This window comes from Parus major, chromosome 2, assembly GCF_001522545.3.
Source record: "Parus major isolate Abel chromosome 2, Parus_major1.1, whole genome shotgun sequence".
Lineage (NCBI taxonomy): Eukaryota > Metazoa > Chordata > Aves > Passeriformes > Paridae > Parus > Parus major.
In genome coordinates this window covers 146575232-146998979 of record NC_031769.1, presented here as the reverse complement: position 1 = coordinate 146998979, position 423748 = coordinate 146575232, and the positions used below count along the sequence as shown (strand labels likewise).

General features: G+C 39.9%; 5 protein-coding genes and 1 long non-coding RNA gene across 28 annotated transcripts in view; 3 read left to right on the top strand and 3 right to left on the bottom strand.

Moving 5' to 3' along the window:
• Positions 1-47909: 47909 nt before the first annotated feature.
• PTK2 (protein tyrosine kinase 2) lies at positions 47910-238894 on the top strand. Of its 16 annotated transcripts, none has more exons than XM_033512470.1 (37): positions 47910-48041; positions 62901-62959; positions 88176-88202; positions 130351-130577; positions 142932-143098; positions 149036-149123; positions 162321-162400; positions 163860-163922; positions 168436-168490; positions 172087-172227; positions 172947-173024; positions 174010-174117; positions 175077-175194; positions 181550-181580; positions 184031-184083; positions 192486-192569; positions 193729-193746; positions 197405-197461; positions 198825-198845; positions 199906-200003; positions 202728-202812; positions 205576-205676; positions 206955-207070; positions 207905-208005; positions 208896-208985; positions 210232-210436; positions 216566-216677; positions 219008-219094; positions 220276-220413; positions 221815-221946; positions 228826-228888; positions 231774-231813; positions 232486-232592; positions 234835-234843; positions 236106-236261; positions 236700-236780; positions 237633-238894. In XM_033512470.1, the coding sequence occupies exons 4-37, from the start codon at positions 130383-130385 to the stop codon at positions 237840-237842; spliced, it is 3288 nt and encodes a 1095-aa protein (XP_033368361.1). In that variant the 5' UTR covers positions 47910-48041; positions 62901-62959; positions 88176-88202; positions 130351-130382; the 3' UTR covers positions 237843-238894. The 16 variants fall into 16 exon arrangements, with proteins under 16 accessions (XP_033368361.1, XP_033368362.1, XP_033368363.1 ...); XM_033512471.1 differs by lacking the exon at positions 47910-48041 and adding an exon at positions 48888-49038; XM_033512472.1 differs by lacking the exons at positions 47910-48041; positions 62901-62959 and adding an exon at positions 87127-87189.
• An 836-nt stretch (positions 238895-239730) lies between these two features.
• RPLP1 (ribosomal protein lateral stalk subunit P1) lies at positions 239731-241029 on the bottom strand. The gene is made up of 4 exons (XM_015617813.3): positions 240843-241029; positions 240664-240738; positions 240440-240557; positions 239731-239851 (listed from the first exon to the last, which is right to left on the bottom strand). Exons 1-4 carry the CDS (start codon positions 240912-240914, stop codon positions 239772-239774), a joined length of 345 nt encoding a protein of 114 aa, XP_015473299.1. The 5' UTR covers positions 240915-241029; the 3' UTR covers positions 239731-239771.
• A 7701-nt stretch (positions 241030-248730) lies between these two features.
• On the top strand, positions 248731-305472 carry AGO2 (argonaute RISC catalytic component 2). Of its 3 annotated transcripts, none has more exons than XM_015618337.2 (19): positions 248731-248870; positions 265837-266032; positions 269788-269908; positions 275762-275943; positions 277204-277340; positions 277474-277608; positions 278721-278808; positions 279491-279638; positions 279836-279955; positions 280090-280212; positions 281886-282019; positions 284333-284517; positions 286338-286497; positions 289064-289154; positions 290226-290420; positions 291574-291708; positions 292529-292630; positions 292991-293190; positions 293515-305472. In XM_015618337.2, exons 1-19 carry the CDS (start codon positions 248840-248842, stop codon positions 293621-293623), a joined length of 2592 nt encoding a protein of 863 aa, XP_015473823.1. In that variant the 5' UTR covers positions 248731-248839; the 3' UTR covers positions 293624-305472. The 3 variants fall into 3 exon arrangements, with proteins under 3 accessions (XP_015473823.1, XP_015473822.1, XP_033368355.1); XM_015618336.3 differs by having other exon boundaries at positions 275759-275943; XM_033512464.1 differs by lacking the exon at positions 248731-248870 and adding an exon at positions 248902-249286 and having other exon boundaries at positions 275759-275943.
• LOC117243991 lies at positions 249558-250681 on the bottom strand. Of its 2 annotated transcripts, none has more exons than XR_004496265.1 (2): positions 250261-250681; positions 249558-250153 (listed from the first exon to the last, which is right to left on the bottom strand). It is a non-coding gene; the product is annotated as an uncharacterized LOC117243991 (long non-coding RNA). The 2 variants fall into 2 exon arrangements; XR_004496266.1 differs by having other exon boundaries at positions 250376-250681.
• A 2120-nt stretch (positions 305473-307592) lies between the features above and the next one.
• CHRAC1 (chromatin accessibility complex subunit 1) lies at positions 307593-310092 on the bottom strand. Its single transcript, XM_015618339.3, has 3 exons — positions 309917-310092; positions 309161-309287; positions 307593-308421 (listed from the first exon to the last, which is right to left on the bottom strand). Exons 1-3 carry the CDS (start codon positions 310052-310054, stop codon positions 308279-308281), a joined length of 408 nt encoding a protein of 135 aa, XP_015473825.1. The 5' UTR covers positions 310055-310092; the 3' UTR covers positions 307593-308278.
• Positions 310093-314558: 4466 nt separating this feature from the next.
• Positions 314559-423748, top strand: part of TRAPPC9 (trafficking protein particle complex 9) — a 444786-nt gene continuing 335596 nt past the window's right edge. The window contains exons 1-17 of one of the 5 annotated variants that reach the window (XM_015618287.2): positions 314559-314593; positions 316070-316670; positions 326359-326504; positions 328667-328795; positions 332657-332683; positions 333871-333992; positions 335721-335846; positions 340777-340993; positions 343088-343231; positions 357809-357935; positions 361425-361570; positions 366686-366771; positions 373927-374053; positions 375626-375758; positions 377030-377193; positions 384022-384174; positions 393457-393581. In XM_015618287.2, the coding sequence (XP_015473773.1) occupies positions 316087-316670; positions 326359-326504; positions 328667-328795; positions 332657-332683; positions 333871-333992; positions 335721-335846; positions 340777-340993; positions 343088-343231; positions 357809-357935; positions 361425-361570; positions 366686-366771; positions 373927-374053; positions 375626-375758; positions 377030-377193; positions 384022-384174; positions 393457-393581 (2556 nt within the window). In that variant the 5' untranslated portion in view covers positions 314559-314593; positions 316070-316086. Of the gene's footprint in view, positions 314718-316066; positions 316671-326358; positions 326505-328666; positions 328796-332656; positions 332684-333870; positions 333993-335720; positions 335847-340776; positions 340994-343087; positions 343232-357808; positions 357936-361424; positions 361571-366685; positions 366772-373926; positions 374054-375625; positions 375759-377029; positions 377194-384021; positions 384175-393456; positions 393582-423748 lie in introns of all 5 variants that reach the window. The other 4 variants (XM_015618284.2, XM_015618282.1, XM_015618285.3 and 1 more) reach the window with 4 other exon arrangements.

Here is a 423748-nt window from a genome sequence, read left to right as displayed (position 1 = left end):
TAAAATAAAATAAAATAAAATAAAATAAAATAAAATAAAATAAAATAAAATAAAATAAAATAAAATAAAATAAAATAAAATAAAATAAAATAAAATAATGATGGAGGAAAGCTGGGCAGCTACAGATAAGCAGTAGCAGTAGAGATGAGGGAAGTAGATGTTCAAAAGAAGAGGGTTCAAGGCAGCAGGTGGGGCATAAGTCCAACATTTTTCTTTTTGATACAATATGGGAGTGCCAGCAGGAAGTACCCTGTAAGAGAAAAGTTTGTGAGATGAATAGGATGAGACCTCTGAGAAGGTGGAGGGACAAAAGTGCCAGAAATAGAGCCAAATGTGACTGATGCCTAGATTTTATGTCCTATATAACACAACCCTTAAATTTCACCTGCTGCCCTCTACCTTTTTGACAAATGGCAGATTTCCCTGAGGTGATGCAGTCTTAAAGACCCAAAGAGCTGGAAAAATACCTTGGATACCTGTGATCTTGTTTGTGATAGAGGAAGGATTCCAGGGACAGCATGACCAAAAGAGGAGGACAGGACGAAGATGGTTGAAAGGAGTGAGAGTATTCAGAGGTAATGGAAGGGGAGGGTCAGAAAAAAGAAATGTCATGGATGAGTCAAAAAAACAGAGTGTAAATAAAGGTTTGTGCTGATGAGAGGAGAAATGAGGCTGAGAAGGACAGAAGGAATAAATGACTGCTCTAATGTGAATTAAGATGACGTCAGAAAGATCGTCTGTGTATTGATGCTTACACAGCAAACAGTTTATCCAGGCTTGAAGCAGATAATTGATACCATCCTTTGGGAGCTGCCGTTCATCAAAGCCCTTTAGTGTAACCCCAGAAACCACCAATCTCTCCTTGCCCTTAATTTGTTTTAATGGAACACTTTCCCTGCTTCTTCCTGTGTTTTTTAGTAACTCCTTGCAACCTTTCCTTATCCTCAGCACTTGAAGTAAGTGATAAGCTGCTGGTAGCCTTGCTTGTAATTTGCAGTTCATTAGAAGTTCAGCCTGCAAGGGCAGCATTTGTGTTCGGGGTGAATTGTTGAGCAGATTGTTTGGTTTGAGCTTTGTTTCTGCCAGCCACTTTAAGGTGCCACCTAATCCTGATCAGTGAGCACTCACTGGGGTTTCCTGCTCTGAAGCTCTGGTGTTGGTGGTGATAGCCATTAAAACAGGGTGAAACCCCAGGTATTACCTGCAGAAAAAGAACAAAGTTCAACACAACATCACTGAGGAAAACAAGGGGCAGCATGAGTAATAAAATTAAGAGATTTATATATGAAAACACAGAGAAGCCCATCTCCACTGGGTAAAGTGCCCTAATCATATATACAGTGCCCTAATTATATATATATTGTATCAAATATACAGTGTCTTGATTGTATATATATTGTATCATATATACAGTGCCCTGATCATATATATACAGTGGCTTAATTTTATCCAGGCAGAAACCTAATACCCTTCTCAGCCATTCTGGTTTCCACTGTTGCTCCCCAAACAACATCTTTAAGCACTGAAAAAAGGTGCCAGAAGGAGCAGAGGCAGCTCCCTCATACCCTGAAAGAGACACAAGATTTGAGCCTGTCACATGGGAAATGTGTCCTCCAACACAGAATTTCTAGAAAAGCTGTGGCTCAGTAGAACAAATCCTTATCCATAATCTGTGCAACAGATGCACCAAGCAAAGCATCTCCTATATTGTCAGCTGTTGCTTCAGAGTCTTCTATCTCCCCAGTTTGCTCTTTTTTCTTTAATCTGCTAGATGGAGGTAATGAATATTTAAGTACTTGGTGTAAACCCGTCTGTCCTGGTGGAGTGGCTGGAGCTGCGCAGAGAGGCAGAGCTGAGGATCATTGTATTCTGCTCGATGGGTGGTTCTGCCTGTGGCCAAATGGATTCCATATGTGAGATCATCTGTCATGCAGAAGGCACCATCATTAGCTCCCTTCCTAGGAAGTCCTTCTGCTCTCCTAGGTGAAATACAATGCCACTGACCCCAACCTGTTGATTTGCTATGATGGTGCCATTATGGAATGAGCTCTTTGGTGACTTAAAATTCAAGTACTCCTAGTCATTTTTCTGGACTTCAGGTATAGAATGTTGCTATTTCATTAATTTTATGTTTGATGCAATTTTAAGGCTTTGTATGGAGATCATTGCAGTGTCTGGATATCTTTGAAAAACCTCATCTTGGGTGAGGAGAGTTGACTAGATTAAATATATGCCATACCTGTGCTTTTAATTTTAGGCTTACATCATTACCAAAGAGCAAGAAGCTGATATTCTGCAGATCTGTGTAATACGCTGGACAGTCTATAGAAGCCAGCATTTTCATCCTCATTTCTCTTTTTGTAAGGAAGGCAAGTTCTTCTGCCCAGAGCTGCTCAGACAATTGTATATGAGAGTGGGCAAGGTGTCTATGGAAAAGGAGATTGTAAACTGCTTTTCATGGTCCCTGGGAGTGGGTCAGGTGTAATGATTTTAAACTGAAAGTGAAGGCTTAATTTAGAGATGTCAGAACCTTGTTTGCTAGAGAGGTCAGTGGATATGTGTCTGGGAAGACTGAAAACTCTGGCACTGGTACTTTGTCCAATCTGTCTCTCATCTCCCTGGGATTAATTGGGGACTACTTTGCCTGGATCTTTTAACAGTCAGGTTTTCAACTCTGCTTTCCACTGTTATTTAGCAGCAGATGTTCAGATTCAGATTTTCCAAAGCAACCCAGTTGTTATTAGGTATAATTAACACCAACATCCTTAATCCATAAGCCTCTTTTAGGTTGGACTCAGTCCCATTCTGTTTACAAAATAAAACCTTCATGTGAAGATCATGTCTTAAAAATGCAATTAGCAATCCCAGCTCTTATGTTCTCCCTTTGAGGAAGAGAAATACTTGTAGAATATGGAAAGCAAGGAATATTACTAGGACATGTAGCTGTTTCTCTAACAGCAGCACAACCTAGCTCTTACGAAATTTATAGTGCTGAATTAATTCATTATTTATCTGTGTATCTAAACTCAAGTGTTCATTAAAGTGATTAATATTACTCAGAACTAGCAGTTTATGGATCATTGTCTGTAATCAGGTTGTGGTACTTGAACGAGATCCCTATTTCCTGTGGCTGACAATGGATTATTCATGTAGGACGTGCAGCATAACTGAGTTAAGGTTATGAGAGCAAACATACCTTCTGGAATTTTCCCAAGTTGAGTCACATAGTTTGGTAAAGATAAAATTTCATAATTTAGGAATATTTTTAAACCTTTGCGCTAAACAAACACCACGGTCATGCATTCTGAAGAACAACGATAGGAGTAGCTGATTCACACTAGGATCTGGTTAAATAAATTGGAAGTGCATTGGAGTGTTTGGGAGGTTTCAGTTCTAAAGCTATTTCAAGAAACCCATGAGGATTTCACTAAAAATCTGCAGCTGCAGTATGTGCAGGCAAACAGGATGCTGTTCTATCACCAAAGGAATAACAAACAATTCCAAAAGACGGGATAATTTAGTTAAATATAGCACTTGAAAAAATATACCAAGAATTCGTATCTTTTGTGATCATTTTACCTTTTTTATGCAGTGGATAGGAGGAAAATCCTCCGTCTTCTAATGACTGCAAATGGTGTTCCCATAAGAGAAGTGAAAATTTGGAAGTAATAGGCCAAAGGATGGATGGAATGGTGAGCACAGGCTGATGGAAATGACCTGAAAGGAAAATAGCACCTGAATATCTGAGATCATTGCTTTGTCTGCTTCCCAGACCATGTCCTTGAGGTCTGTGCTGTTTTCACCTGCGGCAATTTTCTTTATAATAGCAATTATGGGGCTGTGTTTTAGATTTGTGATGAAAACAGTCTTGACAATTCAGGGATGTTTTCATTATTGATGACCAGAGTCAAGACCTTTTCTGCTTCTTGTCCCAACAGTGAGTGAGCTGGGGTGTACAGAGCTGGGAGGGGGACACAGGTGGGACAGCTGACCCAGAGTGACCCAAGGGACATCCCATAGCATAGGATATCATTCTCAGCAAGCTGGGAGAAGAAGGAACAGGGGAGCATTCAGAGTAGTAGTGTTTAACTTCCCAAGTCACTGTTACATGTGCTGGAGCCCAGCTTTCCTGGGCATAGCCAAACACCTGCCCGTGGGAAGTGGGGAATTAATTACTTTTTTTTTTTTTTTTTTTTTTTGCTTTGCTTTGCATGTACAGCTTATGTTTCCCCTATTAAACTCTCTCTGTCTTAACATACAAGTTTTCTAAGTTTTCTCACTTTCCCAATTCTCTCCCCCATCCCAGCAGGGAGGAGCGCATGAGAGGCTGTGTAGGGTTGAGTTACTGGCTGGGATTAAATCATGACAAGGTTTTAAATGCACAGCAACACAGAAAAAATGTGCAATACTCTGACCACTGTGAAGGTGCTGATGGTCAGTGCATTCCCTGATTTCATGCAGCCCAAGAACCAGTTGTTGTCTCTAAGATTCCTTCTCTGATATCAGCCAAAGCAGATGCTTCAGAAAGAGAGTAAAAAGCAGACTCCCATTTTGCAATTGTGCAGTTCAGGGACTTCCTGAAAAGGTGGACTTGGTATATTAATAACCCTCAATCTCTCTCTTCCTCGAAGAGCCTGCTTGAAAGGGTGCTTTTGAAGCCACATCAGCTTTTAGTTCCCACAACACACTGTGGCAGGAAGTTCCAAAGTTTAACTACAGGCCTGAAGAGTAATTTCCTTCCGTTTTCTTTGAACTTGTCCTCTCTCGCTTAAAACCACTGCTTCCTTCTTCTTTTATTGGAAAGTGCAATGCAAAATCAATCTCTTCACCTTCTCCATGATGTTCATGATGTTATAGATTGTCCTGGTCATCTCTTAAATTGAAGAAATAACTTATTTAGCTCTGCCTTACATTGAGTAGTTATGTATTTATCAACATTTTAATCCTCTGAATCCTTTTTCATCTATGGTTTCCTTTTCAAGCAAGAGAACCAGAGCTGCAAACAGGATTCAAGCTAGAAGAGCCATAGATTTATGTATAATAATAATAGTAATAATAATAATAATAATAATTATTTGCTTGTTTATTTATTTAGTAACATTCTCTGTTTTGAGCTCTCTCCCATTTTTTTCTTTATTGACTGCTTAGCTGATATTTTCATGGAACTATATGTTACAGCCCCAACTTTTCCCTCTTGGCCATCTCAGAGCCACATGTCAGCTGAGGGCTGCTTTTCCCCTTGGGCATCATTTCTCTCTCCAGTCACTGAGATTCTGCAATTCTTCCCAATTTTTAATCATCTTTAATACCCAGAGGACTTTTGTATGACTAAACCTTGTCACTTCACTGTTTACTCCCTTCCAGTTCATGAATGAGTTTGTAAGCAAACAGCACGTACCTCCAGGGAACACCACTGCTGATCAACCCCTACCACAAGACCTGACCATGAGCTCCCACCCTCTGTTTCCTGTTTTTTTAATTCACTCCTTTTTTATTCATCCAGGGACCTTTCCATTTACGCCTTGACTTTCCTTAAAAGCCTTTGGTGAGAGATGCTGTCTGCAGCTCGCAGGAAATACAGGCTGGTTATATCAACAGGATATCCTTTATCCAAAGGCTTGTTGACACCTTCAGAGAACTCCAGGGACTATGGCAGGACTTCCCTTTATAAAATCCACTCTGACTTCCACAGGACATCACAATTACCTCTGCATCCAATAATTCCTTTTTTTGGTTGTTTTTTTTTTGCTGCTTCCTACAAAGCAGCAGCACAACACCAACCTGCTCTTCAGCTTCTTAAGCTGCTGAGGAGCTGGCAGCTCATGTTAAACTGAAGGGCTGGGACTAAGGCACTCCCACTGGATCTGTATTTTCCAGGCTGTGACTTTCAGGTGCTGGAAGCGCAGGAGTTGGAATATTTTTTCCTTAGTTTCCTCTTAGTGTTTATTGTTGGTTTTAGTCAGATATAGAAGTGAGTGTACAACACTCAGAGAGCATCATGGTTTCCCCATGTCAGGATTCCTCTACCTACCCCAACATCTTATATGCAAAATACCCTGCTGTAGTCAGTCCTTTCCACATTGTCAGAACTGAAAGACGAGCCCTGGCTTCCCTTTGTACCTCCAAGGGGCAAGAAATGCCTCTTTCCCACCATGTCCCCTAAAAACCTAGGGGTGGGGAGTCCTGGCAAGGAGGGGAGGAAACACCAGACAAGTTGGTTACTGGCAGCAGCTGGTTGCAGTCAGCCCCCAGGGAATGAGGTTATTTAGAGTGTGCTGGAATGAGTCTGTGCAGTGAATCAGGAGCACGGTCACAGCTCCCAGACAGACAAACCTCTCCCTCTCTTTTCAGAGGTAATTTCATGCAGGTGACAGTCTGGTTTCATCAAATAAGCCAACATAAATTATTTACTGATCATACCCATGATGATTTTTGGTTTTGAGGGTGCATATTCATCAATCAATTTATCTGCACTGATTGCTTGGCTAAACCATCTTAGCAGTCTCATAGTGTCCTTTTTCTTAGGGTAGTGTGGTTGATGACTTCTTTAAATATTGGAAAATATTGAAAGCAAAATAAATGATGGAGAAAGAGCAGCTGCTAAACAGCTCAGAAAGGTCATTTCCTCAAAAATAAACCAGAGGAAGGCAAACAAGCATGCTCCCTTCCCATGAGGAGTACATCTCATCCCTCTTTAAGTCTGAGCAATTTTTGAATGAAGGGAAAGCAGCACTTTTGAGATTTGCATTGACTGCAGAGATCTTTCTGGACCCCTGAGCTGCCCAAGGAATGTATTGCTGTGAGTCTTTTCCCAAAATCCATTCCCACATATTGCACTGAGCTCCCAACACAATGCTGACCTGTCTGGGAAGCTTGAAGAGGTGTAAAGATTTTAGCAGGAACCAGCTGCCACACTGCAGAGTGACTCATGCTAGGGAGGTCTACTGGCAGGAACACAGATGTGCAGGAAGCAAACCTTGGTCAGGCTGAGTAATCCAGGTGAGCACAAACACAGCACCTGAAGGCACATATGTGCTGGGTGTGATGCACTGGGCTGTGCAACCTCTCTGTCCTTGGAGAGATGATCTCGGGGTCTATGTTATGGCTGCCCAGCCCTGTGACTGTGAACTACTGTCTGCTGTCATGGAGAAGAGCTCCCACCTGCCTGCACTAAGGGAATCACATCCTCCTTATCTGCCATTCCTTCTATTATTCTCCCAGCCCAGGGATGCTCTGATTACCAATTCAAGAATCCTCTGGTTTGTCCCAAAGGTTGCTGAGATCAGGGCAGACATGGGAGGTTGAGCAGGAGATGGGATATGAAGGCTGGCAAACCTCAGGATACACTTTATTGCTTATTTCATTCCCTTAAGAAGGGCAAAAGTAGCCTGAATACCATCTGATTTACCATCCCCTGAAGAAGAAAAGAGACTGCATTTTTGAAACAAATTATTTTTGAAACAAATTATTTTTGAAACAAATTGTTTTTGAAACAAATTTCAATACCTCACTTCTCACACTGGAACTGAAGGGCAGCTGCTACAGGATACGCAGCTCCATAGGGGTTATGTACTGCCAAGAAGGATGTCCGGCTCCCTGATGCTGTCCCTAACCCCAGCATGCATCCCACAACTTCCCTTTCTCCTCACTGCTATGTCCCTGACCCACACTGTGCCAGTCCAGGGAGCTAAACCAGCACAGACCCCTCCAGGTTTTGTGCCACAGTTTTTTTGCTGGTGTAGCCCAGCACCATCATGCAGCAGGATCAACACATAGAACTTAGTGGAAAGATGCAGCCTGGTGAGCCTGACTATCCTTTACAGCAACACCTACTAGCTAATTAGGATCACAAATATGATTAAGTCTCATTCTCAGCCTCCTAATACCACTGCCATGCAGAAAACAGCAGTGGATGCCAGGGAAGAAGCAGGGCTGTAAAGGGAAAGGACAGGCACTCATGAATGACTGTGAGAATTAATTTTCACCATAAAATATGGCTCATAATATGAAATGTCTGTGAACCATCTTGCAACCTTGTCCTCTAGCATTTAATTTTAAAAGTATTAGTTATGGCTTGACATCACCTGAAAGCAGGCAAATGCCTGGCTGCACAGCCTGACAGGCAGAGCTGCAACCAAGGGAACCTGCAATCCTATTAAGGCATGAGGGCACGAGGACCACCATGGAGAAAACAGAAAATGAAGGGCACCAGGTGAAACTCTTGATGGCAACAGGTACCAGCGTGTGCCTTAGCCATGGGCACAGTGTAGTAGTTTGCTAGACAGGAAGGAGGGAGAACTTCCCTTGTCTGGAAGTGGAGGGACAAGGGGAATATCTGCTTGAAAGTTTTCTGGAAGCTTTTCCTATTGCTTCAGCCCATAGAGACAAGCGAAGAAAAGGCAGTTGTTAGAGTGGAATCTGAAGGAGAAGGGTCTGCAGTGCTCTCCTGGCTCCCAGCAACGCCTTGTGCTGCTGCAGGCATTGATGCAGAAAGCAAAGCGTGCCGAATCAGTGTGCAAACCAGGAGGTGACAGGGACACATCTGCTGCCTGAAAAACTGACCTGGAGGGACAGGGAGGGAGGGATGTGAGCAGCTGGATGTGTGAGCACGTATCATATTGATTAGTGACTGGGCTCCTGGAACCGTCACAGCTGCAGCACCAATTACTGAGAGACACTTCAATGAAGAGAAAACCCAGTAACGACACCTCTGGAAATACTGTCAGAAAATGGTTATTTGTGAATTGTTGCTGAAACAAAGTCATATTGTTTGCATAAATTACCTTGGCCCAAAGCCAAAAGTTCATGAGCTGCCAAGGGCAAAGCCACAGGTGAGTTCACAAGAACTTGCCAGTCCCACAGATCCCATCCTGGACAGGAAAGGTGTAAAGAAAAGCCAAGGTGTGAGAAGAAGGTGCACTAGGTAACCTGCTCCCTTTGGGCATTGTGCAGAGCCAGGGTCTTTGTGTGATCACAAGAAACACCTCCAGGGGAGCAACATGGCCTAATCCTGTGTGTAATAGACATTGTGCATCCTTTACATGCAGCCCATTCCATCAGTGGTGTTATTATGCTCCAAGCAGTACAGCAGGAGACCACTCACTGCAGAAACACTTTGACATTCAAATCTTCCCACAAAATAGGAGGCTTGCTGTCATTTTCAGACACTAAAATTCCACTCAACCCCCTAGCCCATGTTTAAAGATAAATTATTCAGGTATCTCCTGTCTACCATTAGATTTAGGAATAATATCTGCTGCACACTTGCATCATCCCCAAGGTGTATGTGCTTTTCATAGTCACCCAGTTCTGGCTCTTAAGCTGTTAGGTACTGACATCCTATAAACTGAACCCAGAAGTGTTTACTGGACTGAAAAAGACATCACCAGATGGCTCCAATATCAGCCTAGAAGGATTTCTGTTCTTCAACAGGCACTAAATGTGTCTGAAAAACCAGCAGGCTGCAGAGCGTCTGCATAGTCAAATCACCTCTAAGAGGCTTTGTAATTGCATTCAGTTCTGCTGTGCTGGAAAATGAGGATAATAAGCTCAATGTATTACAGTTACACTGGGGCTAAACTCCATACAGAGTGAAAATAAGAAACACTGGCTGAGGTTTTAACTGCAGTTAGTGGGGCTCAGCACTTTGCTTAGTGCAAAAGGAGCTGCCAAGTTAACTTAGCTCCCTTGAGAGTTACAACCATGAGCTCTTAAGTTCCCAGAAGTCCCCAGAGATGGAGGATCACCTGTTTCAGACAGAATCATAGGTTCATAGAATGGTTTGGGTGGATGCTCAGTTTTTCAAATCACTAATGGTTTTGTCTTGATTTGCCTCATTTTCATTTCTAGCTTTCATTTTACAGCTCTCTGCTGATGAACTGCACTGAGGAGTTTACTAAGTTTTCCACACTATTCACCCAGAGGTCTTGAACACTTTTTCATGAACATCTCTGTGCATCAAGTTCTTTTCAACAAAACTTAAAAAAGACCTGGTCTTCTACTATTTTTAGTCTGTTTTTACTGCACTGGAGATGGAGATCTGGGTGGATAAGTCACTAGGAGATAAGTGAGTGAGTGAGTAGGTCAGTGAGTGAATAGATATGTCACTCCAGTGAGTTTCACTTTAAAGGAGTCTTTTCCCTTTATGCCATAGGCTGGCAAACACTTTCTCTTGCTGCTGTGTCAATTTGAGCAATCCCAACATCTCCTCCTGCTGCCCACTCAGTTGTGTCAGTACAACATTCCATGGGCTGCCCAATAAATCCTGCAGGGATCGATCTGGGATAATAATAACCTGACCAAACATGACTCTCTTTTTTTCTTAAGCCCTTTTAACCCTCATTGACTCTACTTAGCTCAGTGCTGCCACTGAAAAATTGCACACCAGGCTGCACCAAGAGCAGAGGGGAATAAATCTGAAAGTTATCAAATTACCTTAGTGAGTCAAACAGCCACATCATGGTATGGAAATTCAGTCTTCTGTTTTCATTTACTGCCAATCTAGGGTCAGAGAATCTGCAGCCCCACAAACTTTCACTCTGGTTGTAACTCTGTTCCAGGCACAGCCTATTTTTATGTGCCACAGAGCCATCAGCAAAACTGGTCCCACCATGGAAGCAAAAGCCCAGGGAGAGATGTTGAAACCCTTCTGCAGCCCCTGGGGAGAGCAAGGCATTTGCACAGACAACATGACACACCAAACACCAGCCCAGGGCTTGTGTGGAATGAACCAACAGGAAACACAAAACCCATGGCTGCATCAGAACATCATTTATGTCCCTTCCATTTATGATGCTAAGACCTCTGGGCAGCACATGTGCTACAAAATGGGCCCCTCCTGTCAGCCTGGCTTTCAAAGCTGCTTTCTGGGCCCCAGCACTGTGAGGAGGAGTGCAGTGTTCACCAAAGCCATCCTTAGCTGGTTTGTCACCCTAAGTGCCCTCTCTGCTTTCAGTTAGGTACATTCAGAGGAATTTTGCAGAAGACTTTTCAGATTAGGCAATGACACTTGGGATATGATTCATCTCACCTCACTTTAGCAGCTCACAAAATGCAGGGCTGGGATGCAGCTGGCCATCTGGCTACCAGACACCCAGTGCCATATGGGCTACTCTGTGTCACCCCAGACATCTATCAGGGCTGGCAGGTGTGACACTGAACACACAGGAGACCCACATATTCTGCAGTGACAAGCAGCAGAGTTTTTGTCACCTTTGCTGAGGCACATTATGCCGTTCAAGACATCCACATCTAAACTAAACTAATGGTCTGGGTGCTCATGAAATATAGATGTGGTCCAGTCATCGGCATTAAGTATAGAGTGTTGTTCACCCAAACCATGCTGGTGTCTTCTTCAGGACACTAATTACACCCTGTGTTCAACTGACAGGTGCCTCTCACTGTACTGATTGGAAAAGGGACCAGGGTGAGTTCTCAGGACCCACCCTGTAGATCCACATTTAGTCAGATGGACCCTGGCACTGGAATTGGCCCTTCAGGGCAGTGGCCACAGTACCAAGTCTGCCAGAGCTCAGACAGGTTTTGGACAATGCTTTTAGGTACAAGGTGTGATTTTTAGGGTTGTTCTGTGCAGACACAGGACTTGGAGTTCAATGATGCTTGTGGATCCCTTCCTGTCCAGGATATTGCACAATTCCATGATTTTATGGTCTCATGTCCAGGAGTTTTCAAGATGTGGTAGCTGCTTAGGCAGGGTTGGCTGGACTGCAACTCTATCAGGATCATTGCCTTAGCCAAGAAGAATTTTCTGACTTGATCTTTGAACCTCTCAGGACACAGACTGTCACCTGCTGTGATGGCAATAAAAATTGATGTGTCTTGTAGGGGTCTTCAAATCAGTTGGCAAAGTTCACTACAAAGACAGTGCCTTGTTCTAAATAGTTGATTGAACTGGTTTGCAAGTTACTGGTTCCAGTGCAGGGCCCTCTGTGGCCTTTGCTCCTTGGATGTCAGAGGAGAAGGTCATCTTGTCTATTTAAATCTGTTGGTGGTGGCTGTTACCTGACCACTGCCAGTCCAGTGCTCCCAGAATTGTTATGACATGGGCCACAAGACATCAGGGTTCCTTCACACAGCCTTGGCTAGAAGCTCCAGCAAAGCCTGCAGAGAAAGCCTATGGTGCAGGAGCCACTTCTGACTCAAAACTCAGAGCTCTGTCCAAGTTTGGCAGTTGTGCTCTCTGGGGTTTTCACCTCTTCACATCTCCTTCTATGCTCATTTTCTCATCTGCACAGTGTAAAACACCATGGGATCTCCCAGTGCTCAGAACTGGGAAGATCTTTCCATCACAGTTACCTGGAGCTGCATTCCAGCTACCAGTTTGTCACTGGAAAGTTTTAGGCCATGCTGTTCTCTGATCCCCATATTCCCCTCAAGCTTGTGGGATGTTTCTGTACAGCACAGGCTGTAAGTCCCTGCCCTGCATGGATTATCATTACACTGCCTGCATCATTCGTTTGTGTGGCTCATTCGAGACAAATCAAATAACCGGGTACTGCCTCATGCTGCAGCTTAAATTAGAAAGAATAGACCACAAAAACAACTGCAGCAGTAGCAGAAGTGGCTAAAAATAAAGCAAAATGTTTCTCTTAGAAACCTTTGTGCCACAGAGGGAAATTGTAAAAGTGGTCCAGGATATTTTTGTTGCTGCTTTTTAATTTGAAATTTCATCATTGGAAGAGCTTGCAGACGTAGAGGGTTGTGAAATGTTTTCGTTGCAGTACAGCAATTGCTAAGATTAGCACAGTAACAGATCTTTTCAGAGTAAATTGCATATAATTAATAGGAAGCAGGAGGAAAAAAGGAATAATTGTATTTAATCCAAATGCAAGTTCAGTTCTCCCAGAAGGTAGAATAAGCACTAAGGCCATGCTGAAGACAGGCCTATTCCTTTCCATTCTGTTCAGCTGGGTAGTGAGCAACAATTATGTGCCCCTATTACAAATTCTCATTTCCAATTTGTTTCAGCAAAGTACAGGGATGTTCAAGATGGAATTTCTTTTAGGCCTTTCCTAGCAACGGTGGAGTTTATTGGTTTGTGCTTCTGGCTTGTCTCCCATCCAATGTCAAAACAAGTTAATGCATTAAAACAATATTTCCCTGTGAAAAAGCTATAAAAAAAAATCTGCGCATCACAACTTACCTTTTGGCCAGACCCTTTTGAAGTTCATGGCTAATAAGGGACGTAGGTGTCCAGCAGGTTGAGGGAGGTGATTCTTCCCCTCTCTTCTGCCCTTGTGAGACCCCACCTGGGGCACTGCATCCAGCTCTGGGGTCATCAACAAAGGAGATACTGACCTGTTGGAGCAAGTCCAGAGGGGTGCACAAAAATGATCAGAGGGCTGGAGCCTCTCTGTTCTGGAGACAGGATAAGAGAGAGGGGGTTGTTCAGCCTGGAGAGAGATGGTTCTGGGGAGACCTTAGAGCCCTTCCGGTACCTAAAGGGAACTTATAAAAGAGAGGGAGAGAGTTTTTTTACACAGGCAGGTAGTGATAGGACAATGGGGAAGGTCTTTAAATGAAAAGTGGAGACATTTAGATTAGATACTGGGAAGAAATTCTTTACTGACATTGGCACAGGTTGCCCAGAGAAAGTGTGGATGCCCCTTCCCCAGAAGTGTTCAAGGCCAGGTTGGATGGGGCTTGAAACAACCTGGGATAGTTGAAGGTGTCCCTGCCCATGGCAGTGGGGCTGGAACAAGACGGTCTGTAAGTTCCCTTCCAACTCAAAGCATTTGATGATCCTATGACCTGTGCTAAAGCTTCATGGCACGTTGCACGATGAGCTTCCATCTTTCCTCCCACTGAAGCACCCAAATTTCCCAGTGGATCATTGTGTGCAGCCATATGGAGGGACAGGTCCACACAGCTGCCTCGCTCAGTGCATCTCTCAGCTCTTCACATCCCCACACTGACATTTCTCCCTGAAGCTGCTGCAGCATCCCAATATTGCCAGATGCACAGCTCAATAAAAGGACCAAAATAAATCATTGCAGCCAAGGTTTCACTTAGCTGCTGTTATTAATCATTAGCAATAGCTATTGCTAATTAATGTCATTACACATCAAGACTATTAATCACAATCTGCTGATGCAAGACATATTGTCTTTGGCAGATAAGGAAGAGGAAGAAAGCAAGTGAGCAATAACTAAACTTGAAAATTATGATGGGCGGTGTTGGCAAATTCACATTGCGTGCTTCATGCTAAAAGAATGAAACAATGTCCTTGCCCTGGTTGCTGCCTCTCAGCTCTGCTTGGGCATTGCCATGAACCCAGGAAAACTGGGCATACAGATTTAATATATTATTTAGTATATGACATTTTTTAATGAGGCAAGCTCTTAAACCATGAGAGAACTAGATTTCAATTAAACTGTCTCATCCATAGCACTACACTGCTCCCCACTCCCTCTCTAAGAACACCCCAATGTTGTCTTTACATCAAGATTTTTCAAAAATGGTTAAACTCTTCAGTTCCAATACATGCTGTTGGGCTGTATGCAAAAATCACTGAGGAAGTGCCCATGACCTTTGCCAGGTAGAAGGTGCAGTTAGCTGACCCTACAGATCATTTAATCCATGAAGTCTACAAAATGCTATGGTGCAGCAAATCATAAAGTGCTGGGTCATTAGGATATGTTTGTCATTAGGATTTAAACACTCATTAATCACTTTCTTTTTTTCATTATAAGGAAGGAAAAGGAGATTTCCTTCATTTTATAGTTTAATCTCAAGTGAAAATTTAAATGCAAGAGTGGAATCAATTCCGTAGCTCATGCGATTGATTTGTCCCAGACCTGAATTTGCAATATTCCCCCTTAAGCAGGCAGTCAGAGCTGCAAGCATTCCAGCACTCCTGGTTTCCCTGCAGCACAGGAGAAAGCTCACACAGAGCCTGCAGCTACCTGCCTTCACTCTGACAGACATGGACATTGCCTGCTCTGCAATGAAGTCTCTAGGCAGGAAGCTCTTGTCTGTTTATACAGCAATTCCCTGCAGTAGGAACCTCACAAAGGCACAGGGCAAAGGGCAGGACATATCTGCTGGCTTTGGGTGCGTTGACTTTGGGGTAATGGGGTGCCAAGGACAGTGGTGGGGAGAAGGAGTCAGCTCTCTGAAACGAGGGATTTCTGCTGCGTGTTCAGATGGCCACGTCTCCATCTGCTATGGGAGAAAGGGCTATTGGTCACAGTGGTGAGCTCATTAAAATGAGATCAATAGAGATTTAATCTAATGCTGAGGATTACTCGAAGTAGAATGCTCAATTAAGTGTGGAGAAAAAAAAACGTAACACATCAAATGAATTGCCAGCTGATTTTCCTGCTTTATTTGGAATTTAGCCCAATATTGAGGAGGGCTGATAAGCTAAAGCAGAGCTGTGAAAAAAAAACTGATGCTGGGGTAGAGGTCATCAAACACCAGTTAAATGTGCCACATCATTACTCACACATTTTGCAGTGAACTCCACAGGTACATAGAGTTTTGCTGGGATTATATACTTCCAATTTCCACTTCTGTTCACACCAGTGGCTCTAAAAATATTTGAAAGCTGCTAAGGTGAGGATTTGCATAAACAGGATTTGCCACGGCTTTTGGAAAATTGGAAGAGTTAAGTGCGGTGAGTGCTACAAAACTTGTCTTTTCTTTGCAGTTCTCCTGTAATCCAGCCCATTTCTCCCTCTCTGCTTCTCCACCCCCAAAACTGAAACCACTGCCACCTCCCCAGCTCCTTCACCTCTCTGAGCAGCAGCCACACAGGGACAAAGAGGATTCTTATTTTGAATGAAACATTTTATTCTCAAGGCATGAAAATGCAGGACCAGGCAGAAAGCCAAGAAGCAAGAAAAGAGAAACATATTCATTAATTAAAACAAGCATTGCTTGCTTTGAACTACGAAAATCATGTTACAAAAAAATGGAGCAATGAGTTCCTGGCTTCTGGAAGAGAAGAACACGCTCCAGCCCCACCAAGCTGCGTTGCTTCAGGAGCAGGGAGGAGTGCAGGATGCATTCCCCAAACTCTTTAATTGGCAGGCATGGGGTCCCCGTGCTGCTCACAGAGAGAATTCATCCTGACACTAACAGCTCTGTAGCCCACTGGCACAATATCACAGCAGTTTTTTCTTCCAGCAAGTCGCATTTAATCTTTGCCCAGACATTTCAAGGCAGAGCTGTCTTATTTCTCCCATTAGGGCAGGACACCTTCCCACGCCATTCCCTGAAGTCAGAGTTTTTGGGAGCACAGCAGGATGAGGTCCAGCCACTCACAACCTCCCTCATGAGTCTTCTTCTCTCACTCTAAGAGCCTCACCATCCTTAAGGCTTACGTTTGCCTCTAAAAAGCTCAGTAATTTGCCATCCTGACTATTCTGCCCAAGCTCCCACACTCTGCCCCCCTCTTCCTGACCAGGGAGGTTGAAAACACCCTGAGGCTGCCCACTGTGGGCAGCAGATGAAGCAATGCTGCCTTTGAGATTCTCCATGTTCCTTTGTGTCCTGGGTAGGAAAGGCCAAGCACAGAGTTGTCTTCTGCTGCTGGTTGCCACATACCCATGACCCTGTTTCTTTTCTCTTTATCACTGTTGCTATCACTAGTTATCACTATTACTGTCATCTCTATTCATCTGTGGTTTGCGGTGTGCATCAGGAGTTTTCCTCCTGCTCTCCCCCTGCTGTTCCATGTACTAAAGGGGGAGTTTGTTTCCTAGAGCAGATCATGCTGGGCTCAAGGGTAGGAAAGCCCAAGCAGCACCTGTGGCTATAGATTCCTCAGAACAGCTGACTTTGGCATGTTTTGTTGCAATTCCCCAACTGGGAACAATAGTTTTGCAGACCCCCGGCATCAATCCCTCCACTGTCTGTTCTTCTGCTTTTGCAAAGTTTTTCTAGAGCTTTTGACAAAGCTTTTTTGAACTCAGAGGGACAAGAGCCAAACTGGCACTGGGGGGTTGCATTATCCCATCTGGCCCCAAACTGGTCAAAATGCCTGTGGTATTTGTAGGCTCTCCTGACATTGCCCACAGGAGCCTCTCAGCTGATCCTGCAGAGAAGAAACTGTATTCATCCAAGACTATAACGCAGAAGATGCTCAGATTGTCACTCCACATCAATGTCTCTATAGCAAACTGACAGGAGAAAAATACCCAAACCAGCTGTTCTAGGGTGAAACAGAGAAATTTGATCGAAATTTAATCCAAAGACTTCTCATGTGTTTATACGGAGGAAGAACATCCTGTACCTGTGGGGTACAGCATCCTGCCTTGTCCTGGCACTGCTGATGTCACAGGACCTGCTGGGCCTTGAGAGCAGGGACAGTGAACCTACCACAGGAGTTTCAGTGGCAAAAATGCTCCCCACCAATGCTTCTGGGGTCATCACATTGTCAACAGTTTGTAAAGTTTGGGCTTAAAGCTCAAAAAAGTGACATTTGAAGCACAAAAAAAATCCTGCATTTCTTGACTCTAAAGCTCCTCAACCCCATGATGAACATACTCCACATGCCAGCAGGTGTGATACTTTCTGTGGCATGGATAGACATGCAAATGGAATTTAGCAGGACCTACTACAGGGTGCAAGGCAGTAAAGCTTGAGGGACTCACTAGTTAAGTGATGGTGACTACAAAACCCAGAAGGCTTTAACTTTGTATAAATAAAACAGATAAATTCAAAGCAAACAGTACTCCCTGGAAAAATGGGTAAATTATGAGGGGAAAAAAACACAGTATGATTTATATGTAGCATAGATCTCTATGCTTGGGTTTTTTACAGTCATAAATTCAAGAACTTCTGTAATATTCTGGCAATGTTGTGTCTCAGGGTTATTCTGAGGCTGTTAAGGACAGGCAGTGCCCAGCTTTGGTGAAATTTGAAGCGGAAGTGGAGGGTTGCTGGTGCAATTCCACCCTGACCACGCTGTCACCTTGCAGTGGCCAAAGAAAATCGGCACAAACCTTCAATGCCTGTGTGATGTCTGTCAAGTGCCAGGATCAATATCTTCATACACAAATACCACTGTGGCTCAACACTCCTTTGGGCAGCTGAGCAGTAGCTGATGCTTCCATTCACCTTGTTCTTGCTAGAGCCAGTAGAAGGAGAAGCTTTGGGAGATGAAGAAGAATGCCCAGGCAAGGGTGTTTTCAAGGAGAAGAATAATCTGGAACTGGTGCAGAATCTGGCAGGTCTGTACAGCCCCAAGCACCCTGTGTTGTCCCTGGTCATGCAACTCTTTAAAAACAAGCAAATTTTTGCAATTACTTGCTGGCACTCCATGAAAAGCAATGCCTCCTCCAAGTCTTTCTTTTTGGGTTTTTTTATTGAAACCAGGCATTCAAAAAAAATCCATTTCTATTGGAAACAGGACATGAGGACAGTTTTTGCCTGTGTGGCAATTTTCTCCTTGCAATTCACTCCCTGGGACAGCCTATTCTTCTCCAGGACCTGAACAATGAAGGTCTCAAACAAAGGCAGCTCACACAGCTGGGGAAAGGATGCTCCAGGTCAGGGCTCCTCCCTTAACCCCTGGTGAGGTCAGTGGAATAGTCTGTGCTGGTCCTGCTTTCCTGGGTAAGACTTCACAGGGACCTGCCTCACCAAGCCCCAGGGTGGGAATTCCAAGGCAGGAATTCCAACTGCAAAATGAAGTTCTTTGTGCTCTCAGACCTGTGGGATTCAGCCCCTTGTGCTGCAGAGAGGTCACTCCCACCAAGATCAGCTCTGGGCTGAGGGGCTCCCTCCATCACTCTCATTTGACTCTTCTGTAAAAGTAATTTTTAAGCCACAGTTTAGACTTCCTGGTTCTGTTGGGATTTTTAAACATTTTCTAAGCCAAATCCACCCATTTAGGAAAACACACACATAGAGAAATGCACAAATATATATTTTGTGTGCAGCTCTGGAACACTTAATAACACTTCTTTCCCCCCTTTGGACTCCATGCCCCTCTTTAACATGGAAAACCCATTTGTCTACTTCACTAGATGCTGAGGGGATAAATACATTAACTACTTTGAAGCATATTGGCCTCTTTTTTTCCCAGTCAGAGCATCAGCATATCTGCACCTCAGCCAGACTCCGGAAAATCAGTGAACCACGTAAACCACAACACCGTGGGGAGACTGAAGCGAGCTAATGCTCAGTTCATACAAACCACGTGGTTACTGAAACTCAGGATGAAAAAGAAATCTATGACAGAGCCAGGTAAAAGTGGCACATTTCAGTGTATTTGTGTAGTTGGACTCCTATTTTCCCTGGCAAGGCAAGACACAAATGGCAGAGACCGCCATTGCTCTCTCTATTTTTATTTCCTTCCTGTCACTCAGTCAGGGCCAAAATGCCTTTTTTTTGTTGGAAACTTTGTCTCTTCCATCCAAACGGCTGCGCCTGGAGCCGCCTCTTGCTGCTCTGGAGCCTTCCTGCCTCAATTTCACAGGTGCAGACATTTACATAAAATAGTAGTGAGCAAAATCCCCAAAACAGCCACCACAAGCAGACACATTTCCTTCTGCAATGTAACTTGGGAGGGACCTTACGCTTTGAAGGACAATCATTTCAGTTCCTGGGATCTTCCATAGCGGAAATTCAGCAGGAGCTAAAGACAGTTTTGTCATTTTCTAAGATGAAAGGTGATTCAGGTGTGCAACAGAACAGATTCTTTTGGCTTCAGTGGGCATCAGCTTACTCTGGAATCTGGATGTTGATGCCCTGCAGGGGAGTTTTTGACAAAAGGAACGGCCCAACATTAGGCATCACTTAGCTGGGGGTGGCTGTGCCATTACTTGCAGATAAAACCCTGGATGCTTTCAGCTTGCACTCAAAGGGCCTCATGTCAGATAACAGAAGTCCAAAATGGTAGAAAAATCAAGGATTTTAAACCTTTAATGTGATAAGAATTTTCACCCCAATCTCCAGGTGTACAAGCCTGCAGGTATGCATTTATGCTATTGAAGTTGAGGGGAAAATTCCTTTGATGGTAGAAACAGAGATTCCTTCAAGCTCATACACCAAGAAATCTCAGTGCTCCTGACTTAAAAGGAGTGTGTCTGGAGCATGATCCTGCAATTCAGGATGGAGGGATATGGAGATATGCTGTCTTTGCCCCTGGAAAAGAGGTTGAGTTTTTCACCTGCAGCACTGTTTGATATAAATATCCATTTTGTGGCAGCAGAAGTAACCTACAAGCCCTTGAGAGGGCCAAGCCCTGGGTTCCATCCCAGCTTGGGACTCTCTCCTCACCTTCTACATTTGTGTGCAGCTGAGGGCCAAACTACAAGTATCCCATTCCCAGTGAGCTGATATCACAAAACCATGTTTATTTTTCATCTACTGTGTTTGCACGTGGAGCGTTTTGATTCTTTTCTTCAGTATATTTAACATATTTTTGCTGCTGTGACAGAAAGGAGTTCACTATCACTGATGCATCAAAAATCAAGTCAGCACTGGTGGGTTTGTTACCTTCTGGTAATGTCCATGTGAAGAATGCAAGAGAAATCCTGTCTCCCAGAGCAAAAAAACCCCACCCCTGTTTGCAAGGACAGCTCCCCCAGTGCCTCTTTTTGATGGTGACAGCCCCAAAGCAGGAGACAGCTGAGCAGAGAAGCACAGGGCTTCATTTCTCTCTTCAGAACAGAATGTGAAATGCAGTCATTTCTGGTTGGGGGCTGCCTGTAACTCCTAAACTTTTTAATAACCTTCTCAACTGGAGCCAGCTTCCCCTTTGATGTGGTGATAGTTTCTTTAGTACTTGTTCAAGGTGAATACCTGATTAGCCATGGGGAGCTGGAAGGGTTTATTCTTCCCCTTTTTCTTTCAACTTTCATAACACTTACTACAGACCAAGAATCCCCGTGCTCGTCCCATGTTAGAAATAAAACAAGTAGTGTAAGGCCAGAGTAAGTGAGTTTGTCCATGTCTGGCAGTTAAAATTAATGAAATCTCACAGTCACAGCTGAACTTTTGGTGCACATTTTTTCCATGCTGGACTTTGTGATATTTTCAGTCTTTTTAGGCTCTTCTCTCCCTCAAATCCAGGGCAAAATGGCTGGGAACAAGCATTTCAGTGCCCCTCAGTGCAGTGACTCCTCTGCATGAGCACCACAAGGGATTTGTGAGCACACAAGGTCTTACTGCAGGTCTGAATTCTACACCTGTAGGAACTGAGCTCTTGTAGATGGATGAGTTTCAGCAAGGTCAAGGCTTTTTCTTCCAGTTTTCTGAAACAGACCTATTGACCCACTGGAAAATAGCCTTTCTGAAATGCCAGAGAGATCCTAAATGTCTTTTTATCCCTCCTTTCCCTGGGAAAGCGATGTAATTAATAAGAGAGAGATTATCCAGCATTTATATGTGAGTTCAATAAAAGGTCTGTAATTTGGGGGAAAAAAGATAAGAGAACTTTGTTTACTAGAGAACTCCTAAGAAATAAAGTCATTTGACCCTTTGCAAAAACTTCACAGATTTATCTCTTTGATTTTCTTCATGATTTTAAGACAGAAGTCACAGTAACAAGTACTCAGAGGCTCATGGAGATGCTACAAACTGTTGACTGAATTTCAAGCCAGTTTAGACATAATTTCTTCTGCCATTCCAGAGACTGTCAATGTCTCATTCAAGATAAACTTAATTATTGATGCAAAGGAAAAGAAACTTTCTCCTGCTTTGGAATCATAATGTAACCACAACAGTAAGAACTTTCCATTGTGTACAGGAAATTCCAATTTGCTCTTTAAAATACCGTGTTACAGCCAGGCAATGGACACGTGGGAAGGTAGTGATTTGCCTGTTGCCACTCAGCAGAGCTGAGATGAGGATGCAGGTCCCCTGAGGTGGATGTAGTGGCATAGCTAAAGGCAGTTTTACATAAAACCACCAGCCTTTTTCACAATATTTTGCCATTTCACAATATTTCTGATTTTGAACTTATTTTTCCACTCTCTTAGTAACATGCCAGGACTCCAGGACCCCAAATCCCCATCTACTGACTCTAACATGGGGTTTGACAGCTCATGAGGCTCGAAACAAAAGCAGAGAGCCTCTTCCTCAAGTGTATCTTGCTGGAACCAGCCTCACCCAGCAGCCTGCTGAGTCTGCTCCCTGGGGGAGACTATGCTGCATCATTCCAGGAAACGGCATGGAACACTGAATAAACTTTGTATAATCAAATATCACCAGTGTTCCTACCAACATCTCACAGATTCAGAGATTTTTTTAAAGGCAGGAAGATTTTCCAAGCTCAATTCCAAGAGTGCACAACACAATCTCCCCCTCTAGCCCTGTTCCCAACCCAGTTACCTGGTGCTTCCCCAAAAAACGCATAGGCGCAGATGGGACATCACCCCTTGGCTTCCTTTCGATAAACTAGCATTTGGCTAGTTTATCTGGCACTACATCTGGCTACAAAGCATTTCTGGTGGTCCTTGGGGTTGTCTCCAGCTTCTCCCTTCTACCAACACCAGCTCATCCCAGTCTTCAACCTTTTCTAAACCTGAACATATAAATGGATGCAGCATTTCATCCATCAAATGCCAAAATTCCCCCTGAGCTGCCCCCCAACTTTCCCTGGCAGTGTGGGGATAGCGTAGCTTTGCACCAGTCCACTTTAATGTAGATTTTATTTGTCCCAATCAGTTTATTAAGTCATTTATCTCACACTGAGCGACATCCTGCCTTTTTTAGCAGGATGGGATTTTAATCAAAATTGCCCTTTCGCATCACTGTGAAATCAAGGTGTCTGGTCAGCTGGTAAAATCCTCTTATATAAAGCCCAACTTTCATTCTTTTTATGCTGCTTCAATCCTAGGAAATTATGCCTCTGGAGCTACCCAATATATTCATTACTGTGCTGGTCCATCCTCTGCCTCTATTGAAACGGAGTCCCAGCCATATGTTCCTCAGATACCGTCAGCTTCCAACCAATCTGTCAGAATGGAATCTGAAATACTGTTATCTAGTGTTGGGTGCAATATCTCCTGGGCTAGAAAATGATCACACATCATTTGAAGAACTTCAAAGAGATTTATTTCTGGTTATATGAGACTTACAGCATACATCTTTATGATTGAAATCTCCCATTACCCGGTATTTCTTTCCATTTATTACGGATAAAAGCTCTGGGAGCAGCTCACCTCTTAATGTGAACCCATGGTCTGTAATCCCCTTTACAGGCACCACACACTCACCTCTCACTATATCCCCCCCAGCTTTGATAGTCACAGCTTTAATACCTCTGCCTTTAACACTAAACGGTTCACAGTCTCTTTTCCTTTCTCTTTCCACCTTTTCTCTTGGGCACACATTGCTGTTCACACACAGGTTATAGTCAGCAGTTTTAATGCTCCAGTCATACAAATCAGCCTCCTCTCACTCCATTTTGGCAATTATATCCAATTTCTTTTAATTAACAAACATTTACAATTCTGTCATTGTCAGAAACTTGAAAAATGAAGGAGCAAAGTATTCATACAGCCACTGGAAATTAAACAATTTGCTTGGGCATGTGGCCTCGATGGATAAAACAAACCTGCCAGTGGCATTTTGGAAGTTACTTTTAGGCAAACCACTGCCTCTGCCCTGCTGCACCAGGCAGCATGATTGAGGAGTGCTATTAAACATTGTCAGTCAGACATCTGGTGAGTAATAAATAAAATTCATAGAAGAAATAGGATAAAATTAGAGAGCTGCAGGGGACTCTACAGCTTCTGCAGAAGACATTCAGAGCCAACATTCTGAGCATCCTGCTCAGAGGAAAACCCTTTGCCTTTGTTTGGGCCTCAGCAGGAAAGGATGTTTATAGGCTGTATCTTTTAAAGTACACCACGACTGAGTCAGAGTGCGTGTTTAAATTTAGTTGTTGGGTGTTTTAAGTAACAGCACAAAGTCCAAAGAATAAATTACTACAATGGGAAAATAAGGCAATGTAACTTGGTACTGATGTGACAAATTTTAATGCTGCAAAGCTGATGGGCAGCAGGACAAGTCTGTGCTTGGTGATACATCTGGTGCAGTGCATCTGCAGTGATTTTGCTCACAAAGCTGAGCCCTGGTAGGTCCCTGGGATTTAGAGGCAGAAAAAGGTGGTATCAAACACCACGTTATAAATGGACTTGGTCCAGGGAGATGTAAACAGGCCAGTGAGGAGGTGTAGCAGTAATTGCTCCAGGCATAGGAGGCGGCTGTTCTGGAAATAACAAAAATTCCTCAAAGTCTCTAAAAACACTCTTCATAACTACAGCCAGAAGGGAATGGGACCAGTTCAAACGAGCACTACACCAGTGTGTACTACACCAGATACTGGTTTCCCTCTCCCTGGTGGGGATTAGTTCTTTCTTAGCAGAGCAAAGTATCTTTGAAATCCTCAACCAGACCAAGAGGAGTTAAACATCAGGAAAAAGTTCTTCACTGAAAGAATGATTGGGTCTGGAATAATCTGCCCAGGGAGGTGGTGGAGTCACCATCTCTGGACGTATTTAAGAAAAGACTGGGTGTGGCACTCAGTTTAGTTGAGGAGGTGTCCAGTCATAGGCTGGACTTGATGATCTCAAAGGTCTTTTCCAACCTAGTTCATTCTGTGATTCTGTGATTCTGTAAAATCTTACTGCAATTCATGGGATCATACAACAGTTTGGGTTGGGACTTCCAAGTTCATCCAGTCCCACCTACCTTCAATGAGCAGGGACATCAAGTAGATCAGGTTCCTCAGAGCCCTGTCTAACCTGGCCGTGAATGTTTCTTTGGATGAGAGATCCACCACCTCTCTGGGAAACATTTTACTGTGTTTCATCTCCCTCTGAGTAAAGAATTTCTTCCTCATAACTAATATCTCCATTTCTTCTAACCACCTTCCAAGAACTTGGGTCCATCACAAAAGAAATTGGTCTCAACTTAGTGCAGAGGCTTGGACATTGTGAAACCCAAATGAATGGGCAGCAGAAACAGGTAAGAGGGTTGGAGGTGAAATCTTTACATAAGCTGGGCCAGTGTTTTCATCAGGGGGGACTTGTGTGCTGTTCACAATTACTTCCTTCTGTTATGTTTGTTTTATTCTGTATTTTTATACATTGCTGATATGGTGGAGCCCTGCCAAAAATGGATGTTAAAATGCCAAAAGGAGGAGAGGCTCTGCTGGAACCTTTCTAAATCAGTAGGAGCCAGGAAGCAGGGAAGCCACAGACACTTCTGTTCGTGCAGAAATTCCAGCCCCAAAGTGCTGGCTCCGGAAGCTGCATTTTAGCTAATCATAGAATTAAACCCATAATGGTTCATCACAGCTTTAAGCAGGTGCACTTTTAGCAAGGCTAGTAATTGCCCTGAGAGAGCTGCAGCCCAAAAAACCTAAAAGAGTCCAAATCCTTCTGTGAGGCACTAACACTCAGTACTAATTCACACAGAAGACCTTTTTTTATTTCTTTTTGACATGAATACTGTCCTTGGCATCCTATAAGACATACTACATTCCCATGGGGATAAATGGAGATTTGTTGCAGCTTTGACTGGTCTCTTGTCAGACACACAACATCTAATTCACTGCAGTATCTCTACTTGTCTTGCTCTGGTTGGATGTACATACTCCCACCATTACACTGCTCCTTCTAGCTGGGAGAGTTCAGATCTTCTTTGATTGCTTTATCTCCTGTAAAGCAAATGAAAGAGGGATGGAGCTGGGGACTGGTGTGTGGCTCAGCCCCAAGACTGAGTCAACATATCTTAAGGAACCTTTCTGTTTATGCAGAATGGTATTGTGGGGTTTCCCCTGAGGGAGCACCCAGTCTCTCTCCCTGGGTGCTCTCTCTCTCTCTCTCTCTCTCTCCTTCTCTCATCCCAGCCTGCAATTCTCCAGTAAGTGTCTACATGTGGATTTGGTTTATGATTTAATCACAGAAGAGAAGTAGGTTCAGGAAGGATGTGGTTCATCTCACCTTAAATTTGGTGCTGAACCTGCTTGGATGAACTGCCCCTGGGGTGAATCTTTGCCATCATCAATGAAAAAGGGAGTCCAGCTGCTCAGATGGGGCTCTTCTCATTGTAGGCCTCACTTTTAGGTTAGGTCTGAGGAAAAATGTAGAGACCTGGCCTCTGATTGTCCTTGCTGAGCTGGGAAAGAAAGACTCTCAGACACAGCACATAAAACACTTCCCTTCCCACAGCCTTTTCCTCTCTTGTCAGTGAGAAGATGACATTTATATTCACACAGCATTCAGTACAAGACACCCCCACCCCATTTCATCCTTGGGCACTTCTCTAGTAAAAATAATAAACAGCTGAATGTGGTGGTAGGGTTTGGGAACAATTCCAGCTCACAGTTAAAGGAGATACATGGTTATTCCCTGATGAATAACAGCATTTACAGAAGGCCTTTCAGCATGAGGTGCTTCACAAATTATAAACATACATTGCCACATCACAGAACGAGTGAAACAGCAAACTTCAAAGTCTCAGCTGGGAAAATCCCACAGCCAGCCCAGTGCAGGGAGACAGCCACCTGCCCGATAGCAAAAGGCAAGGCAGTCCTACACACAGGAGATATAGGAGCTATAGGCTAGACTAGAGGTATGTCCAAGCTGCAAAGTAGACAACAGCATCATCTTTCTCCCCTCTGGAAATTATCTGTAGTCTTTAAATACCTGTGTTTGAACAACGTCACTCACTCAGTGCCAAAGTTGAAACAGTCTGTGTTTTATTGTGTTTCAACATGTCTATAAGGTCCACATGATTGTTCACCTTTATTTCCTCTCCAAACAAATGTTCCTCTCCATTTCCCTCACACGTGCTTGTGCCAGCCACAAATGACTGCTGGTTGCTGCAACTCTACACCAGTGCAAAGACCCAAAGGAGAAACTAAAAACACGCATAAAAGATGTATAAAAGTGACAGCTAAAGGAATCTTAAAAAAGATGACTCAGGAGTTTTAGTTGAGAGTGTGTCAGGAAAATTCAGCTGCCGCAACTTGTTGTTACACCTTTGAAAACCTGAGAGTGTAAAAGAGCCTGAACCTGAATGTGGAAGTGAAGTGTGCACCCCAAGGGTGGGTAAGGAAGGTCCTCAAGCTGCCTGTGTCCTGAGGATCCAGCACCTTCCCTCTGACAGCAAATATGGGATGGAATTGTGCACATTTCTCAGCATCACTGACCATCACTGACCACCTATGTGTTTATCCATCTGTCTTCAGGAGCCTGGAGAGGGATCAGCAAATGGAACCTCATGCTCCTATTAAGTGACATTTATACAGAGAAATCACAGGATAGAAAGTTTGTAAAAAGCCAAAAATCTAGAAAGGAACTTCAGCATCCAACTGGTATCCTTTAGTTTGCATCCACCAATTTATATTTATATTTCTGCTTTCTAGACAGCTCCCTGCCTGTCCCAGTGAAGATCAGGAGGCTTCAGAGCTGATGGGGAGCACAGAAACTTTGGAAGTGGGATTTCCCCCCTATTTTAGGTAGCACAACACAGGTTCATTCATTCTCAACTGGAGCAGACTAAATCAGCAGATGGATGAGAGAGTAGCAGGACACCATTATTATTTCTTTATTATTCCCCACTCAGAAGTAAATGGGGAATAATAAATTTAAATATTTGGATGTAACTGTCCAAAGAAAAATGTAGGTCATGCAAAATAAATGCTTCTCAAGAGTGTAGTTTATGAGACTGCAAATAATCACAGAAATGAAATATGGGAACCCCCAAATTTGAGACATCTAGAAACCATCTGACTACTTTCTTCCCCCTCCTAGTTCCCCCGGTGCTCTGACTGCACAGTTAGTTCTGCAAGGTCAGGTTTGGTTTCAGGGTGATTAATGATTACCAGCAGCAACAATTTTTTTCAATCCCTTCTGGAGATCAGGGAAGGAGGAAAAAGAAGCAGCTCTGCCTCATGATTCCTGCTTGCAGCAGGACTGGACTCTTGGAACTCCACTGGGAGGTACAGGTATAGCAAGACCACCCGGAGAGAATTTGCTCCATCACCCAAGTGACCCACCTGCTCGTCCCTTCTGAGCTGACCTTCCTTTTCTTTTCTGTTATTTATATGAATGGACTCCTCCCCAAAGAGTTTGCTGAGTGATAAGACCTCAGATCATCCATTACCCACCTTCTGTAGAGTGGCTGCTGTGGTTGGAATGAGATTTGCATGTGGTCAGACTTTGCATGGTCCTGCAATCACAGCCTCCCCTAATTGCATATTAGCATGAGTCAAAGCCTAGCTGCAGAGGTGTTGCCTTCCTATTTTGTCCCTGTAATGGTTTTTGTTCTGGTTCCTGCTGCTGAAAAATCCTTGCTTTGGAATCAAACTGAACCTAAAAGTGTTACTGGATTCACCACAAATGAGTCAGTTTTAGGCAGCAGATCCAGTTCCCAGTGCAACAGCCTTGCCCTTGCTGAATTAAGCTCCCTGTGCCAGTGTGTCCTGTTTTCTCATGGTCTTTGAAACTTTACATTGAAGTCATATACAAGCATGAAATCAGAATTTAGGTACACTAAGAAACATTGAAATTATAATTATATAATCCTAATAAATATATAGAATTAAATAGGTATGGAATACTGAAAAGGTATCTCTAGAGTCTGTCCTCAGTGTACTACAGACAGTGTAGAAGACATGATTATGCTTTCTTGTGCCAAGAAGTGAGACCATGTGATGCCTAGACATTATCTCATTAGCATCCTGTTCATTCTCAAATCTAAATCCAGATAACAATTGTTTAATTTTAATTTTATGTGTATATATAATTTGTTCATTGTCTACCTTTATGTGAAGTCAAGACATACAAGGCTGCTGCAAACACATGGATTTCATTCCTACAGCAGACAAGGAAATTCTACAGGTCCTTTCTCTGGCTTCAAAAGGTGTCTTTCAAAAGTAAAATTGTCTAAATTACTCTCTTTGCACTCAAGGAAATGATTGAATTTGTGCTGACCATACCACTTACAGGTAACTAAAATATATACCATGACCTAAACCCTATTCCTTCCTTCTCTATCAGGGCAAATTCATTAGGAGCATATCATGTGAGATGCTGCTATAGTTGGAAAGGAAAGATAATCTAATTAATCTAATTCCTTGATAGAAATCACACCAAACACTGGGGGAAGAGGACAAACATCCTGTCTCAAAATTTCATTCCACCCATGCTGCCCCCCAAGTGCTGGAGAAGTCGCTGCTGTGCTGCATTTCGTTGATATCTGAATGGAAGGCTGAGGTTACCTCCAACACGCCAGAATTTTTTTTTTATACACGTTCAGCTTACAAATCCTTTTTGGAACTACAAACAAGAGGCTCTCTGGTTACAAAGGGGTGGCATTAGTCCCAGAAAGTCAGACTCTCTCCCAGGACATTGCTCAGTGGATCATATAACCGGCTTCCGAAGGGAGAGCCTGAAACACCAGTACCGTCTGCAGCAGCTTTTCACCTCGCCAAGAGCAAGGCTGTGGGGGCAAAGATAACTTTTATAACACTGTGCTGGTGTTCCCACCCTGCTGCTGATACCCAAATGTGGCAATTTAACACTGTATCTCCCATTATCCCAGCTTTAATGCAGTTCAGATTATCTAATGCAGTTAGATTTTAAGTCTGACTGATAAGGGAATTGATGTTGGGCTTCTGTAAGAAATTTGTCTTGTAACAGTACAAAATGTTGATGAAGTAACTAAAACAATACAAAACCACTGTGAAACACATTAAATGGATTAAGAATTGGCTACCTTCAGGTCTTAAATGTTATTATAACCAGAGAAATTTTCTTAGAGTGGGTGTGTGTTTGGACATATCCCATAGGGACTACTTCTTGGCTCTACACTATTGTATTTTATCAACAACTTAGGAAAAAAACCCTTTAAATCATTATCAACAAATTTTTCTGATGAAAAAGGTCGGGATAATGGTCAAAAGAAGGAACCTAGGTCACTGATACCAGCAGGTAATTGGCAATCTGAAGGTAACCAAGTGTAACCAAGTCACAATGTTGGAGAAAGAAGGTATTTGACTGGTTGGGACTGCAGTAGTTTTACACTGGAAAGTCATGACTAAAAAAGGGTTGCAAGTCATGGTGAGTAATCAGCTGTCCATGAACTGACCTAATCTTTGTATGTATAAGCAGAGGAAATCCAGGGAGAAGAGGGTGATAATGTTGTCTGGGTATTCCCCATCTCCTGAAACTGCTGCCAACCCATTGTGCCCCGCTCTTGCATCCACAAAGCAAATGGGAGGTTGAAAAGCTGGAGACAAATCAAGAAAGAGGCACAAAAGGGTACACAAGTTTGTGAAAGATGATTTGCAGGGAGAGATGTAAGGAGCTTGGTCCATTTAGCCCATCAAAAGAAAGCTAAAGGGTGGCTGGATACTGATCCAAGAACCTCCAGGGAGAAATTCAGTATCAGCTGTCCTTAGTCTTGCTAACAGGAACGTCCCGTGCCACCAGCCTTGCTCTGATTTCCCACACCAGGTGCACACCTTGGCTGTGTCCTGCTACCTTAGCAGGGCGACACACTGACCTTTCTCTCAAAGAGGAGTCCAGGTGCCTGCTCCAACCAGAGCTACGGCACATTCTGACAGGTCCTCCCAGATGGTTCAGCCAGGGACCAGGAGCCTGTTGCAGACCAGATTTTCAGCGTGAATGTGGCCAAAGAATTTGGGGCTGGGATCCTCCAGCTCTGTTTTCGTTCTGTGGTTTTTGTCTCTGTTCTGATCCTGGTGCCAAAGAAATGTTGCATTGTTTGAGAGATGTGAATCTGGTGGCATAGGCTGTCTCAGGACAAGCACTCCCAAATCTCTCATCTGATCTCTCAAGAGAAGCTAAACCAGAAGACAGAGATTGTGAGCTCAGGCAAACAACTGCTGTGCCTTTTCCTCCAAAATCCAGGAAGGATTATGCACTGACCATCTTGAGCAAGGGAAAAAGGAAAAGGCTGGAGAGCAGCAACACTTAGGAACACTGTACATGAGAAAGATATTAAAAATAAGTTATTTACTGAGTCCATATCTCAGCAGCATTTATTTCCCTCATCCTACCTGCCCCTTTTGGAGACCTCTTATCCCATCACTTCAAAGGCCAGTAGCCAAACACGACAGTTACACAAAGGTCAGACGGGTGGTTCACATCAGGATGACTCCATCTGGCTGCAGATCCTGCCTGCAGTGCAGTCCCTCCCTTTGTGTGGGGGTTTTCTTCTCAGCTCTACTGGGAGATGGCTGGAAGCACAATGAGAAGAAAAAACCAGAAATTGTGAATACGTAACAGGAACGATTTGTTCTTGGATTTAGGGCTGTCCTCAGACAATATGTAAGGCAGTGTTTAAGTGAAATATTTGACTAATGAACCCTACCAGGATTGGTGTAATTAATTAATGCCTGGAAGTGATATACAGGGTTCTGGAAAAGTTGGAAGTGGGTGGAACAGAGTGGGATTACAACAGTAGCTGAGAAAAGCCCACACCGTTGGAGGTAGCTTTTCATAGGAGAACAAACTGTGAAGAAAGTACATGCTGAAGAACAAGCTGGATGCTTTAGCACACTTTAAAAGTGTCTTTAACACATTATAAGAATGTGCTAAAAACAGTGTTCCTGTATTTTGCAAGCTGCATATTTTTAATTGCAGCAAATTACTGACTTGCACAAGCTTTAGGCAGCTCTGCTGAAACTCAGGCTGTTATAACTTAAGAATAATTGCACGAACTACTTAAATATTCAAACACTGGTGAATAAACAAGTATTGCTCTGTAATAACTTATCAAGAAATTGTTGCTTCTTCTAGTTGAGCCTTGTGCTGACTGTAGAGATAACTTTCTTACGGCACTGCTAAAAACTTATGTGCAAGTGCAAGATATAATTTGAGAACTTTTTCCTTGATTGCCGGCTCAGCTGAATCCTACACAACTGCTACATTCCAAAAGGGCAAAATTGGAGCTGTTTGTTTATTTTCTCTTCAGTGGGAAAACGAAGCTTTCCAGGGAGGAGCGAATGCAGCTGAAATGAATTCAGCATCACAATGGCAAAACAAGAAGTGCATTCATGTAGCAGCACGTTCGAGTGTGTGCGCTTGAGCCCCTCCGCAGTGTGGTTGCTATGGCGTCTGTGGGTGGTGGTGGAGATGACAGGAGATTCTCAGCAGAAATGCCAAACCACACTCTAATATATCTCATACTGACCTGCTATTAATGCAGTGGCTGCTCTTTTATCATAAAAGGAAAAAAAAAATCAAATCAGCTCAACTTTCACTTCCAGAATGGATGTGAAATTCAAACCAGCGATGGCCGTGGGGGTGTAAATCACATGACAGAAACTTTAAAGGTTGGGTTTTCTGTTGCTGGGGCTTTCTGAAACCAAAGAAGGATTGTAAGGAAATGGGAATAAGCAAATAGTCACATTAAAAAGTGCGACTCTGAACTTGCCCATGGATTTTGCCATAAAACGTAATGATTGTCAGAAATGTACATTAACTGAAATATGAGTTTTTAATTCCCTGTGAGTTTTTCCTAGGCAGATGTCAAACTGGTAGCAGAGCTGGGTATTTCTTTGGTCTCATTCTCTTTATTTACAAAAACTTAGGAGGTTTATTTTCCTTGATCTGGAGAAGAATCAATAAAAAAATTTAATTCTTGGTCCTTTTCCTTGGGACTGTGTTTACCATCTTTGTGCTAGAGGCTGGAACTTCTTTTTCAGCTCTGTGGAAGCTGTTTTCCATCCATGTGTCCTGCACATGCCTTTGTTTGGGCAGGGACAGACAAGTTTTGTGTAATTTCAATTATCTGTGTCTTTATCAAAGATGACTGGCTACTTAACAGTTACATTAACTCTTACACAGCTCCACACCAGTCTTGTGTATTGAAACACAAGTATATAGGAAGCAGAAGGAACAGATTTGTTTTTCTACTCCAGGTTAGCCCCCCATGAGTGTCCTGTCTGGATGCCATTCTAGTGGCTGATGGCTTCGTGCTCACAGTGAGGTGACACCCTTCCTGCAAGCACACACTTCTAGAACTGCTCTGGAGGCTGATATCAACAGGAATTCAGGTTCTGCTCCACTGGGATCTTTCCAGGAGAGCAGCCTGTCTCAAACCTGAGCTTCTCCAATGGCTGTGAGAGGCTGTTCTGTGGTGAAAGGTGGGAGTAGGACATTGGTGCTGCTTGCTCTGGGAAGTAAAAGCGCACCACAAACCAGCTCAGCAGAGGATGTGAAACCAGCTCAGAGGTGCCAAGGCTTGTCCTGTCTTTCCCTGCATTGTTTCCTGCCCAGCAGATCCTGACCATGGTCACAGCCAGGGATTTGCCAATTTCTATCAGCCCCCAACACCAGAGCCAGCCTGAGCAGGGAGTACTGGGGCCACATGGGCTCACTGCACAGAGGCAGACAGGGATTCTCATTCTTCAAGTTCAGTTCATCTGCCTTTTTCATTCAGGAGCATTAACCCACAGTCTAATACAATTATGTACTATATACTCTTAAATTTTTAATTAGTTGCATGCACTTGAGAGCAAATGGTCCCTTCTTCCCCTGATACACACATAGAACTCCTCTCATACTTAATGGGATTGACATGGGTTTGTCAAATGATAATAAAAGCCTAAGCACTGGCTTCTGCTGACATTTACTGGGTAATTCCTGCTCTCAGTACACAGAGAGTGTACCTGGGCACTATTAAGGGCAACATAATGAGAAGAAAAAACATTTAAGGTTAATGCCTGGTTTACCCATGTTACATACATGTTTCTTTTAGAAGTGTTATGACAAATCCCACAGAAGGAAGCAAATCAAAGGAAAAACTGATTTAAAAGTAATGGCTGGGTGTTTTCTCCCCTGCAAAGGGCACATCTGTACTTTGAAACATCTGGGTATCTGTAGGAGGCTGCAGGAGCAGAGCGGGTGGCTGCGTGCAGCGCCTCACTCTTGCTCTGGGGGATACTTGAAGGAGATAACAGCAGCTGGGCTGCTTTGAGCTATTTTCATGTGCCTCCAGTCTCTTGTCAGGCAGACGTGAAGCAACAAGTCCTTCAGTGCTACCTCAGCATTCCTTGGGGCTGGAAATGGGGTTTATTCCCAAAGGGTGGGACTTAACCTCTCTCAGCTTCAGCTCTTTGCACCACAGGTGCCTCCCATGTCCCTAAAGCCTTCTTGTCCCTGAAGCATCTAAAGTCCTTCCCCCAATACTAAGAAATAAAACTATTGCACCTGAAGTTCAGTGACAGCAATTCCACCTGAACTGTGCACGAGTGTCCCTAGCTTCTCTGTGATTTCTAGCTACAAAGCCATGGCCTGTTTTTCCCCTGGAAGTGCCTTGGTCTTAAATGGTGAGAAGAAAGAGCTACAAATGGTTGTGCTCAAGGTGTGTCTCACCCCTATTCTGTCCAGACAGCTTTGGGACAAGAAAGGCCACATCATAAACTGGATTAACTGAGACACAGCCATTGCCACAGTTTCTCAAAACTTTTTAAAAACTTTTCATAAGACCAATATTTTTTAATTCTTTGAGGGCTGAATTTTGCATTAAGAAATTATTTTCTGTCAAAGTTTCTCATGCAACACACAGAAACACAAAGCTGGGATGTATTTTCTATGTAGGTTCAGTGCAGAGTCTCAGTGTTGTTCTCCCAGCCATTTCTGATGTGCCATAGCAGAGGTGACTTATAGAATCATCAAAGGGTTTGGAAGGGACCTTCAAGATCATCCAGCTTCAACCTCCCACCATGGGCAGGGACACCTTCCACTAGACCAGGATTTTCCAAGAGGCAGCAGGAAGGGAAGGGAGCATGGAAACACAAGCAAATTTATTCACTGTTCATACAAATTCTAGCCACATGCTTAACCACCTCCCAGAGAAAATCAGATTGGTGTTAGTAACACCATGCTTTTATTGGAAAAATCGAACAGGAAAATGTCTGCAGTGTGTGACTGCTCCAGGCTGAATTGCTGTTGGACTGGTGCTGAAAACTGATCTCCCCGAGCACCACATGGTCAAGAGGGACACACATTTATTGTGCCACCATAACACAGCTCCATGGAAGAGCCATGTGATCTGCTGCCTCTTATCCAGTGGCTGAAATAAAAATAGGAGAGGACTGGGGGGTTTTTAAACTTTCATTTTGGAAAACTTGCCTGTTCCAAGGGGAATGTAGTGCAGGCTCAGCTGCAGGCAAATACAGCCAGAGGCATCCCACACACATACCAGCACATACACAGGGAGCCATACACAATATGAAAACACCCTTAAATCCCAAACAAATATCTCAAAAATCACTTGTGCTCCAGAGAGAACAAGGAGGCCTTCCCACACACAGAATTAACAAGTTAATTAGTGTTTAAATATTTCCTTGCAAGCTCTGGCACTATTACTGCTTCAGTGAGTGCAAAACTAGCAAGAACAAGTGACTGGTGGAAGAAGAATGACTCCAGGTTTCAATATGCTCTGATAAATTGTAAAAATCATGCAGGTAAACCATGCATGGTTTTTATTACAGCTTTACTGTGGCAAGATTGGGAACTGAGGGAAATGCTTCTTTTTAAAAGCATATTCATCTTGATCTGGCAGTGACCTTTTAATATGTTCAGGTCCCTCCAGGGGACACAAAGGTACTTGTGGTCTTCTGTAAGAAAGGATGAGGAAAAAAAAGGCACTTCAAGATGACATAAAAGCAAGGATCAGCTAAGGGGAAATAAATTTTCACCCTCTGAAGTATTCACCAGGCTTGATAATTTATTCATTTTGATACATTCCCCTACGTGACCTCATGGTGGGATGGGGTTTGTTGGCTCTGCCAAAAGACTCACCTGGAGCTAGAGGAGATTTGGGTATCTCTGTTTTAGCTGAGGGCAGTGAATTACTGCTCACCCCTTCCTGCAGTTGTTTGAATATTTACTCACCTGGGAAGGAAACTTTGATTTGTGTTTTTATTTCATTTGAATGCCACCAGCTAAGGTAGTGCTGGGAGAATCAGAGATGTTCACGGCACCTTGCTGAGGTTTTTATTCTCCCTTTACTGCTACTGCACAATGGATTTCTACCATAATCACCACACCTTGGGGTTTTGGTTTTTTTTCAGAATAGAATAGGATAGAATAGAATAGAATAGAATAGAATAGAATAGAATAGAATAGAATAGAATAGAATAGAATAGAATAGAATAGAATAGAATAGAATAGAATAGAATAGATACTTCAGTTGGAGGGGACCTACAATGAACATCTAGTCCAGACACCTGACCAATACAGGGTTGTTCAAATGTTAAAGCATATGTTAAGAAAATTTTCTGAAGATTTTTAGCTCAGTGGTTTTTAATTTACCCTTAGTTTGCCAAGTTTGTACGTTGCCTCTGAAGCAACCTTTTGCACCATTTGTGCTGCGTGTATTGAAGCTGTACATTTCTTTTCAGTCCTTTGGGGACTGAGTTACAATTTAGGTGCTTCTGCTTCCAGAAACATGACTAGCAAGTCAAAGTGCAAAGTCCTTGAATACTGCATTTTAAAAAAGTATGAGCAGTGAAGGGTTTGTAGGCTGAAGCACTCTGTGACCAGAATATGTGCTTACCAAGCTAAGAGTCTGGCAAATAGTTTTTCCACAGGACCAAGGCTTTATGGAAACATGCATCAAGGAGGGAGAGGGAAAACATGACCACATTAGTGCCTACCAATTGCTGCCTGCATTACAGTGGTGACAGCCCAACACTTCACAGTTGGCCTCTCTCGAGGGCTGATAAATGGTTTGATTTTATGTGAGATCCTTTGTCTAGAGAAGTTCCCTCGTATCCACAAGAATCAGATCAATGTTCCGAGCACAGCTGCAGCAAGGCAGCTGGCTGCCATCAGGACATATTAATTCACCTCTCAGTATTCTCCAGCTTTGCCACCAACTCTTTAACTGACCTTGAGCGAGGCATTTTATCCATTCAGGTACCTCCTGATGTGCCTGCAGATGGGAATCCTTCCTTCTTTCAGTGACTGCTATCCATTAACTAAACATGGACCTATAATGTGCTTTGAGCTCTTCAGATGACACATCACAGTAGTGCAGGTGTTATTTGAAACATGCAGGTAGAAGCACAGAAAGTCTTTCTGGAAATGACTCTCACAGCCTCGATTGCCTGTGTGAAATTGTCCTTGGTGCATTCTGGACACAAAGGTCTGAGTGTGGTTTTTTTCTTTCAGGCATGAAGAAGGGGATCAGCAATGTGAATATGGCCCATAAAGCAAATCACATCCTGGGCTGTATCAGAAGCAGCATGGCCTGAGTGAGGGAGGGGATTCTGCCCCACTGCTCTGCTCTGGTGACACCCCACCAGCAGAGCTTCATCCAGCCCTGGGACCTGGCACAGAAAGGACATGGATCAGTTGGAGCCAGACTAGAGGAGGACACAAAGATGATCAGAGGGATGGAGAAGCTCTACTGTGAGGAAAGGCTGAGAGAATTGGGATTGTTCAGCCTGGAGAAGACTTTGGGATGACCCAAAATTTGGTACTTCCAGTACATGAAGGAGCTTGCAGGAAAGATGGTGATTATTTACAAGTGCATTGAGTGGCAGGACAAGGAGGAATGACTTCAGACTGAAAGAAGGCAGGTTTAGATTGGATATTAGGAAAAAATTCTTCACTGTGAGAGTATTGAGACATAGAACAGATTGCTCAGAGAAGCTGTGGCTGCCCCAGCCCTGGAAGTGTTCAAGACCAGGTTGGATGGGACTTTGAGCAATGTGGTTTAATGCAGGCTGCCCCTGGCAGGGGCATTTGGATCACTTGATCTTGAAGGTCCCTTCTAAACCAAACCATTCTGTGAATCTATGATTCTGTGCATATTCCTTAATTTTATTAGAAAACAGTTCATCCTTTTAACTGTAAGATAAAAACTAAATAAGTGGAAATAATCCTCAAGGGTTTTCTCCTCCCTTCTGGATTACACAACCATACATCACAACAATATTCACACTTGTGGGTACTTATCTTCCAACTTTTAATTTTATTTAACAACTGTATAAGGTCAAGAAACAAATATGTTTTTTTTGCCAGACAGGCTCCATAGCCCAGTTCCCAACCCAGTCCCTCAAGCATCTTTACTGACACTGTTACAGTGCACAGGGCTGGAGTGAAAAGCCAGAAATGTGATCACTTCAACTGATTATTGCTTTTGAGGATTTAACATTTTCGAACTCTGTCCCAAAAGGCTGTGCCATTAGCAAACTGCAGGCCTGAGAACCCCAAGGGTGCAAAATGTATCTGCCACAGCAAATGACCCCAGCCTGATCCAAGGAGGGCAGGAACAGGACAAAAGAAAGGAAAGGAAAGAAAAGAACTGTTTAACCTGCAACCTGAGGTAAAAGGCAAACACACCAGCACACACATTTTATGGCTGAATACAGCCCAGGATCAGGCTCATGCCATGAGGTGATTTGTGGCAGCAGGACACTGCACTGATGATTTATGAGCTTCCTTTTAGTCCAAACATTCAGGATGGCCCCAATAAATGTGCTGCCAAACTTTTATCAGGATACATCCCCAATCCCGACTATTTCCTTGCATAAAAATAATGATGGGTGCTAAACAGTAGTATTTATTGTAAAATAAATAATAAATACAAATAAAAGTAGAAGATTAAAGGCTTATTCCTCATTTGGGATGAACAGGGGCAGCTCTGCTCACTTCTGTGGCCACACTATGGCAACAAAAGATTTGGTTCAGATTAAATTAAGCACCAAAAAAAGGACTTGATCTTATTTTCCTCTAGGAGTATCATTAGCTCCTTCCTTAGTCCTTTCTTCCAAAATTCTGCTGAAGAAGAGAGAAAAATGGATGAGTCATTGCAAAGCTGCAAATATTTGGCCAGTCCAACAGAGTAAAAGCCATTCTCCTATAGAATCTCTTCCTCTGTGGGCTCACTGCAGTTTATTTTAGCTCATGAATGAATGTATCAAGTTGTCTCTTGAAATTCAAGACAAATACTTTAATTCAGAGTGAAAAGGCAAAATAATGAAGGATTGTTGCTCCATGTGCTTAAAAATAAACATCATCAAGCCTGTATTTAAGGATGTCAGATATTCCACAGGTGACTTTCCGGTAATTCTAATACTTCACACTACAGCTGCAGCAGAAGAAAGACAACAGAAGCCCAGATTCCTCATTTATTGTGGCCAATAGTCATGCATTTGTGTTATTTTTCTGAGGGGACATTGTTCAGCACAGTAGCTTAAAAATAACACTCCTATTGCTATTGAATTTGTTCTTTTCCATTTTTGTTTCCTGTGAAGTATTTCTCAGGCAGAGACTGACTGAAGTGGGGCATGGACTGGATCTATCCACAGAAGAACAAGTGCTGAGGACTTTCCCCTAATTTCTACTAGATGTAAACAAAACTGCCGTAACTCTTCTCCTGCCCTAGAGAAAGGGTGTAGTCTGCACTGCAGGGAAATTACAGATAAACTTGAAATTCCAGAAGCTCCCACGCCAAACTTCATGTATGTAAAATTCACTTTCCTGCCTTTCCACAACCTCACTGCTTTCAAATAGCTTGGTGGTTAAATATCTCAGGTACCCTATTAAAGGAACTTGTGTAAGAGAGAAACCCTGTGTACAAAATTAGTTAGACTTCTTTTGGGATACAATTACCTAAGAAAAACATAAATAATTGCTTTGAAACTTTTCAACTCACAAAGAGAAATCCAATGGTAAGAGTGAATACACATATTTGTGATCAAAATAACAACTAGAAAATTAAAAACTATTTGTATTAATAAATTTTTGTAAAAGAGGAGTACTAATTTATACAAAGAGTAGTTTTAAATTGAAAGAGATCAGGTTTAGATTGGACATTAAGAATAAATTCTTTACTCAGAGGGTAGTGAGATCCTGGCAGAGGTTTCTTGTGGCTGCCTCATCCCTGTAAGTGTCCAAAGCCAAGTTGGACAGGGCTTGGAACAACCTGGGATAGTGGAAGGTGTCCCTGCCCATGGCAGAGGAGTTGGAACTCGATGATCTTGAAGGCCCCTTCCAACCCAAACCATTCCATGGTTTTATGAATGTGTACCTCTACGGACAAGAATTTGCATTTTAAGCATGAAATTTGCCTAATGTCTTAACAGGATTTTTTATGACATATTTATACATATTTTGTAACATATTTACTGCTTCTCTTTATTACATTTTAGTCACATTAATCTGATTTAAATCATAGTGTAAGACAACACTTAACAGGAACATGAAACAATCTCTACACTTGCTGCACCTGCTTGGTAAATAAACAAAGCAGCTCAGCCCGTAACTAACTCAACATAAACAGATTTTTAAAAAAGTCTGACGCAGGAGCTGATCTAGCAACATCAAAACAAAACAGTAAGGAAATCTTTGCTTCTCTGTTACACACAGCTCCAGTCCCTCACTGAAACTGTAGGAGGGTTTTTATTAAGATACAGATAAGAGGGTTGGGAAAACAACAACTGTAGGAAGAAAGAGAAAAAATCTGGCTTGTACACTTTGTTTTCGTTGTTCAGAAGCTTCAGCCTCTTTTCTGAACCTCTCTTAATTGTAACCCCTGGTATCTTCTCATAGGATCACATTGCTATGACAATTTTATGGGCTAGAACCTGAGGCATCAAAACTGAATGACATTTAAAACTACATGAAGTTCCGAGAAGATAAAAAGACCTAACACTGCACTGCTGGTTCTGACTTGTAAACAATGTGACAGTTAAAATCCTGTATATCTGTTATGCTGAGAAGTAATACTCTTACAGAGTTAATATTGTGATGTGTAAAAAACATGTTTACAAATAGAGTAACATTTCAAGAACAGAGGGAGAGAAACATTTCAAGAACAAATTCTGATTAAAAGCTGTATTACAGAAGATACACCTACTATCAATTCACTTTTCTATGCCTAATGGTGATGTTGATGCAAGAATGTTATATTGCCCCAAAGAGCAAAATTTCAGTGCAAACTGAAATGCACCTGGCAGGATGAGATGATCTTTCAAGTCCTTTCCAACCCTAAATAATCTATGAGTCTGTGATTTTAAGTCAGACTACAGGTTTTCTCTCTCACTTCTCTTTGGTGTGCAATATTTCTCCTGCAAAGTAAATAAACTCAGGTGAGGTATTGAGGCAGTCAGACACAAAGGCATTTCACAGAACACACTGGAAAACTGTTGTGCCTGTACTGAGAGAACCAGGGCAGAACTGTGTGTAACATGGAAGAGAAAACTATGTCTTCTAAACACACCTGCTATGGTTATTAGCTCCATACTTTATCTGGTCCAGAGACTGTCTTGAAAAATTTTGTTTTACTGCAAGAGCAATATCCTTTTTCCACAGAATCTTAAATAAAAATAAATGATCAATTTTTAATTAGGCAACTGGAGAGCTCAAGAAAATTACAATGCTCTTTTATTCCATTTTTATTCCAGCTGTCAAAGCAGCACAGGATGAACAAATTAGAGGAATGAGAAAAATCTTTCTACATCCTGGCTGATTTAAATTTATGAGGTCACTGTTTCAGTGGTTCCCAAGTAATGATTTCATGTGGACAACAGGGACTCTATGCAGCTATTGTAAAATGAACTCACTCAGGTCAGCAGCATCTCGCCCATAACTTAGGGTAATTCTTTTTACCAAGAGGGAGGTGTAGTGCAGGAAGATTTTCTCTGAAACAAGACAGAGGACAGGAAAACTCACCCCTGAGAGCTGGAGAGGGGCTTTTTCCAAGGGCATGTACTAAGACAAACAAGAGGAATTGGCTTTAAACTGACAAAGAAATTTGTGGGTAGCACAGATGAACAGACAGAGACTGGAAAATAAAGAAAACATTGTAAGGATCAGTATTCATATACATTCCAAGTCATTCACTAAGTGTGAGGTTGATCAGCAATGACCACTAATTCCTACAGAAAACAGCCTCTCTACTTAATGTACCTGGGACACATTTTCAAAATGTGTTTGAAAACACATTTTCAGAAAATTACTCTCTGCTATCTAAAATGCCATTTGAGGTGTCCAAGAGAATTGCAGAAAGGAGATCTTTCATTATGCTCTTTGCTCAGATGTCAGAAAAAATGTGACAGAAAAAAAGACAAGTTTGCTCAGATGTGGTCATTGTAACCTCTTAGCTGATAGGCATTCAGAATATTAGCTAAAATTATCATATATGGAAAAAGCTTAACATAGGCTTAAAAATAAAGAAGCAGAAGTGTTCTGCAGCAGTCATCCCTGCCCTCCTTGCTTGCTGGATTGATGTCCTGGGGGCCTGGTGGAGATGGGAGGATTGGATCCACACACTCGCATTGACTGCTGTATGTGTGCTGAAATTTGCATTAAGTACAAGAATCCCTTTGATCAAAACATCGTACACATTTTATACATCAAGGGGCTCTAGGAAAAGTGTAAGCTTCCAGAGCAGCTGGAGGGATTTGGGGAGGGATTTGACAGAGAACAGACTATGATGCAACTGTCACAGTTCCTGCAAAAAAATGACTTGATGTTTTAATGACAAAGAACCAGGACTGCATAAGGACAAAATACATGAAAAAAAAAAGATATTTTTTGATAGCAGTTTGAATGAGTAAAAATAAAAGGATCTGGGGTTGGCTCAGAACTGAAGGAACTGAAAGTCTGTGTCTTTAGTGGCAAAGCCACCAAGTGCAATCCTGGAATGCAAGCCCTGGTTCTCCAATCCTGGCTGTCCCAGGAGTTGACTGAGCACAGTCCTGAACACCCTCCCTCCCCCCTGAGCCTTCCTGGGAACAGTGGGCACCACAACATAAGGCAGCAAAATTATAGAAAACAGCAGAATCTGAGTCTAAGAATTAATATGTTTCTAAATATCCTTAAGACCTCCATTCATTCGTGCTTCTGGGTCTCAAGAGAATGCAATTTTAAAATACATGGCTTGATTTGGCTCAGCACCAAGTTTGCCTGAGGTTTGGTTGGGAGAGAAAAAAATCCCAAGAAGTTGATTTCAGTCTTGGAAGCCAAAATAAAATGAAAAGACAAGACTCTGTGATGGGAAGTTTAGCCCTTAAGGATAGATCATGAATTTTACTTTCTTTGCCATTGCACCAGGGCTCCACCTGAGAGGGTCCTGACTTTATTTCTTCCTTGGAACCAGTCTCACTAACCAAATGCAGGACATTTCCTTTCTTTCTAGAAACCAAAGCTACCAGTCAGGAGAGGGATTTTGTTTGAATTTCTAGAAAGATAAATGAACTCCTGGGTCCCATGACTGCACCTGATCATGCTGCAGGTGTACGGTACCAGTGGGGCAGTGATGCTGCAAACCCACAGCAGAAAATGCAGACTCAGTACTGGGAGGGCTCCCTTCATGCCATGTTTGGTTTCAGCCAGTTAAATCCAGAACAGAAATTGTCTTGTTTTTGTTTTGTTTTGTTTCCCACTGGGAAATCTAGGAGGTTATTACCCTGCCTCTAATTAACACATTAACATTTGCTTTGGAGGTCTTAGTTAATAACAGCAACTCATCAAGTGGGTCCCCCAGCTGCTGATTTGTTTTTTTCACACTAGATTTTTTTACCTGAAATTTCCTTCCTGATCCTGTGTGGGTTTACCAGTTTCCCTTGGAGCTTTTATTAAGAATTTCTTTGTGTTTTGTTTTGTTTAATAAATTAGAAAAACCTCCACTGGCAACCTTCCATCCAGATCCTACTCTAGGCACTGCCCAGAAATGGTGATAAAATGCTTTACCTTTTTTTTTTTTTTTTTTTGTAATTCAGAAAGAAGCAGAGATGTGTAACATTCCCATTTTAGTACCTTTATTGGTATTTACTATGTACTTTTCCTTCACCAATACCAGAGATATGTAGACTCCTTACATATGCAGCAGACTTTTTCATCTGAGGTTGATTTAGGTGATTTAAAAAAAAATAAAAATCGTCTGACAGTGAAGGATCTTACTGTGTATTATGTGAAATATTTAGCATCTTGCCATTTTCTCTCTTTTTTTTTCTTTTTTTTCCCCAAATCCCTCTTTCATCAGCACAGCTTGAAATAGCCCTGCAGTTCAGAGGTACCTGCTCATTCTGGTTGCTTTAAGGAATATTTGCCATCCTGCAGAAAAGTGGAGGATGCCTGGCTGCAGCTGTGCTCCCAAACACAGGAAAGAACTCCTTCTCTTAAGAGCTATTATCCCCAGCTCCATCACTTAATAGAAGGAAAGACAATACATGCTACACTATAATGAAATTTCCTACCTTTTTGTTTATACCAGGTTTAATAAGCCCTGTAAATTAAATGAGGTAATGGCATGGACTGCTTAGATAATACCAGTCGTATTAAACTAAATGTCTTCCTTCCATATTAATCATTCCATAATAAATTATAGGGGCACTTGTCTTTTCCACCCACCAACAACCTCTGTGTAGACAGAGTGGGCAAGAAAATAATTTTACATTTCTACACAAGTTCTCAAGAATCAGAAGAAGACAAGGATCTTAGAAGGCAAAGGAGCAAGCCACAATTTGTAAAAGTTTAGCTGAGTAAAGATTTGGGCTAATTACCAGGGCTTTCCCTCACTAAATTGAGAAAAATAGGGGTAATCAGACAGAGATTCATTGGATTCTCAGTAGGATGGATGGATGGATGGATGGATGGATGGATGGATGGATGGATGGATGGATGGATGGGTGGATGGATGGGCTACTGGAAGTGCCTTTCTCATAGGCAATTTGTTTGGATGAAGCCCTAAAGCTGGCAGGGAAAAAATGGCAGAGATTTGTATGTGGGTGCCTTGTAGTGCTGTCACAAACACTGACCCTCACCCTGCTCGTGCCTCATGAGTTTCTGCTGAGATTATCAGTTTGGATAATGAAGAAACTTTTCACTGGACATCACCACTGTGCCACCATCTCCCCTTTCCCAGCTGAGAGCTCATCAAAATCATTGGCTTTTACGGAACTTTCTCTACATTTGACTAAAACTTGGATACTGTAACACAAGGAAGATTCCCTCACATTTTTATCAGTCAGTACTTTGCTGAAGGCTCCTGCTTTTACAAACAATCTTCTGATGAAGAAAAGCAACAAGAAACCAACAAAAAAACAGCCACCAGGACCTGAAACAGAATGTTCAGGATCTCCCAGGGACTTCAGACAACATCCTTTTTTTCCATATGAAAAAGTGAAACTATTAGAAGGAAGAACAGAATGTAAGATTCAGATTCACAGCTCTACCACTGCTCTGGATTTATTCTCTCTCCTCCATAAATCACCTAAATAACTCTTTAATAGTTTTTCCACCAGCAAATTGGAGAGAATTGGTACACCAATGTTGTTCAGAGAATCTGCAGAACATAAAGTTCTAAAAATACAGGAATAATAATTATTTATTAAAGCAAGGACATTTGAAAAAATGCCTAAATGCAGAATGTTTATTAAACCTTTATATGAAATCAACTGGACATACAATGCATGACAGAAAGCAGGTATTCTCTCCTGAATGCACAGGATACAGCCCTGGAGAGGAGCTATTTGCTTTTAGGCCTGTTCATCCAGTGAACTATTCGTGTTTTTGGCAACTCAAATACAGTTTCAGCTTTCCAGTGTGAAAAATGGGGATACCTATCTTCTTCACAAGTTTGCTCAGAGACTACAGCACTCTGACATCTTTGGGTGAAAGCAGAGACAGAGGAGAAATGATCAGTAATTGGGATCAAATGCATGGAAGGGTCATTTAGTGCAATTCCCTTCTGTTGGTAACAACTGTATCATAAAAATTGATCAAGCTCTGTTTTCCCTTTCATTTTCTGTTTCCAGTATTTATACCACTCCTTCTCTGTATATTAATCAGAACACATGCTCCTATTTCGCTCAGTCATTTCCTTTAATTTTTACCATTCCAGTCCTCAGGAGTATTTTATTTTTCCTGTGTGTTACCATGAATATCATTTTTATTGATGTCTCCCAACTTTCTGGCATCAGTAATTTTAATTAGCACATTTCTACCTCTTCTGTCAAGAGCATCAATAGTGATCCCAAGACCAATAATTATAAAATAACTGAAATCATTCTTCCCTCCCTCCTTCCTTCCTTTCTGTATAGTGATCCAGCTTCAATAGAAAGGGTACAGTGTATTTGGTATCCTGTCTCCAGGATATCCAACAGCCTGCTGGTTATGTCCCAGCATTTCTGCAACAGATGGATGGGAGTACTGGACTGCTGTTTAAAAGAGAGTTTTTAGGAATCATTTTTATACATTGATCAGTGCATTTGTATCATGCTCAGAGCTTACCTAATGGATTGGCTCTTGGAGGGGCTTGGGACATTTCAGGTGGGATTCACCTGAAAAACTGTGTTTCCAATCTAGGCCCCTACTTGTTCCATATCCCCCTTGACTTTCCTTATGGTGCCTGGTAAACTAATAAATGTAGGTAAGTTTAAGAGTGGGACTTGTCTTACCCTGAAGTAAACTGCCCAGATTTTATCAGTGAAATTCACATTCCAAATACCACTGATTATATTGAGTAGTTTTCTATCAGCCCTTGTTAGATGCAGGTCCAGGAGGTAGACTCGATGGTCTTTGTGAGTCCCATCCAATGCAGGATATTCTATGATTCTGTGCCCCTGCCTCCTGTTTCCAGACACACGGTAACTTCCAGAGGTGGAAATCTGGGATCTGCTCAAGCTTCAGTTGCCTGACACAGGCAGGAGAGCAAAAACCAAGTTCAGCTGCCATGAGAGATAAGGGAAAGGTTAATAGAGAGATTTAAAATTACTCTTTCCCAGAATCATGGAATCAGTAGGGCTGGAAAAAACCTCCAAAATCATCACACCCAACCTTTGACCAAACACAACCATGTCAACTAAACCACAGCACAGCGTGCCATGTCCAGTCATTTCTTGAACACCTCCAGGGATGGTGACTCCACCACCTCCCTGGGCAGCCTCCTCCAATGCTTGACAACCGTTCCCACAAAAAAATTCTCCCTGATGTCCAACACGAGCCTCTCTCGGTGCAACTTGAGGCCATTTCCTCTTGTTCTGTCACTGGTTGCCTGGTGGAAAAGGCCAATTCCCACATTTCATCTGGAATGTCCAGCTCTGGGCTCCTCAGTACAAGACATGGAGCTCCTGGAGTGGGTTCAGCAGAGATGATGAAGGGACTGGAACATCTCTCTTTTAGGAGAATAAGATGAGGGAGCTGGGGCTGTTCAGCCTCTAGAAGATACAACGGACATGGGACCTCATCCCTGTCTGTCAGTGTCTACAAGTAGGGCTCAGAGCAGGGACCAGGCTCTGCTTGGTGTGCCCAGCAATGGGACAAGAGGAACGAACAGGAACTGATGCCCAGGAAGTTCCACCATCGCCCAGAAAAGTCTGGAGTCTCTTTCACTGGAGATACTCCAGAACTGTCTGGACACAATCCTGTGCCTCTGCTCTGGGATGATCTCTCCCAGATATCCTACAACTTAATAATTTTTATTATTAAATAAAAATATTTAATATTTTAAGTCTGAAATCACAGGATCATGGAATGAGAAAGGTTGGAGGGCACCACAGTGGCATCATCTGGTCCAACCTCCCTGCTCAAGCAGGGTTATCCCAGAGCACAGACACTGGGTCTGTGATACCTCCAGGGAAAGAGACTCCACAACTCATGTGGACACTGGAATATCCCAGTGCTAGAACAAGAGAACAACTGTGCCAGCCGGTGCCACTGAGCGAGAACAAAGGGTTAAACTTCGCCTCTTCCCAAGCAAATTCGCCAGATCCCGTCAGGATCTGCGCTGCCTCGGGGAAAGAGAGAAGCAGGGAGGGAGGGAGGGAGAGGAGAGCCCTTGAGGCGGGCGCGGGGACGGGACGCGCCTCCCCCGCCTCGCTCCCTGAGGGGCGGCACCGCCACCCCCCCACAGCCATGTTGGGGGGGAGCAGCGGCGCATCCCATGGTGCAGCGCGCCGGGAGGGCGGGGAGAGAGGGACGGAGGGAGGGAGGGGAGGAGAAGGGAGGCGGCACTGCCCGCGCAGACCCTCCGGAGCCTTCTCCTCCTCTTCGTCCTCCTCCTCCTCCACCGCGGCTTCTCTTCGCCGCGGCGCCGGAGGCGGCCGTGCCCGCAGCGGGGTGAGTGCCGGCGGCGAGCGCTGCCCGGGGAGGGGGCGGGCGAAGCGGCCCCGATTTACATCACGGGGAGGGGGTGTAGGGGGGCAGCGGCGTCTCCTTCCGTGTCCCCCGCCCCAGCCCACGGCTCGGGGAGCGGCGGCGGCTCCGCAGGGAAGGGAAGATCGTCCCTGGTGCCGCCCGTTCCTGTGTCCCCGGGGAGGGGCTGCCGCGGACACCGGGGCGCAGGAGGCACCGCGCTGTGGGTTGGGGGTCTCTGGGCAGAGCCGCTTCCCTCCCCGGGAAGGCAGAATGGGAAGGGGATGGAAGAGAGGAGGAGGCTGCGGGGAGAGGTCATCTGGTGCCCCGCCTGCCCCGTCCCCCACCCTGGGGGATCCGGCCGCCCCCTGCGCCCTGCCCACCCCGCAGCCCCGGCCGGTCCCACCGGATGTGTCGGGAGGCGGCGAGGTGGAGCGGGACGGTCCGTAAAGTAAACAAAGGGAAAGGGAAGGGAGGAGGAGGAGGTGTCCCCTCGCTGCCGGAGCCGGACCGCCTGGCTTTGCCCCTTCCCCTCCTCAGGCGAGCGCGTATATCCTTGGCTGCCTCTTGGAGCCCGAGCGGCAGCGCAAGGGAAGTGGTTGAGGTTTCTTCTCTTTAGGGTTTGGGGTTTTTTTTTAAGGTGTGTGGGCTTTGGAGGTTTATTTTTGGTTTGTTCTGGTACTGCCCTCGCTGGGACCGTGTGATCCAAAGGGGATCGGGGCAGCGCTCCGGTCCCTTAACCCGGGGACAGCCCCTGGTGTCTGCAGCGGCGAAGGGAGCGGCGTCCCCTCAGCGCGGCTCGTGTCGGCCCGGTGGTGCCACAGAAGTTGGATCACACAGAGGAGCCTTTGCACTTCTTGGAGAAATCAGATACTTTTTCATTTTCCGGTTGTAAACCTGATTTTGGAGTACAGTGAGAATTGCAGCTGTAACAGAGAATCGTTCTCCTCAAATCCCCGCGACTAATTGGGAAGCATATGCTGTAGGTTGCCAGTTCTCACATCTATTCTCTTCCCGGACCTCCTGTGCTCTGATGATGCTTTTTTGGGATAAGGGGTAGACTTTACTCTTTGATTTCCCGTTCTTTTTTTGTTTTCTGGCTGAAACAGTGTTGGCCGTGTTGTTTCTGTGTTAGTCCTGTTCCAGTGCTCCGGGAGCAGGGTATCCTGCAGGCCCTGGCACTGGAGCCGCGTCAGCCTGGAGCCCAGTTCTTGGCAGTTTCACTGGGATAAGAGCAGTGCTGTAGTAAAGGCATTAAACAAAAAGTTTGCCTGAAAAGAGAAACATTTGGGAATTCATATTGAAGTATTTAATGCAAGTGTTAGTGTAAGAGTGAAGTGGTATTGCAGTGTCCCTTTAAAATTCACTCTCCTTTGGCATTAAGTTGTTTGATACATTTTTTCCCCCTCCTGGATTAATTGGAGAAGTCCCACATTCCTCGAAGCTAATCTGCTTTAATCATCTCTGGTTCTGTTAAACTTGGGTAAGGTCAGGAGCGCAACTGGATTTGGGCCAGAAAATATTAAATATTACACGGTTATATGGAACAGTTTGTTATCTCACTGGTGTTGTCCACGTCCAAAATTCCACCACTTCCTTTCTCCATCTGACCCTTTTTTTTTTACCCCTGAAATCAGACTGTTACCTTGCCCTCTTTTGGGAATGCCTTTGCCTGTGTGGTGGATGGGGAACACAGCCCCTGGATTTCTTAAAGCAGGGTTTGTGGCTGAGATTCTGTACAGAATATGTGTGTGTGTCTTTGAGATCAATCCATGCAGGAAATTTAATGGACCTAAAATCTGACAAAAAGGCAAGAGACACTGGTTGCTGGACAAATTGTCTCTCACAGGACTGTAAAACTCTACAGGTAACTCAACAAGAGAAAAACAGTTCTGAAATGAATTTGTCTTTTGTGCTGTTATGTCTTAAATGCAGTTTTCATGGAACATGGCTGGGATTGATGTTTGTGTTGGTTGACCTTTTATTTTGCAGGAAGGTTAAAATGTATACATGAAAGGAAAATGACATAGTGCTTATTTGTCAAAAGCTCTATGCTGTTTTTGGCCTCAGCCTTGGGTATTAAAGGTACTAAGCACGTGTAGCGACACAGCAATCAACTAGTATTGGAATACTCTTGGAATTCCAATCAACTCTTGGAATACTTCATCCAGAAAGGAATATTCTTAGAATAGCACTCATGTCTTCAATGTGTAATTTGCTGAAATAACTTTAAAAATTCTTTCAAGATACCTAGTGATGTGCCTTTGCTTCAGAGTGTGTTACCTGTTGTGGAAAGGGCTTTTCTTTTTTTTTTTTTTTTTTAATCTTATGGTTTACTATATGAGTAATAATTGAATGGGGGAATCTCAGTATTATGAACTCCACCAAAGTAATAGATATTTTGGGAAGGATGATAGGAGGAGATAAAAGCAGGAGTGTTTTCTAGAGATAAAGTAATACAAGAGGTGGCTTTGGTGGTTTAGGAGATCATGTTCTGTTTTTTTAACGCATCTGTGAATGTGGTGGGTTGATTTTTCTTCATTAGGAGGGTAACTAAAGAATCTATAATTTATTTCTTGCCATTTGTATAACAAAATGATATTTTCTTTTCCCCCTGTTAGGCACTGCTGTATGTAATAGGATGGTCTTCATTTTGATATAGGATTCATAATAACAATACAGGCTTTTCCCATTCATTTTACATCTTTTAGGATTTATGGAAAAGTCCTTTTCCCTATGAAAAATAACTTCCTGTGTTCTCAAAGTGTAGTTTTGAAGAATATTGGTAACTATAAATAGGTTGTTATTTTGCTGTTAAATCTCTATAAAAACATAAAAGATTTGAATAGTCTCATGTGGTTTTGTTTGTCTTAAATTGGACCTTTGTAACCTTACATTTTATGTAGATTACTACCTTAAGTGTATTTTCACATTCTGGAAAAATGTCAGTAACTGGTCAGAAGGTGCATAAAAAGGAATTTGTACTGGAATTCTTATTCCAGACCTATTTCCTGATGTGACTGATTTAGCTCCATCAGATGTGGTTTCCCGACTAAATGTGTGTTTCCTCTCATCTTATGTTAGTGTAATTCTAAAGTTTCAAATACCACTGAAAACATGGACATATTGACTTAATTTCTTGAAAATGTTTTAATTACAGGTCAGAATTTTAAAAACTGCAACAAAGAAATCCTTACCGCATCACTTTGAGTTCCTTTATAGAATAAGAGCAGAAATGATGGAGAAACAGTCTGAAAGTCACTTTAGAATGCATTTATTTAGCACCTGAACTAAGTGATCTTTGTCTCCCTGAATGGGAACTTTTGCAGGATAGCCAAGTGCTAAAAGCTGTCCTTTTTATTCTGAATGTTTGGAGAAAAAAAACAAAAAACAAACCTAGAACCTTGATGCAGATTAATGCAAGAGCAGAGTTTATAAATTGTTAGCAATTTCAAGTGAGTCTCTTGGTTTGTATATAATGCCACTTAAAAGTTGTGTGTTCTACCAGTGTTCAATGAATGTGGTTTATTGTGTCTGTCACAAAGACAGGAAGCTGAAAGAATGGGAAATTAAGTGGAAAATGTGGTATCCAGATAGATATCTGTTTTTAAATAAGGGATTTTTGGGTGTAGGAGATGAAGGACGTCTATGGAGATGGTCAGGTAGATCTTTGTGAAAGCTTTTGTTCCTCACGTCCTGCTCTCCATATTTAGTTAGTGGTTGATGGCTAATAAGAGGAACTATCAATGAAAGTGGTTATTTAGGGGCTGAACAGTTTAAAAAACCTGTGAGTTTGGGGTTCCAGGCTTAAATTTTTATGTTCCAGTCCCATTCCTGTATAACTTTTGTGTTTTTTCCACCATGTAAGTTTCCTAAGATAGGAGTTTATTGCTTGTCCAGCATTGTTCTCCGGATGCTGGGATACGAATCTTGTATTTGGGCAGACTTCTGAGTATTAGGGCTTTTATTTTAAAAAAAAACTCACAAAAATATAATCAAACAACCAAAAGCACAAAAAAACTGTGGGAGGCTTGATGTGGTTTTCTGGATTTGTATTAAAGCAGATGCAAGGGAGACAGCTGTGATTACCCAGGTGTGTGGTAGTTTTCCAAGCTACCAATTTCCATGAAAATTTTAGCAGTTCATACACCTTTCAGCACATCAGAGGGATGTGTTGTTGAAGGCAGTTGACTTGGGGAATCATGTGTGGAGGAAAAAGTTTCAGAGGTGGGAGGAGAAACACAGAAACCGATTCTCTCTGGCTCTGACAGTGCTTGAAATGTGGAGATGCAGCTTAGTGGTAGTGTCAGTGTTTCATGGATGAGGAAGAAAATGGAAGATAGTTTCTGAAATCTGGTTTACAGGGTTTGAATACAACTTCTGTCAAGTAAAAATCAGAATGGAAGAGGTAATTAACAAATGCTGAAGGCAGTAGGCTTTGTTAGAGAACGTCTGATTCTTTTGCATTATTCTGATTTCTGGGTTCATTTAAACGTTCTTCAGCTTTGCAGCAGCCCATGGCTGAACTGGCAAAACTCTTCTGGACTTGTTTACCTTTTTTTCTGCCCTCTGATTATCTGGATTACTCCTCTTCCCCTTTTGTTTAGTGCAGAATGGGCATATGAAGGAAGTTTGAAGTACTTTTTGTTAGCTTCCTGTTGCATGGAAGCATTACTTTTTGTTTTTCTTCTGCGAAGGCAACCTAACAAAGCACTCAATTATGTTTCATTTTGCTGCTGAGTTCCAACTTGGTAACAGTGTAGTATAGGTCAGTTTAGAGTTAATTCCTCTAATGTTGACTCTTTCCCTGCCCGTGGAACTGTAATTTAACTCATTTCAAGACCCCAGACTAATTTCCTTCCTTTTGCCCAGAGGCATATAAGCAAAACCTCTGCATCAGTGTCCTGCAGCCACTGCTGTCGATCCAGCTACGTTGAGCAATAAATTTGGAAGATTTAGCCTGTGTATGTGTCAAGAGTCCTTAAATCAGGCACTTGTTGCCTTTGCAGAGGGAGAAGTGACTGAGCTGAAGCTGTTACAGTGCTTGGGACAGCAAGAAAGGGGTCAGAGGGCTTTGCTGACTCTGAACTGCTCCCGCTTCCTGCTGCCATGCTTGGTCCTTGCATTGTTTACCCACACATAGAAATGTGCAATTCCTGCTTTTGTTTGTTTTTTTTTTTTTTTTTTTTTTGGTTTGGAGGAGGAGAGAGGGAACAGCCTATCTGAGCCTCTTAAGTATCTTTGGAAGGCAGAGATAATTTTTCCTACAGTCCCATTGAAGTTTGTAGGAAGGAATTGAAGCAGCAGATGATTTTTTTTTTTTTTCTTTTTTTATCTTTTTTTCCTGTTTTCTTGCTGCAAATAACTAGGTAATACCAGAAGTTAAGTTTAGCAGAGGCTCAGAATGAGTTAAATTATGTGTTTTGTAGCTGTGAATGCACCTCTTTAACCAGGTATCCACTTCTTTTCCCAGGCCTTAAGCACTGCCTGGAGTCTTGAGAGATATAATCCATGAGATGTACAGCAGCCAGTAAAGTCTCTGCTCCATCAGCATTTAATAGATAATTTTCTAGCAGTGCATCCTAGATTGCTCTATTGAAGGTACTAGTGAGAGACTTAGAAATCCCAGGGTCTGAGTTACACCCAGTAGTTGAGATTTACATCAATCAATACCTGTTTCATCCTGTCTGTTGTAGGTTTTATGTTCAGCATGAATGCAGAGGCAAGTTTGTTCTCAGTAATACTCCACAGCTTTGAGATTCAGAAATTCTGTGATCTTCAAAAGAGAATTTCCTCTTACTGATTTCAGGCAATCTTTTAAATTCTTTTTCTATGAGAGATAATATAAAAACATAAAATCTGCCACCATTTTCTTACTTGCACATTGGTATCTGCTCTTGATTTCTGTTTTTTTTCTGAACTGAGCAGTTCCAATCTTTGTCTTCAGAGGGGCAAATAGTTTGTGTTCTGAGTTAGTATGCTGGAGTTTCTATTGCCTGCTTTTTTCAAGTAAAGGTTAATACAGAAAGAAGAAAAATAAAGTTAGTGTTTAAAAGAGTACAGTTCCTTTTTATTTTTGGTTAACCAACCAAGTTGTTTACCAGTTTTCCCCCCTGCTGTTTCTAATATACTTTTCCAGCAGGAATTCCTTTTGCTGGTGGCTGAATGCTCTTGTTCTTTTATGCTTGGGTGTACCTCAGGTTTTAGCAGTCTCCTCCTCCGTCCCCTTTGCTGCTTTACTGATGCTCTTGTAGCAGAAGCTCCTTACAGGCAGAGTTAATTCATAATGGATTTCCCAGTGTAGGTCCAAAAGGGATGTATAACAGGTATTACTCAGTTGTTGGAACTAACATTTTGGAAAGAGATGAACTTCATACTTTAGTTTTTATAAGTCCTTACCCTTCTTCACCCTTTTGCCCACCTAGTTCTGGAACTCAATGGAGATGTTCTTGTATTTTTGCCACTGTCTAGGAACCTTCGTGCCTAATAGCGTTGATTTTGTCAACCAGTGGTGCAGACAGATGGGAACCACTAACACAACCACAGTATCAGAAGTTGGGACTAATTTTATTTCTCCTCTTGTGGCTTCTTCTTTTCCTTTCAATGGCAGAATTAATTCGGCTGCTGTGTTGTTTAATGTTAGGTTTAATATAAGAACAGTGAACCCTGGCACAAAACCACCTCAGTTCTGAGGTGCTTCCTGTGGAGGGTTTGAAGTGTCTGTCACCAGGAAGAGGAGAAGCCATGATATTGGATCCAAGTGTTAATTTAAGGTACTGTCGTACAGCTTGGAAGGAACCTTGGCATGGGCATTGCAGTTAATTTATATTTGTCAGTGTGCTTGTTACCCTTCATCCTGCCTGACTTAGAACTGCATTTGCTAAATAAAATACATTTCATTTTACAAGTATGGCAGAAAAAGATAATAGATAGATAATATGTATATAGAATTGTACCTTCCAGTTAATAAGCCACAAGTTGGAAAGTTTTAATGTCTTGAGTTCCATTTTTAATTGTATCAAAACCTATTTAATATTACTACATTTTTAACTTGTTTTCCATTGCCAGGTTTCACCCAGGAAACCTTCGCAGACTGCTGACATGTGTTGGTCTCTGGCTCTCAGTGAAGCTCTTTACAAATGTTACAAATTATAGTTTCAGTTCTTACTCTGGTGTTAACAGCTCCATTATAAGAACACTGTTAATTAATGGCTAAAGAAGTAATTCTGAATTTTTATCAGCTCTCATTTTCTATTTCAGGCTTAAGCACTATATCCTAAAGGCTTCTAGATTTCAGTTAGTTTATTAATTATCTTGTCATTTCCACTTCAGTTTGTATAAATCACTAAGCCGGCTGTTTTCTGCACTTGTTCAGCTCTACAGCCTCTGTTACTGCTCCATGTTTAGTGCAATTTGAATTTTGTTGTTCAAATGTTCTGCTCAAAATACACTTTTAAAATCCTGCAAGAGCTGAGTGAACTGGGGTGTGGAGGTTATTGATTGATGGGTGTTTAGTGTGTGATTTACTTTGGTCTGCAGGTAAAGAAATGCTCTGCTGTGGTGTATTGGGGAGGTAAATAATAATTTTTCTGCTAGATTCAGCACTGGTAGGATTTAATTAGAGTTCAGTTTTGGGTGCTGGACATCAAGAAAGGGGTTTCTTTTTTTGGATGCATTTAGTAGGAGATGCCTGAGAATATGACATCCAAGAACTGAACAAATTAAGATATTAAGACTTAACAAGAGATAAGAAGTTAAATTATTCCCATGCATTAGGCTACTACAAGGATAAAGATGATAAAGGATTACAGGGACTAAAATGAGAATTAGCTGATTTAAATAATAGGACCAAAGACTTGGGTTGCTACTTGGGGAGGAAGACTTCTAATTCCAAGAATAACAAACCATTGGAATCAATTAGGGAAGGGACTCATCCCTGACAATCTTCAAGAGCAAATTAGGCATCTGTCAAAAAGGGGATGCTGTTCATTCCTGCCTCAGGAGTGGCAGCATGACAAGGTGACCTCCTGAATCCTGTTCAGCATGGGTTTTAGTGATGAGAACAGGTAAAGAAGGTGGGGTTGTTATTTGCAGGATTGTGGTGATAATCAAAAGGTAGCTGACAGTAACCCCAGCAGGTGAGAGCTCTCTCTGAGCTCGTGTGCTCTCTGGTATCTCTGCAATTGCCCGAGACGGTGCAGCTTTGATGTGAGTCTGTCCTGGGCAAAGCAGGTTGTGCTTCCTTTGTGGAAGGCTGGAAAGGTCATGGGGAGAGCTTTTCTGTACATGAAATGATCAAGTTCTTCTGTAGATGTTACCTACGTAGGGCTTGGAAAACAGCATTATAAACTGGTTAATGATATTACAAGTTAGTTTAGCTGCTGTTTTATTCAGTTTCAAGGAGGAAAACATGCAAGACTTTTAAACTGTACAAACAAGTTGATAAAGTGGCCTTAGGATGACTTTTCTTATTTCTTTTAGTATTGCCCTTTCATCAATTACAATATATTATTATATACTAATAAGATGAGCTTTGTTTTCAGAATAATAGGAACTTTTGTTGACTCTTTTCTTTGTCTTTCTGTCAGTCTTTCACTCTTCAGTATGATAATTTGATGTTTTGACCACTAGGCTTTGTCTTAATCATAACTCACATGAATCTGTTTTAAAGCAAGTCAGAATGTTTCTCAGCATTTTGCCATGGAAGGAAAAAGTTGCTACTGAGATTGGGAAGCAAAATTAAGTAATCTTTAGTGAAAATGTGTGTGGAGACAAAATGTAATCCTGGCTGGCTGTACATGGTACGGTTGCTGCTGCACTGTGATTTGTGGAGCAACCTGCATTTGAGATGATCCTTAGGAAAGAATAAATGCATGGATCTGGCAGCTTTTTAATCACTAGGTTAAAAATTAGAGGTAGAAGATATTGAAATTAACATTTCAGTGCTGCCTCTGAGTTTTCGTGGTGCCTTTAGGGTAAAAGGTGAAGCTAAGACTGTGCATCTGTGCAATGTTTGGGAATTTGTGTAAACTGCTGTGGTCTGGGGAAATAAATGTCATTTAAAAACCCCACAACTGGTGTGGAAGTAAAGGGAAGCCTTTTTCTTGTCATCTGCATTAAAACCTGTTTAATCAGTTCTAAAAACTGGTTTTCTTGTTTAGGATTGTCTTTGTAAATTGCGGGATTTCTATTGGTGGCTGGGGGGAATCTCTACCAAGGAGAAGGATTGCAGTTACTCTACTCCTCAGTGAATATGTACAGAAATTGCTTTATACATATTAATCAATGGCTTTCAGAAAAAATCAATCTATTTCCATAGGTGAAAAACACTATTTTTATTTTGCCCACATATTTTGATTGTACAATTTGAAGATTGAAATTTGTAAGAGAAATAGTGGAAAAAAGTATATGGGATGTGTTTGTTTTGGGGAATATCCTGACTTGGTCTCTTCTTAAAGACTTTGTGAATATTAGTTTGAATTTAATCCCTCTAGTTTTTTGGGATGTGGATGGAAAAAAAAAATCAGAACTTCTGTAAAACTTCGTCAAAGAGTGGAGTCAAAAAGGAGGAGTGGGATGTAACACTGAATTCACTTCTGTTCCATTTCCTGCCTGGAGTTCCTGACGGTATTTCATTTGTATAAGAAATTGAGCTTTGGTACTCCGGAAATTTGCTACCTACATGAATTTATTAAAAAACCCAGTGAATTTTTTTAGAAGATTAGGCCCCTTTAGAGGAAGCTGGTGTGCAGCACATGATTAATCCGCGGATGGGGATTTAAATGAAGTGAAAGTTTAGTTGTGTCATAGGCTCCCAGCCCCTGCTCATTCAGCTCAGCAGAGGGGGAGGTTTCTTTGTGTCACGGCAGTGCTGCTCCTCTCACGCTGTTCCAGGGCTTCAAGCAGCCAGTGTTGGACCTTGCTCCTTTCATCAGAAGAGGAGAGGGAATTCTTCAAGACAGGAGTGAAGACATTGGCTTCATTTTACAACTGAATCAGCTTTTTCTTCTCTTAAAGGCAAACACAACCTTTAAACTGTTTTACAATCTGAAGAGAGTATTGAACAGAGCTTCCCTTTGTAGGAAACAGATTTTGGAGTTAGAATGTATTTATCTGTATGGCTTTTTGGTGTTAAATGGGGATTGCTTTGAAGTTCTCTCTTTCAAAAGCGCTTGGTACCAGGGTTCTGTGGAAATAGATATTGAGTACTCAAGTGGGAGCAGGAACATTGGTCATATTATACTGTGGAGGAGATCATACAGTGAAAGTACAAAAGCGGTGAGGGCTGCACAAGTTGTGAAAATAAATGTACATAAAACACATTTTTGTGAATACCTTACTCTTGAAGTTGATAGAAATAGAAAAACAAGACAAGACCTTATGGGTAGCTGGGTCAAGATAGTTTTGGAAAGGCAAGATGAAAGTGGTGAGTTTGAAAAAGGATTTGGAGCACAGTCAAAATGAAGTGGGGAGGGGGAGAGTGGTGCCCATGTGCATATAATGTGAGTACTTAATGCACAGCTGTCATTTGAAATATGATAGTTTTTTGGACTGAGTCTGTATTACAGCAGTTTGAAGTATTATGTTGAACTTGTGTTCTATGTTGTTAAAGCTTTGTCTTTTTAGCTGATTTTATCTGATGGTTCACATGAATAGGAGGCGATAGTAATTATGGATTCTTTTTTTTTTTTTTTTGCATGTGTTTTTAGTATGTTATGGAATTGAGATCTTATTGAAGTTTGTACTTCTTTCCCCAATTAAGTTATAGCAACCTGGTTAAAAATTTCTGCAGAAATTTTTGGTGGTGCTGTTGACAGTAGTCGTAGGGGCTGTCTTTTGGGGTGATGTGCTTAGGCTCTATGTTTGGGTCCAGTGACATGTCCAAATTCTGCTTTATGAACTATATTCTTCTGGTGGCCAAGCCACTATGCAATGGTAAGGTGAAATTAGTACTTGTATGCCATTTGTCCTGAAACAAGACTATTACATCCGTACAGGACTGTCTGTGCAAACAATGCTTTTGAGTCCATCTAGAATTCAGTAACTACCCTGACTATTCTGGGGCTTCTCCTGAAGGCCAGGGTCATTTGTTCATAGATTGTACTCAGGGCTGTGTTGTAATTATTCTTTTACATGGGTGTGTTTTTGGTGTTGCTGCTGAAACTGCTCCAGGCAGGTCTGCTGCCCTTGCTGCTTGAGGTGGGGGAGTGGTGAGATAATCTAGGGTTTGCATGTATGTACAGGTTGGACCCAAAAGGACCATTGAGTCCAGCTAAGGCTTGGTGCCATGACTGCTTCCTTGGGGAGCCTGTTCCAGTGACTGACCACCTTTCCTGTGAAGAACTTTATCCTCATGTCCTATCTGAATTCCCCCTGATGTAGCTTCATTCTCCTTTTTTTGTGTCCTAAATATATATTTTCATACAGACTACATTTTTTCAGAAGACCTATGGAATGCTTCACTTCCTATCTTCATAAAACATTAAAACTTAGATCCTTTCTTCATCCTTGAAACAAGTGGCTGGAGAAAATTCCCTATGAGCAGTGTACAGTTCACTGATGGAAATTGGTTTGTGGTTGCTCAGTGATTGCCAAAGTTCACTTGATTCAGTTGTTTGTGCAAGATACAGGAGAGTACAGTTACAGGAATAATAACATTGCAGATAACTTGGCTATAATTGTCTCATTTCTGCTAAATAAGATATTACTTGTGCCCAGCAGTTGCTGTTCCTGTTCTTTCCCTGCACTGACAGAGCACTTCAGGTCTTTCCTGTCTGCTGTGATCTTTGTGGAGTTTTCCTTTGACTCACTGTAGAGGCAAAAGAGCATCATCAGAGACCAGATTAAGTGTTTTGTAAGGATAAAAATGTTACAGTGCATAAAATTGTTTATTTGCTTTGTTGCTGTGGATCAGAGGAGAGGGAAGTGAAACAAATAATGTTGGTCTTTAGTGGTCCATCTTTGGCTTTGTGGAGGTTGAGGTCACTGGTATGTGGAAATGGAGTGGAGAATCTGGGAAGGGATTGGAGGGAGAGTAATTTATGAGTAGAAGGAGTGAAGAGGACAGATTTTCTTGAAGCGTACAATCAAAGAGCTTTACAGGTAGCTGGAAACAAGGAAGCTGAGGAAGGAGCTCTAAGCCTAGAAATTAAATTAGGATTTTTACTCCTGGATACTGGTAATTGTCTAATGGCTCAGTGGTGTCCCTAGGGAAGGAATCAAATTAGAGAGAGAATAGAATGATACTGGAGGACAAAACTTAAACTTTCAGACCTTGTATGTGGACATTTAGACCTACAAGTAAGTTATCTTTTAATTACAAATAGGTAGAATTCTGTGTTGATTTTTAGTGGAGAGTAAGGTATTACAGGAGTAGATGAAACAGAATAAGAAAAAACAAGGAAGCAAAAGTGGACCAAGTGGGTGACTTGCAGCTGGTTAGGAAAAATCTAAAAGGGAATAGTTTTCCACCACAAAAAGTGTTAAATTTAACATTTAAGTATTGTCACTTTACTGAAAACCTTTCCCATATGAAAAATGGTAGAGAAATTTCAAAAGCTATGAAAAATCTCCCTCTCCTCTATTTTTTTTTTTCCCTGAGCAGATGTACCTGTTAGGTTTTTTCTGTTTGGTTTTTTTGTTTTTTTAACTTTAAAGAAACCATTTTGTAAGATGCATAGATTAAATTTTTTTTTTTAACAAAAAGTCAAAATAAAAGCACAAATCTTCAACCCAAACAATTTTTTACATTTAATCTCCTTTTGACCACTTTAGAAGCTTTCAGCATTTTATCCCTATTAGAAGGAGACTAATCGGTGTTATAAGAAGTGTTAAAACTGGTTGGACTTGAGTTTAGCATAGGAGAATTCTTGTCACCACTTGCTTCCTAAGTAATTGATGAATGAAGTAAATCAGTAAGTAATCTGTGAAAACAAATACTGGGAAGGTGTGCCTGGAAAAGGCTGTTGGTGTAAGGGAGAAGAAATGATCCCATGTTTGGAATGTCCTGCCTGCATTACTTGTAGTAGCTAATGAGCAAACGAGAGGCCCTTTATCTGTCCTCTGGGATTGCCTTCCAACATCAAATCAAATCACAGTGCTATGCATTTGTACACTGAATTTTATACACATGGGTGGCTCTATTGAAAATCAGTGGGAGAACTTGTGTGGAAAATTTAACATGCCTGTAAATGTTTACATTATTGATGCCTCAGCAATTAAAATAATATTTTTCTAGTATTTGGTGCTTTTTTGATGCTGCATGTAAGATCCATGGTATTATTTTAGCAAGTATTTTAAGGATGCTACTGATGTAACTTCCCAGAGTAGGGAGTGGTCATTACTACTGGCCTTGGAAATTAAAAGTAGCTTTTGCCTTATCAGAAAACACCTTTAGTTAAATCAATAAGTGCACGCGTTTCTCAGTCTGAGAAACAGTCTAATGAGCAATTTGCTTTTCCATAAAGGACTTGCCATGATATCATTCCCATTGTGTTAATTATCAGTGCTTTTGCAAATTGTCCCAAATCATGACTAATGCCATAAAACTGTTCAGAGCAGGCGTGATTCTGGGGAAAGCTGTTGTTTGCCACTCAGTCTGGCAGAGATGGTGGGACAGCCTGACTTAGCAGATTCTGTGTTAACCATAAAACCAGGATTTGGAGGCAGTGCCATTCATCTTATATAGTGCCATAAAAGCATCTCAAGATCTTGCTGATTTTTTTTTTTTCCCTCCATGGTATGGATGTGTGTGTCAGGTAAATGTCTGTGTCTCTTTTTTCTGGTTTTCATGTTGAAATTAAAAGTATTTTACTTTTCTCCTGTCACAGCCAGTTTATTACAGTTTAGATGAAAACTAAAATGATAACTAAGATGAAACTGTGCAGAGATTATTTTAACTTTTTGTGTTACTTTATCCCATGAGATTTTTTGTGGAAATCTTGTGGTGGCCTTTATGTGTGTGGAAAATTAAGTATCTAAGGTGAAGGAAGTTTGGGAAACAGTTCATAGAAATCCAGTTTTAAGTGCATAATATATAAGCTTGGGCTTTCTATTGGTACTGTCTTTATCGCTATAGTATACACTTGTTTGAAAGGGAAAGAAGAAAAACAACTACCAAAGTAATAAACTCAACTCTCTATATTACTTGGTGCTGGAATTCTTTTAGATCAGTTATTTTCTTTAAGAAACAAACCCACAACTCTCTGTGTATTACGTGCATATTAAGCAATATCTGTATAAATTCGTTACTTCAGCAGAGAAACTGGCTCGGCTGCCCTGTGATGCACATACCCTGAGGAAATAAATGCTTTTCACTAGTTCCTCCCACTCACTTTTTATTTTCCAGGGAAGCACTTTCTAATTCTAGATCTGGATGCTGCTAATGTTTTGAATCACTCATCATGGTTTTCAGCACTCACTTGTTTTTGCTATTAAATGTATATTATCAGTAATAAAGGTTCATTTTGTGATGCTTTAACACTCCTCCTCTTTCAAAATAACAAATCCACATAACGGGAAATTTTTAGTTTGCTTTCATGGGACCAACAGTATTTCAGGCAGCTTGTCTGCTTTGAGTTCAAATACAAGTCTCTGGCTTTTACTTCTACAACCTTCTTCTGTGTTTTGCTTTAGGGTGGGATTTATTTGTTCTTTTCCCAGGAACTTCCAGCTAAATAATCTACACTTGTTAAATAGGATAGGTACTGCAGCTGGTTCCTTAGGGAGATTATCTTGTCTTCATAACATGAATATCAGTTAATATTCTCCAAAGACTTTTGGATGTTTGACTACTTTGACATTAGTTAAGAAAATACCCTAATGAATTCTAAATATTTGTTTCAGATTTCATGTTTCATCCTGTATTGAGCATCTGCTGCTGAGAGCTGGAAAGTCTACTTAGGGTATGTACAACAACTAATGATTTCAATTTCACACTGAGTTTTAGTCTGGGTAAATCAGGTCAAGATGAGATTTTGCTGTTGTTGTTCTTTCCTTGTAATTAATGTTGAAAATTCTGGTTGTTAAACAGTGGGTGTTAGAACAGAATTTCTTGGTTTTTTTTCCTTGAGCCTCCTTGAGTTGGCTTTTCTCTGACAACCTGTTCATGGTCCTTCCATTCAGTCCAAGGGTACAGAGGTGGGCAGAACTGTGCAGCAATTAATTTATTGTACATGGGAGGAGTTTTCAAGGTGTTTTCTCACCTACCAAAGCCACTTGGCTGAAAATTGTCTGACCAGTCCCATGTGCTGCCTTTTGGAGCAAAATACTAATAATTATATTAATTATAATTAATTAATTATTAATTAATTATACTAATAATATTCTTGTGTTCTGCTTTTCTGTAGTACAGAAGAAATGGGTCTTAAGAAAGCAAAATCTTTGCTGTAGGGGTGCTCAGCCTAATCTGAAGAATTTCAGCTGAAAGCAGGAGTAGAGAAATTACAGCCACAGTATTCTTTCTATTATAGGAATTAATTTCTGATGTGCATATTTTTGATTCCTTGTGACCCCCTTGTCTCCAGGGTGAATGGTTATATTTGAAAATTTCAGTTTCACTTCTCAGTGTAGTTGGTATTTCTGACTTCTGCCTTTACTGCTGCTCATACATATGGATGTTTGGAATATTCTTACATTTGAGTGTGGCTAGAATAACTTGTTGGATCCTTACTTTTTTTTTGTGGTTTGGTTTCCCCCCCTTTCTACAACCTTCCCTGTGGCTGGTGGTTTGGGAGCCTGTATTAAAGTGTTTGGGTTTTTTTTTTTTTTTTTTCCTATTACTTAGGCTTTGGCAGGTAACAAAATTCATCTTCTGCTACTTCAGGAGTACTTGTGAATCTAGGTTGTGAATGTTGTTGCCCTTATTTGAAACTTTGATATCGCTTGGTTTAGAGTCATTAATGCTCTTGCCTGGACTGTAATACACTTGAGAACAAAGGAGATGTGACTGCTTGCATTTCATGGAGAAGGCCTTTAATGGGACTTCAGGCTGTGACCTTGTATCCATAAGATAATGTATTTTCATCTTCAGGAATCAGCACAGGGTCATTTAATGTCTCCTGACCATCTAAGTTTTCAGGGATAGTTACCTTTATTCTTCAGTAGCTTACTTCTGGATGTCATCAGCCTTTCTTAAACTTAAGTTTTCAAGTTTATGGTGCATATTTGCTTCCCCTCTCCAATTTCTCCCTTCCCTTTTCTGGTATGGGATTATATTTGTTTATATCATGCAGTTATTTTTTTTCCAAGGAATTCCATCTACTCTCACCACTCCAAAGAAGTTTGAATGGCTTGAAAAATAGTAGTCTTCCGTTTTGTTACTTAAGTTGGAAAAAACCCAAAATATTTCAGTTGGAGCCAGTACTGATGTTTTTATCAGCTAAAATCAAAACTTGTAGCCTTATGCCTCTTGTTAATTCTGACTTAGGATTCGGATGGAAACCCAGACCCTTGGAAATATTTCCTGGACATGGAAAACTAATAGTGTGGGAAATCCAGAAAACAGGGGCAGGGGTATGGGAACAAAACATTTTATCATATATAAAGGTCTGCAAATCAGATTTGTGATTTCAGAGCGTTTTTAATGCTTCCTTTAATTTTGTTTGACCTTTTGAAAGGAACAGCTCTGACTGTTGTGATGTCACAAGCAAAAAAGTGCGCTTGTATGATTTGTGAACTGAAGCCATTTGCTCCCTGGAATACATGGTTCCAATGAGTCATATCCTGGTAAAACCGTGACAACAGAGTATTTATTAGGTTGTTAGGTAAATATCTTGCAGTACCTGCCTAGATAAGACTTGATAGAAAACCAGCCCAGTGAATAACAAGGCTGTGAAATACAACATGGAGTAAGAGGAAGCAGTGAAAAATCTTAAATGTAGTTTGCAAGTACTTCTGACTTGTCAGGTTTATATTGAAGTCTGTGATATTTTTTTTTTATTTCTGGCTGGGGATTTGGTAGGAGGAAGGGATTAGTGCTACTTGCTCTTTGAAAGTAGTATTGTATATGCAAATACTGCAATGTCAGTTCCAGTGGAAGTACTGCATCTGTTACTTATCCAGCTGCTTTATAAACTGTTACTTACTGTACTCATAGTGCAAAAAGTCAAGCTGTTACTTGTACCATGGTAGTCTTTTCATCATGTGATCACATATTTTGTTCCACAGAATCATGACCTCTTTGCTCCCAGTACCTGTGTCTGTTGATGACAGTATTCAAGCCCTCCTCTTACAGGATGGAGTTTTCAAGTGTGCTGTGGTAGTGCTGCCTTCAACCATTCATTTTATGGTTTTATTAGTATTTGTACTGGATGGAGTCACTGAACTTAAGATGAAAGGTTTCAATTTTAGCTCTGACATGCCTGTTTTTGTTGTAGCATTTAAAATTTGCACTCAGAGCAGATATCTCACTGATTTGAACAGTGCTGAAATCACTTGGCAGTTCTGTATTTAACTCACTGGATATCAAGGCCATAAAAGAAAAGCAGGAAACTTGACAAAATGTCTCTGTTAACATCATCCAGAATCCCTGAATGCCTGGAGGAAAGGAGGCTTGGGGGAACCTCATTGTTCCTCTGCACTTCCCTGACAGAAGGCTGTAGGCAGGTGGTGATCAGGCTCTTCTTCCAGGAAACAAAGGACAGGACAAGAGGAAATAGCTTCCAGTTGCTCCAGAGGAGATTTAGATTGGATATTAGGAAAAATGCCTTCACCAAAAGGATGGTTAGGTATTGGAACAGGCTGACCAGGGAGCTGTGTGAGTCCCCATCCCTGGAAATATTCAAAAGATACATAGATATGACACTTGGTGATATGTTTATGTGGCCTTGGTAGTGCTGGGTTGATGCTTGGACTCAGTTGTCTTAGAGGTCTTTTCCAACCAAAACACTATTATGATTCTCAGATTGATGAGTGAAGAATACACAAATCATACAACAGGAAGGGATTATGGGCAGCAGTTCTGTTTAGCTTTGTTTCTGACTTATTCCTTGGCCAGTGTTTGAGCATGGTATTGGTGCAGGCATTGTGTAGATAAAAATGGGTAATTTTACGTGTACTTACTTTGTGATTTCAAACATGCTGGTCAGCCATTGAATTAGGTGGAATTAGACTAGTATTGGATGAGAAGCATTGTTGTGTCCAGCACAACACTTGTTTAGATACAGTATTGCAGATGGAGAAATTAATGTTCCTTTTTATCTCTTACAGTTAGAATTAGTTCCCTAGTGAAATGTCAGAGATCTGGGTTCTTGTGTATTTTGGATGCTATGCATGTAATTTTGTTTTAATGCATTCGGGTCTTTTTTCTTGATAAAGAATTTGTTTCAAAAGATTTCAGTTGGCACTTTAAGGTGTAAAGAACAACTTGTGAAGAACAAGTAATGTTCTCAAGTGTAAAGCTAATTAATGGATGTTGCCCTTTGCCAGTAAGACCTATATGCTTATAGCTCCTCCTGGCTTCTGGAAGTGGAATTTTGCTGGGCTTCCTGACTGGTTTGTTATTCTGGACTTCTGGGTCATTGCAGAAAGATTTACTTTGCCACCAAGGTTATGATAAACTTCAGCTTCTTCCAGGCAGGCTGGGCTGGGCTCACATGTGTGCAAGTTTGGTACAGAACATCCTCTTCTCTCAAGCTGGGCCCTCCCAAGGGCTCTGTGCTCTGTCTGTGCTGACAGGCACCAGCAGGGTTTTCAAAGCAATGAGCTTGGATGTAAGGAACACAAACCACTCTGTGTGGTGCCTGATGCCTTTCTGAGTTCTGTCCTGGCCTTTGTTTGGCATAGCAGATACTCGTCAGCCTGTCCCCAGAGCAACTGCTGTCTCTTACAGGGGACTAAGTGGGCTTGGGGAAATAAATTTCAGTGTTTGGGGTATTGTCCTGCATTGTCTTATTCCTTCCCTGGAGTTCAATAAAACTTCAGCATGTCTGGATTATCTTGCAATATGTTATCGAGATAGAATGAAGTAGAGTTTCAGTTTTCCCTCTGGAGGTGCTAAAGGTCTTCTATATCCCAAACCAAGTTTTTGTTTTGGTTGTTAGCCCTGTGGTAAATGTGAACAGAGAAACATTAAGCAGAAAACAGTGTGACTCTGTAAATAGTACTGCTTTGTAATGCAGCTTGGATAGGATTTGTAGCAGCACATTCTGATGATGCCAGGGATAGCCATGAAGTGCTGCTTCTGCTCCCTTCCAGGCTGTTTAAATGGCAAATTTAAGTAATGATGTTCTAGTTATTATTTGAGTTAAAGTTTGTAGCTCTGCTTCTTTGAGAACTTAGCTTGCTCAGTGTTAATGTATAATTGGCCTTTGATACTGTGTCTTGGTTAATGGGTTAAGGTGTGCACTGGCTGTTGTTTACTGTTGAAATGCACAAAAATTTTTAACACTGGCCTTGGAAAGTTTCTAAAAGCAGCAGGGTATTCTGACTCTTTAAACAAGACAATTCTTATACAAAATGATCAATGATAATGTGCTCCTTACTGCTAGTTGGTAGATTCTTAACTTTGCAGTATGTCCAGGTTTCAGATACTTATCTGAAAGTATTTTTTTATTTTATTCATATTATAAAGTATTAGAATCGGCTCCTGTCAACCTTGCATGTCCAAATATACCTTGGTGTTGTAAGAAGAAAACCTGAAGAGAATTTTCTGCAAACATAGGAAGACCAAAATTTAAACCAGATGGATTCAGATCTTTTCAAGGCTTGAAAATTTCCATTTTTACATTAAAACCGAGTGAAGCTTTGCAAACTTCCAGTTCTCTTTTATGGCAATGTTTGTTACTGGTGTAGCATCTCGAGTTGTAGTGTGGGGCAGGCTGTACATTAGTGTCCTTACAAGAGAAGGAACATTAGGGGATACAAATATGGTGACCTGACATAAAATACTAGAGATAAAAAAGAGGCCAGCTTGATATGCAGCAGGACCAGCAATTGCCAGGCCAGGGGTTTCCAAGGTTAGTTTGTGTGTGCTGTGGTAAAGGAAGGATCTGGGTTAGTTCCTGGCAGACATTCATGGAGAACTTGCTCTGGAGGGAAATGGGCTCAAGTGCACTTTGTGAAACGTGTTTTAATTAGCAGTGCCTGGGAGGCAGGGAATTTCACACCTGGTGTTTTAGCCTAGCCCTTATCAGCACTGTGCAAAGTGAAACCATTACTTGTCTCCCTCGTGTTTGGTACACCCTGTTCACAAGTACCAACATAATACTGGTTTTTAATTTATATTCTCCCTTATCTCAGTAGTCCAGATAGAATCACAAAATACTCTGAGTCTGAAGAACCCAGCAAGGATCATTGAGTCCAACGCTGAAGTGGATGGCCGATGTGGGGATCAAACCCACAACCTTGCTATTATCAGCATCAAACCATGACCAACTGAGCCAATAGTCCTTGTTCACTTTTGATTTACTAAACCCTCCCTGTTTTCTCTGGTATTATGGTCTTGCTTGTAATCTCATTTTGTTTATGCAGGGGTAGTTATTCTTTCCTAGTTTCAAAGCTGGTGGAAAATCATGAGATGATGTTGGAAGCCTCTGACGTGACTCCTTTCCTTCTCATGTGTTTCTAAGACACATCAGTTATATGTGAACACCCCCATGCAAAACCTTTTAAATCAGCTGGATTCCCCTTCATGCCTAGATGCCTGTAGGTAATTTGATGTGGTTATCCTCTGTTCCTTTGAGATGTTGCCTAAGTCTTCCTGATGCATTACAATTCCTTAGATACCAGTTTCTTTTGTAGCTATTGAGTTTTTGACAGAATGCAGTGTTTTCATGTGCTTGAGTTGCCTGAAATCCATTTTCAAAAACAAGAACTAGCAGAAATAGTGGTTTATTTTTTATGCCTTTGTGTACTGCCCGTGCATACTGCTGTCTTGAGCATGCACTAGGTGACTATGAGTAGCGATGCGATTTCTTTTATTTCTTTCTGAGCAGTAGCTGTGTATCAGTGCTCTCTTTTCCAAGCAAGAGGTAAAGCAGACAGCTTGAATTCCTTGTCAAGAGTCCCAGACAAATGCAGCTTGGGCAGCATTTTTTATTGAGGAGGATGAAGAGTACACAAAGAGGCAATAAGAGTCTGTAACTGCACCTGAAAGTGAATGCATTAAATGAGATGAAATCTGTACCAAGAGGGAGCCTTGATCACCTGGCAGGAGTTAATAGCTGTTCCAGGTGCCACTGAAATGTTGCCCTTTAACAACAAGTGGAAGGTTTATTGTTAGCAGTCCACTCCCAGCTGTGTTGTGGAAGGTGCAGTGCAGTCTTTAAATTGCTAACCAAGTTTCCTATTAAAAAAAAAGGTCATTTCTTATTTTAGGATTTAGATTGTGCAGAGCAAAAGGGCACATAAAAAGTCACGGTTGTCAACAGGACTCCAAGTTTGGCATTCCGGGTTATTTTTGTATGTATTGTAAGCAGGTGGCTGTGTTGTCATTTCCCTGTTTCAGGATCAGTCTGCTCAGCTGAACTTTCAGAAGAGGATGGTTGAAGCTTGGCAAAATTGTAGAGAGTTTTAGGTTCCAAAGGAATTGGGACAGCTGTAATCATGGAGCTCTTCCTGCAGCCTATTCCTTTATTCTAAATGATCTCTGTTAAGAGCAACATCCAAAAGGAGTGGTAGGCTTTTTCTAATATTTAAAATACATGATTATTATACTACCTTCTGTTTCTGAAAGTGTTTTTGTGTTTTTTTGCTAATAGTAATATTCCTGGTAATCTAAGCTGTATTGTATCCTAGTTATTTTAAACAGAACAGTTCAGCTGTATTCCTATGCCTTTAATGTGACTGATGCTGACTCTTATAAATCCCTCTACATATAAATTTGCATTGGACTCATAATATGGTGAATAATTTACCTTAGAAGCCTCTGCATAATTATTTTTGGTTTGGAAAAAATCCCAAGCAAGCGGGATGTTAATTTGCACCTCCTTTTTGTGTGGTGTTAGGGGCTCTATAAGAACCCTTCTTTTATAACTTAAAAATACATCCTATGCCTAGGAAATTTTTTTTTCCAATTTAAGCTTTGTACTTCTACTCTATGCTAAATCCTAAACAGGGGTGGCCCTAAATTAAAGTGGTCAATGAACAGTGATTTCTGCATCTTTCTGGAACAGTTTTTTTGGTGACTTAATTTCTAATTCAAGGCCCACTTTCTCCAGGAGATCTTGTAGTCATGTAAGTATTAAATGAAGAATAGAACATTTGGTGGTGAAACCTGGTCTTAAGTTTAGAGTGTTCCTCTTGATAAGGCCTGAAGAGAAGCCAAGCCAAAGCTACCTGGAGGATTTTCTTTTGGGGGTGTGTGTGTATAAACATATGTGGTGTGAAACTTACCAGCCACTTTTCAGCTTCTTGAAGGGAAGGGTTAAGTAAGAACTCAACAATAAATCCAAAGTTAGAGTGACATAAAAATCACTGGATCTTGATACTACTACAAGAAAGTAGGGTTTCTGGTGTTAATTTTGATAATAAACACATAGCTTTGAAGACATAACCTAATGCAACTCTCTCCCACGTAAAGGAGAAAGAATGGCATAAGGGAAACAGTAATTCTCATTGATGAATATCCTGATGGTCTCTGTATTCATATATCCACATGTCCAGAGGATGCTGGTGCCATCCCTCCATTATCTGTATACCAAGAGTGTGAGAAATAGGGGTCAGAAGATGCCAGATTAAAACTCCTGCTAAAGAATCAAAGACAATTTGTGATTGTTACATTCAGGGGAGCATTACAGATTGAAAAAGTAGCTGAAATGTTAATACACAGTTAATTTTTCTGTTGGCATCTAATGCTTTTCTGATATAAGTTCTGTGTTTCTTAGTTTTCAGTGGGCAAGGTGTGGAAGCACTGAGTTGGGCAAGGAGTGTTGCACTCAACTGAATGGCTCTGCAAAGTCACTTGGTTCAAATTCCTCACCTGGTTTATATTTTTAAAGAAAACATTTAATTCCTCAATTTGCATCCAAACTGTGAAATATTTTTGTCAGAAAAAAAACTAGTTTCTGTTATTTTGGTGAGTTAGATGGAGTTGAAATTTGTTGCTTTAGTATGTACCTCTTTCTTTCTGTTTTTTCAAAATAATTTTTAAAGATAAATCAGTGTGTGAACCTGTGGACATTTGAAAATCATTTTGTAGAAAGGACACAAAGTTTAGCCTCAGGGCTAAAATTTTTCTAGTTAATTCTAGAGGATTACAGAAACTGAACAAAAGGCTGTTGCTTTTGGGGTGGTAGTGCTATTATTTTTCTCAGGCTTGTTAAGTGGCAGCAATGTAGAATTTCTGCAAATTGGCCCAATTCAGATAATCCTGGTTTTCATGTTTTCAAGCATCCATATTTTCTGTGTAGCTGATCTGATGGCTAATTGAGGTCACACACAGTCTGTTCAGGAAATCCTGGTAACATTGCATTTTCTTATTTTACAGTTCTCTCATATCATTTAAATTGCCTAAAGTGTGTTTTGAAGCAAAGACATGTCTTGATCTGCCCGCTGTATCTCAGATTTCTGAAAAATGCAGAAATTTGAAGGAGGGATGGAGTCAGGGATGTGAAAGCCCAAGGACAAGAAAACCTCTCCAGTACTATGATATTCCTTGTGGTTGAAAGAGAAATATGCAAGAAAAATAGGTCTTGGATGATGCAAATAATGATACACATGAACCATTTGTAACTTAAATGGGTTGGTTGTTCACAAATTTTTGTTTAAATCAGGAGGCTTTAAAATAAATTACATTGAAATATTCATCTCTAATTGCTAAGGCTGTTGGTGGTGCATGTTGGTATTTAATTTTGTGGTTTCTAATATATACTTTGTATATGGCTTCTGATACATTTTTAACTCCTACACTGACTGCAAATTAAATATTGATTTGTGCATTGCTAGGTTTTGAGCTTCAAAGCATTTCTGAGTTGTGGTTAATTGATCTACAACTCCAAACTAACACATGGAGGTTCAGAACCAAGGCATGAGAATTACAAATTACTGTATGTTCTACATACATGGTTCATGTATTTAACCAGTTTCACAAACTTAATATTAACTAGGTTTGTTGGGAGATTTGTTCTTTGAAATGCCTGTAAATATGAAGGGAAAATAAGGATAGAACAAAATAAGAAACAGGCTACTGCTGGTAAGTTTTCTAATGCAAGAGTAATTTTAATTGCATGTAAAATATTTAAAAATTCTGTGCTCTAACCATTGACTTGGTCCCTGTCATGTCATTCAGTTTCCCAAAGGCCCTAAAAGACCTTGATTTTTCTGGAGTGTTCAGTCACAAATATCAGTATTTAGGCATTAATCAGAGCTGCAAATCCAGCCCAGCAGTGTTCCCCAAATAGGTTTCAGCTCACTTAGTCTCACAACTTAATACACAGGAATGAAATAAATTTCATCATCTGTCATGTTTTTCTTGAATGAGAGGATTTTGTCCCTAGAAATAAATTTCTGTGGTTGTTGTCTGAGGCCATATGAGTTTTTAATATTTTATGCTACTTAAAAGTATTTGGATTTGTGTTCATTTGGTTTGTAATAATGCTACAGTTGGCCAGAGGACGATAGATGTAGCTCCATCCACCAGCAGTTTATAAGGAGACAGAGGTATCCATTCATGATCTATATGAAAGGGAGCATCATTGAAAGTTTGTATTTGCTTATCCCCACTGCAGAACCTAACATATTTGCATTTTGAATGACTGTAGTTTAAGGTTTGGAATAGAGGCCAAGGAGACAATGGGGGGTCAAATTCTCTGGAACTTTAAGTCTTGGAAGAATAAAATCAGTCCTTTGTTTCTCAGTATACTTGGTATTTTTGTTCTTTGAGGAAGACACGGAGGAGTTGGAATTTATAATATTAGTATTAACTTCTTCAAAAGCCAAACTTTTCAGAAATAGTCACTCTGGATGTGGGACACTTCAGGAAGGTGAAACTCAGTGGTCTTTGCATTCAAGTGCTTTGGCAAGAGCTTTTGGCTTGAGTCTGATAAAGTCTCTGCCCAGTCTCAAAGCTGTACTTTGTGATTTTTGGAACAGTGTCTAATTAATTTGTAGACTTTAAATTTTAGAATTTGTAGGTAATTCCCAAACCTGTTGACATTGTCTAGTGTCTACAGACAGATGTGACAATGTCTTCATTAGAAAAGTCTGTGTGTAAACAGAAATCCTAAAATCCTTTTTGGTTTTGCTTTTTCTGAGGTGAACTAAATTAGTGTTACCTGGTACGTTGTAGTCATGCATCAGTGGGTTAAACCTTACAGTGTCTGTTCTCTGCCAGAGGTAGTTTGGGCCAGATGATGCCCTTGTTCCTAGAAACTCCCTTGGACAGGATGAAACACTGCAAGTCACCATCCCTGACATCTCTCTATGGTTGGGTTGTTAATGACAATTGTCTGTTGTTTCCTCAGTTTCTGAAATAAAAAGGCTTCTTCTGCTTGCCATCTCTCTGTTATCCTCTTCCCCATATATTTTTTGGTCATGAACTGGTTCCTACCAAACTCTGCAAGAGGCAGAAGCTTCAAACCACAGCTGAACGGAGCTGCTGATTTCAGCCTGCCAACAGCAGCATTTACACCCAGGATCATGGAATCATTTAGGTTGGAAAAGACCTCTGAGATTATGAGTTGCAGAGGTCTTTTCCAACTTTGATGATTCTGTGATTTCCCCTTGGATGTCCCCCAAATCTGGGACACTTGGAACTTTGAATCACCCAGAGCACTGTGAAGGAGAGGGTTGGGGGGGGTTCAGGTGAGTTTCAGAACTGTGCTGTTTTTGGGATAAAGGGTCCATAGTGATACTGCTGGTGCCTTCTCTTTGCTCAGGGGTGTTCTGAACACCACCATTGTGTTGAATATAAGGCTGTGTGGTAAATAATGCTTTCTTAATCTACTCAGGTTTCTCAAATTAGAGTTTGGCATTTCTTAACAATGTATTGAATTTTTTTAATATTTTAAGAAGGTAAAATTGTGTTGGTGGTAAGGCCCTGGCAGAGGTTGCTCAGAGAAGTTGTGGCTGCCCCATTCCTGCAGGTGTTCAAGGCCAGGTTGGATGGAGCTTGGAGCAATGTGGTCTAGGGAAAGGTGTCCCTGCCTCTGCTGAATTTAGGTGACCTTTAAAGGTCTCTTCCAACCCAAACCGTTCTGTGATTCCAGCCTTGCTGGGTTACTGGGGAATGCTTTTGGCATCTGACACACGTAATCCAGCCAGATCTGCTCCAGGGACCTGAGGGGTTCAGAGGTCAGAGTTTGCCAGTTTACCCCAAATTCTTCTAGAGGATTTCTGTGGTTTTTCTCTTGGCTGTGAAGACACACTTCATAGGTTTCCTCTGGGCCTCCTGACTTTCGTTATTCTGTGGTTCAGAGTCCCCAGAATTGGTGAATGGGGAGATAAACGGATTTAGTTAAGTTGTGGTGATGTGGCAGTAGAGTTAACATCCCTGTGGCTTCAGTGAAAATAATTCTTTTTGGTTCTTTGAGCTTCCTGTGGTTTGCTCTGAGCTCTCAGTGTCCTGTTAAGAACTTATGCATTTCTTCTGTGGGGCTGCAGCAGACAAATACAAGTAGAAATTATTCCAGCTCTAATTCTGTGTCAAGTTGTTTGCATATGCAGCCTGAAATTCCTTTGTACTGTCACAAATGCTTAGTTTGCAGGATGACAAAATAAATATTAACTGTACCAGAGCTGACACTGGCATAAGTACACACTGAGTTCTCTGACTTGATCTGTTTCTTCATATCAGTGAAAAAAGATGCGTTCAGAAGTTCCTGAAATATTGACATCCTTGGGCAGTACCTGCCTGATTTTGTGCTAGAATTACTTTAATGTATTCAAGCAAATTTAAGTTTGTGTCCATTCTGAACCTGATTAGATCTTGAAGGGCTTGAAAATGAGTCTCTTTAATAATTATTGGAAATTCGGATAAGGTTTTTAAGTTGGACATTTTTTTTTCTCATTTATGCCTCAAGCTTGAACTCACAGGGTGAGTCTTATGATATGTCCAGGAGCAATTTGGAGAGAGAGGACTGGGGAACTGGAGACCTTGATGAACTGAATGTTTTTTCAATATTTTAATTTAAAAATTTTAATAAGCTGTGCATATGTATTCTGCCCATTATGAGAGGCAGAAGACACAGTTACAATGTATGCTTAATAATTTAGTGTGCTCAGGGTACCTGGCACTTCATACATGATAAATTGAAAAGTAGATTACAGAGTAATTAAAAAATGTTCACTTTCTTCATGTTACTGAGGTTAGAAGTGCATGAAACAACTGTCAGTTCCGCTCTGGATCATCACTGTGACCAAGTTCAGTTCTTTGTTCTCACTCTGGTGGGATTCAGTGGCATCTGACTCTGTCCAAGTTGGATCAGAAGCAGGGAAAGCTGGATAGGTTTCTTTTTGCTCATCTTCTCTGTTTTCATGCCTAATGAATGATGAGAATTGGAAAAGCTTTTTAGAGAATAATCCTCAAATAATATATACTTGTTTGAAATAACAAAAGAGGTGAGCTGATGTTTTTTCATTCTTGTGAAATGGTGGGACAAGGAATAAACTGCAGTATTAGTGAAGAATTTTAAAAGCTTAACAATGTTTTTCTTGGTTTAGGTTTATTACTCTTGCTGTCCTTCTTATGGATTATAATGTGGTACAAAAGATTTATGTTTTTCTGCCTCCCAGCACTCATTGCTGAGGCTAAAGCCACATTTATACTGTACACTTCTTTGTGGTATTGAATTCTTATCTTTAAGCAGAAAATATTTGTTCACTGAGTCCAGCCTACACAGGATCAAATACCCTTATATAATTAGGACATTTGTGGCTCTTTTCTGTTTATTCTTAAAGGACTGCATCATGATTTCCTTTATGCTCCAGCTAGTTTGGTTTGCTGATAAGGAATTGTTACACATCAGCAGGGTAGATATTCACCATTAGTATTGCATTTTATATATCAACAAAGCAAGTTGAAGTAAGATGTAATTATACAAGCATATACACTATGTAATCCCTTGACATAAATGGAAAAAGCTGTTACTGAAATATTTGTACTTTTCAAGTGAAGCAGTGCTGCTTCTTAACATCAGCAGGAATAGTAAATTTCAGACTGTTTTAACAGTAGATGCATTTTGTATTTGATTTTTCTTTTCTAAGAAGTCATGTCTAGGTACAAAATCATGATAGTTTTAAAATCCATTTCAAATAAACTTGTAATGCTCTACTTAAATACTTACAAGGCAAGTCAGAGTTTCTAAGGGACTTAGTGATTCTTAGCTAAGAAAGTAATGAGTGTACTTTGTGAGCAGCACACTGTCAGAATTCCTCTCCCTGCCACTGCCCGTAAAATTGGCTTGTTAGTTATTTATGAGGAAAATTGGTTTGACAGCCCTGAAGGCAGAAGTGTTCTGTTCACAGTACAAGTAGTACCACTGTGCTGTAGCCCTGGCCATGGGATGACAGGAGCTGCTTCTTGGGGAAACAGCTCCAACCCTGGGACCATTTGGGTGCCTCCAGCTCTGGGACTGAACTGTGGATGTGTCTCCTGTAACTTGAGTGTCATCTTGGAACTTCAGACTGCCTGTAGACGCCTCCAGACATACTTATGTGGCAGCTTTCTGTGACTGTCTCTTCACCTTCTGTGGATAACCTAACTAGTTTAAATCGAATTTTGGGTAGGAGTGTAAGCTGTTTGTTATTTCATCCTGGACCTAGAACGTGTTCTATTCTGATCTGTGCCTTTATCCAGCCTGGGTTTGGCCAAAAGCCTACATAGGAGGTGTCAAGTGTACACAAATCAGAAGTTGTCTTTGTTGTCCTGGTTCCTTCTCCCTGTTGTCTGTGGAGTTTGTCAGCATTGTACAAAATAGTATTTTAGGAGATCTGACTTCAAAAGTCACAGTGATGACTTGTGTAGGAAGCGTGACTTGGGTTAGCTGCTGGGGGGTAATTGCAGCATTAACTAAAACCCACAGCTTTTAGACTTAGAGTTTATAGCATATCTAATATTTATCTGCCACCCAATATGTAATGAATCTTAAATCTTTCTGCAAGTATTTCTGGTGGTCTTAATCTGTTTCATGCCAGAGGCAGGGAGAAATAATGCTTTCAATTTTGTCAAATTAAGTTTTTACTGTGCATTAAATTGATTAAATAGAGCAGCAGATTAAGGCGAAAAATACTATCTTAAATTGCAATTCAGGGCTGATAGAATCTTAATGATGCCAAGCTGAACTTTTTCAGGGGATCTGTGGAAATGAGAATTCATTAATCATATGCGCTTGACTTCGCACTGTGCTGAATTGGAAACAAACTCTTCGCCTTGTTCCCTTTGCCCAGATGAGTAATGGCCGAGCTGGGAAGGCACAGCCAACGAGATATGGGAGCTTCACGTTGTGTTCTGTCAAACCAACTGGGTTTCCTGTTTGATCAGATTCTTGCAAAGAACCCCCTGTGTTGGGGGGTTTCCCGTTACTCCAGCGCCGCTGTCTTTGAGCCGCTCTCCGACGGCTGCATGACAGAACCAATTAGGAGAAGAAAGCCTGTCTCATGTTGTGTGCTGCAGTTCTTCTGTCTGCACTCTTGTTCCCCCACTACCCCCTCTTCACCTTCATAATCTAGTTTTGTCAGTGATCTCTTTGGGTTTCTTTGTCCTGACGTATGTGTGTATTTTTCTTTTCCTGTTTTTTTTTTTTAATTTTTTTTATTCTGCCCATGGTTCCTCCCTGCCTCACTTGTCATCTTTTTTTGCTGTCTTAATTCATTCTTTATTTAACATCTGGAAAACTTTATAAAAAGGGTAGAGAGAGCAGAGAAGGTAGAGAAAAGTTTTCTCTCTATTTCTGCTGGTGTATCAGTGTTGTGGTGTGAGGAGGGAACCAGCCTAACACAACTACTGCTAACAAGCAACATATTAAGAAAAAATAATGTTTTCAGTTTAGATGAATACATAATGTATTGCTCTGTAATGTCTCTTCTGCTCTTTCCTGATTTGTTGTCTTTACTTCTATTGCCCCTAAACTCCTATTTACGTTCTGAGGTAGGCTTTTTTGGCTTATGAAGAAATGTGTATTCTTGTGAAATGATAAAATTCTTGTGAAATCTCCTTGCTAATTCTCATTGCCTTGTGTCTGCTGTGGTGTTAGACAAATAATTTACTTGACCTAGAAGCTTCTTGAATCAATGTTCCTTTGTAATCTCTGTTTTGGAAATCTTTTTTGACTTTGTGTTGACTCCCCCCCACCCCAGCAGAATGACACTTGGCAGCATGTTGTCTCCAGACCCTACAAGAGTTGGAAATGGTGCAATCTGGTGTCCCTGGGAGGATGTGTAAGACTTTTGGAAACACCCAGATGACATTAAAGGAGTTGTTCCCATGCGTATGGTGGTGAATTTATTGGACTTTTTCTACCACACTGAGTGTCCTTAATTCTCTTATTTCTTACATGGTTAAGATCCAAAAGCGTCATGTCTTCACTGCAGAACTGATTTCAGCCTCTGTAGCTCTGGCTGTAAATGCCCATTTGTTGTGAAGGGATGTTGTGCTTCACATTGAGAACAAGCTCCAGCTGAAGCAAATTCTTTCTCAATCAAGTGTCACAGTTGGACTAAGAAAACCCCGGTATTCTCATTACAAATAGATTTCATTTTATTTACTGGGGCAGGTTTCTGGAAAGAGCAAAACTTGTGCAGCTGCTGTCAAACTTGCTGTGAACACTTCGGAGTAATCCCATTGTGAGCAATAAAACGTGTTATTTCTTAGGCACTAAGGCTTTTCATGGATGGAAGTGCTAAGCCCCTCCCCCCCCCCCCTTTTTAAAAAATTTTTTTTGTTTTGTTTTAGATAAGAACAATGTGTGTGCAAAGGTGATAATCTTCTGTTAAACTTCTGACAAACTACATGTGTGTTCTTTACTGGAAAACGCTTTAATTTTTTCTCCCTCACTCAGTGATGGCTGCATCGATTATCTTCAACCTTCTTTCACCCATCTGTAACTTCAAAGAAGAAAAATTTAAAACTTTAATTCCAGCTCCTGAAAAACTGCTGTAACAATGGAATCCATGTGTGGGCCAGAACCATGGAAACAGCATAATTTTACAGTGGTGAAGCATGAAAGGAAGTGGCTCTCCCAACTTTCTAAGAATTTGTGTTTTAACAAAAAAAACACCCAAGATTTGCAGAATACTGTTCTACTATGCCGAACAAGAAACTTTGGGTAGTTTCTTTTGTTACATCATTAATCTGTTACTCTAAATCCTACCAATTAGTTATCATTTCAAAACCAAAACAAAACTCCCACTTGACCCCCTCTAAAAGAACACTCAAGAAAGCACTTTTCTCTTATATTGTGGTCTGGGATGTGCAGCTCTGTTTAGAGCTTTTTAATATTTTGCCTGAAGTAATTTCTCATTCTCTCCCCTTCTGGTTGTGCCCTTGGCACTGTACCTGAAAACACTTTTATTTTACATGCTGGAACACCTCCATACTCTGTGCTAAGTTCCTGTCATACCTAAAGTACAAACCAGCCTTTGCTGACATGTAGAGCTAATTTGTATTTCAGTGCAGGAACTACACAATCCTGTCACCTTTTGAAGATGTGGGTGACTTGTGGTGGCACACTGTGTGTCACAAGTCCTTCACAGAAAATGACAAGGGAGCTTCAATCATAGCAAGCAATGTCAAGACAATGTTTCTTGAAAGAAAAACATCCACTAAAGCTATCACTCGGAAGAACAAGCGCTCTGTAGTACAAATAGGGGGTAGCTCCACATGTATAGAGTACATGTCTACAGTGTTCCCTAAGCCTGCCTAAGGCCCTGAATTGTTATGTTCATAAAACGTCACAGTATTTCCATCAGGATTATGTGATCACAGATCATAGTGCTGGAGATATTCCCGATAGATCTGAACTTCTGCCAGCACACATATGTCCCTCCTTAAACATCTTAAATGATTTTAAAGTTTTCTGGGCTTGTTTAAACACATCTCCTTTAATGATAAACCATTAAATGATAAGAATATTCCTGTAATGTGGCTGACATTCTTAGAACAGTACTTTTGATTGAGTAGCTGTTCTTAGAGGTGATGTTTAAGCTCGTGATTTCACAGAGCCACAATAGGGAGTTTAAGACCATGAGAATCATTTTAGTTTGAAAAGACCTTTAAAATTGGTAATTCTAGCTGTTAACCCAGCAGTGCCAAGGCCACCACTCAACCATGTCCCCAGCAGCGTCTTCCAGTATTTGACTGCCATTTCGGTGAAAGAGTTTTTCCTAACTGAGCATAACCTTCCCCGGCACAATTTGGTGCCATTTCCTCTTGTCCTGTTTGTTACTTGGGAAAGAGACTCACCCCCACCTGGCTCCAGCCTTCTGTCAGGGAGTTGGAGAGAGAGAAGATCCCCTGTGAGCCTCCTTTTCTCCAGGCTGAGCCCCCCAGCTCCCTCAGCTGCTCCTCATCAGTCTTGTGCTGCAGCTCTGTTCCCTCCTCTGATCATGCTCCAGCCCCTCAATGTCTGTCTTGTCATGAGAGGCCCAAATCTGAACACAGGATTCAAGGAGTGGTCTCCCAGTGCCCAGCACAGGGTTACAGTCACTGGCCACAGTGCTGCTGAGACAAGAGATGCTGCTAAATGAGACCAGTGACTGCCCAACCCAGCACTGGCCCTCAATGGCAGCAAAAAATGTTTCTTACAATAGAGATTACATGCCTGGCCCAGTAGCTGGTGGCGCCTCTCTCCATGCTTTTCTCTTGCAGAAATTGCAAGGAGCTCAGTGCCAGCTGTGGATTAGGCACTCTTACTAGTTTGAACTCGATCTCCAGTAGTTTCCTCAAATGCTCAGACTGGCAGGATTTGTTGAATGGTAGTACTGCATCGGTTTGCTTTTCCTTCCTCTTATTTTTCCCCTCTCTTCTTCCCCCACTCCTCCACTTGTGCTGTGATCATGTTCACCCTGAGCCTCATGTCCTCCCTGCTAAGGGGGCCCCAGATTTGGTAATCTGGCCTTCCTTGGCAGCTGTTCCATCCCTCAATCACTTCAGCTGCCCAGCTCTGGACATCTCTGCCTCCTTCTGGTGCAGAGACCAGAACTAGACACAACATGTTGATGCTTTTTTGTTTTGCACCGTAATACGTTTAAGTACCATGTTTTCAGTACCCTTCCTAATGAGACACAATGTTTTATTGCTTTTGGCTAGCTACTCCGGTTTGAGCTGATGATTTCAGAGAAAACAGTGACTCAGCCTTCCTCCCGCAGTTGGAACTGGATAAAGTGCAAGTGTTACTTGGTTAAGGAGGTATTGCTCAGAATTTTTTCCCCAGATGCATTACATCACAGCTCTGTGTTGAAGTGCAGCTGCTGTCTTAGCAACTTGCTTAATTTTGTAGATCCTTGTTAGGTTTTTTTCCTCCTTTGATAAGACTTTTGCTGACCCATAGGAGCTTAATATGATCTGCGGACATGCAGAGTTCACTTACCCATTTTGTGATGCTGAATAAAACCAATTATTGGGGAACTACTCCATCCTCTTCTCTATCCAAACCTCTCTTCCCCATAGGCAAAAGGTGCATATAGTACTTGTGTAGATATTGAGAGTAAATTCTTTATCTGAGTTGCTTAGATACTGCATGTTCTGTAACTCTGTATGTAATGAGATTGATCCCACCTGCCCTGAGTAATGACTGAGTGATTTCTCTTGCTCTTCTTAATCTCCTTAAATGTAACTTCCACCACAGCCTTTTCATTTAATATCCTACTGTTCAGTGTGCCTGGTTCAAAATTTGTCTCCTCATGGCTGCATAGATAACTCAGTGGTCATGCTCAATGATGTGGTGTAGATGAATTTGAAGTGTCAAGGTGCATACAGAGTTCAGGACAGAGTTCAGCTGAGATGGAGGGAAACATAGGTGGATTATTCTGATGGTCTTAATCACAGTTCGTATTTTTTCAGTTTCAAAAACTGTTATTTAAGAAGCATAAGCAGAGTTATTTTGGAGGAGTATTGGGAGGGGAAACTGAGATTTGAAACTGTTGAATGATTCTTTTTGGTATAGATGCTATAAGCTAAGGATACTCAGTACTGATTTTGTTTTCAAATGGGAAGAGGAAAGCAGGTACAAACAGAAGAGTTACGGTGGTGAGAGGAATGTGGCAGTAAACAGACAACAAATTGAGAAATTATGGAAGCAGATATGAACTGAAAGATGTTCCCGAGGTATGGGATGAGTCAGATGATACTTTTACTGGTGTAACACCACAAAGCCTTTGCATATTTAGAGCCACTTGGGGTATGTCAGATGTGGTGATCATCACACCATAGATGTGCCTTGTACCTGTTTTATCAACCAAACACTTAATTTGAAAAAAACCCCTTTGTGTTCTCTGCAGTGTTTTGGTTGGTCCTCTCATTTTTCCATGCTAAATTTTGTGTGGCTTTTGTGTTTCAGAGGCAGCAGCTTGGCTTAGAACTAGTGAGTGGTTAAAGAGAACTTCTCAAAAGCACAGCACAGGCTGTGCACGTTGCAGGGTGTCACAGCAGTTCATTGTCGGCTGCTTGCTCGTTAACCTTTTCAGCAGACAGAAATGAGAGCATTAAATCATTACTGCTGATACTCACAGCTGAAGCAAAGATTTAAACCAAGATAATAAGGGACTCCTGTGCAACGTGGATCTCCTGTGAAATAGGGCTGTAAACACAAGATGAGTGGTTTTGTATGCTGAATTTCTTCTGATCTGGCTAAAGCACAAAAGAACTGATGCCAGGTTTAGTGGGTGGAGGTGTCTGTCCTATAACTGTCCCCCCTCCATCTCTCCCCAGGGTAACAGATGAAGATTTGCAGCTAAGCTGGATATTCAGCTGCTGCTGTGCCTAAGGCAAATGCAATAAATATGTCAATAGGAGAAAAAGACTCTAATCTCAGTAAGCAAATGGTGGTTTTAGTGCTATTATGATTGAAGCTTGAATACTGTGTCAGGTATTGGTGTTTGCAGATCGGGGCTGCTCCTGAAAGCCAAAACAGTTGGACCATTTAAAGACTTGTAAGGATAATAAAATGTTTAGAAAAAATGGGCCTTTCCAGTGAGGCACTTCTGTCTCTCATTCTACATAGAGCTAGTAAATGAAAAGATTTTATTGAGTTGCACTGAAAATTGCCCTAAAAAACTGCCTTAATATGAAATGATATAATAAGAGGTTGTTAACATTCAGCCCTGCAGATTGCTAAATTAGAAGTAGGTTAGATGTAAGTTACAAATGAGATGCACTTGTAATGATGAAGGAGAAAAAAAATACATATATGGAACAATGCAACTGGTGGTTTATACCATCTTTTAATCATACAGTAAAACGTTTTAATAGCTTTTCTTTAATAGGTGTGCTGTCAGGATGAATTCATTGCATCTCCAAGGTCTTTGTTCGGTAGATCAGATGGTCATGGATAAATCCTTGAGTTTCTCAACAAGTGTAATTTTACAAAGCTTTTTTTTAAAAAAGATAACTTGTGTTTTGTGCTTACTTATTTTCTCTTTAAAAAACAAAAATATTTTTACATAATTGATGAGATATCAATTTCTTTAAAGACCAGAGGAGCATCCTTTTTAGCCTGCCAGAGAATATAGGAAAGGAGACTTCCAGGTGGTTGGATCCAGCCTCTAAGACAACATCCTTCAGGACCAGCCACATAAAAGCTAAAAGCTGAATATGCATCTGTATTCATAAAATATTTCGGTACAGTGGCTAAATAGGAACATGGCATTTTATTTTGAGTCTGTGATAATCCTCATTTAGTTGCAAAGGTTGTTTTTCAATGACATGTGCTGCTTGGCTTCTTGGAGACTGTGGTCTGTGGTTCCTCGTGTGCTGCAAGCCTTCACTCTTCCCTGGAAGGAGAGATTGGTTTGTGAATTGAATATCTGAATTAATTTCAAGGGAATGCTGTTAGGCTGGAGTCAGCCAGCTCCTGCTACAGGAGAACAGGATTAAATTTCTTGTGGTCTGCTGCTTACCACAGCTCTGGAACAAGATCAGTGGCTGCAGATGGGGCAGAGTCTGAGCCTTTGGAGTTGTCCATGGAGCAATATTCTCATTTTACCTTGAGGCAGGAATAGGAAACTCACAAAACATTCCTGTTTTCTATGATTAGATGTTACCCTTGGAAGGAAGATTTAAAGTTGCGGCTCCATTTTTAAGAAAACATTCGTTAAAACAATGTAAAATGCATAGTTTTATAAAAGCAAATACAGTGGTAGAGAGATCTGATCCTCAGGGCATCCATAAATCAGAAAAAAACTATTACTGCTGAGATCCACAAAGCCTATTTGAGGACTGTAGTGCCCAGAACAATTTCAGTGCAGAAAGAAGCAATAATAGTGTTCTTTCTTTAAAATAAAGGTTTCCTGCTCCTTGATGAATTCATGTACATAACTGGTTTATTTGGCAAGTTTTCTTTGGCTGAGGAACTTTATTATTTTATAGCACCTCTAATGTAATTTCAGCTTGTTCCTGGTATGTTACAATCATCTGTGTCCAGTATTACAGAAACCTTGCTTGAAAAGGAGCTCTCAAGGCCATCTGCTCCATCCTCCCAATATCTACATGGGATAAAACCAGTTTTCTCTGAGAACTGATTAGCCTTTACAAAGTATGTAAGTTTGGCTATGATAAAGAATATGATGTGAAAGTAATTTTTCTTTCTGCCTGTTCAAACTGGCAGTTTGCTCCCTGCCAAGTAACACAGGGAGATACTTAAGAATATAAATGCAGAACACGAGTGATCCCTTGAAAGGATCAGTAGGAGCAGCAGCACTTGAAATATGATTCATTTTAGATTTCACTTTGAAGAACTACTTTGGAGCAGATAAAAAAGTAAGATTGGCTCATGTTGTATAGCTGCTGTAAATGTGGTTTGTGTGGCGGCACTCGAAGCATTCAGAAACTGAGTCGTAGGAGAAAAGTCAGTCCAGGCCTCCCTGATGTGAGGGCATCCTTCCCAACAGGACAGCTCTCCAGAATGCTCTCAAGCCTCTCATTTTAGTCCCAAACCAGATTAAAACCCTAACTTCGGGTTTTTTCTTCTTCAAATCTTAGTACTGGTTGAATTTCTCCTCTCTAGAGATTGAAATGCTATAGTGTGCTTCAAAAAGCACTACAGCATTTACACAGCAGAGAAAGCAAGTTTGTAAATGCAACCTGAAATGAGTAGCTACCTGAGTGTGTAATCTCAGTTTATGTCTCCGTGAAAGAAGTGTTTAAAGTGTGGCCTGAATCCACTCATTTTTCAGTGTTAGATGTTAAATGAAAAACCATAATTGAGAATAAAGCTAGGAGGTATCAAGCCAGAAAAGATTAGAGTAAGCTGGAAAGATGGGGCAAACTCAATGATAAGAAAGTTCCTAAAGTGACTCCACACTGATAGGAACACTTATTCTTGTGGTGTCTGGAAACACAAGGGAGTGGAATTGTTACTGTTATCTTTGGAATTGTAAAATATTTATTTCATTCATGCTGTTATGAATTGACATTTCTGTAGTGGTGGTGTTTGCTAAGATTAAGATACAAAATCAGCCTATAGAGGACTTTGTGTTTAATGGAAATAATTGAGAAATACCATACAAGTAACCTGCTAAGTGCACATATGCAATTTTGAGTATACCAATATGACCTTCAGGCTTCAGTTTCTTCTGTCCAACTTGTTTTTAGATCTAATGCATGTCAATTAATGGTAGAAAACACTCTATTGCACTAAATTGAAATAGAAGAAGGTGCCGTTTCAGGAAGCTGTTCAGTAAACTTGTCCCAGGGGTGCAGCATCTCTTCAGTTAATGCACTTGTGGGACTAATTTACAGTGGAACATGGAAGTAAGAAATCTTCACAGTGGTTGACTTAAATATAGCAGCAGTGCTGATGGTGTCAGTGCCCCATTTGGGAAGGTCCTGGTGCAGTAACAGGATCTGTGTGAGCACTGGCAGGGAGAGATCACAGCGGAAACAGCAGCTCAGGTGTTAAGGACAAATGCTGGGATATGATCAGGTCTTTCTTGAAGTTAAAAATACATATGCATGTTTTAGCTTCAGAGCTTTTCTCTGTTTAAATTCTGAGATGTAAGTGATTGTTTTCTGCCTGTGTGTATATATAATAACAGTAATAACATATTTTCTGGGGGTTATGTTTGCTGTTATTTTCCTGACATCTGTTGTGTGGGCATTTAATCAAATAGTCTGCTTCAAAACTAATAAATGCGGCAATAAAGCATTCCCAATAGACAAAAACTTAAAGATTTTAATGCACTTCTAAGTGTTTGTAGTAACTTAAATCTTTTGATAGTTATTAACTATAAATGGAATTTAGACATTAGTTTCTATCATGGTATAAAAATTAAAATCATAAATGGTATTTTCTAACCCACAGTTTTAGATGCTTTACTCATGTGGTTGCAGTTGTGGGCATTGTGTAGCCTAGTGGCAAGCAAGAATTTTTTGTGACTTAGTAAAAAAAAGCATGGAAACAATTAAACACATACAAACAAAAAATGATACATTTATCTTCATGTAACTCTCCAAATTAATTGTCACTGCAAATCTCTCTTTGATGGAAGAAAGCTCCGTTCACTCACTATGTGCTGGTTTGGATTCTGTGCAGGAGCTGCTGGGTTTTTTGCTGCCTGCAGTTCCTGTGTCTCCTTGGCTGCATCTCCTGTCTTGAGGCATTTCTTACATGTAAGATGGTTTTGCTCCTAAGCAGACAGCATGATGAGCACCTTTTAAATGTACCTTGCTATCTTTTTAAATACTGTGTTCTACTGGACTAAGGCATTCAGTATTTTCTCTGGTTTTTTTTGTGGTGTCTTATTGCCACTTTGATTTCACTCTTTAAGTGCATTTCAACTTTCTGTGTTGCTGTTTCATCATCTCCTCAGAGTAGTGCACTTCATTTTTGAAATTTTTCATGGGCTGCCTTTAAATTTTAGGTGTAATTCTCTTTGGTATTCAAGTTTCATCATGTTTTCCAGCCACATACATGAATTGTAACAATCTGTTGGTGAGAGCAGGGCTAATAAATTTATTAAGCCTCATTATTTCTTCTAATAGGTAGCAAAGCAGTGACCATCTGCCCCGATAATCTCTGCATCTGTTTCAGCTGCTACACCTGTGGTAAAGTTCAGTTTCTATGTGGATTTTGTACCCAGTGTGATAATTTATCACTCAACTTTGCCGTTTCCTTTAACCAAATAATGATGCAGACCTTTTTCTTAGGTTCAATTCAGTTTTTCTCTCATTTGTTTTACTGGTTCCCCTTCTCAATTTCCTCCCCTCAATTTGTGTTTGTTTCAGTTTTCATTAACCCCTTGATTTGTGTCCCCAGTCCATGTCCTTACAGACTTAATTCTTTCTTTCTAGTTCTTTGTGGTGGGTTATAGTTTCTGTTCTGAACTCGGATGGGCACCTCAGGTCCCAGTCACGATTATGTGCACTGAGATGACAATAGAAAAGCAGGCAGGAGCAATATAATCACTTTCAGTTTAATATAATGTATATTTTTTTAGTGTATAGTTTTTATATGTTCTATTAAGACCTTGAGACGGTAGTCATTGCTTGCAGCTCAAGACAGCCTTAGCATCTACTCTAAAAATGTTCAGCAACTGTGTCTAATGTGCCTTGGTGACAAAAATCAAGTGTCCTTTTTAATATTACATCTGGTGGTCTTTGCTTATCCACTTGAAAGCTTGGCTACTTCTTCTCTAAAGATTTAATAAAGAAAACATTCTGTAGAGTCTTCTTCATTTGCAGAGACAGTCACTGACACTGAGCTCTGAAATTCTGTAGGTGATGATGGTGAATTTTGCATGTAACACTTCATTTGTGCGTAGTGACCTGTATTCTGCTGCAGTAATTACACTCATTGCCTTCAGAATAATCTTTATCCTTCAGTTAGGTGAGCAAAGCATAATCCTGTTAATGAACAGGATGAGACAAGGAAAATGCTTTTGATTTGCATGTGGCATTCTTGGCAGCCAGCAAATGGCTTCAGATAATGTGCTTTATTAAGCAAGTATAGCCTTGCAGAAAAATTACGAGGCCAATGCAATTGTAGAGCTATTTTTTCTTCTGTTTCTAAATGTATTTCTTTATTGTTACAGATATTTCAAGACTTCCCTTGCCAGCAGGTAAGTTCTCTTTTTTTCAGTTATGTCTTGATGTGACAGCAGTTAGCTTTTAAGGGCTTGCTTACAATATAGTCATGCTTTTATATAATCAGAATATCAGTTCTTACTGGCACTGTCATGGTACTTAGTCATGTGGGGATCTGAGGTCAAAACAAAACCTGTTGATGTACAGATTTTTTTCCATTTCAATGGTGTATTTTGACAAGGGGAGGAGGTAACTGAGGTGTATTTATAGGACGTTGTTAAATATGTGTGTGAGATAGTTAATGCTTCAAGCAACTCAGCACAACGTGGGATATAGCTGGCAGGGGAGCAGATTAGGAGCAGCCACAAAGGGTATTAGTGATGGTTCAGAAGGACAGAGTGCAAGGAAATGGGGTTGTGGGGTTTATGGGTGGAAGGAATCCCCCCAGGTTATAATAGGGATGGTGACACAGTGTTCACTTGGCTGGAGTTACAGGTGGCTTGTGTCCAATCTGCTCTATTGGACTCTTCTATTAGTGGTGTTTAAAAATTAAAGCAAACCCCCTAAACCTAAAAATAGACAACAAAGCCCTGCAAAAACACGGACCTCACCAAAAAAACTCAACCCTGCTAACCTGATTTTTAAAAATAACATTTTTTGCTAATTGCTTGTTACATTTGGCCTTTAACAAAGTTTTAAAATTCATGCATTCGTTTGTGCTGTGGGCTGGAGTTGTGATGCAGAGCTCAGAGTGAGGATGTCTCCTGTTCCATGGCAGGTAGAATTCGTCCATTTATTCCCTGTTTGTAATGTGGACTCTGGAATCCTGTCTGAAGTGCACTTTTACTCCTGATTGATCAAGGGATTGGATATTTGCTGTTAGGCCTGCTGCCTTTTATCCTTGGCCTCTGCCTTGATGATGATTTTGCTTATGTATCCATTCTTTCATTTCTTCTTGCGATATTAACACCCGCTCTGAAGGTAGCTGCTCTTTCCTGTTGAAATCAAATAGCAATTTCAGTTAAAAGCTTGATAGCTGATATGTTGTAGTCTTTCCCACAAGAACTTCAGAGCAGCTCTTCTGCAAAAGAAATGTCATGTTTTCTTGAAGCAGTGAAGAGACGTTTAAATGTGGAAGTTCTCTTTATAGGACGATATCTTTAAAATTATTTTGAATGCTGAGAGTAGTTGTCAAGCTGGCACTTACGGGAAGTACTGGAAAAATAAATACCTGGTGTTTTGGTCAGGCTGACAGAAAGATAAGAATTGTTGTTAGGTTTTTTCCTGCAGCTTCTAGGACGAGGATGTGTGATTAAACCTTTTCTGAGATGATATTTGGGACTTTAAGAGTTTGGCTGGCATGAATCTGAGTCACAATGAGATTATTCTTTTCCATTTGAGTCTGTGTGTGGGAGTGTCCTCATTGTACTCCTTAACTGTGTCTTGCAAGTACTGATAGAGGGTAAAAGTTTTCCCAGGATTTTCAAAGGATGAGCTTTTCCCATGGCATGGTAAAAGGCCTTTTAAGAGGATATAAAAACTACACACCATGGCTTACCTGTAGCAGAAATTTCGCAGTACCTTCTAGTAAGGGAACTAAGGAAACTTACTTTAAAAGAAATGCTTAAAATATTGCCAGAAGGGAGGGCTGGAATCTCACAGAGGCCTGAATTGTCCTGTGGTATTACAGTATTTTTATTAATAACCATGAAAATGGACTTGATTTGTCTTTTTCTGCCAGTAACACATCAACACAAAAAGAGTTACAAGCATACTGGATGATATGATTAAAATTCAAAAGAAATTTGATAAATTGGAAAAGCAGCTTTGATAAAAGATATAATTGAATAAAGATGAGGTTCTGTATTTAGATGGGAAGTTTTAATCAGCAGAATTCATATTTGCAATAAATAATGGTGTTTTCTTATTTTGAGTTTTAAAGAACTTTTTTTCTCCCAAGTGCCACTTTCACCTGTGGACAATAGATGTCACTACAAATGTTCTCACTTTTGCCACCTGATTTTAGTGCTCTAAATTTTCATCATTGTATGGTGATGGGGGGCTTTTGCAGTGTTTGAAGACTTTGCAGTTAGGAGACTACTTCAGGTGTCTGCTTTATCATAGTGTCTTGTTTAAGGTTGGATTATACATAAATTTGGTAGTCAGTGGTATATCAAGGTCATCCAGAACACTTATTTCATAGCAAAACCTTGTAAAGAAGGATTGTTACTGTGCTGGAGAATGCATTAGTTGATGAGGTCGTTAGTTAAATCATTACTCAGGAGAGTTATCCTGAATTAATCTGTATCACTGCTTTGAAGTTCATGGGTAACTTGGGTTTTTACCGCCTTGTAATTTAGGCCATGGAGATGAGCACAGAGAATTTTTGGAATGTGAACCAGGAGGGGCTTGGAGAACAATTTTCTAAAATATGACACTTTTGAATGTGGATAGAGAACACAGTTCTCCTCTCTGTTAGTGAAGTTCTCTTGCAACACAAGTGTGTTCACAGCATGCCTGAGGGCATGAAAACTTGTTTCCTCTGGTAAATGCAGTTAAACTTTTTTCTGTTGACACTGTGGGGATTAAAAACAATCCCTCCTGGATTTTGTCTTGTTCTGAATTTAAAACAGTTCTAGCATGTGTGTGATATAGGTGACTTCTCCTAAGACCTGCTCCTGTGTTTCCTGATCCTATAGTGCAAATATATCTTCATTACCAGAATCTAGAAATAGTAAGGAAGCAAGAAACTGTATCAAAGAACTAGAGGAAAATAAGGACAAATATAAAAAACAGGCATATACTGGATTTTTGGTTAAAAATTAAGTAAAACATTATGCCAAGATTGAATCACAGGTACAGTTGTTTGTTTTTAATGACTCCTCCAGATAACATCTGGTGAGTCAAATAAAATCTTGCTAACTCCTAACATAAAGTATCAAAAAATTTATAGGAAATACACATTTTTGCCCAATTCTAATTCCAGATATGTAGCATATTTTAAGTCTGGTGGTTTTGTGTTCACTTTTTTGCAGTATAACGTACGATTTAGGTAAGCACTATTTGCACACTGTCAGTGTTACCTTGAAATATTAAATGGTTCTGTAACTATTTTTACTTCCAAGTCCTCATTTAGGACAAAAAAAAAAGTTACACAATTTCAGCTCAACCTAAAGATGTTTCTGAATTAAAGGCATGTCCTCATTCAGTCTGTTGGTGTGTTTGGCCTTGCTGCTTACACAGGGCCTGCTCATGATCCACTTAATGAAATCAGATTTATCTCCTGGCACTTTCCACTTTGGAACAACCTCCTGCTTCCCCTTCCTCTTACCCACTGGGCAGGAGATGGAGTGTTTAATGCTGTGCTGTGTAATAGATATTCCTTCCCCTAAACCTACACCTGCCTGTGTGATGGACTTAAATACAGCAAGCAGAATTTCCAAAACCCCAAAGGGCTGGGTACTTCCTACGATGTTAGAAGATGGAAAATTAAAAATCGGTTGAGGTATTGCCAGAGTTGCAGTAGGCAAGAATTGACAGAATTGAGGTTATGCAGAATTCTTAAAATAAATGTTCACATGTATTACAGAGGGTAATAAATTATGCAACGATTATTCATGCAGCTGAGAATAAACTCAGTAGCATGAGCAGAGAACTGTTGTTAATATCCCTGTTTAAAGGGGGGAGAAAAGGTAACCAACTGTGTGGGCAGAAGTAAAATAGTACAAAATAGTGGCTTTTTGATTTGTCACTTCAGTTTTAAGTTAGAATTAAATACAAGCTGCACTAAGACTGAATAGTTCCTCTCATTTTAGAATGCCTGACATGGTGCTGAAGGGATTGCACAAAGAAACCTGTACCTTTTCTCTAAAATTTCACAGTAAATTTTCAGTAATTCCTTCTAAAATCAGATTTTTTTTTTTGCTAAGATTCTTTGAAAATGTTCCTAAGAATTCTGATTTTTAAGAAATAATAAACTTAGCTTTCATATATTTGTAGTGGCTTGGATTATAATGATTTTATTTGTGTGATCAGTATGGAACTGAAAACAGTTTATGACAGATTAGTGCTGTCAAGTTAGAATAGCTGCCTGAATGTCCTGTACAGCTCTGTAAAAGTAAGAGGACTTTTCTTTTGATGCAGATATGACCTGTAGCTTGAATTCCTTTCAGTACAAGCAAGTCGGGTGTTATTTCTAGATTTCCAAATCCCATATCACAAAACTGCTTTTACCATTGGATGAAGTTATTGCTGACAAAGCATAAGTGTCACTTGGAAGAAGTTTCTCGTTATTTGTGCATTAAATCTTCCTATTTTAGAATTCTGTTTAGTTTTAATAGGTTAATTATGTATACTTCATAAAATGCTTTTTCTTGTTGTTCTATACCTCTGATATTAGGAAAACCAATGTATTTATCCTTTGTAAACTGTCACTGTTGAATATCTCATTTTTTATGTTGAAGGCTTGGCAAGGTGACAGCTTAGACCTTGACATGAAATCTGTGTATTTGCCAACCTTTACAGTGAAACTTTCTTGGCTTATTTTAACTGGGCTTTTGACACTGCCCTCTTCCCTGCATTTCTGTATTTTATAGCTAGTTGCCCACACAGGGCAAGAGCAACAGCATGATTTGGTAAGAAAAATGTGTTTATTAGTGAGGTTGACCTGTGTAGTAATATTGACATGATGAAATATATTAAACCCCTCAGGAAACTGTAAGTTAGCTAAATTGTAGTGTTTTTCCCTTAGAAATTTGAGCCTGACAGTCCAGACAGTTTCCAGGCTATTTCTCTGTGGATTTATTTAGTCCATAACGTCATCAATTTTTCTATTATGGTGCTGTCATGGGGGACAGTGTTGAAAGTCTTGCTGAAGTCAAGAGAAATGACAATTCTACAACTACCAAGCTTGCATTTTAATCAAAGTTTATTAGGTTGTTCAGGCATGTTTTCCCTTTCATAAATTCTTGCTGACTATTTCTAATCACCTTTTTGTTCTCATTTGATTAGAAGTGGCTTCCATTGTTGTTACTTCCATGACTTTGTCAGTAATGGAGGTAACGGTGACCAGCCTTAGTCATTCAGACCCCCCTCTCTTCAAGTTCCATTTGCTTTCTTCCAGCAGTCAGGAACATCCCCCATTTCCCAGGGCAGCCTGTGAAATTATTTATACCTAAAAAACTTGCCCTGGCTGCAGTATGTTGTTTTTTTGGGAGAGTGTATAGGGATAGAGAAAAAAGGAGGAGAGGCAGTAGAAGAAAAGAAGTTTCAATATAGAAAATTGAGAGTAGTATTAAAAAAAATAAAATCAGGATATAAACCAGGTGTATTGGGAATGATGTGGCATCCATGGTATCTGCTCTTGACTGATTTTATGCTCAAAGAAAGTGAAATTTGCTATATTGGTCACTTAAGCATGAGGAGGCAGTAAGATTTGATGACATGACAGGTCCTTTGAGGTCTCTGTCCTGTGTCCATATAAATCTTAACAAGTTGCATCAATAAAGTCTGACACTTACAAATAAACAAAAAAATAAGCAGTTCAGCACATTCCTGATAATTTCCTGTAGCTCTGGCTCCCAGGGTTTTGGAGACATCCACACTGCTGTGAGGATTGTTCTTGATTATTCCTGGGCAGTCATCTCCAAGTGGAATCATTCCAGTAATCAAGGGATGCATCATATGCAAATGTACCACTTGAATGTATAGTATCTATGATATTTTTCTTTGTTTTAATTAATTTCTCATTTAGAACAAATAGGACCTTTTTTTCTGCTTCCTTAGAAATTGTTATTATAAATGATGTCTTCTGGAATTATGCTGTTTGGAGGAATAAGGATAATTTTCCTAGGGAAAATTGTTCTACTTCTTTTTGCAAGTGGCAGAAAGAGGTGTGGCTGTTCCACCCTGGATAACCTGAAATATCCTGAATTATAGTTATGCAGTTCAGCTTAGAATGAACTCAGCTGCACACACCCTTCATTCTTTTAGATACTGTATGTGATTTTATTCCTAGTTTGGAAAGTTTGTTTTAGAAATAATAAGATTATATTTATTTTCTCGCTGAGGATGATGGACAAGAAAATCGAGCCTCTATGTCATGTGGGCACCTGGTAACAGTCCTCAGCCAGGTTTGCCAGGGAGAGATTTGTCAGTCTTCCATCTGAGAGGTGGCTAATTTGTCTTGTGTGGTTAAGGGTGCAAGGACTGGGGATCATTCAGTGCTTTATTTTAAACACACTAACAGTTGGCATTCTTTAAAATCTTCTGGCATCTTCTTTAAAAAAATAAAATAAAAAGGCAAGTTACAGAGCTTTTGGACAAAATATAAAAGAAGAAACCCTTGAAAATTCTTAGGGGTTTATTTTTTTGTGGGGAGGAAGGGACACCTTGGACAGAAACTATTGAATCTGAACTAGAGATTTTTGTTGGTACAATATCAGAGGAATTGCAGCGGAACTTAGAGCTCTGTAGTACATGCTGTCAAAAAATAAATAACTTGTAGTAATGTTTTACTTGGAATAGGATGCTTATGTACTCTAAGAAGATGTTTACCTGTTTTGGTGTCAGAGGAATACAGAGCAAAAATGGTTCCTTGTGGGTTCTGTGCTGTTAAATATGGGTGGATATCCAAGACCTGGCAGTTCACGCTCAGCTGAGGCATTCTGTAAATGAGGAAAGTTCATTGCACTCTGAGCAGCCACACAGACGTTCCTGCTGGCAGACTGGCTGGTGGTGGTTGTGCAGAAACAGCTGGAGGGATGTTGGCAAGGGTTATTCAAATGATGTACTTAGAGATCTGAGTTAAAATTTTGTCTGGACTCTGTTTCAAAGTTACAAAAATGGGACATGGTGTGGTTGCACATTTTAAAAGGATTTTTTAAGGGTTTTTGCTAAGTGGTTAGGAGTTTCAGGATTGTTCTTTACTTTTGCTGTAGCAGGTTGTTTTTTTTATTTGTAAAAGCTTTTGTATAGGCAAGGTGGGTAGATGTGTATCTGCTACGAGTGATTGGAGAATTCATCTATCTTCTTCTACAGGAGAAAAAACAAATCCAAGAACAGAGCCAGCCTCGCACATGGAGGGCAGTGCGCTATAATCAGGAGATCAGGATATTGGGAATGAGATTCTGCTGCTCCTTTACAGCACAAAACCTTCAGTGGCAGTCACTGAAAGTGTCTTGTTCTGGTGCAGAATTACTTAAGAAGAAGATGAAATTTGGCAAACTGAGGAGTCCAATAATTATGGTTCCTAAATAAATGTTCTTTAGTCTGTTCTGCTGATGCCCATGCATTCACTGTTTTTTACAACTGTTCCACAGAAAGTGCAGTTTCTGTGAATTTCTATAACCCCTTGCTATAGTGTTGGAGTGTGTTACTACCCAAAGTCTTCATAGCAACAGCTGTGGAGTAAAGGAAGGGTGAGGATAACAAGTGTGACCGAAAGAAAAAATCTGAAAATCAAGCTGGATCTTGTGTAGTTGGCTTATACAAAATGTTAGTTCTTAGTGTGTGTTTTGTTCTGCAAGACCGGGGAGTGGCTTGGGATCTTCTCCCAAAATACACATGAGCTTGTTTGAAGAGGAACATCAGTGACTACAGTGAACCAAGAGGAAAAACATTGCATGGTGAACTTTAATCAACTACTTTGTTGTGATTTAGGCCTAAAATGACCATGAATAAAGGATTATATGATCTATCCTTTAGTTTATTTTTACATCCTTGACAGCTCTTAATGTATAGTTTGAATGCACTCTTAGCTCATAACTTACTTGTGCTGGCTTTGTTTGCACAGCAGAAGACTGGGAAAAGGAAGTAATAACAAAAATTGATACCTATGGCTCCCTCCCCCTTCCCTTTTTTATTTTCAGAAGAAAATATTAGATTTAATATTTAAAATAAGAACGTATTTAAGAAAATACCCCATCACCTTCTGATAACTGTGGTTTGTCTTGCAAGCCTTTTCCCTGGGGATCACTAATTTGAACATGAAAAATTGGAAAAATTCTTTTGTCAGGTGTAAAGCTGATGTTTTTAAGGTTTCATGTTTTCATATGGAAGGGTCAAACTTAACAACAACAAAGTCTGTTCTTGTAGCAAGTACATTTTTCCTCAGGCGTTTACTCTGACGAAGGGTCGAGATAACAGAAGAGGGCTATTGAATGCCTGTGCTTCCATTAATGGGCTGGAATTACACTTCAGATGGATGTGAAACTTCTTAAGAAATTCTTACGTTGTTTAACTCTGGCACAAAGATGTTTTCCAGATTATATCTTTGTGCACTAATTATTCCTTTAAGAAGACCTTTAGAAGATCTTTAAAGTTTCTGGTTAATGTCCATTCAGATGACTTACTAGAATGGTTTCACTTGGTTTGATTTTTTTTTTTTCCATGGCAATCTGGGAGTTATCTGTGATAACTCTTTTTATGAAAGGCTTAATACAGAGAAATACTGAAACTGTATTTCCAGGATTAATAGACTTCATGTTGTGATTCACATTGTCTTCAGATGTCCTAGTGGAGCAAATTTTTATGGTTTTGAAGAGCAGCTGGACTGATATCTCTGATCTCCACTACAGATCTCTTCTCTGTGGTGACCAGTGACAGGATCCAAGGGAATGGCTGGAGCTGTGTGAAGGGAATTTAGGTTGGATATTAGGAAAAGATTCTTCACCTAGCTCTCAGGCACATGGTGGGATTGTTTGGATAGTCCTGTGCTGGGCCAGGAGTTGGACTTGATGATCCTTGTGGGTCCCATCCAACTCAGGGTATTTTATGGTACTAAGGAAAGGTTAGAATGTTATGAAGACTTTTAATCCCAGTAAAAAATTATTGATGAACATTGAAATTCCTGCTCATTGTTCCCTAGTCATCTACGTGCCCTCCAAGAACTGGAGTAAAAGGTATTATTGAAACTTGAGGCTTTGCAATAGAGAAGGGTGAGGGAGCCAAATGATACACTGAGGTGTTACAGGTAGTGACTACCACTGAGGTTCTGGAAGCATCCCTAACATAATTACTGAGATTTTTGTATAGAATTTTTAAAAATAGAGTATTAAATAGAAATTCTAAGCATAGTGATCAGGCTTTGTCTAATGACCTGTGTCCTTCAAAACTTGAGGAATAAAAAAATTGTGTCCTATCCCAAGTGCAATGTGACTTAAGTAATTCCTTGAAGATATTTAGCCCATTAAGATGGCAGTTTCACATCTTCTTCTGCAATTTAAAAGTCTTACTATGCATTTATTTCGGGGTCCTTGAAGTTTCCTACTCGCAGTTTATGATGCTTCTTCATGTCTGTGTGGCAGGACAAGGTTAATATTCTTCCTCTGTTTATGCAGTCACTGATATTCTTTTGTCCTGGTCTCATGTTCACTTAAAAGCTTTAGTACTGAGTCTTGAATGCATCAAATGGGATTGTGGAGAGCAGTACCAGAGATTTTTGGAAGCTGTGCTCTGCAGCTCAGAACTGCACAAGAGATGAGCTCTTGGCCCTGTCAGATGATGTTACATGCTGACATTGTTGGCCCTGTGATGTTTGGTAAAGTAGGTCATTTCAGGCTGCTATCAGAAAGGGTTTTTTTTATAGTTTTTTGATGTTTTGTTTACCATCTGAAGACATAGGATACTTATTTAACACCCCTGCCTCAGATCTGAAGGAGGGCTGTGCCCAAACATCTCTTTCCTAGCTGTTTCAGTTGATTTTCTACATCTTGGTCTTACCTACTTTCATTTTTATATCAGCATTCTTGCACATCTGTTTTCAGCTTCACCAAAGCCTCTTGTGCTGAAGATACCAAGTTTCTGGGTAAAGCTTACTATGCTGAAAGCTCAGCTGAGTTTGGAGTTACAGAGCAGAGGTTGCATTGGTCTGCTCATAAATTTACTGCTATGAAAGGATGCAGAGAGGGGATATGTGCTGCCTTTGACACACTGAATGCTGTTCCATCCTGTAACAGCTGGTTACCTCCACTAACTTGAGCTGCATTTGGTGGTGAGCTCCTGGAAACCTTTTTTAAAATGAAGCAACAAGTTCTTGTGTTTCTGAGCTCTTTGATACCACTCTGCAGGCGTTTTCCTAGGTAAACAGAACTTGTTCAGCAGAACTGTGCAGTCTTGTGTAATTGGAGGAGCAAGTGCGGCTATTTAAGGTGGTGGATTTGCTTTGAATAAAAGATTTTGTATTAGCTGGGGATGACCTTTGATTCCCTGAAAAAGCATAAAATGACTGCCTGAGGAACTGCTCCTTGAAAGTTTATTGCTGGTCTCATGAAGCAGCGATGTAGCTGAAAGCACCTGAAAAGTGAATGTCCCTTCTTGGTACAGAACAGGAAGAGTGTTGATTAAAGTGAATAGGAATTGAATTTTCTGTGGCTTAGAGGCTCAGCTGCACCTGGCCTCTACTAGAGGTTCTCCTAAACAAAGCATCAAACTATTTTTAGGAATTTTTCAACCCTGGTTTTGCTAATTACAGAGGGAAAGAGGAATTTGTGCCTATTTAACAATATTTTCTTTTTTTTTTAAATCTGCTTTTCTGTGCTTGATAGCTCAGGAACTGAATTTGCTTGTAATAGAGCAGCCTTAATGTTTGTGTTATAAAACTTTAAAAAGATGTTCTGTAAAAATTAATAATTAATTTTTAATTTTCTGCCTTCTTAGACTTGAAGGGTATCAGCACTGGCTTGTTGATTTATTCTGTGACTCTGGAATATTAAACTTAAATAGCTCTTTGTTTCAGCCTATAAGAGTTTGTTTATACATAAGGGATTTATGCTATGCTCATCCTTCACTAAGAAATACAATATGAACTGTTCCACCAGTGTGTTTTCATATATAAATGGAATAATACTGCATTATTGTGAGGTCCTGGACTACTGTTTTATTCAGTTTGTAATTGCATTTAATGGCTTGGGAGTCTGAGGAGTTGCTGATGTTGTATCTGTGTTTTATGTAACACTGGGAGTCAGGTTCAACTTTTGCCAAAAACGTTGTTTGCAACTAAAAGTGTTTCGATGAGGTGTTATCTTAACTTTGTGTTTGGCATCTGGAGGAGAAGCAGGACAAGGAAGACGTACGGGTAACACCATGTCTGGTAAATAACTGGCCCTGCATGGCTGCATTGCTTTCTTCAACTGCACACTGAAGAGATTTGCTGACCCATAAGCAACTTAATTTTCCTATATCCTTCTTAGAAGATTTGGCTAATTATTTCTAGGTTACTGGTTATTATTTCTAGGTTACCCTTGAATTGATAAAGGTGGATTTTAAGAAATGTCTGTAAAGTCAATGGACCCACTCATGGATCCCTTCCACTGAACAAAAGAAATCCTCACAGAATGCAATTCCTTTAAACGGCATCAAAGGGCTGGGATCCTTCCTCTTCAGATACCTTCTACTCTGTTCACCTCTTAAATGGAAGGTTTTTGCCATAAAAAAGGAAGTTTTATAAGGTTAAGAAAGGTTCTGGTGACTATTTGGATTGCTTTGTCTCACTCCTTCTCCAGTCACCCCACATCAGAGGCTGAAGATATGCAACACAAACTGATAAGCACAGTGAATCTGTCACAGACCAAAATGATCAGATTTTACTTTGCAGTAAAATAAAGAATAGCATATGTAGGATTCACTTTTTCTCTTTTTTTCACCTCTTCTCTCCAAGTCTCCATAAAGCAGATTTCAGCTTTAAGCAATGGAATATGGAATGAACTTTTCAAAGATGTCTTGAGGACAGAAATGGTTTTGTTGGGTGGATTTTTTTTTTTGTAAATAGCCTTGAACAAGAAGAAACAGAGATTTTGAATCAGTGTCCTAAGGAAAGAGTAAGTTTAAACATTTTTCAGCTTTCATGGCATTGACTTTATCCTTCTCGACAGTAAAGCCTTCAAAAAGTAAATGGAAGGAAGTGGGAGAAGATGAGCAGCTTAGTCCACCCACAAAGAAATCTGCTACAACTTTGATGCCTGAAAACTAATACAGCCCATATGGGTTTAAAAAATGGCTGATCTTTATTTATGGAATAATAAAGTTAACTTAGTGGCCCTTTTAACATCTGTTGTCTTAACAGCATAGGCTGGGAGGCTGCATTGCTGCCTGCTCTGCTGCACAGCATCAGAGGATCCCTTGGCAAGGGGAGCTATGGGAAACCTCATTAACACTGCATTCCTCCTGCTCTCTCCCAACACCCTGATCTGTTTTGCTCCCCACCTCACTACTACCAATAGGTTAAGGTTTGTAAGTAAACCCAGTGAATTCTGTCAACTACTATTTTAAAATGTAACTCAATCATAAGGCTAAACAGGTGACCATGATTCAGAAGGTCACAAAGTGTTGTTTTAAAACTTGGGTATTTTTGGGAATACCCAAGATTATCCTACTATTAAGCTTACCAAATGAGAATGCAACAGTAAATTCAGTATTGGACTGACTTTTTGCCAGAATAATGTCTTAAGCAGAGATCCTCAGCAGTTTATATTCTAGAATGAGTTTATGTAAGTGCTCTCTATCTTTCTTCTTCAGGAGAAAAATGGCCTAATGTAGTCTGGAGAATGGAATTAGAGTTTGTTCATATTGCAAAGTTTAAAATGAATTCATAGAGGTGATGCTGCTTCTTAGTTGTGCTGAATCATTTCTGTTGAAAAACTGGGCTTAGATTTTGACACTTAAAATAAAATATTATTTTTCTTTCCATTGTGCCTGTCAGAGTGCCTAGAGTTAAATAAGAAAGACCATCTCTGGTGGCAGGATAATGATGCTGGAGCTTCTCAGTCTCCAGAGACCCTTGGAGGTCATGGAGCCCATTACCCTGTTCTGCTCTGTGCCCTTTTGCAAAGGATGTTCAGCAGGAAACTGAGCTGGAGAAGGTGTGGGTACAGAGGAAAGGAGCTGCTTGGGGGCAGGGGTGGTAGATTTAGAGACCAGGTAATCCAAGGAAGATTTCCAAAACAGCCGTAGCAAACCTGAGTTTAGAGTAAAGCAGATGTCAGGAGTTATCATTTTGGATTTGTTATAATTACAATGCACCATTTTTCAGTAATTCCGATGAACAAAGGTGATGTTTGTTTGACTTTGGCTAAGAGGAAACTTAGAGTAGATAATAATAATATTCTCCACTCTTAAATAATGCATACACCCAAAGAATAATTAGAATATTTAGAAAAAACTCACACAAAGCTAATTTGGGGGAATGAAGATGAATGCAGATTACAGTGCAGTTACAGTGTCTGGACAGCATGTTTGGGGAATTCTGGATACAAACATGGAAAAGCAAATTAATTTGGATGCAGAAAATTGTCACTTGATTAATAATCATGTTTTAATTTTTAGATCATTCATCAGGCACTCTCAGTTTACAGACTGCAGTTGTCATCGTAGAAAGCATTTGTGGCTTTACCAAAAAAATCCTGCACTTGGTCTGAGGGTAAACTTTGTTTGAAGACTTTATCAGCAAGATGAATACAATGAGCTCTTCTTCCATCTCTTACATGAAGATCTCCTTCAAAACAATGCCTTTGGTCTTCAGCTTCTAGTAATTGCTAGAGTGATAAACCAGTAGTCCATGAAGTGGCCAAGACTATGAATTATTGAGTCCAAAATAATAATAAACATCACTGTCATTATCACAGATCATCTACTTCCCACCCCCCTGTTATGGACACAGTCACCTTATACCAGACCAGGTTGCTGAAAGCTCTATCCAATCTGGCCATGAACACTTACAGGAACGGGCATCCACGATTTCTCTGGATGTGTTTCATCACCCTCATAGTGAAGAATTGCTTTCTGTTACTTAATTTACCAGTTCAAAGCCATTCCTCCGTGTCCTATCACCATGTGCCCTTGTCAAAAGTCCCTCTCAAGGGGCTGGAAGCCTTGGGCCCCAGAGCCTTCTCCAGGCTGAACATTTCCCACTCTTCTCGTCCTATCTCCAGAGCAGAGGTGCCTCCAGCCCTAATGCTGATGTCATTGCTGTGCTCTGGGCTGTAGCTCTTCATTTTTGTTACAAGTAATGGGCTGCTCTTTTCTCCCTTGGAGTTCTCTGCTGCTGTTCTATTCATCAAGTGGCTGAGGTGTTGCAGAACAACAAATTTCTGTTCTGCTCTCCAGCCCTGCTGTGGTAGATCTGTCTGTTTCCTTCACAGTTTCCAGATCCTGAGTTCAGTTTGGTTTCTCAGGGCAGTGGAACTTGGAAGTATTCCCTGTTTGGTTCTGTCCTGGTCCCTTTCTAACAATGCTCCAACTTGCCAGCCAGTTTGACCAAAATTTGATGAATAGAGATATTAACCGGTGTGAAAAAATTAGTTGAACAGGAGAGAGTTCTGAATGATGCCATTTACTGAGGGAGAAACTATGGTCAGTTCTGTGCTGATGAGATCTCTGGGACAGCCCCAGGAGCTCTGGCTCTGGACATAACTGTGGAGAAAGCCAAGGTTTGCCAGTTTGTCTGATGGGCCTTTTAGGTCTTTATTTTTGTTTGGATAAGCTTGAGTGGAAAAAATTAGACAACCTTTTACATATCTCATAATTCTAAAAGACAAAACCCTGTTTCTTAACCCTTTGTTCCCCAAAGCGTTCTGATTTTTGAAGGCAGCATCAATAGGAGACAGGATCTACAAGGAAAATTAAAAAATACTAAACACCTTGATACAATTAGAAAAACACTTCTGATTTTTTTCTTCCCCTCTTGCTTCCCAAAAGCTGATGCTGATAATCAGTAATCTTTAAAAGCAGGCTGAAATTGAGCAACCAAAATCATCATCTCAGCAGAAGAGCCTTAACTTGAATTTCCTTGGTGCAAAATTCCATTTAGCCGACCTTGGCCTGTCCATTGTTAATGGGGTAGTTTGAGCTTTTTTTCTGTCTAGAATGTGTGCTGCAGGAAAATGGCCAGTGCTTCTACATATTCTTAGTAAAAATTTATGAATTTTTTTTTGTAATAAATATTTTTTAGGTTTTTCTTTGATAGCTGTTATCGTCAGTTACACAGAGACTACTATGCAGATACTATCAGTGTGTGTCAGCAAATGCATCTTGCACAACAAGAACCAATGCTCCTGTTCCACAGCCCTAATTTCTGACAGCTGTTTCTTACCTCAGTAAATGGTATAATCTGATTGGCATTACTTAAAACAGATTACTTTACATAAATGCTACTCAGATACCTACTTGATGAGCAATATTTATAAAATGTTGTAAATACTCAATATTAAGTATACTGGAGATGTATTTAACTTCTTAAGTTGTTTTTTTTTCCCTTTGTGCCTTGTCTGCTGCTCCATCCCTGCCTGCCTTCCTCACTGCAACTTGGAATTTTGGGGTTTCTGAATATCTCCAGAACATAAATTTTATGCTTTTGGCCTTTTTTTTTCTTTTGTGCAGATAAAGATGGTCATGTTATTTGAAAGAAGAAAATGAACATATGTACTTAATAATAATACAATAATAAGCAGATATTAAGTATTTTTTTAGAAAGCATCAAGGAAGCACTTGGTTTAAGTGAAAAAAATACATATTCAGAGTGTAGAATGCTGGATAGCTTCTAAAATTGAACTAAAAAAACCCCTCATGGTATGAAGTACTTTGTTTTCACCTTCATTTTGTAGTCATAATACAAAATCAAGAAGGTATGTCCTTGAGAGGAAAGAATATAATACTGGTATTATATGAGCAGGCAGTATCTCTTGACACTTGGATTGATAATCTGTATTAGCCTCATCTGTTTAAAGAATACAGAGTCCACACATTCTGTTTATTAAAAGTCTCCTTGGCAATGCACTTACCAGTTGATATTTAAAGGGTTTTGTTTTCATGGATAAAATTTCATTTAGACCTTCCCTTTTTTACTTCTTGATTATTTTTTTTTTATCTGCTTTTTTGGAAAACATTTTATGGAAGAAGCACGTTTTTAAAAATACGTTTTACACCCTAGAGCACAGATCAAACCAACTTAAGGAAAACCGAAGAAGTACCTGCAGTTTCCTTTTTCTAAGGAAACAAGTCTGGCTGGCTCAAGGTCACCAAGGAAGCCCATGGCAAATCTGGGTGTGTAAAAGCAGCTTTCCTGCCCTGCCAGCTGCAGTGTGAACCAGAGAGGCACTGAATGTGTCTGTGCCCCTTCTGTACCCACACAACTACAATAATTGGGGGTTTAAATATTACTGTAGCATGTTTTGCTTTATTATTGAAGGTAAATATAATCGACCTTATTGCTAGAAGTATTTGTCTGTCTGTGTAGCACTGAGGGGCTTGGAAAACTTTGTGCTGGGGGGAGGAAGGCACCCAGGCATGTCTTCAGTTCCCTTTGGCTTTCTTCAGCCCCAGAAAGAGCTTTGTGCCTGAGCAGTGATGCAGAACATCTGATGGGCCTGGTTGTGGCCTAATCTCTCTCTCTTTCTCTCTCTTTTTCTTTTTTTTTTTCTTTTTTTTTCTTCTCTCGTTTAAATAGAGAAGCAGACAATATTTAAATGCAGTTGCTGCTTCCTTTCTTCTTTTTTTCTTTTTATCAAGAATTTTGACATACACCACTAATTCTGCAAGGGCAGTCAGTATATTGAGAAATGAGATGGCAGTAAAGAATGGTAATTAAACATATGCTGTAGACGAGTGCATGCTGCTACAAGTAGGCAGATAGGTTAAGTTGAAGGCTGCTGGCTTTAGATTAATTCCCTTTTGGTTCTAGTCTTGGATAAGCCTTACGCCTTACTGCTGAGGACTGGGAGTGAGAAGAGATTACCGTGGAATATATAAAGAGCTTTAATGTTAAGTGTGAGTCTTGTTCCTGTTGATTTTAATAAGTATTATAGCTGAATCAGTTATTTATATTTTTTGTAAAATACTTTGCTGTGAGTAAAACGGATATTTGCTTTATTTCCATATACACATTCTGCCTGGGTGTGTGTGATTGTTATAAACATAGGCTTTTGCAGTGTTTATACTCACCATTTTAAAAGAAAAGTGTTTGTAGGCAGTTTTGATGTTAGGTGCTGCAAAGTTAAGAAGAAACAAAGGCCGTTCACCATCTGGGGTGAATGTTTGAGGTGACCTTTGCCTTCTGATGAGAAGTCAATAAAGAAGCCCCGGGTTTAGGGGGGGCTGGATGTGGCACCGAGTAAGGACTGCCTGGGCTGCGGTGTTCATTCTTTAGGGCCAGGCAGCTCTGCCAGGGTACTTCCATCCATAATCTGGTGGAGTGAGGCAACTGCTGAAGGAGGGTGTGACCCCAATTCCTGCTGAAGTTTGGGGAAGTTCTCCAGCGTTTATAGGGAAGTTCCCGTGGGTTTAGAGGGAAGTTTTGCGCTTTTAGGATGCCAGGCACTTGTGTCGGTAAGCGGACACAGCAAATGTGTAAAAGCGATGGCAAAATGCGGGTGCGGCAGGGGAAGGGGCGGTGCGGGGCAGCCGGGAACGGCAACATCAGCGGCGGCGAAGCGAGGCCGGTCCGCAGCCTGCCCGGGCGGCATTTCCAGGGCTCTGTCTTTGCGCAGAGGGTGAACCGGAGACTGCGGGGCGCGGGCAGCAGACGGGGATTAGCATATTAATGGGAGCCGGGTAATCGCCTCCCGCCCCTGCCCGCCCTCCTCCGCAGGGCTCACTCCGCCTCGGCACCGCTCCCGGGGAGGAGGACGAGGACGAGGACGAGGAGGTGGATGATGCTTCGGGGCGGGGGGAGATGAGGCAGCGGCGCGGCTTCCCCGCTGCGGAGCGCGCTGGAGCTCCGGGCGGGCCGGGGGACCGCGCTCCCCCCGCAGCCAGGTGAAGCCGCACCGCCCCGGGGAGGGCCGGGGCTCCCTCCTCTCTCCGAGATCCGGCACGTCCAGGCGGCTCCAGCCTCCCCCCGCAAGAGCCCGGAGCGCTGAATCGGGACATTGTGTGCCGGAGCTGGCCGGCATCGAACACGCTCTGTGTATGTGGCTGCTGGAGGTGGCCGGGCAGCAGCCCCCGAGGCGGGCAGGTGCGGGCTGCATGGAGAAAAGCGGCTGCAGCCCATTCCCCATGTGCTGGGCTAAAGGTACTCCGACCTTTTATTTATATATGTGTGTGTATGTGAGTGTGTGTGTGTGTATATATATCTCCCTCTTAATTTAACGTTTTCCCACCTGTGGTTCTATGGGTTTTTTCCTATCAAAGCCAAGCTAAAGAATAAAATATTCTGGTCATGCGCTTGCAGTGCGGAGCTGCCCCTCCGCAGGAGCTGCTTCACCTGACAGCTGGGATTTTTTTTTCCCCCTCCCTCTGCCTTTAAGTATGATTTGAAATGAAAAGAGCGCTTGAGCTGTTTGGTTTGTACTTGCACTGATCTGAGGATCTGACGGCTTTGTTTATGATCTTTGTATTTTGAAGCCGCTGCGAGGGTGATTCTGCTTTCACTTACCTTTTAGAAGAAATAGTTTTTAAGTGTCTGATCCTGATCGTAGGGAGCGTTTACAGTGGAAGACTCGCATCTTTTTCTTGATGTCTCCGAATTTGCCACCCGTATTATCCACCCCAGACTGAGACAATAAGTAACCACAGAGCATGAATTTATTACAGTGAGAGGGTTGGACTTGAAATTGAGGCTTAACAATAGTTAGATGGACATGGGAAAATCATTCACATGGTAATCTTAATTTGCACCCGAAGACATTAATATTTACCGTATTATCATCTGGACGTTATTTGTATATTGTAGTTGTGGATGTCAGTGTACTCAAAATTCTGTTAATAGTCAAAGAATCAAATCTTCCTTAGATGGAAAACAACTGTAAAAAGTTGAGTGTTGCTGGTTGTAAGCATAACTTTCGTCGTGTTTGCTTTCATTTCAATGTACTTTCTTTTTTGGAAGAGAAGCTGGCACTGAAGGATTGCGTCACTGTAATCTTGGATCACGGACAGCCAGTTACTTCAGGAGTTCAGGGCAAACGTATCTGAAGTAAGGATTTGATAGGCATAGCTGCTGATTAGTTGTCTTAAAAAAATAGCATTAAATTTATTTACGATTTCTATTGTCTAGTGATTAGGGGGAAACATGAAGAAGTATTTAGCTTTACAGAACCTTACAGAAGTATTTAGCTTAAACTAGTCTTTGCCACACATTGACATATCATAGTAGCACATAAGTAGAAAAGACTTAGAAATGGGAGAAGTTGGAACACCACACCCTGGTTTCATGAAATGCAGAACCTGTCAGCTCACTGGGGAATAATGGTTAGTAAACAATGAGTAACGGTAGTGGGAAACAAAGGTAAAACAGAGTGTCCTTTGCTTTTAGTAAAACTTGTTTACCGTGAAGGGGTAACAACAATGCCACATCTGCATGTCATAAATTGAATAATAGAAGTATTCGATGAAATTTGGATTCATCTCCTTGGACTATTGCGAGGGTCAGGATGAAGGTACTTTCTAGAAAGTAACTTTTAAAAGTAGGGAAGAAGAATCTTCTGAGAGCAAAAGCAAGTTTTTTGCCATCTGCTGTTCAGGCTGGTTAGTGTTGAGGTATCTCTGCCCCCTACTCCAGTCCCAGAGGATGCCTGCAGCAGGGCTGGGAATGGTTGCATTGGGCTACGAGAAAAGGTATTGATCCCTCTCTCCCCCCACCATTCCAATAACTAAAATGAATGAAAAATGATCCCACCTCTTCCTCAGTCGCCTGTGTTCTAAGATAACTTAAGGGAACATTGCTTGTCCATCCCTCCTGCCCCAAAATGTGGAGAGCAGCCCTGTAATTTCTTGTTATTCCTGTTGGGGGGAGAAGGGGGACACCTGGAGTTGCATAAGAGGACAAAGGCACCAGGAACTTCACAGCTGCCAGTTGTGATGATTTCTAGAAAAAGCTTCATCACAGCCTCCCAAAAAAATAGGACAGATGAGAAATAGCTTGAGTTATATTTGTCATTGAATGGTGGCCATGCCTTAGTCGATGATTACTCTGTGTACTGTTCACCGGCTTAACCTTAGGGAAATGAGACGGATCTGGCCTACTTTGATAAGGGCTGTGAGATATCTGCAGTCCAAGAAAGGTAATATATTAATGAGAGAACCATTTAGTTCTGATCTCTTTATTCTGGCTCTTTGGTTTTTCTGTTAAAGCTTCAGGTTACTTGTAGAAAAAACTGATAAAAGTTTTAAGTATTTTATAATGTATTAAATGTGATCTTGATGTGTATATTTTATTATCCATAACTTTTTTCTAAGTGCTCTGTTCTCTTTTGAATGGGACAGATTAAGCTTTCATTGTACGAGGTGTGATCTCAGCAAATGTTTGTTCTTTGAAAAGGCTTTGAAATATTTCAGTGAGTCTGTGTTCATACAGAGCTTCCACTTTTTTTTAGCATTCTTAAATCTGAAATCGTCAAATCTTCTTAGCGATAGCGTGGGATGACCTAATTGCAGCCAATTCTGTGGCTCTGTCTGTAGGACTGCCACAAAGATATTTACTTGCTTTAGAAAGTATTTATGTAAATCTGTGTTGTTGCTTTTTTGCCTTCTCTTCACATCTAAATCTAATCTAAGTAGTGTTGCTGGATTGAATAATTTAGTCTGGATCTGCAGATTCCAGATTTGAGGGTATTCTGGTGGGTGAATGAAGAGAAAGTGTGTATGTTGTTGCTGGCATATTTCTTCTCAGTAAGTCTGTATTACTTTAGTCAGGATAGGAGTAAGACATTTTTGGCTGCTTCCTCCCTCTCATTAAATAATTTGAAACTTAAAATGTCAGGTCTTGTGGACTAAACATCGTAAGGCTTAATTACAACTTTGAGGGATGCTGAAGTGGGTGTCTTGATCCCTGAGCAGTCCCCACTCCTTTCCCAGCTAAGTGCTGAAACTTTGTGCTGATATCATACAGCACTATTTCCTCTCTGCCTGTAACAGCAGACTAGAAAGTAGTCATGGATCATGAAAGACTTTGCACTAACATCTCTGAACTTTGTTAAGATCATTAATAGTATAATGTATTGCACTTTGACTTAGATACTTTTGTTGGTGAACTTTTTTTTTGTGTTTCCTGTGAATACCTGCCATTTTAACCTTATACAATAACTGTGTGAAAGCAGTTGTAAATATGACAGCCAAGGGTAGTTGGGCACCTCTGCTATAGGTCTGTGAATTATCCACCCCCAAGGAGGAGGAAGTTTCTAGAATATTTTCCAGAAGAGCTCTGTTTAGTCATTTCTTAACAATTAATTGATGTAGTTCAGTGTGTGCTTTGTGAGTTGTTAGTGGAGGGTGATCACAGTCCTTGAACTCAGCCCGTCAAGCTAATGCGTGAAGTCTACACTGACTTAAAATAATTAAGCCAAATTCAGTCAAAAACCTTGTATTGATTAAAATAAATATTTAAAAATTTAACCTATCTGTGTTGTGAAATGTATTTAATCTGCTGGGAAAGAGTTTTGCCCTATATAAATGTTGCAATCTTTTTTTAAGGAGAGAAGCAGTTCCAAGTTAAATGTTGTGGGTTTGTTTTTAGGTGAGCCCTGCTGATTCAGGGGTGTGTGTTCAGATGGGACCTGTTGGTCATGTGTTGAATATAAGCAAGATGGTTGGATGCATAAGAGAAGAGTTCAGAGCTGTTTCTCCTTCATCTCCATGTCCTAAATCTCTGCTGTTTTGCTAACAGTGGTAACTCAATACAACAGACCCTTACATTTTTAGGTGATAGGTGATCACTGAGAGGGACAGTCACAGAGAATGGACTAAGGGAAATTGCTGTTACTCTATGAAGGTTGTAGGCAGGTAAATCTCTAAAGCAAGATACCCTGCTTCTTTGACACAGACATTGTATATGCAACATGGAAATATAATTGTTCTTGTGTATCAGAAAGGAAAAAAGCCATTCTGCTTGTATGAGTGTTCTGCTGCATTTTCTCAGTGAGCTTCAGTTGAAGTGACTGGAGGGAAGCACCTGCTCTTGAATTTTTTCATTCATCTGTAGATAGTTTAGGAATGACATTAGGTGCTTTTTCCTTGGTATCTGAGGGCAGTACAACTAGGAAGAGTCTGGTCTGTCATTTGACAGTCTGTTGTTGAGTAACTACGTGGGCTATATTGGCCATTTCCTTCTGGATTGTAACCTGGCCTAAACTTTTGTTAAGCTTAATAATAACTTCCTAGCTTCTTGAGCTGTGAGACTTGCAAACCATAAAGAAAGTCTCTTCAGTTCCTGGGGTTTTTAGGAGGCTTTTGTAGAAAGAAGAAAAATAATGTTAATCTCATCAAACCCCAGATTTTCAAAGGCAGTTGAAAAAAGTTCGTGGAATCACAGAATGTTTTGGGCTAGGAGGGACCTTAAAGATCATCTGTCTAGTTCCAGCTCCCCTGCCATGGGCAAGGGCACCTTCCACTAGACTGGATTTCTTAGAGTGTCGTATTCCTGATATGCCTGTATATATTTAAAGGTGGAAAAAACTCTGGAAAAGCAAGGAGGGGTTCTCCCCTTCAGTGTTACAGCACAGCGTGTGGTAGCTCAATAGTCTTAAAATTACAGGAACTATGCAGCTCCGGGAGTCTGCTGCATTCCCACTAGGGTGATTGTTCCATATTCAAAGACGACTGGAATGGAAGATGGAGCTTGAGATATTTTTACAAGAAAGGAAAGTGATTGTTTTAAGGGCTGGGGGGAGCATTTGGCGTTCCCTGGGTAATGGAGATGTGTGATCTTATCAATTGTAGCACCTGGTAATGAGCCAGTGAACCAGCTTGGAATTAAATTCTGAGCTGCCTGGAAAAAAACTAAAATTTCAGTAAGGAAAACAAAATGTTTCAAATATCCTTTAAAAGAAGCATTAGCAAACAGGCCTAAGAGCAAAGTGTGGAAGTTGGCACCCAAGTGGATGTTTCATTGTTGGAAATTGTGCATTAAGCAGAAAAGTTAACCAGGAGCTTATAGCCCTAATTGCTTTCTTATTCAGTTTATATTTGAAATTTCTTAATCAGAAGTCTCATTCTGTGTTTGAATATATTTATAGACACATGTATAAATAAGTGCATAATTTGCCTTGCCCAGCTAGCCTGGCAACAGCTGCAGTATTTAAACGTTAGATACCAAAGATGATCTGTTACCTGTTTCTGTGTTTTTAGCAAATGCAATTCATTGGGAATTGTCTCTTTTGGAATCTTTTTTATTAGCAGGACTGTGGTACTGAAATTAGCTTTTGTGACTGGTGTTAGACTTGTAAGAAATGTATTAGCTTGTCTCAGTCCTTCACTTGCTGAAGGACTGTTGTAGTGTTGCTGAAATAGAATACTTGCAAATTCATGTCATGTAAAAATTTTGATATGCCATCAAAGAGTATGTACGTCTCATTAATTGTGTGGAAAAAAAATCTCACTAGTATTCCTAAATTCATGACCTGATGTGGATTTGTTAATGGAATTATTAAAAACTGGAGACATTACAGATTAATATACTATATGTACACTATAAGGATGGTAGGGAAGCCTGTAAAAGTTGCTGAATTCTGTAACCTGGCACAACAAACAAAAGCCAGATATAAAGAAATATCTTTGTAAATATTAGATTAAAAGATGCTGAAGTACAGGACATCATAAATGTATTTGATTAGAGGAGTTACAAAAATATTGTATCATTCATGAAGATTTCATCATCATGCAAAAGCAGTGAGATCACTGCATATCTCTGTTGAATCCCTGTTGAGAACTGCCAGTGCCAGTTTTCCCTGAGGGGTTGTGAAGGACAGTGGTTGCTGAGGTATGGAGGTAACTGGTGGTTGCCCAGCACTGAGTGATTCTGTATTTATTGGCATACGGAAAGAGGGTAGGATTGTCGTCCTCTGATATTTAATATACCTTAGCATAGACATTAAGGAAAGCATTTCTGTGTGTATTCAATCCTGCTGAGTCATTTAATTGAAAATAACCTGTAAACAAACTCCCTTTTTTCATTTATTTGTTTGATAACTGAGGTTTGTTACTTTGCCAGAAGAAAGATTGCTTAATCCTTTCCCCAAGCACTGTCACTGCTTTCTGAAGTAGTTTGTCCTGCCAATGGTTCCAGATCCATTACAGCAAGCACTAGGGGTTTGTGCTTTCTATTTAAATTGGAATCTGCAAATGAAGTATTGTCCCTTGCTTTACCAAGGAGAAGTCTAAGAAGAAACAGCTTTTTCCATGGCCTAAGTCTCCTCATCTTGAGTAAATAGAGGAGTAAAATCATTGTGTGCTTTAGTTCTGCAGGGATTTGGGACAGCAGCTCACAGCAACTGAGCACTTCAGTGATGTCCTGTGCAGGGTCACATCAACAGGGCATGAGTGTAATGAACTGAAGGGTTGCATTTTGAGACTGAAAGCTGAACTTTTTGCTTCATTTGGGTGTGTTATAGAGCTAAAACCAGACTTTCCTCACTTGAACAGTATCTCATGATGAAGCAAAATTAATCACTAGTTGCCAGTATTTGGTCATGGATTCCCATACCGTTTGAATTTTCTCCTGTAACATTCATATAAAGGTCATTGAAGCGAGGAACATTTTCATCATAAGTGATCGCAGGGTGAGTAATGGTCTGCGGTCCTGTTACATCTTTATTTCTCGGAAGGAGAGTGGGAAGGACCTGGGTGTGTTCTGTAGCTTCTTAGCTGATTTTGGAGGATAAGGGGGCAATAGGATGTAAGCTCTTCTCACAACCTTTCTGCTAATGTTTGCAACTCAGCAATGATCTGTTCTTGCTGGTATGAGGAGATAGTAGGAATCATGTTCCTGAAATCTCAGTGTGTTCTGCTCAAAGGGGGCTTTGTCTTGGCTGTGTCACAATGGCTGGTCAAGATAATCTGAAGAACTGCAACAAAGATACTTTGGAGTAGAGCAGCCTTTTCAATTTGATCCTAACAAATGATTCCCATGCAACAAATTGCATTGCCAGGTACTTGAACAGCAGCTTTTTGTCCATTCAGGTGTTTGATTGCAGCAGTCTTAACTAATCCTGGCAGAATTAAGAGGTCTCTGATTTATGGTTGTATACAGCTGTATCTGTCAAATAGGAGCATGTGTGTGCTGCAGATATCCATCCTAGCCCCTTCCCAGAGGGAAAAGGCACTGCTCAGGTGACAGGGAGCTGTGTATCTGTTCCAGTTCAGGGCTGATTCCCGTGTCATATTTGTCACAAGAGCAGCAGAGAAATTAAGATTTGCATCCTCAGCTGTTCCAGTCAGTGTCCTCTGGCACAGAAGTGAGATGGGCACATAGGGGTAGTCTCTGTCAGGTCATTAAGTTAATGTTTTATCAGCTTACCAGGTTTAGCAGAAGATGGGCTTTTCTGCATGTGTTTCTGAACCTAAAATTAAGGGGATCTTGTTCTAGTTATAATTGTGAGGACTTAATGCCTGAGGTTTTCTTACACAGAGTTGGGAGGATGCCGTAGAATCCCAGAATTTGTTAGGTTGGAAGGAGTCTCCAAGATCATTTCAGTCCAACCCCCTCAACCATGGACAGGGATGCCTTCCACTATCCCTGGTTTCTCCAAGCCCTGTCCCACCTGGCCTTGGACACTTCCAGGGATGGGGCAGTCACAACTTCTCTGGGCAATCTCTGCCAGGGCCTCACCACCCTCACACTAGAGAACTTCTTCCATGTCCCTGTTCTGTCCTTGAAATGAAAGATTTACCCCTTCAGTCTTTTGCTCTTTTATATTTTTTTAAATACATACACTTAGTATTTCATAGAGGACATAATATAAAACATAAGGTATATTATATACTATATATAGTGCTTTATAGATATAGGATTAGGGTAGGAAAACATCCATTAATTTCCTTTTTTTGTATAGGTTCTGGTTTTATGTGATACTGAACAAACTTTTTGCTGGTTTTGGTTGCATTAATTTAGTTTTCTTAGAACAAGCTGTTTGACCTGTATAGACCAGTAGTGTTGGACTTGATGTTTGAAGTACCAAATTTGCACATCTAAATATAATTTAAATATCTTTTGTTTTAAGCTATCTCATTTCTCTTCCCAGCTCTGGCTGTGATGCATTTGTGCAGTTTAAGTACAGTGTCCCACACAGATGAAAACCAAGGTGTTTCAGTAGAAGCAGGAGCACTTGTGGCTGTGGCTGCCAAATAATTTCTGTGATAAATCCTCCTTCAGGTAGTCTTCTTCTCAGAATTACTCAAGTCCTTAATTGCTTATGCTGTGTCTGGAATCTCTAAAATTGTTCATGCCTAAAATTTGAAGGGAAAATAGTTGTGCTTTTTCTGTGTCCAGTTCTGGGAGGGAGCAATGGCTGTTGGAGATGGGAGTGGGAACAAGCTGGAAATGAGAATTTTCTGAACACGGGAGCATGCACACCCTGGGTACTCCTGGATACACAACAAGGTCATGATCACAACTCCTGTTTCATCCTGTAGGAAAAGCCAGGCAAGTTAAAACACGGTGTTTATTTAGTAGAGAAAAGCAATGGCAATCAGTCACTTCTGTTTAATCCAGATTTATTTCTACTTTGTTTTTTTTTTTACCGTTAAAATCACTGTCAAGCCAAAGTAAAATAAACCACAGTGGGAGATTTTGGGTGTAAAAATCTCAGGAACAAGAAAAAAAACAATCAAAATGGGGGGAAAACTGATACTTGAAACTGGCTGTAAGATGGAATCATACTTGGGTCTGTACTTAAAAGTACACAGAGGTCAAGAATACTGTCTGAAGGATTTTTATATTCAGGTGTCTCAATTTATTTGTGTGGTTGCAATAGCTTGTGCATCTTCTGGAGAATGAGAAATGAAGGCAGGTTTGAAACTTGCAGTCATAAATCTTCTTTCTTCAGCCTGGTATTGGGAAATTCAGGAAAGTTTATTATGAGACATAAAATCAAAAGGGAGAACACCAAACCTCAACTTGAAATAGTTGTTTATGTCTGCCAAGAATAATATTTTATTTTATGAATTAGTCACTCATGCCTCAATCCAGTGAATATTTTCCTGTTCAGTGGTAGGAACATAAACAAGAGGTTGTAATTTTTTGGAATAATGCTACATTTTGGAAGTGGGACTCATTCCATTTCCCTAGTGTGGGAATTACCATGAATTTGAGTTTTGTGTCTGCCTGTGGTACATGTGATGCTTCAACCCTAGAGTAATGATACAAAGCAGTAGTTAATCTATAACTTCTTGTAGGTTATTACCATAAAATTCTTGAATATTTTTCCTTCTCTTGTTAGGACTTTCCTTGCTCTGTATATCCAGTCTGCACTCAAATTATTAAAGGTGCTCCAGTTTTGCTGTAAATGTGAACAAAAATGTGCTGGTTTATTTTTTTCTCTGCTAGGAAAAGTATCTCTCAGATCAGGCAATAGGTAGGACGTGAGCTGTGCCCTTCTGTTCTCACAAGGACAACCTCCTGCACTGCAATGAAGTTGGTCATAAAATGTGTCCTTTGTGACTGACTGGGCAGATTTTATAGGGCTGGGTCCTTTCAGGTGCTTAATGCTTCCTCCTTCCTCATCCATGTGCCCCCAGGTACTCCAGCACTCATCACCATCAACACATTTGTGTATTCCAATCTGCTGGAAATCTATAGGGATGGGCGTTGCTTTGCAGAATTAAGGCCCTAGTGAAGAAGAAAGGGCACTTTAGTTTGAGGATTTGTTAATTATGGCCTGCATGTTCTTTGACATTGGTGGTACAGTGTAACTTGGCACTGAATTTTTAGATGGACTGTTATTTTTTGCTTTAATTATTACTTCTTCATGGCTTTTTTCCTCTTTCCTTTCAGTCCACAGAGGTGCTGTTTATTTTATGACTGTGAATTGTTTTGTTTAGCATGTAAGAGAAGATTATATAAATGTTATAATAACTTGATTTATAAGTTCAGAGCTTTCTGTCAAAACAAAATGTTCATAGGCATACTCCCAGCATAATTTGTTATCTCCCTTTAATCTTAATTTTGTTGCATTGAAACAAACAAACAGGGAATTTAAGCCTCCTCCTGCAAGATGTCCCATAAGAATTGACAAATTCTACTCAAAATAATTTCTTTGTAAATACCTTATATTAGTATACATCTTCACTAAGTGCCTTTTAAAACATCAAGATCAATCCATATGTTTAATGTATGCTGTACAGCAATATATTGTCTTTTTAAAATTAGACTCTGAAAGAACATCCAATTTTGAATTTATGTCTTACATCTGGAAAATGAGGAAAAAGTATTTAGCTTTTTTATCACATGTTGCACGTGATAGAACTTAACAATGAAGGCAGACACATCAGAGAAATAGTTTAACTTTTTTCAGGTCCTGTCCTTTTAAATGCTAATGACTGAATTGTGTTACACAAGGGAAGATGGGTCAGAGATCCTTTTTTATAAATTACATTGTATATCATAAAAGTGAAGCAAATAGAAACTGAACCAGGGTTAAGTTAGTTTTGGTATTGATTGTCTGCGTCTCCAAAATATTTATGCTGTGAGTTTATTTTAATTAATTAAAACAATGAAGAATATATTGAGTTTTCTAGTTTACAAAAAAACCCCCAAAAAACAACAACAAACAAAAAAATCCCAGCATACATTTGTAATAAATTAACATTGGTGTTGGGAAAAGTCTTCCACAGCTCGAGTTGGCCCCACAAGCCTCAAGTCTATGGAAGAGGTCCTGAAAGAAATGGAGCTTTCTCACCTTGAGCATGGTAGGGGTTGGTTAAAATGAGTGGGGAAAGGGGATGGGCTGTGCTTCTGCAGTGGAAAAACCGCCAGGATCTGCTCCTGGAGGGTTTTTTTCTTACAGAGTCATCCTCTCTGTGCCTATCTCACTCTGCTCTGAGTAGTGTGTCCAGCTCAAGTTCTTGCTGTGAAAAATACATTCTCCACAAAGAAGGGTGGAACAGGGATGTTTTCGGTCCCTGTTAACATCTTAAATAAGGAATTAGTGTTGCCCGTTCATGGATCAGAATTTGCTCGCTTGTAAAACTTTTTAAATGCATAGCATTGCAGTAAGTGGAATATAGTGGCTTGAGGCTGTTTGTTTAGGGGCTTGATTTTTTATTTTTTTTAAATTTATTTTGCCTAAAGGGGTAGAGTAAACCATGAAGTCTCATCAAGTATGCTGCTCTGTACTCTTCTTTGTATTAGCAAAATATTCTTCTGTTCACCTCTTAAAGTGGGAAAACTAATTTCCTTCTGGAGTGTGAAAATAATTTGCAGCTCATTTCTTCGGAGTAAATCGTATTAACTCTTAATATCTCAGATTTTCCTCTGAGTAATGTTGTCTTTGACAGAAGAACATAACTTCGTTTTAAGTGAGCTTTTCTTGTTGAATTCCTGTCAGCCATGAAACTCACTTGCTCAGTGAAATATTCTGTAGCTGATTAAAATGTAATGAAATCATGTTTCTGACAAATGCTGAGCATCTTTAAAGACCATACTTTGACATTTGCAATATAATGGGAAATAATTAGAGGTTAGTTGTGCTTATGCTGCCGTTGACTGCACCAGGCATATCTCAAATTAACCTTTTCCTTTACATTTCATTGTAGTTACTTGTTCTGTGTTCAAATAGTCTCTGGCTGAAAAGAAGCACCTCATTACCTCTTAAAAGTTCCTATCACCTCTTTAAATTCCAGTGCCTGGCTGGAGACCTGTGGATGGTGCCATGATAGTCAATGCTCAGCTATTTTGTTGATTTTGGTGCAAATTACACGTGCTCATCAGCTTCCTCTATCACATGCAAACAAGTCTTACCTGTCTATCCTGTTTCCAGAAATTCCATCATCTTCTGCCCCGTTAAAGATTCTTGGTCTTTTTTTTCCTATCTGTCCATTTAGTTGGTCAAACTTGTCTGGGTACCGGCTAGGAGTTGATAAATGGCTTTAAAGAAAGAGATAAAAGAGAAGGTTGAAGTTGGAAATTATACTTGAATTTGTAATACTATGTTTTCACCAAATTATTTTTGCCTTCTTTAATCATTGCAATAGAAGACTTGTTCATCTCCTACCTGTTCTTTGTCCCCACTGTGTCTTTCCTCTTCACCTCTGTTTTAACCAAGTATTGAAAGTCAGTAAATGTTATTTAATAGTTTAGCAGCAGAGGCTTAGAACTGTCAATTTTAGACTGTAAACCTCAAGAAAAAATAAACCCCCACCAAAACCAGAAATAAATAAGCGCAGAATGATTTATTCTGTCTTAATATGTAAAAGCAACTCAAAAAATCATTTAAACAGCAGTAGCAGGAGGACTCAGAGATAAGCAAGGGCTCCATGGTTGGGAAGAGCAGATGAGGAAATGCTTGCCAGGCAGAAAAGGGGTAGCAAGTCTTTGGCAGCAGCAAGGAAAAATTATTAAATTGGTGAAGCAGCCTCTGGTGACAACTTACTTGCCTTTGAAAAATTAACTTAAACCTCTGTACAAATATACTCTTCAGAAATGATCATATATCAATTTTGTAGCTTCTAACACAGGCATGACTGTGAAACCAGACAAATTCCTGTAATGAAATTTGGATGTTAAACTATTCATGAGAACTTAAACTGTGTGCAAGAAAATATTAAAAAAAAAAAAACTTTAAAAAAATTGCCTGAGTGATGAGATACCTTTAATTTTCTTAGGTTGTTTTTTTTAACATACTTACATGAACCCTTTTAAAGATCAGAATATAGAGTGTGGTAGTAGAATATACTAGTAGTAGAACATAGAAATGTAGATGGTGGTGTAGAATATAAGAGTGCAGAATACAGTGTAGACTTTTTGGATATGTTCATAGATGTGCTCTTTTATAGGCTTGTTTATTTTCTGATTTGTTCTATAATAAAAATGTTGTTTGACTTCTTTTAGTTTTCTGACTTGATGTCAGGCTTTTCCAAGCCTGGAAATTATCATCTTGTGCTGGCATCTATTGGCTTGATAAATGTAGTCTATGAGAAAGCTGCCAAATATCTGTGTTTTCATCAGAATTTTTTGGAAGCCCCAAGGGTTATACTTGACCTTTGGAACAAGTCCAGGGGAGGCCACTAAGTTGATGTTGGGGCTCTGGAGCACCTCAGCTATTGAGACAGACTGGGAGAGCTGGGACTGTTTAGCCTGGAGAAGAAAAGGCTCCAGGGAGAACTCAGAGCCCTTTCCAGTGCCTAAAGGGGCTCCAAGAGAGTTGGAGAGGGACTTGGGACAAGGGCCTGGATTGACAGGATGAGGGGGAATCAGCTTAAGATGAAGGACAAAAGGTTTAGATAAGATGTTGGGAAGAAATTCCTTGTGAGGGTGGTGAGGCCCTGGCACAGGTTGCCCAGAGAGGTTGTGGATATCCCATCCCTGGAAATGTCTAAGGCCAGGTTGTGTGGGGCTTGGGGCAACCTGGGATAGTGGAAGGTGTCCTTGCCCATGGCAGGGGGTTGGAATGAGATGATCTTGAAAGGTCCCTTCCAACCCAAACCATTCCATGATTCCGTATTTCAGCTTCAATAACAGAAGCAAAAAGTGAAAATTTTATGGATGTTCTTAATGTAAGAGAAATTATCCCATCAGTGATTCAGTCTCTTTGGACAGCATCTCCTACTTGTGACTCTCTCAGGAGACTGTGTGAGCATGACTGTTGTCTACAGCCTGCCCTTATTTTTCTTCAGTACCCACTGCATTAGAGACTTGTAGAGAATCTTTTGATACCAGTTTATATACCCTCATGGATCTTGTAAATACTGATCAAGCTTTTCTCTGGAGTCCTGGCTTTTTTAGGTTCCCTTCACAAGGCTCCTGCTCTGCCCCTTCATTATTTTAGTTGCACTTCTCTGGACTTATGGACAATGCAGAAGATGTTCTGGAAATTCCATTGACTTTTCTATTGAACCTTGGGGCTAAAATAGAAAAAACTTCATCCATAATTCTCTCCTGGCAAGGGGCTGTGTGATGCTGAAGACACCCATCCCTTGCCTTTAGTAAGCATTGACACAACCTCTTCCAAGTCACAAAGATCCCAAAGACCCAGTTTCAGGCTCAAATTAGGAATCTGATGAAATACTGTATTCTTTGGAATATTTAATAATTTCATACATTTGTACAGTCTTTCCTAATGCTAGCTCCTGTTCAGTCTGTTGGGGATCTAAGTGTTTCTATGTACTTCTGACCTAGGTACCTCTGACTTGCTGCATGTTTGTGGTTTAGAAAGGTGTATTGTCACAACATTCAGGTTTTATACAGAAATACTTTTATGCATATTGAAGCACACACACTCCTTGCTGAAGGAGATTGTTCTTCTATTTTCTCTCTAGCTACTATGAAGTATTTATTTTAAAATAAATTCAAGCATATTAAGAACACAGATTGCAAGTATTTAACTGAAGCTCAAGTGCAAAGGTGTTTTAATTGCCAGATCCTTTTGGATTGTGTTCTCAGGCCAAGTCAATTCAGCATTTAAAAACTGCACATGTTTAAGTGCACCTCCTCCCCCCCCCCCCCCAATTAATATTCGTCTGTGTTCTAATAGAGACTTGAAGGAGGATGGATTGATAGCTCTGTGTGTGTGGTGTTGGCTTCTGGAGGTGTCTTGTTTGTGTAACACCAACTTAATTTATTACCACCTGCTGTTTCTGCAAATGGTGAGATTGTCGCACACAAATTGCATATTTCATCACTGTGATGGTGGGAATTGATTTATTGTTTCCAGGGAAATAAGTGAATAGAAGAAAAATGCACAATAAAGTACGTTGCATCTTTATGAGCTTCTTAATGTCTGTCCATGATCAAATATATTCTAATAAGGTGCAGTAAATTCTTTGGGGCTAGCAAAACTTGCTGACTTGATGCCTTCAGATTTGCCTGAATTTCTCAACCATGAAGATGTTAAACCTGTCACCCCATCCCCTTTGCTACCCTGCCATGATGAGGATACGCTCACACTGGTGGTTTGTGACCACAGACCTCAGTGCTGGTGGGTCTGTGCTTGTGTGTGTGCTAATTCACCAAGGATGGGCTGTCACAGAACCTGCAAAGACTCGATATTACTTTGTTTTTGAAACGTGTAGCAGTTGAATTAGATATTTCTGATATTTCTGGCCCCATTCCCTGTTGTTTGAAATTAGATAACTGCCAGTAACAAATAAATATCTGCATTATGTCAGGTGGTCTGAGGTGGACTAGATGGAACAACCCAAACAGTTGCTTTAGTGGAGGAGGCTGATGTGGGTTTTGGTGCAGGCTGTGTTGCATTTATGGCTCATGTTGTTGCAAAGCATGATGAGGTTTTGACCCAGGATGTCTTCTGTCAGGGGAGGTTGGAGAGGAGATGAAAACAGTGCCACATACACCGTGATCAATTATTCTTGTGGTGTTCCTGCATGATTCCTTCCACAATTGGAAGTGACAAACTGATGAAGCTTAATTGTATCCCTGAAGCTTATCTTGCTTTAGGGGATTGAACCCACCTCTTCCAGGTTCCAATTAATTTTTCTACTACAGACCCAATATTTTATCCTTTTAAGTACTAAATTCCATTTTCAGAGAACTCTCTTAAAGGAAGCCCTAAATTAAATATATTTCAACTGGTTGGAATGGCTTTCTTTCCCTGGTTTAAAAACTTCAGGAAGTAAAATGGTCTAATTGCACCTGTTACCTTCTTCACCTCAGAAGCTTTAACCCTTTTGGTCATTTGTGTCTCATGCAAAGCCAGATTTGTAGCTGATTTGACACAGATATTGGAGATGGTTCTAGGAAAAAATGCATTTGTTTTTCTAACATCAGTTCTTGGGTAAGCTGTTGTCTGACTCCTCTCTGTTTACTGCATGTTGAGGAAACCCCCAAAACACACATTCTGAACCCACTTTATATTGTAATCAAGTTATTTAAGTGAGAGCTTTCCCTTAAAATTGTGAATTCCTTATTTCTTAGTGCATTATAAATGGCGAACTTGAGGACCTGTATATATTAGACATGCTTTATTTAATCTAAACTCAAGGAAGGTTCAGTAACCCTGTGTTAGTAGATTGAAGGTAAAAGACTGAAAAATGCTTTGGGTGGAAGCCAAGGGTGTTTTCTTGGATGATGCCAATTTTCAAAGCTTTTCAGTGTAGATGGTTGTATTCAGAGATTTAATGATGCGTTCACTGGAAAACCCCACAAGAAACCTCACAACTTCATCGAGATTAAAAGGAGCAAAGGCACTGAATGTGCTTCCCGTTAGCTGTGCAGCAGCACAGTACAGAAGTCCCTGTTTTTGGAGAGTGTGGCAACAAAGGGACCATGTCCAAAAGAGAATTCCAGCTGCAGTGATGTGGTGAGTCCTGGGTTTAGATTCAGCTCCTACACAGGAGCATCCACCTGGGATGAAAGCACTGGTAGGGGACCCATAAATTGTGTTCTGATACAAAGCAATAGGGAATTATTGGTGCTGACTACAGAAGTCTGAAGAGGGCCCTGATAATCTGTTTGGAGTGGATGAAGTGTTTTAAATTGTCTTTTTAAGGCTTTATTCTGTTTTGTTGGGTTTTGTTATTTTTAATAAAAATCTTGAAATCATCTATACAGAAACATCTATATGTTTTCTGCTTCTAGCTTGACTTGGCCAGAGTACAGAGTAAAGAATCGCTTTTTTCTTCATTTCCACTTGTATACCAGAGGCTGTTGTTACTGGCTTTGAAAAACACCTGAGTCAGAATAGGCCTAAGGAAAACTTTTTACAGGTCGTTAAATTTTGTAATGGGCCATTATCATGCAAAGCAACAGGGAGGCTGTTGTCATGATGTTCCTCCTGAGCACCTAAATGCCTTTTAGGTCATGGTTAAAATTATTAAAAGGGGTTAAAAATTAAAAGATAGTTGGAACATTTTGAATTATAGATTGGGATGGTGTCATTCAGTAATATAAAACCAGAAAATCCCAGGTAAAATTGAATGGTGGCCAAATCCAAATTGATTGATGGTGCATAGCTGGGATACCTCACTGCTCTCCTCAGCTGCTTCTAGTTTCAGGCACTTTTGGTTTTTAATTGCAGAGAAGCACACTTGCATCATCACCAGCTCTCATTAGTTTTTACTGTTCTAGAAGGACAGTAAACTCTTCCTGCTTGTATTTGCTTCAAAAGCAGTCTGGAAGAAGAGCTGGGCTATGTGGGTCCTTCTTGGAGCAGTATTTCAGACAGGAGTGTTAGAAAATGTTATTTGAATTCTTACAGCTTCCTTCAGTCTCTTATTTTGGTGTTTGTAGGAAGGGCTGCTGCCAACAAATAATGCAGCTTCAAAATACATAGAAATTTATTTAAATCTTTATTTTAAAATTGCATGGTTGTTACTTGCTCATTTCTTCGGTGCCTTTTGAAAGAAAACTGCACCCCTCTAATTCTCTAAAGCTTGCTAGAAGCAAGCAACAGAAAATGCAAGGGGACATTAGTGTTTATTTGAATTTCAGTGGTGCCAAGGGACCACAGCGAAAGTTCAGAGTGCTGTTGAGAAATTAGGCGAGTATCTAACTGGATACTGTGTTCTAATTAAAGCTTGTACAGACATTGATTTTCTTGTATTCCCAGCACAACTGATGTTTCCTCACTATTTAATTTTTTAATATTAAAAATAGAAAACGGTGCCATCTCCAAAGGGAATTGCTGGTAGTGCAGATTATGTAATGTTGCAATAAAATTGGGTTAAACTGAGTGCTTAAAGGTACATTAGGGCTTAATCCTGTGGGATTTTTGGTGTGAAGGATGAGGGGTGTTTTGAGTGCAGGGTGGACAAATACAAGACATCTTGGGACATTTGAAAAATTGGTTACTTGACAGGACAATTGTTTTTAGCTATTGGTCGGTCCCCTGAAACTTTGTCAGTCCCATCATTTCAAGGTGCAGCTACCCCAATAACAGCTGCTGTTTCTCTGTCTCTCAGCAAAATCCACTCCGAGTTCTTCAGCAGCTTTTGTCCATAGCAGCTGTACAGGGAATTACCACGGTTTCATTTAATTTAGGTGATATAGTTATTTATTCATGTATTTAATCATATTTATTATTGATTTTTAGTGAGTTACACTTGTCTTACCTTTACAGGCCGAGGGTTGTCATATTGCTTCACTTCATGTGGGTCTTGTAGTTCATGCTGTCTCTGAATTCCTCCTTCATGCTCCCTTGAACACTGAATCTCCTAAAACAGTTATAATTGAAATAAATGTTTCCATATTGGCAATTTGTATTGCTAAACTTGTGTTTGACTTTGGTCTGTATTATCTTTGAACTGTATTGAGACATAGATTTAGTAACTGCAGTATTCAAGCAATATTCCCTGAGGGGAAAAAATTGAATTGCCAGTACTGTTTTTCCATTTCATACTGATACAGTGCAGTACTTCGTGAGACAATTTAGTCTAAAGTAGATAATAAGAACTTGATTTTAAAATTGTTTTAATGTTTCTGGCTTTATACTTTGACCTGAGAGCCTTGATAAATGCGTTTGGCTGCATATACTACACTTAAAAATGCATATATTTAGAGGAGTATGGAAAAAACAGTGACCAAGAGGGGATTAAAAAGAGGCAGCAGGATAAATATACAAATAAATAAATAAATAAATGTGTTATTGGATGTAGTCATAGCAAATATTACTAAAACCAGTGAACTTAGCTGAAAGGCAGAGTAAAGTGGAACAAAAGATTGCTCCTTTTTTCTTCTGCTTTTGAACATCAGCATTAGCTGAAAGAAAAAGTACAAGAAAAATAAACTCAGCAGGGAGCAAACAGGGACATTCCAATATGACTTATGGAAATAGCTGAAATAACTGAATGCCATTGAAGGCTAAAGTAATGATAGAAGGAAGAAATAGCCCTTCTCCTTTCTTTCTACATTCGTTCCTAATTTGAAATCACAAACCTGATGGTTTTCTCCAGGTTTCATCCTTAAATGTGTAACGAGATGTTGACATCAAAGAAATGCAAAAAGAACTTGTTACACACCTGGCATGTTGGCTGTTTCTCTCCTGTGGCATGGATGTGTTTGTATCTGGTGATGGAATACCACAAGTCAGCAAAGTGCTGACTCTCAACATAGGCCCCAAAAATACAGTCTTTGTCATGGGGATCGTAGTTAAAATTGTACTTTACACCTTTCCTGTCTGTGAGGTTGAGATAGTCAAGTTAATACTTGCAAGGTGAGTTACAGCAGGATTTAATACAAGCTGTGAAAATTGATTGAGCTTGAAATGCATGAGATGTTTACTCTCTGATGTGAGATGTATTATGGATAATTTATGATTTTAGAGTGTGAAATAAATTCCTAATTTAGTTTTTATCGCCAAATAACTAAATTTCAGAGGTTGCAGGGCACCTGTGGAGATTTGTCCAATGCCTCTGCTTAGAGCAGGATCACGCTACAGCAGGTTGCTCAGGTCTGTGTCCAGCTGTGATTTGAATATCCACAGACTGAGATTCCCTAACCTCTGGGCAACCTGTTGCAGTGTTCAGCTGCCTGTGTAGTGCAAAATCTTTCTCTTAATCCTTAAAATGGGAGTTCCTGTTTTGTTCCTCCATGCCCATTGCTTCATGTCCTCACTGGGCACCACTGGGAAGTCTGGCTCCATCTTTACTCATATTTATGTACATTTGGAAAATCCCCCTTAGCTTTTCTTCCCCAGGCCAAACCATTCCATTTCTCTGAACCCTTCCTTGTATGACAGACACTCAAATTCATGAACTGTTTCTGTGGTCCTTCATTGGACTGTCTCCATTATGTCCATGTCTCTCTTGTCAGGATGGTGCTGGCTCATGGTTGGTTGTCCACCAAGACGTCCAGCTCCTCTGCAAAGCTACTTTCCAGTCGTTCTGTCTGGTTAAGCAGCATTGTTTATCAAAGGTGCAAGCAATCTAAAGGCTTTTATTTTAACAATTGTAATATTTGAAAGTATTTGAAATCTTGCAGGAGGATTATTATACCAGGACCAGAGAACAAAATGAACTCTGAATTCTTAGTGTATTTTTATGGATTCTTATTTTTTTCTGATAGATTTTATAGCTTCTTTCAGATTTCTATAGGTTTGAATTTAGATGGACCAAGTTATTTTGTAGAAATGCCACCTGGAAGGAGCTTTAGCTCATAGATGTTGATGCCTTCAAGCCCAAGATGGGGATCAGAATGTGGAGGTTAAAGAAAAATAAGATTTCATGGTATCTACAAAGGACGACGTGGAGTCACAGTGTGAATAATTACAGTTTGGTTCCTTGTAACATGAACTTGTTAGTGCTGCGTTGTTGGCCATCAGCCAACACTAATAAGAGAAAGTGTTGTTTATTTTTTAAATTATTTTCTATTATCAAAGTGCTGATGTTGAAGACATTATTTGCATTGAAACCATTTCCCTTATGAGATGACTCTACTATCGCTTTATTAACCAATTTGCAGTTAATTGATTTAAATATTTTTTAATGACTTTTGACTGTCTCGTTAGTGGAAATGATTTAATTTCTGAGTTCTCAAAGCTGGTAGTGAAACGTGACTTAAAACTTTGATTGTGCTACTGGAAGTCAGAACACTGACTTTGTTTCTGATACAGTCAGCAAATGTGGGAATGTGTCAGGAGGAGTCACATTGAGAGGAAATGACTTCTAGAAAGATGCAATTTGCCTAAATCTCAGGTACTCCCACCACAGTAAAGAAAATCCATCTGAGCAATGATGCATATTGTGATGTAGTCTGGTAACAGCCACAACATCTCAGCAGACCTACTCGGTATCACCAGGCCAGGGCTCCTTTGCTCCTTCCTTGATCTTGGAATAGTCCTTGACATTACTGAGAAATCCATGTGATTTCTCTGAAGTGCAAGCACTGGGAGAACAATAGTCTTTCCTCTTGGAAGTTCTAAGGGATGCTGGCACAGAGCCTTTCATACAAAGAAGTTTGACCATGCTTGACTTTAGACCATTAGCCTTTTATATGACAAGATCAAATAAAATACAGTAGAATTAAGTCATGGAATCATGGAATGGTTTGGGTTGGGAAGGCACTTTGAAGGTCACCTAGTTCTAACTTCCCTGCCATGGGCAAGAGCTCCTTCTCCTAGACCAGGTTGTTGTGTCCAAAATTTCTGATTTACATATAATCTAAATCTGCCTTCTTTTAGTTGACTGTGGGTTGTTTCTGGCCCATGGTAGAACACACTACCTGTCTGTTTAATACCAAGAGGATTAAAGCTGCTCATTTAAACTGAGATGTGTAATTGCAACATTACACACCAGTCTGGTTTGAATTTAGAACAGCACATATAAGCATCGTGGTGGTGTTATCTGAGTTTTCTTTGTATCGTAAAACAACCCAGCAATCTTGTAAAATAGTTGTTTAACAGCAGCTGTGTTTCACAGAGTTTTGGCCTAGAGCAGAGTTTTACAGTCACATTACAAGCTCAAACCCAGGGGCTGGTTTTAATGGGAATGTTAATAGGTCCATAACCAGAGATATGGCATGCTATACATATATATATATATATATAGGATGTTTTTATACCTGGAGCTACCAGATTTATGGCTGTTTTGGTGCTTCATAAAGTAGACGTTGGGCTTTTTAAAAGAATTTGTAAGGAATCAGCTATGATCGAATTCTGAAGGGAAACTGCTATTCTGATTTTGTGGAGGGGGGTCGTTTTACTTTGAAAAACCTCTGTGAAATATAACTTTGTGAAAACAGACCCCAGTACCCAGTACTGTCAGTCTGATGTCTAATTCCACATTTTGGTGAATATGGAAACATCATAATAGTGTTTTGCCTGTCCATTGAAATGACACCTTGTAAGAGCACATCAGTATGTAGGCACTAGAGTCTTGCATTGCTTTCCTTTTTGCTGCTCCCAAGGGGTGCAGATTGTCCATATTTAAGCCTATGGCTAGACATCTAAATGCTTGGTTTGGTGTTCCCTGGTAGCTTTTCTCCGTTCTTCCACAAGGCCACATAAAACCTGATGAATGTGTGTATTAAGTGGATGGAGTGTGGTGAATCAATACTAAAGTGGGCATTCTTTTGGTTCTCCTGAAAAAATGACTCACTTTGTGTTGTAGCAATTCTCCCTGCTGTCTGCTTATGTAACTTTAAATAAAACTCAGCAGTTTTTACTAGTGACCTTGAGGGAGGGTGGGTTGTTCTGAAGGTTGCAGACCATCCTGCACAAGGTCAGTGGTCTTGTCTGAGCCTGAAAACTGCAATTTCATTCCAAGCAATTGGACTGTTAATTCATCTGCCTGAATTTGGCCTGGTGAAACTCCCCTCCCTGCGGACCTTTGGGGTTTAGCAATGGCTATTTTAGCCTTACAGGAAAGGAGTCCTGCAGTTTGGAACTTGCCCCATCCTGTTGTCTTGGTGTTACTGTGCCAGAGGGGAGATGATTGTGTTGGTTTCAGCTTTAAAGTCGATGTTTGTATGGAAACAGCTGCTGGCTCCTTTGGTGAGGAGAAGTCCAAGAGTTGCTGAGGGGCTCTTGGCATTTTCAGATCTGAGAGGTGAAGAGGAGGACAGGCTTTAATGTGGGCCTACGGTTGGCTTAATTCATTTGTATTGATGGCCAGAAAAGAGGAACAATAAAGCTGTAGTGGTTTCCTGAGTTTTCAGAGAGATAGGAAACTCTGGTAAGTGGGGAAGGATCCTGGAGCATCAGACACTATGGGAGTTTTGGGAGAATCATCTCCTTGGCTTCTCTTACCATCTTCCCTGAGGGCAGGACATTAGAGGCCTTTTGTCTGTCCAGTGTAAGTTCTTACCATTCCCTTGGATGAATGTAATTCAACCATTTATTCAAGAAGTAAAGACATCCTGTCCAGATGGGCTATTGTTTCTTCTTTATCTGGAGGGTCTGAATTAGATAGATGCTTAAGACTTTCAGTAGGCTTTTAGCCTCCCAAATGCTGTTATCTACAGTCTGAAGATTTCAAGCCTTGATATTGCTGGTGCTAATTCCTGTTAACTGAGCTCATGGTGTGTTTTGACCGTGGCTGGTGTTGCCGCCAGCTGCTGCTGGAGGGGGGATGCTCTCCCTCACCCTGATAGTGGCTGCTTCTGCTTCTCTTCCTGTTTGGCAGCTTCAGGCAGCTGTGGCATGAAGCTAAGCCAGTCCTGAAAATTAAATCACCTGGCTTTTTGTTTTGATTTTTTTTTTCCCTGATAGTTTTCTGAGCCAGTTTTTGGGAACGTTAGCAGAGTACAGTGGCAGGGCGATAGCTGAAGCTCTGAGGGCCAACCAGGCATTACAGGAGCTCAGCTGGAAGCAGGAGTCTCTTGTGCCTCTCAGTGAAGTGAATCAGGGATCAGGCGTTCCGTTTACTGCCAGGAAGAAGTTCAGAGTACTATGCCAAAAAGATCAAGTTTAGTTTATTTTTAACTTCACATTTTTAAAACTGCCTCCCTACTGGCTTCTGGCTGCGAGGAGGAGGAGATTGGGAAAGCTCTGTGCACTTGTCCAAGCCCTGGAGCAAAGCCCTGCAGTCCTTTGCTCTCTGCAGCCAGCAGACTGGAGTGATGCTGTGGACTGCCAGGCAGGGAGGAGGTACTCCTTGCTCTTTTTCTCTTGGACTGCACTGGCTTTGCAGACACCATCTGCTTGTGGTTGACTAATTAGGAGCAGTAGCCAAGAGTCAATTTTCTTCTTTCTCCTTTGACATGCAGACTCATACCATGGTCTGTGCCTTTTACCATCAGACTTTGACATCAGGCTGGTGGAAGATAAAACTTAGCCACTTGTTCAGGAATTGCTGAGGGGAGGGATAACTGTGTTCCTTATGGTTCCTCACTGAACAATGAACTTTGATCTGGATGGTTTTGTGTCCCACTGGTTCTCAAAGTAGTACAAAAGGAGTGAAGTTTTTAGTGTTTTAGCCTTGAAACATGAGAGCCCGGTGTTGGTGTGTGGCTTCTTCGTGGAGAGCCTCCAGTTCAGTGTTGGGGTTTCCTTATGCCTCTTTAGAGGCTTGTTGTAAGACTTGGCAGATTTTTGGAATGAAAACTCCTGTTTGAACTGGAAGCTGGTATTTGGTGTTGAAGGCTTTGTCAGTGACCCTGGGTTAAGTCACTGAGAAACAAATGAAAGAGGTTTTGCTGAAGATACCACTTTTGTAAATAATTGTGGTGCTCAAGATCAGATCACTTGCTCCAAGGGGCTTGAAGTTTCTCTGGTATACAGCTGAGTAGGTTTTTATGTTTGTGAATACATAAATATTTTAATTGCTTTCCAAAAATGAAGTGAATCTTCGTGATTTTTTGGTAAATGCCTTGTAAGAAGAAGTATTAAGATTCATGCATAACTAAAATTAATTTCTTTCTTGTTTTCCTTTCCCTAGAATATGACAGATACCTAGCATCTAGCAAAACCATGGCAGCAGCTTACCTTGACCCAAACTTGAATCACACCCCAAGTTCAGGTGCAAAAACTCACCTCAGTACTGGGATGGAGCGTTCCCCAGGGGCCATGGAACGAGTCCTGAAGGTTTTCCACTACTTTGAAAACAGCAGTGAACCGACCACGTGGGCCAGCATTATCCGGCATGGAGATGCTACTGATGTCAGAGTAAGTTGGTTTTTAACATTCTTATGCCATCTTTAGGGTTAAGTGTTATCTTAGCATATGGGAGGTAAAAATCTGGAAGCAAACAAAAAAGTTTCATGGTTTATTTTAAAAGAATCTTGACTTGTTGTATATTTTGAGTTAAATTCAGGAACTTTTCAGTGGTACCAACCCATGTGACACCTCAGGGCAGGAATGAGAAGCTGGGATGAAAGTGACATTAAATGACATTTTGCATTTTTTCAAGAAATAATAAGAAATTAATGTATTTAATGTAAAATGTGTGTATTTACATGCTGAAAATGTTTAAATATAATGTGTACATCACTTAGGGAAAAAAATGCTGTTTGGAAGTGTGGGTAAACGGAGCTCTGAAGAGTCCCTTTTTTCCCCCCAGAAAGTCTTTTTGTCCATCCTCTCTCCCTGGTAGTCACCTGCTGCTTGTATTTTTACAATATTGTGCTTCAGTTCATCAATGGAAAAAACCCAAAGGTTGTTACTTTTTAAAGAATAAGTATCTCTAATCTTAGAGTTCTGTGGAAATGTTACATATGCATGAAAACACTTATTGTGAACTTACATCCTCTCTAATTCTGAGATCTTAGTTTTCTGCATTTATCCTTTAAATTTTTGAGATATTGTGGTATCTAAACTGTAACGAAGCCCAGTGTAATGTGTCAAATGCTTTTGTGGTTTGCTTGTTTTTTAATTATCCTCCAAGCGCAGAATCTTGCAGGGTGGTAGGTGGTGTGCGGGGTTGTTTTCTGCTGTGAGGTACTTGCTGTAGAAGCAGGTCCCCATCTGCTCCTTCCAACAGTTCTTCCAATTCCACTGCAAAGACATGATTCTGCTGGAGGGAGGGAGTTGTCATGGAGTGAAGGAAACTTGTTTCCCCCTTTTGCCCTCTATTAAGTTGTCTTTGTGCAAGAGAAAATGAAATAAAAAGAAAAAGCTAAGTAGTTTGGAATGTTTATCTCCCTGCTGCACTGTTTATTTCCTATCATGGCTGCAAGTGCAGAGCCCCAGGAGTATTCCTCAGTGGAGGAGGTCTTTGTGATCTTGATCACAGACCTGTGAAATCCAGGGATTTTCATTGGTGATGATTAGAAAATCTGTCTCTTGTCAATTCAGTAAGCTCCTGTATGTGTTTGGGGGTAATTTGGTGAGTGGACAGATGAGAGGTTCAACAACAGGAATCATAAGCTGCATACATTTTTTATGTGGAGTAAAGATTTTTTGGGTGCCACTTGAAATGTTTTTGCTACCTGACTTAATTATTAATGGTTTGCTATCTCTAATCTGATTGATTTGTTTCATAAAGTGCATTACTTAGTACAAGAGGAGGAAAACTATGTGTTAGTACGTTTTTAACCTTGCAAACCTCTTCTGTGGATAAATGTCCAAGGCTCTTGATGTGGTACTTGAAATGGAGGCTGTTTTTCCAAAGAAGTATGTAAAACCCTGGAAAACAAAAGCAGAGATTAAATCTGTATTTTTCCAGCTCAGGAATACCTGTGGTTATGGACTTTAAGGGTACAAAATCTTGGAGTTGCTGTAAGAAATTCAGTGCTGGGTTCTTTTGGCAGTTACGTATCATTTTTTAAAGCAAGAATATGCCATTTTTTTTTTTTTATAAAAGCAAGATCAAAAGAACAGGCACATAGCAGTTACTTGAGGCTTATCTTAATTTTTAATTTTTTCATGTACTTTTAATTGGATGTATGTTTCCAAAAAGAATGGGATTTTTGTATTGTTCTGATGGGTAGCTGTTAAACTTCCTTCTTTAATGAATGTCCTTCTTTTGTTATTTTGTTAAACTGGGACAGTGACTGTTGAATGTGAATGTGCAGGTAGTAAAGGTCTAGCACTGATGTATTACCATGACATTTATTTTAGAAACAGTAAACCCTTGTTGGAGTACAAGCCTACATTCCATTGGAATGACTGCTGTTCGACCAAGCTGAATAATTTAAGATTAAAATAGCCTGTAAGGTTTTTATGCCTCCTTTTGTGGAGGAGACATCTGCCATTTCTTCTGAATTACAACCTGAGGGAGGAGACTGGAGCTGGGTTTGTTTCCAAGGAGCTCTGAAGGAATATTCAAAGGTGAATGTGTTTGAGACAGCTCTGCAATTAAAAGAAAAAGAATAAAGGTCGTCCAAGACTACTCCCTGGTCAGCACAGCTTCTGGGGTGATAGCCGGGGAACATTTCCAGTGTTTGGGGTGCATTCCCAGTGTTAGAAGTCAGACTTGGTCTGAAATCTCCAGATGAGCCAATTAAAGGTGTTTCTGCAGCTAAAGCCAGAGGACTTTAGGGAATGTACCCAGGGAAAGTAAAGCTGGAATTTTCTTTCCTGATTTGTGGCTCCTAACATAATTATTTCTAAGAAAGTGTGGTTTGCCTTTGTGAATGAAGGATGTGTTTGACAGTCAAAGCAGTGAGGAAAGCCTTTTCCTCTCAAAAAATAAATAATAAAAAAAAAACCCAAAACCCAAAAGATATTATATCCTAAGCATAGAGTAGAAACAGTGATTTATCTGTATACCGTCTGTACAATTCAGTGGTCATGAAGGGAAACACTTTTCATTAAAACTCAGGTAGTTAAACTCATATGAACAGAACTCAGCTTTCTGTAGGAGTCCCTTAAAAGGCTGGACTGTGATTTCCTTTCTGCTTGTCTTAAAATATCTTTCACCAAGACAACAGTGTGGCTACACGTAGGCTTTGCTTTGAGGAGAACTTTAGGCTGTGGACCTCTGCTTATTCTGGATGGATTTAGTCCCTCAAAGACAGCTGTTTCCTCAGAGTGATGAAGGCTGTGCTCTGCAGTGGATTCAAGAGCAGCTTCTCAATTCTGGGAAGTACATTCTTGGATTTCAAAGAGCTGGCATGTTCTCTTTACCCTCTTTTTCTTTGGTGTTATACTAAACACATGCTTAATTTCTAAAAGCAAGAAAAGGCTTTTATGAATGTGCAAACAGTGGTCTCCTCCTGTGAATTTGTATGTAGACACAACCAAGCATTTGCCAGGGGAAGAAAGGTTGTTTGTCTTCACTGTTTATCTTGGTATGGCTTGTTTGGATGTGGTGTCTAGGTGCTTATGCACAAAGGGATTTCTAGGCTTTGGGCTTGGAGAGAATGCAGGGCATGCTCTGCCCTGCTCACTGCCTCAGGTGTGGCATGTGAGGAGGTGGGTGTTGCTGAGATGGAATTTTTTGGTTTCAAGTGCACCCTGAAAGTAAACACTGCCACCATGTCTTGATCAGCACTTAGAAAATCACCTCTGTTTTCAGATTGGTTGAAGCAGAATTGTAACCATAATTAAAATAATTAAAAATGCATGTAGCCAACTGAGTAGGTAGAGAATATCTGGGATTTTTAGAAAACAGACATTGGGAAGCCTTCTGTGAGTCTTTACAGGGGACTTCTGGTGAAGTGCAGATGATCTGTGCAGTCTCATTTTCCATCCCAGAGGTGCTCAGCTTGCATCAGTGATACCTTTTTAAAAACTTCTAGCCTTTAAAGCTTGTCCTTGATTCTTATCTAGTAGTTGTGGAAATAACAACCACAAATCTCAAATCATGTTATTGCCAGATATGTATCATACGTTGATTCTCAGAAAGTTTTTTTTTCTTCCAATTTTGTTATACTGTCTGGAACTTAAGCTGGATAGAGATAGCATTAAAACTTTTAACCTGTCAGATTTGTCCTTATTTTTGTAGTTGGAGAGAAGCATGGTTAGAGCTCTTGAACAAATAAAGATAGTGTTTAGGGTTCTCTTAACCTGTTCACAATTCAAATGTCTTTTTCTTCTTTTTCTATGCAGTACCTCCTTGAAATGTCAGCTTCCTTAATGTTGACAGAGTAAGAACTCAAAAAGCTGAATTTAAAAAGTACATCCTTAGCAAAGAGGAAGGACATTACCTAACATTAAAAAACCCTAAATGCAAGGAGCATACCTTGGCTACATCCCATCCCATTTGTGAAAAGACAAGAGCAAATTAATGGGCTTCCCTACCCATATGCAAATTCTTACTTCTCACAGGTGGAAGGCATGTGTGCAGGTTGGAAATTTGTGTATTCAAGTCTGTTCCCTAAGCTGAAACCTTCAGGGGAAGGGCTGAAGCGCATTCTTAACGTGCTTATTCATGCACAAATTACCTGCTTTAGTGAAGACCCTGAAGCAGGGTCTTCACTAAAGCAGTTAATTCAGCAGTGTTTCTGTGTTCCTGTGTGCTGCATCTTCTTTCCTGTTTGCCTCTGCTGTTCAGCCCATGCTGTACTTTCACCTATTGCTGCAAGAGAACAGAGTATTTGGTTGGAGATCCAGTTTGTGGTGGAGGAATGGAAAGACCCTGTAGTGCAAAGGTCTGCAATTCAAATGCTGTCCTGGTTAAGACACGTGTTTCATCTGGCAGCTGTGCCAGCTTCCTTCTTGCTGTTTGTTTTCTCTGTGCTGGCATAGGTGGTGAGACTGTTTTGGCAAACTCAATCCAAGTTAAAATGAATGATTGTCTTGCTGCTGTTTCAAATCCAGATCAGTTCTGTAATCTTGTTAGCTGCATTGTCTTGCAAACTGACACAGCTGAGAAGACTGGGGGGAGAAAGGAAATGCCTGTTTATGCTGGCACCATGCTGCTGCTGCACCATGAGGGGAATAGAGTATTAAAGCCTTATTGATGAACATCCCTTATCATCCACAGCAGCATTCCTGGTTTCCAAGCATTTCCTAAGAAGGATATTGTCTGTTCTGAAAAAGGACAAGAAGTGTGTCAGTCCAACCTCGGTTCCAGATGTGATTCCACCTGCTCACCTCCAAGTCTCTCCAGTTTTTCAAACCCATGTTATTTAGAGCCAATACCTGGACAAAAGGTGCCACACATCTACAGTGGCTACTCTGGAGCAGATCTGGGCTGCATGATACTGATTCTGACTGACTGATAGGTAGGCAGTAGTTGAACTCTCTGCTACCCAATCGTGGAAGGGCCAGATTTGCTTTATTGCTGCTCAGTTCCTCCCAAGCCAGAAGCTTGAGGAGTTGTAGGAGAATGGGCATGGGTGGAGCAGCTCTGGTGTATCTACTGTCATCTGTAAAGGATATGCAAATATATTAATCAGATAAGTTTTTTATCTACTGGGTTTCTTTTTTAAAATAGATTCCTACTAGATTTGAAGTAGATTCTTACTAGATTTAGTAACAGGAAGAGCAGCTTGGTCACACAGAGTTCTGTGGAAAGAGGCTGTGAGCACTGGCAGGAGTCAAAGCTGGGTATTTTTGGTGAAGTCAGCTCTTTACAGCAATAGCTGCATATTCAAATCTCATTTCTGCGTGTGTACAGTGATATATGTGCTTTGAGGCAGTGGAGCTATTTGATGTATAGAAGCAGACTGGAGTGCAGTGATTCAAAAATCAAATAGATGTGTGTAAAAATGTATAAAATCATTCCTGGTCTAGTATAAGAGCTAGAAAACTGGTGCAATTTACCTTTTTTCCTTCCTTTTCGCTGCTGTGTGCCTGCATGAATTGTACCAGATAACAATGCATGATTGTATGGTTATTTTGTAGCTGCCTCCCTTCTGAGAACCTGAAAAAGGTAGCAAGAGTTCAGAATTATGGATCTTGACTTGTAAACAAAAAGGTGTATGGTATGGTGATAATCAGTATACTAAGACAAAAGTACCCCTGGGCTTTAGAATGCCTGTTCACTTGTGCAGAGTACTTGTGATGCCCTTAGATGAGGCACACATGCAAAAAAACATTTTAAACCTAATGTAAATAGCCCTTTGACATTCTTCTGAAAATATCTGGATCTGTAGATGGCTTCAAGTCAACGTCTTGCATCAGTGTTTAACTGTACCAAAACTGGACCCAGGGGGGCTCTTAGACTTTGCAAGTGCATCTGAGGATAGGGAGTAGTAAAATATAGAATCACAGAAAAATCTGGGTTAGAAAGGACATTTAAAGGTTATCTATTCCAGCCCTGCTGCAACAATCAGGGACATTCTCAACTGGATCAGGTTGCTCAGAGCCAAGTCTAACCTGGCCTTGAGTGTTTCCAGGGATGAGGAATCCACACCTCTGGCAGCCTGCTCCAGTGTTTTACCCCCTCATTGTGAAAAAGCTTCTTCATAGCACCTAACCTAAATGTACTCTCTTTCTTTTTAAAGCCATGTGCTTGTATCCTATCACTTCATACCCTTGCAAAAAAATCCCCCTCCAGCTCTCTTGGAGCCCCTTTAGGCCCTGGAAGGGGCTCTAAGTTTTCCCTGGAGCTTCTCTTCTGCAGGCTTAGCAGCCCCAACTCTCAGCCTGGCTCCATGGGGGAGCTGCTCCATCTCTCTGATGGTCTTGGTGCTTCCTCTGGACTTGCTCCAACAGCTCTGTGTCCTTTCAGTGCTTGCCCCCAGAGCTGGATGCAGCTCTGCAGGTGGGGTCTCACCAGAGGGAACAGAGGGGCAGGATTCCCTCCCTTGCCTTGCTGCCCACACTGCTTTGAATGTTAAGCTTCTAGAAAACTAAATTTATTGTCAGCTTTTAAAACAGCATTGCTTTTATTTGGGAAGTGTGCAGTAGGATCAGAAAAATGCTGATTAATCCAAGAAGACTGGAAAGCAGGGCTGTACCAGCTCTGCTCTGTCAGTGCTGTCAGTGTGTGCTTGCAAGGTTCCTTGTGGAATTCTGTGTGGGTGTGCAGAGGTATTTGGGATGACAGATCTGAGTATGGCTTGAATATAAAAGCTTGGAGGCATTTGAGTGGATGTCTTACTTGAGCTGAGGTGTCTGTGTGCTGGAATGGTGACAGAATCCTGGCCACCAGGACAGCCTGTGTTGAGGCTGTGGTTTCAGTATGAACTTGTTGGGCTTTAGGGGCAGAGTTCTTGTGCAGGCTCATCACTTTCCCAGTCTTGCTTATCATATGATACACAAATGTGTTTGCTGGATAAGCGCAGTAATGAGGAAAAGAGGAATGTGGGCTTTTTGCTTTGGCTGTCAGACATAGTGTTGTCAGAGAACAGCCCAGATTTTGGTGTAGTGAGCACATCCTAGGGTTCTCCTTTATGGAAATTATAAATTAATTTTCATCAGACCTTTGCCATTTACTTTTGTTGAGCTTTTCATTTAAGTCCCCCATATAAATCTGTCGTCAGGAGTTACAATAGTTGAGATATAAATAGTGTTTGACATATTTGAAGTGCTGCATAAACATTAGCACGCTATGCCTGTGTCAGAGTTGCTACTTAAAGACTTTTTCTGGTGCAAGAAACTTTGCCCTTCCTACTAAATAAGGAAATTAGGTTTGTAGTCACACTGGGAGTATATTATTCTGTCTTCAATTTATTCATAGTAGCACATCAGTCTTCTTAATTTACAAGCAAGCAATTCATTTTCACTCATTTACAGAAGTGAAGTATTATTGATATATACTGGGAGAGCCAAGGGTACTGTGTGCCTTGCGGCCTTTCTCTGGTTGATTTTTCAGCATTCCTCTAAATACACTGTACTATAAATTTTATTTTTGGGCACATTCTCCTAATTTAGGGCAAATATTAATCTGTTTTTTAAATTAGCTGTGATGCATATCTGTGGGTTCATTAGACAAATGCGTGAAAATCAAAGCTATCCAGTTTTCTACCTATAGGAAAAGCTTTTTCCTCTTCTTGCTGGGGTAAACGGAGGGAAAGGTCACTTATCCCTTGCCTGTTATTGATAGGAAATTCCTCTGAAGGCTTCCCACTGTCTCTTGCTCAGCTGTACTAGTCTATTTTATGTTAAGGATGTAAATGTCAGCTTCAGAAACTTAATTAAAATCGATGTGATTATGGTAAACCGCACTGAAGTGGCAGATGATTGTGTGACTGCCTTGCAGTTGTAGGGAGCTGCCAACAGACACATGAAAACTCCTCAAGGAAATTTATATTCATGCAGGGATCCCCTGTACCCAAAGTGAAATCTTGTTCTGGACTAGGTTTCTGCAGGAATCAAGCTCTCCAACAGGGATTTCTAGCTGTGATTAATTTGAGGTCAGAAGTTTGTTGTGCAGGTTGAAACTGATGGTCTTTATTTGTTTTTTTCCACTCAGCAATCCATCTGAGGAGCTTCCTGAGCTGAAACAGTGGTTGCAGTAGAGTCTGGAGAGATTTCAGATTTCTTTGGCTGTGCTTCCAGCTAAAAGATTGTGGTGACATGTCTCAGCAGGATGCTGTAGTTACTATTGTGAGGTGGTTAAGCAGTTAAGTTGTTTGTCTGGAAACTTCTGATTAAGCATTCTCATCACTGCCACAGAGACCATGGGGCTGCTTTGGCAGGGCTCCTCACAGAGCCACTGTGGAAAGCACAGAGGCTGTCACCCACCCTGGAGTGATGGCAGTGGCTTTGTTGGACACTCCAGGCGTCTCCACTGGGTCTGTGGAGGTTGCCCAGGACCTGAGGAGACTCAACATGTTATTTACTGCTGATGGGAGTTAAATGCACTGACCTGACCTACAGTGCCAGTGCAAGCCTTGGGGATGCATCTTGGACTCTTTGGAAAGAACAGCCAGGGCTGGGGCAAGTCCCCGTGGCTGGATGAGCCTCCCTGTTCTGTGCTGGCTTCTCCTGATGGGACATGTGGCTCTAAATGTTTTAAAATTCAAATTCTCTGATTTATTAATAATAAAGTATATAAGCAAATAGATGTTTTACTAGAGACTGCAAACCAGTCATTTTGAGTGTCTTAATCACCATGTCTCCTTATTTCTCCATTTTTTGGTTCTAACTGTGGGTTGATAGCACCTGGAATGAGCTCTGCAGCTTTCCTAAACAACAGCGAAGAGAAGCACTTCATGTGTTTATTTCATATAAAGCACCACTTCTTCCTTCCTGACAGTACATGGCTTTTTAGAATATATTTTCCAACACTTGCACTTGACCTCCTATGCACCCATTCTGCTGTCTCTTTAGTGTTTGTGCTTTTCCTTGAGTTGCAGCATGTATTAATAGTTGATAATTATTTTCTTGGGCTGTGACAACAACTACCTCGCTGTGTACCTCTTCCTTCTTGCATAAATCCGAAAATATATGTATTTTGATTTTTGATTCTGTGATAAGTTTAGGCTTGATTGATGATACAGAAAAGACAGAGGCTTAAAATCTCGCTTGATTTTGGTGGGAATTAGGACATCTGACTTCTTCAGTCCTTTTGAAATCCCAGACTGAAGACTAGAGAGGGCTGTGATGTCCATCTTGATTCTTTCCTGAGTAAGCACTAATAGTTTCAGCTGAGCCTTATGCATCAGTAGTCTCAGTAGTTCATGGCTGTAGATAATTTTACCATAATTTTTTCCATTCCAAAGCCATTTCTTATCACAGCAGGCATAACTATCATCTAAAAACATGTACTTCCATTTTCATTATCAACTGACAGTGTCAGAGATGAGGGGAGGGATGGATTTCCAAAACGTAATGCTGTATGTTACATGCTTTGTGCAGGGTGCAGGAAGAGATGAAAATGATTTAATCTCTTCTGTTTGCATATAGAAAAGCTGGCACCATTCCCTTTGGATGAGAGCTCGCCTGCCAAAACGTTAGGCTTTACTAACTAAGCAGAGCTTGTCCTTTGGGTGAAGAAGAGGTTAAATATGCCTGCCTCTTTTGAGAATACTTGGTGGTGGTGAGTGTTTCCAGGGATACAGGCAACTGTTCTCTTTTGTAGTTTGTGATACAAAGACAAAAGAGACCTTCTCAAATGCAGACAAGAAACAAACTTAAACAATTTGCATTTAATGCAGATTTAAAACGTTCACTGACCTGATAATAGACCTTTGGAATTGCTGGGGAAGGATGCAAAAAGTGAACTGCTTTAAGACGAGACAAGATGAGTAATTGGAAGAGTTTCACAGAGGGCTGATGAATGACAGAAACAATGCTTGGCTTGGGAAATCCACTGGGATAAAAATAGTCTGAGGTTAGGAGAGCACTTGGGGGAAGTGTTCCTGTGAGCACTTGGAGGAAGTGTTCCTGTGTGCTTTCCTGGTGTTGCCTCATCCCTTGGCACCCATCTGTGGCCCCTCCAGTTCCTCCTTGAGTTGTTTCAGTGAGGTGCCTGCGGGGAGCTGCTCGTTTGCATCAGACCTTTGTCCTGGCAGCTCGGGCACCTTCTGACTGTCAGGACAGGCTGTGGCTGGTGAATCTGTGGTGCTGCCAGCTGCTTGAAAGCTTGGATTTGCCCAGAGTGTTGTGAAATTTCCCTCCCACGCAGTATCATCCTCTGCAAGCCTCCTGCTTGCTTTGCTGCTGCTGTCCATCTTCCTTGAGGTCTGGGCTCACCATCCACTTAGCACTGGTTGTCCAACCTGAAGGCATGGGAGACAAGGGAAATTTGGGCCACTGCAGGTTCTGAAACAAAAAGATGCTTCTGAGGATGCTCACATTGCTGCTCTCAGACACAGGGTCCTGTTGGGCTTGATGGAACCTCTTCTAACTCAGTCTCCATAAACTTACTAAACATGGCTCATGTTTCCTTCCTGTAGGCTTGAAAGAATTTTGTTTTACATTCCTCTGTACTGTGTTGCTTCTGAAAGATTATTTAAAGGTTGCAGTTTGAGGAGATGTGTGAGCTGATTTAACAGCTTGATATCACCTCACCAACAGCATGATTCCACTCCTACATGTGTCATCTTCCCCCTCTATTCAGATTTAGTGCTTTCTTAATTCTCTTCTTGCTGTTAGTTTTCTGCTTGCTTAATTTGCAGAATCAGGCTTTTAAACAATTTCTTCAGGCTATAAAACAATAAATTTTGGGAAGCAATCACAGAGTAATTTAGGTTGGGAAAGACTGCTTAGGTCATCATATCCAGCTATGAACCCAGCACCATGACCAAGTTCACCACTAAACAGTGTCCTCAAGTGCCACATCCACATGGTTTTTGAACACTTCAAGGCATGATGACTCCACCACTTCCACGAGCCAGCCAGCCAGTTCCAAGGCTTTTACCCTTGCAGTGAAGAATTTGTTCTTAATACCCAATCTAAACTTCCCTTGGTGTAGCTTGAGGCCATTTCATCTCATCCTGTCCCTGTTCCCTGGGAGAAGAATCTGACCCCTGCCTGGCTTCACCCTCCTGTCAGGGAGCTGAGGAGACTATTAAATGTCCCCCCTGAGCCTTCTTTTCTCCAGGCTGGGCCCCCCTCAGCTGCTTCCCACCAGACTTAGGCCCCAGACCCACAGTGTCATCCTACAGAAAACCCCCTCACCTAACTCACTCCAGAAGGCCACTTCTGGCTCCTGTAGAGCTTCCACTGGTTATGTATTGTTTTGCTGGAATTCAGAGCAAGAATCGGCAATTTGTGCATCTCTGTGTGCATCTCTGTGTGTGTGTGTGTGTACCTGTATGAGTGTTTTCAGTAGGAAATTTTCAGACCAATTTTCAGTAGGAAATTACAGGCACAGAAGCAAAGGCCTGTGAATGCCTGAGAGAGGTGTCTGGGAGCAGCGATAGCCCCTGCTCCTGCTGAGCTCCTGCAGCAGGGATCTGCTGCCTTGCAGAGACACACAGCTTTCCTTTGAGGGCTTGTGAGGCAGCAGTGGAGCTCCTGCTGGCTCCCTAGTGGGGATAAGAGCAGGACAGCCTGGCATGCTGTACTGAAAGGTTGCTCATCCCTGCTCCTGTACCACATTGGATTTTTAGTTACTGCACGTCAGACCTTTCTGATGTCTGACACGGCAATCTGTTACGGGTTTATGTAAAAGGTTCCTTTCTTGGGCAAGAGATCCTCAAACTCTGAAACTTACCTCAGGGCAAACAACATTTGTTGTGTTTGAGAATGTTCCCAAAAAATCGTTGCTTGCCTGGTTTTATAAGGGATCTCTGCTGAATCTCAAATGAGTCAGGGAAGGAGGGGGAAGGAAACCAAGGGGCTGTGGTGTGACCTATGAAATCCTGGCTATTGGGGCACTAATGAGGATGAAAGTCCAAGATGATTTTCTGGTTCTTGATGGAGAGCAACTTTTAAAGGCTGCTGGTGTTGTTTTTTTTTTTTTTAAACTAACATATCTTGCTTTCATCCACAAACCTGCTTTTGAAATTTTGGCTTTTATGTTACTCTGATTTTACATAGAGGAAGTACTGGCCTAAATCTGATAAGATGCATGGAACATATTTACTGATGTTTACTGAAGTCATACTGGTAAAACTTGTAACTGGTTGTGTGAAAGAGTAGCTTACAATATAATATATTTAGTATTTTTAATAAAGTTGCTACCTATGTGCTGCTTAGTATTTTGTGTAGGGTATTACATGATAATATTTAAGATTTTAAAAATACGTATTTATTGTATTTTACAGCTTGTAAGGAGTTTGTGTTTCTCTGTTTTAGGGCATAATTCAGAAGATCGTGGACTGTCACAAGGTGAAAAATGTGGCCTGCTATGGGTTACGGCTCAGTCACCTGCAGTCTGAGGAAGTTCACTGGCTGCACCTGGACATGGGGGTGTCCAATGTGAGAGAGAAATTTGAACTAGCCCACCCTCCAGAAGAATGGAAGTAAGAGTATAAGTCTGTTCAATATCAGTCATATGAGTCTTCCTGCCTTGTCATTAAGAATACTCTGTAATTTGATTTGCTAAGAACTTCTTGTAGTGGAATAGAGCTGGTAGAATAGGGGGAAATAAATCCACCAAACTTCCTGCTGTGAGCAGTGTTTTGTTTGCTTTGAAGGGGTTTTTGTTGTTTTAAGGAATTTCCCACAAACTGAAGAGAAACCTGGGATTTAGAGGAAGCATGAAATAGGAACAGAAATCTCCTAATCATTTGTGCTGAAATCTGCAAGTTTTGTCATACTTGAAAATTTTAGGATGAGAGTGCTATTCCTAGTTGAGGTATAAGCCCATAGTTCCAATTTTAGAAGGATAAATCTTGTTCTTTAAATAAAGCCAAAAGGCTACTGTTAAGTACTGGTTGAACTTATCTACAGACTGATTAGGAGAAATGTGATTTGAAAGGAGTAAAATACAGTCAAAAATCATTTTATCCCTTTCCTGTTACGAAACTTCTCAGTTGTTAAACTTACTTATATTGAGGCCCACAGCCAATAAGTGATATCTGCCTTCCTTCTGACTGTGATATTCTCAAATTATACCAGTAGCAATGAACAGTAGAAAGATAACTGCAGAATTTTTGGGGTTTTTCATAGCCTGGGCACATTTGCTAAGGTTTTTTGTGATGCTGGTTAGTTGATAAAAGGAAGTGGCATGACCTAAGTATCTTCAGCTTTTTAGGAGGGTAAACTGGTGGTGCCTGCTCAGGAGAGGACATAAGGAAACTGTCCACTTTCTTGGTAGAAAGACAAGAGGAAATGAAAATTTATTTGCAGAAAGACACGGTAGTTTACTAGGGAAAATGGGGAGCTCAGAGTTGGAAAATACCAATAAACCAAACAGAGATTAAACCAAAGAATAGATTACTGTGGTTGCTCATTCATTGCAGCAGCATTGTGCATCTCTTTCTGTGGTTTATCTTCATAACCACAATCTGTGCAGAAGTTGCTTGTTATTTTAGAGGCTGCACATACCTTCTGCAAAATTATTGTAAATAGTCTATACTTAATGTCTTGCAAATGGATTTATTATAGTCTAGCAGATGTCACAGATGGAAATCTTCAGTCTGTAAATTCTCTTTAGGGTCCTGATTTTAACAAATTCCACAAATTCAAAGAAATTAGGAATGTTTAGAACCTGTGTTTCGGGAATGTTGCATATTCTCTTCTGTGTATGTTACATATTTTTGTTTCTGTGATCTAAATGGGTATTTTCCCTCACAAGAAAATTTTCATTGATAATATTGTGAAATCACAGCTTAGAAAGGAGAAGATTCCTGAGTCCTTTCCCTGGTAGTGGTGCTATCATGTGGTGGATGAGATGTGAATAATTTATGCTGCGGAAATTTGTTGCCTAGTGTACCAATGTCAGTTCCATTTTTATAAGGAGATACAACTTGTGTGGTACACATTGCAGAACACATTTAATTGGTTTTAAAAACAAAGTTAGATATTGTTTTGAAGCTTGTGGAAAGGAATTGTATAAAATGCTCATGAAAGAGCTATGATAAGGTGTAAATTATTCAATACCTTTCCAAGTGTCATTTAATGTGTTATCAAATACATGCAGCCTGACATACCTTTTAAACCCAGAGAGATTTGCTGTGCATAATCAAAATGCTGCTGTCATATTTGTAATGCCATAACACAAAGTGTCTAAGATCATATGACAGTACTTGTAGAAATATTTAGATTACCAAAGGGGAAGTAGTCTTTGAATGGTTCTTAAATTAAAAGCTTCCTATAGTGTTAGTAAACCACTAAATACCTCATGTGGTTATTTTATTTTTATCATCCAAATTAAAGGGTTGTGTATTCACAGTGTTCAGAAATTACATCTTGGAATTCTTATGGACTAATCCAGGTACTAGAAGTTACGGATTGTCAGTAGGTTGCGCACAGAAGTTACCAGAATAAAATCCATCACCCAGCAGGATGAGCCAGGGATAGCAGGATGTGGGGCTCTTAAATCATAGATAACACCAACCCTCATCATTTTGTGTAATACTAAGCCTTGAACAGCAGGCACAGCTGCTGTCCTTCAGTTCTCCAAAAAACTGCTGTGTGCCAGAGCTCTGTTCCTTTTGCTGGTATTTTGTGTCACACAAAAGAAATATCAAAGAGGTTCATGGAGCAAGTTATGTGTGTTGGAACACCCTGTTCCCCACAGGGCAGACACCTCCTAGCTGTGTAGTTTGGGTTTGTAAAGCAGGTCCCTGTAACCAGGTGACATCCATGCTGTGGCTCTGACAGGTGGGAGACACCGCAGTGCTCAGCAGTCCTGGACTGTGAGTTTTGGTAGCTGTGATACAAAAGCCCTGGCAAAGATACAAGGCTAGATCACCTGTGGGATGGTTTCATGAGTTGACCAAGTTGATCTAAAAGATCTGTCCCTCTCCTCACTGCACTCTGGCTTCCAGTTTCCAGTGCTTTTCCTTTCCTTCTTTGAGCCCTAATTAATACCTCTATAAGCCTTCTACAAGTTGATGCAGTTCATTAAACTCGCACTAGACTTCTCCTTTGTGTGCCCTCTTGGTTCTCATCTTCTCTGTTCTGGTTACTTTTCTGTTGATGTGAACTGAATCAGAACCTGCTGGAGGCAAGGTTGGGACTGGCAAGATTATTTCTTTCAGTGTCACAAATTATTAGGAGTTGGATCACACTTTATTTTTTGGCTTCACCAGCTGCCCTGGTAGTGCTTGTTACTGACAGGGAAGCTCCTAGACTGGTTCAGTGGCGTTCACTCTGCTGTAGATGGGTCACTAAACTGTACAGCTTGTGAACTCTGTTGATGCCCACCTTTGTGAGGTGTGTCACAGTGCTGCTGTGCCCCAGTAGAGGGGCAGAGCAGCAAGGAGACTGCTGATCTTCCAGGAATAATTCATCAAACATAAGGGGAGTGATCATCAGCTGGGACACTTGCTCCGAAAGCAGACCTGGTTTCTGAGAAAGGAACATGTCATCCTTGTCAGCTGGCTGCATTTCAAAGACAGTAAGTTTAGAGGATATTGAAAATTGAGCCCATCCTTGAGTTGGCCTTTGGAAGTCGGCTTCCTCATTCCCACAGGCCCAGGCAGAGATTAGGTTATAAATAGATAATGAAGGTCACACATGGTGACTGTCCCAGCTGAGCAGCTTTGCCTTACCTGATTTCCTCATGAGATCCTGTTGCAAAAAGCAGCACTTTCATGGCTGATCAGTTAAGACAACACATACCTGTAAAGGGGAGAAATTGATTTTCCTCAGTTTGGTTTTTGGTTTGGTTTTTTTTTAATCCTTGAGAGTAATGGTGTTCTGCATCCTAGAATCACAGAATTGTGATTCTAAGGTCATCAAGCCCTACAGTTAATCCAACTCTGCTAAGGCCACTACTAAACCATGTCCCCAAGTGCCACATCTGTTTGTCCTTTAAATCCCTCCAGGCATGTGATGCCACCACTTTCCTGAGCAACTACTTCCAATCTTTGACAGCCCATGGAGAAATTTGTTCTGATAGCGAATATCCAATTTTCTGATCTATAATTCAGTGTAAACCTTACCTGGTGCAACTTGTGATGGTTTCCTCTTGTCCTATCTCTTGTTACTTAGGAGAGGCTCTCCCCTACCAAGCTACACTCTTCTGTCAGGGAGTTGTAGAGAGTGATAAGGTCTCCCCTGAGCCTCCTTTACTTCCTCTGCTGCTCCTCACCATATTTGTGCTCCAGGGGAGATTTAGGTTGGCTATTAGGAAAAAATTTTTAATGGAAAGCATTGTCAACCATTAGAACAGGCTGCCCAGGGAGGCAATAGAGTATCCATTCTTGAAAGTGTTCCAGAAAAAGTGTGATTTTGGCACTTGAGGACACTGTTTAATGGTGAACATTGTGGTGGTGCTGGGTTGATGGTTGGACTTGAAGATCTTAAAGGTCTTTTTCAACCATAATGATTCTGTCATTCTAAAAAGGACTGGATTAAAGAGCCCCCAAAAAGTAAGGAAGGAAGTCTTTTTTTTACACAGACTTGTTTTATTCTATGTCAGTCTCTGCAGTTGTGTTCAGCACTAGATTTTAGTGGCTGTGGCAGAATAAAAAACAGGAGAGTCTCTGCTTTTCTGTGCTGGATAGTGTGTGCTCATGGTGCCTTCTCTCCCTGATACATAAATAACTGGAGGTACAACTTGGCTGATACTTAAATTTTAGTGAATTAAGTGAAATTAGTTATCTGCTTGGGATCATGAAATGTAAAGGTTGATCAGCAATAGAAGGTGATTCTGTGTTCATTTATATATGAGAGTAATCTGTGAGAGTTTGTCTTAACTGTGACTTTGAGTCTCTTTGTTTATCTGTGTCCTTGTGTCACAAAATGGTTTGGATTGAGAAGGACATTTAAGGATCACTGACTCCAGCCCCTGCCATGGGCAGGGACACCTTCTGCTGTCCCAGGTTGCTCCAAGCCCCATTCAGCCTGGCCTTGAACACTTCCAGGGATGGGCCAGCCACAGCTTCTCTCTGTGCCACCACATTCATTAAAACATTTCTTTCTTATATCCAGTGTAACTCTACTCTCTGTCAGGTGTTCTCAGCCTCTTCCACATTTCACTCTTTAATTTAACATGTTTTCTGTGCACAGGAATTATAAAATACATTGCCATACTAGAACAAGACATCATTCTAGTATTCTCAAAACTTTTTCCTTATTTTAATGGTTTATTACAGGACAGTGTGTTTTCAATGAATTCAAAGTAAATAAGAATATTGCAACTTCTGCTTGCAGTGGAAGCCTGGGCAGCATCTACCCCTAGTAAATTTTTACCAAATCCCTATGTAAATCTTGATTACAGGCAGCCAAATCACTTGCTGAAAAGACGTTCTTGTCCTGCTGAAACCAACAGATTGAAATGTTGTAATATTTGCTCTTATCATGAGCAGATTGTTAAATATACTTACTTTGGGAAGTACTGTTAAGAGCGTTAGTTAGGATATGTGGTGTTGGCACAGCCCAAGGGATGGAGACATTCATTATCAGGCTTTCATTGAAGGAATGTGTCAGAGAAGGAAGCAAACAGTCTGTGTCAAACACTGTGGGCTGTTAGCACAGGACAAGCAATAATACTAAATTTAGGGATTGGAAGCAGAAGTTTACAACTGGAAATACTACTAAATTTAGGGGCTGAATGCAGAAGTTAAGGTTTGAGAAGGGATACAGATTAGGTGTAGGTCGTGGGTCAAGGCTCACTCTGAATTTCCCTCACTTCTGGTGTACACTTACCTTAAAAAATATGACTGTCAGGTTCAAAACTGTTTGGCTTTTGCATATGTCTTGATGATGAATAGAGGAGCAGGAAACCTTTTTACAGAGAAAACCTGTCAAAACCTATGGAAAATCCAGAGGTGAATATTGATCAGAGGGGAGTGTTGATCAGAGAAGGAGCAGAGTCCTGTTCCTTGTTCTCATGTAGGATGTGGCTCCCTGGTGAGTGACACTGTTTGTCACTCCTGGAGCAGCAGGATCAGCGTTTTAAGTCCCTGCTTGTGAGAAGCAGAGATAAAAGCTGTTACCAGGGGTCATGTCAGTGCTTCTGGCAGCTCATCTGTTGTCACCTAGCTGGGGCCTCCCTTCCCATGGATCTGGAGCTTATCTGCTGCAAGTCTTGATGCTTCGGTCCTTTCTGTAGCTCTGAGTAGGCAGCAGGGCTCTAAGTTAGCTTCTGTTAAAAAGGTCCTTTGTGAACATCTCCATGAAATGTCAGTTACAGATAAATTCCAGCTTAGTTCTCTTGAGTAATCAAAAAGGAAATTTTCACTTAGTTTTCTAAGTTTCTTTTGAGTTTATTCATATTTTTAAGAATGTTGAGAGGAAATCTTAATTTTAATTTTGCTCAACAGCCTCTTTTTCTTGTTTTTCAGATATGAATTGAGAATTCGGTATTTGCCAAAAGGATTTCTAAACCAGTTCACTGAGGACAAGCCAACTCTAAATTTTTTCTATCAGCAGGTATGTTCGGTTCTTTTACTTTGTCTTTTGCTGATTTTGCTGAATTTAGAAAACTCTGGGTTTGTTTCTGTTGGTAGCATGTTACTGCAGAAACAGAAAAAGGGAAATAAATTAAGGTTATATATATAAAGCAGAAAGGTCACAAAGTGCATAGCAACTTTCTCCTTGAGAAGTGGGGAGGAATATGTTCCAAAACCAGGGTGATTCTGCAGGTAATAATTGTCTTAACTCAGATAAAATTGACTGTTGCTCCAGTGGCTTTTTACAGTTATTTCACACTTGATTAAACTGATGAATTTCTTTCTTTTTGCAAGTGTAAGTAAGTGACAATTTCACGACAAACCATCAAATACTTTTTCCACTCACATCCTTAAGTTATTTTCTTGGGCTTAAAATCCCTTCTGGATTACTAAAACTGCATAATAGTCAAAGTTTCTATAAATGAAGCACTAGAATCTAATTTTGTTCAGCTGAATTATTTTAATCTGCCTTTAGACTGACAAACTCACACTAAAACCTTCTGGGGATATTTTTAGGGGAGTCAGGACTAGAATGGTTACCCTGTATCCTAACTTCAGCAAGCACAGTTGTACAGACACATTCTTGTCTTAGGTAAATTGCTTTTAATTTTTTTTACTGTGTGATGTAATTTTTGTATTGAGCTATGATGAGGTTGACTTCTGAAAAGACACCTGCAGTGCTTCTTTGGACTTCACATTCTAGTTTAAGTGATTTGGGTGATATGCTTAATAAAGCCTGAAATATCTGAATTTTGGTGTGTTTTTAGTGTAATACTTCCAGGGGTTCTTGTACAACAAAATCATGTTCCTTTTTTCCTTTAGCAGCAAGGAACTTACTTCACACTGGCTTTAAACACAGGAGAGTTGTGTTTCCCATGATACAAAAGTGGGTGATGAGCTCCAAAATAATCTCCTGAACTCCATCACTTTCCTATTTGACACCTGGCAAGCCTGCAGTGGTCTCTGGTTTCTGCCTCAGGAAACTGTTTCTTTAAAGCAAGAAGTTGGAAATGCCAGAGGAATATTTGCTAACTTCTAACGAAATTTGGATATCATTACAAACAGATACAAATGGCTTTTGAAGGTCATTGGGATGGATGGGCTAAGCTTGACAGCTGCCTGTATCTGACAATGCCCTGAATCCCAGTACTGCTCTAAAATGAAAATCAGAGGTTCTTGTCTCCTTGCTCTGCACACACCATCCAGTTTATTTTCTCTTCCCCTTTCTTTTTTCACCTTATATTGAGGTATTTCTGAAACCAGTGTTGTAAAAGTCACTGCTCTTTGTTTTTGGGTGCTGTAAGGTATTTGGGTCTCTGTTGTCATGGAAATCAGGTGCAGAACTTTCCAGAGCTGTCATTCTCTATCCATGATTCTGCTTTGCTCCATAAATTTCACTTGTCCTCTTGGATAAACTAGGACAATAACTTGTATGTGGTAAAGTGTTAAGGCAGCAGCAGTGACGTATGAAAGGAAGGCTAGAGAAGAATCTAAGCAGTAACACTGCATCATAAACCAGACCTGCAGCAGAGGGGGGGATGAAAAAACAGGAAAAGATGATTTTTTCACATTCTGTTTCTATCTCAGTGTCATTCCTGCAACATTTTAACATCTTCATTTGCTAATCTCTGCTCTCAGTCGGACGCATCATGTTGTGTGTAGGCAAGAACAACAGAAAGGACAGAACTCATACATGCATACATAGATATCCTGAGCTTTCTGCACAGAAGTAACTGCTACAGAGAAGGAGCATAGAACCCAGTTACAGAATTCTGAAAATCTGACAGAGGCAACATCGCTGTTGTCAGATTGGCTTTTCTCAGTGTAAAACTCAAAGACATTGCTCTCTTGTGTGTTACAAATGAGTAAAAAATACTTTTGTGAGGACTAGATACCTGTGATTTTCTTCTCAGGATGAGACTGGGAACCTTATTGCTGACTTAGTAACATCCTAACACATAGTTTGTGTATTAAAAATGTATAGCAACAAATTTAAAAGTTCATGGAGAAGGACAAGAAACATGGTTACCTCTGTAACCCATGGATGTTAGAATTGTAATGATTTTATTGAATCTGAGTTGCAAGCCACAGTGCTGTTGAAAGTTTAAATCCTCAAATGATCTTCATCTTCTGGAAAAGTACAGAACATTTTGTAAAGATAACAAAATGTTACCTTAATCACCGTCAACAGACAGGGTTTATTCATCCAGCTCACCCAAACCACAATTATCAGGCTGTTAAACCCAAAGCTGGCACACGTTTGTGCCTTCACATGCATGACTACTCCCATTCACTTCAGCGAGTGCGCTGCCCTGTGCAAATCCGTGCATTTCAGGCTTCTCAGCTTGGGCTTGATATGTGAAATAGCTATTTTCTCCTTGATTTTTGACTGTTTTAAGGATGCTGTGACCTTTCTGTGTTTTTGAATATTCTTCATCTTCAAGAGTCTTGAACAAATCAAGAACCTGTGCCCAGAGCTGTTTGTGGCTTGACGTGCTGTGATCGTGGCGCTCGTTCTGCCATCTGCGGTGGGCGTGAGCTGCTCTTAATTGGAAGTGTAAAGCAGGGCACTTAATGAGACCTTTCATTCTGCAATCTGTACAGCAAGGGATTAAAATTAGTGTGTGGGAGCAGGGGGGAAACCACACAACTCGTTAATAACATCAGAATCAGTCCCACTAAAGATGCAGTGTGGTGCCTCTTGTGCTCAGGCTGTGCTTCAGCTTTGAGGCCAGAGATGGGGAGAGGCTGATCTTTAGGTCATTCCCCTTCACTGGAGGAGCTGTGTGTTCCAGTCATGTCATTTCACATCTCATTTGAGAGCTCTGATCAACAAACTAATGCTGGAACTGTGTCTTTTTGTTTTGTTACTGCTCTCTTTGGCAGGTGTCAGAGGTAGTGGGTGGCAGGACTTCAGGGTTGTCTCTTGTCAATCTGTGGAGCATTTAGGTGGTGATTCTGCATCGACTGCATTACTCCCTTGGGCCCAACTGCTTACACTGCCAGCCAAATTAGGCAAATTGGATCCCACCCAGTGCTGTTGGAATTGTGAGGCTGAAGTATTCAAAAATCAGGAAAAGCCAGATTTATGGTTATCTGCACAGTTGGCAGATGCTCACTGCACAGGTTTCATCTGCCAGCCTTCAGTTGTGTCCTGTGGTATTGAATACCCAAATCTGAACCAAAGTGAGCTCTAATCCCACCCACAAAACCTTAAATGTGAAGTACAGTGAAGAAAAATAAGTTTTATCAAGAAATAGCATCCTTTGTGTGTTTGTGTATGTGTGTGTTCTGTTGACTGTTTTGTAAATATCTAATGAAGATATCTTGATTTTTGTATGATATTTTAAAGCATTTTTCAGAGGAAACAAACGTAAAGGTACAAAAGGAGAATTAAAAATCACAGGTTTTGAGTAATGAAACAAGATTTCACCATTTTCCTGTCCTTGGGAGTATTTTCAGTTACTTTAAATAAGTGTTGGTGAAATTCCTAGTGAGTGTCTTCCTTCCCTGTGCTCCAGTGGCATGGTTGTTGGGAAGTGGAGATAAAATAAAGGTGACAGGCTTCTCTATTTTGCCTTAGTAGCCGAGTGAGGAGTGAAAGCCATATCTCAAATCAAGACAGAATATGGCTTTTAAAAACATTCATGTAATGAGAATCAGACGTAAGCTACTTGAATTGCCTTCCTTTTATTGTGGGAAGAGAGCCTGCACACATTTATCCTTGAATAACATGTTAGCCTGCAGTAATTGGAGATGGTTTATCCCTTGATGAAAAGGGAATAAGCATCTGTATGGGGGGTGGGGGCAGCTCTTGGGCATCAGCTGTTCCATTGTTGCTGTCCTTGTGCTTCAAACAGAAGACTTTTAAAGTAACTTTTGGGGTTGTTTTTTTTTAGATCCCAGTGAACAAGAAAAGGTTGTTTTTATCAGTGTTGAATTTTTCTTTTGCCTTGTTTAGCCTGCGGTGTGGAGCTACCCTGGAGTAGTTAATATATATATAATAAAGGAGACCACAGGACTGAACTGTGTTTTGAATTTGCTTTTTAAAAATAACCAAAGTTTGTGTAAGAAGGAATTGCAAGCAGGGGATGATCTTGAAGTTAGGGCAGGTCAATGATAGCCTGAAAAAATTGAGCTGAATTCTGTGCAACAAGGGCTCTGTGTCTCACCAGACAAGTACACTGCAGGTTCATTTTCATTAGAAAACTGTTTTAAAAAAGAAAAGAGAGAAAAAAAAATGATACTGTCTTATTTAAAAAAAAACAGTAAGGGAAAAGCATCCTATGAAAAAGTGGAGAAAAAGTGTTCTGTGGACAGTTGGCACTTCTCTGTCTCTGTAGTGTATGTGAAGATTATGTTCACACTCAAAAAGTATTTCATTAAATGAAAGATCTCTATACTGTGGCAGATAAATACATCATGCAAATTAAATTATTTTTATAACTCTGTCCCTGACATGTAGGAAATTTTAAGTCCAGGCAATTACTGTAATAACTTAATGATTAAAGTTTTATAAGGCTTAGGTGCATGCGATGTAATTTGAATTGCAGGCTGGGAATTAGACTCTTTAACCTAATTAAATAACAACATCTCTTACACCCTAATAAAAATAGGAGACCTAAAGCAAATGACTTTGACAGGAAAGGCTTTGAAGGAAATGAAGGACATTGGGAGAAAAGCTGTTGCTGTTCCTGATGTTGGCAGCCTGTTTTTAAACAAAAAGCCCTCAACAAAACAAAAAAAAAAAACCTACCTAAAACCCAGCAGATCTTTCATGAAGAGTTAAAGGCTGAGAAATGCCCTACAGGGAGGTGGCAATATAAGAATTGCAGCTGACTGAAAATATACTAAAAATACCTTTTTTGATAAAAATATGAGTGAATCTGAACCTTTCCTGTCTGATCTTTACAGCTTGAAAAGACAATTAAAAGGTTGATTTCCTTGATAAGGCTAGGTTTCTGAAGTCGCTGAAATTCACAATATTCCATAAAGTACTTATTTTTTCCTGTAAAAGTTCATTTACACCCTCAAAACTATTCTGGCATTCTTGTTTTAGGCTCTGCTGTTTGTATAGTTGTGGAGCTACTTTGGCTACAAATGTTCTGTGTCCAATGTCTGCTTTCCCTTACTGCTGTATGGTAGGAATGTGAAATTTCCTCATATTCCTTAATACCTCCTCAATGGTCAGCCAAGCTCAGGCCAAAGGGAAAGGCTTACTTTGATTTAAAATTTCCACCTGTCAGTCAGAGCAGTGAAAATCATCCTTGTGGGCTTTTCTTGAATTGCTCATAATTCAGCCTGATGAATTTAAAATGCCAGGGACAGGTTTCCATGTATTGATGTATGGATATGTCTCTTTAGTAATCTGAAACAAAATGTTACTGAAAATTAACATATTAAGTTGTGTATAACAACAAAAAGAAACCCACAGAAAAGTTGATTTACACTGATGCTTGGATTCACTTGATCTGGAAACTCAAATCACTTGATCTGGAAACTCAAAATGGTGTGTTGGAGAGCAGAAGTATAAAATCAGCTGGGAGCAAGGATTGTTTAGTAGGTTGAGTTCTCTATGGCTCCCAAGAGTCCAGTCCTACTTTGTGGAAGGGCTGCCAGAGGCAGCAGCGTCTCTTGCAGTGACATCTGGAGCTCAGCCCACTCGGACAGACGGCATCATTTTTAGCTGCTCTGCCCCTAACAATGCCTTGTCAGAAGTTGGTTCCCCCCCAGCCCATCTCTAATGCCCTCATTATTAACAGAGGAGCTTCCAAAATTAGTTAGAGATGTCAAAGATCACCTCTAGATAATATAGAGACTGTGACCTTGGGACATGAAGAGGAGGAGCAGCTGAGGGCAGATGGCAGATGAATGTTATCCTGATACTGGATCTGGGCTTTTAACTCCCCTAGATGAGGCCAAAGCCCTAATTTTCCCTAATATTGACTTAGCTCGTGTAGCAAATTTAATACTATCAGATGGGTAAATAGGGGTGGGAACACATATGTGTTTCCCTCCTGTGTGTATTTTAAAAACTGCCATTATGATCATTAAGGTGACTTCTAAAAATACTGATGACATTAGAAGCAGGCATTGGGCTTTTGTGCATATGGGGCTTCATTCAGAGCAGATGAGGCACAAATCTTTCAGGGTTAGTGCTGCATCAGATTTCTGAAGCTGCAGTAGTGAGGGTTGGGATTCTGTTCTTCCAAGCTGATTTTGTAGTGATGAGAATTTGGTGTCCTACATGAACCTGCTGTTGGAATCAAGGGTGAAGGAACAGTTTGGTCCTTACAGATAGCAGGATTTGTACTGGGTGACTGTTCCACATCAATCCAGTTGTGTGTCTGTCCTACAGTGATTCTGTGGTGTGTTTAACACTACAAGGAGCAACACAGCTGAAACCAGAGAATATCTGATACAATTCTTTTTGGTAGGATGCAGAGAAGAGTTGTGTTATATGGATTGGGGTGGCATTGTGTGTCAGACCTGCTGCAGGTGCAGAGCAGAGCAATGTCCTTCATTTTGAATGGGAAATTGTGGGGAAAACAAGTGAGCTGTGTACTTGGGTTTTTGCCTTGGTCACAAAAGTGGTTGCTGAAAATCAGCTTTTCCCATGGATATGTTGAGATATTCTGGTCTTACATTACAGAAGCTGGAGCTGGTAAATTACAGGACTAATTCTGGTGGATTTTGATGGGATGGATGGGATGGATGTTGTGTTGTGTGTTGATGTAAAACAAAGATCCTGGTTGAACTCTAGTGGCTGAGGGTCAACTATAGCATAGAAAACCTAGCACCAAATTACATTCCAGAGTTAGAAATCTGAATGTTTAAAGACAGATGCTAGAACACACCTGAGCTGTTAAAAATAAATCCAGAGAAATTACCAAGAATAAATAAATAATTGCATATACAGGACAATTAAGAGACAGGTTATATTTTTTTTAATATAAATTTCACCAACTAAGTAGAAGTACATAATTTCCCAATATATAAAAGCATCAGCTAAAAATAAATGTGTAGAACAAATGGATAAGGAGAAAATGATGCAATATAAATTTTTGTTTTCATGCTTCATTAAATGATGGTAATTACTATTTGTGTGCCATGTACTGAATGGAGTACAGAAGACATTTTCTTAGTTTGGTTGCTTATCTAAATATCTCATGTGTTGGGATGATTATTTTTGGGTATGATCTTAACTCTTCAGTGGGAACTTAATCACTGAAGGGTTGTTTAAATGCAGTGTTCAAAGCAGTGCACATTTGGAAAAAAAGTAGAAATAAAAAAGAACTAAGTTGTGTAAGTAGGTCATAGAGATTGAAAGAAAAGCAAGAGAAATAGATTGCTTATTTTTAAACTGTCCTCCTGAAAAACTGGAGTTTATCCTGTGGGAAATTCCTTGGTAGCATTAAGCTGGGAAAGCCAGTAGTGGCTAATTACTGGTATTTGCCCTTTTTGAGACACCATTTGATGGTAGAGTTTCTAAAGAATTTCCACAGTATTTATGCTTGAAAATTCAATGTCAAGTTTGATAATTGTATGTAGTAATTTATAAGACTATAAACATGTTTAAACCTAAAATATCTTTTTAAGGCACAGTATCAAATAGCTTTTTTAAAAAAATCCCTAAGCTGGAAAGCATTTGCCAAGTTCAGAATTATTCTACTGTTGTTCTTAATAAAGAAATCTAAATCCAGCATGGTGTTTTTATGAACTGCTTGTCAGCCTGGGTGAACCTTCTGAAATACTGCAGCTGCATAAAAAACTCGCGTGCAGGAAAATGAAGCAGATGGCTTTTGAAAGTAGCAGCTGGTATATAAAATACAAGGCCAGTGATAGATTTCTCCTTAAATCATAGCATAGGGCTGTTCTCTAATTTCTCCATCTTCACAAACATGGGCTTTCCTATGTTTTCAATTTTTATTTTAAATTGTTCCATCTGGAATTTGCCGTCCATTTCTGTAGCTGGGAAAGTGCCCGTTATTTTCTAGTAAATTTTGAAAAGTTGGAAGTGACACCATCAGTAATTTCTCCATTCAAGTAAAAGAGCAAATATTTTATAAGTCCTGACATCAGAAATAAAACTGGGCTTGTATTTAGGTGCCCATCTTGCATGTGGGAAAAGCCTTTTAGTTCATTTTGTGTTCGTCTCCTTTCTTTTGTTGTGATTTAGGAGTATCTTTGAACTTTTAATGCCCAAAATACTGGAAACAGAAGAGAGATTTCTGCTCTGGGGAAAAGAAGAGTGATTTAAAAAAAACCCCTAAAATATTGTTAAGAATAAAATGTATTTTAAATAAAGTGAATTGTTGCTGAATATCAGGGCAGTAATAAATCGGGAAATACGGTGTAAGATTGTGTTGGATTTCAAAACCCTTTTTTGCTTAGGATATTACTGCTCTTTCTAAGCATTTATTCACCAATGGTGGGTGATGTGTATTCTCTGTGCGGGGGAAATGACAATTTTATTTCATTTTTTGTTTTATCAGAACATGTGAAAGACTTATTTTTCCTACCTCTGAGAGGAGCCTTTATCCTTGGCATTATTTTTTTCCCCACACTGCAGCCCTTTTTTGTGTCAGAATGTTCATAGCTGTTGTGGCCAAGAAGTCAACTCCAAATGTGAAGTTTATGTCACACTTTAATTCTGATTTGCCACCCTATGAATGGGCAAATTTCGTAGAGTTGCTTCCTCTGACACTGTCACTGCAGTAGTACTTGCCTGGAAGCCTGAAGCAGTTTTTATTTCCATTATTCCATATTTAATGGAACTTAAGTAGACTAATCCTTTCCCCCCAAAGCATGCACCTGCTTGGCTATAAATCTGACTTAAACTTGTTAGAGCATACTAAAAAAAAAATCCAAGGGAAAAGGTTCTTGAAATCAGCACAGCAGTTTGCAGCAATAAATTACTTTTGTCTCTTATCCTCCTTTAAACTGTTTTCCAATATATTTTTTCTCAGGGAGTTGAGATAAACACATTACGTGGGAATACAAAATGAGTGTCAGTGGAAGCAAATATGTTACAAGCAAAATACAACAAAGTGACTCACTTCAGAGATCATGTTTTGGGTTTTGATTGTTACCAAATAAAAAGCATATAGGATTTTAGCAGTGTTGACACTTGAATTCTGAATCCTGGTGTCAGTCCAAGTGTTTGCCTTGTTGATGTTTATGCATTTTTATTGCTGTAACATTGTGACCATAAAGTATTTGAGATAAATAGACTTCACCTAATTTTATCATTGCCAGAGCATCTGGTCTCTAGTGTTGGGGTATTAATGTTGTAATGGCACACATTAAGGAGCACCTTAAAAGCTTTGTTGGGCTTGAGAAAGAGATCAAGGGCTGCTTTTTTGGTTTCTTGTTTGGTCACTTGGATTTTTGGGGTGGCTTTTTCGAAACCAGATTTGTGTGACAGGTTTATATGAATCTGTTTTATCTTACAAACTAGGTAAAATTAAGGTGTGTTAAATAGCATCGTACAGGTTTTTTTTTCTGGTTTAGCCTTTGGAGAGATCCCACTCTGAACAATTAAATTGCTGAAAAGATTATGGCAGTGGTGCTTGGTCTGTGTGTTTATATATCTATGTACATACAGATACATACATTCTTCACCTTCTCCAGGTATTGTACACTGTTACCTGAATTTCCAAGCTGTAGGAAGTTCAGCCAAAGGTATGCACACACTGCCAGGGAGTACAGCAAGCTCACAGATACCAGGATCTTCAGACCCCACAGAGAAGATCCATCCTCTCTCTTCACAGACTTCTGAATTTGTAGTCAGCAGAAAAAACCTGATAGGTTTTGTTAGATTTGTAAGAGTTCAGTTTTTGTGCCTTTGTGTATATATAGGCTTTGTGCTCTTGAAGATGGGTCCTTTGTTTGTCTAACCCAGAAAATATTCTCATTTCTCTCATTTAATTATATTAACAATAATAATAATAATAATAAAAGTTATAATTGAGCAAACACAAAAGACTTCTTAGAAAACTCTTCAATTGCCTTGTGACAGTGCATTTAATTACCATTAAATTATCTCTTATGTCTCTTCCACTTAATATTTGCTCAGGCTTTTTCCTTGGGAGGTTATGCTGAACCTCCTGTGAAATTCTTATCTAATCTCTGCACAGGCATTAGTTCATGCATTGATCTGATGCCATCTCAAAGAGAATAGTCAAGCAAAATTAAAGGTGATAAGAGGAGTTCTCATTGGTATTCTGGCAGTAGAAATTGAATCTGCTTTCTTTTTTCCCTTGCTGAAATTGAAAGAAGAATGTGTGCAGGCAGGTTTATGAAAAAAGGGAAAAATGAAGCACCTTTGGCTATCCGTAGTAGGACACTGTTAAATCCAGACCACTGGATTCTCACCACAGGTTTTCTGAAGCTTGTAATCTCTTTTTATAACTCACGAAATTTAAACACTAAAATAAGTAGGCATATATAATGTAAAATACTTCTTTTTCCCCCTTCCATTTTGTTGGAATGGGGGATGATATTTTATTTTTTTTTGGTCAGTATCTGATGTCTGTAGTTGCAGAGTCAAACTGGGAACGTGACTGGAAAGCTCACAAGCCGCAGGGCAAGAGGAGATAAACCCCAAACTTTAAATATTTGGGTAATGTTGCTTATTTATTTATGGAATAGGAGGCTAGCAGCATTTTGAAATCATGTTTGCATGAAACTGGAGATGCTCTTAAGCTCTTTAGTTTAACAAATTGAGCACTGGAGCACTGGGATCCACAAGGCAAAGAGCTGTGAAGATAAATGAATCCACATTTAATCATAATACACTGGTCCATAAATTAGCATAGTTCCTGTAAGTGGATGTTTTGTGTGTCAGGACTGAAAAGCTACTTTGCTACAGCCAGTAGTGTCTGAATACCTCAAGTAATAGATGGATAACGGCTTTGAAATTTCCTGGTGATGCAAAATTGCTGAAATGGTTCAAAAATTGAATCTATAGTTTAACCAAAACAAACAAAATAAAAACAAACAAACAAAAAAAGTTTTATTAAATATAAGTGATCAGTCAATGGGTATTTGATTTGGATGGGTGTAAGGCAGATCAGCCAAGGGATTTTTGTGAACAGGTTTACTTGTTAGGTGAAGTAGTTTAGGCTGTACGTGAAGGTGAATTCTCAGAAAAGGGACATGAGAACTTCTGTAATTTGGGTATCCATAGATGATCTGACCTCATGTTCAACACTTTCTTCCATTTTGAAGTACCCCCACGTGGACCTGAGGGTGAGGAGGTCTGTGCTGTTGTTCACCACCCACATGGGTTTGCAGAGGTCATTTATGGCACTCTGTGGAGCCTTAAACTCTATTCCTGATTTACCTGCCCTGAGCTTCTGTCTGACAGTTTACTGCAGGACCTGTTCAAAGTCCTTTCTCATGAACAGAGATCCTGGTGTAATTCATTACATTTTGCTGTTTATAGCATCACAGAACCATTTAGGCTGGAAAAAACTTGGTATATCAACCACTAGCCCAGCACTGCCACATCCACAAGTGAACCACGTCCTCAAGGGCTACATCCATACTTGGAATGGTTCCAGAGATGATTCCACCACTTCCCTGCACAGTCTGTTTCCAATCCCTGACCACCCTTTCAGTGGAGAAATCATCCTAATATCCACTCTAAATCAAATTATTTAAAATTGTGAGCATAATGAAGAGAAGAATTATTAATTCATATTGTGTCTACTATTACTATGGGAATACAGAATTATTATTTCCATATGTGTGTACAAATAGCACACTACATGATGCTGAAGGGCAATTATTCTCCTGTCTCATTAGTATTTGTAGGAACTGAATTGAGAAGAGTTAAAAGCTCATTATTTTGTCATATTGAGTGCCTGTATGAATTCAAATGCAAGAAGCTTTTTTATTATGTTTCAGCTATTGTAATAATTCATTTTCTCAGTCTTGCACAGTTTATCATATTTCTTCTTTCACGTCTTTCAATAACAAAATTTCTCATACAATTAGATCCAGGAAGTTTTTAGGGATTTGTTTGTAGTTTGGAGCAGGAGCCAGCTGCCACACTGCTGCTGAGGGAATGCTCTGGTGGATGCTCACATGTGCCGAGGAGAATGCTGAGTGGAGAACACCTCCAGCTGTTGGATCCACTGCTGTACTTCCTTATCTCCCAAGTTATGCATTTCATGGCAGTAGTAGTTTGAAATAGTTGTTCTTACAACTTGTCATCACTCAACAAACCCACTTGGTGAAGTGTGTTGCTTTCATAGTGCATCATCTCTCCTCTTTGATCTGCAAGTCAGTCACAAGGATTTTTGTGGTATTTCGGGACTTGCTGCAACTTTAGGATCTCAATAGCAACTTGATATTTTCATAAGAGGATAACAGGAGCTGTTGAGGAAAAGCTGTCAAGATTTACTGGTGCAAGATTTGCAGAGTGAAGTTTTTGGGCGCTGGTTCCGTTCTCTCTTACTGCCTGAATTTTTTGTTAGTTACTGTATAAATTGCTTACTCCAGTGTGGTGAAAGTATTACCTAAAATATAAGATTCTGCTCACATCCATGCTGGTAAATAAGACAAGTCCAGGACATGTGATGAAGATATCAAGTAGATATTCCTACTGTACAATCCTACAGATTCCTACTGTAGATGGTTACCACCCAGTTTCACTCTTGGTTCTTCTTGCTAGTTCAGCATTATTTATGCCAGTGTGCCATTTTATGCAGTACAATTTGCACATTCTTCTCTGTTTACTTCTATTTTTATTTTCACTGTACTTCCCAGGCATTTATAAGTTTTATTTACATGATTAGGTCTGCCTAGACAATTAAATCCTGTTGATCAGGATGGTTCAAAACACAGCTTGCCTTCTCCTAGCTGGAATGCAAGTGTAACAGTCTGCTCAGTCCTCTCTGAATTTTCATTATATTTAATAAAACATAGCCAATAGTGACATAGGTAAGGAATTTTGCAATCAAGTTCATTGTGGTCGAAATGTGTTTCTTACCTAAGTGCAGCTCATTTGTGGAGAATATGAACACAAATTCTTTGTTCTCTTCCTGGACTGTGAAATGTCATTCCAGAAAATTAAGATGTATTCATTTGAAAGTTTTGGAGAGTATTTTAATCTGTGTTGGCACTGAACTGATGTTTCTGTGATGCCTACCTGCTTCTTTTGCTGTAGGTGAAAAATGACTATATGTTAGAAATAGCAGATCAAGTGGACCAGGAAATTGCTTTGAAACTAGGTTGCCTTGAAATCCGGTAAGCTGATAATTTAATTTATTATTCAACATCTTTCTGACAGAATATATACATTAATTTTGAAACTGCTTAAAGTTCATCAATTTCTGACCAGTAGAGTTGAATAAAACATCATAAGACTTTTTCTGCTACAAAGCAGTTTTTAAAAAAACTGAATAGACTGTATTGTAACTCATTTCTAGTGATTTTTAAATTAACATTATTTTAAAATTTTAATTAATTACATCTTGATATACTGCCTTTTGGGTGAATTCGTCATCTGAATAATTCAAAGGCCTGTAGAGTACATTGAAGTATGCTTAAAAAGAAATGCATCTGTGGTGTTATTTAGTAAATAGTCTTGTGATTCTGCATATATAAATCCTACAGCTAAAGAATGTAATTATAGATAAATGCTGCTACCTTTCCTTCTGTATTTACTCAATTTTTAACGTGCTATTTTGAAATGATTAAATCTTAAGGATCCTTTTGGGTGTTTTTGGCATTCTTGTCAACTGCATAGATAGCTGGAAAATAAAGATAAATAGATTAAGAGATCCTTGAGAGAATTCCCATCTTTGAAATGCATGTGTTGGGTTTTGCTAATTTATGGAGAATTTCCAGCCTGAAACATTTGATTTAGTTATGCTGATGTCTCACGCAGGGAGATTAGGGAAGAAGTAAAATTGATAAGAAATGAATGACAAATGTAAACTTGTTAGGAATGAATAAAAGTGTCCTTTGAACAGTACTTTCCAAATTAAAACAAAATTTAGGCTTATGAAATTTCCCAGGTATCACAGGAGAACCTGATGCCTTTGTTGTAAGTTTTGCTGGTAGCCCCAGAGAAACGAAAAGTTCTTTGTGTAACTGCAAGTTCCTAATGCACTTAAAAAATCATTGTGCCTTATTTCAAAACATGTGATGAAAAGAATAATCTGTGATTATGTTGTCAGTCAGCTCCTGCCTTCCCTGGTTCTCAAGCTGTGGCTCTTCAGAGCATTTTTACGAGATACTTCTCGTAGATGAACTACTGAAACTCTTAGAATGAGCATTACTGGTCCATTTTCTCCATGAAAACAACAATCTCATCCCTCTCCTAACAAAGCCTTCCTATTTATTCATTCACTTGTTAATGTGAACATGTCTGGATTGAAGCAGTTCTCATCATTCCCTGCTTCCCCTGGTTTTCCCTGTCCCATGCACAGAGGGTTCTCACGAGGAAATGCAGTGTGAGGTTGAGGTAGAAAGGAGCTGATGAAGGCCAGACTAGGTCACTTCTTTTCTGAAGATGCAGTTAATTTGTAAAATAAAAATCTGATCTGTTGAGGTAGGATAATAATGTACTTAATACTTAACCTTTGAATTCATTCTGCCAATGTTTTCTGATGCTGAGTAGAAGTTTTGATTATGTTGATGTTGAAGTTTTAGGCTGAATTATCCAATAATTGTTGCTTTCAAATATTTTTCCTGACTTCAGGAGATCCTACGGAGAGATGAGAGGCAATGCATTAGAAAAGAAGTCCAACTATGAAGTGTTAGAGTAAGTACTGTGTTCTAGCTTTAGGTTTGAACTGTCCCTTCTGTGCATCAGGAGCAACAAATTCAGTTCAATGACAGAATGTTCTGTTGTAATTTTTCAATTCCATCCAGGTTGTTAAGATGCTTTAATGTAAGAAAAGGATGATGAAACCCATTGAGATGTAGGAGAAGTGCCTTTTAACTGTGGTCCAGAGAAACAGGTTTGGAGTAGTTTAAACATGATCAGGAGGCTTACTGTGGTTTTTAGCAATTTTGCTAATGTTTATGGGGTTCAGAAACTCTGGTTGTGAGGTGATTTTATTTCTCAGTGTTTCTCTGTGCCCAGTTGCATTTTTCAGTTGTGACTCATTTGTGGTAAAGTTTGAGTTTCTTGAAAATGTTTGTGGTATTGTTTTTGTTTCAGTTTGCTCAGTGTGTGCATTTTCTGAGTTGTGACCTTGTAATTAACAAGGTTATTTTTTATCTGTATATCACAAATTTAAAGAAGACCAAGGAGAATCCTTGCACTGAAATATTTTGTTTATTTATTCATGTTGTACAGGAGATGGCTTCAGTTCAAACAAGCCAAAGTCCTTCAGCTTTTTAACAAAAACCTGAAAACTGATTTTATTTGTATTTATGTAGTGGATAAAGTTGCAGGCATACATGCACCAATCATACGCTTATTACTAATTACCCTTGTGATAAGATCCTGTACAGTTTAACACAAAATTGGAATAAAAGGTTGCTGAAGCAACCTTTTTTAATCCTATTTTTAATGACAAATTGGTGCTAACTTTTAGAGTTGTGAAATTAGGGCATTTGGAGGAGGAAGGAAAGATTTTATACAACAATGCATAAGTTTCCAAGGATTTTTGAGGAATCTATGATATTACTAGGTAAAGATAACTTTGATGACTAGCCTGCTTATTTGGTATTTCTGGAGTACTCATATTTATCCAGATTTTTTAAAACTTTAGTTTTGTTTGAATTAGGGATTTTTTAAAATTTATATTTTAAGGACTTCAGGTTTTTGTCCGTAGAAACATTAGCAGAAATAACCTGGTTGAGGGAACACATCACAAAATAAGAAAGGACTAATAAAAATAGCAGATAGACAAGACTGAAAAGGGATATAAAAAATATTTGAAAGTACATGAGTTATGGTTGATGTAGTTTACATTCATAAGTTTCAGTAAGAACTTGAGTATTTTTAAGCCAGTTTTTTTGGCAAGTCAGGAGCTACAAGCATAAGTAATTATGTTAATGACTTTGGAAACAATCAGACAAAGGAAAGCAGGGTCATAACAGGTTACTCAAAGTATAAATTAATAATTGTAACAGGTGAGAGTTCCAGGAGGACTCAGTGTGGTGCTGCTTCCAGTTTAACAGTGATTTCTTTCCTTCAGTCTTTGTTTTCCAAACAGTGACTGCTTTGGTTGGAAGTAATAAATTGCTGCTGAAAGGCAAAGTGAAGCAAAACCCTGATGTGCAAAATGTAACAGCTTAATACCATGTAGAATTGGACGTGGAGAATTGTGCATTTCAAAAGTTTTTTTTCTTTTTTGAGAAGCAAGATGTGATTTGTATGGGATTTAGCTGGGAGACATGAAGGAAAAAACCAACTTAAACTGACTATACTATTGATAATTACAAGCTGGAAAGGTCTACAAAAAGTGCCAGTGATCCCCAAAATGCATTAATTTGATCTTACCATCTTAATAGCCCATAAATCTTTAACTGCACAAGTAATATTTATTGCTCAAGTGAGGCTTTTTGGTATTTTTTGTGGGGGATTACTGGTTTTAGTACATCATGAGGCACTTAACCAGCTGAGAGCAATTTTTAAATGGCCCTTTTTTGCATTGGGTGTGATTGCTCCTTGCCTGCCTTTGTCAGATGTCTATTTGATGTATATTTGTCTTTGATCAGATTGTCCTACGAGAACAGATCTGGATGGAAAATGGTAGATGGGATCAAATTGTTAAGTAGCCTTTAATAGTTGGGCCTTCATAGAGAGAAAGAAGAATTTTTTCATAACAAATGTGAAGCCTGTTAGTGAGAACAGGGATAATTACAAGTACAGAAATGGGAGCTGTAGGAAGGAACAGGTGCAGCCACAATTTGGTAAAAGGCATGTTAAAGTCTATTATGTTAATCTAATGTTACTTTTTTTGTTGTAACTTGAATTGAGGTGAAAAATACATGATACATGCTGCCTAAAGCTGCTTATTACTATAAGACAAGCAGTATCACCTATCTGTAGTTGGTGTTTTATTAATCTGACTGAAGTTTGTACGTTAAAAAAAATTGAATTTAGATTTAAGCCCATAAATAGGCTGGAATAGATGAGGTTAAGTACAAAGCTTTAGTAGAACTGTACAAACCAGGCTCTCAGTGCTGGCTATCTCTTGTTGACAATCAGAAACCAGATGTCTGAGTCCTTCATCCAGAGCCCTGAGTTGGTGTCTCCCTTGTTGGCCATTCTACCCCCACACAGCACAGCTGGGAAGGAGTTTGTAGGGTTGTGTGTGTAGAACTGTTTGTATGTTCCAATTTCCAGTGCTTATTCTCTTATTTATAGGTATCCATAAGTTGTTGCTGGCCAGGGAATTAAATCTGTGTGGTTCTTCTGTTAAATTCTCCTCCAGTAAAGAAATTTGCCATCTCAGCTGAACACAGGAAATGCTTTATTAACAAGTTTTGTTAAGAGTTGTGGTCTGTTGTACTCTGCATAAGAATTTTTTCTCAGTTTGTTGCACCCAGAGCTGTACAAAAGGCTGCTCTACAGCTTGTCCTAGTAATGAATCAAATGAGGCTGTGGCAGCTGTGTGCTGCAGGACTGTTAAGATGAAGGATACCAGGGTGATGGAAGGTGCTTCATTTCAGAAGCACCAACTCTCTTTCTCAAATACTTAATGTTAAACTAATACGTCCCTGTCAAAATGTCTTTGCATATTATTTAGATGGTAATAGTGTGTTAGATTCATTTAACTGTGTGGGATGATAAACCAAGTATCATTTGCATTTGAGAAGAAATGCATGGAAGGAATTAACATTTATGAAGTTTTATAATCCTGCAGCTTACTGTCATTGCACAGATGCCGGTGCTGCACATGAACATTCTGCTCCTCCTGTTTGAGGATGTTTTTAGTATGAGTCTGTATACTACTCATCTTCAGAGAGCTTTAAAAATACCCTGGTTTATTCTTCTGAGCGAGCTTTTTATATTGACTTTACTGTTGGCTTTGTTCTTGTGCCGTTAGGTAGCAGTAAATAAATCCTGAATATCTCTGCTTGCTAACAGCTATTTCTTGCTTTGCCAAGTGTAAGAATTCCAGATGTATTTCTGTGTATGTTCAAAGTATGCAGTCATGGAAAGCTCACTTTCATACTTGTTCCAGAAGCAGATAAGAATAGTTGAAAGAGATGGTAATGTCCTAAAAAGAAAAAAATCAATAACGCCTTTGAGCTGTAAATCCTTTTCCTATTTATACTTTTCTCTTATTTTTTCCATGTGAGTTTTTTGCACTTGGTTGTACAGTGCTGTCTTCTGCACTAATATCATTGGCAATTTCTGGAACACCTTTTTTTGAAGCTGATGTTCACTTGTAGTGACACAAGCACATGTCAAACATAAGCTACCTGCAGCACATCAGAGCACAGAAATATTTACTGGCTCTGATTTTCAAACCAGGCCTACAACCCACTTTATAAGTGTGAACATGAGCTTGATAAATTCAGTTTGCAAAATCTGAGCTCACAGCCACCCATTTATAATTGCAAAAAGTGAGATTGCTTGCAAGACAAAGTTGGCAATTTTAATTTGCTCAGTATGAGGAAAACATAATGGTAGACATTTAAACAGCCCCTTAATTATTGTGCTTCAAAGGGTAAAACAGTAGTGGAATTGCACACAGCATGCTTAGTGAGGTGATCTCTTGAGTATTCCTTTATGGATTCCTGGATTGCTTAGGCCAAGTTGGGGGTCTGAGAAACCTGGTCTAGTGGAACTTGACCCTCCCCATGGCAACTGAATGGTCATTAAGATTTCTTCAAACCCAAACTATTCTATAGTTCTTTAATGTATCTTCTGCTCCATTCTGGTAGAGGTTTTCCACTTTCATTTTGTTCTCCTCTCATCTGACTACATGCTTTAAGAATATTTTCTCTATATTCTTGAAATGATTAAAACATGTACAAATGACAGTTTTTGTTCTCAAAACTCCTCTGTGCCCAAGCCACCATTTCAAATAACAGACTTTCCACACAGGTACCTGGTTAAATGCAATATCCTTTGGGGTTTAAAATAGAAGATGCTGCTGTGCCACATTTGATGTGGGGTGGTGCTGTAGTTAGAATTTTAATGGTAGTCTGTTTGTTACTGAGATTTTCAAGGATTTTGTTAGGAAAATGGTTTAGTAATTGTATATGCTAGTTAAAAAACAGAACATAGACGCAAAGCACCCTGAAAAGAGAAATATGATACTGCACAATGTTTTTGATATTAATGCTGTGTGTACTTTTTCTTTCAGGAAGGATGTTGGTTTGAGACGGTTTTTCCCGAAGAGTTTACTAGATTCAGTGAAGGTAATTACAGTCCCAGTCAATCCTATACTGCTGTAAAGAAAAATGTGTCAGAAATCTGAAAATTGCATTATAGTTTGTAACTGTACAGTCCTAAGGGAATTGCTGTGCAGTTTTGCTTTGTGATAAAATATCCAAGCTGTCTGTCGGATTGGTGGGATCTAAATCCCGGTCATGCATCTGGCTGGACAAGGATAAAGTGATTCACATGGCCTTGCTGAGCTGCTGTGAGAGGGGCACAGCTCTTCCTCTCAAACCTTGGGGGTAAAAGTGCAGAACCAGTCCTTGGAGCCTCTTGTATCAAATAACTTTTTTTTTTTTTACTTCTCTAAAAGAAAAATGAGACTTCTGGAGAAATAGGAAGGGAACATGTTAGAAAAAAGAGTATTTTACTGGGAACTTGATAAACTTGGTTACCTTCTTCTGCAAGACTGTATCCAGCTTATGCAAGGAAGATTTCCAGTAATTTCTGTTTATGTTAATCCTAGCTAAGACTATAAAAGTTACTTAAATCTCACTCCCATTGAAGTCCATATGTTCTCAGAGTGAAAAATGCAAATTTTTCTCAACATGTGATGAAAAGGGATTAAGAATGGTCACCAAGTATTTTGCATTTCTAGCCACCTCAATATGAATGTCCTGGTTAAATGTGTCTTACAATTGATACATGAAAGTATAAATCATAAATTGCTGTTTCGGAGCTGGTTTTGGTAAGCAGTGGAGCTTTATAGAAAGAATAGAATTCAACTTGAGATTTGGAAAGAATCTGCATTGTGATTTAAATGGGTAAACACAAAAGGTCTGTCATGACAAGGTTTTGTTTCAAAAGACTTTTGAAAATCAGAAGCTAATGAAGTCAAGTGGATTTAAGTAATCCCCTCTGCATTTTAATTTAAGCAATTATCTGAAACTGTATTTTCTGCTAATGGGAGAAATTGTGGTAAAAGGCTCCAGACATAAAAGTATGAATAACTGTCTCAAAAATAATATTATGGAGCCAGAAAACTGACTGACCAAGAAGACTGCACTTTGGAAATCATGAAGTGGGGAGAATAGCAGAAAGAAGTAGCAAGAGTTGCCAGAAGGTGAAGCCGAGTGGAACCTTGTAAAGACATGAAAAAAAATGTTGGACATATGAAGAAGAAAAACAAGGGAAGGAGAAGTGTGTCTGCTTTTTAATGAAAATGAAATCCCTATTCAGAATAGTACAGGATCAGTCCAAATCCTTAAATTGCTCTTCCACTTTGTGAAAACCAGGGAATTTGAACTGGCAGGCAAAGGAGGGTTCCCAGTAGCTGTGAAATACAAAATTCATTATTTCTCTCAATTCTCTCTGCTTTGAACAAACACAGAGGGGGAACAGTGGTTCTTAGAAGTGCTTTTAAGATCAAGTTTTCAGTGCATTTCTCTTGAAGTTGTTATTTGCAGATATTTCTGATAGTTGCTTCTGTTATAGAAGAGGTGTGTTTTTGGGGGCTGCTCAGCCTGGAGAAGAGAAGGCTCTGGGGAAACCTGAGAGCTCTTTCTTGTGCCTAAAGAGGCTGAAAGAGAGCTGGGGAGGGACGTTGAACAAGGGATGGAGTGACAGGACACAGGGAATGGCTTCCCATTGATCATCCGATAATGATCGGATATTGGGAAGAAATTCTTCCCTGTGAGGGTTGCCCAGAGAAACTGTGGCTGCCCCATCCCTGGAAGTGTTCATCCAGCTGGGTGGGACTTGGAGCAACCTGGGATAGTGGAAGGTGTCCCTGCCCATGGCAGGGGGATTGGAAGAAAATGAGCTTTGAAGTCCCTTCCAACCCAAACCAGCCCATGACTCTAATTGACTTTCTATCTTTACACCTTGCTCATTATGTTAGAATTTGAAGCGACCAATTCTTCTTGGTGGACTGAAAACAGACAGATTACACATGCCAGTATTCCTGGCAGTAAATGTGATGCTAGAATTGGCCAGGAAAACAAACCATGAGCAGAATAAAGTATCATTCACCAGCTGAGTGGCTGAAATACTTAGGACACCTTGAGCTAGCGAGTGCTTTTTTAGTTTGTTGTGTCTTGCTCCTGGTATTTGCCAGTGATAAGCTAAGCTTGAGGTTTGCAGTTGCCTTGAAATTGGTTTTCTCAGTAAAAATAAAGATAACAGGGAGGTCCAGTGAAGAGTGTCTGAGTCCTAACAAAGCCTGAGGCAGCTCGGGGTACACAGAGAAGGTTTCCTGACTGCTAAAGGCTTTCTGACCCTGTCCAGCTCTGCAGCCTCCTTAATGATCCACCTGATAGCTGGTTCTGCTAAACTGGCAAAATAATTTGAAATTATGCCAAAGTCACGGATTTCTTTGTTAATTTGACAATACAGTATGTGCTGAGAGGGCTTTTTTTCCAACCTACATATGCATCATTGCAAAACTGATCATTTTGTGAATATGCAACAACACCCTTGGATTACTGGTACTGGAGTTACTCCTCCTAAACACTCCACATAAACATTTCTGGCTATTTTGACTTCTGAATGTTCTGTGAAGGCTTTCTAAAAATGAGTGTCTAATCTGGCTGGAAGTGCTAATGACAGAAGGAAGTTGATATTTGTGTGCTGCCTGGGCTGTTAACAGGCAGTGTGGGAGAATAGGGAGTTTTACTGCTGTTAAAACGGGACAGATATGTTTGCATGGAGGAACAGTGGTAATTCCTGTCTTAACCTTGACATATTGGGAAGATAAGCATGGTTTTGCTTTCTGTCATTGTTGTTAGTTGGAAGATGTATTAGAAATGTTTTTTTTAAGACTATTCAGTCACTTTAGACAGATGTTTTTATTCACAGTTCTTGACGGCTTGTTCAGATTGGGGGCATCTTAGAGATACTGCTTCTCAGGCAGTTTTTATTTTCATATGAGTGTCTGTCTTCCAGGGACTATACATTATGTACAGGCAGATAATTCATGTTTTTTAAAGTATTAGTTTAGCTAGTCTCTGTGCTGCTCTAAGTGGTTATTTGTACCCTGAAAATAGTAATAAAGTGCTAGATACCATAGTTAATATAGTTTGGTTTACTTTTTACATTCAGTCTACTATTTAAATTACATCTTTTTATATTGAAGTTGGTTTTTTTTTTTGCTTATTATCAGACTGAAAGAATCCACTTTATTATGGATAGTCTAAGTTATTGTATGCAGAGATTAAGATACAGCTACAGCTGGCTTGTTATTGCCAGGTAAGAGAGAGAATGGTGATTTAGGTTTAAAATCTCATATGGAGGTATAAATTGTTTTGTTTTGCTTTTTGTATTGGAACACAGTTCAGAAATTGAGAGAAATGAGGAACTTAGAACAAATATTCCTGAAAGAAGTTAGCCTGTGTTTTTTTATTATAACTTATTCAAAATGTTGTTAGATATCCTCTCTGTAATACAGCAGAAATAATGTTGATGCTAAGCAGAAGTTAAAAGGCAGAACTACTGCTTACATTTTGAAGCTTTTTTTATTCCTTGAGAATTGTCTGCATTTCATAGATAAAGACCCTTAGTGCTACTGAGTGACCAAAACTCTTAAAATGTCCCTCAGCTAATAGATTTAAAATAATTCTCCAAATGTTTTAATACACAGGCCAAAACACTTCGGAAATTAATCCAACAAACGTTTCGACAATTTGCCAACCTCAATAGAGAAGAAAGTATTTTGAAGTTCTTTGAGATTCTCTCTCCAGTGTACAGATTTGACAAGGAATGCTTCAAGTGTGCTCTTGGTGTAAGTAGAGGAATGTCACAATCACCAGAATGCATTCTAGAGTTTTAAGTCCAATTGTTTTTGCTTGGTTATGAAATAAGTTTTTGCTTGACTCCTGTTCTTATGTAGAGACAATTGGATTTCTTTAGCAACAAATCGTATTTATTGATTTTATTTAGAAATTTCTCCAGTGACTGTTTAAAAAAATCATCATTCATTAGTTGGAGTAAGAATTGTATGTAAAATAAAGTATTTTTATAGGTGCTTTGTTTGTGAAAGTCAAGTACTTTTTCAGCTGTTTCCATAAAGAAATGAAACTTCTCAACTTATTTTGGTAATTTTTCATCTAATACCTGCTAATCTGTATCTATTTCAATCAAATTTTGAGGAAGTACCCCAAGTCTGGAAGGTTTGGGAAAATGGAGACTCCAGCAGTAATTAGAACTTGAATATCAATGTTCATGAGAAGAGGAAATACAGGAAATCCATAGTTCTCTTGTAGACCTAAGATAAAACTCATGGAAGTGCAGTTTTGAGTAGCAGAGATCCCCAGGAAATGAGTCATGATGGGTTTTGCCAGTTACAGAATTACTCGATTTTAATATAGTTTTGTTTGATGAGTTGAAAAGCTTCTAGATATTAATTACTAAAACCTGTAATTACTGCATTGGATGATAGTGTTCTATAGCAAGGCCTTGTCTTACTACTGAAATTCTGCCCTTTCTCCTTTGACTCCCAAGTCAAGCTGGATTATTTCAGTGGAACTGGCAATTGGCCCAGAAGAAGGAATCAGTTACCTGACAGACAAGGGTGCAAATGTAAGTCTGCTTCTGTTTTGTGGGTTTTTTTCTCAGTCACTGTGTTAACAACCATGACCTATTGTGAACTGGATGTCACAGAAAGGAGAGTTACCAGTCTGACCTCAGCAGAGCTCTCAGCTCTTAGTCAGATACTAATTTATGATTTGGGATCAGAGGAAAGGCACTGGTGTTAGGTACAGAGATAGGGTCAGCTTTAGCACTGAATTTGTTGGCTTTTCTACCCAGTGAAGTGCTCACTTGCAGAATTAGAAACATTGGTGGGTACCTTTTACCAATGAAATATGTGAATTATTCTGAGTTGTTCTTTTTCTTAGGAATGTGTAAATGCAGGGCTTGTTTAACCAGTTGGTGAACACATTTGTGCAGGCATTTGTGCTTATTTATTTTCTTTATACCCTTCACAGCCTTTTCCTTACTTGATTCCAGTTGTATTTCAGTATTTCCTGTGCACCCCACCCCCATGGTGCAAGGGAGCTCTGTCCAGACAGATACTTCAGCAAAGTATTTGGGAATTTTACAATCCCAACTTAAACTGAGCCCATGTCCAGCTTTCTATTGAAATGAGTTCAAAAGCACTGAAAAGACGGGGAAATCAGCAATGCACAATTAAGAACATACCTTTTCCAGCAGTCTGGAGGGATGTTTGGGAATGTGTCAGCGTTGGGTTCCATGTGGTTTTTTCCTGTTGAGTTTCCTCTGTTGACATCCAAGAGGTTGTTCCCACTTCGGTGTGCGCCTGGCGCTACTCAACAGTGACCTCTGTGGGCACAGTGGAGCTGCATTCTTCCTCCAGAAACTGGATATTTGTGTGTGTTCTGAGGGGTAATGAAACTCTAGAAAGAAACATACAACAGATTTCTGCACATGTAGTTTGGGGATCAAAGTCTACCTGTGCTTTTGCAACCTCAGGGATAAAGGCAGGCTACTTTTCTGTAATTTGGATTTTTTTTTTTCTCATTTTTTTTGTGTTGCCTTTCTGCAGCCAACCCATCTAGCAGATTTCAATCAAGTGCAAACCATTCAGTATTCAAACAGTGAAGACAAGGACAGAAAAGGGATGTTGCAACTCAAGATAGCAGGTGCACCTGAGGTATGTTATTTATATTGTATATGGTGATAAACTTGCTACTTTGTTTTTCATTGCAAGGAGCAGGGTGCAGCATACTCTTAATGTGGATATTCTCTATATTCGACTTTTGTTCTGGGTTTGGTTTTTTAAAATCAATTTAAAGTTCATTACATGTTTTATGTTTTGCATCTGGTGCTTGTAGACTTTGATATTCATAGAAGCAGCTTAATATAAAACCAGTAGCTCTTAAATGCAATTTAATAGCAGCCTGTGCATATGTACTGCATCCTAGAGAGGAAACAGGGCATTTCCACTTTTATATAAAGGGGAAATGTGAAAGAAGAAAAATTTGTTCTCATGTACTACATAGAAGCAGCGCTGGAAGTTAAATCAAATCTTTTCCTTGGTCCATTGCATCAGAAAACAGTGGTAGAGCAGGATTGAGGGAGAGAGGCAGATCTGTGCAGAGGATGATAAATATTGGTGGTGTTGACATTAATAGCTTGTCTGTATGTCTCTCATCTCTTTCCACTATACATATTTTATTTTTAAAAAAATATTCTTTGAAATTGGGAAGGGCTGCTTTTAGGCAAAGATTAAATTCCTGCAGAGAGTGGGGAAAAAAGATACCACCTGTGAGAGCTTTAAGGAATAAGCAACTTCTTCAGAATTGTCTTAATTATAACCCTGAAAGTCACAGCAGTTGTATTCAACAGTGGTTTACACTTCATAAGCCCAAATTAACGCTACATTCAGGTGGAAGGTTTTACCAGCTGTGCTTTCTGAACCTCCTGTTTGAAATTTGCTGCACAAAACTTAAAGCAAGAATCTTTCTCTGGTTCCCTACTCACCCACATTCTTCTGTTTACACTTTGCAGGCGTGTGTAAAGTTCTGATGCAATGACACAGCTGTTCCACTCAGTGTTTGCATCTACAATAATTCCTCTTTGTTGGTGCCTTGTTTTTTTTCCCTTCTGTAGCCTCTGACAGTGACAGCACCGTCCTTAACCATTGCAGAGAACATGGCTGACCTGATCGACGGCTACTGCCGGCTGGTGAACGGGGCCACGCAGTCCTTCATCATCAGGCCTCAGAAAGGTAAGGACACCTCCATCTCAGAGCTGCTCAGAGGTTATTTTGCATTTGAACACAAGACACAAGGTAGCAGAAAATCCCTCACTTGGAGGATCTTTTCTTTCAGGGAGGATCCGTGAGAAACATCAATGGTAAAATTGTCACTGCATCAAAAATTGCTTAATGGTTAATAATTAAGACTGATGTAAGAAATCACTGCTTTACACTAAAGCAAAAGTTAACTAGCAGAAAGTGGATTAAAGGCACTCCTAATAAGGGTGTGTTATCTTATAACATGATTTCCAGTATACAAATGGAAGTTCAGTGAGGTTGGTTAGGATGCATTTGGATAAGGTTCTGACTGGTGATAATTTTTTAATTAATGCCTTTCTCCTAGATACTCAAATGTCTCAATTTAAAAAATAGAAACCTTGAGAGGTCTCATGAGTTTCTTTTGTAAAATAGAACTAAAGCAGAGAAATATTTTATAGTGTCTGTCACTTGTTTTTTGTAGCATCTCGCAAGGTGTGAGCAGTTAAACAAGGTTGCAGGTACACCTCATTTTAGAGAGAAGTTAATTAAATGTAATTAAATTTTTTTTCCAGTTTCAGACGGTCTAATTATTGAAAAACATGCAAGCAAAGCTTCTTAAGAATGAAATTTTCTTATTTTGTGTTATTCTCATCTTTACCCACGGAAATTCATCCAACTTTCCTGCTTTCTGAAAGAGTAAACTATTTCCTTCTTCCATGTTTGTAATACAGGATAGTACACAAATGATCCCAGCATCTCTCCAATGTGAAACTGAGTCTCTTTTAGCCACATTCTTGCTTTTCTCTTCCACAGGTTTTCCCTGGGGTGATGTTAACATAATTAAGGTCTTCTCCAGGTCCATCTATAAGATCCTACCTGTGTGTGGCTCAAAAAATTCCCAAACTTAAACTTGGTCATTCAGTAACAAAGCAATGTGATCTTAGGGTGTTAGATGTTTTGACAACACATGGTAATTGTTACTCTTCAATTTGGATGTTTTTTTGTTATTTCTGACTCTTAGTATGTGAGTGACATTTAGCTCCAGCCCAAGCAACTTTGTTAGAACCTGTGTGAGTTGTGCAGCCTTATCTCCACACAAATGAAAATCTTCCCTCAAAACAAGCTCAGCTCTCCAAGCCAACCTGGTGCACAACCTGGGGATGATGAACCATTGGCTCCAAAATCAGACACTAAAAGCATAAGCTAGCATCTAAAATAGGCATCACAACCCAAGATTTCCATGTCTCTAGACTAGTGTGTTCCCATGAGTGGAGGTCTTTCGTACCTCTTCTTTTCTGAGAAATCATTGTTTGGGGTTTGCTATTATCCTTATTATTCACCCCCAAAACTTTCTTTCTAATGCCAGTGGATTGGCCGTTTTTCAGCCTGAACTGTTGTAGCCACAGTTGATCTTGTAAAACTTTTTCATGTCTACACATGACCTCTTCCCTGAATTAATGGTTAACTCTGACTCTGTCTCTGCTTTTCCTTTAGGGGCACATCTGGGCTTTGTCCAGTTCTTGCCACTTCCACACTGGTGGTGGTGCCCATCAAAATTGACCTGTTCTATTTGCAATTTTTCTTTCTAATTCCTGTTTTGTTCTGACTTGACTTTCTTAGCAGCAGCTACTAGATCTTCTAGGCTGACTGAGCTCTCTGAGGGGTAGTATCTCTGGTTTTCCTGTGCCCTGCACTGAGGTTTCTGATAGGTGTGAATGCAGGATAAATCAATGCTTGTAAAATGCAGGGTGTTTATTTGTGTGCTATTCTTATAACACACAATTTTAACATGGAGAAATGAGCAGTGATTGAACAGGAACATCAGGTAGCACTTTGGGAACACTCCTCTTTATGCATACATGAAGAGAACCCCTGTAGTTACAATAAATTCTGGCTTTCTTTTGTCTGAGATTTCTTTTTTTGAAGTTCATAGCAATACGCAACATATTCATTAAACATTTCATAGGAGAGCTGTCCCCTTCATGATCTGCATTCCCAGATCCCTCCCACAGTGAGCTTTGATTGTGTAAGACACATCAGAAACAAATCATGGAGCAACTCTTGATCTCAGGGATGTGTTTTATCCCCCTTTTGAGCTTTCCCATCCTGTCTTTGTTGTAAATTTATGTTTATTTCAAGTCTCTTCATAAATTGTCCTTCTTGATTACTAACAGAGCCTGATTTTGTGATATCTGTCGTGGTATCCATTCATGATCCAGTTCCTCTTAAATTGGGGAGAGCACATGGTAATGTTTTAAGACGTGGACAGCATTTGGCATTTTTCTGTTCAATTTGTTTTATTTTTCATAAATATTTTGATAGACAGGTCCCTTTAGACTAATGTGGAAATGTTACACTTAATAACTGTGTTTCTATTATCACACTTATCTTTTACAGTCCAAGAGCACAAATGAAAAAATTCGTAAAAAGTTGAACTGATTATCAGCTTTTAGGTTATGAGGTTTTTACAATTTTCTACAACTACTTGAAAGAAGGTTGTGGCCAGATGAGGGTTGGTCTCTTCTCCCAGGTAACAAGTAACAGGACATGAGCAAACACCCCTAAGTTGCTCCAGGGAAGGTTTAAAGTGGATGTTGGGAGAATTTCTTCCCCAAAAGGGTGGTTAGGCATTGGAACAAGCTGCCCAGAGAAGTGTTCAAAAATACAAAATCTAAATAGGTTGTGAAGTTCTCCACTTAAGTCCTTTTTGTTTTCACCCGAATTTACCCTGGGCATTATTTTAATTTTAATGCAATGCTGACATGTGTTCCTGTTCTTAGGATACTGTTACCACTTTAGTTTGGCCCCTCACTGATTTTGCTTTCACAGTAATTTCAGACAAGTGAGGACAATTTACATTCCCCCTGGCACCCCCAGCCTGGCTGGTACCTCTGGAGCTGCCTGGGTTCCATGTGTCCAACATGGAACTGTGGTCAGCATGGAAACACTTGGACAGTCCAGTGGAAACCCCAGTACAGCCATGCATATCCAATTTCTTTAAAAAAATACAGAATTGAGAAAAAAGTTGTGAGTTTCAGCTTGTGAAAAACAACATATGCCTTAACTGGGATGCTATTAGTAAAGAAACTTTGACATCAGACCTGCAGGGGTACTAATAAATATATGGTATTTTGTTTGGGATATAAATTGTAAAAGGATGAGCACCAGTTTGGGCACTAATGCCTGAAGTGAGCAGTTTGTATCCAGGGAGCATGAAGGCATCTGCAAGATCAGGAGTTCCATGCAGATAAATTTTTTCTTTAATTATATCCAGTGGTAGAGGAGGCATAGAATCATGGAAGAATCACAGAATAGTTCAGTTTGCTGATACGTTTAAAAATCATCTATTTCCAGCCCCCTAGTACTACAACCCCTGTGCACCTCTGGTACTACTTAGTAGTGTATGAGTTTTTTTGAGCCTGAATACTTTTTTGTGTTTTTTGATTTTTATTTTTTTTTAACATCTGCTTGCTTTTCCAGCTTCCTCTGTCCATTTACATCCCAGCACTTGACACATGTCTCCAGCACACAAGCAGGGTGTCCCTGTAGCCTGTCCCTGCAGGCACCAGGCTGTGGCATCCAGCCACTTCTGGCTGGACCTTCCTTCTTCCCAGGGCTGAGCCTGCCTTGCCCACACCTCCCAGCCCCATCAGCCCAGAGGATGAGGGTGCAGATATCTTGTTCTGATGCAAATGAGCACAAAGCCACTTATATCCTGAGGAATTCAGCAGGGGATAGTGAAAAGGGGGATGATCAGATAAAACAGTTTTGGGTGTGGTAGACCCATGGGTGCTGCTTGATTTGCCAGTGGATCTGGAAGCAAATATTCATTTAACTTGGGTCAGAGTCTCTGCTTTTCTCTGTCTATCCCCATCTTTTCCTTATAGTTTACCAGACTGCTTCAGTTCTTCTCACCTTTCCTTCACTTTCCCTTCAATTCCTTCACCTTTGCTTTGCTTTTCTTCTTCAAACTGATTGACTACATCGTACTACTACTCAATTTACTGTGTAAGACTTCTATTTACATTCTCCTTATCCCACAAAGGGCCAAGAAAGGATTTGCTATTACAGTGGAATCAAGATTTTGTTTTGTTATGAATTTTTATGTTTTACTGCCACCCTTGCTTTGCACTGATAGATAGGAAGCTGTTGAAAAAGTGGAACAGAGGCTTACGGGAAAAGAATGAGATTCTCTTCTTTAAGGAAATTTAATACCACAGTGGAAAGTCAGGTTCTCTCTTTATCTCCTTTAGATCCTCTTTGATAGGTAGTATTTGACTTCAGCACACACCAGCAGTTGCCACCTGTGGTGTTTCTCACTTTTTTTAGGAGGAAAAAACAGTCAGATCTCATCTGAGCTCAGTACCTTGAACATACGAAGCATTGTGGCCCTGCAAGTGTTATGAAATCATTCCTATCAAGTATAATGAAATCATTCACTGATCTTTCTGAGTCCCCAAATATGATACTTGACAAAAAAAAAGCCCTTGGGGAAATTAAAATTCCATCTTTAGAATGCAGTTTGAATAGTGTGCAGTTAACATGCAGTGGAGCTACATATTAAAGAGCAAGGAGAATTATTTTGAATAGCTGCTTATTAATTGTGCATCCATTACCTTGACTTAAAAATACAGAATGATAAGGTTAACTGTGCAATTTAGTGAAGTTCTTTTAACACAGAGGAATACTCTATGTTCCACTAGTAACATGTGTGATTAATCAGCACCATCTAAGCATTAAATCCATTGCCAAGTGTAAGAGCAGCATTGGAACAACCAGCAGTAGCAGCATCAACTGGTGTAAACCAGAACCCAGGATGATTTAATAACTAATGCTGACAGCTGTAGGTGTCATGTAAAAATGAAGTTTCTTTTGAGTGTTCTTTATGGCCCTGGGGAGGCCTGCATAGCAGTAGGCAGGACTCTTGTGCCTGTTCTTTCAAGCTTGGTTTGAAACTGGGTTTTGCTCAGTTTCGTCCAGGTTGAACCTCTCATTCCCATTACATTCTCTTTTTTTGGATACCCGTTCCCCAGTCTTTCACTGCCAGGCTGCACCTCCACACCATTGGTCTCATACTTGTTACTCCACACTAGCTCTGAGGATCCTTGCCTTTCGTTTCCTTCCCAAAAGATATCATTTTCCCTAACATATCACAGTTCCTTTATCTCCCACCTGCTTACATAATATTACTGTCCTTGCTCTGACCCCCAGTTCCAGGTGCTTGCTCTTGTCACCTTGGTGAGCTGCTCCAGGGCTTCAAAATTGCAGCTTCTGGTTTCTCTTCTTTTCTCCAACTTCCTTTTCCACACCCTCCATCAGACAGATCAAAACAGACTGATGTAGTTGAGACAAATTATGCTTTTCTACCTAGCAGCAAAAAACAAAGAACCAAAATAGTCTATTTTGCCATGTTGAGTGTGGCTTTTGGGTAACAGGCATCTGCTCAGGCCCTTAATACACAAAGGTGAGACTGTTGTTTACACCTATAATTCCTGGAAATTTTAACATGGGAGAAAAACAAATGTGAATTTACATGATTTTTTTAAAACAGTGTAGGGGACACAATTTTCTGCAAGTGTTGCCATTCTCTCAAGTCACTTTATCAGAGCTACATTGATTTAGAGAGTGAAACACTTATGAATAACCATCTTCTCTCCTTCCCTGCATACTCCAGTCTACTGAAAAGGTGTTTTGCTAAAGGATTAGTAACCCCCCCCCCAGGAATACCAAGGGTTTTATCAAATCCAACAGGAAAAAAAAACCCCCTTGAATATGTACATTCAAGCTCCTATATACATTATCATTTTCAAAGAAAGACTGGCAAGGTTTGAATATAGCATACAAAAAGCTGACACTCTCTGGCACAAGACATTATTATTGTATAGTCTCAAGCCAGTGTGAAATCAATATGATAATATGTACTTTAATGATTTATTTCAGTTGTCTTACTTGAAAATCCAAGCTGGATTCAATTGTTTTGTTTATGTGTTAGCACATAGGACATCTTGGAGATAGAAGAAAAGCATTTCTTACCAGAGAGATGAGATAGTGTCACACCTTCTGCAAGTGATTTATTGGAGTTATTTGTTAAGAATAAAAAAGAGCTTTTATATTCTGTGTACGTTGTTTCCTCAGATGAGAGTTTGCCTAAAGGTCTGTATGAGTGGGTAGAAGGAGTTGTTGATATGCTGCTCTTTATATATGTATGTAACATTCTTTTGAGTCACCTCAGTTTCTCTGAGAGAATGTAATGATTATTGTTTCAGGCATGTCTGTATTTCACTTTGAGAGAGGTTATTTGAAAACTTGTAAAAGCTGTAATCCTGTTTTCTTCTTGTTTACACAGAAGGTGAAAGAGCTTTACCATCAATACCAAAGTAAGTTTTGTGCTTTCTTTTCTTATATATTAAAAAAATGTTTTGAAAAATAGTGATGCTTTAGGAACTTCTTGTATGTGCCCATTTTTATTGTTGCTTTTGGATTCCAGGACAAATAGCAGATAGGGCATAAAAAGCTCACAGTAGTATTAAACTACAAAGATATCAGAAAGGAAATCTTTGCATAATGCATCTATCATATTTGACAATAACAAAAGAAGGATGTTTTGGAAAATACTTGACTGGGATTCAGGGTGTTTCTTTTGAATCGATGAGTAAATTTAATTATAGAAGTGATGCTGAACAATTTTTGAATCGTGGTTTCAATCTGTGAATCAGTCTGTGGTCATCTTTTTCCTAGTTGTCCCCTTTTTGGATTATGTGAAATACAGAAAAGACACTTTTTGCTGCCATCATAAATCTGTCACATCACCTTTTCTTAATAAAACTTCATTAATGGGGCCAGTTGAAGTTGGGATTTAGGTTCAGTGCAATAAGGAATAGCAGTTATTAATTTAAATATTAATATTGCATAATAAATATATCTTTATTGTTTTAGATATAGAAAAACTATTCTCCAGTAATAATTGTGGATACCTAGAAAACACCAATCCTGTGTCAGGCAGAGATGTGTTTTTTCCCCCTGGTTGGTTTTATGGTGATACTTTTAATAAAGGTGCCCTGACACAAGTTATCTGCATCTAATAATCCTTACAAAGTGTGCTAAGATACCTCTCTGCTTTTTTCTTCTTCCCAAACTTTAAGGTAAATAATAAATCTCTGATTTTACTCTGATTTAGACTATTCCTTATGTTGTTGTAGTTGGTGGTCTCTAATATAGGCAAGCCTTTAATTCTTCCTGATGTTTCTCTGCTCCCCTGGTGTCAGTGGCTGGGTCTCCATCCTCTCTGGAGGTTGTCATGGTTGTTTCATCTCTCCATGGGCAGTTCCTTGTTGTGGCCTCCTAAACTTCAGTCTTTAAAGCAAGACACTTTTTGGTTGTTTTTTTTTTTTTTTTTTTCCTTTTTTTTGGTAATTTTTTTTTTTTTTTTTTTTCCTTTTTTTTGGTAATGTGATTGTTCTCAGTGGCCACACCCAGACCCAGTTCAGTGTTCTCCTTGAGCTGTGTCAGGCAGTGCCACCTCTGTCCAGTAGCACGAGGTAACTGCTGAAATACCCGATGACACTGAGTGGTTGATGGTGTTTTACCTCCTCCTTTTTATTTTGGGACACGGGCTGTGCCTGCTTTGACCCAGTCACCTCATTCTGTTTTTTTTCCTTTATTTCTGGAAAGAGTCCAGAACTATTTCTGTTACTTTGTTAACTACTGGATGGAGCATGGAATACCATTTGTTCCTGAATTGGTGATTACACACAGGTTCTGCTGCAGCTCTCACTACCAGGCAGCTTTCTCATGCTGTAGAAAGAGAGAGGTTAAAATTCAGGGAATAAAAGTTGAGGCTGGAGGCAGTAAAATCAGTAAATTTAGTGTGCACTCACAGAACAGGAAAAATTCTTTTTACTCAAATAGACATAAATGAGAAACACAGAGAACATTTTAATTACATAATTACATAAAGCATAGCACTTTTTTGTTTGTAAGGATTTCTGGGGTAAAATAAGATTTGAAGGCAAAGCTTTTCATTTTTGAGGCAGTTTACCAAAACTAAATTTATACACTTGAGTCTGTTTAACAGGGGCACCACATGTGTTCCAAGTCTGGCAGCAGAGCTTTTATCAAATACACAAAACTGCCAGCCAGCAGCATCTTGCATCTGGGAAGATTTGCCTTTGCCAGCTGAAATGCCTGATTTCTGAAGGCATGAAGTGCAGTGCTCTCTTGACCATTAAAATAGTGGTTATATATGTAAGTGATGAAAAGTTGAGAGTTTGTTAGAATTTCTGATCCTCATGAACGTTTATATGTAACATAACATATACATAATATATACATAACATAATAAACATTTATATATAAGGAGCAATACATTTATACATGATAAATATATAATATGTGCATAACAGTGAACATTTATAAATAACTACATTTAAATGCAATTGGTTTTCTATGTTTGGCATGTAAATTAATTCATAATAGTACAGGGTAAGTCTTTTTACAGACAGCAACTCAATTCATACTCCATTTCCCACAGATCATACAGTGTAAGCACAGTCAGGTTACACACATCTTAAAAGCATGCACAGTTTAGGTTTTGTGTTTTCCTTCAAATTCACCAGGTTTCTGTGAATCCTTGTGCTAATGCAGACCCACTCTCGCTCCCCCAGATGGGATGAAGTGGTAGATTCCTCTCTGGCTTCTCTCCCCCTGCTCATCCTGTGCCTGGGGAGGTGGCTCAGCCCTGCCAATTACAGTAGGTGCCTGTTGGGATGAGTTCCCAGTGTTTGTGAAGAATGTACAGCATTCAGCGCTTCCAACTTCTGTTTTCCAGGCTGGCCAACAATGAGAAGCAAGGAGTGAGGTCTCACACAGTCTCTGTGTCAGGTAAGGCTCATCCAAACCCAGGACCTGAGTTTATTTCTGGAGCTGCAGACGTGCAGGCAGCTTTTCTACTCACGGCTGCTCCAGAGCTACTGAGTGCCCCAAACTGGAGCTGCGCTGCCTTCTTAGAGCAGTTTCTAAAGAGAAACTTTTATAAAACAGCCACATCTGTGCAGTTACTTCAAAGCCAGGCTGCTTGTCAGAATTTCCACTTAACTTTGTGATGAAGTAGAATGTTGTCGGCTAGAACTGAAATTACCTGAGTATGTGTTAATTGTGAGGGAGCAGCTTTGAAAAGGGAAAGTAGGCAATTAGATATTAATCATTGCTTTACAGAAAGGAGAAACTTAATAGCTGTTTTTCTGTAGCTGTTTAGATAAAAGCATTTAATTTTTGCTATTGAAAATGACAAGTTAATTGAAGGATGGGTATGTGAGGTAATACATGTTGTTTCTGTTCTTTATAGGCTTTCAATAATTCTCTAAGTTAACATGGAGTTTTTAAAGTTTTTATGCTTCAGAGAGAATATGTTCCTCTTACTGAATCTTAAATAATTTTGAAGAATTGATTCTTAGTAGTGTCTTAGTAGAAAATGTATTTCTAAGTCAGTATACATAGTATTTATTAAGGAGATTTTAATGCAAAAATGTGTTTATATTATGATTTGTTCAAATAGGTTTCTGGTATTTGGTCACAAATTTGAGGAACCAGTACTGTGACTCAGTGGATTTCCCACCCATGTCTTAGAGGGAGGCTTCAGCCCCACATTAACTTTATGTGAGCACTTAGTGGCAAATACTCAAAACCCTAATGTATTTTATACAATGAGGAATGATACATAGACATTTGATTATTTTCCTACTTCTCAGATTCCTTTCCCTATCCACATCTAAAAGATGTTTGAGATTCACTGCTTGGCACAGGAAGCACAAATAAACACACACTGCAAGAAAATAGGTGAGGGGATCTGAGTTAAAATGAGAATAAAGCTGCAGTGGGGTAATATAGCTGCAGCAGTTACTGTGGCCTCTCAGAGTCAAATAGCAGCTCCTCTTCCTTTAGTGCCTGGCAAGCAAGCATGGTAGATCAGGTAGATAAGCATGAAGCATGTTCTCTTTTGATTCTTACCTGTGTGGCTCATTTTAGCTGTTAAAAAGTTGAAATTTCTGAAGTGTGATTAGTGCTGTGCTTTTTAATTATTTCGCTTGCTCTCAAATAGGCTAATCTTCAGAAAGAAGAGGCCTCAAATTTTCACTCCTTCAGTTTTTCTGAGAATGCCAATAATACTTTTAATCATAAAAACAGTAAGAAATGCAGACTTCGTGATCCTTTCTTGCTGTCACTCTGACTGTGCAAATTTAAGCGTCTTCTGCTGAAGTTCTTTGGTGTTTCAGAGCACAAATACTTCTTTTTTAAAGTAGCATTCTGAAATTAGTGTAGGAAGTTAGTTGTAACCCCCAGCTCTGGCACTGAGGTGTCACATGCAGGTGGATGAGGGGGAAATGAGAGCTTTGCTGTAGCACCACAGAAGTAGCAGTGCTGGAGGTGAGCTGGTTGTTCAGGTCAATGTCAGGGACACTGAGCTGCAAAGCTGGCTCCTGTGAGCAGTGCAATAAAATTAAACCAGAAGATATCATCCTCATTCTTGCCAATACCAACACCAGTTAGGTATTATTCTTGTATTGTAGAAATGTTTTATATCTTTCCACAGTAAAATTATTGTGCTTGGTGCTTGTTTTTATGTTACATGTTACAAACATGTTACAAACCGCTGGAAATGCTGACATAATGCTGGAATGGTTTAAGCCAATGCATTTAATATTCAGTCTCAAGAGTTTGTTCTTGTAATGACACAGAACACATAAACACTTTTTTTGTTGTGGTGTTATTTTCCCCCAAAGTTATTTGAAATGCACTGAGTATGTCATTGTATTAAATTTAAGCCAGAGGCAGATTGCTGAGATGAGCCCACATGGCAGAAGCTGCTTTTTGTAGGAATCTCTTGAATCCCCTAAGGAATCAGTTTGCTATAAGTGAAGAGACACTTGATGTAGATATGGAGAAGTGTCACTCTTAGTGAATGCATCCATCAGTGTGGGACAAGGGAGGCACCAGCTGTACATGATGCTTAGCTCAGCTCAGTCCCAGGTCAGCAGAGCCTGACAGAGCCAGCTGTGGGGGTGCTGCTGTGGGGTGCAGAACAGGAGCTTTTCTCTGCTGACACTGCAGTGGCTCAGAGCCAAAGGTTTCAGATAAGATGAGCTTTTGTGCCTCAGTGACATCTGTAACTGCTCCACGCCTTTGATGGTTTAAATCATAAATTAACTCTGCTGTTTGATTTCACTGACACTGCTCCCTTTGTTTAGACCTCTCCCGATGCTAAAGATAAATAGCAAAAATCTGGAACAGAGATTTAGCAAAAAAATTAAGAAGTCAGATATATTAATGGTATTAACAATCTTAGTTCGAAAGGGATATTTCACAGTGAGTTCCCCATCAAAAATGGGATAAACCAGCAATATTCAAACCCAGTGTGAAATGTGATTTGGTGCTTTGAAAGTTCAAGTATTTGTCTGAAGCTTTGCGGGTTTACAAAGGAACCTGTTAATGAAAGACACCTTGTCTTTTTGAAAGACTTATTAACATACCTTGGAATATTTCTGGTCTAGTGAAGTGAAAATGTAGTCTTTCCTAAGTGCTCCAATGTTCCAAAACACACAAAGACGGAAGGTTTGTAAATACTTCTGATATTTTTTTTCTCTTCTAAAAAAAGGCCTTTTCAAACTAGTGAGGGATGAAGTTGATTTCAGGCATCCAGAGCAGCAAATTGGTGGATCTGAGAGTCTGTGTGTCACTGAACCAGGTTTCACCTCTTGCTGCTTCTGTTTCTGCTGGTGTTGTCTGCCTTGATTCCTCAAATTCTGCTCCTTGCACTGGACAACTGGACACTGTATTTGTAGCTAAGATGCCTGCCAAATTCCCCTCCTTTTTAAAAGCATAGCAATTTTATGCCTCAACACATTGATGTAAGATTGTAAACAATTATGAATAAGCTAAATTAAATGAGTTGGATTTTGGATTTCTTTGGTAGTCATCTGATGTTTTGGCTGAAGTTACTGTGATTCACCAGAAACAATGAGTGTTTTAGCTAGTAGGTAATAGCAACTTTTACCTCCTTCTCCCTTTGTACCTGCATTAAAAAAGAGTTCTTTGTACTTACACTAGAGTGTACACTCAGGAGATGGTAAAGCTAAATTACTTGCTCTGTGCAAATAGTATATCAAATGTGTAAGAAGCAACACACCAGTTAACTCTAATTTTATTGACTATATTTCCACTGTTTGGCTTGGAGACACCTTATTAAAATGCTTTGCTGTAGTCTAAAGGAACTTACTTTGGCCAGCAATTTGTTTTTAAACAGCAAACATTAGCCTTGGTAAGGTGATCTTATATTTCCAGATACACATATTTCCAAAAAATAATAACTTATTTGGTCAGTTATACAAAGTTTTTTCATAAAATGAAATCAATATAGCAGTAGCTGCTTGCTCTCTTTTTACATAAATTCCTTCTGACACAGAGTTCTTTGGTTTCTTCTGTCCCTTTCTTGCTTGTGTAAATATGACTTGGAAGAAGAAATATGCTTTTGCATCCCTTGGCTAGTATCTGTGCCTCTTTTGCCCTGGAGAATTCATGAATTTTTTTAATCCTAGCTCAAATGCTACTTTCCATGCAGTGCCACAGAATATGACATTTCAGGCTCGTGTGTTTCAGTGAGCACTGAGCAGGCAGAGTATTGAACAAGTCTTGGCAGTGCTTGGTTAATGGTTGGACTTGGTGGTCTTAAGGGTCTTTTTCAACCTGAAGGTTCCTGTGATTCCAAGCAGTCCCTTCTGACATTTGGATATTCAGATACTGTTGTGAAATGTTGTAAAATGATGTTTTTGTGGGGAGGGAGCTGTGAGTGGGAAGATGACAGGAAGGGAGAAATGAGCTGTCCTGCAGTAGCCAGCACAAGGGATGTGTCTGAGGGGGATTTTAGGATGTCCCACAGGGTCAGTCTTGCTTAAATCAGATGCTGGTTTTGCAGCTTTATAATGAGCTTATTTGGTGAAGGAAATTAAAAGGTCTCTGAAAATACGGTCCCTGTCTCAGCTGATAAAGCCAAGTGCTTAAAGCACTTGAGTAGCAAACCCCAGGACACAAACCTTGAAGAGGGAAATAAGTATATTAAAAAGAAACTGGTTTGTTATCCTGTTCCTCAGCTGGTGCAGCTGCTGTCAATAACACAAGCAGCATTTTAAACTTGAAGGGGTGCAGCTCTAAGTGCATCATGAAATGATGGCAGGTGTTTCTAATAGTTCTGGTTGTGCCATTGCCTCTCTATCCCATGGTTTAGATATATTCAGTAACATGCCCCGTGGAGGATCTGATCTCTTGGAGCAAATATCTATTTAGGTGCTGAAGGATTTTAGTATCCTGAAGGAGGGGATTCTCAGCAAGTTTCCAGGTTCTGCTTTAAAATCACAGATTTTTAACATAACACTGTTAGACTTTAATCACTGTGGTTAACTCCTGATCATGGCAGTGAAATGAGACTTCTCTAAGATGCTGCTTAGGAGTAGATCCTGTTTGAGGGAGCTAGCTGCCAGTTTAGTCATGCCATTCAGCTGAAATTTCAGTTTAAATTGGGGAAAAAACCCTGTTTTGAAGGAGGTTAGCCTGATTTAAATGAGATTGTAACATGAAGGAAAAAACCCTCTATGGTATAGTTTGTGACTAAAAGAGACTTTCAGGAGGTTTCCTTTAGAGCAGAAGCCAAATGTGAAAACACAACAAACAGGAGAGGAAAAAAAATAATAGATCTATTCACCTGATGTCAATGTTACACCACTTCAAAGTGCTCTGAATGAAGGAGATGTTGGCATGTGAAAGGACTTGTCTGGCCTGGGTGAGGCAAAGCTGTGAGCAGGATGGAAAGACAAACTCAATTTTATTGAAACACTTCTGCTTGCAGAGCACAGTGCAGGCTCTGTGTCATGATTGCTGTACTCCACATGAAGGTCTGCCCTGTGCCCAGGTCTGAAAGAGTTTCTTGTGTAGGACTTGTGTTTTGTAGCTCCTTTTGAGTTAGTTGGTGGGGAAAAATGTGGCCTTTGCTTGATGTTGAATAATTGACAGTTTTTTTAACATCCATTTTGTCAAGACACTCCAAAAAGACAAAGCTAAGAAGTGTAAGTGAATTTTGAGATGAAAAATTGTATCTTGAGCACTTAAGACTGTGTCACAGCTCAGCTGTGTTTTACTCCACAGCTCACCTCTGAAATGAAAAAGAGTCTTGCCATAAATTACATAGTTATACATTCAAATTAAGTGATTATTAAGTAATTTGAGGAATATAAAGACTTTGTTAGAGCTTTAGCTCTGCCATATGGTCACAGCACTGGGAGACATTCAAGCTTAAAGTTTACTGCAGATTAATTTTACAAACCTTGAGCAAGTCATTAGTCTCCAGGTTCATGGAGGGAGGGAGTTGCTTCTTAACTCACCCAGCTATTTCACTGATTAATAAGATAATATAGTTGAAAATGACATTAATACCAATAAATTGCAGTGTTTCAGATTCCCATCACAGTTGAATAGACTGGTGCTGTTATCTTTTCCTATTTTAGCCTGACTAAAAAGCTTATTTTCATGCATCAAAAGACCAGAATGAATTGTGGTGATAGTGTAAAGAGATTTCTTCCATATCAGTGTCCAGGAAGTTCCTGCATTGATTCCATCAGCCTGTGGTGCTGGTAAAGGAGTTTTTACTCTCCTGTGCTCCTCCTTTGTGAGCCCCTCATTGGATTTGAGCAGACACTTCTGGTGTGCAAATAGAAACAGTGTGGTAGGACAGGAGAAATATTCCATGCAGGTTTGGGGGTTTGTTGTTTATGTAGAAACATATTTGATGTGTCAACCCCAACCCCGTAGTCTTCACTGGAGTCCAAAATCTCAAAAATCAATAGAATTATTCCGTCTACAATTTTTTTCCCCAGGGTTTTTGCTCTGACTGATTCTACAGTCAAAGTAGAATGGGCTACTGTCAGGTTCAGCCTTCCAGTATTTGCTATCTGCTCATAAAAGGAGCTTCAGTAGTAACTGCCCTGTAAAAAAGGGCAGTAAAAGCCTGCTCTCTTTTTTTCTAACATAGTTATTGCAAAGCAAGTGATTTCTTTTACTTATTTTTGCCTTCTTAATTTTTTTTCACAATAATTTTATTGAATACTGAGTAGAGAAATTAAATAAATAAAGAAGTTCTGTGCAGCATTCTTGAGCATCAGTGATATCCTGGCTGGAGGCTGCTGTGGAGTGCTGGAAATCCTTCTAAATTGTATTAATTTCATTAAGGTATTCTCTAAATTCCTGGGAAAGTTTTAAAAGTTCTATTTTTTAAAATGTAAAATCAACTCATTAGAATCAACTTCCTTTTGTAGCTAGATTTGCAGATGTGGTAGGTTTAAGACAAAGCATCTTCCATTTAGTGTGGCAGGACAGTTGAACAAACTTTAGACAGCAGGTCATAAAGGCAGAGTTTGAAATGCAAGGGAAGAGTTGGACCATCACATCACAGGGCATCAGGGCATGCACATGAGGAATTAAAAACACCTTTACCTTTGCCATGTACCCTTTACTTGAAATAGGTTTGGTCAGGTTTCAGCAGCTTCTGCCAGCCACCTATCAGTGTGAGGGGGAGCTGCATTTCAGCACTTCAGGCTTAAATTAGCTCTGTAGCCTGAGCAGGCAGGTCAGGAGTTGAAGCATCTTTTCCTTTTTAGCTGGCTTACATTGCCTGCAGTGACTCTATACCTGTTCTTCTGTTTCAGTACAGAGTGTTGGGTTCCCTCATTCTCATGTCAACACCTATTCAGTAGTCACTTAAACCAGCTGCAGTGTTTTTTCCTTTTCTTTCATTGTATGTGTCTGAATCTTTTTATTAGTGTTACCTGAGGTTTGTGCTAGAATGACAGTGATGAAAATTGTGCCATGTGATATTAGGAAGAGAAGTCCCTTGGGAGTATCAAGGGGGAGAACTCAAGAGTGTTCCCCTTTAAATTGTCTTAAACCAAGACAAGTGGAAATACTGGTACATTAACTTAGTCAAGAATTTTGCCTTCTCCTTGCATCTCTTTTTAGTTTTTAGCATTGAATCTGATGAATGTTCTGTCTTTCTCTCTCATATGTGTATTTTCCCACTAGATTAATGATTCCTGTTTGCTCAGTCACCCAGCAGGTTTTATGATGATAGTTTTTGTTGATTGTAGAAGTTACTTCTATTAAAATGTAGTTCTCCTTTTCTACCCTTCCTGCACTTCTCCCACTACTGACTGGTTCACTGTCCCAGTAGCTGCTGTTGTGGGACTGGGCATCTCTTCTAACACCTGACCCCAAGCCTGTGTAACTCCAGGTGGCTGAAGCTCACTTCTGAGTTTTGGCTGTGAAGAGCTACCAGCAGCAAGATGCAGGTTTTTCATGTAACTGGCTTTCTAAACCACTTCTCACATTTCCTTAGAGAGAGGGGAAAAAGGAGAAAGCAGAGAGGAGCAAACAGGTAACAAGAGAAATAAAAGGAGCAGGTATCCTCAGGTGCCGAGTATCACCTTGTGTCCTTCTTTCTCTGGCTTCTTTGTATTTTTTCCTACTCCAAGATTTCCCTCATCCTGATAAGCACTCCCAATAAGCACTTTGCTAAAAAATGCAGTGGGGTGACTGGGAAATGGGACAGTGAGGGTGCCATGGGCTGTTCACCCACAGGTCCTTGCAGATCTGGAATAGCCCTTGGCAAGGCAGGTCTACACTGGGAATAAGACTCTGGTGGAAGATTTGAGATCATAAAAATCTGTCAATGCTTTATTTCAGGAGGTAGGGAAACCATGTTTTCCCTTGCTCTGAGTAACCCTGCTGTGTGAAATACTTCTTTAGTGTTGTTCTAAGGATTCAGAGAGACAATACATAAATGTTTTAAGTCTGGTGACTGCAGCTTAAGCTGGAATATAGCTGTCACACAAGTCTGAAAGAACTTAGGTGGCAAACTTGGAAAATCAAGTTGCATTTCTGGGATAGACAATGTTATTTGTGTTGTGAATGCATGGTGTACATAGCTGGCATAATTGACTTTTTAATGTTTCTAGTCTTACTTCTAAAAACTGAATTACTGTAGAAAGGAATTTGAAAGAAAATATGAAAATGCTTTAGAGTTTCAGAGACATTCGTGTTTTCATTTGGGTATACAGAATTGTAATATAAACCTTTACTTTTATGTTCATTCGTTGTAGATGTTCTCTTCAGTCTCTTTTCTTTTATTTCCAAATAATTTGTTTCTGTTTTTTTTTTCTCTTTCCTTTTCTTGCCTCTTTGTAAAGGAGTCAATCACTGTCAGCATAAAGTAAAGAAAGCTAGACGCTTTCTGCCTTTCGTCTTCTGTGCCCATGAGTCGCCGCCCAAGGGTACTGCTCTGCTCTTTGTCTAGGCTGCCTTATTAACCCAAAAGCTGAATATACTAACTCAGTTACTGTTTGTAAACTACTTTAGCCTCAGGTAAACAGAGTTCCAAGAATAATTTCGTTATGTTTTCCTCCTGTTGAATTGGATTTTCATGCAGCGTCTCCAGCTTGCTGGTCCCCGATTCTATGGGGAATGTGTTTTTGAGCATCATATGCTAAAACGACCAACATATTAAATTATTGTTTTTATACAGTTATGCAGCCCTTGTCTGCCATCTTTTTGTTTTTGTAAATATATTTTGATTTCATTCTTGGACCCCTGACACGGCATGCTTACGGATGAAACAGAATAGCAACAATAAGCATCTGCTGAGAACACTTTGAATTAGACACGGACTACAGCGATGCTTTTGGCTGCATACTGGTCCAGCACTGATCTAGACCAGTTTGGCTTTATTAGGGGTAAGAAGAATTTCCTGTTACCTATAAAAACTGTCTAAAATATTTGCCTTAGCTTGTGCTGTGGGGTTTGGTGTGCAGTAGGGCTGCTGCAGTACACGTTGAATCTGGTGTTTGTTTGAAATCTTCCCTGTAGAGTTGCTCTCTTTGCCAGTCGTTCACATTTCAGCCTTCTACAAGTGCACAATGCTCTGTGTCATTAAAACTTAGATGGTTCTGTTTCTCACTCATGTCTTGGTAATTGCTCAGGAGTGCATTTCTTCTGGAAGGGTCAACACCAACTCTGCTTATCCAAAGTCCTCAGTGTATGTGCAGAGTCAAGTTGAGCCAGCTCATCTGGCTGTAGGAGAACTGCTTTAAAGTATTGAATAAACCCAGAAATTGACTTTTCTTACCAATGCATTAAAAAACCTAGTTCCAGATCTAAATTTAATTTGTGTGTACCTTTGTGTTTGAAAGTTATTAACTCTGTTTCATCATAAAAGCTTCTTAGAGCATATCTCTGTCCCTTGGGTTTTAGGTGAGAAGTCTTAAATTCTGCTGCTTTTCTGGTTTCTCTTGAGTCAGGTATATAAGATAACTACAGTCTGAATACTTTTGGATTACTCATGAATTTAATAGTATATTTTCCCCTCCCTCTTCTCTGTCCCTCTCTCTCTCCCCTTCTTTTTTCTCTCTCCTTGCATGCCACCTGGATCTGCAGATGAAATTAGTGGGGACGGTAATGTTTTCTAGTCTGTGTGTTACTAACGTGCAGTATGCAACTCTTATCTCCATCTGCCACTTAATGCACATTTCAGTAATACATTTTATGCAGCTTTTAGTGTTAAAAAGTGGTCTGCTTTGGGTATTAGCTGATCAATACTGTACTTTACAGGCTGTGCAACTAATGCTTTCTGCTAAACTGAAATTGGAAAAGGAAAAATTCTATTTCAAACGCACAGGGATGTGGTGGTGCATGTGTTTGCAATGAGACTTGTGGCATGATGCAAAGAAGGTTTAGAGGCTTGCAGGTGTCCAGTTTGATTGAAATGGTTGCATCCTCATTAATTTGGTCAGTGGGTGAGATCAGCAGATGTAACACCTGAGAAATGAGTCTACTGAGTAATGCTTTAAAGGCATCAAAGTGCTCCTTGCATTAAAAGAAGCTGTACAAGATTAATGCAGGTTGAATACATGAATATTAACCAGGTTTCAGCTAAACTAATAATTTTAAACACAGATTTTAATGTTTGGGGTTTCATTTTAAAAACGTTTAAACTTAGTACAAAATATTTAACTTCTGCAGACTTTCAAAGTCTCTTTTTCTCTGAAAAGAAGGTGGGGTTTGGTTTTCTAAAAGAGATTTTTAGCTATTTTCCTAAAGGATTCCATCTGATGTTGGGAAGGAATCAAACTGCTGCTACTGATAGTGTATGTAGCTTTATTCTTCTTAGTAGGAGGTACTAAAAGGGCATAAAAGCAATATGCAAAGGAAGGCAATAAGAGGAGATAGAGATCACATCTTGTGACCTTCCTTTCAGTAAAATGTGAAGGGGGTGTATTAACTTTTCATCTCCTTTCCTTTAGATATAAGCTAAAGATAATACCACACAATTTTCTTTCTTTTCTTAAACATCAAAAGGACATTTTTTCTGTCGTAAATTTTAAAATTATATTTCAGATACTACCCCATCATAGCTTTTTATTGGAACTTACCTTCCTTTATAAATTACAAGCTCTGATAAATGAGAAAAATTATGAAAAAGGCAAGTTCAAACACAGGCCTAAGGTCATGGATTAGCTATTATGGATTTAATACCCTGGGATGTTTCTCCCTACGGTTTAATAAATGCATTCAGATTTAGTAAAGCTCAAATTGGCTCATTCACGTGTGTGACCAACACTTCCCTTTCTTGAAAGCAAATTGTTCATTTTGCCATGTCCAAGTGTCATAACAAGTGATAGTGCTGGGTTTAGAAAGTGCAGGAGGGCAGCATGAGAGCCCTGTTATTAAATTTGGGTTTTTGTAGACTTACCAGGGACATCTGGAATCGCTGAATGTGTTCAGCTCTTGAGAGTGCTGTAACACATCCTCCTTTGTGGAGCAGCCTGGAGTGCCCTGCCCAGCTCAGATTTGCTTTAGGCTCCATGTTGGTTCTGAAGTATCTCAGCAGACACAGGTCTGGGAGATTTGGTAACAGTCTCAGTCTATGATTAACACTGGGATCAAGCCCCTCTGTGAGGGAGATCAGTTCTCTTTGTTGCAGACCACTTTGAGCCTGTCAGTGTTGATGCCTTGACTGAGTTTTCCTCTAATGCCCAGAAACAATGCCAGACATACATAGGAATTATTTTTTATATATATTCTATATTTTATATAGAGTGTTAAATGTGGAACAAGAAATGTTTGTGTAGCTAATTGCATACATTTAATTTATTTGGATTGATTATGAAGACACTTCTGGTTTCATGATGGTTTCGGGCAATGTATCAAAACCATGTAAAGTGCTCTGTGCTGTTCTAAGAATGCTTTTAGTATGAATTAACTCATTAATTTCAAATAGAGAGATGAACAAGCCCTGCCATTGATCACATTCTGAAAGCACTATTCTGTAAACTAGTGTGACAAGTGTTTGGGGTCTTTTAAGTCGCACCAGTTTGATTTCCAAACTTTAAAAAATTTTCTCAAGTGCCTTTACAAGATTTTTCTTCCAATACATTTTCTAACATAAATAAAGAATTTTCTGGTATTTTCATCAAAATCCTATCACAATATTAGTAGGAAGCAGAGTGATTTATCTCCATCATGTTGGGGATTTTTTTTTTAAAGCTTATTTTTTAAATCAAACTGAGGCGTATTCTTACAAAACCATTAATTTATAATGTAGGGAAGAAAATAAAATACCAAGAAAGAGATAAGTGCTTCTGGAGTGTTCTGCCTGTTCAGAATTGTGCACTGTCTTTATAATTTATTGCATTTTCATTAGGTGACTGTATTTTGCTATGTCCCAAATAGAAATTGCCTAGCAAAATTTAATATTACATTAAATTTTCCAATTCTGCTTTTACACCACCTGGCGTATTCCTACAGGAGTTCAAAAGAAAAAAACAGTTTTAATTTTATTTAAGTAGTAAGAAACTAGGATCATAAAATTACTTCCTGAAATGTGTTGAACTTCAAAGGTTATAGTCAACCTGTAGTTTCCTAATAGTTGAATATTCAATTTGCCTGAAAACTGAGCCTCCTGCTTATCTGTGTGTGTAATATTGATGAGCCTTGCTCTGGTTTCAGGGCTGGGTTGAGCTGAGGGACCATCCCATCCTTCTTCCCACTCACAGTGACTTTGTCCCAGTCCAAGCCATTGCTCTAGAAATGATGCCAGGGAGCTGTAGGAATGTATCCATGTGCTCCAGGGCAGATGGGGGAAAAGGAGGAGGAAATCATGACTTCCAGAGGTTTTCCAGTGTGTGACATCAACCACAAAACTGCACAGTGGGTTTGGAAATTATTCTGTTTTGAGAACCTCTCTTTGTGTTTAAAGTTGGTGAGAATTTGACAGCCTTGAAGTAAAAAAATGAGCTCAATTTTGTGGACTGGAGGAATAAAAACCCCTGGAGGAATTGATCCTACGTTCAGGAGATGACCTGCACACACTGGAAGTTCTTTTGGGCAAGGGAAGGACTTTCTGATATAACTTGACACCATTTAAACCATTTTGAGAACAGATGATGTAAAAGTTGCAAGTTTTAAATAGAGGAAGAAGTGCACTGTTAATTTCCTGAAAATTTTGGGAAGTTGTTTCCAAAACCTGTCCTTGAAATCTTGAGTCTTGCAGCAAAAGTAGTGGTGAACTTCCACCAAAAAAGGAAATTGTAAGAAAAATGGAGAAGAGAGTGTGGCTTAAAAAGGTCTTTGTGCTCTAGAAGATTCTGTGGTAAATAACTCACCTGGCCACACTGACAGTAGGGGAAGCTGCCCTGGAACACCATTGGTGTTCTGCCTGTTTGACATAAAAAATAGCAAACTGTTACTCACACTTTATTGAAGGTAAAGCAATTTAACCCATTCATACTTTTTTCTCTTTACTGCAGTGGAATTTGGTGTTAAAAAGGTTTGAAATCAACAGTTTAGATAGGTCCCAATTGCGAAACTGGAACTTTTTTGAATACAAATGAATCTTTTCTTCTTTGTTGAGTGCATCTATGTGATGTAATGCAAATGGCACTGAGGTCATTATCATATCATGAATTATGCATGAGCAAGTTTTAGTCATGCTGTATTAAATGTGACCTGGCAATGCTGAACTTGGGGTTTGGGACCTATCAATTGGAGATGTTGTTCTGGAGAATTATTTTCATCTGCTTTTCCCGAAACTCTTCAATTCCTCCCTTTGCAGAGACTGATGACTATGCAGAGATTATAGATGAAGAAGACACTTACACAATGCCCTCAAGTAAGTGCCATGGTTAATTTGGGAACTTTCCTATCCAAAAGCTTCCTTGGTGTAGCAGGGACTGAAATATTTCAGCCTTATTTAATAAATGTGCAAATAAAATGTTCTGGTTTCCTGCTGTCTGTGATTGCACAGTGAAATTCATTTTTTTTTGCCTCAAAATGCAGATTTTTTTTTTTTTTGATTGTGATGCTGAACATAACAAAGATTGGATAAGATCTCTGTGATGAGAGCAAACAGTGTGGATTGCTGTCTCTCTGTATCTCACCTTGCTCTGTGACAGACGTGCTGTTCAGCAGTTCCATGAGAGAGGAGCACTCAACTGTACCACATGCAATTTTGTTAAAGATGAAAGACTGCAGGAACAAAAATAAAAATTTAAAGTTCTGCTGAGTTTTCATCTTTGAAGTAAAAACAGTGGTGCTGTAGCCACCACAAGGATTTTGTGTTACAGGCTGTTTGAATTATGATATAATCCTAAACTGTCAAGGCCAGTTCATTTAATGTGAAAGTCCAATATTCTGATTTTTAAAGCTGCATCTGGGAAATTCCAGTTGCATTTGGGCAACCAAGGATTTCTCTGGAAGCAGACAATCCATTGGTGCAGAATCCTGCCAAAAACATCAGGTTTGGTCAGTGTGAAAGGGGAGGATGGTGCTGAGCTGGGGCCACATTCTGCTGAAGGACCATGAGCTTGCATAGATTTCTGAGCTCACCATGGGGCAGAATGTTTCATGGTCACTTCAGTGTTCACAGCATTATTTCCACGGCTGTGGAAAATCTTTGAAAAGCAAGAATATATGTTTTGCAAAACATATATATATATCTATTTGAACATCAGTATTTGAAAAGCAAGAATATATGTTTTCCAGAAATAAACTGAGCATTCTTAATGACTTGGAGTTAAGAAACTACACATTCTATTAACATAATTTCAGCATCAAAACATACTGTGATAAATTATATCCTTTATTTTTGTTAACAGATTAACTTTGTGTAATTTATTTCTCCCCCACTCCAACCTTTTTATTTAAATTCTTATGGAAGTAATTACTTCTGGACCTAGCCCTGGATGTGCTGAGCACTTGAATATGGCTTCAATGCAAAACCCATGAGATGGGCTGTGGAGGGAAATTCATTAAGTGATTTGCTGGATTGAAGGGGTCTCAAGTGTTCAGCTCCCAAAAGACTGAGTCAGTAAAGATCACAAGTACGGGCCTGTGACTTCTGCTAATGTAAACTTTAAATTGCATCATATATTTCTTCTTTTTTTTTCTTTAATGTTGAAAAATGTTTGTCCTGTTCTGATTTTAAGAAGCTCTATCTAAGTAAGCATTTGATTTTTCTCTTAATTGCACTGCAGAAAGCTATGGAATAGATGAAGGTAACAGGAGACCCTTTACCCCCCATCCCTGTATGCTTGCAGTTTGGAATGATGTGGAATTTTTAAGCTTACTATTCACTTTCATTTAATAAACATTATTTATTTATAGTTAAACCAGTTAGCTTTGGGATTTTAAAGAGGAAAATGCAGTACTTAAAAGAGATTAAAAAGGCATTTATCACCTTGTTAGCCAGCTCTAGATCACATTAATTCTGTAGTGTTAATGATTGTTAAAGTCAAGGTTATGAAGTTCTAAGCTGGTTGCTTATAATTTTTTCTCTGAATAATACAAGTAGAGGTGAAAACATATACTGTGCATGCTTTTCTGCTATTCCTGAAGTATTTTTCCATGTCTGCTGGAAATTAAATTGCAAATGAAATCATTCAATTGCAATTGATGAAATGTTTTGCTCAAGTGCTGAGCCATTTTTATCGGTAATATTCTCAGCCTATTAAACTGTGACGTTAACAAAATTGCATAAGGCCACCAAACATCTCAATTTTACTTCAGTTACACACTGGCAGAGGCGTAGTGCACTCAAAATTTTGCTCTTTCATTTTGTCTTTATTTGCCATGTTTTTGTTCCTGTATTTTTTTCTTGCAGTTACCTCTTTAAAAGTTCTCCAGGCTTTTTTGATGGTTCCAAAATCTAAAATAGCACATGGTGGAGTCCTCTTAAACAGCCAAAGGGATGTGTGCTGAGGCCGTGTTAAACATCATTGGTGTTGCCTTAAACTGTTTGTGTGCTTTGTCTTTCAACAGCTGTAATTAAAAAGAATTTAATTATGTTTATTGCACTGAAATAAGTGCATTGTAGTTAATTTAATAATGTAGATATCACAGTTCTTTTTCCCTTGCTTTGGTTCAAACTTTAAAGAAGTTTGAGAGGTCTCCACTGTGTGTGTGCAGCATCTCTATAGGTTGGTGTGCAGCAAATGTTAATCTTAGCTATTCATATGTGAGACATTTGAGTGACTTACTTTGAGTTTTGTGTCTTGTGGATTATTTCCTTGCCCTTCAGCAGAAACTTAATATTTCAAGTGCGTTATATTCTTGTAGCCAGAGATTATGAAATTCAAAGGGAGAGGATTGAGCTGGGGCGCTGCATTGGGGAAGGACAGTTTGGAGATGTGCACCAAGGAGTTTACATGAGCCCGGTAAGCCTCACTTCTCAAACAAAAATTAACTGTAAAACTTTTCTAGGTAAAAAAAATAAGAATATTCCTTTCAGGTCTTGGTCTGAGTCTTCCAGAACAAATAAAAATTTGGTCCAGTGACAATCTCGCTGTCTCTCTCACAACAAAGCCTAATAAAATTCCTATGTTTTCCTGAAATAAAATACAAAATACTCGGACACTGATCCAGTAAAATCCAATGCACAAGAGTCACTTCAGTGAAGCCAGGGAGGTTGGCAGGACTTGTTTAATTTAGGATGGTGCTTATGAGTTTTTCTTGAAAGACTAAGAATTCTGTTTGAATCAAAAATTTTGTGTAAAATAGCAAGAGAAAGCTGGAAAAAATAGTTAATGTCAGTAAATTTCAGGCTTATAATAAATATTGCATATTAGAAGAAATTGTTGGAATTTTTGATAGATTATACAAGAATTCTTGTGGACATTAATCTAGTTCTAACTTCAGAAACAGCTGGTTAGGGTCCTGGGGCTTGGTAGGTTAATAATCTTCTATGCAATATTTAAGTAAATAAGGATAAATGTTCTGTTTCATACAAGTTTGAAGTCTGGTCTGATAACCTTATTTAGAAAGCACAACTGATACACTTTGCATTGAGAAAGAGTCTTATTTTTCATTTAATTATGCCCAAGTTAACAGGAGTACCATGGAGTAATGGTTCACTCACTTGGGGCATGGTGGATAAATCTAGAGCTCTGCAAAACTAATTAAAGACCCTTTTCTTATGGACTGTTGTTTTGAAAATGTTGGCTGCCTCCAGTTTTTTTGTGAATTGCAAAATGGATTTTACTCAGGCATCCTTTGTTGAGATTTTTAAATCACCTGTGGATTTATTTTATTAATAAGAATTTACTTCATTTAAGACAGTGGGATATGTGAAGGTGAGCAAGAACAGTAATGTCATTAAATTTTCATGTTCTGATAACAGAATGTAATTTACACTCTGAGAAGAGATCTTAAAATCAATGTAAGATTAGTTCTAATAACATGGTAGTGTACTCTTTTATAAATGTTCAGCCTGAGTGTAGAAATATAGAGGATATTCCTTGCCTTTTGTTCTGCTAGCTCAAAGCTGAATCTCAAAAATTCCATTTATCCCTGTTCATTGCACTTGTAAATTCTGGTTCTAGTGATAGTGCAGCATCCACCTCTTCCAGGTATTCCTGAAGGGTCACAGCCAGGCTCTAAGTGTAGGGTACTGAATGGAAAATGGGTTTATAGATACAGGATCCCATTGCTCACCTCTAAGCAAGCTCAGTAAGATTGTCTTTAAAGGCTGATTAACTGTGGAATTAATCCCAAAGTGTCATTTAAAATACCATTTCCTGTTCAATACAGAAAATGCATCCGGTCTGATACATTCTCATTGGTTTGTCTCCTTATCCAAAACCAAAAGATCAACAAAACCCCAGTATCAGGCCTTTTCCAACATTTATTCTTCAAAATCTATTTGCTGGTTGCAGAATCAAAAGGTTCTTCCTTTTGATGTTCGTGTTGGTTAAAGGATATTTCAAAAACTTGATGTGTAACACTGGGAGAGGGATGAATCTGGCAGGCATCCAGAGGTGCCATCCCCAGGCTGATTGTTCATTCCTGGTTTCATAAGGGAATAAAACCATGATTTACCATCTTTTTTTTTTTTTAGTTAGTTTATGGGCATTTGATGTGTGAGAAATGGATTAGATCAGTATTTTCCTGCAGTCAACTTGAAGATCTCTTTTGTGAGCAACTTTGAAAATAAGACACTTGAGCCTGCAAAATATAAATACTATTTTAATTCTGATATTTTTTGTCTGTAAATAGATATAAAATAGACCAAGAGTGAGCAGAGATGGAACATAACTCTGAATCTTCATCTCCCACTGATACTAAAAATGGGATGAGGATATTCATCAGTGCTGTAGCATTTTGAGGAAAGGTTCATGTGTAAACTACCCATTAAACAATGGCAAATTCCCAGTTTCCCACTTGGAAAGAGGACATACAGGTCCTTGAATAAGCCCATTCCCAATGTAGAAGCTTGGTTTTAAAACACTTCAGATGCTCTCAACCCATCAAGAACTATTCATTTTTGGTTGTTCAGAGGATGAGAAATCAGATGGGAAAGACCATTTGATTTTAAATACATGTGATTCTGTTGAACCTGGTTTTAAAGCCTTGATCTGGCTGATGGTGAAGATATTATATAAAAATCTTCGTTTTACTTTTCTTTGTAGTCTGAGTTCACAATTACAGCCAGTCTTTCCTCTGAAAGAGCCACAAAGTCCTTAATTTGGCTTTCTGGGTTGCTTGCTTATATAAGCCAGGTGTGGTTTTTAGGCACATATCTCTTTTTTCTCTCTATTTTGGCTAAATATTGTCAAGAGTTTACCTTCCTCAATAGCACACAAAGTTCACATTACTATCCAGTTAAACTAACCATCCTTTGTCATCATTTTTCCACAATATAACATGGTTTAAAACAGTTTAAATATTTCCAAGACACATTAGATGTAAATTCTGTGTGCGAGGTGTCTTAATTATAATGGTATTTTAACACTGAAGCTTTTTACATGTAATTTCTCAGCTAAAAGTATTTTATTTAATAGTAGTTTTTTCCAAAGTAGTTTTGCCAGAATTTTAAGGGCCAGCTTTTGGTGGGCTGTTTTTGGTGGGTTGTATTTCAGTTATTTCTCTATAATGTTTTTCAGGAAAATCCAGCTATGGCTGTTGCAATCAAAACGTGTAAAAACTGCACTTCAGACAGTGTTAGAGAAAAATTCTTACAAGAAGCCTGTGAGTATTAAGCAACTTCTTTTGGAAACACTTCTGTAATTTCTCCTTGCAAAGACTGTGGCCACCTGTGCCAGAAGCTTCCTACAGTGATGTAAATATTTTATTAACGTATATAGCTTGATGTTTTCCCCTCCTAAAACATGTGCCAGGGGAGTGCTTTACATCCTTGCACTACCTATGTATATGATTGGATGTGGGTTCTTTGGTTTTCCAAACTGAATGGTGATGTCTGACTCCTCTAGGGCTTTAGAACCAATTTTGGAACATTAGATCTGATCCTCCATTTCCTTCTTTTTCCTTAATGAATTAAAAACCACATCACTTTCTCCAGTTTATTGCTTGGGAAGGTCAGGTAGTTGTCCTTGCTAGAAATGTATCTAAGAGAGATCTGCTTTGAAAATTCAGAATTAAAATCTATGCTAGAATAGGCTATTTTTCTAAATAAGTTGCATTCCCTGAGTAGCACATTTCTTGTGTGGAGGAAGGCTTTTTGTTGGGGTGAATAGGAACAGAAACTTTTTAAAGAATATTAAAGTTACTGATTCCTCCATTGTTTGGTTCTGCAAGCAAAGTAAAATATGGCACTTAGGCCTTAATTTTTTGCCTATTATCCCCTGCTATTGTATACCTCTAAATGTAAAGTAAAGGTATTGTATTTTTATCAGTAAAGTAATTGGTTATGGTCAGATGTTACAGTCTTTTTTATTCATTATTCCTTTTCAAGGAATTTTTCAATTCATTCAGAAGACCTGTGTTAATAGCTAATGGATTCTTATTTTTAAATGTCATATTTTTTGTAAATTACTGTAATTTTTTCCATTGCATTTCTATCTGTTGGAGCAGTAAATACCATTGTTTACACTAACAACTCAGCAGTCACAAGGTAGGGTGCTGTCTCCTGGCAATGTAGAAAATAATTGCTCATTGAATGCTCCTAATTATGCTTCAAGTTGGACAGATTAGGAAATGCTGCTGTAATCTACACATAAATAGTACTTTTCAATTTTGATTTAATAGTTTTGCCATTTCTTCTTCCTCTTTTTCATTCTAATTCCCATCTGTTGCCTTTATCTTGTGTTCAGATTGCAAATTCGCTCAGAACAGTTGCTTTAGTTACTTCACTGAATTAATACATTTATTTCCTGATATTTTACTATTAGGAATATTAAGATATTTTTAATGCTGAAAAGATTTAGCAGCTGTTATTGCCTGTAAAATATTTCACCATGTTATTTATTCCCTTTTATTGATGTTTTAAGCTGTGCCAATGATACGGATGTTTGCTTTATTGCATCTTTCCCTGTACTATCTAATAGCATTAATATTTTAAAGAATATATTAAGTTTGCCTATGAAGTTTCTTTTCAAGAAGATATGTTATTAAACTAGTATAACTTTTGGTCTTATAAATACAATTGTCCAAGGATTTTTTGGGGGTTGCTGTGAATCCATGTGCAGAAGTCAAATTCAGAGCGCATCAGAACAGAAATCCAGTAACACCTTCTGATTTTAGATTGTGGTTAGTGTAAAACAGAAGAAAATGGGTTTTATTCTTGACTAACTTCAGGCAGACTGAAGCAGACTTTGCAGTTTGGTAATTCCCGTGGATTTCTGCTGACACCACAAACTGTGAGTGTTGTAGTGGTGTTGCTGGAGGCCAAATGAAGGATGTTTGTCAAGGATACCCAAAGGGCGTTTTTGCCACACCTGTGTTGGAAGAGATCCTGCTCCTCTGTGCTGAGACCCCACTGGCAGAGCTGCATCCAGGTCTGGGATCCCCAGCACAGGAAGGACATGGAGCTGTTGGAGCGAGACCAGAGGAGGCCAAAGAGATGCTCCAAGGACTTGAACATCTCTGCCCTAGAGCCAGGCTGGGAGAGTTGAGGTTGTCTGACCTGCAGAAGGGAAGGCTTTGGGGAGACCTTGGAGCACCTTCCAGTGCCTAAAGAATGCCTACAGGAAAGATGGGCAGGGATTCTATCAGGGAAGGCAGGGATAGGACCATGGGTGATAGATTTACTGGAAAGAGGGAAGGTTAAATTGGATTTTAGGTTAAATTCTTTCATGAGGGTGGTGAGGCCCTGGCACAGGTTGCCCAGAGAACATGTGGCTGCCCCATCCCTGGAGGTGTTCAAGACCAGGATGAATGGAGCTTGGGGCCAGCAAGCTGGAAGGTGTCTGCCCAAGGCAGGGGGATTGGAACTGGTTGGTCTTGGTGGTCACTTCCAACCCAAACCATTCTGTGATTCATATGTCATGCTGCATAAAACATACTGTGACTGCAGTGCCACGACTGAAATTAACTCCATGGGAAACAAAATCATGTAATGATTAAATAAGATTTTTGTCTATGTTGTAATCTGTCAAACATGTTTGTTCCAGTAACTAAATTATACAGACTGTTTTTTCCTGCCTGCTCTTCCAGTAGAAAGGCACAGATAACTGTTTTTGCACTGGTTTGACAGGTTATTTTATTAACTTAGATTATGTTCATAACCAGATCCAGAGCAAAGAGGCAGAGCTTGACCTGACTGGTACCTTCCAAAGCAGTTTGCATTTTTGTGAGTGGAGAACAGCACAGCTCAGGCAATCAGTGTTTCCACCTGCCCTGGCACATGGAATGACCAGACATTACTGCTTGCAACAGTTGTCTGAAGTCCTGTGATTGACCTCTGCTCACAGGCTAAATACTTAACCAATAGCTTTCTTTTTATTTTTAAAAAAGGTTTTATGTAACACACTGAATTCTTTGATTTCCTTTTAGTAACAATGCGTCAGTTTGATCACCCTCACATTGTGAAGCTCATCGGGGTTATTACAGAAAACCCAGTCTGGATAATCATGGAGCTCTGTACGCTTGGAGAGGTATGAGAAATCCACATGCAGCTCTGGTCTCCTCTCTTCCAGCTGATAGAAAAGTCTGAAAAAAACACTTCACAATACTAACACTTGCTATCAAGCATGATATCATACTCCTTTGCAGAGTTATGGACTCAGAAACAGGAGTGGCAGCTTTTGACCTTCTCCTCCATGGGGAGAACTGCATCACCTCATTCCAGAGTGATTTAGTCAGAGTTTTCAGAGCATTCAATTGCAGTTCCAGAGTGAGAGCATGACCTCTGTCAAGATGATGATAATGTGATAATGAGTTAAACAGTATTTGCAAACATACCTTCCAGAAGTGAAACTGTACATCTTTTATTCTTCCTGAGTAATCCTGCATTTTTCCTTAAAACAGTGACTTTCTCACATTTCTGCTTTTGTTTTTTCCTGTAGAGTATCTGCAGCAGAGGCCCTAGATAAGATGATTTCCCTCATTATTTGTTTTTGGAATGAATGCTTTAAAGAAAACTAGATCTCGCTAAACTCGATTAATTTGCTTTGAGCCATGTTTCTGAAAATATGAGCTGCAGTGTTATTTCATATATTTTATGATTGCCATTGCAATTATCAAACTGCAGTACATTTTCCAAAAAAGTAGGAGGGATGGATAGAAAAACCTGTATTGCAAAAGTAATTTTCTGTCAGTAGATTTCCTTTCCAGTGCCCAAATCACCTTTCAAAGTCTTGTTTTGATGTATAAGGATACTCTAGTGCCACCTTCCAGTAGGTCCTGCATGCCTTCTGCTGGGAATAGAGCTGACTATAAATATTCTGCACTGGTATTGGCCACTCTGAGCTAAATACACGTGTATTAGCACATGTAGGTTGAAATTTATCATTAAAATTAATGCTTTTAAAACAAAACCGATCAATCTGTGTTTGCGTTGGCCAGGTCCTGTTCAGTTCTGAAGTAATTCAGGCCATAAATGGAGGCTGCACTCAAGGGTAGAATAAACCAAAAAGTCCAGGAGTGCTTTACTCTGGATCAGCAACAGCAGGTGGTTTTCAAAAGGGGACTGAAAGAAATGCACAAAATTACAGTTATTTTTCTAGTTTTAACAGTTCTCATGTAGAAAAACTGCTTGAATTCTAATGCAGTCACAGTTCTTCATGAGAAGTGGTTTTCTTTTCCTCATCCAATCTTTAAGGCAAAGAGGTCATGCTCATTGATACTCATGTGAACTTCACAACTATGCCTTTTTCAGCTTTGTTATTTTTTGTCCTAATTTCTTTCTCTTTTCTCCTCTTTGGTGCAAAAAGCTGAGGTCGTTTTTGCAAGTAAGGAAGTACAGCTTGGACCTGGCCTCTCTGATACTCTATGCTTACCAGCTTAGCACAGCTCTTGCCTACTTAGAGAGCAAAAGATTTGTACATAGGTAAGATTCCATACATATTTATCTGTACCTGTCTGTTTTAATATATCACTGCTTAAAATTTCAGGGAGTGCCATTTTTGCAGAGGTTTCCACTAAAATTACACCCTTTTCAAGGGTGACACCTGCTGGTTCACTCCTGGATTGACTTGGAGCTGGTGCCAGATTTCAATCGGAATCATTTTCAGTTGTTGCTTTGTGGTTACAGTATTTTTTTCAAGCTGTGAGTCAACTGTAATCATTCAAACATAGAAAAGCAAAACAAGGGCAGATGGCTTCTTAACTATAGAGGAAGGGAAATAAAATATTTATAAAATACAAGTACTTGCTTAACCAGAAAATGATCCTAAACTGCCTTCACGGTGTGTTTTGAATTTTGTTCCCTTGAATGTGAACATGAGTTTCTAGGGAGAACAGACTGGCGGCTTCAGCCTCTTACTGTGTGCAACTATGAGTTCAGAAAACTCCAGTTACTAAGTACAATTAATTTTGAACTTAAGGAATTCACTTGTGTTTAAATACTGTCTATCCAATTCTGTATATGTGTTGTGATAATGTATATGCAAACTCTTGCATGTAAAGTAATAGCTGTGCATAGATACATAGATATTTATATTGAAACATCTTAAATAACAATTGGAGAGAAAAGGAGGCTCAGGGGGGATCTTGTTCTGTACAATGAGAACTTGAGCTCCTTACTAGGAAACCTCATACAGGACTTCAATCTTAAGCCATTTCCTTACCTTTGCAGAGCAGGAGGTAAATTTTCTTCAGGGGATGATGCTTCACCATTTAATGTTTTAAAGTTACTAGAAATACTGTTTCTTCTGTTTGGCAGGGATATTGCTGCTAGAAATGTGCTGGTGTCTACCACTGACTGTGTGAAATTGGGTGACTTTGGTTTATCCCGATACATGGAAGACAGTACTTACTACAAAGGTGAGGTGATCTCTGGATCTTTCTTGCAGGCCAAGGAGAACACAGTTCCTTCTCACTTTATTGAGAAATTTACCAGATTTTCTTGGTCTAGCTGCTGCATTTGTATCAAAAGGAAAGTTATTCAACAATTTAATAAAGGCAGTAAATTCCTATGCGTGCATGATTGCAAGGTGTGAATTAATGTGCAAAAGAGCAGCAAATTCACATGTGGGTACAGATGAATACTGAGTTTGTGTTGTCATTGTGTGCTGCATACTTCAGATACCATTGGACTAGGGAGATTCAATACAAAACTGCCTTTGAAGCCTGCTTTTTGCCCCATTTTGGCTGGAATACTGAGCTTTGGTGTCTCCAATAGCTGAGAGATACCCTGCAGTGCCTGATGGGAAATGCAGCAGGAAAATAAAGATTGCATGTTGGGTACCAAACACTAGCATTGCAAAGCTGGTGTATATTGTTAAACCATGAGTGCCTACATCTCATTTTTAATATTTTTCTGGTTTCATATATTTTAAATTGTCCATTATCTGTCGCCTTACACTGTTGTGTTTCTTCATTTCATTTTCTTTATCATCTATGACTTTGCTGAGCTACATTTTATCATTTTAATTGTTAAGAGGGGAAGTAATTTTGCCATGATCATTTCTTGGTGTGTTTTGGGGTTTGTTATTAGGGTCTTTAAGGGAGGTTTAGGGGATTATTATGATTATTTTGGGTTTTGTTGGTTCACTTCTCCATTTCATGTAAAGCCAAACAGCCTTATATATCGATATTTGAATTACTTCACTGGAGGTTGATTTTGCCTATGAATTGTTTCCCTGGGAACAGAATCTGTTTTTGAGCTCTGTAGCAGGGGGATAACAGCCTGGCCTTTCTTGCTTTCCCTGTAGCTTCTAAAGGAAAATTACCCATCAAATGGATGGCTCCAGAGTCAATCAATTTCCGACGGTTTACCTCAGCTAGCGATGTGTGGATGTTTGGTAAGTGAAAACCAAGTGGAGAGGCTTCTTTGTGTCCTCTTGGACAAGTCCAGTTATTCATTTTGACTGCTATAAATGAATAATTTCCAAATACTTGCCATGGTTTTTACTGTGAGTTCTGAAAATCCAATTTCTTCCAGCTTGTTTTCCACCTCTGTATTTTATTTTCCTTTTCCTGCTTAATAAGCCTGAATTTTCATTGGTCTTTTTACCTCTAGTAAGAAGCTGACAGAAAAGAAGGTGCAAGGAAATTTGCTCAGTTACGACAGAGATGATTTTTGTCTGTTGCTTTTGGTTTTGTTTTGGTTTTTTTGTGTTACACCATTATCATTTGCTGTTTCTCTCTTAGATTTTGACTTTTTCTTTATGTTGATATACATTTCCTTGCTTAATGTGCAGATCATCCTGTGGGATACCCAATTTCCAAATCCTTAATGCTAGGATTTCTAAATCCTTTATAGCTCCTGGCAGACTGCAAAATACAACCAGAAGCTCATTAAGTATAAGGGTAAATGGACAAATCCTGAAACCTCATTCTTTTTCCCCAAATATACAACATTTTATATGACTCTGATGTCCTGTGCTCAAACTGGTCCTGACCACTGGCCTGTACAGACAGAACACAACTGTGTTAGGAAACCAAAGTGATGAAACTTGAGATAAGAGCAGGACAGTCAAGTAAGAGTTCACCTTCTCTACAATTTAAAATTGGAATGTTTTTAAGTGAAGCGTTTGTAATAGTTTGAAAAAAACTCTAGTACTGTCAGAGTTAGAAAAATGAAGCCTTTGCGACATTTTGGCCAATTCTCAAGTGACAGACCATATTCTTTTAGTGCAGTTTCAATAGAAACTGGTTTATTACACATTTTCAGCACAAAAAATGCGGATCAATGCCAACGCTGAAAACCCTCAAAGTGAAAATGCACTCTACGTGTCGAAACAAGCCAGTTGGAAGGAGTCAGACAGAAAAGCAAACACATTCTACCTCATTAGAGAGGAGATTTGAATATGAGCAAGCACTATTTTAGGGCAGGTAAAAGACTGTGAGCCAGCTGTGGGTCACTCTGCCTCATCAGTCGGTGAGGCTGCTGCTGTGTGATCCTGCTGCAGGTAAGTCCAAACCAATTCCCTGGTTATATAATAAAGAAATTTCTTTATTAGTACAAAACTGGGGTTTGTTTCTCTTTTGACAGGTCTCATTGTTTGCTTACAGTGAAGAAAATGTATTTTTGTGTGTGTTCCTCAGGTGTGTGTATGTGGGAGATCCTCATGCACGGGGTAAAGCCCTTCCAGGGAGTGAAGAACAATGATGTGATTGGGCGGATTGAGAACGGTGAGCGGCTCCCAATGCCTCCAAACTGCCCTCCCACCCTCTACAGCCTTATGACCAAGTGCTGGGCCTACGACCCCAGCAGGAGACCCAGGTTTACTGAACTTAAAGCACAACTCAGGTAGGGTTTGACTTCTGAGAGGTCATTTCCTTTGTTCAGAAATACTTCTTTTTGATTAATCTTCTGTTACAGTGTTTTGGTTCTGTGGAAGATATGAGCCATGGTGTTTTGAGTTTTTATCTTCAGACAGCCAGGTTGTTGTTGGTCTTTGGGAAAAGTGGGCCTTATCTAGTAGAGAAAATTAGATTAGGCAATGAATTAAAATAACTGGAAATATGAATCACCTCCTTTCTCTCCCAAGAAAAACTCCATGTTTTACTTGCAGTTTGTTTATAATTTTAGCTACAATCCCTGGGGAAATAGGTAGAAAGAATTTAGAGTGATTATCTAAACATGGTGTGGCCTTCTGGGGTAGAGATGTATCTTAAATAAATGAGGCATCAGGTAAGTGCTGTTGGAAGTTATTTTCATGACTAGTAGCACAGTAGTTGCACAGTCACAGCTGTCACAGGGCAATTGCAGAGCCTTCAGTAAATGCAGCATTGTAGACAGAAATTCCTTTGCCCTTTGTAAACCAGGATATAAACCTTTGTCTTTATCTTGGAATGAGTGTGAGCACACACCTTGCAGACCAGTCTAAATTCACACCTTAGTTTATTCTTCAGTAATATCTTCCAGTGTCCATATCACCATTTCACCAGCCCCAAAGTGGGAGGGATATTTAAGCTTTGAAACATCACTGAGATATGTGCAGGCACATTTGATATTTGTGACCAAATTGGGTCACAAATGTGACTTTTGGATTTCATGACTTCTCAGGATGAGTTTTGCATAAGTCAGTACAAGCTTTGAGTAACATAACATCTATGTTTTTCACCTGACAATCCACACTGGGAATTCTTGTAATTCATTGCTGAATTCTTCGGTTTTACTTCAGGTTTTATTTCAAAATTGTGCTTTTTGGCATGTTTTATTTTCATAGTATCATGTTTTTGCTGTCACTGAATGTTGATGGTTCAAAGATAAGTCACTGGTGGTTAAAATGAGAGACAATTTGAATATAATTATGATGCTATCTCAGAGCTGCTGTATGGAGAGCTTAATACCCAAAAGTTCTCTCCTATTTCCTCAAGTTTAATATAGTTCCACCATCTGTTACTCTGGGAATTCCTGTGTAGACTAATCATTTGTAGAACTAAGGGAAGACTTGACCCTTCTCACAGATAACTTCCAATCCTCTTGACTCTGTAGAGTTAACACAAAGGAAGGAATGTCAGGGCTGGATAGGGATTGCAAGAAAAAGACATGACACAGTTGTGTTTGGGCAATAGGTGGAAATTGGCAATTCCCTTGCTTTTTCACTCTTTTTGGCTCTGAAAGTACAGGATGATTGATAATTTGCAGCCAGATCTTACTGTTAACTTTAAGCTGTTTGGCACAGATGAGAATGAAGCCCTAAAAAAAGTGACTGGAACATGGCTGTGGTGTGTAAACCCAAGCAGGGAGACTATCTCACCAGGAAGGAAAGAGAATGAGTAAATCCAGAGTGTGCCCTAGAGCCTGGCTGTCCTCAGAACCAGTGCTCAGGGCATGCAGCAAGGCAGGGTCTCATTGGTTACACATTAAAATGTTTCCCAGTGTGTGTGTGAGCTCTGAAACAGGTCACCCAGAAAGACTCTGGAATTTCCATGCTGGCAGATGTTCAGCTTTTGATTGGAAAAGGCTCAGGGCACCTGGCCCTTGCTGTGCAGGGAGCCCAGCTTCATCAGGAGATCAGACCTGAGACCTCCAGGCACCCCTTCCACCCCTTCTCATTCTATGTGAAAAGTGCACCCAGTGTGGAGGGGTGTTTGCTTCTCTGGTCATGCTGGGAGATTTGAAGCACTGTTTACAGGGCAACCTCTCTCCTGGGGCCATTGTAACCCTAAAATCCAGTTTTTACTCTGTTCCCACCAAAGCAGTTAACTTTCTGGTGCTCCAAATTAGTGACCTTTAGCTACCTAATTTAGGCAGTATGGTTGTCCTTAGGGCTGCTTTGTGCTGCTCCAGACAGAGCCAGCCTCTCACTGGAAAGGTTGCCAATTCCCTGATGATGAGGCAGTTTCAGGCAGCTAGGGAAGATTGGGTTTCAGAACTCAAATTCCCATGAACTTGCAAAAACAAGCCATTTCCCTGGTGGCCTTTCCCCGTGGTGTTGCTGCTGCTCACTCTGGATGCTGTCCAGAGTCGTCTCTTGAAGCTGAGAGCAGACTGGATGTTTGCTTGGAGCCAGATACAGCACTACAGCATTCATTCCTCTCTGGTTTAAAGAAAAAAAACTCCATGGCTTTGGGAAAAAATCTTCTGCATCTGGAATAGCATTGATGGGAGCATAAGCATTTCACGTGCTCTCTGTTATTGGTGCTTTTCCCGTTTCATAGTAACAGCTGCTTTGCCCAAACTGAGTTTGCAGCTGATTGTGCAAGGCAAAGGTGCTGATTTCTGCACAATTTATGTACTGTTATTTGTTGCTACATATGAATTTAAGTACTGTTATTAGAGTAGTAATTTTATAGCATTTGATCTGTCTGAAGTGGATGTGGTTGAGTCAGTCTTCCCAGCAAACACAGAAACAAATGGATGGATTGTGGATTTCCAAATGTAATTTATCCTCACATTCCAAGTTCCTTTTTCAAGTGGTGGTGGTGGGGGGGGGGGGTTAAAAGTCAGATTAGGTCAGAGCAATGAGGTGCTACCCTGCTACTCCTGAAAAAAACTCCTGCTATTCCTGCAAGAATCAAAAAATTCTGACATGGTCAGAATTAGAATATAGGATATTTGTAATTGGGGACTGTGTGTTGCCTTGCTGGTTTTGTGTAGAAGAGATTTTTTGTTTTCTAGTACATGGTAAATAATAAAAGGATTTTAATTTAAAACTTTCAAATTAATGTAACTTCATGATATTTGTTGCTGTGTCATGGAACAAATTTTGTTTAAAGTACCTTTTGTGAGCCCTCTCTGCTACAAATAGCAAAACAAGGAGTGTGTCTTTGCAGAGGTGAGAGTGTCACTGTGGCCCATTGTTGGTAAAAGGTTGTAAACAGTGCTTGACTCCACTGGCATCCTGGGGCTGCAGGTCACATTGAAAATGCTCTAAAAAGAATGGGGGGAAAAAAAGAGACAGACTCTATGCTTTTAAAGTCTGGTTTTATGACAACAGTGAGATAATTAACTGATGAGAACTGGACTTGAGCATTTTTGTCACTGCATTTGATATAGATCCTGAGACGTTGCTTATAAATGAACACTGGTAGGAGTGAGGGAGTTTGAGTCGTCTTTTATGGCATTCTGACAAAAAATTACTACAACACATACTTCAAATCCATGATGGAGGCTGCAGAATGCATTGCTGCTGTTCTTCTGTTCTTTGCCTGTGACCATATAAATCCATATAAAAGTGCTTTCATATTAGAACAATATGTGCAAGTATATTCCTCTGCATCCAACTTTGTATTGCTGGTGGCAGAGGGAAAGAAAGAAACTGCTTTTTGGGGGTCAGCACTTAATGTATGTTCCCCCACCACTGTAGCAGGAGACACTAGTGCCTTTTGGAATATGAGGGTGCAGTTCAGTATTTTAAATATTCCTGTACTGAAGGTCCCCATAAATGTTTCCTTTTTTCTGTCACAGACAAATTTCAGTAAAAAGTTCTTTGTAAATTAAGTAAGTTTATCAATTATACAAATTTTTAATAGTTGAGATTTTTCTTGTGCCTTCACATCACTGAGAAGCTGAGTTAGATTTGTCTGTTGTACCTCAAGATTTACTAGAGGAACCATAGGGATAGAATTCTCTGCTTGCTCCTCTTTGCTGCTAAAAATATGTACAGTTTGGGAAAATATGCCTAGATCTGACTTCTCCTGACCTTCTGTAAATTCTAATAAACTGTTCAGAGAACTTGAGCAGCTGCACTGAGGAAATGTCAAAAATATCTCTTGGCACACTCTAACTTCATCCACAGACTGGTCTTCCCTTTGTGAAAACAAAGACCTTTCTGTGAGTCATTTATATTCCTTGTGGTTTTTTCGAGTAGTGCTTCTCTGAGGCATTTCTATTTTATATTCTTGTCAGCAGAATCAAGGGCATGCAAGTACAGATGCTGCTGCAGCCCATCAGCCTCTGACCAGGCTGCTCTGGGCTGCTGGGAAAGAACCTCCTGATGGCACAGGCAGCAGGAGAGCAGGGAGGATGAACTGCAGTTCTAAGGCAAAAAGCTGAGCCTGTTTTAAGAAAGAGAAGTAATTTCAGAAGGAATTTGTCATTTCTGGAGATACAAGTTGATGGTGTCGCACGCTGGGGCACCACAGATAAAATGGCTTTGATAGCAAAGTAAAGAGAGGTATTGGAGTTTTCATTCCTTTTTATGGAAAACCAGCACTGTGCTGTGACAAATTCCAGACATGGCCCCAATTGTCAATAAGCCGTCTCTAAATTTAGCCAGCTGCTACCAGCCAACTCTGTTCTATTCTTTAGCTCAAATTAGAACAACTGCTGTATCAACAGCTTGGTTAAAAATCTATGTTTTATTTATTTCTCATTCATTAATCTGAGCAAGTTGGTTTTTTTTTGGTCTTGTTTCATTGTGGGGTTTTTTAATCCTGAGGTCTTGTCTTGAGAGATGATACTCATGGCTCATGGCTGTGGGTGCATGTTGGATGCTTTCTCATGCTACATAAAAGCACAGGGTACCTGAAATGTGAGATAGAATTAAAGCAGGGGTTTTGTGCCAGTTCTTCGTAGGTTCAAGTAGGAAATCTTGCGTTTTCTTTATTCTGAAGGAAGAGAGAGGTAAAATAGAAGGATTCTCTCTTCATTCCCTCTGTTGGGCTGTAGCTGTGTTTCCATGGAGGTTCTAGCAGGGTGACTTTTGCAAATAACTTGTCTGGTTTGCTTTTGTTCCACATTGTTGTGTTGCTTCAGCAGTGATGGATTGAAATTGCAGCAATAGTTATAAACTTGATTTAGCTGCAGTGAGACAAGATGACTTCTCTGCTTTTTAGAAGTGGCATAGTTTGGGGTTTTTTTGGCTGAGTAAGGAAAAGCAAAGTTCTCATCTCAAGCAGGAATTTATTCTTGAAACAAGCAGTGAAATTCCACGATGAGAATAGATTGCCGGAGTTGATCTCATCCCCTGAATGACTAATTCTGGGTGGTTGTTTAGCAGACTGAACAGAAGATTATAAACTCAGAACCTAGCTTTGTTTCTGGAAACTCCTGAGTGATAAAGAAGCTGGAGCAGCTCCTCCACAGGATTGTCTTTACCCTGGGGACAGTGATATGGAAATAATCTGCCCTGCTCACATCTCCAGACTGTCCGCATAGCGTGCGGCTCCAAGGAATTGGCAGCTCCCTCTTTCAAAGCTTCTCTCTGAGTATTTTTCAAATGGCAAATATCCAACATTAATAAGCCACATAGCAGAGCTGGGAGGAGGCTGGCTGTGGGGGCAGCAGGAGCACGTTCAGCTTCAAACAGGCTTTTTAATAGTCAGAACAGTGGTAAGTAGCAAACTGGTTTTACTACTGTCTTGTACTTTGTGAAAATGCAGCCTTTTGACCTGAATGCTTAGAAGCTGAGTGAATACTGTCAGATCTTTCTGTTTTGCTAAATTGCTTTGCTGAATGTGTTCTTGGTTAGGCTAAAACGTAAGAGCTGCAGTAGTATTTTTGACTGCTTTCTTTAAAAAAGAAAAAAAAAAATCCCAGTGATCTGAAGCTCTTGAGTTTCAGTAAAGAACATTTTCGGTTTGTTTTGAACCTTTGCAGCAGTTCAGTAGAATATTTTCTTGTGAAGATTAAGCTTTCATGCAAGTAAGTGCTTGATTGATTGTCTTTGAGGACTTCTCTGTGTAATTGCACATAAAAAGAACTGTAATAGAAAAAAAATTGTGTGCAAGATCAGTCACAGCTTTCTGAAAATTCGATGCTGTTTTTGTTGTTAAAAACACCCTGGTAATCCTACAGAAATATTTCTTCCTGATACTGGTTTTCAGACACAAAACCAGTGTATGTAAAAGAAGTTTGTCTCTCAGTAATTTTATAGCATTTCAAGTTAAGTACTGTTTATTAGGCTGAAAAATACAAGAGCTGTGGGGAGAGGTTTGTTAGTCACTGAAACTGAAGTTTTACTTGATTACAATGTGTTTTCCTTAGTACAATACTGGAGGAAGAGAAGCTGCAGCAAGAGGAACGAATGAGAATGGAATCCAGGCGGCAAGTCACGGTATCCTGGGACTCAGGAGGATCAGATGAAGCTCCTCCCAAGGTAACTAAGACTGCAAATTATGTGTGTTTAAAATAAACAAACATAAACTTTCTTTTTATTTTGTTCATTTCTTCAAAGCCTGCCCTGATGGGTTGGTTCAAACCATGGCATTCTGGCCAGTTCTGTCCCCATCTGGGAATCCTTGCCTGAAATGACCCAGCTCTGCTTGAACTGTGCTTAGAACTGATGCATATTGTGATACTGCATTAAAGATTTTCTATTTCTCCTTGAAATTGTAAAAGACACCCATAGCTGCCACAGAACTGTCTCCTGGCCTTTCCTTTTCCTTCTTTCTTGTAGCACTCTTGTAAATTGTTGGCTAATGAGCTCTCAGCCAGCATGAAGTTTATTTATAACACATTAGTGACAGGACAGAAGTCAGGTAATTGCATTTTCCTTCTTCTGGACACAAAATTAGGGGTTTGTTTCCAAGGAACGTACGTGGTTTAGTTTCCACTTCATTTTCATTTCTGTCCTATTTGGATGTCACTGATGGGTTCTGCAGCTGTAGGAGTCCAACCTCAGCAGTTGCTGAGCCCTCTTCGCTCTCAGTGGCTTGTCTGCTTCCCCTCAGAGTTATTTTTGCAAGTTATTACTTGAAAGTTTGAGCCTGTATCTTGAAGAATTTAATTTTTGTGTAGTCATCACCAAATTGTCTGTGTCCTGATAGCTTGTGGTGAATTCCTGGAGCTCCCAGGTTCTGGAGCAGATAATTCCAGGAGTACTTGTGTGGCACCTTGTGCTGCACACATTCCCCAGCACCTAACAGAAAGGCAACTTTTCTTTTTGAGTGGTTTTGGTTTGTTTCGTTTTGAGGGGAGGGGGGAGGGTTTGTGTGCATTTGGGGTTTTGAGGTGTTTTTCTCTTCGTTTCCAGGTTGTTGCCTGATAGATCAGATGATGAGTTTAGTTCTACATTTTGATACTTTTATGGCAGGCAGGGAATGAGGGCTGTGGAATTGCTGCTTTCATTTCAGAGTTAGAAACTGCAAACGATCCATCAACCTCTTTAGTCATCTGAGGTGAATTAGCAGGATTTGGTGTTTAAACAATGTTCAGAGTTAGAGAAATATATAAATCCCTAAATTGGACCAGTATAATACTTAATTTGAAATGAGCACCTTTATGTGTGATGTATGAACTGAAACACTTGACCAAAGGTGTGTTAAAAATGCAATTAATTCTGCCACTGGAGAGAATCTCTTTTGAGGAGGTTGCTATGTCCTCACTGTATTTCTGATACTGTTGTTCGTTAGGATTTTTTATACATTTCTTTTTTGTAAAATATGGATGTACTTAATAATGGTTGTTAATAATGTTGTAGGTAGGAGGTTTTAAGTGTCTTTGTAGTGTTTCTAACGTGACAACTGATTTTTTTTTTTGTTGTTCTTCTTATGCTTCATTGTAAGAGTTTCAGATTGTTGCAGGCCTTAAACTCCTGCACATCCACAAACAATTACCAGGTCTCACAATCCATACTATGAAATCACTTGTATCTCACAGTGATATTTCTGTTAGAAACCTAAGAGAGAAAAGATCCTACTCCAGAATGAGAATGAATTTTTTTCATCAAGCAATGATAAATTGTATAGTCTCCAATTAATGTGATTGCTTTTAACTGCCAAAAGGACTGAGAGAGCTCTTTGCAGAATAATGAAGTTTGGGGTTTTTTTCCCTCTTTGGTTGATTTTTCTCCTTCTCAAACACCCAGCAATACTGTTCCTTATTCAAAAAGAAACCCTCAACTATACCTTTGGAGATTTAGAATATGATCAAAAGCACTTTTCCATGTTGAGGTAATTAGTTACACAGAAGTTAATTATCAGAACTAACTTTATACCTCAGAATACCCCGTGGAAATAGCCATGCAAATAAATCCATTTGGTTTGTGTTTTTCTTGCTGAAACAAAAGAATTTACTTTTGGGAACAGTCACAAAAGCAACAAATTAACATCAAAAATTGGAAACGAGTCTGTATTGCACCTGGAAATTTGATTTAAGACTTAACATTCTTAGATGATGTTCTCTCTAGAGTTAAACAGAACAGAGCAGGTCATTTAGTGCAAGCAATTAAATAAACACAAAGAATTCACAGAGAAAACATTATTTATTGACATACAGAGCAAACAATTCAGCTGAATCCATTGCCAAGCAAAAGTGGAGGAAAATTTAATTTTAGTTGTTTAAAATAAGTGTTTGTAATTACAGAAAATGTGTTTTGGGGTTTTTTTGAAGTTTGCCAAACCTGTAAATGTTTGTGTCACTGAAACATAATTTTCTGGTTTTAGTTGTCTGTGTTTAATGATTCTAAAAATTCCTTTTTGTTTACAGCCCAGCAGACCTGGTTACCCCAGTCCCAGATCCAGTGAAGGGTTTTATCCAAGTCCACAGCATATGGTACAGCCAAACCATTACCAGGTATTACATTTAATACTGTGCATATGCTTTTTTTTAATAATGTGGGCTTTCTATTTAGATGCAGCTGGTGGGATTGATGCACTTCTTATATGTTTTATTTCGATTCAGTTCTGTTCAATGAGTTTAGTTTTACATTAAAAAAAAAACCCCAAACTGAGCCCAGTAGGTTTACTCCAGATGGCAAATATTTCCACATCTAATGTGGTGCTCAGATTCCTGAAACTGCAGTGAAACACATCAGACATTTCCATATTTATTGAAGTAATGTGGTTGTTCATGTTAACATTTGTGCTGAGCTATGAAATCACTTGCTATATAAAATGACATTAACTAGGGGCCTTTCCTTAGGGTCATTGGTATTTTATTTTTTTTGTCCCGAAAGCTGCTGCCTTTAGTTCTACCACATTGTATATTCAAATGTTTTGCTTTTCATCTAAAACTGCTGAAGATATTCAGAACAAAAATTTGTCTTTGAAGGACTTTGAGCAATTTTAGGTTTGTTCAAGGCTACAGCCATGTTACAGCTGTCTCAGTCAAGGGGATTTTTTTCCATGAAGACAGGGAGGTTTTCATTGATTTAATAAGTACTTCAGGCTCATTAAAACTGCTTGGATTTTCCTGTGGAGAAGTTCCCAGGCCACTCAGCTCAGCACACTAATTACATGCTGCCACTCAAGCCTTAAGCCTGTGAGATACAGCAGGGGGTACATTTTTATGGGGTCTGTAGGGCGATGTTTGCAGGCTCCTGTTAACTGGAACATGAGCTCTGCATGTGTAGCTCTTACATATGTATCTATAGATATTGTTTTGTCCTCAGAGGACTTTGATCTCCTTGACTGCACAGGTTAGAGCATGCTCTGATACTGCTGGTTTGACAGGCACCATAAAATACTTTTCCTCAAAAGTTTTGTTTCTCTAGTGTTGCAGTTATTCTAAAATAGTTATTTTATGATGGGCATCACCAAAGACTTAGAAGAGAGGTGTCATATTTTGGCTCAGCTTCCTTCTTCTGATGTTGCCTCCCCTTCTTCCTCTCAGTGACTGCTTGAATTGAGTCATTTCTGTGCTTTCATGTTTGTTGTCTTGGAGAGGACGTTTTCTTCATGGGGAAGCACAGGTCTTACTAATAACTCTATTTTTCTCTTTGTTTTTGCCTGTGTGGGGTTTTTTGCCCCCTTAAGGTGTCTGGCTACCCTGGTTCTCATGGGATACCAGCCATGGCAGGCAGCATTTATCCTGGGCAGGCTTCTCTCCTGGATCAAGCAGATTCCTGGAATCACCGGCCTCAGGAAATATCAGTGTGGCAACCAAACATGGAGGTATGAGATCTGACACATCTGTTACTGTGTTCTGTACAGTTCAATACACTTTCTATTATTATAAATTGTATTACTTCTGTTATTTTGGTAGATCTGTGATAGAAAAACTGAGTTTCTGTGGTGCTTTTAAAATTATCTCATTGCAGTCAGTGGGCTGGGAGTCAGGACTGAATTGGATTTTAAACAAATACTTCTGTGTGAGGCTGGGCATGAAGTGTCACTTCACATGAATTCTTGATGAAGTTGTTACTACTTATCTCAACTGAGTGACAGCAAATATTTGGTGTTTGTTAAGAGAAGGCTTTACTGGAACTTAGTGCTGTTCACAGAGATGGGAACACTCTTGTAAAAATACCTCTTGGGAGATACCCAACACAGCTGAAGGATTGAGGCTTCTTTGTAACTCACCCAGAAGAGAAAATGAAATGGTCTGAAAGACTCTTCCTGAGCTGAATTCCTTCTGAGTGCTCTCCAGCCTGTCATGATTGCACTGAAATCATGACAGGCTGGAGGATCACTGAGGAACATCAAATTAATTTCCCCTTTAACCTTCTGTCTTTTTTTTTTTTTTTTCTCTACTCTTGTACAGTTTTTTATTACTTTTTTTCCTTCCACAAGGATTCAATTTGTGAATTGAATTTAAGACAGCTTCTGTCTTAAATATGAGAAATATTAAATATATTAATATTAATTAATATATAAATATAAATATCTCTTTCTTCTCTAGCCTGCTCTATTCCCTATATTTCTGATAAACATTTAAGTGATCTCTGAGACTTACCTGTTAAATACAGGGAAGTTAGTTACCAAATCTCCCTTGGCTTTTTGAAAAATAATAATTTATACAGTATTTCCTAATGATTTCCAGACAGCATTGGGGTATGGTAGTATTTGTAAGCGTAGTATTTGTAAACTTAAAACGGGCACAAATATTTGGTCAAAAATTCATTAAAAAATGTTTTTGTGACATGCTTTGCCACTGTTGACCAACACTGAATAGTATATTCCTTTTGATTTTAAAAAATGTATCTTGCAGCTTTTAACAACTGTATGGTTACATTATTGCTCAAGATCAAGAAAACAAAATTGTTATGTCTGGTTTTGTTGTCCAGCATAAATGAAGTGCAATACAGGAAGTGACAATGTTGCTGAAAAACAGAACAGAATCTTTCAAATCTTTTTTTGTTGCAGTGACTAAGAGCAAGGCAGATAAAAAGTTAAGGGCTGTAAAGAGTTTCTTGTGCTGCTCTGCTTCAATTTTTGAGGAGCTGAAGAAGCTCTGCTTGACTGCTGCTGAGAATCGACTTCTAAAAAACTTTCCTTTTATAACCTCTAAGTTCTTGCACCTGTCCACACAAATTTTACATTGTGAGACTGAATAAACTTAACTGTGGATTGTAGGATTCAGGCACTTTGGACATCCGAGGGATGAGCCAGGTTCTACCCACACACCTGATGGAGGAGAGGTTGATACGACAGCAACAGGAGATGGAGGAAGATCAGCGCTGGCTTGAAAAAGAAGAACGATTCCTGGTAATTCTTTGTTTTACAGAGCTTCTTAATTCCTTCTGATTTTTTGTTTCTTTTTGCAGCTGGCTAAAAATGGTCACTTCTGTAAAATGAGAAAAACCCCTAGAACCCCCAAAATGTGGGAAACAGGTTTTAAAATGAGTGTTTGGCTAGTGAGAGCTGTATTTCAGATATCTTGAACAGCTGTGGCTTTTGGTGAATCTCATTTTTGAGTGTTTGTGTGGGGGAAGTTGTGAGTATAATTCTGTGCCCATCTTGAGGTTGCCTGTTTGTCATTACATACAAAGACACTATGAAATGACATACATACACTACCCCTAAAATGACACTACCCCTAAAAATGAAGTAACCATCAGCCATCTAAGGGCCCTGGCTGTGCTAGGAGTTGTACCCAGTCTTGCCCTGGAGGAATAATGGCACATGTTAGTGGGAAGAAATAAAATGAGAGAGCTCTTTAAGGAGGGGAACAACTCTGAATCTCACCAGGACCAGGAAGAAATCATTAGTGATGGGATCTTCTTGTGCTGTTTCTCTGCAATTCCACGGTTTCTTGCTGTCAGTGCCACTGGTGTGTGTTTTTTTGGTTCAGCTCTGGCTTCCCAATTTCAGAAACTCAAAGTTGTCAAATGTCAATGTCAAAATTCAAGTTTTGTGTTAAATTTCTCCGACTTGAGGCTGATGGCTACATATGGAGTAGAAGGTGGGAGTAGAATGTTACCAGGAGCCTGTGGGTGCCTGAGCCTCACAGGACAGGGGGGTAGTTTACAGTGCTGTGGTGTGGGTTGTGACTCACAGCAGTTCTGTGCTTGATCCTTGACATAATTCAAGGAATGTTTCAGTTTGGAAATCTCCTGTGTTGTAGCTACTGGCAGGTGCCCCCATGGCCAGGACATTTTCTTGCTGAGATCCACATTGTGCCTGAGCTAAGAAGTGACTTTTGATTAATGGGTGTTGAAACTGGTTTCCTTCTAAGTCCACTTGGGAATTCACAATTTCCCATTGGGATGACAGCAAACAAACCACTGTGCCCAGATTGAAGACAGGGATGGGAAAGGAAAATTTCTTCCCTAATTTAGGCATTAGCTTTTCCAGTCTTGTGTGGCACCAGTTGCTTGTGACCTACACAACCCAGGAGGTCAAACTCATCCCACTGATGGTTACAACTTTAAACATGGCCAAGAACTTTTTGTGGAATCAATGTGCTTTCTGGAAATGAGGCATTGCCATTGCAGGTAGTGGCAGTCAATTGTGTGGGAACTTTTCTGCAGAAAACCTTGATTTTTTTGTGCAGAATAAATGATGGTTATTTGTAGTGTTTGTTGATTCAGTCTCTGGACCATTAGGGTGTTTTTCATGCCCCAAATTAATGTTGAGAAGAAACTTGCTGATTTTTCTTTTATCTGTAGTACAGTCATAGCATCTGTTTGGGAGAGATTTGTTGTGTTTCCATTTTATGTTAAGTTTTATTGTGAGGAAACACCATCTCTTTTGCATTTGTTCTGTTGAGGAATTGGAATCCATAGGAGACTTAAATTCTTTTTCTTTCCACATTTACATTTTAACTGTACAGACTTTGAGGTTCACCCTTGAATGCCTATTACAAATTTATACCCCATGTTAGGAGTTAAATGAGCTGCTGGTAGCCACAGGGTGTCTTTGAGCCCATAGCAGGATGTGTGTCTGGGGACTATTCAGTTTATAAATGGATATTTCTTGGGAAGGGAATGTGGTTGAGTTTCTAGGTTCTAGCCCTGAGCAAGTGAAGATGTGGAAAAGTCGTTGTGGGGAGTCACTCTTGGAAGCCTCCTCCACACCAGGAGGTCTCCTGAAGGATATCCACAATTAAGACATGAGAGTCCCAACATGTGAAAATAAGCCATTTCTTGAGGCATTAAGGCCATATAATGATGTCCAGCATAGAAATAAGCCAGGTATTACACACACATGCTCCTTGGCCAGTGTCCTGTAGTGAGTGACAACATTCTGCTCTGGGAAGAAGGGCCTTCCCTATTTTCATTCCAGGTGATTTAGGGAGAAGAAATTTGGAATTCCCTTGCCTGCTTTAGGCAGGTTTCAAATAATATTTGTCCTTTTCAGCACAGAGAACAACAGAGTAGAACCAGATTTTAATATTTGACTTACTTAGCTATAATATTTAACTTTTGTAATCATGTGTAGTGTTCTCAGTGTAAACTGTCTGCTTCCAAAAACAGCTCTATTTACCCAATCCTCAGGCTCTACAGCACATCCCACTTGTACTGCTGAGAGTTGGACTCACAGGGGAGCAACTGCACATCATTTATTGTAAGGCACTGCAACAAGATGAAAAATCCTCTGTGGGTTTCTGTTAGTACAATTTTTGTTTCCCTAGAGTAACATCAACTTGCTCATGACTTGAAATTTATTGCTGCTTCTGCAAGGAGAAAATACAACTCATATTAGTACAGGGATAAACAGCACTGATGCTGCTGGAAGGAACTCCCCAGATGGGGAATTCTGTTGCAGTGGCATTGAAATGGAAATGTGCTGGTCTTTGGGGATGTTGTTATCAGTGTAAGCAGTTTGCCTGAAACTGGTCCCTGGAGAACGTGGGACCAGTCAGTATTTGAAAGGATAAAAATGTTGTTTTCAAGCTGCATCCTTAATAGAATCCAGAATTCTGGAAATTGTGTTGTAAAAAGAGAAAACAAACAGGTCTCTCCTTGTGGGAAGCTCCCGAACAAAAATAAATCTGTTGTGTAAAAACTGAAGAGTAAATAAGTGTTTGATTTTTAATTGTACCAAACACATTGATTGGAGAGTGAAGAGGGGATTGGTGGACAGGTTGATTTTGGGGTATCCAGAGCTAGCACTCCCTCCCAACCCCTGACAGGGAGGGGAGGCAGCACTTGAGGTGTGCCAGCTTTAATGGACACTGATTAAAACTTGTGATGATTAATTTTTCATGGTCTATTGATAACATGCTGTAGAAATGAGCATCTCTAGGAAGGACAGAAACAGGTGAAATATTTTTGAGAAAGCTGAAGTTGAGACACAAAGCATTACTGCACCCAAAGCTTGATACAGATCACTACAGGACACAGTCTCTGTCACAGGGCACATTCAGGTGGAAGATGAAATGGCTGCACTACAAACAATCTAAAACAGTCAGAAATTATCTCTGAACATTTTAGAGTTCTCTTCTTTCAGACTTATTTAATTCCCTGCTTCTTCCTTTATTTGGACTTCCCAGTTTGAACCTTTCTTTTTGGCTGTGCTGATGTTATGTACATTATTTTTAATTAGATAAATAAAGACATGTATGTGCATGCCTGTTAGTAACTCCTCAGCAGACAGAACAGTTTTCTACTAAGAAATTTATAGTCCTTTCTGGGATAGCTTAAGAAGAAATAACTTGCATATTTTCCTTATCATGCTTGGAATCGTTGGGGTTTTTTTTTCTGAAATTCCCACATAGTTGTGGTTTTGTCCTGTTTTGACACTGAGAACAGCAATTCAAGTCTGATGTGAACTGTTGCTAAAATAAGATTCTAGTTTTAAGCCTGAGAAAATCCCACCAAGACATTACAATTCAGCATATCCTGAGAACTCCAAGGCTTACATGTTCTTTTATTAACAAGTAACCAGAAATACTGGAAACAAAGTGGTTTATGTCCCAGTTTGTCAACATACACATCCTGTCTGAAAATTCTTCTTGACATTTCCAGAGATTTCAAACAGTAGGCTTATTTATTAAAAAAAAAAAATCCATGTACTTTTGAAGGACTTGGTTTTCTGCAGGATTTTAACAACATGCTGTTCTTTCTCTCTGTGGTTTTTGGGAGGTCCAGAGCCATGGCAAGGTCTGGAAAGATGACAAGGTGTTCTTTGGAGCTGTGAAATGTTGTGTGAAGTATGGAGAGCAGGTTTGGTGTGAGGCTGATTGCTGACCTAGAGAATGTTGTATTAAACAGCTGAAGGATCTCAGTATTAAAAATTAAGCAATGCATTGCTCTTGTGGCAGCATGAGGGGCTCAAAGCTCTTGCAACTGCAGAAGTGGAAGAATTGCTGCTGGATAATACTTTTAAATAAGATGGGAGTTTGATCATCCAAATCACTTTTACCAGAAAATTGTTTGCCTTCTGACATTTCCCCATCTACACAGAAGAATAAATCAGAAAATCATTTAGTCAGATGGGAATTGTTAGAATTTATTAGAACATTGAAATCAAAAAATATATAACTGGGGCTTTTCTTAGTCATTGGACACAAAAGTTGAACACTTCTCTTTTGTTCCATGTGTTCCTGACTGCCCAGGTTTTGATGGGACAGAGGAGAATGTTTCTGGAAGTTGAAAGAAGTTTATGTCCTGCTAAAGGATTTTTTCCTTACTTCTGAGGTGTGCAGGTCACTGGGGTGCAGCTGCATCCCTCAGGTTTGCCATCACCCCCTGGCACTTGGGATCTGCACTTCAGGATCAGGTTCTTGGAGGTGCCAGGGCAGCTCTGCTGCCCTCCACAGCCTTTTTTGTGTGGGGGTGGTCAGTAGGACTTGGGATTTTTGTTGATAACTTGTGAAGTATTTGCCAAGTTAATAATCACCATTTTGGTGTTATTTTATGAGCATTTGCAGCTTTTCTGTGCAGCAGTTCTGGGCTGTGGGTTGTGTGCTGTCCATGTATGGGGTGTTGTGGAGGGAATTCAATGTGCTGCACATTGGCTGCTGGTGGGGACTTGGGGAATGGAATTTTAGCTGTGACATGGAGACTTTGGATGCTGGAAGGAGGGACCTTCTTAGCAAGACAAGGAGAGGAGATGGGTATTGTGTCTGCTAATTTAACTTTTTGCTCATATTACTAGGAAAAAAAGTCCTGTTATTTGGACTAGTGTGCATTTTTGTGCTTCTGACTCTTCTAAAATGTTCAGTATTTCATTGTCTCTGGAGTCTGGTCTGAGGGATGTGGTCTAGATGGTCCAGGGGAAGGTGTCCCTGCCTGTGGCAGGGTGTTGGAACAAGATGATCTTTAAGGTCCATTCCAGCCCAGAACATTCTATGATTTAAGGTGCCTTTTTTGAGTAATAAATTGCTATAAGTGCAAAGAGCATTAAAGACACCTGTGACAAAATAGTCTTTATATATATGTAACTCTAGTTATTTCCAGAGTTTGGGCACTTCCCCGACTTGAAATGAGCATGAAACAAATTGTGAGCATCAGTGTAATAGAAATGTAGTTTGTCTATGCTTTATATGGGTATTTAACAAAGTTAGGTATGTGCTTCAGCTGAAAAATAGGATGAGAATCACGACTTGACCTGTCTAGTGAAGTTTCAGACATACTCATATCAAATGAGACTTTAATCAGAAAAAAATCCTTCATCGCAATAAGGAAATAAACTGGAGATGAGTCAGTGGTAGGTTTCATCTTGAAATCTGTCACAAATTCCTTGAAAAGCATTAGGAGACCACTTGTGTCTGTTTCAGTTCTTCACTTTTAATATGGGGTTAAATATTTGCCTGTCTGATATGATTTGTCTGTTTTTAATCTGCAAGTTCTTTCAGGCAGTGAGTGTCTCTGGCTGTGCCTCACTCAGCCTGCAGAAGACTGAATGAAAATCCCAAGTGTGAGCCCTTCTGACAGACTGGCAGCACAACTGGACTATTTTTAATGACAGAAGATCAATATTAGTGTGTTTCTTCAGGTTCTTTCTGCCCTGCTGGTTTTTAGGGTCATTTAGTAGGATTTATGAGTTGGAATTATTATTTCATATTCTTAAAGGAGGGAGAAATCTCAAGTAGCTTTAAGATAAGGATGTATTTGTCCCCTGAAATTAACCCTGAAAGAGCATACTGTCAGTTTAGTGGCACTGCATTTCGTTACATTTCTCTAAATAAAAAATGTTATTTTCATATTGTGTGTGACCATTTCATCCCTTCAGTTATCAGTGACTACTCATCCAGTCTTGTAGGAGAGTCAGATAAATCCTGTTTTTAAGTGCCAGAATTTGTGCACAAGAAGCACACTGTAATTTTGCTGAGCTTGTTTCTTCAGATCAGTGTTAACCTTGGCTTCACATCCACTATTCCTTTGTCGTTCCATGGAATCAGTGTTGTCCTTGAAGAATAAATATAACATCCCTGTATTTGATGGGGAGATAAGTGGGGTTTTCCTGTGCAGGGACAGAAGTTGGACTTAGTGGTTTTTGTTAGTCCCTTCCAACTTAGCATGTTCTGTGAGAAGAATGACTGAATTATTTGGGGGGAGGGAAATAAAAATATCAAAATTGGTGTGGTTTTATTTTTGCTCTTAAAAACAACCAAGACCCAGGTTCCTGTAGTGTGCTTAAAACACATAAAATAGAAATTTGTTTGTAGCTTGTATGGGGAGAAAATGGCATCTGGATGGCTTTGTTGGCTGGCTGTATCCAAATGGAGTGTTTAGAGAGCTCCAGTAATTGGCCCCATTTGTTTGGAGAGGGAGCCAAGTACATTTAAGCCATCCCGGGGCAGGAAGTGGGAATTAATGTGCAGCATTTCTCATCCTGTGGTTGGAATTTTGCTGTTGGGAAGAAAGTTTTTTTTTAAATTTTTTTCTTTTTCCAGAATAAACCAAACTTTTGCTGTCCTTGATAAAACTAAAATGCAGGTTTTCCTGTGTTGTGTTAGGGCAGTGGTACTTTGGATATTTATTAGAGTGTTTTTACTCCTGTGCTGAGGGCGGGTGGTGGAGGAGCAGCTGAGGCTCCGGTGGCGACAGCGGGGGCGCAGGGACTGAAGTGAAATGACATCTGGATTTGTCAGTGTGCATTTTTAACAGAATTTTCCTGTCTTTACACTGCCTTTAAGCCAAGGGCACATCAGTGGGTAAGCAGAGCACAGAGTGAATCGTTGGATTTTTGTTTCAGAAACCCGACATGCGGCTCTCCAGAGGCAGCATTGACCGGGAGGATGGAGGTCTCCAGGGCCCAGTAAGTGTGGGGGGAACTTTTCCTCTCTCAGCTCTTCCAGTTTCCTGGTAGAACATGCTGTACACTGTCTTGGGTGTGGGAGATGATTTAAAGGTTTTGCTAAACATTTCCACTGTTACTACATGGTGGTACAGCTTTCCAAGAGGCTCAGCTTCTGTGGGAACAGCAGCCACAGCAAAGTGGCTCATGCAGCAGTTCAGGGGGTTTGGGGTTTGTTGGTTGGTTGTTTCCCCCCCCCCCCCTTGAAGCTGTTCTTAAATTTTAAATATGGAAATATTAAAATGTTTCCACAAATACATTACAAAAATTTCCAAGTACTCATGTGCTGTAGAATTGGGCCTTTTATTTAAAAAATGGGGATTGTTTTCTGCAAGTTCAGTCAACAGGAAGCAGGATTAAAGTAACTATTGCAGTTGTTTAAATATCTGAAGGGTTTTCTCACAAGCAATGTAAATGTTGCTGTTGTATTACCCAGAAATCTGTTTGGGGTAAATGATCCACTATGAAACAATTGGAATAAACCCCACAGACATTCCTTTGTTCCCAGACAGTAGCTGCAGCTCGGGTGTTCGTTCTTAGTGGCTTAACTCCCTTCTGTTTAAGTAAAACCATCTCTTCAATTGTTTAATTGCCATTGGAATCTCTGGATCATACTGTTGGAAAAGGGGGTAGGGACTAGGCTCGGGACTATTAATGGCCCAAACCTGGTGCTTCATCCAGTTCTCCCCAGGAAAGTAGTGGACATTTTAAATTCACCCTCCTGTTTCATTTGGGATGCGACTGTAAACTCCTGCTTTGGCTTCAGCATTTCTTCACTTCTTAAGAATTTAGGGATTCTTTCTGCATTTGCAGCCAAGACACAGTCATGAATGAGTGTATCAATGACACACTGCAGCATGGTCTCTGGAGACATTCATGTCTGGAGGCTTCTAAAATTTTTTCCATGAAGTTGGAGAAGACCATTAGTTACTGTTAGGCCGTGGCTGTTGTTGCATCTTTATATAAGAGCAAGAAAAGTGTTGCTGTGTTTTGTGCTGTTCATGAAGATGCTTTGAGATGCCCAGGAGATTTTCAGGCCATGTCACAGGTTCCAAACTGTTTCCAGGGGAAGTCCTGTCTGCCCAGATGAGATGGTCCAATATCACAGCCCATTTGAAAAAGTGTGGAGAAAACACTTCATGGTCATAGACAAAATGGGTATTAAAAGAGATGCTAATTCATGATAACTACATTTCTAGTCACAGAATTTGATCTTGTAGTTCTCAGTAGATTCAGAACATAACTCTGACTTCATTTGCAGTGAGAAATGCTTAATGCTACTGTGAGTCAATTTGAGTTTCTGACTGAGAGGATGAGAAATTGGGCAGTGATACAAATGAGAAGTTACCACCCACATTTTGGCAGCTCCTGTCTGATCACATTCTTTTGACTTACACTTTCAATACGCAATTTTGTGGAAGTAAAAATGCAAGAATTGTTTCAGTGGGATTTCATTCTTCTGCCTCTCTCTTGCTCTCTCTTCCCCTGGGGTTATGAGATTTGAAATATTTAAGTTAACAGCACAAATCAAGGGTAATGACATGACTAAATATCTCCACTTCATGTCCCTGTTTGTGAGGTGACCAACCTCATAGAGCAACAAACCAGTGTCATTTCTGGTTCTCCTGTTGCTGTTGACATTTTTTAAAAGTCCTTTTTGTGGTGCTGTCCAGCTGAAATCGTGGTCAAGCTTTGTCAGCATGAATTCTCTCCCTGCACTTACAAACAGCATCTCTGTAGGGATGCCACCTGTCCCTGTTACTAAAGTCTGTACACTTCCTTTGTCCACCTAAGTTCTAGAAGATCCCTGCTCTGCCAGGCCCTTTTCTGCACTGCTTGCTTGATTTCCAGCATTCTGGAATTGTTGTGTTCTTAAAAGATTGTTCTTAAAAAGCACCTGACATCCATGGACTCCAGTTCCTTCAAAAGCAGATTCCCTGGGGACCTCACTATTTCCTGGAAGGCACCCAAAGTTCACTCTCTCCGCAGCCAAGGTTTTGCTGGAATTTCTTCTCCTGCCTCCAACAATTTGAAACTCAGTTCCTTTGTGATCACCATGACCGAGGCAGCCACTGCTCACCACTTGGCCCACAAGTCCCTCTCTGTTTACAAACAATTCCAGGAATCACCTTTCCCTCTCACCTTCCTTAATACCTGCACCAAGAAGTTACTTCCACAGAAATTTCCTGGACTTCTTTGTGTCCACTGTATGATATTCCCAGTTGAATTTTGGGAAGTTAAAATCACCCTTAAGGGCCAGGGCAGTCGATGCAGGGATATTCCTTAATACTGTGCTGACACTTGTGCTGCTCACAGCGTGATGAGGTTGGTGTGAAGGATTTACGAATGCAATTACCAGGGAAAGTCACTTTGATCTGTTACTGAATTCTTCCCAGTGGATAAGCAAATGGGCCTTGACTAAGAGCTTTGCAACAAGACCAGAAAACAAACCAGTTTAGAAGTGTGTTCCCATTACAGAACCATTCAGCAGGGAGTTCTGGAGTCTCTTTGTTGTGTTGCCATTTCTCCTTCACCACCATGACTCTACAGTTGGATCTGTGGGCACAGACTGAAATTGTTGGTGACTGTTGCACCACCTTTGAGTAGTGAGGATGAACTGTAATGTAGAGGCCAAGGCTGTTGTGAGCAGTACAAAATACATGCAAATTCTTTTATTGCTCTGTAAGTAATACAGCTGTAGTGAGGGACTGATGATGGTGAATTAGAATGTATTTTTAACTGGTGGGAAATGTGCTGAGAGCTGGCTGCACTTGGTGTTTGAGATAGTGCTGATGAAAGCTTCAAGCACTGCAATAACTACTTTATATGTTGATTTTATTTTATAGGCTGGTAACCAGCACATATATCAGCCTGTGGGAAAACCAGGTAAGCAGTAAATGCAGATACTGATGTTTTAAGTACTTGATTACAAGCCTTTCAGTAGCAGTAGTGAACAAAAGCTCGTGGCAGTATTTCCATACAGGGTGGATTCAGTTCCAGGTACTTACACATCAGTGTTCATGTGCTGTGTGTTCAGGTACCCCATGCAGGCCCCAGACGTGCAGTCAGCAAAGCCAAGGAAGTGTTCAGATCAACAAGCAGGAAATGTCTAGAGAAAACTGAGTCAGCGTGGGAATTCACCCAGTGTGGAGTTCAGACATGTAAAACAGCAGTAGGCACCTAAAGTTGGGTTTCTCGGTCTCAAAAGTGAATCACACCCAGGATTGCTGCTGGGAAGAAGTGTGGTTTCCCAGACACAGTATGTTGGCACTCAGCTGTGCTACCAGGGGTGACACCCTCTCAAGGCTGGGGTAGCTGTGCCCAGAGCACTAGCAGTTACCCACAAAAGGAGTTTCAAATATTTTGCTAAAACAATCCTGTTCTCATAAAGTGCAGCTCCCACAGTGCTTAAAACAGTGGATTTACTGTAGGACACCTAAAGATGTCCATCTCTGGCAGAGAGGAGCACGTGCAGCCTGTGCAGTGCTGGCAGAGCAGAAGGGTGCAGGTACATCTGACACATTGGTGCTCTAAAAACACAAACTTTTTGTCGAGCAGATCACTCAGCTCCGCCAAAGAAGCCTCCGCGCCCCGGAGCCCCCGGGCACCTGGGCAGCCTCGCCAGCCTCAACAGCCCCGTGGACAGCTACAACGAGGGTGTGAAGGTAGGTGAAACACCCCCAACAAATGGAACATTACCAGGGCTACATGAAATACCCCCAGGAAATTAAACATGACCACACTGAGGTAGTTTGGTGTTCCTGAAGTAGAAAACAAGGAAAGCAAAGGTGACCAAACTTGATGAGTAAATAATGTCATGGAGCAAACACACCCTGGCAGCTCTCCAGGAGAATGGGGAGGGAGCTCAGGTTCTCCCTGTCTGTGATTTAGTGTGCTCCTCAGCCAGAACCTGCCCAGGTGAGCTCATTTATAGTTTGAAGAGTGTACAAGGTCTCCCAGATAGACCCAGCTCCCTGTTCAGCAGGAAGGAGCATGCACAGGGATCCCAGTTACTCAGATGCTACCAAAGTCTCCTGTCCTTGGTCACAGGAAGGTGAGACCTGCCCTGCAGTGCTCAAAAAGCTCTTGCTGCAGCACCAGGGTTTCTCAAACCCTACCAGCTCTGGGAAGCAAGGGAAAAGGGAAAATGGGCCGTCTGACCTGGGAGTGAGATACTTCCTGATGTGTTGTTTCATTTCCCATAAATAGCAATAAAGCCAAAACTGAAATTTGACAGCAGTTATGTAGCATAGAGTGCTGTGTCCTCCCCCTGCTGCAATTGATGTCCACAGACCTACTCCTGAGGATGTCAGGCACTCCCAAAATCATCCCTTTGTGTGCTGTTCCCTGCCTGTGGGACTTTGCCATCTTTCTAATCTCTAGGAAACAGCCCTGCCAAGACTGTAGTAAAGAGTGGGAATCCATGGTGTGGAGGCCACAGCAGTTGGGATGAGTGACTCTTATTTTACATGATTTAAGGAAATACAGAAAAAGCCCAGTTCATCTGAGCATGAAATTCAGAACCTGACATCAGAGCAGTGTGTTCAGCACAACTTGATCCCAGCCACTGCCAGCCTGTCTCACTCCTGCTCTTCTTCTAGGATTACTGGAATCTTTAAGAATCAGTAGCCAACAGCAGTGAATTTGAGCAGGATTATTTATTATAAACTGATGCCAGCGCTTTATGAGCTGCCAAACCTCAGAAAACGTCAAAAAGCAGTAACAGATGTGTTACTAAACTCGGCTTCTCTTAAATTTCCTTTCTAAATGCTGATGCTGGAACATGAAAAAATGTTTTTGAAATACATTCTTTTGACAACAAACAAACCTGAGCAGTCAGAGACATCAGTAATGACAAGTGAACATGGTTTGTGTATTAAATAGCTCTTTGAGTAGGAAAGAAGGGCTGATCTTGTTTTTTTCTGTCAAACTTTTCTTGAAATTGGATTGTTTTATGCCCCTTGAAAAAAACAGCCCATTACTTTTTGGCACAGCTTTGTTAATGGCTTCAGTCCTAAACTGAAGATGCTTCTAGAGTTCATTTTAGACTCCCTTTTCTGTACACCCAGTTCAGACTGCCTTTCCAGGGAGAACACAAATGAAGAGGATTGGAATTGCCTGCCCTTGGAAGCCTTTAGGGCAGGCTCCAGGGAGCTCCTGGGTGAGGCAGAGTCAGCCAGTTCCACAAAGAAACTCAGGACTTCTGCAGAGTAGTGGTGTTGATATTGGGTATAAACAAAGAGGAACCAAGTGCTGGGAAACACAATGTCCATGGTCTTGGAAGGTTAGGGCCTAGAGTTCCAAGGGTTGGGTATCATCTGGAATGTGGGTTCTTGGTAGTTCCTGAGCAAGAATGAAGTGATGAGTTCTTGTGAACAGGTCCTCAAGTCCTGCACAGTTAAATAACTATGTATTTCCCATCATGACTTACCTAAACAAAACGTTTCAGAAGGATGAATACAAACTTTTCCTAAGTGCATCGAGTCCTGGTCTGTTTGTGCAGAGGGACCAGCAGTGTTGACAGGTGGTTTCCCAGGCCCTCTGCTCCACTCACCACTCTGCTACTCGCCAGACTGGCTTGCTCCTGTCCAGCTTTGCATGATCTCCTGCCCGTGTGTTTAGTCAGGAGGAAGCATGGGGTGCATGGCAAACCCTTCCACTGCCTACAGGGGTGCACAGTAGATGTTCTGTCACACAGGACCCAGAGCTAACATGAGTGGCTGCCAGTTCTGGAGAGGATGCGTTTTCATTGCAGGCTTTTTAACTGGTCTCTGATTGCTACACATGTTTTGGGTTTATTTGTTTTGTTTTGTTTTTCTTGCTGAGTTTTATTAATATTGTTTTTCTTTTTTTTCCCTTCTTTTGGTAAATTTCTTTAACCTCCCCCCACATTCTGCTCAACCATAGCCATGGAGGGTAAGCAGTGCGTGAGTGTGTGTGTATGTGCCCTATTCCAAAATGTCTTTGCATGTGACTTTGCCAAATTACTGTTTTAACTTCTTGATTGCTGAAACTGATTTGAATCACACCCTTTCCCTGCTGATTGAGGCAATTACAGTGTGCTTTTTCCTAAGGTATTTTCTGATCAATGCACTAGAGTGAATCTGTAATAGCTGTTGGTACCCACTTAATGAAATGCTACAAAATTAAATCACTGTGTGCTGAATCCTGCACGTTTTCCTTAAAGAAAGTCTCATCCAAGCACTCCGTAGTTTCCTCAGGGCAGTGTATCAGGGGCTTGCAGTGAAACATTTCTGGAGCTAGGACCAGCCCTGAGAGCCAGCAGTAATCAAGTGTAGGGAGCTGAAGGTCCATGAACCATCTCAGATCCAGGAGGAAATCGGGAATTTTTTAACTTTCTGCTTACATTCAGTTGTTGCTTAGGCATGCCATAGTAGGGAATAGCTGCAGGAAACTGGGATGCTTGGTAGTTTTACTGTTTTGTGATACTGAGGATCTTAAAAAGGAATTGTGCAAAGTTTCTTTTATTTCAGACCTGGGATTATTTCAGTCTGCCTTGGATTTAATTCCAGACATATCTAACTTGTTGTAAGTTTTGCTTGAGTAAAAGATCACAAGATTTTTAACTTACTAGTTTTTTTCTGATCTCTTGGAAATCAACTATCTAAAAGCATTCCATGTTTCCCACCTGTACTGGTGACACCATTTTTCTTAACCTGCTGTAAATTTTCACTAACAAGATAATAATGTCATAGAATCATGGAATAGTTTGGCTTGGAAGGGATCTCAAGGATGGTCTCGTTCCAGTTCTCTCTTTAACATATCAGTGTGTTACTGTGTGCTCTGCCACTATTTTGGAGCACTAAAAGCCCTTCTGGAATGAGGGACCTGATACCTGTTGCCCTCACAGTGGAACTTGAACCACAGAGACATGTTAAGCACTCAGAACTCTTATTCCTCAAATTATTCCCTTCTCTATTGAGGATGCTACGCTGGAAAGTCTTTGGGGAAACCCTGGTAGAAGTTGCCCAGTGTCATTTCAGAGATCAGGTTCAGTCAGAAGAACGAAAAGGAACTTCCTTCAGCCTCTGGAGGCAGCGTGCTGGGGCAGCCGGGGGGGCTGTGGGGACACGGGAACCTGAGCCCGTCCCGGCTGGGAAGCGGCCGAGCCCCATCTGCTGGGGACGGGAGGTCCAGCAGCTCCTCTCTGCTTGCAGATTCAGCCGCAGGAGATCAGCCCTCCTCCCACGGCCAACCTGGACCGCTCCAATGACAAAGTCTATGAGAACGTCACCGGGCTGGTGAAGGCGGTGATAGAAATGTCCAGTAAAATCCAGCCGGCTCCACCTGAGGAGTATGTGCCCATGGTGAAGGTACGGGGGCAATGCCTAAAGTCAGGGTTTGTTTCTTCCCTGAATGAGGTCTTCAAGTGGTGTAGGAGAAATTTGCTGGAAAGCTGGAAGTAGAAAAGCTTTTCTCATGGGGTGGGTGACTTGTGGTCAGAGTCCGGAGCTCTGGATTCCATGCCCAGTGTTATGGACAGCACTGCTTCATGCCCAGCTTGCCTGTGCTTATCCAGGGTGCTGAGTAGTGTGCTGTCTTCTCCACATTTTCACTTTCTGTGAGAAAAACTTGTTATTAACCCTTTGGCATCTTGTTTTGATGGCGATAGACACAATTGCAGGTGGGATTTTGAAGTGCTTTAGGCATGATCAACTCTCTATCCAGGTGATTAATTTGCACTCCTGAAATTCTCTCATCTGCTTAATCCAAGTCCTTAAAGTTTATTTCTTTAATATTTTTTTTCTTAGGAGGTTGGTTTGGCACTAAGAACTTTACTGGCAACAGTAGATGAGACCCTCCCAGTGCTCCCTGCAAGCACCCACAGAGAGGTACGTGGAGTTCTGCTTCCCTGGTGCTCAGCCACTGCCCTCCCAGTCAGCTTCGGCCCTTGGGACAGGTTTTGGTGCTCCCTTCTTGGCACAGGTGCACCTTTTAGTTCCCTGAGCAGTCTGAAGGCCTGGGTTATAGTTCTGCATTAAATGCATTTTATTAAAATTGCTGCATGGACTTAGGCTTGGTATCAGTGAGGATGCTTAAACTGGATATAGGTGACACACAAAGGAAGGTGACATAAATCCCATTATTCCACGGCAGGGAATCATTTGAGTGTTAATTCTTAGTGCAGATGTCACCTGTCATTTGCTTGCACACCAAGTCATTGAACAGGTAATTGAGCAGGGCTTGGTGCAGCTGGAAGGTTGTCTGTAGTTCTGGATGAGGAGTGACTGAGAGCTTTCAATTAAGTTCATAATTCAGACAGTTTTCCTCCAAAACCTTGAAGGAGTGTGGTACTGAGAAAGCCGGAGAATGGTTCTCCAAGTGCCAGCTCAGAGGCTCATGCTGACTTAGCAGTGTGCTTAAGCAACCTGTATCTCCCTTCTTGTTTCATTTTTTAGAGCTACCTCTATGTTTTAGAACTGCTTCAGTAATAAAAAGAGTGATGCTAATAAGGACCCACAACAAGCTGTTTATGCCAAGTTGTGGTTTAAAATCCACTGCTTGGTCTTGGTGCTGTTTAACAGTGGGTGGCTCAGCAGGTGCCAAATTCCACCTGCTGCTCCACGTGGTGCCCTCAGAAACGGCCCAGCTTGAGTCAGGAATCAGGCAGGAGCTGTGGCATTGCTGTGAGTGCAGTGTTTCAAGCACCCCCCCCCCGGGCTGACAGGGCTGTCTCATTGCAGATTGAGATGGCACAGAAGCTGCTGAACTCGGACCTGGCTGAGCTCATCAACAAGATGAAGCTGGCCCAGCAGTACGTCATGACCAGCCTGCAGCAGGAGTACAAGAAGCAAATGCTGACGGCTGCTCACGCCCTGGCTGTGGATGCCAAAAACCTGCTGGATGTTATTGATCAAGCCAGACTGAAAATCAGCCAGTCCAGACCGCACTAAGCACTGAGGGAAGATGTCATCAGCCTCGGAATTCTGCTTGCGACAGGATGTTTCTTCACCTTCCACCAGCAGTGAGGATTAACCCAGTGCAGTCCTGGCCTTCCAGTGCCTCTGGCTTCAGCAGACCTGACCAACTGCTGCTGGTTCTCTCATTGCAACAGTTTAACCAAGTCTTTCTGGTAGGGCCGAGCTGGGCTGGATTCAGAAGGTGGCATTATCAGCAGGGGAGGTTTGTACAGGAGCCTTCGGGCACTCGGAGCTGGGGCAAAGGGCAGGTCACACCATCGCATGGGACACGCTTCGCACTGAGCTGCCACCATTGAGCTGCCACCGGGGCACGGTCTCGGAGCCAAAACTGGTGGAGCAGCAGATGGGAGAAAGATATTGTGAAGAATTCGGGGAAACCTCAGGGCTGAGAATTCTTGCCCACAGTATATGAACTATCCAGACTGGAATTTTTTTTTATTAGAACACTTACGTCGCAATATGCTAATCATGATTTACAGAGAAAGAATAAAAAGCTATATTTTCAAGACTTCAGTCATTTCAAGACAAACTAAAGCCCTCTTCATCTTCCTGCCTTTTACTTTCACGTGACTGTGTGAAGCATTTGTTTGGAACTAGCTGTAGGACACAACTGAAGACTCGTCTTTTTCACCAGGATAACGTGCCAGTTCTTTTGTAGCAATGTTGTTTTCCTTGGAAGTGAAAATGCTGCTTTGTACCAGAGCAATTCAGAGCTGCATTTAGAGGAGATCTGTAACAATTCATGTCCCCCATTTTTATATAATTTATAAAGACAGATTAAAGCCATGATGACTATTTTAAACCCACTGTAGTTAACTAACCCATCCTTTTGTCTATCTTGCCTGGGAGGAGTTACAGTAGAGCAGTGTAATTAGATTTTCCTTGGTTTTCCAGTTATGCCATCTGTTCTGTTAAAATAAAAACCACACTCCCTTTTTGCTGTTGAGGGATATAAATTATTCTCAGGAAGAATATAATGAACTGTACAGTTACTTTGACCTATTAAAAAGGTGTTACCAGTGAAACTCTGACTCTTATTATTTCATTTGTGTGCACAGCAAAAGAATTCTTCCCTGGGTACCTGTGTCTTTTTAAATTATAAACAAGTTAATAATACAAATACCAACCATCCTGTCATAAAGTTGTTACATAAATGTAAAAGGTGGGATAGTGCTGAGTTCCATCAGTGTTTGGTCCAGATGTGGGACAAGCCCTTTCCACAAAATGTGCTTTTGGGCACCCTTCTTACACACCTGAAATTCTGTAATGCCTCAAATGCTTTGGAACACTCATTTGGAACACAGACCTTACCTTGTTCAACTGCCCTGGAAAAGTCCTCTTCAAAAGCTATTTACAAAATTCATGCCTTTAAAGTAGCTCCTTTCCATCAGGTGTTATATCACTTCCCACACCCAATTTTCTGGCCAGGTTGTACCTTACACAACCTCAGCCCTTTACCTGACAATTGCAGCCTTATCCAAACACTGTGAAATGCCTCTGGCTGTGCCACAGCTGCCCCTGCACAGGTACCATGGGAGCTGCATTGCTGCCCTAACCAGAGGTGTTACAGCACAAGGCGCTGCAGCACCAGCCCAGCCTCAGTCCTTTTGCTGAACACGAGTCCATCCTGCAGCTCCAGGCTGTCACCACATGCTGTGCTCACTGAGAATATTCATTCCCCCCTGTCCAGAGGCTCTGGGTGCCTTTAGAAGCTTTAACTGTTCTTGTCAAACACCAAAAATCTGATGGGAAGTTGTAAAGCCGCAGCTGAACACTCATGACAGGCAGTTTAATGAGCTGTAGGTAACTTGGCCATCCTCCACCCTCTCCCCTTCACAAACATCCACCTGAAAGACACGAGTACAAGTAGATGTTCTTTATTACAGGCTGGTACAAAACTAATTAGTCAAAAAGACCAAAGCCCATGTCATCATCAGATTCCTCTGATTCTTCCTTCTTTTCCTCTTCTTTCTTCTCTTCAGCTGGAAAAGAAATGAGATGGAATTTATTTTCCAATTTATGAGCTCAGAGAAGGCACTTGTCACAAAAGGTGTCATATGCAACAACTAGTATCAAGTGTCAAGACCAGAGCAGTCCTAACAACCTAATCCAGCAGCCCAAGAATAGAGTTTGTACTACTAGCACAGTGTTTTTGTGCCTTCAGAATTAATTTCTAACAAACCTGAAAAACTTTAAGAGGACACGCTGATGCCCTGTGTGTTCCTGATGATGTACAGGAAGAGCAGTCTTATTTCTGAGGCAACACTAATCCTGTACACTGACTTTATATGAAATGTCAGTCTTCCTTAAGGGAAGGGTGTGCTTTGCTGGAGAACATTCACACACACATACTGCATGGCAGAAACCACATGGAAACAGCTTCTCTAACTGGCGCTTGTGGCTGACCCATCCCTGGAAGTGTTGGATGGAGCTCTGAACAGCCTGATTCAGAGGACGGTGTCCCTTCCCACGGCATGGGGTTGGAAAGAGATAACTTTAAGGACCTCCCAACTCGAACCATCCCATGGATCCACGTCCCCACGCCTCAGTCGGACACGGCCGCCACTTACCGGGGGCGGCTCCGCCGGCGGGCGCGGCACCACCCGCAGGAGCGGCGGCAGCCGGAGCCCCTCCACCGCCCGCTCCCACGTTACAGATCAGGCTCCCAATGTCAATGTTCGCCAGCGCCTGCGGAGAACGAGAAGCGGCAGCGAAGCCCCGTTAACACGGGCGGGAGGTGTGGCGGGGAGCCCCACACGCCGCCCCTGCCCGGCCCGCGGCCCCTCTCGCCCACCTTGGCGAAGAGCCCCGGCCAGAAAGGCTCCACGTTCACTCCGGCTGCCTTGATGAGCGCGTTGATCTTGTCCTCCTGCAACGAGACAGCGGCGCTCAGAGCCCGCCCGGCCCGGCCCGGCGCGGCCCCTCAGGCGGCCATGCCGCGCGGCCGCCGCCATCTTGTGCGGCCGCACTCACCGTCACGGTGACCTCGTCGTCGTGCAGGATGAGGGCAGAGTAGATGCAGGCGAGCTCGGAGACGGAGGCCATGGCGGGGCGCGGTGCTGGTCGCCGGGTGGTTCGGCCTTAGCTTCGTACGAAGGACTCAGCACCTTGGGCCGCCGCAGAGCGAAAGGGGCTGGGCACAGCGGCGCGGATTTATAATGGCGGTACGCGTTACGTCATCTGTGACGTCACCCCGTGACCCGCCGCGCATGGCAGCTGCGCGCGCGCGCTCCTTTTTTCCTCCCCCCGCCCGTTCCCTCACCGCCCTCACAGGGAACAAATAATTCATTCCTAAAAACGGGAAACAGCGCCGAGCGCCGGGGCAGCCGCTCCCCCTGCACTGCCAGGCCCACCCGGTCCCCCACGGCTTTTGTATCCCTTCTGGAATGCGGACTCCACCGCTGCCCTGCGCAGCCCCGCCAGGGCTGGAAAACTGCTGAAACAATTTTCCCAGGATTCAAACGAAACCTCCCTGGCACAAGCCCTTCTCCCCCACAACTATTTCAGATCTCACTGCCTCGCTAAAACACTCCATTTCGTGTATGTAATACTATTTCAGATCTCACTGCCTCGCTAAAACACTCCATTTCGTGTATGTAATAAAATGGGAAGAGAAGGTGCAGAATAAACCCTTAGTACAGAACTCTGTACCCTAATTTTTTCCACCTGAACATGAGCGAGAACTTCTTTCCTGTGCAGTGATGGAGCACTGAACAGATTGCCCAGAGAGGGTGTGAAGTCTCCCTTGACAGGAGATATTCCAGAAGTGCCTGGACAATCCTGAGCCCTGCTGGAGCAGGGAGGTGGCCCCAGGTGATGCCACCATGGTCCCTTCCAACCTCACCTGTTCTGTGGTTCTGGGATTCTGGGATTCTGATGAGCCTGAGCAAATTCCAGAGTTTTGCTCAAAATGCATCGTTGGATTGTGAAAAATAAATGTTCTCTGGGGGGGTTTTGTCTTCTTGACAGATGTGCATTTGATGAGCTGTACCTCAGTGGCTGGGCAGATCATGGAACAGATTTCCTCAAAGGTGTGCTAGGGCTCTTCTGGAGGACAGGGAGGTGACTTGGGATAGCTCCATCCAGGTCAAGTCCTGCTTGATCAGCCAAGGGGCCTTCTATGATGGAGTGACCACATGGAGTGGACAAGGGAAGCGCTACAGATGTCACCTGTCTGCACTTCTATAAAGCCTTTAACACAGTCCCACACAATATCCTTCTGGAAGTGGAGAGAGATGGATTTTATGGATGAACTGTTTGGTGGATAAGGAATTGGCTGGATGGTCCTATCCACAATGCAGTGATTGACTCAATGTCCAGATGGAGATTAGTGCTACATCCCTCAGGTCTGCTTGGCACCATAATGATTTAAAGTCTTCATCAAACTCATGAACAGGGGGATCAGGTGCACCCTCAGTGGATTTGCAGATGACTCCAAGCTGAGTGGTGTGGCTGACAGGCCTGAGGGACAGGATTCCATCCCAGCTGGACAAGGCTCTGAACAACCTGATCTAGGTTAAGATATTCCTGTGCATGGCAGTGGGGCTGGGCTATCTGACTTTCAAAGGTCCCTTTCAATGCAAACCGAGTAAGTCAAACTGTCAAAAATGAGCTTAAGCAAAATTTTTTTAAAAATTGCAAAAATGCTTGAAAAAAAGCATAGAATCCTAAAATGACAAGTTTCTATTACCAGCAAAGTGTATCCATCAGCCTGCTTTTGTAGGGCTCCTTTATAGAAATCCCAGGTTTATTAGACCATTACAAGTGAAACCTGAGGTAGGGAAGATGGACTTTACCTCTTGTATCCATCCCTTCCTAAGGATCAGAAACAACTGAGAATTTCACTAAATAAAGAGCTAACACTACTCACAGCTGGAGATGATAAATGCACAGTGATGCAGTGCTTAATTTGTGGATGCTTATTCCTATTAGTGGGGTCACCAGCTCTGAATTTAGCATTTACTTAAACTTCCTATTCAAGGCACAGGGCAGTTGTCTACATTTTTATACCTAACTCAAAGCAGCAAATAAATGCACCTTTCCAGAGGGATTAAATATCCAGGAACCTCTGTCATTGCTGTGTGCTTGAGGATGGGATTTCACGGGGACTTGCATGAGCCTGGCTTGTCCGTTCCTCACTCCAGGGCTGCCAAGGTCCTGTGCAAAAGCCCTCAGAGCTACCAGTGGTCCATGAGATGATGATCTGACTGAAAAGTAGCAACAGAGAAATAAGATTCCTCTTCAATCAAATAAACTTGCAAATGTTGCTAGCTTGGGAGATGAGTACAGGAAGTGTGCAAGCAGTCAACAAAATTATATGTTTAATAGACATGGTTTTATAACAGTTCTGATATAACAGTCCTTAAGCTAAAATTTATTAGAAATGCTGATGGGTTGTTAAAAAATAAAACATGAAGACCTAAAATTCAAATGTGACATTCACATAAGCTTAGGCTTTGGTTGGCAAAGATGTTAATTAAATGAGATTTGCCTGCATCCTTGCTTCATGGCTGTCTTGCTGCATCTATTGAGTGACACTGATAAAGCTGCTCTGTAGGAGCCCAGAATAAAGTTCTGATGAAAACAAATCACTGTGTAAAAGAAAGCAAAAAACTAAAAGAAACCCCAGTTTTGCTGCTTCCTAAAGCTTTTGGGAGCCTAGGTATCTGATCGGGATTGCTGCTTAATAAAGCAGACCAAGGGTCTAGAAATTTGAGGTGGTGTGTGCTTTTCACCTCTGATCCTGTAACTGTACTTTTACTGTCTGACACATTGCCATCCTTTTGGAGCAGAAGTCTCTGTTCTGAATGAATCTACAGCAAATAGATGGAGGCTTAAAAAAACCCAACAAATCCTCTTACATTCTTGTGTGTATTGTGCTATTGCAGGGTAGTGAGTTATTTCCAGGCTGGTGAGGTTTAGGATGATGATACAGCTGTGTACTAGCAAGCTGTTGCAGGATCACACAGGCTGTCTTCATGATAAACAAAACAAGCAACTTGGCTATGAAACTTCCCTGAGGTGGATATTTTACACTTGGAGGATGGATGGTGAAGAGCAGTGGCAGAGATCTGGCTGCGTGTGCTTGTGCATTGTCAAGGAAGATGAAAACATCAGCAAGATCCGTCATTATTGTACACAAAGCTGTCAGCCCTTAGCACCTCACCCTGAATTAGCTGTGTGAACACTACAGAGCTGATGCCTGAGTGTTAGAACAGGACCAAGGCCACTGGTGGTCATCAAAGTGGTCTGACTCAAGAGGTCTTTAGCAAGGAGACTTGAAGTTGATAATTCCTTTCTCATTCCTTGTCCTTCCTTAACTGTTTCATTGCTGTTTATAACCTTCCTGAGGTGATTCTTCTCTCCTTAAGCTGCCTCTCTCCAGCTCTCAAGGCTGCAGCTTCTCAGTGACCAAAGGCAAAGTGTGGCCAGCAGGACCTGGGCAGTGATTATCCCCCTGTACACAGCACTGGTGAGGCCACACCTCGAGTCCTGTACTCAGATTTGGGTTCTTTACTACAAGAAGGATATTGGAGTCTGTCTGAAGAAAAGGAACAAAGCTGGGCAAGGAGCTACCTGACAGGAGGCTGAAGCCAGGTAGGGGTTGGTCTCTTCTCCCAGGTAATAAAGTGCTAAGATGAGAGGAAACGATCTTAAGTTGTGCTCAGAGAAGTTTAGATTCACTATTAAAAAAAATTTCTGCATGAAAGGGATTGGAAAAGGTGCCCAGGGAAGGGATTCAGCCAGCACCCTTGGAGGTATTTAAAAGATATGTAGATATTTTTTTTCTTGGTGAACAGTCTCAGGTATAGTATTTGGTTCTTTTATCTCCTCTTTTGGAAGTTCTTTTTGTTCCTAGTTGGCCTTTTTTTTTTTCTTGGTTTTTTTTTTTTTTCTTGTAACCAAGTCATTACAATGAAGAACAAAACTCTGGTACTTCTTAAAACTGTAATAACCAGTGTGTATAACACATCCCCAATAGGTGGTGCTGCATCTATCTTTTCCATCAAGTTGAATTGTTGCATTGCTGGCCCTGATCACCTGGAAAAGTTGTCTTTTTGAGTGAAGTTAGTAATCTAATGAAAATTAGTTGTTTAGTTTTTGTTTTTTTATAAATTATTATTGCAATTCATTTGACAAAAAAATCAAGTGCAACTTTGTACCTTAGTAGTCGGGACAGTTATCTGATTATAGAAAGACAAAAATCAGGTTTTGGTTCCTCCACCATGGATTAATTGTGGTCAAATATTTAATTGTTAAAATAACAAACAGCTCCTGAGCAGGGAACCAGAACCCTCAAAGTCTCTGTAAAATGTGAACACATTAGGGCATAGAGCCATGGACTTTGGTTCTGATTTTAAATTCTTATGTAAAAACAGAATGAAGAATATGTGACAGCTATAATGCATGTACTCCAGGATAACATCTTATAAGTCAGGCCAGTTGAGAGATGGCAGATTTAAAGCTAAATCCCCTCTAAGTCTAGAATAAAATTTACATCCTTCAGCTCTGAGCAAAAAATTTTGCTACTGTATTATTGTAAACAATGACTGACAGTTAGTTATACACTCTAAGGTTTTAAAATTAATTCCATTTAAAATGGGAATGGTTGTTACTTAGGGAGATCAATGTATGTTTTCCCATCAAAAGAAAAGCTGTATCATTTGTCACTGGCCTATTTGTATGTAAAATATTTTCCCTAGATTGCTGCTGCTATAAATGAATTTTAAATGCTGCTCCTAAATATGGTCTTTCTTTCCAGAATTACTAGAACATGCTTTTTTCAAAAATTAATAATTTCTTCTGTGACAGATATCCGTTCTGGGAAATGTCATCTTGAAATCCAGCAGTTAAGACAGGTATTGTGCCAAACAGTCACTCTTATTTTTTTTTCTTTAGAAAAACCTAATTTTAAGTGTTTAAGCAGCTGTTCTTATACTACCATATAATTGTTAATACCACATATAAAGACCATGCATAAAAGAATGCTGTTACAGAGCTTTCAAACCTCTCTTTCAGAACAAACCTTTTCAAGAACTGAGGCCTTTTTTGGGTGAAATGGCCCAGTAAGACATAATTAGGTGTCACTGTGCTCCAAAACAGCAGTTGTCAGTGACAGAAAGCATTGGAAATAAAGCAAGTGACATGGCCCAGAATGAGTGTGTGAACAGAGGCAGAAGAGAGCTGGAACTCTTTCCCCACATGCACAGAAATGCTGGTGGAAGTGCTCAGTACCATGAAAATATACCTGAGAAACAGCAGCACTTTCACATGGGAAAACTGTGCTTAAATAAAACAATTTAATTTATTATTTAGCTGACTGTGCAGTTCTACAGTCTTGTAGAAACAGTGATAAATGCTTTTGCTTAGTAAGGGCTAAATCCAGAGAAATCAGCTTTAAATCAGTACAAGAATGTTGCTCTAAGCATGATGAACATCATTCAACATCTAGAATGATGTTCAAGGCATTAATTGCAATTTTTAGGATCTCGGTTTTTTAGGGAACTTCTGAAATCAGTTGCAGAGGATCCTGTAGAGTTAGAGAGAAGTGTGGGATGAGTGTTTATTATTTTGTAAAACGTCCCCTTACATTTCAGCTGTCTTCTGATGCTTGTTAGGTTGTTATTGTCAAACTGCTACTACAGTACCATAATGGACTTGTAGCTTCAGTGTAAGCCAGTGCTGATAGCCAGGGAGACCAAATTAGTCCAGTGAACATTTCCAGAAAGTTGTCAGTGTATTTTATGCCCTTTTCTTTCTTAAATGCAGGTCTAATAGGCACAATATTAATAATCTTAGAGGAAGTTACATTCCTAATCATGTTGAATAGGTTGGTTTAAAGATAGCATTAAAAAGTTAGATGTTGATACAGAAACTGCATGTTTTCCTCCTGCCATCTCAGCAGAAAGGCCAGATGTGCCTCAGATAATTCTCTTCTGGCTCTCGTTTTCGGGGATTTTTCCCTATCCAGCCTCTTTTCATCCTCTAGTAAGGTTATATAGCATAAACCAGAAATTATTGGTGGTTGTGCAAAAATGTTACCCAGCTCCTCACAGGGAAGAAAACAGCAACCCCTTTGCCAGGTCCTTTGTTCATCTTTTTGCTAGAGCTGTTTGGCTTTACTTTAAAACTAAAGTTGACCCATAATTTTGTCCTTTATTTGTTTATAGTTATGAGTAAATCTTTACTTTCCAGCAATTTGAGAAGCTTGGAATACAGACAAATCCAAAATCACTCCAGTGGAAACTCTAGTGGTGACAATGGTTTCAGGAACAGTTCACTTGAAGTGAAAGCTGATCTGTTAATAGCAGCCCTTAAATATCTGCAAGTATGACCCAAAGGGAAGAGTAAATACTTTGGAACAGTGAGATGCTTCTGTATCACTTGAAATATGAACTGATGAAGAAGGATATTAATTGGCTTGATGAATACTACAAGCTCTATGTTTGCCTTGCCCTTTGGCAGATAATACTTGGTGAAGGAATTCAGTTGACTTTGACGGGGCTTGACTGTTCTGGGTTGAAAACTGCATGAATTTTTTTAAGGCTTCCACATCAGCATGGAGGAGGTGATTTAAAGTACAGATTATGGCTGTGCTGGAACTCTGTAGGTAACTCCAGTGGAAGTGAGCGTCATTAACTTGCTTTTTGCCTCAGCAGATTTAACTTTATTTTTCCTACTTTCTTCTGAAAGGAAGAGGTATTAATTAGGAAACTGCAGGAATTATCATCACTGATGTAGAATCATGGAATTGTTTAAGCTGGAAAATTACATGTAAGATCATCAAGCCCGACCATTAACCCAGCACTGCCAAGCCCATCGGTAACCCATGTTCCCACATGCCACATCCATGTCTTAAATCCCTCCAGGGATACACCCAGGGTCTCAGTGCATCATATTGATCAGTACTCTGCCTCTTTCACATCATTTCTAGTTTTCCCCAGTACTAAAGTTTATGTAAGTACAACCAGACATTATCTGGTTCTACTAAACTTTACATGTGTACAGTACCAGACATTATCTGGTTGACAAGGACAATAAGCACAGCTGGTTTTCATAGATATGACTAAAAGTGGATGTGGGAATCCACGAGGTAACTGAGCTGAGGTTTTCACAGCAACAGGAGGAATAAAAGAATACAAACAAAAAAATTCCAAATTTAAATCAAGATCCAGCAGTATGTGTACTACTGATATAATTCCAGCGTGGAACAGGGAGAGGTAGCAGAGAGTGCTAGAGACACACAGTCATTTCCCAAGGTCTCACTGAAACCACAGGATGACAAGACATAGTCCTAAACTGTGCCAGGGGAAGTTTAAGCTGGACACTAGGAGGAGTTTCTTCACAGGAAGGGTGATTAAACATTGGAATAGGCTGCCCAGGGTGGTGGTGGAGTCACCGTCCCCGGAGGTGTTTAAGTAAAGACTGGACATGGAACTCCGTGCTCTGGTCCGGCTGACGTGGTGATCTCCAAGGACTTTTCCAACCTGTGTGATTCTGTGACTCCGCGGTCAGAGCTCCGGGGGCTGCGGGCAGAGAGCGGGGCCCCTCAGCTCGGCAGCGCTGCCGATCCCTGTCCCGCGGCCGCTTCCCGCCCGCCCGGGCCGGAGGGCGGAGCGCCCCTTCCCCGTGACCCCGCGGCTCCTCCTCCTCCCCTCCCCGCTCCTCAGTGCCGACGAGTAACCTGGATTCCCGGCCCTCCTCCTCCTCCCTCTTCTCCTCCTCCTCCTCAGCATCGGGTGACTCATCTCCATCAGCAGATGGGCTGCAGGAACCAGGACAGCGGGAATTTTTTTTTTTTTTTTTTTTTTTTTTTTCCCTCCTCTCCCCTTTTCTTTTCCTCCCCCTCCCTTTCCTCCTCCTCCTCCTCCTCCCCTTCCCTTCCCCCGACAGCGTCGCCGGGGCTCGGGCTCGCTCCCTCCCCCCTGCCCTCCCCTGGAGCCGCCGCCTCCGCCGCCGCACACGGAGACATGTACCCGGGAGCCCCCTCCGCCGGACCCGGTGAGCTTTCGCCCGGGTTTGCTTCCCTCCTCCGCTTCCCCTGCAGCGGCTTTCCCGGTCCGTGTCCGTGGGGAGCCCCGGGAGCGCCTCACCCCCCCCGGCTCGGGCCTGGCTGGAGCGGCGGCCGCGCTTGCCGGGGGAGGAAGGAGGGTCAGGGCGCCGCCGCCACCTCGGGCAGGGCCGCGTGTCCGGAGGCCCCTCTGAGGGGAGGGTCGCCTTCCCTGCCCCGCTCCCCACTCCCTCTGCCGAGCCCTGAGGCCGGCGTAGCTCCCGTTGCGGACCGGGGTCTCCATTTCCTCGCTCCCGGCTCCATCCCGGGATTCCCGGCTGGCCGCGTGTTCGCCGGCGGCCGCGCTGCGATAGTTGCGCTGTGGAGGTGCGGGTGAAGCGCCCGCATGTCGGGAGGGCTGGGAGAGGTGAGCGGCAGCGCTGGGTGTCCTCAGGCTCGCTCTGCCGTGTGGAGCAAATCTGGGAGCAAAGGAAAGGTGGACGTGCAAAGAAGGGTTAGCAACTCTCTTAGGGACCTTTAATATCACTTTGGGGAAATATAGGTTAATACCGTTCGAGTTTGTGCGGTTCATACGAGACAATGTTTTTTCCTTTTTAGTGTTAGGCTGTTTCTGTGGTGAGAATTCTTATGTAGAAACAACAGTGTTTGGGTGACTGGAACCTAGTTTTTTTTCTAGAAAAGTTTCAAAATAAAGGGAACTTTATTTTATGCTACTGTTCTCAATGGTTTTGCATAAAATGTCTTTCCTTAGAGGGACAATTTGGCAAAGACTGTTGTAGAGAAATACAGGACCTGCAACTGAGATGTCTTTTACTGCTCCGCTCACAGATGCTTCTGTAAAAGCATTCATATCTTTGGATCCAGAGTTAGGTGCTGGTTTTTTGGTTTTTTGTTTTTTTTTTTTTTTACTTTATTTTCCCTCTGACTTGGTTCTCTTGAAGGGTCAATAATCAAGACAATCAGGATGATTATTTTCCTCTTGAAGTACAGCTCCTCTATTTTTACTTTCTCAGTGGGCTCTTACTAGCACAGCAGGCAGACAGGTCTCTACAGCTATGTCCAACTGATGTTCAAGATCCTGCTTTCATGTGTAACATCACTTGCACATTTCAGTACCAATAACTGTGTAGAGCTATAGATGTAATCCTTTGGTGGTTTCTGGTGTCAGGTTCTCTTGCTCAGGCACAGGTACACTTTGAGTTTACAGGTGCTCATGGTGGCTCACATCGGTCTGTTGCTGTGTTCACCTCCTGGTGATAGATCCTGTTCAAAACTGTGTTTAAGGAGACAGACAATTAAAAATATTACCAGCATATGGGTTGAGAGTTGTTTCATGTGTGGGAGTCTCTTTATCTTTATTTACTCTCCATCCAATCCTACCACTTTCCCTTTCACTTGGAATGATCTCCCAGCTGGTGGCTGCTGTTTGCCATCGGGGACCCACGTTTGCTGTGAAACAATGTTTTCCCCTTCCTGGAACAAACAACCTCCTAACCTCGGGCTCCTGACACTGCTGTACTTTCACCAAGTTCTAGGTGGCTGTGTGTTGTCACTGGTGTGTGTCTCGGGCTCCTGCAGTTCTGCTGCCTCCAGCCAAGCTCATCTCTTGTCTTGTTTACTTCCGAGTTTATCAGTGTGGCTCAGCCCTTTCTTTCCCTCTGCGTGGCCATGTCCGTGCAGGGGTAGGAGCTGCAAGTTGTTCTCCACATGGTGAGTGAGGCTCTTCTTCCTTCCTGTGAAATCATCCACGGACAGCCTCAGCAGCACAGTGGCTTCTGGCAGCTCAGGCAGCTTCCTGCTCCACTCCACACACAAGGCAGGGCATCTTGGAGATTTTTGTTCGAGCTGTTCTGTGAAGCAGCCTGGAAGCAGGGACTGTGAGGTCCCCTGCCACATGTTAATCTGAAAACTGCAAAACCACTGTGTGTGAAATCCTGCTCGGAGGAGAGAGCAGAAGTGTGGTTTAGAACCCCACACCGAGCCAGAGCTGCTGTGAACACAGGAGAGCTGCAGCCTCTCCAGGTCTGTCAGCACATCCTTGACACCAAGGAAAGGCTCCGTTCATCTCTGCTGCATCCGGATCCTGCTGCCGCTGACCTCTCCGGACACTGCTGATGCACTGGAGCTGCTTTGCTCACCCAGCTCCCCTTGCCAAACTGGACTCTGCAGCCCAGCCCGTCTGAGGGTGCCCCTGGTGCTGGCCTCCTGCCAGAGGAACCGCTCAATTTGCCACTGGGTTTGCTATTTTAGTCTTAATTCTTTTTCTGGAAACAGTATCAAGCAAGTTAGGAGGCCATATCTGACTGGTTTCAAAAAATTGCTGCTGAACGTGGAAAGTTTGTTTAAACATGCTGTTATGTCAGAAGTAAGATGGGTTTTTATACATGAAGGAGTTGTCATAAAATCAGTTTCCATAATTAGGAAATTAATGATCCCTTTTTGCTTTCTCCCAAATAATAAGTTCTTGATTTGGTGTTGAATTTGCTGTGACATTGTGTCCATGCCCTTTTTTTTAGCTTCAAGAAAGTGTGAAAAGTAAAAAAACTGAAAATCTGAGAGGAAATTCTTTTTTGAAGAAAAAACTTGATGCTGCTAATTTTTGGTGTATGTTTTTTTAGAAGAAGAGAAAAATGTCAAAAGGGGCATAATAAAAGTACTGTAATTAAGTTAAAAGACTTGATTAAAAGCTGCATAAACTTCTGGAACTTGCACTTCTAGGTCTTAATGTATTTATTAATTCTAAACTTTGCACACCACAGATTTCTCTTTTATTCTTGAAAAGGATATTTGACTTTGCTTGATGCTGAAGGCCCTAATTTATTTTTGAAGGAGCAGTTGTCTAAAAAAGAGTGTGAAGTTGATTATAGCTTTGCATGTGAAATACCAACTTTTTTCCCCTGGCACGAAAACCAACTTTATTAAATGAGTGGAACTAAAGTTATTTTCTTGTCATTTAGTTTTAAGTTACCCTTTAAAAACTGTGACTAGACTGTTGAAACTTGTAAGTCTGTTTTGGTTTTCAGCGCAGGTACTTGTTTTTACCTTCTATATATTTTTTGAAGATTTTGGATGTTGGCAGTTGATTGTCTTTGGGAGTCTTAAAATGTGGTGCGGGGAAGGGTGTTCTCATGCCTTAACTGAGGTACTAGAAATGGCAATATCTTCATATGGTGGAATTTTTATCCACCAGTGTCCTCTTAGCTTGTGTTTCAGTGGCAGCACGAACTTCCCTGTACCTCCTGTTAAAGGTCTGCCCTTCTCTTCTTAAAAAAGCTTTTTCTGTTCTCTTGGGGGTGGATGTGAACCTGGCCTTACTCTGCTGCTGGTGTCACAGAGTCATCCAGTTTCTTTGGCTTAATTTTAGACCGTAAATTAATGCTGAAACTCCTTGTAAGCTGCCACACAAAGAGAAGGGAATGAGAACTTCATCTACAGCCTCAGCTCTCTTAGTTTTTACTAAAATTGAAATGCATTTGACAAAGTTACAGCCCACAAAACACAGCATGACTCTTTCAAATGTGTTGTTGTCATGACTAATATATTTTCCTAAGGAAAGAAAAATTCTATATCATTATGTTGCCTCAGATAACTGTGTTGTCTTCAGGTGGCTTAAAAATGAGGTGGTTTGATGGAAAGATAATTGGTGGTGTCAGATGTGTCACCAAACTTTCTCCTTTCCTTGGAGAACTGAACTATGCTATTTGCTATTGAAAAGTGAAACATCTTTTTCAGCAGTGATTCTCTTGCTGACTTGGTGGTTACATGGGATTTTGTGCATTTACTTTTACTTCATCTTGAAGTTTATCACTTTTGCAAAATGGTTGTGTGCTGGTACGTACTTAGTGGTGCATTGGAATGTACAGAAGCCGTGCAGAGGAATACCCAAACCTTCCTGACTTCCAGGAAAATTTTTTTTTTCCACAATTTGTAGCCATTCCTTCACTGTCACCACCAGTCTGTCTCTCTTTCACAGCAGGGTGGAAAAGGCCTGTAAATGTTTTAACTCAGTAAAATACCTTAGATGATCACCTGATGTTCTTGTACCCCTTAGAATTGTATAGGAGGGAGAGATTTTTCCATTTCAGAAACCAGCCCTTCTAAACACTTCTGGTTGTTCAGAAATTTCAGGGATCAGCTGATGAACACAGTAAACTGCTAAATTGGCTTTGCACACACAGATAGTTTTAACTAATTATGAACTTTAAATGCCTGATGAAAGTAATGTTCATGTTGGCTAGGCCTGTCCTGACCACAGCTTCACAGAACTTGTAAGGCCTGTCAAAATGTTGGTGGTGTTTTGCTTCTCTTCATGTTTAAGCAAAATACTTGGTCCTGTTTTGAATGATGAAGTTTCTAATACTCAGCCTACCAGAAATTATGGCTAAATCTAAATGAAGAAAGGTCAGTCTCCAGTATCTTATTTTTGGTAAGTTATGAACTAGAGAGGGAAAAAAAAAAAAGCTGGTGGAAAATATTACGTAGTTTTAACTGTAGTGGCTGTGGGATCTGTTCCATGCATTGTCCAATTAATTTGTTTTAGTATCTTGCATCCTTTCTGATGTACTCACAAAGCAGCCCACTAGAATGTGAAATATCTCCTCCTATTGACTAGGGAAGCACAGCCCTTTGAATTCAGTGCAAAATAATGTTTGGTTGGTTTTGTTTTTTTTTCCCCACATATATTTTAATACACAAATTTGAACTTCAGAAATTAATTATACATTTTATACTGCAGAAATTGGGAAGAGACCTGTATAAAATCAACCCCAGGTACACTGAATCTGTGTAGTGTCTCTCATATTTTACACCAGAGCTGTAATTTGGGAGTCTCTTTGGTAGCCATATCTAAGAAGTTGAAGAGACTTTCTAGTACTGTCCAGGAAGTGGAGTTTTTTTTAATCCTCAAGACTGAGGTGATACCTGTATTTTTATATACTCAGGACTGTTTTAATCAGTGGTGTCTTTTAATCTGTTTAGTGTTCACCACAGATTAGTGCAATTCATTTTAGCCTCTCTATTTTAATTGTTTTGCTTTTATTGTTTTCTTTTCAGAACAATATTTGGTGCCTTCAAATAAAAAGTTTTTGTGTGAGCATTATTTAATCTGCTTCTGTACTCTCTCTTTGCATTTCATATTAAGCAGAGTTACTTCTCCTAAATACCCTGCTTTATAGCTGTGCTGCAGCTGTGAAACCATGTGGTGCCTGGTGCCCAGGTTTTCTAGGAAGGAAAGTTTTGTTTGGTGGGGTTTTTTTGTTTTTTTTGTTTTTTTTCTGTATGACTTCACAAAACTGGACACAGCCAACATGGAAGAAAACCATTGATTTAGACTGGAAAGCACTGTGGATCCTGGCACAATCAAGTCAGTCCAAAGCTTGCTTTGAGGTTTTTCTTTTGAGTTGGGTACTCATTGAGCTGTCCACAGTGCTACCAAATTGTATTACTCTTTGGGTTGTGAAGGGATTTATTTATTTTTTTAATCACAGGTGTGGTGAGAGTAATTTGTTCTCTCCTATTGTAATTTGTTTGTCCTGTTCTGTTTTTTGTAGTGCTGCTTAGTTGTGTTCTGTTTTCTTGTATGGGAGTTTATTGCCACCTGCTGTGTTGGGGACCAGTTCTCAGCATTACTAAATCTGCAGTCATGCAAGTCTCTGTCTTTGGGAGAAGCATTAAAATATTTAACTTTTCGTAGATGCAAAATAACTCCAGTTATGGGCTCTACATCTGCAGTTTTGGGCTCTACAGTTTTTCCCAAGAGCTCTCCTAGCACAACCTGATTGAATTCCCTTTTACAAGCTGCTTTATAATCAGAAGGTGGAGAATATTCTTAATAAAATATGTGTAAGTCTGAAGACTGTGTTTAAACACTACATGAATTTAATGTCTCATTGTGTCACTTCTAGCCTGTGTTGGGTGTGACAAGAGGAGATGCAGAGCAAAACCAAAGTTTGCATTTTTTTGAGAAAGAAATTGATCTCAGCATGTTATTTTGGGAAGCTTGAAGATACACTTCTGAAACTTATTTGTATCAAGTGATATTTATTATTTTGTATATAGTGTAGGAAACAAGTAACTCTTTTGTGGCCACCGAGGAGCTGCCTTGGCAGTGCTGGGCTCTGTGGGTGGCTCTGTTTGACCTGTTGGTGTCAGAGGTTGGAGTGTTGCAACCTTTTGTCTCAGCGATGCTTTTTTTATGTTCCTGGTATAATCACGAAATTTACGCAAGAGCTTATTAATGTGAGAAAATAATGAAATTTAAATTTTAATTTAGTAGTAGGAAGTGTGTGTGGATGTGCTAATTTAGATTTATTTTAAATAAGCCAATTTTAGAAGAATTCCCAAGAGTGGAGGTTTCACTGGCTTAGCTAGATCAATCAAAAAATTGTTTGAAGTTAAACCTGCCATGTAGATGAATAAAGCTTTAAAACATAATTATTACTGGGGCCTCATTATATACCTTCTGAAACTTGTTTAGCAAGTGTTTGCTATTAAAGGACAGGCGTCTGTTCATACAGAGGGTGAATTCCTGTCTAAATGTTTCTGTGTTCTTGACTTTGATAATGAACTTATTTCATTGTCCTTTCATACAGCTTGTGGTTTGCACTGAATGCTCCCTTTCTACTGGATTTTGTGGGCTTTTTCAAATAATTTCTCTGTTGGTTGTACACTCTTGTCCCATCATACTCCTCTGTCATCTCTGAAATTCTCATGGAGGACAAGACTTTGGAAGAGCAAAGGGTTTCTCTTGTTTGTGGTTTTTAACTGCCACTGAAACCTAAGGTTTCTCAAATAATTCTACAGGTCAACTTCAGCTCTGCCAACTTACATATTTCTGTTGTGAAGTCTACTGAGAGACATAGGTTTAAAAAGAAAACCCAAAAAACCACCAACCCCCAAACCACAAGCAAAACAAAAATAGAGAAGAAATCCAGGTTCATGTAGAAATGACAAAGCAGAAGAATTAATTTCTCGGTGAACCAGTGTATTTTATTTTGGGAAGAACTTCAGTGTTTAATGAGGGAATGCTTAGGAATTACACATAGGGATTCAGAATATTTGCATAAGGGTGTGTTGTTTAAAAAGTCAGAGCTTCTTTCAGAAGGAGGAAACTTCCCAGCAGGGCAAGGAAATGAAGCTTTGTTGTCTGGGTCTCGTTATGTGATAAGAACACAGTAGTGGTGGGTTTTTTCCGAATTGTTTGACTTGCAAATTTCCCTTTAATGTCAAATTTCAGGGAGGCCTCTCTGTAGTAAACTTATATGCGACTGTTTTTTTTACCTTTCATAGCTGAGTTTTAGTTTGTATCAACCAATATGGGAAAATCTGTTGCTTACAAGAAGCAGGTGGAGGGAAAAAACCCTGAGGTGTAATGGAAAAAAAATTCTGATAAGAGACTTCTGCTGCCAGCCTACACTGTAATATCTCAGTTATTCCACTATTAGGAACCTGCATTTTTCCCTCTTTGCAGTGATGGTGAAAACCACAGCCCTATCTCTGGAAACCGCAGGAGATACTACTGTTGAAGATGCTGCTACAGCTGCTTTCACTATCTGAAATGATAAAATAAAGCATAGCCTCAGCTCTTAACTGGGAATTTTTCTATTCTGAAACTGAACCACAGGAGTGTTCATGTGTTTTAAGATTAATCCAGTGTGGGTATGGGAAAAGATTTTTTTTCTAAGGAAGACATGACTACTGAGTTACAGCTCTAGAGTTGAGTTTTGTGTATTAAAAAGTTTTTAGGAAAGAAGAAAATGTAATTTTTATTTTTAGATTTTGCACATAAACACTGCCAGTTATGTGCTTGCAAAGGTACAAGTCAAAGCAGAACCATCCTAGCTCCTTTCTTTAGTTAGCTGAGGACAAATCACTTCTGTGTTTCATTAAGTTGTGCACAATGCAAATCCCACAGGAAATGTGGATTTGGGGTCTCTGTGGCACCAGTTCCCAGCTGTGAGGCACAGCACATAGAAAACCATGCCAGTGGCCATGGAATAGAGCCCAAACCATTAGAACCCTTTAATTCAATGGAGCTGGTGTGCATGTGGGCACGGATGGCTCCAAAAATGCAGGAGGAGAGGCATGGGGTGTGATGGTAGGGGAAGGGAAAAGTGTTGGGGGAGCAACACTGCTGAGAACTCTGACCCTGATTCAGTGGATTTAATCTATCCAACATCCACTTGTGGGCTGTAATGCAGAGACCAACTCTTACTATTTCTGAGGAAGAAGAAAAAAAATCTCTGAAAGCCTGAGATTTGGAGGTAATGGAGTGTCAGGGTGAGCTGTACAGTTCTCATGGTGCTATGTGATGGCAGCTGGTGTGTGCAGAAGGTGTTGAAGTACCTAATGATGGGGCTGTGGCCATGTACCCCTTGCTGAGCTCAGCTCTGCACCTGGCAGCAGCTGGATTTACTGTGGCTCCTGGGAACTGAATGGAATTGCTTGTCTGTCTCATGTTCACACCGAGTAGTGATGGAAAGCAGTTAAGTCTTTTGGGCGGGTCAGTCCTGATGTATGAAGAAGTTATGTTTTAGCAGCCTTATAGTGACTCAAGACAAAATGAAAACAAGTAAACACACTGGAGGGTGGGTTAGGCTGTTTCCTACACACCTGTGCAGTTCCAAGTGTCAGGTAGTACAAAAGCAGAGAGAGACACATTTCTTTCCTAACCTAAATGCAAACAAGGGGTAAGGGAAGCATAATGTGGCATGGTGAATATGTAATTTCTAGTCTTACCTTTAGAGGAGAAGCAGCCTGAAGGGAGCAATATGTTCTAGTAGGTGGGTTGGGATTTTTTTGTTCCCTCTTAAAGAATGTATTTATGCACTTTGGGTCTTTTGAAATGACAAAGAGCAGAGATTGTATTGAATGGAGGCATTGCTCTTTATGAATGCAGAAAATACCATTATATTCAAATTGTTAGGAAAGACATCTGGAATTAGTTCTACATTTTCTAAGGCATGGAAAAGGGAATGCATCATGATGGTCAAATGTGATAAATAGCACTAAGAATGTTCTCCATTTCCCCCCTTCATTGAGTAGAAGTTTGTCTGAAGATGGAGTTATTTTGTACTTTGAATTCATATTTAACTTCAAACTGGGCTGCTGACTTGTGGGTAAGCCGTAAGCATCCCTCCATTGTTTGGATGAGGCTCGCTATTTGGATGACTTAATTCAAACTGCAGCTTGTAATTAAAAGCATTTCTCTGTGGCCCTTAAGAAGGGTTGTGGTAGGACTTGGTAAAATTCCATGTGCAGGGATTGGTTAAGGCACCTGGTTTGTGAGCAGTGAGGATGGAAGTTCTGCACTTTGGGTGCTCTACTGGTGCTCTGCCACTGCTCACCCCACTTGTAGGTGGTGAGAAGCAGCTTGTTGGTATTCAAAAATTTGGAGGCTGACTTTGAAGGTCAAGGCTGCAAGGAGAACGTGGGAGGAAAGCAAAGTATGAGCACTTGGTGTCCTTTGCTAGTTGACATTGTCCAGAAGCAGCTTGTGGGCTGGAAAGAACCATTCTTAGTTTCTTGCCTGCTGCTTTCTGCTGGAGCCTTGATCTCTTCCTCTTCAGTTCCTTTGTTCTTACATATTCTTCTTTGAAATGTCCTGACTTAAAAGCAAGCTGGATAGATGTCTTGCTTCTCCCTTTGATGTGTGACTGCAGCTCACACCGTTGGTGTCTGGCAGTGATTCTGGTCTCAGTGGATCACATCACTTCTGACACCATGACGAGATTGTGTCTGTATCTTACAGAGGTCAAAAGGCACCAGGGTAACCAAGGGAGCTTCAGATCTGTAACTATTCCAGACAAAATCATCATAGAATGGGTTGGGTTGTGTAGAACCTTTAAATATCCTGTCCAACCTGCCTGCCATGGGCAGAGACATCTTTCAGTAGGTAAAAGGGTTGACTTGAGAGTTAATCTTGCTTGAATGCTTTCACAGGAAGTGACAATTAGTCAATAAAATGATGTTTGGAGTAGTCTACTGAACATAATGTGATTACAGTTATGAAGACAGTGCTGTTTATCTAACACTTTTACTCTGTGTTAAGGTCTTTAGTTTCATACTACAACACTAAGAAACTGGAAGCAATCTGGCAGAGTATCATCAAACATCTCAGCAGTCATGCAAGGGCCTTAAAATATGACCAAGTATGAGAACAGCTCCTTCATTTTTGCTCATCGGTATTAAGCTGAGCCTTTTTCTTGTAGCCCACTTTGGCACATGCAATGAGTGTGCTGTGGTTAGAAAATGTGGTAGTTGCTCACTGAGAGACAAGAACCTTTAGAGGGGGGTTTAGTAAAAAATGATAACTGATAACTGATTGCATCATCTCCTCTGCTGCCCTTGTGGATTGTTGGATTCTCGGAGATTAATAGACAAGTCTAACATTTTTTTGTTGTGCATTATCTAATCAAGAATGTTATAGCATGACTGAAGAAATTCTGGTTTCCATGCTCTAAAACATCCTTAATGAGCAGCAGACAGACTTACAGGTTCCATATAGATTCCTCTGCCTCCAAAATATCAAGGGACTATGAGCTGCAGCTTTGGGTTTCCCTTATCTCACAGACAACACTGCCAGCCTCTCTCCTATCATTCCCTAACGGTTCTTAACAGAAAGCCAGAAGTTAAACTTCTTTATAGAACCCAGACTGTCAGAAAACTTGAAGACAGTCCCAAGTTTTTCTCTAGCTGGGTTCTAAAAAGAAAAGGCTAAACTCCCTCTATTTTTTTTTCTTGCTCTGACTATATATGTGTGATTAAAATACATAGAAACTCCATGCAGATCCTATCACAGATCTGTACTGGATGTTTTCCAGATTCTTTCTGAATTCCCTCTATTACTGGTAGTTAAATAACTATTTGTGGAAATCCTGTTTCCCCTGCTGTGGGGTATCCCCTCTTGAAGTCTCCTTTTCTCCCACTTCAAAGAGCACTTCCAGAAGGGGCCATGACCCTTTTGTAAGCCTGGTGAGAGGGCACTGAGGTGGCAGGAGAAGGACATGTGGCACCCCAGGAGAGGTGAAGGGAATTCAGCCTTAGGAGGAGGAGGGGAAAGGGTGATCTTCCAGCTTCTCCTGCTGGCTAAGGGGAACCTTTGGAGCTGATGGAGCTGGACTTGGGGAGGTCCACCAGAACAGGGCAGAAGCTGGAGCACAGGAAACTCCAGTTGAGTAGAAGGCAAGTTTATTTTACTGCAGGGGTGGAACAGATTGTATGAGGTGTTGTGGAAACTCTGTCCTTTAAGATATTCAAAACTTGACAAGTCGGCCTGGTCTCTTCCCACCTCTGTTGTGTTCGTGATCCTCTGCTCCTCTGCAGCAGCTGCTGGAGGCTGTTCCTTTGCCAGTCTTGGTTCTTTTTAACCTGGTCATGATGAACACATTTGTCATTTAATTTATTTCCTGCAGTTCTGGAGGCAAAATAGCTGCTCAGTAGTTGAGGACAAGTTATTAAATCCCTTTTTTTTTTGCCCAAGGAGTGATGCATCCTTGCTGGATCTGTGTGATGGCATCAGTGACTGACCTGGAGGCAGCAGTGAATGTGCACTGTGGTTGTACCTAAAATACCTTGAGTGATAATCTGGAAGAGCAGCCCCATTATCTGATACTGGAAACCTTAACCCAAAGTGATGCTTTCAAATAAGGATTCTTTCATCTTAGTTTCATTTAGAGATTATATATTTTTAGAAAAATTGTTTTGGAGAGTCTTCCCCTTGGCAAACATAGATTGCATGAGCCCAATGCTAAAACCTACTGAGAGTTGTGAAAGCATCACCTGATTATTAAATATGAGTTAGGACTTGCCACACAAGGAAACTTATTGATATAATTGCACTGGTGTAATTATGCTCAGACAATCTCCTGTGTCGACAAGCCCTTCCATGCAACTTGCTTGGCCCCTTCTTATTTAATAACTCATTAGGCCTCTGACTGCACATTAAAATTGCATAATTCTTTGCTAAAAAATCTCCAATGTGCAAGTTTAATGCTGACTGGCAGCACTTCCAGCATGCTGAGCAGGCCAGCAGTTAAGCTTTAAAAAATGGTGGAGGACAAAAGAAATGAATGTTCCAAGTCTGAGAAATGGTTACGGAGCACATGGTCCTGAAAAACCATCATTACATAATTGTGTGGATTTTGGAGTAGAAGCTCGTCAAAGTGTGTGGCTCATTCACACCTTTTATAGACTAGGAGTGTCTTGGCCTGCTCACTTCATGAGTCACTTTTATCTCTGATTTTGATCCTCAGTAATGTGCAGGAATAAGAGCAGCCAGCCTTGTTTGCAATAGTTTTCAATTTGCAAAAATTATTTTTACTAACACAGCATTTCTGTGATTATGCAGGTTTCCTCTACTGCCACCTTTCCCTCCCTGTCTTTTGACAGAGTAATTTTGCTTGATTGCTAATTTTATTTCATAAAGCTGCCATAAGACTGTTATTTTTCTGATACCTGTCTTTTCCAGATTTTTTTTTTAATAGAAATTGCTGCTTTTAAGATTGATAGCTATGAACCTTTAGTTTATGTAAATGATATGAATTATAATGGGAAGTCTGGCTTCTTTCCTGATAAAAGTAAGCCTAAAGACAGCATACGGACACCTCATTATTCCACACCCACCTCACCTTAATTCACACCTTGAAAATGGGGCTCTTGATGGTCTCAATCATCATATCAAGGCTGAAATGTTCTCATTATTCATTTTATCTTCTGACAAATGAATGAGGAGCTTCCAATACTTATCACATGGATGCTCCGGTTTATTAGTCTTTCATCTTTTTTCTAATCCCTTCTTTCCTTGACAGCACTTTAAAAGTAAAATCCAGGAATGCATGTAGATTTTCCAGTGCTTTGAAATACTGTCTCTAGAAGCAGCATCTGTGTTCCTGAAGGTGTCTCTGCATGAATTTTGGCAGGTTTCCTTGGGCAGGGCATCACTTCCAGCTCAGATGTCCAGTGCTCTCCTCTGTAGCACACCTTGCCAGGCTGCGAAAGATTCCTAGTAAGAGCCTTGGCACTAAGGAAAATATTCTCATATTGATACAGTTTCTATTGCATTTAAAAGTGGGTGAGTGGTGGGACTTTTGCAGGAGTGTTTGAACAGGGAGATGTGGCAGCTGAATCACTTTGAATGCAGCAATTGTGCCTCCAGATCAAGGCTGAAGGCTTCTATCATGTTTTGATAGAAGGTGAAACCTTATTTCTCTGTTCTGTCTGTACCAAACCCAGTATTTTGTGATTGTACCCTTCACAGCTGCTTGCTGTAGTAAGTTCTACACAAGATACTTTGATTTAACTTTCTTAATTTGAGGCAGTAGTCCAAAAAGTGAATTCAGCTGAGTGGTTGCAATATTTAGTTTTTCTCCCCTGGAGTTCAGTTCCCATCCCTCGGTGCTGTAGTTGACACATACGTGTCTGTTTTAGGCGGCAGAAATGTAGGTTGAGCGCTTATCGGGTCACTGCTGCTGTTTAATAAACAGTACTTATCTCCTTGAAGCAACACCCTGCCCTAAATAAGTTTTGCCTTGGGAGTTGAGCCAGAAATAGCTTCCCCCTTTTTTTTTTTTTTTCCCCTTTAATTGGATCGTAAAACCCAAATAACTGAAAAAAACTATTTAAGATGAAAATAGAGGGTGGCAATGGTCCTGCTTTCTGGGCAGCTTGGTGCTTTTTTATCTCTGTGAGTCATGCAGGTTATAAAACTGCATTCCCATCTTTCCTTAGGAGTCTGTGCTTCTCTCAGCATTGCATCTTATTCTTAAAAATGGGCCTGAATCCTCACTTTTATTTGCTCTTTGTCACTAAAACTCCAGTGGAGGAATGAATGCAGTGGTGGTATTGAGCAACATGTGGTTTGTTGATCCCTGAACACTTAGAGATATGGGTTTGTTATGCCCCTGTGAAGCACTTAACAACCCCATTTTGAAACAGAAGGAGGATATATTGCTTAATTACAGAATTACTTAATTTGGCAGCAGAAATAGCTTGTGGGGATGTGTATCCCCTTCCATCATGCTTCTCTTTGTACTTCCAATTTTCAAGTTCAGTTTTTTTTGTCATTTTGAAAGTTAGTCATAATGTATCAAATATGGCACAGAAAAGAAAGGGCAGTGGAATTAGGATCTGAAAGTAGATACAGAAATGTTAGAAGGCGTAAAAATCATTGGGAAGGAGAAGGGAAATCAATATATTGATAACAGTTGTCCAGGTAATAGTGAGTGGTAAGGCAATATGGAATGCAGGGTGTGGATAACAAGAAATGGAAGTGTTAAAATACAGGAGCCTGGACAGAAAATGAAAATATTTTATAATGCATGGTGTTATGGGAATCATGGAAATGCACAAAAATCACAGACTAAAGTTAATGACTAGGGTATAATTTTCAAATGGGAACGTTCCATTATGGAAAGATGGGAATAAAAATGTGTGCAGTGGTGATCTGTAAAGAGGATTCAGCAGCAGAGTGACTGAAAATATATGTGGGAGACAGATTATTTTAAAATTATTGTGGGGGGAGTGGAAATGATGGCAAACAGGATTCTGGAGGAGTAGAGGTGGCTGCTTTGTGCACATCTTCTTGATCAGATTCGGAGGTGGATCACAGAAACCTTTGGTGTATTGCAAGTACAAATACTTGTGGGAGTATTTTTTGCTGTAGTGATGGTGCTGTCAATAACTTTGTTAGGTGTCCTATCCACAGCAGAGGATTCTTTCCACTGAATGACACAGACAGTGTGAATTTGGTGTGAATTTGTCACACCAAACATGGGGATATGGTGACTGCAGGGCCACCTGAGAGAGTTAATCACCATCAGAAAAACATTAAGTCAGCAGAGGGCCTGGAAGTGTTGGGAAAAGATGAAAATCGATGTCTTGGAAATTAGGATGTGTAGGAATTTAGAAAAAATAAAAAGGCAAAGGTTGAGCAGAATCAGTGAGCTGGGTGCTTTATCTTGTCTTGAGGGATGGAGGTGGGTAAGGTCAGATGCAGAGGCAGATGAGCTGCTCGTGGCAGGACTGGGTTACAGAGAAGAGCTAAGGTGATATTTGGCTCCATTTTTCAGGGCAGCTGGTGACACTGCAAAAGCAATGTGGGTGAATAATACTCAAATGAAAATTGCTATATTGCCATTTAAGGCAAAACTGAAGTACTGAAATGTGAAGTTTTAGGTTATGGAAATGAAGATCTTCAGCAAGAAACAGCTTTAATGTGTTGATTGAGTTAGTGTTGGAGAACCACAATCTTTAATGGCAATGCTTGTTAAAGGGAGGGAAGAAAGGAAATTGGATTTCAGTAGCCTGAATTAAAAGGGTGGATGCCTTAGAGCATGTTTGGGAGACAAGATCAGAAACAACATTTTCAAAAAATAGTAACAAAAGCCTTTATCATTTTCCCAGTGTCAAATCTGGTGAAGTATTTGGTGCATGGGAAAATTGGTGCTGACTGTTAGTAGGGTGCTAAAAATAGGGAGCTACTAATGAGTGGGAAACTGGCCATAAGAAGTGTTGAGGGGTAAAGTGGGGAATTCATGCTGCTAATGATGAGAATAGTCTTATTTCATTAGCAAACATTGCATAAATGTTAGGAATAAGTATGTGAAATTTCATCTAGAGATATAGGAGTCATTGTCAGGAAAAGGAGAATCTGAGCATCATTCAGAGAGGTTTGTAGATATGGTTTAGAAAAGTAGGTATATTAAAGACAATATAGCTAGTAATTAGTAAGGAGTTGGGAGATGATCATAAGCAAATGAAATGGGTGCACATGCCCTGAGTGGTCACTGGATGGCCTTTACAAGGCAGGCAAAAGCAGTTTAGGGCTCATTAATCTGCCTTTTCCCATTGAGAGATGGAAGCACCACGTGTGGTTATCACTTAGTCTTCTTCAGGAAAAATAACTGGAAGGATGAAGCCTGATTTATAAGCAGGGACTAACAGAAGGAGTATAGCCTAGCATTTAGTATTAAATGCTTTGGTTTAAATCTAGAAGTACTCAATATGAAGGCCACAGAGTATAACCTGCCAGTGGGTGAATAAAAATGGAAGGATGTTTTCTGAGCATTAGAGCATCACAGTTCTAGAACAGCTTTCCAGTAGAGAAAGCCAGGGTAGAAAAGTGGTGACTGATTTGTTAATGAAGGGATGTGAATTGTTTCTGGTGCTAGCAGAGAACTGAATTTGATAATCTTAGAAAGCCACACCTGGATTCTTACATAAGTAATGAGAAACCACATGGCTTTTTTCACATGTGAAGCTTTTGCTGCAAGTTGTTGCTCCAGAGCACAGAACACCTGAGCACTGAGGCTGCAGAAGTTTTGAATGCTCTAGTTGGTACTTACACACTTTGTGTATTTTTAATGGACTTTCCTGGATTGAAACAACAGCAAGCAGCTATTCTGCTTCTGCTTCATGTTGTCTGAGCAACAGCTGATGTTTGAGCTCAAGAGCTGAGCACAGCAGCAGTAGAGTATTTGCTCTGTGCTCTGTGTGAAGGAAGCAGTAGGATATAGTTCAGTTCTAATACAGGATTTGGCAGACAGCTGCAACATGGAGGAAAGTGGTAGAAACTATTTTATAGGTGTTTGCTCAAATGGATGTGGTTAGATCTGTTTTAAAATGAAAATTATTCCCTGCAAGAAGATTTTGGTTCTTGCTTTCCTGCTTGGCCTGTGAAATTCCCACCCAGCTGTCTTGTGGTATAGGAAAATGTAACTTATTTTAAGTTTTTTTTCCAGTAATTTGGGCTAGGAAATACAATGAATTGTGAACCAGTATGAGAAAGAAAGAGAAGATAGGATTCATGGTCTCCTGAAAGCAGAGTCTGGGCTTTTTTTCATTTTTAGGTTGTTTAAAAAGAGTCATGGTTTTAAATGTGATGGTCCAATAGCCTGTAAGTTTGCTGAAATGTCAATTTGAGACAGCTGATGGCTAAGTTGTGCTTTTTCTCTTTTGCAGTGCTCACACCTCCTCCTCCATTGCCACCACCAATACAGGGATATGCCTTTAAACCTCCTCCTCGACCAGATTTTGGCACTTCTGGGAGAACAATCAAACTGCAGGCCAACTTCTTTGAAATGGACATTCCTAAAATAGATATCTACCATTATGAATTGGATATAAAGCCAGAAAAATGTCCTAGAAGAGTTAACAGGTAACACACTGAGCTTTGCCTTTCATCAGTTTATTTGTAGTTTTGTTTTTCTTTGAAAAAGCTGGAGCCAGGTGCCCCCACTGATGTCTGGAAAGATGTGTCTGGCTTTAATCAGTGATAGTACTCATCACTTCCATTAACAGGATATGCATATCCTTTGGGTTTTTTTCCCCCTCCAAATCTTTACTTGGATTGATTTTGCCAAAATATTGAGATGCTGCTGATTGAAGCCACTGGTGGCAGATGGATAAGCTGTATTAGCTCTATTGGAACTGGGTCAGTATAAGCCAACTTGATAAAAATTATTTATTATTACCTGGTTATATATTGAAATGTAATTGGCTGAAGTCCTTCAGCAGGGAGCTGGTGTTACCAGCTTGTTTTCCCACCTTTCCCTCCTCACAAGAGGAGGCAAAACCTGTTTGTTTGGGGGAAAGGATTATGGACTTACTAAAGCAGGTAAGAAATTATCCTTTATCAGTAGATTCTGTATAAGGGAAAACTGCTCCTGAAACTGATAGCAAGATGAAAACATGGATCAGCTGGCCAGGGAAATAAGCAGCCAGGTCTTGCATTTGGCATCTGTACCCTGTTAGAGTGTGGAACTTCATTGACTTGAAAAAGAAGTGGCATTGCCAGAAGTGAAACTTGAGAATGAGACTTGGCACCAACTGGAAACCACAAGTGTCATCATCATAACTGCACCTTGACTGTAGAGAATTGTAATGGCTTGTTTATATATTCAAGAGCAAAGCCTTTCCTTGTTAAAAAAGGTCACATGGGTGGAATATGCAGTCATGAAAATAAACAGTGTGGAGTCAAAAAAGCCACCTGAAAGCCACGGTTTTCCTAATGTGGATTAATAAACCTGAGGGCATTCTCCATTGTTACACTGAAGAGTTGGTAATGATAGTGTTTTCACAAAGCAGCATCACTGTGCTTTGCTGCTGTTTTTTTTTTTTTTTTATCTTCCTGAGGTGATCTATTATAAGTTTAATTTTTCAGCTAGTCAAGAGCTGAGGTTAATATTAAAAGCAAACACCTTTGTTAAGTGAATGGAGCTGAACTCTCTTCTTGCCCAAGGACAACTGCTGATTTTATGGAGATGCTCTTCCTTCATTGGAGCACTGCAAAACACTTGGAGCAGTCACTTTTTTTTATAAGAGGAACCATGAGAGCTTTGCTTTCCTTAACTGCTCTCCCTGCCACCACTCCAGCTCTGCCAACTGCTGCTGGCTTATCCAGATTGCTTCTGCAACTCCTCTGGGAGCCAAATGCTGCACAGCTTCTGTGTGAGCACCTCCCTTACAGTCCAGTGTGGGGGTGTTTGCCACAAAACCTAAAGCAGTTTTTCTCACTGGAAAGGCAGATTCTATTCAGTAGCAAGTTCTTCCTCCAGTGCCAGCCCCTGACCTCCTCTGCTTGGTCAGGTTAGTCACTCTTTTGTGGTGACAGGAGCAGGTACAGATCTACTCAGATGAAATGCCTTTTGCAATAAGCAGAGATGCCATAGATGCATTCAGCAGTGGTGTGGTGGATGTTTCTCAGTGTGGTAAGAATACAATTTGGATTCACATACTGAAGTTTTTTTTATTTCTTTTGTGTGCTTAGTGCTCTGTTCTGTAGATATACCTGTACTCAGATGCACCTGGGTTTCTGTGAGCTGTGACCTTTTGGTCCTATGTCTGTACCTGTATTTCTGTGTGCACATAAATATATATATATATATATAATTATGCAGGATCTACATGTAATCCAATTCTGAATGATGGTTTTTTACTGCTGGCTTACAGGTTTCTAGTATTTTGGTTATATAATTCACATATATATAGTAAGTATTGCTTTATATGACATAACTTATACAAAGAGGAGAGGGAGATTTTGTTTTTTACTCTACTCCCTCATCTGTGTAAGCTTTGTTCTTCAGTTTTACTCCAACTTATACTGTGACCCTGCAGACCCCACTGCAGGCTGTATCCCCTGTACATGCAAGTTCCACACTGAGACATGAGCAGGAGTGGAAAATGCAGCTAGGACAAGGTGCTCCTGAATTAATACAGTCTGGCTACAATTCTGTACATGTGACAGAAAGTCCAGATCTGTTTGGGTAGTTGGACAGGCAGAGTGGGCAATATGAGTTTGGTTCTGCCCTGTGGGTGCTCTCAGTTTAATTTTTGAGGATTTGTGCAAGGTGAACTCTGCAGTTGCCAGCCCAGGGTCCTTGATGAGCTTGCATGAGCTTGGTAGAACAGTTGTCCCAAAGGGCTGAAGTTAGTGAAGTGGTAAATAACTCTTCTTTTAACTCTGCATAGAGAAAATAACTTACATTCATTAAAATATCTCCACCCACAGCTGAGAAGCACCATTGCTAACTGTTGATGTGGTTTGAAGCTTGAAAACATTAATTAAGTGGAAGTATTCATTTTTTATATAAAGCAGTTGACAATTGGAAGAACTTGCACAGGAAGAGAGTGGGATTTCCATGCTCAATCTTAAAAAACTCAAGGTTGAAAAATACCTCTTTCCACCCTCTCACCCTCCCAGTAATGTACTTGTTCAGTCAGACCCTGCAGATCTGAGGCAGATGTTACTGGGCCAGGTTCAATTCATGCTTTGCAGGAGGTCAGGGTTTCTTTCAGTGGCCACATCTTATTTTAAGATAAACCCTGTGACACAGCAAAGAAATTGCCAGTTAAAACAGAATTAATTCTTTTCTCAAATGAGTTCAATTTCATCTCAGATTTTGCAGCACCATAATACCTACCTGAATGCTGGGCTAATTACCTTGCCAAGTCAGGGTGCATGAACAGTCACCTGCAGCATCTGTGAGCAGGTGGTTGTCAGCAGTGCTGCAGGAGCAGGGCTGTCCTGTCTGTGTGTTACTTTAACCTCTTAATGCCCTTTTGCCCCTGTGTGTTAAGATTGTAGCCTGCTGATGGATTTTGGGTATTACAGGTAGACTGAAGGATGTCTCTCTAGGACATTGGGACCAAAGGACCTTTGGCATCAAAGAGTGTTATTATTCCAGCTGACCTCTCATTGACTGCTGCTTTGAATGACCAGTGTGTAAACACTGTGGTTTGACAAGATCTGTGTGAGTGGTTTCCCCATTCATACAAAAATGGAACCTTATTCCAGCTACTCTTAAATGAATGTGTACTTTTAATATTCACAGTTCCACTGAATGCACATGCCCAGTTTTGTTAGATGGATCCCAGTTTTGTTGTGTGTATGAAAAAAAATGCATTTAAAAATTATTTTTCTCAGAGAGCTACAAAATGTTTTGCTATTATTGTTGGCATAAACTACTGCCCTGTCACTGGGGCTGTAAGCTGGAATAATGATATTTTTGAAAGCTTCTTAGGCTGCTGAGCTTTAGGCCCAGGGTCCTCTGTAGAAAGGACTGTAGGACAGGGGAGCTGAAGCCCCAGGATCTATTGCACACCTCTTGTTTTGAGCTTGAGAGAGCATGAGCTTTCACTTCACCACTTCCAGTAGGTCACAGAAAAGAGGAAGGAAAGTTTAAATCTGAAAAAAAAACCCCTAAAAATAGCAGTTTTAAGAAAACAGTTTAGTCTGTGAAAAAGTTGCTTTCAGTTCAGATCAGTCAAACAAATCCTGCCTTTAATAGAAAGGAGTGGACAACTCGTTCATTTACCTAATGCCTCTGTTGGTAAATATTAGTGTTAGTACTTGTCTGCTACTTAACATTCAAAGTAAAAAGTTGGATTAACTTAATCTTTTTGCATTTTCAGAGAAATAGTGGAGCATATGGTTCAGCACTTTAAAACCCAGATTTTCGGGGATCGCAAACCAGTGTTTGATGGAAGAAAAAACCTTTATACAGCTATGCCACTTCCCATTGGAAGAGATAAAGTAAGTTTTAAATAGAAAAATTTCTAGAGATTTTAATGTGGTGTTTGCAGAGTATTTCTAACAACTAATAGAAAATGATTTTCTGTTCTTGATTTTCAATTTCTGGAGTAGATTTCTCTATTGTTGCCACTCTGTTCAGGGTGTGTTTTGCCAGGACACAAGTGTGAGCTTGTTGCTATCCCAGTGGTCACTCTGTTTTATATCCCTTCATTCTCCCCTCTCTTTCACTGGTGTGGTTTCTGCTGCTTTAGGGAGCTGGATCAGCTCCCCCAGACAGCAGACAACCTCCAGACTGGCACTAGGGAGAAAGTGAGAGCACAGTTGAGTGTGGGACAGGAGGGAAAATAACTGCTCTGGGCAGCAAGAAGCTGTTGTGTCACCTCACTAATCTCATCAAGGCCCACTCTAAGCTTATTCTCGCTATCAGTAGCTGGAAGAAGCTCCTCCATCTCTCTGTTGCCTATGTTAGAACCTCTCCTCCCTAATTCTTGATGACTGAGAGCCAAATTAATCTTCACTGCACTGGTTAAGACACGCAATCTTTGCCCCAAGGCAGCTGGAGAGGACTGTGGTTGTGTTTGCCAGCTCCCGGTGGGGCAGTGACCTCTTTGGGCTCTGCTTGTGGCTGCTCCTGTGCCCATTGACTGCTGGGGTGGAAGGGACTCTGTTGGAACATGCTAACACACAAGCCCTAGAAAATAATTTAGCCTATGCATCTGTGATGTAACAGGAGATTGAATTTTCTGTGTCTTCTTTTTTGTTCAGGTGAGTCCCTGAGGGAGGGCACAATCATTCTGGTTGGTACTGCAGTAGTTCCCTTCTGCTGTAGGTGCAGTTCCAGGGGAGGACTGTTCTATCTCCTAGGAGTTGATTACAACTTACATAGGCAAAAATAAAATATAAGGGGAGGAATAGAAAAACAGAGAAATGGGGAAATTTGGAACTGTTCAGGCCCTCTGAAATTCAGCTGCTATAGAATAATTCAGGCTGTCGTTTGCTGTCTCATTGGATGGCTATGCAATGCTTGACATAGTTAACAGTTCTACCTGAATCAAGCTCTTAATCTCATATGTGTAATTTTTATTTCCTCCCAATCTGTTTAAGTGAATGCCATGCAGTAAAGGTCAGTCTCTACTCTGGTGTTAATTACATTTCATTAACTGACAAAGTAATGTCTGGGAAAACGATAAAGGAATCATTAAAAGTCTTAGCTTTTTTTTTCTGCTTACTTTCACATACAGTATTCCAGTTCCCACAGATTTAGCAGACAAGACTGCAAAGTATTTGCCAAAGGTGGAAGGATACTTGGTGAGAGTATCTTAGGGTTTTAAACAGCTCTGGATATGTGCAGAGCTGCCTGGTAATACTTTAGAAGTTGTGGATGATCGACAATATATATTATGACAAGTATGAAGTTCATTTAATACGTGAAGGTAAATAAGAAATAGGTTTTTTTATACATGATAAACAGAGGTCAAATTAATCCTCAGATCTAATGAGACTTTATAAGATGCAAGTTGACCCTTCTTGCTCTGATAACAGTTTTGAGTGGGGCAAAGTTAACATAATCTTCCAAGTCAGCCTTTTCCCAGGTGTAGGTTACAATGTTCATTTGCACAGACACAGAGTAACTGTGGCATCAAGAGCATTTTCTGCTACCACACTGTCCCTAGGCTTTGGTTTTACCATGTATATTTTAGTGTGTGTGGGCTTTAAACTCCAAAATGGAGTCCTGCTTGGTCGACAGGCATGGGCACAGAAGGAACATCTCATCCAAGAAATCATCTCATCCATTCCCAATCTTGCCAGAGCAGTTATCATTTGGACTGGGTGGTCACTGAGTGTTTGTGGTGGAGTTTAGCACGAGGTGGTTTCAGGTGGTTTCATCTGTGGCTCACACCTAGGTTCACTTTCAATAAACTCCAGTTTTTCCCATGGTTTTAGGGCTTTGTCAGTTCTTCTGCTGTACATATATTAACGTTACTCTGGAGGAAAGAGCTAATAGAGATAAATCTTAAGCTGTTTTAAAACAGACATGGGGAAATTTAGCTTAATGAAGGAAATTTTTACATGGTGCTAAATTGGTTTAAGCATGATTTAAGCCACTATAAAGCTTGTAGGTATTAGGACTTTCCTCCACCATAATTAGATTATGTTTCTTTGGTGGGTTTTTTGGGTTTTTTTGTTTGTTTTTTTACTGTTCTGTACATAACATGTAACAAGTTCACTGCACATCTGATTGCATTTAGGACCATATTGAAAAGATTCATGAACATACAATGATTAATCTCTGTGGAAGATCTTAATTGACTTGCAGTATGCATTGGTAGTGGAAAAACTGATGCTAAACAGAGGGTTGACACCAAATTGCAGAAAGTTTTTTCCCCTCCTGTTGCTCTTTTAAGTTAATTAATGCACTCTGTCCTCATCTCTTCTTGGTAGTGGTTGTTCTGGGCTTGTTTTTTTTTTTTTTTTGGTCCTTGCTGGCAGCTCTGCTTCTTTTATAACTTTTTCCTCTCTATATATACTTTTCTCCTTGGCTTTTGTGGTTATCAAATCTGTTTTCATTCCTTCCTTACTGTACCTTATTTTCACTCTTTAATTTCTTCATTTTTTAAGACCTTTTAGAACAGATAAAGAATATGTAAATATTAACATATTTTCTTAGTTTTTACTTGTACACATTGAGAAGAAAGGAGTGTTTAGGACACTGTCAAGGTAGGAAGATATTAAAAGTCTCCTCTTTCTACACAGCAAACCCAAGTCACCTCTAATAGCAGCTTTGTATTCAATTCCTGCTTTACTTGTGCATTTCCCTCAAAATATCCTTCTACAGTTAAAAGCTGGAATTAAATTTTACCTGAACTTTGAAGTTTTCTCAGCTAGCAAGATTCAAAAGCAACTGATGTATCTTAACCTACATCTTCATTAGTCTTTTATTAGAAAAACAGTAATTACAACAGAGCAGCAGTTTGATACAGAAATCCTGCTGTTATTCCCTTTTCCAGAAGGAAAATGTTAATCCTGTCTGTGGCCACACACTTGCTCCTCTGACTTTGTCTTTCTGAAGTACTGCTAAAGACTCTGCACATGACAGAAGCAGAGCTCTTTCCTACATCCACAGTTTGTTGTTAATCTGTTTTTCTCTGAATCCCTGAGAAGGAAAAGCTCTTGGATTAATAGAGAAAAGGTACATTGTATGCTCAGAGCATGATAAAATAATCATGTGATGTTGCATTTAATTTATGGAAAAGAAGAAATACTAAGAATTCCTCAGAAACACGTGGTCAGGTTTAATCTGTATTTTTTTTAAACAGTGATAATGCTGATTTGTGTGAGTCATTCAGACCACATCAGCTTCAAGACCTGTTCTTTTTAAGGATAGCTTTGAAACTTTCTATAGGCTTAATGATTTTTTTCATCTAGCTCCCTTAGCTGCAAAACTGTCAATGCTGTTGCAATTTGGCAGTGGGTTGACCAGGTAGCATCCTTACATTGTAAACTTTATTTTTTAATTTGGGGATAGAGCATAAAATAAATCTTATCTTTTGCTTTAGGATTTATCCCTAATAGTAAAGGACATAGTAAAATTCCCATCTAAAACTACTTTGTCCTAATTTTTTCATATTTTGCTCACTTTGCCAAACATAAGCATGTTCATTTGTCCTCAAAAGTACAGAGTGAGAGAAATAAAATATTACTGAGAGAGGAAAAATTCTGATTAGCAATGCCTAAAAGTATATGTGAACTTTTGGATGTGGGATGTGAATTAAGGACATTTTCATTATTTTCTTTAGTAGAATGAGATATTTCATTAATAAAAAATAACAAAACAGAAATAAAAAAAAATAAAAAAACAAAACCAAAAAAATCACAGGAAAGTTTAAATATAACTTAAAATTTAAACTGAAATAACTTAAATATTACTTATTTTAGCAGTGACTCATAATTCAACTCATTTGGAGTTAGACCCAGCAGTAAAAACAGTTTTGGGCCAAATCCAGCAGTCACAGCTCTGCTAACTTTTACTGGTATTTGCAGGTGGGCACCTGCAACAGAAATTCTTCAATCCTGGGCCTTTTATTTCCACCAGGGATAATGGTACTGCAACACAGGTTCCTCTTCATCTCCCATTCCATCATGATGAAGGAATTTTGTAAATTGATACCATGAAAGGAAAAAAAAAGTAAAATTAAATTTCTTTCTTTCCTCCTTTCCTTTTTTTTTTTTTTAGATTAAGGGCATCACAGTGTTTAATAATCAGATAAGTTGTATTGGAATAAGCACAGAATGGTTGGGGTGTGAAGGCACCTTGAAGGCCATCCTGTTCCAAGCCCCTGCCATGGGCTGGGACATCTTCCACTAGACCAGGCTGCTCAGGCAGGAGTGATGAAACTTGATTTGGAGGAGAGGTATAAAGGAAAATACAGGTCAGGTGTGACAGACATCTTCTATCTGCTGTAAATGAGATGCAAGTTGAGGACTCTTTGATAGTGTGGTGGAAAAAAGAGTTCATGGAAAGCTTCCAGCCAGTGTGAGCTGAAGACCTGTCCCTTTCTTTGCACAGATTTCAGCAGGGTTCACCTGGGCCAGACTCAGAGCAGGGACCCCAGGATTAGACTCAGTTCCCATTGCTTCCCACAGCTGTGCAGCTCCTTCCTCTGCTCGAGTTTCCCTGGGGAATGAATGATGTTTGTGCTGAAGGACAGATTCAGCTGTAATATTAATTGGTGTGCCTGCTATAGATGGACAACTCATTTTTGGGGGCACACAGGAAGGCTTATTATTTGTGTTTTATATTTCTTTCCTATATTTGGACCAAAGAAACAAATTGTTGCAAGAGACCAGATGCTGGCAGATACTAGATTGCTATTAGCCACCTATAATTTTTGCTAATTACAATTTGCCTGTTAACTGGATGCCTTTTATATTTAAATTGCAAGCTCCCTAGCAGGGAAAAATACAACATTTTTGTTGGTATCCAGCACAAAGGATACTCTGAACTTGTTATTTCTTGTAGTCACTCCCAGACCTCCTGATCACTTCAGACAAGCCTTAATTTTAGTCGGCTTAAAAACTTTGGTGCTCAGACTTCCTTTGTTTAAAGAACGGGGAGAAATCAGCATTGCAAATAATTACAAGTATTTGGCTTAAGTAATTTACCACGATGTAATTTGCCACTGTTTTCAGACAAAAAAATCAAAGTAGAGGATAACATGGCAAAGAAGTGCCCCTGTTTCCTATCTGATACCATCACTGGTACTTGGGGGTTGTAGTTTATTCTTTCTTTTCTTAGTTTAAAAGTAAGAGCTTTGGCTTGGTGGCTTTTGTGGGTTTTTTGTTTTGTTTGGGCAATTGATGATTTCTTTTTCTCTTTTAAAACGCTTCTCTTGTTTGAGCTGTGTCTGCAGCAACAGCATGTAAAGAACTCTGGTGCTCTCAAGAGCAAATACCAGAAATTCATGAATCTTGGCAGGTGGTGACATCCCATGCTTTACTTGAGTCATGCAGGAGCTGACACGGGCAGTGATGCAATGGGACGTGTCAGGGACCTGAAATCAGGTCATGGGATCTTCTCCGAGACCTCCCCGTTGATACAGGTGCCTCCAAATTCCAGTGTTGCCTCACAAAGGAGATAGATGCCAGCTGGGAAGCACTCCAGGCTTCTGAAATACCCCTTTGGGAAGATGGAGCTGTAAAAAGAGGCTGTACCTACTGCGTGCTGTTGCTTCATCCTCGCTTTTTGTCTCCTCCTCTGCTTGTGGCGCTGTTCAGAGGAATCCATTGTCCCTTCTAATTTCCCCCCTTTCAATGGAAAGAATCATCTTGGTTTGTTGTTTGGCATTGTTGCAGGTGGAGCTGGAGGTCACGCTGCCAGGAGAAGGAAAGGACAGGATATTTAAGGTGGCTATAAAGTGGATGTCCTGTGTGAGTTTGCAGGCTTTGCATGATGCCCTTTCTGGCCGGCTGCCGAGTGTCCCGTTTGAGACCATCCAGGCCCTGGATGTGGTGATGAGGCACTTGCCTTCCATGAGGTGAGGGGAAGCCCTTGAGGTGCTTTAGGTGTGACTTGGGTGCTTTGGTGGCTCTTTGGGTGGTCTGTGTGGCAGTGGCAGGCTCAGGTGAGGCCATTGGTGCTTTCCTGCTCACCCAGTGGAATTCAGAGCCTCCAGCCTGGACACGAGAGCCTTTCCCAGAGGTGTCAGACTGGCCCCACGTTGGTGTGCTCAGGTCAGGGGGGCTCTGCCATCTCCCTCTTTCCTCTGTAGCCTTGGAGAAGGAGCCTCTCCCTGAATGGGAAGTGCTTGGAGTTGGATAGACTTGGAAGGGTAGATTTAAAACAGCTTCTTACCATGCTCATATGTGTCCCTGGACAGATGTTTGTTGCAAATTTTGTATAAAGGTTACAGTGCTAGGGGAACATTAATGTCACCCTGTGTGGCTATTTTGATAGGAAAGAAAAAGTTGAAAATTATTTGTTTGTTTTTCAAGTGGAACCTACAGCATTTTCAGTCACACCCAAGAGATAGTGGGCTTAATTCTGCTGCTGTGACATGAGTCACTTAAGACCACTGTGCAAATTATATTCAGTTAGAAAGCAAAGAATGAAGTTTATTAGGGCTGAACTTTCCCATATTGAAGCTCTAAACAGATAATGAGTTATATATATGTAAATTACTTTAAATAGCCTTATAGTATGTTGACTTTATCCTCAGACTTAGGATAGGAAAAAATAAAATTACTTTAATCAGGTTTTACAGCACAGAAAACAGCCCAGAATGTCAGGTACCTTTGCTTAGAGGAACACATTGGCTCTGGGTATGATTTGTTTGCTATTAAGTTTGCAGAAGTTAATTATCAAGATGAAAGATGGATCAGAAATATTTTTTAGATCACTTATTTACCCTCACATAGTGTCTGTAATTCAGAATAGGGAGAGATTGTTACATTGGTTTTAATAGCAGGGAGACTTTTTCTGCTCTTATGGAGGCACAGGTGAAGTTTTAATAGAATACAAATAAAAAGTTATTAATGCTTTTTTTTTTTTTTTTTAATTAGTAGATATATTAAGGAATATACTGAAAATAAATTTAAACTTGAGCAGTAGGCAGTTTCTTACTGTAACAAGCTGGGTTTTGAGAGCTGTAACCTGAATCTTGCCAGGAATCTCAGATTATTGGTAATGTTAATCACTGACATTTCTCTGCTCTTGTGAAAAAGAATTTACATCAGTTATGGCTTTATTGCAAATTTTCCTTTAGTTTTCTGATGTGAATTCATTTGCTTTCTTGCAGGTATACTCCTGTGGGGAGATCTTTCTTTACAGCATCAGAAGGGTGCTCAAATCCTTTGGGTGGTGGCAGAGAGGTTTGGTTTGGCTTCCATCAGTCAGTCAGACCTTCATTATGGAAAATGATGTTAAATATTGATGGTAGGTACTAGGAGGTATTTTCTTGTTTCTTTTTGCACCTTAATGGGAAGGCAAAAATTTAGTTCCATTTGTTGGATTTCCTGGGGATTTCCTCTGTGTTGTTGTAACACACCATTAATGTTTTTGTCTGCAGTGTCTGCAACTGCATTTTACAAAGCACAGCCAGTTATTGAGTTTGTCTGTGAAGTTCTGGACTTCAAAAGTATTGAAGAACAACAAAAACCTCTGACAGATTCCCAAAGGGTGAAGTTTACCAAAGAAATAAAAGGTAATAAAGAAATTATTATACAGCTGTTTTATTCTGTCTGTTACTACTGTGTGCTTTAAATATTTTCTACAGCAGTTGCCTTATTGGGAGACAAAATTTTCATATTTTCATGAAACCTATCAGTAATACCAATCCCAGTTTCATTCAAATATTCCAATTCCTAATCTGATTTCTAAATGTTTACAAAGACTGGGATTTCATGTTTTTTTAATTACCCAGTCTTAAATTTTTCCAATTACTGATGTAGGGTTTTTAATATTTTAGATTTTACTAATAATTTACCAGTGTATTTTTACATACTTAGGCATCTGTCCTGCATATACTCTCCTGGAGTTATTCTAGTGTTTAGTGACTGAATCAAAGAGAACAGTAGGAAGAAATCTTACTGGTTTTTTCACTGAAAGCTTCTTCTGCAAAATGGAGATATGCCTGATACTTCTGGCAGAAAGCAAGCAAATTTAAATGGACCAAATTCATAAATCCATCCTGCACTTTCCTTTTGTGTTTTCAAAACACATCAACAAAATTATCTTTGCCCAACTAGAAGTTAGCAAGAAAAGTGTAAATAAATCCTGAGTTGGCACTGGTTGTAAATGTTGTGAAAGGATAATCAGGCACTGAATTGCTTCACCGTGGCCTCGTTCCCATGAGCTCCTAGAGAGGCTGTTTGGGGATTCCACTCCACCCACACCCCAGTTCATTAGCTCAGGCTGGCCTGCAAGAACTGGAGGTCTTACAGACCTTGTATGTTTAGACAGAAAATATAAATAAGGGGTTTTGTTTCAAGGAGCTTGTGTGCCCTTTTTGTCCTTTCCCCATCCTGGGCTTCCTTAGAGGTACAGAACTGGAATTTGCAGAATGTGCTCAGTGTCATCTGTGAGCTCTGGGGGCTTTGGGATTTCATCTTGTCTCTGGAATTCTGTGTTGAACTTTGGCTGAAGGTCAGGAGTTTTGAATTTTAAGACTGTAAATCGCTTTTTGAGTTCTGTCTGGGCTACCCTTTGGGGCTAAATAGAATGGCTTTATAATGCTGTTCAGCTGGTCTCATGTAGCAGTTTAGGGCTGACACTTTGATTTTGGAGAAATGGTGATTTGTGCTGTCCAATTTTTAGGTCTGAAGGTGGAGATAACACACTGTGGACAAATGAAAAGGAAGTACAGAGTGTGCAATGTCACCAGACGACCAGCAAGTCACCAAACGTAAAGTATTTTTCTGTTTTTTAAGCATGTGTTTGATCTCAGGCTAGAAAAATATCTTGCCTGCCTTACTGAGATGGGAAAAGTTACCTTTAAAAATTATGCTTTCTTTGGTTAATACCCTTAAATATACCTCAAAGTATTTTACCAATTTTGCTCCTCTTTTTGTTCTGTTTTTATACTATAGTAAGTATCATGGCATTTGAACCAATTGCACTGTTTTAGATCTGGGAGGGTTTTTTGTTGGGTGGGTTGTTTTTTTTCTGTCATTTATGGATTTCTTTAAAGTTGGAAGGACAGGGTGTCTTATTTGTAACTTAATGTTTCCCTCAACTGGAATAAAAAAGTTGTGCCAGTTGGGATCAGCCTCCTGATGTTGCTTATTTGCAATATCTTTTTCCTCTGGAAAAAATGTTTCTTTTTAACTACCAACCAGAGAGTTGCAGATAAGTTGAATATGGAGACAGTGATTTCCATTTTTAAGGAAGTAATATAAGGAACAAAATTGATACCAGCTTTTTACAAAAAGATAACTGATCAGTATCTGAATCTAGTATTTAATCATTTGGGCTTTGTTTCATCCTCCTTTAATAAGCTTAACTTGTGCCAAGAAGTGTACTGAGGAACTGTAGGGGAAGCATTTTGCATGAAGTAATAACTGCTTTCCATATTTGCTTTCCTACAGATTCCCACTTCAGCAGGAGAATGGACAAACAGTTGAATGCACTGTAGCTCAGTATTTTAAGGACAGGCATAAATTAGTTTTACGCTACCCTCACCTTCCATGTTTACAAGTTGGACAGGAGCAGAAACACACATACCTTCCTCTGGAGGCAAGTAAACTCATAGAGAATTCTGTATTTTGGGGCTGGAGGAAGGGGGTCCAAGGGAAAAAGGGTTCAAATGTTGGCAAACTGTTTTCTGAGCAGCCAGATTTTGAGAAATTCTGTAGTGCATCAGTGAAAGAAAAGCCATGAGCCAAAAAAACACTTGGATTGTGTTTAATTTTCTTTCTGTGGGGAAATTTCAGGTGTGCAACATAGTGGCAGGACAGAGATGCATAAAGAAACTCACTGACAATCAAACTTCCACTATGATTCGAGCCACTGCCAGATCAGCCCCGGACCGGCAGGAAGAGATCAGCAAATTGGTGAGCGTTGTGTCAAACGTGAGGCAGGTGTAGGAATGAGCTTAATTTTGCTTAACCTGAGCAGATACTGACTGATGTGTTTGTGCACTGCATGCAGGTTATGAGCTTGGTTTTATCCATTTTTATCATTTCAGATGCGGAGTGCGAGTTTTAACACCGACCCTTACGTCCGAGAGTTTGGGATAATGGTCAAGGATGAAATGACAGATGTGACTGGCAGAGTCCTACAGCCTCCCTCAATCCTCTATGGAGGCAGGGTATGTCCAGTGGCTTCTGTACAGTCTGTGGTGGCTTCTAGCACCAGATGTGATGGCCTCTGTAATGTGGTTATTTTAAATGAATTGTGTGCAGTGAGAGAGATGTCATATTCAGAATTCAAATTTAGGGTCTCAAAGTCCTTAAATGTATTGGCCAATTTCCATCTCTCTCAATTGCTGTTTTATTTCTGAAAGTAGAGCTGGGTTAAAAATGCCTTTTTTTGCATCAAGCACTCTTTTCATTGTGTGTTGCAAGAAGCAGCATGCAAATACTGGTTCAAATCAATGTGTATGGAGAAGAACAAAGATCGTTTCAATTATCACTATATATATTTGAAAATATGCTGAAATATTCCTGAACTTCTGGTTGATTTTGAATATTCTGGGAGGAGCAGCTGTATGAAGGGCAGTTGTCTTGAGGTATTATCTGTATCAGCATGTCTTTCCCCAGAGCCATCTCTTCCTGTTTGGAATATTTACCCACAGGTTTTTATTTTACAATGGCTTTTCAGATGGTCCTTCTGACTTAATCTTCCTCCTGCAATATATTTTAAAAAAAGCTTGAGAGACAGGATTTTTTCATCAGTTATATACTTTGACTTGTTGTAAGATGAAAATCTTTAATAGCTGGGGTAACATCATTTGTGGAGGCTTTTGATAAACCTCTTCAGATCATGCATTGCAAGCTGAATATAATTCTGTCCCTGTGCACAACAGGCTGGTGCCTCCAAACCCATCATGGGAGAGGATCCTGAGTTTTCTGCCTTAAATTCTTCAAATGACTCAGGCAAATTAGCTCAAACCTCCCTTCACTGGCAGGTTAAGGTACCCCAGGCCTGACCCTGATTAGGGGACTGCTTTCATGAACTATTCTGGCACCAGCAGGTTGGGGGAACTTAATGGCAGATGAATGCTGGAAAGTCATAGTAGGGGAGGCATTGCCTATAGCACACACAACTGTGCAAAATCCATTATCAGATTCATGTGTGTGTCCTGAAAAATGCCCAGAAGCTTTAGTTATTGCTGCTAGGTGAGAAGGAAGACATCATGGTAACTTGTCTAAAGCATCTGTCAGTATTTATTAAGGTAATTAACATCACCAGAATTACTTTAGCTGCTTTATTACATCCCTTGTCCTTTAGATAATCCATCCCAGTAATATCTGCTTGGTGGGAGAAATAAAAGTGTCCAAGGCCCAAGCTGAATTAGTGATTACCTTTCTCAGCTTTTTCACATTTTTTCCTGGAGGTGTGTGAGTGACAGTGAACCACTATTTCCCTCTACTTAGTGATGTGTAAAATATTCATAGTACTTAAATTAACTTTTCCTTGGAAAGTTCACTGAGCAATTGTAAAGTCACTGTAGGAATGTAGGTTCTTGTTAACATTCCACACTGAATCTTACTTTCCATGTGTAATTTCTATTTGCTGCTGATAAATGCAACCAAAGGCAATGATCAGCAATAAAAATGAACAATGTGAGCTTGATTTTTCACCTGGCTAAGAAGTTGTCTTGCTACAGTGATAAAATGATTATTATGAGATCAGGTGGATGTTTATACAGGGGAGAGAATAGATTACCTGCCAATTGGAGGGAAGTAGAAGCAAAGCTAATTTTTGTTTAGCATCAATCAAGTTTTGCATTAATGTTTAATTTTTACCTTCCACTTCCAGAATAAAGCAATTGCTACACCAGTGCAAGGTGTTTGGGACATGAGGAATAAACAATTTCACACTGGAATTGAAATAAAGGTTTGGGCAATTGCATGCTTTGCTCCCCAGCGCCAGTGCACTGAAGTTCATCTTAAGTAAGTGTGTTGTATAAGGTGGTGATTTTATCATTTATTATGGATGCAAATGTCATGATTTCACTTTTATTAAGAACATATTTTTGGCTAAATTGTTTAACATATGGCAATACATCTTCTGTGTCTTTGTGCTTTGAATGATGCCAGTCTGATTTCAATACCAGCATTAGGAAATCCTCCAAATCAGACTTAACAAAAGCCATTTCTGCTCTATGGCAGCTTTCTGACCAGTAAGGCCTTAGGACAGGGTTTAAGATAACTGAAATGATGTAATGGTGGGTGTTTATCACTAAGTGTTTCTTAAGAGTGACAGCTAAAATTTGTGTTCTCTTAGGTTCCTTTCCTGGTTATATGGAGTAGATTTATTCATGCAGAATTTCTTTAAAAAGGAAATTTTTGGTCCAGACCTTTTCCTTCTCAGAGTTTCTGGAATGTACAAGTTGCTGTATTTGCCAGATGAGTAGGACTGGTAGTTCTATTGACTTTAAATGTTTGAATGAAACTTTCAGATTTGTTTTCTCTGTCTTTGGATGGGACATGATAGTTCATTACAGTGACACCTGCCATTGGCTCAGGGAAGGTGTGCAGGCCCAGATCAATGTCTGATCCCTCCTTTCACATGCAGCTGCTTTCCCTTCATGCATGGACAAGTGCAGCCTGTGGAGCTGCCCTGGCAGTGACTCAGCTGCTCTCTGGGAGGTGAATGCAAGGCAGGGATTGCTGCCACTGGTGGCATTGCCATGGCAGTATTCCTTCAGATGATTTGCCAAACAGCTTGGGAATTTTTCCTTAACAAGTGATGAGCAAATAGTGGGAATCTTTTTACTTTACTCCCATTGTGTGAGGAGGGGAGGGACTTGTTCTCTCCAGGCACATGTTAAGAATTGGGCTGCCAGAGAACTTCCCCTTCCCTGATGCTGCTTCTAGTGGAAATGCTGTGTAAACGAAGTTACTCAGTTTTGAGAAATAGGCAGAAGTCTTCAACATAATGAGCCAAAATAAAATTACTTGGATGCTTAGAATGAGTTTGTGTTTGCCATGAAAGGATATTACTTCATGCCTGGAAAATGTCTCCATCCCATTCCATCTTGTGGCTTCTTGTTATGTCTTGTTGAGCAAGTTGAAACTTGAATGCTGCTGATTCGTCAGAGTAAAAACCTTCAAATGCTCTCGAAGTCTTCAAAATCATCCTGCTTTACCTCTTGGGAACAGAGAGAGAACCTTTCCTTACAGGCACTGTATTCCAGATGGACTTTTAAAGACTCAAACCCCGAGTTGTTTCAGACTTGAATGTTGAAATCACTGAGGGTTTTGGGTAGGAAAGGATCTTAAACATCATCTTGTTCCAACCCCTCTGCCAAGGGCAGGGACACCTTCCCCTAGACCAGGTTGCTCCAAGTCTCATCCAGCTGGGCCTTGCACACTCCCAGGGATGGGGAGATGTTCTGCCACTGACTGCTGTAGTGAGTGTTTGTTTTTCCAGAGGGAATACCCATTTTCTGCAAGGAGCCTCAGGCTGCAGGGCTGAAGCTCACAGGCTGTTATGATTCATGCAGTTTAACAATGGGTTTGGAAGAAGCTAAATCTTCGCAGCCTCTCAGTCAGTGGCACCCTGTGGTGAAGATGAGCAATGTTTTAGACAACTGTGGGGGGAGTACCCACTCCAACTTAATAAAAAGGGCTTTTATCTGTGAGTTATAAAGGCTTGCAGGTGGAAGCCTCTGAAGAAATTTGGTTGTCTCCATATCTCACCACTTCCATCAATGGGTGACATTTTTTTCACCAGCCTAGGAGAAGGTTTGCCTTCACCTCCAGGATACACATTTGCTCTGGTATCTGTGAAACTGTGCATTACTATGGATGCTAAAGCAATTCCCTGAGACAATTTCTGGTAATTTCTCTTGGTTGTTTTCATCATGAAGAAAAAAGAGAAGAACTCCAGCCCTTTCTGTAGTGGTAACAGATGGAATTATGTTAGAGCAGTCTATCCCAAATTGTCATTGTTGCAGTCTTTTTGCAAAAAGTTTTTTATCCTGTATTCCCCATATAAATAAGGTAGATTTTGCTTTGGAAATGAGGTTTATTTTGTTAATGGTGTTATTTGTACAGCATATTTCCTGTCTTTCTTTCACTGACTACACAGTCAATTGTGTAGTTAATTGTCAATTAAAGATGCACTTGGGGCTAAATTCCCAGGTTTTTGGTCAGCACAACTTTGCAAGTTTACCAGGGTTGTTCCATTAAAAATAAGATCAAAAATCAAGGTGGGTTTTTATTGTCTGATAATGTAATGTATTGATGTGCATTCCCCAGGTCCTTCACAGAACAGCTGCGGAAGATTTCCAGGGATGCTGGAATGCCAATCCAGGGGCAGCCCTGCTTCTGTAAATATGCCCAGGGAGCTGACAGCGTGGAGCCCATGTTCAGACACCTCAAGAACACTTACACTGGGCTGCAGCTTGTTGTAGTAATTTTGCCAGGAAAAACACCAGTCTATGGTCAGTGAGTGGAAATGGTGCATTTCAGTCACAGTTCTGTGTGTTTTTTGTGAACTGTCCAAAGCAGAGAGGTTTAATGCTGGTTTAACTCTATAAATTCCAATTAGAGAATGGGTTGTAAATAAATTTTACTATTTTTCTTGTGCTGCATGATGTTTTATATTAAGACCTAATTATTTTCAGTATGCTGTCTATGCTTTTACTTTTCTTTTCCCCATGCTGGTTGCATTTGAGATTCAGGTTGTGAGAAAGCAAACACAGGGCTTTGGTGAGATTGACATTGATAGGCAGTGGATTATAATATGCTTAATAAAACTTTTGTGCTGAAAATTCCAAGTGATTGAAGATGTAATGACTTCAAGAGCTCTGTAGCTTTTAAAACATCTTTGCTTAGTTGCACAATTTGCCTTTGGCAAAAAAAATGTTGAGTGAAGGAGATTTCTGTCTATTTTTCTTATTATTTCAATTTTTTTAACTCAGGTTGCAAGGATACAGGTGCACAGAAGGTCAAAATTCAGCAAACTAAACTGTTTTTTATAAACAGTCTCAATTAGTGTGTTCTACATGGCATACACACATGGGTTTTAATAGGTTTTATATAAACCATGCATTTTCCAGCTCTTCCTATAGGCAGAACTGCTTGTTTTCCTGTCCTGCCTCCCTCCTTTTTTTCATTTACTTTGCCCAGCTGGAGCAGCAGTAACAATTTTTCTCCCATAGTTACATGGACTCTTCTCTGATGGATCCAATCTGCCAAGCACTTGCAGATTTGTTTTATCCCATCCCTCACCATTTTAATATAGCACAAAATAATTTTCCAACTTAATATTATCTCTTACAAGATGAAAAGAGATTAAGCAAGGAACCTTAAGGAAATAGTACTTTTTTCCCCCTTGAATTCAGCCTGCAAAGGAAGTGGCTCATCTCTAATTTGTACAATAGAAATTTGGTGCAAAATGACATTTTTACTATTCCTGTTTGGCATTAAAAAGGAATTCTTTTCCTCTACTTAAGCACTGAGAGGATGTGGTACTGTTCTCATCTTTTTTCCTTGTCATTATCTTTAATTACAGTTATTTCTTCCCCCTCTAATCATCTCTCCTTATTTTCTCCCTACGCTCTGCCATACCCTGCACTTCCTATACCCACAGTCTTTCTTTTCTCTTCTTCCCACCCTGCTCTTTCCCTCTCCTGTTGCCAAAGAGGGTGGTTCATCTTCTCTGAGCCAGTCCTGGAACCTAAATTTCTTCCCTGAGTGTAAGAGTACATAGGTCTCTGAAAGCCTTGAAGTCTCAGTTTTGTTAACAATAGGATTTTATTTAACCTTTAGAACTGTACAGTACTTAATGAGTTTCTTGAAGTTTTTATGGACTCACCACTTTTCTGTGCAAGTGATAAAGGTGCAGAGAAGAACTGATGAACTGCTTGGCTGAATATTGCTCAGCACTTTACTGTTAGGTTTGTGTTACTATTCCAGAGTTTAATAATGCAACAAGTGCTGAGTATCCTTAATATCCACATTGCCCACATCATTAGCCAAAGCTGATGATATAATGCTATAGCTGTAAAATAAGAGTTAATTAAAAAATTCTTAGTTAATATAAGCCAACAGTGCCTTTAATTATTGCATTTAGGACCCAGTTAAGTGCAGCAGAACAGAACTGAGTGGGTTTGGGGTCTAAGTTTCATTGTGTTCCTTCAAACTTGAACACCACTTTGCTAAAACTCCAGGTGTAGTTAATTGGCACCGAATTCAAGTCTCCCCCATTGTTTTATTTGCAATTTGCAAATCTTTGTTTTTTGTTTTTCTCATTCTGTAGCCGAGGTGAAGCGCGTTGGTGACACGGTGCTGGGAATGGCCACTCAGTGTGTGCAGATGAAAAATGTCCAAAGAACAACACCACAAACTCTGTCCAACCTTTGCTTAAAAATAAATGTCAAATTAGGAGGTGTAAATAACATTCTACTTCCTCAGGGAAGGTAAGTTCATCTTTCAAAGGGGAAGAGGTTGTTGTATTGCAGAGAACGTGCGTCATGCTGAGACAACCGGGAGCTTTTATCTGCAGCCATAGCACTGTAGCTTAAGTGACTCTTCAGACAAACTCTCTTTTGGCTTCTAATAAACAGTCCTGCAAAAGTTAGGTTATGAAGACAGGAGAGGAATACTTCTTTCTGTTGAAATTTATAATTATAGTATTGTTTTAATGATCTGACCACTGAAGTTCACAACTGCCACTAGAGTGCCACTAGAATTCTATTTGCCCTGAGTTTTCAAAAACAAATAGAGACCACCTGGAACAGTAGTGCCTTTTCTTTTGGTCAACATTCTTCTCTTTGAGACTCTTAACCACAGTGGAGACATGAGCCTGCTCTCCAAAGTTCTGAGTTTGCTGTCTGTGAAACCCACTGTCTCTCAGGTGTCCTCTGCATTCAGTGGAGTCTTGGGATGGCCCTGGATGTGGCAGCATCCAGAACATTTGCCCTGTGCACCTGACCTTGTCAGTCCTTGTGCTGTCCATCCCTCCCAAAAAGTACCTCTAGTACTGCCACTTCTCTCAGCTGTTGGATCCCTTCCTCAGGGGTCTTCCAGGGCATTCTGTGATGGTGATCCTGCATTCTGTCTCTCTGAACAATCCTCTCTTACATTCCTTAAAAGCTGTTCCCAGAGAAGAAGGGGCCCTGGCTCCCAAAACCCAAGGGACACCCATGTCCTCGGTCAAGGATGACTCAGCTGGAACCTGAACAGCTGCAATATCTGGGTCCATGGCTGCACCATTGGACTTTCCCTCTTTGAGACAGGAACAGGGAGGGCTTCCCAGCAGCTGGGGAAGAGCCTCAGCCCCCAGCCTGTCTCTTCCATACCCCCATCCAATCTGGGTGTTCATTGCTGAGATGGGCAGTGGGGCAGGGCCCCCTGCTCTTTGGCAGCATCCCAACTCTCTGGGGTAGACATCAGGGTGGCAGTCCCACCTTATCTCTAAATGCTAAATAGATAAGGCCTATCAGCAGCCATTGTATGATATCAGCATCCAGAGAAAAATTTGAACCCTTTGTAAGGTGGTGGGGTGCATCCAAAGAAGTGGGTGAAGGATTGGAGAAAAACTCCCCCCTGTATTGCTTCCTCACAATGGGCACCATTATTAATGAAACCCCACAGACATGAACTTTGTCTGTGGTAGTTGTACAGCCATGTGTCCACATTCCAGAGAAAGTTTACAATCCAGGAATTGCTCACCTTATTGACCTGTTGTGCAAACTGGATTACAGCCACAGTAGCCTTAGTCATAGCATCCATATTTAAATATGGAGCTGCAAATGGGGAAAATGTAGCCACAACCATGTGCCAACCAAACCAGGCTAAGCCTAACAAGGTTTCTGTGTTGTGCACACAGAATTAGGTTACCCAGGAACTATTATTCCTTTTTCACCATTTCCTTTCAATGCCCTCAAGCCCCACAGTGGGCACCAAACACTGTGCTGGAGACAGGTGTCTGCTAAGGAGGGTGGGAATCTTCCTGGAATGGAAAAGATGACCCCCTCCCTCCAAATTATTTTAACTTTGGGGGCTTTCAGGCAAAGATGTAGGTAAGGGAATAACAGGTTTTTTACCAGAAAATACATATATATATATATGTAGGCAAACAACAATAACAGCAATAACAAAACACAAACAACAAGAAATTAACAGAATTCCAGGACACCCAGCTATGTTTTTTGTCTCCTAAGTACAATCCATTCATCATCTCTTAGGCAACAAATGGGAAGAAAATTCCCTGAGAGAAAAAAAAAAAGAAAAAACCAAACCAAAGAAGTCTAATCCCCAACATTACCTTCCCCTTTCTTTTAAAGAAGGTCTGCAAACCGATTAATTTATCTCCATAACTATTAAATCAATCCCCCACACACCCACAAAGAAATTATGGTGGCCCAAGATTTCCTGTTTGAAATTGTTTTATTAAGGAACAGAATTGAAGTTTAAAACTTGTGTTGCAGTGCTTTGGTGTTCCTGTCTTTGTGCAGTGGTTTAATCTCTTAACCTAAAGATCTGTTAAAAACTTTCAAGCTCAGTTTTTAAAAAAAAATCTGCTTTGAAAAGAATAACTTTGATACCTACTATTTTTGGACTTCCTTACTGAGACTGTTTTTTATTTGGAAAAATATTTTTATTCATAGCATCTGCATATGTGCACAGTCATTTAATTTTCTCAGATGCCATTTGTTACTAAGGGATCAACTTTTACTCCTTTCCATAGTCTAGTTGATAAAAACTGGACTTGTTCAAGTTAGAAAAAACTGAATATATTTTTAAACTAATTTTTAATTAAGAGCAACAATTAGCTGTGCTTTAAAAATCTGTCTAAGTATTTAGCATGAGAATCTTAATCAGGATTTTTAATTACTGCCACAGGACAAGTGACCAAGTCTGATCAAGTGCCAGTTGTTGATGAATTCACTGCAGGAGTACAAGTGCTGTTTATTTGAGTTTTAATGTGCTTTATTAAGCATAAATCTTGCTGCTTTTACAAATTTCCTTTCTCTTTGCCAGACCCCCAGTATTCCAACAGCCTGTCATATTCCTTGGTGCAGATGTAACTCACCCACCAGCTGGGGATGGGAAAAAGCCTTCCATTGCTGCAGTGAGTAAATCGTGTCCTGGTCTTTAACCCTAGCTCCCTCCTGCTGCTCAGCTCTAATGCATTTTATTGCTTTCAATCCTTTTGTGGTCCATTGCTTCTGATTGCCTAATTATAGGATTATAAATTATTTTTCTGCAGGAATTCATTGAAACTTCAGAGAGCTTGCTCTGATGCTAATTACTTAAATGTGTGTATTAGCTTGTAAAATGCCTGAGTTGCTGATACACAGAGGAGCTTTTCTGGAAGCTGATATTTTTCAGCAGCCTGATAATGAGCTGGTGCATGTTTAAATCTGCTTCTTCAGCACTTAGAAATGTTCAGAATTTCTTCATTGCTGATAGGGAGCTAGGCTGGCTCAGCTGTGGTTTCTGGGGACTCAAGCTTCCAGAAAACACAAAATGTGCACTAATGTCTTGGAAATGTACTTTTTAAATACAGGGAATGGTCTTTAGCTTGTGTTATGTCAAACACCTGTAGTGGCTGCTCAGGATTGTTTAATAAGGAAGATCTTTGGTGATGTTATGTATCTGTATTAAAAACTTTCACCTGTGTGTCCAGTCAAAACCAGGTGGAGATGTGCTCACTTTTTTAGGTTTTTTTGTTTATTTTTAAGTCCCATGCTACTTTAACAGGATATAGATGCTAACATTTCATTTACAGAAAAATCCTTTCCCTTGATGAAGGGTGTGGATATTTCTGTGGCCCATCACCATTTCAGTTGGATGGATCCAAAAAATGAGCTTGGTGTCTTGGAGTTCAAACTCCTGTGCTGCACTCTGAACTAACTTAATGGTTTTATGGCATCAGTGCTCCAAAGTGTATTTGAGGTTTAAGTGCCTGTAGGTGCAAACAGGATATGAGTCTTTTAGATTTAAAACAAGTTTTCTCTTTCAGCAGGATGTACTGCCACAGGTGGACTAAACCCAGAGCTGTTTCCACGCACATTTTAATTCCAAATACATCTTTGTCAAGCCAACCACTCAGTGTGATAGAATTAAAGACAGTGCAGTTATCTCACAAAATACTTCTATTAAAGTGCTTTTTGGTTTGATGCTGAGCATTTTTCCCCAGGTTGTAGGAAGCATGGATGCTCATCCCAACCGTTACTGTGCCACCGTGCGGGTGCAGCAGCACCGCCAGGAAATCATCCAGGATTTGGCTGCCATGGTCAGGGAGTTGCTCATCCAGTTCTACAAATCAACGAGATTCAAACCAACTCGCATCATCTTCTACAGGGATGGTGTTTCTGAGGGGCAGTTCCAACAGGTGATATTGGTCTTTTTGAAATACTGATGCTGTAGTTTTGTGGTAGGAATGGAATTTTGTAATACCACCTTTAAGTGGTTGGAGTTACAAAAAGAGCAACCCCAACAAATCTTCCCTCAACAAATTTGTTGGATTCTAACCAAGCAGGCAGGAGAAGTGTTTCTGTATTTTTCATGTGCTTTTGAAAATACTTTTCCCCCTTTAAAATGTTTCCTCTTACAAAATTATAAGTGAAAAGTGTAGTCTTAGCACTCAAGGTATGTTCCACATCTGTTTCCTATTTAGGATATATTAGTCAGACTGTATCCTATAGAACTTGAGCAGTAAAGAAAAATGAAACTTTTTTTTTTTAATGAGGATTAATAAATACTGGATTTTCAGTCATTTTTATTCCTGTTAAAACTCATCAGATACTTTGTCATATTTATTTTGTTTGCTTGCTAGTACCATATTTTATGAAATATTTTTCTGTATATTTTAAAGACATTTATATACACTTTCCAACATGTAAATAAAAGATTCAGAATTGAGTCAGCTTCTCAAAATCCAGGGGAATAGAGGAAAGGCCACTTGCTAAACTTGAATTGATAAATTCAAATATGAACTTTTGGTATATCCTTCTTTCAATTGTCACTGGTTTTCACTGAATTTTTTCATGTATAATTAACCCACATTCCAAATTGTTGATTTTTGGTTTGTTCCACTTTGCTTATTATTGATGTCTGTAGTCCTGCATGGGGTTGCACAAAGCTGAGAAAGAGCAGCTGAGCACTTCTGGATTTTATCCCTTGTCCTAGTCTGAAAAATAATTAGTCTGTTGTATTCAGCAGCCTAATTAAATGTTGATTTGTATTTGGTAGTTAAAAAGATTTTGACATGCAAGTTATTAGTCTGAGCCTTGTGCTTGGAGCTGAACGAATATGGAAGCAGCTCTCTCCTGGCTCAGGAAACTGCTGATGTAATTTGCCCTCATCAGGGGAAGAAATTAAAGTTTTGTCCTGAAAGCTTTGACATCTCATTACTCTGAGTGACAGGGCAAAAAGGAACATGATAAATTAACTGTGGATAAATAAAATAAATCTGTAGATAAATAAGAGTAATTTGTATGATGGCAATTGTTCATGTTGATCACACCTCTCTGTGTGTGGCTTAGGTTCTCCACCATGAGCTGCTGGCTATCAGGGAGGCTTGCATTAAACTGGAGAAGGATTATCAGCCTGGCATCACATTTATAGTGGTGCAGAAAAGGCACCACACCAGACTCTTCTGCACGGATAAAAACGAACGGGTACGTTCTCATTGAGACCCCCAAACGTCCAGCAGGCAGTGAAGTCACCAATCACTGTTTATCTGTGGTACTTTCTGGGTGGAGATCAGACTCCCCAAGTTGATTTTTGGTACTTTCTGGGTGGAGATCAGACTCCCCAAGTTGATTTTTGGTACTTTCTGGGTGAAGAGGAGACTCCCCAAGTGCAGGAATGGAGCTGTTGCTGAGAATGGAGAGTTCCTCATGGCAAAGCTCTGCTCACAGATTGGACTTTCCACGTTCTCCTTCCTTCTGCCAGGCTTCTCCATGGCAGCACTTGGAACCCACTAGGCTTCAAGGCAATAATTAGTATCTCCCAAAGCTGACATGAAGGTGATATATTAATAAATGTTGTGATTACAGATGTTAAATAGTTTGAAAATAAAGAGTATTTTTATGTTCTGCTTTGAAGAGATTTTGAGAGAGGAGGGAAGGGTCTGTCTGACAAGGAAGGATTGTCCCCTGATACAGATATGAACAGGAAAAGTTTCTCCTGTCCTGGAGTGGGAAGGTGAAAATAATTTGAAAAATCTGTTGCAGGAACTTCTTTTTATGTTCTTCAGAAAAACAAATCTTTTTAGTTTCTAAGAAGATTTTGCAGCTTGTCTCTTTTTTTCTTTCACCATAGTAAAGACACTCCAGATTTTCAGTTGGAAGAAAATTTCAGTTTTGCACATTATTTCTTCACTTTCTGCTTTTTATAGATATTTTTGTGTTTGTTTTCTTGGCTATACAGCTGAAAAACAAAAAAACCCACCCTTTGTGTTGTGCCTCAGTGTCTTTGCATTTCCTGTTTACACAGGTTGGAAAAAGTGGAAACATTCCAGCTGGTACCACAGTGGACACAAAAATCACCCACCCCTCAGAGTTTGACTTCTACCTGTGTAGTCATGCTGGGATTCAGGTAAGGCATTTTGTGTGGCATGGTAACTTTTTAACTGTTCATGTTTGTACTAAAGCTATTTTATCTGATGGCTTTTTGTCAGATCTGAGGTTTTCAAGATGAAAGTGCATTTCAGAATTATCATTTAATTTTGGAGGTGAAATTTTGAGAAACACAGTCCTGTTAAAAAAGGGGAAAGGATTAGTTTGATAGGGAGCAAGGAAGGAGGTCGTTTGCCTTTGAAAGGAAAAATTAGCTGAAAAGTGTAGAACTGCTGCCTGTGGTTTTGGAGGAAGCGGCTGTTTTGCTGCAGTTCCCCTGCAGAGGTGGAAGTTCAGGAGGTGTTTGGGAATGCTGATGAGCTGTGTGATCTGGCTCCAGGGAACAAGCAGACCTTCTCACTACCACGTGCTCTGGGATGACAATCGCTTCTCGTCGGACGAGCTGCAGATCCTCACGTACCAGCTGTGCCATACGTACGTACGCTGCACGCGCTCTGTCTCCATCCCTGCACCTGCATATTATGCACACCTGGTGGCCTTCAGAGCCAGGTACCATCTGGTGGACAAAGAACACGATAGGTGAGTTTGGAGTTTGGAATTTTTGTAGAACTTGAAGGCAGAGGGCTTGTTAATTTCTGGGCTCGGTGTCCTCAGCAGTTTGAGGGTGGATTTGCTCTCACCACTGAATTATGCTGCTGAAACAAAGCAGAAGATGTTCCTGTACGTGCTGTTTTCTGTTTCAGAACCTGAGTGGTGCCTTAAGGGTAATTAATGTTCGACCATTCTGTTCAGAGGAAACTAATGATACAGGAACATGTGCAAGGAGAGGCAGATTAAATACGGTTTCTCTTCCCTGCCCCCAACCTGTTGGTTTTTGTTTTCCCTCCCTCCTTTCTCTTTCAGTGCTGAAGGAAGCCACACTTCTGGCCAGAGCAATGGCAGAGATCACCAAGCACTTGCTAAGGCAGTCCAGGTGCACCAGGACACGCTGCGCACGATGTACTTTGCTTGACATGTTTTAATGTTCAGCGGCTCCGGACGAGGCAGAGTTGGATTCACACCAGACCAGCTGCACTTAGACCAACACATGCCCCACCCCAGGGACAGCCAGCAATGAGTGATGCTTCTTTATTCTTTTCTTTCCTGTTTGTAAGGAAGCCTTCCGTCCAGAATTTCAGACTTGATCACAAACTGCATTCTTGTACCAAACCCCACTGTTGTCAGAAATGTGGTTTGCCAAAAATCTCTGAGCTGCTTGGTATAAAACAGACCCAGATTTTATAATTAAATCAAGAGCTGCAATCTCAGGGCTTAGGGAAGAAAACAAAGAACCAAACCAACAACCCAACCCACAAAACTCATTCAGTTTGCTGTTCATTGACTTGCTTTCAATAATTTGGAAATATCTCATTCATACTAAGGTGTGATGAGCTAAAATGCTGTGAATCAGCTTTTAGTACAAAGGAAAGCAAAGCATTTTTTGAGTATTTATGAAGCCTTGATTATTCTAGATGCATTTACAAAATTCTTATTTTCAAAATAAGAGCGTGACAAAATTCTGATTTCTAACTGTCTTATAAAGAGTATTCTCAGATTATTCTCTGTGTGTCTAAGGGCAAATGTATTTTCTGAAGCTTGTTCTTGAATGTTTTTTATTGTGCTGCATTTTAAAATGTTTTTCATAGACTAAAGATGAACTTAAAAAAAAAGAAAAAAAACAAAACTGTACCTAAGCTTTTAATAGCTCCAGTTAGATTGGCGGAAGCAAATGTGCCATTTAAAAAAATTTGTAAAGATTTTTTTTAAATCATACTGACAGCTAACTTTAGGATTTGTCATACAGGACTGTGACACTTACTTTCCAAAGTCTCTAAAGAATACGGGTCTGTGGTGATGAATACAGTACAATCCTTTTTCACTGTTGTTTGAGTTAATGTAAATTTTATATATGTTTCACAGTATTAATGTGATAGACTAGATGCTATTATTTATTTTTATTTACTAAGGAGTGCTCATTATACTTCTGTTAACATATCAAGAATGCTTTGAACTTAGAAAAATCCTTTTTGTGAGGACATTACTCTGCAAATGCAAAAAAAAAATATGCAATTGATGTGGTGAGAGGAGAGAGATGCAGCCAGTGTCTGTTGTAGCTTGGGATTTGCAGAAAGGCTTTTTCAACGTGCACACAACACAGCAGGTTTTACCTCTGCGGTTCAGACGCACACAAGACCAACATCCTACATTCATTCAAGCACAAAACAATTGTATTTTATTTCTGTGTTGAGTAGTGGTGAAGCAGGAGCTCTGCTAGAGGAGAGTGGTTTGCTGGAAATAAGGCTGAAGTCAGAGAATCTATGCAGTAAAGATAAAAATTAGGAAACTGAGGTTTACTTAGGGAGGTGAAACTCTCTTCATTATGCATAAGATCTGTAGGAAATTGAGAGTTTTGCCATTCTCTTAGGAGAAGCATTAATTAAAACTGATAATTATTAGACAGATGCTTCTGTTAGTTTGCACACTGGATTCATAAAAACCATAACACACATGTAAACCATTGCACTAATGACGATGCCATGAGCAGGTGTAGGAGAAAATGGAAAAAGCCCAGGAAAGTTGTTTATGCTGACTTGATCTTGTTTGTTTTTCCTTGAGATAACTGAAATAAGATGCTGAGAAGGCAGGTTGGAAAACCTTCATTCTCTTCCACAGATTCATTTTGCTCTTTTCCCTTTTCTCCAAGCAGCTGCTCAGTCCCTGTTTGGACACTTTTACCTCTGGCCACTGGGATGGGCGAGTAGCTTTAACCCATGCAGAGCTCTGGGCCACAGAGCAGGTCAGCTGCAACCAGCTGGTGTTGGATAAGCTAGAAAATGCCCAACCTTTGCTGCATAAAGACCTTTAGGTACATAATTCCAGTTCAGACCTTCACCTTGTAGCAGTGTGTTGGTTGTCAGTGTTTCATAGGTGAAATGTAGAACCTGTTAATGGAGTAATCACATTTGTACTTTTCTAATTGGGTGATTAGGCTGCTGGCTCTGAGTGTCTTCTTGGTCATAGTTCTATAAATTCAGATTTCTGTAAATTTGAAGCAAATCCTAGGTAGCATTTTCTGTCTTGCTGTGTGCCAGCGAGGTTGTACCTACCTCCCCTCAAATACCCCTGAGCTGCAGATCCTCCCCGTGGTGGGTGTGTTGCACTTCTCTGTGTTTCCTTCAGAGCTTTCCTATTTCAGTGAAGATATTCATTTGGCAGAGTTTTATATAAGAATTATTTTTATATTAATTCTTCTTATAAAATAGGATAAAGATCATCCATTTTAAGACATCATTTAACTTATTTGCTGTGTGTTATGCAGAGACCTCTTGGATGTGAAATTCATCCCCCTCTTTCCATGCAGATCTGGGACAATGGAATTGTACAGGTGGTCAGGTGGGGTGAGGAGGGCAAGATCTGTCTTGACCTCAAATCTCATTTCTGAAGTAGCCTGGGACTGCACTGCATCCTATTTAAGATGTTTCCTTTGTGAGAAAAGGAGTTTTAAGCAGGCCCTTAATCTGAGAGTAGCTGTTGTTTGTGTATCCTCTTGGAATGAGCAGAAATTCTGTGTAGCTTTCCTTCCCGAAGTATGAAGAACTTGGGATATTTATGTGCATTTCAGGCCATTTTTACCTTTTACAGATCTTTCTAAGCCTCTGATACTGCTAATTCCTTATGCCTTGTGTCTCCCTCCTTTTCCCTCCCATCAGTGGTGAACTAGTGAATAATTTAAAGCATTTTTTAAAAAAAAATACTGATAAGGTATATACTTTAAAGTACAGCATGCTGGCAGTCCAGCACCTCTTCTGGGAATATTTTTACTATAAATTACATGTTCAAGAATGTCTCCTGTCCAAAAAAATCTGCCACAAACACGTAAAATCTCAGTATTATTTTTTCATTCAGTACCTCCCACATGTTTGGTGTAGAACAGCAGCATCTCAGGTCAACCAAAGCTCAAGAAGTCTCAGTCCCCCCATGTTGCTGGTGGAGAAGTGCCAGCTGAGGTCACAGCTCTGAGTCTCTGGGTCACTGTGCAGGTCAGGTCAGCAGTAACCAAATTTGTGCCACCCTCTGGCACTTGGGGCATTTTCCAGCCTATGCAAAGGAGTCCCACTGCACAACCCCCACAAAACAGCATCAGCAAGTGTGAAATGCTCCTCTTGGGAGGTGATAAGTACTCTCAGAAGACATGAAATACTTAAAAGTTTGTCTTTTTTTCCCTGATGTGCAAAATCTAATGCAATAATGAGGTTTGCTTAGTGGTGGAAAGTTCTGCTCCAGTGGCTGAACAGAGTAACAAGTCCACTCCATCTGTTCCAGCACCCAGGAAACAACTGATTTCAACATTTGATCCTTAGGAGCAAATGTTCTGTTGGGAAATGCTGGAAGGAAGTGGATTTGTCTCTGCTTTTATGTGGCATTTAAGACAGCCCTATGCAATTTAACACTTGTGTGTGTGTATGCACTGATGTACAGAGTGAGATCACTTGTTTAATTATTAGAGCTCCTTATTTTGGCTTGGTTTGCTTTAGAGTATTTGACTTTGTGAATTACAATCAATGATCTTCCATGTTCCAGAGGCTTTGGCACAGGAATTCCCTCATTTCTTGATCTGTCAGGTAACAAATACCTTTGATCTCCATCCAGGTCCCCCAGGCAGCATTCTGATTGTGAAAGCAAAAAGGTTATGAAGGTTTGGCTTTAATTCTGCCTCTCTCAATAACTCCTGCAGCTTTTGTCTGTTGTAACAGAGTCTTGTTCTTGTTGGATCATTTTTATAACGTAAGACAGGAGGTTTTTCCATAAGGATTTTCAAATTAAAATGTCTGGAGAGTAGGTGTGAAGAGTTTAGGTTTTTTTTCTGAAAAGATTGAAGTTTCCAAGATGCTTCTAAGTTTTTCTTTCTAACTAAAGTTTTTCATGTATGTGCCCAAAAGCTTTTGATTAAATAGCAGACACAGTCAAATAAGTATCTCTGGTGGCATAAATAACCCATAAAGGACTTTTTTTTTCTTTAAGACATCTTTTACACATTAACTGAACGAATGTAAGAAGAGTTCTCAGTATTTTTTACACTTGAAACCAGTGTAATTAGAATCAGTTGTTTTCCTATTTTTTAATATTCTTCTTCTGCCATAGCATCTCTCTTTGTGTAGTTTTCCCCATTCCTAATGCAGGACAGTCCTTTGTATTTTACTTTTATATTCCATTTGGTAACATGCTTCTTGATGCACACATGCCATCTTTCTTAAGGAAAACTTCAAGTAGAAGGTAATTGCACTGATTTTTGGGTTTTTTTAAACTCCCTTTTTACTGTAAGAATTTTAAATTTTTTTTTTTTTTAATCTGCTGTAGCTGTTTGAAAATACTGTAAATAGTGCTCTGTACAGAAAATACTGAAATGCTGGGGATACCATTCCTTGCCACATTTTCCAGTGTTGAGATGGGAGCTTTGGTGTTAAATGCTGTTATACTTTGTGTGCACTATGGTATCAATCCAAGAAGGGCACAGTTGCTGTATTACAGTGGAAATACTTAGGGTTTGCCTGAATTTATAAAGCATTTCTCCCTTCTCTCCTTTGTGCACATTTCTCCCAGACCACAGGGATGCAGTTTTTTAGCTCTCACTGTGCTCATTGTCTGTGCAAGGCTCAAATGCCACCTTTGGTATGAGTTTGATGGCTGTATTAATGCAGTATTTGGATTATCAACTGTAGCTCTCACAGGTTTTCCTTGCTTGTCTGATTCTTGTGTTAGAGAAGCAGAATCAGTGGAATTGCAGGGATTTGGGATCCAGTTACAATGTCTTGCTGTCTGTCCCTGCATGGTGTGGGATTGGGCAGTGCCATGGATGTTTCAGTGCTCTGAGCTAAGGAATGGTGTCACCTCTGCCTGCCCATGGATCTCCCATCCATCAGCAATCGCCTTTTGCTTCCATAACCCTCAGGGACAGGACAGACCCAAACACCAGCCACTCTGTCTGATGTTAGGATGTAAAACAGCAAATTCTACCTTTTGTTTCTGAGGGTTAATGACTGGAAAGATGTATTTCTGAGAGGGTTTAATCCAAATGCTATGGGAAGGGGGTGCTGTGTGTGCTTGGTGTGGCACAGAATCTGTTTAATCCCATTTAGTGTTTCAGTTGTTTTGTCAGAGTCTTCTTTGAAGTGTTAATTTGAATGTAATTGCTTGGCCAAATCACTACCAAAGTGGGTTTGTGAGAATCTTAGTTACAAAGCAGGTGCAGTTCAAGGCTACCTCCTGTGTTCCTTCATGGAAGAATTAATTGAAGTGAACCTCCCACTAAGCAGCCAAAATGCTCCCAGAGGGACTGGATTTGTCCTGGTCTGTTCCTTGTTGGGAAGTGGCAGTGCCATACTGTGATCCTGGGAGGCAGCTCAGCCTTTCCTCTGTCTTCCAGAGGCATCCCTGTGTATTGAGAGGGTACCATGATTGCCTGGAGAGGTTACCTAGAACAGAGGCTGGACAGTGTTAAAGGAATAAAGTGGGTATTTATTAAAAGGCCTTCAAAGAACACACCTTGGGCAGTACAGGAGCCTGGCTATGGCTCCACCCAAGATGGACACTGGGTCATGAGTTTTCACACTTCTATGAATTTTGGTCCATTTCCATATTGGGGTTAATTGTCCAATTACAGCTTCAGGTGATGAAGTTCCATCCTCCCAGTTTGCTCTCCTCAGTTTGCTGTTGTTTGTACTTTTTGGGCCTGAAGCTGCAATAGTGTCCTTGGTTCTCGGGCTGGAAAAGGATTGTTTTGTCTGAACTGTGAAGAGAACTTGCTAACACTTGAAGTTCAGAGTTATAAACTAATGCAGTACAGAACCTGGAGAATTTGAAAGCCAAAACTTAAGGCATCAATAGACCTGGCAAGTGGTTGATGCCTTAAGTTTTAGCTTTCATATTTTGCCATATTCACATCTGGCACATCTGCTTCTGGTCAGGTTCAATCCGTAGCAGCAGCTCCCTCTGTAACCTGTCCCTTCACTTGAGTTTCCAAATGAAAAATGTTTCTGTACTTTACCTGTTGGCCAGAAAAAGTTAGGTTTTCTCTGCAAATGACATGAAGATGCTTGAAATGTATTTTGAGTTGCAGGCAAAAAATAGGTATTGGATTATTTTTCTTAATGTGTTTTCTAGGTAAGTTGATATGCGACTGTAAAAATGAAAAAAACTTTATTCCCTGCTCAGAAAACTATAAACTTTAAAATGTGGGGAAAAAAACTCCAAAGCAAAACACCAAAGAACAACCCCAAACCTGAATATGTTCATCTTGGGACTACTTAGTGTCAGTTCTGTGCAAAGCCTTGGCCAAAACTCAACCTTGACATAAGTCCACATGGACTGAGGGTGCTTTAAATGACCTGAAATGAAACTGTAGAAAGCTGTGTTAATACATCAGATTTTGTTTACAATTATTCCAAACAAGCTTCCTCATCTCAGAACAAACCACTCTGCTGACAGGAATACCTGTTGGAGCACAGTGTGCTGTTGTGATTTCGTAGCAGTGTTAAAATTGATTTGTATTTACAAGTAACTGGGCTTTCTGCTGTGGATTTTGGCCTATCAGAGTGAGTTTCCTGGGATTCTGTGCTCCCTTCCCTTTCCTTCCCCAGCTCATTAATAACTGAATGGAGTAAAATCCTGTCAGTTTGGTCCAGTTCTCAGTCATGATTTAACAAAGCCCCCCCAAAAGTGTGAAGTGCAGGGTGAATGGCTGCTTTGGAAAAGATGTTTCACTACATATTGTGCACTGCAGATTGTGGACACTATTGCTGGCAGGGTTTGTGCTGTGCAGAGATGCTGAACAGCTCCTCTGTCATTGATGGGAGCAGAGTTTTGTGTTTTCCAGACAAGGCAGACCTGGGATCATCAGGAAGTTTAAGGAGTGACGAGCTCCATGCTGGGTGCTGCTTGTGCCCCAGAGAACGGAAGCACTGGGTACCCCAAGCCTTGGGGAAATGAGAGAGGAAGTGAGGGGAGACATTTTCTTGCCAAATTGCCAGTTTAAGCACTTGTTAAGGTGACAGTTTAATTCTTAGATTGCCTTCTGGCTTCCCTGCTAGTGCAAATCCTTCACCCTGCACCCATCTGCTGGCCCATCCCTATTGGGGAAGGTTGCAGGGAGCTCCCCAAGTTGATCTGTGGTGTCAGGGAGCTCTGCTTTGTTTGGGGCCAGGAGAGGGGCACTGCTGGATCTGGAGGGATGAGAGGTTGGCAGGAGTGAATTGTGAGAGTTCTGCATGTGGCAGCACTACAAACCCACAGCACCAGATGCAGGCTGTGGCTGCTCCCTCCTCCCACCTAAATATCCCCCCAAAAAGCAATTCCTTTGGATTTGTCTGTGCGCTGCCTCAGCAGATCCATTGTAAACCTGCCTGTGCCTGCTCTTCCACCAACCTCCCTGTGTGCTCTGAGAAGCCTTGGGTTGCATGGCAGTTCTGTATTAAAGGGAATAATCCTTTCCACAGGGTTCTCAGGAGTGCACAGGTTTTAGCTGTATTTTTTTTCCCACATTTTGGATGTGCTGTTGAACCATGGACTTGAATTTTGGGGTTTTTTTTCCTCCCTTCTTTAAGCACAGCTAAACCACCTGCTGGAGCAGCTGCTCTCTGCTCATCAGCAGTGATTGCAGGTGATCTGGGAGCAAGCCTAGGAGATGTCCCCAAAATATAAATTTAAACTTTCCTGGTCATTTAATGGGGGTTTTTTGAGTGTGCTTGGCAAGCATGAATGGTGAACAGGTCAGCAAGCAAGCTTAGGAGTCTCTAATCCCCTGGCTGGTGCTGTTTGTGTTTGCTTTGTTAGGTTAGATTTCCTGTCAGAAAAAAAAAAATATATATATATATATAAAATGTGGACTCTTCTCTGTATTTATCAGTTTTTCCTGGTTTTAAAGCCATGAATAGAGGAAGTTTCACTCATGCTGGTTTTTATGAAATTGCACATTTTTGCCTGACATGTACTTGACTCAAAGCAGATCCTGTCTGAGCTTTATGGGCTCCCCAAAACCTCAGCTGCTGTTGGTTGGATCAGACCTCTCATGTACCAACATGACATGCAGTGAACTTTGTTTCTAGATTTCACCAAAGTTAGTTCTGCACCAACTGTGACGTGCTCAAACCTCACTGTTTCATAGCACTGTTTCAGTGCTTTTAAAAAATAAGGATTTGACCCAAATTTTGTCCTTCCTGATATATTTTCTTGTGAAACTTAACGAGTGAACCCCTTCAATTGCTCATCTCATTTACAAATGAAAACTTCATAATTGCATTTTAAAGAAAATAAGAGAAAAAAACCCCAACTAAACAAACCATCAAAAAGCATTAAGGAATAAGTTTTAGATTTAGATTTATCTTGGAAAATCAAATTTTCAATGAGGTGCAATTATATCTGGCAAAGTTGTGTGTTATCCTGAAGAGTGTTACCACTTCCTTTCTGTAATTTGTTGGTGAAGTTTAGTAGATTTTCTAGGTCTGTGTGTGTCCTTTTTTTTTGTGTGTACACAGGTGTGTGACAGGACAGGGCTGGATGTAAAGGATACAGAGGCAGTATTTGGCTGGAAATAACAAGCACAATTTCCCTGGCTTTTGCAGTTTATTAGTTGTACAATCACAAAGATTTCAGCATTCAGGGCAGTTGATAAGTAAATATCCAGTCCCAGATTTCTGTGCAGCAGTGGTTGAAAACAGAATGTATTGATTAAATCTAATTTTTTTTTTGCTTTAATTTTGGTACATTACAAAATTAACTGACTTTATCTGTTAAGGTTTTATTAATCTTTTGTTTTAATAGTGTCAAAACTTTTTTTAAATTATTTTTTTATAAAATAATTAAAAAAAAAGAACCAAAAATCAATCCAGAAGCTTTGTATTGTATATGTTCTCTCCAATCAAAATGATCGTGTGACCATTTAAAGTTTGCTTTCTTTTTTTTTTTTTAGGAAGAAAGATAAGATGTTAAGGTTGTTCCAAGTGGTACTAAATGTGTGTTGAGTAGTTTTGTGTGTGTGTTGCATTTCTGTGGAACTGTCTCGTGCTTGCAGTATAGAAATGACTCATGCTGGCTGGGTGAGAGTAGCACTTGTAATGCAAAACCAGGCCCAGAATTAGCCTCAGCTGACTCTGAAGGGCATCCCTGGCACTGGGGGCTTTCCCATGGAGGTTGGAGGCATCACTTGGCAGTGCTGGGGGGTCACGGGGGGGGAATGAATCCATTGCTTCTCTTGCTGCCGTAGGTGAGCACTTGTGTGATGCTGTGTGGCCGTGCCACTTTAAACTAAGCCTTAACTAAATGATAAATGTGTCAGATTCCTCTCTTAGAGCATGCAAAAATACTGTTTAACGACAGGAGGATGTTCCTGTAGAGCTTCAGTGTTAGTAAAGGCAGTCTCCTGGCCTGAGAAGTAAGGGACACCTGTAGCTGTCTGTACTGTGATGCCTCTTTGGGCTCTCGGGCATTCCTTGGCAGCTGACCCCAAATTGGCTTTCCCAGATCCCAGCTTTTTGTTATTCTTGTTGTCAGATGTATTCTCCTCCCCCCACCCCTGCCAGCAAATCTCTGCCTGAAGGAGGATTGTGATTTAACACTTAAAATTTTACATCCCAAAAAAAGCCATTCTTGAATTCTGTGCTTGCTTCGGGTAGGTGCCATAGCTTCCACTTCTTATGACTGACATAGGATCCTTAAAACATTATAAATAGAGGCAAAAAAAAAAAGTGTTGGGGACCCAGCTTGCTTCTATTTTACTTTTTTTTCCAATTTGGATCTACCTCATGTAACCAGTTGGGTGCTAATTACTCAAATTGTCAAGGAGATTTGGCAAAGGCGACCAAACCGACCCCATTTATGGCCCAAACCCTTGGGTTTCTTGTTCTGAGACAGCAATCTTAGATTTGAGTTCTATTCTTTGTGCCTTTGTGGTTATTTTCCCCCAGTGCACAACAATCAAAACTCATCTTCCTGATTAAAAACAGCAAATGGTTTTTAACTGTGCTGCAAAAAACTAAATTTGAAAATATTTTTTGGTGTAGCAAGTTGTAAAATAAAGTATCACAGCTGACCTAGGCAAAGAGAAATACCCAATAAAGAAGGTTTTGGAAATGTTTAATCCTGACCCCAGAGCTCTACATCTGTGTCTCTATGTAGGCACATAGCATGCAACTTTGTGTGTTTATGTGTATATATATAAATATAAAATTAAGGGATACACGTGTAAGGGTGAGGGAATAAAACACCATTGACCTTTCCACAGTTTTGTATGTAACAGTTTACAACTATGTGTAAGTTTTTTCTACTATGTGAACCTTTTTTACTCAAAAAGAATTCCTTTTTGGAAAGCTTTACGTTGTGATACGCTATCATTTTTTGAAGTTTAAAAAATTTTTTAAAAATCCACTTTTTACCAATATCTACTACAGAGGGGGAATCTTTGCTGTAAAATTGTGTTAGTTTAAATATCAAAAGAAAAGAAAATATCTATATATGGGATTGTAAAAGTGCTGACATTCCATCATGGCAGCACTTCCGAGCTGTTTCCTAAGGCTTTCTGCTGCAGAGAGACTCAAACAAAAGGAAAATGCCTCTGTTCAGTGTTTTTATAAAACTGCTCCATCAGGTCTAGACTTAAGCTATATTTTCTAAAGCCTAATCATCCTTTAATATGCTGCAGATAAATGATCAGCATGGTTGCACTTTCTCAGTAATAATGTTTGCCCTGCAATTGGCTCATGATAAGGACTTTAGTTTTTTAACAAAACCAATCGTACTTTGGGCAGAAGGTAATATTTATATAGGTACCTCAAGATTAAAAAAAAAAAAAGAGCCTGAATATGCTGCATTTTGTTTCTTTAACATTTTTCATGTAGCATTTGTTTGCTTTTCTGGTTTTTTAGGAGATGACTTAGCTACCTGTTTGCTTTGGGGGACCCTGATAGTGTTTTAGGCCGTTGTTTTCTCTGGATCTCACAGAATGTAGTATCCTGCCTTGGGATCTCGCAGGAGTTTGGGATGGGATGTGCCCTGCAGTGTGTTCACACGGGGAGGGGGACCATGGAAATTCGCTTTATAGATTTCAGGAAGAGGAGGAAAAGGATACTATATTCCTAAAACAGACAATACATGTTCCTAATTCTTAATTATGGTTTGTTTGGGTTTTTTCTTTTTGCCTCATTCTGCTTTCTTGATTCTTTTCTCAAATATGAGTGTGGAAAGGGGCCGTTGATTAATGGGGGCACACAGTGACCAAACCTGCCCCACTGGTGGTTGGTTGGGTGTGATTCCCCAAATCCATGGGTAAGAGCAGTGCCCCATGTTGGAGCAGGACCCTCCTGCTCTCTGCCTGCTCCCTATTGCAGGTCCACCCGCTACTCCTTCATTTCCGAGTCAGTGAAAATCTAAAAATGTGCAGAGATGGGGAAATTTTTTTTTGAGAACTGTTGAAGGAAGCTTCAAAGGCTGTGAAATTGAGCATTTATTGTCATATTTTTAAGCTTAGGTGGGTCCTTTTCCAAGTTTGTTTTACAGCTTGCAAGGTAAAATAGTTTGCACTACTTTTGCAATAAACTCATGAAAAACCTAACAGGTTCTGTTCTGGTTTCTTACTGTATATATACAACTAATACTAAAGATTTAGCATAGTGTTTTTCACCTCAAAACATAAGACTTGTAACAAGCTCAGAATGCTGTAATTCCTGACAAAATAATGATGTGAATGATATTTTATAAAGTTATTTTGTATGGTGTCGATTTTGTTTTGCCTCATAGTATGTCAATAAAATAAAATTCCTCATCTTTACAAGATATTGTTTGATGTCTTTTTCATTTAATATTTGGCCATTTTCTGCAGTTACTTGTGCACTGTGAGACTCTGCCAAAGTCTCTGGTCCCTTGCATTTCCCCCCTTGCTTGTGTTTGGATGTTTCCCTGTGCTCCCACCTGCTCTGTGCCCAGCCAGAGACAATCTGTGCTGCTTTAACTCCTTACAGGTTGTAATCCTGGAATTGTTTTTGAAAGATGAACATTTTGGAAGCCACATGCCTGAAATGCGCTTTCCCCGCCCCTTTCTGAGTGAAACCCTACAGTGATCAATTTTAAATGAAGAAAATGTAGCACCTGGTGGTGTCTATAAAGCATCCAACAGAATTGCAAGGATGCCAAGGAGCTTCCTCAGGGAGCCCAACCCTGGAAACAGATTGGTTTTACTCAAGAATATGAAATACTGTCAGAGCCGTCTCTTCCCTTTATCTTTTCCCTTGTTTTCTGAAACCATGACGTTGAATTGGATGAGGTTTTACTCTGTGTCAGGCTCCTGGGGAAAACAAATAACCCTTCACTGGTTTGATGGCAACAAGCTTTGGCAGATGCAGGGCCTTGGAGAGGGCTGTGGCAAATTTTGGCAGCTCTGAAGTCCCGATTGAGGATTCTGGCTGAGTAAATCCAGAAGGGTGTGCACATTCTTCTGGGCTCAGGAATTCACAGAATATGTTCACCATCCCACAGGAAACTTCTAAGAGGGATGAATACTTAGCAACCACAGTTCTTTTGTTGTTTTGGTAAGTTCAGGAAGCTTCCTGTTCCTTGAGCAGCATTGGCTGGGGAGGGGAAGAGTCTCACAAGCTGGTGTTGTAAAGGGAAAAAAATATAGTAATGTCTATAATAATAATAGTAATAATAATAATTAATCCTGGAAAGTGTCCCCTTGCCTGTGTTCCACTGCCTAAAATCCCACACCACCTAAAACAGGTCAAGATATTTGGTCACTTTTGAGGAAGTTCCTGTTAAATGATGCAATGTGGACAGGGGGAGAAAATAGGATTTAAAAGCTCAAGGGCTGAGGTAGACAGCGAGGTCACTAAGGAAATTTGCCTGCTGTCACAGGCAAAATAGATGTGACTGGAGGGAAAATGACATCATTTACTGACAAATTAAGTGGAATTAGATGGTAAGAAACTAAGTAAAGAATTAAAACATCTTCCACCCCTTTCCCAGTCTCTTTCCATCCCTCCCTCCTGCCTCCTCTCCCCAGGGTGCAGGAGTGGGGATGGGGCTGTGATCAGACCCCTGCCAGGGCTGTTTGAGGATGTTCCTCTCTTTGGCTGTGACTCATCTGTGGTTCAGGTATTTGATTGTTGCCCTCATTCCTGTTTCTGCTAGAGAATCACTGCAATTTTGTGCCACTGTACCTTTTTTTCTTTCCCAAAAAACTGGCACCCCTGTCCCCAAATAGCATTCCACCCTCAGTTTCCCACACATCTCCATGCATTTTTAATAATATTAAAAAAAAAAATAAATAAAAAAAAATAAAAAAAAGAAGGCACAAACCAACTCTTGGAACAATGGTTTAGTTCTGCCTTTACCCACTTGGGAATTTCCCCAGGGATCCAGCCCCACTCAGCACTCACTGCAGCATTCCTGGTACATGGCAACTTCAGGAAAGTTTTTTACAATGTAGCATCCTCTGATCTGTTAAAATAGCAGGAGCATTACTGGTGTGGCTCAGTAGCTCTGCCAGCCCCTGATCCTACCTACCCTAAGCTCCATTTGACTTTCTTAGAGTATGGAATGTGCTGGATTGTGCATATGCTGGAGCTTCCTATTCTGTTTCAAGAGAAGTTGAGTGTGGTTGTGCCTTCAACCCAAGAGAAGGTATTCAGCTGTTCAGTTCTGGTAAGTACCATGCCCTTGAAATAAAGGTGTTGCTTTAGACAAATTCCTGGCTGATCTGCTTCCCAGCTTTTCTGGAGCTGGGAGGTTCTTGTTACCTGTTAACATTCCCCTGCTTACCTGGGGTATTTTTCACCCCTGGGGCCAGATCTGAGTCACTTCTCTCTCTCAGGCTGACCATGACACTGCAAACATTTCCACACTGACCACATGTGTGACTGAAACTGGAAAGAACTACAGGAAGTTTCTGCATCCACTGTCAGTTTTCATACAAAACATTTATTTTAAAAAGTTGCATGTAAAGTTCTACACAAGGACGGTTGCTGTTTCTGTAGTAAAAAAAGAAAAACAAACCAAATGAAAGATTCATCTCTGTCACCCACATGGGTAAAGGAGCTGCTCATTCTCAAGAACCCACAATTAATAGACTTCAATGTGCATTTTGGCAAGAGAAACTTCAGAAGTGGAGTTCATTCAAAAAAAGGGTTCTAGACGCACATATTCACATAATTTTTGACCCCATTTACCACCACAGATGCAGAACCACATTAGCTCTTGGGATGGATTTCCTCCTCTCCCGTTTGGGTGCCCACATGGCTGTTTTTACACACTTTTTTAATGGACTTGGTCCACTTTTGGAGCTTTTGAACAGAAAGCTGCCTGAAAGAAATTCTAAATTTGGGTAATGATTGTCTGACAAAATAATTTCAAATCATCTGACCAAGCTCTGCTGTCAGGTTTGCACTGTCTCTTCCTACCCCGTCATGTTTCAGAGGGAAGAATTCCATTCTCCAACAAGTATAAAGTTCAGTTTCTAAACTTCTTAAAGCAAAAGCAGATGGCTCAGTGTATAAATATATCCAGCATCTGGATTCTCAGTCACAAAACAACATACTTTATACAACAGAAAATGGACCAACTATGAAACAATTCTCCACTGGCCTTAAGATACAACACTCTGAACAACAGCTTCATCTTCATCCTCTTCCTCCTCACCCCCATCGTCTTCCCTCATTTCTCCATCTCGCTTCTCTTTTTCAAGCATTTTTAGGTATTTGCTAGCTAGGATCTTCTTTGGCAAGATATCTGAAAGGCAGAATTGTTGCTTTTATAGTCAATTTGAATACTTGTATTGCCTCATTAATATTGTTATATCCAAAGCACTAATGAAATTAAGTAAAAAAAAAAAATAGTATTTTTAACAAACTTTAGTTGAATAACCAGGTAAGTCAGCCTGACCCACACACAAGAGTAGGAGGGAGTTACCCACTTTTGACACAAGTAACCAAAGATAAGGACTCTATTTCATGACTGATTACTGGCAACTTTTACTGTCTGATGTAAATTATTTGATGTAAAACAATGCTCAACTGCTTTAGATCCAACAAGCCATTAATATAAAATCCAAGTATCAGTAAAAATGTGTGTGTGTGTGTATATCTAAAAAGCATAGAGGGACCATATGATGAAGCTCTTTTCCTCAAAACTTACAGATTTCTATGTGTCATTTTTGGTCTACATCTCACCTGAAGATGTGCAATGATCTTCACAGGATGAAAGCTTTCAGATGGAACTGCTGGACTTTAACAAATGCTTAAGGCAACATCCTGAGAACTGTATACAGTATAACTGTGTAATTTAGAGGCAGCAGAAAAATCCCCATTCACAAAGAAATGTTTTTTTAGGGAGGTAGTTTATGAGTTCCAGTTGAATGCTAAGCAGGAGATCAATGACCAGTAGGAGAACTGGTCCTCACAAAACAGCTTTAAGAGCAAGATTTCATTTTGCAAAGCAGACACTGGATTTAACCTTGTGTTATCGATACCTGCAAGGAACTGAAAGGTCTCACACTCTTCTGCTGTATGAGACAGGTCAGTGTAAGTCAGAGCATTCTTCTCCTTCCCTCTGCCGTGTTTGTAGGAGTATGTAGCCAAATACTGAACAAAAAGCTCCTAAAAAATTAAAACAAAACTGAGTAGTCAGACTAAGAGTTCACACATATTGTTGATCCCTATCTAAAGGCAGAACCACCATATTTAACTGCACATACACTGGGCACTCAGTGCAGAGACTTGTTAAATTTCAGTACCTGAAGTGAGTCTACAGGAAAGATGGAAAAAGATTATTTACAAGAGCATATCGTGACATTTCCACATGTCGTGACAGGACAAGTGGGAATGGCTTCAAACTGAGAAAAAGTATGTTTAAATCAGATATTAGGAAGAAATTCCACCCTATGAGGGTGGTGAGGCTCTGGCACAGGTTGCCCAGAGGAGCTCTGGCTGCCTCATCCCTGGAAGTGTCCAAGGCCAGCTTGGACAGGGCTCGGAGCAACCCGGTTTAATGGAAGGCGTTCCTACACATGGCAGGCGTTTGGAAACAGATGTTCTTTAAGGTTCCTTCCAACACAAACCGTTCTATAATTCTACACTCGGGGCAGCTTTAAGGTCAGCTCAGTCTCGGGGTGCGGACAGAGAAGGGAAGCGGGAGCCCGGCCAGGGCCGCGGGAGCGTTCCGAAGGCCCCTCAGCCGGGGAAGGGGAGGCGCGGGGGCCCGAGGACAGGGCAAGGCGAGCCGGTACCGTGGCCTTGGCGGTGAGGAACAGCGCGTCCTGGTTGATGCTGGAGACCTCCGGAGAACTCTTCATGATGACGCGGATCCGCGACAGGGGCAGCGACACCAGACGGTTCTCGGTGCCGCTCAGCCGCGCCGCCGCCATCTCAGCCCGTCCCCGGGGCAGCGCGGGCACGGCCCGCCGGGAGCTGTAGGCGGCGGCTGCCGGGACTACAGCTCCCAACAGCACCGGGAACCGCCCGCTGCCGGGACTACAGCTCCCAACAGCACCGGGAACCGCCCGCTGCCGGGACTACAGCTCCCTACAGCACCGGGAACCGCCCGCTGCCGGGACTACAGCTCCCTACAGCGCCGGGAATCCTCTTCTCCTGAGACTACAGCTCCCTACAGCACCGGGACCCGCCTCCTCCCAGGAGTGTATCTCCTTTCAGCTCCTTGCAGTAGAGGGATCCACACAGGGACTCGCCCGCTGCCGGGCAGTAGTCTCGGCCTCGCCGGCTCCGGCTGCGAGTCCCTTCATAGAATCACAGAATCTAGTAGGCTGGAAAAGATCTCTGAGAACATCGAGGCCAACCTGTGACCGATCACCAGGTGGCTGTAGAATGATAAGGTCACACTCCTGAGCCTCCTTTTCTCCAGGCTAAACACCCCCAGCTACATCAGCTGCTCCTCATCAGACTTGTGCTCCGGCCCCTTCACCAGCTCTGTGTACATCTCTGGACATGCTCCAGCACCTCAATGTCCTTCCTAAATTGATGGGCCCAGAACTGCACACAGCACTCCAGGTGTGGCCTCCCCAGGGCCCAGCACAGAGGGACAATCACTGCCCTGGTCCTACTGGCCGCACTAGTGCTGACACAGAAGGCCAGGTAGCCACCAGCACATCGTGGCTCACATTCAGCCACTGTTAATCAGCACTTCAGGTCCTTTTACACCAGGCCATTTTGTGCTGAGCAACTTTCCAGTCAGTTTTCCCACCTGAATGGATTCCTGCTGTCCCGGCGCAGGTGGGGGTAGCCTTGGTCTCTTCCCCTTCCTCTCGTCTCATCATGGCCCCTCAGCCACAGGCTGGTACAGGAGTGTGGGGAGCTTGTTTTTAATGACAACCTTTTTAAAGGGCATCTCCTGTGTGTATCCCGATTACAGGCCACTGCCTAGAAAAGTCTTAACCCAAACTGTAATTAACAGGCTGCTCAACACCTCTGCAGCTGCAGTACAGTATCAGGGAATGTGTCTGGTCATTCTGATACTTGTCAGAGCTGTGGGAGAGGTGTGGAGGACACGTGTAAACTATGAAGTGATGATGGGGCTGCATCTTCATTATTAACATTCCCCACACTGTGGGCCTGATGCATAAGAAGGTTGTAACATGCTTGTGGATGGGGTTTTGCTGCTGGGAGTGTCGGCTCCAGAAGTTTGCCTGTGCCTGTTTGGGTAAGAGCTGCAGGTTGAGTGAGCACTTCCAGAAGTGATGACACATCGTTTGCATCAATTCATTAATGGTTTCAACCAAAAAGTTTCCAGTATGTTTTACAAACAGCATGCCTGATGGTTTGTATTGGTAAGAAAGCTGCTAAGGCCACTAAATTATCTCTACTTAATATGACAAAGAAGATCAGGTGCTTTTCCAGACTACACAATAATAATTCACATGGAATTTAGGGGAGAAATGAATGTACCTATGAAGAACCATTAATGGAACAGACAGTTTATTGACTGAATGGTACTATCTTATATAGAATTTATCCAGTACATAAGGACAAGGTGACAGATGATACTGATTTATTGATAAAATACAGCACCATGATCAGCTGGAAGCACCTTGGTGCTAGGATAACGACAGTACTTGATAAAATTCCCAAATTACTGTATTTGGGGACACCATTTATAGTTAGCTATTGCAGATAATCTGTATCTCTTAGGCTGTATAATTCTTTTGAGGCCTCAATGTGAGGCCATTGTGTGTATGTTATATCTGAAAGGAAGCACAAATATCTTGGGATGCTGCCTGGATGTCTGGAAGGATCGATTTCTTTCTTGATCCTTGCTGTCTTGTGACATCTTGTGGAGACAGCTGACATTACTCCAGCAGTGAATTTCTTAAAAATACTACCAGGGTCTTTTGTGATTTCAATATACAAATAAACCCTCATCAAACTACCAGGATTTCTGAGGTTATTGAGCTTAGTGATGGGAAGGCACAGGTGAAGGACCCTTTGAGCTCCTCAGAGCCCATCTCTGCCCTGCTGCCAGCTGAGAGCTTATCAGGTGTAGTTGCCTCTCTGAGTCCCAGCAAAGGGGTAGAGGGAGCAGGAGCTGCTCCTGGCAGGAGAAGGGAGGCTGTGAGTGACTGGACTGAGCACACCCCTGTGGATGCTAGCTCTGGAGCAGGCTGCAGGGAGCCTGCAGAAACTGCAGGCCGCATAGCTTTCTCAAGTCCAGCCTGAGAAAGTAGCCTGGGAAGTTTTAAGGAGGAATCAAAACAATTCTTAAAGACAGAAAACAGCCATGCCAGGTGCTGTTTGTCTGCCCCTTGTTTTTTTGCAAGAGAAAGTCAGGGTGTTGTGCACCACTGACCAATGATGGTCATGTAGTGGTTTGCTAACCAATAAGAGTTTCCTTTCTGTACTTTCCATGTATCAGTCTATAAAGAGACCTGAAGCAATAAACTAAAAGAATTCTCCTGTTCTGACTCCATGAGAGTCTGTGTCGTCTCAACCCAGCCGGTCCTAATAGAGTGACACACCCCATCCCTCTCTGGTCCTGAAGCCATACTGCTTTGGGGGTTGGTCAGCTTCTGTCTGAGACTCTGTGTCCAGCTTCTGCTGCCATCACTCCAGCTCCTTTCCCTCTGGGAAATGTTGTCCATTTTTTAGAAGATAACTGAAAGTAAAGGCTAAAGCTCATTCAGTTCTTTTATGCTGTTGTTTTTCCTTATGTCTGCCAAATTGGGAAAACCTTAGGGGAGCAGAGAGCTCTGCCTAGAGCCCACAGCTTGTGCCACAGTGGCTGAGGAGACCTGAAAAGAGGTTGTGGCCAGGTGAGGGCTAATCTCTTCTTCCAAATAACAAGCGACAGTACAAGAGGAAATGACCTCAACTTGTGCCAGGGGAGGTTTAGATTGGGTATTAGGAAAAATTTCTCCACCAAAAGGTTTGTCAAGCATTGGAACCACCTGCCTAGGAAGTGGTTGAGTCACCATCCCATGAGGGATATAAAAGACATGTAGATGGGGTTCTTAGGGACATGTTTTAGAGATGGCCTTGGCAGTACTACGTTTAACTAGATGATATTAAGGATATTTTCCAACCTAAAGGATTCTATGATTCTACCTAAATGCAATTGTTTATTCAAATTTTTCAAACACTGTGAGTTCTATTGAAATTATTTTGTTGGAGTGCCATTACTTTAAGTAATAACATTGCCTCTTATGAAAGGCTGCAAGAAGGTATCCCTGGACCCTTCTCCAGGCTGAGCAACCCAAACTTTGTCAGGCTGTCTCCACAGGAGGGGTACTTCAGCCTTCTGATGATTTCCATGGCTTCCTCTGGACTTGAGTCTTTGAGTCCATGAGATTTTCTTGTGCTGGGGATTCCAGACCTGGATTAAGCACTGCAGGTGAGGTCTCACCAGAGTGGAGCAGAGGGGAAGAATCCCCTCCCTCACCTGCTGCCCACACTTTGGGATTAACCCAGGACATGTTTGGCTTTCTGGATGCAAGTGCACACATGGCCAGCTGACGTCCAGCATCTCATCCACCAGCACCTCCAAGACCTTCTTGGCAGGGCTGCTCTCAATCTATTTATTCCCCAACCTGTGTTGATACTGGAGATGGCTCATCCAGGTGCAGCATCTTGCACTTGGCCTCACTGAACATCATTAAGGCTCCCACATCCTCCACCAGAAATTCACCTGAACTCTCATACAAGGTTCATACTTGTGGAGTTTTTGTACTTCCAGAGTTTTCAAGATTTTGCCATTTTAGCTACATGACTGAGAAATCCTCAAAGATCTCTCTCTTCTCAAGGAGGCTCACTGGGGACCTCATTGCTTTCTACAGCTACCTCAAAGGAGCCTGTAGTGAGCTGGGCCTGGCCTCTTTGCTGTCCCAACAGTATAAGGACCAGAGGAAAAGGACTTAAGCTGAGACAGGGGAGATGCAATTAGGTATTAGAAAAAGATTTTTTTCCACTGTTTGGGTGGTCAGCCATTAGAATACACTGCCCATGGTGGTGAAATCACCATTCCTGGAAGGCTTTAAGAGGCAGCTGAGTTAGGTGATACAGTTTAGGGATAACAGTGGCAGTGCTGGGTTGACACTTGGACTGGAGGATTCTACGACACCAGACAAGTTTCGGGATTTGGGAATGCCAGGAAGGCTCACTTCGTTCTAAGGGCTAGAGCCCTTTAAGTTTTCATACACATTTCATTTCAGTCGGCTGAAATTCAGTACCTAGGTGAATCATTCATTCACTCATTTTAACGCGTTCCTCTTTGAGGAATGCCTCGTGTTTACAGGCAAAGATTCCAGTCCCCGTGGAAGCACCAGGAGCAGTACCGCAGACGACGACGGAGAATCACCGCTGTCCCCTCACGGCTCTCCCGCCCTGGCTCGCCGCGCATGCGGGGCGGAGCGGCCATTGCCGTCAGTTCCGGCGGCAGCGGGGCGGCTCCTGTCCCGGCTGTGAGTGCCGCTTCCCCGCTTACCGCCCGGCAGCCGCGTCCCCTGTCCCGGCTGTGAGTGCCGCTTCCCCGCTTACCGCCCGGCAGCCGCGTCTCCCCGTCCCAGAGCGGTTCCTATCCCGGCTGTGAGTGCCGCCTCCCCGCTTACCGCCCGCCCCCGCGCCCAAAGACCGGCTCCTACCCGGGCTGTCAGTGTCCCTTCCCCGGTTACCACCCGGCAGCCGCTCCCCCCAGAGCAGCTCCCCGGCGCCTTTCGCTGCCCCTGACGGGGCTCAGGGGTTATGCGCCTCCGCCGCGCCTCTGCTGCGCCTGGCTTTTCTGCAGTTTATTCGTTTTCCTTGCTAAATTTGGCCGACCCAAAGCGGCTCATGCCCGGGGACAGGGAAAGGGGCGAGCTCCTACCCATTGCGGCCTCTGCCGGGGGGAAGTGTCAGGAGGGTGCTGCTACTCTGAAAATGGGGCTGCTCTCCTGGGAATGGGGCTGCACCTCGGGAATGGGGCTGCACCCCGGGAATGGGGCTGCTGGGCAGCCCCCGGGCAGTGCGGTGGGAGAAGGGAGGTACAGTCCGTCGCTCTGAGGAGCCCGTTTCCTCAAGGCAGCTGCTTCTCTGTCCCTTGTGTCCCCGTGGGCTCGGAACTCGTCGTTCTGCTTGTAAAACCGATGGTGTCAAGCCTAAAAGCTGGGCTGCGTTTGTTTTGTTTTGTCCGTGTGTTTGTTTTTGTGGACGTTTGGGGTTTTTTTTGTGTTTTTTGGTGGTATTTACGGTTCAGGACTTCGGAGCTGAAATTCACAAAGGGAACCATGGGGTCCAGCAGGTCTCAGAAATGAAAGATATCAGGGATGTGCATCTTCATTCAAGACTCAGCTGCAGTGCAGTAATTGGTTTTAGAGAGCTCAGGAAAAAAGGGGTTCTAAATAGTTAAATGCAAAGGCAGAAAACATTGCCTGGTCCTTACCCGTGTGTGTTTTGAGAAAGCAAGACTTCGCTTTTCTTCAAGAATAGGTGTTCTGGTCCTGATTTTCCTCTGCTTGGCCATGTGCAAGCACTGACAACTATCTAAAGTTTGGTGATCCCAATTTGTTACCTGTTTACGTTTCACTCCACACAATTTTGCATATTTCCCCAAGAAAATGAGACTTAAGAGCCTGAGTCTGACAGGCTCTCCTGAGCTGATATTTTTGCCTAGTGGCTGTGGTAGAGACTTTTGTGAGTTGGCTTGCTTGTGTAGCTGCACAGAGAGTGAGATTCACTTGGAAATACTTACTTACAGATTTTTATTTGATAGGTGACTAAGTGTCACAATGTAACATCAGTAGGTTACATGGTTGAAGATTTAGTAAAATAATGAATGAAATTGTGGTATTGTAGCACATATATTTAGGGTGCAAAATGTTTAGCATCGAAACCCTTCTTAGATTCAGCAATCCCATGTGCTTCTGAACATTAACAAATAATATGCATTGTTCTTTCACTAGCCCACAGTTGATGCAAAATGAGTGTTCCTGACTACATGCAGTGTGCTGAGGATCATCAGACCCTCCTGGTTGTTGTTCAGCCCGTTGGCATTGTACCTGAAGAGAGCTTTTTCAGGATCTACAAGCGGATTTCAGCTGTGAGCCAAGTTAATGTGCGTGACTCGCAGCGAGTGCTCTACATCCGATACAGGCACCATTATCCCCCAGAGAACAACGAGTGGGGGGATTTTCAGACACACCGCAAAGTCGTGGGGCTGATCACTATCACAGAGTGTTCTTCAGCAAAGGAATGGCCTCAGACTTTCGAAAAATTCCATCTTCAGAAGGAAATGTATGGCTCTACTCTCTATGATTCCCGGTTGTTTGTCTTCGGGCTTCAAGGAGAGATTGCAGAGCAGCCCCGCACAGATGTGGCGTTTTATCCCAGTTATGACGAGTGTGAAACTGTGGAGAAGAGAATAGAAGATTTTATCGAGTCCCTCTTCATAGTCCTGGAGTCCAAGCGTCTTGACAGAGCCACTGATAAGTCTGGAGACAAGATCCCCCTCCTCTGTGTTCCTTTTGAGAAGAAGGATTTTGTAGGTCTGGACACTGATAGTAGGTAAGCAGCTACTTTTGTCAGCTCGCAGGTCTTAAAAAACACATCTATGACAATTGCCAGCATTTAGAATAAGCCTATTAGAAGGGACAAAGTGAGCCTTGTTTCAGCAGAGGATGTGCCCTTATCTTTCTGTGTCTTTCTGTTTTAAGAGAATTTAACACACAGTCTCACCATATTTGAGATTCTAAGCTTGTTTATATATGTACATTTAATTGATGAAGCTCATCAAATAGCAGGAAGAAGACACAGGAATGGCTTGACAGATTCTGCTGTAATGAGACTTTTTGCTGGAAAACTTCCAGTGCTTTATAGGTATACATTACTAATAAAAAAATTTGGTTAGAGTCCATGAAATTATTTTTATATCATATTGAGTAGTATTTGACTAATCCTACTTACTGTATTCTTTCCCTTTAAACCTCTGTTTACTTTTTCATTTTGTGAGACAATGACTATTTATTTTGATGATGAAGTCCAGCATCTTTCCCTGTCCTTCTTTATTTTATGTAATTATTCATTATCGCTTTTTACCTGTCTTGTTTTGCTACCTGTTTTGTTTTGGTTTTTTTTTTTTTTTGTATTTTGGAGTTTTCTCCCTCCATTTTTCCTTCCTTCTCATTTGCATACTCATCTGTCAGATTTGAGTGTTGCATAGTTCTGTGCATGGGATAAGTAATTCTGGCTTGAAAACTACAGGCAGGTGCAAAATCTCTTTTACTCTGTTGTTTGCAGTCAAATCAAGGGGATGGGAGCAACCACCTTTTGTCCTGGCAGACAGAGATGGGGAAACACTCTGTAGTGTAGTAGTGTTCATATCTGTGTTGTATGTAGGGATGCCAGCAGAGATTATTTGTGTATGTAAAAGCTCAGAGGTGTCCAGACAGGTTTGTGAAGCTTTTAGATCACATTAATCAGCTCCAACTGCGTATTTAGTCCTGGCCTTGGAAACAGGAAGAAAGCATTCTAGGTTTCTAATTAGTTTGAAGCATTTTGTTAAATTATCTGTGGTTGCTTGAAGGACCATCAGTACCCCAGTGTCCTGCTTCTCTTTTGTGGGTACTTAAACTGGTGCTGACTTATTGGTCCCTGGTTTGTCCCTGCACTATTATTCAGTTATCAATATGAATTACTGTGGTACTGATTTTTGTACATGGGTGGTAAAGTTGTGTAGACTGTACAAGCCTTTTTAGAATCTTGTCCTTAATCACTCACTTTGAATGAAATATGGATGAATGTAATCAAAATTTCCTGTTCCATATAGGTAGAAAATGTCAATTGTTGCCCAAGAATCTCAAAATCAGAATGAATTCTGATGTTCAGCTGCATCATCTGAAAAACTGTAGTTTGGAAATTGGTTCCTTAGATAAACAACTTATTTCTGAGCAGTAGCTGTGTTGTAGCTAGTGGGAAATACTCCTTGTAAAGTTCTGAGCTGGTGGGGAGCTCGAGTGACAGCAGAGTGTGTGCCCACACATCTCCAAGCAGGTATTTGATGCTCTTGCAGTGAGGAGTTCAAACAGATTCTGTGTGATGCTTCAGTTCTTTGCAAAATGGAAGGTGTGTGACCCTGCCTGTGTAGACACAGGGGTTTATCCAGAGTTAATCACTGGCTCAGCTCTGCACATACCCTTGCTGGGAGGTTTGAATACCAAAGAGGTTTTCAGTAAGTCTGGATCAATGGATGTACTTGAAATGTTTGCTGCACCGAACTGCTCAAGGAAAAGGTGTTAAATACTCTAATTTTTCAATTCCATAGTAAGAAAGTTCTTCAGTTCTATTTTGCTGTGGAGTTTAGTATTTCCAGTTGTTTTAAAATTCAGGATTTATACATTAAAGCTTCAGAAAGCTGAATGAAAATGTATTTCTAGCTTCACTGCACAGGAACTTTTCTAGGCACATCTCATGTAGCCTGATGCTTCTCTTCCCTCTGTTGTAAAGCAGAAACTCAGGTCCATGGAATAAGGTTGAACACAGATCAGTTTATTAAACTAACTTATGTTTTCAAGCCAAGGTCTTTGGATGTGACTTGGTGATAATAACATTGCATTTTATTACTTGGGAGTTTTTTATTGCTTGGATTGCAGTTCACAGGATTTTATTTTAGCACATTCCCTTCTGTAGTGACAGATTGACTAATTAAGGGATAGCATTGCATACCAGCGAGAGACAGGGCTAGGAAGGACCTTCTCTGCTAGAGACCAGTTTCTGTTCTTGCAAGATTGGATTTGTAATTCTGTTCAGGGAGGGCTCAAGGTTTTTTGAATGCAGGAAATGGTATGAGAACATCTTGTAGAGCAACTTTTGCTACTTTATTGGTTTTGAGTCTGTCAGCATACTGATTTTACAGAAAGAAATAAAAACATGATGATATTGAGATATTGAGGCAAATGAAACAGCTTTTTCTACAACAGGTGGAAATTTCTGAAGGGTTAAAGGTAAAGAAAATCCCTTGATCTTTTTTATATACTTTCTGTCTATTTGCAGTTTTTGTATATCCTGTATCCTGACCTCCCAGTCAGTGTGCAACCAATTACTTAAAATGCACAAATGTTCTCTATTAAATAGATGGCAAAGAAGAAACACTGTTCTTGTAACAGTGGGTATGTCTTTGCTTCTGTAATTGTGGATGCCTACTTAGGCTAAATAAGCACATCTTCTATAACTTCTAAAATGGAAGTTAAATGGCAGTGTGTAGCAAATGTCTAATTAAAGGTGTGGTGCAGCTGTAGCCTGGAGCTGTTGGGATCATAGATTGAGAGCAAATATGTTAAGAATTTACATGGGCCACATAATTCTGATCACGAGATTTGAAGACTAATTGAAACTACTGAACATACTTTGTATCTTAAAATATACTCTTCTCCAAGTATTTTATGGTGAAATATTAGGGTTAATACTTACATGATGATCAGGGCTATATATATGTAAACCTGATCTTCTCCCTCACCCAGTTAGAAGACTTTCATTAGCTTGATTACATGATAATTGCCATGGAAGCCAACTGATTGGCTTCCTTTAAGATGCAAAGTTCATAAATTAGGAAGATGAATTATTATTTCAAATAAGGTAATTCTTGAGAAAAGTGAGGATGATCTTTGTCTTTTGCAAGTTGCTTGTGTAATGAGCAGGAGAGATGCACTCCCAGAAACTGACTGAGATGAGGACATACATGAACTCACTGAATTTTGTGTGTAGAAGAACTTTAGTTGTCTGGTAGAGAACTTTATATATTAAAAGTAGTGGGTTAAACCCTAAAATATTTTGAAGAAGGGTTGTCCTGTTAAACAGAAATGGTAGAACTGAAATGCTGACCTTGGTTTAATTCCTGGATCATTAAGCCAACAGGGGATTTTGGCAAATTGATTTATTTTTTCTGTTTCTTTGGCTGTAAATTGGACAAAATATTTATGTGGTCACAGGGCCGCTGAAGATAATTGAAGAAGTTTTTAAAATCAGTTGCACTTGATAGTTATTTGTAGAGGTTGGGAGATTGATGGAGAACAATGGAAAGACATGTTCTCATGATAAAAACATCCTACAAACTGAAAACTAGGAAACATATGTGCCAGAAATACTGAAAATCCCACTTCTTTTAACTGTTGTGTTTTATTTGTTTTCAGCTAAAAATAAGCATACCTAAGTATGATTGTAAATCTAGTTGGATAAGCTCATTTTAATGTTGTTTACGTCAGTTTGTGTCTTAGGTTCTTTATTTTTTTAACACTGGCATCATTTAATGCTGTAGAGGGATGAAGATGTAGGGCCTTGTTTATAGATGAGCCTTTCTCTACATGGTGTCATAGCTGGGATTTGTGCACTGATTTATCAAAGTTGATGATCTCAGTATGTGTATGTGGCTGTTAATTTTCTTTCTGTTCTCTGTCTTTCTAATTTCTGTTTTGTTCCTTTCTGGTTTTTTTTCCCCCTTTTTCTCTCATACTGCCCTGTGAGTTTGTTGTTGGGTCTAAAAAGGTAGGATGTGATTGTGTATCTTTGAAAGTAGTTAGCTTTTTTCCCATATTCTGCCTCTCCACTTCGCCTTCATTGCATATTTTAGTGTTGCTTTTTATCTTTTATTTTTTCAGTACACACAAAAATAATTGCTGCCTGGAGCCTCACCACTGCAGTTGCCCCCTTTTGGCACGTTTGGCAATTATATTTGGTAGCAATGCTGAGTTTTTTTGTAGGACACACATAGTCTGCTTAGACGGCTGCTGGCCTCTGGAATTTGCTTTATTTTTTAAACTCCAAAGCCATGAAGCTATTGCTGCCTGTGTTTGATTTCCAAATTCAAAAGTTCTGGCAGTCGATCCAATGCCTTAGCTGTGTCTCTAAGTCTGGATAATGTTATGGTTGGTGATCTCTATAGCTCTGCATGCTAACTGGAAGTAGTAGAACTTGATGGAAATTTTTGTTGGAGCATTTTGCATGAATACACTTTTGAGAATTGATTTTGCATGTTTCTTGTTTGTAAATTTAGCCAAATTTTGAGGATCCAGAAAGTCAAACTTGTTTCTGGATGGTTTGTAGTGAAAATAAATTCTGTCCTGAAATATAACTCTGTTGCACTGAATATTCCATAAAATTATCTTGGGATTCTAGAAAAGAGCTGGAGATGAAAGAATAAAGCACATATCCTGTCGAGCAAATGAGGCAGAAAAGGAAATGGAGTAGTTCGTAGTTCCTGGGCTGGATTTATTGTCCTCCACTTTGAAGTAGTAGCAGTGGTGATGGGTCATGATTGTGGTGATTCCTGTGAATATAAGAGTATGTTTGGTGGAGAATTAACCCAACTAATTTTAGAAAATGAGATTTTGAATTAGTTCTGTAGTCTGTGGAATTTTTCCCTGTGTTGAGGCCCTTCAGAAGAGGAGTTTGGGTGACTGACAGCAAAGAGCATTCCTTGGCTGGTCCTGCATGAGGTGGCACTGCCTTCCCTGAGCCTGGTTCTGAGTGCATCACACTCAGGAGAGGGTTTGTAGGGCAAGGCTTTGGGTGCTTCTTTGAAAATTAATGTTGTAAATGGTCTTCTCATGGGAAAATTACTATGAGCTGCCCTTGGCAGTAGGATGCTGCAAGGAACTGGCCTAGAGAAAGGTTGTCCTCTTCTCCTAGAGGAAATAGTTGTTAATTTATATGTACCTAAATAGATTAGAATTAAGCAGGAGAGAGCAGAAATATTTAAACAGTGTTTTAATAAAAAATAAATCGCAGAGAAGATATCTATAAGCTTCTCACTTCAGGTTTTTCAGCTAAAGCTGTGAAGCAAAACTAGCTTAGTATTAAAATGAACAATCATCATTTTATGCTGATATATATACACACACACACTTATGTATATGAATATATATGCTCATAGGACTTTTTTCTCATTAAATTTGCACCCCAGGATGCACCGAAGAAACAACGAGTCCCTTGGACAGGATTTTAAGGGCCTGATGTTGTAGACACTGGATTTTTTTTTTTAAATAGGCTTCCCAAATGTGAAGTAGATTAAGTTTTGCAGTTTATGGAGAGTGGGTTTCATTTCAATGAAGTTTTTGCCTTTTGTCTTTTTTGGATATACTTGAAGTAATTGATTTTCTTGTACTTAATTGTGAGTGCCTAATTAAGAAACAGTTTATACATTTGTTTGTTACAAACTTGCTCTATAATTAGTGAGAAAATATTTTCCAAGAGGATGGCACTGACTTGCAGAGATTGTAGGAGATGGATCTTTAAAGAGCCTAATAACAGGTGGAATGAAAGCAGTCCTTGAATAATTAATAGTAAATTTCTTCATCACCAGGAATAAATTATCTCTCTATAAATAAGGAGAATTTCCCAAAGAACAGTGTTTTTGTGAGCAATGTTTATTGATGTCTGGGTGAATAAATGCCTTCAAACTTCAGATATATTGATATGGGCATAAATCAGCAGCAGAAATATGTTAAGGAAGACCTGGTGGTGAGGCTGTGTGATCAAAACTATTCTGGTATCAGGTCCTGATTTAGGAGTCAGGCATCATCTCTTTTCCTTTGCTGTATGACTCATATTTATGAACTTAATCATCTGCTAGCTGGAAAATCTGAAAGAACACTTCTAAAGTACAGTTTTGAGAGAATAAGAACTTTAATTTGTCCATAAACAAAGATTGCTTGAAAGTGTAGAGACAGGGAATTGGGAGCAGTGGCATCTTTGAAAGGAATTATAGCTGTGTAAGGAAACAGTGATTCTCCAATTTCACTACTTACATAAAAACTTAAAAAAACCCAAACCAGTTAAAGCAATATAACATTTACAATGCTATTTTCAATCTGGAGTGCACAGAGTAGAAAAATCTGATTTATAATCAATTTAAACTCTCTTGTGCAATGCTGATTCCAGATTATGAAGGAACTTTTTGATGAGTTATTTTTCTATAACTCAAAGCTCAGACTGAAATCTTGGTAAGATTTGGTGCCCTTCCATAGTTCATAAAGAGCAACTTTAGCTTTCACTTTGAATTTTCTTGCATTTTTGTTCTTAAAATACCTATAAAATACAGGCTAGTTGAAAAATAAGACAATTATTTCAATTCCTGACACATCTGAAAAATAAAGAACAACAGTTGTATTGAACTTCATTTAATGTCAACACCTTCATATCAATTGTGAATTGTGAAGAGAAGTGCAAACATATTGGTATTGTAACTTTTTTAGATGGAGAAAAGCAATAGGAGACATATTTCTTGTCTTTCATTATTTCCATTTTTTTTTGGTAGACAATAACACTGGTTCTGATAGCTTTTCTCTTTAGTTTTTATAAGGCCATTGTCTGTACTTCTGTATATTTTCTCTTTCAGTTTCTGTCCCCCATCCATATAGATCAGTTACTTTATCTCCCTTTTTCAAACCAACTGCAAGGAATAAGACATTTGGTGGCTGAAAAGATGCTTCTCTTTGGTGTAAACTACCCAGGCCAAACTGATAGCCTTGAAGGCAAATAAACCAGTGGCATGTAATTGTTTGGATTCTTGCCATTCCTTCTGGCCTTTCTGCCTTCAGATCTAGAGGAAATAAATGAATGTCCTTATTCCTACATTTCATATGTTCTGTGCCTCTTTTTCTTTTATCATTTTTACATTACAGACTTCATGAAGACAGTTTGTTCAGATGCCTGATGGAGATTATTTCAGTGACATTTCAGTTTATCTTTAGGGTCTTCTGGGAAGTTCTTTGCTTGAAAAAAACCCCCACAGCCCCAAACCTGGTTTCATTCCATAACATTGGCATTCCTCTTGTATTAAGGTCTCACTCTAGGAATAAGAGTTCAGCATCTGGAGAGTGTGTGTACCCCTAGGGTTTTTTTTTTTAATTTCTTTTTTGATTAAAGTTAAGTTCAAATAGTTCTGTTAACTTTTTAAAAAGTCACAGGCTGGTTTGGGCTGGAACAAACCTTAAAAATCATCTTGTTTCAACCCCTCTGCCACAGTTAGGATCACCTTGCACTAGACCAGGTTGCTCCAAACCCCATCCAACCTGGCCTGGGACACTTCCAGGGATGGAGCATCCACATCTTCTCTGGGAAACCTGTTCAACAGCTTTTCTGATGAAATTAATTAAATTGAAAAATATCACTACATCTCCTAAAAGCTCAAAATTTGCAGCTATGTCAATCCAGCATGGTTCTTTGTATTTTTACCAGATTCTTTGGACTTCATGTATAGAATAAAGAATGTCATCTGCACCCAATTCTCCTAATTAAAATTTTATTTATGATAGACTTTTATTTTAGTTTAAACTATTTGAAGAAATTAGAGTTTATTTTTCCTGAGTGTCGTATCATAAGTGAATTTGCATACTTCTCTGTATGTGCTTAGAAGACACTGTTAGAACAAGATATACTATTGAAAGTAACATAGATAAATTAATAAAATATCTAAGTTGGCGTTTAAATTTCTTACTCATGAAGGAATTTTATAATTACAGTGCAAGGACAATCTTGCCAAGGAAAACTTTTGCAGAAGGGAGAGCAGGAAGATTGTTCATGGACTTGAGAGAGGAGAGTTGTTCTGAACTGTCACTTAAACCATGATGTGTTTTCCAAGTCCAGTGTCTTGCTTTGCATCTGTTATGTTTCTTTAGCTGAAACATACTAAAAAAAAAAATACAATAGTAGGATTAGTGCCTTTATCACACAGATTTTTGCCCAAGTTGCCTTTTCAGCTGTATTAAGGTGTCTGTTGAATATATTCAACAGGCTTTGACTGTTCATTTGGGAAGAACATCATCATTTATTTTAACATGTAAAAATAGAGTAGGAGGAGAAACCCTGTCAGCTGTTGCCTGAAATGATGGTGCTTTTTCACTCATCATCACTTTAAAAGAAGGGGCTGGGAACAGGGGAGGTTTGTGAGGTCTGGGTGGGGGGAAGTGTTTAGGGGGTTCTGGGCCCCTGATACCTTTGGGCTGTGTGTGGAGAGGGTCCCAGCAGAGAGCAGAGGCCCAGAGCAGGATTTTGGAAAGGTCACATTTGATATGTTCAGAGACAAAATGTGAGGGATTCTATGAGAAGCATCCATGGAGTTGTGGAATTTATTCAAGAACAGTTTCCTGAAAGCACGAGAACAATCCATCCCCTCCTGAGGGAAAGGAAGAAGGCAGAACAGGAGACCACCCCGGATTAACAATGAGCTTTTGGGTGTCCTGGGAAAGCAAAAAAGCAGCATATCAGCTAGGGACAGGCAGCCAAATACTCACTGTAGTCTGCAGGAACCTTGCTTTGGAGGTTTTCAGGGCATGTGACTCTAGCTGTGTATCTTGGTTTGAAAAGACAGGTGTCTGCTAAAGAAGGCAAGAGCCTCCCTTGAAATGGAAAATGTAAGCCCCCTCCCTCTAAATTATTATAATTTTAAAATTAAGGGGCTCTAAGGCAAAGGTATGGGAGTAGGAATAGCAGTTCTTGACCAGTATGTATAAAAAACCCCCTACTACTTAATAGGAAAATTAAAATAAAATGCAGTAGTACAAAAAACACTGACAGAGTCAGAATACAACCTGACACCCTGTTGGTCAGGGTGTTGGTAGCTGTCCGATTAAGTGTTGGCTGCAGTCCTCCTGGAGCGACAGACATGGTTCTGTTGAAGCAGTGATCCTGTAGAAGGGTGCAGATTTCCTCTGAAAGTCTAGTGTTGATGTAGAACAGCCTAGTCTTCCTCTGGGGATCCAGTGGAAAAAGGCTGACTGTGGTTATTCCAAGTCTCAGATTATATCCAGCTAGGAGTGCTTGGCCCCTCCCCCTGGGTGGAGCATCTCACAATGGGATGATGTCATTTTGTCAGTCCTGCAGTGAGAATCAATGGCCCATGAACAGAAGATATCTCCCTGGAGTTATGAGGGATGGGTCATAGAAGAGATAAAGAACACTGCCCCACCTGGTTTTAACAGCTGGTAATAGAATACTTACTTTTGGTTGCATCTTGGATTTCAACCTTAGACACTGTGTAAACACTGTGTAGCCAAAACCTGTGATACGTTGCTTTTTTCCACTATCCTAAAATTGTTGGTCCTTTTGCATATTAGGGTAGTTAGCATTCATATTCCCATAGAGGCAGAGAGTAAATTAATGTTGATCTGCTATTAAGGAGGAAAGAGAACTGCCTTTAGGTGTTTTTTACCCCAGAGAAGCATTCCCTGCCAGTAACTGAAGTGCACCTTTCATTTTGCAGACACTACAAGAAGCGCTGCCAGGGCCGGATGCGGAAGCACGTGGGAGACCTGTGTCTGCAGGCTGGGATGCTGCAGGATTCCTTGGTGCATTATCACATGGCAGTGGAACTGCTGCGCTCTGTCAATGACTTCCTGTGGCTTGGAGGTAGGATTAGGTGAACCTAAACCCAAGTGAATCAAATTATCCTCTGTAATTTTCTTACTCATTGTGAAAAGCAGTAATGATTTTAGTGACCAAAATCTGGATATCAGGTGTGAGTAAAAAATTGGGTTGAAGCAAAAATTGGTCAATAAGACATGAGAAAGGAGTGTGTTTAGGAAAACCTAAACAGGATAAATTACTGTAGAAAAGCATGTACTTACAAAAGAAAATGTGTCTGATTTTTTAATGATTCTTTGGAAAATATTTGATTTTTTTTCACTGACTTGTATAGGTGTTTTAAAAATTTTTCCTATGGATACCCATTGTGGACTGTTAGGAAAAGATTTTTGTCTTTACATCTCCCAAAGCTGCAAGTGTTAAACTTCCACTGGCATAATTTCCTTTCATGTTCCTTTTCCTCTGCCTTTCTTCCATCCTTTCTTTCCTTCCTTTTTTTTTTTCTTTTTTTTTCATACCTGCTTTTTGTTATTTAGTTGCCATACAAATGATCTTTGAGCACGATTTCTGCTTCTCAGTTTCATACCGTTTCAGGACAGTCACTGTCCTGAAGTTCTGCTTTCAGCTTTCTCATTCCACATGGAAACCCATTTATCTTCTTAATGGCCCTGTAGGTTACATACTGTGAAAACCTTAACAGCTTTTGACCTCCCACTTCTTTCCTTCTACAATTCCAAAAACTTAACTGGCTCAGGATTCCTCAAATTCTACTCAGCATTCTCCAGAGTACTCTTCCAATCCAAGTAATTTTGATAATTTTGTAAGTTAGTAAGTAAATAAATTTGGTAAGACTTACAGACTTATCAAATTTATCACATCCAGTTAAATCAGGTTGTTCAGGATCTGTCCAGGGGAATTTCAGGCATGTTTAATGAGTTCTACAGACTTTGAGCAACCTTTTCTAACATTTTGCTGATTATAATTTGAAAAACTCCAACCATAAAACATAAATTGGTCCTACCTTAAAGGAGACCTTCCTGTGTCCATTTGTGGCAGCACTCAACTGGTCACTGGACCCCTGAGGAGCACCTGCCTCCATCTCTTCCCTACCTTCCCACTGGGTGTTTTAAAGGCAGCAGGAAAATGAACCTCCAGCCTCTTGTTCTGTAAGGCTGAGCAAGCCCAGTTCTCTCTCCTTCTCATATTGCCAGGAGCTCCAATCCTCTGACCCTTTTTTTGGCCTCCCACCAGCCTTGCTTTGGGATGAGGCTCCTGCCAGCCTCTATCTCCAGCCTGGCAAGTTCTCTCTGCATTGAAGGCCTGCCCTCCTGTTCCCCCAATTTGGTGTCACACAGGAAGTTTCTGGGTGCGCTCTATGCAATCATCCAGGCACTTAATGAAGGCATGAGTCCCGCTGAGGGACACCACTGGTCCCAGGCAGCCATTTGGCTGATCACAAGCCTTTGAGTCTGTCTGTCCAGCTGATTTTCCACCTATTTTATAGGCCAGCTCTCCCAGTCTTCCTGATTTGGCTGCAAGCATTCAGTGGGTGACCATGTCCAAAGATGTTCTGAAAGCCAAAACACACAAAATCCACTGCTGTTCCTTTGTCTGCTGAGCTTATCATCTCCTCATAGGAGGCAATGAAGTTGCCAGAGACTGATTTATCCACAATAAATTGATGTTTGCTGTTCAGGGACACCTTCTTTCACTTTGTGTGCTTCCAGCAGGACTTCTGTGTAGCCTCTCCAGGGAGCTGATGTTCATCTATTTGTGCTGGTACTTCCTTCTCAAAGAAGATGACGTTTCCTTTTCCTAGCCACTAGAAACCTCCCCCAATGGATTTGAACCTGTTGGAAGTGACGAGAGAGTGGTCTTACCTTGGTCAGCTCTCTTGGCATCTTACCTGGTTTTGTGGAATTGCAACCACAGAATTGTTGGATTAAGTGTTTTTCACGTGAGCTTCCTCTACTGTGGCAAGTTCTTACTCCTGCAGATTCTTTCAGTAGGGTTGGGGCAATGGGAGCTCTGAGGGTGAACACAGAGGTGAAAAGCACATTGAGTATCTCAGAGTTTTCTGTGGCCTTTGTCATTAGACCTCCAGTTTCAGGCATATTTTGTTTGTGTAAACAGCCTTTACCACAGGATACTTCACTTCTTAAAAATGTCTCTACTAATCTGTTGGCTTTTTTTTCTTTTCTCTGCAGCTGCCCTTGAAGGGTTGTGTTCAGCATCTGTCATCTATCACTACCCGGGTGGCACTGGGGGTAAAGTTGGGTCTCGCAGGGCTCAAGGAGGTTCCCTTTCTGCTGAGGCAGGCAACAGGCACAGGCCAGGTAAGGATGCCATCTCAATTTTATTCTGTTTGCCACCACTGAACATCTGAAAACTTCTCCCCATATCCTAACTCTAAAATTATACAGATGGCAGAATTAATCAGAGGAGGGAGGTTTAGGAAAGAATTTGTTTTCATAGTTTTTAGACTTTTGCAATGACTTTTCTGTTTTGGTGTTAATGTCAACACATGTGCTTTGCATAGAATTGCAAAGCTTTTGATTTTTTCACCTGATTGTTAGTAGTGTCTGTGTTAGTTTGAATTTTGCTGGAAGAGATGCAGACAGTTTTTATAAAATATGATCTGACAGAGCTGCATGTATTAGAAAGAATTAAGTTGGATACATTTTATTCAGGGATTTTTGGTATTCTAAAGTCAACAAGTAATAAATAAATTTTGTTAATGAAATGCCAGTAGGCCAACATAATTTTTAAGGTTTAGTATACTTTTTCTAAACTCTTGGACTGCAAAAGAGATGGCTGAGGAGAAATATGAGAGCAATCTGTAATACAGTGAACATTGTGAAAAAGGATGGGTAGGAATCAAAGGTTCAGTGTTTCTTCCAGGAGAAGAACTGGGGGACATCAAGCAGAGCTGAGCAGATGGAGAAGCAGGTGAAAGGAGTTATTCTTTATCCAGCCTACAGGATGACATGGAAGTCCTTGTCATTCAGACATCTGGTGGTGTGTGTGAGAGAGGCAAGGCTGCTGCAGATCCATGTCCCCAGGCAGACAGGGGTCTGGGCAGGAATTCCCAGCAGGCCTGGAGGAACAGACAGAGAGCACACAGCCTCAGTCTATCCAGGAGCTGGCCACTGGATTGGACCACTTGCTGGCACCTCAACCCCCAAGGCTGAGACCCAGATCCTATTCCAGTTGTTGGTGCCTAGACCAACACACACACACACATATATGCACTCTCCTCTGTTTTTCCATGCTTGTTCCCTAAACTGCCTCAGTCCCTCTTTCTCCTTGTCTTTGACTCATCCCCCACAACCCAGAAGGAATCTTCTACAATCCCAAGATGTTCTTTCCCTACAGTGAGCCCCATATCCCTGTAGGGAGTGAGTCCTCAGCCTGTCTGTAAGAGCTGCTCGTGTATCTGAGCTGCTGGGCTTCACCCCCACACAGCTCTATTAGTTCTCATTTGGTTACTGGTGTTTAGCTGATGGTCAGTGATCCTCTCTGCTCCTTTGTGGTTGTGCAGATGAGCCTGTCACATAAGCTGACACCTGTCACATGGTGTTACAGCTCCTGAATGGTTTTGTGCCTTTCAGGAGAGGCTGGGCTGGGGTAGGGAAACGAGAATACATTGATTAGTGTGAGCTACATGGGCCTTTGGGCTAACTCAGCACAGCTGCTGCTGTGTATGCATTCAATCAGGGCTGAAAAATAGCTGGGTTTAAGTGCTGGTGTTAATTTCTCTTGTGTGCAATGTGGTCAAAATTAACTCCTTCATCTAAAGGAAACAACCACCCATCTTTATTTTTTTATAAGTCACAATCTAAACGCTTTGTATTACCTTTATTATAAACTGCATGTGTTGAAATCAGATAATTGTGATAGTAAAATTACCTTATTTCAGGACAGAATACTAATTTTTATACAATATCCAGTCATTAAAATTTGTGCATTTGGTCCCATGACCTATGAATGCATTTTACATTGGCTGTTGCAATTTCACTGGTTAGTGACCTTTGTCTGCTTTTAAATGAATATTTATCAGGAGATATTGCACTGTTTGTTTGTCATGGGTACTCCTGGTTACTAAAAAAGGTAACAAGTCACAGCTCTCAGAATAATTGAATGTGTTTTGGGTATATATTTGCTGGGTTTCTATTTAAGCTGTCTTGTATTTCCAAGTCCAGTTTGCAAACTTGTAAGTGTTACTTTTAATGTGTAAAACGTTTTACAAATGTTTTAGTTTCATATGACAAGATTTTTCAAAGGGCTTTTCTGTGAAGAAAAACTGATTACAGATTTTTTTTTTGTCATCCTTTGCAAACTGAAATATTACTTTGTGGCCCATAAGATATTGTTTCCTAGCTCTGGTTATGATCTCTGTGTTTTGAGGTGTGAACTGCTGAGCTCTCTGGCCAAACAGCTGTTACTGTGATGTCATTTTCCTACAAAATTTTCTGAAACTTTCTTTTTATTACCTATTCCTGACTCTGCAGTGCCTCTCATTTGAAATCTTTTCAGACTGCACCTCTGGTTATAGTCTCTTTTGCTGTAATTGATTTTGTGAGGGCAGTGATTAATCTGGGGAACAAGTTCCACTGAATCCTTATGTGGGATAAAGCCAGAAAAAAAATGGGTTTCCAAATTCTTCACAATTCAAGAAATGCCTCACTTGGAACTGACATTTGTGCCTGATTTTAGGGCATGTAGATGTAGGAGTTACCTTTAGTTTTTCCCCTAGTACCTGGAATTGCACCTCTTATAGTGCTTGTACTTCAGCCTTCACAGGATGACATTTCCTGCCCTGATCCAGCCAAGAGAAACATCTTTCTCTAGAATCCCTTGTGATTTCCATCATTTGGCATTTTTAGGCTACAGCACAGGGACCTGGCTGCTCAGCAAATGGGGTGTTTGCTTTGTGTAGAAACAACTTTGGAACGAAAGCTCCAAAATACAAAATGAGCTTCTGCTCTATACCGTGGCTGCCCATCCCTGGAAGTGTTCAGGGTCAGGTTGGATGGGGTTTTTGAGCAATCTGCTTTAGTGGAAGGTGCCCCTGCCTGTGGACAGGGAGTTGGAACTTGATAGTCTTTAAGGTCCCTTCCCAAATAATTCTGTGATTCTGTGAAAAGGGATATTTGACTTCTCAGGTATCTAAACCCTTTTGTTTGTATGGGGACAGGTTTAGGCTGTGTCCCTGTGAATTCCTGGATGTGTCTCTGCAGCCTTCAGTGTAAGGGAAAATTCTGACTTGCTCAGTTCCTCCTGGCCAGGAAATATGGATGTAGTCTGTAAGTTATGGGATTTGTATGTCAGACAAGATGAGTCTGGGTTGCTTTATGCTTAGGTCACTGACTGTTCTGGATTTCTCTATTGGATTTTATTTGCTGGGAGTTCTAAGATCTTGATTTTGTTGCCTGACCTTCCTCTTTCCCCAGGCAGAATTATGACACCTGAGTGAAGTGTTGGTGTATATTTGGGTCTAGATTTAAATCTCTGCTTCACTTGTGTGGAATCTGAGCAAATCAACTGAAGGGTCTGTTTTGCTGATAAAATAATTCTTTTTGACTGCTTAACCCTTGATATGAACAATTTTATTGCCATGTTTAACCAAAGTTTAGAGCAATGAGGGGTTCCATACCTGGTAATACAACTCTGCAGTACTCTTGGTAGCTCTTACATGGACAATCTGGTTTATGGGATTGACATGACTCAATTATTCAGAAAATTCTGTGGAGAGAAATGAATGATGATTAGAAGGGATAAAATGACTTGGAAATGTTGTTCTAGAGTATGGAGCAGATTAAATGAGCTCCCACAAGGAGATTTAAAGACTGTAGGTCCTGTCACTAATGCTAAGTGGACTGTAATGGAAACTTGTTAACCAAAACAATATAGGAAAGAAGATGTGGCTTTAAATTATACACTGAAAATTCTGAAATTCTTAGTGTGTCTTAGAACTCATTGCAACTTTATGGACTTTTACATTTATTTATTGACAAAATGAGATTTAGCATATGGTGACTACTTGAATTATAATTGGTAGTCCTTCACAATATCAGTGATAATCCTGATAAATCTGAATGATTTTGTTCAAGCCTGAATGTTATAAAACATTGTAAGAACTTACTTTGCTGGCTCTATTTAAGGCTGAAAAAAATCATTTTTGTTCCTCCTTTTAGGGGCACAAGAAGTTCTCATTGATCCAGGTACATTTATTTTCCTGCATGTTTCCAAAATATTTTCTTGTATTATTTGATGTGTTTTGCAATTGTATAGATAGTTATTGCCACTTGCCAAAACTAGTAGTGATCCCTGATACTGAAACTGATGCTTCAGTTTTTGGCTATAAATCTTGAGAGATTACAGAGACTGAAGGGTAACTGGCACAAAATAAATGCTGTAGTTCCATGATTGTGTCTCCATAAATTCTAATCAACAGGATTTCTTTCCATGAGTAGTGAGGATTTTAAAATATTTTTGAAGTGTCCAACCTAAAGGATCATCTGTAGTTCTGTAGTGTCATGGTATTCCCTCAGTCACCAAACATCTTTCACTTCCATAAAAATTCTCTTAAAATTCTCTTAAACGCTTGCTCTGATTCCTTAAGGTTAATAAACATATTAAAAAAGTTGCCTTAGCATTTAAGTATGTAAAGAAACATTCTTTCTCCTCTCACAGTATATTCAGAAATACCTTTCACAGTAGTTTTTAACTGTCTATTGACAGTTAGAGCCAGCTCTGAGACACAGAGATTTTTTTGCCATTTTAGCAGAGAAACGTCTTGAAGAAATAAATTTATGTATAATCCTAAATAAATTACAGCATAATGCTACAGATTAAGTAATACATAAAAAGATATTGAACCGTACCAAACCTTTGATGTATTTTCATTTTATTATGTTAACTCCTCAATAAAATCAAATTCTAAAAATAAAATTTTCATTTTCTTTTTAATATCCCAGATTTCCTTGGCATCTATTTCAAATTCCTATCCCTATATAGACCCTTTTGTCTCTTGCCTTCTTTTTTTGTATAAGAAAACCAATTTCTTACTGTTTTGTCTGAACCTTTTTTTTTCCTAAGGTGTGGTTTAGAAACACAGTTTTAAAGTAGAAGTAGGAATAGTTCAGAGATTAAAACCATCTATTCAGATGTGGCCATAATATAATTTTAGCAATCTCTATTTTATTCATAGTCTAAACATTCAGATAAGTACTAAAAATCATGAATATATTTGTTTCTTATTAAGTGAAAGATTATTTCCTTTCTGTCTAGGTGGGGCGAGTGTACTTTGTGTATTCTGTGTCAGACCTAGCATACCCTAGCTTGCTTTTTAGATATTTAACATTTGCCAAGAACCCTTGTGGTCATTTCTGACCCTGTTCTGTTCTAGGTGCTCTGACATCCAACGGGATAAATGCAGATACCAGTGCTGAGATAGGACGTGCCAAGAACTGCCTGAGTCCTGAAGACATCATAGAAAAATATAAAGAAGCCATTTCTTACTATGGCAAGGTAATCCTGGTTATTTTTAAACAAACACCTTAAGTTCTTTTCAGCAGTGAGCTGCTGAGGCTTTGGTTTTGGAGGATCTTGTAAAGCATGGTGGTGAGGTTTGCAAAACATGTTCCAGCTCTTCTGGAGGAGTGTTTAGGTTTTTGTGCAAATGCTCAGAGCCTGAGATGGAAAAGTAGCTTAATATCTGCAATCATAATAAGAAAAGAAAGCAAATGGTTTTGTACTGTGAAAATAGTGGCTCAGTGTCCACATCAACAGTAAAGATAATTTTAATTGTATTGCAGTGGAGTTACTTAATCACTTTTTAATTTCAGGTATTTCTCTTGTTTGATAAAGTATCTTTAGAATAAGCTTGTAAATATTTATTATAGGCATTTTCATGTCCACATTGAAGGGAGACTCTCCAAGTGAAACAAGCTCAGTTGTGTGCATGAGTTAATTTATGATCAGGAGCAATGAAAGGTGATAGTTCTGGGCATAGTGTCAGATAAATTAGAATCCATCAGTAAAACAATGATTGTCAAGGATGCATTCAACTTTTTAATGTTACCTTAAGGGTACGTTGCTCATCTAGAAAGAGTGTGATGTCTCTAGAAATATAAAATTATTGGATTTTGTTTGGCTTAAGGCAGGATATTTATATTTTGATTATTTATAATATGCACTGTGCTCTCAGCAAGTAATAATTGTGCTTCACTGCAGCATCACTTGAAATAACAAAGAACTTTGTGTCAGGACTGATTTATAACCCTTCAAGACAAGCACAGTTACCTTCTGTCTGTCTGTTCCAGAGTAGCTCCTTGCTTGAATGCCGAGGAAGCAGCACTTTCTGCATATTTTTTATGGTCTCACTCAGCTGAAAAAACTTTTGTAGCACCTTCTAAAATAGATTCAATCTCCAGTGATTTGCTTTTCTAATACAAATGCACAAGAGGGAAATATGTGACAGCTTTGCTGGCTTAACTCTTGCATTTTATTATTGAGCTTTCTTTCTCCCATTGGTTTTCAAATATAAACACGTGAAGAGAATTCAGCAGGAGGTGGGCCAAATCAAATATCCAGTATCAGTGTTGTTTGAGGAAATCACCAGATTGGATTGTCTGGCTAGAAAATTGCCTGTTGGTTATCTGAGCACAAACAGTTCAATGCACATCTACATTGTCTCCTTAGCTTCCTGAAGCAAGCTAAATCACTGAACAGTCATTTACAACAAAGGTTTTGCAGATAAGTACTGGAACACTTGGATTGGTTTCTTATTCTCTTGTTATCAGGAATATTGTTTTAACTAAAGAGAAAATGGATGTAATAAAATGTAAGGTATGCAATGTAATAAATATGTAATGTAATAAAAACATTTGCATTGTAAAGGTAGAGTTTATTTGCAGATGCAGCACCCACAACCAACCATTTATATGAAGTTATCCCAAATGGTTCCAATATTCCCAGTTTTCTCCTTGTCTGAATTCACAGACTGAAGCTGTGCTCTGTCTCAAAGTGAGAGCAGTGAGTGAAGAGGCTGAAAACAGCTGTTTTGCACAATAGTATTTTAGATGACACCTTAACTTTCACTTGTGTAATGTTAATAATTTAACAGTGTGGCCATTAGCATTAAGGAGTTGCTGGGTTTGGAGGATATGACAGCTGACTTATGTGCTGAGCAGAAATGTTTATAAAATCTAACAGGTGCAATACTTCAATATTATTTTAATTTTCTCCCTCTCCAAGTACAAGAATGCTGGTGTGATTGAACTGGAGGCTTGTGTGAAGGCTGTGAGAGTCCTGGCAATGCAGAAGAGGAGCATGGAAGCCTCTGAGTTTCTGCAAAATGCAGTTTATATCAATCTCCGGCAGGTCAGTTGGAAAGTCCACTTATTTTTGTCTTGTTATTTGACAGAATATACTGGAAGTTACTTAGATTCAGGAGACTCCAGTTTATTTTCTTTATCACTGCCTTCCTTCTGACTAGAGCTTGACTTCTGAAGATTTTCACATCTGTGAGTCTGGGTTACAAGGTATTGTGAATTCATCTAAAAACATGAGGATATAGTTTGAGATTAAACTCTGTTGCTTCTTCTCCCTTGTGAAGGTGAAAAAAATCCCATTGTTGTTCTCTCGTGATGTTGTACTAGGGGAAAACAGCTGCCTGGGACTGCTCTGTAGTGGATTTTTAAAATTTTCTTGATTGCATCTCATGCAATGAAACTGAGCAAATCAGGAATGGCGCGTTGCAGAGTGAGCTGAAGAGTCTGATTAGTGTTCTTAATCAACTAAATTTTTGTTGTGTAGTGCAAAGTCTTAATTAAGCCAAATCAAAAAGGAATTCAGGAGGGAAATCAGTGTTTGGAACTGTGTGGAAAGTGCTCAGTATCACCACAAAATAACATTAACACTTGAGCAGTGTCTCACGCTTGGTGTCACGGCTCACAGAGAGATTGCTGTGGTTGAAAGAACTAACAAAAAGCTGTTAGGTTTCTTACTGGTTTCTCGTCATTACATCTTGGGAAGATGAACAGTTTAAGTCCACACCATTGACCTTATTAAGCCCAGACAGGGACAGCAGATTTATGAGGGAGGTAGAATACTTCCTTTCATTTCATACTTTCTCTGGAATCAATTTTCTAACAAAGCATAAATGAGACAATAATTAATTGATAAGCTGTTAAAAAAATCATCAATCTTGTTACAGAGTGCCTTAATTGCCACAATCCTTGTAGTACTAAAGGCCTTCTCTATAATTCTGTAACCTGTTTCTTTTCTGGCAGTTCTGCACCCATTGTTGTTGTTGTTTACCCATCCTCTTGTTCTGGTGCCATTATACTTGTTGCCTACAAACTCCAATATTATTGTTGTTTCTTTTTCTGGAAGCAATTACTGCCATTAAGAGAAGACACTGTTCTCCCTAACACCACTGATACAGCAACTTTTACTTTATATCAGAGGAAAACTGGAAGACACAATGTCTTGGTTTGAAACACAGGTGTCTGACAAGGAAGGCAGGAACCTCCCTCAGAATAGAAAATGTGACCCCCTTCCCCCCAAATTATTACAACTCTGAAAATCAGGACTTTTCAGGCAAAGACATGGGAAAAAAAAATCTCTTGGTATTTTTGCCCTTCTCAAAGACAAAACCCAAGGTAAGAGAGGAGCCAGCTCCACCCTTCCCTGACTTGGCCGTTTCTTTGGTCACTCTTAAGTACTGGTCGTTATTGTCACTTACCAACATGAGTAACATCTGGTCTTACCAGATGGGACAAAATTCCATGAGAGAAAGAATCAGAAGCAAAAATCCTAACCCCCAACACCCAGTGAATGGTAAAGTACTTGCCTCTTCAGTAGTTGATATGTATTGCCTAAAAACACAAACACAAAGCTTGGCAATATGAAAAACATGCCCTGATCTAAGCTGCCAGTGAACCTGCAACCAGAACAGAGTGGGATCTCTGCATGGCTGGGGAGCAACTTGGCATAATGTGAAATAACAGTAGGATGATCTTTCCAGAGCATTCCCCAGGGCTGGGAAATGCATTTTCTGTAAAGAGAGGTATGGCTGGGAATTGTATTTCTACCTTTTTAATATTTACTGTATAAAACATGGAAACAAATAAGAGTTATTATTAATAATTTGGACTAACTCAGGGAAGGAGTCATCCTGTGATAGCTGAGGGAATAAACTGTAGGACAGTGCTTTTCATTTGCAGGTAAATAGAACATCAGCACAACCAGTATTCTGCAGCAGAAAAAACACCTCACAGGTTCAAGTGTAAGACTTACAAACAGGAAAACTAGTTCCTACCCATAAATTCAATTTCATACTTAGTCTAGTAATATCATGTAGTTGGTATTTTCTGATGAGCTGCAGAATAATAAGACTTAACTTTGCATCAGTTATGAGGAAGAAATTGTAAAATATAATTACAGAGAATGTGAGATTATAAAATTTTAATATAGTAAGGAATAATTAAAAAACAAACAAAAAGCTGCATTCTTTGAAAGCCTGACTTGAAACAAGTCTGAGAAAAAAACCTGGCTCTATTACCTGGATAGTGACTTGCAGCCTTTCCAGGTGCAGTTGTCTGGTAAAGCAGTTAAATAAAAATTAACCAGGTGGAAATGATGCTGGGCTTCAGGTGATGTCTGTTTTACAGCCACTTTACAGGGTTTTATAAATTTGTGAGGTCAGGAAAGATGTTTGTAGATGTTGCAGAATGGCCTGCTGCAATCTTCCCAGAATTAATTACTTGGAGTATCTGTGTGGGTTTTTTCTCATTTTTTTCTTCTTTTAAGTTCCTGGATGGTAACACATAACTAACTGTGCTCAGGAAAATGCAGTTTTGCTGTTTTTGTGGTGATTGAAAAACAGTTTCCTGCAGCTGAGGAAAATACTTGAGTAACTCTGGGGACAACCATTAAGCAACAAGTTATGTAACACTGGAAAAAACTTAGATATGATGAAAATAAAACTTTCTGGGAATCTGCTGCCTCTCTCATAGTTGTTCCAATTATGCTATTTAGGTAGATAGTGCTCCTGACAGTGCATGACCCTGTCTTTTATTATCTTAATGAATTTAGTTTCTCATCTTAAAGAATTTAGTGAACGTTGTCAGTATTGGTGTTTAAGGAATAGCTTTTGATATGTTTTTTTTTGAAGCTTCTTTTGCTTTATTTCCTGATCATGTGCTTCTGCCCTTTTCAACTTTACTGCTATATTTTTTATTGTTCTAACCTGTTAACAATGGCATAAATAGGTAACTTCAGTATGAGACCTTGTGTTCCTTCTGAGTGATTGTCTTTGGGAACTCTGATAACTTCTCCAATTTTTTTCTCTGTTTTCCTCTTGTGTTTTCTGTTTTGTCCAGCTGCATTGGTTTCTGAAAGTTTTCACCCTGGTGCAATTACCTTTTTTCACAACTCTTGATACAGGGCTTGGTCTTTCTTAGGGGTAGGCGGTTCTTTAGCATCCAGGCACTGTCTTCTGTGGTCAGTTCTGAAAAAAATAGCAACTTCAGCTTTAAAAATTGTCTGAAACTTTACTAAATGCTTTGCTGCTCTGTGGATTTCTTCGTATCCTGAAGTAAAAAGATCTGAAACGTCAGAGAATGTCGTGGTGCCCTCTGAAAACTGCTCTTTGATGTGTCTCATACCCCTATGTCCAAAATTAGAAGTGACTTGTGAGAACAAACTACTTTTTGTAATTATATCAGGATTTAAGCAGCTAAAAGACATTTTGAACCTGCTTACAAGAGAGCTTCTAATTCCTAATCATTTTTGTAAAAGCCAGCCAGTGTGGTGATCAGCTTCCCTTGACTGTCCAAGCTTTAAAGCGTCTGAAGTTGAGCACAGTGATTGATACTTCCAGTTTTGAAGAACGAGTTACTGTTTCTGTCCTTGAGGGCTATTTTTAGGTGAAGTTTGTCGCTTGAAACACTTTTGCAAAAGGTGTTGGCAGCTTTAGAGTAATTTAAAGTACATTCTATTGCTTTTGATTGTGCCAGATCCTGTGCACTAGGTGTCAGCATTGGTCTGCACTGCTGGCTGCTGGAACACGGAGTGAGAATCATCCAGAGTTTCTGTGGCAGTTTCTTCGTGGCTGGCTGACTCCAAGGCAAGATTATCATTCAGGCCAGAGGCAAAAAGAATTAAGTTACTTGGGACTTTGGCCAGTACACTGATAAGCTAAAAAAGCACATGGTGGTAGTTCCTTATCAAGTTGGTTTCAACTTTAAGTCTAACAGGACTTTCTTTAACTAAATTCCACCTCACTTTTTGGCAGTGTGCAAATATATCATGGAGTTGTTTAGGTTGGAATAGACCTCAAGACCAGCCATTAACTCAGCACTGCCAAGCTCAGCACTAAACTGTGTCCCCAAGTGCCACATCTACACATCTTTTAAAGCCCTTCAGGGATAGTGGCTCCACCATGTCCCTGGGCAGGCTGTTCCAATACTTGACTCAGTGAAGAAATTTGGGTCTGTGTCTTTCTGTGACATTTTTCTACTTTAACATTATTTTTTACCTTGTTGGGACAAGCTCCTATTGAACTCACTGCTACCCTGCAAAACTTGCTTTGTGCAAGGCAGTGGTGAGACCCTGGCACAGGTTTGCCAGAGGAGCTGTGGTTGGGAATTCCTGGGAATGTTCAAGGCCAGGTTGGATGGGGCTTGGAGCCACCTGGTCTAGAAAAAGACATTCCTGCCCATGACAGGAAGTTGGAACAAGATTACGTTTAAGGTCCCTTCCAATCCAAACCATTTTATGATTTTGTGATTCAGTCTCACAGTGTATAAATCACAGTACAATTTCATGGAATGAAAAATTTGTGGTTTACAAAATTAGAGACATAAAAATTGAGACAGTAGTTTCTTGCTTTCATAGCCTGAGATTTCAAGATTAGATTTAATCTTCAAGGGATGAAAATCTTAGTGAATCAATAAATCCTGGAAGCGATATATTTTTGCACTCACATGAATATCACGTTAAGTATCTTCCATACAATGTGGAGCTGTTTAGCTGTTACTGACTGTTTTGACTATTTACTTGTTAGTACCACTGACAAATAAAGTTGAAGCTGCAGAACTTCATCTTTGCAGCTTTTGTTAACAGTTGAACCAAGCTTAAGTTTTCTTGGCTGCAGAAGCTGTCATGCCTGGCTGAGTGCAAATCCCTGGCCTTCTGCAGCGCCAATGTCTGCCACCGTGTTTTTCCTCCTGTTAGTGTTTTAAAACTCAGCACTTTAAATATTTGATAAAAACCAGTCCTTTTATATTTTCCCTTCAAACTGCAGCTCTCAGAAGAGGAGAAGATCCAGCGTTACAGCATCCTGTCGGAGCTGTACGAGCGCATCGGTTTCCACCGAAAATCGGCGTTTTTCAAGCGCATCGCGGCCATGCAGTGCGCGGCCCCCAGCATCCCCGAGCCTGGCTGGAGGGCCTGCTACAAGCTGCTGCTGGAGACTCTGCCTGGCTACAGCCTCTCCCTGGACCCTCAAGACTTCAGCAAAGGTCAGTGTGGATTACCACAGTTAGGCACTTAGCTGCTTTTCCATAATAATTTCCTTGAGAGATTTCATACTGGACCTAAATGATTTGCTAATCTGAAACTAATTGCAGCAGATAAAGCAGTTGTTTAACACTGTACCTTCACTTTTTCTTAGTGTTGTTCCAATAATTTCAAATTCCTGCAAACCACTGCTGGATGTGTTGCTGTGGTTCCCTGTTTGCTGGAAGTAATTATGTGTTATTTATGAACACTTAGTTTTTTATGTTTTTCAAAAATGTCTTTGTTTTGATAATATGCTTCTCAGTACATAAAAACGTCATATATTCTGGATTATTTTTTCAATTAAAGTGCCTTCAGCTGTTCCATGAGAAATTGTATTTGTTTTGGTTTTGTAGCTGTTTGATCTTATAAAGAAAGATTAAAAATCCTTTTACATTTTTTTGTATATAGACATGCATAGATACCTATAATATAATAAATAGGGTCAAATATGTCACATATTCCTACAAATGAGATCAGAGACAGTTAAAATGCTGCTTGGCAGTTGCTTTTGAGTAAACCTTTCCAAAAACTTGCATTGTGTTATACAGCAGCAGTTTTGGGGACTGTTCCTTAAATGTTGTAGCTGCAGGAGAGGAGCAGGAAGTGATGGGCTGGGCTGAGCTGTATTTGTGGATGGTTAGTGTTGGGATTTTTTAAAACTGTTGTGATTTGGCAGTCAAATTATATGTGAGAGGAGGTAGCAAATGCCACATGGACTGGGTGGAAAGATGCTAAGAATCTAGGAAGAGAGAATGTGCTGGGAAAAATGTGCTGTGGCCTGGGGTGGGACTGCATTGGGAGAAGAAGTTGTAGAAGTTCTGCAAGAAATTATAATTAGAAAAGCAAAGAAAGGACACGATTGGTGTTTATCTTTCATTTTTACCTTACCTTCATGTTACACTGAAGTGTGTTATTTCATTTTTTATCCCCTAAATGGCTCTTTTAGAGACATATGGAAAGATCACTGCAAACTCTAAGATAGAAATGACATTTCACACATGAAAAATAATGAGACTCTCAAAATATAAACTCTCAAGGTTTGGTTGCAGTAAATATTCCTAAAACAGTTTGCCAAATGCTGATGGGTGATATTAGAAGGAAGGCTGTTGAAGTTTATGAAGTATTGCACATCTTGAAATATCTGTTATTTAAAAATTATTGCTGTTGCTTACTACTAAAAGCAGGTTACACTTCATGGAGAGTGCTGCATATTATGGCTCTGAAAGGAAGGTTATGCTATGATGATCTATTTATTCTTTCCACAGTTACTCCGCAAATATGAAGTAATTCATAATCTGAAACTTAAAGACTGGAAATCAGGATGTGTGCCTTGTGTTCTAAAGTTTTATTTTATTAATTTTATATTGCTTGGTCTTTAAAGAGAGTTAAGAATTTCTAGGTTGGTGGTTTTTGTTTCTTTTTTACAAGAGTATGGGGTCAGGGCGTAGGGGAATGGCTTCAAACTGAAAGGGTATTAGGAGGAAATTCTTCACTGTGAGTGGTGAGGACCCTGCACAGGTTGCCCTGGGAAGCTGTGGCTGCCCCATCCCTGGAAGTGTCCAAAGCCAGGATGGATGGGGCTTGGAACAACCTGTTCAGTGGGAAGGTGACCCTGCCTATGGCAGGAAGTTGGAAATAGATGATCTTTAAGGTCCTTTGCAATCCAAATCATTCTGTGATTTTGTGATTTCAGTTTCTGTATGAAATCTCATATGCATTGTCCAGGGAATTAAAAAAAAAACAAAAAAACTTTAAAGGTTTTGTATATAATTTGTTTTTTGGGAAGTGTTAACTTCATCTTCAGAATTTTAATTATACATTTATTAGTTGATAGACAAGTACATAAAACAAAACTTGATTTCATGTTTAGACATTCAAGCAAATACAGCAATCCTAATTTTGTGTTGAGTACAAGATTTGGGTTTTGTAACAACCACTGGGTGATTGACAGAAGTGCCATAAAATCACTGCTTAGCATATGAAGAAAACCAAAATCAATGTGTTTGTGATGACTTCCATCTTTAAAATACATTAAATACCTGCATTTTTCCCAGGAACTCACAGGGGATGGGCTGCAGTGCAGATGCGTTTGCTCCATGAACTCGTCTATGCTTCCAGGAGGATGGGCAATCCCGCCCTGTGTGTCAGACATCTCTCCTTCCTGCTCCAAACCATGCTGGATTTCCTTTCTGACCAAGGTAGAACTTTTTAAAGAAGCAGATTTTTGCACTTCTGACCCACAGTCAAATAATCTGACTCTGTTTTGAAATACAATTAATTAGGGAAGGAATGGAGGACATGGAAGTTGGGGAATTCTGCGTATGCCTGTGTGGGTTGTTGATGGTAGTCAGTCAACAGAGAGTTGAAATTAGATGATCTTTAAGATCCTTTCCAACCCAAACTGTTCTGTGTTTCTAACTCTTAGAATGTGATGGACTCAAGTTAAATAGTGTTTAAGTGGCCTTAAGTTCCTCTACATTTCTGCAGTTTCTGTCTTATTTTTTTTTTTTTAAATTCAGCAATAAATGTTAACAGGATTTAATTTGTCAAAGGTTGAGAATGCAATGAATGTGTCTGTGGATGATTTTCAGAAATGGGAATAATGTGTTTGGATGATGTGTGGGAATGATGTGTCCTTCTGTAGGGCAGCTGTGTTCTGTAACATTTACAGAGTCACCTGGAAAAGCCAAAAGTGACAACTATTATTTTATATTATGTTTCTTAGGAAAAATATTCCATACTGACTTGTTTATCACCCAGCTTAATGAGACTAATGATCTTAATGAGTGCTGAGAGATATTTTTAAAATTGGTTTTGCTTCTCAGTAAGCTAGGTAAAGAATGCATTTTTTTCTAGTTACTCCTTTGTTTACAATAAAGAGGATGGAAATGAAAAAGTTTAGGTTGTTTTTATTTGTTTTTGTTTTCCTTTTTTTTTCTCCTTCAATTATGGCCAAAAGTCTCCCCTTAGAGACTCCTGCAGCAAAGAACTTTGTTGGCAAACTTCAGGTATTTGCCTGCTTTATTGCCTCTGTTTAGTGGCTCAAATCAGTGCTGCAGGAAGGAGAGGAGCTGACAAACTGCAATAAATTTGCTTTCTGCCTGTAGATCTCATTTTCTGTCAGAAGGTCCTTGGATTTTCCAGGACTTACAGTGGAAGTTGTGCTGAAGACAAGGTTTTAAACTCTTCAACTCTGTGTTTCCACATGTGATACTGTTAATCCTTAATCCTAAAAAGGTTGAACTCTTAAAGACAAGAAACTTCTATGTTCTTTGCCTTCAGACTTCGTATGTCTGAGTAAAGCTTCCAGTTTCATAAGGCCTAGGGTAAGTGTGATGTTTTGTGCCTTTGAAAAAAATCAAACTAAATATTCTCCCATGTATTTGAAAAACAGTGAATATTTTTCCTTCTCTCCTGAATGCATCCAAAATAGAACTTGCTGTTGAGTTTGATGTCTTTTATTGATAAGCTCTTGCTCAGACACGGTGACTGCTGTTCCAAAGGAGCCAAAGTGTGGATGACAGTGCCAGAAATGTATTTCTAGCATGTAATTATTTTTGGTAACTCTTCTGAGATTGATACTGTGTGCCCATAGAATCATTATGGCTGTAAAAGGCCTCAAGACCATCAAGCCCAAGCTGATGTTGTGCAAGAACAACATCATTTATCACAGAAAGTTACTTTAAATTTATAGTTCTTCTAAAAATATTGGAATATTAGGAAAAAATAAACCAACAAACCTCCTTCAATCTTGAATTGTAGTAAAGAACAAAAGCAAGACAGTTGAAGGAAGAGGATTAGGTTATTTTACTTACTGTAAACTGTTCCCTTATAAACTGGTAAAAAGGTGTCATTAATATTCTACTCTGATGTCACATGACTGAAATGTCCAGGTTTTCTTAATCCTGTTATAAATGTTAATCCTTAACATTTTGTTAATGTTAAGTTGAAGTAATTGTTTTGAAGAATTGTTTTGTAGAATTGAAATAATTGTTTCATTAGAAAATAGAAATAATGTAGTGGTATTGGAGTACAAGAATGCTCAGATTTTACTGTTTTTCTATGGTGCATAGAAAATCACCAGTTACTAAGGGTGGAGGAAAGCTCCTTTGAAAAGTCAGTTTTCACTTGAATGTGTTCTTTCCTAAATAAACTTCATATTTTTAAAGCTTATTACTCATTACCTGCTAAATCCTATTCTTGTATTTAAAGTTTGGGTAGTTTGCAGATAATTTTTAAAATTAGAATAAATAGAAGTGAAAACTCTCAAGCTGAGAGGAAGTTACCAGTTAAACATTTGGCTCTGGAACTTGACCTTCTAACCCTTTTTCTCTCAGGATTAGCTGCCTCTAGACACAGAAAAGGAACATTTTCTAGTTTTTAAACCTAATTCTATTCATTTACACATTCAGTCAAAGCTGGGATACCAGGACTTCAGGAAGAGGAAAAAAAAAAATTATTCTCCAAGTAGAGATTCAGCTAATGAGATTTATTTGTTCCATTGAAATCTAGATTCATTAATTAGAAACTCATGCTTCTGTTAACGGAACACAAATGCATAGTTAAAACTGGTGTGTGTTTAAAACAAAATTTAATGTTTCAATAGAAGGATGCATTTTAAAATACAGCTTGTCTATGTTTACTTGAATTTACTTGCATCTCCAACCATGCAGCCTGGCAAATCTAAATAAAGAGTATCATCACGTAAATGGGAGATGTCAGTCACTACTTTAACAACATGGAAGCTAAAGTTTGATTTAAAATATAGCTGTTTAGTTATAAATATGTAAAATGCAGTCTTCTGCTAAGCAAAAAGAGGTACTAAATTCTGTGTAAAACCTCTAATCTCAAGCTATTATGTTTTAATGGTAACAAGCCCTTAAGAATCACTTTCTTTAAATAAGAATTAAAATGTGCAGTTGCAAAGTTGCTTGGAATTGCACCTATCTTTTGCATAATGCTTTTTGAAACAAAATGGTGTGTACAGCTCAGTTAATTTGAATTGAGTAATGTCAGATATTTGGAAAAAACCACCATTATTTTGCTGTGGCTCTTCACTGACAATATTCATACTCCTTAAAAGGGCTGTGACTTGCATTGAGAGCAAATAATTCTGAGTTGGCTCATGTGTTAGGGCCTCTCTAAACACAGAACTATTTGGAGACAGCTACTAAGGAAATGTCACTGTCCAGTCAGCAGGCAGTCGTGTGGTGAACGAGTACAAAGTTGGGAATGTTTCTCCATTGCCTCTTGGAAGATTTGAGGTTTGACTGTGAAAGCTTTGAACTGCTTTCTTTTAGAAAATGGGCCACCCTGTTTGGAGATCATTGAAAGACCTGGTAGTTGATAGGTTGGGGAACGGAGCAGTAAACTTTGGGTACGTCAGGCAAACTTGACCTGGATACTGAGGAGCAGCCAATGGATTTTAGGGGAGCAGAGATGAAGTTCACCAGTGAACCAGTGATGTGCTGCTGCTGTGAGGTGGATGTGAGGTTGCCACTCACAAAACCCTCTCTAAGCAAGTGCCCAACCTGACAAAAACCTGTCAGGTGCACAAAGTGCTGGAGTCTTTGCTCTCCTTGCTGTCCTGGCTGCTCCTACGAGGCTGCTCCACCCTGCTGGTGCTGCTGTCCTGGCTCTGCTCCCTGTCTGGGCAGCTCTGGGAGGAACCCCAGGGAAAGCCCTGTGGCACCCAGGGAAATCTCCCCATGGCACTCTGTGAACCAGTTCTGGAGCCATGGTGGGGGGAACCCATCTCCTGTGCTTCTCATCATCATTCTTGGCATTCTCCTGCTTCCTATTTTCTCCTTCTTTCCTCTTCCATGAAAATCTGAAGTTGAGTTCTTGCTTTGGATCCCAGCATTTAACATTGTTTGTGTTTTAATCTTCTTTCTGGGTACATTCAGAACCTAATTCCTTCCTGCATTTGTGGATCAAGGCAAAACTTGTCTCTCTTCAGCCTGAGCAGATCAGAACCATCCCTCAGCCCGGAACTATCCCAGAGCTCATGTTCTTTCAGACATTCAGCAGGATTTCAGGATTCCTGCTGTTTGCTTCTGGTGGCAGGGATCTTGATGTGCTGAGGTGACCTTTTCTCACCCACTGTGCATGGCATGGGATGAAACTATGAGTATTCAATTCCTTCTTTTTTTTTTTTTTTTTTTTTGTGGGCTAATTCCTTAAAGATCCTCAAGGTTTGTCTGTTTTGTTGTCTTCTGGTGAGGCGACAGCCTTCACATCTGAGCTCTCAATTGTTCTGTCATGTACTTAATGAACTGAACTACTGACTCTATGATGATTCTGCATTAAACATACAGAAGTACTTTGTCATCTGTTGACCAGGGCTTTGTATGTGTTTATTCTTGAGCTGACAGTAGGTGATGGAGAGAACTTCCCAGAATATCCTGGTGTACCTTTCTGTCCTTCCTCTGTGTGCTTGTTTCTTAAATCATTGGATACTACTGAAAGATGTTTATTCCCAGCCTATACTGAGATCATTGTAATTAATGAAGAGTTTCTGCCAAAATTTCTGCTGAATGCTACTTCAGTTTCCCTCATGCTGTAGGTGAGTTGGGATGGACTTGTCAGTGGTGACTGGCCAGGCCACACTGATGCCTTGAAAGCTTGGGCTTCTTGGTAACTGAGGGACTTCACGCCATAAATCTGAGAGCATTTTCAGAACCCTTTTCTTTCAAGCCTGCTGTGCTCAGGTGGCGGGTGAGATGTCAGCTGGCAGGGTTTTGCCTTTTGCAAAGAAGCGATGAGCTTGATCTAAGAAAGAAACCCTGAACCTTGTTTAATTTCAGAAATTATGGTTAAGCCTGGACTGAGCATAATTTGATGATGTCAGACGTGGTGTCTTACAACTCTTAAAATATGTCTTTCGAACTTGCAGTTTGAAAGAGGAAATTATGCAGTATTTTAGACGTTTTTATTTATAGAACAGATTGCATATGCATTCCCTGGGTGTCATTTAAATTTCAAATTGCTATGTAGAAGTATGGAAAATAAGGAAGAATATTAAGCTGGGCTCCTGAAAATTGTCATCTAGACCATAAATAAATGTGGAAGTGACTTCAAGCCTTTGTAGCCCTCCTGCCAAGCAGCAGTAAGGATCAGACCCAGTTTCTGAGGATCTTTACTGGAAATTGTAACATTGTCCTGAATTTCCATCCAAACCTGGGTAAATGAATGAAGCTGCACAGGCACTTGGTGGTTATACCTCCCCACAGAGATTGGGCTTAAATGGATTTCATTGGAGCAATGGATATGAATAAACTGTGAGCCTATAGATATCTTTTGGGCATGGAATGATTTAAAATGGCATCTTTTCTTGAGGGGCTGCTGGAGCAGCTTGTGACTCTGTTCACCTCACTGCCTCCTGTTCCTCTTGTTCAAGCCTTGCTGTGACTTTCTGATTTCCCCATGTTTTCAGAGCTGTAGCCAGAGTTGCTGAGAGCTTCAGCTCATTTCAGTTTGAGCTGGTTGCTCACCATTTGTCCCCTCTGTTTCCCATTTCTTGTGCCATTTCTCATAATGCTGCTCTTCTTTCTTTTTTTTTTTTTTTCCTCCTGTTTTTCATATTTAGATTAGAGGAAACAAGACTATAAATATTACAAATAAAGACATAAGCCCAGAAAAGATTTTGAAGTGTAACTTGCTCAACTCATGAAAAATAATAACTTCACACAGAAGTAGGAAGCCTGCCAGAACTGAAAGATAATTGAGGTATGGAAAGAGACACTCAGGGAAGATTGAGCTGGATCAGAAAATTTGGATCAAGGTTTTCTGTTTAGGAAAGATGATTCCAAGGCTGGTCCTTCTCTACAGATAATAAATCTGTGAAATTATTTTGAAATGTAATTAGAGGTGGTTTATGGTAGGGAGTGATCTGAACTGTAAAATGAACAGTAATAAATTTCAGGTACCAGATAAGTTTCAAAGGCATTAAAACAATTTTAATTTTAAACAGCTGAACTACAGTTGCAGTTAATTTCTTAAAGTGTTTTTATCCTCACTTTAAAATTACAAATGGCAAGTGTATTGCTGTATTTTTGTAAGAGTTCAAGAGGGATGGAAGTGCTTCCAGCTGATATGTCTATGTCATAAGTCTTCCTAGTGACCCTGGACACACTAGAGATTCTTTTACAAGATTCTTCACTCCCCTTACACATCTATGGCTGTCTCAGTACTGACTAAGTGTCCCTGGTTGTGGGTGCTTCTCTTGAAGTGGGGTAAACCAAATTCCATGCTTTGATCCCCTCTTGAGTTCAATAAATTTGGCCTCAGTACTGGGTGCATTATAAGAAGCACTAGTAAATAACAGTAGGATGTGTGGATAATTGTGATTTAATAGGAAGAGGTTGGAACATCTTTGAAGCATGATTTATTTGCAAGGAATGATGGAGCATTTAAATGAGTGTGATGTAGTTGATACAGTATTCCTGAATTGAAAAAAAAAAACCCCAAAAAACGTCTATTGATACATTTGTTCATTAATGACTAGAAGAGATAGAAACAGTAAGTGAATGAGTTTGGGGTGTTGAGGAAAGAGATTCCCAGTCACGTGCTTAGCAATAACTGAATCATCCCTGTATTATCAACATCCCATTATCAACATTATCTTCAGCACAAATCCCAAAACACAGCCCCAGCCCAGCTACTGTGAGGAGAATTAACTCTACCCGAGCCCAAAGCAGCACTTGTCAAAACAGATGTAAGCTATTAGGAAACTGGCAATAGTGACAATATCAGTTTGTTGCCAAGCTAAGGTTATTTGGAAGAATTTCTAGAGTAGACTTGATTGTGATAATGTTACTTGAGAGTGGAGAATAAGAGACCCTGTGTTGGAATCCTGCTCTTTGAGAACCTGCTGATGCTGTCACAGGTAATCCCCCAAAGCTGTGTAATGAAGGCACCAACTGCTTTGCTCTGTAGCTCCTCTTTTGTGCTGCAATGCTTAAAATACTTCAAATTGCATTTAAATTAGGGCAGCAATTCTCCTAGATCATCTGTAGTGTGTAAATTCATTTTTAGAAAGGTAGGTATTACTGATTGTAAGGGCTAAAAAGAATGATGCTTTAATCAGACTGAACAGAGAATTTAATGCAAATTAAAACTTGATGTAAACTCCAGAGTTTGAGTGAGGTTTACTTAACTGACACTGATGAACAGATTTTAATACACTGTACTGTATTTTAGCTGACAAAGTACCTGCAAGTTGGTATTGCCCAACCAATGAATCTTTCAAAGGAGAACTACTTTGGTTGGTCTTATAATATTCAAATTAACTGATTTCAGGATGAAGATGGAAATCTAAAGTAAAATTACCAGGGAATATTTATAGCAGCCTTAGCCATTACTTTGAAATATTTCACAGCTTCACCTTAGTGCCATATCTTGCTGGTGTGCTTTTATATAAAAAAAGTGTATGTGTGTGTGTGTATATATATAAAAAAATGTAATTAAATAGACTTGTCACCTTGTGTGTTTGATGTAGAGCAGTGACACAATGTGGTGTAAGAAAGAATATATTAAAAAAGCCTGAATGGAAATGCTTTCTAATGGGTTGGAATAAAAGACTTGGGGAGATTGTATATGAAGTAGGAGGAGACTCCTTAGAAGCCACTAAAGTCTTATTTATCATGGTGCTGTGACTCCTGCTGATTTTCATCTACTTCTGTGTTTTCATCAGTTCTGTGCTATTAAACTTGAGCACTATTGTGTTCCTGCTGCACTTCTTCCTGCTTTTTTTAACCCCCCACTTTAGAATGTCTGTCTGGAATTTGTGTTTTGTAGAGACAAGCCAACTTATTAAATAACTTTGCTCAAACTGCTTTATTAGGAGAGAGAGAGAGTAATTTATTTTCCTGAATTACATGTTTTCTAGACTTTGATTTTTTTTTAAAAGTGAAATAAATAAATGAAATTGAGTAAACTAGCAACAGGAATAAAAGATTTAAATTCATTTGCATAGCACTAAATATGAAACACAACCATTTTTTAAGTCATATATTATATGACAAAAATAATGTACTGTGAATCAAATATTTAGCAGTACAGACTAGCCTGAAAGTCTCACATGTGATTTAGCTTTGCTTAGACTTGTGTGTCAGTGAGGTACAGACAAAAACTCCACCCAATGACATAGCCAAATTCTTAGGCTGTGGTCAGCAGATCAATTGTTATGGTAAAAAAGTGCTTTTTTATGACAAAAATTTTCCATCATTTTTTTTAAGGTCACTCATGAACAAAATGAAGTCTTTGAGCTTGAGCCCAAAATTGCCATCTTTATCTTGCCTCTGATCTTGAAGAAGTGTGATTTCCCTCAATTAATTGAGGGAAGAAATACAGGTGTGCAAATGGAGGCACACGGCAAAGCTTTCATTCCAGAAAAAAAAAAAAATTCCTTTGGGGAAGATCTACTTTAATTGGCAAGATGAAGACATGAAAAATTTGTGTTGTATTATTAAATGCTAATTTTTTTGTACCAAAGGAAGCTATTTTAGGAGGTGATATATTATAAAATTCAAATATATTTTATGTGACATTTAACAGACTCAATACTGCTCTCTCACCCTAAATTCAAATTAAAGCACTGGAGTCAAGGCTGCTGTTGAAATTGACACTTCATATGGAAAAAGAAATATCCATGTTTAAAAATGGATCATCTATGCACCTTAGTGAACTCCCCATATGATGTCCATTGAGTGTGATTGGATGTGCTAAGAAAAGATGAGTAGGATAGGAGTGATACTGAAGAGATGATTTTACAGAGGGATGGGAAAACTCAACTGTACATTAGGAGAGAGAGCTGACATGTTTTCATTTTAAGTTTTCAGACAGTTTCCCAGCTATTTCAACAATTATGCCATGCTTTTCTGAAGCAAGTTTAGATCACTAGTGGAGGCACTAAATTTTGAATCCTGATAAACCTTTCTGGCCAAATTCCCATGATGTTGCTTAAGAGTTTATTGGGGAAAATGTTCTGCAGAAATCAATGTATTGTTCTTTCTATCCTCTGTCTCTGCTTCTTTCACACAAAATCCAGAATCAGATTTGTTTAATAGTTGTGCCATTATATCTGTGAATATTTACAAAACCTACTTTGCTCAGAAGCAGCTTTACAGCAGTCCTTAACTTCATTTATCATTATAGAAGTTATCTATGCCTAATTTACTCCACTTTTTGTAAAAGTAGGAGTCCTGGTATTCCTTAACATGAAAAAAATTAGTATTGATTTCAGTGGTTTATATTCTGATTTAGTGTGTACAAAATACATTTTTTAGTATTGAAAGTATGCAGGCATGTGAAGTTCTGAGATATGGTGGAGAACCAGACACTGAAATTTTAATGGTGTCTTTATGAACTCTGTCTTCAGCTATGTCAATTTTTAAAATGAGGTTTTATTTAGAAATATTTTTGTACAAACTGACTGGGACAAGATGTGTACACATTTTATACAACTGTTAAAAACCTTGTAATGGAAGACTGTGATAGGTTTACTCAGTCTCTTCCCATTCTTTCTATTTGTAGCAGTCTTTTTAGAAGTGGAAAACATTTTGCTTCTAAAAGATAGCTATTTTTGTGTCTAAAATATTACTGTCTACCCCCTTCCTGCAAAGTTAGTAGTAATTTGAGAACTTATTTTTCAAAGGTGAGCTATTGCACAGCAAATACCTGAATCCTTTGTGTGGATAGAGTTGGTCTCTGATATAGTTCATGAAAGTGGGTCTAACTCTCTGGTAGCATAGATTAATTATTTACTTCTAGTTTTTGCTCTTTTCTATGTCAAACAGAGAATTTTATTAATCTCTGGTATGTTTATTTAGAGATTTATATTGCTTGATTTCTTAAAGTAATGGAATTCATATCCTCTGCCGACTGCCAGTGCCTTTCTCCGCAAGAAGAGCTTTGGAGTCTGTGGGGAATACACACATTTATTGCAGTAGACAATAGGGAGTTGAACACCCAGGGTTCCTGTGTTGCTTTCAAAGCAGCTTGACCAAGTATGAGAATTCTGAGCAGTTTGAAATTGTATTTACTTGCTCCATGTATTTTTCAGAGAAATACTAGTGGTGCTGTTTGTTACTAAAACAGTAGAAAGTGCCATCACCCAGTCCATGTCAGAGTTAATGGGGTGGAAAAGCAGAAGGTGCTGCCTGCAGGTGAGAGAAGCTGTTCTGTTCTGCTGAGTTCCCAGCCCTGGTGATACAGGAGTGGATTGATCCTGCAGGTCTTGCTGAGGTGCTTTGCTCACACCTCTGGCCTGGCTGTGCTTGGGAAAGGAGGATGCCCTGAATATCCAAATGTGGTGCTCCCTGCCCTTCTGCAACTGCCCAAACCAGAGCTCAGGCACTGCTTGAAAGGCTAAGGAGCTTTCCACATTCCCTGCAATCTGTGATAAGTGCAGAGTAAGAGGTGTGTAGTGGTTGCTGTCTGTGAATAATCAATTTCTACTGCAGCTTTTGTGAGGATCTTGATGTATTTTGTAGCCTTTCTGAAATTCTTTAGTTTAAAGAGTACAGTGCATCTTCATGGCAGAAGGAGACTGAAGATTCCCCTGGAAGCAGACATGGACTTTCTCTTCTCTAGGGCTCACCAAGCAATTCTCATTTTGTGTGGGTGTGTGAAGGAAATACCACAGAATAGTCTGAGTTGGAAGCAGCCCTAAAGTTATCATCTCTGCTGTGGGCAGGGACATCTTCCACTATCCCAGCTTGCTCCAAGTCCCATTCAACCTGGCCTTGAACACTTCCAGGGATGAGGCAGCCACAGCTTCTCTGGGCAACCTGTGCCAGAGCCTCACCAGCCTCAGAAAAGAGTTTTTTTCTAATATCTAAAGTAAACCTACCCTCTGTCAGTCTGAATCCATTTCCCTTTGTCCTGTCGCTATGTGCTCGTCTAAAAAGCCTCTCTCAATCTTCCTTGTATGTTCCCTTCAGGCACTGGAAGGCCATATCTGTGTTTATGGGTGCAAAAAGCCTCCTTTTTCTCTTTTTTTTTTTTTTCTGTCATCAGACTGACTTTTCTGTCTTGTTATATGTTATTATTAACTCATTAAGGAGATGTTTGAGTCTGTCTTGGGAGAGTTGGGTCAGGAGAGTTGCTGCAGGAGCTCTCCTCAAGACTTCTCCTTTGTGACCATTATTTGATATTTTCAAGGGAGAAGAAAAAAGTTCAGCCAGCACAAAGCACCCTGGGCAATGAGGGTTTTTGTTAAAATATTGATTCTGGGCCTGCCAGTGAGGTAGAAGTGGAGTCAGAAGGTGTTGAGCTATTTGTTTTCAATATTTTAGTGAGCTCCAGAAAGAAATGAAATTGTTCCAGTGTGATTGGTGGAAAATGTTCACTTTCTTTATTCCACCAGGCTGTAGGTTGTTCTACAGGGGACACTGTGACTTGGTCAACACTGAATCAACCAACTGTTGCCGAAGAACAAATGTTGTGTTTTTGTTCTTTGCCTCAGTGTTCAATGGGTAGTGACTGAACATGAGTACAGCTATTTTAAATTTCTTCAAATATTAAAGAGCACAGTTACAGCAATTGTGTTCTCATTTTAGTTACCTGCCAAGATGTGAACTGCTGTTTGTGTTACACTGTTAAATCACAGTTACTGAAGGGCTTAAAAATGTTACTCTATAACTGGCCTTCTGTCCTGTCCTGGTCTGATTTTTTCAATAGCTCCATTATTTGAAATACTGCTCCACATGACTGTAAAATGAGCAGAAAGTCTTGTCTTTTTCACATTTAGTAGCTTTCAATCACTAATGGTTTCTGACTGTGCATCTGAAGCTCTCAGATTTTTGTGTTCTCATATTAGAAGAAGGTTTGAAGCAGCTTGGACACAAAACCAATGCTTGTTATATTAAGGTGAAGTAGTTAAGCAATAAAATTCTAAGAGTATGGGTGGACTTGCAAAATTTTTGATTGTCAGGAGCAGTTAAAACCAATTTGGTATGAAATGGGGAAACTGCTATGAGCTTATACTGAACAAACTGAGCAAAATGTGCTCACGTGCCAGTGCTGACCGTGGCTCTGCTCAGCTTTGTTTGCTCACAGCCATTCTGTGATCTTGGTCTTTCAGTGTGTCTGGAGAGAAACTGAGGGGAAAAAAATTGTGAACATAGTTAATTCAGATGAGAAAATAAGCTGTCACTCCTCAATAAATGAGTCTCTAATGCCTACACGAGTATTGAGCAGTGCTCCCAGCTGCAGGACCGGCTTTTAAAGCTGTTGGGGTAAATTCACAGGTCACAGGATCAAGTGGTGATTGCCTTCCTGCTGACCTGTACAAGCATGAAGGCACCAGGTGGGTAAAGACCTCCAAGAGCAGCTGATTTTTGTCTCTTCTTTTCAAAAAGATAAGTGCTGGTGATAACAGTCACAGAAATCTCCCAGCTGTGGGTCGGGAGGGAGGTTGAGCAGTTGAATGTCTCCTACCAGGAGGTTCTGTCAGAACACAGTGTCAGGCAGCCAGAAGCTGTGAGAATTCAGAGCTGCAATTGCTGCAGCAGGTTTTTGGCAACCATTAGGCCACAGAGGTCAGGGAGCTGAGGTGCTCCTTGAGGGAGAAGGTTCCAGTGTTTGCTTCCAGAAGTGACTCTTGGGCAGGATCAGCCAGCTCTTTTGCATTGTGAGTACTTCCCATTGTGTCCTGCTGATGTGGATTCCTTCAGGATCTTGGCTGAGATTTGTTGCTAAGAAAAAGGAACTGAGCTTCTGGCCTGGCAGCAGCATGTTTAAAGCTGTGTTTCACACCACATCATCAGAGAAAAATGGTTTGGTTTGGCTTTTTTTACATGGAAAGTGTGGGGAGCTGCTACTGTGAAATAACCACGTGACTCAAAATCCGTAAACAAATTCTTCTTGCAAATGGCAGCCTGCTTTCTTTGAGAACAATAACTGGCAGTGTTTCACACTAGGGGATGAAAGCCAGTGCTCTGGAATGACAGACCTTTGGTTTCAAGCACAATTAAGCACATGCTGTAGTACTATCTTCATCATTCCTGGTAGCTGTGAAGATTTCCATCTTGATGGATTCTGTTTGCACTAGGTGCCCGTGCTCATAATACTGCAAATAACCTGAAATTTTGATGGTAATACTCAGCCTTGAACCACTACAACTCCTGGCTGTGCTGTGCTGCTCTATGTGGATGTCTAATTAATGTGGTTTTGGGAACATTTCCTACAGGCAATTAAAATATGGGGAATGGCTCAAGAGGCTCTTCAGTGAAACACAGACAGGAGCAAGGCAATTTGTCAGTTATGTGGCATTAATTCCATAGTGAAGGGGATTAAATCAATGTTTATTTGCTTTGAAGAAGTGTGTACTGGTAGCTGTATAATTCACAGACTAAGCTGGATTGATGTGGGCAGCACAAGCATTGCTGGATGTTTGTGCTTTTCAGGGCCCAAGATGGTGTTTTGGGCAGGTTTTGGTATTTTTGGCATGGTTCACAGGATGTTTCTTTCACATTTTTCTCACTCCTCCCTCTCACAGCTGCTATACAGCATTTTTTACCCTTCCTTAAATATGTTCTCACAGAGGTGCCACCAGCATAACTGCCTGGCCCAGCTTTGGGCAGCAGCAGGTTTGTTTTGGGATTGTTTGAAATGGGCTCTGTCATGGAGATATCCTGGTGCCTTCTCCCAGAGGCCACTCCTTGCTACCAAAATCTGCTGCATAACCCTTGTCCACCTGTCTAAACAGGTTTTTTTGGTAGTATTACTACTGATAACTACTTGTTATCACCTTCCCCTTTCCTATTTAGTTTTATCATTGAGTATTTTGAGATTGTAAGTCTTTTCTAGATACAGTTTTGATATTGAATAATTATTTTTATTGGTAGCACGTATATGGAACAACCTGGTCTGGTGGAAATGTCTCTGCCCATGGCAGGGGGGGTTGGACTTCATGGTTCCTTCCAACACTATGGATATTTACTTTAAAACAATATAGGTCTTTTCAGCTGCCTCTAAACAAACACTCCCAGGCTTTTCTCTGTTTGCAGACTTCCATTTCATCAGAGAAATAGGGAATCATAGGAAGGTTTGGGTTGGAAGGCACCATAAAGATCAAATACAATTTTGTGCTGAGGCTTTGTATTTCCAAATAGCCTTTTTTTTTCTGGAGACACAATTTTATATTGTTGAAAATAATTGCTGGATAAAACTAATATGCAATCATTGTACATTCTTGAAGATAACCCAAGTAATATATATTTATTTGAATGTTCTTGTATTTTTAAGCAAGAACAAAGAAAATCTTTCTTTACTTCTGTTCTGATTTAGTAGAAGAGCACAGTACCATTATTTTGAGGATTAGATAGTTTTCACATAAGCTAACATCAAAAGTAATTTGTTTCTTTTCATTGCCTTTGATATTATTTAATCTAGTGTTTCAGAGCAGTCCTTGTTCCGATACATTGCTATTGTTAATAACCTTAATATGTAGGAGGCTGATTGTTTTGTTTGGATATACAGATTTAATAGTATTTATTTAATAGGAATTGTAAAAGATTGTATTTTGACAATAAAAAAAAACCTAACAAAAAGTAGGCATAGACTGGCACTTGAAAAATTCTGAGAAATCTAGAAAACTCTTTTGCTTAAGGTCACTTAATTTTATTTGATCCATCTGTTGAGGTTGATCATAACTCCAAGTGCTGAATGCAGAAATTAGTTAGCATGCCATTTGAGTTATTTTGTACAAAAAAAGGCTATAGTCTCAGTTAAATGTGAGCTTGAAATTGTTTTTTAATTTTATTTTCTAGAAAAGAAAGATGTCACACAGAGCTTGGAAAGCTACACAGCAAAATGCCCTGGGACAATGGAAGTCATCACTCTTCCAGATGGTTTGAAGCTACCTCCTGTTCCCTTCACCAAATTGCCTATTGTGAAGTAAGACTAAAACACAATCTTTAACTTTTTCACAGTACCTGTCAAATTTTAAAGGATACTGAAAGGATGCAGTCATCTCACTTTAGGCATGTGGATCACAGGAACATGGAAAAATGTCAAAATGTCAAATTGTTTTGAGAAGCTCTTGAGCAAAAATAGAGCCTTTGACCAGAAAATACTTTGTGGCCTTTAGCTTCAGAAAGAGAGAAGTTTTGTTTTTTGAAGAACTGTCTTTCAACAGTTTCTTATTCAATTGAAAGAAGGTATTTTGCTGCAGCTGAGATTTTAGTTGAATACTTGATCATCCCAATACTGAAAGTCCACGAGTGGGATGCAGTCTCCATCCACAGAGTTTGGAACTCACATGGAAGTGGTGCTTTTTGTAACTCTCCAGATGCTGCATTTTCAAGCTGGCACCTTCACTGGCCTGTTCTAAATCTCAGTTCCATTCAGGCACATCATGTAGTCAGGCCAATGAATAATATCTTGATCAGGTTGAAGCCTGGCATGAAATATTAGAGTCAGAGAGAGAGAGAAAGCAACCACTGGGTATCAATAATAGAAGACTGAAAGAAAATATTTTAATTTTGAAGGATGTATAATTCCTATTCAGAAAAAGTATGCTGAATAGTGAAGAAAATGGGGCAAATGCTGATTAAATCCTTCTTCATGGGAGTCATGCATTTAGTCATAGCATCATAGGACCATGTAATACTTAAAACTGGAGAAGACTTTAGGGTGATCAAGTCAAACCATCAGGCCAATACCATCACCGTGTTCACCATTAAACCACGTCCTCAGATGCCACATCCACACATTTTTTGAACACTTTCAGAGATTGTGACTCCACCACCTCCCTAGCCAGCCCCTTCTAATACTTGACAACACTTTCCATGAAGAAAATTCTTCTAATATCGAATTTAAACCTCCTCTGGTGCAATTTGAGGCCATTTCCTCTTATCCTGTCACTTGTTACCTGGGAGAAGAGACTAGAAGAAGAGGACAGTCAGAACTCTGGCAAGAGATTCCCAAGACTTCAGTGGGAAAGACTTTGTGTCACTTAAAATGTTTTGTATGCTGAGAGAGGGGGTTAAATATATCCACTTAAATTATCAACTTGTCTTGACCTAGCTGAGCTTGGGATGTTGGGAATAGCTCCTTCTGTTTTGCTGTGGGGTGAGGAACCCAGCATCAACTTTATTTAACAATTAAGAATTGCTTCTCCTCTCCTCCTCCTTCTTGTCTTTCAAAATTTCTATAAAAGCCATAGTAAAAAATATTGGTACTTCAATAAAATATTAGTTGACTTTAGACATAAAGTCTCTGGTTACATCTGCCCAGCAGATCTGGTCTTGTAGAGCTCCATGGGGAGCCAGCTGTGCTGCTGGACTGCAGAGCTCTCTGAGCTAAATCATGCTAATTTTTGTGACATCAATTATAAATGTGTGGAAATGTAATTTTGATCAATGTTGAATAACCTCAACTTGTGATTCAATCCATGTTAGAGCCCTATAGAAACACACACTTACTGATGGGGATGACTTCTATTTACTGTTGGCATTTCATGGTCTAAGAGTTTTAATCCATTTAATGTGGGGTGCTTATGTTGGATGTGGTTTTCTTAATCAAAATACTGTCAGACATGGAAATGCCACAGTGAAATAGAAACACAGTGGCAATGTTACCTTTTCTCCCCAGTACTTTAAAAGCAATAGAAGAGATATGGCAAGGCAAAATCTTTATAATTCTGTTACTCTTGTTCATTATGAAATTATCATTTGGTATTTTCTCAGATAAAAAATGCAATATTCCCATTTTTATAATTTACCTGTGTTAAAGGTAATTATCTTACTAATATACTTAAAAGCAGAAAATTTTCTTTCTTGTGACCACTGCTGCTTTTAGTTGTCCTTACATACTTTCCTTACTGCTTCAAATTTACTTAGTGCCATTTTTTCCCTTCCCTCTGTTTACTTAGTATAGTGGGATTTCTTAGAAAACTAATTTTCCTTCCCCATCTAAGCAAGGCTGTTTTTAATTAACATTTTCTAGATACAGGATTTTCATCTTCTGGGTAGCTAGTGAAATTAGTTAGTAATTCTTAATTGTCACTCATTTGCATTCAGTGGTGTCAGGCTAGGGGACATTACTGAAGCTTTTCACACAAATAAATTAAAAAAAAATCTGCCCTCTTCTAAGTCTGACCTGTGAGGGTACAGCTCTCTGATAGTGGTTGAGGAACATTCCTTCCACTGTCATGCATTCATGTAAAGGAGGTAATTCACCAGTATTTATATAATAAACATGAAGGAGCCAAAGCACTTTTTTCAGCATATAAAATAAAATTCCTTTTTATTACCTCTTTATCAAATTCAATGTTTGTTTCCTCAAATAAGTATAATTCACATTTTTCCTTTCAGTTTCATTTTATTTGTAAAAACATTCTATCAGAAGAGGTTTTAAAATAGCAGGGGTCTCTTACAGTTTCCTTCTTATTCTTCAGGCTTGTTGTCTGTGATTTTGCATGTGATTTTGATGCTGACACTAGGAATCACCAACATGTAATATATGGATGTGATTTATTTCTTGTTCTTGTTCCAACCTATTTTTAGTGTTATTTAGTAATTTCTTATCAGGTGTTTTGTTTCACAGAGAACTTGTCTGTGTAGTCTTACTCGTACAGCTTCATTATTTCTCAGCAGAAAAACATTATCTTGGTTTTTTGTGTGTGTCTGCTTTCTATTAGTGTGATGCTGATATATCTGTTCTTTATTGTGCTGAATTCCTGATTTGAAGTAATTAGGTTTATAGAATGCCGCTGATTTTACTGAATATTCACCAATTTATTGCTTGTTCTTCTGCCCAAATTATATTCTTTATTTTTCTCTCAGCAGTGGAAGAGCAGTGATTTCCCTACATGGCATTGTAGGGAATTGGGATCTAGGAATGTAATCTAATAAATCATTTGTTTTCTATCTATTTGTAATTGCTTTCTGGTTGTTTAACAAACCCACTCAAATTTCTGGGACATTTCCTTCCAGCATCAGCTCTGCATTTTCACTGTATTAAAATCAGCTTTATTCACTGTGGAGAAGTTTCTTTGTTTGTGTTGTCCAGTGAAATCTTGTCTGGATTCTAGTTTGGGTTTAAGTTAAATATTTGGCTGCATTCTGCACTGAGGTTGTGGTTCAGTCTGCACTCAAAATTAATAGCTGGATTTCAGATCAGTGTTCTAGCTAGTTTTGGGTTTGTTGGTTTCTAAAGAAGATTTTTTTTCTTTTGTTATTTGTTTTCTGAGAGCTTTCTGAAATGGCAGATTCCTTGGGTTGGTGTTACTTCCTTTTGTATTATAAATGTTTTCTTCCAATTTTCCACTTCAGGCATTTTATTCTCAGACTGTTATTTTGTATTTATCAGTTCTTTTGTAACACATTCACCTGTTACAAAATAGAATAAATGAAATAATTAGAAATTATTTTTACTCAACAGATCTGTGAAGCTCTTGAACCTCCCAACCAGTCTCCGACCTCACAAAATGAAAAGTTTACTTGGTCAGAATGTGTCCACCAAAAGCCCCTTCATATATTCTCCAATTATTGCACACAGTCGTGGGGAAGAACGAAATAAGAAAATAGGTAAGAATAATTTACAGTATTTTCTGTTATTTTGTTAAATTAGAGAATCTTCTGTGGTCAAGGAGAGCAGACCTGAACATTGCTGTCTTTTATTTGAGATAGCCAGTTTTTTAGCCTCAAGTCCTGAGGGAACAAATCTTTTTTCTCTGGGGCACAGTTTCATATTCAAAAGAGGAGTAAAGTCTCATAGATGGTAACATTGATTTTTCAGAAGAGATAAACTAGTTTTATTTCCTTCTCAAACAAAAGAGAATTCAGGGAACACTTAGTTCTGACAGGCTCTGCTTGGCAGCCTCCACAGTTCCAGTGCCCTGAGGAAAATGCAGTTGTGGTTTTTCCTTTTCCTATTCTGATTTAACATAAACTCAGAGTGATGAACTGTCTGATTAGTCCCTTTTACTTAAGGACATTTCAGCTAAGAAAAAGTTTTTAAACCCCGTTAAGGATATTAGTCATTTTCTTTTCATAAAGATTATGAAGCCTTTCAGTGCAGTAATTATCGGGAAAAAATTCCAAGTTTGTTTAAATCCTGGATTAAGTTACAAATATTGGTAGTTCTTTTTGTGGCTTTTGTGTTTATCATGTGCGTGATAATTTTTACCAGAGGCATGAATGTCAGCACAAAAAAGATTTGTGTGACTGTGGAACAGAACTGATAGTAAAAATTTCAGAAATTTGCAGGATGTTTTATCTTAACGTGGCTTCTTGTTCATCTGGACTGTGCCTGGCCTGCAAGGCCAGTTTTCCAAGAATCTCTGTGTGGTTTCCTCTCCAACAGATGTGGGCTGTGCCCCTACTGAGGACCCTTATTATAATTAAGGTGATATCCCTCACCCTGAGAAGAACTTGCATGTTTTCTAGTTGGGTTTATGGTGATGTGTATTTTCACTAAATAACTGAAAGGGGAACAGTTGGGATGTGCAGAGCAGGGATGATTATCTGGCAGTTTGGATGCACTTAGCTCACTGTGACTTTGCTGCAGCACTACTTCAACTTCAAAAGAAAAAGGGTAAGAAATTAAAAAAAGGTTAAGAAAAATTAGTTAAAGGATAAATTAAAAATATTTGCACATAGGAGAACACCTTAAAGTGCTCTCTTGATTTCTCGTAATAATTCATTGAAAGTTTGATTACTATTAAATTTTCAACATTTAATCTCTTAGCTATACTATGGAATGTTTTTTTCATTTAAATAAAATCTTATTCCAAGTTTTGTCATACAGTTGTATAATGCAGTATTCTCATTCCTTGTTGGATACAAAAGGAACCTGCATTTTTGAACTGGTTAGGATTTGTTTCGGTGCTTTGTGTACGGTAGGAGATTTACATTTTACAATGAACTTTCTTCTTTTAGGTTTTTATTTAGCCTAAGGAGTGTCTGATTGCTTCTGATCCTGTACAGCATTTGTCTTTTGAAGTATATAAACATTGCAGTCACTGCTAAAAGCCTCTACTGTTTCAAAGTTTAGTGAACAAAAGAAAATACAAAATAAAAGCAGATAAAGAAAAGCTTCTTTGAAAGAAGCTGAGAAATTTATTAGCTGCAAAATCAATGAGAGTATTTTAATGGTATGTATGTAACATTAATTAAAAACAACAATAACAAATGAACTGTTTTTCTTACATGGAGATAGTACTCCATATTTTGGTTAAATTATTGCTTTACAGCAAAGGAAATCAAGCACTACTGACAAACCAAAGGGAAACAAAAGCCATTTAGAAAGTCTTGAAATGTTTTCAGCTCTCAACTTGATAAGCTTTTCTGACTGGAAACAATAACAGGGATAATTATATTCTAGTTAAATTGCTTTAATAGCATGCTAGTCGTAAAAAATAAACCTACTGATTTTTGACATGAAGTGTTTTGTTGGTTTTGAGTGCTGATAGTCTAAAGCAGCAAGAAATACAATACAGTTCTATTAGTAAATCCAGCAGCTCTGTCATACTTGTTTTAGCTGATACAAATATAGCTCATTTTACATTTCCTTTCAAAACTTTTTCCCCCAAGGACACAATTCTGTAGCACTTCACTGGCACATTTTTCACAGGAGATTTCAATCTCACCTCAAAAGCCTCCATCGATTCAGACTCCACCATGTCCCTGGGGAGGTTGTTCCACTGAATCACTCTTCTTACAGAAACAGAAAAAAAAAAAGGAAGAAAATAAAATGTGTTTCAGTGCAGCTCGTGTCTGTTACCCTTGGTCTTCTTCCTGTGCCTCCTTGTGAGGAAAGAGCTTCTGTCCTCTTTATGCAGCCCTTTAAGTACTGGAATACCGTGGTGATATTGTCCCCAGCCTTCTCTTCACCCCAGAGAAGCTGTCTCACTCCTTTCCTCATCAGGTGGGTTCTCCATCCCTGATCACCTTTGTGGTGCTCCTTGGGATCCTCTGCAGTCTGTCTGTGTCTCTCCCAGCTGTGGGGACCACAGCGGGACACAGCTGTGCCTGCCAAGCACAGGGTGGAGGAGAATGGTCACCTGTCTCTGTGCAGTGGAGAAGCTGATGGACTCAGAACCCAGCAGGGTGATGAGTTGAGGTACTCATTCAGGGCTCTGTTTGGTGAAGGATGGAACCAGGTCTCTGCATATACCAGGAGAAAGGTTCCTCCTCCTCTTCAGAATGTGACAAGTAGGACTGGGACCTTCTACAACAGGGGTGAGGCTCTGCAATGAGAAGGCCAAACAACTGATGAGGTGGCTGAGGGTCCTTCTGGGACAGAGAGGCCTCCTAAAGCAAGACCACCCAGACCCTCCATCACAACCTCCTCTGTTGGCAGGAAAAGAAGGGTGGTTCTCACAGGAGACTCCCTCCCTTCTGAGGGGAGCAGAGGGCCCCATGTGCAGACCTGACCCAACTCAGGGGAAGTCTGCTGTCTCCCAGGGGCTCAGGTAAATTGGAAAATTCCACTCTAGAAAGACCTGATTACTATCTGCTATTGGTTGTTCAGACTGGCAGCAATGAATCAGCAAAGGGAAGTCTGAGGCCAATCAAAAGACACTTCAAGGTCCTGGGAGAGTTGGTGGAGGGATCAGGAGCACAGAGAGTGATTTCCTTGATCCTTCCAGTAGCAGGGAATAATATTGATAGGAACAGGCAGTTCCATTGGGTTGATGCATGGCTCTGAGGTTGGTGTCAATGGAAAAAATGCGAGTTTTTTGACCATGGGATGATCTATTAACACCTGGCCTGCTGACACCTGATGGGATGAGTCTTTCTCAGAGGGGAAAAGGGGTTTTAGCACAGGAGCAGTGGGGCTCACTGACAGAGCTTTGAACAAGTTTGGAAGGGGGAAAGGGAGGAAACCAGGCTCCCAGTGATGAGCAATGAGATTTTGTGCCAAACCTTGAGTATCCTGATGGGATCCCTCAATCTGCTTCACCAGGTGTTGGCCACAAGGTACCACACCTGAAATGCTTCTACACTGATGCACACAGCATGAGGAACAAACACCAGCTGGAAACTTTGGCCCAGTCCCAGAGGTTTGATATCATTGGTGTAAGTGAAAGCTGGTGACATGAGTCCTGTGCCTAGAGAGCCCTTGGATGGTTGTGCTTTCAGAAGGCATTCCACAGTGTGGTAATTGTTAGAAAGTGGAGATTCAGGACTGCAGTGCTGCTGTGCTACTGCAGGTGCCTCTGTTGCTGTAGTAAACCATAATGATTAACTCTGTACCTGTGCACTGGTATAGAACTGGCTACAAAACTGGCTGTTTTGGGGGCTGCAGCATGCATAAGACATCATGGACACTAATAAGCAATTAAATATGAAATGTAGAGAATACCTCACCACTGTGAATTTGAATGTTTTGTTTTAATCAACAGTTTTGCTTTTCAGGTTTCACAGTAATATAACCCATTAACATCTGTGGATCTATGTGTTTAATTTCCACTAGCATTAATTGGAGTTAAACATTTGCATTAAGTACATCTCCCTTGAGCTCTCTAATATTGCTTGCAAAATGTAATCAGATAGTAAATGATTGTGAATGTACAATTAGAGTACAGATTGCTTCAGTGGTGCATTAAAGTCTTAATATTGATAATTCAGTTTTTTGACTGGACATTTCCTAATATCCTAGTAAAAAAGTGTTAGCAGTGTATGTTAAAATAATTGGGTAAACTAGTAAGAACTAATCCATGTATGTTATAATTTAGCTTATAATCATGATTTATTTTACAAATGTAATTAAGCCACCTTTTGTTTACTTAGACTGCAGATCCTCAGCTTGCAGGGAGAATCTTACCACATTCAGTTTAAAGTCTGATCTTCAGGTGGATATGGTTCACTGTGAGAAATTTGGAAAACTTGAGGGCTAAAAAGGTTATGAAATGCTGATATAAAATAATCTTTTGCATTGAACAATTACTCAAAATTTGTGTCTCTGCTGCTGACCTCCATAATCTCCCACAGAACCATAGAGTTACAGTATGGGTTGGGTTGGAAGGGACCTTCAAGATCATCCAGTTCCAACCTCCCCTGCCATGGGCAGGGACATCTTCCACTAGTCCAACCTCATCTCCTTGAATTATGAAACTCAAAAAAATTATTAAAATTGGCAAAGTGAAGTACCTTTAAATTTGAACCTGTCTCTTTTATTAAGATATAAACTGCAAGTACATCTTTTTATGGCCCACTTTACTTCACTGTCTCTTTATTTACTCCATGTAATGAGCTGTGTCTGTGTGATTTCTTGTGATGTCGTTCTTTCTGTTGTGTTCATTTCATTCCTGATTGATTCTTATCCAAGTCTCCAATATCAAGGCCATGTGTACTCTACATAACTCCAAGAATGGAAACCTTTAAGTGTTGAACATGAAGGATGTGTGGAAGTACTGAGTTGATGCCTGAGTTAATTTTGCCAGTGAAGCCTTGGGTCTTTAGAGCACTATTGCTGTGTTAATGAGCGTTTCCAGTTCCTTCACTTACTGCTTTGCCTGGGATTTGCAGCTTGTGTCACACAATGCTCTTGAGTAGGTCTTGGGCTGTGAGGATTATAGAGAAATATTAAGCATTTTAGCAATCTCAGCTATAATCTCAGCATCTCAGCCGCTGTTGGTTTTTTATAAACCTATAATTAGGTAATTCCTGCCTTAATTCTGTGATTATTCCTTACAGACTTCCAGTGGGTCCAGGCAGATGTGTGTGAAGTTCAGTTGATGGTGTACAACCCTATGCCTTTTGAGCTCCGAGTAGAAAACATGGTATGCAGCTTTCTAAATCTCCTCTTTCTGCTATTTTGCTGAAGAAAAATCTCATTTGGACTTTCAAATATGGTTTTCTAAAACTATTCTTAAAAGATGGTTTAAGCCAGCATAACCTCGGTTTAATGGTGTGGTGTTGTCAATTTTCTCATATTTTTGGTGATGAGGTATTGAAAAGAAAAATCTCTGCCACTCAGTGTTTAAATGCTTTACTGGCACTAACCCATAAATCAGTTCTGTACATTTCTGCATTGAGTAGAACTCCTGCTACATGGTTTACATAGACTGGTTTTCAGGTAATAATTGTATCCTGAAACCTAATAATTATTGTACACTTGCTACTGAAGTTTAAAAGTCTGCATTCATCCTTGCTTTTCAAATTCCCATTTTGACCACAATTTAAAAACCTGATGAACTGAAATAGTTACATCTGAGAATCTTTGGATTTTAATAAAAACTTCAGCTCATGGATTTGTTGTTCCCAGTGATTGATGTTATTTGAAAACAATACAATGTCAAATGATCAGGAGGGAGTGAAAAAAAAGCTAAATCACTGGACAAATATGTGAGGTTAGAAGTCTCAAGCCCAAGCTCTCTGGTACTTCAGTTGGCTGCTTGCAGTACATCCTGAAAAAGTGAAATCATGGGGCTTTTTTTTTAACCTTTATTCCAATTAACAGGATTTCTTTCTAATTGTTATCCATTAAATGGTTAAAAGTTCTGTACCTGCCAGAACAACTTAATACCCACTCAGTCCTAATCCAGAATTTTCATTTATGTTAAATATTTTTACCTACCTTTAGTATTGCTTTAAATATAAATTACATCTCTTAGAGCACTTTGTTCTGTCAAGCTAATTGAATCAGTGCACATTTATTTGCTCATGATTTTTGTTTGGGTTTTGTTTTTATTGATATGTCTACTGCACTGTCTACTCAAACAAGTTGATCTAAATTACTGATAATAAACCACATATAATAAAGTGTTTTTCCATGGGAGTGAACGTGCCCAAAGGTTTTGTTTTTATAGCACAATAAAATTATTTCTCCAGCAGCATTTTTTCTCACCCTCATAGAATTATTCAAATTTTTTAGGGATCAGTAGAAAAAGAAGTTGTAAAGCTGCACATCAGAAAGGTCTCTGTGGGAATTAATTAAGAACATTTTGATTTACAGTCTAATTTGTATTGTGTAAGTAATGATGTCATTATATATTTATAAAATGTGGAAAATTTCTTAATGAAGAAATTCCTTCTGAGTGCTTACATGCACTCAAGAACTTGGAATGCAGTTATTTGCATTCCAAAGATCTGCAGAACATCCATTTCCTGAGCAAATTAATTGTAGTACCACCAATACTTCTCTTTACTGTTGTGATAAAGTTCTTCTTGGAATTAACACTGAATTCCAGTTCCAGTGGTAAGCACAAGAAGAGTTAATTTGCTAACCAGATGTAAATCATTGAAGTGATTAATGTAACTCTTTAGCCAGTGCTTGGAGAAATTCAGCTCTTCACTAATGTGGGCTTATGTGGAGAAATTGACTGATTTTGGTAGATTTGTATCTTTATCAAGACTGTAGCAAGTTGCGGAAAGTGCTTGTTCCCTTTGATTTGGAGTTTTAGAGATAATTTCTTTGGAACAGAAGTCAGTTTGGAGCTCCCCAAATGAGAAGAACACTGACATCTGTTCAGTCTGTAGAGGAGAAGAATACTGGGGTAATTCCCACTGCTCTGCTCAATCCCAAAATGGGAAAGTGCTGACAAAACCTGAGTCGGGCTCTTCCCGGGAGTGCCCAGCGTAAGGATGAGAGTCAGGGTGCTGGAGCCATGGGAAACTTCCCTCCCTAATAAAAAATAAAAAAAGGGGGATCATACACTGGGACTGCTTGTCCAGAGAGAACCTGAGACCTTTGTCTTAAGAGGTGTTTAAAACTTGAGTGAGCAGGATATGAAAAACCTAAACTACCACCAAAGTTACTCCTGTTTTGAGTCCTGGGCTAAACAAGATGACCTCTACCCTTTCTTTCCAACCTAAGTTACTGATTTTCCTTTCTCATCTGTGAACTTTCTGGAATGTGGGAATAGGTATTACTTTATCATAAGAATCAACTCTTCTGTTTTCATTTTAATAATTCAGAGCGCTGGTTAATTTTTAAAATGGTGTGTTTTATTACTAACATGTACTCATGCCTGCAGTTCCCATACCCTTTTCTTCTCTGATTTCTCATCAGGTGTCACATTCTTTCAGATTATTTACTCTCACAGACTCAGTTTCAAAGCAAGTGTATCCTTTACTCTTGTTTAGTGTCAGTTTCAGCTCATTTTTCCCCACAACTTTTTTCCTCCTGACTCAGAACCTCACCTTTGCAGGATGACTGCTCATTCATGCTTGTTTCCAGTCGTCATTGAGTTCTCCATTGCTTGGTTTAATTTTAATTTGTCCTTTTCATAGTCCACCATTCACCAATATGTAACTGTACTGAAATCTACAGTTTTATTTATTTTTTTAAATTTTCCCCTTTCCCTTGATTTGGAATTGTTGTTCTGATAAATTACTCATTTCATGTTAAACAAATCCAAGCTTTTGCCATGGTACTTTTCCTACTGTGTCTTTCTGTTTGTTGAATTTCTCTTGTGATGGTAAACAACTTAGTATTGAGCACAGGTTGTTAAGGGGAATGATTCCCCATGGAAAGGCTTCCTGAGCTTTTTCATTAATTGAAGTATTAATGCTGAGTCCATGTAGGTTAATTGAGGTGTGCTTAAGTAAAAGGCATTGAATTTCTAGACTTGATGTGAGACTGTGGACATAAGACTTTGATTGGTGCTGCTCCGATGATAAACCCTGAACAATTGATTCTCTTTGTTATTTTATTTTATTGTTCTCAAGGATCTTGGACCATCTTTGTTGTTTTTACTGTTAATTTGCTGTCATGAAGATTCCTGATTTGAGACTCTAATTAGGTACCTATTCTTCATTCCTGCCTCATTTCTGTGTTCTTTTTCTGTCTTTTTCTGTTTAATGTTTCTGTTTTGTCCAAACAGTTAGAAGGCCAGTCCAATGAAAGAGGCAGTAGTGTTTGTAAAATGAGAAAGGAAAATGTTCAATCATGGAGCATGGAAGTGATTAACTCTCAATTGTGTGAGTCAATAAAGTGAAGTAGGAGAGATCTTGGGGTTGATCAGAACAAAGGCTTTAATAAAACTCAGCAGGTACCTTAAATCAGTAGAATGAGAGACAAAAATGAGCCTAACCAGAATTGGCTGTGATGGATCAGACAGAATGTTCTTGCCATGCTGGTGCTGGGGTCCAGGTCACCTGGAGATGGGATGTTCAGCTGTAAATAAGTGCAACTACTTTGCCTTTTCTGCCAGGGATATTGATTTCTGTACAGACTTGTTCAGGTATGCGAGTGACGGCCTCCAGCCCTTTTGCAGATTGTTCTGCAGTTACTGCCATTACTGCTGTTTTCTATGCAGAAAAAACGATCTTCATGTTTCAAGCCTTCAAAAAAAAATCCAAAAAATTCTGGGAAATCTCCAGTGGATTTATTTTGTATCTTGAGACAAATGCTTAAAGCAGCAAACCATAGTATAGTCTGGGGAGATCTACTACTAAAATATATATGAAGATGCAGTGCAAAATGTTAAGTTCTCTAAGATTTTAGCTACTTTTTCATCTTTGTTTATCAAGTTTCCTATTAAAAGCAAAAAGAAAAATAAAGCTGAGAAATTTTGAGGTAATGTTATGTATTGAGGGAAAACATTCTCTCTGCTCTTACTGTGGAAAATACAGGCATGGTTCCAAGAAAGCTACAAGATCTACAGACAGTGTAAACTGTATTTAATAAATTAATAGCAAGAAACAAAAAAATGCTTCTGTAACTCATGAGAATATTGTAATTTATAATACTTAGTCATTATTCAAGAATTAAGTATTTGTTCTGTAGTTTTCCTTCTGTTTGGGACCCGTATTTAATTGAACACAATCAAGTGTGGTATTTTGATTAATGATGCTTTAAGAATGGCCATTGCTTTTTTTTATTTTTTTTAACTTCAAAACTGTGCTATTAGTCAGAATCTCTATGTTGATGTTTAAAAAGAGCATCTAAAATTTTGATAAATCTGAATGTATAATCAATCTCACAACTTTGCTTATGATGGTTTTAATTGTTTCCATGAACTGCTCTTTCCTGAGTTCACGTCTTTTGCTGTTTCTGCCGTCTTGAGAGAATATTTACTTACTGCTGCATTACATTTAGTGAAGACTGTATTAGTCAAGAATGTACACAGAAAGGTGAAGAGGGAAAAAAAGAATAAAAATAGTTGTGTTTGGTGTTTATCTAGATCTGCCTAAAATAACTGTATTAGAAATAGTAGGGAAAATTTCCTTTAAAATAAATATTTGACAGTTTTTGTGTAACCGTGGTGTACAAGTATGTTCAGCATGGAAATTAACTTTGAAGGTCGTGTTACTTTAAAAAAAGAATGATTGCATTTTGGGATTGTAAGTAAAGCCTAAAAAAAGCAGTTTCATACTCATGTTATTTTAACAGCATCCCCAAGTGCTGCCATATACATGCTAGTTGTTTTGTTCCTCCAAAACTAAAATGAGATTTGAAGTGATTGAAAGACATGCTGTGATAAAAGAATTCATACATTCACTCTAAGACAATTTAAATTGTTTTATAAGAATACAAAGAAATGTAAACATTTTTGTGTGTGTGTGACTCATATATTCCTTGGAGGAAACCATGGATTTGGAAGATCTTTTCATTTAGGGTCAGAAAGAGAAATGATTACCAAGTGATGACTAAGAAATAATGTATAAAACTCCAGGAAAAGAAATCTAACACATTTCCCTACTTTTGGTGGTGTGGCTGAAATATTTTAGTTAATGGATGTGAGAGTACTTCAGCCCTGATTAGATTTTCACTGTTAAACTGCAAAGCTTCAGGCACCAGAGGGCAATGTTGGGCAAATATTGCAGAATTATTCAATTCAGGAAATTGCGATCTTGAAATTGTCTTTCAGACATTCTAATATATGTCACTGTCTTTTAAAACTCACTTGTGTGGCCTAAGTTTTAAGGGTAAGTATCTTGATTTCAATTTATGTCTGGAAATCTGAAGTCTAGTTCATTTTTATCTTGATTTTTTTCCCATTTAAGTGAATTTTAATGCTTTCTTTATGTCTTTACTTTTTAAAACTTGGAAGTTTTACCAAACAGTAGAACTCTGAAACTGGGGGAATTGACTGCTGCTTTCTTGTTTTTGTATTAGTGCACATGAAGCTCTTCAGTTCAGGTCTAGTGTGTGCTTAGTGCAGGTGTTTTGGCATTTACATTGTGTTTATTCTCTAAAAAAATCCCTTTGTTTTCAAGGTTTGCATTACATATTAGAGAATATTTAGAGATATTCTTGTCAGTGTTGTTTATTTACATTTGCTACAGTTGATAGTAAACAAGACATTGGAAGGTTTGTCAGTTTTTTATCACTAATTTTGCTGGACTTGAAGTCCTGGATGAAAGTTTTTAGTGGAGATGAATCCTGAATAATTAAAATGTATTTGAATATTAGGCCAAGTGATAGATTGGTGGTTTTGAGACTGAAATAAAGTTTAAAAGCCTTCTGTACCAGTTTTGAAAGTGAGTTCTGGAGAGTGTATGGATCCACCTTGTATTTATGTTCCAAGACTTGCTTCAGCCAAAGCAAAACCAGCAGAATTGTGGTGAAAATTGAGTGTTAAAGAGAGAATGTTCATCTCATTTCTGTGGGGTGAATCTCACTGGAAGGATTAATGTGGGAATCAGAAAGTCTCAGTGCTCTGATACACTGGGTGGTAAATATATAGAAAGACAAAATTAGGTTTTACTACTTTGTGGATTGTTTCTCACAGCTGAAGTCTCCATGTGAAATGGGAGGAAAATGAAAATTCAATAGAAATGAGGGTGTGGCAGAGTATTTACTTACAACTCAAGTAAAATGGCAAAATGGAATTTTGTGCAGTCTCAAGGACAGACTTCTCTAATGCAGCTTTCCACAAAGCCAGAGTAGTTTTGGTGAATTAGACGTTGTATCATGAGGGTCAAGTCTGCAAAGAAGTAAATGCTAGAACAAAGATTTTACAGATTTTGGGTATGTTATGTGTTTTTCTGTGGCTCAGACCATGAGTTTTTTCATCTCCCTTCACAGAAGTAGTATGTTCCTCTTTAAGTTTTCAGTTTCATGGAACATCCACATGGAGTTGAGATTTAATCCAGTTGTGCTTACTGCTTTTATTGATGGAGGTCTTTGTGTAGCATCTTTATTCAAAAATAAAAATAAATATGTTCATAGAAAAACAACTGGTAACTTGGATTTATATGCTTTCCAAAATCAAATTTACTTTTAACAGCACATTCTATGCTCAAGCATCTTCAATTCATTAACCAAGCTTAAAGAAAACCCCCAGTCTACTAAGAGCAGTAATCCTGTGTTCAGAAATTTCTTCAATGATTTTTTCTTTTCTGCTTCATTTCTCTTTTTGTCCCATGTTTTAAATTTAGGATGCTAAAAGATTTCTCTGACACTAAGAGAGTAACTGCAGGCATTTAGGCTTGAGAGGATCACTTCAGCAAAATAAATGCATTATTCCAGCTCACTGAAATGTTTAGGTTGATGGTTAAGATAGACTTGCTCAGTTATCTGTAAATACAAATATTATTTTATTTTTTTTTCTCTTAGAAAACATATTTTGGCCAGGTAATTAAAGCTAAGCAAGATCTGCTATTGATGTTTTATTTCCACTGCTCAAAATCTATCAAATATTCAAGTTAAAGTCACAGGTACAATTAAATGGAGGTACAAAACAGCACCATGACGGTGATTTTTTTACTGTGCTAGTTTTTAAAAAACTAATTTTTATTAGTTTTTCATATATCATTCCCAGGTCAGTTCCTGAGATGTGTTTCCACGTTGAATATAAATCCTGCTGTAATTCTGGATGCACGCTGCAGTCACTGCAACTTAAACCCCAGAATAACTGCTATGAGTTAATTGGAATAAATCATAAAAGTTTGGCTGATGTAATGCATGGGATTAAAATAAAAGTATGTAGCATAAAAATATAAGTGTATGTCATAAATGGATTTGTCTGTGTAATGTGTTTTTTCAGGGTCTCTTGACAACTGGAGTGGAATTCGAATCTCTCCCTGCTGCCCTTTCCCTCCCTGCAGAATCTGGGCTCTATCCCGTGACTCTCGTTGGGGTTCCCCAGACCACGGGGCACATCACTGTCAATGGTAAGGGATGGCTCCACTCACTCTCTCTTGGCAGAACAGCCTGAGTTTTACACCCCTGTGGGTTGTGTGGCTTTGTTTGCCACGTGTGTGTTCAGCACTCTAAATTCTCCTCAGTAAGTAAAAGAAAAAAGAAAACCAGGGAATCTGTTCCCTGTACCAGGCTTCATTAAAAACAGCCTGATGAATCACTTGGTTGCAGCAGCAGTAACGAGCACATTCTTGGAGTATCTCATGTGTGAGAGGATGAGGATAATGAACTCCAGCTCCCCTTTATTAATGCTTTCATTTGGAAAGCATCTGAGGAGGATTACTTGAACTTTTTTCTTGAGAATGCAGAAGATAATCTTTCAGGTTTTTTTTTTTCCTTAATTAATCGTGTTCTTGTAAGATTACAGAAATTTTTGCAGATTGCTTCTGTGGAAACAATTTAGCTAGGGTGTACGGCCTGTTGCAGGCAAGATATCGTTTCATTAATAAGCCTAAATAAAATCGTGTTTGTAGTAAGGAAGAAAATTAAAGAGCTTTTACAAAAGGCTAGCAGACCTAGAAAAGGAGGCATATGTGGAGAGGATGGATACAACATGCAGTAGGAGTGAATCATCTTTCCAAATCACATTTTTAAACATGTCTTCCTGGAATGCAAAGTTAGGATACAGGATAAGAACCATTTTAGTAAAGCTAAGCACTAAAAGATGGCTTTGAACTTGAAGAAGCTCTGTTCTCACTGAGTTTTTCTTAAGTGCTTTTGTGTCTGCCCATAAAACAATTTTTCATGTGTTTTTTTTTTTCCCAGAAACTATTTCAGTAAATACAGAATAACATCAAAGCATTCAGAACATTTGTACTGTAGTTGTCTCCTTTGAGTTCCACATACTAAAAATGTATTGCAAGTAGAAGAGTTAGTTTCTGTACTTGGCAGCTTTTTGTGTATCAATGTATCAAATTTTCCTTCAGATATAACTCATAAATATTGCTTGGTAAGGAATCTGCAGAGAGGTATTTTTCTATTAAATTGAACTTTCAGAAGTTATGGTCTTTCATGGCAGGTGTCTGTGTTTATGCATGCATATTTTTTCCATTAATAGTTTCCTTTAGGATTCTTCTATCCTTCTGGATCTAGTTGAGATTCCTTCCTATAAACATTTTTCTGAGGAAATAGGGGAATGTATGTTGAAGGTGGACATATTTTATGTGCACCAGTGAATTTGGTGACGAGGTATAAAATGATGTTCATGCTATGACTTGTGATGTTGATCTTGTAAAGAATTCTGCAGAAGTTACTGTGATGCATTGCAGAAATTAGAGTCTCTTTACAATTTCTTTTATTTTACATGCCACAGATGCAGAGGTGAACATGTGTTGTTTGTACATTGTCAGGTACTTATAAATGTTATTTCAGGGGTTTGAAAGTCCTGTACATGTTATGTGTCCTGAGAAGATTTTCTTGTAGAGAAGGTGGTGGTTTGGGTAGCAGATGCACTGACAAGATCTGACCAGTAAACTTAGTACTTTTAGACCTGCCAGAAAACAGTAAAATTCACAACATAACTGGTGTTTTCTTCTAAAATTCAGGTTATCATACTTCAGTTTTTGGAGTCTTCAGTGATTGTCTTCTGGACAATCTGCCAGGAGTGAAGACCAATGGCTGCACTGTTGAAGTCATTCCAGCTTTGCCAAGGTTGCAGATCAGCACCTCCCTTCCAAGGTGAAAAATGAAATTAAATGATGATTTTATTTGGTCATATTTAAGTGTTAGTCACATGTTGAATAAATGCTCTTCCACGTGAGTGTATAATCACTGCTTCAGTAAAAAAGGGCACAATCAAAATCTGTGGTTTTGCTTTAGAATGCAAACCTGAGTTTTTTGTTTTACTGCTTGAAACCATGGAATTTCATATAAATATACAGAAATAATGTTGAAATATTGTTGTGCTCAAAACTTTGATTTTGGGCAAAGAGGGATGTATCAAGCCAAGAATTCAGTGTTTTTATCTTAGCAATCCAATCGAGGCATCATTGTTAATTCAAATCAATTATCACAGAAGAAAGAATGTGTAAGAGAGAGGAATATACAGAAGAAGAAGAATCACTAATAAATACATGTATATGCACATTTATACACCAACTGAAAACATGATTTTCTTTGCTTTTTAAAATGAAATTCCATGATGGTTTGTCTCAACATGAGGGGGGAAAAAGAAATTCCTTCTTCTCTTTCACTCCACGTGCTCAAATTTCAGAGCCCTGAAATGCTAACAGTACATAACAGTACATTCTGAATGATCAAAAAATACTTGTTTGAAGTCCTCGTCACAGTTCTGTTCTGAAAGACTGAAATCTGTTCCTGTTTGTGGAGGCTGCTTGTCTTGTGTCAAGGAAGGACAGGATCAAAGGGAAGGATGGTAGGAATATCTAAAAAAAGAAGTGGAATTATTGGTCATTAATCTCAGTAACTTCTGTCCTTGTATCCTTGATGCCTTCTGACCACTCTGCATTAGCACAAAATGGAACCTTTGCCCATCTGTCTTGTTCTGTAACCTCCTTCCCTCATTCGTGTTCAAAGAGTTCATGTCTAGTCACTGTTTCACTTTTCACACTGGGAATTTTTCCCAGGATCCATTGCTATGAGGTTTATGCCCTGCACTGTCCACTGAACCTGCTCATTGTAGTGACCTGCTCTTGATTTTTTTTTTCTCCTTTCCCCTTCCTTACAATTTTTGTAGGTAGTTTACCAAACTTTCAGAGTTAGACTATGTATTCTCTATTGCTTGAAATCTGCCTTGCCTTATGCATAAATTACTAATTTTTGTCCTCAATGGTTCTAAAAATGGGAATGGAAAATGGTATCTAGTGTCTTCAGCCGTAGTTTCTGAGTCTTCCAAGAACAGTGAATAGAGTGACTTGGACAGGCTTTAACATTTCCATCATAATGTGAATTTGATGCCCCATAATGAGTTTATTTGTCACATTTTGTAGGTCTGCTCATACACTTCAGCCTTCTTCAGGGGATGAAATCTCCACTAATGTGTCTGTCCAGCTGTACAATGGAGAGACACAGCAGCTCATCATTAAATTAGAAAATATTGGAACAGAACCGTTGGAGAAACTGGAGGTGACAGCAAAAACAGTCAACACCAAGGGTGTGTATGCTGATTTCTATTTGGAAATAATCATGCTGACTTCTCTGATAAAAGGGAGATTATTTGTGTTATACTTCTTTTAGATCAGTTTAGAATGAATATCATAGTCCTCATTACAGAGCTAAAATAATTCAGTTTGATTTTATTGTAGGAATATAGAAATGAAAGAGAATGTAAGAAAATGTAGAAAGAGGAAGGAAATTGTAGAATCATTTGTGTGTTAAAGGGTCACCTGCTTCTTGGAAATCTAGATTTAATTTCAGTGTTACTTGGGGAAAAAATCCTGAGGCGATTACTTGTAAAGAGGAAGAATCTTGTGTGTAAATTATTTTCTCCTTATGTCTAAATATGCTGATTAGTTCATTAAATGGATTACTATTAGCAGTAATGTTGTCCTACTTGAGGGAGTGGAAGTAAATAAGCCTGTTTCTATTTCACTCAGTGAGCAGTAAGGAAAAAAATGGAAAGAAGACTTTAAAAGACAAGGCAGTAAATAAAATAAGCTATTGTGAGTTAAAAGAGTAATTGAAGCTCTGGATGAAATACAGCACATCCCCTGTGTACACTTAATTCTCTTGAAATACTCTGCCCATGTTAGTATTAAAAAGCAGTCTGATAGGTGAATCCTGTTTTTGTTTTGTGATGTATTTTTTTGGTTTGTCCTCTGAGGGATTGTTATGAAAATGGTCTTAACAGAAGTACTGCAGGTGACAAGCAGCATAATCTTTACTGACAGTAGAAATACCTTATTTTATTGCAGGTTTTATTCTGTCAGTGCCAGAGCATTAAAATGCAGTGTGATACCTTGTGATTTCTGTTCATTTGAGTATTCAAGCTCGTGATTTTTTTATTACAGAGTATCCCCTTCTCCCCAACCTCAGAGAATAGGAGTTGCCAATCATCTCAAAATAGATTTTCGATCTGAGACTTGTTACCAGGAATAATTTTAGGAGTTGAAACGTATGATGACTTACTGTTCTTTTTTCAGAAATTCCAAAATGCTCCTCCTGGGCCAGGGGCTGCATTTATGGAATGGAGAGGCCAAATACAGCACTCAGGTGGAGAAATTTATGTATTAAATGGCGGAGTAAATGGGCCTGTGAATCACATGTTAATCAGAATTTTTGTAACATTACAGTTATTGGATTCACGATGTTGAAAAAGAGACTCATGCTTACTTTGAAAGCACCATCTCTCCATGACAACTTTTGTTGAAAACAGTGGGGAAAAAGGAGAATAGTTGATAGACTCACCTCTAAGTTCAGTAAAACTTCCAGTTGTATTTCATCCTGTATTTTCTTTCTCTATTGAAGATGTTTATGATGGAGCTCCCTTGTGTATTTGACAGTGTCTTAAAAGTTATTAGGCATGATAATTATCTCTCAGAAAAGGGAAAATTTTTGATGAGTAAGCTATAAGCATGCATACTCAAAAAATGAATCTTAAATCCCTATCTCAGAAAAACAGTATAGAGAGTTTTGAGAGGCACTGAATGATATTTGTTCTGACAGTGTGAGAATGAGAACTGTGCCCTCAGAATCATGCAATCAGAAATGTCTCTGTGGTCAGGGACCTCTGGAAATCATCTTAACCTTCTTTTGAAAGCAGGACTTAAGGTGATCCAGGGTCCTGGCAAGCAGAATGTTCAGTTTCTTGTGTTGTCTCACAGGAGTGAACGCACCCCTGTATTTGGAATGTGAGCTTGAGATGAACTATGTTATTGGAGAAAAAAAAACAGACTTAAGTGTGACTTTTAAAATTATTGTACTGTGGAAACAATGTAAAGCACTGAAAAAAGCTGTCTGTGGCAGAAGAACTAATTAACACATTAAGCATGCAATGTTATTTCAAATGTGATTGCATGGAGGTGTTGCAGAGTATCATGGAATCAGTCACTGAATGGTTTGGGTGGGAAGGGACCTTAAAGACCTTGGACTTCCAATTCTCCTGTCATCGGCAAGGACACCTTCCACTATTCCAGATTGCTCAGAGCCCCCTCCAACCTGACCTTGAACACTTCCAGATATGGGGCAGGTTCTCTGGGAAACCTGTGCCAGGGCCTCACCACCCTCACAGTAAAGAATTTCTTCCCAGTGCTTAAGCTAAACCTGTCCTCTGTCAGTTTTCAACCGTTCCCCTTTGTTCTGTCATTACATGCCCTGTCCAAAGTACCTCTCCAGCTCTCTTGGAGCTCCTTTAAGCACTGGACAGGGCTCTAAGATCTACTCAGAGCCTTCTCTTCCCCAGGATGAACAAACCTCAGCTCTCTGTATTCAGAGCAGAGGTGCTGTGATTTAGTGGCCTCCTCTGGACTTTTTCCAACACATCTTTCTTGTGTTGGGGATGGACCTTTGCCTTCTTCCATGGGCTCTCTTCCATTTTAGTTATGACCATAAATTGATACAAATGCATGAGGCTGGGCTGACAGTACTGTGAGATGGGATTCTGGTGGTCAACAGGGAGCTGAAGGTTTGTAATGTCAGCAGCTCAGTTTGGTCAATGAATACATGCATGGAACTCATGGGGGTATGACATTAAACCATCTCTAACAGCAACACAAACTCTTGGTGTTAAACATCAAGTTGAGAGCATGTGCAGGTGTCCACAGTATATTAAGAAGTTGTCTCAAGACAACATCTGTACTATTCTTCACTGAAATGTGCCTGTTAAACTGCTCAAGGTGTCTCCTTCAAAGCTGGTGGTCACATTCATTTGCCTGACCACAGCCAGTCAGCTTAAGAGCCCATGAGAAGCTGTTGGCCAATTCCAGCCAAATACAAAGAGCTCTCAGTCAACCTTTGTTACACCTGATTTCCTTTGGTTCTTTTTGTCTTGGCAGTTGCTTGTGAATCTCTTTCAGCTGCTGCCTGACCCATTTCCCTACTTTCTGTTTCTGGAGCCACAGCTTTTAGCAGAAAGTTGAAGGCTGTAAATGGCAAGCATTCTCTTTTTTCACTGTTGTTGGCTTTATAGCCAGTCACTGTCCTTGAGGAAGCCAACTTCTCTGGCATTGTTTTGAGTGGTGTCATGTTAATGAGACCCTCTGGAGGTAAGACTTTCACTCTTGCCTTCCCTTACTTCTCTTATGTCACTGTCAGGTGCAGCTTGTTGGATTTTCTGCTCTGGTCCTCAGATAAATAAGAACTTGTAGCTCTGCAGTTCATAAAGGACATCACAGAGCTTTGAGTCCTTCAGCAGCCGTGTGTTATGGAACAGATCCTGAGGCAGATCAGCAAGAGGGACTTGTCATGCTGCCACAATAGACACATCTGTCATGGCTTTTAGTGTCTCTCTGCACCCCTGAGCCAGACTGGGGCATCTGTAGGTTGAACATCACATGTCCATACTGTCAGGGTCAGCTCTGTGTCACCTTACAGTGTCCCTCATCAGGTCACACAGTTTAATCCTTTTTTTGGAAAGATGACCTGTGCAGAGCTGGATGCCTTCCCTTTGGCTCCAGTCAGCTCTTGTTAGAGGCTTTTTGTGTCTCAGATAAGGGAGTGCAGTCCAAAGGCTTTGATGAACCAACTGTTTGATCCACTCAGGGGCAAATATAACCCAGGTGCTTTCAAACTTGAGACTTGAGAAGAGCCCACCAGGCAATCTTAGCATAAGTGGTGAGCCCAGCTAAACACACTGAATGACCCTGAGTAAAGCAAAATCCTCATTCATCTTTCCTAGAAGTGACAGACCTCAGGAATTTAAATGTAGAGAATCAGGTTCACCTGTCCACTGTATTCTTCCCATGGCCTTTGAACACATCTGCCAGCCCACAAATGAAGAATTTACTCTGAGGTTCAGGAAGATCTGTGAATATCCAGGACTAGATCTATTTACCTTTTTTGCTAAAGAAAACTTTGTAAATTCTTTCAAATGGGAATTGGATTATTGTGGTGGGTTGACCCTGGCTGGATGCCAGATACCCATCAAAGCTGCTCTGTCACTCCCCTCCACAAATGGCCAGGGGGAAGAAAATGTAATTAAAGTCTCATGAGTTCAGGATCAGGAGAGATCACTCACTGATTGCTGTAACAGGCAAAACAGACTCGCCTTGGGGATATTAATTGAATTTTATTGCTAACAAAATTGGACAGGATAATAAGAAGTAAAATATATATTAAAAACACCTCCCCCCACCACTCCCTCTTTCCCAGATTTTCCATCCTCTCCCAAAGTGGCACAGGGAGGTGGAGATGGGGGTTGCAGTCAGTTCATCACACGTTGTTCCTGCTGCTGTTCAGGGAGAGGAGTCCTTCCCCTGGTTCCCTTGGGCTGCAGGGGAACCTCAGCTCTGACCCCTGGAGCATCTCCTGCCCCTCCTTCTCCACTGACTTTTGGTGTCTGCAGAGTTGTTCCTCTCACATATTCTCACTCTCCTCTGAACACAATTACTTCTGTGCAATGGCTTCTTTCCTTCCTAAGTGTGTTATCCCATTGGAAAGAACATAACAAGTCCTGCAGCTTCATTTCTATCTACCAGTTCTAGGAGAAGTTAAAATGTATGAATGCCAATGTCTGTGCATTTAGAACTGATAGTTGAGTTTATAAAATAAACTATAGCAAAAAGCCAGATTTACCAGAGGATTTAAGATTGAAAAGAATTAAGGTTCTTGTTTCTCAAAAGAGTTTTCTATCAAGATTCTCTATGCAGAATGTCCGTGTGGCTTTTTCTTTGGCAGACCTTAAAATCTGTTAAAAGTTAGATTTGCCTAGGATGACCCAAAGTTAGTTTCTGGGTAAGCTTTTACATGATATTTCTCAGGATTTTAGTGATTTAGTACCCAGTAAAATGAAATAGGTTGCTATTTACAACTCCTGATGACAGTTCCTTGTAACTTAAGATATTTGCCAAACACAGATTTGGGGCTTGAGAAAGAGCTGAATGCAGGCTTGCCCCAGTTTAGCCTTCCACTGAACTGAAAGAACTGAAGCCAGAGTATAATTCACTGTAATACTGGTTACTGAACAAGATCAACATTGTTAAACTACAACCAAGTGTCAGATAAATACAAAGTAGCTGTTTCTCTACATCTACAAAAAGCTCTATCTTGAGCTTTTAGCTCAAGCATTTAGATCTTGTGTTGTAATTACTGATGTTAATTAGAAAGTATCTGAAAGGGCTGTTCTCACTTCAAAAGTCTTGTCACTTGTAATGTCTTCAAATAAATCTCTTACTTAATAAAAACAGGTTTTGGAAAGAGTTTGGTGCTCCAGTGCTTGGGATATCTCCTTCTTTGTTTACACTGAAGTAAAACACTCCTTTAGCATATTGTACTTTTACTTAACAGGAAAAGGGGATAGAGATTGCCATATTTATCAACTTTTTTTCTTTTAAGTAGTAGAAAATTATCAGAATGGTAACGTGGTTCCAGCTAAATCATTAGGTGAGGTAGAGTTGAGTTTAAGGAAACAATTTTTGGGAGGATTTTTTATATTTACCTTGTCTTTATTTTTGTAAAGAGATTTGTACTATTGATTTGATGGGGAAAGACACAAGACAACATCTGGTGGTCTGTGAGAAGAGTATCTTTCAGGCAAAGCTTTTATTGTTTAGGTAGAACTTAATGGAAAAAATACTCTCTTCATTTTCTCCTTCAAAAGGGAAACCAAAGGTTTCTGTGCAAATCAACATGATTTGAACATAATCTGGAATTGTGATTGCTGCTCTTGAAAGATCCTTTATTGCAGGTTGTAGTAGTTGAGGCAGTCTGCCCACCTGGTTCCCCCACACGTGGATCTTAAATGGTGCTTTTGGAAAGGTTCTGAAATCACAGCAGATTTTAATTACCTTGCTCTTATTAAGTAGCTTGGGAGGATGTAGAGATGAACTGTGTGACTTTCAGTGGTCTCTGTTATGCAAGGCTGTGCTCAAATGATGTTTAAATGAGCTTTTAGAAGAATTCTCCAATATACTTTGGAGATAAGATGCATTACTATAATAAATCAATAAACATATCTTTAGGACTCTCCCAGTCAAACCATCATGCTTATTTTATGTATCAATAGACTTTACTGTAGCATATTTAGCATTGTCTGGTCTTGCATATAAATGAATTTATGAGTAGGGTGGGTTGACCCTGGCCAGAACTCAAGACCCAGTGTAGATGAACAGGAAATTCTGGGGTTTTTCCCCCTTTGTATAATTGTCTGGCACGTCAGGTTTATGAGGGAAGACTTAATAATTCCAGAGCCCCTATCTCAAATGGACCAAAGACAAATAATTTATTATTTATTAAACACATTTTTTTTTTGTCATGGACTAATCCTATCTGGCATCCTTAATTATTTGGTCTTGCAAAAAGCTGCTTCTCAGCTTTAATAAAGGACTTTATAAAAAGATGAAAGCCAATAGTCTTCTTAGCCTTCTCTATTGCTCAGTAAATAACTGGAGATTGATGGTACAGCTGTTTCAGAATTTCAACTGATTAAGTTTGGTGTATTTGGATGAAAAGTGCTCTGTGTTCATGTGACACCTCCTAAACTGAACTGTGTAGTATTCAAAACTACATGAACATTTAGAACTCCTGCAGGCTGTATTTAAAGTGTATATTTAGTGCTGCCTATTGCACAATTTTTTTTTCTGGTAGAGATTTTCTTCACTTAAATTTATATTTTGAGCTTTGTGATCTTTGTGATCTTTGTAATTCCAGGTCAGTGTCAGTACCCAGTAACTTCTCTATCTTTCTTGTACTACATTAGTTTTAATACCTTAATTCTGAATATTTTAGTTTTTAAACAGGACATGACAAATTGGTACTCTCTATAGAAGTTCAAAACTGAAACTTCCTTAATGCAGGGCTTATGAAATATTTACTCATTTTGATACAGAGAAGCTGTATGGAGATTTCTTGACTTGGAATCTAGAAGACACCCTCTGCCAGTTTCCTCTAAAACCTGGAAAGATTGCAACATTTATTGTAAACATTAAAGTGAAGCTGGACTTTTCTTGCCAAGAAAACCTTCTGCAGGATCTCAGTGACGGTGAGTTTTTCATTTCTCCTTGCTCAGGAGGGTTGTATGTGCTGCTGGAAACACTTTTCTAGTTGCAGTGCCATTTGTGTTAAACTGATTTGTGGTGTGGCTGCATGTTTGAGTATTTGTGTCTTGTAAAGCAAAGGCAACCCTTGGCTGATTGAAGGGTGAATTTTTGAGACAGCTGTGGGCATGAGAGTCTGTCCCAACTTCACCATCATGAGATCTTGCCCTGCTGTCTTTTAAAATACTTTTGGAAAGTGTTTTCGTGGTATCTCCTTATATCCTTACCTTATGATGGTAAAGAAAAATAATTCACAAACATTAGTGGGGTTGAAAGAAAAATAGCATTGAGTTGATTATTTAGTTATCCAGGATTTTAGATATCCAGGCAAAATTCTGAATGATTTCTGAGTGCAGTTTTGCCTAAAGTGACAGACTGAAATTGAAGGCATAATCCCCCTAATATTTGTACTGCAGAGAAAGTACTGTGTTCAAACTTATTTTGAATAAAAGGAAGCTGCAGTGTTTGCTTCTATTAGAATTATTTGGAATTACAAGTACCAGACACTTGTTATAATGACTTCCTTTTTATAATAAACACACAGTCTTTCTGAAGTAATTACTCTACTCTGTATTTTTTCATTTGTCTGATATGTTTACATTGATTAAATTACCTTGACAAAACAAGATATTCCTGTATTAAAAACTCACTGTTATTTGGATTTTTTCCCAGGATCCTCTTGCAGGTATGCATTAACATTATAAGCAATCTTTCAGTATAGAAAAATACAACAAAATTAATGCAGAGCTTATTCAGGTTGAATAGGAATGATTTCCGTGAGTTACCTTGCAAATGCATTTAGACAAAAATTACAGTAGTCGTTAGTAATGATTGAAAGATTTTAGTTTTGAAACCTCCCTAATGTAAAATATAAAGATACTTTAAAAATATTTTAGGACTTAACTGCACAAACTTTACAGTGTTGCTATACTAAAGTTCAATTTAGAGCTTGTTGAAAATACTGAAGGAATAGTGAAGGAAGAGCACACCCTGACATTGTGGAAACACGAGTGCCAGGGAATTGAAACTTTGAGAAATGCCCTTTGAAAGACAACAAGTGAAATTTCATAGTACATATGTATATGATATATATGCACAAATATATATAAGATTTCCTTCATTTTCCCAGTGTCCAAAAAGCTCTGAAGCTGCACTTGTCTAGGAGCTTTTCCAATGAAATAACATAACATAAACCCAAATTGTTCTGTAGGAGGTGAAGATACCTCTTGGTATGGACACTGAACAAATAGTGGGATTTGGATCTTGGTCTCTGTTTACTTGTATCCAGCTCTTATGGGACCACAGATGAACAAAATCTGTCAACACCATTTTTACCCTACTATTACCTCCTGCTTCTCTGAAAAGTTGTGTATCTGAAGTAATTCAGCTTTTCCTCATTTAGTGATGATAAAGGAGTAGGATCCATTAATGCTTTGTTGGAACTTTGGTATCTGTGGGTGCTGTGTACTCTGTGTCCTTTGAAAGTATTATTAGGGATGCTAAGTATATTGACAATTTATTTGCTATTTTAGTTTTTATGTGTTGCTTTTAACTTTACAAATGCTGAACTTCGCAAAGAGGAGGTAAGAGCCTGGTGGGAAGAACAGTAAAGAGCTAGAAAAATCAATGGCAACTATGACATGACTTTTAATCATCACCTTTTTCTTTTGAAGACCAACCACATTTACAATGATGATCAAAATACTTTTCTCTCTTAAAAGTAATGTCTTCAGTAGGGCAGTTTTTACTTTCATGTCTTTGCATTTGCTGCTGTAATTGTTTCATTTTGCACTGTTTGTGCAAAACAAAGGACACGGTGCAGAAGGGATAAATGACTGATGTTTCTGATTATACACATTTATCCAATAGGAAAGTAAACCAAGCCATCAATCTGAATTGCTGATGTGTGTTGATGGTGTGCTCTCTCACTGAGAGAAATGTTGGGTGTTTTTCCAGAGTAAAGGAAGCAAAACCACGTGTGGCTGTACAGGATCAGATCAGTGACCATCCAGCCAATAATCCTGACTGTGACTGTGGCTAAGAGCAGATTCCAGTGGGACAATACAGGAAAGATTGTGCACATACTTCTGTTTTCCCCTAGGCTTTTGGCCTCCAACTGTTGTTAGCTTAGGAGTTTTCAAGGCTGAATATGTTTTCTCTGGTTCTAGGCACTTTTACTCATCCTTAGTGGGTTTCTCCTTCCTGAAATTCTTCCTTCCTCCTGTCAGCACTTCACAACATGCCAGGGCAAGAAGAGTCACAGCTACATTACTTTTTAGCAGCTTTGCACTTACTGGTGTCCTTGTGTTCCCAGGTTTTTTAATTGCATGAGAGCGCTAACAGGACATCTTCTGAGCATGGTTCCTGCAGTGATTTGATGCATTTTCTGAGTATATTGTCACAGCAAACTGAGAATTTTTAACTGTTGAGGGCTTAGCTGTCCCTTAGTTGTTATGGGAGCTGTTCCACATGTCAGCCTTGTCTCTTTTGAACTCTCAGTTCTGTCTGTTTGAGGGGGGCTGTACACACTGTTTGAAATGTGATCTATGTGTTCTTGTAATGATTTAATGGGGCTCTTTATTTTGTTTTATATTATTTTCCTTACAATCATGGGGTAATACACCATTTATCATTTGCTTTTTTGACTGTTGCTGAACACTGATTTGGGAGATTCATGAATGTGTTAACCACAACTCCATGATCCTGCTTCTCAATGGAAATAGTATGCTGAGAACTTCTTATTCCATGTGTAGTTTTAGGACGATTTTCCCCCATTAATTTATGCTGAATTTTAACATCTTACTGGGTGTTGGTCTTTTGTCTCAGGTAACAAAGGACAGGAGGAAATGGGCTCGAGTTGCACCAGGGGATGTTCAGATTGGATTATGGGAAACATTCTTCACTGACATGGTTGGAAAACATTGGAACAGGCTCCCCAGGGTGGTGGTGGAATCAGCAGCCCTGAAAGCATTCCAAAAAATGTGTGGATGTGGCACTTGGGGACATGGTTTAATGGTGAACATGGTGGTGCTGCTGGGCTGAGAGTTGAACAACGATGATCTTAGAGGTTTTTTCCAATCTTAACAATTCTGTGTTTCTATGTCTTAAAGCCCATTGACCAAGATTTGGGAGATCCATGCAGGGAGAATGATGTTTGCTACAAAAATCTCAGTGATATTTTTGCTCTCTTGTCCCTCAGCTGGATGTTTCAGGGTTCCTCCTCTGGCTGGGAAGTTCAGCATGGGCATTTAATTTCATTCTGAGGTTGTTACACTGAGTGAGGCAGGGGGAAGTGCTTGATCTGCTTCGTACAATCAGCTGCAAGGACCTGAAGCAGTGAGATCTCTGTCACCTGTTAGGGTGACTAAAAAGGTCAACAGGATATTCACATTATGAGCATAATGAATTTCCCTTTCCAGCTATTATACTGCAATTTCTGAAATTCAGCATTTCCCTGACACTAAATGGGGTAAGAATAATAGCTCCTCTTTCTGGATTATATTTATACGGACTAGTTTGAGGCTTTTAAAAAAGCTCCTGTTACATGGGGACAGTGTTTTTCAAAGTTAATGAATTAATTTACAATGAGTACTTCATTATGTAGCATGTTAGTGTTCATTTATTCCCTGTATAGGGAACCTAAAGACAAGTGTCAGAATATTTAAATTCATAAACTCATCAAAGGAACTAATTAATTACATGTTGAGAGAGAAGCAAATCTCTGCCTTAAGTCTCTTCTTTTCCTTCTCTAGGGTGAAAAAGGTTGCAGAGAAATAATAGCATATTTCTAGAAGCACTAATCTTGAATATTTTTTAACATTGGTATGCAAGACCAGTGCATTTTTCATACTGCCTTTGTTGTTTTTCTGTTTTAATGGCCAGATTTTATCTACTTCAAAATGTCCCTGTACTTACATAGTGTACAGACAAAGCATTTTTTTTTGTTGTAATGATACCTGGTTTGGAATTTAAATGTTCTCTTGACAATTCTTCCAAGAAACTAAGTGAGTCTGGAGGACTCTATTAGGATAATGGTATCACTGATGATGATGATGAGGTCCTCAGAGATATTTCAGTATTATTTCCATGTTACTCTGCTTGGTAGCCTTTATAACATTTAATCATTCTGAGTATTCTTTTTAAGTGACTTAATTTCTAAGAAGGTTTTTTTTTTTTTTTTATTTTATTTTTAATCCCTGCAGTTTGAAGATGTCAGTTTGGTTGTATTGGTAAAATCAGTAAATGAGTTATTTTTCTTTTGTTCTGTTTTTTTTTAATACAGATGCTTTTGTGTCCTCCATAAATTCATCACTCTGTAACGTTAAAAAATATTCTTAATTTTTTGAGAGCTACAGAATTCTTCTTGAATTCCAGCTTTAGTACATATGGAAGATAAGCTGCCCTTTTCTCTTCTCAGTCCACTTTAAACCAGATAAGTTATCTTGTCTCATGATTTGACTAATGTAGGGTGGGATATTTTTGACAGTATGTAAGTGCCATAATACTTCAGCCTATAGAAGTTGTACCAGCCACTACACAAATACACAGAGAGCTGGTGTTTCAGACCCCAAATCTTTACAATGTAAATAGCTAAGACAGACATGAGGCAAATAACAATAAATTGATTATTGGCACACACAGGCCAATAAACCTGTTATGCTGTTCCTTTGCTGAGGCACTTAATTTTAGTATCTAATGTAATCTGCATACATAATCTCTAGTGTTTGTTATGAACTTTACACTTCATTTGTTCTCCTTCATTGCATTCACCCTTATTGTAAATTTATCTTCCAGTTTTAGTTCAGTTCAACACGCTCAGGACATAACTGCTTACTTACAGTGCATTTGTTATTGTTCATTATTGTCTTCAAAGGTAATGGGGTTTTAAAAAACTGCTCAAGTCTGGTACATGTTGGCTGTGCCCTGTTCTTGGGAGCCAGAGAGCTGCTGCATTCCCAGGAACTTGGCCTGGAGTCCCTCCTATCATGGTCCTGAGCACATTTCTGAGAGAGGGAGGAGGAGCTGCATCTCAGTGTTCATCTGAAGTGTGAAGGATGGATTATATTGCCTCAAATTCTGTGTATTCTAGTGTTATTCTGCTCTTTCTTGCTGCACACAGCAAAATTTCTAGAATTCTTCACGCTTCATGAGAATACAGTTCTCTTTCTAAGGGAAAGAAAAAAAAAAACATTCAAGTTCAGCAAGCAGATTCTGTCTCCTGCCTCGTTTTTTTCTATTTTTTCCACATGTTTAAAGTACTTTAAAGCTGCTACAGTGTTTGTATGAGATGCTGCCTACCAAGAGGTTTTTGTTTTGAAATTTCAATCAGGCAAGAATTGACAAAATAAACAAGTGGGTTGAGGTAGCATTTAGTTTTCATATGTTACAATCAAGCTGTGTACTTCCCAAAAACTCTATGATTCTATGACATAGCATCATAGAATAGTTTGGATTGGAAGGGACCTTAAAAATCATCTGATTCCACCCCCTACCATGGGCAGGGACACCTTCCCCTATCCCAGGTTGCTCCAAGTCCTGTCCAGCCTGGCTTTGAACACCCTTCCAGGGATGGGGCATCCACAGCTTCTCTGGGCAGCCTGTGCCAGGGCCTCACCACCCTCTAGATAAAGGATTTCTCCTTGTCAGTTTGATGCCATCCCTTCCCTTATCCTGTCACTCCATGGCTTTTTTCCCTCTCCAGCTCTCTAAGACTCCTTTTAGGAACTGGAAGGGGCTCTAGGTTTTCTCTGGAGTTTTCTCCAGACTGCACAGCTCCAGCTCTCCCAGCCTGTCTCCAGACCAGAGGCATCCCAGCCCTTTGATCATCTTTGATGCCTCCTTTGGAATTGGTCCAGCAGCTCCACATCCTTTCGGTGTTGGGAACCCCAGAGCTGGACAAATCACTCCATGGAGGATCTCCCTAGAGCAGAGGGGCAGAATCCCCCAAGAAGCATCCCTGGGCTGCAGGAGGGGACTGTGCTCTGGGCCAGCAGCCCCTCCTGCCCTCCCTGGAATGGGCTGCCCAGGGTGGTGGTGGAGTCACCATCCCTGGAGGTGTTTCAGGAAAGACTGGACATGGCACTCAGGGCTCTGGTCTGATTGACGTGGTGATGTCTGGTCGTAGGTTGGACTTGATGATCTCTGAGGCCTTTTCCAATGTAAATGATTCTGGGATTCCTCCTCCTCCTCCTGCTACTCTTGGGGTCTCTGTGCTGCTGTTCAGGAAGCTGCAGGAAGCAGATCTGCACTGCTGTTGGATTGTATGATTTCCAGGATTCTCCTGGAAAGAAGCAGCACTTCAGCCTAAAACCTTCCACTGTTTGCATCTCGTGTGACATCAAACTGCCTGGATGCTGCCTCAGAATCTGAACCTTTGTGGTTTCCTGCTGTCAGTGGAACAGTTTTTAAGTGTTTCCTTGCTGTGGAGTTTGAGACTTTTTTTGTTAAAAAGTGGATCTGTTTTTGTCCTCTGGATCAGGCCAGTGATCCTTGCACAGTGTGACATGGGACAGGAGCTGTCCCATGCCACCTCTTCCTTCTGTGCTCAGTTAACACATTGTAAATCTACAGGTTTAACTCCCTGAATGCACTTTCCCTCATACAAGTAAGAAATTTTGTGGGATTCTTCTGTGCAGTGTGCTTGGAAAGTGGCTAATGAAGTTAAATTGACAATTTACTTAACATTTGACAGGAGAGAGGAAATGCTGGTAAGAGATTTTGCTCTGTTGTGACAGCAGTGACTGGGATGTTGGAAAGGCAAGCTGTGTTTTTGCAGTTACCATGGAAAAATGTTGGTCATATGCTGTTACCATGGAAATATTCAGTGTGGATTGTTGAAATTAGGAAAATTTCTGGACAGAGTAGAAAGACAATTACTCTTTTTATAGTACAAGGCTGCTTAGGATGTTTGACAGTAGGGATTGACAAAACAAAACTGTGGAGGATTTAGCATCTTCATCTCTCTAAACTTCATGAGAGAAAATAAAATGTATGAAATCTCAAAAAATATAAGTATCAATAATGTAAAACTTCTGGAGAACTGCTTCATTGGTGATTACTGTTTCCTTCTGCCATCATTAAGTTCTGCAGCCTACCAGGGTTTTTAACAGGATTTTTACCCCATTCTGACTATTTAATGTATTGCAGAGGAGCTGGGCAAGGTCTTTTCCCCCATTGCTGCCTGATCAAAAAACACAAAAAACCAAAATAATTAAAAAAAAAAAAACGGTGGCAGAAAATAATTCTTTTGTCCTCTGACAGAGAACTTGCTTTGAGTAGTCCAGGCTGTGAAGGGCTGAGTCATTTGCAGCATAACAAAGTACCTGGGACTGGCCCTGTGAGAGTACCACAGACTTGAGACAGAAAGTTCAACCACTACCAAGTTGCCTTGGACTTCCCTTTCATCCTGATGTCTCCTTTGCTAGAAGACCTCCTTTTTCAGATACAGATTAGAGTCAAAAATTTCTTCTTTTCAAAGATAATGTTTAAACTATTGTCTTTCCTTCCCCCAAACACTGTAGAGAATAAAAGTAAAATGGGATTTTAAAGGATAAAATAGTTAAGAAAGGCATTAATTGTATCTTTGTGATGTTGTTTTAGGTATTATCTATTCTTCTCTCAAAGAAGTAAACCTCATGCCATATAAAAAGTGGAAAATCTGACTAATGCCATGCAGGTTTTCATACTTCGTTCTTTTCATGTTTTAATTTGCAATTTTATGCACCAGTCAGTGTCAGTTTTTGTTCTAAATATAGAACTAGTGAAAATCATTCATCAGTTGGAGAAGAATATTTTTCCTCAGTTGAAACTTTCCTCAGTTAAAACTTCTAATTTTCATTTTGAAAGAGCAGCTTTCAAAGCCTGTGATCAAATGTAGTTCTGTCTTTCTATCTGTATTTTGTCTCATTCATGGTCCTGCTGCATTGCACGGGCAGGGTGCCCTCACCTCCTGTCCTGCTCTCCCAGGAAACAGGAACTGATAGAACAGGATATTTATTCAGGGCTAAGGTGCATTTTAGAATTACTTAGTGAAGGAAATTGCAAGTAAGGGAATATAGGTATACTCCTTTTGTTTTCTCATTTGGGTACCTGTTAAGTTTAATGAAGCAAAATCCCTTTCATGTTCCATCTTATTCTTATGGTTTCTTCTTTTGTGGAACATATCCTCAACATGTCCAGATTTCAATTCAGGAATATGTTTGAATATTCAGGAGCAATTCAGGAAATATGTTTGGATTTTGTGTAACAAGTTGGTGTTTCCTGTGTGTTCAGCTGTATCTGCTGCTGTACATGATATTTTGCTTGTGTTTGTGGATTGCAGTTGCTCTGCCCAGCATCAAGGAACAAAGTCTTTCTCTTCTTTGGATGTAAATCTAAATAATAACAAATAGTCCAGTCTAGTTTTCCTGTCTGTTAAAGCTTCATGATTTTAATTCTCTTGTTCTTCTAACTCTTTTGACTCAGCAGTAATTTTCACACATTTTAAGTTTGTGCTTAAAGTGGAGCCCTGGTTGGGTTGAGAACCCCAGATATGCTGCAGTGCATTCATTTACCTTCAAGTTACACCTTGCTGGCAGTAACAGACACTGTTAAGTTGTTGTGTTGTCTTCTGCTGTTATCCTATGTGTGCCAGTTCCCAGACTGGGAGTAAGCAGAAAACTGGGGACATTCCTTTCAGGCTATTTCTTAAGCCTTTTTGTTGTCTCTTCCATGGAAACCTTAAGTTTCCGTTCTGCCTCCTTTATAAATGAGAACTATTTTAGCTATTTTTGCATCAGTAGATGTACAAAACATGACATCTCTATTTTCTGTCATCTTCCACAATATATACTTGAAAAAGAAATCCTTGTAGCAGAAATTAATTTAAAGATCCTAAGGAGCTGATAGGGTCACACTGTCATGGAAAACCACACACTTTGATTTTTATTTTAATACTGTAAATGTAAAAACTGATTTTATATTATTAACTCTGATATTTCTGTTGTGATATTTCAAACACAGTTGCCATCCTTCCCATGGTATTCACTGAGTTTTTGATGTGTTCAAGTTTGGTTATTTTTGGTGTCCTGGGAGAAACAGCTAAATAGTCTTTGACTTTTGTTTTTTTGTGTAAAAGGTTAATATCACTTTTTGTGTATTTTCTCTCCCTTTGATAATACAGGTATAAATTAATATTATAAACTTAGTGTTAGATAAGCAGAAGTAATTCTATTTATTCTGTTCCCCAGATGGAATCAGTGTCAGTGGACTCCCACTCTCCAGTCCTTTCCGGCAGGTTGTCAAACCAAGAGTGGAGACCAAACCTCTTAATCCCCAAGAAAGCAGTAAAGTTGGTGATTTCAGTCATGTCAAGGTAAGGGAATGACATCAAAATGAGTAAAACCTGTGTTTTTTTTGTTGTACTGTGCTATGGTTTGTTGTGTGATTAAAAACCAAAGGTTTCCTTGTCTCATAAATATTTCCCTTTGGTTTTCTTTAGCACAGTTTGATGTTCTGTGTTTGGATTGTTGTATTAGAGCCAACAAACAAAAAAGGTGAAGAAAGATCAGGCTATGAGTGGAAATTGAAGAGCTGGCTGTCCCTGTGGTGCACTGGGGGAGCTGTCAGCTCACCTCATGGTGCTTTCTCCTACTATTTACTCTATAGGAAGGTGCTTCTCTGTGAATTCTTGGCTTTCTTGCAGTGAGTTTTTTTTGGTGGTGTTCATACAAGTAATAAAACAGAATAGTTGAGAGAGTCCAAGGAGAAGTAAATAAAAGTAGCAAGGTAGAAGAACAATTGTGTAGGTGGAACAACAGTTGTGTAGGTGGAAACTGCACTGTGCTTACCAAGAGTCTGCTCTGGCCTAAGCTGCTCTTTGCTTTTCTGTGGCAGATCTTACCTGTTGAAGGTGTAATGTTGTTTTGAGCATGAAGTAAGTTTAGTTTCATAATGGCCAGATTTGAAGAAGATATGATTTAAGATGATAATAGGCAAGATTGTAAATAGTGGACTGCAGCACTTCATTGGTTTCTTCCCATCTTCTGGTGAATGTTGTGTTGTGTGCAGCATTTGATACATTCCCTGCACAGATCCGTGTTCTGCATCAGCTCATCCCATCAGGAATTAGAGCGAGTGTTGCACGTGGCAATATTTGGCTTCACGTGTGTTTGGCTGAGAAGCAAACACAGGTTCTGCTTTTCTCATTGACTTGCTTTGCCTGTGAATTTGCTTCCTTCACAGTGAGAATTCCATCTGAGCAATAAACAGGTGAAACTGTTAATTTGTAAATGTGTTTCTTTTGGACCATTAGCACTGCTAATTCATCATCAATTGATTCTGCAGAAAACATGACTAGAGCACAGAAAAGGTGTTAGCAAAATTACTAAAGCCTTTGTGTTTTATGACATAGCAAGGTGTTTCCAAATTGTTTATAAATATAAATCAGCATGATTGAGGAAACAATTTGCTATTTAAGTGAATAAAATGTCCAGCATTAATTTTTAAGTTCAAGGCTTTGTTTAGAATGTCTGACCTATACACACTTTTCAGTGACAGTGGCAAGAGGAGGGTTACTTCAAGATAGGACTAAAAAATCTAGAAATGCAGAACTTTGCACCAAGTGCATGAAGAAAAAGGCATTTTGGTGCACTTTTTGCTTGTCATTCAGTTGTCCTGGCAACCAAGAAATTACAGGTTCCCAATGAGCTATGTGATAGTATTCGAAGGATGTTGGAGGCCTGCAGAAACTTGGTTTTTAACATGTGTAGTAGTGGGAAGGCACATGCTGGATCCTGTTGCCAGGTTTATGGAATAAATTTTGATTTAATTGGTATTTTTTGATGGAACAACCATTCAGATGATCAAAACTATTTTGACTAGAGAATACACATTCCAACAGCATCAAAGAGTTCTTTGCTGAGTAAATGTCTCTGTGTCCCGAGCCTTATGAGCATCACTGCGGTACAGCACCTGTAGCTAGCCTGGAGTTTGTGCCAATTAAACTACTCTGAGCCAATAATTGGACCTGCTTGGATTAAAAATGTCTATGGAGCTCAAAACTATTCAGAGCTATGTTAGAAATGGTTTTTTGATTCGCTGGACTGGCCACATAATTAAGTCTCTATGTACATGGACAGACATAGTGGGTAGTGGGTAAATGACCAGAAAAAATTACCTGTTATAACTGAGGAGATGTATTTGCCTCTTTAGGCAGTCATTCTGTGATAATGTGTATTTCTGCTTGTGACTTCTGTTTTAACACTGTTCTTTAGTAGGAAGCAGCACAGGAACTACAAGTAGCTTAAAATGAAAGCAAGATAAATTCCAAACCATAGAATCAGTGAGTTACTGTAAACAATCCAGTCAATTAGGCATTTAAAGATATAATTAATGCTGTGGTCCAGTTTTCTTGGCTGAGGTTTGAGGAATTTGCTGTAGTTTTGGATTTGAGTCTCACTGTTTTAGACTGGGTATCTTTGACTACATAAATAATATTCATGGTCAAATGCTTTTGCTCAGACATTGCTGTCTGAAATGAAACAAGCTCGGATCCACACGAGAGACGATCCAAGGTTCCCTTTGATACTCAGTCTCAAAATATTTGATATTTATGAACGTTTTTGGGTTCCCTAGAACCTCCTTAAAAGATCCTTGAGTTTCTCCTGTGGCAGCAGAACAAATCTGGGTTTGTGGGCAGTTGGGGATGAGCACTGGGTTACATTTGGTTTATTGCTGTGCCAATTAGAGTGGTTTGACAAGGACTAATGTAAGAAGCAAGTGGGAGTTTTCAAGTTAAGAAGCAACATGGATCTTTAACAATTTGTATGGTGAAAACACTCTGCTGTCACTTATTCATGATTTAACAATAGGTGTCTGGTGTGAATATTCAGGGGTAGTGGTTATTTTTCAATCCTGCATGCTGTGCATAAGCTCATCTTCAAATAAAAGCGAATTTCTGCAAATGGAAGGGAATGTAAATCAATGCTTCTCATGTTGCTGATTCTGAAATGTCCTTGTTCAGATATTTATAAACCTCATACTTAAACCTTCCCTCCCTACTTGTTTGCCTTACAATATTTGTGCTTCAGTCTTGGATATTGCACTTGAGCTTCTCTGCAATCTCTGTTTCCAATTTTGCTGCAGGCTGTCTCCTAATAAACCAGTCACTGGCTTCTGGAAATGACTGTTACAATGAGCTCATAAATTCAGTGTAAAAATTGCTTTATGACCTCATCATAAAGCTTGCTTATACCCTCAAGCTGAATAAAATCTCACGCTGTAATATTATGTTCAGATACTCTTTTGTGCTGTTCAGTGCTGGGTGGTTGGGATGAGCTTTGTCTAAACTCCTTGCTTGTTCCAGGGCACATGAAAGGGTGATTTACCCTGCTTAGGCAACTCAACCTTTCACATTGCTGTGGTGATACTGGTGTGTGGATGTCACTTTTGAGGCTGAACCTGTTACTTTTTGAGTAACATTGCAGTGTGTTTAGACATTCAACTATTCAATGTCTAAATGCAAAAGCTGCAGTGAGAAATTTAGCCAGATGTCTTAATCTCAGCAAACATTGTCAGTTTTAACCTAGGGAATTTTGCATTGCTTTTCATGCTTGGAAGCTGAGATTATGTGGTGTAGTCTAGTTCTTGTCAGATGGAAGAAACACACTGGCACTTCATTCCATTTTCCATATGGACTTGAGCTTTAGAGATCAGACCAACCCAAATGAAATGGAGAACTCTTTTAGCTGGATGATGAAAACTTTGGAATCATATTGTGAGTTTTTTAAAATCTTGTGTTAAGCTGTTAAACACACCCAGTGCTTACTGGCCAGTTGTTTGGCAGACAGGGCTGGTTTATAATTTATAAGGGAATTGGCTGACTTCTTTATTTGTTTTGAGACTTGTTTGTTCAGGAGAATTTCCCTCTGCATCCTGAATGTGAGCTGTAATTCTGGCGATTCAGCTGCAGAAGCTGGAGAGGTTTAAGTACTCTCATAAAACTTCTCTGTTTCTGCACTCTCAGTAAATGGTAGGAAGTGTTAAAATACAGTATGTAGAGCTAATTTAATTTAACACACTGTCTTTAATGTATCTTTTCTGATTTACTCAGCAGTGTATTAAGATGAGATACAGGCCTTAATTGGATTTTTTTCTATTCAGTTCTCAGGCTTTACTCTGCTAATAGGGACAAACTTTATATTGTTGATACTTTAAGCTCTAACTCCTTTTATTCATAAGCCTTGTATCTATTCTAAGTTTAAGCCTTTAAACAGAACAAGTGGGGATTTTTATTTTTTTTTAATTTTTTAAATAATTTTGGGTACTGCTGAAGTTAGAGCGGATGTTAAGTCTGTAGAACACAACTGAAATTTAGATTCCTTTAATTGAAGAAATGTGAATATAGGAATGAGATCTTAGGCACAAATATATCTTCCATTTTAAATGTTGTACTTCCACACTGTCCTATTTTGTAATTCAGTACTATGCTTGTAAATTCTGTGACCCTGAGTTCTCCCTGAGTATTAAACATGTCAAGCCTTATGTTTCTATCTCTTGTTTCCCTAATAACTTTCAAGATGGTAGAAGATAAAAAAAACAACAAAGCTATTTCACTTCCAAATCTGATTTTTATCAAAATAATATATAGATATTATTTTTATAATTGACAGTTTGTGATATGAGTGCCAGAAGGCCACTCACATTTCCTGAAGCCTGCTCAGATTGGAGCTGTGAGCCACATCAACCTTTGCCAGGTCAGCAAAGTGTTTTTTCTTGCCTTCCTGGGCAAGGATTGCAGTTTTCTGTGAGATAAAGTGGATTATAAAAATAGAGCCATTCTGCAAAAACAAGGGAGAGATGGGTTTTTGGCAGTTGGTCCCTGTCTGGCAAAATTTGATTATGATCTGGATCAAAACTGGCAATTTTTGAGCAGTCTGGGTCTAAATGCTTTTAACTTTCCTTCCCTGCCCAGTTCAGCATTGCTTACCTTCCCTTGAGGTCTATAAATAGTTGAGTATTGCACACAATTCCTGCTCACCACTCCTCTTCGTCTCTTCTCCTGTGAATTGTTCTCTCAAGAAGGGAACAGTCTGTTGTGCCCTAGGGAAGGCTGTAATTCAGAACACTAAGAAAATATTTTACAAAAGCTATTCCCTAGAGCCAGGGGTGGAAAAATCTCTTCTACCCCTTGGATTTGGATAAATTAAAATAATTCAGCTTGTCTGGAATTTTACTTTCAATATTATCATAGTAGCATCAGCTATTTCAATGCAATATGTTTTGGAACTTGCTATTTTTCCCATCTTATTTGACATGAAAGAAGGATTAAAAATTTTATAAAGTACTAATAGAAAAAAAAGTGGATAGATTCACTGTCTGCCTGTCAAAAGCTCTGTTTCTGTGGACTTTTTTCATTGCCACTCAGAAAACAAGTGATGATGCCCTGCTTGTACCCAAACAAACCTCTCAACAGGAGTAGCTGCAGGTACCATCTCCTGTGTAAACCACACTTCATCTCTCTCTTGTCTAAAGATGAACAAAGAAAAATGAAATTTGACACCAACACAATAAACAGAGCTTATGAGAACAGCTGGAGGTGGTCACATCCATAATGACATTGTGATAAGAAAGGAGAAAATCTTAATACTGAAGTTGGCTTTTGTAGGAGGGTGTTGGCTGTGTAGAAGGTGAGGGGAGAAAAGGAGAGGAAGTTGACAGGGTTAGAATAATGGAGAAATAATAAAGATGGGATTATGTGAGGACCTACTGAGCTGGAAACTTGAAGTGGAGGGAGAGAGGGTAGGAAGAAACACCTGGAACAGCGTGGTGAAAGTCCAGTCAGCTCTGTAAGAAATTTCCAGAATAATTAGAAACTGAGATGTTTGTGTGAATGCTCTGCTTGCATTGGACAATAAATTTCCTCAAAATGTCCTTCCAGAGGTCAGAGAGCCCCTGCAGCCTGGAGCTCTCAGAATGTAACCTGCTGTGTGTGCCATGGTCAGGTGGCACAAATCCAGAATCCCTTCAGGGTTTTACACATTGATTTTGCACTTGCAAGTTCTTGTGTGTTTAGTTTTTCTCTTTTAATGAGAACAGATGAGGGAGGTCAGACAGGGTTTGGATCAAAGACCACTCTTTATTTCAGGTGCCTTTTTACTTGTTTCTTACCTGTGTACTTTTACAGTGCTTGTGTTGTAGATCCAGACATTTGCTGCTGAAGTTGGTTTCATCCTTGTGCTGCATTTTTACTTAAATATTGCTCATCCTGCATATGATAATGTTTTATTTCCAAATGTTTGATGGAACTTTTTTGAAATTCCATAAATTTTATTGATTTAATAATTTTCTGTGGTCTTTTACCCACAAAACTTAGTGCATTGACAAGTAATGAAGAATGGCTTTACTGCAGGCTGTGCCATAGTTTTTTCTCTCCATTTGAGAATAAATAAATCTGCAAGCAAATTCAGTTTCTTAATATTTCAAATAACTTTTTTTGGTTGAAATATTTTCCTTAATCATAGGGGCAGATCATAGTAAGGCTTGGAGTTTTGTTCTGACTTTTATGCAGCTGGTCAAGGAGATAAAGAGCATCTTGATAAAACAAAAGTAGAATCTTTAGACTATGAATGTTCTGCTTAGCTAGGAGTGGCATTTTTAATAGCTGCTTCCCCCAGGAGTATGAGAAAGAGAATGAAGTTTAGTAATTTATCACTGTGGGGACTTCAGAAGAGTAGGTCAAGTGTGGTGCTTTTGTTCAGAAGGAATGGGAAGTGCAGAATGTGATGGCTGTAATTGATGCCAAGGCATTTTTGAAAGGGCACCTCAGAGTCTGCTTTACCAACTTTGTTTCACTGAGGGAAGTGACTGGAGAATCATCCCAGCAAGCTCCACATTTGCTGATTATGGGTAAACCAGGTTTTTAAATGTCATAGATTGAAAGTTTTTAGTAAGATGGTCTGGAAGAGGGATTGCTTAAGAGAATTTCAATTTATTTACAAGTGTGTTTAAAGCTGTTTAATTTAGTACTAAGAATGTTGATGTGCTAAATTTATCATTGATCAATCAGAGGCTGACTCTTTGTTAGGGGGAGTAGGACAAGAATGACTTCAAAATACTTAAATTTTCAAACAATGAAAATTATCTAAAATTATCAGAAGGAGAGGAAATTCTTTGTAAGATAATGAAAAAAAAATCCTGAGAATTAAATAACTGCAGTTTTTAATATTGAGTTAGATAAAACAGATCCAGCTCGTATTTTGTTGGTCATTTTATGAAATTGGTTTCTGTCTTGTCATTAAATTTCTGATCTTGCTATGTATTGCAGTGACTGATGATGTGAGAGAGTGATGAAACAGGTGATGAAAAAAATGTTATGTGAAGAGGGGAAAGTGTAAGAATTTGAGGGTGTTGATCAAATAGAGTGTTATTTCTTAGATGTTTCTCTGTGATTCATTTAGACTCAATTTGCTGTAGGTGTAATCTTAGAGTAAATTAAATTCCTAATGTTCTTGTGTTTAAATGGAATAAACAGCATGTTCTCTGGTAGTAGAAGATCAAAAGTACTATGAATATTACATTGGGAAATCGATCCTTTGCACTGGTGCATGTTATTATTGTGTGGAGTATTTTCTGTACCACTTAGAGGTGTGTAGTTTGATGATACATTAGTATAAATATTACTGTTAAGTGACTTGGATGTGCTTCATCTGTCTGTAGTTATTAAATACAGTGAGCATAATACATCACACTTGGCAGATTGGTAAGAATGGGGAACTCAGAATGACTTGCTAATTTTAAACCTGGGGCTCTTAAAATATTATTGGTTTAACTGAAATAGGTCTGAGAAGAGAAAAATATAAATGACAAGAAGCAATTAGAATACATATTTTGTAATAAAGTTAATCTCTGGAGCAAGGAAGCTTCTAGATTGCATAATGCCAGTATCTAATGTGTCTAAATTCTATCAAGTTTACTTTCAAATGGTTATATCTTTGTATCAAATGCCCAGCAAGGTGAGCAGTCCATTTCAGTAACTTTCTTGAATAATTCCATAAAATCCCACTCATTTTTGAATTTTGAACTCACTCATTTTTGGTTAGACACTGTGCAAATGCAAGTAGTATTTTTATTGCAAGTCACAGATAATTATTACTGCTGCCATTTGATACAGCAGCTGACAGTCCAGAACGAGGAATAAGTTACTTGTCCCAGGATCACACAAGATGTACAGTTGGGAATATGGTCAAAATAACCACCAAAAGCTCCATCCTATGAAGAGGATGAGAAACAGGTGATGTAATCTTGTTTCTTAAGAATATGAAAAAGTAATCTGAAATCCTGCATTCTTCACTGCTGGAGAAATTCAACATAAGGTTTTCAAGGTTCTTTCCCTAGAACCTTGATCTTTTACCAAAAGCCATTTCTGGATTTTGCCCCTTTCATGGTGCTTGTGCCTATGGGCAGCTGTCTGTATCTTTTTGTTTTTCCATGTTATTCTTCATTTGTTTTTCCACCTTTTGTTGGTCAGTGCAGTGCTGTTGGCAATCCACATCTTCTCCCTGAGCTTATTTCTTTGCTTGGTTATCACCTGTAAACTATAGGTGCTCCAGGCTAGAAAAATGAGGAGAATAGCTACAAATGGAGAGCAAATGAGCTGAATTATAAAACAGATGGAACGTGATCCAGATGCTGGGAATCTATTCTTGTAGCCTTGATGGAAAACTTCCTACTGATACATTTACCTCTGAGGTTTCAGCATCAAGCCAAGAACTCTGAGCTGAAGCAGGCATTTTTGGAAGTTAGCCAACTTTATGGAAATATTTTAGTGGCAGAAAACTTTTTCCATCCTTACAGCAGTTCCTGTAATGGTGAAATAGCCCTTTAAAAGTGCATTTTACCATTAGCTCTAATTCATCTTACCTTTAACTTCCACCATTGGGTTTTAAAATAATAAAGAGCCTTCTTCCCTAGGTATCTTTTTTTCTCTACTTATTGTAAATGAGATAATGTGGGACCAATTATTTTTAGAATTTTATTCAGAACTTTTGTGTATGACAGAAATTCTGAAGGAAGGAGGACACTGCTTTTCCTTCACTATTATACAGCTCAGTGATGATTGGCCCCAAAGTGCTGCTTTTGCTCTTGAAGCTGTATTTCTGTAAAGTTTTAAAGTTTTATGAATTATAATGAACATTTTTTTAATGTTTCAGTTTTGAAACTGACCTTTTGGGTTTCCTTTGTGGTGGTACTGTCATGCAGTCATGTTCATCATGACAAATTTTCTACCAGAAAAGAAGTAAAATAGTTGGAATTGAAACTGTTCTTTGTACTTGGTGTCCAAGTGTGGGTTATGATCTCCAAGTCTGGATGGAATGGAGTTGAAATTGAGGGTGATTGTTAGATTTTTAACTGAAAAATTAATAAAAGTAGAAATAATTTTATTGTCATGTTCTATACCACTTCCGTGAATATTCCTGGGAATGATTGTTGTTCAAATTAAGAGATGTGATTTGAGGAAAAGCAAAAGCTGTCCCCAGATCTGAGCAGTTATAACCCTGTATTTTACTAATAACTTTGAATAGTAACTTTGCCTATGATTTCTGTGGAGTAGAAATACTCAATCCCCTGCAAAACCCAAACAATCCAATCCTCAGATGTTTGTGCAGTGGCAGCTCTGCCCACCTCACCTCCTTTGCGACTGCCACTTGCTTTGAAAAGTCCCTGATGGAAAAGGTAACACAATGAGCCTGTGGACATTCTCTCTTTATTGACTGTACACAGGGGACCTTGTTTCCCCCTGAAAATCTGAATTTGTGACATAACTGTGTGCAAAACAACATGTTTTCTGCGCTCTGCAGTGCCAGGCTAAATCCTGCTGGGCTGTGTGTTCATCACACCAGGCTCTCTTAGATGGCTGTGTTGAATCTCCTAAGGAACAAGAAGACATAAATAAGGGTATTTATATTTCAGGAACAAACATTTAGGGAATATTGGCTGAAAGAGAAAAGGAGGAAGAATTCAAGCCAAATTAATCGACTTAATAATTTTGCTTTAAGAAATAAAAGCGTTCTGGACAAAATTTATAGATGTTTCTCTAATGTGCATTATCATAATATCCAGCTCACTCCAGTAAGGAATGAATGGAAAATAATATCACAAGGACAACCTGACAGCAGGAATCTCAAATAGCTCTGCTTGCCCATAACTTCTGATTGCTGCTGTCCAGCAGTGACAGTGACTGAGTATTACTTGTCTTTCCCTTTATATTTTGTCAGTGACAGGAGACATGGCCCAGATCAGTTCTGATGCCTGCAGAGTATCTCCCATGCACAAAGAATGTCAGGAAGACCAAGGTCTGTGTCATTGCTTTTCCTCCTCTGGAACACTGACACCTTTCTACTTTTGTCTAGAATTTTTTTTTTAATATAATTAGCTCTTTGAAGCTTTTTTGCTTTTTTTTTTTTTTTTTTTTCCCCTTGGTTTTTGTTTTTGTCTCTTCTCATCTCTCATAGTATTTTCTACTCACTGTTGCTTTGCCATGTACAAAATCCTGCCTGGCTTTTTCAGGAATCTTGCCATCTGTTGAGTACCTTGTACCAGCCTAACGTGTGAAAGTCTGTAAGGCTCAGCTCATGCTCTCTTTTCCTCGTTTGTTCAGCTCACAGGCTTGAGTCTTACTCAGAAAGAAAATCAAACTATGACCATCAGGCTTTTTAAGGATATGTAGAAGAACATCAAATGGGGATAGAAGTCTGTCTATGATTCTGACTGTGGTACATTTTCATTTTGCATCTTAATTTTTACCTTCCTTCCCCAGAGCAACAGAATCTCCCTATTTCAAAAACCTCACAGTGTGTATTAGGAAAATATTTCTTCACTGAAAGAGTTGTTAAATAGTGGAAGGGACTGCCCAGGGAGCTGGGGGAGTCACTGTCCCTGGAAGTGTTCAAAAAAACAACTGGATGTGGCATTTTGTGGTGCTTTTTAATGGACATGGTGATATTTGGTCAAAGGTTGGACTTGATGATCTCTGGAACTGATAATTCTGTGATTCTTATCTGGCTCATGTCTCTCCTAAAAAGAACTAAAAAGTAGAAACTTGTGCAGTTGTCTCAGTGACTGAAGGTTTAATTGCCTTCAGGAGAGTTAGAAGGTCTTTCTGTGTATTTCAGGAGAGAAAGAACTGCTCAGTCACTGCTCCCTGTGCTTTCCCAGCAGAGCCTGAATTTTATAGAAGCAAAACTTGCTTTTGGATGTCAAAACCTGCAGGTTACAGGATTAGGAAAACAATGGAAAATGTCCTTTGTAAAACTGGTTTCTAACACAAGGAAAGCTTTTTCTTTTGAAGGAGTTTAAAAATTCAGAATGCAGCAAGCAAAGTGAGGAGCTGTTCATCCTTTATGCACAAATGGTTAAATTTTCCAGAACAGTGAAACAGTTCATTAAAATTTTGCCAGCCAGTCTGAAGAACTGGCCTTGGACTAACCTAAAGAAATATGCTGGACTGGCTCTGGAGCAGTGTGTAGTGCTGCAGCACAGTTTCTCAGCTTCTCTAACATCTTTTCTTTCCCCCCTTTTTTTTCCCCTTGCTGTATTCCTTTGAAGGAAGGTACAGATTATTTTGATCATTTAGTTCCTGTGTTTTAAAAATGTATTCCTTTACATTTGCGTGGTTACCTGTTTGGAGCTGTGGTGGGCGTTATATTTTTCCAACCCTTAAAAATAAGCCTTGAATTTTAGCTCATCACCCAGGATAAACTGAAATTTTCCATACTTCTCTCTCTGCATGACCAGCTTGCTGGTTTGCATTTTCCTGCTGTTTTATGAATTGGGAAAATCTTAAAGAATAGCAGCAGGCTTGAAACAGTGTTTTCCACGTTAGGCTCTGTGTAGTGCGAATGAATTTCCTCGCAGGTTTGTCTGTGGGTTTTGTTCAGGCTCTGTTTGATTTGAACGCAATTAAATGAAAAACAGACACTAAAGGTTTAGAGTTTCTCTGCAGTGTTTAATATTCGGGGAGTAGGTTCAGACTCTGGAGTGGTGGCTCTGAAGTGATGGAGAAGATCAAATGTGGAGTTTCAATATTTCAATTTTTAACCTGAACACCAGGTTCTGAGCTTTTTCTAGGGGATTCTAAATTGAAAGGAGTATGGATTGAGTCAAGCCAACTGTTAAATGAATTTAAGGTGAAGAGATGATGAATATCTGTATGTCTGTTTTCTGTAATACATTATTTATATGTAAATACTTTTTTTTTTTTTTTTTTAATTAAGAGACAGAGTGACCAAAATTGCCAAGACAGGAAGAGTAAGAAAGGCTGTTTTGGTTGTTGTCACACAAATTTGACAATAGCTGAGGTTTTTCTCCATTTGACTCCAGGGCATACACAATTCCTAATTCGAGTAATGCATTATCTGTGATGAGGCAAAAATACACCTTTTTTTTGTGAACTAACACTATCAGGATGATTGTTTTTATCTCCTCTTTGTAGTCAATAGTAGTCCTGTGTACCTGTCCTTGCTTTAGCTCAGTAGCAATCAGTGGGAATAACTAAGGCTACAAAGAAAAGAAAGAGGAAAAACTCTGAAATCTGAATATTGCCTTTTCCTTTATGTCTTGTGATAATGTCCAAGTTCTTTAAAATAGTTGTGATTGCTGCTGGTAGTTTTTTTCCCCCCCCTCCTGTCTCAGGAATTTCTCTAATTGCCTGCCAGTGCCACTTCTTCGGGTCTTTCTATCAGCTTATGTTCATATAATTTTTTACAGATTGCTACCCTGCATCTTTAATGAGTATTCTGAGCACAAAGTGAAAACAAATCTATGACCTCCTAGAAGGAATTAAGATTTTTTTTTCTGCAGCTAGAGGTTTTAAGCAGTAATATAAACAAAATTATTTAGCTGCAAATAAACAGAAGAGAATTGTCAACATTCCCCCTGTTGATTGCATTGCTTCCCTTGCTTCCTTCTGAGAAGGTTTGTGCTTTTCCTTTACTTTTTCACTTGAGGACTTAGAAGAAGGAGTTAAGGCTCTGACACTTCTGTAGTTCTGTATGGCTGCTGTGATTACAATGTGCTGTTAAAAATGTCAGCAGTGTCCCTGTGGGTGACTGTGCCCAGCCGTGTCACAGGACCTCTCCAAGCCGGATCTTGCTGGAATCGTTCTTGGAAATGTAGGGATGCACCTGTTCTGAAATTAATTCAAGAGGACATTTCAGTATTGTGGCAGTCTTGGCAAGTGGTAAATGTGTTAATCCTTATGTCCTACCCATACTTGTGTGTTATTTGGATAAAATTCAGCTTAAATTATCACAGCATCCCAGCAACTTCTGGTGGTTGCTTTTTTTCCTTTTCCTCCTTTTTTTTTTTTCTTCCTTTCTGAATTCGGAACCTTCTTTTAAAGAAATCTGATTGAAAGTTAAGCCTTTTATTTAATATGCCACTGAATTGAAATTTCTCCACATTTCCTCACAGAGAGTTTAATTTTAAATAGATTTTTATTTTCCATTAATATATGGTTTAAGTTAAAGCTGAGTTAAATAATTAGTGACTGCTAGAGAATGCATGTGTAAATTAACTTTTTACTTGCAAGTTATTCATGAGTGAGAATTTATGATATTTACAGAAATTAAATCTTATGGGATACTTAAATTCCCTATGATTTATAACCTGAAGTTTGCCTGTCCTACCACCAACTCGTGATGGGTTTTGAAGAGAGACTAGAAAATTACTGTTGAAAATTAAAAAGATTTGTTGCCTGCATGGAATTGGACATTATTTAAATTAAGAAATTGCAGTGTAATCTAAACAGGAATTCCTAATCTGAAATTAATATTTTTGAAGAATGGAATTTAGACATGGTGTAAACACGATTCCCTCCTCTTAGTTAAATACCACAAGGTAGATTGTACTGTGAATGGTAAACAAATGTCATAAATACATGCAAATGTTTCATCTGGATGATTTCTTAATATTCTGTGGAAGGTAGTTTATTTTTATATCGTACATAGTGGATTGTGTATTTTAAATAAAATGGCTTGTGTGTTTGTGTGTTGGAGGTTTGTCCTACGAAATGATGGGCAAAACTCCAGAAATACCAGTAAAGAGAGATCTTCTTCAGCAGTCACATTTATGTTTCTATTGGAAGTACTTGATCTGTTTGGTCTTGAATATCATTAATGCAAAGGACTGAAATTACTGGTTTTAAGGCCTTTATTTGTTTCTACATTTCTAAGATTTCAAAGATTGCACTAAACCAATATTGGAGAATATTCAGACTTCATAATAAGGAAAAGTGTTCAAAAAGATAATTTTTCTTAAATTCCATTACATAAAAGAATTGAAATATCCTCATTTATTTATTACCCAGGCTAAGCCTGTTAGTCCGAGTAGTCCACATTTAGTGATACCCCTTAGTTACTGAAATGTTTATAAAGATATTTATTATAAAAATGCAGCAACAGAGTTTGCAGGAAGAAAACCCCAAAGCAAGCAAGGCTTTGTGAGCACACAGGAAATAGGTTTGAGTGAGTACAAATGTTTAGGTGTGTAGCAGAGACAAGAAGCTGCTCATTTTGGGGAATATTACTGAAGGGTACCTGGTTACTAAGATGAGGTGGGTGCTTCATGTAGCCTTCATGTTCTCCTGTTGTGTCTCTTCTTTTTTTCCTATCTGATTCCATGCTGTATTCCCTGGAAAACTGGATATTCATAAAATATATATATTGATGCTTTTCGTATTCTAATCCATGGCTTAGGTTTTGAGCAGCATAAGCTACAAGTAACTTGGAAACTGCAAGATAAAATTAATTCATTCAGCATTATGAAACACAATTTAAACTGATTAATGCTAGTTAAGATAGTATATAAACATGGAGATTAAAAAAAAAGAGAACTATAACTTCAGCAGTATGAAAAACAATTTTAAACTGAATAATGACAGTTAAAATTGTATACAAGTAGGTAGATTTAAAAAAAGAAAAATAGAACTTGCTTTTGTAAATGAAACTGAAGATATTTCAGTCTTACTTGATTTATATTTAGAAAAAAAATACCGTGACTGTTCTGCTTTCAGCTGTCATTTTTGTCAGTTCTTAATTTACTTCTTTCCAAACAAGTTTACAAATTTGTTCATTTAAAATGGAAAGTTGACTGCTGCTGTTTCTGTTTAACACATGCCTGAAAATGTGCTACTTTTGAGGATGCTTCTTTAGGTGAAAACTGAAGTCAAGAATTTGAGCCTGTTTACTTTCAGAAATCTGTTTCAATTACTACCTGACTGCATCTTCCAGTGTTCCTGTTTGATTTTAACTTAATATTGGATTTAAAACCAGCAACTATTATTTGTTTAATATGAATGTGGGGGTGTTTTATTTCCAGAGTAAGAGATTGCACGGACGTTTGTACATATAGTCGTTGAAAAATTCTTCTCACTTTCTCCTGGGAAGTTCTGAAAACCTCAATGAAACCTCACCCCGTTGGAGTTCTGTGAACTGTATTTTTACCCCAAGGTTCTGTGCTGAATTTTCTAATTATGAAAGGGGACATGATAGGTAGTGGTTGAGATGTCATAGTTTGAATGAAATTTTGTAACTTCCTCTTTTCAAGAGGAGATTTCTTGTTACAACAAGCCGTTAATGCCAGGCATGAATAGGCTGGTAATAGGGCACTTGCTTGGAGTGCTTCAGTTTGATTTGAGCAGGAAAGGCATTTTGAATAGATTTTTCACTTATTATAAAAGTGCACTTTAAAGGTTGGCTTTTGTTAACTGTTCTTTCTTGACATAAATATTTCTGAGAACTGCAGAAGACCCAGAATCTTAACACAGTAATTTTGGGTCAAAAGTCTCCTTTTCAAGACCTTAGCCCAGTTCAGGGCAGTATGCTCTCTTTGCTTTGCATTGTAGTGTGGTTGTTCAGTGCCGTTTTTCATCCAAGAACTTCAGGGTTAAAGTTCTGAGTAAGAAAAAATGGAAAGATATTTTTCAGCAGCAAACTGTGTTGTTGTAGCTGTGTTATCATCATTCTGTTTTTCCTGAGTGAACTGCAGCATTCCTGTGGCATTTTTTACCAGTACACGAAAAAGTCTTGAGAATATGTGGTGCAAGGTATATTGAACATCAGTCATCACTATTAAGGTGAAAAAAATAAGTAAGAGGACAGAATTACTTGAACTTTTAGGTTCTAATCATTGAGGAAAATCAGCAGTTGCATTTCAGAGTTGTGTTCACTGGCTAGGAACTGTAAGCAAAAATGAGAACAGTATCTGCCCCAAATATAGCAGAACTGTAGGTCTAAGGTAAGATAGACAAACACAGCACAGAGAGTTCAAGGAAACATTCCAATCTCATCTGTTTATTTATCCAGCTGTTTATTCATAAGGCATCATTCATAGAATCAGACTCAGAATGGTTGTGCTTTCTAGTGTGCTCTTACACCCTACATTTTCTTCATTGTTCTGTGGTTCCTTGTTACATCCCAAATCAGCATATGTTAGATATTACTTGTTCTTGTTAGCCCTGAGCAGGGTTTTGTCCAGCTGTGTACCTGCACTTCTTTATCTGATTGTTGGTGAGTGATTTACAGCCTTTGGGGTTTTGCTTGTACAGCTGTGCTGCAACCTCTCAAAGTGTCCATCATCAGACAAGGCATTTATTTATTTACACCACATGATTATCTTGTTCCTAAATATCTCATTCTCCATCGAGTAACTGCCTTTTGCAACTCTGTGTGTAAAGCTGTGGTTGTCTCACACACCTAAAACAAATTAGACACAGTATCCTGGTCAGGGGAACAAATTGTTGTGGCAGCTGAAGCTAATAAAATAAAGTTGCAGCCAGGTCAAAGAGAGCAAACTGAACAAACCTCAGTCTTGAGCCCTTGTGAGCTCAATACAATGCACCAGAATTACAAATTCAGGCCCTTTCCTGGGTAGGACACTGCAGTGTTACAAGACTGCCCAGCCTGGATGAGACTTTGTTTGAAATGAGGAGCACATGAGGGAAGTGGACACAAGTTCCAGTCAATTCTCTAATGAATATTCATTCAAGTAAATAGAAAATGATTCTCTGGCACTCTGGAATATAAATGAAAGAGAAAGATGAGTTTAATTACAATTACTTGGGAAAGATTGGTTCTTCTTTTCCCTCCAATTTATCAAATAGTTGTGGGTGCTCATTGTTGTCAGGAGTAGGTTGTATTACCCTTGAAAACCAAAACTGTTACCTTTAGGGGGGGTTAAGTGCTCTCTATAAAGCAGTGAATAATGGAAAATTATTAATAGCATGATTTATGAAAAGAAAACTTAATCAGAAATTGTTGACCTACATAATATGTTCAGAACAGATCTGCTTTACTGAGTGTGGAATCAGAGCAATTTCTTAGAGTGCAACTATTAGAAGCAGCAGATTTGGGGTTTTGAACAACAGTCTTTCCTATTATATGCAGTGAATAGCAGGCCTGCTGAAAGTTCTTCCCTAAATGGAATGTGACATTGTCTTCCACAGAAAAATAGGAAATAATTATTCTCTCTGAGCATCCCAGCTGTTTTACTTATGGGATGGTTGAAGTGTTTTTTTATTGCTGGTGCTGGTAGCAGTTGAAATAATATTTAATGTTTTATACACTTGATTCCATGTGAATATACTTAATAACAGAAGAGATATTGGACTGGAAATTGAGGTAGTATCAGTGAGCATAAGAAACAACAATATGAATTAATTTTCTAACTCATTGGACATGCACATTTATTTTATATGAAGTTAGTTATGCCTGTTGAAATCCTGAAATAAGTGTAATATTACATAGAATCCTTTTATTCCAGGAAGGAGAGACAAGAGTCTGTTTAAAATTTGTGTCCAACAGCTGTCTCTTTCTTACTGTAAATGTTTCTGGCTGTGTAGAATCATTGACTGGTTTGGGCTGGAAGGGATCTTAAAGATCCTCTAGTTCCAGTCTTCCTGCCATTGGGACTTTGGGGAATTGTCTATACTGCCTTAACTTCTAATCAGGTATTTTTCTTACAGAATTTTTTAATTAAAAAGACAGTGCCAGGTATAATATGTGTTCCTCTTTTATTGATGTGCAGTGTATTACAGTTTTGTCACTTATTTTGTTGTGGGAAGCGGTGAAGGGTGAATAATGATGGGAATATTTGTTGTGAGTTTGGGGAAGGGGTAAAAATAAAGGGTAATACCAACAGAAATCTTTCTTGGATTCTTGACTTTCATCAAAGTGTCAGAACTGGTTCATAAATTGTTAGAAGAGATAAAATATGTAACAATCCTGGGAAGTCTATTTGAATTTTTCATATGTGGACACAGTAAGCTGATCAATAAATTTAATACTTGATGCTCCAATTTATATTCACTAAATTTATTTATCTGCCACCACTTTTTCAATGAAAGCTTGTTGTAACTTGAGCAGCATAGCTTGAAAGGCAGTTTTTGCTGTTTGTTCTTGCACAGCTGGCTTTTAGAGGTCAATTTCAAGAGAAAAGCAAACAAAAACACAAATTTATTTCTTCATTTATCTTCAATTTGTCTCTTTCTTGAGATCATGCTCTTCATTTCCAGCAATAGAAATCTTATTCTTTTATAGCAATATTCATATACCTTAGGGGTTAAAGTCCACTCTGTTCGTAATGAACTTCTAAATTAACACAGAAGAAGAACATGCAAAATGGAAATCTGGAATCATTCCATTTCCTAGAGAACTGTTCCTGTCCTCACTTTCAGATCAGACTTAGGAGGAGGTTAATGGATGACATGATGTGTTGGTAAAAGATACCATCTATTTAAAATGTATAAGTGTATAAATAGTCACCAGATGGCACTATGACTGAGATAAAACACAGCACCCATAAATATAGTCAGTTACAGCTCAGAATAAATGTTAGTTTGCTCTGAAGTTGTTATATCAAACAGTGGTAGGGTTTTTAAAAATGAATTTATTTTTATTTTTTCTGTCTGTGTTGAACTTCAGTAGCTCTGTTGGCTTCAGTAGCTTGTGCTTTATCCAATCATGACCATTTATGTCAACGGAACCAGCCAATTGTTACTTGCTGATGATTAATTTTAGACTATCTGATAAAATTATAATAAATTGAGGCAACTTTTGGTATTCTTTTACTTCTAAGGGAATATATGCAACAAATCACTTGAGAAAAAATAATTTTGATCAGAGTCTCACTTCAGTGCCTGGTAAAGTTATGGAGAAGATTATTTTGGGAGGTACTGAAAACCGCCTGGAAGACAAGGCAGTCATTGATCACAGCCAGCTCAGCTTCAGGAGAGCAGAGTCCTGCTTAGCAAACCTGGTTGCATTTCATGAGCAGGTCGCCCACCCAGCTGCACAAGGGAGGCCAGTTGGTGTAATCTTGCTGGATTTCAGTAAAGCTTTCAATACTGCCTCTCATAGTGTCCCTCTGGACAAAAGCCAGCCCCAGCTGGGTAACCACATCATGGCATGGGTGAGCAACTGGCTCAGGGGTCAGGCACAAAGGGTGACAATGACAGTGGTGACATCAGACTGCTGACCTGTCACTAGTGGGGTTCTGCAAGGCTCCGTCCTTGGCCCTGTGCTCTTCAGCATCTTCATAAATGACTTGGACAGATGACTGGAAGAGGCACTGAGGAAGTTCACAGCTGATACAAAGCTGAGAGGAGCTGTTAACACCCTTGAGGGCGGGGAGGCCTCACAGAGAGACCTGAACAAATGCACTGGGCGATCAGCAGCCATATGAAGTTCAACAAGGGCGAGTGCCAGATTCTGCACCTGGGATGGGCAGCCCTGGATGTACAGACAGACTGGGGAATGAGAGGCTGGAGAGCAGCTGTGGGATGGGACCTGGGGGTCCTGCTCAGTGGAAGCTGAATGTGAGTCAGCAGTGCCCTGGCAGCCAGAAGGGCCAACCCTGTCCTGGGGCATCAGGCACAGCATCACCAGCCAGGCAGGGGAGGAGATTGTTCTGCTCTGCTCTGCTCTGCTCTGGGGAGGCCTCACCTTGAATATTGTGTGTGGTTTTGAGCATCACAATGAAAAAAGACATTAAACTTATTAAAGAGTGTCCAAAGGAGGGTAGCAAAGATGGTGAAGGGTCTGGAGGTGAAGCCACATGAGGAGTGGCTGAGGACACTTGGTCTGCTCTGCCTGGAGGAGACTGAGGGGAGACCTCATTGCAGTTACAGCTTCCTTGTGAAGGGAAAAGGAGGGGCAGGCACCGATCTCTGCTCTGTGGTGACAGTGACAGGACCCGAGGGAATGGCCTGAAGTTGTGTCAGGGGAGGTTTAGGTTGGATATTAAGAAAATGCTCTTCCCCCAGAGGGTGGTTGGGCACTGGGAGAGGCTCCCCAGGGCAGAGGTCACAGCACCAAGCCTGACAGAGCTCAAGGAGTGTTTGGACAACACTCTCAGCCCCATGGTGGGATTGTTGGGAATGGTGCTGTGCAGGGGCAGGAGTTAGGCTTGATGATTCTTGTTGATCTCTTCCACTCATTCTATCATCCTGTGAAATGCTACTTGACCAAAGATTTATACCAGGACAGAGTCATAAAGGAATAGTAAGATATTATTCTATTTAAATCTGTGGTATAGGTTTAATTTGAGATCTCAGTGAAGCTTTTGCATCCTTGGAATAGCAGCACTTTTGTAGCTGACACTGAAGTTAAGTGGAACAAAAATTAATTTCATTTGAACACAGCTTTCACCTAATTTTTGTTTTATTTGTAAAATCAATTACCTAAAGGATGTTTTAAAGGGATGGTATCAGTCAAGCTATTTCTCATTCTAAAGGCTTGTTCTGTTGCTAATTTTTCTGTTTGATAAAGTATCTTATCAGATCTGACATGACTTTTCTTTAGTCCTCAGCATCATACTTTGACTGATTGAGTAAAGTCTTCATAGTGGTAATACCACTTGGCAGATATGCAGAAATCCCAGAGAGATGTGGAGTAGTACTGTCAGTATTTACATAAATTTTCAGAAGTTGAGTTGTAATGTGTGCTCTATGTTCTAATTCCGCTGTAATAAATCTAGAAAAAAGATTGGGAGTGTTTAAACTTTAAAGAAAGTGTAGTTGATAATGGGAAAATTTGAGCAGAAGTGTTAATTCTTCTTGCCTTGCAGCCTGAGTTCACTGCCGCGGTCAAGTTGATCCATATGCCTTATGAAAACAGCAATTCTAATTATCCCAAGAGCTTAATTTTCTTGCCTGAATATTCAAGTCTCATACTACGATGGAGTTGACTTTCATTTTTAAGTTTTACATATCAGATTACATTCCCTTACCAAAACCAAGTTTTTAGAAGGATACAACGCATGAAACTTGTTCTGTTTAAGTAGTAGTTCATCCTTAGATAATCAAGAAAGATGGAAGGTCTAATACAAACACTGTAGAAGTTTTATTTAGTTTTGATTGGGTGATAAGTTTTCTTTTCCTAGAGTCTTGTTTTCATTTGCATTTGGAAGTATATATCAAAGGTCTTACCTTTACTGCTGAAGAATACAAGATCAGTGCATTTTAAGCTGTGTTTAATTTCTTATTATTAATGTAGATAATACCCTTCAAAACCACTGTTAATGAAACTTTATACACATAAACATATAGGCTTATAAAATAAAACTGGATACTTATCTTGCACTAGGCAATGGCATGGGCTGGATGCTGACTGGATGGAAAGCCATGGCAGAAAAAAACTGGGTGGATGTTGATGGAGAAATAGTCAGCAGTGTCTGTGTGGCTTTTCAGTGAAGGCCAACTCCAACTGGGATGTACCAGGAAATGTGTGGTCAGCAAGCTCAGGGATGCTTCCTTCTGGTCAGCACTTGGGAGTGCTGTGCCCAATTTTGGGTTCTTGGTGTAAGATGGACAAGATGATGCTGGAGTGAGTTCAGTGAAGGGCATTGGGGTCCACCATGGATGTGGTGGGATCTGAGGCTTCTGCAGCCCCAAGTGGAGGAGGCTGAGGGTGTTACCTGGTGGCAGAGTGTAGAGTGAAGGGAGCTGGGCTCATCTGGGAAGCACAGTGAAAAAATAATAACAGAATCACAGAAAGACTGAGACTGGAAGGCACATCTGGACAGTCTTTGTTCTACCCTGCTCAAGCAGTCAGGCATCCAGGATTGTGTCCATTTGACTTCTGAGTATATTTAAGGTGGGAGACTCTACAGCCTCCTGGGAAACCTGTTCCAGTGCTCTCACCCTGGGCTGGTTTTGGCGGCAATAGAATTAATTGTGTTCATAGTGGCTGGTGTGGGGCTATGGTTTGGGTTTGTTCTGGAAACAGGTTGATAATTGAGGGATATTTCCTGGTGGTCAGAGGGAACTGCCTGTGTTTCAGCCTGTGCCCACTGTCTGTCACTGGGCACCACCCAAATTACAAGCAGTAGGAACAAGCTGGAATATAAGAAGCTGCAGTCACATATTAGGGAGTATTTTGTTCACAAGGAGGGCACTCAGAAACAAAATGGCTACTCAGAGATGTTGCAGAATCTCCATTTTCAGAATTTGGCTTGATGAAACAACCTGCTGTAATTTAGCCCTGCATTGAGTGGGACTGATCAGAGAACCTCCTGAGATTTCTTCTCAGCTAAAATATTTTATACTATATGACATGACGTACTCTGTGAGCACATCTTTTTCTTTGTAGAGACCTTTATCATTCATACCTTTTTTTTTTTTTTTGATGAGTCACATTTTCCAGTGTACAGATGATTATTAGGCAATTAGCAGTCTGCATTTGATAATTTAAAGAAATGCAAACATTTCCCTGGGTAATAAAGGACACTTGTTTGTTTTTCATCATCTGGCTGAGCTGGTCACAGTGGTATTACTGCACTGGTATCAACTGGGATTAAAAAGATGAGGAAAATATTAAAAGTGGCAAGCACAAGGTATTTATTGAGAATGTATGTCTGAATTAATGAAGTCTTCTGTATTTAGAAACTGTTTTGAGACAATTTTCCTTTCTTCATATTGAGTGGTGGCTCATACAGTTGTTAATACAACTGTGTAGCCATCATTCCCCTGTTCCAGTTCTATGGACATGTATTAGAATGAAGCTGAACTCCAGAAGCTCACACAGATTATTTGTGTGCTCTTGATTGCCATATGTTTTTTTTTCCCTCCTTGAAAAATGAGTTTTGATTCTGCTCTTGCTTCATGTACTTTGAATTCTAGGCATCACTTCATGTTTTATAGCAGTCTTTTCAAGATTGTTGCTGTTGTGCTTTTATTTGTAGTGTTCTAGGGGGGAGGGAGGTCAAGAAATGTCACACCGTCTGTCTCCTGTGTGCCACAGAAGTTCATTTTCAGCTTAATGCAGGAAAAAAAAAATTGAAATTCGCTCTGTGGATGTGACAAAGTGTTTCTGAGGACAAGTGTTCAAATGCAATATTGTCAAGCTATTTTTAGCCAACTGCTGTCCCTATAGTGCTGTTTAAAGATTCAGCTCAGGCTGCTAATAGATATATTTATAACCATTCTGTCAACTGCCACAGCATGAGTGCTGTTACAGATGATAATTCTATTCTTGGAAGCAGTGCCATGGTTACCAGTCCCTGAGCTGCTCAAATAGAAGCTATACATCTGTACACACTTAGTAACATTTTAATATCCCAACGCATTTTTACACTGCAAGAAAGAACAAAGCTAGACATGGTAATCAAAGAAATGATACATACAGAAAATCACATGAAAATTAAAATCAGAAAAAAAATTGCAATAACTTCTGAGTATTACATATTCTGAAGTCTGGGTGTGAAACAAACTGTTAGAGGGTTTCTTACTGTATTTTATTGGTGTTTATTGCTAAGCAGTTTGATTTCAATGGGGTTTATTTCAAGCTGGATTGGTAACGGATTGACACCAAGTACAGCGTGAGTGTGTGTGGGCATGCACTTGGTACTGTAGAAAGTCATTATGCTGATGAGGTTAGTGTTGGGCCTTTGGAGAAATAACAGAATTATACTAAATTAGTGATTCATCTGCATTATGGTGAAGTTTAATGTGAAAGGTTTCCCATGGCTGGACATTGGTGTGTTGTGCTCCAAGTGTGGTTTTGTGGGACGCTCTTTGCTGCGCCGGAGCTTCAGCCGTGGCTGGTGGTGGCTGCCTGGCACCACAGCTTGTCTGAGGCTGAGTGTCCTGGGGAAGCCCTGGATACGCCTTCATTTGGGCCAAAACCCCCCATGATCCAAGGTCCTCTGCAGCTTTCTTAGTCTGACTCTTCATCCCTGGGAGTGTTCCATGATTCTGTGACTCTTTGGGGTCGATATTTGCTGAGTGTTAATAAAGAGCCCAGGACTCGGCTGCTTTGTTTGCTTTGTCTGAGCACGGAGGAGGTTGAAAGTGTGACAGGAGTGAGGACAGCAGGTCCCATGTTTGAACAGACTCTGTTTAAAGTGCCTGCAGCACTGTGGTGGGACTGAAAAAGACACCAGAGAAGAGAGCATAGACCTGCGTGGTAGTGGAGCTTTCAAGGCTTTGGGGATCTTCGGTTTATTTTTGCTCTGCTTGTGCTGTCAGGTTTGCAGGGAATTACAATGTGGGGCCATGAGTAGCAGTAACAGGCTCTGAACAATGGTTGTGCAGGGCTTGGGATGATTTGTTATCATCCACCATGAAGGAAAGAGAGGACCTAGTCCGGTTTTACTGCTGTGGTGTTGGGGAATGGGCTTCTGTGATTCATGGACAGCAGTGGTAAATTTTAATTTGCTATTAAATTTGTTTATTTGATTACAGATTTTTCAAAAAGCTATATTGATTTTTATACAATGACAATAATCATAAAAAGATCAGTGTGGTTTTTTAGTGCATCATCATTGCCATTGAATGTATCCATTTTCTGCTAGATGTTGGACATGGCATACATATCACACCTGCCTGAAAAATGGAAACTAAAATTAACTTTGTTTTTGTTGGAAGATTTGTAGTAAGATTAATATTTAGAAGAAGACAATGCCAGTATTAATAGATTTCTTCAGCTGTGGTGAAATTTTAATATAATCAAAAGGAAGTTTGTTTCCACAATGTGCATAATGCAAATTGTAGAATTCATTGTTGCTAAATGTTAAGAAAGCCATGACAAAAGACAGGTTCAACATGGAACAAGAGAAATGGAAAACTGGATTTGCTAAATGGAAAACTGGATTTCTTAAATAGCCTGCTGTCCAGATGATCCAAAGGCAGTGTCTGTGCTAAAGACTTGTTTGATATTGAGTATAGATGTGAGTGATGATTTTTTTCATGCTTTACCTGTCATGCTTCTCCTCAGACAGGTACTGCTGTCCAGTGTAGGATGCAGAGCTATAGGAATGCCTGGTTTGTTCCAGTAATAAAAGCTCTGTATTTAGACCCAGAGCTACAAGGCTTCATGTGACCAAAGGACTTCGTTAAAAAAATTAAGAAATGGACACAAGTCATCTGGTATATCACTAAGCATCTTGTTGATGTATGTACAAAACAAAAAACAACTTTGTTTGCTTTGACTGCTTTTTTAGTATTTTTCATGCTTCTTGCTGTTCTGTTAAGCAGTTTTTATCAAATCTCATGAATTTGCTGAGCAGTTTATTTTTTAATAAAAGATAATGAAATGGCTTGTTCCTTAATAATTCCTTTAGTTCAAAAAAACCTTCAAAAATGTTGAAGTAATGCAGGTGTTTTTATGTAGCTGATAGCAATTACAAGTTTAACTGGTGTTCTTGGCAGTAACTTTTGTTGTAATCAGTGAAGGCAAGTAGGTATGTGTTTTCTAATAGTGAAGATGGTGAGGATTGGATGAGCACAAATCCAGATTCTTTTCATAGGTTTGCTCAAATTCTGCACCAAAAATGTGAATCATGCTGCAGTTTATCTTTCCTTTTCAATACTAGAATTGTTGTGTGCCTGATTGTGTCTAGAAATGAGGCAGATCCGCAGCTTCTTGTGGGAGAGCTTGGTGTTTAGTCCTGGGAATGTATAGAAAGAGAAAGAAAAATATATCTGAAGTTATAGTAGAACCCAAAAAATTTGTAAAGATGATGCTGGAGGGCATGAAAAAGTGTCTTGATAGAGAAGGGAATTCTGAAGGAAAGTGTTAGTTCATTGCTGGGTAGCATTCTATAGATGGCATTTCTTGAAGTCTGGTGAAGGATGGGGTTTTTTTCACATTGAAGGGACAAAAGATTTGAGATTGCTGACTCAGGAAGGCTCCTGATGACTGGAAAAAAGTTAATATTTTATGTAAAGGAAAGATAAGGAGGCAGATTTGGGGTTGCATAGGTTGCTCAGCTTAGTTGGGTTTCTGATAAGATGATGGAACTTTTCCAAACATATGAAAGAGAAGAACGTGGCTGAGCACAACCAGTGTGGAGTTACCAACCTCAGCTCAAGCTTGACTGACCTATTTGTCTTCTTGGCAGAAATGGCTGATTCTTTGATGATGCTGAGGCTGATACCATCCAATATATGAAAAATCCAGATGGTGAAACAGAATGTGTCCTCAGCAAATTCCTGGATGAGACTTGAGTGTTGGGTAAACATTGTAAATGGTAGAGATTGAGTGCAAAAGTATCTTGGGAAATTTGAAGCTGTCACCAATAGGAATTTCAGAAGTTCCACAAGGAGAAGTGCAAAGTTCTGATGAAATGGTCTTTGTAGTCACAGTGGATGCCAAATTTAGTATGAGCCAGGAGAGCATTCTCACTGGGAATAAAGGACAGCTGTTCTTGCTTCTTTGTATTATGGAGTGTTACAGAGTCCTTTGTGAAGATAAAAAAGTTTGATCATTGTCAAGTTCTCAAACACATTTCATCTACTTCCTCCCAACATGCAGAAATCACACTGGGTTTATTGCTTAATGGTATTATATTGCCAATGGAGGATGTGAAGCACAAGTGCTGTGTTTGGTTCCACTGGTCATGAGAGATGGTTGCCAGGTCTCCGTGTTATCTTAGTGTTTGGCAGTTCCATGCTTTAATTACTCCCTTTTTTATTCTTTTCCAGACAACTGAGTTATTTGAAGCAGTTGTTTCTTCTCTTCCACAAGCTTTCTCATGGAATTTTTTAGATTCCTGCCAACTGTGCCTTTTATGTGAGACTGCAAAGGAGGTTGTGACAGATTGGTTTGCAGTTTCATCAATATGCTGCTAATACTCATTTTTACATCTCTCTTTCATGAAACACAGATGGCCAGGTTTTTTAGATGATTAGTGTGTCACTGAAATTGGGTTTTGGGTAAGAATGTTGGCAGAAACTCATCCTAAATGAAGCAGATGACACTGGTTGACTAAGGGGAAAAGATGAAAAGGTAGGAATTTGTTTCTTCAGGAAGGTGTGTAGCTGTTAAGACATAGGGTAATTAATTGGCTTAGGTCACATTGCTTTTGCTTTTCAGATGTGAAGAAGAAGAGGCATCCAGTCATATTTCCTAATGTTAATTTTAAATGCAACTTTCTCCTTTTATTTTTCTGATGAGATATTGGGTTTAGGTGATGGCATCAAATGTAATTTTTGTGGCTTTGCCTTTGGGTGTATTGAATTCCAGCTACCGACAGTATCCGTGATACAGCACGAACCTTTTTTGGGTTCTCTGTTTGGTGTTTTGCAAAGAACACATTATATACAGCCTTTTACAAAGAGCATCGCCTCTCAGAATGGGTTTTATTTCTACTTGGAGTCCTAAAACAAACTTTGTTTGCATTTGTGTATCTCACTTTCCTGTTCTCTTGCCTGAGAACAGATAGAATTCTGAAGATATGGTTTGTAGATTGAGTTGCTGTCATTCATCTTCTGCGTGGCATATTAGTTGCTTTCCATTTAAGAAATAATAATTTCCATCACTCACTTCCTGACAAGAGTGCAAGGTCGACAACAGTTCATATCCCCTTGTACTGAGATGTTCTGCATGATGTTGTTTTCGGTAGCATGTAAATGCCTAAAAGTTTCAAGCAAATACCCTGTATTTGAACTGAGATTTAAAAGAGATATGAAGTTATATAAAAGACTCAGTAAACCTAAAACATTACTTAATCTTTGAAAATGTTACTGACTTCATAAAGGGGTATCCAATTCTGTGTATTGGAGCTACACATCAAGAGTTCTAGCCATGTGTGCATAGAAATTATCCATTTTTAGGAAACTGGCTGAAATTTTCAATGTACTCAGACAAAGTGGAAATGTGTTTTGTAAAACATTCCTTAACAGACCATGTCTGGTTTGTGTGGGGATATTTTGTTTTTGTGATATCTTTAAAAACTGTTATGGAATATTGACAATTATGAAGGGATCCAAGGGATCAAGTCCTGTAGTTCCTGAATGCTGTGGAACAAGTTAAAATGTCTGAAACTCAGTCTTTGGAAAAGAGGAGGAATGTTATTCTCACCATGCAGATATGGGCCATGTTTTTTGGATATTCTGCCTAACATCACAAAGGCCTTTCTCTTCATCCTGGTCTTCTAAAGAAGATGTGATGAAGAGACTTGGTCATATTTCTTTGAGGTTATGAGTTAACTGAATGGGGTTCTCAAAACTTTTTTCTGGATGTCCTCTGATATTGACACGTAAATTTTGGCATCCACATCCACTCTTCCAGGAACCTTGAGTTCCCTGCTACATTTTTTTCTAGCAGAGCTTGGCACCGTTATATTGCAAGAGAAATCCCGCAAATGATTGGTTGTCCCACTGCCCCATTCCTCTTAGTTTCAGAAATCCATCATTAGCAAATTCTTGTTTGTCTGAAAATTTGTGACCAGCTCAGCAATTATCTGGTCTATCTATATTTAAGAGAAGATTATTACTGCCAGACTCCTTGTAAGGACTCATTAAGGTTTTTTTTAGGCTGTCGGTTTTAGGATTGTTATGGAAGCACTGTTGCTGAAAGCTGAATGCTCCATTATGAGAAAAAGGAGTGAGCTGCTTCAGAAAGCTCTGACACATAAGTACAAGGAACTAATTTTTATAGCCTTAACGAAAGGACATACATCTTCCTTTTTGATAAAAGAGCAGCCAAGAATACACTTTACTTTACTTTATAAAAGTCAAAGTTTATAAAAGTCAAAAGAGTAAGAATACTCTTAAACTGTACTTTTAAGTCCTGGGTAAGCAGATCAGTGCAAAACATATGTGTTTTACCAAGGTAAAACTAATTTGACAAACAGCAACAGTGCTTCTTTAGGCAGAAGGAAATTTCTGAAAGATTAGAAAAAGCAGGCCTGTCCAAGACGTATGAAAACAAATACCATTTCCACAATCCAAAAATATAATGGATTTCTTGTGTCCTGCAATGTTACCTTCCTAATGGATGCTGCAAGTTTTTTGTTCTCCATTAGAAGGAGGTGGGAGGTGACTTTGATTTGTTTAAATAAGACTTTGTCCACTTCAGGGTGAGCCAGTCTGTTAGAATGTCACCGAATCTTGGAATGCATCAAGTTAGAAGGGACCACAGTGGGTCATCTGGTCCAATCTCCCTGCTCAAACAGGGTCATCATAGAGCACGTGACATGGGATTGTGTCCAGACAGTGCTGGAATATCTCCAGTGAGACAGACTCCACACCCTTTTTTGACAAACTGTTCAGTGCTTGGTCACTGCACAGTAAAAAAATTATTCCTCATATTCAGGTGGAACTTGTGTGCATCAGTTTCTGCCTATTGCCTCTTGTCCTGTTGCTGTGCACCACTGAGAAAGTCCATCCTCTGACACCCCCTTGAGTAGTCATAAAAATCATAAAAGGCTCCTTTCAGATGTTTCTTCTTGAGGCTGAACAGGCACAGCTCTCAGAGCTTATCTTTGTAAGAAAGATGTTGCAGGCCCATAATTAGATTTTATTCTTCTCCAGTGGGCACACTTCAGGACCTCCATGTCTCTCTTGTTCTGAGGAGCCCAGAATTGGACACAGCACTCCAGATGCCCCTCACTAGGGCTGAGTAAAGGGACGCAATCACCTCCCTCAACCTGTTGGCAACCAATGACCCTCCTAATGCACACCAGGACCTTATTGCCCTTCTTGTCCACAAGGGCAGTGCTGGCTCCCAAATAATGTGGTGACTTTTTATGATACAGGATAAGCCCATAGAGGAGCGTCCCTGTGCTGTTACCTCTATTGCCTGCAGCTCCCTGTGGGTCACGTGTGGGAAGCAGAAGGAGGCAAGGGATGGAGGCAGCAGTGTGAGCATGGAGTCCCCCACGAGTCAACAAGCCCAGGTCTGGCCCCAAGGCAGGTGCTGGCCACAGCAGCCAGGCTGGGCTGGGTTCCCAGCTGTGCTTGCTTCCTCTGGGTCATTGCTGTGCCTGGGCCATCTCATCATTGTACTCTCCACAGATTGAGGCCTGATGAAAGGTAAGGCTGCCCACAGCCCTCCCCCAAGTCCAACAGCAGCCTCTTGCTCAGGAAAAGGCTGAAGTATTTACTAACTTGGTTGTCTCAGAAGTCAACAGTAAGACCTGGCATCCAGATGGTGTCTGGTGATGAGCGGTGTCCCCTGTGGCCAGTCCTGTTCGGTGTCTGTCCTGCTGATGTGGCCAATGGCACTGAGGATAACCTCAGTATTAAAATCCTGACACCACCAA

What these genes read in the sequence shown, in the direction of transcription:
- PTK2 (XM_033512467.1), top strand. Translation starts at nt 106,066, where the DNA reads ATGTGGCTGCTGGAGGTGGCCGGGCAGCAGCCCCCGAGGCGGGCAGGT. An exon ending in GCTTTACCATCAATACCAAA is followed by an intron (nt 181,581 to 184,030) that starts GTAAGTTTTGTG and finishes TCTGTTTTCCAG; the next exon opens with GCTGGCCAACAATGAGAAGC. An exon ending in CTGCAAGCACCCACAGAGAG is followed by an intron (nt 236,781 to 237,632) that starts GTACGTGGAGTT and finishes GTCTCATTGCAG; the next exon opens with ATTGAGATGGCACAGAAGCT.
- RPLP1 (XM_015617813.3), bottom strand. Translation starts at nt 240,914, where the DNA reads ATGGCCTCCGTCTCCGAGCTCGCCTGCATCTACTCTGCCCTCATCCTG. An exon ending in GGCCGGGGCTCTTCGCCAAG is followed by an intron (nt 240,558 to 240,663) that starts GTGGGCGAGAGG and finishes CGTTCTCCGCAG; the next exon opens with GCGCTGGCGAACATTGACAT. An exon ending in CGCCGGCGGAGCCGCCCCCG is followed by an intron (nt 239,852 to 240,439) that starts GTAAGTGGCGGC and finishes TTTCTTTTCCAG; the next exon opens with CTGAAGAGAAGAAAGAAGAG.
- AGO2 (XM_015618336.3), top strand. Translation starts at nt 248,840, where the DNA reads ATGTACCCGGGAGCCCCCTCCGCCGGACCCG. An exon ending in AATGATGTTAAATATTGATG is followed by an intron (nt 277,341 to 277,473) that starts GTAGGTACTAGG and finishes TTTTGTCTGCAG; the next exon opens with TGTCTGCAACTGCATTTTAC. An exon ending in ACACATACCTTCCTCTGGAG is followed by an intron (nt 279,639 to 279,835) that starts GCAAGTAAACTC and finishes GGGAAATTTCAG; the next exon opens with GTGTGCAACATAGTGGCAGG.
- CHRAC1 (XM_015618339.3), bottom strand. Translation starts at nt 310,054, where the DNA reads ATGGCGGCGGCGCGGCTGAGCGGCACCGAGAACCGTCTGGTGTCGCTG. An exon ending in TCCTCACCGCCAAGGCCACG is followed by an intron (nt 309,288 to 309,916) that starts GTACCGGCTCGC and finishes TTAATTTTTTAG; the next exon opens with GAGCTTTTTGTTCAGTATTT. An exon ending in GACCTTTCAGTTCCTTGCAG is followed by an intron (nt 308,422 to 309,160) that starts GTATCGATAACA and finishes TCTGCCTTTCAG; the next exon opens with ATATCTTGCCAAAGAAGATC.